The sequence below is a fragment of the Elgaria multicarinata genome, chromosome 4 (genome assembly GCF_023053635.1).
Source record: "Elgaria multicarinata webbii isolate HBS135686 ecotype San Diego chromosome 4, rElgMul1.1.pri, whole genome shotgun sequence".
Lineage (NCBI taxonomy): Eukaryota > Metazoa > Chordata > Lepidosauria > Squamata > Anguidae > Elgaria > Elgaria multicarinata.
Window position 1 is genome coordinate 122,768,292 of NC_086174.1, and position 490,576 is coordinate 123,258,867.

The 490,576-nt window shown below is 41.3% G+C and overlaps 1 protein-coding gene across 1 annotated transcript; it reads left to right on the forward strand.

The window, feature by feature from the left end:
* Window positions 1-176,008: 176,008 nt before the first annotated feature.
* On the forward strand, window positions 176,009-466,948 carry SNTG2 (syntrophin gamma 2). Its single transcript, XM_063125821.1, has 17 exons — window positions 176,009-176,093; window positions 281,654-281,791; window positions 297,887-297,943; window positions 298,048-298,105; window positions 332,390-332,433; window positions 332,531-332,572; window positions 363,540-363,627; window positions 368,912-369,003; window positions 383,680-383,807; window positions 394,733-394,862; window positions 404,254-404,292; window positions 413,922-414,038; window positions 437,422-437,493; window positions 444,172-444,381; window positions 453,040-453,132; window positions 457,660-457,770; window positions 466,817-466,948. Exons 1-17 carry the CDS (start codon window positions 176,022-176,024, stop codon window positions 466,946-466,948), a joined length of 1,623 nt encoding a protein of 540 aa, XP_062981891.1. The 5' UTR covers window positions 176,009-176,021.
* Window positions 466,949-490,576: the final 23,628 nt, after the last annotated feature.

A 490,576-nucleotide genomic window follows, 5' to 3' on the forward strand; every position in this document is an offset into this window, starting at 1 on the left:
ATGCTACAGTAAGCTCAGCTGCTTCATAAGGCAATATAGAACCAGGGCAAAATGTGGGCATCTTCTGATCCCAAACACTTCACCTCCCCATCTGGATTTGGCCCTAAAACACTAAGTAAAAGTGTAGATGCATGGAAAGAAAGTTGTAAGCAAGTCCAATTTGTGACATTGCACAACATCGTTACTAATCTTAGGGATTGCAGAACCAGAGATTCTCGAATTCACCTAGATTCTACAAACTCTACTATGTAGCTCAGTTTGTCTCACTCCATTTCCGGTTTACAACCTGTTTCTCTTTTCATTCAAATGGGAAAAGTGCACATTTTCATGTGCATTGTTCAAAATTGGGGACTTCCCCCCACCTTGACTAAAGTGTAAAAACGTGAAATCTTTTTGTGCTCATTTTCAAAATATACATTTTTTTTCAAACATGATCACAAGTTCAAGAATTTGTGGACTTTGATGCCCCCCCCCCAAAAAAATGCCCTTCTCTTTGTGTTCAGATTCAGAGCATGGCCAGTTTGAATTATTTGTGAACTGACACCAAATTCTCGAAGATCTCTAATTTATTGTATTTATTTATTTATTTATTTACATACCGCCCCACAGCTGAAGTTCTCTGGGCGGTTTACAACAATTAAAAATAGTAAACATTAAAAGTATACAAAAAATTAAAAAACATAAAAACAGTATAAAAACAACAGTATCCATTTAAAAACAACAATTCTGGGGTGCATTAAAAACAAACTTAACGTTGTTAAATGCTGTTAAAATGCCTGGGAGAAGTGAAAAATCTTGACCTGGTACCGAAAAGATAACAACGTTGGCACCAGGCGAGCCTCATCGGGAACATCATTCCACAGTCGGGGGGCAACAACTGAGAAGGCCCTCTCCCTTGTTGGCATCCTCCGAGCTTCCCTCGGAGTAGGCACTCGGAGGAGGACCTTAGATGTTGAGCGCAGTGTACGGGTAGGTTCATGTCGGGAGAGGTGTTCCATCAGGTATTGTGGTCCCAAGCCATGTAGGGCTTTATAGGTTAAGACCAGCACCTTGAATTGGGCTGGGAAACATATAGGCAGCCAATGCAAGCGGGCCAGAATCGGTGTTATATGCTCAAACCTCCTTGTTCCAGCTATCAATCTGGCCGCCGCATTTTGCACAAGTTGCAGCTTCCGGACCGTCTTCAAAGGCTGCCCCATGTGGAGGGCATTGCAGTAATCTAATTTGGAAGTTACCAAAGTATGGACAACTGAAGCTAGGTTATCCCTGTCCAGATAGGGGCGTAGCTGGGCCACCAACTGAAGTTGGTAGAAAGCACTCCGTGCCACCGAGGCCACCTGAGCCTCAAGTGACAAAGATGGTTCTAGGAGAACCCCCAAGCTACGAACCTGCTCCTTCAGGGGGAGTGCAACCCCATCCAGAACCGGTTGAACACCCCCCATCCGATCAGAGGAACCACCCACCAGCAGCATCTCAGTCTTGTCTGGATTGAGCTTCAGTTTATTAGCCCTCATCCAGTCCATTGTCGCAGCCAAGCACCGGTTCAGCACATCCACAGCCACACTTGATGAGGATGAAAAGGAGCAGTAGAGCTTTGTGTCGTCAGCGTACTGATGACAGCGCACTCCAAAACTCCGGATGACCGCACCCAACGGTTTCATGTATATGTTAAACAGCATGGGGGACAAGACCGACCCCTGCGGAACCCCATACTGGAGAGTCCACAGGGCCGAGCAATGCCCCCCAAGCACCACCTTCTGGAGCCGTCCTGCTAAGTAGGAGCGGAACCACCGCAATGCAGTGCCCCCCACTCCCAACTCAGCCAGACGTTCCAGAAGGATACCATGGTCGATGGCATCGAAAGCCACTGAGAGATCAAGGAGAATCAACAGAGTCACACTCCCCCTGTCTTTCTCCCGACATAGGTCATCATACAGGGCGACCAAGGCTGTTTCCGTGCCAAAACCAGGCCTGAAACCCGACTGAAATGGATCCAGATAATCAGTCTCATCCAAGAGTGTCTGGAGCTGGCCCGCCACCACCCACTCAAGGACTTTGCCCAGGAATGGAACATTTGCTACCGGCCTATAGTTACTAAGATTTTCCGGGTCCAAGGAAGTTTTCTTCAGGAGTGGTCTCACTACCGCCTCTTTCAGACGGTCTGGGACCACTCCCTCTCGTAGAGAGGCATTAATCACCTCCTTGGCCCTGCCGGCTGTTCCATCCCTACTAGCTTTTATTAGCCAAGAGGGGCAAGGATCCAGTACAGAGGTGGTTGCACGGACCTGTCCAAGCACCTTGTCAACATCCTCGAGCTGTACCAACTGAAACTCATCCAAGATTACAGGACAAGACTGTACTCTGGACACCTCACTAGATTCACCTGCTATAACACTGGAGTCTAAGTCCTGGCGGATGCAAAAGATTTTATTCTGGAAGTGCCTAGCAAATTCATTATAGCGGGCCTCAGATGATTCTACCATGTCCTTGGGACCAGCATGTAATAGCCCCCGGACAACTAAAAAGCTCCGCTGGGCGGCAAATTGAAAATTTAATAGTGGCAGCAAAGTGTTGTGTTTTTTTTGTGCTGCCCTCAGTGCCCCTGAATATGCCTTACTATAGGCACTTACCAATGTTTGATTGCATCCACTAGGAGTTCGTCTCCACCTGCCCTCAAGCCATCTCCTATTTTGTTTCATTGCTCTCAGCTCTGGGGTAACCTTGGGGCACATCACTTAAGGCATCATGTTTAGCTTCCATATCCCTTGCTTTGTGAAGCTTGAGCCCCCATGAGGTAGCCTTGACTCTGGCTTTTAAAACCAGCAGTTGTAAATCATTGAATATATACCTAGTCCACTTAGAGCTCCATCCCACCAGTGTTATAGTGTGCTCTCAGGATGAAAGGTATGCAAAGGAATCATATGACGCTGACCTTATATGGCGAATTGAATTCAAAGTCCTTGCATGACGGCGGCCGTGTCCTGCTATGATTGCGGTTCTAAACTCCAAAAAAAGTGACCCAAAATTGAACACGGAAAGTCCGGTTCTTCTGGGGGCTCTATGTGCTAAAAGCCAGGGAACTCACACAACTGATTCTCTCTGGTGGGAGTTTGTTTGTTTGCTGATTTCAAGGGTGCTTATTCCCCATGGAGCCTGCGTAAACCCTAGGTACGCCTTGGGAGTGGAATTACTCCTGAGTAAGGGCACAGGTGCTCGGCTCCTTCAGGGCTGGGAGGGAGAGGAAGGTGGAGGAGTGCACCAGGGGCTGGTGGGGACATGGTTCCCGGCCGCCGCTGTGATCGGAAAGGCAGCCCCCCCTGGAAGGAACCTGGAAAGCATCCACTGTTCCCTTCCTTGCTCCTTCCCAGGGAATCAGACTTCTAGGGCTGTCATCCCCCTTCTCACAGGTGGGCGAAGCGACCCCCTCCCATAGCGGAGACCCTGTCCAGCTCTTCCTGTGCTGTCCAGCTCTTCCATTCAAATACATGCCATGCCAAAGGAAAAACTGGAGAAAGGGGAGAGAGCCCTCCCTGGACACGTGCCAGAGCAGGGCAGGGGCTGGTGTGATGGATCTCACAAAAACAACAGCTTCCATATGCCATAGGATAATTCGAGGGGAAACCACTACAAATGGGTAGGTGTGATGAAGGCCTTATACTGACACACAATTTTCTGTCAGGAGGTTTAATCAAATACATTTAATAAAAGTTATTCCTCTTTCACTACTCAATAGTCAAAAATATTTAAAGAGCGCTGTTTTATTACTTGCCTATATAGCAAATAATAAATTTTGTATAGTGATTAGTTTGAACATAAATCTTGGTTGCTAAGTAACTGCGTGGCTGATGATGACATGCAGTTAGCAAAGATCTTTAAATAAACTATGTATAAGTACCCAAAAATGTATCTAAAGAATATTTCTTCAAAATTTGGTAGAAGTTCATTATTTTCTTCTTTCAAAGAATGTCATCAACATTATGGTGAGGCCTCTTATTTTGCAAAAGTTATTTTTATTCCATTGATTTCCCTAGACTGATGTTTCACAAAATTATAGCCAGCTTAAGGTATGCATCTACCACTAAATGCTACAATGTGTACAGTTCCAATAAAAGAAAAATTGGAGAGATAGAAAGAGGGTCTCCATGAGGCTCAGATCAGAAGCATCCTAATTCCTTCAATCCTGCCTTATCCAATCCCTTGGCTTTTATTGAGCATTTTTAATGGAATGAAGTTCTATTCCAGAACTACATAAAGCTGTGATCTACCAAGCCAAATGCAGGCAACATTGTGATCTTCCATATACTTGTCAGCCTCCCTGTTTTGAGGTCCCGGGCAATTGCTGCATTTACATGTTGTGGAGGCCTGGGCTGGACTCCATTCTGTGGAGTAATATGGTGTTGGGTGTATTAATAAAATGGGGAGTACAGTGACCAACTGTCTGCTTTTGCCCTCTTGTAAATGTGGCCAGCTATGTTGGAGTGGGCACTCCACCTTGAGGGGTGGCCATGTTGGAGTGTCCTCTTTTTTGGTTTCCAAAATATGGTCACACTAATAGCGACTCTTATCTTCCAGACTTCTGAGATATTTTAAGAAATGAATATGTGGAAAGCCTAGAAGCAGGTTGCAACAAGCCTACCCAGAGACCCTTTGTCTCTAAAGCAGGGTTGTATAAGGAGGCCCTGACAGCAGCACCCCCTCCACTGCCACCATGTGGTCCTCCGGGCCTACTAGTAAACATAATCCTAGCAAGAAATGTGGCATGTTTGGGAGGTTTCAGCATGCCTTGAACCTGTCATAGGTCTCATATATGAGACTTTTTTCAAAGTTTGAAAACTAGGATGGTGTGGGGATGTCACCATTATTATTATTATTATTATTATTATTATTATTATTATTATTATTATTATTATTTATTTATATAGCACCATCAATGTACATGGTGCTGTACAGAGTAAAACAGTAAATAGCAAGACCCTGCCGCATAGGCTTACAATCTGCAATTAAGTAACCTAGTAGAATTTTTATTATCTATTATCTCCCTCCATTATCAGAAGTGTGTATTTTCCCCCACACATGCCCCATCCCTTCAAATTGCAAAAAAGAAAGAAAAAGCTGTAATGGAAATATCAGCCCAGCACTAGTTTTAAATAATTGATTTCTTCTGTGGATTTTGAGGTGCTACAGTCACATAAGAAGACTGTGCTTTGTGCCCCTCTGAATGTTGAATGCACATCACAGTTCATGTATTTGACAGGGCTCTGGAAAGGCACTCCTTGTATGTGTATGTGGACATTTTCCAGACGAGTAAAGGCTTACTATTTCCGTTTCCCATGGGGTTGCCATTTTTGGTAGCAACGCTATGTTTATCATTATGTACAGTTCTACCCTCAGCACCATCCCAAAGTCAATCCATTTTGGGAACATCTAGTCACGAAGGGGAAGAAAGGTATTAAATGTGGTTTCATTGAATCAGATGTTCATGCTTGGGCAGCAGAAACAGAGGAAAATCAGAAGGCTGAATACTACCTTTATCAAGGGAAAAATACCATTGATTTTAGAATTGATTTCCTATGTCAGTTTTATAGGTTTTAAATTCTCACTCATCCGATCTATATACATGATGGGAGGGGTGGGGAAGGTTCCTGTCCACCAACCTTAAAAGCAGGTTGTCCTAGACCCTAAAACTATTAACCTGAGAAAACAAGAGGAAAGAATAAACCTCAGCAAAATAAACAAATAAAATTGGTTATGGGAATTCAGACCTGGCATATTTAAATAAGGATAACCTTGACTATCAGGTGGATAAATGAATCATGAAGAGTTTACAATCCATCTAAATGTTTCCTCCAATAAGCTGTAGCCTGAGAAATAATATTGCCTCATATATGACGGCTAATGTGCCATTCCATATCACAGCATATTCATCACTGCCATAAAGCCATTCTAGTTTCTGGCTTATTTGAGTGTGTATGCTAGCAGTAACCCTGAACGCATTAGTCTTTTTCCATGAAATTCCTTTCGAAATGAAATTTTAATTTTTTTCTTACTTGAATCAGAAGAATCAAAATACAAATGGTTTACTGCCCCCCACCAAAAAAAAAGTGTACCAATGAAAAGAAATCACATTGCATTAGATGTACAAGAAATTAAATGTGTCCTTAAAGATTGAAATAATGCTTGAACACACAGCGTCCTGTATATATGTCTCGTACATACTAGGGGTGTGCACGGACCCCCCACTCCGCTTCACTTTCAGATCTGCCATTTTCGGATTGGGCCGCTCCGCCCCGCCCCCACTCCGCCTGTGCCCACTCCGCTCCGCTCGGAGCTCCGGATCTGGATCCGGAGCTCCGTTCCCCCCCCCAGGGGGGGGTTACCGGGCCCTGCCGCCATTGCCGCCCATGCGGCGACGGTGGCAGAGCCCGGTAAGGGACCAAGGGAGAGGGGGACCTTACCTGCATCCGTCCGTGGTCCGTCGCCGTCTTCAATTGAGCCCGCGGTTCCACCAGGAAGTCTGGGCTGCAAGCGGCCCAGACTTCCTGCTGTAACCACGGGCTCAATTGAAGACGCTGACGGACTGCGGACGGAGGCAGGTAAGGGAGAGGAGGGCGCGGGGACAGTGGCAGGGCCCGGTAAACCCCACTTACCTTTCCAGCGGAGCTCCGGATCGAGGCAAAGGATCCGCCTTCACCTCGATCCTCTTCGCGACGCTCTGCCGGCCCCCCAATCCTCTTCGCCTCCGCCTTAAGGGCAGGCAAAGCCCCCCGCTCCGCTCCTGCTTCTACGGTCCGATTAGAAGCGGAGCACATCCCTAGTACATACTTTGTTTATGTGAACAGCTAGTTTACAACCATGTCAAAAACAGTGAGTAGAAATTAATAGTGTAATCATGTGACTGGTCATGTTGACTAAGGCCAGGGGCTGGCAACTTCTAGGTAGGGGCTGCCTAACCTTCTAGATCTTGTTAGGGGCTGCACCCTTCTCTCACTACCACCAAAATTTCTGCCACCACCAAAATTGCCATGGCAGCAACAGCAAAAAAAGTGGAGATTTTGCTGAAACAAAAAAGGCAAAACAAAAACGAAACCCGCAAAGCATAGAGGGAATGTGCATCTTGTTTACAAGCAGAATTGTGCTCCCGGGGGGGAGGGGGGGCTTGTGGTAGCGTGGCTCTGCTTCTCAACATGGTGCACATGCTCTCCACTCATCTTGTTTTCTTGCCAAATCTATTCATATTGACGTAGGGCCTAGAGACTAGGCAGGTATTTTAGGCACGCTCAAAGTTTCTTTAAATAAACAGAAGGAGAAATTTACTTTAGCAGGAACTCAAAACAACTTTTTTTTTTGCTGATTTGGAGATTCCTGCATCCTTTTTCCTGCTTAGTGCTTGAGAGAGAGAAATTCCCAATGACATCTGTAAGATGATTTTCAAAAGAAAATGTCTTCGCAGACTTTGTTTTTATTATTCTTAAGAATCATTAGCAGCTAAAGACTTCTAACCAAGTGAATCTAAACTAGACTATCATGAAGTACCTACACAACTAAGTGCAAGTCAGGCCACAGCTAGACCTAAGGTTTATCCTGGGATCATCCAGGGTTCGCCCATGCCTGAGCACTGGATCCCCTGTGTGTCACCTAGATGAACAGGTTTATCCCTGGATGATCCAGGGATAAACCTTAGGTCTAGCGATGGCCTCAGTCACAAGCAAGAATGAGTCAAATTCATATGGGTTTTCACAGAACCTACAGGCATCAGCAGAAAAAAAAGAAGCAGCCAATTTTTAAAAGGCTTGGATGAATAAAATGGGAATATTTTATGTTGTATTGTGTATAAATTCTCGTACTAATTGAGAAAATGAATATAAACATAAATACATAATTGATAAAGGTATGGTATGTACCTATAATTTGGCTTTATGGATACTGTAGCTATACATTGTTGAAAAATAGATGCCTACATTTCTAGAGAATGATAATAAATTATAGCCTTTGGTCGTAACTGTATTAACTGATGAGTGCATTCCACAGGATTAACAGCACTGAGCCATAGTCTCAGCTGATGCAACTACTGTTTCATTTCAATTTGGGCCAGGTAAGGTCTTTTTCCTGCAATGTTCAAGATCAATGGTCTCAATTACAAACAATAATTTTAGGACACGTAAGCTTTTCAGTTTAGATGGTGAAAATGCGAGCACAGGGACCTGAATATGGGCAAGGTAAATCATTGGACAGTATCCAATTGGGCCTTCCATGCACAGCCAACCCTGTTGGTTCTGGTCCGAGTGCAGCCAGCCCCGCCTGCCCAGTTCGCAAGCAGCCCTTACTGCTTGCATGATACGATATAGTGCTTCCAGGGGCAAGCTGTGACATCAGCACAAATGCTTGTTACTGGAAGAGGGTAGGTTGCCAGAGCCCTGCCCCTTCTGCTCGCAGTAGGGGCCACTTGCAGACTGGGGCAGGAAGACCCCAATTGGATACTGCTGACTGTGAGATTTCATCTTGACAGAGGGCCAGAGAACAGTCATATTAAACATTGTCTTTAATAAGTAAAATTTAAAGAAACAGGGGCCCGTCTACACTTGTCTAGATGAAACGTAACAAGTTGGCAGAGATGCCGTCAGCAGTCACGTGATGCTGTTGTTGTTACGTTTCTTCTGACTTTTAAAACCGTTCCACTTTCTGTTAAAATCGTTTTAAAACTAACAATGTGCCCCAACCTTTCGTTGTATTCAATGCTGTCTTTCAAAATCATGTCTCGTGACCATGGTCTTTGCTTCCTGATTAGGACAAGTGAGGGCTTTTCTAGGGGAGGGAGAGCTGGCACAACGCGACAAGGGGGAGGGGGAGGGGGAGGGAGGGCAGTGAAAGAGGGGACAGAGGCTTAATTTTTTAAAAAAACCGCTTATCTTTCGGGGCGCACGTGGCCCCTTTAAGACGCTGCAGGGCTTCCCTCGTCCCTACGCGTCGCCCCGCCTCCCTGCTGGCTTATCCCGGCAGGTCTAGCTCAGAGTCACCGGAAGAAGGAGGTTTACTTCAGAGCCGGTATGAGCATAATGAAGAACGTTCTAAAGAAGAGTGTGCCGGGGTAAAACGATAGAAGAAAAGGTATTTCGCTTGACTGGGCTCAAGTTGCATTTTGTAACGTAGCAAGGGAGGACGCAACAATGCACTTAAACAACGGTGTAATGAATAGTGTAGATCCTGCCCAGGTCACACAATTGCAACTTCTTTCATTTGTTTCATTTATTGCATTTCTATACCGCCTGATAGCCAAAGCTCTCTGGGCTGTTTACACAGTTTTAAAACCTTAAAAATGCATTATGAAAACCATTTACACACAAACATGTCAACAAGCAGCACACACAAAGAGACACACATATCTAAAACCATTTCAAACCATCAACGATAAGAAACAATTTTATCTCTTCTGTTTCCCTTTTTTACATGTCAAAGACACAGTCCATGCGTCTGCAGTCTTCTGTACTATAGCGGTTTGGCAGTGCAAACTGGGTGGAACTGCACTGGGTCTTGGTCATGGATCCATTTCAAGGACACCCATCAGTTTTGCCCTTCAAGATCTTTATGGCCAATGTTCTCTATAAAGCAATAGTGCTCCAGCTAAAGCTATTGGTCTTCCGGTCATCATGAATATTGTGCATCTTACTGAATTTCCTGTAACACAAAATATGATAATGGTTTTATAGAAAGTCTGTATTGAGTACCTGTCATTTCTATTTAGATGGTTACTTTCTGTTTTGTTTTTTAAAGCCAGGCATCGTAAAAAGGAGTCCACTCCAGCTATTAACAAAGCGTAGGGCTATTATTCAAAAAAGAGCAGCCAGTGTTGTGCCAGATTACTCCAAATGCATTAAACTATTCAACCTTCATTTAGCCCTAAGGCCATAAATGCAATAATGGTTGAAACCACGTTATGTAAAGGCTGTCAAACAATACAAATTTGAACGAAATGCAACCGCACATATACAATAAGTCAAGCCTGTGGAATTCCTCTGACTTGCAATGTCTATTTCAATGACAGACAATAGCTCAAGGAGAATAGTTTCTGCAGGAAGTGTTTCGAAAAGTTATCTGCACAGTCCGCACTTGAGTTGTTATTCCATGGACCACTGCATAAGGTTTCATTAAAAGAAAAGAAAAGAAAGTTCAGTCTGAAAGCTCCCCATAGGAACAAATTAACTCTTGTTAGGGTGAACCCTTTCAAATAGGAGAGCCAGCCCTGTCATTAGGCAAAGTGGGGCAGTTGCCACAGATGGCAGATCCCGGGGCAGGGTGGGTGGGCACAGAGCAGTGGCAATGCGTTAGAGGACAGAGCTCTGCATGCCGTACAGCCTGCCCTGTGCCCCCTAAGCTAGCCTGCTGACCTCAGGTGCAATGAAGGATGTGCCCTGTCACAAGTGTTGAAAATAGAGCCAATGGCCAGCCCAGTTGGTTTCTGCATTTGGAATGGTCCTTTGCGTGAGGCAGCAAAATGTCTTGAGCTGGCCCTGTACAGTAGTGGGGGAAAGGACACCTTTTCAGCAAACGAAGTATGACATGCTCATATTCTCATGCACACTGTAGCTCTTGCGTTTTTCGTAGCTTTGCCTGCAGCAGAGAAAGCAGCACTGTGGTGCAATGCAATGTCAGTCTGGTCATTTGCCATTAGTTCTCTTGTTTCTCTTGGTGGCCAGAAACACAGAGTGTGAGAATTTGTGACAATCTGGCTACAAATTCTCAGTCTCGGTGACTCTGACCACCAACGAGTCACTGGTAGCTAATCACAGCAATCAAGGCTCCTATAGTCTGCTACTGACAGCCAATTGGCGGAGGTAACCATGTTCTATCTCTTTTAAAAAGAAAGCTAGGCAGAGTTTCTGTGTCTGCCAATGGGGCAACGTATACCCAAAGGCCAAAAACTGTCCTTCCTCCTTGCCTTGGGATTTGTACACTAGAAGCCATAGTATACCATCAGGACTAGGCAACTCGCTAACCACCAGATTAATTTATCCTACAACTCCCATCATCCCTTCCACTAGCTATGCTGGCTAGGTCTGATGGCAGTAATCTAGTGCCAAGTATCTAAATTATGCTTTACCTCTGAAACTTCTTGTTGGCATTTTACTGTGAAGTTTGTATTACTGAATACTATGAATAGCATGTGGATTGACTCTGGATTAAGTTTATCTAGCCCTGTAAATGGTTGTTATAAAATCAGGCTGACTTTTTTAGAAAAAAACTGAGCGAACCCTAGAAATCTGTTCACAACAGAATAAAACACTCTATTAACAGTTTAAAAACAGCAAAACAGAATACCAGTAAAAAACATAACTTGTTACCACAAGGATGGCATCTTGAAATAAAGATTTTTTTTCAGGAGATGCTGAAAACAACACAATGTTGGTTCCTGCCTGACCTCCAGAGGCAGGGAATTCCATACAAGGAGGTCCCTACACTGAAGGCTGTTCTCCAGGCAGACTCCAATTAGGCCATGGGTTCATAGGGAACCTCCAGGAGCATGTCTTCTGATGACCTCAGTGTTTGGGCAGGTTGGTAAGGGAGAAGGCACTGTCTCATGTATTCTGGTCCCAAGTTGTTTAGGGCTTTATACACGAGTACCAAAACTTTAAACCTGTCCTGGTAACGACTAGGCAGCCAGTGCAGCTCCCGCAGCAAGGATTTGCATGCCGAAAAGAGGCAGCTCCTGATAACAACTATGTTTTGCTGTCTTAAGGGCAGTCCCACATAGAGAGCATTGTAGTAATCCAGTCTTGAGGTTACTTGTGCCTGTACCATTGTGACCAAGTTATATCTGTCCAGGAGAGGCTGAAGCTGGTAGGAGGCCCTCCAAGCTGTCATGGCCACTTGGGCCTCCAGCAACAGTGATAGTTCTTTGAATACCCTCAGATTACTAATATGAGTGCAGCCCCATCCAGAATAGTCAATGGGCCTACCTTACAGACTCGGGAACCACTCACTCACAGCAGGACTTCCATCTTGACAGGAGCCAGCTTGAGTTTATTGGCTCACATCCAGCCCATCAGCTAGCTTTTATTAGCCAGGAAGCATAAGGATCGAGAAGGCACATGGTTGGTTGCATTGCATAGCAATGGAAATCGATCTATTGTATAGCAATGGAAATCAGGCAGATAGGGGGCATCAGACACCTCGACTGGACACCTCAAGTTTGCTGAAAAGACAAGCAATCTTGTCCTCAAGGTGTAATGCAAAAAGGTCATAGTGTCTCCTTGATGGTAGCAGGACCCCATTTGTTGGGGAGAATGTTAATAGTCACCGGACCACCCAAAAGAGCTCCCCAGATGGCTGTTTGAGGATGCAATGGAGGCAGTAACATAAGCCTTTATTGCTGCCTGCACTGCTATGCAATAGGCATGGTTATGTTCTGTAGAGTGTGCTCAGTCATCTTCATTTCAAGTCTTATATCTACTGGAGATCTTTGGAATGCATGATTTTCCATCTTAATTAGATGTAAGCCCATTCCTCTTCTAAATGTGAACTGCATAAATAAAATCCCTCTGAATCATGACTTAGCATCAGTATTTATAGAACATTTGTTCAATAATATATTATCATCTAGTTTGTATGAGTAAACTGGGTGATAAAGATTATTTTAATTAGTGGCTCACTTTTCCCCTCTTAAGAGAAAATGTCTACCACCCCATCCCATCCCACTCCCAATTCTCCCTTGGTTAAGTTACCCCTGTTAGGGTATCATTTCATCAGGACTCCTTAACTTCATTACCTGTTATCAATGAACAATTTGTACTTAAGTGGTGAATTCTTGCACAAGGCTATTGCAAAATTGTTTGGGTAAATTACCATAATCATTAAGTAGTGTCTTATGAGTTTCAATTGAAAAGTGCCAAAGAAATGGGAATTGTTATGTCAGACAAAAATACCCTCCTACAACCTGCAGCAAAATAGGGTTATACTGAAATTATAGGATATTGTATTACATAAACCAATGGATATGTTCCACCATGAATGCACCTTGCAACTTCCACGAAGATTTCGCAACAGGAGGGGGTGGATTATGCTCAGAAACATTGTTTTAGTGTTACCTTCCTATGATTTGAACAACAATTTAGAATCACAACAGCAATACTATACCTTTGAGGCACTGGGCATGGTGTTTGCAGCTGCATTGCTGGCAGTAAGCACAGAACTAATAACATAAGGTTCCAATTGCTTATAACCTGCCCCCATGAAGTAGCGTGGGTGGAATGCAATGGTGCCATTCTGTGGTGCCCGTGGATGCCTCCATTAACAGAGGGAGCTTGATTTTTGTCAATCTATTCCCAACACTTTGGAACAAATTTTCACAGTGCACAGGGAGAATTGGCAAAAATTCTCCATCTTTCATCAGCAGAGGCATCTGGCTGATCAACAGCCACTCTGCAAGCAACCCTAAATAAATAGGACTGGCAAAAACTATTGATGATATATTCAACCCTAAATAAATAGGACTGGCAAAAGCAATTGATGACATATACACCTACTGGTCTCATGATCTTATGACGTAGCATTCTGTCTTGTTTCCAGAGTGCTGGCCATCACTGGAGTGATTGAATACTACAATCTATGATATCCCATTGCTATTGGAATTCAGTCCACACACAGGTAAGAAGAATTATTGAATACCATAATTGCTTGTGCAGGAGTATAGTAGTAGAGTCTAGTATACCTTAGGCTATGATTATGCAGATCTGTGGAACCAGCCGGCAAACCCACTGATGTTTAGCACTGTTACAGAAAGGACAAAACGAAATGGGCAAGTATCATTTTGGCAAAGGTATGTATTTACATACAAATCACAGTAGTCCATTCATTGGGGACAGCCTTCCCCAACCTGGTGCCCTTCACCACATCCAGTATCTCCCCCGCCCCCAAATCAGGTGAAAATATATAGGGTTTCTACATTCTTCTCTGCTTCTGCCTTCTTGCCTTTTTCTTCTTCTTGGTTTTTTTTTTTTTTTTTTTTTTTTTTTTTGAGAAGGTAAGTGGTAATATCTCCCCTCCCACATGAAAAGAGGAAATGTTGTGATGGAATTTTATATTTTATAGAGTCTGACCCATAAAAAAGGTGGTTTTCTTTCTGTTGATCATGACAAATTACATTATAAACCCGTTCAAATTAAGCTGCTGCATGCCGTGCAAGGTAATAAATTAGAAGGCAACAAACAGCTAAATGTGTTCTCCTAGAGGTAACTTGCCTTTCATCTTTTTTCTTTTTGCTTTTCCCATTTGCATTTTCTTAAATAATTTCTTACTTATAAAGATGGGAGTTAATTCGCTGTACATTCTCTGCAGGTATTGCTTACAAAATGTCATACCATGTGCAGTGAGAACTAATTATCACTTGGTGTCATTAATGTTTGATATTTTACTAATGGGAAATGCCATGGGACTGTAGAAAAGGTATGTCATAAACAGCTTCTTCACGATGCATATGAAAAGAAGCAGTAAGACCTTCAAAATTATGGAGCCCATGTGCTCAGGAATAGCATTACCTACAAATATTGCATATTTCCAGAATATTGTATATTTCCAATATTATATATTTCCAAAGAGTGATTATCATTAAAGTGTAGAATTTTGTTCTTTACAACTTAAAAACAATGCAGGATCACCAGGAGTCGAAAGATTGTTTTGGAGTGGCCTAAGAGTTAGCCATTTCTACTCAACAATATTCAAAAATTACTGTGACTAAATAGATCAGTTTGGCATTTCAGAAGCTTGCTGGCATTTCTGCCTTTTGTAGATGGTCTGTGGTGACATCAGGTGTCTGAAGATTTAAATCAGGGATGGGCAATTCATGGCCTGCAGAAAACAGCTGTTTTGTGTGGGCCTGGCCCCAAAATGCTCCAGGGACCCTCCAGGGAGCACGATTCTCATTATAAACAAGGTGCATGCTCCCCACATACCTTGTTTGCAAGGAAAATTGTGTGTCATGGTGGGTTTGCCACCACCACAGCAAATCCTGTGGCAGCATTTTTGGTCGTGGGGTGTGTGGCTCTGGGACGTTCCAAGGAGCTCATGGCACCCCTTGCCCACCCCTGAATGAAATTGAGACAAACTCAATAAATGTCCCAGTTTTTGCTACCTGCTGCAAACTGCAAAAATATGGGAGATGTTAAGAACTTACGTTGCAGCAGCACATGGTGGGTGAGTTGGGTTCCAAGTGGCTCAGTAGTTCACCAGTAGGGACCACTGCCATTTTTTTATTTTAAAGAAGTAATAATCTCAAGTTCTTTCCAACCCATTTATGAAAAAAAATTGTGAAGTTTGATGAAATCAAAAGATTAACCAAATTAAATTCTCATCCACCTGCAACAGGCAAAATTTAATAGGTACAGATTAGCTATTCCCAGAATGAAGGACCGTGCTGTACCTGCCTGCCATATAGTTGTTAAAGGTTAAGAGCTTGTTAGGAAAACTGACGGAGCAAACCTGATCCAGCACAACAAAACATGGTTCAATACACAGTGATTCAAAGCCAGACTTTTAAGAACTACTCACTGAAAGCCCTCTGCTTGGATGGGACGAATCTGTTAGTTTCATATTCCCCTGTATTATTATTTTTTTAAAAAAAAACTCAAATTCTTTCCATCTTGTTTATGAGGAATTTTGCTAAGTTCCTATTTTAAAAAAATGAACCAAATGAAATTCTCATCCATCCTTTCCTCAAAGTTGAGCAGGCAGATCTGGGGACAAAGAATTACCACAGAATTATACCAGTTAAGAAATGTTTACAAGCACTTTGATTTTCCTGGCATCCAAAACATATCCAACAAATTAATCTGGTTACTTTGAATTACTTTGGAAGCAACCTAACATTATTTGTGAAATGTTTATGAAACAAGGCTCTACTTGAGGTCTCAACTGACTGCCTTTTTATTATTTCTTTGCCACTGCTCTCTGTCCATGCAGAGATCCCCCCCCACTTTTTTTCTCATGGCTAGTCTTTCAGGACATTTGACCCAAATCAAAGGCAGTCTGAGTTTATATCATATTCAGCAGATGAATCTGCTGGTTTTTTAAAAAATCAAAAAGATTCTACACATTAATTTTACAAATGACATATTTTTCAGAAGCACATTGATAATTCTTCCAGAAACATGCCTTCTGAGTAAAACAGGGCTGAAAGGAAAATCTTTTTAAAACTGATTTACAGGTAAGAGATAAAATTCCTTTCCAATATGCTAAATGCCTCATTATATTGCTACCCCAGGCTGTGATGTGAGGTTTTAAGAAATAACAGGGAAATGCTGCTTTGGTATCTTTTTCATGTATTAAGGAGCTCATCCCCCACCTCTCTCTCTTTCTCTCTCTCCTTTCAAAAACACAGAAGGAAAGACAAATCTCCTGTCAATATGAGTAGGTAAGAACTAAAAATATGTAAAACTGATCAATTGCTTTTATTTTAAATCATCATCTTTGAAGTGGCTTGTATCAGTGTTGGATTGAAGATCCCGCTTGAGGCTCCATGAAGACATTTTGGGTACTGCTCTCTCAGAAAGAGAGTGACATCCCCCCCTCCCAGAATCTTCTTCAAACCAGAGTCTTCTTTAAACCAGTGCCTTGCCATTTTTATTAAAGAAGAAACTTAAAAAGTTAAGGACTTGCAGTACTGCATCAGTTTATTGGTCCACGTAGCACATCCGCTCTGGCTGATGCTTGTTATATAATGGAAAGCAGCGTTGAATGCTCTGTATCACTGGCTGCTGGTACAAAGCACACAAGCAGACTGCTCTGTTACGAATAATAAAGCACTTGGGTTCATATACCAAAAAGTGGGGCAGGGGGAATGCAACTCTGAGCATCATAACCTTAGAAATGCCCATTCTAGGCAACCTTGCCAGAACCATGTAATGACCAATAAAAGACTTTGGCTGCATTCAGACAATACAATAGTCAATGTGGGATAATAATCAACTCAACAGTTGTTTATCGAGGGGTAAATTTACATTTGCACAAGTGTGGTTGAGTTAACCAATCATGCAACCAGTTATCTGGATACTGTTTTTATACTGTTGTTTTTATATTTTAGATGGTTTTTAATTTTGTACACTTTTTAATGTTCACTGTTTTTAACTTTTGTAAACCACACAGAGAGCTTTGGCTATGGGGCGGTATATAAATAAATAAATAAATAAATCTATGGACCTGTTCAAATGATATCTGCTTTTTGAATCAATTGCAGTTACTGAATACTCTTTAAAGGTACAATAGTCTGGGCGTCACCCTAGCTAGATCCCCACCAAACAGGATATTGCACTATGGAAGCAGTATATGGTATGTGTCAATGGGCCCCAACAGTTGTCAGTGCACTTTGAATACTGCTATAAAGCAGTAGTGTGGCCCCTGCCTCTTATATACTGCTTTCATACCGCTTTCATAGTGCAATATCTTGCTTGGTGTAGATCTGGCCTAAGATAGGAATTACTGGGCCTGTTCAGACAACATGCTATGCTGTGGTTAAGCCACTAACTCTTTTGCAGCAAGTGGTTAGTGAGCATGTTTAAATTGTGATTATGTAGCCACCATGGTTCACATGACATGCTAAGCCATACTGTTTAGCTCAAAATGCCTAACCATCATGGCTTAGCATGTCATCTGAACAAGGTCTATGCGTAATACACAAGCGTTTGCATAACAGAAAGGCTCAGCAGAGAATAAACAAGCCTGTTCAGATGACACACTAAGCCATGGTGGTTAACTGTGTTTTTGAAAAATGTACACTTATGCTTTAATAAATGGGAGAAGAATGTGTACATTTCAAAGATACACACAACTGATATGTGCATTTGGGAAAATTCACAGAAACATATGCAAGGATTTTAATGAGAAAAGAAGAAAAAGCACCAAAGCTCTCAATCTGATATGGATTCGAGTCAGAACAAACTTTGAGATGGAATTTGGAGAACTTCGGTGAGGTCCAGTTTTGCTGAATTGCACATCCCTACATATAGGTTAATCTTTTTTCTTTTCTTTTTAAATCTAGAGTAAGTGCACAGTACCCTGATCTATATGGGGACTACCATGCAACAGTTGGGGAGGATTAAATCTCCCCTCTGTTTTTTTCTTAAAATTTCACCCCCATCCTCATGGAGAGTTGAAAACAAATAACCTCCATTGATGCCAATGGAAGTTGTTTCTTTTTTTAAACCCTCTTCCCCTCTGGGGGGGTATTTATGGAGGGAAATGGTGGGAGGGAAGTTTAATCTTCCCCTTCCAGTGTGTGGTGGTCCCAGTTTGAATATGGGCCATGCACACTTACTCTAGAGTTTAAAATCATCATCATCATCATCATCTTCACGCTATGTGATTAAAATCTTCCGTAAACAAGGCTTTATCTCTGTACTTCATATAGGGCTAAAATATGTTGCATTTCCTTATACCTATGATACTTTCGTCTGTTATAAGAGGAAATAGCATAAGCAATGCAGCCTAATAATTATTGTCTTTGATAAATGGTAAACATTTGAAGATGAAGACCGAACAACAGAATACTTCCTCTTTTGACAGTCAATAATAACACAAAATAAGTGAGAATCTATCCTATTTATGTAACGTCCCTCTAGAAATATTCTCATATTTTGATATATTAAAGATTCGTAATCTGTTACTAGCACTCAATGTATGTGTCACTCTTCCTTTTCACTTTGAATGGATTTTCTGAGACATTGTACTAGCTATAAAGAGTTTCCATTTGTTGCCTTTCCATCTTCAGTTTTTTATTATTATTATTAATGTTTTCAAAACCCAATCACATCTTGAATATTTGTTCTGTGGTGAAGAAGAGGTTGACTAGGTTACTGCATTTGCTCCAGTTAATTTTTGTATCCTGCAGGATGTCTAAATATTATGATTGGTTATAAGATATTTGGAATTGATCTGTCAGGATTCTGTATTACAATTATTAGGTAATTCTGCTGCTTGTCAGGTCCTTTAACTTCTATGTCGACATCTTTTGGAGAATACAATCAGTATTAATATGAGCTTCTATCATCTTAGAAGAGTAATAATAATAATAATAATAATAATAATAATAATAATAAGAGTTTCCAGCTGAGAGGGAAATCATAAATCAAGGAGGCTTTGAGTTATATCCTATCCCATGAGACTTCTAGCCCAGTTCCTGTCCTGTAGCAAGATACTAGTTCTTATGCCTTCATTCAGATATTTACTGGGTAACACTAGAAAACACCATGGAGAAGCAACAGTGGGATCCTTCTTCTCCACCATACACCTAAAGTAACATGATGCAGGTGCTGGCTGTGTAGGTTCATACACACACCTGCAGTATTTGTGGTTTTTCCTTCTCAGAAAACAGCGGTTGCAAAGAAGCTACAGGTTTTTTTAAGGAAGCAGAATGCAATGAATACACTTATGGGTGAAGGTTAAAGATTGTATTAAGCAGGAGCAAATTAACAGAGCAGAAGATTAAACCAGAACACTGCAACTACAAAGCAAGATAATACGCTGCAGTTGCCAGACACCCTATTAAGATATAACAATGTACATGACTCTAATTCTGGCTTCTTCTTATGCAGCACCTTTCCTGATCAGCCTGCACTGAGATCCCCATCCCACCCCCACCCCAGAGGGATGTCTTAGGGATTCAGATTTACTATCATGGTCATATTAATACCACCCCCATACTGGAGCCCTAGCAAGTGGGATCACAGCCAACATAGATATGACAATCCCGGCTATTCTCACAACAAGTAGCTAATCTTGAGATCTCACCAGGTTGGCACTACCGTATTTCTTCGATTGTAAGACGCCATCGACTGTAAGACGCACACTAATTTCAGTACCACCAACAGAGGAAAAAAACCTAAGACACACCCATGATTCTAAGACGCACCCCATTTTTAGAGATGTTTATATGGGGGGAAAAGTGTGTCTTAGAATCGAAGAAATAAGGTATTTCTCCTCTCCTGCTCTTACTATTTCTTGCTCCCAGGGTGGCCATATGTCCTACTTTAAAGAAGATAGTCCTCTATTTGAAGACATCCTCTGTTTAAAGGGCTGTCCAGTATCCAGTTCAAGTCTGGTTTAAAGATCAAGACCCATAAGAAGGGGCCTTGGTGTTGCCAATCAGCATTTGGCACCTGGGCCAGATCTACACCAAACAGGATATAACACTATGAAACCGTATATTCCATATACCATTTCATATACACTATGAAATGGTATATGGAATGTGTCGTGGGCCCCAACAGTTGTCAGTGCACTTCAAAACACAGACTGGGCAGGCAGACAGTAAGTCACCTGGTCAGTCTTACCCATTATGGTGCCGTGTATTGTATTTCAATTTGAAACAGGGATGGGGGTTGTGTGGGCATCCTGATGTTGTTAGACTGCAACGCCCATAATCTCTCCCCATAGCATTGCCTGAGGTTGAACAGGAGGTGGAACAAAGGAGAGTTCTCACTCTGCCCGGTCTGCTTCTTTGGCCCCACCCCATCATCGCGAGGATTGGCTCAGCGGTCCCCCCCTGGGAAGGAGATGCTGCTGCTGGGTCTCTCCCCCAGCTTTTCTCCCTTCGCTGCTGGCCAGCATTCGTCACATTTCACTGCTCCCCATTAAGTGGGGAACTCGACATACTGCTTTTTTGATCCTGCACAAGAAAAAACAGCTAGGAGGTCACACACAAAAGTTTTTAGCATTCATCAGATCAGTATTTCCTATAAGACGCGTTTTGAAGGTGGTGAGAAATCTCCAAATTATTCTCATTTCTTAAGAGAAGGAACTCTCAACTCTGTGCTTTTTGAACTGTGTAACGTTCTTTGACATGCAATGTATAGATAGTTTACTGAGAAAACATTTCAAAATGTGTCATTGCATAAAGTCAGCACCAGTCTCTCTAACGATAAAGCACCTTTTAAAAAGCAAGAGATGTCTGATTGTTAATTATGAGTATTCCCCTGCCTAGTAAAAGCCATAGAAATAGGAAAAATGTGCAAGAAATATAAAATGCAAGAGCAGGATTCTATATCATATAATTTATTTTGATCTTATATTTACAAATTAGCCATAAATTCAATAAATCTCTCTATATTAACTTCCATATGGAAGCTAATATATAAATATCAGCTCCTTTTTGCTAGCTAAAAATAAATCTTACGGGTGCAGAATGTCACTCGTATTTAATTTGCCCAAGTGTTCACTCTAAAAACTGGGTGCATAAACTAACTTCAAATCAATGAAAACAAACTTAGCTTAGACCTCCTGCACACCCACATTATACATCCCTCAGTTTCTCTGCCGTTGATTATTGGCTGATGAGTGTATATTTTTAAATGCAAAGCCTAATTTTTCCTCATTTACTTATGCAGTGTCTGTGAAGGAGAACAGATAGACTGTGCTGGGTAGAAAGGCAAAATGGGTTAAGTAGTTGGGAGAGGGTAGTTTTAGCATGACATTTTTAGGCATGAAGTTTTAAGTTGAACAGGGCCCCGGCCGATAGATTACAGCAGGCCACCTGGAGGGAAGAGGTGGACAAGATAGCAAGACCTTGGCGCCAGGAAGGAGCCCTTATCAGCCTCAAGGCTGTAAACCATCTGGACTGGCAGGAAGGAGGATTATGCAGCTGGGAAGTGTGAATATGAAGCACCCAGGTGACGCCAAGGGGAAGGGGAATAGAAGATAAAACAGGGAGAAAGGGATATATAGTGAGGGCCCCTCCCTGAGCCTTTGTCTTGTCCCTTCCCAAGGTGTGTAGAGGTGTTTGTGGTGGCGGCAACAGCAAGGCCCTACTTAGGAGTAAGTAGTCTTAGTAGGTTTTATTATTTTAAGCAGGTTACTGGGTTTTATGCTATACATGGGTGTATGGGTATTTTAGTTTTTCTTCCTACGTGCCCTGGAAAGGAAAGGAAAGGAAAGGAAAGGAAAGGAAAGGAAAGGAAAGGAAAGGAAAGGAAAGGAAAGGAACCTCTCGTGGAAGCACTGAGTCATTACTGACTCTTGGAGGACGCCAGCTTTCGCTGATGTTTTCTTGGCAGGCCTTATAGCGGGGTGGTTTGCTGTTGCCTTCCCTGGCTGTTATTACCTTTCCCCCAGCTAACTGGGTACTCATTTATCGACCTTGGGAGGATGGAAGGCTGAGTCAACCCAAGCCGGCTCCTGAAACCAGCTTCTGCTGGGATCGAACTAAGGCCGTGGAGAGAGTTTTAGCTGCAGAAACTGCTGCTATACCGCTCTGCATCACAGGAGGCTCTTATGTGCCCTATCCTTAGTTAAATAAAATATGCTACCTCATTCCTTTACTTGGTGCTATTGTCTTGGATCTTGGGTCTGGTGCTAAATCGAGAGAGAGAGAGAGAGAGAGAGAGAGAGGGTGAGAGTAAATTTGGGCCACAGCTAGACCTAAGGTTTATCCTGGGATCATCCAGGGTTTGCCCCTGCCTGAACATTGGATGTGTCACCTAGATGAACAGGTTTGACCCCTGGATGATCCAGGGATAAGCCTTAGGTCTAGCTATGGCCTAAGATTCTGTTGCCCTTTCCTAGAGGCTCCCAGGGCAGGAAGCCTCGGAAAGGTGATGGCAGTGGCTTGGAAAGGAGGGGACGCAATCTCCCCTCTTGGTCTACCTGTCCCACTACAGCTTTGGCACTCTTGGGGGCTGTTCAGATAAAACACTAAGCCATGGTTAGGCCACTAACCCTTTTGTAGCAAATGGTTAGAGAGCGTGTTTAAACCATGGTTATGCAGCCACATGGTTAGGAAAGGGTTCACACCACAAGCTAAGTTATGGTTCACATGACACACTTAGCCATAATGTGAAACTCAAAATGCTTAACCACCATGGCTTAGCATGCCATCTGAAGAGGTTTACAGTTTATAGGGGATTACTAAATTTGTATTGGAGTTTCCAACATTTCAGGGCAAAAACCGAGAGGGACAGTCTTAAAATAACGGCATACAATACATGCAAACTAAAAGCAGTATCCAACTGTGCCCCAGAGCTACTGCTAATGTTGTTGTGCTAGCATAAACCAAAGGTTGGGCAAAGCCACTGGAACTTGATAGGCCAATGGGAAAAGTAGTGATTTGCTGCCAAAATTCAGCAGCAGTGTCAAAATTCAGCCACAAATCATCACTTTTTTCCATCCCCCTAGCAAGTACTAGTCATGTTGTACAACTGTTGGTTTGTGCTAGTGCAATGTCATTAGTGCTAGTGCAGTTGGATACTACCCACCAAATGTACCTTATGTTTACAGAATACATTTTATTTTATTTATTTATTAAAACATTATACCTCGCCCTATATCCCAAGGATCTCAGGGCAGCATACAGATGAAATTATACATATAAAATAGAACAATAAAAATACAATTCTAAAACAAATTAAACCATTAACATGTTAAAACCAATATGAAATTTTAAAACAGTAAAAGCCAATTTAAACAAGACATTGTGCAGGCTGGTGGATTTAGCCATCAAAGGCTTTGTTAAAAAGCCATGTCTTAACCTCGCGCTAAAATGAAGCCAGTGCCGGCACCAGTCGGGTCTGCAGGGGGAGGGCATTTCACAGCCAGGGTGCCCCAACAGAGAAAGCCCTCCTCTTCTATGTCCCACCATAGTGCATATCTTGAATATTTCCCATTACAAAATGTTCACATGCTCACACATTTACAGAACTTAATATTACAAAGGGTTTTTTTTTTTTTACATACATTATATCACACTGATGCTTAAAAACCATTAGCTTGATTAACTGCACATTGCAAATGTGGGCATAAGATCAAAAGCGATGTGGGGATTATCATCCTAACCCACATTAGCGGACTGTTTTTAAAGATTGTTTATACTGAACAATAATGTGTATGATGAACTTGAATAATGTCAGTATAAGAGAATTTGAAGAATTCTAAAAGGAAAAGCGTTAGATAGATCAGTTTTAATGGATTGCTTTGGGCAATGCAAATTACAGGCATAGGGACTCTGAGCTGGAACAGGACCACTGTGGGGGGCAAAGCTTAAAACACCCCTAGGATCCCAGAACTGATCGCCTTCCCCGCTCTTACTTTAAAATAATTAAAAAAACTAGCTTCTTCAAAGGAGTCTTAGGGCGTTGCTAGACCTACCGGGTGTTCCGTCGTTGAGGAGCGGTGAAAGCGGCTTTTCCCGTTCAGCCGTGACGCCTCATGCTCCACACCTGCCTTCAATTTGTGGCGGAAGTTTGCGCCGGTTGTGCTGCTGCCGCCGCGAGAACGGTTGCGCAGCCACACCGGCCTGATTGCCGCGGCTTTTTTTTTCGCTCGCTGCACGGTTTGCGCACGTCCGAAAGACCGCAAACTTGCGCAGCCGTCAGCGATGCCGCCGCCGGCCCTGGCGGCGGCAGCGGCGGCAGTGCCAGTGCCAGCTGAAGTGCTGCTGGTGCTGTTGAGGGTCAACATTGATGCGCTCACTTCCTGATGGGGGTCGTGGCGGGTGTCATATGACCCGAGGTCAATCGTCTGCATGGCCACTCTGTGCCTACATCTCCCATCATGCCTCTGAGGTGTCGGCGGCGATGATCGCCTCTGTGCCCTGTGCCCCATCCCAAGGAGCCAACCCACATCTGGCCGTAGCCATGGCAGCAGCCCACAAACAGCTCTGCCCTCTGCCAGCCTGGTACCCACACTAACAGGCAGCGTACAGCACCGCCATTATGCGGCCACGGTAGCTGCCCACCGCAAGGAGTCACCAGCCACTTTTCCGGTCCTCCGGTCCTGCGCAAACTGTCACTGGGGAAATAAAAAAAAAAAGCCGCTCCGCCGTGCTGCCCCAGCTGGCGGACTGCGCGCAAATGGCGGAGGCGGCTTGACCGAAGCCGCTGACCACTCCCCCTTAGCACGCCTTTTCCTGACCAGTGCCGACCGCAGTGACCTCACATCCTCCCACACGTACTCCGAATTACCGCGGGACAGCAGGAAAAGGCGCCCTAAAACTCACTTTTTTAAAGTCGGGAGAAAGAGGCTTCACCGCGGGATAACGGCGGATCCTCGTGAACGTCATCTGGAAGCCTCGACGTGACTGCGGAAGGTAACGCGCGCTAGAGCCTCGTCTAGTAACGCCCTTAGTTTCAGTATGGCCTGGTGGAACCATATATTCAGACCTTCCAACTACTTGAGAATTCCCCTGTTTTTGCAGTCCCAGAAAGGAAGCAATAACTCCAAGCTTAACAAGGTCTCAGAAGGTCTCAGAGGGCCACTATATATGGCTAGTGGGTTACATTCAGCTTGGCGAGCTGCATGTTGTGCAGTTCTGACTAAAAGAAAGGGCAGGACAATCAGTTTCAATATCTGAAGAGAAGATTGATATGGCTAAGTGGCCTGCAAAGACCAGAACTGAAAATTAAAGCTACATAGACAATCCTATACAGGTTTACCTAGGAGTAAGGCCCATTGAACTTACTTTTGAGTAGACATATGTAGGATTAAACTGAGAATTGTGTTTGGATATTTTCAATGTATTAATCATATGGATGTATATAATGTAGAGTCTGTGACTATACAATAAACGTTGATTGGATTGGATAAAATGAAAAAATATAAAAGCAGCAGGGACATGCAACAAGCTTTTCTGGTTAAAACTAATAATTTTTACACTGCAATCCTGTACGTACTTGCCTGGGAGAAAGTCCCATTGAGTTGACATGCATACGATTGGGCTCTTCAATTCCAAAGTATTTATGGTGGGGGAAATCACCCATTCTTGAAAATATCAAGTATTTAAACTTGTGACTGACTAATAATATGAGCCTAGGAATCAAGCTTAACTCATGACAGTGTTTTTATTAGTTATAAACACATGTATAAAACTCATTATTGGCTGTTCAACAAGATAATAATGTAATAATAGGAATAATAATTATAGGAATAATAGGAATAGTAATGTTCAAAGATGTTCAATAATGGGTTTTTTAAATTTTTGCGAAGAAAACTGTAAGTGGAAAAATCATGCTTAAATTTCATTCCTTGTAATATTCTTTACAAAATTTTAACAGGCTGAATCTTCCAGAAATAACAGTCAAACAAAGAAGGCTATTATTACTTCAACAATTTTCTATTCGTGCTGCTCTCAAATAAGAGAGTTAGTAATGTATCTTTTTCCATGGCTTTTTCTTAAATTTTAGTGAAAATTGTAGTGTGTACCCTTAAACATCTATAATTCAGTTTTCATGCGGCAATGTTTAACACAATATATAATATCACAGCAATTTTTAGACACTATATACTCAAAGTGATGTGGTGGTTTTGAGTGGGTAATACAAAACAATGAAAGATAAAAGACATTGCCTTTTTAAGCAAGCATTTAAAGGAGATGGAACCTTCTGCAATATTTATCACTCACACCTAGGATTTTAAACTCCCTGCCCTCCACTCCCCAGCAATACAGGGGCTGCCTGGATGCTTTGAAAGCCCCACGGTAACTGCATGGTGATGCTGTATCAGTTTTATGACACATCAGCCACCTCGCAGTCATGGCGGGGGTTTCACACGTAGCTGCGGTTTTAAAATGTTGGGCTTACCCTGACTTTTTCACTGGAGAGAGGCCATGACACCTCACTCCGGTGTCACAGTGGAGTTATTCCTGGGTGAATGGCAATGCAACTGGTCACCGTCTGCCCAGGCAGAGGTCAAGGGGTGAGCCCAGTGAGCTGAATGGTTGCCGGAAAGCCCGTGCTCTCCCTCTGCATTGGGATTAGTCGCCGCCACCCTGCAGCAGAGAAAGTGCAGGGTTTCTTTAAATGCAGCAGCAACCCGGCCTCCTCAGGTCCTGATTTCTGCAGGCAGAGAGTGGAGCTTATCCCTGTGCACTGAGAGGTGGGTGGGTGGATAGATGGGTGGGTGAAAGTGTGTGTGTGTGTGTGTGTCTGCAGACCCCAATCCACCACCCAAGACTGCATGTGGCATTTAGAACCCAATAGACTCTGTCCCTGGTATAGAGGAAGAGGCATTCCCTCGTCCATTTCAATGGAGGGTTTCAGCAGGAACGTCTAAGGGCATTTTGTCCTAGCTTCCTCGATCCTTGCCAGCTGACAGTTCCAGACAAAATGGAACCTTTTTCAGCCAAGATGCTTGTGGGTGGACATGTAATATAGTGGCAGAATGCTGCTTTCTGGCAGTAGCCTTTAATCACATGAGCTCCCTTCACACGTATAACACATGGTGACAGCTACAGTGTGTAGCACACCAGCAGATTGAGCAGCAATGTTTCAATCTTGCACTTTCCCTTTTGCTTGCCTGTCTGATCACTACTGTTGATAACTGCTCCAGTTGGGAAAGAAAGTGCCTCCCTGTTAGGTGCTTGCATCACTTCCATGTCATGTTTGCTTCAGGGGTGTGCACGGACCCCCCGCTCCGCTTCTCTTCCAGATCCGCGATTTGCAGATCGGCCCGCTCCGCCCCACCCCCGCTCCGCCTATGTCCGCTCCGGATCCGGATCGGAGCTCCGTTTCCCCCCCCCCATAGGCTTGCATTAAGCTAAAAAAGTATACAACTTTTTTTCTGTGAAAGTTAGAAACCTCAAGTTTGGCACCATGACACCTCATGGGGGTATACACACGCACACCAAGACTCAAGGCAGTCCCATCATCCCCTGATTTTTGGGGAATTTATGAAAATCCATCACCCCATTCACAACCCTTTCCATAGCTCTGTCAATTTGCACGTTAAAAATCTCAAACTCGCCACCATGATAGCTTGTCCAGGGATACATACGCACGCCAAGACTCAAGGCAGTCCCATCATCCCCTGATTTTTGGGGAATTTATGAAAATCCAACACCCCATTCACACCCCTTTCGATAGCTCCGTCAATTTGCACGTTAAAAATCTCAAACTCACCACCATGATAGCTTGTTCAGGGATACATACGCACGCCAAGACTCAAGGCAGTCCCATCATCCCCTGATTTTTGGCGGGGCTTAAACCTGCAGACATCTCAATGGGGCCATTTCAAAGGAAATCCCAACATGCCATGAACTGGGGAGTAGAGATAAACCTATGAAATCTTCTTCCACACTTGAAAAATGGATTTGGAACTTCCAAAAGTCTAATTGAGTGCAGGAAAGACTTCTCCCCTGAGTCAAAGCCAGACACACACAACATCCCTGCGAGGCGGGCAGGGGAGGAGGGAGGGAAGGCAGGCAGGCAGCAGACATTTCTGGGGGCATAAGGAAGTGAGCCAAGGATAAGCCAGTAATGCATATAAAATGGAATAAATAAATAAATAAATAAACAAAGGAGGGGTGGAATTAAAAGCAGCAGTGTTGCTGAATAAACAACAAGAAGAACTTTTTTAAAAAGGCTATATCTGTCTTTTACCAGTAATAGGGAGATGTACCCGGGGGAGGGGGAAGCAGCTGCCAATTTGACTGGTCCTAGTGACCCATCTTTTAAGAAGCAACAGTGTCAGTTCAACTCATGAAAGACATTGCTCCACCACTAAGAAGTAAACGCTCACTTCAACTCATGATAGGCATTGCTCCACCGGGTTACTCTCTTTGGAGGGCTGTGATAGCCCCCCAAGTACAGGAGAGAGTGAGGGCACGTCCACATGGCATGCCCTAGGGGAGCTCATCCCCTTGCACCACATCTATTCAGTTGTTCCCCAAAGTTAGGGTGGGTAGCAGTGCTCTCTTATTATTGGCTTAGTAGTATATGATTTCAGGTTGTGTTTGTGCATTTGGTGGGGCTACTGTTTTAAAAAACACTGGGAAAAGTCCGTTCAGACTAAGAAAGAGAAGTTTCCCAGAATCCCAAGTTACCCGTTTTGCCTATCCCCTCCTCCAACTTTGGGATCATGTGATCATGACCGGGAGTTGACTCTGCCCCTCAGCCCTTCGAAAAAGGTATTTCCCGCCGGTTTTTTAAAAAATTCTAGCGCGCGACCCGCACCACGCAGAGAGCTGAGAGTAGTCTCAAAATGACCCCCATCCACTACTCTCTGAGCACAAGAATTTTCAGAAAGATAGCTTCAAAAACAACACAGTTATCCCCCTTTCTTTCCGCAATGCAATCCTATGGGCGGAATGTTTCAAGATGGCGATCGGACCGGACCGCGGAAACTGGAGCGCTCCGAAAATGGGCGCTTCTCTTTGCCTTGCTTCTAGGGGTCCGCGGTCCGCTTCTACTCTGCCTCTGGGCAAGGCGGAGCAGGCCAATTCGCTCCTACTTCTGCGCTTCTAATCGGCACATGCCTAGTTTGCTTCCTAGCCAGATCAGATGATGAGACAAGGGAACACTAACATAGGAAACTGGATTATATTGAGTCAGATCACTGGTCCATCGAACGCAATACTGTCTACACTGATCAGCAGCAGCTCTCCAGGGTTTCCCAGGCCTACATGAAAATGCCAGGGATTGAACCTGGATCACTTTGCATGCAAAGCATATGCTCTACTAACTAAGCTATGACCCATCTCCAGGGCAGTGATTGGGCAGGTGAACAAATGGGAAGGGGCAAGTTTACAGACGTCACAGGTGCTCAACTGAGTCTGTGAGTCTGTGTCCACCTCCCTGGATCCAGTTGAATGCTTGTGACACATTTGCAGACCTATGCTCTAATCACTTGGCAACCATCTACCCTCATCTGGAGCCTCCAATGTGTGCCACAGTGGTGGCTCCAGAAATTATATATTTCCCGCCATTGCATAAATGGGGTTTTTATGGCAGCCATTTATGCAATGGGGGAAATGTGCAATTTCCAGAGACTTCACTGTGGCCCACTGTGGCTCCAGAAATTGCGCATTTCCCCTGTTGCATAAATGGCGGTCATAAAGCCTCCATTTATGCAAGAATAAAGGCATGAACGGACCCAAGTGAGTTCACCCATCCCTAGGCAAAACAGAGATATACACATTTGATTTGTTGGTAAGCTGCCATGTACTAATATCATTATAAAAACTCAGCGTACCTTCACAGTATGTTGATCTGTCTTTATATATTATGTATGTCCTTAGGCTGAGAGACTTCTAAAAGAAGTGTCAAACTTTTTTTTTTAAAGAGCCAGATGCAGCAAAGCTGGGGGGGGGGATCTACACTACTGCTTTAAAGTGCTTTATAACAGTTTTGACAACTGTTGGGGCCCAGGACACACTGCATAAACAGGTTTCAAAACATTTTCAAAGCACTTTAAAGCGCTTTAAAAGCAGTAGTGTAGATCCCCCCCGGTCAGTAAAGATTTTAATGGTATCATGTTTACAAAGAATGTACATTTCCCAGTTCAAACCAAAGGTCTGCCTTGCAATACAAAAGCATTAATTAAAAAGAGTGTGTAAGGAAGGCATGGTTATGAGAACTTGTTGGATAACTAATTAATTAAAATGCATTGGGAAGCCTGGATACTAACATGAAGAGTGTTGTGTGAAATTTAAAAACCCTAAAAGCAAAAAATAGAAAGCTTGAGTGGGCAAGATCGTTTTAGAAAATGCATCCGAGCCCTGGCAACATCAAACAGAACAGCATTTCTTTTGCAGCTTGTCAGAAAGTGCTTGATTGACTTCTACACACCAGGCGCACAGGAATTTGTTTCCTGGAGAATAATGCTTTCAGCAGTGGGCACAGGGAGGGTGCGGGGAACCCTTTCAAGCTCATACATTGCAGTATTAGATTTATAATTGACATCCTCATTCCCTTTCACAAAGTGGTGATGCCAATAGGAGTGCAGGGGTGGGATCAAAAAGTCTATTTTAATTTCATTTTTCTTCATATGCCCTAATTCAGCAATGAGGCTGCAATGTCATAGAATCATAGAATAGTAGACTTGGAAGGGACATCGAGTCCACCCCCCTGCTCAATGCATGAATCCACCTTAAAGCATACCTGACAGATGGCTCTCCAGCTGCCTCTTGAAGGCCTCTAGTGCAGGAGAGCCCACGACCTCCTTAGGGAATTGGTTCCATTGCCATACTGCTCTAACAGTCAGGAAGTTTTTCCTGATGTCCAGCCGGAATCTGGCTTCCTGTAACTTGAGCCCATTATTCCGGGTCCTGCATTCTGGGTTGATCGAGAAGAGATCCTGGCCCTCTTCTGTGTGACAACCTTTCAAGTATTTGAAGAGTACTATCATGTCTCCCCTCAGTCTTCTTTTCTCCAGGCTAAACATGCCCAGTTCTTTCAGTCTCTCCTCATAGGCCTTTATTTCCAGACCCCTGATGTGCAAGGGATGTTCATTGTGCACAAACCCCCACTGAATTTTGCTCTGCATGTTTTTAAAAAACATGATCACATTACGCCAGTCCTTTTACAACTTCATTAGCTGCCAGTCCAGGTCCAGGCCCGATTCAAAGTGCTGGTATTTTTTATTATTATTATTATTTATTTATTTATTTATTTATTTATATAGCACCATCAATGTACATGGTGCTGTACAGAGTAAAACAGTAAATAGCAAGACCCTGCCGCATAGGCTTACATTCTAATAAAACCATAATAAAACAATAAGGAAGGGAAGAGAAAGCAAACAGGCACAGGGTAGGGTAAACAGGCACTGGGTAAGGTCCTTTTACAACTTCATTAGCTGCCAGTCCAGGTCCAGGCCCGATTCAAAGTGCTGGTATTTTTTATTATTATTATTATTTATTTATTTATTTATTTATTTATATAGCACCATCAATGTACATGGTGCTGTACAGAGTAAAACAGTAAATAGCAAGACCCTGCCGCATAGGCTTACATTCTAATAAAACCATAATAAAACAATAAGGAGGGGAAGAGAAAGCAAACAGGCACAGGGTAGGGTAAACAGGCACTGGGTAAGGTAAAACTAACAGTATAAAGTCAGAAAAAAATCAAGTTTTAAAAGCTTTAGGAAAAAGAAAAGTTTTTAGCTGAGCTTTAAAAGCTGCGGTTGAACATGTAGTTCTCAAATGTTCTGGAAGAGCGTTCCAGGCTAAAGGGGCAGCAGAAGAAAATGGACGAAGCCGAGCAAGGGAAGTAGAGACCCTTGGGCAGGCGAGAAACATGGCATCAGAGGAGCGAAGAGCACGAGTGGGGCAATAGTGTGAGATGAGAGAGGAGAGATAGGAAGGAGCTAGACAGTGAAAAGCTTTGTAGGTCAACAGGAGAAGTTTATATTGGATTCTGAAGTGAATTGGAAGCCAATGAAGAGATTTCAGAAGTGGAGTTACATGGTCAGAGCGGCGAGCCAAGAAGATGATCTTAGCAGCAGAGTGGTGAACAGAAACCAACAGACTGATGTGAGAAGAAGGAAGGCCAGTGAGAAGAAGGTTGCAGTAGTCCAACTGAGAAATAACCAATGCATGAACAAGCATTTTGGCAGAAGAGACAGACAAAAATGATCGAATCCTGGCAATATTATACAGGAAAAAACGACAGGATTTAGCTACTGCCTCAATATGAGGAATAAAGGAGAGCGAGGAATCAAATATAAAGCCAAGACTACGAGCTTCCTTGACTGGAGTAAGCGTAACATCATTGACAGTAAGAGAGAATGAGAGATGAGGAGAAGGTTTAGAGGAAAAACAAGCAATTCAGTCTTTGCCATATTAAGTTTCAAACGACGATGAAGCAACCAAGCTAAGATATCTGAAAGACATGCCGAGATATGATCGTGAACATCAGGAGAAAGATCCGGAGATGAAAGATATAATTGTGTATCATCGGCATACAGATGATATTGGAGGCCATGAGACTGAATAAGATTACCCAAGGGCAACATGTATAAAAACAACAACAACGGACCAAGCACCGAGCCTTGGGGAACCCCTACTGAAAGGGGAAAAGAAGAAGACGAGCTGCCATTAGCCAACACGCTGAAAGAGCGACCCGCTAGATAGGAGGCAAACCAGTTATAGACAGTTATAGACAGAGCCACAAAATCCAAGGTCATGAAGGGAATCCAAAAGAAGATCATGATCAACCGTGTCAAAGGCTGCAGTTAGATCAAGGAGAATAAGAACGGTATTGACATTTAAATCCCTAAACGGTTTGGGGCCAGGTTATTTGAAGGAACGCCTCCTCCCATATGTACCTGCCCAGACCTTAAGATCATCTACAGGGGCCCTTCTCCGTGAGCCCCTGCCAAAGGAAGTGAGGCAGGTGGCTACTAGGAGGAGGGCTTTCTCCGCTGTGGCTCCCCGGTTAGCTCCCCAGAGAGGTCAGCCTGGCGCCTACACTGTACTGCTTTCGTCGCCAGCTGAAGACCTTTTTATTCTCTCAGTATTTTAACACTTAATTTTAACTTAAATTTAAATTTTACTGTTCTAACTCTGTATTTTAATCTTATATCAATTTTTGCTGCATGATTTTATCCTGGTTGTGCTTTTTATACTGTATTTTGTATTTGTGCTCTTAACCTGTTGGTTGTTTTATTATGGTTTTAATTTTTGTGAAACGCCCAGAGAGCTTCGGCTATTAGGCGGTATAAAAATGTAATAAATAAATAAATAAATAAATAAAAAGATTGAATCCGGAGGCTGGCTCTCCATGTATGTACTGTATATCAACAAAAGATGCTACTTTCTGAGAGAAAAAGGAGAAACTACTGTGGATTTTCAGCAAAAAGCCTATATGTTATTTGTGAATGGCTAACAATGCTTGGATACAGATTAGGGATGACCATCATGGGGAAATCCGGCCAATTTGAGCTCATTGGATTTCCCTGGAGCAGGATCTTTTCTGAAATCCGGGAATGTAATTGTTTCCCCCCCAAAATTGCCATTTCCCCAGGATACCCCAACACAGCACCCTGTGGGTGCTATTTGCACAAATTCAGTCTGTAAATCATGTGAATTTGCACAATTTGCACAGTTTCAGCTGCGAATTATGCAAATTGTGTGATTTGAACAACTGGCTTTTTACACAAAAAGTAATTGGGCCAGCTGGCAAAAGCCAGAACGGAGTCGGCGGGGTGGGGTGGGGGTGGGAGTTGACAAAAGCTCATCGAGCTCCATCCCACAACTGAATTCCTTCAACATCCCTAATCCAGATGTGAATGCATATTTTCATGAATATTAAAATGTGATGGAAAGGATATGCATGTGTCTTTGCATATTTAGTTAATTTTCTTATAACCCTCTGGGAATTGCTGTACTGTAAAAAGTGCCAGATTTCAGATATTTGAGAATCATAGGAAGGTGTTTTTTTCCTGTAGGGTACCAATACCAATTTAATTCTCACAGCCATTTCCTAGAACTTGGATTTCTTAGTTGTACAAAATCAATCAATATTATTATAATAAGTCACATGCTTTCACATGCACATTAGAGTTCTTGCACATGCAAAGAGGTAGTTGATTGCACATTCATGTTAATTTCAATTGCACATTTGCATAACTTTAAACATATTGCTCTTTTACTATCATGATCTTGCCACAGTTTTCTATGCTTATAACATCCTGATTAGAGTATTAAATACACTATAAATGGAGCTGCCCATCAAAATGATTCAGAATATGCAACCGGTTCAGAATATGGCTGCCAAGTTACTATCACTTTCTGGACTGATCATTTTGCCAATGTTGAAAGAAAGTCCCTAGCTTGTAATTTGTTTCTGGGCATAATTCAAAGTACTGGTTTTGACCTTTAGAGACCTGGGGCCCAGGTCTCTCAATTTTATGACCGCCTTCTCCAATAGAAAGCTGCCTGTTGGTTGGTATTCTTTCCCTGCTCCAGGCATTCCCACCTTTGAAAGTTAGGAGTAGGGTTCTAAAAGACAGAGGTTTCCTGTTGTGACATCTGGACTGCAGAATGCTCAAATTTATTGACCTGACACTAACTCCCAGTTCTTTTAGATACTGCTTTCATTTCAATGGTTTTGAACTTTTGTAAGCCTCCTTGAACATAGTTCTGATACATATTTTAAAAACTATTAAGTACTCAACTAAATAAGCAACACACTTAAAAAATGTTTCTTAGGACCAGGTTCAAATGCTCCCCCCACTTTAGAAAATCAAGATTTTATTTTTTCCCTCCCACTAGAAAAATGAAAGCATATTCAGGGAAAGTATTACAGGGTGTGGGGGAATTTTTTTTTTTTTGTCTCCAAATAATAAAAGGTTTCCACCTTTTGTACCTTTAGAGACTCCTGCTGATGCTGCCAAGTATTCATAGTTCTAATTTATGTCACATTTGCAACTGAAGATATACGTTTCCCAGATCCCCTGTCAAAAAGGTATGTTTGATTTGGAAGTTCTGAAAAGGTTTTCCTTTATTGTTGCTTCAGTTGAAAGAAGAAAAGGCTGTGATCACTATGCATATTACTTCTACACCCCCCCTTACTTGCTTTACTTTATGTCTGAAGATAATTGAATCTCGGTGGGCAATTCTACATTACAGTCATTAAATTATAGTCATTTAATGTAAGTGAAGTACTGGCACACAGGTCTTTCAGATCCTTGCTATGCACATCCAGTATGCACTATGCAGGAAGGAGACAATATAAGCTGCAAAAGAATAGCCTCTACATCATTCTGGCTTTTAATCCTTTTCATGCAAAAAAAGGAAGCTGCAAAGCCACTAACGTCATGTGTATGCTAAAAGTTCCCATTTGCCCTAAACAGGAGGTTCACTTTTATATGTTTTTTTTGGAAGGCGGGCGGGGAGTCCAAATAGTGCAGTAAAACCAGCTGTTCTTTAAAAAAACATGTGCACACACGTAATTCTTTTGATTTGTATACAGCACAAATGTTTGCATTGAAGGCAATTCTTGCTTTTGCAAAGCATGACCCAAGACTCTGCACCAGTCAAGAACGAGATAAAAACGTTCCCCAGGGCAGGTGGCAATTACAGCACACCATTTAAGTCTTCTCCTTATGACAAATGTATTCAGGCTGCCACGTTTCTAATAGAAGTCAGGAATATAGGTCATTAACACTTCACAAAGTCTTGCAATGTTATTAGTACTGTAGAGTAGGTGTCAGGCAAAATAGAACATATACTGGACACTTTTTCATGTTGCCTTTTAAAGTCTAATGATGCTCCTTAAATATCCCATCTTACACTTACTTGTTGAGAAGGGAAAAAGAAGTATGATGTGCTTTATGTTATTGTTATGCTTCTATGTGAGTGAGTACGTTGGGATATGTTGGCACACAATCCTTGGACTGGAGAAAGGACGCAAAGCAGTTTCTCATGAATTGGTCAGCAGATATCATAGTGGGCTCAGATGTATGAGAAATTTGTTTCAGTTTTTTTATTACCAGAATCTACCCACTTCACACACTTCCCAGAACTGAATGTAAACCTGAAGGCCAACTGCAGTTGAAATCTGCACATTTGTGATGTGACTAAAAACAAAGTATTCAAAAAATGTGTACATTTGAAAAATTCACACAGAGAGGCTTTAATCAATGGGAGAACTATGTGTACATTTGGGAAAATGTGCACAAAAGTATGTACAGGTTTTCACAAAGCTAACAATCCGATACGGATATGAATCCAAAATAATTTGGAGGTGGAATTTGGAGGATTCTGACAGGTTTGAGGTTTGCTGCCTGCTTTGCGCATTCCTAGTCATCTAGACACTCAGGGTTGGATCCAATGGTGTAATTCTGTGGATGGAACTGCGACTGTTAGCTGAACCAGGAGGTTGCCTTCCTTCATACAGCTCCCAGCACACCCTCAAAACCTGGTCTGGAGAACTGGGAAATCCTCTGGAGGAAATTTTTGGATGGCGTGGAAGGAGGCAGTGAGAAAAGACAGGAGAAAGTCCCGTTGCACTAGCAGGCCTCAACTAGCATGGCATTGGATTTAATGTGCAGCTCTTAGCCATTCTTGCCAGACTGGCAACACTGGTTGACTGTGAAGGGAGTGCAGAATTCAGAACAGTGTTTTAGGTTCACACCATCTCTTCAAAGCTGCATTTCAGGTGATTCCACTTGCAACCTCATATAACACAGTCCCATACAACACAGCCCATCACAGTCCATGAGCCAGCTGGATTGGGGGCTGCCAAAACATCATATGGTGGCTGTGAATTGGTGTGGCATCAGTTATATGGCACAGCCACCAATTCACTGCCACTGCAGGGCAAAGAGACAAAGATGAGCAGCAGACAAGTTGGGGACTTACCTGACTTTTCCTGCCAGAGCCAGGTCAGCATAGCTGTTCTGCCATCTGTCCTTGCTCCGGCGCCATGCCAGGGGCTTTCCCAAGCAGAAGGCAACCTCAATTTGGTCGCTGGGTGAGGGAAAAGGGGCAGGCCCAGTGAGCCAAATGGCTGCCAGAAAGCCCACACTGCCTCCTGCATCAAGATTACTTGAAACCACCCCGCAGCAGCAAAACCACATTGTTTTTTTAAAAAAGCAAGCAAGCAGGGGCAACCTCGTACCATCCAGGCAACCCCTTTATTTATTTATTTATTTATTTATCATATTTATACCCCGCTCCTCAGCCAAAAAAGGCTCTCAGAGCGGCTTACACTTAGCAAAAAAGACAGTCCCTGCCCTCAGGCTTACAGTCTAATAAAGACATGACACACAAGGAACAGGAGTTCAGGAGGGAGGGAGGGGGGAGGAGAGAGAGAGAGTCCAACAGGAGCAGGCCATGATGTTTCTTCCGCCTGCTCCTGTCCCCTTGCTCTTTCTTCTTCCCCACAGGGCCAAGATGACAGTTTGCCCTGTGGGGGTAGGGGAAGAGTCCAACAGGAGCAGGCCATGATGTTTCTTCCGCCTGCTCCTGTCCCCTTGCTCTTTCTTCTTCCCCACAGGGCCAAGATGACAGTTTGCCCTGTGGGGGTGGGGGAAGAGTCCAACAGGAGCAGGCCATGATGTTTCTTCTGCCTGCTCCTGTCCCCTTGCTCTTTCTTCTTCCCCACAGGGCCAAGATGACAGTTTGCCCTGTGGGGGTAGGGGAAGAGTCCAACAGGAGCAGGCCATGATGTTTCTTCTGCCTGCTCCTGTCCCCTTGTTCTTTCTTCATTCTTTCTTTCTTTCTTTCTTTCTTTCTTTCTTTCTTTCTTTCTTTCTTTCTTTCTTGTTCTTTCCCTTGGAGCAAATATATAGGGGGATGAGGTGAAGAGAATGATAAGTTGCACCAGCTGTCTTCCACTCATGCAAGCATTGTATATAACACTATATATCTATATATACTTTACTGTGTGTTTTTAGTGGAAGGAGCATACTGCAACAAAAGTAAGTGACATGTTCCCCGAAAGTTTGGTTGGATCCAGATTAATCTTACTTTCAGTAGGTTGACTTTAAATATAAGTCTGGATCCAACTTTTTATGATTTATTGGTGTTTGGGAAAAGATGACCTAATTAGTGAGTGTGAGACCCTTCTGGTAAATAAAGTAATGAACACACTTAAGCTCCAGGGCCACAATCCAAAACACGGCTCCATCCGATGAGCGTTTTATTGCACGCTCATTACTGGGCACTCACAGATTTTTCGCAGATCCCTCGCATGATGACGTCTGCCTCCCGCCCCTTCTGGCCTTCCTTGCATGACAAAACAACAACAAAAAACCCTCAAGAAAGTCCGATATAATTTAAAAGCCAGAAGTTGCTGCTCTCTCCTTTTGTGTGAACCCCGTGCGCGACTCCCTGCTCCACGTGAGTAATCGCGTGGAGATGGGTAAACCCGCGGAAATGGGCCACACACTCTGTGGTCTCGGGTTCAGCCTGAGACGGTGGAAAAAGCGGGGCCAAAGGGTACAGCTGTATCCCGGGGCAAGGGAGGGATGATCCCTCCCTGATCCCAGGATCCCCTGTGCGTCATGTGGATGCACAGGGACGATCCCGGGGTTTGCCCCGGGACACAGCATAGTCTAGCTAAGGCCACAGAGTTAAACATGCATAAGTCCATTGGAACTGCATGACTAAATGCACTGCACTGAATTGAATCTAGGTTGCTTTGTCTGCAGTTTCTTTAATGTTTGGGGTGAAGTCAAAATTTGTTTCTTTTCAGAAAACACTCGGCACTACACAACACAAGTATATGTTCAAGAAATAGCATTTGCACAGCTATGGTTTCTAAACGTGCAGCTTCCGTATGCAGAAAATAAACACCAAGCCCCCTTTATTTGCATTCAGAGAATCTATATTATACATAACACGTGAAACCACAGTGGTTACATCTGATCCATCTCATTTATTTTTATATGGGATGGGTGAGAAGTTTGTTTCAGTTTGTTTTTGAGAAGAATTTACCAAAACTCACAAATTCAGAATAAAAAGGACTTGAGATTATTATTTTTTAAATAGAATGTGGGAGAAACCAAATTGAATTTAAAATTCTCATACAGCAACAAGAACTCTGGCTGTGGTGGAACTCCAGGGAAGTGGAGGGGAACTTGTGACCTTCCAGTTGTTGCTGGACTTCTAACCCCCCTCCACTTCCGCCAGACTTATAGTCCGACAACATCAGGAGGGACATAGGTTCCTCACCTGTTCTGGGGGGATTGGAATCCTAGGAGCAGACTCCAAAAACACCTCTTGGCACACCCTAAGTTTGTAAATAGATGGTAAATTCAAGACTCGCCATCTGTTCGACCTGAAAAATCGTGTTGGGATGTAGGAGCTGAGTCATTCTTTTATTGATCCTTTAGAGATTTGTAGATTTATAGATTAGATTGATTATAGATTTTTACATTTTTATAGGTCATCATCACTATCAGCTTGAATTGAGCCAAGAAAGTGATAGGGTACCAGTGATGTAATTTTGGATGTGCTGCTGATAATGCATCCGTAATCCACCTTCAGCAGCTTCTACGTACATTTTTAGGGCTTCTGTTAGTTATTTCCTCCTGCTGCCATATTGCATTGACAGGCAATCAAGAAGTGGTTTAGCCAACTAAGTTTAGCCAACTAAGGCCAGGGTGTCAGCTATGCTACTAAGCAAAAATGTGCAGAGAGTAACTCTTTAAATGTGCAAAAGGAAATTCGAAAGCAGAGAAGCAAATTAAGAGAGGAATAACTGTTAGCACAAGCTCCGTAAATCAATTATTTAAGAAGAAGCTGTCGCACAAGTGTTAAAAGAAGGTATTGGTTGAGACTGCACAGCTGCAAGGTCATTTCTTTTCAGTCACTGGAGATTTCGGCATTTCCTGTGCACACATAACACTAACAAAACTGACTGGAAAACACATACATTGCTTAATGAGCAAGTTACATTTCATCAGGAAAAAAGTCAACCTAAATGGCTTCTTTAATTATAGATTACATAAATTCTTTTTAAAACCTGTCAACCGGATTCCTCTGCATGACCAATAAGATGGAACATATGGGGAATATCCATGACACCAAAGGAATTCTTCAGGGATCTGCAGTGGAGGAAGCAAACATTTCTTGTTAAGAAATTATTTTAAGGGCAATGCAAAACCTGATTGCTTTCTTGATTTAGAGCAATTGTCATAATGGGCCAAAAATGGTACGTGATGAAAGCAATATTAACAAAATAATAATAATAATAATAATAATAATAATAATAATAATAATAATAATAATAAATTTAGTTCTTACCTACCTCTCCCTCTGTATCGAGGCAGGGAACAACATTAAATACAATAATACAATACATAGAACTGGTTAAAAGAGCACATAAAACCGATTCAATATTAAAATAACAGTCACAACATCTTAAAATTCTTGGGTTTAACATTCATCAGGGTAGGCCTGCCAGAAGTGATTAGTCTTTAAAGCTGTCTTAAACTCAGAGAGAGTATTAAGTTGATGAATCTCTTCCGACCAGCCATTCCACAGTCTGAGGGCGGTAGACGAAAAGTAGTAGTGGTAGTACAAGCAACACTAGTAATAGCAGCAGTAGATACCTATCTTGAAACTACACAAAGGAGTCCAAAGCAATTCTCAAACTACAGAGTCATAGAGTTGGAAGGACCCATTTAGGCCATCAAGTCCAACCCCCCTGCTTCGCACCCTAACATGTAATTCACGTGGGCTTTGGGACTTGAACTCATTTAAGGCGCTTTGATATTGACTGACCGTTTCTCTGTCAGTCTCAAGCTACATACCTATCCCTTCAGCCTGTATGTCACATATGCCAGATGGGACACAGATCTTGTTTTGGGAGAATACTAGGCCAAAACAGAAGTTGAGCAGCTGAATGAAAAATCTATACCTTGAACGAAATCTATATGCTTTTTATGTTTTTTTATGTTTTTAAACTTTGTATATCTGTTTTTAATGTTTACTGTTTTTAACTTTTGTAAACCACTCAGAGAGCTTCAGCTATGGGGTGGTATATAAATGCAATAAATAAATAAATCTCGTAGCGTACAGTTTAATGATACAACACCATCAGAGATGATTTGGTGGCACTGATTACTTCTAAACATCAAAGAGCACGGCTGCAACATGAGGACCATTACAAATTGATACACATAGAAAAACAGGTCAGTTCTTTTACAGTGCAATCCTAAATATGGGATCATAAGTAAGTCACAAGTAAATCACAAGTAAGTCTGATTGATTTCAATGAGTCTTACTCCCAGGTACATGGGCATAGGATTGCAGCCGTACTGTGCAAACCTGTGTGTGTGTTTACTCAGTGGGACTTACTCCCAGGAAAGTGTGTATAGGATGGCAGCTTTAGGCTGCAATCCTAATTCTTTATTTTATTTTATTTTATTTTATTTACAATATTTATCTACCACTCCCCATTCAGAATTTTGGAATGGTGGACAAAATAAAGTAGAATAAAAACAGAATAAAAACACATTAAAAGTTCATTTTAAAAGAAACAAAGTGCAAAATAAACCGTGACTAGTCTTTAAAGGAAAGCTTCCTGGAACAATGATGTTTTTAGTAGGGATGTGCTCCGCTTCTAATCGGACCGGAGAATTAGAAGCAGAGCGGGGGGCTTCGCCTGCACTTAAGGCGGAGGCGAAGAGGATTGGGGGGCTGGTGGAGCATGGCGAAGAGGATCGAGGTGAAGGCGGATCCTTCGCCTCGATCCGGAGCTCCGCTGGAAAGGTAAGAGGGGTTTACCGGGCCCTGCCGCTGTCGCTGTCGCCCATGTGGCGACAGCGGCAGGGCCCGGTAACACACACCCCGCCCTCCTCTCCCTTACCTGCCTCCATCCACGGTCCATCGGCGTCTTCAATTGAGCCCGTGGTTCAACCAGGAAGTCTGGGCTGCTTGCGGCCCAGACTTCCTGGTTGAACCTCGGGCTCAATTGAAGATGCTGACGGACCACGGACGGAGGCAGGTAAGGCCCCCCTGCCCCTTGGTCCCTTACCGGGCTCTGCCGCCGTCGCCGCACAGGCGGCGATGGCGGCAGGGCCCGGCAAACCTCCCGCCCTCCTCTCCCGGCCTTACCTGGCGCCACTCCCCTCCACTGCGGAGCTCCGATTCGGAGCCGGAGCTCCGCGGCGAAGAGGAGCGGAGTATGGGTGGAGCGGAGCGGAGCAGGCCGACCTGAAATTTTCGGATTGACCTGTGGGGCGGAGCGGGGGGTCCGTGCACACCCCTAGTTTTTAGGAGGCACTGGAAGGAATACAAAGTTGGTGCCTGCCTGACCTCCAGAGGCAGGAAATTCCATAGGAGGAGGGCCACCACACTGAAGGCTTTTCCCCTGGTGGACTCCAATCCGAGGGTAGGTCTATGTGCAACGACCAGGAGCATACCCTTGGATGACCTCAGTGACCAGGCAGGTTGGTAGGGGAAAAGGCACTCTCTCAGGTATCCTGGCCCCAAGTTGTTTAGGGCTTTGTACACAAGTACAAGAATACCCTGTGGCACCCCATAGCTCAATTGCCAAGGACTGAGGAATAGTCACCCAATGTTACTCTCTGAAAATGACCCAGTAGGTAGGACCTGAACCACTGTAGCACAGTGCCTCCGATGCCCATCCCACAGAGTCAATCCAGGAGGATATCATGGTCAATGGTATCAAAAGCCGATGAGAGATTTGATTTGATTTATTACATTTATATACCGCCCCAAAGCCAAAGCTCACTGGGCGGGTTACAAAAGTTAAAAACAGTGAACATTAAAAAGTATACAAAATTTAAAACCATCAAAAACATAAACAATATAAAAACAATGGTATCCATTTAAAAACAACAGTTCTGGGGTCCTTTAAAAAATAAATTTAGCATTGTTAACTGCCTGGGAAAAGAGAAAAGAGAAAAACCTGGCGCCAAAAAGACAACAATGTTAGTGCCAGGCGAGCCTCATCGGGGAGTTTATTCCCTAATTGGGGGCGGGGGTTACCACTGAAAAGAATTAAGAAGAATTAATATGGTTGCACTCCCCCTGCCCCTTTTACGATAAAGGTCATCCATCAGGGCAACCAAGGCTGATGTAGTCCCATAACCAAATCGAAACCCAGACTGGAATGGGTCTAGATACCAGATTGGAATGGGTCTGCGGTTGCTCTGCCACAACCTTAATTAGGGATGAATGAATTTGTCAATTTTGGTTCCTCTCAATTTCACATTTTTGCAGTCTTTCATTTGGTTCATCTTGGACTTTAAGAATTTCTCCAGTCTTCAATATAGTTCATCCTGAACTTTGTGAATTGTTTTTTAAGATTGCATGAAAATTCCTAAGCATTTCTGTGTGCATTTCTACACATACATGCATTGCTATCTGCATTTTTGCCTAATATAGACATTTTTGTAAGAAATGTTCCTAATACGATTCATACGAATGCTATTTCTCCCAATACATGCATTTTTGCTTACATGTTTTGATTGGAAAACTCCAATGCAAAATCCGTCAGTGTGAATTTTCCAGGATAACTGAGTTTTTATTGGCATAGTTGATAAAAAGTATAGAATTAGGTAAGTTTGCGTTACACTGTGAACTGAATGGATCGGCCAATTTCTAAATCCTATACACACTTACCTGGGAGTAAGTCTCAGTGAAGTCAATGGGACTGATGTGTGAGTAGATACGCATAGGACACTGTTAGTCTCTTAGGGTGCAGTCTTGTGCATGTTTAGACAGAAAAAAGTCCTACAACTCCCAGTATACCACATAAACATGCATAGGATCACACCCTTAATTCCTTCTGTGGGCCAGTCCATACATTGTCTAGGAATGCCATCTCTCAAGAAGCCACCTCAACTATGGAGCGTTCTCTGAAACTACATGTGCCAGGTTAGTATACTTAGGAGTTCTTGGCCTGTATTTCCCCTTGGGATATGGCTGGGAAAAGATCTGCATCATTTCCTGTTTGTTTGGAATGTGCTCCTTTGCCAGCATTCCGTTCTAAAAATACCTCACATCACATCAAATCAAATTGTGCCTTCACCCAAACAACGGGTTCAGCAGCAGCCCTATGGCACTCTTATGTATCAAATTTTTTTTAAAGCACTCATCTTAATTTAGAAAAGGGAAAGTCAGAATGTGAAGTGGCTCAGGTTGCCAGATCTAGGCTTCAAAAATATACATGATATATTATTTGTCTCCACGGCAGGCAGAACGCATCTTGTGCCTTGGCCCACTGGTTCAGAAACAATGAACTCTGCCAATGTAGAAGTCAGTGTTCATCATTTGAAAGATAGATCTGTCAGGATAATCAGAAACAAAGGCGCTTAGGGTAAGCAAGAAATAAATACATCCAGTACAGAGTAGATGATGGAAGGTTTGGGGGGTAGGGTTCCCAATACTTCGGCCAGCATCAGTTGTAGCTTTGCCTTCAACAACAAGATGGTATAAAAAAATCAGCAGGGGAAACTTTCCCTGGCTGGGAGTGACGCTTTTTACCAGGTCATTGCCGCATGACAGGTTGCTGTGCAAACCAAGGCACCACTGCAGAGGCTGTTTAGAAAGATGACAACTTTAATTGGTGTTTTCAGATCTGGATTAAAATTCCATGTTAACCACAAAACAGGTGACTCAAGCCATAGGGGAAGGGCCATAGCTTAGTGGCAGAGTGTCTGCTTTGCAATCCCTGGCATCTCCAGGTAGGGCTAGGAAAGACTCCGGTCCAAAACCCCGGAGAGCTGCTGTCTGTCACTACCACGGTAGATGGGCCACTTGGTTTGACTTGGTATAAGGCAGCTTCTATAGTCCTCCGTGATAACAACTTGCCATAAGCTGAAGATAGATCAGGATCTCTGGGCGATTTGCAGAATCAGCAAGGATTTCTTTCCAGATTCTTTAACAACAACAACAACAACAACAACACTCCTCACCATGCTAAATTATATTGCTCAAATGAAGAAAGTTTGATGTAACCAGGAATAGATGTTTATGTGGAAGGACTGTGAGCTATTGGTACTACACACAAATTGCTTAGCTCAATGATAAGTGTATCACTTTGTTTGCACCAAGCTCTGGTTGGTGGATCTTGGGGTTCTAGTAAAATAGATCATGCATCTGGCCCAGCCCTGGCCTAGACTACCTGACTGCATTATTGTGAAGACACATTGAATGGCAGGGCTCCTTCCATTCACAGAAGAGTCTCCAATCCAGTAGAAAGGGGAGGTGCAGTTTTCACTGATATTCCCTGCAGCCCACAGTGATGCATCTTAAGCCAGATCTATACCAAGCAGGATATAACACTTTGAAAGTGGTTTGAAAACAGCATATGGAATGAGTCATGGGACCCAACAATTATCAGTGCATTTCAATACCATTATAAAGCAGTAGTATAGATTCTGCCCAAACACTTGTTCTGAAGGGTCCCTCAACCCTTCAGAGCAGATTTTCAGGGGGTTGCAGGAATAGTTTAAAAATGCCTCTTTCATGAGTGGGAGCCACTGGGTTGGATCCAACATTTTTGTCCTGTGAATGGAAAGAGCTTATGTTTAGGGGGAGTTCAAAAAATGATAGCTCCTTTTGATCTTGGAATGAAAATTTTGGTTCCAGTTCCTAGTATCCACCAACTCTACTGCTTGGATGAAAAAGGAGAAGGAAGAGGAAGATGATGAGGAGGAGGAGGTGATGTTTGTTTAACAACAAACTACACTTTCTAAATAAATACTGAATGAAAAAATGTGTTTCAGTGTAGATAGATTCAGGGGAAAGGACAATTGCTTTGCCTGAAGTTTCTCCATTGTGTGTCTTCCTTGCCCTTTAAATCCATCCTCGTTAAAGTCTGTGCAGGATTCCGACCTGAAATCTCTATCAGAATCTCTAGGCTGTAGATTACTGGGCTAATGAAGTGAAAACCCTGGTATAGGAGCATTGGCTGGAGTGCAAATTGCATTCCACCCCGCTGCTCTCCCCTGGCATGTTGAGATAGCTCCAAATCTATTTGCTCCGGCATTGTGAAAACGGGAAGGATAATAACGTCCAGCACAGGGTGATCTTGAAGATGGGTGCATGAGATACAAATTGTAAAGTACTTTGCATAACAATGTAATAGCCTTGGAGAAACATACTGGCAGACTCTACAGTGTTTTAATCCCAAAGGTGTTCCATTTTCTATCTGCAGGGCAAAAGCAAATTTCAGTAGGATCTTGTAACCCATGATCACTACTGCATATTTCACCTGCAGGCTGTGATAAACTCAATGAAACAGAGAGAGGGAAAAGTAAAGGATTATCTATAGTTACTGTTCTTAAGTCTCACTTGTTGTCATTGATACTATAATCCCATGCTTTATATTATTTTTCAATCAGGCCAGTCACCAGAACCTGCCAAGCTCGTCATGGCTTGCGAGTGAGACCCATTTGACATCGGTAAAGGTGAAAGACCACTGGAGAGTCTGTAAGCGGTCTTAAAACAGTGGCCCATCATTGCAGCAACATGTAGCTCAGGGGAATCTCTTTTTTCTTTATGGATTATTATTTCTACATTTACTAGGGACAAAGTGCCTGTGTCACAGATTTGTTTTTGTTTCTTTACTGAAAGAAAATAAGCTTAAAAGCCATTATGAGGCGGGGGATGAATCTATTGGGGCAGTAGCACTGGCTAAGAGTCCATTGCCTCTTTCTCCCTGTGCCATTTCCCCTATCAAAATGTCCCCTCCTGAATCTGCCACTGGATCTGCCAGGGAAAAGGCAGGCACCATCTAGGCACCTGTCTTCTTCTTTAGTGGGGCTAATAGAAGCCTTGAAGGTGATTTTGATGAGGAAAATGGCACACAGGGAAAGAGTTAACCCCTCTCTCTAAGAGCTGTCCCACCCTATCCATCCACCCCACCCCACTCACTAAAAGTATTACATGGAGTTTTATTACAGGATTACAGAGTGTGAGTGGAAGAACTCTTATGGGCATCAGGATCAAAAAGCGTGTGAGGAATGATGGAGTCTACCCCTTGTCTGCTATCATGGAGCAACTACCAAGAGGGAGACAGAGTTGGTGGACACCAGTGACTGCTGATTGGAGGCATAAGAAGAAGGCTCTAGGACAAGGTCCTGCAAGATGGTGAATGTCTCAGGACACTCCAACATAGGTTGATAACATCATTGGCAGTACCTCAGCTGCCATGTTGCAGTATTGCCAAGATGCGATCTTCAGTTCATCTCCTCCTTGACTGCATCCAGTACTATCACCAGTCTTCCCTCCTCTCACACTCTGATTGCTGCATTCCACCCCCACATGAAGTAACCGTTGTGGCATCTAATACAAAATCTATGAGCCATGTGTTGAATTATGTCCCCAGTGAACACTGAGGCAATAATTTAATGACTCTTTCCTTCCAAGTATTTTATTTCCTGCTCTTCCTTTGTGGGAGCTAGAGCAGCTTACATATGGTTCCAGGTGGTTTGGAAAAAATTACAGTGTCGGACCTGCTTAACTGACAGCAATAGAACCATGTCATGGGCCTTCAGACAAATCCCTGAGTCATTTTCTCTATGCTAGCATCATTTTTAACTTTGGTTTTATTCTGTTTTAAATTTGTAAAGGCATATTATGTTTTACCATGTTGTATTTTATGGTTTAAATATTTCTGAACTGCCCACAAAGCTTTGGCTATTGGGTGGTATAGAAATATAATAAAATAAATAAGTATTTAGAAGAGGGTCTCAACATTTACTTGTCAAAGCATCTTTCCCCCAAAAGAAATAGAAGTGGGCTCCTTTCATGCTGGGGCCTGTCTGGAGCCAGAGAAGAAGATTGGAGCAAAGGAAGCAATGATGAAGCATAGTATATATTGAGGATGTTGCAACATTATCTTGGCTCAACACAATCTTACAACATCAGTACCTGACTGTAACCCTAAACACCCCCTGAGATCCTCAATCCATTTAATCCATTTTCTTCAATGAGATGGGCAAGTCTCCTTCATTAATTGTCAGAGCGCAGACAATATTTTGGTATTTTTATTTATTTAATTTTTATACTGCCCAATAGCAGTAAACTCTCTGGGAAGTTTACAATGAAAACCATAATATACAAAAGTCAAGATTTAAAACTTTAAAAATATTATATAAAACCAGAATAAGTTATAGTCCAGGGAAAGCTTGTCTAAAAGGATATTTTCAGGAGGCATTTTAAGGATGTTACATTTTCTGCCTCTCGAACCACATGAGGGAGGGTTTTCCAGAGGGTGGGTGCTACTCCGGAGAAGGTAGTAAATGCAGTATCTATTGATTGCTCCTACTTGCTATTTAAGGCCCACTACATCCCTTTTCTTTCAAAAACAAAACAAGGAACATTTCTGTACCAATATTGTGGCTCTAAGTCTGCCCTAATGGCCCTTAAAGTAATGGGGGGGGCATAACCCATGATACAAAGGCACCCATTACTATTGCTGTTCTAGATATATAACAGGAAGTGGCTTATCAAACAAGGGGAAAGGAAGTAAAAGTGAGCTGTTCTTCTTACGCTTATTTAGAATATTTGAAACTAGGACTTCACATGTCTTACAACATCGGGTGCCTCCTGCCATCTCGAACCCACACATCTGGCACGGGAGGAGATGCTGGGGTTCCACACTGGACATTCTAAGCAAGCTTGACAAGGTAACGCTCAACTCTAGCACTCAGTGGCTTGGTCATGGCAGGATTTGGGGGCAGACATCCACTCAGAATGGCCAGGAGGGCCCCTAAGCACATGCCCCATTGGAGGAATCCTCAGAAAAGCTAGAGCTCCCAGAAACTGAGGACACTCCAGATCAGTTACTGTCACCAGACCAGAGGGAGCCCAAGCCCTCAGGGGAGATGGCTGGAGGTCCATCTCTATCAGGGAGAAGGGAATCAGCCTCTGTGGCAGAGGCTGAGCAGCCCCTGGCACCCAGGAGTTTCATCACCTCAAGCAACAGACCAGTAGGGCTCCTGTGAGATGGATTGGTCTCTTGCAAAGAAGGACTCCTCAGAAGAATGTGACTGCTCATGAAAAGGGCTCAGACCAGAGAGCTTTGATGTACCTTTGGGTGGGGCTCAGCAGGCCTTAGTATTAAAAGCCTTCAGTGTTTGCCTAACACTAGAAGCAATAGCTTATTCACCTTCAACTGTCGGTATCTTGTTTTCTTGACTTTGCCTTGTGGTTGAACCTCTGTTGAACCACAAGATCCACTTTGGACTCCTGCTTGACTCTGCTTCTTGAACTGCATAGTGTGTTGGATTGTTTATCTATGTTTTGACCTTAGCTACCCTTTCAGACCTGTTTTGGATTGCTCCTTCCTTCCAGACAAAATTGTAGTTTTGACCATTGCCTGCTGATTGACTTGCTTTTGGGTTTAACCTGATCCTGATCCAGCATAGCAGTACATTATCACATGGTGAAGTAATACATGCTAGCATTTAAACACACACACCCCAATAATACAATGTTCTGAGTTTAAGGTAACCTAACTGCATCACTGTTATTGTGAGTGGAGAAGAAAGGCATAGAAATAAAACACAGACACCAGAGCTTTCGTATACACTAGGGCCTCTTTATTTAAATAAGGAAATTCACCCCTCCATGGATCTGTGGGCGTTACTAGACGAGGCTCTAGCGCGCGTTACCTTCCGCAGTCACGTCGAGGCTTCCAGATGACGTTCACGAGGATCCGCCGTTATCCCGCGGTGAAGCCTCTTTCTCCCGACTTTAAAAAAGTGAGTTTTAGGACGCCTTTTCCTGCTGTCCCGCGGTAATTCGGAGTACGTGTGGGAGGATGTGAGGTCACTGCGGTCCGCACTGGGCAGGAAAAGGCGTGCTAAGGGGGAGTGGTCAGCGGCTTCGGTCAAGCCGCCTCCGCCATTTGCGCGCAGTCCGGCAGCTGGGGCAGCGCGGCGGAGCGGCTTTTTTTTTTTATTTCCCCAGTGACAGTTTGCGCAGGAACGGAGGACCGGAAAAGTGGCTGGTGACTCCTTGCGGTGGGCAGCTACCGTGGCCGCATAATGGCGGTGCTGTACGCTGCCTGTTAGTGTGGGTACCAGGCTGGCAGAGGGCAGAGCTGTTTGTGGGCTGCTGCCATGGCTACGGCCAGATGTGGGTTGGCTCCTTGGGATGGGGCACAGGGCACAGAGGCGGTCATCGCCGCCGACACCTCAGAGGCATGATGGGAGATGTAGGCACAGAGTGGCCATGCAGACGATTGACCTCGGGTCATATGACACCCGCCACGACCCCCATCAGGAAGTGAGCGCATCAATGTTGACCCTCAACAGCACCAGCAGCACTTCGGCTGGCACTGGCACTGCCGCCGCTGCCGCCGCCAGGGCCGGCGGCGGCATCGCTGACGGCTGCGCAAGTTTGCGGTCTTTCGGACGTGCGCAAACCGTGCAGCGAGCGAAAAAAAAAGCCGCGGCAATCAGGCCGGTGTGGCTGCGCAACCGTTCTCGCGGCGGCAGCAGCACAACCGGCGCAAACTTCCGCCACAAATCGAAGGCAGGTGTGGATGATGAGGCGTCACGGCTGAACGGGAAAAGCCGCTTTCACCGCTCCTCAACGACGGAACACCCGGTACGTCTAGCAACGCCCTGTGTGTGAACATGTGGGAATCTAGCTCATTTGACTTCAGGCAACTAGCCTGCCCATCAGGGCAAGCCACTCAGTTGAACAGTGATTGGGTGATCCGGCTCTGTTTTCCAACTACACTTGAGTGTTTGTTGAGACCAACCTGCCTCATCCCCACTCAGGGCTGCACAGCTCTGAGTAGATGAGACAAGAAGGTCCCCAAAGGCACACCATATCCTGACACGAAAGCTGCAGTATGGCTCCTGCATTTTATATACCGCTTTCACACCACTTTCATAGTGGAATATCTGCTTGGTGTAGATGAACCCAAAGAGGCCGAGAGCCGTGTGGCACAAGCCTTTTAAAACCTTGGCTCCATCCCCGTATGATACAGTATGCGTGCCGTGCATGTGTACGAGCTATTCCTTTTGTCTCCTTTTCCCCCTCGCAAAAACCAACCACCACCACACAGCCATTCTGGATGGGCGGGGATTGGGCTTGTTTGGACAACCAGGGATCAGAAGAGGAGTCAGTACAGTCACAGTATAGCTTTTGGATGTCAGATATGCTGAGTCAGCATGCCTGTCACATGCTTCTCCCACCCACTCACCCACCCACTCAGTCACACAAAATAATGCTCTCTTTGAAAACTTGCTATGAAAACTCTCCACCCATATGACTCACTCTGTGATGCTTCCAAAATTTCATGTGCCATGTCAGAGCTAGATGCTTTTGAATGACAGGAAAATGATGAAATAGATAACATCGTCTATACAGTTTCAAGTTAACCTTAAATTTTAGAGTCAAAAGCCAAGAAAAGGTGCCAGAAAAAATGCACTGATACTGAGGTAGATGACTCCTAAAATTATCTGAAATTCATACCTCCTTGATTTAGGATAAAATAATGAAATATAATATATTGTTAGGTATCAGTACATCACACAGTGCTATTATAAAATATTTGGATGACCTGTTGAAAACCGTGGATGTTTATATACTTCTGAAAAGTTCACTACTACCAAAAGTAGCATATGAAATTTATATGCTGTATGTAAACAATGTCAGTGGTCATTGCAACTATCTTACTGATATTTTCTGAATTTCCCATATAGTAAAATTATTATTATTATTATTATTATTATTATTATTATTATTATTATTATTATTTCTTGGCCCCCTTTCAGGGCAGACGCCCTCCCAACGTGGCTTACAAAAATAAATCACATATGGTCTTAAAAAAGCAATAAAAGGAAGCAATAAAAGGAAGCAATAAAAACAGCAACAACAACAATTATATAAGGGGAAGGCCAAAGTAAAATAGTATGTGTTCAGGGCTTGCAATGATGGAGCCTGCCAGACCCCTGATGGCTACTTATATGTCCAGTGGGCAAATGAGAAGAGCCTCTCTTGCTGATCTTAAGTTACAGGCATGCTGATACAGCTGTAGGCAATCCTGCTAGTAATTTGGTCCCTTATTAAACTTCTGGTGATAATGAGGGCTTATAAAGTCCATGATCAATGTCTATTGGTCAGTTTCCAAATTATGGGGCTGTAATTCAAGATTGCATGGACATCTTTGATCATCAGCGAGGTGTCTAAAACAAAACTGAGAAGGGAGCTACCACATCACACACACACACACACACACTCCACATTGATGAGACATCATTCATAAGGGTTTCTTCTTGACTTACGTTCAAAAGGCAGAGTGCCATTTGAACACCTCCATGCTTCTATAGATGCATGGAAGTGTCACCTGAGACTGGCTGTGTGTTTGTCAATCTCAGAGGCAAGGTGAGTGTGCTTCTCTTGTAGAGCTCCCCACACCCTCAAAAGTAGTTTTGCTAGATGATGATGATGATGATGATGATGATGATGATGATTTATTTATATAGCACCATCAGTGTACATGGTGCTGTACAGAGTAAAACAGTAAATAGCAAGACCCTGCATAGAGAATTGTATGCCGAAGTCTGCCTTTGCATTTCTACAAATCTTCAATCACAAGCACAGTCCTGTATTTAAAAAGGAAGACAAGAAGTACCCTTAAGAGACTCTCTAATAATGGTATGAGGTTAAGAAGAAGCTTGTTTGGGGTAATCAGTTTCTTTTAGCCTTGTCTGTGCATCAGCAGATGAGGTAGCAAAACTATTCCTGGACTGTTCCATTTCAAAGTATAGGTGTGGGTGTGGAACAGGGGGAGTGTTGAATAATTGAATGATCTTTCATTTTTTAAAAGAAGCCGAACACACCACATTCAAAGTTTTCAGAATGTTCAGGCTGGGAGATGGATGTGCACTGACAGTGATGCCAAGCAGCAAAAAGGAAGGGGCTCTTTCAAACAGCGCACCAACCATAATTATTTACAATATTACCTACATGAGTACCACTATCAAATTTTGACATCTCAGGAGATATCATGGTCTTACCATATCTATCTGTGTTGCAGGGAAACTTTGGGCAGTATCCAATAGGGTGCTTATGCCCCCCAACCCCTGCTTATAGCCCCAACCCCCAATTTGGGGTCTATAGTTCCTTTCGAGTCAGGAGCCAAAAGTGAAGGCCGAGTAATGCTAAAACTACTATGCTTAGGATCTGTAAAATACAACTAGAAGCAGAATAACAGGCCACCCTGTACTGAGCTCGAACATTGTTTTCAAGAATCTGACTTTAGTCTTTATTGCGAATCAAATGCTTTGGGCTTTCCCTTAATCTCTGGAACAGTTCTGAAGTTAAAGACTGTGGTTTCCCTTTCATATCCTAATGGAATGACATTGCCATCTTAACAAGAAAGAGTTGGCTAAATAAAAATGGCAGTGGCCAAATCAGCTTTTGTCTAGGGTAGCCATGTGTCCTAATGGAGAGAGGACAGCCCTCTACTTGAAGGTATCCTCTATTTGAAGTCTAATCCACATCCAGTTCCAAGGTAAATCATTGCCAATCACTGTCAAAAAAGAAGAAATGCATCCCTACAAACAAGGACAAAAGAGCATAGAATTTGCATATGCTACTTTATATGAACATATATGCATTTAAACAGAAATACATCACATCTCATCAAGGTGGGAAAGATTGTGCCCTGGTAAACTGTGTGCCGTTGAAGTGCTAACTGTTGATGGGAATCATCAAGACCCCTGCAACTCTTTTTACGTTTCTTTATCTTGGAACTGGACTTGGATTGGACGGCTATTTAAACAGAGGGCACCTTCAAACAGAGGACTGTCCTTTCTGAATTAGGACACATGGCCACCCTAAACAATAGTTGATTTGGCCACTGCCATTTTTATTCAGCCAATTCTATCTTCAAAGAAGAGAAGTCTTCTTTGTGGCTGTATACATTGTGGCTGTATGCAATGGCTGGCCTTAAAATATAGCCAGGTTTCCCCCCAATGTGGTAACTGTGGATGGGAGAAAACAATCTCTGTGGTTGCGAATCTCTGTTGCTTCCACATTTTAAAGAGCAATCTGAATGTAAATAAAAACAGTGTGTGCTTATTAATCAAGCTAAGATGAGAATCACCACAGGACACTGTTTGACAGGACTAAGCAGGCATTTAAAAAAATGGATCTGCTCAGTCTTGCCTCACTGTGAAATTCCATGTAAATTGATATTTCAAGTACCCACTGTCTTTTGCCTCATTTATCTGGACTTCCTTCTCTTTTCTGCTGCCTTTTCCCCACAATATACACCCCATACTGTTGTTGTTGTTGTTGCTGCTGCTGCTGCTGTTGCTCCTCCTCCTCCTCCTCCTCCTCCTCTATCTCCCTTTCTTTATATCCCTCTTAGCATCTTTTAATGCTCCCAAATGTGGGCAGAGAGGAAGGGAGGATCATAGGCTGTGAAGTTCTAAAGAGAGTACTGCCTTCCTCCACCTCTGGCTGTCGTTCCACTCAGAGGGTTCTCTCAAAAGCCAAAAGAACTGGCTCTGGGAACAAAATCTTTGAGGGATTGCCTCCCTTTTCCTATTACTCTCCCTATGATAGTCTTGAATCCTGGGGGGGGGATCTACACTACTGCTTTAAAGCGCTTTAAAGCTCTTTATAACAGTTTTGACAACTGTTGGGGCCCAGGACACACTGCATATACAGGTTTCAAAACATTTTCAAAGTGCTTTAAAGCACTTTAAAAGCATTAGTGTAGATCCCCCCCTGGGCACACCCTAATTTACCGCTCCCCATCATCTACTACACCCCATGTTGGGTGCTGGTGTCCTGCCACATATCACCTTCTTCCTTCCCAGTGTTGCAGGGTGGAGATGCATAGGTAGCGCCTGTGAGCTTCCAGTTGCTCCAGGTCAGGAACCGCTGACCACTGTCCCATGTGATGAACCATGTCAGTACAGCTTCTCAGTGAAAAACGTTCCAGAGTAATTCCCACCCCCCAGGATGGCTGTGGCGTCACCAGCCTCTGTGACATCTATTTAAACCTCTCCTTCGCTGCCACCCCCTTATTCTTTATCCTCTAAGAATGAGGGAACAATAAGTGTGACTGTGTAGTTACCAACTGAAGTAATGTAAATGACTCAGCAGACATGGTTGAAATAACAAAATGAAAATATACTTTATTCATAAGGTAAAAGATTTTAAAAGACACTTTAAGTTTAATTTAAATTGTACACATAAATCTACCTACCTCCACCTCCCAGGGAATACTAACCACCTCCAAATCCTATAATCCCACTTTCCTAATCCTACCCTGAAACAAGCCTCTCATAAACCCAATTCACTCCAACCCTCACTAACTCCTAACCACCTCTAACTCTCTAACTGCCTAATTGTCTCTCACTCCACCCTTATGCTCTCTCTCCCCATTTCCGACCAACCAACCATTCAGATGACACCAGTCACACAGCTCACCATTCTAACTCCCCCCTCCCACTTGCTTACCATTTCTTGAAAAGAAAAGAATTGTCTTTTCCAAACCTTAAACCAAACACGTAAATATACAAATATAAACAATAACACAAAATACCATTTTGTCACAATGGCCATTGGTTCCTCCTGAGCAGGAAGTAGTTTAAGGTGGGTTCTTGTCTCAGTGGAAATTTGCTCTGGTGTGTCTTGTGTTTCTAATCTTGCTCTGTGGCCCTAACATTTCGCTTGCTCTCTGGTCCCGACGGCTATTCAATCCCTACTCCTGCTTCACAGCTCCTAACTCATTCCAGACTGCTGGCCGAGTCCTAGCACTCTGCTGCTATGAATTGCCCCAACTGTGGCTCCATACCATAGGCCTCAAATTCCTGACACTTTTGCACATGTTCATAATTAAGTCCATTCCATCCCATTCCTCCAGTAAATTCTTATTAAAATTAAACAAGAAAATTCTTCTTCAATTATGGAGAGAAAAAGATGGCTGTCCGCTATCCATACAATATACCTGGGAGGGATGACATTTATTTATTTATTTATTTACTTATTTATTTTATTTTATTTACTTATTTATTGCATTTATATCCCACCTTTTTTCCTTCAAGGAACCCAAGGTGGCATATATAATCTTTCTCTTCTCCATTTTATTCTCACAACAACCCTGTGAGGTAGGTTGGGCTGAAAGTCTGTGACTGGCCCAAAGTCACCCAGTGGGTTTCCATAGCCAAGTGGGGACTAGAACCCAGATCTCCTGACTCCCAGTCCAACACTTTAGCCACTACACCACCCTGTCATCATATCACATTACTCCTAGGAACACTCTCAGTGACAGTTTGAATGCTGATGAGCTGATAGCAGTAACAGCCTGGCTTTCTAACCATTTTGGGCAATTATTACCTGTAAAACAAGAAGAGGAATCTTTTTTAAAAGGCAGCCCTCAGACCACCTCTTAAGACTTTAAGTTGGCCCTCACTATGATTCACATGAGTGCAAAATTTGAAAGATAAGCATGCTCTGATCTGCACATTCATCGAAGAGATATGCATGAGGTCTGTTTGGTGGTGATAACATTTTACACTCTGGGGTGGGGCGAAATATATATGTTTATGTTATCATTTATTATACTGAATTATTTATTATTTTATTAAAACATTTATATCCTGCCCTATATCACAAGGATCTTAGGGTGGTGTACAGATAAAATCATATATTCTTTGATTGTAAGACGCCATCGATTGTAAGGCACACACTAATTTCAGTACCACCAACGGGGGGGGGGAAACCTAAGACACACCCGCGATTCTAAGATGAACCCCATTTTTAGAGATATTTATATGGGGAAAAAAGTGTGTCTTAGAATCGAAGAAATAGGATATATATATATATATATATATATATATATATATATTAAATATACAATTCTAAAACAAATTAAACCATTAATATGTTAAAACCAATATGAATTTTTAAAACAGTAAAAGCCAATTAAAACAAGACAGTGTGCAGACAGGTGGATTTAGCCCACAAAGTCTTTGTTTAAAAGCCATGCCTTAACCTGGCGCCGAAATGAATCGGGCCTCCGGGGGGGGGCATTCCACAACCAGGGTGCCCCAACAGAGAAAGCCCTCTCCCATGTCCCACCATAGCATATATCTCATATTGGTGGGGCATGGAGAAGGGCTCCTCTGACAGATCTCAGGTCTTGGGCAGGCAGATATAGGGAGAGGCGCTTCCTCAAGTATCGAGGTCCCAAGCCATTTAGAGCTTTAAATGTCATTACCTTGATTTCCAACTGGAAATGTATTGGCAGCCAGTGTAATTCCTTTAAGACTAGTGTTATATGGTCTCTACGAGATGTTCCAGTCAGCAATCTAGCTTCGTATTTTGCACTAGCTGCAACTTCCAAGTTGTCTTCAAGGGCAGCCCCACATAGAGTGCATTGCAGAAGTCTAATCTGGGAGTTACCAGTGCATGTATTACTGTGGCTGGGTTATCCCTGTCCAGGAAAGGCCATAGCTGGAGGATTAGCCGAAGCTAACCCCAAGTACTCCAGGCCACAGAATCCACCTGGGCCGCCAGGGACAAGGATGGATCTAGGAGAACTCCCAAAGCTACACACCTGCTCCATTAGAGGGAGTGCAACCCCATCCAGAACAGGTCGCCTACCCAATTCCTGGACTTGGGAACAATACTTGCAAGTTAGAAAGTTCGTTGGCACAGTTAATGGAGGTGGGAGAATGCAGTCTGTTTAAAGCAGGGGTGGGCAACATGCTACCCATGGGCCATGTGCAGCCCCTGTGGGTCCCCACCACCCTCCCCTGCCCCACCTATTTTTTTCCTTTTTACATGGGGAAAAAAGGAAGAAAAATTCAGCTTGTCAGCAAAGTTTAGTAGCAAACCATGATTTCTCCCCTCCTTTCCTTTTTTTGTGATGTGGGGGCAGCAGCAGCTCTCTCTCTCTCTCTCTCTCTCTCTCTCTCTCTCTCTCTCTCTCTCTCTCTCTCTCTCTCTGTGTGTGTGTGTGTGTGTGTGTGTGTGCCATAGGGGCTCACAGGCTGCCTGAGATTGCTCATTCCTGGCTTAAAGTCTAGTCAATTGGAGAAAAATTCTGGAATGCATCAATGTTTCAGAAATTCTTAATGATTAAAAATAGTGTTGACACTTTTTAAAATGGACCCTATTCTTCATTGTGTGTGTGTGTGTATTGTGTGTGTGTGTGTGTGTGTGTGTGTAGAGAGAGAGTGAGAGAGAAATAACTAAGGGTGGGATCATACCATACGTAAAGACTGTTATTGTGATCCTAACATTTTGGAAAGAATTTCCCAAACTTGCCTTCATGATTGCACAATGTGTACTTGAAAAAGGTGCAACTTTCTTAAAGTGTGCAACTTTCTCAAAAAGAACACTTTGTAAATCTTCCACATTTTAGCCTTTGGGGAAAATTTGTGCAACATTGGAATTTTGCACAAATTTGGGAATTGTTTATACAACTTTCACATTTGATAGCTGTTCGTTTTGCACAGTCTCCCCATTCACGCAAAACAAACAGTGATTGCAAATGTGAGGTGCAAATTGCGGAGAGATGAGCAGTGAGCTGAGGTTCGGAGAATCTTGGTGAGCTTAAGCATCCATTGTCCACCCATCCCTAGCTTGCAGTACTCTTGTACCCTCGAGAGCAGCTTGATCTACATAAATCAGCAGCAATGGCAGGAGATAAGCATGCTGACGTCTGTTGTTAAAGTTGCTGTTAAAGTCGCAGCGACAGAGTGGGCTGAAGAGTGGTGAACTTTATCATCCATAAAATCTGGTCTAATAATAGCTTCACACATATTACATGTTACTTAAATTTATGTATAGGAATAGGCACCACAGCCAGTAATAGCATTATGGAAATCAGAAAAGAAGAGACCGTGCCAGCATATGCAGGTTGCAAAATTGTGTTAAATTTTGCTAGATTGCACTCATAAAGGGCACAACTGAGGAGGCGATAGTAATAAGGGTGATAAGCAGTTGACATTTCAGTCCATCCATTTAGAATTTATCCAGCATAAGTAAACATATAGCCAAAATTTAACCCCTTCAGAATGATCCCATCAAAGTTAAACACATTTTGCAAGAGATTTACAGTGTAATTGCAATCCTCTGCAAGCCTACTCAGAAATACTTTCCATTCTGTCCAGAGGGCCTTACATCTAGGTAAGTCTATATTAGCAGCCTTCCCCAGAATGATGTCTTCAGACGTTTTTGACTACAACTCCCAGAATTCTAACCTTGGGCTGTGCCAGCTGAATCTGAGTTGAAGGCCCACTGCATTGGACTGATGTCACACTGGTAGCTTAATGGTCATGTGACAATTGGAAGCCAGGTCTCCCTGGCTCTAAGCCCACACTCTAATCACTGTATCCCACTAGTACCAATCACACCATGGTTTAGCATCACGTGAAGGAATGGCTGGATAGTGGCAGCATAGGCTTGGAGAAAAGAGGGGTGAAAGAGAGTGAAGAATTGATGGGATAAGAGCTAAAATGCTGGGAGGTAGACTGTCACAGATTGATTTGTAATCAGTCAAACCTTTGGCTCCAGGCCTCCCGTAAGTCAATAAATTATTTCAAGACGGTATTTGATTAAATGCCTGGAGTGGCGCAAAGAGGTCTTGTACCGATAAGGATGTTTTTTTCTAAGATTTTTTTTTACAAAATCAAGATTGTAAATCCTGTGATATATACTGTTTTTAGTCTAGTTATTTATATCTTTACATAACAAAGTGGTTAAACTAACTATGAATTATTCTAAGAAAGACCAGACCCAATATTTTCTGTTCAAAAGACCTTTAGTAAATGGTCAGTTGGCATCCCAGAGGAAACATTTTTTCCGTCCTTGTTTTTATAGGCTGCACATTATGGGCATGTTTTGGCTACCTGTGAGCTACCTATGAACACACTGAAAAATTATCTCTGGGTGATGCTTTTTTCTGACCATATCAGCAACATTTATAGGACAAATTATAAATTGATCTATTATTGTTTTTAAATTGTATTGATGGATGTAAGCATACACATGCACGCGCGCGCACACACAAATGAAAACAAAACAAACATGCACCTCTAATATGACCATAGCATGTCTTATACCAACTTCCATCTCTCCCTCTGCATCTATTTTAAACTGAGAATCTCCAAACTCATGGCATAAATACTTCTGGGACCAAGCACTAATTGTTGCTTGCTCTCACCATCCTCTGTGTTTAGGGTAAATTACTGAAGAGATACGCTAACTACCATTCACCAGTCCGTTTTACAACAAATTGCTCAAAAGATAAACTGAAACACTCTAATGTCTTTCTGGCAACATAGGCTTTTCATTAAGCATTTAATACTTTCATCTGTATTGATAGACATCTCTTTGGAGACGAAATCAAGGGAATGTCACATGTTCCACTTAGAGATTTTATTACATTAAACAGTATATAAGTATTAATTAACTAAGTGAATAATTCCAAAAAGCTGTAGGAAAGTTAACATCCCATAAAAGACTTAGGCCACAGCTAGACCTAAGGTTTATCCTGGGATCATCCAGGGTTCACCCCTGCCTGAGCACTGGATCCCCTGTGTGTCACCTAGATGAACAGGTTTGACCCCTGGATGATCCAGGGATAAACCTTAGGTCTAGCTATGGCCACAATGGGTTGTATCTAATGTTGTTAATGGTGTCAAACCCAATACTTGAATTCTGTTTGTGCAAGTTGTGGCATAAGGTACTGTGGCTTGTAAATGCAACGGCTAGTGCAAGCAGTAGATGGTTCACAAACAGAATGACACTATTGGATACAACCCAATATCTTTTCTTTCAGCAAGACATTTTGCAAGCCTAACGTGAAAGATCAGATGGGACACCTAATCCAATCCATGTTTGAAAGCCAACTCTGGCAGTTGAATCTGACTTCAGCACTGGCAATGGGATAGAGTGCATTCCTCTGTAACTGAAACCATCAGGCTAGCTTAAAGACTGTGACAATCATGTTGTCCTCCAACTTTTTGCTGCTGCCCCCTGCAGCATCTGCCATCTAAGGGGCTGTCTAAACCCTCAGAAAGACTTGGGGTGGGTGCGTGGTGGCACAGCGCCGATTATACAATGCCACTGCAATCACGCACACACCCCAGAGTTTTTCACCAAAGCTGCAGAGAAAAAAAGTCAGGGACATACCCCAACATTTTTCTCTGGAGTAAAGCAAGGATGTGCAAGATGACATCAAGACAGCCCCAAAGCCTCACTCCAGAGTTGCAGCAGAGGCATTGCCAGGCCGTGCCTGGTGGAAGACAACTTGTGATTGGTTGCCTCCCACTAAGAAGAGGGCGGGGGCATCTCTGATTCCCGGATGGCTGCCCAGAAGTCCTGCATTCCCTCCTTGGCATCAGAATTACCCAATGCTAAACCAGGAGAGGAAAAGCACGGGGGTTCTGAGGGACACGGCACCAATCCAGTGCTGTTAAGACACCCCTGAAGGCAGCTGCCTCACTCTGTTTAATGGCAGAGCCAGACTTCTAAACAAAGTCTTTGTGTGTTATTCACTGATTGTGTGGACAAAGCATAGACAGTCCCAGACAGTTTGTAAGCACCTGGGTTCTTTGCGCAGTGTCGGATGGGAGGCCAGTGAACTGATTCTGCACACTTTTGGTGTTTATAAAGGACTATAGCAATTCTGGGAACATTAACGTTTAGATGTGGAAACATGGGGATTTAAAGTGCATGTATTTGTAGTTAATATCTTTCTCTACACAAAACTGTATGAGTTTTGGTTGGGCAATCCTAAACTGAAAAGGAAGGAAGGAAGGAAGAATTCAGCTCCATTTCTGTTTTAGATAAGAAATGTAATGACTTCAATTTCACTCTGTTGCTAAAGCATTATTGTTTATAATGAGAGATAGCAGTTGTATTAGAAAATTTCCCCATCCTCATTTTATGTTGGATTCCACTCTGTCAATAAGGCATTTATGGTTTTTCCAGTTTTATATTAAGTAAATCTTTCTGTGTCAATAGTATATGCTGCAATCTGCATGCAACAAATATATTTCCGTATATTTCCCGGACTCTAAAATCATCTTCAGAAGTCCACCCCTCAGTGTCTGCGCCAAATGAAATGAGGCAGGTGGCTACTAAGGAGAGGGCCTTTTCAATTGTGACACCCTGGTTGCGGAACGCCCGTCCACCTGGTGCTTACATTGTAGTCTCTTTGGTACTAGGTGAAGACTTTTCCCAGGCATTTTAGTTATTCAGTTTTTATTGTTTCAAAACTTACTGTATTTTTAGAAGTTTACACTACTGCTGGGTTTTACTTTGGTTTTATACAGTAGTTGTAAATTATGCATATTATGTCTTACGTTATTATAATTGTATGGATTTATGGTTTTGAGCTGTCCAGAGAGTTTCAGTTATTGTGTGATGTAGAAATGTTTGTTTAAATAAATAATCTTCTGCCTTTCTATAAACCATTTGTCCTTTCTCCTGCCCCTCTTCTGATTCTTATCTTTTTTAAAATTATTTATTTTATTATATAACAATGGTATGCATTAGCCATAACATTCACAAATCACTCTCAAGAACAAAATGCAAATTAGATCAAGGGTGAAGACCTTTTCAAGACACCACCCACTCACCTACACACACATTGTCTCTCACATACACAGATGAACAATTTAGACTGTTTCAGATGTAATAGAGTGTCCATGGGCAGCTGTGTACAGTACATGAGTTTCATCCGTATTTGTATGTTCTGTGAATTGCAAGGGATTTGGGGATAAAGCACCTGGATCACATACTTCTTTACAGACACTCCTAAAACTGCTGCCACCACAAGCAATTTCATGGGTTTCATCACATTGGGATGGTCTCATCAAGAGTGGGTGGTAAAGTATATGACTAATATATGCCTGGACACACCTATATCCCTTTTATCATGACAGAATAATTCTAGAATGGTTCTCAAATCAGTGAAATCCTTAAAAACAATGAAGGACAATTTTAAAAAGGAAAGGAAAATACTGCTAACAAACCATCTTCAGTAAAACCAAGGTGCCCATAGAGCAAAAGGAGGACCATTTGCCATTTTGTTGTTGTCAATGAAATCTTTTTAGTGAAATTACAAGGGAGGGTGGTGGGGCTGAACCATCTGAAATTTGAAAATTTGTAGGAATTCATGTATCTTTGAAAGTCTCTAGGAAGAATGTAGGATGTTTCAAATAATACATTAGCCCAGATGTCTCTGCTTTAGCTCTTGGGATAAGTGATCTTCCCCACAGTGATTGACTTGGGCTACTCAATCAGAAAACTTGAACATCTATCGAGTACTTTCCTACCCATATTAGGCCTCTATTTGGGTTGAATGATAATGTTTAAGGCTATTAGCATTGCATTTCTGTCCATCCTGCCACCACCTGATTCCACACTATTTTTTTCATGCCAATTGAATGCAAAGTCAACTAGATTGCAACACACATGCTCAAAGGTCTGAAAAAGGTAAGGGCTCACCTCCCTCTTTACATGGGATGATTGTTTGTCTTCTTTTGGGATTTGTTTCAAATGAGAATCGCTATATAAATATTGCAAACAAATCAATAGCATCTAACATAAGCGACTGGTTCTATCCTACTTTCCATCTGACCGGGTGCAGAACTCCAAGAACAGAGAGAGAGAGAGAGAGAGAGAGAGAGAGAGAGAGAGAGAGAGAAATGCCTTGCATAAATAAAATTGCATACGTAATGTCTTTTTGTGTGTCCTTTGACTATAACAGTATTGCACCCAAACAAAAATTGCTGGCACACAAAAACTTATCACCACCACCGTCCCTTTTATCTTTTTTAAAAATCTCATACTTATCTTGCTTGCTCCCTGATTGGAGACAGAATACTGGATTGATTACCAATAATTCTACAGAGCTCCAAGATTATAACAACAGGGATACAATTGAATGATCAGAAGCCTCTTTTAATCCTAATAGAGATGTACCACCCCAAAGGGGTGATATATTTGTTTTTGTTTTTCAAGACTTATAATTCTTCTGTTATATATTGTTATTATGCATTACTACACCAATGCTTTGTCATCTTTACTGCTTCAAGTCTGTTTGAAGGCACAATTCAAATGGCCAATGTTGATCTTGAACGGCCTTTGCAAATGCAACATGGGCCAAGATACCCATCAGACAGTATTAACAGGCCAAGCAAATGTTGTTTGTGTACTACTTATGTGTTTACTTTGTTACATTGCTCATGGCAACCCGCAGTACGTCTCATATTGATATTGTTGCTAGTCATATCGAAATTATTCAGTATTTTCCCATGTGAAATGTTTGCTCCAGCGTTTTCTATTTCCATTTTTAATGTTATTACTGAAATTCATAATGTATTTAATAATGTAATTCAGCCTAAAACATTCTCTCTGGATAGAAATAATTGAAAAGACAATAGAGACCTTTTTAAGGAATTGTCTTAATTAAGAAACCAGACATGACAGTGCATTTCTGTTCAATTATTCCATACTCTCTGGATTATAAAAGTTACTTGGTATTCAGCTTGATGATAACACCTTAAGCATAAAATAAATTAAAAGGAATGCAGAGGGTGTGTAATGAAAATAACTTTGCATTTCTACCCGTTGTCATTTCTGGCACCAACACTTATCCAAGCTATGAAATAAACCTAGATGTACAAGTAATTTGTGTACCTGCTTTTTGAATTTCCCCACAGTGAAATGTGTCAGGAGAAGATGTGGGTAAAGCTAATACATCTCATTGGGAGGAAGGTGTCTTCCTTCCCTCTTTGAACGTTACTCCAGAAGCAGAGAAAAGCAGATGCACCACCGAGTTACTCATTTTTATTTGACACTTCTTCATATTGTCTGACAGCACTCATACATTTGCATTGACCGATGTTTATTTTGTGAATACTGTTTTGTTGTCCCTTACTACCTTTTCCTGAAAACTGTAATCCACTTAATTTGTATTTTGTATCAAAATTGCCTTTCACGGAGCAATGAATCCACCCTGGTCAGAACCAGTCAGAGCTCTAGAAGAGCTATCCCAGGTGCTGAATCCTATTTCCAAATGGGTTCAGCAGCTTGAGTAGCTCCTTTGGAGTCTTAACTGGTTCTGGTTGAAACCCAAAGTGGATTTACTGCCAACACTGACATAAGATCCACCAGCCTCCACTGGTTGTAAGGTGATTTTATACTCTGAATTTAATAGCCTTATTTAACTGAATAAGAACAGTTTCAGCATTTTTAGTCAAAATGGTCAGGGGGGACGACAAACAATTAGAAATGAAAATGTATCCATTCATTCACTTGCTCATCTCTCTCTCTCTCTCTCTCTCTCTCTCTCTCTCTCTCTCTCTCTCTCATTTATTGTCAGCAACACCCTTCTGCATTCTACACAGGGCAAATGAGCCAGTTTCTACTACAGTTGGGCAAACATGTAATGTTCTAGCTTGTTGAGGTTCTCCAGATTCCTCCTCAACACTTGGTTCACCTTGTTCACATTCCTGATTTTTTCTTATTGGGAAAAATCCACATTTTTTAAAATGGGCACTTGTGCAAATGTGCATTTTCCCCATAGGCTAAAGCATGAAAATGCAGATTTTGGGAAGGGAGAGTAAATGCACCTTTTTGGAAGGGAACACTTGTGCAAATGATCACAAAATGCAAATTCAGGAAATCGCAAAAAATCCTGAGAATTGAGTTACTGTTCACATTCTTATTTGCTGCACCTTTTCCAATTTTGTGGTCTGGATTAATGTTCATAAGTGTATTTAACCCCAGTGCTATTCGACACTAACTAGTGTCTGTGCCAATTGGGAATTAAAAAGCACCTGCAGGCGTATTATTGTGAAGATAAAATTGGTGTAATTGCAGTTCCAGGGGTGTTGAATCCCTTTCAGCCTCAAGGGTGTAATTCATCATCAACATTTTATTATGTGGTTACAGACTCATTAGATACAATAGCAGTCATCATTAAAATCCTAAAAACACAATAATTAATTCATTATGTAACAGATTAAAGGAAGTTATTAAAACACACATATTTAAAATATATAAGCATAGTTGAAACACATGATACAAAAGGTTAAAAACCACAACATAGAATAGAAGTTACAATTAGAGAGCCAGTGTGGTGTAGTGGCTAAAGTGTTGGACTGGAAGTTGGGAGATCCGGGCTCTAGTCCCCACTCAGCCATGGAAGCTCACTGGGTGACTTTGGGCCAGTCACAGACTCTCAGTCCAGCCTACCTCACAGGGTTGTTGTTGTGAGGATAAAAATGGAGCAGAGGAGGATTATGGGTTCCTTGGAGTAAAAAAGGTGGGATATAAATAAAAATAAATAAATAAATTAGAATGAGGAAATCATCTTATGAGACCTTTGCTCAGAGAAGAGGAACTTAGCCACTGACCCTGTTGTTGACTTGTTTGTACCTGCCAGGAAGTATTTCAAATGCTGTTTAGATGACCTTCCAGGGCATTTTTTCATTAAAAGGGCCAAGAAGTCTATTTTGGTCCTCCCTGTGGGGGCCTAATTCAATTTCAGAGAACCTCTCAGGGGCCACATTCCAGCACTGGAAATGGCTGAAGGCAAAACAAGGTGTGGCCAAAGGCAAAGGAGGTGGAGCCAAAATACCATCTATAGCAGCATATTTGATCGAAAATCTCTTAATGTCTGTAACCAGGCCTTAAGAAAAGCATTTCAATCTTTTAGACTGGGTGGAAACACGTAAAAGCTGGAAAACCACCATATGATTAGAGGTTGAGGGAAAAGAGGGGAAGGGTGTCTGGGAAAGCCAAGGCGGTTGGATTGGAACCACAGGAAGTTCAGATTTGGCCCACAGGCCTGATGTTCTTCAACCTGCTCTGTTCCATACACCAGTTTAATTGAGCTGTTTCGGAGAGCTCCTCAGTTGTGAAAAAATAGCAGTCAAAGAGATAACAAAAGTGGTTTCAATAGAAATATTTGACCCCGAGTTAGAGATTTGCCAACTAGAATGGCCTGGCAAATTAATGTTTGTTTCAGCTAGATAAGCACCACAGCAACTTACAGTCCTGGAAAACAAAGAGCTTCATACTGAATCCACTCAGCTATTATTTAGCTAAAGTGATGAGGATGACAATAAATCCATATTATTGTATGAAATATTTTTTCTTTCACTTGGGAAATATATTTTTTTCACACACACCCCGCACTGTCCCAATGAAAAAAGAAAATGTTATAAAGTAATGTGGAAAAGCAATTGGGAATAATGTTAAGCTATTATTTATCAGTGGCTCATGCTAATTCTACCTGTTAAATTGGATGTTTTAATTGGAGGCATATTTATCACAACAGTGGTTCCTGTATATGAAGCCATTGTGAGATATAGGAGGAGAACTTTGATGTTTTGGCAGTTCAATTAATAAAAATGGGTAATGATATTCAGATACAAAATGGACCTGCTGTTTTTAAAGAATCACATAAATTACTATCATGAATTGGCTTTTATTACAATGAAACAAATAAAAAAAGGCTTGCATCAAAATTCCTAGCCAGCTCGTGACTGAGAGTTACTTCAGACTTCTTTATGCAGTGGTTCTGTTTTCACAGTTACCTGATGTCACACCAGTATTTCCCATCGTAAACAAGTGTGGCATGAAGGGCAGATGCCTATCCAGCCTTGACTACCCATAATTCTTTGATCTGCATTCATTGCAAATTCATGGAGATATATCCCACATTACTTGTTCCCTGTGGCATAACCACAGCAAATACAAACAGAGAACCTAATTTGTCATATAGATCTGCCAAATGTATCACCCACAGAAACAAACACAGAGCCATCAGCCAGCCCTAGCAGAAGGTTGGTCCTCTTTTACAGTCCTCTGTTTAAAAGGCTACCAGGGTATTGTCCTCTATTTTGAAGGAATCCTCTATTTGAAGGGATATCCAGTCCAAGTCTGCTTTAAAGATAAAGAACCATCAGCAGCCCTTAGCCATCTCAAGGCAAGTAGGTCACTTGCTCATAGTCTTCTATGCTACGGTGAGAGGTACTGTATTTCTAGTTACATTATAATAATTCCTAAATTTGCATATATACATATACATTATTATATGTAGATTTTATACAAATCAACACCCCCTTGTCTGGAGGTGCATTTCCTCCCTTTTGGTGATTCATATTGGCCATACTACCTAGCAGGTGTCTGACAGTCCCTTTTTTTTGATGTTTTGGGAAGGTCTCACAAACAATATATCAAGTCACTGGTGGGCTGAATAAATGGTTCGTGGATTGCATTTGGCCCACATATATCTTGGAGATCAGTATCCTGACTGATGAAAATTAAAGATTATATAGCAGGAGGTCTCAAAGCAGGATGTTAATCTTCTTCCTATAGCAAATGTATTGCATCAAATGAGATACCTGTAATGGTCTTGGTGTCTATTGTAGAATGAAATATAGGAAACCCTTTCATCAAAGCCTTCTAAAAATTAAAGATATAGAAGAAGAAGAAGAAGAAGAAGAAGAAGAAGAAGAAGAAGAAGAAGAAGAAGAAGAAGAAGAAGAAGAAGAGGAGGAGGAGTACTACTACTGGGTTGCAATAAATGTTATAAAAACTTTCAGCAGGTAGGGGGATTGAAATGATAGATAGCTATGCATGCCACAGCTGGCTCATGCGTATTTGCCTTGCAAATCCTGAAGGGTGAAATATTTGCTTGAAAAATGCCTCTGGTATTCATAGGAGTGGGAGATTCTGGGGTACAAAGCATGGCAAAAGGAATAATAATAATAATAATAATAATAATAATAATAACAACAACAACAACAACAACAACAACAACAACAATAAATTTATTACCTGCCTCTCCCTCTGGATTAAGGTGGGGAACAACACTAAATAAAATATAATACGTAGTTAAAAGAGCATATAAAATCCATACAATATTAAAATAACAATAACCATGAACTCGCTCCTACAAATGAGTTTTCTATTACTTTTTAATACTTCAAAATGCCACTGTCCGAAATACACCTTTATAATCAACTATAATTATACGTTCTGGTTTTTTAATTTTTATCAAAGCACTCTCTGCTCACTCTGGCTTTATCCTCTTTTCTTCAGTTATAAGATTGACAGGGGTGAACTATCCCTTTCCAGAGGGGTTAGTCCAATGCCAAACAGACTTTCATTTTGACATTATATTTTCTTTCTTTCCTACCTTATCATGAGCTTTGCTCTGTTTTCCTGCCCTTTATTACTATAACCTTCGGCCGCTGCTATCTTTCATTATGCCTCCTGCGTTTGGATATATGCAACGTTTAATTAGTGGATATTCCTATCCAGCCTTATGATGATAAAAAGAGGCCTCCATTTCCAAAGGCAGCATTAGACAGCTAATAAGGTATTAGGGAAATGAGACACATTTTCGCATGTTGAGACCACTGATTATGCCCTAACCCATTCAGTTTAGTGACAACCTTTACTGACATGCGTAAAGCTTCTTAAAATGAAAGGCTGAGCCGCCTAAGCTGTGCCTTTGGGACCTTGGAGCCTAAAGGGATGGCATGCTCAGATCTCTCTTTGCTGCTTCCCAAGAAAAGTGTCATTTCCAGTAGTTGCTCTGTCTCCTGCATCAGCTTTCTGGAGAGGGCAGGGGGCAAGGTAAGATGGCAGTATTCTCATTTACAGAGGAACATCCTCTTTTACAGAGGACTGTCTTGTATTAGAAGGTGTCCTCCTTTTAAAGGGTGTCCTGTCCAAATCTAGGTAAAGAACCATGAGAGCCATAATCAACTGTCAGCAGCTGGAGAGTAAATTGAACAGGCAGGCCCACAGGGGTCACCTTGTCACAGTCTTCCATGCTATGGTGAGATGTAGTCTATTCTTATTTAAATTATAGTTGTTATTTCTAAATTTGCATCTATGCATATAAATTAGCATATGCAAATTTTATGCAAATCGCTGTTCTTGGTTGTCCTTCCTAGTTTTATGCAAATCACTTTTGATTTATTTCTTTAGATGTATTCCTGGCTTAAACTGTCTGAGATGCAGGGATGCCATTTAAGTGTGTGTGTGTGTGTGTGTGTGTGTGTGGAGAGGGGATGGGCTATAGAGAGGGGCTGAATCTTTCAAAGCATTTGGGAATTTTCTTCTGGTGCCTCTAGGGCTCTGGTTATCCCAAAGTATTAAAAACTACACTGCTTTTTTTGCACATTAATCTTAAACATTAATTTTAAACATATGATTGTGATATTTTGAGTATGAATGGTCTTTATTTTTTATTAAATTTTTTGTATGTGATTGGGGTTGGAGTCAGAGGAGGGTCAAACTACATGTTATGTTACTTACATAGTTTGTAGCTAACTTTGTTTTCTACTCCAGTGCAAGCATGTGAGTCCCGAATTTGGATCAGGAACATAGCCGACTGGGAAAGAAGGATTGAACCCTCTCCCCACCACCACCACTATTTGATTACCAAACCCTGCCCCCTGTGTTAAGGTTAACAAAAGAAAAGAAGACCCTTCCTTGATGGCATTGAGCACGGAGCATCATCTGCCATGGCTCGCTCTCACCCAGGACATACGATTGCTCTGTAAGTTAGTCATGGCCCACGTCCATTTGATTTCAGCAGGTATTAATGCAACTAACTTGGTCTGGATCCATATTTGAATGTTTATCTTGCATACAGTATGGTTATACAATGTATACAATATGGTTAGATATGTATATAGTAAGGCTAGATACTGTAGTATTTGTACAGTACAGTCTGAATGTTTTCATTTTCAATTCTACCTTTTTAGGGTGTATAATTTTGTGTTGTTTTTACCGATATTTACCTTGACAAAGAGTTTCCCTGAAAAGCACTGGGAACCATATCATAACCTTTTTTTTTATTCTTGTTAATGAAAGTTATTAAGCCTCTCTGTATTACAGTAACCGAACCCGGAAGAGTCATAACTTGCTAAATATTAACAAGCCATCCACAAAAGACAAAACAGGGACAAAAGTAGAGCAGTAATTTATCAGGGATAGACACCAAAAATATGAACAGATAGAACTTGTGGAACTAGATCAGCTTGTTCTCTACCTAGAACCAACCAACATAAACCAGGGAATGTACATAATAAAGAGATTGTTGATTTGGATTCCCCACCCCCACCCCTTAATAACACTGAGCTATTTTATAGGGTTGCTGTAAGCCCTTGAACTGGTGTAGTTATCTTCTCTGTTTTCCAAATTATTGAAAACAATGGGGAAGAGGAGATAAACCAGCAGGAAAAGAAATGGCTGGCAGGGCTTGGGAATGGTACTTTCTCTACCACAAGCTCCCCCCATCCCACTCCGAAGGATTGTTCCATGTATCAGAGCTTTGAACACTCTTAAATATTAAACATTCTTAAGCATTACATAAATTATTATTAGTACTACTATTTTATTTTTATTTGTGAGTGATATTTAAGAAATTCTTTCATTGCAGTGAATTGGACATGATGAATCATTCAGTACCTTCCAGAAACTACATATGAATTCACCCCCTTTTTTTACATAATAACACAAAACCACATAAAAACCCGAAGAAGAAACAACCACCACAAGCCCACAAGAGGTCAAAGCACTAAAGAATCAAACAGTCTGGAAGATTTAGCAAAACACAAAAGGGGAGATTATGATGAGTAGAAAACAGTACTATATGATCCAAAGCAGGAGTGAGGAACTTGTGGCGCTCCAGAAGTTGTTGGACAGCAACTCCCATAAGCCCTCTAGCTGCATAGTCAATGGTGAGGGATGATGGGGTGGTACAGTCAAACAACATCTGGAGAGCCACAATTTCCCAGAGAAACAACTCTTTCCAGATGTGTTGAGCTGCAACTCCCAATGGCAGTCCAACTCATCTGGAGGCTACCAGATTCAGGAAGGTTGAGTTAAATGATCTCAGGTATCTTCTCTAGAAGAAATGGTCACCCCGTATAAGGTAGTTTCATATTGTGATATGAAATATGACAGGAAGGTTACCATTAATCCAGTCCCTGTACCATGTGAGGAGCAAAGTTGTGGTGAAGACTGAGAAATCAAAGGACGATGCAGCTAAAAGTTTCCATGGTAATTAAACTATCTCCTCATAGTTGGAGCTAAGCTGCTAAACTGCCTGACAGAAGAGCAGCAGAAGAAGAATAAGACCAAGACAATGGTAGACCATGGTGACTTTGATATTGGCACAGACTTGTTTGAGGGAAGGGATGTTTTTCTTGTCTTCCAAGAACAGGGCCACTATGTAAGATAAGCAGAGGAACCCTTGGAACTCTGGATAATGAACTTGAAACTGTGAACTTACATGCTATATCAAGTCTCTTCTCTGACTGTTTATCCTTTGGCAAAAGCTCACAGGCAAAACTCAAATCCTTTCAACAGCATCCATGGGCAAAAGTCCAGGTCACATAAGTTGGATTGGCACCCCTCTGCCTGGGCCTTAAAAATTAATTAATCTCATATACAGATGATGTTAACATACCATCATTTCATTTATGATTGAGGCAGATTTTACTCTCTTGAATTTAACTTCAGATTTTGGTATGAGTTTAATCCACTCCTGGAAAAGGTCTGTCCATGATTTTATCCATGCACTTGGCTGCCACATGTAAATCCTTACCTTCTGCTCTTCTTCTGGTTCCGACTGGAAGCCTCACTCTTCTCTAGTGAAGTTCCTAGAGTTCATAATTACTTGCTCAGAATATATATTTGCCAACTTGTACCACTCATTCTTCTGCAGCTCAATGCATAAAACCAAGGGTCTGTAAACATGCAGAATGTGCTTTTATTTTAAGGAAGCAATCCTATACCTATTTACCTAAGGGAAGTCCATCCATCATGACTCTTCTCCTGCATAGGGTCCTCCTTCATAGGGTCCTCCCCTATCACCATTCTTTCCATTCTCTTTTAAAATATGTTTGTTCCACTACTATCTCATTTGTCTGAACAACAGATTAGACACAACATTTCATTCCACTGGAAGTTACATCCCCTGAGCAGAGTTTTGCTCAGAAGGCTCCCCGCCAGTGGAAAAAATGGTGGGGAGAATTCCCCCCGCCCAGTTTCTCTGCTCATCCTGCAGTCCACCACCTCTCTCATTGCTCTGCAGGGTCCCTCCATCCTCCAGAGCAGACTTTCAGGAGGCCTAGGTAACTATAGGGGAAGCAGGAAACCAACAAAAATCGCCACCCTTCCATGCCACCAATCAAAATGTTCCGCTAGATCAGACGTTTTCTGCAGACAAATGGAGCACTTCCATTTGTAGAAGGCATGTGCTAGATTCAACCCAATATCTCTCAAGGTTGGATTTCTGCTTATCACTACATCTTAAACATAGGAATATGAATAGTTCTCTGATTTTAAAATTAAGTTCATTGTCAATTAATAGCACATTGCTGATGATTAAGTCAAAGTAGGCTTATCAAGAATATGGGTTGTAAACATACTTTGCAGCAATTTGATCTTAAAAATGGTTGATATACTAAAATGCTGATATAGAATATGAAATAAAAGTTCAAAGACATGAGATCAACTACAAACCAATACTTTTGTATTCTTAAAACAATGTGCCTTACTTAACACTGTAATTGTCTTAATTAATTCACATTGAATCCTGTGTCATTTTAGATGTTTTAAAAATCTAATCAGGATCATTCCTCCTCCACAGTCATTTTTATAAGCATGCAAGAAAGATAATTAAAATCCTCATCAGTCAGACAGAGCACTGTATTTTAAATGCTGGTATATTCACAACAATTATTTGATTAAGCATCCTTTTTATGCTTTCTGAAAATATGCTACTTAGCTCTATTTTTAAAGAAGAGATTAATGCCATCACAAATAAAAGTCCATGTGGCTACAATAACCACGACCAACTGCAGAAGAATATCCTTGTGAAATAAAGCTAGATAGACAAAGATTCTTCAAAGTCAGCCACTGTGATGGTAGTGGTTAGAGTGTTGGGCTGGGAGTTGGGGGATCTGGGTTCTGGTTCTCACTGTACCCATGAAGTTCACTGGGTGACTTTGGGCCAGTTACTGACTCTCAGCTTCACCTACCTTACAGGGTTGTTGTGAGGATAAAATGGAGAGGAGGAGGAGGAGGACCATGTAAGTGGCCTTGAGTTCCCTGGAAGAAAAAAAAAAGGTGGGTTATAAATGTAATAATGAATGTAAGCATAAAAATAATCACCATCTTCCAGATTCAGATAACTTAAACAAGAGTTCCTATGTTTGTTTCAGTTCTTCAGAGGTTAATCAATCAGTTTGGCTCTGAAGTAATTGCCTAAGGCAGGGTAGGGAAACGCTTTCCTGTTGAAGTCCCCTTTGCCCTTCCAGAAATGGGTATGCCAGAGCCAAAAGGGTTATAGATGTGACTCTCACCTTTGTTCAGAATGCAAAACAACAAAGCGTCCAGACATCCTCTTTCCCCAGCATGTGCAAGGTTCCATCCATCCACTTTGTAATTGTGGGGACAGAGTGGAATAGAGTAAGTAATATCAATAGCTCAGAACAGGGCTGATGAGGGCATGTGGCCTGGGAAGAGCCTAGAGGTCCACGTGGAGTGTTTTTGAGGTCTGTATTTGGCCGGCCCCATGGCAATTCCTAACCCTTAGCCTAAGGTGTTAAGAGGCAATGGTCCATACTCAGTAATCTTGTGATAACTGAACTCAAACTGATGAGGTCTGAGATGGGAAAAATTCACTGTAACAATATGAAACAACTAATAGGTTCAGCCTGAATGGTTTGTGTTGGCCAAGAGGAACCAGGAAGTAGTTACAGCAACACTGTTTGGTTCTGGCCTGAGGAGAGAGTGGCCACAGCCTGAGAGAAGCCCTTGTTTAAATAAAAACTTGGAAGTTTGTAAAGCAAAGCCTGTTTGAATTTGTTGGGTGCAGTCCACAAGGTGACTTTTCAGTCCATGTGGTGACTTTTCTCTCAAATTTAGTTTGAACTGAACTTATGAAAACACCCTACATGGTAAGACTGCAGACTACCATGTCATAAAAACAGTTAACTGCCTATCATATGACAGTTTGGGGGAGGCAGTTTCCACTCCAAAATGGTCATCTTTCACTCAGGCCAATATTAAACAGAGATTCTAACTCCTACTTCCATTTTACAGTTCTTTCCCCAGATTCATCACTTATGGTCTGACACAAAGCCTATCAGAGGAATTAAATTTAAGAGTTAAACTGCACTGCCATTCCTGAAACAAAAAGGTTAGGAGCTCTGTCTTGGGGGAGTGTGTGGGGGAATGCTGTGATGTTTTGGTTGTCAATATTCCTTAGGCAACTTCTTGTTACTTGATGTGACTGAAAACCCTGGTGGATACGGACCGATGTGAGTGAGCTGACACTCAAAGAAAATGTCAGGAGCATCAATTGCACTGCATCGTTTGATTGCCGAATAATATTAAATTAGACAGCTACTAAAGTGCTTGATTTCTAACCATTAAACCAGAGTCTGTTTTCAGTTACATGGGTAAAAAAAACCAAGAAGGAATTCAGCCTTTATATATGAACAGCCCTCTAGAGATTTTGATCTTTAGATATACAGATAAATAGATAGATAGATTAAACGAACAGTTAACTGTAAACGGTAATCAAATCTGATTTACAAATTGGCATGTACTACAGATATTCAGTTTCTCCCTGCCCCCAGTATGTCAGATCCCAAATGAGCACGCTTTAGGAGTACCTATCTCTCTGACTTACACATTAGTTCCATGTTTAGATTGAATATTCATCCCTCCAAAAGTGGTGCTCTTCAAATGGAAGCTCTATTTTATTTCCATTTCTCATTGTTTGCTTGCATTTCCTCTGTACAAGACTTCCATTTTTTGAAGGAAGTTTTCTTTTCTCTAATAGCTTCCTGGACACTGTTCATTAACCATGGCAGTGACCTCTTAGACTTGGGCCATTTCTACACCAGCCCAAAAATCCAGGCTGGTCACAGTTGAGTCCCTGTGCGTCCCTGTGTGGGGGCAAGGCGAGACAAGCACAGGTTTTCCCAGGAATAAATGGTGTGGGCGTCTGTCCCGGCTTCTTCCCTCTTCCCCACAAGTAGCAGGGGTTAGCAAAGGGAAGGAGATGGGCTGGGAGGAATGAAGGGGCAGTGGGGGGAGTGGCATTGGGCCTTTTTTAAAAAACTTTAATTTTCGCTGGAGCGCAAGTGTGCCCCAGCAATTCTATTTTTTTTTAATAAAAGCAATGGCGGCTGTGCTGGGCGTGACGCCTGGGATGTCATGCAGCCATGCTAACAAAGGGTGATGATCCCGGAACCAGGTAAGTCTGGGATCACCCCCTCTCCCTCCTTCTACATCTGTAGGTGTAGAAACAGGTTTTGGGATTAATTTTTTGAACCTGTGCTATACATTCTAGCTAAGCTTCTATTATTGTGGTTTTGAGTAAACTCCAAACATTTTGGAGAGCTTTTGATCTGTTCCTTCATTTAAGAGAAGTTTCCTCTTCTAAAGTCAAATGTGACTGTGTTGGACTTCCTTGGCACTTTTCCACTTAAGCATATATCCATCCTAAAGGTACTGTGGTCACGGTTTCTTATAGGGTGTGCGCTCCACACCAAAAATCGGAGGGTTCAACGGACCTCCGACAGACCTCCAAAATCATGGTGTGGTTAAGGGGTGGTTCGAAAAACAATGGAAACTTGTGGTGGGGGTAGAAGATCATTCAGAGCCCTGAAGAGTTCTGAATCCGAAGGGTTTTTAGGTGACATGAGGGCTTGTTTCATGTTGATTGATGACTAACTGAACACTTCCATACTAGGAAGATGCCAAGTGGTGAAGGGGAAAGTTTTAAGATTGACATCTGTGGCTAACCAATAGCCACAGTATCCTCCATCTCCCTCCTCCAATCATGTTGCTTAGGGGGAGGGAACTGCCAATGATAAAACCCATTTTTCCTCACCCTGGAACTCATTCCTCATGGAGCGCTGGAGAAGGGAGGAGGAAGAGAGATTCAGAGAGAAAGAAAGTCTGCTTGCTTGCTCTGTCTGCTTCATTTCCAGCTGCTAAGAGAAATAGCTCCTGCTCTTCTTCTTCTTCTTCTTCTTCTTCTTCTTCTTCTTCTTCTTCTTCTTCTTCTTCTTCTTCTTCTCCTTCTTCTTCTTTTTTGCTAGGTTGCTTTTCTCTTTTTGTGTCTTTCTGCTTTTATTTGCTCACCCCATGTTCACCCATTAGTGTGTGTGTTCTTGTTCTATCATGTCACCTCCATTGAGAAATTTAAAAAGAAATTAAGAAAATCATTTATCTTTCCAACTTTTCTTTAAATCCCAGTCTGTCTGTCTCAGCCAGTGTGTTTGGATTGAAGTTGCTTCAGAGCACCCCACCCCTGTGTGTGTGTTTTACTGTTACCCAGTCTACTTCACCTCAAAACTATATTAAAAATACAAAAAAATCTCTTTATCTTTCTATTCCAATACTTTAACTTACATTTCATCCTCTAGTGCCTTCTGTTACTTAGATATATATATAGATAGATAGATATAGATATAGATATATATATTGTGTGTGTGTGTACTCCTCCACTAATATAAAAAAAAACAATAATCCATTGTGAGTTCTGTGTTATGTTTTCTACAGTCTTTCTAGTTGGAGTATGTGTTGCAGCACACATTTTTTTCAAAACTCGTGCACAAGCAGCACACATTTTTTCTTGATTAATAAAGGTTTATTATTTCATCATGAGGCATGCAATGGCTGCTGCTGCTGGCTCTGTTCATATTGACAGAGGCAGCAGAAGGAGGGGAAAAACTGTGGGGGGACCAAGGCACATGGGTCAGAGGCGGCCCCTCCTCCTGAATGGTTTGAGGGGGATATTTTTAAATCCTAAAAATCAAGGGGTGAAGGAATCTGCTTTAAACTTAGCATGGCTAAAGCTCTACTTAAGAGCTACCAGGATGCCAAGTTTCATCTTTTTATGTTTAAAAATTACATAGATGTATGCATTTTTGTTACTTTCCATTGACGATAACAGCGTGTTTCTCCAAAACCGGAGTGGTTTTCCAATGAGTAATCCAGCATTGTGGAGAGATGGACTGCTTCCAGAAATTGGAGTGGTGAACTCACTCAGTGGAACTCTGCCCCAAATTTCAAGAACCAGTCTGCACATCCCTAGTTTCTGAGTGGTTCTACAACACACACACCTCACACTAGATCCTGAGCCACACAGTCACTTAGGAGATCAAAAAGATTGTAATGACTGGAACATGCATTTTTCCAGCCATCACGGGCATAATTGATGTCACCCATTGTTACAACACTTCCTCATTTTGATCCCTCCTTGTTTTCAATTTTCATCTCAAGATCATCCTAAAACTTCTCATCCTGGGGATGATATCATGCCTCCAGTACTAAATTACTTTTGGAGCCTGGCTCTGAGGAAGAGTCATCCCTTTTCACTCTGCTTGACACTATGCCCTTTTTAATGTACAGAGTGATACCATCTTCAGAACACTCTTCCCTGTCCTTCCTAAAGAGTTTATATTATATCAAGAAACTACTGTATCCCACTGATTCTCTGTTATCATGCCAACTATATCTATGTTCTCTTCTGCATCTTGTCTGAATAGACCAGACCATAGAAAAGTGTGTTTTATACAATATATGTTTACTGAAAATCACCAACTCTTTTGTTTATTTATTTTTTATTATTATTGCATTTATATCCTGCCTTTTTTCCTCGTAAGTACCCCAAGGCAGCGTACATAGTTACAAGAGAAGAATCAAGATCTCGATTTGGGCGTAAATACAGCAACATAAACCAAATTCGTTCTTGTCTCCCATTCCTCTTAACTGTTTTTGGAATGCCTGTAGAATATTGCTGAAAAGGAATTCAAAGGAAACAGCCTTTTAAAATGTAAATCTGCTAACTGTTTAAAAAGAAGAAAATATTGGGGTATTAGTCAAACTAGAAGGAGAGAAGATCTGTACATATGCAAATGGGCAGAATGCAAATTGTCTTGCAGGTTCTTATGCTCTAGTGAATAGAAAACTCTGTGTGTGTGTGAGCGTGTGTGTTTATGAATCTGAATAAATGAGACGGAAAAAGCTATCCAAAAGAATTCATGAAGCTGAGAACCTGTCTAGTGGTATACAAATTAAAAATCCAGTCAAATAGTCCATTTATTATTTATGACAATAATCTGAGGCCAAACTTGCAAAGATATCATTACCTGAATGTTCAAACAAAACCAGACAGGTGGTGGGTAAAAATTAACATTATAGGTCAGTGATCTTTACTATTTTTCAAGTAGAAGCCACTTTAGCAAGACAAAACAAAAATATACTCTTCAATGTGAAAGCTACACTCACTGCTACATTTAAAATAGAATAACAATACAAAGTACTTTAATTGGATGTGCAATAGTATTATGCTTGGATTTTGTTCATGCTGCATTTGTGTTGTCATTTGCATTTGTCGTTGCAATCCTGTGGGTTATCCTTGATTTATTTATGATTTGATCAGCTGAGTCTGGTGGCTTTAATGCCAATGGAGCAGTGAATCCATTCTGGGTTCCAGTAGGAACCCTGATCGCCCACCCACTGCCCCAATCACCTGCCTGCCCATGCAATCCAGGATGTGCCAGTCCCTGGAGGGTTCACTGCATGTTCCGTGAGCGGCCTGCAGCTGCCTGGTTCCCCCAAGAGTGGCCCACTTCTGGTAGCCCAGCCTTGGGGGAAGCAGGTGACTGCAGGGCACTTGTGGAATGTGAGGAGACCCTTCCAGGGACTGGCGCATCTCAGATTGTGCTGGCAGGTGACTGCAATGGAGGCAGCAGCAAAGCCATGAGTGCCTGTCATTTCTCCAGCCTTCCCAGGCAGTGCATGCTGGGAGTTGTAGGCCATTTCCCCATTACGGACTCCTAGGCCTATGCTTTAAAATGGAGATTCCATCATAAAATGCCAGTTCTGTCATTAAATGGCCGCTGAGCCCTCAAATTTCCAAATCTGAGGCTGAGGCTTGCACAGGCCTACCAGACAGAACTCTAAAGGAGCTATCCAAAGTGCTGAACCCTATCACCACTGCTTATCTAAGATGAAGGGAGGCTTTCTCACACCCGTCCCTTTACAGCTGCAAGGCTAGAAGGGATAGTGGCAGGATCTTCATTTGTGGCCTGCCCAAATCACCCACACAAAGCCCACAGTAGTGATGCAGGCTGTCCCTTCTCAGCACGTAAGTGTGAGGGCCATGAGGAGCCATGGGTAAGCAAAAGAATAGCCACAGACACTGAATTTGCTGAGGAAAGGCTGAAGAAGAAGGAAGAAAGCAATCCTATACAGCACTTGCACTGGAGGGAAGGCTTGCAGTGCGTTATCTGCTAGTGATAACACACTGCACATCCCTATAAAGCTCAATAAAGGTGTTGCTCATTAAAACCTGAAAACCTGAGTCTAGCATCTTCATTCTGGGGCTTTAGGTGCAAAGATTATTTTAAAATGTGTGGAATGAAAAGATATCCATGTCTTTGAAAAATTAACCTGAAGTAGACCTCACTGTTACTAATGGACTGCTAAAATAGGCAGTGACATTGAGAAGAGTTAAAACATTGGCACTTTAATTGGAAAGATATTATAAATGCATGTGACAGAGCAAAGGTTTTCAAATTTACTACCTTGAGGGAGACACTTTACACATCTCCTTGTCTACTGAGCGACTGCTGAATAATAGCTATATAATCTTTGTATGATGTTCTAGAACAAGAATGGGCAGAAAGGAGGTTTCCAGATGTTTTGGACTTCAACTCCCAGCATTCCTGACCATTGGCCATTTGACTGTGTTGTGAGCTTTAAATTAAGTAATAAACTTTCATGTCCTCAAATTTTCAGACGAACCATCTCTCCATAAATTTGAAGTACAACCATAATTAAGCTTCCATTCTCCTGGAATTGATAAGACTTCTATGTGCTATGTTCAGAGGAAGAAAGTATTTAATGCATTTAGAGTACACCTAATTTAATTAATTGTGCACATACCCAATAGCAACAAGGCTCCTTTATGAACAGGTTCTTTAATATTATCAAAGGAAGACAGTGTTACATCTGCATTACAGAATTCCCTCACTCGGCTCAGGAAACAACAGATTAATGCTAGAAAGCCACATGTAAAACCTACTTCAGACATGGTTGCTTAAATATGTCATGCAATTCTTTCCCTGTAGAGTCAGCCTCACCAGATAACCACAATTACAATTCTGTGTCTATTTTTACCATTTCTGTGTACTTTGATTTGTTCTGTAGGATGCTTTTGATGAGTTTCTCAAACAGAAAAAGAAAAGGGGAAGCTAGCATAATATAAAAAGCCATGGGGGTGAGTCTAAGCAAATCCTATAGGGCACAATCCAGAGGAACTTAAGCACACTTCAATCCCATTTGTAATTTCACAAGCTTAAGTCTCTCCCATGGAAATGGATGGGATGTTGACTGAATTATGTCTTCAGTAAGCTATGGAAGCTTGAAATCTTCTACAATACTTTGCTACACCTCTGAGGTTACAATCCTAAACTCAACAACCTGAGAGTAAGAACCATTGAACACAGTGGGGCTTACTTCTGAGTAAACATGCATAGGATTATTCTGTTAAGTCTTGCTTTGTCCACAATTTCCTTAACCACTTTGCCAGTGCAGGTGGAAGCCCTTAGAAAGTTGAGAAGGAGATGAGGCAATAAATCCCCCCAACCATAGAACTTCTTTCCTAGGGAACTACATAAGAGAATAGCACTGATTCATTCCTGCTTTAGGGAGGCATCCATGCCTTTCTCACATCAGCAGGCATTATTCCAGTTCTTACCCTCATCTCAGTCCTGCCTGCGTGTTTAGCAACCCACACATCTTGCCTTAAAGAAAGAAAGAAAAGAGCAGAGATCTTGAGAGGTCTGGAACCAATGGGTCAAAGAATTGATGTGGTTGCAGAACATCAAGCACATCTATTTCTTGGGGGTGGAGGCAGGATGCACAATGAGAGTCCAAGACTTGGGAAAACAGAGACAGATGTGTGGATATGAAAAGATGGGAGGGGAAGGATAGGAAAGACTGGGAAAAGAGAAATTATTCAAAGCCAGCTAGGAAGGCACTTACTCACCTACAACCATGTTTATATTCACATTCCTGCATATATTCCCATTATTTGATTGGCACTTTGTTAATACAAAATAAAGTGTGAACAACAAAAAGTGAAAGACAAAAATAATAAGATCAGCATTCAGTGTACTGTGTGGAAAGGTGATGTCAAACCCTGTGTGTGTTCCCTCTGAATATTTAGAATGATCGTTGTCTTTATTTTTCTTTTAAAAAATCAGTTAACAAGGAAGAGAAGAACAGATTAATTTGATGTTGTAACTCATATTAAGCTCACTGTAGGAGGCAGGAAATGTCAATTTCCATATCATCCATCAAAGCTAAGCCTGAAATATAACTGACAAATATCTGTGACGTAGGTGGTTGGGAGAAAGAGCTTTAAATTAGCTAAACAAATTTCCTGGAAATGTGGATTTGGATATCATCTTCTTTTTGACATTTGATCATGAAGTGAACTTGTATTTACTGTTTGAAACCATACAGCCCATTCTGAGTGAGTGAAAGGGAAATTATGTAAGTATGAATATGTGTGTATATATTGTACTTGTGGTAAAAAAATTACACTGGCTGCCTAATATTGCAGCTATTGAGCCATGTTCAAGGTTCTGTTGTTAACATACAAAGCCCTACTCAACTTGTAGGGCTTTGTATGTTAACAAAGCCCTACAAGTTTTCCCATAGACAATAATTAAGACCCTCAAAAACACCTTGCTGGTCATTCCACAACCAAAAGAATGTTGCCTTGGCCTTTTCAATGGTGGCACCACACTCTGTAACTCCATCCTCCATGCAATTTGGGAGGCAGAAAGTGTGGTGAGTTTTAAATACCTCCTGAAAACATATCTGTTTACAAACGTTTTCCCTGACTTATAACTGATAACCTGATGCCGCTCCACTCGATTGCTTTCTATTTTTGTTTTTTCATTGTTTCTGTTATTTATTTTTTGTTGTAATTGTTTATTAATTTAGAATTTTAATAGTTATTTTTAATTTATCATGTAAAGAGCTTAGACATTTTGTTATATTAGGCAGTATACAAGTATTTTAAAAAATAGATCATATGAAAGCATGATTAGATAGGTATGACGAGAATGAGCTGAGGAGAGAATCACAAAGACCTAGGGAATAAGGGGAGTCAAACAGGAGAGAGCGATCTCTTGTATCAAAGGAAACAGAGAGCTTTTTGTTGAGCACTCATGTTTGCTGTTTACGAGTTCTTTAGATGATGTCATAAACCTCCAGTTTCACTTCTGTGTATCAAGAACACTTTCCTGTTTTGTTTTGTTTTTAGAGTAGGGAAAATGGGGCGTTACTTCTGAAAGCAGAAGAACTACTTGTGTATTTGCGCTATTCTGCTATGGCACAGTGCGACCTAGAAGTTACATAGCAGAAAAGGAAAAGTTCTTTGTGTAGAGCTCAGATCTCAATTCTGCAATAAAACCAAAAGTAGATAATAGCGATTAGCAGCCTTGTGTAGAAAAGCTCAGAGAAGTCAAGGAGAATGAGGAATCATTAGAGACCTTTGAATTTGGCAGCCAGGAGGTCATCAATGATTTTTGCATCCTCTTTCTCCCATTCTTTAATGCATGTTTTACCAAACTTCATCTCAGTCAATGCGGTGTTATCCAACTACTTTTTCACTAGTGTTTTGTTGTAACACCATATGTATCAAATCCACACTTCCCAAATCAATAGACAAAACAGAACACAGTTATCCTTCAATATTCATATTTGCCAGATTTTGTGATGCAATTCTCCATATAAAATGCATATGAAAATACTAATATTAAAGGTCTGTGTGCTCAAAAATGTGTATATGGGGAGGCTGATCTGTGTATTGCAGGTATGGATGCAACTTGGCCAGGTGTAAAATGAAGAGAAGAAGGGGTGGTGAGAGAAAAGTTTGCTATTGCTAGTATATCTCTTGTTTTGAAGACAGGACTCAAGTTTATATGCTTTCATGGTATTATATTTATGTTTGTTCTTGTCTGATCTCTCATATTGAGAGCACCCCCCCCCCATTTCACCCCATTAGAGCAAATGGTCAGGGAACAGATGCAGATCTCTATTTTTATAAACTGAAGATGCACAACTGTACATCAGCAAAGTAAAGGATAAAAGGTCTTGTGATGTTTTGGGTGTGTTTGAGTGTGTGTATGGGGGAGGATAAAAAAAAGATCCTAAAAATCAAGGTATGAAGGTATCTGTTTAAACTTGGCATGGCTAAAGCCCTAAAGAGCTAACAGGGTGCCAAGTTTCATCTCTTTATCTTTAAAAATGATGTAGATGTATGCATTTTTGTTAATTCCCATTGACGCTAATAGAGTGTTTCTCTGAAAACAGAGCTGTTTTCCACTGGGTAATCTGATGGTGTGGGGAGACAAGGCCTTTGTGAAAATCGAGGCAGGGAATCACCTTATCAGAGCGCTGCTCTGAATTTTGGGGAGGAGCAGACCTGCTCTGCACACCCCTACTACTGAGCAACACTGAAACAAGATGAGTGCTTTTGCAATGACAGCACAAATTCCTGGAAGAGGTGCACTTTCTGATACTCGCAAAATTAACACCAAATGGAAATAAGCAATTTCAGATAAACTCTAGATTAAACACCCAGGTTGGAGACAACAAATCCTGATAGTGCAGAATTCAGTGAATATTATGCAATCCAATTTCAGCCAGACAGATGATAGCAGATTTCAAAATAGTTGCCTTGACTTCTTTTTTGAAATTGTGAGATTCCATCTCACATTATCCATGACTGCTGCAATCCAGAAAAATGAATCTTTCCAGAAACACTACTAGGCATGAATTTTTATTAAGATACTGCATTGAATGATACAGCTAAACATGGGCCATGTTTGAATACACACTTTATCTAATGCTGAAACTTCAGCTTTAGCTGTAACAGAATCATATGCCACTATATATTATCTTGACGCAGACTGGTCTTTGATTATGAGAAATTAGGAGGATATTTGTTTTAAAACATTTTTGACACTTTAGCTCTTTTGGGGTCCTCATCACCCATGGATAATGAGTGTTCATGGGACAGTGCAGCAACCTTGTGCCTGATCTATGCAAGTTCATTAGAACATGGCACTCTGTAAATACATTCATACTTGTGGGACCCTCTCCAGAGGTTCTAATGAATGAGCAGGCATTGATGAGGAGCTCAACACCCTCACTCACAAACAGTCATTATCTACCAATATTGAACACTTGAAAATGACTTTTGTCTTATAGCTGTTGGGAATATGGTGGGGGTGTTGTTGTTGTTTTTAAAACTTCCCTTTTGCTAAGTTCTTCAAGGCATATATTTTTCCCAAGCAAGGACTTCTGTAAACTTTATTTGTGGTTTCCAGTTTTGGTGAACAGAGCCAGTGTGGTACAGTGGTTAAAGTGTTGGACTGGGAGTTGGGAGATCCAGGTTCTAGTCCCCACTCAGCCATGGAAGCTGGGTGACATTGGGCCAGTCACAGACTCTCACCCCAACCTACCTCACAGTGTTGTTGTTGTGAGAATAAAAATGGAGAAGAGGAGGATTATTTATGCAGCCTTGAGTTCCTTGGAGGAAAAAAAGGAGGGATATAAATGTAATAAATGAATAAATAAACGAACTATTACATCAAGAAAAGTTCCCAGATCTATTCATACAACTTCATGGGCTTTTTTGCTGTCTCTTCTTTCTGCATGTAAAACATTTTATTTCCTGTTATTCCTGCTAACATTAAGTATATAATACAAGCAATTATTCCTCATTACTATGTGGCTATCTGCTTGTGTCAGATCTCATTTACAGACTTTCTGATTCAGATCTTTACTACCTAGGAGTTCAAATTAATTGAATGGAAAAGCAAGTGTAAGGAAAGCATAGAACATATTTTAATTATTGTTTCTGAGTGCACCTTCTTGATTTCTTCAGAATTAAAAAATAATGAGCCTACGGGGAAAGGAGAAACCGGTTGTCAGCATAACAATAAATTCTAGTATTATCAAATGTACCTGCTGAGGTCAGTTAGAGCCAAGCTCCAGGGAGACTGAGGGAACAAAGATTTTACAAGATTTAGCCACAGTCTATAAAAGCATAAACTAGAACTACAGGCTGAGGGGCAGGCTGCGAAATGGAACAGCGCTTTCACACCCACAGACTACCATTTAGAAATTACAAATTAGAGCCAATTTTCACCCTTGATGTGGAAATTGAGCTTGTTGCATTTGCACCACTTGTAATACTAAAATCCAGAGAGCACAAAGAGAAATGTGCATCTCCCAACACACAATATCATATGGTGGACATACACTGGGGAGCCATGATAGGCAATAGGTCATCAAATGTATGAATCAGCCTCCAATCTTCATGGGAAATATTTAACATGCTAGTTTACCACAAATCAGTCTTCAAGGAAGACCAAGGGCTCATCTACACCAAGCAGGATATTCCACTATGAAAGCAGTATATAAAAGGCAGGAGCTGCACTACTGATATATATATATATATATATATATATATATATATATATATATATATATATTCAGGATTTGTTCTGAAAAGGTGCAATGCTCAACACATTTTGATAAAATTATTTTTTTCAGAGAGAATCAGTTATTAAGTCTAACAACAAATTAATGAACAAAAACCAAACATGCATTTTTTTTTGATCCAGGAATTGATGACAGATCCCTTCTTAAGTTTTCAAACAATCACTATGGGAATATCCTTTTATTTTATGATTAGATCCATTTCTGTCCCAATCAATACTCTTGCAGGCAAACAGGGTCTCTTTTGTTTTGGGTGGGTGGGACTTCTCCTTGGAGCTTTGGTTAGGGTATCACCCTTCATTGATAGACAGTGCTTAATGCTTGCTCAAGTGGGCCATGCTCCCTTTGCAGAGACACATTCAACATATTGTTATCACTCCATGTTGGAGTCCACTAGCCATACATAAGACTCCTCTGGATGTTCACCAATCCACAACTGTGCACATAACATCATTTGTCTGAGTCCAATTCTAGTGGTTTCTGAAGGGAAGCTTTGGAGGTAGTCAATTGGTCTTCAGTGCTTAAACTAGAGCATAGATTTATGTTATTTCCACTATCTCTGCAGCCTATCACACCCAGTATCTTTCTTTTTCAATCTGTACCTTTCTAAATGATGGGGATTTCTAGCTTTCTGCATGAGACGCACTCTGTATAACACTGATAAGTGAGCACTAAAAATGTAATACAACAATCTTAAGTCAATGCTTCCCATTGGAGTAACATTTTCTCTTTTTGTTCCTTTAGCATCATTAAAACTTGATCTTCTACATCATTACCTCTTAATTGTTTGACTTGATTTGGGATTTAAATTTTTTTAATGGGGCATGAAGAATTGTTTTCAATTTTATTATTTTATTGCTATAAATATTTAATTCTATTTTCGTTTTGCATGTAGCGGAACGTGCAAGTTCCTTAAATTAGCAAATATATATCATTAAGCCAAGGTACATACATAATTTATATTAATTTAACAAATACACTAATAACTATATTTGCTCATCTTGCATAAGAAATATATTCTTGAGAAATCTTTGAGTATATTAGGCTCATAAATTCTTTCTAAAATGAATAGGCACTGTGGTACCTCTTGATATTTTAGACCAAACTAATTCATCATGTTGAGAATTTGGAATGAGATCATTCTACATCTTTTCCACTATGTGGATCAGCCTTTCCCCAGCCTGGTGCCGCCCAGGTGTGTAGGACTACAACTCCCTTCATCCCAGCTGGCTATGCTGACTGGGGATGATAGGAGAGCTAATTCAACACATCTGGATGGCACCAGGTTGGAAAAGGCTATTCTAAAGCATTCTGCTGTATCAAGGAGGAAGCTTAAGATTCTCATGAAACTGGCATCAAGTTGCCCAAGCCCATGCAAAAGCTTCAAAGCAGGAATTCCATCTATGGCTCCATGTGCTAAGATTGCTTCACATGTCAAAGCATAGCTGTCCCAGTAGGCACAGTTAGAGTACATAGCCAAATAGGCTTGGAAATCAGGGTATTCCTGAAGCTGGCTTGTGCCACCTACAAGACTGACATAGGCAACAGTTGCAGGATTAATTCTCCTGTGATTGCAAAGATTATATATCTACTTTGTATGTCTTACATTTACTGAAAGGTTTGCAAATGCCACTGGTTCTAGTCAAAGGGTAGGAATATTTATGCAGCCATCTGACAAGCTCATTATGTAGTGGTAATCCTAGTACCCGAATGTGTTTGGCCCATGGAGAAATGGACAGAGATTCAAAGAAACATGTGTACACTGCGCATATCTGAGTCCTTCTGCATATGCACTGGACTCTGTGTCAATTCTTTTCCCCACTGAAACTCCTTGCAAGGTGTCAACGGCAACCCACAAACGTATGAAGGCGGTCTGGGCTGAGGTAGAAAAGGATAGCTTTAAATGTGTGCACAAAAGCCCTTCATGTCTCTTTTGGATCCTGGCCAGGACCTCCAAACATGGAATTCCCACACACTGAAAATTTCTGCACACACCCACACACCCTGATGGTTATATGAAAACTACACTCATCATGCGGATAATCCAAATGTTCAGATGTTCACATGTTTCCCTGCCATGTTCAGATTTGGTTTGTACATAACTTCAATATGTTGGGTTGTATCCAATGGTGGTTTTGTGCTAGCAAAAAGTGCTGCTGCTCATGCAAGGCAGGGCACCCAATTTTCACTGATACCTCTGTAGCCCTCTGTGCCATATCACATGCAACTCAGGAGGGTTCCTCAACCCTTCGGAGCAGCTTTTTTGGGTACATGGGGGGGGGGGGGGCTGCAGCAGGTAAAGGAGATCAGCTCTTCCGTGTATTCCAGAAGTTCTTTCTGTTGGCTCCTAGCCACCATTGGACACACCCAATATATTTTTCTAAAAGGGCTGCATATAGAGACAACTGTGGAGCATAAAGGTCCACTAACAGATCTTGCTGTATTCCTGATGGGGATCCATTGATTAGTTGATTATGGATTGGCTCATTTTAGTTGGAACAGTATAGTAGGCTTGGCAGTATTTTAGCCTGTTCCACTACATCATCCACTAATTGAAGGGGGGGAAAGCATTTACCCTATTATCTCCCTTGTGAATAATAACCTTGAGTGTAAAATCATTAAGAGCTCTGTAGTCAGCTGTGAGCAATAAATTAAATTACTACAGGCTCATAAATTGTAGCTCTAGAACTCACAATGAAGCGAAGTCTTGCCAAATTTCTAGAAAATGTAATTTATATTTGCTGCTGGCTTTAGAGGAGGAGGAGGAAGAGGAAGTAGTAGTAGTAGTAGTAGTAGTTTTAGTCCTAAGATGTTAACTTAATGACGTTCTTGGAAAGAAGCTTCCCTATTCCCTACTCCCCGTTGCAGCCACCTGTGTCCCTTATTCCCCTACTTGAGAGTAAGCCCAACTGAACTTACTTTTAAGGAGACTATAGCAGTATCCAATGGGGTAGTGTGCTCCTGTCAATTGTATTCCACCACCATCCCGATTCTGTTCCACAAACAAGATGCACCGCTTGTGCAATGGAGATTTAGCGCTTCTGGGAGCAAGTGGAAAGTGACCATGTTTCTCCTTTGTTGAAATCTCTTCATTGGCTTCCGATCCCATATAGAATTCTTTTGCTGACATTCAAAGGATGTCATGGTCTTGCACCTTCTTATCTTGCCTCTCTCATTTGACTCTACCATCCCCCTCGAACCCTCCGTTCTTCAAATGTTATGTTGCTCTCCCGCCCAAGAGTCTCTGTCTCTCTTGCCCGGCTTCGCCCATTCTCTCTGGCGGCCCCGTTTGCTTGGAATGCTCTTCCAGAGCAACTACGTACCACGAGTTCCATTGTAGATTTTAAAATGCGTTTGAAAACTCATTTGTTTTCAATAGCTTTTGGTATTTTAGCTTGATTTACTGTTCTTATTACTATGATTATTCTCTTATTTCTGTTTTGTGAACCCTTTCCCCCTTCATATGTTTTAATGTGATTTTAGATTGTAAGCGTCTAGGCAGGGTATCGCTGTTTTATTTGTATATTTTGTACAGAACCAAGTACAGTGTTGGTGCTATATAAATAAATAAATAAATAAATAAATAAATAATAATAATGGAAAGAGCAAAGACACTCACTGCTGGAATGGGGCAGGTCAGTGGAGCTCACATAAGTGCCAACTTGTCCCAATGTGGAATGATGTATTTCTGTTTGTTTGGGGACTACCTATAGAAAGTGTTAAATCTCCACTGTGCAAGTGGTGGGTCCCGCTTGCATAATGGAATTGGTGGCCACTCACACAATGGCCCTGTTGGATACTGGACCTGTATAGATTGCTCTGTAAGGAACCAGATCAGTATTAAGCATGGTTTGCAAGCAGCAGGAATTATGGCTTTTGTGCCCAATAACCCTGTTCCGATGACAAAATAAGCCATGATGGTTAAGCATTTTGAGCTAAACTTTGTGGCTTAGCATGACTTGTGAACCATGACTTGGTGTTTGTGTGAATCATTTCTACCCATGTTTCTATAAATATAATTTAATATTTTTTTTTTAATATTACAGCCCCCTGAGGAAGGTCTTTGAAAGAATTCAGGCCGAAACATGTTGGGCTTTGAAGTAAAATAGGGTGACCATATGAAAAGGAGGACAGGGCTCCTGTATCTTTAACTGTAATGTAGAAAAGGGAATTTCAGCAGGTGTCAGTTGGAGGGTGAAATTCTCTCTTCATCAACACAGTTAAAGCTGCAGAAACCCTGCCCTCTTTTGTATCTGGCAGGGCACCTGCAGCTTGAACTGTTGTGATGAAGAGGGAATTTCACCCACTTCAATTGACACCTGCTGCAATTCCCTGTTCTACATTACTGTTAAAGATACAGGAGCCCTGTCCTCCTTTTTATATGGGTCACCCTAAATAAAACATCTTCCACATCCTGAGAACTTGTTTCTCCCCTTTTCTGACCAGATGACATGGTAAGCCATGGTGGTTAAGCATTTTGAGCTAAACAATATGGCTTAGCATGTCATGTGAACCATGACTTGGTGTGTTATATGAATCATTCCTACCCATGGTGGTTACATAACCATGGTTTAAACATGCTTACTAACCATTTGCTGCAAAAGGGTTAGTGGCCTAACCATGGCTTAGCGTGTTGTCTGAACAGGCATAATATATCTTTCTCACCATTTCCTGCTAAGAATATATGGATATAGCGATAAAATATGTCCATGCTGAGGAAGATCTTCATAGTTTTACTTTTTTCTAGAGTAGGAAAAATAGGCATGCAAATCACTTTGAGAAGAAGTTAAGATTTCTAAAAGATCCTGTGAATTAACTGTGTTTAAGGATATTAGTAGTAGCATGGTGGAAGTGTTTGCCTTATGCTAATATTTAATTGCTCTCAACTTTGCCTACTGTGTTAAACATTTGACGCCCTCTTTTATATTAAATTCTGGACTCTGCTGTGACATACGGTCTACCTATTAAGCAATGGGGTTTGCTACACCTATTGGTCTGGAATGATTTCCGTTACTAACTCATGCAGTAAATTATTAGCGCCAGAGGTAGATAACCTGTTTGTGGCATAATTTCTCTCTGTGAAGATATGAAAATTGCGAACTTGATGGTAACTGTTGTGACATTAATTTGATTCTTGAACAGCAGGATGATGACATAGTTTCAATTGACATGGCAAATGGAAGCACTTCAATTGAACCTTCATTTAAAGCTGAGGTGATAGCCTAGTAAACTTGACCATATTGTCTGCATGCCCCCCTCCAAAAACCTATTGCCAAAAGTAACACCAGGGTTAGCTCAAGGCTATAGCTGTTGCTCTTGGTACAAATTAATCTTGCTGCTATCACTCTGAATTTTGTTCTATATATCATGATGCTGGAATGAATTCTATTCTATCCTCATGGGTTTTCCTCATTGAAAATCCAACAATGAGTGGAGCCAAGGGCCCTTTCCACACTTAAGGGTGTAAAGGAATGCAGGGGAGATGATCCCGGGATTTCCAGCTTCTGGGATCGTCGCCCTGCATCCAGACGGCCACATGACATCCCGGAAGTGAAGAGGGACATCATGCCTGTCGTGGCCACCATTTAAAAAAGTAAAAAAAAACCATAGGACCCAGGAGCGCAATTGCACTCCAGTGAAATGCAAGTTCAAAAAAATAAATTTTAAAAATTCACACATGCCAGGCATTAGCTGCCTGTAATGTATGTTGGATTAGGGTGGGCTTGTTCTCAATTTGAATGGAAAAAAAATGGAGGAAGGAAATGCTAATACCAAAACTGGTGTCACTAAGGCCTTAGCTAGACCTAAGGTTTATCCCGGGATCATCCCGGGGTCATCCCTGTTCATGTAAATGACACACAGGGGATCCCGGGAGCAGGCAGGGACGACCCCAGGACGACCCCGGGATAAACCTTAGGTCTAGCTAAGGCCCTAGTCTCACTGAAAGCATTCTGATGCATGGTCAATCAAAGAAGACTTCCTTCAGAAAATGGAAGTCTTGCCAAATGAGGAGAAGAAAAAGGAAGACTAACTTGTCCAAAGGAAATACAAGAACACAATAAGAAATGCAACAAACAAACAAAAAGCACATTGAAGAGCATATCATTAATAACATCAAGGCCAGCAATAATGAATTCTTAAATATATCAGAAGCAGGAAAGAACTAGGGAGGCAGTGGATGACAATGGAGTTAAAGGAGTACTAAACAAAGATAAGGAGATTGCAGAGAAGCTGAATAAATTATTTTCAGCTGTCTTCAGTGCAGCAGATACCTGAGTCTGCGGAACTGAGGCAATTACTGGTGCAAGATTTGAAGCTATTGACCTTATTGACAAATTGAAAGCTAACAAATTACCAAGCCCAAATGGTATCCATCATAGAGTTCATAAAGAAATCAAATGTGAAATTGTTGATCTTCAAATAAAAATAGGTAACATGTCCCTAAGATAAGCCTCTGGAGGACTGGAGAACGTCCAATGCAATGTCAATTGTTAAAAAAGGATTCAGGTGGGATCTGGGAAATTAAAGGCCAGTTAGCTTAATGTTTGTTCCTGATATATTGGTAGAAAGTATTATTAAAGATAAAATTATACTAGGGGTGTACATATTTTGGTAACCCATTCCATCTGTGTTTTGCTGATTGTCAAGTGTCTTCTGTTCCATCATCTGCTCATTGCTGGAACCAGATTTTTTTTAGGGATGTACAAGAATGTTGTTCCTCTTGTGAAAATATATATTAAAATCAGTTAAAAATCAGCCTGCGTGTCTGTGTGACTAGGAAAAAGCAGTTCCCACTGCAGAATCCACAGGTCAGTTTCATTGAAATCTGAACTCATTTGAATATGTTGTGGATTTCTCTGACATCGCTAGAAGAGACACACAGGGCAATCTCATGGAATTCTTCAATATACATGGCTGGCACTTTAAACAATTTCAGAAACAAAAATAAAATAAAATTGGCCCCGAGGAGTTTACAGCCTAAAATTGTCAGTGGGTAACACAACCTTGGCTATATCTGGGGTGAGGAGATGGGGATTAGGATCGAAAAGTTACAGCAAAGGCCTTGTGGAACCACATATGTAGATTTCAAACGAAACCTACATCCTTGTTCCAGTAATATCCAGAGCAATCCCCCACTTGGCTACACTAAATTAGAGCAGCTCAACACCCACTTTTGTTGGAGATCTTCTACAAAGGAACTATAAAAGCAAGTTTGTTTCCTGAGGAAAACCACATCTGCAATGTATAAAAAATTCCCTTTGGTGGAAGAAAAGTTTCTCTTTATATGCTAATTGTCTCAGTTCAAAGAATAGCTCAGTTGCTCAAAATGTGAACGGAGTGGGAAGTGGGAAGGGAGGTTTAAAAGCAAGATTTCATGGTAAGCAACAATGGGAAAAGGGCAACAATAGGAAGGAGGTAGAAAGTACCCAAGCATTATTAGGGTTTCCTCCTCATCAGTCTTCTTAGCTGGAGGGGAGTGCATGCAATGGCAGAAAATTAGATTATATTTTGTCACCTCAGTGATCATGTCTGACAGACAAGTTTGTCAAGAAAATGTAAAATAGCAAACATCTTTTGAGGGGCATCAACAATATACAAATGGTTACTGCTGACAATCTTTCACTCTTTCTCGGAGTCCCAAGAAGTTAATTTCTACTAGAATTTGCTATTGCCATTTCCACTCAATACTAGGGATGTGCTCCGCTCCGATTAGGAGCGTAGAAGCAGTAGCGGATTGGCCTGCTCCGCCTTACCCAGAGGCGGAGTAGGAGCGGACCGCGGACCCCCTAGAAGCAAGGCGAAGAGAAGCGACCATTTTTCGGAGCTCCGAGTTCAGGCGGAGCGCTCCGGTCGCCATCTTGAAAACATTTCGCCATAGGATTGCATTGCGGCAAATAATCGCGCATAACTACGTTGTTTTTGAAGCTATCGTTCTGGAAATTCTTGTGCACAGAGAGTCGTGGATGGGGGTCATTTTGAGACCACTCTCACCTCTCTGCTTGCTGTGGTTCACGTGCAATATTTTTTTAAAAATCGGGTCAACCGCGGGGCTCAAACTGCGTTTCGGCTTTTCGCCCATAGGATTGCATTGAGGGAAAGAATCGGGGATAACTGGGGGGGGGTTTAAGCTATCGTTCTGAAAATTCTTGTGCACAGAGAGTCGTGGATGGGGGTCATTTTGAGACCACTCTCAACTTTCTGCGTGCTGTGGTTCACGTGCAATATTTTTTTAAAAATCGGGTCAACCGCGGGGCTCCGTTTCGGCTTTTCGCCCATAGGATTGCATTGAGGGAAAGAATCGGGGATAACTGGGGGGGGGGTTTAAGCTATCGTTCTGAAAATTCTTGTGCACAGAGAGTCGTGGATGGGGGTCATTTTGAGACCACTCTCAACTTTCTGCGTGCTGTGGTTCACGTGCAATATTTTTTTAAAAATCGGGTCAACCGCGGGGCTCCGTTTCGGCTTTTCGCCCATAGGATTGCATTGAGGGAAAGAATCGGGGATAACTGGGGGGGGGGTTTAAGCTATCGTTCTGAAAATTCTTGTGCACAGAGAGTCGTGGATGGGGGTCATTTTGAGACCACTCTCAACTTTCTGCGTGCTGTGGTTCACGTGCAATATTTTTTTAAAAATCGGGGTTTGGGTTTTTTTTATTTTTTTTTTTTTATTTTTTTGGAAGCGATGACAGGCACATTCAACTCCCAATCCTGATGAGAATTGATCTCCTCAGAAAGCATCCTCCTCCAATCCCAGCGTTGGAGGGGGGACTAAGGCAGACCCACCCTGAGAACTTTCTGTTTTGTGTCTCTTTGTGGGTTGGCGTTCGTGGAGGGAACACTTACTTAGCTAGTGCTCCTGCTTTGGAGATAGATTAATTTAATATAGGTTTAGTTTGGCGCGTGTGTGTGTTTGTTTGCTTCTTTCTGACTTGTAGCTTAGTTTGCCCTGTGTTTTCCCCTTACTTTGATTTAATATAAACTTTATTTTTGAATTTTGGAGTGTGTGGTTGGGTTGGTTGCCCCCCCCTTCCCTGTATTAAAGCCTGACTGTTCTGCTTTTGTGAAAGCTTTCTTTTGAAAGCATACACACACTTTTTGTCCCATTTCCCTACATTTATATTCTTAAACATATTTTATTATATTCTTTCACATAGTCCATTAGTATATATTCTCATACATATTATATTAGTATTCATATTTTGTTCTTCTTATAGTAGTGGTTGGTTCTTTTTCCCCCTCCCCTCTCTTAAATCCTGATTGTGTTTCCTTCTATCTTCTATATACCAAATATACCAAAAAAATTGGATTCTCTTTTTCTTCTCTGTGTAACTTCGACGGAGTGGGCTGCTTTTGTCAAGTTCAACAGGCAGCCACAGATTGAGCATTTTGGGGAAAGCATACGCACACCATTTCCCTATTCTTAAACATATTATTATTATATTCTTTGACATAGTCTTAGTAGTCTATTAGTATACATTCTCATACATATTATAGTAGTGGTTGGTTCTTTTCCCCCCTCCCCTCTCTTAAATCCTGATTGTGTTTCCTTCTATCTTCTATATACCAAATATACCAAAAAAATTGGATTCTCTTTTTCTTCTCTGTGTAACTTCGACGGAGTGGGCTGCTTTTGTCAAGTTCAACAGGCAGCCACAGATTGAGCATTTTGGGGAAAGCATACGCACACCATTTCCCTATTCTTAAACATATTATATTATATTCTTTGACATAGTCTTAGTAGTCTATTAGTATACATTCTCATACATATTAGTAGTAGTAGTATTCATATTTTGTTCTTGTTATAGTAGTGGTTGTCCCATTTCTTGTCCCATTTCCCTACATTTATTAGTAATATTCTTAAACATATTATTATATTCTTGTAGATATTCTTAGTAGTAGATATATATATATATATTAGTATATTCTCATACATATTAGTAGTAGTATATTTTATTGTTCTTGTCCCATTTCCCTACATTTAAACATATTATATCTTCTTATACATATTCTTAGTAGTACCTTATACATAGTATTAGTAGTATTAATATTTTGTTAGTCATCATGAAAAGAGGAAGCAGGCGTGCTGAAAGCAGCAAGGCTCAGTCTGCCAGCAGTAAGCAGGCTTCCTCTCCTCCTGTGAAACTCAAACGGGCAACTCCTTGGCTGACTGCTCCAAAACAGAAGCAGGACAAGCAGCAGGCAGAGCCACTCTCTTCTGCAACTTGTGCCCGGCGTTCTCTTTTTGAGGGTGGGAATGGGAAAAGTGCCCGTTTGCAAGAGGCACGTGGCAGCAGTGCCATTAGAGGAGGAGGAGTATCCCCAACTCCTTCATTCTCCTTTCAGCCCACGAGCCCGATGATGGACCTAGACGAGGTCCTCAGCACAGTGGAGGGGGGGGAGGAGGAGGAGGAGGCGGTGGGCCTCCAGGATGTGGGGGCTGAGGAGGAGCAGCAGCAGGCCGAGGCTCTCTCCCCAGTCTCATCCCACACCCCTGTTTCTGTGGCAACACCAGAGAGCTCAGGCGGGCAATTGGTGGTGTCACCACGGAAACGAAAGACAAGCATCGTGTGGGACCACTTTGAGTTGGGAGCGGATCCCCGCTTTGCTGTCTGTCGCCACTGCAAACTCAGCCTAAGCAGGGGTTCATCGACAGGGCATTATGGAACCAGCAGCATGAAGATGCATCTTAAGAGGCAGCACCAGTCGGTCTTGCTGGGGAAAGAGGCGGGCAAGGCGACTGGTTCCAGGGGAAAGCCGAAGGCGGCGGCTGCTGCTGCTGCTGCTGCTGCTGCTGCTGCTGGCACTTCCAGTCTCAGCTCTCCATCTCCCATCCCCACAAGGGTTAGGCAGGCAACCCTGCCGGAAATGGGGTGGGGGGAAGTATGGAACCACAAGATGGCGTTTTCCAACGCCCTCCCAGATCACCACGTCAATCGGTGAGATGGTGGCGTTGGACGACCAGCCATTCAGCCTCGTCGACAACGCAGGCTTCAAGAGGCTGATGGCGCTTGTGGTGCCATACTACAAGCTGCCGTGTCGCACCACCCTGAGCAGGCGGGTGGTGCCTTCCCTGTACCGTTCCTGCAGGGAGTTAGTGCTGGGTCGTCTGTGCCAGGCAGAGGCACGGATGGTGCACTTCACCTCGGACATTTGGTCCAGCGAGGGCGGAGTGCACGCTTACCTGTCCCTGACGGCACACTGGTGGGCAGCCGTGGGGCAGGAAGGATCCAGCACTACAGGGACTGGCAAGGAGGGCTACTGCTGGGCCCTCCTCCACACGCAAGTGATGGACCAGTCCCACACGGCAGGGGAGATTACGGAGGCCATGAACCGCATGGTGGATGGGTGGCTAGCTGGGCAGAAGGTCACCCGCGGTTACATGGTCACGGACGGGGGAGCCAACATGGTGAAGGCGGTGCGCGACGGCGGATTCGAGGGCGTCCGCTGCATCGCGCACGTCTTGAACCTGGTGGTGAGGGATGGCCTTGGGATGGGCAGCAGCAAGCCCAACCTCGGTCCCCTGTCCGGGATCCGTAACCTCCTGGAGAGCTGCAGAAAGGTGGCAGGCCATTTCCACCACAGCGTCAAGGGCAGTCGCTTGCTGCGGGAGAAGCAGGAGGAGTTGAATCTCCCGCAGCACAGGCTAGTGCAGGATGTGGTGACACGCTGGAACTCCACCTACCTGATGCTGGAGCGGATGGTGGAGCAACAGCGTGCCATCCACGACTTGTTCAGGGTCAGGGACATGGGCGTCCACCACCTGGGCAAGCAGCAGTGGGACGCCATGTCCCAGCTGGTGGCGGTCCTCAAGCCGTTCCTGAACGCCACCGAGACCCTGAGCAAAAGCTCTGCCCTCCTCAGCCAGGTGATCCCTGTATGCAGGCATCTCCAGAAACAGATGGGCGACTTTCTGGAGTACAGGGATCCCGTCACCGGCAGGCGCTTCGAGCCCGAGGTCCGCGAAGCGGTGACTAGGCTGAGGGACGGCGTGACGCGGAGGCTGGAGCCCATCCAAACCGACAGGGTCCACATGTTGGCAGCCATGTGCGACCCTCGTGTGAAGGATGGGCTTTGTGGGCCAAATAGCAGGCAGCACTGGGTGGAAACGCTGGTGGGCGAAGTGCGGGCGGCATGGGCCAAGAGGGTGGGGCAGAGTGAGGCAGAGGAGCAGGCCACCCCTCCCCGCAGCAGCACCAGCAGCACCAGCAGCAGCCTCACCTGCATCCCTCCCAGCAGCAGCACAGGCGAGGGGTATTGGGAAGAGGCTCTGCACACCGTGTTTGGGCAGAGACCCTCCCCAGCCACCAGCCAGGATGACGCTGCAACCACCGTGCAGCGTTACCTGTCAGAGCCCATCGAGGACTCCTCCATGGACCCCCTGGCCTACTGGTCATCCCGTTTTCAGATTTGGCCGGACCTGGCGCGGGTGGCCATGGATCGACTCAGCTGCCCACCCACCAGTGTTCCAAGCGAGAGGGTGTTCTCTATGGCGGGCGACATAGTGACCCCTCACCGCTCTCGCTTGGAGCCGGACTTGGTGGAGCAGCTGGTCTTTCTGAAGGGCAATCTCCCCCTGCTGGGATACCCCACCCTCAAGCCCTCGTGGGAGTGACAGGCAGGCTCCCTTTAATTCCACCCCTCCTTGGGTTGGCAGGCACACTACAGTTCAGGCAGGCTGGTTTTTTCTCTGTAGGCACTAGGCAGAGTTTGTCACCGTGCGTGTGTGTGACTGACTGTGAGGGCAAAGCACCGCACTTGAGTTCATTTCATTTCTGTGGCGTCCGGTACAGCTTAGTCAACTCATCCGGATAGTTTTCCACCCAGTTCCAAAAGACTCCATTTATTTATTTATTTATTTATTTATTTATTTAATTAATTACATTTATATACCGCCCCACAGCCAAAGCTCTCTGGGCGGTTTACAACCGTTTGTCCATGATTGACTGCACGTTTAGGTGAGGTGCAAGCAGGGGGCAAGGCAATGCCTGGCACCACCACCACCACTAGCCAGGCTGCCTCTCTCCAGCAGTCCACGGGTCGCCCTTTGGAGTGCCCTGGGAGTGGAAGACGTACTCCCTGATCCAGAAGTATGGTTTTTTGAGAAGCAAACAGGCGAGTCCTCGCCTTTGAGAAGCAACCTTTCACTTGAACTCATGGAAGTCATTGACTTCAGCACAGCCACTACATAGAGGCTGTGGACCTCTGGGTGACTCCATCAGTGTGCTGATTTTGAGAAGCAACCTTTCACTGAAACTCATTCACTTCCCCAATTGAGGGTGAGGGAGGTTACACTCCAGCAGTCCACGGGTCGCCCTTTAGATAGCTCGGGGATCAAATGGAGTCCTTGATCTGTGTGCTGATTTTGAGAAGCAACCTTTCACTGAAACTCATTCACTTCCCCAATTGCGGCTGGTACTCCAACAGTCCACCGAACGCCCATAGCACAGCCACTTAGTGCATAGGGACAGTTTAAGTTTCCTCCTGAGAAGTGAGCACTCACTTCAACTCATGACAGCCATTGACTTCACCACAGCCACTACTGCGGATGCTGTGGTCCTCCAGGATGTGGGGATAAGTAGCAGTCGCTGGTCGAGCTTCTCTCCCCAGTCTCATATGGAGCAATTTTGAGCTCTCACTTCGACTTCAAGTTCAGACACTTGAGCACAGCCCCTACGGTGGAGGCACAGCTGGCCGTGCCTCTCTCCCCAACCACTGACTGCACAGGGACAGTTTAAGTTTCCTCCTGAGAAGTGAGCACTCACTTCAACTCATGACAGCCATTGACTTCACCACAGCCACTACTGTGGATGCTGTGGTCCTCCAGGATGTGGGGATAAGTAGCAGTCGCTGGTCGAGCTTCTCTCCCCAGTCTCATATGGAGCAATTTTGAGCTCTCACTTCGACTTCAAGTTCAGACACTTGAGCACAGCCCCTACGGTGGAGGCACAGCTGGCCGTGCCTCTCTCCCCAACCACTGACTGCACAGGGACAGTTTAAGTTTCCTCCTGAGAAGTGAGCACTCACTTCGACTCATGACAGCCGTTGACTTTACCACAGCCACTTCCTGGTGGATACTTTGTTCCACCACGATGTGGGTGAGGAGGATTAGTTGCAGCAGCTGGCCGTGCCTCTCTCCCCAACTACTGACTGCATAGGGACAGTTTAAGTTTCCTCCTGAGAATTGAGCACTCACTTCAACTCATGACAGCCATTGACTTCACCACAGCCACTACTGCGGATGCTGTGGTCCTCCAGGATGTGGGGATAAGTAGCAGTCGCTGGTCGAGCTTCTCTCCCCAGTCTCATATGGAGCAATTTTGAGCTCTCACTTCGACTTCAAGTTCAGACACTTGAGCACAGCCCCTACGGTGGAGGCACAGCTGGCCGTGCCTCTCTCCCCAACCACTGACTGCACAGGGACAGTTTAAGTTTCCTCCTGAGAAGTGAGCACTCACTTCAACTCATGACAGCCATTGACTTCACCACAGCCACTACTGTGGATGCTGTGGTCCTCCAGGATGTGGGGATAAGTAACAGTCGCTGGTCGAGCTTCTCTCCCCGGTCTCGTCCCACCCCTCTTCCGCTGTAACCCTGTCTTTGAGAAGCAAGCTGTCACTTCAACTCATGGACTTCCCCTATGTGCGGGTGGTACTCCAGTAGTCGACCGATCGCCCATAGCACAGCCACTTAGTGCGTAGGGACAGTTTAAGTTTCCTCCTGAGAAGCAAGCTGTCACTTCAACTCATGGACTTCCCCTATGTGCGGGTGGTACTCCAGGTGTCCACCGATCGCCCATACCACAGCCACTTTGTGTGTACGGACAGTTTAATTTTCCTGAGAAGTGAGCACTCACTTCAACTCATGGACTTCCCCAATTGCGGCTGGTACTCCAACAGTCCACCGAACGCCCATATCACAGCCACTTAGTGCATAGGGACAGTTTAAGTTTCCTCCTGAGAAGTGAGCTTTCACTTCGACTCATGACAGCCATTGACTTCACCACAGCCACTTCTCGGTGGATGCTTTGTTCCACCAGGATGTGGGTGAGGAGGATTAGTTGCAGCAGCTGGCCGAGCGTCTCTCCCCAGTCTCGCAATTCAAGTTATCTGAGAAGTGAGCTTTCACTTCGACTCATGGACTTCCCCTATGTGTGGGAGGTACTCCAGCAGTCGACCGATCGCCCATAGAACAGCCACTTAGTGTGTACGGACAGTTTAATTTTCCTGAGAAGTGAGCACTCACTTCAACTCATGAAACTCATGAAAGCCATAGACTTCCGAAGCAACCTCTCTCTCCTCAGTCTCATCCTCTTCCTCTTCCCCTTCTGCTGTAACCCGTCTTTGAGAAGCAAGCTTTCACTTAAACTCATCATTCACTTCCCCAACTGAGGGAGGTAAAGTCCAGCAGTCCACGGGTCGCCCTTTGGAGTGCCCTGGGAGTGGAAGACGTACTCCCTGATCCCGAAGTATGGTTTTGAGAAGTAAGCTGTCACTTGAACTCATGAGCCTCTGTGCAAAAGCTGTCCTTGTGTGTGTGGTTGTGAGTGTTACTGCAGCTGCCTGTCTCGCTGCGAAAATGAAACAGGCAAGTCCTCGCCTTTGAGAAGCAACCTTTCACTTAAACTCATGGAAGTCATTGACTTCAGCACAGCCACTACGTAGAGGCTGTGGACCTCTGGGTGACCCGATCAGTGTGCTGATTTTGAGAAGCAACCTTTCACTGAAACTCATTCACTTCCCCAATTGCGGCTGGTACTCCAGTAGTCCACCGAACTCCCATAGCACAGCCACTTAGTGCATAGGGACAGTTTAAGTTTCCTCCTGAGAAGTGAGCACTCACTTCAACTCATGACAGCCATTGACTTCACCACAGCCACTACTGCGGATGCTGTGGTCCTCCAGGATGTGGGTGAGGATTAGTCGCAGCAGCTGGTCGAGCTCCTCTCCCTGGTCTCGTCCCACCCCTCTTCCGCTGTAACGCCCTCTTTGAGAAGCAAGCTGTCACTGAAACTCATGAAAGCCATAGACTTCCGAAGCAACCTTTCACTTCAACTCATTGACTTCCCCTTTGAGAAAAAGCTAAGCTCCAGTAATGCACCGTTTTTCCGTGGGACAGCTCTCTTTCGAGAAGCTGCACTGCATATGCAGCAGTGCCATGGCTTTGAGAAGCCGAGACCCATCCCAGCCACCGGGAACCGGAGGAAAACTCCAGCAGTCCACGGGTCACCCTTTAGATAGCTCGGGGATCAAATGGAGTCCTTGATCTGTGTGCTGATTTTGAGAAGCAACCTTTCACTGAAACTCATTCACTTCCCCAATTGCGGCTGGTACTCCAACAGTCCACCGAACTCCCATAGCACAGCCACTTAGTGCATACTAGGGACAGTTTAAGTTTCCTCCTGAGAAGTCAGCACTCACTTCGACTCATGACAGCCATTGACTTCACCACAGCCACTTTGTGTGGGATGCTGTGGTCCTCCAGGATGTGGGGATTAGTAGTAGTCACTGGTCGAGCTTGTCTCCCCGGTCTCGTCCCACCCCTCTTCCGCTGTAACCCTGTCTTTGAGAAGCAAGCTGTCACTTCAACTCATGGACTTCCCCTCAGAGAAAAAGCTAAGCTCCAGCAGTCCACCGATCTCCCGTAGCACAGCCACTACGTTTCCTGAGAAGTGAGCTCTCACTTCAACTCGTCTTGTAGTGCGCCCGCCGAGTTGAGCACAGCCACTACAGTGGAGGCGCCTGCCCGCCTGCCTGGGAGCCATCCTTGTGAGGTAGCTGGATCTGCTGGGACTGACTCCCCCACAGATCTATGGCTTACTTGTGCAAGGTACCAGCTTTTCTGGGCCCGCCAACCCATGCCTGCCTGCCTGTCTGCCCGCCTCCCCCGGGGTGCTGCTGTGGTGGGGCATCTGCCAGGACTGACTCCTCGCCTACTCTGCCTGCCTCTCTGCCCGCCTGGTGCCTGGTTTGCTCCCAATCGTCCTCCTCTGTGCCCCTCAAGGCGTAACTGCTGGCTTAGAAAGAAAGAACCAGCCATCTTTGCCTCACTTTGCGCCCACTTATGGGTTGGTTTGCTATGCGTTAGTGCTCAAGCCATCCTTGCGGCACTACAATGCATGCTGCCTGCCTGCTTTCCCTCCCTTCTCCCCTTCCCGCCTTGCAGCGATGGTGTATGTGTCTTGCTTTGACTAAGGGGAGAAGTCCTTCCTGCGCTCACTTAGACTTTATCAAATTCAATAATCCCTTTTTCAAATGTGCCAGAAGATTTAGGGTTATCTCGTGGCATGTTGGGATTGCCTTGGAACTGGCCCCATTGAGCTGTCTGCAATTGCAACTTTAAATCCCTGACATACTGGAGTGTTCAAATTTCAAAAGTTCCCCTAACATCAGGGGATGATGGGATTGCCTTGAAACTTGGTGTCCATGGGGACACATGGGTAAGCTGTCATGGGACCAAAGGATAGGTTTCTAACGTGCAAATTGACGTAGTTGTAGAATGGGACTTGATTTGGGGTGAGTTAAAAAGTTTAAGCCGCGCCAAAAATCAGGGGATGATGGGATTTGCTTGCAACTTGGCGTGCATGTGGACACATGGATAAGCTCTCATGGTGCCGAGTTTGAGGTTTCTAACATGCAAATTGACGGAGCTATCCCAAGGGGTGTGAATGGGGTGCCCGATTTTCATAAATTCCCCAAAAATCAGGGGATGATGGGATTGCCTTGAAACTTGGCGTGCATGTGGACACGTGGATAAGCTATCATGGTGCTGAGTTTGAGGTTTCTAACGTGCAAATTGACGTAGTTGTAGAATGGGACAATTTGGGGTGAGTTAAGCCATGCCAAAAATCAGGGGATGATGGGATTTGCTTGCAACTTGGCGTGCATGTGGACACATGGATAAGCTGCCCTGGTGCCGAGTTTGAGGTTTCTAACATGCAAATTGACGGAGCTATCCCAAGGGGTGTGAATGGGGTGCCCGATTTTCATAAATTCCCCAAAAATCAGGGGATGATGGGATTGCCTTGAAACTTGGCGTGCATGTGGACACGTGGATAAGCTATCATGGTGCTGAGTTTGAGGTTTCTAACGTGCAAATTGACGGAGCTATCTAAAGGGGTGTGAATTAGGGTTATGGGAGGTGCGTTAGAGGGTAGAGCCGCGCCAAAAATCAGGGGATGATGGGATTTGCTTGCAACTTGGCGTGCATGTGGACACATGGATAAGCTGCCCTGGTGCCGAGTTTGAGGTTTCTAACATGCAAATTGACGGAGCTATCCCAAGGGGTGTGAATGGGGTGCCCGATTTTCAAAAATTCGCCAAAAATCAGGGGATGATGGGATTGCCTTGAAACTTGGCGTGTGTGTGTATACGCCCATGAGGTGTCATGGTGCCAAACGTGAGGTTTCTAACTTCAACGGAAAAAAAGTTGTTTACTTTTTTAGCTTTCAATGCAACCCTATGGGGGGGCAAAAACGGAGCTCCGGATCCGGATCCGGAGCTCCGAGCGGAGCGGAGCGGAAGTGGGCGGAGCGGGGGCGGGGCGGAGCGACCCGCTCCGAAAAATGGCGGATCTGCAAGTGAAGCGGAGCGGGGGGTCCGTGCACACCCCTACTCAATACACTACAACATTTCTTTTAAATGTGACAATGCTGACTATATTAGCAGAACAAATGATAATTTAGTTTCTTCTTTTTTAAGTTTCAGTAGCAGTGTAATCCTTATGTATCTACTCAGAAGTAAGTCCCATTGCAGCCTAAATTATGTTGAAAAATGTATTTGCTCACCATGGTCCTTGGTATAATTTATTTCTTTTGCCTAAGGAAATGTAGTGAAAAACAAGATCAAAAATGGGTCAGAAATGGTGCAGACATTTACTAGTTAGATCTGCCTGAAGAAAGAAAATATTAAAACCTTTGATAAACACATTAAAATTAGGGAGAATTCCTGGGTCATAGGAAGAAGCTACTAACAGGAAAAACTTTTCAGTTGGTCCAAAATACTCAAGATCCCTTTTTTTAAAAAAATGCTTTTCTGTGCAATTTTTAAAATTGTCCAAATTAAGGGTGTGGAAAGCATGTGATGTAGGTGAACTTGACTATAGGAACATCTCTGCTTGAATTATTATGAGAAGAATCAAGGCAGGCATAGCCTACCTTAACCAGATCTCCTGCCTTGATCATGCTAATAACCCTTCTGGCTGGGGATGCTGGGAGTCGTTCTCCAATACAACTGGAGGACACCAGGTTGTGGAATATGCAGGATAATGCCAAATCTACATGAAAGATGGTTTCATTGCAGAACAAGCTGCTGACCCCATCAACTCCCATTTACGTTTAGAATTTGCCCAATGCACAAAATACCAACTCCATGCAACATTTTATTTTAGTTCAGTGTTACATGTCATGGGAATCTACTAAGCCATTACACAATGTAGCATTTCACCTGGTGAGACAAGAGGAGGGTTTACTAGGAACTTAGCATGATGCTGATTTATAGCTGCTAGGGGGACTATTCCTCTCTGAAGGTAAGAATCCCGTTTTATCATTTGGGAAATGTCAACACATAAAATAACATGGCCGCTATATTTAATAGCCTGTTGACAGTGATTGGCAGGAATGGTGGCAGCTTCTTAATCTCTAATGACCTGAAGGTTCATTAAAGGACGCATCATTTCAAAGACTTGATAACTGTCACTTCAAATTATAAAGCTGGCAGGAATGAAACGGCCTTGGAAATGAGACAGAATAGACACAGGCTCAATGGCTCATGAAAAGTATATCCCTTTGGTAAAAGGTAATTGCAGCTGTGCCATTGAATCAGTTCTACTTGTTCTTCCCTCTCCTCAGAACATTACCTGTCCCCCCTCAATAAAAGAACTTTTGGCTCAAACTACATTGATAATTTTGACAAATCCTCCCCCCCTTCCTGACATCTTCAGCTAAATTATTTCCTTATCTCTGAGAGGTCATGTACAGAAACAAGAGTAAAAACTCTGGTTAACTCTGGTTTCCAGTGCTTGCTGAACCTTTCACTTTTTGGTGTATGAGTGGTCATGAAACCACCTCAGTTCTGATCGATATTGTGGAGATGAGAATCCACTACTTCCCTCAGTGATGATATGCATTTGCTATAGACAGATAGACACACTTCCAAGGGTTCTGGATCCCTATAATCAGAAAGAGGGACCACCCTGGACCACCAGGTGAACAAAAGCTTCCAGGCTCACCTTACTTCTTCAAAGACACATCCGGTCCTTCCTTAAGTGTTTGCCTTCCTAGCATGTCTGCTGCTGCCCCTTTGTTTCTTTTGCTCAATATTTCTGTTGCTGTTCTGACAGGCTTTTATATCCAGCCTTCTGCCCTGGAATATCAATAGGATTTCCCAGACAGTCTCTCCAGGCCAAGCACTGACCAAAAGCAGATCTGCTTAACTTCAGTGATTGCTCCGGCAAGTGCCTTCAGACCATAGTTCATGGAAGGGCCATGTCTCAGCATGCAAAAAAGGCCCTAGGTTCAATCTCTGGTATCTCTAGATACAGCTTGGAAACATGCCTATGTGAAACCCTGAAGAGCTGCTACCACCCCATATAGGCAATAGTAAGCTAGATGGACTAATGCTTTGACTTTGTATAGGGGCAGATTCCTACATTCATATCCTGGAACACTAGAAAAGTCCATGAATATTCCATGATAGTACAGAAGATCAGCCCTTATGAAAGGGGGAGCTTTGGCGGGTATGTGGCAGGTGTTTGCAAGGTAAATTGGCTAGGATCCACTAGTTGCATGGTCTTATGATGGAATCATTTTACTATTTATTTATTATTATTTATTTTATTTATTAAACTTGTGTCCCAGCTTTCCACCAAAAATGGCGCTCACAGCAGCTAACAGTAATAAAATCAAGTTTAAGTTAAAAACTTAATTTGAACATACCATGAAACAAATTAATTAAAAACACAACAATAAAAGAAATAAACAGCCTATTAAAAAAACAAAACCCTTCACTAGAAGACAAGCTTCCATGCCAAAGGCCTGTTTGAATAAGACTGTGGCCTTGTGTTTCTTGAACAGAAGCCTCTCATGTCGCATAGCAAACTATCTTTGGAGCCTGACAAGACTTTCTCAAGCATTTTGTGATATTACATGGAGGTCTGCTGTTAAAGCTCTTACCTAACATAGCACACCCCAATCAAGGTGCAGAATACCCAAGGTCAACTAGATTATTTTGGCACCTGAGGTAGAAAATACCAAAGAGCTGCCATAGGAGAGTCCAAGGAGGCGGTTTTTCCAAAGGCAATTCAAAGGGAGAGTGAGAGGAAAGGGTCTGGGGAGACCACAGGGGAATACAGTGAATACAAAGCACAAAGTAGAGAACACAGTGGAAAAGAGAACTGCAGCCAAATACCTCACACAGCATTCATCCAACAGTTTTGAAACCAGAGAGTTGCAGACAGAGGCTGTATTTCTGCCTTGGACTGAATAGCAGCAGACAGAGACATAAGAAGTCCCATGTGCTGGATAACTGATTTATTGGACCCCATTTCCTCCATTTTTTATTCTGTTCAGTTTAGAAAATTGCCTTAATTTATCTATATTGTTACAATTCCTTCCTTCTTTCCCCTCCTTATTAAAAAATTCTTCTCAGCAAATATTTTTGACTATCATTAAAATTTTATTCACTTTCCAGAGTTTTAAAGTAATTTGTTTTTAACTTGTAGATAAAACATTTTAAAACTATGCACAACAGTACTACTTATATTTATAACGTTTTAGGAAAAACCACTAACTTTTGTGGAGAGCACAATCCTATGCAAGCCCCACTAAAATTAAACACTCTGGAACTTAATTGTTGGTAGAAAACCAGCAGCATTTTTTTTGTAAGCAATTGCTTCATCATCATCATCATCTTCATTATTATTATTATTATTATTATTATTATTATTATTATTATTATTAAAACCTACTCCATTTACTGAGGACCCCCAAATCCCTTACTTCTACTGTTTGTTAATAAAGATGCTTGAACACTGCAGGAATATAAGAGTTACTAGTTGTAAATACTACAATATTCTGTCATGTTTTCCCAGGTGAAGAAATGCTCTTTGATGGGCAAAAGGGTATGTGTTATTTTCCCGAAAACCTTGTGTGATCTTGGACACTCCATTACATGTGAACAATTGTATGAATAGTGTACATATCAGCAATCTGTGTACATGTTGACACAGTTCACAACAGTGACTTGTGAATAACTTGTACAAGTGCAAAAACTGACAGGATGTGTACACATCCTATGTGTACACATTGTTCAGCCCCACAAAAATACATCATGTAAATATATCATGAAAAGGGGGACACAAATTTGCATAACATTTGCAATTTATATGTAAAAATACAAATTTAGAAATAATAACTATAATTTAAATAGAAATACAAGGCAACTCACCATAGTGGAATAGCTGACTAGGGGACTTGTGTTTCTGCTCAGTCTACTGTCCAGGCGCTAATTATTGATAGGCAACTTAAAAGCTCTTGCTCTCCCTTTTTGTGGTTCTGTGACTTCAACCCAAACTTGGACTGGACTGCCCAAACTTCAGATAGAAGACTATTCTCTGCCAGTGCGCAAAATAGAGAATACTTCTCTGTAAAGTAGGACACCTGGCCACCCTACACAGGGCAGAATACAAGCTATGCCTTTGCTGATTCTCTTATGCCCTGCCTGTTCCCATCTGCAAGAGGCACCCACCGTTTGCAGAACAAAGATTTAGCACTTCTGGGGCAACCAGAAATGAGTGCAAACACTCGTTTCTGGAATGGGGCAGGTCAGTGGAGCTTACATAAGGGTGTTCCCTCTTATCTCAAGGCTTCCTCTGGGAAGTGATAAATCTCTGTTGTGCAAGTGGTGGGTCCCATTCACCCAACAGAATTGGAGGAATCGATCGCTTGCACAACAGAATCTGCGAGGTGCAAGAGAACCAATTCCGCCTCATAGACTGTACATGCATTGAGTGTGATATGTGAACACCCCTTGAGTTGGGATGGCTTCCCGAGTGAGGCATTCCTCCACATTTACATTTGTGAAGTGTTCCGTATTTTTCCCAGTCAAATTTTAAGATGTCTCGCTGTTATTTTAATAATGTATTAGTTTTATATGCTTTAATCAGTTTTATGTATTTTATTTTTTATTTCAATTCTTTTTTATTTATTTTTTTATTTTTTTATTGTGAATATCAACAAAACAGAACAGAAAATACATTGTGAAAATGAAAGACACCTCCCCCCTACATTGCATATATAGGATTCTATGTATTTTATAGTATTTTTGTATTTGATGTTGTTCCCCACAGGAAATAAATAAATAAATGTTGTTGTTGTTGTTGTTGTTGTTATTATTATTATTATTACATTGTTTTTATGCATTCGTATTCGTTATCCAAAGTGTTTTTTCTGTGTGACCGAGAATTAAAGATAGGATGTTTCAGAGAAACTGGTCTTCTCTGAAACATCCTATCTTTTGGCACTTTTGCTAATGCATATTATATTGTTATTATTATTGTTGTTGTTGTTGTTGTTGTTGTTATTATATTTATTTGTATCCTGCCTTTTGCCCAATACTGGGCCTTAAAATAAAATACAATATTCTCCTTGTCTTTATATTTAATTTATGGTAGGTTGATGTTATGCATTTTTATTACATTAATCTCAAAACTAAATTAATCATGAAAACTGAAAGGTATTACAATTTGGAAAGAGTATAATTTTTTTTTAAAAAAATGTTTTTGCAGAATGACAAAATTATATTACCGCAATATCCTGTGTCATTAGCGTAAGAATTAGTCTCAGTCTTACTGTATGTTTCCTTTGTCTTTTTGAAATATTGAATACTGATCTCTAAAGATGATGATGTTGGCATTTGTTCCTCAACTGAGAAGGGAACAGAAAATGTTACAAGAAACCAAAATTGGCAGCCCTGGTCCTTCTCTCATAACATCACATGCAGCATAACCCATGTCCTGATGTCATCATGCTGTGTTTCCTTGCATACAGTGTGAAGGACAGCCTTGTCCCTTGTGATGCCAATCACATGAAACAATCTCCCCTTTAAGATCAAGTGTAGAGCATTTCCACCAATAACTAAAAACATAATCTGTTTGCCTGGGCGTTGTCCTGACCCCTATCACTGCAGGCTACTCTTGATTGATTGTTTTAATGTAATATTTTATTACTCTTTTGCTGTTGGTTGTGTTGTATTTTTTTATGACTTTATTTTGTGAACCACTCTGCGATTTTAAAAATGAAAAGCAGTATAGGAATTTTCTGAAAGAAACAAACAAATAATATTGTTTCCTTTTTTAACAGCCATAACTGTTAAAATGGGAACAATATTATTTGTTTATTTCAGAAAATTTTTACACTGCTTTTTATTTGAGAGAGAGAGAGAGAGAGAGAGAGAGAGAGAGAGAGAGAGAGAGTTAGCAGTGACATTTGATTGCATCCCTTGATCTGGGAAGTGATGGCATCAGAAGGTCTTGTCTTTGTCATAGGATTAGGAGTCACAGCAACAAATTTTCTGTCAAGCAATGCTCACTTCCAAATATAGTTGATACTATTATTATTACTTATTTCATTTCTATACTGCCCAATAGCTGAAGCTCTCTGGGTGGTTTATGTATGTTAAAATAAAATACATTGTGTATATGCACATTGCTGCACTTGTGGACAGGTCTGGTGGCAGGTTAGTGGGACCCTGGGCAAGTGGCCCTCCAGGCTTCCTCACCAGTGACAACTTGGTGGGCCTGTGCCAGGGAAATGAAGACACTGTAGCAGTTGGAGCCATTTTGCTCAGGGCTCCTCTGCTGAACACTGGGCTTAGTGCTGCCGGATACTCACCAACCGCCACCTTCAGCTTGTCCCTTCTAAGTTTACCAGCACAGGCAATAGCAAGGGTATAAACAGCACTCAGCGCTATGCTCAGTAAAGCAGCTGCAGCAGCTTCTGCCATGTTTATTACCCCAGAATGATCTGGGCCCCAATGAACACTATATTGGACCCCAGAGACATTCTGACGGTGTTGCTCTGGTCACTTCACTCAGTGCTTTTCTTTAGAGTGCCTGGTGAGATAGATAGATAGATAGATAGATAGATAGATAGATAGATAGATAGATAGATAGATAGATCGATCCAGCCCCAATGACTTCTCCAAACCCCATAGGGCCCATCATTTGCTCCATCATGCCAGGTTCTGGTACCAGCCCTGATTGGCCCATAAGGCCCTACCTACTATAAGCCCCATCATGCTAGGTACTGACACCAAGGCTGATTAGGTTGGTGTGAGCAAAGCCAGTCTGCACACTCTCCACTAGTATGCACACAACTAACTTAGAAGGAGGCAGCTGCACCTGAGGTCTGAAAATGTTTTGTATGAACTATGGCTGAAACAGTTGTGCCAATAAGTCCTAAAGCTGGATTCCTATACACATTTACCTGGAATTAAGTCCCATAGGATTCAGTCAGACTTACTTCTGAGTCATCAAGTCTGGAATTGATAGTCATGATGGTGTGTGCTTATTATCTTAACTTTCTCCTTTCCTGGTATATCATGCCAAGAAAGATGTAGCTGGGTCAAAGTTATTGCAGGTGTTTTCCCAAACTTTGAATTTTGACAAATGCAAAATGTGAAACTACACAGACAGATATTATCTCAATCAGACACTTGAATGAGGCATTTTTAATTCTGATTTTTACTGTGTATACATGATACTCTTTAATAGTATGGACATCACAAACTAATATAATTACACTTTGTTAACAAGGATGTTTGTTTTATCAGAACCAGCATTCATTTTTGTAAACTGCCCAGAGAGCTTTGGCTATGGGGTGGTATATAAATCCAATAAATAAATATCTCCTTGAATACCACATTTATCACACAATGTATCTGATTGAATCTAAGGGCATGTCTACACCTTCCGGCAGAGGGGGGAGGATTTCACAATATGCTGATTGTGAGATCCTCCCCCTCTATCCACACATGGCGCGCAACATCCTGGGAGGAGGGAGGACGTTGTGCCCACCACTTTTATTTTTTTTAATTGAAGATGAGCGCATGAGTGCTCCAATGAAAAGGTTACTTTTTTTAAAAAAATGATCCCGCTCCCCGCACCCCAGATGGACATGGAGGGCCTGAAGAGCTCTGTGCCCCCTGCCCAGTTTCTGGCTCCTCACATTTACTCATGAGGAGCTGGGACAAAAATGGGGTGGCTGCCCACACCTCCCACGGTCTCAGGACAAATCGGGCCATCCCAGTAATCCCAGGGAAATGCAGGGATCATCCCTTCCTACCCCTGGGATCCCCCTGTGTGTCATGTGGATGCACAGGGGTGATCCTGGGGTGATCCCAGGGATAAGGCATGGTGTAGACATGCCCTAAGTGCCCAGTTGAAGATAACAGTGATCAATGTTGTTAAAAGAATCAAGTTACAAAGATTTGTATAATTGAAGTACAATACAATTAACAATTAGTGCCTAGCTTACCACACCAACTATTTACATCAAACCATACAAACTGAGATTTAAAGCATAACTGTTGCTTTAATTTTGTTTTTGTTTTTTATACCAACTATAGTTCCATGCTGTGAGGTATACTCATTTGGAAATACCGAGTGCTTTAGTTAACAGGAAAACAAGAACAAGAGAAGCAACAGGCGATAAAACTGATAGTATGCAGTAAAACTCATGACATGAACTTATTCATCTTGTTGTGTACATTCCAAATGTCAGAGGCAAATTTACCAGCACACTGTTGTGTGGTCCCAGGTGGTTTTCAGCCCTTTAAAACCATATGCAGTCATTTGTCTGTAAACAATATCTCTCTCAAACGAAACAGATTGCAGATATCCTGCTGAGGTTAAAACACCATCAATTATTTTTGCAACTTCCTTTTTCTTTGTTTGTGGAGATTCACATTTTTAACTAGAGATGAACCAAGCTGTTTAAATTAAACACACATACACACAACTTTTGAGTTTTTTCTGCCAAGAAGAGGGAAGAACTTCATAGTGAAAAGAAATGTAAATGCTGGCACTTTATCAAAACTCTGGTTTTGAAAAAAGGAACACTTTGGTTGTTTCCAAAAAGATTCCAAACCTCAATGGAGAAGAAAAGTCTGCTTGTGAAATACCATTTCCCCATTCTTATAGCAAAATAACCTTTTTGAGTTGGCTATATTGATACATTCATGCAGTTTTGTGTCAAATCCTTCCCCCAATCTTTCACCTCCCACTTTTCCTTCAGGCACCTCTTCTATCGCCCTATTTCCTGCTTTTTATTCCTTTTAATTTCTCCTTGAGTTTCTTTATTGTAATTTAAACAGTAATATGATTTATACTTATGTATAAATATAGTTGGTCCAGACTGAGGGCTAAAATGGAGAGTATTTTAAATATGTGTCCAGTAGTGTTAAAAATTGTTTCTGCCTGGGGTAAACATTTAACAGGTCTTGGTGGATTGTTTTGGAACAAGGGCCAATTCTACACCAAACAGGATATAACACTTTGAAAACAGTTTGAAAATAGTATAAGGAATGTGTTCTGAGCCCCAACAGTTGTCAATATAATTATAAACCGTTTTGAAGCAGGAGTGTAGATCCTGCCAAGGACTGAAGTGTGAAGGAATTTACTGTGAAAGGAAAAATGTGCATCATTTACTCTTGGCTTGCGCTAGAAGACAGATAGAAAGTTATTTTCCTGGTATGCTAACGGTTTGTCAGTCAACAGTTTTCATTGCCACTGAGAGGGAAGCTAAGTTCTAGTTTTATATGGAAAGGTGGTATCAAAACTGGTATAATCTGATTTGTAGTTGTTTGGACATTCTAAAGGTGCATATTGGTCCTGGGTTTGAAAGAAGACGGGGTGATGAAATGTTGGTCACAACTAACATTGCTTGGGCAGACTTCTGCTCACACAAGTGACCTTTCCCCTTCTCTCCTCCCATCTGCAGCCCCCCCCCCCATTTGTCCCCCTGCCCTTCAGAGTAGATTGTGGAGGTTTAGTGGGAGGGGAAAATCTGTTCCACTGGAAGATGCCATTTCATCATCAGATAGACACAAATGTATTTCACCCAGAAAGTTGCCAATGAATAAAATTGAAGGGATGTAACAGAATCTTAAATTGAATGAGAGAGAAAAAAATCAAAATCAGAGAAACATACTTATATTTGCATACAGAAAAAAATAATGTGAGTTGCAGGCTGCAGAACAGAACCAAGAAGCTTGATGGGAATATGGGAGGAAGACCAATCAAAACATTGGCTGTTTCTACATCTGCCTATATTCCCAGGATCATCCTGGGATCATCCCTGTGCATCTAAATGACACACAGGGGATCCTGGGAGCAGGCAGGGACGATCCATCTATTTGCCTGGGATAACTTTTAGGTGTAGAAAGGGCCATTGTTACAGTAGTCTACTTAGAACAACAACATTTTTTAAAAAAAGAACATAGAAGGGTGCAAACAGGATGAAAAGAAGTATTTTATAATCCTGGATATGATTACTCATGGGTTAGTCTGACTGAGTTCAGTAGCACTTACTCCCAGGTAGATAGGTATAAGTTTGCAGCCTTAAGCAATGTTTACTGAAAATGTCATGATTTAGTTAAAAAGTCTGAGAAGAAAAAGAGGGCAAAGGATAAAAAAGGAAACCAAAATCTGAAGGATAATGATAACATCAGCAACACTCAAAGAAATAGAAGGAATGGAAAAAGAAAATGACTTAACGCTTTGTTTTTTATTTGCTGTTACTCATCTGTTTTACACTCACTTCCCCAAGCAATGTAGAAATTCCAGCTACAATGCTCACTGGGGTTGGCTTCCTTTGGAGAAAGAGATTGCTGGAGACTTATATGGGTAGGGTGACCATATGAAAAGGAGGACAGGGCTCCTGTATCTTTAACAGTTGCACAGAAAAGGAAATTTCAGCAGACGTCATTTGTATATATGGGGAACCTGGTGAAATTTCCTCTTCATCACAACAGTTAAAGCTGCAGGTGCCCTGCCCTCTTTTAAATCTGGTCACTCTGGTATAGCTCCTGCAGCTTTAACTGTTGTGATAAAGAGGGAATTTCACCAGCTTCCCCATATATACAAATGACACCTGCTGAAATTCATTTTTCTATGCAACTATTAAAGATACAAGAGCCTTGTCCTCCTTTTCATATGGTCACCCTATAGATGGGTTTTTTTATAATATCTAAATTTATTTACATGTATACATGTTGAGTTTAGGTGGAGGCACAGTTTGTGTCAATGTACCCTTAAAGGTGCTTTTCAGAGCTCAAAGCTCACTCGCTGTCTCTTTCTCAGTCTTTCTCCCAAAACTTCAGTTTCCCTAACAAATGGAAGACAAGGCCAAACCCAGAGAGCAGGTTTCACCAGCTTTTATCTAGCCCAAACTAACCAACCCTTCAAACTTATGACACTATATTTTGAAGTCATATGTTTTATTATTCTAATTGCAAGCTTCCTCTACTGCTCAGCCTTGCCCTCTCAGGCCACAAATAAATTGCGTGACTAGACCGATGGATGAATTTGTGGGACGAAACTGGTGGAGCGTTGCTGTTCTTGTGCGGCAATCCTGGACTGAAAGGAAATAAACTATCTAGGCCCATGTTTTGGAGTTGGTTGGCAATCCTACAACCCGCCCTAAATTATGTCCCTGTACACCATGTATAACACAACATAACACTCTGCCTGCTCAATATTCACTGGGATTCTGGTCTTCGTTCTAGTAAGGCCTCAGCTAGAAATGACTGGGTTCATAACCCTCCCCTTTGCTCTTACTCCTGCAGTCTACCTCCTGAAGGCCTTTCCAACTAGGCTTCAATAGTGTGCTGGGAGAAAAACACCTGGGGAAAGACTATACAGTAGGAGTGTGTGTGGGTGTGTGAGTGTTTGACCTTTACAGTGTCCTATGGATAGGCCAGCCCATATGTTTGTGTTTAATTTGTTTGATTCTATATCCTAATGTTTTTCATTGACCTTATCATATAGTTAGTGGCTTGTTGAGAAACCTAACAGACCATAAATTCAATGCTAAGTGATTTGTTAAAAACTGTATGACATCTGACATTACGGCCTAGATTATTTATACTCTATGAAAATTCTCTTCGCCTCAAGAAAAACACACACAAGCTAATTAAATGGAGAAGCCATATGTGTACTCTGCTTTGAATTTTGAAAGATTTATGCTAACAAGATTAACTTTAATAATACTTGTTTTGTATGGTATTTAGATGCTGGGCTAGTGATTAATGATGCTCCTCTCTGCTATAATAGATCTTTGAAGTCTCTAATCCTTCCACTTTACTTCTTTTCTAAAGATAAATAATTGAAGTCTGCAACATATTTGACTCATGGCAATAGTTATACAAACCACGATTTCAGTGCTTCGTCTCATCTCACCAGGCAAAATACAACATCATGCAAGTGGTCTGCTGCGCGTCCAGTAGGACTTTTCCTTCATGCCCTCTGCTCACCCTAACCACTACCATTTTTTTTAATCCTCTTTGGAGCTTATGTTTAAGTGAAGCTTCTTGTAAAAGCTGGAGGCATTCCCAGGGGCAGATCAAGGCCCAGGGGGTACATTGTGATAAGCTGGGAAGGCAGGGCAGAGGGTGGACAGACAAGCTGAATGGACACTATTGTTGCAGCTTTTTGGCCAGAAAGCCCTCCTGCAATTAAGACTTAGGCCACAGCTAGACCCAAGGTTTATCCTGGGATCATCCAGGGTTCGCCCCTGCCTGAGCACTGGACCCCCTGTGTGTAACCTCGATGAACAGGTTTGACCCCTGGACAATCAGGGATAAACCTTAGTTCTAGCTATGGCCTTAGTGTTCCTGCCCCGCAGCTCCAATGCCACAGCATCTTCGTCGAGACACAGCACAAGTCTACGATCCTAGACACACTTACCTGGAAGTAAGCCCCACTGAACTCAATAGAGCTTACTTCCGAGAAGATATACATAGTATTGCACTGTAAATAAGTAAGATATATATCAAAATAGTTAAGAAGCATTCCTGATTCATAGATGCATGTAGAATGGAAATACATGGGGACAAACACACTTTCCTGGCATTTGCCAAAATAAGAACTAGTGAATAACGTAACGGGGGATGTGGGAAGGAACATGTCCCTTAGATGCTTTTTCCACAACCTGTCACTACTTTCAGGATCAGAGTCCAACTGTGTGGGGTGGGGTGGGGTGAGGTGGGGGAGATTTTAAAGTCCTTTAGAACTTTGCTGGCTTATGCAGAGGATAATACAAGTATTGTATGTTGTGTTCCCTCCTACTCACTGACTTCCCTTTACAAATGTTCTTGGGATTACAAATGTTTCCTTTGGTATTATGAGGGAGAACACAGACTAGTTTCCTTCATAATGTGTAATTCCACCAAGTTTCAGGAGAACATATAAGAGAATGCCTATATTTATCTTATAATGCTGTTTTACTGACAAAGGTACAGAAATAGTTTCTTAGAGCATTTTTGAAATATTTCTCTTTCCAGAGGACATTGAGGTCAGGTGTAAGTGCTGTTGTAATGGGAGACAGTAATTCAGAGGATTTAGATGTGAATACACACTTCTAACAATCCTATACGTGATCAATGGCCCTTGCTTCTACATAATGTGTACAAAGTTTTATAATAACCTCCTCAACAAGCATGAATACACCTGAGTTTTTAATGCCAATGCCTTCTGAAGACACACTCTAGAAGTATATTATTGAGCTGCACAGTGCTGGGCACTGGCCCAGGCTTATCATTTGTATGCTAAGGGTCTGTTCTGTAAAATATAGGCGATTATGATGATCAATGGGGTGATGGGAAGTCGACTGCAACCAGAGTTATGCATCAAAATTTAAATTAATAGCAATAAAAATATGCTGTGTAATGTACCTAAAACTGTTCAGGAGATCTATGTGATTATGCACAGTTATCTCAATGATACTGTGCTCTCTTTATCCCTGCATTGTGCTTTGCAACATTGCTTCATATCTATAGTGAAGCCTCATTCAGAGCCAATTTGAACACCACCATGACCCTAAAACTCGCACTGATCTCTCTTAGTCCTCAATCCAACTCACAAGCAAATGCTTTCAGATGTTCTAATACGAGACCTGGATTGGACAGTGAAGATCAATGAGATGTAGACCTGAAGGGGGGAGGCAAGGTTTTCTTCACATCTAGTGCCAGCGGACAAGCCTATTGGACAGGATCCAGACAATCATACTTAGAGTGGACCCATTGAAATCAGTGGGACTTACGTTAGTCATTGGGCAGAGAATTCTACAGCATGGGAGTAACTATAAAGAAGATATTCGCACTATCAATGATAAGGAATTTGCCACTAACATAGCTCATGGAAGAAAGCTCAAGGTAACTGGTAAAAAATGTCTCTGGTGGGGTTGTACCAGCACCATGCTCAGGGACTCTTTAATACTGAGCTCTCAACATGGTGCCATGGGCACCAATGTGCCCACCAACACCTCTTTTGATGTTTGCCAAGCTCCCTTCCACTCTTGATTTTTATTTAATTTTAAATGGGTTTTTAAAAATTATTTTTAAAAATTGGGAGGCTAGCCTCTTCTTGGGGATCCTCCTCAGACCAACAGTAAGTTTATAGCATGCTATATCATTTGCAACTTCTTAAAGAATGTGTGTGGATTGATACCAACATTCTGCCTTTTAAGAAAGTCTGGACATAAAGGACCTCTCATAGGCCTAAAGAACCTTTGACCTGCTAAACCAGAAACAGTCTTCCAGCCATGTACTGTAGGGTGACCATATGAAAAGGAGGACAGGGCTCCTGTATCTTTAACAGTTGCATAGAAAAGGGAATTTCAGCAGGTGTTATTCGTATATATGGATAACCTGGTGAAATTCCCTCTTCATCACAACAGTTAAAGGTACAGGAGCCCTGTCCTCCTTTTCATATGGTCACCCTATTTTTAACCAAAAATTGCAAACTAATGGATGAAACTCATGGTTGGAAAAATGAGAAACTGAGCAGATTGGAACTTACAGATTTGTCCATCTTTACTGCTACCTGCCAAGTATTTGCCAACCCCTTTACTTTTAAACAGGGTGGATAAAAATCGATGTTTTTTTTTTAAAAAAATAAAAAATAAAAATAAAAAAAATCAGTTTTTTTATTTAAATTGGATTTTTTAAAATTTAAATCAGATTTTTTTTATTTAAATTGGATTTTTTTTAATAAAATGCTTTTTGAGATAAAATCTATCTAAAGATAGTTTTCTATTTAAGATACATTATAGTCCAAAGGTTATTCATCATGAAATAAGGATTAGTTTTTAATTATGTAGCATGAGGCTGTTTAATTTTTTTGGTAAATGAATTCCATTAATCCATTCACAATGTCATGCTCTTCTAGAGGTTTCTGTAAGATTATTTTTCTCCTTCCAATAAAGTTCAGCAGAAAAGTTGTCCAAATATGAATGATTAACCTATTAAACTGGAGATAGTTCACCTCACAATAATTTCATAATTATCTATCTATGATGTGTTTCTAATAGTATAACCAAATCAGTATTTTTTTATATAACTGTAAAACTAATCTGAAAATTTGCTATTCTAAAAATGAAACTTCATCTGGTTGTAAATATTAAGATTATTTAAGAATGAGTCTTTGGTAACTCTGAGTTGTGTAAAATATAGCAAGGAACAGTGCACTTTGGGGGGTGGGGGAAGTCACATGATTAAATCGAGTCTTTCTGAGTAGTGATTTAAATCGTAATTCAAATCCACCCTGCCTTTAAAACAAACCAACAAACAAATGCTTTTGCAATCCTGGACTAGCATAAAAGTAGAAGCTTTATGCAGCTCTAGGAAGGCTGTCATATGAGGCCAGTGTGCTGTATTCAACTTGGTGCCATACAACCCGTACAGGCCTGGACTATTGTAAGCTCAGGACTAGATGTAAACTGAATTGCTTGCTGAACTGCTGTGTTCAAAGCACTAAAATCACTTTTTTGCTGAAGAGATACATTAATAAATAAATTGTTCCTCGCTTTCCTCTTCCTTCCAACATGTGTCTTTCTTGTGTCTGCATATGGTATGGAAATAATCTGCCAGATAAAATTGTACTAAGCTATGAAATATTTAACATTGTGCAGCAAAGAAGACTCGTGTATTTCATGGTGTCAGTTCTGTCTCATCTAATCTTTAATTCTTAGATAGTTGAAATGTAATAAGACACAGTGAATTTAAGAAGCACAAGTTTAAGAGACAGCTTCCTTTTTGCCACAACTTCTACCCTTTTTCTTTCTTTCTTTCTTTTCTTTTTTTCTTTTTTTTTGCAGGCAGTAATGATGAGTTACATTAGCTGAACAGGGGGAAATGGATAGGTAATTAGTGTGCCAGCCCCAGTTAAAGGAAAGCACTACATTCCAGTTGTCTGGGTATACATAAACCATGCAATTTAAATGCAGAGTGCTTAGCTAAGATGACTGTTGTGGCTTAATATGATAAAAGCGATGAAATATTAACAGCCTTGTATCAGCAGAGTACAATAATTTGAATTTAAAAAAAGAGAGAATCGGGGTGGAAGGTGAAGAAATGTCCTAAATTCCTCTGTTAACAGAAGCCCTGGTGTTTCTAAAGTGTTTAAAACATCTCCCAAATAAAAGCGACTGACTTACAGGGCCATCTGGGTACATAGTAGCTGAGTGGAAAAGATACACGTGTTGCTTTCCAAACCACGGTGAGTTCCCCACAGGAGAGATTCACCACATGGGGGGATTTGGACTAGCAGAACTCTGTGAATCTTACTAGCAGGCTCCAATCAGCCAACCTTTTGCTAAAGAAAAAGCCAAAACTCCATGGGGAAGGGTCTGGCTGCCATTTTATCCATCACACAGCCAGCAATTCCATAGCCTAGTGGTGAGGAGGATACCTACATGTTGAACCCATACCCCACCCGCAATCCTAGCAGAAGCTGACACAACATGACTGCACCAGTGTCAGTCATTTTGTGGATGAGTTCCACAAAAGATCCCAATACATTTTCTTCCATTTAGCATCTGATCTACTTCGTAAAAGCTAGGGGGACATTAAATGAAATTACTGAGGAAGAGGAATAAGGAGTTGATTTTTTTTAATGCTCTAGTTGTTGCCTTTGTAGAACTTTGAAATTCGCTACTCATTAGTACTGTTGAAAGAGAAGAAAGGGTTCATATTTCTACATTGGCCGTGGAACCAATTAAAAAAAAACACAGCAAAGGTTTTGTAATTACAGAGAGTTTTTAATCCCGTTATCCTTTTAAATCCTGACAGTACCAAAGCATTTTAACTTTCACGCCTGTGTAGTGCTTTTAAATGCACAACTGATTTTTTAAAAAATCTGAATTACGGATCACATCTTGTACATATGGATATATTATTTTCGCAGACATGTTTTTAGTTATTTCCCTTTGTAATTAAATGAAAGGCAGAAAATGCAATTGATTTTCAATAAAATTTAGGCATTTAAATTCCTTCATCTTCTACCCCCCCCCCCCCTTCATTATATTCTCAATACACATAGGCCACTGAGACATTTTAAGCAGGGCTGAAACTGCCCACTTTCTGTGATGATTCAGGGGTGAGGCTGTGAACAAAGATAACGTGTTTTTGTTTTGTTTCTTGTCTGGAGTAAAGATGAAGGGAGCATGTCCCCAAATTGTCACTGTGCTAGAAGGCCAGACAAGGATACCACTGCAGTGAGGCATGGGGGAGGCTGCAGGCCCGGCCTTAGCATTTGGCAGAGTGAGTCAGCTAACTCAGGGGGGCAGCAAGGTGTCGTAGGATCAAACTGTATGTGCCCTGCATCTTCTACTGCCCTCAGGAGCAACAGAAGATATTCTGTTGAAGTAACATTCTTCTCTAGACGGAATTGGGGTGGGGGCGCTAACTTGTTCTTCAACTCAGGAAGCAAAATGTCTTGAGCCAGCCTGGGAGACTGTTTACCTTGGCAACAGGGTGATATATTCTCTACTGCTGTGCTACACTGCTTAAGAGCCATTGCTCACTCTCACAGTGCAGCAAGATAGGGAATGAATTTCTCTCCCAGCTTGTTGAGATAGTTTAATGGAGCTCTATAGCCCTATGCAGGAGTTGGCCTTCAGCACAGGAGGGCTAAAACTGAGCACAGCAGGGGACACCTACAAAGCCCTCCCCACAATGTCCCTGGATGCTTGGCTGCTCTTAGGGTCAAAACAGACATTACTTTAAATCTATGTCTAGCTAAAAAGCTCCCTACCCCCCATGCTGGTGTCCCAACCTGTATGTGGGGTGGATGCACCTACGCTAGAGTAAAAATGAAAAAAGATGTAGCTGCTAGACACACAGTTAAAGCGAAGTCTGTTTCAGCCCTTAGAGATCGTTGCACATTTAACACAAAGATCTGAAAGGGGTTTGTAAGCTGTGCATTTAGCTGTCAGGTACAGGTTTCAGCAAGGCCGTTGAGGCCTTGCAAGTTGTAGTTAGATTTAATTTGGAATGTCAGAATCTGTGCAAACTTATCTCTGTCAGAGTTCTCACTCCCTGTCTCGACCTTGAAGCTGTAAGACTTCTCTGAGTAATTCTAGAAGGGCATAACAAACCATCCCAAGGGAACTAGTCCAAACGCGGCCACATGTTGGTAACTCAGGGAACATGGTCAAAGCCTAAGCAAGATCACGGGGTGGGTAAAAATCTCAGGCACAATAACTCCCGTGTTTGTACTTTAGCACCGGAAAATCCCTACCACCTGAGTTTACAGGGGGAAAGTCCAACAATAAAAATCAACCCCATCTACCCTTACACTGAGCGGTTGATAACATACACAATCTTAGGCACAAGAAATCTCAGGCACAAGAAATCCCGTGCTTCTGATTTAGCACAGGGAAACTCCTTGTCACCTGAGTCAGCAGAGGAAAAGTCCAACAGTCATAATCAATCCCAACCTGCTGCTACGTTGAGCTGACCACAAAACAAAACAAACTATCCACAGGAAATGTGAGTTCAAGTCTATGAAAAGCCTCACAGTTCTTTTCATGGCACAGTCCTTAGTAATCTAAAGTCCAAATAGAAGAGAATCCATGTGCAGAGTTCTTTCAAAGTCACAAACAAGGTTGGATCCAAACAAGAAGGGATTTTGGACCATGAGTTGAAAGGCGATCCTAGCAAAGGCTCCTCCCCTTTGCTCCAGCTTATAAAGAGAGGCGTACGCCTGACTCAAACCACCCGAAAGACAGGGCTCTCACCTGTAAAGTCATGCCCGTGTCCAAACAGAGTGGCACTGCTCAGCCCACCAAGTTGATGCTACAATCTGAGTGACTACTTCAACAAGGGTCCCCCACCTTTCTAACATTCTCAAGTTAGAGAAACCATGTAAATTCAAGGTCAACAGACAGAGTGAGAACTCTGACAGAAATAAGTTTGCACAGATTCTGACATTTCAAACTAGTTCTAATTAAATCTAACTACAACTTGCAAGGCCTTATTGGGTTTGCTGGAACCTATGCCTGACATAAACACAATGTGCAAACCTACCTGGCTGTGGCTGATGGGAGCTGAAGTGCTAGAGGGCAGCAGTTGGGGAAATCTGACTTATGACAACAAATTTGTTAGACTTTAAGATTCCACAAGGCTCTTTGTAAGAATTTAGCCAACTTCTGTGGTGTCCAATATACATTAAATAGTCCATATGGAAGCTAAGGCAACTTTCCATTAATTAGGCTGTTTATAGAGCATTCCAGGTCCGTAATCCATTCCCCTCTAACGTACTGAACATCCAATTTATTACATTCCAAAAGACATTCATTAACAACTATTGTTGGCTTCGCTTAATCTTTAATGTCTAACAGAATTTGATGACTAATAGCACAATCCTACATATGTTTACTTAGAAGTAAGCTCCTTGAGTTCAGTGGGCTTCCTTCCAGGTAAGTGTATATAGGATTGTTGCCGAAGGGCGCAATCCTATCTGGAACATCACCAGCCTCTGAAATCGGAGGCTGCTAGCTATCCTATGCAGGGTGGCCGGAGCTTGGAGTGGATCCTCTCCTTCTTGTTTTGGCTGCCCTGCATTTTTGACTAGATGGGCAATTTTACCGGATTAGGTGTGGCTTCATGGAGGAGGAGGGAACGGGCCTGGAGACCTGATAGGAAGCTGTGTAAAGTAGCTTCCATGGTCTCCTCCCAGCTCTGCCCCCAGGACCAGCCCCTTTTTACCCTCTCCGTGCTCCATTTCCGAGTGCAGAGATCTTGCTGCGCCAGCTACAAGGGGGCAGGAGAACAGGTGGGGAGAGTGGTTTTTTTTAGGATACAAATGATACCTGCTGAAATACCCTTTTTTTGTACAATAAGTTACAGGAGCCCTGTCATCCTTTCCATATGGTCACCCTAGCTTTTGGGCTTGGTTCCCAGACACAGAAGAATCCTATGGCCCTCTAGACAGTGGCCAGTGGCCATAGGATTGCTCTCTCTCCATGGCTTACTTGAGAGTACGTGTCATGCTGTAATTGGATATGGAAAGAGAAGGCTAGGGAGGACTGAAAGTTGTTTTAATTTACTAGATACTTTTAATTACTTGCCTTTTTAAAATGATTCGCCTAAAAAATTGCAGTGTTAAAGACATCTTCTATAAAAGATGCTGCCTGCCAGATGCTTCCTTGCATTTCTTAAGTCAATATAATTCTTCAGAAATAACCACTGTGCCGAGGATACTATTAAAGATTTTAGTATAAATTGTCCATACTGTAGTTGTATTTAAGTCTTTCTATGCAGTTTCAAATATATTACTAAGCCAAATGTTATAGGGCAATTTCCTTGAGAAAACAGATATCTTTTGAGAAAGAAAACAGAATGCAATTTCAGTCGTATCTTTCAATATGGCTTTATAATGGAAAACCTGTGATTAGAGCTATATTAATTACAGGGAAATTATTCAACAGTTATGAGAGCACTGCTTAGGAATATACTTTAATGTGTTCCCAGCTTTAGCCACATGAGTGGCCCAAGTGATTAATAAGAGGCCCACTTGTATACTGGAACTTGGTTGGGTTACTATATATCCTGCTGAGTTAAATTATTTTATCAGGTCTGCATTTCAGGCAAACATTTATTTAGAAATGCTATAATGCAGAAGTCATTTCAGACACTGAATAAAACAGTCCCAGTGATTAAGCCTTGCTTGTTTTTCTGCATTTTAACCGAACATGTTGCAGAGAGGGCAAGCTATGGGTAAAATAAAGGCACAAGTGTGATTGTTTTGTGCATGCCAGATGAAGGAAAAGACATAAAAAAGAGGAAGTCCTACATATCTGCAATCAATTCCTAGAGAATAAATTGATGCCTACCCAGAATCATTCACATATGTGCTTGCAACAATTCATCTTTATCTTTAGCAAACACATCATGTGTTTTATTGACAGCTATTTCCTAACAAACAGTATATTTGCCACGCACATCTTGGCAGAAAGAAAAACAGGTGGGAGGCGGAGAGCAGAAAAGAATAAGTCAAGGCGATAAAGCAGAGGCTTTCTACAGGACCTCAACAATATAATAACCATCATTACAGCAGTTACATCTCATTGTAGTCCCGAAAAGCTCGCTGAATGTGGCTTGGTTTTGTCAATCACAAGATTATGCCTGAAAATGTATTGTCACAACGTGAATTGGGCTGGAGAAAGGTGGCTAAGAATTAAGTGGGACCTAGGTCTGCAATATACAATAACCTCCACAATTTTGGTAACTGTCCTTCCTAAGCCACAGCTTCTCTCATTTATTCATTAGCAATTACTGTGGATTTCTGAACTGGTTCTGGTTCTAATTTTTTTTAACTCTGAACAATTATAGGGAATATTAAAGCTCATCCTCACCCAAATACCTTTTTAAAATGAACTATATTAGTTTCTACCTTACGATTCCAAATAACTCCTTCATTTTCATTTATTTTATTTTTCTTTAATCTTTATTCATTCTCTAGGTCTTTCCAAGAGCAAAAAGGAAAAAAGAAAATATCAATAGCTTCACACATATGTAGACTAATATATCATAGTTCCACCGGAGGCCCTTCTTCTTGCAATAATTGACAACAAAATAGCATTGTTTTCATGCTTGGCACATCCAGGCCCCTCCCCAGCAGGAAAGGAAGCTCTGTCAGGCAGCAGAAGCTGCAGGTGTTTTCACCGCTGTCCCTTCCCCCATTTCTCCAATCTCAGGGGAAGGAGAGGCAGCAGTGGTGGAGACAGTGATGACAGCATATAATAGGAGCCCATGAGCATTTTGCAAGTATTTGATTGGATCTGTTAAGTTCTCTGGCCTTGATCCCTCCTCTACATCAGAGGAAGTCTCCAAGGTAAAGGAGTCATTATCCAGTGAACAGTTTTCTGTTACTCCAGGACCTTCCAGAAAAGAGGACATAGATTGGCCAGACTTCTTGGACACAGAGGGCACCCCCCCCACACACACACAGAGGAGTCAGCAGCTCCTCAGAGGCATATGGAGAAGACCTCTGCATGTTGTTGAGACAACAGCTCCTGCTGAATTAGTTCCAGCCATCATTGATCTGCCCAGGGCCCTGCCATGTGATCCTGCATAGCTAGATTTGACTCTGCCTCATCAGACTTGAACAAAACATCGCTTTGCAGACCGTCACCTGGAACACTCCCAAAAGATTGAGCCCCTTTGGGAATGAGCACAAGGTTGTTAATACATCTCTAGTTGCAAGTCAAAATTAATCTTGTTAAAACTCTGAAACTACTGATTTCTCTATGAATTTTGGCCTCCTGTGAGAGGGAATTGCTGCAGTTCCCCTCAAAGCTCTGTCTCCTTTTGAACTCCTAATGCACAACATCTTATCAGATGACTGTTTTTTTTTTTTCAGTGGAGCCTAACTGTTGCTGCAGCTCACAGTCATGGGAGGAAATGGAATCACACAACTTCTGAAGGTCTATTTCAAACAGAGATATGAATATTAGGACAGTGACCTTGAACTGTGCTCGGCATTTGGTGAGGAGCCAAGCAGCCTTCTAAATACTTTATTCTTTTTATAGCAACTATAAAACCTGTTTTATAATAGAAACCAAGGTGTGAGTTTTCCCAGTGCAGCCTTAGCAAGTACATGCTTTGGTCATCATACCATTTTTTAAAAAATATATATTTAAAAATTACAATGAAGGAGCACATACAACATAACTTCTTTAAGCAATGTTGATTCAACGAAGAGCTTTAAGAATGATACTGAGTTATCATCTGTTAATACTTTACAAAGTTGTGGGACGTGCTCTGTTGCTTCCAGAACTGTTCTCAAACTGTTTTCAAAGATTGTGGTGCTTTGTTCTATCCATATCACTCTCTATCCAAATGCTACAACATGTCCCATGAGACTAAGAAATCATGGAGCAGATAAACAGGCTTTGTGTGTGTTTATACCCTAAACAAAGGGTAGCAGATGGTAGATCTCTAGATTTTGGAATTTCAACTCCCAGAAGCTCCTGCCAACATGACCAATGGTCAGGAATGCTGGTAGTTGAAGTCCAAAACACCTGGGGATCTACTTTCTGCCTATCCCTATCTCAAACCCCTTTGAACTAGGTTGTAAGGGCTGCTGATATATTTGGTTTGCTGCTGCCTGAAGAGAGAAAGGAATATCGTTGAGAAAAATGTCCGTCATGCTCCTCTCCCAGTCACATTTCTGAGGTGAAGAGCTACTGTTAGAGAAAGAGGAAGGTGCAAGAGGACACTAAGGTTGGAGTTTCCTCCCTGCCTCTCACTCTGAACAATAACACAGATGAGCCTCTGCAGACTCCAATTTGATACTCTGGAATGTTGTGCTCTTGTGAACTATTGTGGATTTGGATGAAAATGTTCATGGCTGAGGAGAAGCTGTCTCCTGACCCTGCTGTCTATATGTCTCTCCTTGTGTGTTGGTTCCCCCTGGGATGGTGAACCCTGATCACATCACAGGGATGGCCTCCACAAATAAAACAGGCTCCTTCTACAAATATGCCTCCTGAGACATGGAGAGGGACTAGCAGGCATAGCCTCATTCTCCCCCTCAAGCAACCCTTGATTGCATAAGGAAGAGCACTGAAATAGGGATGCAGATCTCTATCATCCCCTCCTCATCTTCTGCCTATGGCAGAAAAGAATAGCTGACATCAGTTCCTCCCTTAAAAGAAATGAAACTACCATGGAACTTGATTTATTCATTCCTTCAGAAAGATTAACAAAACATTCAGACCTGCTTCTCTAACCTATTAAGGGGATATTCTTAGTCTAGATATTGTGGTGGGGATTGATTATCAGACCCTCCTTGGACAGCTGGCATCAGTCGGTATGGCCCCACCCAATGATTGCATCACCTTGCCCCACCCTTTTTAGCCTCTCTCCCAGCACAGAGAAAGGGACTTGGCTGACATGGGAAGTAGCAGCTGCTGCTCCCACCACTATGCAAATCCCTCGCTTTGTGTGGTGTCTGGCCTCCCCTTAGGGGCAACAAGCAACTTGCCCAACAACTTGGCCAGCTCCACCTGCATCCCAGCTGTTATCAGATAGTGTAAGGTACTGTCGAGATGACAGTATTTTAGCAGGGAAGAATGTAACCCCTATGGAGTAGATGGTTTGGTCCCTTGGGCGGGGCTCTCACTCTGAGAGAGAGAGGCCTGGAGAAGCAGCAGCAGGGAGTGGGAGAGCCAGTTCTGCTGAAAGTTATGTGAATCCTGTTTAATTATAAGCCCTTATCACCTTGTATAAGGTAAATTCAAATGTTAATTGTGTACAGTAGCATTTCAAGGGGTGGGGAATCATTTTTTGTATTGATAATTGTACTAATTTTATTATTGCAGAGCTAATACTCTGAACTGTCTTGTTACTCCTTGGGGATTGCCCTGGGAATTAAAAGTTGAACAAGTCTACAAAGAGGGACTCCCAGAGTACTCGGTGCACCAAGCAGGATTGAGCTGCAAGCAAGAAATTCATATTTGTTGTTGTGTGGTTGCACAAAGAAGGACAGACTGTGGCATATTTCTGTCTTTCAATGTTTAGTAAAGACATTTTTGTTAAAGATTCTTTGCAAGTTTGTTATAATTAAGCCCCACGTTGGGCGCCAACTTTTATAACTTCTCCTACTGTGGGTTCTATGGGGCTTAATTAGAACAAACTTGCAAAGAATACATGTCTTTACTAAACATTGAAAGACAGAAATATGCCACAGTCTGTCCTTCTTTGTGCAACCACACAACAATAAATATGGATTTCTTGCTTGCAGCTCAATCCTGCTTGGTGCGTCAAGTACTCTGGGAGTCCCTTTTGGTACATTTGTTCAACTTTTAATTCCCAGGGCAATCCCCAAGGAGTAACAAGACAGTTCAGAGTATTAGCCCTGCAATAATATAATTAGTACAATTATCAATACAAAAAGATTCCCCACCTCTTGAAATGCTACTGTACACAATTAACATTTGAATTTACCTTATACAAGGTGATAAGGGTTTATAATTAAACAGGATTCACATAACTTTCAGCAGAACTGGCTCTCCTGCTCTCTGCTGCTGCTTCTCCAGGCCTCTCTCTCAGAGCGAGAGCCCTGCCCAAGGGACCAAATCATCTCCATAGGGTTTACATTAGCATTGGGGATTCCTTCAGGGGCGAGGCATGAAGGCCAAGGCCAGCCCACTGAAGAAACTCCAGGAGGCTTTGCTGGCTGAATTATAGAATCATAGAATAGTGAGTTGGAAGGGGCCTATAAGGCCATCGAGTCCAACCCCCTGCTCAATGCAGGAATCCACCCTAAAGCATCCCTGACAGATGGCTGTCCAGCTGCCTCTTGAAGGCCTCTAGTGTGGGAGAGCCCACCACCTCCCAAGGTAATTGGTTCCATTGTCGTACTGCTCTATGTCCACGTCCTGGGTTTTCTATACCTCTAGTCTAATTCATGCTGGCCAAAAGAAATAAACAAGTGTGAACTAAAATGAAACACAAACAGTAACTTAATCTTGATCCTCTTAAGCATAGTCTGATATATGATGCTGTTAAGAACTCAGTAATAACTATTCTGGACAAAATATAAAGTGCCACTCAAGGTCCTCAGCAGGTCATCTACTTCGACTGCCTAATGTGAGATTGGCAGTCACACACCAGAGGACCTTTTCCTTTGCCACCCCTCAGCTGTGGAATGACCTGCCAGATGAAATGCACTTGATGGCTTCTTTAAGCAGGCATTACAGACTTTATTATTCCAGCAGGCCTTCCCTTTTTAGAATCTTATTGCTTACCATTGTATATTGACTTTATGTTGTATTGTTTTATTGATCATTTCATCTTGTTTTAATTGTTTTTAACTCTGTATGCTCTCTAGGGTATTTTGTGTATAGGTGGGGTATAAATTAAAATAATAATAATAATAATAATAATAATAATAATAATAATAATAACAACAACAACTTATTCTCAAATGTGCACATCTACATTGCACAAATACTTTCACTTTTGCTCTGAACTATAAATATATTTTGTAACAGTATATTAAACCTGAAATAAATTTCTAATCTAATATTCCCTCAAAGTACGTTTATCTTGAAGCCAGCAGAAAAGATGAAATTAAGCCATCCGTGTGTCTGTGTTTTTGTGTCTATGCATCATTCTGTTTGTTTATCTAACTATCTGAAGACTTTTAGATAAATAAATCTGTCTTCTTTTAAGTTGCAATCCCATTTATGTATAGACAGAAAAAAGTCCTTCAACTTAGGTGGCTGGGGAATGCTGGGAACTGAAGGATTTTTTTCTGTCTAAACATGCATAAGATTCAGCCCTTAGACAGATAAATCTACCTCTGTTCAAAGCCACATTATGGGTTCTTCAGCAAGCAAATACAGTTTTATCTCGAGATATTTTTGTTTCATATGCAGCTATGCATAGCTACCAGCCTTAAGGATTTTGATTCAAGCAATATGCCACCTTTGTTAGATATCCTCTTTAAGCAGCATCGATACATGCTGCACACATTTGGATGGTACAACCTGGGTAATTTGTGACCCAACTAGCTAAAAGTAGCCCACCAGCCATGTTATGGAGTCTGCTAGGTGCTTGACAACATACATGCCCCACTCCAAGTGTGTGCTTTTAGCCCCAGGCAAGCAGTATAAAAAGAGGCTGATTGACTCCCTGGTGGGCTACATTGACTTAGTGGGCTGCATTCAGCAAGTTTGCTTTAAATTGACATGGTGCTTCTGTGGCTGTTTCTATAAAGGCTTAATTGAGATTAAAGGAGCAATCCAATGCAGGTTTAGACAGAAAAATGCAGAGCTGGCTGGGGAATCCTGGGAGGTGGAGGACTTTTCCCTGTCTAAACATGCAGAGGCTTGCTCCTTAAACCATTATTTCTCTCCTTTCTAAGAAGCGTTTTTTGTTGGAGGTTGTGTCACTGCTTTTGTTTCATTCAGCCTTCTCCCTTGCAACAGTAGCTTTCCTGTTTGAATGTGTGAAGTAGGATAAAAGACCAAATAAACTCCCATCTGTGAAAAATATCAAAGCATTTCCCATTGCCCTTCCCCCAGTCTGTCATACCTCATTACAAAGTGAACAATTAGGCAGGACATGACAGCATGATAGAGAGCAGGAGATCTTGAAAATCGTGGCCAGGTGTGGATCATCTGCTGCAGCACAATGTTGTAGATTTCCATGTCTGAGACATCATCAGGCATTCTGGAAAGAGGGTTTCTGCAAATGCATTTGACAAGTCTTGAATCCCACCAACAGGTAAAGGGGTGTGTGTGGGGAGACATACAGGACCAGTTACGGGACCAAATTCTGTTGGTATAGAAATATTCCAGCTTTTGAGTTGCACAGAACTCTTCATCTGGCATCTGGACTACTCACAAACTTGCACATTCCTATGCTGATAAAAGTTAGTACATTTTTTAAAAAATTAATAAATAAATCGATGATTTTTTTCTTTTTTGTTATTGTTTATTATCTGACACCAACTTAAGATAAGACAGCTAAATGTCTATTATATTGAAGAAATAATAATTACGAAAGATGACTAGTGAAATAATACTAATGGAAGTAATTTCCCCCAAATTCATTTTGTGACATATTTCCCTATCCCTGTGGATTCAGTGCAGTTTGGGACCTTTCTGGCTTTGGTGTGGGCTGGTGGAAGTGGCTATGATTGGCTGAAGGGTTGCATGGAGCAGGGGCTTGGTGGGAGCCAAGGACTGGGATAGATACGTATGAACTCTGCCACTTGTTCTGGTTTGATATGTGAAACGTCTCTCTTCAGGCACTTCTCAAATCCCCAAGACACAGGGAAATTCTGAGAACAAAAGCATTAAGTCAAAAATACAGCTACCCAAGTGTTCTAACTCCAGTTGTGCCCTATGGGAAAAATACATAAGATGGATGATTGGAAGAATGCATGAGGGAACAGGATGTTGAATGATAAATCAATATTTCCTTCAGCTGGTGATGACTGCCAATTATCTTTTTCACTGATGCTCTTGGAAACTACATGCTGCTCTTTCCAGTAATGAAGGAATGGGAAGCTCCCTGACAGAAAGATCCTTCTAGCCTCAGTACAGACTGGTCTCCCTTTCTGTCAAATAGGTGGGTAGAAGGTAGATCAGAATTATTGGTAGACCTGTCTGTGATTTTTGCAATAGATTTGGAAGGGTTTCTGATTTCCAATTGTTTAACAACAGCAATGGCGGGGAAAAATGGCACACTAGAGGCGCATGCATCATCTGACATGATCGACTTAGGGGTGGAGCAGAATAATCAGAGGAAAAGCTGAGTCATTAAGTCTTCCATGGGGCTTTTCAGAAAGCTCAAGTAGCTGGAAAGGCTGCAAGGACAGAATGAGATAAAAACAGTAAAATGAAGAGTACACACACACCATCACCCCTCAGCCATCTCCTTACAGCAAGTTAATGAATGAAACCCTGCACACTGAAAAAAATATCCACAGTTCTCACTCCTCACCACAATTTTCAGGTGCAATTTCTTTTCACTCCTCCTCCAAACAGGTGGTTGAAAATAAACAGAGGGGAAAATTCGGCACAGTGCTACTTTAAACACAGGTAACTAAGCCATACCAGGCCTCTGGTCTTCATGGAGTAGGTTCATTGTGAACTTGGTAGGTTTCTGGAGGCAGAATAGCTGCTACGCATTGAATCCTTTTCAAAGAATGCCTTCTACAGTAAATCTCCACCACAACTGCCACAAAGTGGCTAGGAAATAATTTCTTTTGATAATTTCTTTTTACATCAGCGCCTAATTTTATCTTATGTGTGAAAATGAAAACAAGATTCACTTCCTTGAAAAATCTACTGTTAACTTTATTTATGATTACCATTTATATGCTATCTTATCTGCTAAAATGCCATCAAGGTGGTGTACAAGAACTTAAAATGATAAAACTTTCCAACAATAAATAAATACATTAAAACATTAAAAACTACAGATTTTAAAAGGCTAAATTGAAAAGATGCATCTTTATGCTCTTTGTAAAGGCCAAGGGAGTGGGAGCCATTGTATTGCTTGAGGGAATTTATTTATTTTATTTATTTAAGTATTTTTATGCCGCCATTCAGCCAAAAAAGGCTCTCACGGCGGCTTACAAAAGTATTTCTTGACAGTCCCTGCCCACAGGCTTACAATCTAAAAGACATGACACAAAAGGAAAGGGGATTGGGAGGGAGGAGGAGGAGGGGGAAAAGGAAAGCAAATTCAGGCACTACAATCTTAGTTGGAAAGTTCAGCAGTTACAGGGGACAGCAGGAGGGAGGGGGCTCTCAGCTGGAGCTGGACCCAGGCACGGTGGAGAGATGCCTGGCTGCTGCTTCCTCCCTCACTGGTGGCCTCTGCAGAGACAGTTGGTAGCAGGAGGGAGGGGGCTCTCAGCTGGAGCTGGACCCAGGCACGGTGGAGAGGTGCCTGGCTGCTGCTTCCTCCCTCACTGGTGGCCTCTGCAGAGACAGTTGGTAGCAGGAGGGAGGGGGCTCTCAGCTGGAGCTGGACCCAGGCACGGTGGAGAGGTGCCTGGCTGCTGCTTCCTCCCTCACTGGTGGCCTCTGCAGGGACAGTTGGTAGCAGGAGGGAGGGGGCTCTCAGCTGGAGCTGGACCCAGGCACGGTGGAGAGGTGTCTGGCTGCTGCTTCCTCCCTCACTGGTGGCCTCTGCAGGGACAGTTGGTAGCAGGAGGGAGGGGGCTCTCAGCTGGAGCTGGACCCAGGCACGGTGGAGAAATGCATGGCTGCTGCTTCCTCCCTCACTGGTGGCCTCAATGCATTCCTAGTTTGGGGGGAGGCAACACAGGAGAAAACCCCTTCATGCGTGGGGCCTCTGCAGCACTCTGGAAGGATTATAGCAATGCAGATGATCTCTTAGATACAATATCTAGGTCCTAAACTGTTTAGGGCTTTAAAGGTGTAGACAAACACCTTGAATTGAGCCTGGGAAGCAATTGGCAACCAGTGTAGGCCTTGCAGGACAAGTGTAATATGGTCCCAATAACCATGCATTTTAGCTGCTGCATTTTGCACCAATTCCAGACACTCTTCAGAGTGCATTGCATGAGCCTTATCTTCTTGTGAAAAAGCAAAACTTTGAGTTCAAGGTATACATGCCGACTTCTCACATGACTTCAAGGTCTAGGGGCACTTCTACACTAAGCATTTAGTATGGAATCACCATGCATTGTCATCCATCTTTAATTCGCCCATGTTTTCCCAGTGTTTCTTCCATTCCTGTTCTTACTGAAGATAGTCTGACTTTTTTGAGGAAGGCAGAAGAGTAATGCGATCGCCCCCAGGTGTATGTGTCCTTAATGCTACTCTCCCATGTTTTTACACAGTGTGGTTTGAATTTGGGCCATAATATATCAGAAAGGTGAACCTCTCAGAGCTCAGCACACATTCACTATTTGCAGCACACATTTGCAGTGGATGCCATTTTAATTACTCCATTAAATAAAATTACCACATTTTTCATTAGCACTAAAATGCTGGTTTAGCAATTTTTTAAAAAAAATATTGAAATAGCAAATACTGCTTAAATGAAAGAGCTGTAAGGCTATAATGCTTATTTTAAAAATAAAGAAAACTTTCTGGTCACCACCATTTTAGCAACATGTGGTTTTTTTTGCTTCATTAAATACTATTATCTGTATTTCTGATTCAAACCAAACGGTTTTTTAAAATAGCTATTTCGTGAGCAATCATGCTTAAATGAAAAAAGTGCTTAGCATTACATGAACTGGTGTTTGTTTGTTTTTTTAAAAAAAGATTGGAAGTCTGTTTGTTTGTCAAAAGGCCCCTGAGATTAATTGGGCCTGCCTCGTCCCCACCCATAGCCGCTATGTCATGCCCATTGGTATGGATAGAACACAGTGGGATGTATAGACAGGAAAAGTACAATATGTCTGTGGTGTGAAAAGTCAGTTGCAATTCTGCTTGTAGCTTACAGCAGAAGGGCAATGATTTATTACTGCAAGGAGCCACCCATTTAGAAATAGCCTAGATAAAATATTCTACATCACCTTCAACAAAGCAAAACAATCATTTTGTAGAAGGTGCTTTTTCTCAGTTTGTTACATCTGGAAGTGCTACTTAAAAGTTATACCTAATCAGTATCTGTAATGTCACTCATTTTGGCTGATGTATGGCAGTTTTTAGAAAAGATTGAGTGTAGTGCTTACACAGGCTGTAATTGAAATGTCCAGGAAACTAATTTGGTGAAATTGAAAGGGATGGGAGCCAAATTCTGGATTCTTGCTTTCTTTAGTTCAATTTATGTTTTATTGGTTTTCTTTGTTTCAGTTTTCATCAGTAACTAATAAGAACCTATCAACAAAATATCAGTAACTTAATTTATACACATAATTTTTATGATGAACAAGAATGAAAGTTTTATGGCAAGCGAAAATGCAATTAATAGCAGAGGGTGTGCTGCCAACTTTTATTATGTAAATTAGAGGCACTACAAAATTATTTAATGCTCCTGAGTGGGAAACGTTCCATGCTGAAAAACTGAGTTAATTCTGCCTTAACTAATAACTGTTGAGTTTATGTGAATTTTAATATATTTTTGGCTTGCACCAGATGTAGGAGGCACTGTAAAACAGATTTGCCAAGAAATGGCTTCTCTGGGGATCGGTCATGAGAATCAAATCATGAGATACTACCGTTTCTAAAAATCACAGTCAATGATCATTGCCGCCCAGCTTTCTGCATGAGTTTGCAATAGCTCCAGTTCAATGAGCACCTACAGGAAAGGTGTGGGCGTTTGAGGAATTACAGGGTCTCAAAAGCCACTATTTGTTCATTTCCCAACTTGTAGAAAACATGGTGGCCGGTTACAAATGAACCAAAACACACAAAGGCTGCAGTTGCTAACAACCAAATGTCCAGAATGCCGACAGGCACACAACTGCGTAACAATTTTAACAATACAGTCAGACAATGATGGTGTACAGAGTCAAAATAATGACTTATATAGTGCTATCAAATAGACCAATTCAAATATACAAAATTATAAAGATGACAAAACAAGGCAAATAATTGCTTCTTGTAATACCTTGACAATTGTTATATTTTATTGTCAAGGTATTACAAGAAGCAATTATTTGACTTGTTTTGTCATCTTTATAATTTTGTATATTTGAATTGGTCTTTTTGATAGTACTATATAATACAGAAGTCATTATTTTGACTCCGTACACCACCATTGTCTGACTATATTGTTAACATAGTTACGCAGTTGTGTGCCTGTTGGCATTCTGGACATTTGGCCAGTTACAAATAACAACAACAAAAGAAGAAGAAGACAAACATTGCCACTCCCCCAAAAGAAGAGGCCAGAAGAAGTCACAAGGTTGCACAAAAATTACATTATATGTATAGATGCAAATATATAAATAATTACTATAATTTAAATAGAAATGCAATACATCTCGCCCTAGTGGGGAGGACTGTGCACTACTGTTTTAAAGCGCTTTATAACAGTTTTGACAACTGTATATGCAGTGTGTCCTGGGCCCCAAACAGTTGTCAAAACTGTTATAAAGTGCTTTAAAGCAGTAGTGTAGATCCTTCCCAGGTGTCCTGTGCGTCTGCTCAGCTTGCTGACTAGCTGCTAACCATTGATGGGCAGCTCCAAGGGGCCCCTGCTCTCCTTTCTTACGGTTTCTTATGGTTCTTTAGGTTTAAACCTGGCTTGGACTGGACAGTCCTTCGAACAGAGGACTCCTTCAAACAGAGAACTGCCCTCAGTAAAGCAGGACACATGACCACCCTAGGAGGCAACCTGTCAATGACGTTCTGCCATAGGAGTCAACTGCAACTATAGACCCCTGAACTCTTATTATTATTATTATTATTATTATTATTATTATTATTATTATTATTTATTTATATAGCACCATCAGTGTACATGGTGCTGTACAGAGTAAAACAGTAAATAGCAAGACCCTGCCGCATAGGCTTACAATCTAATAAAATCATAGTAAAAGAATAAGGAGGGGAAGAGAATGCAAACAGGTACAGGGTAGGGTAAGCAGGCACAGGGTAGGGTAAAACTAACAGTAGAAAGTAACAGTAGAAGTCTGCACAACATCAAGTTTTAAAAGCTTTAGGAAAAAGAAAAGTTTTTAGTTGAGCTTTAAAAGCTGCGGTTGAACTTGTAGTTCTCAAATGTTCTGGAAGAGCGTTCCAGGCGTAAGGGGCAGCAGAAGAGAATGGACGAAGCCGAGCAAGGGAAGTAGAGGCCCTTGGGCAGGTGAGAAACATGGCATCAGAGGAGCGAAGAGCACGAGCGGGGCAATAGTGTGAGATGAGAGAGGAGAGATAGGAAGGAGCTAGACCGTGAAAAGCTTTGAAGGTTAACAGGAGAAGTTTATATTGGATTCTGTAGTGAATTGGAAGCCAATGAAGAGATTTCAATAGTTAGAAATAACGCAGTTAATATTCCCTTAAAGCAAGTCAGACTTATTTCCGTGTAATGGCTGAGGACCAAAGTAAGATCACACATGCAAAGGCGTGTGTAGAGCTGGAGCTTTTGTTTTTGCCCTGTTACTGAAAAGGTAATGGCCATGTTTAGATGACAACTTGTTGAGCCACAAGTTGAATATGGTGCCAGGTTGAACATGGAACCAGGTTTTCGTGTCATGTGAAACCAAGGAGTGTGTGTTATGCAGGGGTTAAACAACCCTTGCATAACCCTAAAACAGACTAATTTAACGCTGGCATAATTCATGCTTGTTGCATGCACTGTGGCCTCACAGCCTGTCATGCAAACTCACAGTTTGCATGGCAGAATGTTGTGGTGTGCAAAATGTGTGTTGTGATGTCTGTGAGTGTATCTTTAAGTAGCTCACTTCCTATCCCTCCTCAAACATTCTGGGTATGTATCTTTCTCATTTGTCCATATCAGTCATTATTTTATTTAAAACATTTCTTGGCAGAAGCTCTCACAAGGCAGCTTACACCAATAAAATACATAAAATATTAAAAGCAATAAAGCATTAAGGTATTAAAAATAATAAAAACATGCTCACAATAAAATAGCCATTAAAATAATAAAACCACCAGGAACAACAATAGCAGCAATAACAGTATACATCCTGGGAAGGCCATAGTAAAATAAAATGTTTTTAAGGCCTTCTTGAAAGCCTGCAAGGATGGTGCATGGCAGACCTCTGATGGAAGTTTATTCCAAAGGTTAGGGGCCACCGCAGAGAAGGCCCTCTCCAAGAATCCATGGTTTCCCACTCAGTGAACAAGCTGCAGTGAGCCTTGGGCTCTCCCATTTTCCCATTTTCTCCTCTTTTGGATGTCTAAGGAGGAGATCAAAAGCTTTTACTTCATTATTATTATTATTTATATAGCACCATCAATGTACATGGTGCTGTACAGAGTAAAACAATAAAATAGCAAAACCCTGCCACATAGGCTTGCATTCTAATAAAATCATAATAAAACAATAAGAAGGAGAAGAGAATGCACCAAACAGGCACAGGGTAGAGTAAAACTAACAGTATAAAAGTCAGAACAAAATCAAGTTTTAAAAGCTTTAGGAAAAAGAAAAGTTTTTAGCTGAGCTTTAAAAGCTGCGATTGAACTTCAGATACTGAACATAACACATTTTGTTCTCTATATGGCTTTCTTTCATCTGTAAAATGGAACCAACAAAAGCTAAAAACCAGATCTCATCAAATCTATACACCAAACTTGGCACTGTCATAGGTAGCAAGATCTTTCCCCCACATAACCTCCCTTTGCATCCTGACCAATATGTCTAATATTGTATATTTCCCCCCCACTATAGGCTATATTCTGGCCTGCATCCAATGTTATGTGAACGGACTCCTGCTTGACAACTGGAATTTCCCCCTCCCCCACCCGACCCCCACCCAATACCCCAAAGCTGCTGTGGTGGTTCCCCAACCCTCTCAAGCAGACTGTGGGTTGCAATGGGGAGAGAGGATTCAATCTGCCAAATGTGTCCATTCCACTGGTGGAAAGCCACTTTGGGGGGTTTAGTTTCCACCTTTGTAAAACAGGCAATAGAGGAAACTCTTTGTCCTGCACAATAACTGAAACTACAGAGAAAAAGTTCCATGTTTGGGTTTTTGTTATTGATGTTCTTCTTTTGTTTTGCAAGTTAATATGAAAATGTCTCATGCAATAGTTTTTGCTCCTGAAGGAAAAAGGAAAAATAATGCTGGAAATGTATTTATTTATTTATTTATTTATTTGTTGGGCTTAAGTTCCCTTTTGAAATGAGATATAGAGCTGGATATCATAAAGAAGAAAATGGAATTCCTGCTGTCCCAAAGTGGATTGATTTGTGTCAGTTTATAGTAAGATTTGGCCTGGTGGTTCCTTGCAATGAGCAGTGTAAGAAAGTGAAGGTTTCTTTTTGATTAAGAATCTGTGGTATGGCTGTTAAACAAGTGAAGATTTAGCAACTACCAAATGAGGAGCCTTGAGGAAACAAGGAATGAAGCCTTGCTAAGAGCAAACGAACAATGTGACAGGTATTATGGCAGAAACTATATTTACAAGCCAGTGATCTGAACCCGGATATTTTAAATAAGGATAAAAAAAAATCCAAAAGGAATAGCTACTCCTGGATTTGAAACACTGCCCTGCATAGGCATGCATGATAAAAGAGACACTTTGCTAATTAAAACACAATGCCTCAGATGTAGGCATTTTCTGAAACTCAGTGGTTTGTTTATAAATAGTTACTGTTCAAGCTGGCATATTGAAGTCATGAGAAAATGCAATGGTGCAGCAGGAATATACCTTACTTGATGTTTTTGGAGATTGTTTTCTTTGTATTTAATGACAAGGGGATTGCCATCTTCTGTTAAGAGCTGAAAAGGGAATAGAGAACAGAGGATGGTATCAATATGCAGCTAGATAATTTTAGACCTGGCTTAATGGTCTTATGGGACGAGAGTTTAGATAGCCATGTGTATTACTTCAGTTGTGAAACACACAACTAACATTTCTCTTCTCCCCATCTGCCATTCCATGCTTTACAATTGCTTCTATATTCTTGATCTTACAGCACCAACAACTTTTTGACAACCCTATATATATATATACTCTAAGAAAGTGCAGCTTTGCACTTTAAGCTCACTTAAATCATAGTGCCATGAGACCTTCTCTGTGTGTGTGTGTGTGTGTGTGTGTGTGTGCGCACACACACACACACACACACACACACACAGAGCCAGTGTGGTGTAGTGGCTAAAGTGTTGGACTGGGAGTCGGGAGATCCGAGTTCTAGTCCCCATTTAGCCATGGAAACCCACTGAGTGACTTTGGGCCAGTCATAGACTCTCAGCCCAACCTACCTCACAGGGTGGTTGTTGTTGTTGTTGCTGTTGTTGTGAGGATAAAATGGAGAGGAGGAGGATTATGTGGGATATAAATGATATATAGATAGATAGATGTTCTTTTGGAATTTCCTTCATTTTTCTGGCAGACATTCTGCAGTGGCTTTGCAGTGGGGCAAGCAGGACATAAGCTGGAAGAGGCCCAAGTGGTGCTGTTCCAAACTATTCTAATAGCAGTGACTCCATTGGCATGGACAGATCATTATCTGATCAGTTTTGACCTTAAGGCTACCAATAACCTCTACAAGGGTGGGGGACCAAGTGGTCCACCCCCAGAGGCTGAGGAAGCTGTGTGGATTTCTGAGGTCTCTTGGGGATTTTCCTGCAGGCTTAGTCGGTGTCCTGGCAAGGCCCTGGTCACTGCTTGGAATGAGGGGATGACTGGGCTAGCGATACAATCACTCCCAACATCCTTGACCTAGTTATAGAACCATGTCAGCTCCTTGGTATTGTGAGGAACTGAAGGCAAGGAAACAATTAGAGCATGAATGGCAGAAGACTCGTAATGAATATGATCAAGCACAGGTAAGAATTCATTTGTGATCTTATTCTGTGGTGGTGATGATGGCAAAGAAATCTTATTTCACCACCACCATTGCATCTGCTCAGTGTCATCCAATGGAGCTCTTTGGATGGTTAAAGGCTTATTGGGTATAGGCTCTAGTACATGCTCTTTAGATCCTTGTCTATCCTGGCTTGTGAAATCTGCCAGAGCTGGGCTGGGTACCTGGACTTCCAAGGTGATTAATGCCTCCTTGAGAGATGGTGAGGTCCCCGCAGCTTTGAAAAAAGCAGTGTTGTGGCCCTTGTTAAAGAAACCAAATCTAAACCTTATTATTTCGAACCATTCCAATCTGGTTATGGGACAGAAACAGCCTTTGTCACCCTGGTTGATTACTTTCGCCAGGGAATGGATGAGAGAGGGAGGGCAACCTGATGGTTCTTCTGGGTTGCCCAATGGCTTTCACTACCATCAACCATGGTATCCTTCTGGATTGTTTATCTGGATTGGGCTTGGGAGGCATGGATTTAAAATGGTTCTGGTCCTTTCTGGAGGAGCAGTTGCAGAAGGTGGTGCTGAGGGGCTTCTGTTCCACCCCATGGCCATTAGCTTATCCCTCATGCTTTTTAACATCTACATAAAACCGCTGGAAGAAGTCATCAGGAGGTTTGAGCAGAAGTATCATCTGTACGTAGATGATACTCAGCTCTACCTCTTGTTTCAATCTATACATCCAAGGAGGCTGTTGAACTCCTTTGCCAACTGCACTGGTTAACTAGAAATAGACTGTGTGACCTCTATGTGGCCACATCTGTTTTTGCCCTTCCTTACATGACTGACAGTATAAATCCATGGTGCATAACAACATCTAGTACTTGTGGGTAACAGATAACCATCCAGACTTTTGTTGTGTAACAGAGTGCATCTTACTGAGAAAAGCAATGATATTTGGCTGGAGGAACTAAGGGTAGGTCTTATTAGGGTGACCACATGGAGAGGCGGAAAGAGAATATCAGCAGGTGTCATTCATATGCATGCAGCACCTGGTGAAATTCCCTTTTTATTACAACAGTTAAAACTGCCGGAGCCCTCTTGACCAGGTACAAAAGAAGACAGAGCTCCTGCAGCTTTAACTGTTGTGATGAAGAGGGAATTTCAACAGGTGCTCCATGCATACAAATAACACCTGATGGAATTCCCTTTTCAAGACAAGTGTTAAAGATACAGGAGCTCTGTCCTCTTTTTCATATGGTCATCCTAGTTTTATGGATCATCTGGAAGAACTATTAATTTGGTGGTGGAGTCATGCAAACTGATCTGTTGAATGACAAACAGCACTTCTGAATTATGAGGGATTCCACACAGGATAGGGTGGATATTTAGTTGGGGCTCTTCAGTGTACCTGAATGGATTTTATGACTGGGGAGGGGTTAAAAGCAGCTAGGCTGGGAACCACCACATGAGAGTTCTTGCTCTCTGTTTGTGGAAAATTGTGATGAATCTGTAACAAAAAGTGTGGCCCATTTTTATCCCAGCATATATTTTTATGTCACTCTATTGAAAAGAAAGAGATCTTAAGCAATTTTTTTCCTCAACACAATTCAGATACAACCTTATACCAAACGAAAAGCCCATGATCCAAATAGAATTTAGTACACCAGCTGCATGGATACAAATTCCCCCACCCCCAAGCATTCCTTCTTTCTGAATTTGCCCCCTCAGAAATCATCACAAGTTTAAAATTAATAAACCTATTTGGAAATTGGCCCGGAGGGTTTTAAAATATGGCAGGCAATATTTTGCTTTGATTTTCCCTTTAAGTGGTGGGCGAGCTGGTTTTGGTGAAGATACACAGAGGGGGGAAATGACCATTGAAGCAAGCGTGACTGCCAAATAAATACATACAGCTAATGAAGGGTTGTTTGTTTGTCTTTTCAGAGAAAAAGAAGCCTGACATATGCTAATTCTTATAACCCAGAAGTTTCTTTTGCTGAAGCAATGTGAATTAATTAGCTCGGGGGTATTTTATTTCTTTTTACTTAGTGTATGCCATACCCCCAAAGACCCAGGGTGGGTTACAGCATTTTTATATAAAAGCGACAAGTTTTAGTGTTGACAAACTTGACAACATATCCTTTTCTTGAACTTTGATTGCTAATTATCTTCTTCATTTATCTCACTAGATTCTACATGCTGATATCTCTCCCCAGCAGTTCTTCGATGTCAGCTGCACTGCTAACTAATGAGGGGTTTTGATCTTTGAATATATTCTAAGTTTCTCTTCTAGTACAGGTTACGTCTCTTCTCCGAAGAAAGAAACAGTAAACAACTTTCCTGGAAGTTAGTGCTGTTGGAATCAGTGGGATGGGCTTCTAAATAAATAGACCTATTATGATTGCGCTGCAAAATATCTTGGGGAAAATAATGCTTTTAATTTTCTGTAAACAGTCTTGCACTAAAGAGTCACAGTGAGAGAAGATGATATATTCACCGTAATGTTGACATTAAAAATCTTCTGGCAATTTATCCCCAACCCCACCCATCTCAGTTTAGCAGGTCTTTTGGAGGACGGATATGTTTTGAGTATCCCTATGTCCCTGGTGGCTATCCATTGATAAGAATGGCGAAACATGGAGAAGGGCCAGCTCAGTGGTACGGAACATGCTATACCAATGGTATGATGTTGTATAAGGCGTTTCCTATGCCCATGTTAATTTCATGTAGATAAGCTTCCAAAGGCCATGGCTAGACCAGGCCTATATCCCGGGATCATCCCTGTGCATCCAAATGACACACAGGGGATCACGGGAGCAGGCAGGGACGACCCCTCCATTTGCCTGGGATAATCCTTAGGTCTAGCTAAGGCCAGACTCAATCCCTGGCATTTCCAGGTAGGGATGGGAAAGATGCCTGCCTGGGGAGCCTCTGCCAGTCAGTGAATACAATATTGAGCTTGTTGGACCACTGCAATGACTTGGTGTAAGGCAGCTTCACGTGTAATGATTGTGCTCCACTACTTAAGAGCTGCAGCATCATTATTTTTGGCAGCATCCCCATAGCAAGCATAGTATCTTCTTCCACTTAGAATCCTCAGTGCAAGACTCGGAAGTTGCAGCTAGTGCAAAATGCAGCAGCTAGACTACTGGCAAGGGCATCTTACAGAGACCACATAACACCAGTCTTAAAGGAATTGCACTGGCTACCTATATGTTTCCGGTCGGAATTCAAGGTGCTGGTAATGATGTTTAAAGCCCTAGATGGCTTGGGAACTCAATACTTGAGGGAGCGCATCGCCTTATATTTGCCTTTCCGAAACACGAGATCTGTTGGAGAAGCCGTTCTCCACATCCCACCAATGCAACACATATGCTATGGTGGGACATGGGAGAGGGCCTTCTCCGTTGTGGCACCTGACTGTGGAATGCCCTCTCCTTGGAGGCCCGACTGGTGCCACTGCTGACTTTATTCCAGTGCCAAGTAAAAACATGGCTTTTTAACAAAGCCTTTAATGGTTAAATTCGCCTGGCTTGCACATTGTTTAAACTGTTTTAATTGTTTTTACTGCTTTTAAATTATATACTGGTTTTAACTTGATTCGTGGTTTAATTTGTTTTTAGCTGTGTATATTTATTGTTTTATATTGCATGATTTTATCTGTATGCCACCCTGAGATCCTAGTGATATAGGGTGAGATACAAATGTTTTTAAAAAATAAATAATAAATAAGTCTAGCCACAGCTTGGCATGGGGAGAAATTGCCGTGAAGATGCTGTTGTCAATATATATTATCCTGCAGTCATTAGTGGTAATGCAGTTGGCTTTCCAAATGCATAAACATCACAAGTATGCCAGCACCAGGCACTGCTTTTTGGCTGTGAACATTTTTGGCACTCCTGAGAATAGTTGACATATTGGGTTGATATGTCAAAAGACCATCTGAACAGGAGGGAAGAGCCTATCTGAGCTGAATTCAGCGCACGCCAGCGACATGCAAAGAATTGCCACTGCAATAGTTAAGCTATTCCCCATATTTGTGATGCGCTTAAGAGGTCGTGATAACAAGCCCAGGATGTTTATAACTCGAGCAGTGCCTGTCTGTACAAACTGCAATTCATTGAAATCAATGGACATGACTTCCAAGGAAATGTGACAGAAACACACATCAGAGAGGGATGTAGTGTGTAGGGATTTATTTGCTAGAAACCTCTAAGCCAGGATGGGAGAAGTGGAATGGACAACATAGCTATAATGGGCATAACAGATATAGTGGCATAACAGATTACACAACATGTAGAATGGAGAGAACCAGTTTGTCACAGTTATCTCTACACAGAAACTCTATAGGAAGGACAGAGAAGGATATACTGGAGATGCCATTCCTCTGTGCATCAAAGTGGGCATACAAACTAGAAATCTTCAAAGGGGCACCCTCCTTCACTGGGGGCATACTTACTACACACACACACACACACACACACACACACACACACACACCTCGACCAACATGTTCAGAGTGATCTGGAGATGGAAAATGAAATTAGGAAGGCATCCAAAGGAGAAAATTATTGTGATGTGTGGCTTCAATTATTCTCACATAGACTAGGCCTCTTGCACCTGCACTTGTGTTCCTTCCCAGTATCTGCACAGGTGCGAATTTTCCAGCCCCGCACCTCTGGAAAAGTAAAAACAACAACAGCAACCCACAAACAACGGGGGTGGGGGGAGAGGAATAGGGCCATTCCACCCCCCTTTTTTAAAAATTCTATAATGTGTAACTACATGACACAGCCACCATTGCTCCGTAAATACAGATAATAAAAATAAAAAAGGGGGGGGAAGGAACGAGGCAGCCAGAGGAGGACGTGGGAGGGACTGGGCAAACCACATCTCCTCCCTCTGGCTGCCCGTTCCTCACCCCTCCCCCAGCATTTTTTTATTTTTATTATCTGTATTTGTGGAGCTCCACAGATATAGATAATAAAATTTGAAAAGGGGGGAGGAACACCCCGTTCCTCTCCTCCCCCTGCCCCGTTTTTTTTTTTTTTTTTTTTACTTTTCCAGAGGCGCGGGGCTGCCCATGGCAACCAATCAGGGGACACCATGGGATCTGCTGCCAAAAAATTGGGGTAAGTGCCTTACTTTTTTGGAGCGGAGTTTCCAGGGTTTGCCCCCAGATGGCTTCGCAATGGGGGCTGTGTCATGTAGATGACATGCCGCTACCGTGAAGCCACCCCAGGGCAAACCCTTCATGCAGACATGCCCTAGGTAAATGCATGTTCAGGGTATGACACAGAGGTGAAATCGCTGCTAGTCATGGAACTGACCAGAAGTGAGATAATCTGAACTTAAACCTAAATGGCACATAAAATCTGGGGTAAGATGTAATTGTTGTGGAACTGACTGGAAACAATGAATGCAGTGCTTCCAAATACAAATTCTGTGTAAATGGAGAATGCCAAGGAAGTCCAAAACGGTCACATTTGACTTAGAATCATAGAATAGCAGAGTTGGAAGGGGCCCATAAGACCATCAAATCCCACTCCCTGCTCAATGCATGAATCCACCTTAAAGCATACCTGACAGATGGTCGTCCAGCTGCCTCTTCAATGCCTCTAGACTTCAAAAGAGGAAACTTCTCAATAGGGAATGAGTAAAAGGGGCATTGAAAGGGAAAGTAGAGGGTTGACTCTCTCCAGAATACTTGGGAGTTACTCAAAACCACAACAATAGAAGTTCAGCTCGAATATACAGTATATTGTAGATCAGGAAAGGTACTATCAAGTTTAAGAGGACACCAGGGTGATTAATGAGCAGAGTCAAGGAAACCTTTAGTGGCAAGAAGGCTTTCTTAAGAAAATTGAAGTCTTATGATGAGATATGTAAAAATTAAGCATACTGTGGAAAAAGCAGATAGAAAAACATTTTTATCCCTCTATCATAATACTAGAACCTGGGGGTCATCTAATGAAACTAAATGGAGGGAGATTCAGAAAGAGACCAAACAAAAGACTTCTTTACAAAGTACATAGTTAAACCATGGAATTCATTTCTACAGGATGTGGTGATGGTGACCAACCTAGATGGTTTTAAAAGGTGATTAGACAAACCCATGGATGATGAGGCCATCAATGGTTACTATTCATGGTGGCCTATATACTACCTACAGGATTAAAGACAGCATCCTCTGAATACCAGTTTCTGCGAAAAGTAGGATGAGGGATTATGCTCTCATGTCCTTCTTGTGAGCTTCCTCCGGGCATCTGACTGGCAACCATGAGGAAAATAATGCAGGAGTGGATAGATGGTCTGATTCTGCAGGGGTCTTCTTATTTTCTTCTGGTGTTAATGGTGAACAACAATGAGAACTACAGCCCAAATATTTCCTAAGCCATCAGCTGTTTTATAGTTGCTTGAATGAAGCAACTGCTATGTAATCAGGACCTTAATCTTACACTAAAGACTTGGAGGGTAAGATGCTATGTGTTTTTAATATTTTATGGAGTGGTGACTTAAGAAAAACAATTTGAACAAAATAGAATCTTTTGAAATGTGGATATATCGACTTATGTTGAAGATACCATAAACTAACCAAATAGCAGATGAGAACGTACTATGTAGGGTAAACAAACCAACAGAATTAATAAATATCATCAAAAGAAGAAAATGGCAATGTCTTGGTCATATTATTCGAGGATAAAAATACACCATTCTCCAACTTATTATATGAGGGAAAATTGAAGGAAAGAGGTAAGTGGGAAGAAGACAAACATTGTTAAAGAACTTGAGGGAATGGTCTAGCTGTACTGCTATACAATTATTTAGAACAGCGGCGTCAAAAACAAAAATAGCTGTAATGATAGCTAACCTCCAATAGGAGATGGCACCCTAAGAAGAACAAGAACATAATCCTTTGCATCCGAGAACATTTGTTGTAGGTCCTTGAGTTCAACTGCATGGCAAGTGTAACGAAACGTGTGGTCTGCCTTCAAAAACACATCATAACTCATTAGCTGTGTAAGAGATGATGTAGCAATTTTATCTGGGTAGGGAAGTTAAGCACATGGAATCTGAAAATCAATTTGTTCTGCCAAATTCATTTAAACGTTGCTTATGCTCATCAATGCTGCTTTGGAGATACATTTGTAACCAGCATTTGCCCACTTAGTGCTTGCCCATAAAGAGGAACCTACAGAGTCTACAGAGATGAAAACATTTCATTTGGCTTTGAAATGTGACTGAGTTAACAGAGGAAATAGAATGTTTATATGATCACTCCACCACTGAAATAGCAAAGTGTTATCCTAAAATGATCAAGTAATGTTTTTACAGTTGTCTGAAATGACTGCTTGATATTTGTGTAGGTTGGTTATTGCATTTTTCTAATATAAATGGGGGTAGGAGGAAACCCCAGATGTATTGGTTTTCTTACCTTGTAGGTGATTGTCATGCCAGGAGACAAGTTTGAGAAAAAACTTTTAACAAAATAGCAAGAAGGCTAATAATGTATATGGGTTGGTGTTGGATAAAGAGAATGACTACAGCAGTTTGCAGATCAATGATTCATATGGAGCAGGAGGATGAAGTGCATAATGAGAAATAAAAGAAATATAATTCATATAAATGCATGGTGGGGGGAAATGTCAATAAAAATGGAGTCAGACTTTAGGAAGTATTTCTTATTACAAACTTATGGGATATTATGGAGAAGATGGCAAGTATTACCCCTAATACATGGATAATCACTTGCACAAGAACGACATTTTAAAAACAGTATAATCAATATATAAAGTGAACACATATCCTCATTCTGGTTCTATGTAGGCAGCAATGTGCCTCAGCTTGGCAAAAATATTGCTATTTATTATTTATCAAGACTTTAGTTGATGAATCTGTGGGAACAAGTTTTAATTGGCATGGGCGAATTTTAATTGGTGGCTGAGAGTTAGAGTAATCCTGTTTATTTTCCACAGCCAAATTTGACTTAGATGTATATTCCAGCAATAGGGAATGAAAAAGAAAATTGTATGGCCCAGCTAGATTCTGTTAAGTTTATGGGTGTTACATTTTTGGTTGTTAAAAACAAATGAATCACTGCAAGAAATTTTTGAAGAAACAGACCAATAGAATTGAAACTATGCCCCAAATTCCTCCCCCAAAAGGCGTTCAGATACATTGATATAGCACTAGATAATTTTCTTATGAATTGAATTTTATTATTGAATTGAAATGTCTTTCATTAAAATATTAAACATTTGAACATTATAGATATTAAGTATTATGAAACACCGATGGCAAATGGATCAAAATGAATAGTGGTTAAAAAAAAATCCCACTTAATTCATGTAGATTGTATACAGCATCAGAATCCTCTTTCCATCAAAGGATGTTGCAGTTTATCTTGGGATGGGGAAATCAACTTTGCAGTTGAAGACACTCTGAGGTACTTGTGGAAAGGTACTTGTGGAAAGATGAACACTACGCTCAGGATTTTTTTATGGCCCAATTAAAACATTGGGTTGGATCTAGACTAGCTCCATAGAAATGAATGGGACAAGTTAGTCATTGTCAGGACCCCATGGGAGGAATCCTCTCCAGAGGAAGAGCTGGAGCTCCCAGAAACTGAGAGGACCCCAGAGCAGTCATTGTCACCAGACCAGGAGGAATCTGGGCTTTCAGGCATGATGGCTGCAGGTCCATTCCTGCCTCTGAGGCTGAGGCCAAGAACGCCCCCCCCCCGGCCCCCAGGTGTGTCTTTATTTATTTGTTTGTTTGTTTATTATATTTATATCCTGCCTTCTTTCCTCCAAGGAAACAAGGCAGCATACATAATCCTCCTCCTCTCCATTTTATCCTCACAACAACAACCCTGTGAGATAGGTTGGGCTGAGAGTCTATGACTGTCCCAAAGTCACTTAGTGAGCTTCCATGGCTGAGTGGGGATTAGAACCCAGATCTCCCAAAGCCCAGTCCAACACTCTAGTCACTACACCACACTGGCTCTGATTGCCTCAAGTGACAGTAGGGTTCCCGTGAAAAGGAGTGCTTGCTTGCAAGAAAGGACTCCTCAGGAAAAAGTGACTCCTCATGAGTAGGGCTTTGACCAGTAAGCTCCAGTGTATTGCAGCAGAGAGAAAAGCCATGTTTATTGTGCCCATTGTAATCTCAGGCCTTAGCTAGATGTACCTGTTGTTCCAGGGGAGAGGAGGGGAGACCTTGTGTTATGAATAACGCGGGATCTCGCCCTTGTTTACATGTAAGGTGCGACGACCTCAAGAAGAGAGGCATCATGCCCACCTTTTTTAAAAAAAGAGGCAGGAGCGGTCGACCGATCGTGCGCAAAGGTAAGTCTTTTTTTAAAAAAATACCAACTTTCCCCGCTCCCCCCCCCCCCCCAGCCCTGATGGTGCAGCATGGCTCCTGGCTCCGTGTGAGTAATCGCTTAGAGCTGGGAAAAGCCGTGGAAATGGGCCACACACTTGCAGTCTTGGGCTCATCCCGAGACCGCAGGAAAAACTGGGCCCAAAGTGTAGGGCTGCATCCCGGGGCCAGGGAGGGATGATCTCTCCCTGATCCCAGGATCCCCTGTGCATCATCTGGACACACAGGGACGATCAGCCTGAGATAACCGCTGGTCTAGCTAAGGCTTCAGAAAGACTCCGCAAGAAGAGAGCCCGGCAAGGGAGCAGAGTTTTTTTGCTTTGGTGTAGAGAAACTCAGTGTCTTTTAGAAAACATATAAGCCTTTTTTGTGCTTGACGATGAATGGAACATGCATTTAGGGCATAACAGAGAGCTTCAACTACTGGGTGGTATAGAAATGAAACAAACAAATAAATATATTATTTAAACTCCCAACTTCCCCGAGTCAGCATGATGGGAGTTGTAGGATTGTACTTTTAGTGACTGAGGACTGAGCTTTTAGTTTATTTTAATTTGTTTGTCTACATAATTAAAATTACTTGCCTTACAATGCTTGTAGGTATAATTGTGTTTTCATGGGCTGGATACTTTCCCCAGTCTGTGTCAATGAATGAGCCATCTAAAAAATAAAACATGGAACAAGATTAATAGAAAGCACTATCTAAATTACTATAAAATGTTCTGGAAGCAATTATGATCTGATAACTTCAAATAAATATGAAAAATGGATTATCGTATGATCTGAGTTTATCTCCATCACAATTCATGTGATAACTTCGGCTATTGGGCGGTATAAAAATGTAATAAATAAATAAATAAATTCATTTCAGATAAGTATCCTGCCTATTGCAATTGCAGATGTTCTCATTATCCACCTCAATATTTCTTCAATGCTTTGAACTTCTTGACCTCAGTATGGGCAACTGTAAAACTGTGTTGTTTTCATCATTCTAATTTCATTTCTGTTCCATGTCATTGAAGGGTCCTTGTCTTTGAATTCTGAGAAGGGATAAGCAGAAACACTAATTTAACTCTGCAAGCTGTCTCGTACAAATCTCTCTTAACAGAGCCATCTTTTTAGCCTCCTGTTGTGCTATTTTAGCTAGCTGTCCCAATCCAGAGCTTCATATGTGCTCTGCATAGAGTATATGGACCTCCTGCTAAACCAGGATTTCCAATTTACCTAAGTGGATAAAATGGTTCAGCATATTTCTTTATGTTCATGCAGCTGCCTCACCTATTGAATTAAACAGTGAAGCTCTCTCATTCAGCAGTTCTGTGCATGCTTGGTGAACACACAGCAGTCTAGATAGGAGAACCTATCTAGGAGCTCTTTGCATTCATTAGAGGTCTGGCTCCTGCAAGGATGTTCCAGCCTGAAGAAGAGCGCCAAGTGCCCATGCAATTCACCATGGACACAACTGGACTACACTGAGGTTTTCCTTTCCACTGCAGCATTTTGTAGTCTATCTTTATGGCCATAGTGTGTTCAGACTGTCCTCTGTTAAAAGGTATCATCTATTTGATGGCAGGGCCGGCGCTGCCATAGAGGCCAGTTAGGCGGCCGCCTAGAGTGCCAAGGTAAGGGGGTGCTGAATGGTGCGCCCGGAAGTCGCCCTCCCACTCCCAGAACCGCTCTGGCTGAGTGAGGGCAGCTTCCGGGTGCGCCACTCCAAAGCCTTCTGCCCCAGCGTCCCCGGCTTGGCTTCAGCTGGGCACTCGCCCAGCAGCCAAAGCCAACCCGGGACACTGGGGGGTGGGGGCGGAGCGGGCGGATGGCTCCACATTCTGACTTCTAGCACGCCCCGGACATCAGAACGTGGAGCCATCTGACTGCCCTCCCCCAGCTTCCTTGCTTGGCTTCGGCTGGGCCCTCCCAGCCAAAGCCAAGCCGGAACACTGGGGGGGGGGGACGGACAGCTCCATGTTTGCCCCCCCCACCATCCTGGCTTGGCTTCAGCTGGGCCCTTCCAGCCGAAGCCAAGCTGGGACGGAACGGGGGGTGAACGGACGGCTCCACGTTCTGACTTCCGGGGCATGCCGGACGTCAGAACGTGGAGCTGTCTGACTGCCCTCCCCCAGCTTCCCGGCTTGGCTTCGGCTGGGCCCTCCCAGCCAAAGCCAAGCCGGGATGGTGTGTGGGGGAAATGGATGGCTCCACGTTCTGACTTCCAGCGCACGCCAGATGTCAGAACGTGGAGCCGTCTGACTGCCCTCCCCCAGTTTCCCGGCTTGGCTTTGGCTGGTCCATCCCAGCCAAAGCCAAGCTGAGACACTGGGTGGAGGGAATGGATGGCTCCACATTCTGGCATCCGGGCACGCCGGAAGTCAGAACGTGGAGCCGCCCACCCTCCCACCCCACTGCAGCGTCCCGCCAAGCCGGGAGGACTTCGGGCAAGGGATAGGTAACATGGCCTCATCCCCGCCTGTCTCCGCCTGGGGTGGGGTTTACGGTTGGGGGTGGGGAAGCAGCTCACCTTGCCTAGGGCACAAAAAAGCCTGGCAGCGGCCCTGTTTGATGGGCTACCCAGTCCTAGTCTATATGCTCTGGAAGCCCTGAGGTGGCTCCACAGTGCTGTGGCTTCGATTATACAATGCAGCAGCCACCTCGAAGCCATCATGGGGCTTTCCAAAGAAACTCCGCATTTTCAGGATGGAGAGAGGCAAACACAGCCCTTTGGCCATCTAACCTCACTCCATCTTTGACGTGGAGGCCTGGCCGAGCAGATGGGGGCCCCTGATTAGTCACTGTCTGCCTGGACAGAGGGTAGGCCACTCAGCCAAATAGCTGCCGGAACTCCCTGTGTTGCCTTCGGCATGGGGAGAAGAGTTTCCCTTTTGCAGAGGAGCCTCTTGCATTGCTGATTTAAAATATTTTACAGGAGGTAAGGGGGAAAGTCAGGCAGGGACAGGGCAGCAGCTGTAAACCCTGTGCTTGCATCTTGGTGTAGGGATTATCTGGCACAACTCCGGAGGAGTGAACCTGCGGGATTTTGAAGGGATGTGGCACCAATATGGCGCCATCAAGACAGCCCCCAAGTCTGGTTTAAAATCAAATAACTATAAGAAGAGCGCAAGATTCTTGAAGTGGCCCATCAAGTCAATTGCACTATAGTGAGATGTATTGTGTTTCTATTCTGGCAGGCCTATTTTAGGATGATTTTAGGATGATTTTAAGATGTTTTAATAATGTGTACTATGTTTCTAATTCAGTTTTATGTATTTTATACTTATTGTTGTTCCCTGCCTCGATCCAAATGGAGAGGCGGGTAAGAAATATTATTATTATTATTATTATTATTATTATTATTATTATTATTATTTACACAGATGCAAATGTTATACAAATTTGTGTCCTCTTTTTTTGGGGGGGGGTGATGGTTTCCTCTCTTTTGGCAATGCATAAGTAGCCACCCTATTTAAGGGTCAAACTACACTTTACATTAATTGTGTGAAGCCAACCCCTCTTCTCCACTCCTGACACATGTCACAATGTTTATGCTGCTTGGGAAGAGATAGCTATTAATTTAACATATAGTAAAGATTCTTATTCACTTGAATAGCTAAGCCAAAAAAGGTGATTTCAATAGTGAGTTTTTAAGTGTGTGTGTGCTCAACTCAGGCCATGGCTAGACCAGGCTTATATCCCGGGATCGTCGTGGGATCTTCCCTGTGCATCCAAATGACACACAGGGGATCCCAGGAGCAGGCAGGGATGACCCCTCCGTTTGCCTGGGATAATCCTTTGGTCTAGCTAAGGCCTCAGTGCGATTTAACTGTGGCTGGATCGCACTTGTGATTTTTAGCAATGGTGCTTGGCAGGGAGCCTGGCTGCCTCTGCAGCCTCTCTAGAGAAGGCTCAGGTGTTCAGCTGTAAAATAAGTCTTTTTAATATATGCCGTTTTTACATAGCACTGCTAAAGAAAAGCCCAGTAATGAAAAACAAGTCACTGCATAAAAATATTATCTGAGGCTGCTCACTATCAGGAGCCTTAACTTTTCATTACAAATACTACTAATTACAGGGTTTCTTTTCTAGAGAGGCCAGCTGCTGTGCCTGATTATGAAGCATTGATAAATCAGGAGGATGGAGTTGTTTATTATTGCTTTACTTATCAGGAAATCTAAAAATACTTGTATAAAAAAATTAAATCAAATACTTAAAGTGCTTCAGTGAAGGCAAGATAAACTGGTGCAGTTGATATACTATCCGCTCCTTATGGAAATGCAGCAACCAGTCGCAACACACATGGGGCATGTCTGTATGCTGTATATGCTGTATATACTCTGTCGTGGCTGTGAAGTGACGCACCTTTGTTTACATGATTCAGCCACATCGTGATTTTTGTCATGAAGTTGCACATATTCAAGGTCTCTTTTTACTACTTATTCTTACTTTGCTCCGCTGTCACCACAGTTGTTTGTGTCTCATTGGTGGCTTGGGTGCGACTTGCGTTGCCTCACCTGGATTCACCTCTGTGTGTGTGCAAACTATTGTGAGATTGCAGGGCAGGGGGCAGGTCACTATGGCAATGTTACAATACAATTGCAGGATGAAAGCAAGGACCATAAATGTGTATAATGCAAAGAATCAACGAACTGTAGCCCTGCTCCCTTGACCAGATACAAAAGACGGCAGAGCTCCTGCAGCTTTAACTGTTGTGATGAAGAAGGAACTTCACCAGGTGCTGTGTGTATACAAATGACACCTGCCGACATTCCCTTTTCTATACAACTGTTAAAGATACAGGAGCCCTGTCCTCCTTTCCCTATGTTCAGACTATTTTTATTTATTTCATTTCTATACCGCCCAATAGCCAAAGCTCTCTGGATGGTTCAGATTTGGTCCCTGGGCCTGAGTTTCTGCACGTCTGTCATTAGGGATCTTGGGGCGTGGCTTCAAGGCCAACCCTAGCATGGGGCTGGTGATCTTGCCACACACCCAGGCTGAGGAAGGGGCCATGTGAGCAGTTTGTGCTGCCATGAGCCCTGACTTCTGACTTTCACGCCAACAAAGTAGGCACATGCAGTGTGTTGGGGATGTTGGCTGCCAAATGGTTGGATTCATCCCTCATGGTCCCTGCCAAGAATCTTTGGCCTCATCTACACCAAGCAAGATATTGCACTAGGAAAGTGGTATGAAAGCAGTACATAAAAGGTAGGAGCCAGACTACTGCTTTATAGTGGTTTTGAAGTGCACTGACAACTGTTGGGGTCTGTAGACACATACCATATAGCGCTTTCATACCACTATATCCTCTTTGGTGTGGCTCCTGCCTTTTATATACTGCTTTCATACTGCAATATCCTGCTTGGTGTAGATGAGGCCTCATTCAAACTGTAAATAATACATTTGTGGCCAATTTATTAATCCATTTAGGATTCTTCAAACTTCCTGTCTAAAGAATCTTTGTTTTATTTATATCTTGGTGTCTTGCTGATCCTTTCATATCAAAACTTTCTCCCTGCTTTATTTCTTACATGTTTCTTTGTATGGTTTAAATGTTATACAATGAATGGCAATATTTCCTGCCTCTGGAAGAAAGCCATAAGAAATGTTTACAAGTTTTCTCACAGACACTAGCAGTTTTTTTTTTAAGGTTACAGTCTTGTTTACAGTACCTGTTCTAAAATCGATAGGAAATTTTTGTAAAGCCTCAGTTGGGAATGTAAGTTGATGTACTTTGGCACTGAACTATGGATCTGCCCTGGTACTCAAATTGTACTTGGCATTTCTTTCTAGAAAGGTGTAAATTCTACTAAACTGAAATGTTCTTGTTTTAGAAAATGTCTTCATTCCTTGTCTTTTAAAAGAAAAAGAAAGAAAATCAGCCATGTGGCTCACTGTGGCATTGTTTTTATCATGTCTTGATTATGATGATGATAGACACATTTTTTTCTACAATGCTTGGATAATGTTTATATTGCAGTTGCTTATTCAGGATGATTCTTCTCCCCCCCCCTTTCAGAAATTATTTATTTTTTATTTTTTTATTTATATGTTTTATATCACCTTTCTGGACAGAGTGACCCCTGCCCCAGGCAGTTCACTTAATTAAAAACATATGACACAAAAACATAACATTAAAACCAGTGTGTTGAAGTGGTTAGAGTGTTGGACTGGAACTTGGGAGATCCAGGTCCTTGTCCCCACTTGGCCATGAAACTTCCTGGCTGACTTGACCAGTCACTGGCCAGATCTATAACAAGCACGATATAGCACAATGAAAGCGGTATGAAAGCGGCAGGAGCCCCACTACTGCTTTATAGTGGTATTCAAGTGCACTGACAACTGTCGGGGGCCATTGACACATGCCGTATACCGCTTTCATACCACTTTCATACCGCTATATCCTGCTTGGTGTGGCTCCTGCTTTTTATATACTGCTTTCATACTCCTTTCATCGTGCAATCTCTTGCTTGGTATAGATCTGGCCACTGGCTCTCTGCCTAACCTACCTCACAGGACTGTTGTGTGGATAAAGTGGAGAGGAGGAGAACCATGTGAACCACCTTGGGTTCCTTGCCATAGGAAAAAAGGTGGTCTATAAATGTAATAATAACTAATTAAATAAATAATTGCAGATACATGTTTACAAAGTTACCCACTACTGTTTTGGATTGTTAGTCCCCACTCTCGCTGTCCAGGTAGTCTTTATTGGATATGTTTTACATTAGCAAATTCATCTGAAAAGGCAAGGGATGCTTGACTCCATGTATGTTATTATTGGCCAGCTGCACCTTAAAATAAAGGGATAGTTCTATAACACAGCCATCACAAATCAAAGTCCACAGACATAGCTTTATCAAATTAAATGTTTTTCAAGGGAAATAGTTCATATATTGTTGCTATTATTTGTTTAGCACCATCAACGCATCATTCAGAATAAAAATTATTATTATTATTATTATTTATTTATATAGCACCATCAATGTACATGGTGCTGTACAGATAACACAGTAAATAGCAAGACCCTGCCGCATAGGCTTACATTCTAATAAAACCATAATAAAACAATAAGGAGGGGAAGAGAAAGCAAACAGGCACTGGGTAGGGTAAACAGGCACTGGGTAGGGTAAAACTAACAGTATAAAGTCAGAACAAAATCAAGTTTTAAAGGCTTTAGGAAAAAGAAAAGTTTTTAGCTGAGCTTAAAAAACTGCAGTTGAACTTGTAGTTCTCAAATGTTCTGGAAGAGCGTTCCAGGCATAAGGGGCAGCAGAAGAAAATGGATGAAGCGAGGCAAGGGAAGTAGAGACCCTTGGGCAGGCGAGAAACATGGCATCAGAGGAGCGAAGAGCACAAGCGGGGCAATAGTGTGAGATGAGAGAGGAGAGATAGGAAGGAGCTAGATAGTGAAAAGCTTTGTAGGTCAACAGGTGAAGTTTATATTGGATTCTGAAGTGAATTGGAAGCCAATGAAGAGATTTCAGAAGTGGAGTTACATGGTCAGAGCGGCGAGCCAAGAAGATGATCTTAGCAGCAGAGTGGTGAACAGAAACCAACGGACTGATGTGAGAAGAAGGAAGACCAGTGAGAAGAAGGTTGCAGTAGTCCAGCCGAGAAATAACCAATGCATGAACAAGAGTCTTGGCAGAAGAGACAGACAAAAATGTAAAGCTGTGATAGCTCACTGTGGTGAGCTATCAGTTGATATCATCAAAAGCCCCATAAATATTTGCTCCTTATGGGTACTCATCAATAAGGAACAATTAGGGAAGGCTCTATCATTAGGCGGAGTGATGCAATTGCCTCAAGCAGCTTATCCTGGGTATCATGAAAAGGGCAGCAAATTGTTAGTTATATCATGCGTTATTGTATATTTTACTCCCAGGAAGAGGTGCTTGTGGGATTTTCTGTCTCAGATGCCAAAATAACTTAGCCACCTTGGGCAGTATGCGCCCTGACTTCAAAGGGGTGGGTGGGACTCTATTTGCTGTTCTTCATCTACAGCAAAATGGGTTGGGATGGTTTTGGAGGCCATGTTTTCTGTTGCTAATTTTGGGACTTTATGAGAGATGCTAATTAGGACAGCTGAGACTATCAGCATCATTTGAAGCCAAACTTAAAAGTCGTGATGGAGAATGCACCTCTTTAAATGTGAGTGTGCCCTACTCCTAGCTAAATCATTATAGAAAGACGCAGGGTTTGGCTTTAAAAGCAAATGGGACTAACCCCACCCCTCCTCATGGCTTACTTCCTGACAGTCTTCCCCTACACAGATTTCTCTATCTAGACTCTGATACCAAAATCAAACCTTTCTAGGTGAAGATTAGCTCTGGGATAGCCTGCAAGAAAGGACAGCTCTGGTGGGGGAAAGATTCAGAACCAAAACTCTTTTGTGCTTAAAATATTCCCCATCTCTCTTCCTCACAAACATACCCGCTTTATACCTAATTGTGACAACCTGGCTTTTAAAAGGAGAGGAGTGCTGTTATCATGTATAGTTTTGCTCTAAGAATTCTAAATGATTCTAAGCCAGCAGAGAGATGTGAGGCAGAATATGAATACTTGTGGATGTAGACATTGTAAGAAGATCATGAATTGAATTGTTGAGGGCAGGAGGAAGCCCAAGAGAGGAACTGTGATTGTTTGTTCCAATAGGTCATTCCAGGTCTGAAATGAAGTTCTGAGCTTTGGGGACTGGAGAATAAATTTGCACAACAAGAGGGTTTGTGTAGTAGTTCGAGGGTGTATGTGTTCCCTAATTAAATGTTTGACTGAATACAGGCCCCTTCTGTTTGTTTTAATTATAACAGTTTGTGGAAAAGAAGAGAAAGGTTAGCAATTAATTTATTTCAACAACTTGTTCTATCTTGCATACGGCTTGGTAATAAGTGGCATTGCTTGTTTTGATTTGAATTTCCTGCATTTATGGGTTATAAAGACTATCACACTCCCACACTTGCACATAGGGGCTACAATCCTGCACCAAGGCTGCTTAAATCCCATTGAAAAATCGATGAGATTTAAGAAATTTGACTGTGTGCAGGACTATAGACGAGGTCACTTTCTGTTGGCTGCTCATACGGAGATGCAAGTGCTTGAAATGTTTAGGAACCATCTGATCATTTCCCTTGTTACTACTGGTTGTTTTATGACAGGCAGTGCATTAATGAGGCAATATCCCTTTTGTCAGTTTCTCATTTCACCAATTAAAATTAGCCAGCTCACTGATCTGCATTGTACAATGTACATGATGGGGCTTCCTAAAGGTTTTAGCTGAGAATCAATTAGTTATTAAAATGTTAACATTCTCCAGTTACACTATTTTGATTACAAGACTGAAATACTGCCTACATAATCTTTCCTTCACATTGTGGATATGAGATCTTCTGTCCTTCAATTATTAATTATAAGTAGCAATTAGATATGTGTTGTGCTATTTAAAAAGAGGCAGATGAACAAAATTACTGGAATACAACTCTGCAGTCCTTTTTGTGAGAGCAGTGAAACATGGGGCATGTGTGTAAACCCATGTTTTAAAAATGCAGAGATGATGCAATATCTAATGTATGATGGAATTTATTCGGCCACTAGATAATTCTATTTTATTTAAAAGTATAAGCTGCAATAGCATTACCTTTTCAATTCAAAGTCATGTGGTCGCTGTTGGTCTATTTTGAATGTAAAAGGACCCGAAACCTGTTAAGAATGCTGTTTTTTCTCTTAATGTAGAGATGTTCAGTGATAGAGCACATGCTTTGTATGCAAAAGGTCCCAGGTTCAGTCCATGGCATCTCCAGGTAGAGCTGGAAAAACTCCTGCCTGAAACCCTGGGGAATAGCTGCCAGTCAGTGGTGACAACACTGGGCTGAATGGAGCAACGGTGCCTACTTCTGAGTAAACAAACATAGGATTGTGCTACACATCAGGAAAGATGAATAGCTTACATGTTTTGTTGTAGAGATTGAAGATATATAGGTACAGTTTGGTAAACTGTGAATGTCAGAATGATGTTTGCAACATTTGTGGCTATGGTTCAACTATCAGAGAAAGAAAGTGCAGATATAGAGTGACCAGATGACCCGGAAAACCCCAGAAACCTCCAGCAAAATGATGCTTCCCTGGGGCAACCAGGGCGGGGGGGGGGCAAATTACCGGGGAACAGGGGCATCTAGTGGCAATGGTCAGGACTCATTTCACCGCTGCTTGCTTTTTTCAGGAAGTACTAGCAAATCTCACGAGACTTGCGGCGAGACTTCTGGCCCAAAATGAGAAGGAAAGCGTGCCCAAAAGACCCAGGCTGACTGGCTATCTGTACAGAAGCACCAGCACCAGCAGCAGGGCCTGGCAGCAGCATAGCCACCACCACCACCAGCGATGCAGCATCACCAAATCGGTGGCGGCATCTGACCAGTAGCAGTGGCAGCGGTGGACCAGCAGCATGGGCAGGGGACCAGTGGTGGGGCATGGGCACTGGACTGGTGGCAGCGGCGGAGGAAGAGGACCAGCGGAAAAGAGGTATGCAATGCAGTCGGTTCTCCTTCTCCAGCCACGGCATGCACATGGCTGCCCAGGCCTGCTCTCCCACCTGGGAGTCCAGCAGCTGAGCCGGCCATCCTCCTCCCCAACCATTCCAGCAGCCAGGGGCTCCCAGCCATTGCTATCCCTCAGTGGCTTGATTTGGGGGCATGCTCGGGCTTGCTCCAGTGCAGCCATTTGTTGACGTCCAAATGGCTGCACTGGAGCGACTCCAGAAGTGGAGGGCAACTGTGTAAGCTGGCTGCTTGGGTGGACGTGGTGGGAGATGATGATGATAACGATTGATGATGATAATGGATGATGATGATAATGATGATAATTGATGATGATATGATGATGATACAGGGAGGGGGAGGGGGAGAGGAGCAGCCTATCATTATTTGCTTTTTCTTTCCTCTCTCTTTCTTCCCCTGCAACTTAAAGAAAGCTGTAAATAGAATTTAATTAGACTTTATATCATAATTACTAACTTTCCCCCTGAGTTGATGGTCATTAGGCTGGAAGCCTATTGGACATTCCACATTTGTAACATTCAGTGAAAAGGACTGAAGTTTATGCTTAAGTTAAATGCCTTGGCTAGAAATGTTGGAATAAGCAACAGCCATTTGTTGAAACTATTGTATGGAGGGAGAAATAACTGGTTGAAAAGTCACTAAATGATTAATACATATTGGGAGTTGCAGGGGTTGGCTTTGGTTTCAGTTTTCCCTACTTTACTTTTCCTGCTTTAGCTGTAAGAAGAAAATATGCCTTTTCATATGAAGCGAAAGGCCTGTTTAAAGCTTGCATTTGTCTTCTGTCTTAAGTTTTGTTCTGTGGTCAGACAAAACTTACTCTGCAGTGAGATAAAGGGCAGTGATGAGCTGTAAAATGTTGCTGCTGGGTTATATTTCACTTTTAAGCTATAATGAGATACTTTCCATCTAGCATTACAAGACTGGTATATAAAATCAATGGCAAACAGTATAACAGCATATAATACTCTCACCAATGAAAAAGTTGCCTTGTTTTTATATGTGCCATTTGTCTGTCTTTAAATAAATTGAGAGCGCACCTGGGAAGTGTAGTAATGTGCTCTTGTGCAGGGTTTCATATATAGTAAATAATGTCAAGTAGCAGAACTATGTCAGTCCCAAAGCTGATTAATTCACTAGGACTCCTCTTTAGGTAATACCTTTAAATTTTAAAGATGCTCCATTTAAGTGTGTGTGTGTGTGTGTGTGTGTGTGTGTATGTATGTACATGCATTTAAGCCTTGTTTTATCAATTCAGTTAAAAATATTCCAGGGTACATCGGGAGGAAGAAAAGTCTTAAGCTGGGGGCCGGATATATCAAGATGGCCATGCCTTGGGGGCTGGGCATGCTTCCTTGAGGATATTGTCCTCCTTTTTGGTTTCTGAAATATGGTCAGCCTAGATATTGTACTATAACCAATGGCAGGAAGGGTACTGAGTAAGTATGGGTTGAATCCAGTTTTCATAATTTGCCTGAGCTATGGTTAATACTTGGCAGTGGCTTGTATCTAGGCCTCTGTTATTTTGTGTAAGGCATGTGGATAGCAGAGCTGTTAAAGGAAGGCAAGATGATTTTTAGAAGATTAATCTCCTGCTTCTGTAATATTTGCTACTGAGCTGGCCTGGTTTCTCAAAGGCCAAGAATCTGCTGCTATACCTCTGTTCTATTAGCAACCAGAACTGAATCCCTGTGCTAAAATCATCATTTTCTCTTCTTCACACTTTGGCTGTGACGATAACTTACTGAGAAGAACAGCTGATCCTCGGGACATCAGGTCTTTGACAAGCAGCGAACTACCTGCACTAGCCTGCTCCAACAAATCAGGAACACCAATCTCAACTTGGCAGGGGCAGGGGAAGTTACTTCGAAAGGCAGAGGACATTTGACAGCATTGCATCCAGAAAGACTGTTTACCATCCATAAATAAAAATGTGAACTCTGTTCTTTTGGAATTAATTGTTCCGAAAACATTTGGTTAAATTAATGAATGGTAAGGAACATTTCCGGAAGGGATACATGTGACTGAAAGTTTCTTATTATGGCCTAACTAAAAGTATTTTGGTATTTTTTTAAAAGATTTCTTTTGTAAATAATCCTAAACAATTGAGAAAGCAGGACCAATATTGAGTTGATGTTGTTATCATAGAATCATAGAATAGTAGAGTAGGAAGGGGCCTAAAAGGCCATTGAGTCCAACCCACCCCCCGCTCAATGCAGGAATCCACCCTAAAGCATCCCTGACAGATAGTTGTCCAGCTGCCTCTTTAATGCCTCTAGTGTGGGAGAACCCACAACCTTCCTAGGTAACTGGTTCCATTGTCATACTGCTCTAACAGTCAGGAAGTTTTTCCTGATGCCCAGCCAGAATCTGGCTTCTTGTAACTTGAGCCCATTATTCCATGTCCTACATGGAGGAAGGATCGAGAAGAGATCCTGGCCCTCCTCTGAGAGACAACCTTTTAAGTATTTGGAGAGTGCTATCATGTCTCCCCTCAATCTTCTCTTCTCCAGGCTAAACATGCCCATTTGTTTCAGTCTCTCTTCATAGGGCTTTGTTTCCAGACTCCTGATCATCCTGGTTGCCCTTCTCTGAACATGCTCCAGCTTGTCTGCTTCCTTCTTGAAGTGTGGTGCCCAGAACTGGATGCATCATCATCATCATCATCTTCATCATCATAATTTCTATACCACCTATTGAATGAAGCTCTTTGAGTGATTCATAACAATGAACCGCCCAGAGGGCTTACTTTACTCCAAAGTAAGAGTTTGTAGGATGGCAGCCTTAGTCATATTTTTAATATATACATAGCTAATCTAGTTATTCGAGAATGTGTCTAATGGAAATAATAAAATAACTGTAAGAAATGTGTATATATGTGTTTGTAAAAAGATAATTATGTTATCAGGAAAAAAACAATAAACAGAAACTAAGGTTGTAAACCTAAGCATACCTGCCTGGAAGTAATTTACATTGAAACTGGATTTATATTAAGCATCCGGATGTAAGAGTATAATTATCTTCAGCTTTGGTTCACAGACCATTTATTTTCTGAAGGACCTCATTGACGTCTGTGGGCTTATCTAAGACTAAGCTGGCTGTAATTTAGGAATGCAGCCACAATATAAGTAGAATGGGTGTCTTAAGTAAAGATGGGAATAATGTTATAAATATGCCTTGTATTAACTTGGAAATTACCCTCCCTCCAAAGAACTGGAAAAACCTGGATAATTGTTCTGAGCCACACACACCCAACCAATTCCCGTCAGCACCCTCCTTCTATCTAATTCACTTAACAGCTAAATGCAGTGCATGAGGGTGGTGGTGGTGGTTGGGACAGCCCTGTTAGATCAGACCCAAAGTTAAGCATTCTAATCAAGCATTCTCCCCTGCCCCAGTGGCCACCAGGAGCATCATCAGATGAACAATTTATGCCATGCTCATGACTTGCCACTCACATATCTTCGCAGAACATTTTGATGCTGGTGCGGTCCTCCCACACATCTCCCGTTCCTTTTGTTATTTTTCCTGCTTCAAAATACCACCTGGAATATCTGATTCTTCTGGCTGTAAGGCTAATTGGCGCTATTTCCTGCCACGTGCAGGAGAGGTTGCGCCATAAAAACACCCGCTGAATAGGCCACATGGTCGCTACTTGCTTCCTCTTTCTTCCCCGTGCGAAGAAAGAGGAAGCTAATTGTCTCTATTGTGGGACAGAAGCAAGAAGCAAAGTGATGGTAGGGAAATGCGATTTCCCCCTGTCCGATGATCCTCTAGATGTCCACAATTTGTCCTGGTTTTGACATAATGATAAACTGGTGTTAGCTGAAAATGGAAGCAAACACTTCCAATCTCCTCCTCACAACCATGCTGAAGGGAAGGGTTCATTCACATAGCACTAAATCATAGTTTTATTGTAGTAATGGGGAACCCCCTGCTCTCCAGTCTTCCCCATCCAGCCTGTTGATGCCTCTCCCTGAAGTACTTTCCCATGGAAAAGGACGATGGAAGCCACCTCAGCCTTTACCTCAGGCACCTGAAGCAAGCGGTTCCTGAAGGCTCCATTCACCCCCTGCCTTTCCCCTCAGGAGAGCGAAAGGATGATTGAAGCTGGTTCCAGTGGGCACAGCTGCCACAAGGCACCAGAAACACCTTAAAACAGCAGGCTCTGCTCATCTTTCATGTTTGCCATTGGTGAGAGTTGAGCAGAGCCACCTCAGTCAAGAGCTACTGGAAGTTGTGTGTGTGACTGGTATGAATGGCAGATATGTCTGAGGTCTGGCTCCACCCATGTAAGGCTCTGGCCCTGCCCACTTCTCCAGAGCCAATGCAGCCCTCAGACCAAAAAATGTTCCCTGATCCTAGTTTAACCATTGTCTTTCTCTGACAATTGGCATACTTCCAGACATAGGTTTTGCAAACGGCAGGAGAGCCCTGTGAGGGCGGTGGGAAGAGGGATCGTTTAGGGAAAGGCAATTCATCTCTGTATAGATGAGGGGGGAAAAGATTATTTATATAATGTGCCTAGCTAAATGGCAAAGACAACTGTCTTGAAAGGCAAATCAATCACATGAATGTATGTAAATTCAGTACTTAAAATAACATTAAAAATGTAAGGGTCATTTATGGTAAATCTATATATAAACCAATGCTCGAATGCTTACAGTAAATTTTTGCAATTTACATTGCAAATACCAGCCTTTAAACCAAGATTTAATCCAGTCCGTTATAATAGTCAACAATTCTCTGAAACAAAACAAAGCATATATTTATTTCAAACTAATTCTTCCCCTTGCTCTGAGAAGTAGAATAAAGAATGAGTAACAATGAATAATGATGAAAATCCAAATTATATCATGTAATGAATTGCAACTCTGTCAGGAGGAACAAAGAAAAACACTTAATGAATTTTAAAGAGTTGTGGCTTGGTTTTTTGAGACAAAGTGCAGTAAATACAATAAAATATAAACATTTGGATACAATTCATCAGGGTACTATGTGTGCGGAAGCAGGGTTTCTTCTACACACATATCCCCAGCTGGATGAAGAATGGTATATACAAATGTGTATGGCTCACGGGGTTTCCCATATAGTAAATTCTGTTTTTCAACTGTTCAAGAGGAGGAATAAGGATGGGTTTACTCTCCCCTGCCCCACCAAGTGCCTGATCAGCAATTTAAGCTGCATATACTAGGAATTTGTTTCAGTTTGTTTTTGACCAAAATCTATCCAGTTCTTACCCCCAAACTGGAATGTGGACCCCAAATACAATTTACGAGACTGCATATTTTTGAGCCTGTGATGCAGTTCATGAAACAAACAAATACTGTGTTTGAAAAATGCATGTTTTCAAAATGTGCATGAAAAAATGCATGCTTTTGAAAAATCCACACAAACACGCTTTAATCAATTGGAGAAAAATCTGTGCATATCTAAAATGTGCACATTTGATGCATACACTTGGGGAATGGTACACAAAAATATTCACAAATGTTTGTATGAGCAGAAACAAACAAAGCTTGCAATCTGATATGGACATGAGTCAGAGCAAACTTTAGGTGGAATTCAAACACCCTGGATGAGCCCAGGTTTTGTTGATTTGCACATCCCCACCACATACTCACATTCTTGGTCTTTAGACCCCATCTTCTTCCTCTGGAGGTTGAGGGCAACCATTCAGCCACAGTGGACACCACAGGGCCTTAAGGAGCTGCATTATACCACACTAAACCATTAGTTATGGTTGTTTTTAGATACATGTTGTTTTTGTGTATATTGTTTGGGTGTTTTATGTCAATGGTTTTTAAATTGTATACTGCGTTTTGATGTTTTTAGTCTTTGTACACTCCCCAGACAGTTTCAGCTGTGGGGCGGAATAGAAATAAAATAATAATAATAACATCTAACCATTCGATTCTAACTCATGGTAACAACTCCCTAGGGTTTCAGATAGGAGTCTTGGGAGATTTGAGAGATTGAACCTGGGATTTTTGCATGCAAAGCATGTGCTCTACTACTGAGCTACAACGCTCCCCCACACTACACTGGGCAGCACATACACCTTTGGTATGTGAAGGGGAAAATATTAAATGACTAAATTGCTGTTGTTCAGGCATTTTCCGTCTCCTTCTGAAAAGGGGATGACTTCTATGATCCCTCACTCAAGTTACATCCCTTGCCCAAATTTATAGTGGTAGAAGAGGTCATCTTGAGTTCATAACTAGTAGGTATTTTTTACTTTTGTATCAGACAATTGCTCATGCAGCTGTCTGCTGTTTCCTCCCCACTATGTGCTTGTGCTGTGTAGATTACCAACACTTTTCTCTTAGTGGAGTAAATGGAACTGTTTAATTCCCTAACTTTAAAACTACACAGTGTGTTTTTATCAAACCAACAATGGGAACACCCCAACAGTTTGATTTTTTGAGGTATTTCCAACCTCCAAAATGGCAGAGTTACTGATCAATGCTGTGCATGCCTATTCAGAAAAGTCCCATCGAGTTCTGTGACACTTGTTCCCAGGTAAATGTGTATAGGATTGCAGCCTTGTGGATTTTTTAAATGAACAAATCAATCAATTTTGTTGGAAACAAGAACTTCAGTATTCCAGGGGGGAATCCAAACGTCGTACTGAGGCTGCTTCCATGCGGCCCCAGTGTGACCCCAAAGCGCTCGTGTAACTTGCCTGGCAAAGAGACGAGGAAGAGGCGTCCTTGCCGCCGCCACCCACCTCCCTCCTCGCCGGCTGGCTCGGAGAGCTCGGCAGAAGAAGGCGGGGTGGAGAACTTCCTCTCTCCACCCCGCCTTCTTCCGCCGAGCTCTCCGTCCTGGCCGGCGAGGAGGGTGGCGGCGGCAAGGACGCCTCTTCCTTGTCTCTTCGCCAAGCAAGTTACATGATCGCCTTGGGGTCGCACTGGGGCCGCATGGAAGCAGCCTCAGTACGACGTGTGGATTCCCCCCAGGCAGAAATTTTAAACTGTTGTAACTCCATTTCCCCCCATTTCTCTGAAATAGGGACAGCTTGTACATCTTACCAAAAATATTTTTTGTGCCAAGTTTCATATTGATAGGACAAATCATATCAGTTTTAGAAAGACTATAATTCTTGTGCTGTATGAGAGTATGTTGAAAGTGCATTCTGTGTCAACTGTAGAGCTCCTGTACCTCTGTAATACAGTGAATGTCTACTGATTCAATTCTTTCTCTCTCTCTCTCTCTTTCCAGAATTTCCAAATTCGGAGATTGAACAATAAACACCAGATAGAATTATGAGTGCTACTAGAGTTTGACAAATGGAATGAGATTATTAAGGAGGCATTGAACATTTCCTTTTATTTGCTATTCTCTTTGTACCTGGCTTACCACTAAGTCGAAAATCACTTAGTATTTTGCAGACTATAAAAATCAGCAATGAAACTGTTTTTTTCTTTACATTGTTCACATTTGCTTTTTTATTATTCAAGCAGAGCTGTTTTAAATATAAATGTCATGACTGTTCTTCCAAAGAGAGTGGAGAGCTGGTCTAATTCTGGGGTCCATGGTTTGTAGCTAGAAGAGTGGAATAGGATGCGTTAAAACAGCCTTTCCCACCCTGATGCCTTCCATAAGTTTTAGATTTCAATCCCCATCAGCCCCAGCCAGCATGGTCAAAAGTCAGGAATGCTGGGAGGTGTAGTTCAAAACATCTGGAGGGCACTAGGTTGCGAAGGCTGCCATTTTGCATGACCTTCTAGCTTTGTACACGTTGTTACTCTTTTAGTATTTTAAAATGTTGCTTCCAAAAATAAGCTATTGAGAACATAACACCATGCAAAGGGACAGACCTTTTTCAACAAGATTGATTCCATACTTGTATGAACCAATATCTCAGAATGGAGCATGTACATGCACAACAGCTGCCTATAAAAAGCCTGTCATGATCACTCAAATAAGAGCCATCATATAACCGGAGGAGAAATGTCTGTAAAATACCTACCTTATTTTTATTTCTGTAGCAGGTTCAGGGTGCCATTTGACTCCCAGCCAGCATTAATTACAGAAGAGGTCTGGATTGCACACCCATTCATTTGGTTATCCCAGTTTAGTCACAAACACAGCTCCTGCAGGATGTAAGCTTCCCCATTTTCAGTGGACGTTTCTACATTAAGGGGAAATTGCATTGCCCTACTAGGACTTTGTGCTTCCTGCCTCTTTTGTGAGATTTAAATGGGCTGCATTACATGGGCGGAGAGGGGCAGCTACATGATTTGAATCCCATATTTCAGAAGAATTGAGCTATCCAGTTTTTTGTTTTTAGAATGGGATAACCGGAGGAAGTCGCGGGAGATGTGCAGGAGGTTGTTGTCATCTAAAGGACCCGCAAACCTCCATGAATGGCCAGTCATGAGTGTGTCATATATCGCTGGTGTAGAGATGCTGTTTGTGTAGCATTTTCAGGAAGTGGGGGAGGGCTGCCATGGGAAGAAGGTGCAGCACAAAAAGTGGAGGTGCAGCGGCAGTATAGGACACTGCCCATTGTTTATTTATTCCTTCATTTTCAACAAAACCAGCACCACAAAATTTAGTGTATGACTCAGAGTCAGTATTTTAAATTAGCAAGGGAAAAATAAAGCAACTGAGAGAAAGAAAATATTTTGTACATTCAAGTCCCCAAAGCTGTGTGCTAGGAACAAAAGGGAGATGCGGTATGACTTTAGTTATTTCTTTGAGAACAGGGTCACAAAAATAATGCCATAAGAAAGAATAAATATCTACACACAGGAGAATTTTCAGACTCCTAGCTGGTACAAGATTCAAATTCCTAAGAAGAATTGCAAGTTATTTTTTCTTTTGGTTTGTTCTAAGACAAAGCTATCTAATCACTATGTAATCACTATTGTAGTGGAAGTACATTTTTTAAAATGCAAGTATTATCTTTCAGTATGAAATTGATTCTCCCTTGAAGGAATTCAAAAATTTAGAAAGTTTCTTTTCAATATAGTTTTGATATTTCAAGTTACTACTTCAAGGTAGTTTTGAACTTTCTTACTGGTGATCGTTACTCATCTACTGTTTAAGGACTTCTACTTGCAAAATTATCTCCTCTGGATTTCCTGTGCACATACCCACGTACATGGATGCATGTAAATACAACTTATAATGTAGCTTAATGAAACTTACACATAAAATCTGAACACTGTAAATGTCAGAAGCATCTAGCCTGTATAAAAAAGGCAAACCAATTTTCACTGAATAGTATTAACATTTTAATTAAAAATGATACACTTAGATAAGTGTGTATGTGTGTGTGTACATACACATATTCTTATTTGTTCTGACCAACTGATGAGACGTTTTTAAATTAAAAAGTAAATAGTATGGACATGTGGAAACATTCCAGAAATTAATTACCATCCTACTTATCTCCCAGACATTTTCCATTGGAGCTCTTTATTATTATAATGGAATTTAATATGACCTTTATTTTTCCTATTTAAATTTTATTGACATTTCTGCTTTTCACTTGTATAAATTATGGCAATGCTGATGAAATGGAAAAAAAAAGTTGAAGGGCAGTGGAGGACTAGAAGTTTGGGAAAAGAGTACTGTATCTGTGTACCCTCAGGATATGGCCATTTACGCATATGGTTCCGTCCAGAGACATAATTCTCTGGACTGAACTGATGTTCTTGTTAAAATTTCTAGAGGGGTAGCCATGTTAGTCTATTGCAGCAAAACTAACAAAGAGTCTTGTGGCACCTTAAAGACTTAACGCATTTATTTTGGCATAAGCTTTCATGGGCACTGCACGAAGTGTTAACCCCAGCATGTGTATATAAATCTGCCAATTTGAAGTTAATATTTCATTCATCTGGATGCAGTGGACAGTGTCCATTGAAAGCTTATGCCAAAAATTTTTTTGTTAGTCATTAAAGTACCACAAGACTCATTGTTGCTTTGTTAGTGTTTCTGTCAGAAACGTCTAATATCAAGTCCTTAACCATAATCAAGTTTAAAAAGCAATTTGCATGTTTTGCACAGAACAGATGACATGACTATGATTTTTATTTTGTTTATAAAGATGCTGGTTCAATGATGCATATTTTGCATACTCAGGTAGCCCATTTAACACTTTATTGGTTTTGCATATTCAATTGATTTTTCCTATAAAACCCATAAGGCTATGTATCAAATCCTCTGATCTTAAACATAAGCTCCAAGAAAGTCCCAGGGCATAGACATAGACAACTATTTTTGGTGCTTGCTCTTATGAAAACCTTTCCTTGTGTTCTTCTTCTGGCTGATAAGAGATATGGGAGGAGTATATGAGAATTTTTCCATGTTCATCTTCTCAACCTGTAGAATAGTTTCTCAGGCATTTATTTTTCACACTGTGCTGTTATCAGTATACTACCATTTTATTTTGCTGCACTTCTACTTTATGCCTGTTGTGTTGTCCGGAAAAATGTGCACGAGTTCCCAATAGCTACCTTTTGAAGGGAAAGATCTGCAGTCATGTGATGTAAGAATGAATTTTGCCACATGAATATAAATGAGGTCCATCAAACTAATTGCAAATGAAAACTTAAATGGTAACAATAATTCCAGTTCTTTCAGAAGTGCAGATGTATTTCTATCTCCCCAATAGAAGCACAGCTATCACTCCGATTGTTTCCCCCCCCTAAGTACACCCATACCTTTAATATATTTCTCTGCCTCCTCTGCAGAGCTTAGAAAGTGACAGAGTAGAAGAGAGGCTATGGAATTTCTTTTGACTTTTAGTTGCAATAGCAGTAGCATGAAGGCTGCTTCCTCTAGACCAGTGGTCATTGACTGGTGAGTTGCGACCCAAAAGTGTGTTGTGAGATCAGTCCAGATGGGTTGTGGCAAAGCTGTTGCCACCATGATGGGCGATTGTGGAAGTGGGTCCCATATTGCAGGCTGAGAGTCCACGGTGGGCTTCAGGTCTGGACTAGTTGAAGACCTCTGCTCTTGAGACTTTCATTGCCTGTCTCTTCCAAATCTATTCGCCATCTTTCCTGATCCCACAGCCTAGAACAGGCAAACTCCAGCACAGGCTTTTCTATGGGTTTTGTTTTGCTTTGCTTAGGAAGCTTTCCTAATGTTAAGTGGGAGTGGGGGGAGAGAGAAATATGCTCCAAGAGAGACTCTTCATAGTGGAAACTGAATCAGGGGGGAATCCGCACGTCGTACCGAGATCGCTTCTAAGCGACCCCAGTGCGGCGTGAAAGCGATCATGTAACTTGCCTTTGGAAGAGCCGACGAAGAGACGTCCTTCCTGCCACCGCCAACCACAGACCTCCTCGCCGACTGGCAGCCGACCTCTCCTCGCCAGTCGGCGAGGAGGTCTGTGGGTGGCTGCGGTGGCGGCGGCAGGGGGAAGGACGTCTCTTCGTCGGCTCTTCCAAAGGCAAGTTACATGATCGCTTTCACGCCGCACTGGGGTTGCTTAGAAGCGATCTCGGTACGACGTGCAGATGGGCTCCAGGAATTGAAACAGCAATTAATTAAGTATCCCAGCTTTCCATGAAAATGGCACTCCAGATAGGTAACAATACTAAAATAATAATTAAAACAAAAATCTGAATTAAAACATGACATTAAAACAAATCCATTAAAACACAATTAAAATGCAACCATAGGCCTGGTTCAGACAACACGCTAAACCTGTTTAGCGTGTTGTCTGAACCAGGCCACAAAAGAACACAACCGATTAAAACCTCCTTCAGGAACAGACCAGCTTTCATGTGAGAGGCGTACCTAGGGGGAAAAATAGTCTTTGCCTACTGGCAGAAGGACAACAGAAAGGAAGCCAATTTAACCTCCTTTGACAGGCAGATCCAGAGCCCCACCAAACGTGCCTCTGATGGTGGTGGAACTGAGAGAAGGGCCTCCCATAAAAGATCAAAAAATCCAGATAGGTTCATATGGGAGAAATGATCTTTCAAGTAGCCGGGTCCCAAGTTGTGTAGAGCTTTATAGGTCATAATCAGCACTTTGAATTGTGCTCGGAAACAGACTGGTAGCCAATGAAGTTGTAACAAGGGAGTAAATGTGTTCCTTGTAATCAGCTTTGGTCAACAGTCTGTCTGCAGCATTCTGGATTATCTGAGGTTTCCGAACAAGTCAAAGTTAGCCTCATGTACAGCTGTTGTCCAAATGGATATAACTTAAGGCATGTGTGATTGTGGGGAGAATAGGCAAGCAGATGGCAGATCAGTTAACACTCTTAAACTACTCCACATTACTAATAGTGGTGAGATAGTGGATACTTATAGGTGAAATGGTATTATTTGCTCTAGTGGCTGTTAATCACTAACATAAATCAAGACTGATTCAAAAACACATGTACTACGCTTCCCAGTCAAGCATTGGATACATTGCAAAGTATTATATTTGAGCTGATATGTGATAAAAACGCTCTGATGTTGCAACACTATTTCCACTGGTGTTGCACACATCAAGTGACAAACTTATATGTGTTTCTAGGGGTCTGGAAACGAAGCACTATGAAGAGAGACTGAAAGAACTGGGCATGTTTAGCCAGGAGAAGAGAAGATTGAGGGGAGACATGATAGTACTCTTCAAATACTTAAAAAGTAGGGCCAGGATCTCTTCTCGATCATCCCAGAGTGCAAGACACAGAATAATGGGCTCAAGTTACAGGAAGACAGATTCTGGCTGGACATCAAGAAAAACTTCCTGACTGTTAGAGCAGTAAGACAATGGAACCAGTTACCTAGGGAGGTTGTGGGCTCTCCCACACTAGAGGCCTTCAAGAGGCAGCTGGACAACCATCTGTCAGGGATGCTTTAGGGTGGATTCCTGCATTGAGCAGGGGGTTGGACTCGATGGCCTTGTAGGCCCCTTCCAACTCTACTATTCTATGATTTTATGAACTTTTCCTTGCTTTTTCTGCAATATTCGTTTTATTGCATTTAAATGCCTGCTTTTCTTCAAGGAGCAAACTTGTTCTTTCTTAACCATATTTTAACTGAAACTTTTAAAACCGAATCAAACTGGTGCCACTCTTCACAGCCTCCTTCCCTCCCAACACTGGACTAACACCGACTACTAGAGGGGCGCAATCTTGCGCGCCACGCGTCCTCAAAGAATAGCACGCATTCAAAACGTGGCCGGGATTTGGCCCTTGTCAACGCCGGAGCCAGAAATTCCACTCTTGCTGAGGAAATATCGCGGGCTTTACTATCGCTGTTTTCATTCTTATAACAGGTCCAGCGTGCATACCGTGGGAATATGGTGCGAGGACAAGAGCGGAGGCGGACGCAGGCTCTGAAATTCTGCTCTGACAGGTTCTAAATACGAAAGCATCAAGTGTGGCTCCGTTTTCGCACACATAAACCCCCACCCCCAACAGGGAAGGAAAGCGCGCGGGAGCGCGCGCAATCCAGCTGCCAGTATCTGGCTAGAAAAGGAAAGGAGCTGCTGTGTCCTCCCGAAGGAGGAGAGCGAAAGAGAGAGCCGAAGTTAAATAAGGAGGTCCGCAGACCCTCGCTTCCCTCACGCGTTACTAGTGTGGACGGACTAACAGCGGCCAAAGGCAACCCTGAGCCCGTGTCAACACCGTCTTGTGTTCCCGCGCCTCCTTTCCTCCTCTCCCCTTTTCAGTTAGCGAAGAAGGCGCAGAGCGGAGCAGAGGGGCTGGAGAGCCGCCGCCGCCGCCGCCGCGACCCCCTCGACTGAGCGCTCTGTGGCGGCGCCCGCCTTTTCCTCTACTCCTCCCGGCTCGCTCTTCCCGTGGCTTTTGCTCCTCCTGAGTCGCCGCCGCCGAGCCGCTAAGGAGTGCGTGCGCGTGTTCTCGGGGATGAGATGCCTGGCGCGAGCCTCGCTGAGTCTGCTGTTCAGAAAGGACTAATCTAACTGCATGGGAGGAAATGAATGTGGCGGGGAAGCCGTCTCCTCCAGCACAGCTGGAGCGCCCGGACAGCCTCCTCGTCCCCACCTGGGCAAGTACCCCGCTGTCTTTCTAATCCCTTCCGCGTCCCAGCCTCGCGCCTCCTACCCCGCTCCCGCCTCCTCCTCCCTGCCTCCCCCCCTCTCTCCCCCCACAACCCACCCCCGCCTGGCCTCAGTTCTCCCGCGGCAGCTTTTGGCGCGCAAAGCCCGGCGGCGAGCGAGCTCGTTCGCACTTCGCCTCGCGTTTGGGCAGCCGCGGGTCTCGTCTCGGTTCTCTCATTCCTTGGCTGCGCGTGTGGCCGAAGCGTTGTACATATTATTCATGGAACTTGAAGGGAACCTCTCAAAGTTGTGCGCGAGAAGGGTGCGGAGAGCCAGCTATGATGATGATTTACAAACTTACCTGGGAGTAAGCCCCATTGAACTCCATTACTTCCCAGTAGAAGTATACGAGGTAGTAGAAATGTATAGCCTAGTAATGTTAGGGTTGGGGTTAAAGGGTTGCATCCAAGGTTAGTCTAACGAGTCCCATCATTGCAATGGCAGGAATAATAATGGCTACAATCCACCACCCCGTCCCCACGTTCAGAGGAAGGAAAGCGTCCTGTTGGGGTGTAGGGAGCTGAGAGCAGCGACCTAAATTTTGGTTCCTTTCAACAAGAGAGAGGAAGGAGAGAGAGTTACGTCTAAAGAAAAAGTTACCGCCTTGGAAAACGGTCCTCTTTCTCGAAGGTTTGCGTGTGGAGTTTCAGTAGGACCTGACCTGCAGTTGCGTGTATTTGTTTCATGTCGCCAAGGCCATTTCCGAAGGAGGTTGCGAGTTTGAAAGGAGTTGGGAGAGGGATTGTGTAACCATTCCTCCCCCCCCCCCCCACACACACACTTCTGATCGTTTTTCTGCTCCACCTCCCCAGCTGCTTTTCTCCCACGAGGCGGAAGGCGGGGGCAGGCAGGCGGGGAGGTGGCCGTCTTCAAAACCCAGCTTGAGCCATTGCATGTTTGCAGCACAACCTATACATATTTAGGTCGTGATCCTGTACACTCGCATTGAACTCAGTGGGACGTACTTCTTAGTAGTCATGTATAGGATTGCACTGTTAGTCAGAAGTCACTCCCACTAACTTCAGTGACATCTGCTCGCTAGTAAGTGTGTTTAGGGTTGCAGCCCGAGCAAGCTGGTTCATATTTTTTATAAAATCAACGAAAAACCCTAAACCACTAGATCAGTTGAAAGGCAATCATTTTTAGCTCTCTGCTTCCTTCAACTCTCAGAGTTCTTTCGCTGGATTTGCAGCTTCTCTAAATGATAATAAAAAAACAGTAGTGGGGAGATTAAGTGGGTGGAAGAGAGGGATGCTTTTTTTTTGTTAAGTGGTGTTACTTTTCTGTTTAATCTGTTGCATTTCAGACTTTTAAAAGAGCTCACATTGAAGACAAATTGTTGATGAATTCTCTTTCCCATTCCCCCCTGCTCTTTAAAAAAAATGATACAACTCTCCCACTCAAGTGGAAGGTTGAGATTTCAAGCAGTACATAGATGTGGGGAGGTTGGGGAGAAACCATAGATACATAGAGGTATATAATAGCGTCGTTAGATGCTATTAAGTCTATTGATTTCAATGGGAAATCAATAAATAGTACACAACTATACACTGGATTGTGGCTATGATCTATATCACTGGCTTGAACTAAGCTGCAATGCTTAATTTTGGGAATTCTCAGTATTTTTTACTGTTGGAAAGTAGTGGCACTCCTGTTGTAGTTGGACAAGTATTCTGAAATCACAGAAAAGTAGCTCTTAGGAATCTAGGAAGTTGCCTTATACCAAATGAGATGACCCTAGCCCAGTATTATCTGGTCTGAGTGGCAACAACTTCCCAGGTCTCTCATTACCTGCTACCTGACCCTTTTAACTGGAGAAGCCAGGGTTTGAACTGCATTTCTGTGTGCAATGCATGTGCTCTTCCGGTTGAGTATCCACACCTAGTCCCACCACCTCCTTTGACCCTACCCACACATTCCCAACTCATTAGTCTATACAGTAGAAAAATCCTGCATGTCGTGAACACTGTGATATGATTTAAAGGTAGAGGTACAACAGGCCCACAATGTGCCATGTAAAAAATACTGCTAGGCTCAAGAATAGGTTTTATATGAAATTGCATGGTGGCTCAATTTAGTGGGTACTAATCTTAATTATGCAGGGGTATGGGAAAAGAAACAGTTACGTGCAAAGACCTGGAGGTACTCTTTATTGAAGAGATGCTAACACTTTATATTTTATTAGATCAATTGTTAAAGTAAAAATAGTGGAAGTTCATTAAGTCTTGGCATTGTAATTTTTTTAATTAGAACTTGCATAAAACATGTAAGTAATATGGCTACACTAAGTAAAATGAGTATGGATCTGCTCAAGTAGTTTAAACTGTCTTGTTTTGACTGATTTAAAATTATAAATAAATGATATTCCTGATGGTTATTAAAGGTTATTCTGTGGCTAGATCTATGAAAGCAGTTGTGTGTTGCCACAGGGTTCTATCTTTGTTTCGTCTGTTAGAAGTAACTTTATATGTACCCATTAGATGTCACTGGAATTTTTTTGCAATTTCAATGATAATGTTATTTGTGGGTTGCTAGTAGCAAATGTGATGCATAATGTTCACTAGATATTGAAGATAATAGTAATTACGCCTTTTGTCAGTCTTAATTATTGTTGTTTGAAGTTAATTGCCAGCTTAGCATGTCAGCTTTGCAAGTATAAAGTTGTCACTTTTTGAAAAAGTGAACTTCTCTTTATACTCACTTGCTAATATTTTCTGCAAACAATACTACTCCCACCTACTTGACTATCATCTAGACAGGAACTGATTTCATTATTGTTAAAGGGAGCAATAAACATCCGTCTATCTGTTTGTAAACTTCTTTAAGTTTATAAAGTTGAGGGAATAGTGAAAAGGAAATAAATATAGAAACATTTGCCTTAATATTTGTGATGAGAATAATAAGATTAGCTCAAGAAAGTCAGCCGGATTTTGCTTACTATTGCATGAATACTTAACTGAAATTCTATTATCCTAAGAAGTTTTACTCTTGCATTAAAAGTGATTCCTTATTGATCTTTGTATACAGAAAATCTGATGGATAGATTCTTCATGGAAGATATATATATATATATATATATATATATATATATGTATACACACACACACACACACACACACACACACACATACACTATATAAGAGTCAGTCAGGTCAAACATATTCTTCCTTGGAATGTCCCTAAATAGAGTGCTGGTACTTGAGAGTGTATTCTGGGTTCATTTTTATTCAAGCCTTAGCTCTGGAACATAGCTTAGTATGAGGGCTCAGCCATAGCACATATCAAGTAGAATATTAATGGATTAGCATGAAGAACAGTCCTATAGCTTTTGCTAGAACCTTTTCTCACATTTTGCTATGGTTAATCCACAGTATAATCTACCCATTCTAGAGGTCTATCCATATTAGGGGAAATGAAATATGTCATTGAGATAGGATTACGTGACCAAGCAACTGAGGTTCAGTTCATGCAATTCATGTTGTTGTTTTGTTCACACAAGCAGAGATAGGATTACGTGACCAAGCAGCTGAGGTTCAGTTCATGCAATTCTTGTTGTTGTTGTTGTGTTCACACAAGCAGATCCAGCAATATTTATGTTTACTCAAAGGCAAATCCTGCTGCATTAAATGTGGCTCATTCCCAGGAAAGTGTGCATAAGATTGCAGATTGAACCCTTCACATTGGGGCATTAGCGGTGATATTTCCCTCCCCCCCCCCAATCATTAGTATGAAAAGAGTGTTTCTGAGCAAATTAAAAGTATCCTTTCTTCAGCAATGAATCATTATAAACTGGGGTGAGACTTCCAAAGCAGATGATGTTGTTTCTAGGAAGACTTGAGCCATAGTACCTCCAATTTTATAAACGGTTTACAGTATCTGAAGTCATTGTTTCTGGTAATTTGTATTAGCGTAATACCCTGTATTAGGCCAACCAAAAGGTCAATAAAATGTGCAAGCTTTCAAGATCTTCAGGTTTCTTCATCAGGTGAAATGTATCAAAAATCACATGTGGGAAATAGGGGAAAGAAAAACTATGAGTTGGTGGTGGAATGGCAGTGTCTGCATGTTCAGAGTCCAAAGATGAAGTGCGGGAGGAGAGAGACAGCGACAGCGATGCTGTTCAGATGACATGCTAAGCCGCGGTGGTTAAGCATTTTGAGTGAAACATTATGGCTTAGCATGTCGTATGCTCCATGACTTAGCATTTTCTGTGAACCATTCCTATCCATGGTGGCTACATAACCGAAATGATAGATTCTTCATTTTTGAAAATATAAAATCTAGCTGTTACTCAGAAATGTTCCATTCTGGGCGAAGCACACATAGTTTTTTGTTGGTGGACCACAGAGAGAAAGTAGGCAATCTTTATAGTAACTGATTTGGAGATAATTTTAGATATCAGTTGAAGCCAAATTGGGTAGCTTTACTTAGTAGTTGTAGAGAGTGAACTCTCAGTGAATAACTAATAAAATGGATTTGGGAATTTTTCTTATTTATTTATTTATTTATTTATTTTATTATATTATATTTTTAAACCGCCCAATAGCCGAAGCTCTCTTATGGCTAACATAGCTACCTTTGTTTTTTGTTTTTGGTACAAAGGTATTCACATGGACCTTTTATAAGACAGAAACATATTGCAGCCATACATTCAAAGTGATGTAATTCCTCCACCCTGGCAGTGCAATTTTACACTATGGGGCTGTCTATTTGCCCCCGAAGCCCTGTTGTGGCGGCGAATCTGATATGATGCGGCTGCAGATTCACAGCCACTACGGGGCTTTCCTATGAAGCTGTGCAGAAGAAAAGTTGGGGACTTACCCCGACTTTTAGTAGAAGTGAGATCACCCCGGCTCTAACGCCATCTGTCCTCACTCCATGGCTGATCTGGTGGGGTGGTCCTGGAGGAAGGTGACTGGCGAATGGTTGCTGGAAACCAGGAAGAGGGCAGAGGGGATGCTTCAGTACCTGGATGATCACCGGAAACCCTGCGTTCCCTCCTTGGCATGGGGATTACATGACGCCAGCCTGGGTTATTGAAACCACAGAATTTGGGGTGGGGGAAAGGCAGCGCCAACTCAGTGCTGTGAAGGCAGCCCTCATGTCTATTCAGAAGTAAAATTCATTAAGTTCCATAGGGTTTACTCCCAAGTAATTAGGTAGAAGATTGCAGCTTAAATGTAGTAGTTTATGCTTGGGCTCAAAGCACGTTATTCCACAGGATTACATTTGAAAGCCCTGATCTTAAAAAAAAAATATGAGCAACAGTTGTCTTCAAATGCTAGCTTATTGTGTGGGTTGAAAATAGATGGCAATTTAGAATATTTCTTTGTGAAAGGTGAAGGTTGCTATAGTTAGTGTTTTCTTTCAGGGATGTAGATATAGGAATGGTGTTGTCTCTGATCAGTTTACTGCTAGTTCTCTGTATTTGATGTTAATGTTATGTGAATTGTTATTGTATTCATGTAATTTGGAGAACAGTCTGGGAATTCTGGTAAATTGAACAGTGACATATAAAATAATAAATAAAATGAAAATATAAAAAAATACAGCCAGCCTTGCTGCCTCATAGATAGAGATGTAGCTGGCCTGACCCCAACAATGAATATTTACATTACAGTCAAATCCTCAATGTGTTTTTTCCCCACCATTTATACAAGCCCAACAGAAATGAGATCAATTTGTGCAGGTTAAGCAGTTGGAGGATCTGAGCTATTATTTTATGAAATTCAGCTTTAAATTAGTTTCATAATAGGTTCACATATGCCTGCTGAGCAAGTTAACACTCCCATACCTTTTACAAAAATAATAAAGTGCCTGTATTTCTCACAAGAGTATGAAAAAACCCACCCTGTTTTAGTTGCTGATAACTGGATACAGGGTTAAGGTATTTTGGAGAAATGATATGGTCAGGTAGCTGCAGCAAGCAATAGGGTCTGGATCCCTCTACTATGTTGGAGGCAACCTTTTGGGCTGTGGGCACATTTGCTAGTTTGAGAAATTGTCCTGGGCACCACCACAACATGGTAGCCATGAGAAGCGGGGCAAAGGGCAAGGAACCTGACCCAAAGATTGAATGCAAGGCAAAGGTGGGGTCTGAGCCTCAACATATTAAACAACTCCTTTGAACCAATAGTTTTCAGCACCAACAGAAACCTCTTTCACAGTACTCCTAGCTGCTGGTAAGAAAATGTGTTAGTTTTTTAAAAATTGGAAAGTGTAGGGCACCAAGAAATGTGTCCAGGGATATTGGCACCACATTGCCTACCCTGCACTAATCAATAAATATATACACAAGAAACTATTTACTATGAAGTAGAAGTGAAAGCTTAACTTTAAGTATCTGGGTTTAAACATAGCAGACTTAGGACCTACACATGTATTGATAGCTGTTTTCCCCTTCATTTTTATTACATTCAACAGTATGTTTGTGTTTATCATGCTGATGTAAGGCAAGATCTATTAACAGCAAACACACACATTAATGCACACCACACATTAGCCACTTTGAGATTAAGTCATATACAAACACGTGATGGAAAAAGAGAACCAGTCCTGTAATATTCAACAGCCTGAAAGAAAATTTATTGTGGTGTTTCATGCTAGAGAAAAGGAATTATGGTGTTTTATGTTAGAGAAAAGGAATTGTGGTGGTCCATGCCTATACATTTAAGGAGTAGTTTTGTAGAATAATTCAGATTGCATTCTGCAGAGGTCGGCCATCTGCTTGGTGGCAACTTGTATTGACTTCTGGAATATTCGTTTACGAGCATAAACTCAAGTATGACATCCTATGAGACTTTGGGCTAATTCAGGTATGATGCTTAAGAACCTAATAACAGCCATGCTGGAACAGACCAAGGGTCCATCTTGTCCAGCACTCTGTTCACACAGTGGCCAACCAGTCCTAGTAATTTGAGAGAGGGAGAAAGGTGTCTCCCTATCCACATTCTTCACACGATGAATAATTTTGTCTCCCCTTAGCCTCCTTTTTTCCAAGCTAAACAATCCCAGCTGTTGTAACCTCCCCTCGTAGGGTAGATACTCTAGCCCCTTAATCATTTTAATTGCTCTTCTCTGCACTTTTTATAGCTCTATGATATCTTCTGCTTCCCATTTCTTGTTGAAAACCCCACTCTCATGTAGCCTTTCCAGGTTGCCAGTGTAGTTGCTTTCTCAGCCAAAGACACAAAGGATTGTATCCAATGGTGTCTCTCTGCCAGAAGAATGGACACTGCTGGGTTCCCCCTCCCCCTCCAGCCTCCCACGTGCCCCTCTTCTATGCTTCAGAGGGTTGGGGACTGCATGGATCAAATTTGGGGGGGGTACAGCAGGGGGGACACAGGAAGGGGAAGTCGCATTGCATGAGTAACATTGGATGTAGTTCATACTGTTACTTTTTTAATGTGCCAAATGCTATGTTGGAGTATATCTATGTGAAAAAGCTTTTCACCTGCATTGTATAAGTGAACATCATATGTAAATAAATCCACAGAATGTAGAAGCAAAATTCATCCACCAAGTCTCTCCAAGAGAAAATTTTATTGTGTGGTACATGTCTGTCCAGTCCATTTTTGGTTGATTCAGTCTCTGATGATGCAGAGGGCTCCAGGTTGAATTTTCATATCCTTATCCAAAGGATGATTTTAACCATGTGACAAGCAGGATGCAAGTTTCTTCAGTTTGGGATGGCTGTACCCTCTCTAGCTAAGATGTTTTTAAGAGGGTTGGTAGCAGGCTCTGCCCCTGTATGGATTATCTAGGAAGAATGTAGTATCCCAGACTGAAGAAATTGGTTTTTTTTACTGCTATATGAAAAAAACATATTTATTACTAATGCATTGAAGATGTTCATTATTTCTACAGAATGACATATCCTTGCTCCATTAAATTCTGAAATTAATGCCATAATCAAAAATACTTTTCAATAAGCTTTCAGTTTCTGCTTGAAGTAACTTGTGCTATGTGTTTGTCTCTCCTGGTTTTATGTTATTGTCTAACTGATTTTCAGGTGGTATTCTATTTGCTTTTATAGTTGGGAATACAATTCTCTTTCTACACAGAACTCCCGGTTTGCCTGTTTATTAAAAAGAAATTATTAACATTCAGAGGGCCGAATATTTTAGCAACAAAACATTCAGCAATGTAATCTATGATTTTAGATGAGTTTACATGCTTTGATATCAATATGTATGTCACACAATACTACTTCAGTCTGAAAAGATAAAATGGAAAAAGAACCTATAATTATATATCTTATTATTGATGAATGCTCATGTTTTGAGTCTAGCAACATGAGCAAACTATGTTGGTTTTATATATAAATAAAGATTTGTGCAAAGCACCATACTTCACTTGTACAGCACAGGGGCCAGTTGAATCCCTAAAAGGCCTTTTCTTAAGATCTTGGAGAAAACTGATTGAAAATATCTCTCTGACAATGGGTTGGATCCAGACTTAGTCAAGTTTATATGAGAACGATTGAAATCAATGAGATTTAAATTAGTCATGACTAACTTAAACCCCATTGATTTCAGTGGGTCTCTTCTAAACATGAAAAATCTATATCTAACTCTATGTTAGAAATATTTAAAGTCATGAAAGATCTAGTAAAATGCTTATTTTCCAAATGGTCTGTCTGCAGTACTATTGAAGTTGTTGTTTTTTCATCTGAAGTAGAAGTTTCTTCCAAAATAATAGTTTCATTGCCATAAAAGTAACATAGGTTTTTCTTCCAGAAAACAGGCAGCATAATCTATTGAGAAACTTTGCAAAAGCAATGGGAATAGCTGAAAATGATTAAATAATGAAAGAAATCAGAAATGAGCCTTTAGTAATCTTGATTTCAAGCAACCTGCTAAGTCTCTATAACAATGCAAGGTGATAATGCCCTTGTGGAAAAGCCTGGATGAAAGAAAAAGTGTTACTGTGGCATAAATGTTTTGAGGGTTACAACAGGAGGCCACATTTTTAAAAAGTGTTTGTAAATATTTCAGAAATGTTAATAGGATTGTGTCTACTTACTGGTTTTGTTTATAAAGTGCTACTTCACACATGCATGATCTATCAGAAATCCTCTAGGACTGTGTGATAAGTCAGTGTGTGTGTGTGTGTGTGTGTGTGCGCGTGCGAGCGAGAGAGAGACAGACTATTTGGCTGGAGTTCTATTGTGTGGTCAATTTAACCTGATTGACTGAGAAGTAAGACCTCAGAAGTAAGTATAGGGCTGCAGAACACTTCTTTCCAGTTTGCTGTTTTAGACTTTTTTTTTTTTTAAAAAAAAAGCTTCTGAGTGACCACACCATTAAAAGTCAGTTCTATACCGTTTACTCAGAAGTAAGTCTCTCTTTGTTCAATGGGGTTTAGTCAAAGGTAAGCATCGGATTTTAGTATGACTTGGATGGAAATGCAGTTGAAATCAATGGGATTTACTCTTGAATAAGGGAGCAGCAGATCTCTATTTTATGAACTGGAGATGCACAGCTTCGCATGATCAAAATAAAGGAAAACCGATCCTTTACAAATGCAAACAGATGGACTTTCGCACTGGTGGGCTTTCAGGAAAAGGTTTTAAGGGGGGAAATTAAAACAAATTCCTAAAAAATCAAGGGATGGATCAATATGATTCAAACTTGGCATGCTGAAAACTCTACTTAAGAACTATCACGGTGCCAATATTGATCTCTTTATCTTTAAAAATGAGGGAGCTGTGGGCAAGGTGGGTGCATTTTCCACATTTCTTTGAAGGTGAAAATGTACCCCGGTCATGCTACTCAGGAGTAAGAACATAGAGTTAAATGAAACCTCTCTCTATCCCCCTTCATGGTTGAGCAAAGAACCATCCCGTCCTCCTCTTTTGTTAGCAAGACCGCCCTTAGACACACACACCCCAACAAAGAATGGGATGGTCAGATAGAATGCAAGGACAGTGATACACAGGAGGGAGGAGTGCATTTATTTCGCATGGAGGGAAAAAACAGACTTTTCTCACTCTAAAAAGAAACAAAACATGGAGGGGAAGAGGCTAAATGAGTTCAGGACATGGATGATGTCATGTGAGCACTGGGCTACAAAACCGCATACTAGGCATAGTGAGTGTGCGATAAATCGCTAGTGTGATGGATCTCTGAGTCTTTTTTAAGACTGTCTCTTCCCCACCCCCACCCCATGCTCCTGCAACCAACATCCTTTTGCAAGCAGTCTGTTTGCAAATAGTGTTGTATACCTTATTTCCTGATGTGGTATTTTTCAGTGGTGTGTAAGTGGCCATCATAATAATGCAGTAATGCTAGAACTACCTGTTAGGTTTTGTAGCATTTTGGACCTTCTTCAGAAACTGGTGTCCCTGTGTTTCAAAGCTGGCTATGGTGGAACGCCAAGGAGGTTGGAAGGAACCCTGCTTGTCCCCTATTTCTGTAGTTTTTTTTTTTAAATGTATGTTTTTGAAAAATAATTTTCCATATTTCCTTTTTAAAAAAGTAATCATAGTGTTATGAGTGTTACCAAATTAAAAACCCCAAAGACAAATATCTTATATGCAAATTACACAACACATGGAGCACTTCCATAGTTACAATGTCCATGAGATTGTGCTTCTAGACTATAATGTGCTTCTAGACTATAATCTAGGTATGAAGGGATCACTAATATGGGAGACAAAAGGATACCATGTTGTATAGAAGTATCAGATTTTGCTGTATTTATGGACAACTTTGTCATTTATAACTGAATTTTGACAATAATACCACAATTCATTCATGGATGTACATTGCTCTTAAAAACTGACCTCAGAATCATTTTAAAGTTGTGGATCTCCTAAGCGAGGTGTTATTGGATTATCAGGTCTTTTTGAATAAAGTTTTTATGCTTATAGCAAATAACATTAACTGTGGTCATTTGGGATTTGGTTGAATTGTTGTGCTTGGTAATCCTTGATATTTCAAGAACTGTATTGTAACATATTCTCATTCCCACAAGACTTGTCATTTGCTTGAACAGCCAGGAATGGAAGGCCGTAATTTGAAGATGGGTGTGTGTATGTCTTCATCTATCTATGTGATAAAAAGTTATGTGGGAAGTTCTTTATGGAAAATTTTCTTCTCTCTTTCTGAAGCATGTATTTGCATATATTAACATTCCTTTAGATCTTTTGCATTCCAAATCTTTTTAGCTTACTTCATGGGGCGGTTCAGGGACAGACTTGAATTTCTAAAGTATGTAAAATGCCAACTGAAGTACAAATTATGTAAGTATAATTTTGAAGTGGTCACAGGGTTATTTATGCTGAATTGAAGAATCTGGATATTGTCAGTATTAGAAATCATGGGGATAATGCTGCTACCTGCTATGTGTGGAGGTCAAGGAAGCTGCATGTGTACCTGAATATATTAGGAGCCAAGAAGGGGCATCTCCGTGGATTTCCTCTAATCTAGCCTCTCAGGGCCAGTAATAGCAACATGGTGAATAGAGTTTTTGGCCCCATGGCCTGCCCTGCATCCTGTTGTCTTCTGTGGGTTGTCCCATTGCCAGTGTTGAAGAAAGATCCAGCTATTTGCCACAGGCAGCACAATATTTTGAGCCAGCCCTGCACCCCCTAAATGCAGTGTACACAGGGAATAACCTGTTATGTGTCTAGCATGGCATAATAATAATAATACTTTGCCTATTTATTTATTTTTGCTCTAGGAAAATCTGCATTTGCAAGGGACCCGTGGCAGCTGTGAAAAAAAGCTGGTCTGCCAGGCTAACTGACTTTATTGTAATTGAAGTTCATGATCTCTTTGTCTTCTATTCTAATTGGGTTAAGCTTCTGCAGTATGCAAAGTATGGGAATTTCCTGTTCTCCAGGTTACTCCTTTAGTTCAGCAACACATGAGAGTGACTTAAATTTGCCCAAAACATAGAACAGAGGTACTGTATATGTGGTGCTCAAGTAGTAGAGGACCTCAACCACTATTTATTATATTGTTCTTTGTATTCTGAACCCAGGACAAAATTTATTTAGAATTTGTTACGGGATATATCTGACAATGATGATGAAGTTAAAGTTATATATCTGCTCTCTGATGCTCTCAAATTTGTGACAGACAGAATTGCAAGATTCACAGTGGCTGCCCAAAAGTTGAGAAGAAGATTCATAGAGGTCAATATGGTGAACTGTAATGATAAAATTTAACATGAAGTTTTAACATATCTGTAGTATTGACTTTTATACATTTATGGACCTTTTAATGAAAATTCTTAGTGTCTTTTACTTTAATTCTTTGTATTAAAAGGAACTTTAACATATTTGTGGGCACCGTCTAATGAACACCTTTTTAGTATCTTTTTATATTTTACTTCTTTGCATTATAGAATTTTTGTGTGCTTACCTGAATTGCATCTGTAAAGTTGATATGACCATGATGGTTGAAAGAACAAATAAACAAACAGACTTGAATTTGCCAACCTAAAACCTTGGCAGAAAATATGGTCCAACACCGAAACATTAACCTGAAGTTCTCAGGTTAAAAGAACTTCATGGGTATCTCTCATGGTTCTTCTTGTTCTAAGAACCTCTATCTAATTGTCTCTTAGAATCATGGCTTTTGTAATGCTTAGCCAGCCAGCCTAAATATAATCAAGAAGTTAGGAACCTCTGGAATTCTTGAGACCTTTATTAATGGAAAGCAAAGTATACTAAGGCCCTTTCTACACCTAAGGGTTATTCCAGGAAAATGGAGAGATCGTCCCCACCTGCTCCCGGGATCCCATATGTGGCATTTGGATGCACAGTATAGGGCTGGTGTAGACATGCCCTAAGTCTTCCTGGCAATGCCACCTAGAGATGTAAAATTTCCAGCAATTATGAAGCCATGGAAACCCATTCACATGGGTAGCCTGGATCTCATTTCATTTCCCAATATAATGACTATATGGGAGGCACCACTGCTGAAGACATGAGTCTCGTTCATAATTCCCCACATTAATGCCGACCGAAATATTTATGCAACAGCCCTACCATCCCAATACACATCACTGACCAGAAAGGAGCTCTAAAATGACAGTAGGAACTACACATTAACTGTAAGAGAGATGCTCTACACAATTGCAAGGGCAGCAGATAGTGTTACTGACCCCATCCCAACATTGTATACGTTGAGCATGGATATCTGCAGTGGGGATGTTTTTTGATCTTCATACATGTAAGTTCCGGCCCCCACAGATGTCCAAATTGAATGGGTGGACATCGGGAATGGCAAAGCCATGCAATGTTAGCAATATCTTCTTACTCCCTTTTAGTCATGTGAGACCCCCCCTTCCTAAAATAAACAACTGGTTTCTTTCATAGTTTAGTTTTCTTTCTAGCCTGGCATGTGTAATATTGGCAGAGTTGAGCTGTTACACAAATGCTTGTGTTGGCCTTAATTTCGGGAATGGCACACAGGTTGCCTTGAGTGCCATATTTTAGTAGAAAGGGGGGTATAAGTGAAATAAACAAAGTGGTGGCAGGTTTTTGTGAACTGTCCAGTGAGCTTCGGCTATTGGGCGGTATAAAAAATGCAATAAAAGAAATACTGGCTGGTTGGACTTGCCCAGTGGGGCAAGCCTGATAAACTGGACAGGGGGAAGCCTAGTGTTTTTTGAAGGTTTATGGCCATTTCTCTAATTGGTAACAGCACACACTGTTCAATATTGGGACCATACTTAAGAAGGAATATTTGCAACCACAACATTGCCATGAATATTAAATTGTCTCTAGTGTACACAAGTGTGTATCTGCAGGGTTTCAGCAGCACTGATGTGTGGATGTGCATTGGAAATAACCATTTTTTTCTTCCAAATAACTGCCCATTTAAATGGAAGGTCAGGAAATGGAGGAATAGTCATCTATTTCTTCTTCATAGAGCCACTCTCCCAACCAAATGTAAAAGTAAGGCCAAAAGGTCACCGAACAAGTTCTGCAAGCTAAACCCCAATTTCCAAGTGTAACTATAGCATGACACTTGACCCTCCTGCAAACACTCACAAAGCAACAGGACAACAGAGCAAGAGACAGAATAAAAATTACAAATTAGCTAGGAAAAAAGCACAGAATAAATAGGGGAAACTTGGCTATTGCCTTGTGTGGCTTAGAAATAAACAAGATGTTCAAGTAACGAGTGGGTGTGTGGGAAAGCTAACGGATGGAGGTGTTTTTTTTTAAAGTAACAAACATTGCCTCCAAAAAATGAATTAATTAAAACATTAGGAAATTCGCAGTAAAATACATTTTAAAAATGACCTTAAGGCTGCATTTTAAATATGTTTCCCTGGGAGTAAAACTTATTGGATAAAATGTAGCATACCTCTGAGTAAGCATATATAGAATTGCACTATAAATGCCATGCAAAAATGTGGGTAAACAGGACAAACTCTGGCTGGATTCATACATCACTTTACAACATGGTGGTTTATAAGTTAATCACAGTTTATAAGCTACTGTATCCTCCACACGTGCATAGCTTATTTTCCTTGCCCTTGCTCCTCCCTCTACAGTCTTTCTGCTTAGCAGGTGGTGGCAGTAAACCCTTGCAGTAAACCCTGCACGGTTACACTCAAAGGAGTGAAAACTCAAAAGTGCAACAAAAAGGGGAATAGCACAAATAAACCTTTGGAGGTTTGTAGGATTGGGACAAAATGTGTTACATAGCTTCCCCTAGGGGAGAGGCACCCTGCTAGTGAAGTAGCACTAAATTGCAATTGTGCATTTTGGGCTTCAGCACTCTGCTGCTTTTTATTTTGGGTTCCCACCATAGGGCAGTAGAACTGTTTCACTGCTTCACAAGGCCACACTAGATATCGGGCATTTAGAGCTATATAATGCTGTTCTTTTAATTTTTGGTTTGAACTACGTTGGTGTTTCAGGGGTGGTTTAGAGCTTTTCTCATTGGTAATTTTAAGTGCTCTTGCCAAGGGACTCTGTAGGTGCTATTAAAAACTCTCTTTAACCCAATGTGGAACGCCAGACCACACAATAAGCCAACACAGTCTAAATAAACTTCACTGCAGATTCTGCCTTATCAGGGTGATTTATTTTGGCTTAATAAGCCATACTGGTTTGGGAAAAGCATCCCCAAATGACCCTATAAACTGATGGTTTATAAGTTACTGTGAGTAGCTTATAAACTTGCATGGCTTATCGTGGCATGTGGACCCAGTCTCTGGCATCTCAAAATAATAATAATAATACCTGGCAAGGGTTGCTTCCAGTCTTGAAGCCTTATTGTGAGTAAGACAGTTGGGGCAAAGTGTTTTTTGTTCGAGAAAACACAAAATTACATATGAGCAATCTCACTATATTATATGGAACCAAGACCAATTTCTCATAGTGTGCACCTGCAACCAGTGTATACAGGCTTACTGCCTCTGACACTGGAGATGGTTTATAGCTATCAAGCTAGAAGCCATTGATAGCCTTATCTTCGGTGAATTTGTCCAATCCCATTTTAAAACCCTAATTTGCACTTTTAAAGTACTTGCTTATCTATACAATTTATAAAAACAAATTTTAAAATTAAAAAATATTTATTCCAAAGAAGCTTTCAAAAATATTTTATATTTATGGTCCTTTTTTCTTTGTCTTTTCCCCATGTCGAACTGTAGCAGTGATTACACTTATCCCAATGAAAGTAGTTCACTTGTTTTTATATATATACCTGGATGAGCATTCTGCACAATAAAATCCATTGGGTTAAAGTTCAGGGTGTTTTGTTTTATTTATTTGATGAATGCAAAAGCTCTTTTCAAGAGATTACTCTGCAATGGGCAGTTTATATTGCTGCCACATTTTATTGCAAGGTGACAGCTTAAAAATTTGTCTTTATAGTCATCCACAGAAAGAGAGAATGGATACTTCAGTGGGAAAATGAAAACAGACAAGTGACAAAGAATGTTCTGTTTTTGTGTAAGGCCGTATATGGGTATTGAGGAATGTTTAGTTGTTAAAAAACTGACAGGTTGCCTCCATGGTTTCAACTTCTGCATCTGTATTGTGCTGAACTTTCCATCTCAAAAACAGCATGACTATGCAGAGGATGCTATCATGCTGGAATTCTTCTGCCACTCTCTTATTCATATATGTCAGCAGGCAGATTTCTATAATGAGATTTACTAACTCTCAAAAGGATATAACCTTGAAATGCAGGGGCTCTTTAGCACAATCTAATCGATATTACCTCATTTATCATCTCCTTGTGAAGCTTGGATTGTAGTGGGGACAAAAATGCATTTGTAACATTTAGGTAGAAAAGTTTCTGGGCAGGAAAATCAATAGAAAAACTCACAGTTGTTTCATACGATATTGGAGTGATGCTGACTAGGATCCCTTGAGTTTCTCACAGGTAATATGCTTTTCTGAACAACTATATGGCAATTTGCCAGTAACGTTTGACTACTCAGTTTCTCTTTTCTGTATAGAATATGGCGCGTATGGTCACAAAGCAGATGAAACAAAAGAAAATCATGTATTCAGGGCGCAAGTGAGAATTTTTATACAACATACTTTGTAATTTGCTAAACAAACAGGTGGGACTGACCCAGTGCCATCACTGGATACAGCTGTGCTAGCTATTGGGGTTCAGCCAGAGCACTGTCAGGTGGGACAAGTTGTCCACTCACATTGGCTCTGACATCTATACATATCCCCATTTATATAAGTGCCTGTCTTAGCACAGCAAGGACTAGGATTGCTGTCATTGCACTTAAGAGTAAATATGCCAGCTTTAGGGAATCATAGTTTTCTGAAGAAGACAACCATTTGCACAGCTGCTTTACTCATCATCCCACATACTAATAGCAAACTCGTTCTCTGAATGAATCCCTATGTAGACAAAACATCACCATCCAGGCACAAGAGGGAGGTATTAGCAGACTTCAAGTAACTCCAAGGTTTGCTGAAGTACAGAAAACCTTCAGGGGTGGGGAAAACCCTAAATGTTGGTTTGGGGATGGGTTGGAAACCCTAAATATGTCCAGGGAGGAATGACCATGCTCAGTGGAGCCAGTATGCTGACTGTTGAGAAGGAAAAGTGCGGTGAGGGGTGATGGAATGGCATATCCTGGAAAAATGGCTGGCTGGCTGGCTGGAATCCTGAACAGGAACACTTCATAATGCAACATTTTGCTACAGGTCTCACGTGTGTGCTTTTGTGCATATACATGGGCCTTGTGTATATGTGTGTGTGATATATACCATATGGCCTGCGCATCATGTAGGGATGCTTGAAGAATTCAATCTTTCTGAATTGCTATATGAAAAGACATCTTGGACTAATGTGCACAAAAGGAAGTTAGCTCATATTTTGAGAGAATTTTTAAAATTTGAATATTAATTGGAAATGGAATGGAAGTATGGGTTAAAGCATGTGAAAATGATACTGAATGGAAATAGACATATTTGCCATCCCTAATGGGTATAGCATACGAGCTATATATTACAGCCCATCAGGTGACTTTTCGGGGGCAAGCACCTGGTGGCCTGTAGTACATGTTAGGTGTGCCATGCACAGCTTGTAAAGTATAGAATTGCATATTTGATGCATACCAAGTTGATTAAAAAATTAAAACAAAACTACACTAAAATTCAATAAAATATCCTCTCCATGTTCATAAAACCGAGTGTGGAAAGGGTGAAAAGGGGACGTTCCTGGAGGTGGGGAGGGGTGGAGACTGTGGAAGTTGCTTTAGACAGCATCTTATGCTATGCGTGACCTCCCCCTCTCCCTCCGAAGATCCCCAGGTAAATGCTCAAAATCCAGCATCTCGCAACAACTGCAGGGTGGATGGAGCAAAGAGGAGAGGATCCCTTTCGTCCTCAGTGCACCCTGCATTGGATACTCGTAAGTCCACACAGGATTGTGCCCTTACTATCTTAAAGTAAGAAATACTCGATTTTATAATATATAGATAACATTTTATGTACTAGTCTGGTTTTCCTTTCCATTGTATCTTTTCTTCCTTCTTTTCCCTGTAAAGCCACACATGCAGCTTACACAAACTTTAAATGTGATGATATCGATCAACTCTGAAATATGCTCTTTAAATAAAAATGCACATTTATCATCTTTAGTGCAATGGTTGGGGGAGTACTTCTGCTGTCTGCATCAGTTAGCAGTGTTCAGCAATCTGGAAAACACTAATGGAGAGCAAACCTTTTTTCAGCTGGGTAAATTTAGCTAAGGTAGTCTTGTATTAAAATATGAAAAGAACACTGATAAATTTACCATAGTTATCCTTGCATTCCTATATGGGTTTGCTTTTAACTGGTATTGGTATGATTAAATTCATTAATGGAAAATGCAGATTTACATTACCATTCAGAAAACTGAAATTTAGATATAATAATAATAATAATAATAATAATTTTTACCCACCTCTCCATCCTGATCAAGGCGGGGAACAACAATAAGTATAAAATACATAAAATATTGATTATAAGCATAGTATACATTGTTAAAACTTCCTAAAAGCATGCTAAAAGCATCCTAAAGAATTTATACGATTCTTGCACCAAGGGAAGCAGAGCATTTATTTCGTTGTACGCAGTCCTTAATGTATGACATATGCAATCAGTTACAGCACTCTGCATGTGGAAAGTGTTTGCGAGCATGGATTCACATTATTATATCATTATGGAAGGTATTGAGTCTTAAGGTTTTGTATATTTACACAGGTGTTATTTTAGTTGAATTAAATACTGATGTACGAAGAGATCCGCGTATGTAATTTGGATATTTTTTGTCTAGCATTTTTTGAAGAAGCATCCATAGCTGAAGTGTCTCCTTAATTTAAAATACAGATTGGCATGATTCTAAACATTTTTTTAAATCAATTTTTAATTATAAGTTTTAACAAAATAAAATAGTAAAAAAATATGCGAGTGTAACTACATACTTTAAAGGACTCAGTTTAAACTATTACAACACTCTAAAGGAAAGGTAAAAGGAGTAAATTACACATAAACTTTTGTAAAGCCAACTAAATATCTCAATATAAGCCCATTTGTGAATGGCGCCTATATATCACTCTTTCAAATATTGCTAGTGTTGTTAGGTCTTCACTTCATTGCCTTATAGGCAGTGAGCTTTTACCTTCCCAATATTGTAGTATCTGTTTTTAATCTGTCAAGATGACACGAAAAATACATTATGCTGACCATGTGTTATATGGCATTCATGCTAAATGGGATGGGGTTGCACTCCCCCTAAAGGATCGGGTTCGTAGTTTGGGGGTGTTCTTGGATCCAGAACTGTCACTTGAGGCACAGGTGAACTCAGTGGCAAAGAGCACCTTTTATCAGCTTAGGCAGATATACCAACTTCACCTTTATCTGGACGGAGATAGCCTAGCTACAGTTATCCATGCTCTGATAACCTCTTGTTTGGATTACTTTGAAAACGGTCCGGAAACTTCAGCTGGTACAAAACAGGGCAGCACGGTTACTAACAGGGACTGGCCGACGAGACCACATCACGCCAGTCAGGGCCTTTTCTGCTGTGGCACCCCAGCTGTGGAATGAGCTCCCTAAGGAGGTTCGCTTGGCACCTACATTATAATTTTTGTGAACCGCCCAGAGAGCTTCGTCTATTGGGCGGTATAAAAATGTAATAAATAAAATAAAATAAAATAAAAATATTCTTTTAGATGCCAGGTGAAACCTTTTTATTCTCCCAATATTTTAACAGTCTATAAATTAATTTTAATTTTGCTGTTTTAAATTTGTATTTTTGCATTGCTGCTGTTTTTATCTTGGTTGTGCTTTTTTATTGTTGTTTATATTATGGTTTTATACTATTGTTTTGTTTTGAAATGTCTTAAATTTGTAAACCGCCCAGAGAGCTTTGGCTATTGGGCAGTATAGAAATGCAATAAATAAATAAATAAATAAATAAATATGTTTACTCAGGAGCAAGCCCATTGGAATCAAAGAGACTTCTATGTAAGTATGCTTAAGATTGTGGCCTTTGTATTGAAAGGTGGGGAGAGAAAACATTTGCATTGAATTCAACTGGACTTCATTCTGGTGATTTGGATTGTAAGTGAGCATCCCAAGGCTTTATTTTGGTGCTTTGGATTGCAAATGGGCAACCCAAACCTATGCAAGTTTATTCAGAAGACAGTCCCACTGAGCTCAATATGATTTTCTGCCAAGTAATCAGGTGTAATAAAATTGGAACCCAAAAATGCTGACCAAAGTATCCCAGATGTATGAACAGCAGTGCCACCACCATTTCTGCCTGAACTGTTGAGACCATTTCATCCACCTCCATGTCCCAAGAGCGAATTTGGAGTGAAGGGATTAGACACACAATGCAGGACAGGGACATAATTGTAGTTCCAGGTCTGGTGCCAGTACTCTGCATCCTCAGAATACAAGAACTAGAATTTCATGTACTTTCTGCAATTTGGGAGTGTCAATGTTTTGTGTGTCCGCATGCAGCTCACTGCACTATCTACTCTGATGAAATGGAAAGGACACAAGCACACTATTTTATTTAGCAATAAGTATCTCTGATCAATTCTGTTTTTATTGTAGTCACTATTGCATGATTACTTTAACAGCTTTTTTTTAAAAAAGGTGATTTTAAAGGTGTTTTATCACTAATTAAAATAAGGTTTCTGCAAAATTAACATGGTGCTAAAATGATGTTGATGGGAAAGGCAGCGGGTATTTTTGTAATGGGAGTTTTAATTTGTGCTACCTCTTGTTCGTTTAAGTGCTATTGTGTGATTTTATCAATGATGTTTTTAAAAAATAGGCAAAAGGTGTTTTAGCACAAATTAAAATATCGATTAAAAATCCTGAGAAAAAGGACGACGGGAAAGGGTAATAGTAAAAGATTTCCAAAATAGATATGTCACAAGACATGTCAAACTGCAACTCATTAAAAAGATGGAAGAATAGCAATAAGGTGATCTACACCTATGGAGCTTGCACTACTATTCCATAATTTCAACAACAACAAAAGTCTGATTTTCTACAGTCTGAAAAGAGATAGAAGAACCATGGGAGAAAAAACAGAGAACAGCAATTTGATGTTTTCTTAAAGATGGTAGTTTAGGAGGGCAGCACCATCTGCCCCAGCCCCCCGCACCACCACCTGAGCCCCTACTGCACTCCTGGAACTAAAGTACGCTGCAGATGGCCATGTACTCTGCCTGCAGCTCTTGAGCACCTGCTAAGAGCTTACACCCCAGCAGGGCCTCATTGACGAGAGTCTCTGGAGGTTCTCCTCTTCACCATTGCAATTTGCTTATTCACCTGCCTCTTGCTCTGGCCAACACTGCTGATGGTGAGATGTAGGAGCAGTACATGCCACTGTTGACTGGCTCATTGGCTCTCTACCTGTCAAGAAAGCAAGGGGCAACAATTATGAGAAAGAGAATGAGGAGGCAATAGTAGCTGGTGATAACGGCAATGAGAAAGTAGACTCAGGCCTTAGCTAGACCTACCGGTCCAGCGGGACAGAGGGGTGAAGATTTCACAATATTTTTATCGTGAGATCTCCCCCTCTGTTCACATGCGGCTCCTCACGAGGAACCGTGAGGAAATGTGACAAACTGCAATGCCCGGCCACACATTCCGCGGTCTCGGGCTCATCCCGGGACCGCAAAAAAAACAGGCTCAAAGGATAGGGTGAGATCCTGGGGCAAGGGACGGATCATCCCTCTCTGATCCCGGGATCCCCTGTGTGTCATGTGATTGCCCTGGGATTTTGCCCCATCTAGCTAAGGCCTCACTGAGGGAGGACAGGGGGAAAGCTTGCTGGGGCTGGAGGAATGGGGATTTGCAGCAGCTAACCTCTTGATTGAGTGTTCGTTTGTGGCTTGCAGCTATATTAAGCAGGAGTACTTGCCAGAGGGACTGGGGAAACCTTGCTGTGGCCAGAGGGGAAGAGGACTGGGATTTGCTGCTGTTGGGAATCCTGACTGGGGGAGAAAGCCCCTTGAAAGTGCCTTGCCCAAGGGCCCTCCAAAATTGGGAGCCAACTGTCCAAGTCCCTGCAGCACTGCCCCACCACAATGTTCCATGGCTAGGTAGAACCTGGCCAAGGATCTACTGTTTGAGCGGTCTGGGATGGTGGTCAAGCAGCTACTGGCAGGACAGAAAATGGTGTCAGGGCAGTGGGGAGGGACAGGCTCAGCCATCAAACAGCTTAGTGTCCGGGAAAGCTGCCAGTAGACCAGCTAATTAGACGGAGATACAGACGTGGGCAGCGTGCCCAGACAAACCCCAAGAATTCGGCCACAAACTCAGCAAACAAATGGTGAAGTTTGTCTTTATCTGTGCTATGAAATAACACAGTTAACTCTTTAATGTCAGAGTACAAGACGTTTTAAACATAAGGCAGAGTCCAGTTCCGTTCCAAAAGTCAAGGGCTTACGAGAGGTAGAGAGAGTCCAAGAAACAGTCCAGAGGTCCAGGGATAGGAGCAGGTCACGAATTCCAAGCCAGTCCAAAGTTCAACCAGGATACAAGGTCACCACGATCCGAAGCAGGAATCAACAGCTTTCGCCAGGATGCTCAGTTAATCTCTGACAAAGTTCCTGTTGCTTCCCAGCTCTCTAAATACCCCTCCCTGGCAGCTACAGGTGTTCCCTATTGAGTTGGCGTCTAGTATAAATACGCAGAGACCTGCGCCGGGCTTCCTTTTCCGCCCTATGCTGTCTAAACAATTGTGCAGGTAAGTTTGTTGGTTCTCCCTCTGTGTCTTCTGAATTGGTCAAGCTCCCTGCTGGTTTAATCACCGGCACGCTGGTACTTGGCTCTGCTTCCACTTCATTCTCTGAGTTGGCCCCACTCCCAGCTGGCCCCAGTTCAGCAGCCGTGACACTAGCCTCTGCCTGTAAAGGTTCTGCTTCCTCCTCCTCTGAGTCCATCCCCAACAACTCTTCAGAGGGCCTAACACTTAGGCTGTTAAAAATGAGTACAATGTATGGCTATCTCAAACTGGACAGCCAGTAAAGAAACGCCCCATGTGAAAAAACACATGCTTACCATTGCTGATGTTGCAAACAATCCAAAGCTCCGATGTCTTGCAAAAGTTAAAGCAATTTTTTTTTTTAAAAAAAAAAAAATCCAGTATGTAATGAAACTACGACTAGCAGCCATTTTTAGTTTGTTTATTTAGTGGATGGCAGCATTCAGTGGATGCTCACTTTAGCCCAGCCTGGCAAGCCTTGCTTTTCATTTGTGAGTTGTTGATGTTTTGCAATATGTAACCATGAATGGCTCGTGACATTATTACTGGTAATCAACATATTCTGTTAATTTTATACAACCACTTGTCTGGCAGTTCACTGTAAAAATGAGTAATTACTGTAGCATCTGGTGCATCAATATGGTTAGACAGTGGTCTTTACAATCTGGGTACCTTCTGAGATCACAAGAGAGCAAAACAAAATTACATATGAGCAATCTGACTGTCACTATATTATGTGGAACCAAGGCACAAACTCATTATCCTAGGCTTAATGAATCTTTATGAAAAACAAATGTTGCGGAAACCAGCTTATAGTCTTTTCATGGGAACAGATATTCTTATTTCAATTGAGGTTCTTTTTCCTTAAAAATAAACTGCATTAACAGAGCTTTGGTAGAGAGAATACACTTTGTGATTAGGAACCAAAATGGGAATCTCGGTTTTATACTACAGTATTATACCACTGAGCGCAAGTGCTGCCATTATTCCCCTTCCCTCTACTTTGCTTATTTGTGGCACTCCAGAAGTTTACAATTTTTACATGTTCTGAGTTCACATCCCTGTGAGTCAGATTAATTTTGCAGTTTTATAGATACATAGCTAAGCTTCACGGAGATATCACATAAGAGCTTAGTGACTTGAATTCTAGACAAGCATAATATAAGTCCTAGAAATAATAACACTGGAATGTATTATGTATTGCATATAACCACCGCTACCACCACCTGTAATGTATTCTGTATTGTGAATAACAACAACAACAACAACAACAACAACAACAACAATTACTTTCTGGAATGTATTCTGATTTAGAATTACTCATCTGAGCTTAACCTGGACATTTATCAGCTGCTACCAGACTAAGAACTGGTACTTTCCCAAAGCTGGAGCCCCTCTTTGGAAAGCTATGTTAGGAAGCCATATTTCTACAATGTAGTACTAGTGTAGCATGTAGTGTGGCTAAGAGACTGAGCTATGAATCAGGAAACCCCCAGTTTGAGTCTATGGCCTAATCGACACCAAACACAGGGTATTGCACTATGAAAGTGGTATATAAAAGGCAGGGGCCACAACAAACAGGATATAGCACTATGAAAGCAGTATAAAAGTGATATATGGTATGTGTCAATGGGCCCCAACAGTTGTCAGTGCACTTCAATACCACTATAAAGCAGTAGTATGGCTCCTGCCTTTTATTTACCACTTTCATAATGAAATATCCTGCTTCGTGTAGATTAGGCCTCCGTCAGATGTTAATTTAGGATAAAGCAATATGTAAGATCAGATGAGCAGATGTAGACATGCGTGTAGACATAATATATTTGGCTCAGGCCACTCATAGAAGCAAGAACATTCTTGAAGGATCTTGTATGAATGTGAGCATGATTCCCTTAATCAGGCAGGCAGCTAAAATGCACTTAAAATATTAATGGCAGTTATTCCTCAAGATTCCTCCAACTTAAATTCTTATAGAAGTTTAGAGGTCTAGTATTTTCATCCTCAACTGATGTGTCAAGACTTCCAGCTCAATCACAGACTGGTTTAAGGAGCCATATGACATCATTACCATCATACAATATTTATTTATTTATTTATTTATTTATTTATTTTATTACATTTATATACCACCCCATAGCCAAAGCTCTCTGGGCGGTTTACAATACATTAGAATCGAAAATTGCTGGTTCTTCCATCCGTAGCTCTGTTTCCCAAAGGAATCCCAAGTTGAATGAATTGGGGCCAGTTTAAAATGTTGCATTGCTCCAACTACTAACTCTGAGGAAAAGTCTGATAGAAACAAGTGGTTCAAGAATTATAAAAATGATTATGTATCTATATGCCATCTCATGTGGTCTGTGACGTTTTTGAATGAGTAAATGAATAGCCAACTAATAATTTCTTGAAATTCTATTCATTCACGTAGTCTTCTGCAATCTAATTTTTAGTAATTAGGTTATTGAACGGCTATAATAGATGTCAAGAAGTGAAGTAATGGATATAGTCAGAACAATTTCATGCTTTTCAGATAAGATTACATTATACTTAGGCTGGGTCATTACTGACTTCATGACTTCACCAGTTTAATTAAGTCTAATGTCTAAAATGGAATAAAATTGCTTGGCTAAATTGTCATTTCTTAATAATATCATGGAATGTGTTATTTTGCTAGTCATCTTACATAAGGTCTTTAGACCATCTGATAAGGCATGACAGGTTTAGTTTGCAAGAGGTTCACTCATTAAGAGTACCTGTAGTAGATTTAACTGATCTTGCCTTTATGAAAAGTGATCTAACTTCATTCATTCTAAAATAATAATAATAATAATAATAATAATAATAATAATAATAATAATAATACCCTGCTGGTCATTTTTTATTTTGAATATGATAGTATTATCTCTTTATATTCATGAATAATGCTTCAAGTGTTGATATCTGCTTGTTTTTCCTTTAGAATTGCTACATGGATGACTCTGCCCCCTGTTTTTAAAATAACTATAGCCAAATATTTGAGTGATAATTGTGAATTATCAGTATATGAAACTGTGCCTCTCTCTTTTTATGAATAGTACAGACTACCTCTTTCTGGATTAGAAGAAATATACATGCTGTGCATTTAAACATGTTCCTATGTGATCCTTCCTGCTAAATGCTTTCTTAACTTCCTGCTCATAACAGCAGTTCAATCACTATTTAGGTATATCACCAACATGATAGAACCACTTATAGCCTTTTATGGGGATATGTTTTATGGATTTTATGTGTTTTGGCCTGCTCAGCTAAGTGACCCACTTATTGCTTATTGCTGCTGTATATGCAACTTTGGGAAGCAAGAAAAAATCCCATTTAGGACGATGCTTAGGGTGATGCAAGAGAGCATGCAAGAATTCTGGTTTCCTAGAATCTTAATTATTTGTGCTCCTGCCCTCAACATTCATTAGAGTGCCACATATGATATTGGGGGAAATCTGCATAAACATTGTTCCTGGGCAATGGGCCTACACATTGGCCATTGTGCATATTCACTTGAAAGTATGGGGGATATGTATATTGTCCAAGTGGAAAATATTCATAGTTATGTCCAGTGTATGAAATAGCCTTGATATTTGTTCATCTAATTATTTATTTGACTTGAACCTGCCTTTCTAACAAAAATGGCACTCAAGGTGGCTATCAGTATTGCATAGTTGCAAAATAACAAATATTACATAGATTACAATTTTAACTTGCATAACGTTCTGGGAAAAGCTGATTTATACTGAATCAAACCAGGGGTCCATCTAGTTCCGTATTGTCTACAGCAGGCTCAGGGGCTGTATCTGTCCACCTTGGGTCCCGATCTCGCCATCTGGGGTTCCCCAGATGGCCACATGCCCTCCCCCTCATCTTACACCCTTTCCCTTATGCCTTTCCCCTCAATCTCCAATTGTTTTGTGGTTTCCCAGCCTTTGTGCAGTCCCCCCCACACACACACTCACTCTAGAATGGTGAAATGTCTCCACTAAGTTTTAGTTACTAACAACAAGAGCTTAAAGCTAAAATAGGCTGGTATTTCTGGCCTTGCCCCTTTTGCCTCTGGCCTTGCCCACCACTGGAATGCGCCCCTCAAGAGCTTCTCCAAATTTTAATTCAGTGCTTGGACTGTAAGATGTTCAACACACCTGGTCTGCACTTATTGGTGGCAGATGTTCTAGGTCCTAGGGTTTCAGAGAGGAAGCTTTACATTCATTTATTTATTACATTTATATACTGCTTTGTTCCTCCAAGGAACCCAAGATGGCATACATAATCCTCCTCTCCATTTTATCCTCACAACAACAACCTTGTGAGGTAGGTTGAGCTGAGAGTCCGTAACTGACCCAAAGTCACCCAGTGAGTTTCCATGGCCAAGTGGGGACTACAACCCAGATCTCCTGACTCCCAGACAATCTAGCCACTACACCACACTGGCTCTCAGTGTTAATGCTAGGCCTATTTAAAAATACCTGGGACTGAACCTGGACTTTTTTGCTAATAGCAAGGTGTGTACTATAACACTGAGCTATAGCCCTTTCACAGTCCTAAAAACTAGAGGGGAGAGGACTGTACACAAAAAGTTGGTCATGAAACTGACCAGAAGGGAAACAACCTAGGACTTCATTAAGTAGTACCCAGGACCTAATGCAAGTGATCACAGTGTTATCCCTAATATCAGCCTCTGTACCAGAGAACTGTAATAACAGTTTTAAAAAAGAATCAAGGTGGCTCTGGGAAATTATAGGCTGGTTAGCTTAACATCTGTTCTTGGTAAATTGGTGAAATGCATTATTAAAGCTAAAATTATCAAGCACAGAGAATGACAAGTTCTGCTTAAAAAGAATTAATATGGCTTCTGCAAAGGTATGCCCTGTATCACTAACTTTTTAGAGTTTTTCCAAGTGTCAATGAAAATGTGGACAGAGGTAATCCAGTAGATACTGTCTACTTGGACTCCCAAAAGGCTTTTGATACCTTACCAAAGACTTCTGATCAAACTAAACAGTTGGGAGAAAAGAGAAGAGGTCCTCTTATGGATCAGTAACTGACTAAAGGATAGGATGCAGAGAATAATAATAAATGGACAGTTCTCTAAATGGAAGGATGTAAGAAGTCCCCCCCCCCCAAAAAAAAGATCTGTAATGGGGCCAGTGCTAGATCATGAATTCATGCTCTAAATCATATCTAGATCATGTATGATCTAGATATGGGTTGAGCAGTGATGTATCAAGTCTGCAGATCACACCAAGGCCACAGCTAGACCTAAGGTTTATCCTGGGATCATCCAGGGTTCGCCCCTGCCTGAGCACTGGATTCCCTGTGTGTCACCTAGATGAACAGGTTTGACCCCTGGAAGATCCAGGGATAAATCTTAGGTCTAGCTATGGCCCAAATTATTTAGGATGGTTGAAACAAAAAGGGAACTCTCCACCTGGGCAAATGGACATTAAGATATCAAATGCAGTTCAATGTAAACAAGTGTGGGTACTTCCAGATGAGCCTTTTGTTATGCCACTTGTAAGCCTCCTGGGGTTTTGCTTTGCTTTAGTCTCCCCCACCCCCGCCACCCCAGCCATAAAAGAATAATTAAGGAGCACAATGACTTCTGATTGATAGCATTAGCCTGACTGTCTGGAAGCGATAGGTTGATTTGGTATTGCTGCCACCTGATGAAAATGCAGTTAGCAGAGGAAAACAAAAGATCCAGACCCAAATTCATACAAAAGGCTAAAAAAGAGACCACACCTTTCTTTAGTGAAGGAAAGAAAACTGGGCCTAAAGGGTACGGCGAGATCCTGGGGCAAGGGAAGGATCATCACTCCCTGATCCCAGGATCCCCTGTGCATCATGTGGACACACAGGGACAATCCCGGGGTTTTCCCCGGGATTTCACCCCATCTAGCTAAAGCCTTGGATAGCTTTAAAAGGGATTAGACAAATATATGGTAGATAAAGCTACCATTGGCTACTAGTGGAAATGGCTATGTATTACCTCCAGTATCAGAGGCGCTTTCAATGCCAGGAGCTGGTGAACACGAACACTAGGATGTCCTGCATGTGGATCTTCTATATCTGAGGGACTGCCTATCTCAGTATGAACCTGCTTGGTTATTAAGATCAGAAGGAGAGACCCTTTTGAAAACACCCTTTCTCCTGTGTTGCTTCCAAATTCTGGAAGGCAATTCCTGTGGAGTTGCAACTGGCCCCAACTCTCCCTGTATTTAGAAAGGGAATCAAGACATATATTTTAATGTGGCTTTTAAAATTGTTGATTACAGCATGGTTTTTCTAATGTTCTTATATTCTCAACTAGTGAATATTTCTGACTTCACATGGATTGAAATATCCATTTCTTTGATATGGCAAAGGCTTCAAGCAAAGTTATGCAGCAATTCAGAGTTTGACATGTTGTGAACTTACAAGCCAGAGTTCCTGGTTTGCATGTCACAATAAACAAACCATGGATGGAAGGTCCGTGGTTTGTTTAGCCACTTCCACTTGCAGGAGGAACCAAGAGGGAGCAATTAAACAGCGCACAGTAGCACACTTCTTAGAATTCTGGCTGGCTGTGCTGTACGAATATGGCCATTGTTTTATATCTTTTCGTACTTCACAGTTTGACTTCATCAGCCCAGTGTGTATAGTTTGCATTATTTATATTTTCAAAAAATGTTACTGAATGATTGGTAGTTAACACACTATGCATGAATCCTTTTTGGAATTTTACTTAAAATTTTGTTTAACTCCTAATTTCTTAGGATAGATAGATAGATAGATAGATAGATAGATAGATAGTTTAACTGCATTTTCTATGTATCACTAAAGTGCTATTGTAGATGGAGGAGGCTCCTATAAAGTTGGTCCTGAATTTAAAACAGTTTCATTATGCTATCATATTTTTACATAGTATACTTCTCTTGGGAACAGAGGAGAGTGAATGTACTTGTTGACAGTTTGAATCAAGTTCCTCCTGTGGCAGTAACTAGCTATGGCAAGTAGCCAATTCTTTCTTACTTAAGCTGTTGCCTGAGGTTGCATTTGTTTCTGTACCAGCTGGTGTTTCTTTCCTTAGATAAGGTATAAAATGGCTGAAAAACAATATTGATTTTGTTTCCATGTATAGAAAGCAGATGTAGGAGGATGCTATGAAAACCATTTTAGGCTATGCCCTGGTAGAAGCTAGTTCTTAGAGAGTTGCTGTAAAGTACAAGAATTCAGAGTCTAAAACCCTGAAATGCTAAACTAGTATAACTCCACCTGACTTTGAAGGAGAAAATTTATAGATTTTTTTAAACAGTAACATTGTTTTTTTTCTGTTTAATGTCACTGTTGGAAATAAAGTAATGCCAGCCACTGATGTATGGAGTAAGTTGAGATAGAAGACATTATTGTGAACTTGCTAGACAGTTTACTGCATGACATTATTATCAGTAGTTATTAGCGCCCTCTCCCCCTCCCTCTTTTGGATAGGATGTCAGATCCTTAATAATGTCATCATCAACATGTCAGTGTGCTTCCTAATTACACTTTTTTCACCAGAACTGGTTGAAGTTAATTACACCCTGCTACATCTAGCATTCTTGTTTCCTGTAGTATGATGATTAGTTTAATGAAAATCATTGGTACTGATTCGCTTGGTAAAATCTTTGAAACCAGATGAATTTTGAATAACATAAGAACACAAGAAGTGCTGTGCTGGATCAGAACAAAGGTCCATCTAGCTCAGCATTCTGTTCACACAGTGGCCAAATGGCTGCCCATGGAAGCCCACAAGCAGAACTCAGTGCAACGGTACCCTCCTGTCCAGGTTCCCTAGCAACTGCTATACATAGGCATATTGCCTCTGATCATGGAGGTAGCATATAGCCATTATCCTCCATGAACTTGTCCAATCCTCCTTTAAAGCCATCCAAACTGGTGGCCACCACTACATCTTGTGGTAGAAAATTCCATAGTTTACCTATGTACTGTGTATGGAAGTACTTCCTTTTATCTGTCCTGAGTCTCCCAACAAACAGCTTCATGGGATGACCCAAGGCTCTAACATCATGAGCTTTTCTACATGGGTTATTTATTGTACACTTATGATTGGCCACTCACGGAAGTTTGCAGGTCCTTTACATGACACCATCAGCCTCCAGGACATCTCCTGTGCCTTCCCCCAGTAATCTCATTGGATACAATGGAGTATTTAAACTAATTTAGGGATTAATTCTGCCACTAGATGATGCTCTTTTCTTGAATTTTATGGAACATTACCAAGAGGGAAAGTTTTCAATTACAAATCTCACGGTCGCTGTTGGTCGCCATCTAAAGTAGCCTGCAGTGAACCTGGAAAAACGCAAGAAAAAAAGCCTAGTAAGGGTGCAGGCTTTTTCTTTATTGTAGAGACATTTATGAGAGAAGGACAAAAATGTCTCCCTATGCACTTTATCCACACCATGCATGAAAGCATCTTTCTTGCACAACCCTCATTTGCTGCAAAGAAAATGTTTCTATTTATTGTCTTCCTATATGCAGTAGACCCACAGACTGTATGGTGAAAAGTGCAATCTTCAACTAATCTCAAAGACTGAAATGGGACATATAGAGCTTCATATGTCAATGGAAGTGCTATTAACTGGTTACAGAAAGCCCTGGAATACAATTTCTATATTGTCATCCTTCATAACATGCAGCAGTTGTCAATGCTTCATCACAATCTTCTCACCTCACTGAATAAATTTAAATGCAGTCCAATATTAAATATTAGAAACCATACAATACTGAATTCATCGTTATATTATTTATTTCCATATTTAATGAAGCATATCTGGTACATTTACATTCAATATACATTATTCTGAAATAATGGATCTAGAGTATGCTTTCTGAATTTTATTTTGTAATTCTTAAACAAGCCTTCGGTCCTGTTTCCTTTTGGTGGGGAGTGCTTATTGTGCCCATTGTGTCAAGGGAGCGCAAGGAGGGAGAGAGTGGGGTTGTTTCCTTTGAGCAGCTTCCAGCTTTCTGATTTGGCTTTCCACTCAGCTGTGTCATGAGGCCCAGGCCTCTTCCTGTGTTAGGAATGTACTCGGGGAGGCCTCCTTGGATGAGGATGAGGAGGAAAGCACTCCTGCAGGAGAGGGAGTGTCTGCTCCTACAGTCGAGCCAGAGATGGGCTCGCAGAGGGAGGAAGATCCCAGAACAGAGGAGGTGCCAGAGGCAGAGGTTGACCAGGACCTAGCCTTACCTCAAGTTCCTAGGGAGGTGGAGGTAGAGCCGCCCAGTCCTCGGGAACGCCGACGGCACAAACGAGCGGTACAGTTGCAGTCAGTCAGAAAGAGTGTGCGCGTGCACAACAGGAGAGGAATGTGATGCTTAAATAGCAGGCTGAGGTGATAAGGCACAGCTGGGGGAGAGGGCGGAGGTCATCTGCCTGGATTAGAAAAGGAGGAAGCAGGATGCCTTGCGCTTCCTGGCAGACACCTGGGATAATTTCTAGTAGCCAGCCTGTTCCATGCTCTGACTCTGCGTCACCAGACCTTGCTTCTTCCGTGTGGATCCAGCTCTTGACTTTGGCCTGATTTACATCGCTTCTCCGTTTCGCTCCTGCCCTCGATTTTGGACTGTACTGATATTACTTCTCCGTCCTGCTCCTGCCTCCCTGTGACCCCGGACTGGCTGACCACGCTTCCTGGCTTCTGATCCAGTTGGTTATCTTGGACTCAGACTTGACAACCTTTACTAAGCTCCTGTTCCAGATGCTGCTGACCTGAGCTCTCACACACCGAGACTCTGAAACCTTACCCTGCTACTCACTTATCTCATTGTTGTACTGGCTAAGAGATTTATTAGCTGGTTAATGGGAATTGCCTAATAAAACACTTAAAAGCAGATACCGCTTGTGGCTGCCTTCCTAACATCCTGGAATCCAGTGGGCTAAACTGGGGCCTTGGAGTGAAAAGGATGGAGATCCTGGCCCAAGGCTGAAACACGCTATGGACAAAAGATTTGTGGCTGGTTGACTGAGCTGAGAAGGAATTTTACCCACATTTATGGGGTTTTCTCTTCCCCGTTGCAATTTTTTAGTTTGTCTTTGAATTTACTTAGGCCTTTGCTAGACCTACAGGATATCCCAGGATGGAGGAGGGCTGATCTTGCGTTGTCAATAACATGAGATCCCGCCCTTGTTTAAACGTAAGGCGAGGCAACTCAAGAAGGGAGCCATCGCGCCCACCATTTTTTTAACTTTTAAAGGGGACGATGCGCACAAATACTTGTGTGCGAAGGTAAGGTTTTTTTAAAAAAAAATAAATTGATTTTCCCACTCCCCCCTGCCCCCAATGGGTGCAGCTCACGTGGAGCTAGGAAAAGCCGTGAAAATGGGCCACACCCTCGCGGCTCAGCCCGAGACCACAAGAAAAAGTGGGCTTGAAGGGGTAGGCTATATCCCGGGGCCAGGGAAGGTTGATCCCTGCCTGATCCCAGGATCCCCTATGTGTCATCTGGATGCACAGGGATGATCCTGGGTATCACCCTGGGATATAGCCTGGTCTAGAAAAGGCCTTAGACATTCCTCTCACAACTTTTTGTTATAGGCACTGTAGATTTTGAGCCAGATCCATAAGCAGGGAATGATGGATTTCCACAAGTGATCTTGGGGTGGTGTTTCAGAGCACCAGCACAGCTTGGGGCTGGCATATCTGCTACACATCCAGTTTGGAGGAATGGTCCATAGTATCAGTTTATACCATGGTGGGCCTGAAATTCCTGGAACACGTATCAGTGTTATCCCAGCACTCCAGCTGGGATTGTGTTGTTTAGATCCTTTGCCCTGGCAAGTTCTCTGAGCTGCAACCAATAAAGTTGTCCATTTCAGCCTATGCATAATTCTTGTTCCTGAGCCCTGTCCCACTCTATGCTGTGGGCACAACATATACTTCTCAGTACCATAATTCCATAAAATCCAGTTCTAAACGTAACAATCTCATGAGCACATCATAGTATACATATCGGAAGATTATATATTAATAAATACATAAATATTTTATTTCTGTTTATGTCAAGATATTATGTATAAACATAGATGATACTGCATTATAGTTTTTTAATCTTCTCATACCAATTCAAATATCGCTAACAGCAGTGATCACAAAACATACATTGGCTTCCAGAGTATTTGTATTCTTTCATGGTTGCAAAAGCATTCTTACTCACCGCTCCATTTATGGAATCCCATTTGTATAAATACTGCCAATATGCCTGTGCTTTTACATCTTCTCAGAGCTCTTTTAAGACCTTTTGTTCAGATTGGCATTTAGGTTAGTTTATGGTTTTGCTTTTATTGTTAAAGAATATGGAAGGCTATACATTGAAATAAAATAAGTAGGCATGCTATTTTTTAGGAAAAATATAAAAGCTGTTTAATGTTTACTACATTCCCACATGAAAGTCATTGTATGCAGGAGATCATGCTGTTCTTTTGTATAGATTACAATGTTTGATGCTATATGCATTTTAATAGGTATATATAATATGCAGCTGTTTAAATACATGTAGTCTCATGTAATGTTATGATTTATAAACAATCATTGCAGTACTTTGCTATGTGGGACTGGTTGAGATTTGATAATAAATGTAGCTGCCCTAATGCACAATATTCAAAACTATTTGGAAATAACAGAATTATTTATTTATGTATTATTTTAAAAACTTGTATCCCACTTACACCCCCACAAAGAAACTAAAACTGGCTTACAACAATAAAATATATGTAGAGTAAAACCAAATCTACAAAAAGCATTAAACAACCATCAAAAAATACCTATATCATAAAAACCAAAATATTATAAAAGCAACAACTACTATACCTACCTTTTCTTAGGAGTGTGGAAACCGCTTTAAGATACTCCTAAGAAGAGAAGATTTTTGGTTGAAGGCCTTCATAAACATTTTTTTTTTTTGCCCAAAACTTTGTTGTATCCCAACTGGGGCGGAGTTCCACAGGATGGGTACCACCACAAGGAAGCTTTGATCCTTCTTGTCTCCAGGCTTCAGATGACTGAAGAATCCAGTGCAGGGCTTTAAACAATGAATGGAGTATGTGGAGAGGAAGATACGGAACAAGGTTATCCTTAAGGTACCCAGGTTCTGTGTCATTAAGTGTTTTAAAAGTTGAACTTGCATGTTGAATTGAGCTCAGAAATAAACCAGGAACATTAAACAAAATGGGTGTGATATGTTCTGATTGCCTGGAAGCAGGATTTTGCACCATGTACATTGATGGTGCTATATAAATAAATAATAATAATCATGCAGCGCTTGTGGTTTCCAAACACTTTTCAGGCATAGCCCCACAAAGAACACCAAGTAGTCTAACCAGGATTTAATTAGGGATGAATGATTGTGGCAAAGTCCTCTTTCATTAGGTAAGGTAACCTAGGCCTAATCTACACCTATTGCACTGTGGAAGTGGGATGGAAGCAGTATATAAAAGGCAGGAGCCATATTACCGCTTTATAAAGGTACTGAAGTGCACTGACAACTGTTGGGGCCCATTGACACATACCATATACCACTTTCATAATGCTATATCCTGCTTGGTGTGGCTCTTGCCTTTTATGTACTGCTTTCATACTGCTTTCATAGTGCAATATCCTGCTTGGTGTAGATTAAGCCCTAATTAGCATAGAAGCCAAAGCAGTAATGGGCAAGAATCAAGCACGAAAAGTAGTCTACTTCACCTCTGTCCACATCAACAGACTAAAGAAGGTGAAAGATATCCAACAAAACCTGACACACCAGAGCTCCAGCATCTCCTCAAACTGCCACTGATAAGCTGAAGTCCAGTACAGAGTAGATCCAAGTAATTTCATCTGCAAAGTGCTGAGCAAACAAAGTCACAACTTGAATTGGTATGACCCAGGGAGAACAGGACCCATAACTCCATGCAAAACATTCTGGCTTCAGTTTCTGACATCTCCAAGAAGGAACAGATTGCAGTCTGAAACCTTGGAGAACTACTGCCAATCAGTGTAGCCAATACTGAGCTAAATCGTCTGATTTTGTTTAAGGCAGTTTCCTGTGTTCCTTGTAGACACTATGTATTTTAAATCATAATTCTCTTTTTTAAAATTGTCTTTTAAATATCCAAAAAAATATCTTTCCACTATTAGTTTGGTATTACACAAGTCTGATACTAATTTATTTGTTTATGTAGAATATTTATACTTGGCTTTCCTTCCATGGAACTTGGGGCAGCATGCTTAGGGTTTTCAGGAGTTGTCCCATCCAAGCACTGACCAGACGCACGTCTGCTTAGCTTCAACTAAGGCCTTAGCTAGACCTAAGGTTTATCCCGGGATCGTCCCGGGGTCATCCCTGTTCATGTAAGGGCTTTGCTAGACCTGCTGGCTTACGCCAACGTTAGTGCGCCTCCCCCAGGCTTCCACACGCACGATGCGCAGGGACGTCGAGTCCCTGTGGCGTCCACCATTTTTTTGTTTTTTTTGTTAAAGGGGCCGTGTGCGGCCCGAATACTCCGAGAAGGTAAGTGGTGTTTTTTTTAAACGGGGGTGGGGGAAGGATGGCAGGGTGGGTGCGATCGCGCCGTGCGCCGCCCGAGCAAGCAGGCGAGCAGTGCTTGCCCGGGCAATGCCTGGCATGGGGCGGCATTGCCCGGGCAAGCGCCGCTCGCCTGCTTGCTCGGGCGGCGTGCAGCGCGATCACACCCACCCTGCCCCCTTACCACCCACCCTGCCATCCTTCCCCCTCCCCTCCCTCCCCCCCCGGGCCGATGGGCACAGCGCTCGTATGAGCGCTGTGCCAGGCAGGTCTGCGGCTTTTCGCGGCTACTCGCGAGTAAGTGAGTAGCCGCGAAAAGCCGCGGCAGTCCCTAGATGTTCCCCAGCTCCGGCCTGAGGCCGGAGCTGGGGAAAAGACGCGCCATAAGCGAATTCGCTTATGGCGCGTTAGACCAGGCCTCAGCACGGCCTGCCGCCGGATTCCCCTGTGCGTCATGTGGATGCACAGCAGGGAAACTGGGTCGGAAGGCGTGCTAAGGCCTGGTCTAGCAAGGCCCTAAGTGACACACAGGGGATCCCGGGAGCAGGCAGGGATGACCCTGGGATAATCCTGGGATAAACCTTAGGTCTAGCTAAGGCCTAAGTCATTGTTTCAGACTATTACCAGTATAATAAAGGAAATGCAGCTAATTAATCTATATCTAAATACAGGCATATATTTGGGGCCTGGCATACCAAAACCATTTATTAGTGACATTTTAAAAGTTTGAGTAATTTGAAATGCTAATGAGACTCCTTTAGGTTTTAGTCTTAAAATTCACATTATGTGCAGGTTGGGAGAAACACATATGAATCTTACTTAAGCTTTCATAGACCAAAGAACCACAGTTTGACTTCAAAAAGTTTTGTTCAAAAGCTACTCAGAAATTTCTGCACACTCTGAAAAAATATATTCCAGTGTTGTATACATTTGTAATTTAGCTGTAAATTAGCTTATATAGCCAATTCATAATCATTTCCATCACAGTTTTATGAGCAATATATTAACAAAATTAGGTAACAGAAAAAGAAGAAAATAGACTTTGACATGTCAAGACAGTTTCTTAGCAAACTAGACAATTAAGATTTAACTTTGTATTGCTACCTACTGATAATTTTTCATTCTTAATTATTACCTGTAGGCCGTTTTAAAAGTTCTATGTCTTCTTGAATCACACAGTAAATTTGTATTCATTATATAAACTAAACTTCACAAGCAGTGGCAAAGCAAAAGCTTTTGTTGTGCAGAATTAAGACTGATATCCTCCAACTAAGATATATTCTGTATGATATGAACGTTTCCCGCTCCTTGGCATTTTCTTTGAAGTTTCATGATGGATTTATTTATTGCTGAAGAAGGAAGCAAGATTTTCAGTTGAACGGTGGCTAATCTTTTCTTTCACGGTGTGCTCTGCTGCATGAAAATATGAAAGAAACTTGCAGGTCTACCTGCAGTTCTCTCTCCAACGTTAATACAATGTTCTTGGATTGAGCTTAAGTTGGGACAACTAAACCACCTCTCATGGAAATCCTCGGACACACCAGTCAGGAAGCTAAACAAGAACTTGATTGTGTCAGACGAGGACAGAAACAGCAAAAGGATCTGACAATTTCAGATATATGACTAATTTCAGTGCCTGCTAGTAACCAAATCTATAATGACACTATTCACACACACACACTCCAAATTGGCAATTCCTGCCCCAAGTGGCCAGCCGGTATTATTATATGTGGAAAGCAACAGAAGGAGTACGAAGGTGTTTTCCAGTTTCTGAATTAAAACTGGATGCTGGGCCTTACTAGACCTGCCGGCTTATGCCGGCAGGGAGGCGGGGCCGAGGCGCGCTAACGTTAGCGCGCCTCCCCCAGGCTTCCAGACGGCAGAGTCGCAGGGACGACGCAAGCGCTGCATCGTCCGCCATTTTTTGTTTTTGTTTAAAGGGGCCACGTGTGGCCCGAAGATGGCGGACAAGGTAAGGTTTTTTTTTACTTTTTAAAAAAAAACGGGGGGGGGGGGGCGAAGGATGGCAGGGTGGGTGGCACGGGGAGGGCGGGTGAGATCACGCCGTGCGCCGCCCGAGCAAGCAGCCGGGCAAGCGCCGCTCGGCTGCTTGCTCGGGCGGCGCGTGGCGCGATCTCCCCCCCTCCCCCCTTGCCACCCACCCTGCCATCCTTCGCCCTCCCCTCTCTTCCCCCCCGCTGATGGGCACAGCGCTCCTATGAGTGCTGTGCCAGGCAGGTCCGCGGCTTTTTGCGGCTCCTCGCGAGTAAGCGAGGAGCCGCGGAAGTCGTTAGACGTTCCCCAGCTCCGGCCTGAGGCCGGAGCTGGGGGAAAAGCACACCATAAGCGCATTCGCTTATGGCGCGTTGAAGGAGGCCTCAGCACGGCCTGCCTCCGGATTCCCCTGTGCGTCATCTGGACGCACAGCAGGGAAAACGGGTCAGAAGGCGCGCTAAGGCCTCGTCTAGTAAGGCCCGCTGTTGAATGTAAGATATATCCTGCTCCAGAATAAGCTCTCACTGGAGGTATATTTCTTTCTCTGTTCTCTCTCATTCCTTCCATGATCACACTTTTTTCCCTTGCCAAATATCACTCCCACCTCATAACTCTTGTGGAACCCCCCATTTATATTTGCACATTTTAGGTAAGATGCTCCATATATTTCAATAAGCCGCTCAGAGAGACATTGGGCCTCATGCAGACAATATTTTTGGTCTGGTCTATTATATAAAGCAGAGGGAGGGTACACTTGTCCTCTCCACTCCCACTGTCCACGTGTTGATGACACATCGAAAGTTGGTCTATGAACATAAAATCTAATGCATGTAGGCTGCTCAATCACATAGTCAGTTCCCCAGAAAATATTCCTGAGAATTAATGTGTAATTAAAGCCTACACTGTTGAATATTACACATCTAGGTCAACTTTAGCTATGCCTTTCCCATAAGGCAATGTGGGGCCTGTTGAGATAGGGCCAGTGTACTGAGCGGGTGGGAAGAACAGGTGAGCTCTTGCTCATAAAACAATAAAATAATAACACCCAATAAAACAGCATCAATTTGTTTATTTATTTATTACATTTCTATACCTCCAATAGCTGAAGCTCTAAACCAGAAAGTACAGCATAAAATATATTATAAAAATATAATTTCTCTTCTCCCAGGCATTTAACAGCATTTAATAACGCTAAGTGTGTTTTTTAACGGACCCCAGAACTGTTGTTTTTAAATAGATACTGTTGTTTTTATACTGTTATTTTTCATGTTTTTGATGGTTTTAAATTTTGTATATTTTAAATGTTTACTGTTTTTAACTTTTGTAAACTGCCCAGAGAGCTTCGGCTATGGGGCGGTATATAAATGTAATAAATAAATAAATAAATAAATAAAAGTTTAAAACTAAGTAAAAGCCAGAATAAAATCAATACAGATGTTTAAAATACAATAATAGATTTTAAACAGCAAAACTAAAAGACTAAAATTAGATCTTCTTTTAGCGCTGAAAAGAGCACAATGTAGGCACCGTTCTTTGGGAAGTTCATTCCACAATTGGAGTGCCATAGTAGAGAAGGCCCTCTTCTTGGTAGCTAGCCACCTCACTTCTTTTGACAGGTGCTCCCAGAGAAAGACCACTGAAGCAGGTACATATGGGAGGAGGTGGGCAGGTACATATAGGAAGAGATGATCCTTCAGGCAACCTGGCCCCAAGCTGTTTAGCGCTTTGAATGTTAATTTGAATCAGGCCTGGACATGGACTGGCAGCTATGGAAAATTAATTAAACAGCCGTATTAAAACAATATCATCAGATATTAAAAAGACCTTTTCCCTGGCAAGGCAACCCCCTGAAAGTACATCAGAAGTGTTTTTAAAAAATGATTGAGAGACAGGTAGACTCTAAAGCATCTATCCACCAATGTTGGTAGTATGACAGGAGAAAGTGTTTGCAGAATTTGAAGAAAAACTTTCAGAGGAGATTATTGTATTTTATATTTAAATGTCAACAACCAGTACAAGTGTTATGCTTTTAAAAGCTGACTGCAGCTGGCACGGCTAATATTGTGGGAAGGGTATTTGGATTGAGAAGTTCAGCCATGTGAGAAGGCTAAAGGATACAGCTGATCTTGTCAGTCTGCGTCAAAGCACAGAAACAGAATGGCTATCTGAGCCAGCTAATCAAGTGTGACAATGATTCTTCTAGCAAACATGGTATGATAAGAATTGTGAAAACAGAATCTTACTGTTGTTTGGAAAGGGATAAAAGAATAGTGAAATATAAGTGGGGACCTGCAAAACTTCACTGAATAGAGAGAATAGATCTTGTCTCTCCCTTTGTCTTCCACCTACTACGCTGTTGATGTGTCCCTTGTAAAGCTGAAGCAGTGAAGCAAGGTTCGCTCCCTCTCTCAAAGCAGGTCAGCCCTAGTGAGTTCCTGGTTTCCCGCGGCATAGCCATGTGGCCGGTATCCAGAAAAGCCAGGCGCAAGGCTGAGAGGAGTTCATTGGACTTCCCGCTCGCTCGCCCTCCCTCTCCCGCACTCAGCCATCTTGCTTACCCTCCATCCTGGAGCCACCACCTCTGCTACCGGGACTTCCCATTGTTGTCTGTCTTCATTCATTAAAGTCACGATTTTCATAGATGTAGGGCTGCAATCTATGAAAATGGCCCTTTACAGCCACCATAGTTTGCGACCCTAGATCTATGAAAACAGCAAAGCCTCCATCTTACCTTTAAATTGCAGTTCTACTAGAGGAAGACAGATGACAAAGGGAAGTCCTGTGGATAGTGGCGGCAGCTCTGGGTTCTTGGGGGTGGGGTGAGCAGGGAGGGAGAGGCCTGGGAAGGAAGGCGGGAGGGAGGAGAGAGGTGGATGGAGGGAGTTGAGTCCAATGGGTTCACAGTCCGATTTGCCTCAGGGTGCCTTGGGCCGACCTGGTACCATCTCATATTCAGGCTAAGGCAGGCCCACCTTGCCTTGGATCTGATGGTTCAGCCAGAGGTGGTGCACAGCCCTAGCAGAAAGTAAGGTTAATGGGTGAATGCACCCTCCAACTGTACACACACGCACATACATATACACCAACACTTGTGCAGACAAAAAACTGTGCATCCATTCATATGCACATGTGCACACACACTTGATTGGTGGATGGGTGAGGCAGACTCCCACCCTCACCTCTCACAATAGTACTTTGTGCTGTTTAATTGCTCTGTGGATAGTTACTCCATCTTTTACTGAAGTTTGACAAAACATTCCAGGGTTCTTAAAGCAGGATATAGGAATACTGCAGCTGCATACAGGCCTCATACAAAGTTCAACACCTACCTCAGTCCTACTGTGATGATTGCAAAAGTTTTATTTAAAAACATATTCCACTCTTCCTTCTTAAGGAGATCAGAGCTGCAGAAACTAAAAAGAGTAAAACAATATAATGAAGCAATAACAACTCATAGCAGAAAAATATTGAGGAGGGATCAAAAGCCATATTAAAAATAAAGTCTTAACTGACTTCCTAAATGGGAGCAGTAAAGGAGCCATATAGTTCTCCTGGGGGAGAGAGTTGCAAAGTCAAGGGAGTGTCTTATGCATTTTCAAATTAAGAATACCTGGGGGGGGGGGACAGCAAGAACGGCCTCCGTGGAAGATCGCATTTCTCAGCTAGGGTTATATAGAAGAAGGTATATTTAAATATCTACACTTAGATGTTTTGAAATTTTAATCAAATACTGAAAAATCCACTTTGCAAACAATGATTATTAAGAGGTCAGCTGAAATCACATCTTCTGGACAAAATGGAAGATATGTTCCAGAAATTCAATAATGGTCTTCTCAAGTTATTTTTTTTTTACCCATTTTAAAAAATCCTCTTATTGAAGAGATTTTACTCTATGTCCCTTCAATTAAGAAGGATAAGGATTATTTTATTTTATTTATTTCTTAAGCACTGATTAGTGAAGAAAAGCTTTTTTTATTATGGATGAAAGAATTACTTTTGACCTTTATACATCTAAGAAGAAGCTGTTTTCTGAACTATGCTCTAGAAAAAGAATTCCACCCACCCCCCACCCCATGAACGTAACACTTTGCAAATCAGAAACTCTCTTATGCGTCCAGTCTAATATGTTTCTCCTTTCACCAAACAATTCATTAGTAGAAGACGTTCACTCAATACATACTTTTAGCTCAAGAAAGAAGATACTGTTGTTTGAGACTTTACAGTGGCAGCTTGGAAGTTACTTGAAGTTAACAGGAGGAAAAAAAGACATATTGCTTCTTCCCTCCTATGGTGTGACAAATAGTGCAGAAAAAGCAGCATTCAAACATTTTTGGAGAAATGATTCTCTCTCTTTGAAGATGTTTGATCTCGCTCTCAAAGATAGGTCAGAGATGTATAAGAAAATTGTCATATAAAATATCAATGTGTTTAATCATGAAGCAGGAACAAATATTTTATACCAAAGACGGTACAGTGTAGTCACATTCCATTTGTTCTCTAATTTTCTTTGGACATTTTGATCTGGGCCAGCCAGTCTTTATCATCTCACTGTATAAAACCTTACTACATGTATATGAATTGGGTAAAAGCCAGTAACTCTGAACCCCATAGCAGGTGATAGCTTCTTGCTGAACCATTGCCAAGCACATACTGGAGCCATCTGGGATGATGTCATCAGAATGAGCCCATTATGTTGTACTTCATCACACACACCCTGGCCACCATGGAGGTGTGTGGTGGATATTACAGCCCTGAGGATATCTTGGGGATGTTTGTGCTGTCATCACTGAGTAGCAGGTATCTCTGAGCTGCTGTTTTCATTACAGCTGGCTCTGCCATGGTGAGAGGGCTAGCTTGCTAACACCAGGAGCTTTCAGCATATCTTCACAGCAGGGTGGTTGGACCCCCAATACTCTGCTGTCCATATCCCCAAGCTCATCTTCTCTGGTTTGCATGGCACCTGCTCCCAATCCCACTGGCTCAACCCGGATCAGACACCTGACACCCATTGCCACTCCCTCCATCCTGTACACCTTGGGGGCATGGCAACATATTGAACACCCCAACACCTCTGCTTGTGGATTGACTTCCCCTGTCTCATCGTGGCATGTGGGTGTCCTCCCCAGTTCAACTTCTCATTGGAGTGTGGGACTGGAGCTGTCTCCAGGGATGCTAGGGGGATCTCTCTCTCTCTCTCTCTCTCTCTCTCTCTCTCTCTCTCTCTCTCTCTCTCTCTGTGTGTGTGTGTGTGTGTGTGTGTGTGTGTTTGTCTGTGCTGTGTGTTCCCCCCTCCCTTCCTGGCCTGAGCACATGTAAGAACAGCATATCTCTGCTACCTGCTGTAATGGGAGTATTAGACTGTTCTGCCAGTTACCAACATATTCTTTCCATTACAACCTCAGATCATATAATCTTCCCCCAAAGTGTGTCTGTTTTAAGAAGGCTTATTGGAATCTCAACAGTAATAAAAGATAATTAGACAACCAATCTTTTAAATATAATTCAGCCTGAGTGGTGGTAGCAGAGAAAATTAGTTTATTATTATTATTTCAGGAAATACAGTGGTTTGATAAGTTCAAGTTGCCAGAGAACTTTGTACATTTTAGCAGTGTTGGTAAATAAATCACAGTAACTATATATAGCTACAAAAATAATGAAATGGGGGCTTGAACCGCATTCAGATTCATTTGTCAAAAGAAACTCAAGTGTTTGCAAACCAGAAGCCACATTCAAAATGTTGTAAGAGGAATAAACATGAACTGACTCTTAATGTTTTTGGAAACAATCGTAATCCTAGGAAAACATAAAGAATTACAGTCAGCAATATACAAAATAATATTAGAAATAACTAATATGAATGATTTAGTAAAACAAACTGGGAGTAGGAATTCAATGTTAGAATATCAGAAGCAAAATGAAAATATATATGTAACACGCCAAAACAGTTTTAGTAGAAAACTTGGGGGGAAAACTTTTACAAAATATTATATAAATGGTATTATACATCTGTAAGACTTGCAAAGCATGTATCTGAACATGTAGATTTATACTGGAGGTATAGAATGGTAAGAGGTACATTTGCCCACATTTGATGGAAATGCCCTCAGGTTAAATAAATTGGCTAGATATCAGGGTTTTTGAGTTGCTAGGGATGGCAAAATCTGTCAGTTTCACTTTCTTTTGCATTCATTTTTTTAAAAAAAAAACAACCCTCAAGTGCTTTCTCTCTTGAGTATGAACGTTGCAGATTTTGTTATTTTTTTCTTTTTATCAAAAATATACTGAAACAATTTTCTCACTGTAGGAGGAATTTTCTGGTGGTCTTTTAAGAGGTACTGAACATAGTCACAGGTTCCTGCAATACCCTGTAACACTACCCTTTAAATTCCTCCCTATAGTAGGTGTAAAGAAGATCTGGAGATAGACAGCCAGAATGATTGACTTCACTCAGACTCACAATCACAATGAAACTGTTATAACTTTAAAAACATTTATTAAAACAATTTTAAGAAAGTTAAAGCCAAACAGACACACAAATCTCCATTCAGCAAAGCAAATTAAAAGAACATACTCATGAGTCTGGCAGATTTGGAGAACATAACAAACATAGACAAACACAAAGACAGACCAACACAGACTCTGTGAAGGAGCTCTTCTCCACAGAGGGACTCCCATCTCTCCCAGGCAAGACTAAACCATGCCTAAGGGAAAGGGAAGACCTCTTATCCCTCTGTGCTCAGCCTTAAATGCCCAATTTGACATCATCAACTCCTCCTATTGACATCTTCTAAACTCCTAAACCCATTGGACCACCTCATAATTTAGACCATCCTCTCCTGAAACCCTCCTCCCTTTTCACAATTAGTTGTTTATGACAACGAAAGGTCAAGTTCCCTATTCTTGTGGTTGTCTGGCTCTTATTTTTCTAACGACAACCTCACCTGTCCTTCACCCTGGACCCTTCTACTAGTTACAGTTAGTACATGTCTCTTGAGCAATACCAAGTTGCAAGTCTTCATGAGTAATGTCATTGAGCAATATCAAACCATATTTCCAAATCATTTTCTATCAGACCTTATCCAAACCAAGTTATCTAACCCTGATACAGTGTTCTATGTGTGCATGCCTAATTGTCCCCTTAATATTAAAGCATTACCCTATCACTTGTACACCCATTCGAACCCATTCTATGCCCCCAAACTTCTTTCTCTATGATATGCCAACAAATTTTTATAACTCCAATCTTTACACATATTTAGTAAAAGTTCAAATGAAGAAATAATATTTCACTACCCACCTGCCCCAGCCAAATTCACTAGGTATAGCTATTCCCAGGATGGAGATGACCATGATGTACCTACCATTTAGCTGTTAAGGATGAAAAGCTTGTCAGAAAAAAGAGGGGGCAACTCTACTTAAGCACTAACATGGCTTAATGCACAGTGATTCAATCCCAGACTTCTCAGAACTTAGCACTCCAAGCCCTGGGATTTGTCAGTTTTGGTTTCTCCCACAATACATTTTTTAAAAATCTTAAATTCTTTTTGTCCTGAATATGGAGAACTTTGAGAATTTTGGTGAATTACTGAAACGAAATCCTCACCCAGCCAGTTAAATCCTCAAGGAATGTTGTTGGGAACAATAAAATGACATAATGGAATGGAACATTTATTTATTTATTTATTTATTACACTTATATACCGCCCCCATAGCCAGAGCTTTCTGGGCGGTTTACAGAAATTCTAAAATTGAGATAAAAACAAGTATACAAATTTTTAAATTTTAAAACACAGAACATACACACATAAAGCATTAAAAACTGTTAAAAAAATAAACATGTGGGTGACTAGGGGCCTTCCTAGACGAGGCCTTAGCGCGCCTTCTGTCCCGGCTTCCCTGCTGTGCGTCCAGATGACGCACAGGGGAATCCGGAGACAGGCCGCGCTGAGGCCTTCTCCAACGCGCCATAAGCGAATTCGCTTATGGCGCGCCTTTTCCCCAGCAAAGGCCTGAGGCCGGAGCTGGGGAAGGTCTAGGGACTTCCGTGGCTTTTTGCGGCTAATCGCTTACTCACGAGTAGCCACAAAAAGCCGCGGACTGGCCACAGCGCTGAGCGCTGTGCCCATCGGCCGGGGAGATCCCGGGAGGGAAAAGGAGGGGAGACGACACAGGACACACACACACACATGGAGGGAAAAGGAGGGGAGATGACACAGGACACACACACACACACACGGAGGGAAAAGGAGGGGAGATGACACAGGACACACACACACACACGGAGGGAAAAGGAGGGGAGATGACACAGGACACACACACACACACGGAGGGAAAAGGAGGGGAGATGACACAGGACACACACACACACACACGGAGGGAAAAGGAGGGGAGACGACACAGGACACACACACACACACGGAGGGAAAAGGAGGGGAGATGACACAGGACACACACACACACACACGGAGGGAAAAGGAGGGGAGATGACACAGGACACACACACACACACACACGGAGGGAAAAGGAGGGGAGACGACACACGGGACATGGAGGGAGAGAAAGATCAGGAAGGGATCAGGAGCGGATGGGGGGGGTTAACTAATAAAAAACCCTTACCTTCTCCGCAGTCTTCGGGCGCACGTGGCCCCTTTAAACTTTTAAAAAAATGGCCGGCGCTGCAGGGCTTCCGTCGTCCCTGCGCGTTGTGCGTCTAGGAGGCTGGGCGACGCGCGTTAAAGTTTGCACGCCGTCGCCCCGCCTCCCTGCCGGCTTATCCCGGCAGGTCTAGCAAGGCCCTGAGATGTGCTGCCATATGCCTGGGCAAAGAGGAAAGTCTTAACCTGGCGCTGGAAAGATAGCAGCGTTGGTTATGTTAACTATAGCATATCCATTGCTTGTAACAGGATGGAAATTGGCTTCTCTACCAACTCTTGGTCAATGGAGAAAGAAAACAGAATATTACAAATATGTTGAGTTATTTCTTCCTTCCCATAAGTCTTTTAAAAGAATTTAGACTATATTTACTCAATTTTGGAATCAATACAGGTAGAATGACATAGCACAAGTGCACATTTAACAGTTTCAAGTAATAGAATGGGCTGGATATAACATCAATTTGTTGAGTTATGGCTTTAGAAGCTGTTTAGTTATTGCACAGGCTTCTGGCATATAACCTTTTGTGTTAAGTCTCTGTCTGGGCCCTACAGAGACTAGCAGAGATTACAGCAGTTCTCAGCCAAGTCAGCAAAGACATGAATTAAGACAGAGATTTATGTAGGTTAAAATAAACCTTTTTACTGGCAAATAAATATATAATTTAGTTATGGCAGTACAGATACAAATACTTACAAACGGTCAGTCAATACAGCTCACATGAGGGACATGGAAGTTATACAGGAACTTGAAAATACATTTACTTTTATAGACAACCTGTACAATGATGCAACTCCTTGCAACCCTTAATTGAAGACAATCAGTTAGACAATTATTCAATTATCTCCACTTAATATTACATGTCAGTTTATCATTAATGGCTATATCCCATACTTCTTTGTACCATTCTTCAATAGAATATTCCCCTTGAATCTTCCAGTTCCTAGCTACCATCAATCGTGCTGCAACCAGCAAACTCGATATCAGCTCTTTAGTTTCTTTTCCACACTTTATATCTTCAAATAGTGACAGCAATGCAATGTTTGGTGTTTGTTCTATTTTCATTCCCACTATTTCTTCAATTTCTGAAAACACCATCTTCCATAACCTTTGTACATATTTGCATTGCCACCACATATGTAGATACGTTCCTTTTTCCCCACAACCTCTCCAACAATTTGCTGAATGCTGATCATTTATCTTATTCAATCTAATCGGGGTTAGGTACCACCTCCACAAAATTTTAAAATAGTTCTCCTTTATTCTCACTGATAAACTTCTCAACACTCTTTGTTTCCATAGTCCCTCCCATCTCTGTCGCCCTATTTGTACCTTCAAATCTGACTCCCATACCATTTTCTCTGAGTTCTCTCTAAACTCCTTTTCTAACAATATTTTATATATTTCACTCATTAACCCTTTTAAAACTATACTACCTCCTTTACCTTTTTCCTTATTTGCTATTAACTCTTCAAACTTCGTCATCTTTCTACAAACTCTATTATCTTTAATCCACTTTTTATTCCATTGTTCTAGTTGCCCATATTCTAACCAAGATAATTTTTTCTCCTTTAACAATTTTTCCATATCCTCTCTTGTTTTTATATCTCTTAACCAATCCTTTAGTTTCATTTTACTTTTCTCTTTTAATATTTTACATAATCTACCCTTCAGATCCTCTGGGAAATTCTTTAACATTATTATCGGTGCTAAGGGAGAGTTGCTCGGAAGCAGCTTCCCTTTAAATTTACTCCAAATTTCCCATTGAGTCCTCAGGAGTGGATTATCTATACTTCCAACCCACTTTCTCCCTCCATCTTTAAAAAAGACATTGTCCAAACTCATCTCTACATTACTTATAGTTTTTTCTTCCATCCAATATAAATCTCCTACTCCTATAATTGTTTCTACAATATGTCTTAATCTATTTGCTGCGTAGTATAATTTTATATTTGGGAGACCCAATCCACCCTTTTTTTTGGCTTAGATACCAATTATTTTTATTCACTCTTGCTCTCTTTTCTCCATTACAATATTTATTAATAATATTTTGCCAACTTTTTATCTCAGTTTCTGATATTTTTATTGGTAACATCCTAAACACAAAATTAATTTTAGCTAAAATCTTCATTTTTATTAAAGCTATTCTTCCAAACCAAGATAAATTTAATCTTTTATATTTCTCCAATTTCTCTAAAACCTCTTTCTTTAACCTCGTTAAATTCTCCTTTTCAAGATTCTCTAAATTTTTTGTAATTTTAATTCCCAAATATTTAATCTCCTCCTTAACTCTCATTTCTATTCCCTTATGTTCCCATTCCTTTTCTTCCTTCTTAGTATAATTAAACAACATCATCTCTGATTTAGACCAATTTATTCTTAACCCTGTAATTTCTTCAAATTCCCTCAACTGATATTTAATTCTTTCTATTTTTCTTGTTGGGTTCTTAATGGTCAATAAAGTGTTATCCGCAAACATGTTTAACTTTATTTCCCTTACCTCTCCAATTCCTTCTAACTCTTCATCCTCCCTTAGTGCCTTCGCCAATACTTCCATAACCATTACAAACAGGACCGGCGAGAGCGGACATCCTTGTCTTGTACCTCTGGCTAGTCGTATCTTTTCAGTGAGTCCATCGTTTACCACCACTACAGCTGTATTTTGGGAATATAACTGTTCTATTATGTTTTTAAATTTATTTCCAAATCCCAATTTATCTACAATAATCTTTAATGCCTGCCAGCTCACACAATCAAAGGCCTTAAAAATATCCAATGCCATAATTCCTGCCTTGATATTTGATTTTTTTATTACATTTATTACATTTAAAACTCTTCCCACTAAACTATGCATCTGCCTTCCTGCCACAAATCCACATTGATCTTCTCCTATATATTCTGATATAAATTTATTTAACCGTTTAGCCATAATAGATGAAAAAATTTTGGCATCCTGATTTATTAACGAGATAGGTCTATAAGAATCAGGACTTGTCAGGTCTTTATCTGGTTTTGGAATTAGAATTATCAATGAGTGTTCCCATGTTTCAGGTATCTTCTCACCTAATAATATCATATTATAAAGTTTCAATAACTTTGGAACTAAAAATTCTTTGAAAACTTTATAATATTCTGGTCCTAAACCATCTGCTCCCGGTGATTTACCAACTTTCAAATTATCAATAACACCTTCAACTTCTCTTTGAGTTATTACCTTCTCCATTAACTCTTTATATTCTGGTTTTATTCCATTCTTTATAAACCTTCCAATATATTCCTCCACCTTTTCTTGTTGTATTTCTTTACCCTTATATAGATCCTGATAAAATTCCTGGAAAATTTTTATTTTATCTTTCATTATATGACAATAATTCCCTTGATTATCCTTCAATACTTCTATCCCATTCCTCCCTTTTTCTTTTTGTGTGAGCCTGGCAAGCAACCTAGAATTCTTATTACTGTTTTCGAAATATTCCCTTTTCATATATATTAAATTCTTTTGAACCTCCTCTAAATTTAAATTTTCTAATTGTTTCTTCTTAGCTTGTATTTCTACTAATTTATATTTATTTTTACCTCGCCAATATTCTTCCTCCAAATTTCTAATTTCTATCTCTAACTTTTCCTGCTCTGCACGTTGTTGTCTTTTTAAGCTACATGTCTCTCTAATACAAATTCCTCTTACTACAGCCTTCATGGTGTCCCAAACGACTGACCCCGCTGTTCCTCCCTTTTCATTAATTTCCCATGACTCCGACAATTCCTTCTGAATTTTCTCTACCAATTTAATTATGACACTCAATGTCCAGGTGTAGAGTTGACCTTTAAGTTTCTGCTGAGTCTTCTGTTCCTCCAGATCCTCAGCAATTAACAAATCAATGGAAAACATAACCAGGATCCATTCCAGGATCCAACACAATTGTGATCTTTATTCATTTGAATTTAAGAGAATAACTTAGTATACTATCTTGTTGCTAAGTAAAAAATCTAAAACATTTTTTTAAAAAATGATAACACTTATTGTTTAAAATGGAGTAAGTCATATCAGCATGGCATGTTTTATTTTGGGGTTTTTTAAAAACCAAATTGCTTTTATTTTTAAATGCATTTTCAGAGTTACAGGCTCTTAAATGAATTATCAGCATTGCAGGTTACAGAGTTATGTTTTTCTGTCTTCAGCACGAATAAATGGTGGGTTGCATAAATTGTCTTTATCTTCAAACCTATGTATCCAAATAATGTTTGATTAAAAATTGGTCAATATTTCTGCATGGGCCCAATCCAGAAAAAAGTTAGTTGTGCTTCAGCCCTAAAAAAATCAATAGAATAAGTTAGTTTTAACGAACAAGCCTTGTTGATTTTAGTTTCCATAGAAACAGTAAAGAATCTTGTAGCACCTTAATAGATATGGGTTGGGAAGAATTGTAAACAGTGTAGTCAGAAGGAAATCAAGAGTGCAATCCTATGCATATTTATACCAAAAAAGTCTCATAAGTTCTAGCATTCACTAGCCAGCCATGCTGGCTAAGCAATGCTTGGGCTGTAGGCCTTTTTCTGTCTAAATGTGCATAGGCTTGCCCTAAATACAGAAATTACTAGGGCTATGCACTGTCTTGGATTCGCACCCCGAATCTGAAGTGTATTGGGGTGGTTCAGACTCTTCAGAACCAGATTTGAGGCAGTTTGGGTGAAGGCTGAGGTGGTCCGAAGCTGAAGCCAATTGGCTCCAAAGCTTTGGGCCACCTTAGCTCTTCGGATGGGCCCAACAGTTGTCAGTGCACTTCAGTACTGCTATAAAGCAGTAGTGTGGCTCCTGCCTTTTATATACCGCTTTCATATTGCTTTCATACTGGAATATCCTGCTTGGTGTAGATGAGCCCTGTGTAGGATAATTTTATCTGTAACTCTTAGATATGCCATACCCTGCGTCTGGCTCGCTGTGCCACAGGGAGGCCTATTGCGATGGTGGGGGGAAAAGCGGGACATTTTACTTACCCCCATTGGTTGTGGCGAAGTGGTGCCACGGGCTGGAGGAAGAGTCTTCGGCAGTGCAACTGCCCGTTGACCCCTTCTCTCACCCTCTTTGGATCGTGGCTCCCTCCCTGGATGCAGTTTGAGTTTGTGTTTTTCTGGTAGTCCTTTTGGGGGCCAAATAGGGATTTTTGACCCTTATTTAATTAGCTGACTAGGAGTCTTTTTGCCTACTTTACACTGTAAGTGGGGCAGGAGTGTCTTAGGTTAATCTGTTGGCTGATTTAATGGTTAGGTCAATTTGGACACAAGTGAATTAGGAAGAAATTCAGAGATAAGGTGCATTCTGTGGCACTATGACAGTGACAGGTAATCTCTGCAGGCCTCCTGCTGAGGGTTTTACAGCCCCAGTGGAGGGATAAGGGTTACCTGTGAGGCCAACTCACCTCACCCACCTGAGTTTTATAGCCCGAGAGGGGGTGACTCGGGAAGGCCTCCCCTCCCCAAAAGGAGCATTCCTGTTGGTGGCAATTGGCAGATGCCAATAAATAGGATTGGAATGTTTTCGCCCAATAACAGCCCAGCTAGTTTCTGGCTGAGTTTAGCTGCCCGCCCAGTTAGTCCTTTGCAGATCTAATTTGAATAAATGTGACCCAATCTTATACCATACTTTAATGTCTCATCTCCTTATTTCCACTCATACATGCACAAATAACTGTTCAGAGGATGTAGGACACCTTAACAGTGCAATCCTATACATATCTACTCAGAAGTAAGCCCCATTGAATTCAATGGGATTTACTCCCTGGTAGGTGTTTACAAGATTTTAGACTAATTGCCATGTGCTGGGAACTAGGGACAAGGAATGAAATCTCTAGCATGAACAGATTAAGTTTTCCATAAGCTTCTTTCTGGCCACCGTTAGAGACAGTGCTAGAGACAGGGGTGGGGGATCTGCACTACTGCTTTAAAGCACTTTGAAAACATTTTGGAAACTGTATATGCAGTGTGTCCTGGGCCCCAACAGTTGTCAAAACTGTTATAAAGCGCTTTAAAGCAGTAGTGTAGATCTTGCCCTGGTCTGATTTAGCAAGAATTCCTGTCTTGATAAAGATTGGAATAACATTCTAACATGGGTTCATGATTCTCTACTGGACTGTATATTCATTACAACTCCTTGAAGTTCTTAATAAAGTTATTATTATTTTCAGCTGATTAAGATCTTAGCTAGACCTACAGTTTATCCGGGGTTGTCCCTGCCTGCTCCCGGGATCCCCTGTGTGTCATTTACATAAGCAGGGATGACCCCCAGACGATCCCATGATAAACCTTTGGTCTAGCTAAGGCCTTAGATTCATTTATAGTAGTATGTTTATGCATTGCTAATGTTGCCTAGCAACAAATGAGTTAATGGTTTTTATGTCACAATAAGGCTATGCAGTTTGTATGGCCGTGGCTGTGCTTGCTCCACTTGGCTTATTTGCTTAGATGTGACAAATGCGCTGGCAACCTAGGAAGAGGCAGCTGAGTACGAAGAAGGATTGGGAAACTTTTTAGAATTGATTTTTAAAAGACCGATGAGCAACTTCTGATAAATTAAATTACATAAGCATTGCCTGAGAACCATGGACTTTTGAGCAGAAAGCCATTTGCCACATGGTACATGATTAATGTTAAAGTAGACTTGGTAAGAAAAGAGTTACAATCAGGGATGCACAAACCTCTCCTCCTTCCTTTGGGCAGTGGAAAGGCAGTGTGTGTACGAGTAGCTTTGAGGCAAGGTATTCGTTTGAGCAGGGAAGCTTGCCTATGCGAACGATGCTGCTAGAAATCTTGTAAAGTTACAATGCACCCTGACCATGTCTGCAAACCATTTCAGGGAAGGGAAATCTTTAACTTCTTCTTGACCCATGCGTATCATGTAGGGATGTCCAGATTTTGTGAAATCCATTCCACATGTGTGTTGTGGATTGTGTGGCATTGTTTGTTCTGGCATCTGTTCACAGATGGATTTAGATTTTTTCCTGTTATGTGAAAAAAAAGTAAATAATTCCATAAGAAAGTACACAACAATTTACATAATTTATTTTAGTATGTAACATTTAGTGTATTGTTCGCAACTCAGTTCAACTTTCCCCCCGTGTATATTTCCCATCATGGCATATGTCTCAGGAGAAACTTGCATTTTTTCCTGTGAGTTAATTTGTGTAAAGTTTGGGAAAGTATATATACTTTCCCAAACTTTATATATATCCGAAAGTCCACGAACTCTGCATAGCCTGGGGAGGCCAATTCACAGTGGATTCCACATGCTGAATTCTTAGAAATCCAAACTCATTTTAGTCCATATCAAATTCTCCAGCAATCCTAGTATTATGAGCAGTGAAACTAAGTAGAGAGGCTCGTGATATAGAGGAAGAAGCAGCTGGGAAAAAATACCAGAATTCTTCAGGCAGAAAGTTTCAGGAAGGAGCTACTCACTAACTTTGAGAGCGCTAACTATCTGTTTGGCAGGAAGATCCATGCCTACAGACTAGTATTGCTAAGAAGATATTGGCTCGGGGCAGCGCTGTCTCTTTTTACATAGCATGTCATCTAATTTTTCAAGTTTTCAAGGTCTGAGGTTTTGATATTAGGGAAATGTGAAACACAGTTCCTTTGATTGCTCTTATACCTCTAAGAAACATTTTTCCGTAATAGTTTTTACAGTTCAGTTCCCTCTTCCCATTGACACCGTTTAACATGGAAGTGACATATTTAGGGACTTCTGTGTTATTAATAATGTTCTTTCAAAACCACAACTGTCTTTGAGCATCATCACATAGGGCAAAATCATGTTTCCTGCAGTCGTTTCTCCGCCTGCACGTTTGTTCCTCATTACTTCCTCTTTCAAAAGAGGAAGTAAACAACTTGCACGTGGCCCATTCAGTGGGGCGTTTTGATCACGCTGCTTCTCCTGCACGCAGCAGGAGATACTGGCAACTTCTGTCTCAACAAATAAGTCGGACTTACTGGGGTGTTTTTTTGTCACGAAGGCTAGAAGGGGCGGAAGGTGTGTGGGATGCAGACAACGTTGTGAGAGGGACCCACAAAAATCTGTAAGTGCCCTGCAACGAGTGTGCAATAAAATGCTTGTCTGATGACACCCTATGAAATCAATAGAATATGTTTTGAGGTAGTCTTCAGAGAAATCTGCATAGGTGGCTATTTTTGAGGACTGTCTGCCTGCTTGTCTTCGTATTATATAAAATATACACCACACTAGAAATGCCATAAAATACATAGATTCTAACAGAGAAATAAATTACCACCTGGGTTTCCCCCAGAAGGGGGAGAAAATACCGTTAACCCTTTAATGATGATTTACACACAGAGCAATTTTTGTATTTATTTATAAAATGATGACTTACAGATATTACCGATTATTACGAGACAGTAACACATTTGCTTTGATTATCATTCTTTATATTGGAAACTGAGTACCATGACAAAGGACACAGTCCAGCCAAAGTTAAACACTTTCAAAGTTTCTTTCATGCATTATGTGTTAAGTGTAGACCTCTGAGCAGGGAAAGGCTACATGCATAGATCTCTGTGTGCATACACTTTTGTGCAGCTGGAACCTTGATCATTCTAGCTGACATGGAAGGCTATGTGCTTAGGCTTCCAACCATGCTCAACACATGGATGTTGAAGGAAAGGGATGGGAAGCCGCAGATCATTGGGAGCAGAAAGTCCCCACTTCCCCTTTCAACATAAGGGATCAGCAGCCTTATATGAGTTTAAGTGTACAATGTAAGCTTTGCTATCATGTTAATGGTTTTGGTCATTGCTATTTGTCTCAGTGAATGATAAATTAATTGATGTTCTGTTCAACGTTGCTTTTTTCTTTCTGCAAAATAATGACCATTTATGTTTTGCTCATAGTTGACAAATTTGGCAAAACCAGAAGAAATCCCAAATGACATCTTGAATACTGTAAACATCATCTTCGGTTATATTAAGATGTCAATTTCATTGAACAGATTTCCCTAGCTTGTATTAGTGTGGCCTGCCTGTACCCTAAAGTGTTTGTATATCCTGAGGAAAATTATATACTAATTTCTTCTTTTAAAAAAAACATTTTAGGCTCCTATTTCCTATACAAATTAATTTTTGATTAGCCAGATGCTGTGTTGGGATGTTTCTCCTGCAGAATTTAGATATCATACTTTGTATTGTAGTTAGAAATTATTTATACATAATAAAAGTATGATTTTTATGCACTGTAGTTAAAAGAATTGTCAGAAGTATCTAGGACTATTATATTTCTGTGGGATCTAGTTACAGTAGTTTCACATGCTTTCTTAGAAAATCCATCTGCTTATGTATCAATGTGACAGTTTATTTAAAAGTTTTGTTCTCAGTTAAAAGTCTGAGGAAGTCAGAATTTAATCTAATTTTGGATAAGTGTTGCTTTTTTAAAAATCCACATTAATGACAGTGAGAAATAAAAGAAAGGTTTTGGTTTCAGTGCCATTTTTATCATAAAATATCTTCATCTAGTGTTGGGCCATAACAGGGGAGTGTGTTTTGCAAACATTTCCCTCCTATAAAATGTTGTGGTAGATTTTCACAACACTTTCAAAAGGCTGCAGAACTCTATGCAAGATTTTGGCAGAACATGTCTGCATTACTGAAGAAACTGGGTTGATGTTTCTCATCCCAATTTAGATGCTTGTCATTGACTAGTTGGGACAGCTGTGAATGGAGAATATAGATTTGAATGTACATTTCCATCCACGTTTTGTCCCCATTCATCTGAAATTGAGCATGACTACAGCTGAATCAGGGTGAAAGTCATATTAGGAGGCACCATGTCTTCCTTAGAAAATTCTATCTATCTATCCATCCATCCATCCAATATTATATATTTGTGAGCTGGTCCAAGTATTCCTCCTTTACGACTTTGCTTGTACAAGTAGGTGGTATCATGAATACGGATGGATAAATCTATCAATTCTTGTTTCTCTCCATTTCTCATTTTTCCAATCTGAACTTCAATTCATTCCAAATATTAAGATTTTGTTTTTATAAAAAGTTGGCATGAAAGTGTGCATGCATTTCGGTGTGCATTTCTCCTAATACATGCATGTTGTATGTAATTTTGCCTTATATGCATTTGTTTGTAAGCATTTGTCCTAATATAATGCCTTTTAACCATTATTTTCACTAATAGGTGCATTTTAGTGCATTTTTCATCTAATATATGCATTTTTTAATTGGAGAACTCTGTTGCAAAATTTGTATGTGTGCATTTCGAAGAATAACTGAGTATCAGCTCATATACTGGTTCAATGCAAAATTAAATACGTTAGCCTTAAAATGTGAAATGAACGAATTTCTCTCCAATCCCTAATCTTGAGGAAGCTCAAAGAGACCAATAGGTTGGATTTCTTTCTACCTATAAGACAGTACTGGTTAAATGCTTGTTCCCCGTAAGTTCTGCAGAGAAAAAAATCATTGCAAAGTTATCTTAGTATGCACACCTCAGTGCTTTTGCAACAAGATTTTATATATCAGCAGCCACTTTCTTTTCACACCTGTTTGGATTATGATAAACCATAGCACTGGGGAAAAATACACTGCTGTGTATTCCATGAAGTTAAATGCAAATGTTGACCAGAGTATTAGTAATGAACTAACTTTAAACACAGAGACAATCCCCTTTGTTGAATGGAAGGTTCATTTTTTTGTGTGTGCTCTACTACAGATATTATATGTTTCCATTTTGTTTTTCTGCCTTTACAAAACATAATGTTCATACCATTAAATTATATTCTTGTTTGGATAACAATGCAGACAAAACTTTATTTTCTTTAGGTATAAGTCTGTAACTGCATATTTCATTTTGTTATCACCAAATGGATGGAATTTGGGCAATAACTTATTTAGACTTCTAATTCATGGTGTTGAAAGGACTTGTTTAGTGTGTTTGCATGGAGGGAGACATGCTTCTTTGGATAATTTTGCTGTTTCAGAAATATGAATGGTTTTGCCAAGATACACAAATATGAAGCACAGTATGTCATTCTTTGTTCGAAAGTGTTCTGCTCCACAACTTGATTTGTTGTGCTGAAGCACAGGCTGGCTTATCTATTTGGTTTATATATTAGGCCAGATCTATCCAACCTGGTGCCTTCCAGATATGTTGGACTACAACCACCATAATCCTTAGTAAGCATGGCCATTTGTCATGCTGGATGGAGATGAATCCATCCATGAGGACCTAGACACCTTCCTTAGTGCTTGCCAAGGTGCCTTACTCTTACCAATTCTAACATTGCTGGTTTTTTGGTTTTTTTAGCAGCAGCTGGGATCACCTCAAAGTGAGGACCTTGAGCTGCTTGCCACCTTCATTCCCCATGTATGCCTCTGTGACACACACGGGGCTCAGAAACATTCATAGGAAATGAGAATGGTTCATGCTTTCCTCTGCAGAATCAAGAATTGCCTGGTTAGAAGGAATGCTGAATCTCTTTGCATTCATAGGCACTGGGCTCTAAGAGACCCTGAAAAGTCATTTGAACCAAAACCAAAACCATAATGTGTTGGAGTCACTTTGGGTGATAGACCCATATCATACTAAATGCTTATTTAGCTTTAAGATGTCCAATTGGGAGGGAAGCAGTGCACAGAATTCCACTGTGCACTCCCCCTCCTAATTCTTCTGAGGGGGAATTCCTCGAGGCGCAGGGGCTTAGAGGCCAAGCCCTGCTTTCTCTAGGAAGCCAAGGAGGCTCTGTGGGCTAGATGGTGAACCTTTGTAGGTTAGATTAGGGCCATGGATCAGAAGCTCTCCTCCCATGCCATACCATTAGGAAGGTCTCCTGACCCTCAAGAGCAGATTTACAAAGGTTGCAGTAAGCTGCAGTAGGAAGGAAGAAGTGAGTGAGAAAGCCCTTTTGCAGAAGCTAGACCTACCTTAATATCTGTTAATCTACCTTTGCTAGACCTACCTTAATATCTGTGATGGAGGAGGGGAGAGCCCGCAATGCAACTATTGCAGGCTGTCGCACTAGTCTAGACGTCAGACGCGACGAGCTGAAGGAAAGACCTGTTGCGTCTGCCATTTTTTTCAATTTTAAAGGGGCGATGCACACGAACGCTCATGTGCTCAAGTAGGGTTTTTTTAAAATTAACTTGATTTCCCTGCTCCCCCACTCTGCCGCCGATGGGCGCAGCGCTCCTGGAGAGCACTGCGCCCCATGCGCGCCTTCTCCCGGCTATGTGTGAGTAATTGTGCGGAGCTGGGAAAAGTTGCGGAACAGGCTACGGGTAGGCTACATCCCGGGGCCAGGGAGGGTTGATCCCTCCCTGAGCCCAGGATCCCCTGTGCGTCATCTGGACGCACAGGGTCGATCCCGGGTATCAGCCCAGGATATAGCCTGGTCTAGCTAAGGCCTAAGTCTTGTTGCATATCTCTGGATCCAAACAGTCATCATAATCCAGCCACTGTAAAGCTTTTTCAAATTCCATTAACTTCATTTTGTGAATGAATGTTGTTAATGCAAAACAACTAGTAGGTAGAAAGGGCAGTTTAAATTTCATGTACATCTCAACTTTTACATTTTAATTACACTGCATGAAAACAACTTTTAAGTTTCTTTTTTTAAAAAATGTGTTATTCTCAGAATCTACAACAACTGCAGCAATATACAACCAGTAGCAAGAGTTTTGACAGGTAGTAACCCTTCTCTGATACTTGGAAAATGGCATTCCCATGGTGATAGGGTGACCATATGAAAAGGAGGACAGGGCTCCTGTATCTTTAACAGTTGCATAGAAAACTGTTAAATTTCACCTGGTGAAATTCCCTCTTCATCACAACAGTTAAAGTTGCAGGAGCTATACTAGAGTGACCAGATTTAAAAGAGGGCAGGGCACCTGCAGCTTTAACTGCTGTGATGAAGAGGAAATTTCCCCAGATTCACCATATATACAAATGACACCTGCTGAAATACAACTTTTCAATACAACTGTTAAAGATACAGGAGCCCTGTCCTCCTTTTCATACGGTCACCCTACATGGTGAGTTTTTCACCTCACAATCATATCATGCTATGCCTATGAGTCACATCAATGGTAGCCATCACAATAAAAGGGAAGTTTTGTGAAATGGCTCCAGGTTGCTACTGGCAGTAAGAGCTTTAAACTAAAACATGCTGATATGTTTAGTCTTTTGGCCCCACTCATTTTGCCCCATCTCCTTTACTTTGATCCTTGAGGGCTGGAATGTGGACCCTGAGAGCTTCTTCAGAATTGAATTAGGCCTTCAGGATGAAAGAGGTTCCTCACCCATGAAATATGTGTGGCATCCAGAGTTACCATTCCATGAATGGAAGGGTTCTTTCCATTTATGGAAGAGACTAAGATCCAGTGGACGCTCTCACTGGAGGAAGGAAAAAGGCAGTTTCCACTGATTCCCCCTAACCCCTGCAGTCTCCAGCTGTTCTGCAGGGTTTCCTCCATACCTGCAGAGCAGTTTCTCAGGTAGCACAGGGGAAGAAAGAATTAACTGAAATTGCCTAAACCCAACCCCAAACTTACACACTAAGAGACAGGAATTTCATTTTGCATGCTGCTTTTTTATATATATATAAAACCACATTATTATGTCAGTCTTTCTTGACACATGCCAGAGAATTGAGTATTGCTTTTGACAGGAAAGACTGTTTGAGTTGTTAAATGTCAAAAATATGTAGCCATCTATTGCATTTTGGCAGCACAAAATTGTATATATGAGTAAATGTCCTTCAGTAAATTGCTGCGACAATGAAGAGGAGGAGGGTGGCGGGAAGGAGAGAAAGAGAATCATTTGTGTGCTTCACATCTGTATCCTCACTAAAATACTGTCAGTGCAAGGCCCACTAGTTTGAGATGGACAGCAGGCTGCCTTCATTAAATGACAGGAACATCTGTTGCTGGGAAAACACACATTCCAGCCACAGTCTGTGACTTACCAGTAATTGCAGTTGTCCTTGCTGTTATTAAATTGTCCAGCCATGCAAATACAAGTTAATTTTGTTGTACTCATTTAATTTTCCTAAGCAGAAAGGAGTGTGCCTCGTATCAGTTTCAGTGTTTTGCTTTTTTCTTGGTTTTGTTTCAGCTGGTTTTCCTAATTTGTCTCAATCTGCAGCCTTGTTAATTACATTAATTTATCTTTTTTATTTTAATGTTTAAATCACAGCAGTATTTATAAGCACTATTATTTAACCATTTGGCTTGCATATGAAAGAACCGTTATACTGGAAGCTTGCAAAACCTACGTTTGTGCCTCAGAGAACTGTGTAGTATTATGTCTGTATATGTGTAGCACTTCTGTATTTAACAACAGAAACAGAATGACATGAGTATTTATCAGTGGTGTAGTGTAGCCAGAGTTCACAGGGACACAGCACCAGCATTTTTAAAATAATAGGTACAGGGGAGGTCACCTGCCACCCCAGTCAGAAACCCAGCAACGGTACATAGTTGTGAGCTATCCCTAGCTATCCCTAGGGCCGGTCCAAGAGAAAAACCAAAATGGTGCCCCCTCCAGTTCCATGTACAAAATCGTCAACGACAGCAACTAAGTCCTAATAGTTGTATAAAAGATCTGCTCGTGGTACAGATGAAAACTGATGGAAATGATTTGTTGAAATGGATCAACACAGCTACTTGCATTTTTGGCCTCTTCTTGGGGGCATGGCTATGGGGGTCTGTCATGATGAGCATCCGGACCTTCAGAAATTACCACTACAACACTGGTGTTTATGGGAACATACATATATAACTTTTCTTGTCTTCCTCTTTGACAGTTTAAGTGTCATGTTCATGCCTGTTCTCTCTGGCATTCACACGTGTTGGCAAGCTGACATGAGACACTGACATCAGTGAGACTTCTTTTATTGAGGAAATCACACGGTAGATAGGCTTAATGGTTACACAGTCTCTAAAACACACTTAGATAGTTAGATGGTTAGAAAGCTTTAGGCTCCTTTTCTGATACGATCCTTAAGACAAACACTTGGAGGTTGGTTGTTTAGGGTACGCCACCATCCGATTTGAGTTTCTTCAGATGCCTCAGACGCTGGCACCTCAAGGGACATGGCCAATCGCCTAAAACAAAATCACAGGGTAAGGTCATGTCCTTGTCAATCTCAGCCTGCCACAACTGAGCTGACCCTGGTTACCATGACTTTAGGGAAGGTTAAATCTCAGGCACAGGAGTCCCATCCTTCTGCTAAGGACTGGCACCTCCTTGCCTCCTGAGTTTGGCCACACACATGCAATCCACAGCAAATGCAAGTCCAAGTCTATGAAAAGCCTCACCGTACTTTTTCATGGCACAGTTCTTAGATATCCAAAGTCCAAATAGCAAAGCGTCCATGTGCAGAGTGCTTTCAAAGTCCAAACTTGGAGGCTAATGACTATACAATGCAGGGCAGATGGAACACGGAAGGGATCTTCTCCCACTAGACGCTCGATTTTGAGTGACTAGCAGCGGCTTTGGGAAGGGGTAGGGAAGGAAGCCAAAAACCCAATAGGAAGCTTCATACACCAGCTTCCATGGTCTCCTCCCCTCCCTGCCTCTGGGCATGCCTGCTTTTTGCCCTCTCTGTGCTCTGTTTCCAAGCGCCTGAGAAGTAGCCAGCATGGAGAGAACTGCAGTGGCTACAAGATGGTGTTGGAGGGGGCATGGAGAACGGTTTCTAGGAACTGAAGTTGGATCGCTGCCTCCAACCTCAGTTCCCAGACACCAAAAAATCCTATGGCCCTCTAGACATTGTATAGGATTGCTCCCTTATTTGATTTATGATATGTAAAAACAGTTTTTAAAGTAGAGATGATGAAAATGAAATACCTTAATCAACAGTTTTGTAATATTGGTAAACTGGCTTTCATAAAAAAAAAAAAACACCTTCACTTTTATACAAAGGTTTTCATGAAAGACATGATACTTTTATAATATCGTATGTGAATATAATAAAACAGCACTCCAGCTGAAAAGTATGTCTTATTTTATTAACCAAGAAATATTCAAGGAGGAGAAGATGAAGAATGCATGCATGAATCACACTGTACTTCTGTCATCCTTTTTCTTTCATTACAAAGTCAAAACAACTTACAAGGCAATTTTCTCAACTGGTTAGAGATCCCAACACGGTATGCAATCATGCTCAGAGTCTCGCAAATAGTTTAACCACATGAGTTGCCAGGAAAAAAATACACTGCCAAAAAATAGGACATACATTTGCATATGCTAATTTGTATGTATAGATGGTAAATTTAGAAATTATCATTATAAATTAAATAAAAATATGCAGCTTCTCCCCATAGTTTGAAAACTATGACCTGTGTGCCTGTCTGTTTAGTCTATTGTTGAAGTGCCCCCTAGTGACAGGCAATATTTTTTATGGTTCTTTCTTTAATCTGCAGTTGGACAGGACATTGAATATAGGAGTATCCTCTGGCAGCCTTTCAGATAGAGAACGTCTTGTGTAAAAGAGGACACATGGCCGCTCTACTCACAAATTAAAGCCACCTAATTAATTCATCATTTTTGAGTCTTATGGAACCCTAGGACATTTAGGGCATGTCTACACCAGCCATTAAATCCAGGCTGGTCTCGTATGGGTGCCTGTGCATCCGTTTAATGCACAGGGAATCCCAGGAGCAAGTGGGGACAGCCACGAGCTTTCCACGGGATATCGGGAACTGCAGAAAACCCAATGTTTCGTGTGGTCGGTCCTGGGATCATCCCTTAGGTGGTGTGGCCGCTGCTCCCATTTCTTCCTTTCCTCCCCATGAGTAGTGGGGCTCTGAAAACAGGCACTTTGCTATATGGGGAGGCTCTGTGCCCATGGGGTGGGGTGGGGTGAGCGGGTTCAGGGGGTTTTCCCCACTTTTTGGTGGAGCGCAGTTGCGCTCCATCTCCCCTTGCTTTTAAAAAAATAAAATGGTAGCCGCAATGTCACTCTTCCCTTCTGGGATGTCGTGCTGCCGTTTGGACACTGGGGAGGATCGCAGGAGCAGATAAGTCTGTGATCCTCCCTCTCCCTCCCTCTACACCCTTAGGTGTAGACAAGCCCTTAGAATATTTATTTATTTATTTATTCATTTATTTATTACACCCTTTATTTATCCAACTCTTACCTGGCAACTTCTCCTTTTTGTTAGAAATAGCATCTTACTAGGTAGGTTTTGGATGAATAACTGTAGTACATCAACAATTTTTTATTAGTCTGACTTGATAATTGATATTATTGATCTTTGCAACATCTAGGTAGAAAGTGATTGCAATTGCGGAAAGTATTATATCTCAAAACAAAGTATTCTGTCACATGGGAAGTGTGATAGTTAATGTTAAATACCAGCATTTATCACAATCTGATATTTTTGTTGTTCTTGGAATGTGAGCTGTTTAACATTGCCTACAATATATCATCCCTTTGAAGAAGTACTTCGGGCTATCATTACTTTTCTCAATTTTCCTAATAAAGCTGATAAATGGTAAACATGAAATCAAAAATGGAATAAAATACATAAAAATGAGATGGGTTGGTACAAAATGTACATAGGGAAAACAGTGGAGGGAATACATTTTATTCCATTACTATTTTAGTGTACCCATGTTAGCAACCTTGATGTATTAAATAAGGATGATAACATACACAAAGGATTAAAATAACTAATGTTACAGGTATGTAGAAGTAATGGTCAAACCATGTTGCTTCAATGCAAACAAGGATGTTGAGTGGAACCAATCAAGGGAAACGTATCTTGCTGGTACCAAATGAACTTCACTAGCTCCTAGTTCATTTATTTCTGGGCACAATTCAAAGTATAGGTGCTTACACGCAATACAGCTTACAATCAAGGTTTCTGAAGAACATTTGTTCGCTCACCAACCTGCCTGGTGAAGAAGGTATCTTCAGAGGCTCTCCTGCCACTCAATGTAAGGCAGGTGGTGAAAAGAAAGGCTTTTCAGTAGTGATGATGCATTTGTAGAATTGCTTCCCCAAAGAACCCCCCCCTCCGGGCACCAGGGCTGTATGAATTTTGTTAAATCCATTCCCTTAGTGTTTCACGGATTGTCAGGTATCTTCTCTTCCATTGTTCGCTCATTGATGGAATCAAATTTTTAAACCTGAATTTTGTTCTACTTCCACTAATTTGCACTTACGTGAATGCATTGATATCTTGCACAAAAGCGCTAATAATTTGCACAAACGTGTCACATCTGAATTAGCGCAAATTCCCCCCCCCCAAGTGAAAAAACGGTCCGCAAGTCCACAGAATCTGTGTAACTTGTGGGTGGGTGGGGTGGTGTGGTGGAACAGGCTTGATTCATAGAAATCTGAACTCATTTGATTCTATTGCAGTTTTCTCTGACATTCCTACCTGGCACCAACATAGTTAATGTTTAGGAACCTGGGAGAAAGATGAGATGACCGGAACTGTACACAGTATTCCCAGTGTAGCCAGTGTAGCAATATCAAATGGGCATCATGATATTGGCCATTTCATTTCCAGTCCTTTACCTTCTTGCATGGAATTAGTCTCGGGGACATCATAAGCTGCCTTCTATTAGGGAAGGACTATTTGTCCCTCCTAGTGCAGCATTGCCTCCTGCTTTCCAGGTTCTCTGGCAGAGGTTTCGTATCAGCTGCTACCTGAATGTTTTAATTATGGATGCCAGGGATGAAACCAGGGACTTTCTGCATGCAAAGCATGTGCTGCACCACTGAGCTACTCTTCCTTTTCACAGCTGCCACACACTAAGTGAGTGTTTTAATTGAGCTATCCGCCATACTGAAGTTCCTTTTCCAAGAAGAGAGAAAAATGTTAACTGTGTGATCAGATGGAAATGAAATGCCAAAGTCAAACAACAACAACATGCAGCCTGTGACAATTACATTTAAGATGAAAGGTAGGGATGTGTGAGGGATTTGCTCTGTTGAGTTTTTGTTTTGTTTTGTAATCAAATTTACCAAATTCACACCTCCATTATCCAAATACAGGCCTCAATGCTATTTGCAGCCATAAAGCCATACATTTGCAAATGTGCTGAACAACATACACGCTTTTGAAAAAATGTGCAAGAAAATGTGTGAATGTCCTAAATGCGATTTAGTCAATGTGATTTAGTGATTTAGTCAGTGGGTGCATGGATCGAAAAATGTGTACATTAATGTGTACGTTAATGCAAACAGTAATGCATACATTATGATTTGGGGGCAGTTTAAAAAAAAAAAAAGATTACGTGTGGAAATGGAACTGAATGAACCTCCCCCCCGCCGCCAACCCGGAACAAACCTCCCCTTTAACAATTTCGGTGAGTGTCTAACCCATCCTTCTTTACTTAATGGTATACAAAATAACACAGTGACCATTAAAATGGCAGTTCTTCCTAATAATACAAATATCTTAGGGCACAAACCTATGCATGTTCAGACAGAAAAAGGTCTTACAGTTCTTATGCTGACTGGGGAATGTTGGAAATTGTGGGACATTTTTCTGTCTAAACATGTATAGGATTGAGCCCTTAGCATATTTTGCCCCAGTGTGCATCACTTTGTTCTTACTTGCACTGCATCTCATTCGCTCCCCTACCACCTCCACCCCCAGCTTAGAGGCTTTTCTCAGGCCATTGTCAAGAGGGACCTAATACATACAGCCTAGTGTAATGTATGTTTCCTTTTCCCCCCTACAGCATAAAAGAGCCATAAAAATGTCTATGATCAATACAAGCATATTATTAGGACTTCTGCATAGCAGCATCTTTCATTGTAGCTGTGAAGAATTGGGTAAAATAGTTTCTGCTCCTTATCAGTTTCGATATGAGCAATTTGTATAAATAAACTTTTCATTGCTGTTTCTCTTCCTGCCTCCTCCCCTCTCCCTGTTCTTATCCATTCTGAGTCAAATCAGACATCCTTTGTTCTGCCTTTAGTTACATGGGGAATGCTAGCCACAGATTGCCTAAAGGCTCAGTTCTGCCTTTAAGGCAAAGTTCTTGCTTTGGGCAGATTGATAGGATGCCTGGTCCTGAAGGCAGTTTTGTGAGGAATCTTGCCTTAGGGGTGAAGAACTGCCTCTTGGGACTATTCATTATGCTGACGAAGGGGATTTTGGGGTGGGTGGGTCCTGTACTCTGCATCTGATGGCTGCCTGGAAGACATAGCTGGCATAATGCATGACAATAATTCAGATCCATCTCCTTAAAAACAAACAATCTAATTAGAATGCTGAGGCTAGGTTTTATTTCAAGGTCTTAGGCACTGATTTCACAATAACTACATATTAATCTTAACCAATTAAAAATGCCAGTTCCTATTGCTAATGATAATAATATTCCCCTTTTGATAAATGCATTTGTAACTCCATCGTTAGCATAAAAGTCAACTTGAAATTTCAACTAACATGAATAATTCATGCGTAAGCAACTGTTGTTTATGAGGGTTTAGAACTTTAATCACTTCAAATAGATTTACAGAGCAATCCTATCATGCACTTCTGAGGAGGATGGGAACTGCTTGTGGGGCAACTGCCAGGGGCAGGACAAGAAAGTAGGTGCTGTTTCTGTGGCCACATCAGGGAAACCAAGGAGATGACATATCTACAGTATGCCCACCTCTACCACACCCTGTTCCTTCCAAACCTGCCTCCACTCAGCTAGCAGAATATCTATCCCAGCAGAGCATTCCTCTGTTGTACAGGACATCTGGTGATGTAAAGGGTATTCCACCAACGTACCTCTGTCTCCACCATCAGAGCAACACCCTGTGGCCTTCAACCAGCTTTGGGTGGCAATTCATGCATCACAAAAAAGATGACATATGCTAAAAATTTTTTTAGAAATTTAGAACTAAATGCTGTAATTGAAATAGAACAACAATGCATATTTTAGGTATAGATGCAAATTTAGAAATAACTGCTGTAATTGAAATAGAAGAACAATACATCTCACCCTAATGGGGAAGGCTGTGATCATGTGAGCTATATACCTGCTCTGTCTACCCTTATTTTCCTTTCTTATCATTCCTTATCTTTAAACCAGACTTGGAGTGGGCAGCCCTTCGAATACAGGACACCTTCTAATAGAGGACTGTCCTTTATGAAGTAGGTCACATGGGCCACGCTATTTCCAGTGGTGCTTGGTTTGTACTCTTAATCATTTAACATTTTTAAAGTATTAAATATTTAATTAAACTATTAAATATTCTTCTCAAGAGTGTTTTTTTCTCGTGGGGGTTAATTTGTTCATCCCTGATTGTGAACAAGTGAAACAGAACTAATTGGTTAAGATGTCAGTGGTGAATACTTAACTGATTTAGTAGTATTGTCATCTGAAACAATATAATAATTTTAACAATATCTTTAAATATCTGAACTCCTCTAAGTATACTTATCTGACGTAATCTATTGTGCTTACCGGTGGAAGAAAGTTTGAATGTTTAATATTATTGCTTTGCTCCTGCCAGAGGCAGATAGTAATTAATTTCTATACAACTTAATTCTGTTTTATTATTGCAGTATTTATTTTTTTTGTTCTGCCTTTTTCTGTCTTGCTAAGGAAGATCTCTTTGCAGCTTAGTGATTGCCAGTTTTTACTAACAGAAGTTAATATAGCATTATAGCTCCCATCATCCCCAGCCAGCAGAATCATTGCCCATGCTGACTGGGGTGATGGGAGTTGTAGTCCAACACATCTGGAGGGAGCCAGGTTGGGGAAGGCTGGGAATTTCTTTGTTCCTGCTTTGTCTTTGATATAGTTTGTACTTTGCAGGCATTTAACTTAATCATGGCATTATTTTGCTTTGATCTTTTGTTATTTGCAAACACAAATTGTACACTGAGTCAAAAGGGATTTGAGATGTAGGCTGGATGCAAACAAACAAACAAACAAACAAACAAACAAGTTTTCCAAAGCTGCTTATTGGAATGGGTAAAGGAAATAAGGCTGCAGTGAGGACAATTATCAAGAGTTTGGATTATCGTTCTTATACATCAACATAGGAATCTACCTTATACTGTGGCAGACTATTGGTCCATCCAGCCCAGCATTGCCGACACTGACTGGCAGCGGCTCTCCGGGGATTCAGGCAGGAATATTTCCAGCCCTACCTGAAAATGTTGGGGATTAAACCTGGGATCTTCTGCATTAAACCTGTGTATTTGTGCTTTTAACCTGTTGGTTGTCTTACTATGATTTTAATTTTTGTGAACCGCCCAGAGAGCTTCGGCTATTGGGCGGTATAGAAATGTAATAAATAAATAAATAAATAAATAAATAATACAAAGCAGGTCCTTTGCCACTGAACCATGGTCCTTTCCTTGATACAAGAGTCGTTGACGTAGTGTTGCTGCTGATGTATGGCACTTAGCTGTTGTTCCTGTAGCAAGGAATACAACGAAGATCCTACATGTCTTTACATTTTCTATCTTGGAAAGAAAGGATAAGATCATTGGAAAAGCGCCACACCTTTTGCACAGCTTGCCTTCTATTTTGCTTACATGATTCAGTTCATATGAGAATGATAAATCAGGCTAGGCCCTGCTGGGATTATCTTCAGACTAATACAGTACACTTTGTCCGGCTGGTAAATGAGAAGTCAAACATATATGGCTGCATCTGATATACATAGCACACCTATTTTCAATGCTGCCCTTTATAAGGAACACTGAAAATAGAGTAGGTAAATGTCAAGTATAACAAATGAGCAGTTTTTAGGTTCTCATTCCCATTTAAGGAATCAATTTTCACTATATTATATACTAATGTACACATCAGTGGACCTCTGTGAAAGAATCAATAATACTAACTGCTATTCTATATTTTCAGAAATACTCTACAAACTAGTATGATAGGCAAAGAAATGCATAAATATGAAATGCTACATAATGCTACCTGATCATAAGCAGGGAAGTTCATTGGGTTGTAGTGGCGTTTACTGCCCACCGTCAGAATGATCAGGCAGGTCGGTAAGAGAGAAAGCACTCTCTCAAGTATCCTGGTCCCAAGTTGTTTAGGGCTTTGTACACTAGTACCAAAACCTTAAACATGGCCCAGTAGCAAATCGGCAGCCAATGCAGTTTCCTTAGCAAACGAGTTGCATGATAAAAAGTGGTAGTTCTTGATAACAGCCACGCTGCTGCATTCTGTACTAACTGCAGCTTCACGAGAAGCCTTAAGGGCAGGTCCACATAGAACGCATTGTCTTGAGTTTAGTAGGGTGCAAGGTGGGTAAGCATTCAAGACGAACAAGAAAAAAGGGAGAAACATCTCAGGATGGTGTAGACAGCTTTATTGTGAGCAAGCACAACCCGTTTCAGCCTCTTGCTTCTGTTAGGCCTTCTTCAGTGGGTTGTAACAATGTCTGCAGAAATTATTTACAACAAGTTGTCTTGTGTCTATACACTGGCGGCAACCTGTTGCAAATTTATTTCTGCAGACATTGTTATAATGTGTTATATGTTGGGCTTGTTCACAATAGAGTTGTCTACACCATCCTGAGATGTTTCTCCCTTTTTTCTTGTTCATCTTGGATGCTTACCCACCTTGCACCCTGAGATGCTTACCCACCTTGCATCCTGAGACATTTCTCCCTTTTTTTTGTTGGGGTAGGGCCTATTTAGGGATGGCGAACTCACTTGAGTCTGATTCGTCAGTCACTTACACACACACACACACACACCACTGCCCCGACTCATCAGGCCACATGAGCTTTTTTTGAGGATCGCTGAGGCTTGATTAGCACTTGGCAGCCATCCTCCCTCACTCTGGAAATTCCGTATTCCCCCTCCCCCCCACACCATTGCATAAATGGCAGCCATAAAGGCCCTATTTATGCAAGAGTAAATGGGGTCTTTATGAAATTGTGCATTTATGCAATAGGGAAAAGGCACAATTTCTAGAGCCTGCATTGTGGCGCACAATGGAGGGTGTGGATGAGGGTGGACAGCTGCTGAGTGCTTGTCAGGCCTTGTGGGCACTCAGAACGTGGGTCTGTGAATGTGTCATGGGTGCCTGACTGGATCCAGCAGGGCAGATGTGGGCAAGTCCATTGGATTCCCAGACTCAGTTGGGCGCTCACAACATCCCTACTATTTATGTGTGGTTGTTTTGCCATTTGTCCTTTTTAAAATATGGAAATGGGAAAGAATCAGACCTCCTTTTGTATGTATTTTAAAGGAACATGGAGTGAATAATACATGCATGTGTTGTTTGCAGTGGACATGATACACATACATTTTGTGTACCTGAGTAGAAATCATTGCATAAGAAACTAGCTTTAACTCCAACTTCAGCTTTATTGCCCTTTACTGCATGAGGACTATTCTCTTAATGAGAAATCTAAAATCATATTGCACATGAAACATTTCAGAGGTATTGCTTCTACAGGAATAATCCATGCAGGAAAAATGGCCCGCAGAGGACTGGTGTGCAGTGATGTCATAGAATAACTAGGGTGTCAGAAAATGATGTAAGTTTATCATAATCGCCTTTAGATAAGCTTCATGCGCATAATGTCTATTCATGCAGTGTCAAGCAAATGATGCAGAGGAGTCTCCGCCTGCCATGGTCCAAGTCCACTTCACCATATATCATTTTCACAGGAGCATTCAAAAACATCTATTTCTCATATAGCAGCTTACACATTAAAACCAGCGCCTCTTTGTACTCTAAGCATTTTATGGCTCCATTCATTACACATGCTGTACATAATGTACTATAAGGTGATCAGAGAAGAATAATGCATTTTGTGCACTGCTATGGGTTAATGACACCATAAATATTCTTTGTAGGAGGGTAACATATATAATATGCAAGTTGCCAGTATAAATTTCAGAAGTAATATGACTGCATAACACTATCTGTTGAATAGAACAACTAAAGATGTTTACAATATCTCTTGAGGTTAGGGGATGCTGTGAATAGCATATATCTTCTTCCTTTCTGTCTTATTTTAAATGTATCTTATAGAGTTATTATTGTAATAGGTCTAAAGATTTCAGACTCTGTGGGTATCCCGATGTGGCCAACAAATTCAGATATAAACTATGAGAAAGTAGACACTAAATAAATCATGAAGGTGATGCATGCTGTTTCCAAAAAGAAATTGTGTAGATTTGCATCTTGCAATGGTCTATTTTGGGTTTATGCTTCAGGCAAGATCTGGAAAACAATCCCAGGACAGGATGGACTGCAGGAGAACAGCTTGCAAATACTTACACAGCCCTGTGCTTTTCACTGATATAAAACTGATCATCATTTTAAAGGAGATGTTCTGGCTCCAATGAGGTCATTCAGGTTTTGACACAGAGTTCATTGGAATGCTTTCTGGAGGGGTCGTCATGTTTAGTCCATTGTAGCCATTGTAAAGACTGACATTGTTACTGGAGGCCTACAAATGAAACAGTCAAAAAGTTGCTGAGTTTATATACATGTAAGTACTGCACTTTTTTTTTAGTCTAATGGTTCTAAAAGACCAAGAAAATGCTAGCAGTAGATGTGCCCCTTTCTATGAAGAACACAATTCAATACCAGATCCAGAGAAGAAGTGTCTCATTGCAAACTAGCAGCCACTAGGATTTAATTAGCTTAGCAAAAAAAGAGAATATAAATGCCTAATGGGGGACAATTATTTTCCATATTGGGAAAGCAACTATGGCCCAAGTTCTACAGTATTATTATTCAATTTGCTACTTTGAAACCCTGTACACATTTTAATGAGTACAATGGGGCTTTTGAGTGGTAGTATTTAGCAATGTGTTGTAAAGAGAATATAACCATTCATGAGAGAATGAGGTGATACAGTAAAGGGAGGCCTTAGCTAGACCAGGCTTTATCCCGGGGCGAACCCCAGGATCGTCCCTGTGTGTCCACATGACGCACAGGGGATCCCGGGATCAGGGAGGGATGATCCCTCCCTTGCCCCGGGATAAAGCCCGCTTTGGGCCCGCTTTTTCCGCAGTCCCAGGCTGAGCCCAAGACTGCGGAACGTGTGGTCTCTTGCTGTGGTTTGACCGGCTCCGCGCATGGGTTGCAACGCTCCTCAGGAGCGCTGCGCACATTGGGGTTAGGGTGGGGGAGCGGGGAAAGTACTTGATTTTTTTTTAAAAAAAACAACTTCAGCGCCCAAGCGTTCCTGCGCTCCTTCCTCTTTAAAGATTAAAAAAATGGCAGGCGCAATGCCTCTCTTCCTGAGTTTGTCGCGCCTCACGTGTAAATGGAGGCGGGATCTCGCGTTAAACACAATGTGAGATCTTCCCTCCTCCATCCTGGATTAAATGGTAGGTCTAGCTAAGGCCGGAGATCGATGAATAAAATGGGTCAAAGTCAGTGGGAATAATTTCATGGAACTGCATTTTCAACTACTTCTGACCATTGATTCAGGAAATGATTTTTTAAAATTATTATTATTATTATTATTTAGAAACTTTAGACCCCCTTCTTCTGTTGCAATCACATCTCATAGGGAGGCCTGTCACAATTTAATCTCCACAAAACATTTCCAATGAATAATACCATAGATCTTTTTAAGGTATTAAAAAGCAGATAAATATCTAAAGAACTTACATTCAGGTCAGGAGATAAATATCAAAAGAACTTACGTTCAGGTATTGTGCTGAAGCGGGAGACCCATGTGATTTAAACCTGGGGATCTGCCTAAACACTTATGAAAATTATAACCTTAGCTAGAAACTGACAATCTTACATGCATACATACATACATACTGGCCTAGAAACTTGATGATCTTGATCATCTACAACCCTCGACTTGATGCTGGACTGCCCCTACCATTAGGCAACACAGTACCTTGGAGTAGGAGAAGCTAGATCCTATTGGAAGCAGATAGGCAAGGGAGCTGAAGGAATAACTGATATGGGCAGGAGAGGCTGATTCTCTGTTTTAACTGCAAGAGCAGAAATAGACCTCATAGGAGCCATAAAAGGCAGCCACCAAAAAACACAGTCCCATGTTTCCTTTCTCCTCCTCTTTGTCTCAATCTCTTTCTGTCGTTCTTTCTGGTAACATCTGGTTAAACAAAATGTGTGACAAGACTGGGCTCAGAATTGTCTCTCAGCTGCTCCACTTTGTTGGCTGAAGTGGGACTGGGAAACTCAATGAATGAAGACAGTTTAGCCTGTTCCCATGAGCTCACCCTGAGTTGTTTCACCCATTGTGAAACTGCAGTGTATGTGTGGTATGTGTGGCCACCATTTTGAACATGTAACCCCAACTTGGAGATTGTCATATCGTCCAAACCTGGCAAGTGTGGATTGTGGCATGTGTGTGGGGGTGTGTGGCCATGATTTTGAAAATGTAACCACCGCTAGGCGTTGTCGTGTCATGTGAACCTACTGTTTATAGCTAAAGCTGCAAATCTCCCATAATGCCAAGTTCCATGAATAGACCCATTTTTAGTTATTAACATGTACTTGTTCAACAATATATTGTGTATTTTATGACTTACATTATTTATGAAATGCATCCACGTTAGTGATGCGATACATGTTTATAATTCTGTGGTTCAGAATACAACCCATGGTGACTTGGAATGCTTGTCTTCAATAAAAAAGCAAATGTTATGGCCCCTGAGTTACTTTACAGCTTGATTTTAATCTGAATTAGAAAAGCATTTCCTCTCGCAACCCCAACCCCCTACCATGTAATTCGCTCGGAATAAAGCAGGAGCGTTGTTAGGCATGGGCCCATGAGATCCTGGCCTCAAATCTATTTCCTAGAGTCCTGGATATATTTCCAGAACTCTTAGTGTCTATTGGTGGCAATGGAAGATTCCCCTCCCCCTCAGCTCAATTGCCTTGCATAGAACAATTTTCAAAGGGGATTTCCACTGGGTCAGAAAAGGTTAACTTTCCCTTTCCCACATGCTTCAGTGCCACCACCACCCACCACCCAAAAATCTTCCCCTGCATGGCAATTATGCCTTTAAAAAGGTTTTCCTTATTTTTGGATAACCTGGGTCAGGCAACAAATCAATTGAAGAATTTATTTGACTTGAGATTATTTGGATGAGAATTTTAATGGCCAGCTTTGCTTCCTGTGAAAGTTGAATTCATCCTAGTAATTATTTCTAAATTTACATATATACTGTAGATATAAATTAGCATGTGCAGATTTTATTCAGCTTTGTGTTCTATGGCCCTGGCCTGAATTTTTAAAGATAAAACGAAGCTATTTTCTGAAGTTTGGTGAGAATAGCTCAATTTGCCAAGTCCAGATATGAATTGAAGGTGGGGAGGAGTTATTTATCACTCATCTATGTGTGAGCAACTGAGAGAATCATACATATGACTGCATGAATGCTACCACTATGTGCTACCACCATTAGAGATTACTATGGTATCTAATGATGTTGTTCACAATGTGAAAAATTGCCCCTAACAGAAGCAGTGACATAAAGAAGCCCACCACTCCCATGGTTTTCATTTTGCCCAGTAACTTAGGCCGTAGCTAGACCTAAGGTTTATCCTGGGGTCGTCCCTGCCTGCTCCCGGGATCCCCTGTGTGTCATTTACATGAACAGGGATGACCCTGGGACGATCCCGGGATAAACCTTAGCTAAGGCCCTAATCTCTGCCGTACTCCATGCTCTGACTCATTCGTAGAAGTTTCTCCAACAAAGTAGGAAGAGATACTCACCAGTTAAAAATTACTTTTAAAAATGTTGCTCTTGATTCCCTTCAGTTAATTTAAAGGCATCTTCAAGCTTCTTCTTCAAGTGTTGACAATTAATAATACACTTGATTAAGTAAACCAAAAAGAAAAGTTCAGTGGAATGTGTCTCATCTGTATTAGCATATTTTCCATCTTCATTTAGCTCCGTTCTTCCATATGTCCACACATTAAATTTGATTCTCTGTGTCTGAAATCTTTGAGGAGAACAAGCAAAAAAAATTTAAAAGAAGAAAAAATATGTAGCTGTTTAAGATGTGGAGCCTGTCAGAAAAAAAACAAAAAAACAGGCAGCAACCCAAATTCAGCACCACAAAAATGGCTGAATAAACAAGGATTCAAACATACAGACTTTTAAAAGCTAAGCACTCAATGTCCTGGACCTGGATGAATGAATTTGTCAGCATTGTTTTCTCTGACATTCATGGTTTTGCTTTTCTGTTTTTGTTTTAAATTTCAAGTTATTTCCATCTATGAAGGAATTTTTGAATTTTTGTAAGTTCTTATCAAAAACGGAACCAACCAAAATTCTCACTTATCAGTACTTTTAGCTGAAATCTTCACTGGAGATGCTAGGGACTGAACCTGGAATGTTATGCACAAAATGTATGTGTTCTACCACCGTGCTATTGCTCATGGTCCTCCCCAAACAATTTGAGACAGTCCTCAAATATCAAGTTATTTGAGACTACAGTGGCCCTAAAATTTGAGCACACTAATTCAGCAATGTAGTTTTAAATGCACATATTCTAATCTACTTTTACCTGGATCTGAACAAAGGCATCTCATCAGCTATTTCATTATATGACAGTGTACTTGGGCTGCAATCGCGCAGCCCAAGTACAAGCCCCATTGAGGTAGGAAGAAAGCAGGGATGCTTCCAGGAAGTCCCAGAATGTGTCCCTCTAGCCCCCTCCCCTAGCGACGATGGGGCCTTGTACTTGCTCTGCACGATCGCGCAGCCCAAGTACAAGGCCCCTTCGAGGGGGGAGGGGGCGGGGATGCTGGGAGGAAGCCTGGGCCCAGCTGAGGTGAACCCCGTGCATGGTTGCAGGCCCGGGTGCTGGAAGGAGGCCTAGCCCCCCAGAGGATGGCCTTGCTTGCTCCCAGACGGCATGGATGGCCCCCACCCCGCCCTGCCCTCCCCATCCTCTAATGCCCGCCACTTGCTTTGCTATTGCCCGTCCATCTGGTCCGTCTGTTCCCATTGGTGCGTGCTGCACGCTGCCGCTGCTCTGCTGTCCATGTTTGCACCAGCATGGAGGTGGGGCACCGGTGGGCGAGTGGGCAGCGCCGGCTTCCTCCTGAAGGCCTGCCTAGGCCACTGCTTCCTGGTTGCTGCTTTTCCGACAATCTCTCTCCCCCTCCCTCCAGACGGGGGCTTTTCCAACAGTCTCCCTCCCTTCTCCCCCCTCCCCCCTTGGAAGCTTAGGTGCATGCATTACCTTATCAGAGTCCCATAGGCTAACATTGGACGGAAATAAATTAATTAAAAATCAATGGAAGCGAATTTTTTTAAAAAAGAAAGGCCATTCCATCAATGAGGAGGACAGTGCAACATGATCCCATCAATGGATTGGAAGGTAAGGGTCCCAATTCGGAAATTTTTGTGCACACAAAAATGGTCGCCAGCCGGAAGTACTAAGAGTTCATTTTGAGTCAGAGAGGTTTTTCCTACTTTGGTCCTTTGAACTGCCATCCTGCACTCAATATTTCACCAATCTTCTTGAAACATGCAGGGTATGTAAAACCAGCATTTCTTTCTGGCAGAACTCATTTTCAAAAAGATTGGTGAAACATTTTCCATTTTATGAATGTCAGAATGACCCACCCCAAATTACAGCCTTAACATGGTGGAATGCTAAATCTACACTTCATCCTTAACACACTGGACACAGCTGTGTCCAGTGTAATGACAATTTTGTGGTACAAAATATATTTGCTTTTATAACCATAAATATATTTCTTTTGTTTTACATTGCAGAATACTTTCAATAGTGAGGGCCAAAGGCCTCCAGCCCCTTTCATATATATTTGGAAGTAAGTCCTACTGAATTCAAGGGAGATTACTACCAAGTCAGTATGTTTAGAATTGTAGCCCTAGGTTAAGTTCTTTGGTTCAGTGCCCAGATCCAGTTCTATTTCTGGCTGAGGATACATCTTTTGTAATGATTGTGCTTCAGGCTAGCCGTTGTAGGAGTCATATAATGGGTTCAAACCTTAGTTCTGGATTGCATTCATATGGCAGGGAATAACTTGGAAGTTGGAGCAAGCTAGCAAGTGGTAGTGGTACTGCCATCCTAATTGGTTTTGTAGTTGCTGTGAATCTGCATTGATCTCACCAGTCCATTTATGTTATCAGTACTCAGTACAGGGATTGGCACAGTTCCTGAACTGAGGGAAACAAACAGTAGCAAATAGTGACAAATGGGCAATAATCATCCACAAAAAAAGTGATCTTTTGGAAACACCCTGTAATTCACTTGCCTAAAAGAATTGTCTATGACAATTGATCTTTCTGTCTTAACTACCTTTTCATGTGGAAAGGGGAAATGGTGTTCCAGAAGTTTGCTGAAATGTGGAGACCTTTGAAAGAAAAATGATTCCTCAATTATTTGTTCTGCTCTCCTGATAGACGCCCTTTCCTTTATCAGTTTGCAGCATGGAATAGTCCTTTTCTGTATCTCAGCAGCAAGAAAAATCAGTTGTCAGCTTGCTGCTTTTTCTAGGGAAACATTTTTTTTATGTGCCACATTTTTTTTATGTGCTACACATCAGCTAGGGACGTATATGAAACTATCTTGCATTGAGTTAGCTGTGGTTATTTGTCTCAAAGCAACTTAATTATTTGATAGGTAATGGGAATGTTTTGTTCATGAAAACAAAAACATGCTTTTGGCAGTGTTCAAAGATTCCTGTGGGAAGTCTGAACATGTGGAAATATTTAGTGTTCCTCAAGACAGTTTAGTGTTCTTTAGAACTTTGACAAGATGTAGTGATGACCACCAATTTGGATGGCTTTAAAAGGGGATTGAACAAATTCTTGGAGGATATGGCTATTGATGACTATTAGTACTGATGGCTATACTGTATATGCCTCAGTATACTTTGCAGGGGAACATGGGTTCACTCAAGTCCTGCTTTTGGGTTTCCTGTGGACAGCTTCTTGGCCACTGTGTGAACAGAATGTTGGACTAGATGGACCCTTGGTCTGATTCAGCATGGCTCTTCTTATGTTCTTACTTTCTCTGCTACAAAAGGTCTCCTTTGCTCCCTGTTTTTGTAGTGTGTCTATGGATGCATGCATTATGTATACTACTCATCATGGAAAACAAAGCTCATCATGGAAGTTCAGGTTTACTCCATGTCTTCCTTGGAGAACCAGGTTTCATTGATTTCTTCAGAGTTACTTCCATTGGTCCTTAAATTGATCCCCAGACAGCATTCTTTCAAAACGTTCAGTAGGTTCCATACTACCATTTATTTTTTTACTTTATTTATTTGGCTTTTCTCTGGTCTCCCCAAACTCAGAGCTGGAGCTTTCCACATTCTCCTGTTAAGCTGTTTGGACTCATATTTCTTGAAGCCATTTGGATGTTATTAGGCTTGCATTATGGGGGCCATAGCTCCGTGGTACAGCACATGCCTAGCAAATATAGGATCTCAGGCTCAATACTGGCATCTCAAACTAAAAACTCCTTGGTACCAGGGCTGGGCGAGACCTCCATCTGAATATGACACAGCTGTCAAGAGTGGGGGAAGATGGCTATCCCCACTGGCTGCTTTCTGAAAAGTGGGTAGAAAATGCTGACTGGGTAGAAGGCCACAAAAAGTGATCAGGGTTCTTGGTATTGACAATTAATGAATATCAATATGTTGCTTTGATTGTGTTAGGATGGATGGGAAATTGATAGTTCCCATTGCCTCAGTAACTTAAAGATTATGGCATTCTCTTTTCATTTCTAACCTATTTCTATTAATTTTTAACCTGGTTCTAACCTGTAAAGGCTTACGTGGCTTGGGACCACAATACCTGACAGAACGCCTTTCCCGACATGAACCCACCTGTACACTACATTCAATACCGAAGGGACTTCTCAAGATGCCTACTCCAAGGGAAGCTCTGAGGATGGTAACAAGGGAGAGGGCATTCTCAGTAGTAGCCCCCCAATTATAGAATGATCTCCCTAACGAGGCCTACCTGGAGCCAACATTGCTATCTTTTCGGTGCCAGGATAAAACTTTTCTCTTTTCCCAGGCATTCATTGATCCTGGATCTATTTTTATGGTTGTTTATAATTGTATTTAGATATATGTTTCTGTGTAGGTTGCATGTTTTTGTGGTTTAAAATTTTGTATATTGTTTTTAATTGCTTTAACCTTATGTAAACTGTCCGGAGAGCTTCGGCTATGGGGCGGGATAAAAAAATGTAGTAAATAAAATAATAATTTCAGTAGAAGGTGGAGGCTAGTCCAGTCTGTCCAGTATCATTGTCCGTGGTTGACAGCCTTTCCCAGAAAAGTCTGAAGCTGGGGGGTAAGAAAGCCTGAGATATTCTAGCAACACTTTTTTCAACTAGCGCAGGATGGAAAACCTTTTTTTAGATTGAAGGACAAAATCCATCTTGGAGAAGCTTTTGTGGGCCAAATTCCAGTGGTGGGCAGGTCTCATGGCAAAATGGGTGAGACTAAAATACCCCCAAATATCAATATATTTTAGCTTAGAGCTCTTAACTGCTATAATTAAGCCTTCAGAAGAGGTTTATCCACCTTTTAGAATGGGAAAAGGGGATGGGGGCGAATGGGGAGCAACGAAAGGGGGCAGGGCCATCTGGAGAATCATGGAGGGCCAGATTGGCACCTCTGGAGGGCTGAATTTGGCTCCTAGGCCTGAGGTTCCACACCCCTTCACTAGGGCCAGGGATATAGTCCCCCTTCATGCGTTATTCACATGGAGGGGTCTTCATGTGTAGATGTAGTGACCAGACATATAGAGAATAAAAAGAGTAAAAATGAAAGGGGATTTAGAAGTAGTAAACTGCCATCTAAACTGTTATGCTTTTCAAGACTTGTTGAATTTTAAGGCTATTTTCTTTAGTGTTATTATCCCTCCAGGAATTGTAACTGTTGGTTATACGAGTTAACCATGTAGATGTTAAATATTTATACAAACACTAGAGAAAAGTGTAAATGGTACATTTCTTACAATAGAAATGAAAATTACTTAATACCCTCAAGCATTTATTTAATGGAGAAAAGAGTGGTGGTTGTTTTGTTTTTTCTTGGAAAAAAGTTTACCAGGGATATATTCATAATTTTAACAGAAACAAAATAACTAATTTATAATAATGGATTGTGTTATAACCTCTAAATAATTGGTACTGAGAGTAACTGAGGTAGCTTTTCCATATAATCAAACAGACATATGGGAAAATGGAAATGATGTTTGAATATAACAATGGAGTACACAGTGGATTCATATACAGTACACAGACTTTTCTAATAACAGGAGCTCAGATGGGACATTTATTGGTGGAGTTTTCCACTTGCTCATTTCTATTATTTATAAGATGAAAATTAATAATATAATTTCCCATTTTACTGAAGCTGCTAGCAACTCTTGCTGCTATCCAGTGTTATAATAACTTTCAGTGATGATTAACATCTCTGGGCAGTTTACAAAAGTTTAAAAAAGTGAATATTAAAAGAAATATACAAAATTTAAAAGCATAAAAAGCATAAAATACAAACAAAAACTAGGGGTGTGCATGGACCCCCCGCTCCGCCCCGCGGGCCGATCTGAAAATTTCAGATTGGCCCGCTCTGCTCCGCCCATACTCTGCTCCTCTTCGCCGCGGAGCTCCGGCTCCGAATCGGAGCTCTGCAGTGGAGGGGAGTGGTGCCAGGTAAGGCTGGGAGAGGAGGATGGGGGGGTTACCGGGCCCTTCCGCCATCGCCGCCCGTGCGGCGACGGCGGCAGAGCCCGGTAAGGGACCAAGGGGGAGGGGGGCCTTACCTACCTCCATCCGCGGTCCGTCAGCTTCTTTAATTGAGCCCGCGGTTCAGCCAGGAAGTCTGGGCTGCAAGTGCGGCCTAGACTTCCTGGTTGAACTGCGGGCTCAATTGAAGCAGCCGAGGGACCGCGGACGGAGGCAGGTAAGGGAGAGGAGGGGGGGTTTACCGGGCCCTGCCGCTGTCGCCGCATGGGCGACAGCGACAGCGGCAGGGCCCGGTAAACCCCACTTACCTTTCCGGTGGAGCTCCGGATCGAGGCGAAGGATCCGCCTTCACCTCGATCCTATTCGCCACGCTCCACCAGCCCCCCAATCCTCTTCCCCTCCGCCTTAAGGGGAGGCGAAGCACCCCGCTCCGCTTCTAATTCACCGGTCCGATTAGAAGCGGAGCACATCCCTAACAAAAACAGACAATATCCATTTATACCCAATATTTTGGCCGTTCAGCACATCTGTGTTAAACTTGAAGTGCTGGAAGTAAATAACATGGTTTCTATATTGAATAAATAATTAAATAAATCTTTTTGTGGATTCATAACAAGATTTCCATGCCTATATTGGTTCTACAATTGCCACCAACTGGTGTTGACAAGGGTTAAAGGCACAGGTTACATAGACCTCAGGGACTGGTTGAATACTAGACACACATCTGTCACTATTCAATATTACCCCTGCCAATGCACCCTTAAGACACTAAACACTGAGGGCAGTATCTTGCAGGGTGCAAAGGTAAATGTAATTATGTTGTGCTAGCATAATTGACTCTAACACAACACCAATAGCAGTAGCTAGTGTGCAAGAAAGTGTGCCAGCTAACACTACTAGCATTGTGCTGGAGTAGTTTATGCTTGTGCAGCATCATTTACATTAGCAGTTGTGCCCTCTTAAATACTGCCCTTAGGGTAGTGCTGCCACTGTGGTTGGAGGAACAGCCACTAGTGCAACAGGACTGCATTAATAGTCCTGCATTAATTGGGCTGCATTAATAGAAGTATAGCTTCCAAATCACGTGAGGTACTGGTTCCTCTCTATTCGGCCCTGGTTAGGCCTCATCTAGAGTATTGCATCCGGTTCTGCATCCAATTTAAGAAGGACGCAGACAAGCTGGAGCGTGTTCAGAGGAGGGCAAACAGGATGATCAGGGGTCTGGAAACAAAGCCCTATGAAGAGATACTGAAAGAACTGGGCATGTTTAGCCTGGAGAAGAGAAGATTGAGGGGAGACATGATAGCACTCTTCAAATACTTAAAAGGTTGTCACACAGAGGAGGGCCAGGATCTCTTCTCGATCCCCCCAGAGTGCAAGACACGGAATAACGGGCTCAAGTTAAAGGAAGCCAGATCCCAGCTGGACATCAGGAAAAACTTCCTGACGTCAACAGTACGACAATGGAATCAGTTACCTAGGGGGATTGTGGGCTCTCCCACACTAGAGGCCTTCAAGAGGCAGCTGGACAACCATCTGTCAGGGATACTTTAGGGTGGATTCCTGCATTGAGCAGGGGGTTGGACTCGATGGCCTTGTAGGCCCCTTCCAACTCTGCTATTCTATGCTTCTATGATTCTATGAAATAAATCCTATTAGCATCGTTAATTGATTTCAGTAGAGAGAGAATTGTGTCCTCATATTTTACCTTTGCTTGGATCACACTAATACAAATTAATAATCTTATCCAGCTGTAACTGAAAAGTGGTTAATCAAATTATACCAAATATTTTGTCTCAGGGTACAAAACTGGCATTGACTGAGCCAAAGTTATCCAGATAATATCATTCACATTTAGTGTATTAGTAACAGCTCTGTTTACAACACATGTCTTCTCATATAGTTTAATAAATGCTGAAGAACCCAAGTGTTGTTCAGTGCCTGGAGGTAGTACTCAAAGTGATACAATTCGCAGTGGTTATCTGACTGCTGAGTTATACAAAGCATCAAGAATGCATGATAGAAAATAGATCTTTTTGTGCTAGTAAGTCAACTCAACATGGTAATGAATATAAACGCCACAATGTTCCCGGACAGTTACATCTTTCTGTAGAAAGATGGTAGAAATATATATGGCAAAACATATAAAGTTGACTAGGCATACCAAAAACTTTTTGCTCATCTTACACCATTTGCATAATTAGCATGTGTGTCAATTTTATTTATAATAATCAGCATATGTTGTTAATTGCCTGGGAGAAATCTTGTGGTATCAGAAGAATGGCCATCTCACAGGTCCATCCTTGCCCTCCTCAAAATCACAGTGATTGGAAAGCCCATAGTAAAATATGCCCTGTGATTGGACAGTGGACCTCTCAGTCACGCAACCCCACTTCATCACCCCCACCCCATCAGTGTGTAGAGAAATAAAAGCACACTGGCTGCCTTTCTGAAGCTGAAATTACTAACAAAGCCTCATGAATGTTCCAGCTTTAGTTCTGATTTCTTCGGAGGGAAACACACTTCACTTTGGGGAGCACCAGAAGCAGCCCAAAGAGGCTCAATTTGAATCGGGCTTCAGCCAGATCTGATGCACATCTCTAATTGTAACAGTACGATTGTTGTAGCCATCAAGAAATGGGACTGAGATTTCCTTCTAAACAAAACTAAATTTGATAAAATGCTTTGTGGGATTGGTGTTCATTTTAGAGATGCATCAAAGGTGATAGACAACCCCATTTCAATGAAATGGAATTTAAACTGGCAGAAGTTATTCAGAAGTGTAAAAAACCACCTCTCACTAAAAGTAGCTTTTTGATGTGTTGTGAGCACATTTGTCTAATTTTCTAGCATTAAATTTTCAAGTAAAGTGCCAACAAAGTGGCAGAAAATAGGCTTTCTACTCTATTTTATGTATGTTTTCTGCAGATGGATTTTATGTCAATCCCCTATAATTTAATGCTTACAGTCAGATGCATTTGTGGCCAACGGCTCTGCTTTTCAACATGAAGCAATTCATTTTATGTTTAATTTGAACAAGAAAGAGGTCAACATTATGGACTCCAAATTCTATATACCAATAACATCACACATAAATTAACACATATACCTTGTTGCTATATGTTCAATATCTTCCAATATAAATATGCTTCTCTTGTTTTTAAACTGACAAATAAATAGAAAAGGAACTCACCAACATTTTAAAATGTTGAAATGGAAACACATCATTGCTGCCTAGGGTATTCTGTATAAAGGCCGGATATAAATTGAATGAATGAATGAATGAATGAATAAATAAATAAATAAATAAATAAATAAATAAATGTAGGCTCTCAAGGATGCATTTTAGAAGTGCAGTCATATCAGCTTTATTGAATCCTATAAGGCAGGAGTCTTCAGTGTGGCCTGTGGATAACTCCAATGATGCCTGAAAATAACATCACAAATGTGGTACCCATGGGCTCCCAATTTTAATTTTAATTTTTCATTTCCCCCCATTTAAAAAATATTCATACATGGACTTTTATGAAACGTATATATCTTTCTAGCAATTATACATGGGGTTCAACAAAAGTGAACCAAATATCCAAATAAGTAGCTATTTGAAGGTGGCGTCTATATGCCACCCGTTCAAATATTGTTAGGTCCTCAATACATTCCATTATAGGAGGTAAATGTTTATCCTCCCAGTGTTGTAATATCAGTTTTAGCTGTCAAAAGGGTGCACAGAATCCTTTTACACCAAGCCTTTGTTAATTTCCATGAAGCAGATAAATATTTTAAAAGAGCATATACATCAGTGTATACATCAGTGAATACTCAAGACTGTTTCATTATTTATTTTATTTATTTATATTTATTTATTTATTACATTTCTATACCGCCCAATAGCCGAAGCTCTCTGGGCTGTTCACAAAAATTAAAATCATAGTAAGACAACCAACAGGTTAAAAGCACAAATACACAATACAATATAAAAAGCACAACCAGAATATATCTGTGTAATAACCTCCTCCCTAAAAGAAGCAACTACTGGATATTGCCAAAACTTATGATTATAAGAAGCACTATCTGTATTGCATCAACAGCAATTTGCCAAATGAAACAATCCCTTATTTAAAGAGACATTGCACTGAGGCTGAATAGATGCCGCCTAAGATCCATAGATGTAACAGGTAGATGCCGAAGTGGCGACCCACTGATTAGGCTTTTGGTGGTAGTGTTCACAGCATGGTCTCAGATTCCTAAATGTGGTAATTGGTCCAAAAAGCTGCTATAAATAGCCATGCAGATGTAGAGTGAATGTCTGAACAGGGGAAGTGGAATTTTGTCTATTGGCTGCACCCCTACATGTGTTCATGAGAATGTCTGCACAGAGTTCATGTACCTACAATGTTAGTGCATATTCATAAATGAGAACACTGCAAAAAGCAGGGCCCTTAATTACATATGGCATAGAAGGTCAGAGCAAGTTGGTGTAAACCGCAGCAGCACCACCACCACCACTACATAAGTTCACTCTATGTAGAAGTAACATCTGTCTTCCACATGGTCACATTTTTGTTCACAAGTTTATCTGTGCCTTTGTATCCATATTACATTTGCAGTACCGTATTTCTTCGATTCTAAGATGCACTTTTTTCCCTAAATAAAGAGCTCTAAAAATGGACTGCGTCTTAGAATCGATGGCGTCTTAGAATCGAAGCAATACGGTAAGAGGAAAAGAGGACGCTCCTGCAGCAGCCTCGAACCATGCGAGCGAGGAGCTGGTTGGATAAGCGCCTGGTTTTTTGTTAGGCAAATTTATTCGTAAGTCCCATCGATTTCCATGGGACTTACTCGCGTGTCGGCGTCCCCTGGTGCACAGACAAGTAAAGAGCAGGACTGGAGAGTTAAGTTTACTCTTTGTTTCAACGCCCCCCTTCTTCCCGCGCAAACGGCAGTTTCTTCTGTCACAGAGGGAAAAAAGAAAAGGACACAACCATTAGAAGAAAGCGCGGAGGGTGGGGGGAGGTTGGCTGGGCGGTGAGGGAAGTATTTCTTTGATTCTAAGTTGCCCTTTTTCCCCAAATAAACATCTCTAAAAATGGGGTGCATCTTAGAATCGATGGCGTCTTAGAATCGAAGAAATACGGTAAGTGAAATAGGATGAGTTAGCTTTTGTTTCTAAATAGCACTGCTAGTGCTCAATTATTTAAAAGTAGTGTCTTGTGTAGGCTGTGTAACACAATTTGATAGTTCTGGGGTTTCCTGAGGTCAGCATCACCAAAACTCGCCTTTCAATGGAACTGAATTCCTAGTTTAAGACCACAGCTGGAGTATTCCTTGTCCTTTGTTCAAAATATTATATTTCTTTCTGATTGTCGAAAGGTTTCTATTGTTATATCTCATATGAAGCAAGGTTGAAAAAGGAATTTACTAATTGGATAGAAATATTTCATGCTGTAGTCTCAAAGTGAATGTTTTAGTGATCTGAATGATGTAGAGTGTCTGCATTATTCTATTATACTGTAAAATATAATAGGAACATAGGAAACTACCTTATATTGAGTCAGAGCATTAGTCCATCTAGCCTAGTATTGTCAACACTGGCTGGTAGCAGCTCTCAAAGGGGTTCAGGTGGGATTCTTTCTTCACCCTATCTGGAGAAGTAGGAGATCGAACATGGAATCTTCTTCATGCAAAGTGTGTGCTCTATACACTGAACTATGCCACTCTCCATCAGAAAATCCTATTCTTTGTCATTCAGTATTAATCTTAAAAGCTTTCATTTCTTGAAACATATGACAGATCAGATGTTCTCCATGCTCCACATGTAAAGCAGGAGTTAGGCTTCATCAGCAAAATAAATTAGTCAGTGACCTTGAATTTACTGTGGCTTTTCCTAAAAAGGAGAAACCTGGACCATTTTATTAACATTTCTGTAGTAGCTATTATAAAGCCAACTACAAATGCACATATTGCAGTTCATCAAAAAAAAAAAAATCAATCAATCACACTAACAGAAGTCTGCTTAGAGTATGCACAAGGAATTAACCTGATCTGCTTGAAACTTTTATTACATAGGTATCCACAATGACTAATACTAAATTCTGTGTATTAGGATAGTATATGCTGTAAATGCCAATGTTCATTTTAATTAAATTAGGAATGCTATTAGAAACCACTAGGCCAACGTTGGGACCTCATCACATTATGAGTTTCTCTTTTTGAATTCAATAATTTTACATTATGAGTTTCTCCAGGCCCACCAATGCCAGACAATGACATGGAGTGGAAGTAGGGAAACTTTCTGTGATGTCAGAACAGTCCTCACATAATGAGACACACCAAGCAGGATATAACCCTATGAAAGCAGTATATGGCATACCCATGAGCCCCAACAGTTGTCAGTGCACTTCAATGCTGCTATAAAGCAGTAGTGTAGATCCTGCCATAATGTGTAGTTCCAGATGCAATGATACACTAAAAAAAACTTAGCAGTACTCTCAATAGGATCGACTACCTATATCTACATTGGCAACACTTCTCTAATTCTCACACAGGACTCAAACAGGAATCACCATTGTTAGAGAGATTATAGAAATAAAAATAACCATTCCTTGGCAGATGGTAATAGTGGGTAAGAGAACAGCAAAGGGTGGACCTGAGGAAAGGAGTTGGCTTCATCCTCCAGATTGTGTCCCCCATCAACCTCAAAATGAGCTTGTTGATACTGTGCAACTCCACTCACATATGCCGGAATTAATGCAGTTTCTTGTGCAGTCTGCCATGTATACATTTTATACATTTTTCTCATGTATAAGTCACTTTAATTGGCTGTGTGGGCCATGGGAGGAGCAAATCTGAACGGATGTACCCCAGCACACAGTTTGGGACATTTCTGTGGTTTAAGGTTTGGGTCAGTTGTATTTTTCGTGTAGTTATGTCTGCTAATCAGTGGATGGCATTACTAATTGAAAAACCCCAACACTAAGTAATATGCTTATAAGACGCTTTGTGAATTGCCCAGAGAGCTCTGGCTGTTAGGTAGTATCGAAATGAAATGAATAAATCTGCCCCTCCTTGCCCTGATTATACAATGTATGTAAAACTCAAGGATGAGCATCAAGACTGCCAATGGCAACCATTTCACACATACACAGAGACAGACACAGAGCACTACTGGAATATATAATCTAGCTTCATTCTGGGTGTTTCTCAATTAAAAAAAGAAAAAGGCAGATTGCTAGAGAGAGTGCTGATAGATGGTTTCCTACCCACATACGCCCAACTACACAAATTTCACCCCTACATAAACACCCTGAAAATTCCCAGGTAATTTAGACACACACTTGTCCTTGAACCTCCCTGATTTCACATCCCTGAAAAGGAACGTGATTATTTATTGTTTTATTGGATATTTCATATTAGTACAATAGGTTTTTAAAACTGCGAAGACACATGGGATTATAGAAGGTGTGTATGTGCATAAGGTATTTACTGGCAGAGTGTTAAATCATTTACTGTGTGGGAAATTAAACGGAAGTATGGGAGAGTTAAATTTTAGAAAATCAAAATCAAACTGATTGTCTCTAGAGAAAGACAAAAGAAAAGGTCAATGAGAAGTTTAGTTAGGATTCAGGTGTGATGTCAGTGTACTGCTGCCTTCTGCTGCTTCATCCCCTTGGGCCAGATTGTTCATATGACCTTTTTTGAGTTCACCACCTTTTTCAGTTTTGCCATCTGCTGAGAGTCTGAGATTGATTGAGATTCTGCTATATGAGATGCCAAGTATTGTTACTTCATAAGATTAATGGGGAAGCCTGACCACCTCCTTTCTGGGCACCAGGCTTAGTAGGGCACTTCTTTTCTTTAGAGATAGGAGATCATTTAAGGGGGCTTTCCTGTGCTGATTTTACTCCTGGACAGTCCCCTCTGCACCTTAGCAGGCCATTTGCAAAGTGTCAGTCAAAGACTTGGAAAGAGGATGGAGACTAAGGGCCTTGCTAGACGAGGTCTTAGCGCGCTGTGAGGCCCGGTTTCCCTGCTGTGCGTCCAGATGACGCACAGGGGAATCCGGGGTCAGGCCGTGCTGAGACCTCATTTGAACCGCCATAAGCGAAGTCGCTTATGGCGCGGCTTTTCCGCAGCCCCGGCCTGAGGCCGGGGCTGCGGAACATCTAGCAGGGTCCGTGGCTTTTTGCAGCTACTCACTCGCGAGTAGCTGGGAAAAGCCACGGACTGGGCACAGCACTCATACGAGCGCTGTGCCCATCGGGCTGGGGGGGATCCCGGGGGGGAGATGGGGGGAAGGCCGGACCGGCAGGAGAGGGGGATGGCGGAGGGCGGCACACATCGGGGAAGAGAAGGGATGGCGGAGGGCGGCACATATCGGGGACAAGAAGGGATGGTGGAGGGCGGCACATATCGGGGACGAGAAGGGATGGCGGAGGGCGGCACATATCGAGGACGGGGAGGGATGGCGGAGGGCGGCACACATCGGGGACGGGGAGGGAGGGAGGGGAAAGAGGGGGCAGGGGGCAGGGGGGATCAGGAGCGGGTGGGGGCTTAATTAAAAAAAACCACTTACCTTGTCTGGAGTCTTTGGGGCGCACGTGGCCCCTTTAACAAAAAAAATAAATGGCTGACGCTGCAGGGCTTCCAGGGTCCCTGCGCGTCGTGCGTGTAGGAGGCAGGGCGGCGCACGCTAAAGTTAGCGTGCTGTCGTCCCATCTCCCTGCCGGCTTATCCGGCATAGTCTAGTAAGGCCCTAAATCAAAGCCACAAACATTCTACCCTATCCCAAAACTGCACCAGGAATAAAAATCAGGTTAGAAACAGTATAGTGTTCACTTCTACAGGGTGTGATGGCCAAACGGTTTATGGCACTAGAGTTGCTGACATTTGATTCAAGCTTCCAGCAAAGTTCTGCCAATGCATGGTTCTATAAGAGCACTAATCTTTATTGAAACAGTACCTACTAACCTCTAAAAACTGGATGCCCGATAGAATTAAAAATTAAATTAAATTGAAAGCCAGACAGATTTTTTTAAAAATAACTACTTGAAAATGTGAGGTGTACTAGCCAAATGTTCCTTTGCAAAGATACATTAGTCGTCCTGCACACACAAAACGCCTTTTACAAGGCCACAAAGGCTGACCTGAATGGAAAGTTTGAAGGAACCTTGTTACAAATATCATGATTTCTTACGTGGAGTCAAACAGAACAGAACCAATTCAGAATATTATGATGAGGCTATTTCCACTCCTGCACCACCTAACAAACTATGTGGCTTCTCAATTCTCACCTGTTTTCTCAGTCCCAATATGAAACTCTCTTTTTCAAAATGCTTTTAAGAGAAAATGTATATCTAAATATTCCATCTGCATCACATTTCACCTTCTGCATTCTCACCTATGCTGATGGCACATTTGACAGGTAATACACATTTTAAAGAGCTTTTATTGAAAGAGACACTTGTCAAACTACTCAGAGTTTGATTTTCATTACTGTTGTCACTGTGTTGAGGAAATAGTCTCAAAATACTAACAAGAGTATGTTTAGAAAATTTTGATTATTTTCTTATTTCCTTGTCCTATGTTTAGCTGGCTACTAGTATGTAGTTGAGATCTTTATAACACTCTTTTTAAAAATGAGCCCATTTGTCAACAGAGCTATTTGTATTCATTTTAAAAGTCCTTTCAAGAATTCTAAGCAATTCTTAAATGAATGGCACTTTACAAATAGATTATGTGGTTTTCCTTTAAAAAAAGTCATGTATTAAAGGCATAATTCTGCAATCACTGTACTTATAAAATTGGGCATAGACTGTACAAATGTAGTTACTGATTGATTGGATACATTTTTCTCTTTTACATGTCTTACTGTGCAGCATGCAGATGTTCACTTTTCATAACACTTGGCTTTTGTTAGCTTTCTCTTAAACCAGAAGGAGGTAAATAGATTAAACAAAATAAACCTCTTAGTATGGCTTTTGCTCCAAGTAGACTATTTTTCATACAGTTCTAAAATTAGGAAAATAAAAGGCCCATATATTAGGAACATAGGAAGCTGCCTTATATCAAGTCAGTCCATCTGTCTGTATAACTCAATGGCCCCGTTCAGATGACATCATTAACTATGCTGGTTAAGGGCTTTTGGTTAAGCAGCAGGGTTAACAGTGTCATCTGACGTGTATTTTCCGTAACCAGGTGCCTCCGCTAACCATATTGTGGTCAGCTTCACTAACCCTGTCCTGCAGCAGGGTTAGCAGCACTTAACTTTGACTTAAGGTGTCTTATGCGATGCAGTTGTGGTTAAGGGACCGAAATCATAGAGCGAACTAAATAGCCTAAATCACACAACTGCTGGCTCTGTATGTTCTCTAGTGTGCTGTTGTCCCTGCCTGCCTGCCTTTTCTCCAAGTAGCATGGGTTTTTTACTAGGTATCTCGGAAGGAGACAGAAGCCATCACACCAGGGAAAGAAAAATCCATCCTAGGTTTGTTGTTTTAAAATCCAGGCAGTCTTGTTTGTATATTATGCAAATCGTTTGCTAATTATGCAAATCAAGCATAAAAGTTGGGCACACTACAGAACATAGAGTTAATGACACTTTTATTTCTAAGCAATTTAGCACACTCCAGTCTCTCTCTCTCTCTCTCTCTCTGTCTCTGTCTCTCTCTCTCTCTCTTTGAATCTGTACCAAGCGGGAAAGAAAAGAAAATCTGTAATGTTCTTCTGCATCCGTCTTTTCTTTTTAAAAAGAAGAACCCTTGGAGGAGATTGTAATGACAATATTACAGTCCCATTGTCTAAACTTCAAAAACAATCAGGACACACAACACCCTTTCTACCAGCTAAAAAAGATGCAAACCTAAGAATATGTTTTCAAAATATACCCAGCATTGCCCAGATATCTGAATAACATATAGTAGAGAAATGGATCTCAGTGGATGTGGGAAACTGTTGTATGCATGTGCTCTGAAGTTATTATTATGGAAAAAGGAAAGCAGCCAGAACACAGAATACTTTATTGGCATAATTTACTATATAATATCTACATTTAACAGGTTTTGGCAGAGAGCCAGGATGGTCAAGGCCACTGGTGACTTGTGCCTTTTATCTGACATACGTCAACCCACCACCTTATGGTACTGGTGGCATTATGCCAGTGCTATGGAGCCACATAGAAGATAAAGCAATTTTCAATATCTCCTGCTGAAGAAATTTTATTTATGGAATGTCCTGAAGGAATAATAGCAATTTGTACTGGTCATAACCATGAGTCATAGTTTGGTGGCAAGAGAGTTCTACCCAAGGCATGCTGGGAGCTGTAGGCATAAGCCTCAGATTTTTATTAAGTCCTTTAAAAATGTTTTAAATCCAAAATTTCATGTTTTTAGATTTGTCTGGTACATTGTATTGCCAGACCTATCAGCCTACCAAATTTCAAATTTCTACTTGGCATTGCTCGGGCCCACTAAGATATACGCCTGTGAGGTAATCATCTTAAAGCAGCAGGCCGGTGCTAGGCCTGTGAGTTAACCTTTAAACAAATTAAATTCATTTTTTTTTTCTTCTCTTACCCTCACGACAACTCTGCAAGGTAGGCTGGTCCTAGGCCTGTGAGGTAACTTTAAAACAAATTAGTTTCTTTTTTCTCTCCTGGCATTCTCCCTTCAGGCACAGGATGGCGAGCCACTTCCAGATGATGGCTGCCAAAGCCTGATAAATCTTCCCTCCCACCCAAGGCATGCTGGGAGTTAAGCCTAGGTCCCTGAATAATGTGTTAATCTTTGAACACCATCTGAGGTGTGGTGGGAGACCATCTTAGTTGAGAGCAAGCCATCTTAGTTGTGGCACCTTGCTTATGGATTACCTTTTCTAGGCAGGCTTGCCTAGTGATTGCATTAATGGCCTTTAAGTGCCAAGTGATTTTTTAAAAAAAAAATATTTTCCATAGCCTTTTAACTTGATGAGATTGTTATGCTGTGTTTCCCCCTGTTATAGCTAAACCACACCATTCCAAGACAGATGCAAGAATTACTGAATAAAATTTATGATTTTTATGTGAAAGCCTGACTACTATTGAAACAGAAGAGTGAATGGAGGAATGACTGATAGCTGAGGCTAGAATGGAATGGTGGGGTGGGGTGAGTGGCAGTTGGAGAAAGGCAGTTAGAAGGAGAACTACTATACCTCCCAGCATGCCTTGGCATCCCTCAGGTGCCCATGTCCTCTGAGAGGTGCTTTCCTTCTCTCGTTGCTGATGCTGCTCCTTGATAGAGTGTCAAGGTAGCATTGCTGAGAAGGGGAGGTAAGCAGCTCTAAGTAAACATGCACAACTCTGGCCAAATCTGGCTGGGAATGCTTCAGCTTGCACTTCTCACCCACAAAGTGCTCCATCACAAGCCTGTACTGAAGGGCCGATACTGAGCCGGGCACTTGCCCCCCTTTGTCAAGTTTGTTTCTGGGCATGTGCAGAGTGCTTCCCTTTTCTCCCTCCCTCTTAAGGGTGACAGCTGCGCGTGTGCTTCCCACAGTTTCTGAGAAAACAGCAATATCAAGATGCGCTGCCTTTGAGCATGTCTGGAGTTCAGCCTCTCAAAGACATACTGTTGTATCTAGCTTTGATTTTAAAACCACACATGGTAGGTAGGAGGAGGCACTGCAAATGGATGCAGCCCATTTATGTGGGTTGTTTCCTTTTATGTGGAATTGGGTTGACTGCTGGAGACTGACTTTAGGAATCTCAATGGTCGCCAAAGGCCAGTAAGTCTGGCCTCCCACCCAAGGCATGCTGGGAATTCTGCCCAAGGCATGCTGGGAGTTGTAGGCATAAACCTAGGTTTTTATTAAATTCTTTAAAAAATACTTGAAACCCCAAAATTCATGTTTTTAGATTTTTTCTGCTCTATGTACACGAAGACCTGTCAGGGTGAACAGTATTAAGGCAGTACCTTATGTGGAAGTGGGTAAACATTTCAGGACATACGTGACACACACACACTTTCCGCTTTATAGGTAGAAATGATAATTTAAATGGAAATACAATATCTCTCTCTATAGTGTGGAGGACTGTGACTATGTGACCTGTGTGTCTTATTTTGTCGGTTGTCCAGGTTCTGTTGAGGAGCAGTTTCATGGTCAAACTCTTCTTCTGCTGGTTCTTTCCCTTTAAACTGGATCTGAACTGGACAGACCTTCAAACAGAGGACACCCTCAAAAAAGAGGATAATCCTCTGGCAGCCCTTCAAATAGAGGCCTGTTGAATGAAAGCAAAGAGCTTTCCTAAAAGAAAATACTTGGCCACTCTATAAACTAACAGGAGAAATGTTTATTTTCAAGGATAATGCATTCAAAAACCGAAACTCATAGGCTAATTTCTTTTCAAGCCATATTTTTGGCATATTATCGCCAAATAGGAAAGTAGCATGAATGGGGCATAACATTACTTTGTTTCTGTTCAAATAATGTTGACTGTGTAATGCTAGAAGGGAATTGCATTTTGGAAATTAATTCTTGGAAGCTCTTTTATAGCAAATATACAGTTCTCTTGATCAATGAATGTCATATATACACACACAATATGGATGAGCTGTCTTTATACTGAATAGTGCTGAGTATTTTCGTATTGACATACTGTAATCGCTTCTCCTTCATATCTTAGCTTTGCTTGTTTTCTTTGGAACTACTAGCCTGACTTTCCTATAATCTTCCCCCAATAGGATTCTTGTTGATTTGATTGTTTTCAAGGGCATCTAGTTTTGCAACCTTTGGCTTCTATGCGCTTCCATCTCTCTTATTTACCTTTCTAATTTTTGAGAGATTTAAAAGAACTGCCTGCAGTTTTTAGCTGTTTTATTAATGTGCAAACTCAGGCTATGCTGTTCTTAATCTACCATGTTATTTATAAGCATTAATATTTAAATACCTCTCACGCCTTTATTTATTTTCTTGCCATATCTCAATGCTATGAATGAGAGAATCCCTGTTGCAATTGTGCAGATGTGGAATGAAAGCAAAGATCTTACCATGCCAGAGAGATCACAAAGGAAGCCTGAATATAGATCCTGCTTGACACAATCCAGGACTGTTTGCTAGATTAGTTTTCTTTTGGGGGGTGGCTTCTTCTCTGGCATTGAAAAACCGGATATCCACAACCTGAAGAAGATTTCAATTGAAGGTTTACATGTGATTCATTCATATATATATATATGAATCCTATATATATAGGATTTCTAACCAAAACACACAGTACTTGTCGCACATTATTATTAAGAGCCTATTGCTTCATTACGACAATTATGCTATGCCATATGTGTGTCTGGGTTGTGGCAATACCTTTTTTACAACCTAAATTAATCCAACCCACAAAAATAAATAAGCCTACAAGAGTGAATAGTTTCAATTTTTTGTTATTATTTTTTTAGCTAGCCTGCTAAGAGCTCCCTTGCAGCCAGAGCCAGCCTGAAAAGGCTTGGAAAAGCAAGCTAACAGTTATTTAGCAGGCTAGTATTCGTTTGGTTTTCCGCCCTAAAACAGTGGTGCTCTCCTACACAAGGCCATTGCGCTTTCGTGCTGGTGATGGAGAATGGAAATGACATGGGCTGATGGAGGAGGGTCAGAGTGATCCATCCCTCTCAACCTATGCAAGTCCACTGAATTTCCATGCTGATCATTGAAAATGGAAACCAAATGGGTTAGTGGAGGGACAGGTGATCTGTCCCTTCCCTACAAGCCTGATTATGTCTATAGAATTATTTGGGCAGTACCCAGTAATGATAATCTGCCAGCCCTAAACACGTTGCTCCAGTAAGAATGACCACTGATGCGATGAGAAGTTAATACTTCATAGCACAACTATAGCCAAAACTACAATGCCTGGAATGGGACAAATCAGAGGAACTCCCTTCCATTTTTGGAAGAGTTCATTTCTGCAACAGCATTGGACACTGCCCCTTGTCACCTATGGTGACCAGGCAAGTTGTTAAATACAAGGGTGTCTTAATCCCTACTTGGGAGGCAGCTGGAATCCAAATCACCACATGCAGGGTTCTACTTGCAGTTGCATATGGCTTTCCAATTCCCTTCTAGCAATAGCCTCTCATCTCACCCACCCCCCACCCCCCAAGCACAATGCAGTCATGGGCCCTCTAGAACCATGTCTTCAAGGAAATATGGTATCTTCCCCATCTCTATTTGCATACATGGAAGCACTTTCTGCCCCCATGCAGGAGCTGGGTCGGTTGGTAGAGATTGGATCCCAGCCCTAGTTTACAGGACCCTGTGATTGTCCTCAAAAACATTCTTGTTTTGTAATGCTTTGCTTCAGTTACATGCAGGCTGTGCCTGCTGGAAATGTGCTTTAAGCCAGTCAGAATAAACTCTTGCAAGAAGCTCTACTCAAATCATTAACAAGTGATACAGGGAATCAAAATACGACAAAAGAGGCAGGAAAGGGAATTGTTCACTCTCAAACATTGAGTGGATTACAGACCTTGGGTATTTTGGCTTGACATTCACTTTCTGTGGAGGAAAGCTGCTCCAGGCTAACCAAGGAAAGTTTCTCTTCATGCTTCTTTAAAACAGAGTTGGGGAAAAGAGAAGTATTAACCTAGCATTTAAATGAGTGTGTGTGTGTGTTGCCTTAAATCTAATTTAATTTGGCAATCTGATATTAATACCTTCAGATGATTCAATTATTCTCTGAAGGAGTGCCCGAGCATTTCATATGAGGAATCCATCAAAGAATATATATTTACTCAATAACTGTTTTATTGATTTGGGCTCCAGCTTAGTTTAGTTTGATGAATTTTTAAATGAACCTAGGGAAAAAGCACGTTTAGTTTGTTTATGTGAAAAGCATGATGGAAAAGTCATCATGACGCATCGTGTAGCTGTCTAAAAAAAATTACTTTGTCTGATCGGCTTTTGAGCTGTACATAAATCAGTCACTACCGCATTTTATGGTTTCGGGTTTTGCTTTGTGAACCACCCAGAAAGCTTCAGCCATTGGGTGGTATAGAAATGTAATAAATAAATAAATCCAATTAAATTACAGGAATAAATTGTATCACTCAACGATAGTGAAGTCAAGAGGAATAGCTACTCAGAATAGCTATATTTTAAGAGGTAGGGAAATAAAGAACGGGAAACCTTTCAGGTTTGGTACTCCCGCAATGTTACCTTATTTTATTTTTTAAATCAATACTGTTAGTTACTAAATCTGTTTTGTTTTTGTTTGGGGGTGGGTTGTGTGTGTGTGTGTGTGTGTGTGTGAGTGTGTGGTCTATTTGCCTGCAAAACTGAAGTTGTGTACATTACAGGAATGCTTTTAAATGAATAATTCTAAAATTATTCAAAATTACTTTGCAATTCAAAATGAATTTTTATGAGTTGTGTTTTGTTTTATTTATTTATTAAAAAAACTATTGCCCATCCGAATGTCACTGACTCTGTTCTAGCAATTTTTCGCTGTCATATTCAGTGGTGGTAACATTCCCCCACCCCCCTTAATACCTGTCATTTTACTGAAAGTGACATTCTGAAAGTTCATTCTGAGCATGTATTATTGAATTCAAATGTTTGTGTCTGATGTCTTGAGCAGAGAATGAGGTTGACAATAATCAATCATATCTAATTAGCTGGTGACACACTGTGTTTACAGTAATTAAACAAGCCATTACTGCTTACTTTCTCATGATTAAGATCACACAGATTGAGAACCAGCTGTTAATCACTCCTGTTCCAAGGCTAATGTCATTAACAGAAGATGCCTACATTATAACCCAGGGCTATTTTTAACAAGGCATTTAGTTCAGAGACTTGGTATTAGTAATAAATGAGGATCATTCTACATATAGTGGAAGTGTTTGAGAGCGTTCACCCTTGCTTTTGTGTTGGGGAAAATAAACTACAAAGCTTCTGCCTTTCATTTGGAAACTGGACTTTTTCAGCATCATAATTTTATTTCAGTTTTATGAAACATAAGCACAGACACTTGGACTAGTTTTTAAATAGTTTTGTAGAGGGGGTTGGCATGAAATAATTTTGTTAGAATCAGTGGTTCATTCTAGGGACCCTTTGCTATGTCCCCTGCAATTTTGTCCTCCGTTTCTTTAGCACACCAAGTGCTTGTCCCTTTCACAGTCCCTTTTCTCTTGTTTGCTCTCCTGCTATTGCACCCGCCCCACCTCGACCCTTCTCTTTCCCCCTCTAGTTCATTGGTTCTTGTTGGGTGATGGACATGGGCACCTCCCCCACTCCCGCTCGCTCTGGCTTTGTTGTCTTCCAGCTACATATGATTAAATCAATTTAACCCCTCTTTCCACATACTTGCATTTGGGGGAGGGGGGAAGAGAACCGAAATCTATCTATCTATCTATCTATCTTCTGGATTTGGGAGAGGAAAACTAATAGCAAATGTAAAGGGGATGGAATGCGCCAAAAGAGAGTAATGCATTTCCATTTGTTTGGAAAGATCCAGCCGACAGTTTAACATTTGAGAGATTTGTCCCTTTGCTCAATTTTGCACATTAAAATTGAGACCATTAGGGGAACCTTGCACAAAATAATAATAATAATAATAATAATAATAATAATAATAATAATAATAATTGAGAGGCGTCCCATCTTTTCCCCAGGTAAAACTTTGGGTGTGCTTGGAAGTGGCAAGCAAAATTTGCTCAGTGGAGAGCGGGTGCGAACACTTCAGTTCAGCTCTTTACACCCTTGGCGAAGAAGAATGCTCTACATTTGGGAGAGAACCAACAAGATCAGGCAGAGGATCGGCACTGTTCCCAATGCTTGTTGGGGGAAAGTTTTCTAAATAAACTCCTTTCAGCACAGTTAGATTTAAAGGGGTGGTGGTGGATGGGAATGGGAGGAGGAGGAGGATGCGGCTCTGTTGCCCTTCCTCAGCAATTTCCCCACCCTCACCTCCATACAGGTTGTAGATCCAACCACACACTGTGTGGTCTGAAGTCTGCCGAGAAGGGAGAACCACCCAAAGGTGGGTGGGTGGGGGAGGAAACACAAGAATGATGCAGTCCTAGGGTGGAGAAAGGCTCACTGAGCTTAGTGGAACTTAACTTCTGAAGAATGGTACATAAGCTCAGGTTGTGCGAGGATAATGAGTGGGTGGTATACCTCAGAATTGGTCTCCCCCTGTGGAGTCCATTTTAATCGGCTGGGCGCCATTTCTACAAGCAAGGAGGGGTGGGGTTGGAGCAGCAAAAGCCCATTCAACCAGTTCAAAACCGCCCTGTCCTCCTCTTTCGTCAGAAAACACACGTTCAAAGCATGCGCTCCCAACAAAGGACATAATGCGAGGACAGCAATACAAGGGGGCGGAAAGGTGCTTTAATCCTGCATGGAGGAAATAAACCAGATTTCCCCTGCTCTAGGGAAACACGAAAAATGGAGGAGAAGAGATGGGGTAACTGCAGGATAGGCACGATGTCATGTGAGTACCGTGCTGCAAAACAGCAAACTAGGCATGACAAGAGTGCAATAAAACACTGGTGTGATGGAGCTCTAAGATTCTGCCCCATATATTTTATGGTAGCAATTGTATCACTTGATATTATTGTGTATGTGTGTGTGTGTTTAATATCCTCCATTAAATAGTAGTGGCTCCATTAGTTTACCCATTGACATCAGAGGGAAATGGATTCTATATATGCAGTAGATTTGGATTGTTATATAGCCGGGAATAAATCTATCTCATACTTAGTCTACTGTTCAGGCTTACTGTTTATCAATCTAATTCAAAATTAATGGAAATTGTTTATAAAAACAGAGGTGTAGTAGATTTATTAGTAGATCTAAGTAAGTTAAAGTAATTGGTTCAAATTAAAATTCTTTTAATATTGTTGAAGAGAGAGTGTTTTATTTCATTACAAGATGTGTACCTTCAATTTACTTCCCTACATTGGAGGGGTTTGGGAAAGATCTAGTAGCTTTAAAAAGTAATAATAATATACGTTTTGGAGTGCTGGCAGGTAAGAAGATAAAATTTCATTTTTTGGAATTAAAAGACATATACTTCAACATCACACATCTAAGATCTATTTGACTGCATATGCCTCAGGACTGGAAAACATAAAATTATCCAGTGTCAGGAGTTAAGACTGGATGTTTTTGCTCATTTGAGCTGGATTTTATTGTGTGTTTAATTTACAGTGAGAATATGAAGATGCTATATGAAGATTTTTTTTAAAGCTGCAATCCTATTTACTTTGGAAGCAAATCTCATTTACTTAGTGTAACTTGCTTCTGAGTAGACAGGGGGATACATAAGGTTGCATTATTCCCTTTGTTGGCAGTATGCTTTTCCCTCTCGTTTTTCAGTTTGTAAAGAGCAAAATTCATGCAAAAACACACCTGGTCACTTTGATATCTGAAGATATCTAATGTTTCTTTAATTTTTGTTCTATTGCTATGATCCATTGCATTTAAATAGTTTTCTAATGATTATAAATGGATATTAATAAACAATAATTTAAAATCTACTGTCTTGTATAATACTAGAACCCACGGTCATCCCACGAAGATGATTAGTGGGAGATTCAGGACAGATAAAAGGAAGGACTTCTTCACACAGCGCATATTGAAACTATGGAATTCACTACCACAAGATGTAGTGAAGGCCACCAATTTGGATGGCTTTAAAAGGGGGTGGATAAATTCCTGAAGTAGAAGGCTATCAAGTGCTACTACTCCTGATGGCTATGACTGTGTGAACAGACTGCTGGACTAGATGGACCCTTGTTCTGATCCATTATGGTTCTTATGTTAATTCTGTGGTTCACTTGTATTATATGTGTTGTCAGAATATATTTCAATCGTCAAGTTACGATAATGAATTAATTACTCTTTCTTTCAAATGGTGGCACAAATTTACAGGGTGTGGGGTTCTACATAGCAGTCTTTCTGCTAGCCTTTTTGAGCATGATAACTTGCAGTGGGAACAATAAGGGGTTCTGGATCAGCCACTGTACAATTTCTAAGCCCAGGTTAAGCTGTAATTGCCTCACAAGATGTTTCACATTCAAAATATGGAAGTATTAAGAAGCTTACTTCATGCTTAGCGTGAGAGAAAGAAACTTCCCAATGAATTTCAGAGTGGGACATCTTCTCCAGTCTAAAGTTACAAACCATAACTAAAGTTCTTCCCTTGACAGCTGGTGGCCAATCTGACTGGTGGGGCAGAGGCAAAGCAAACTTTTGAATCCCTAACAACCAGCAAACCATACCACAGAAACGCAGGCATATGTCCTTTAAGATCATGGGTGGAAAATTCTCACAGCCCCACAAAAAGCAGCCCTTTGGACCCACATTCTCCTGTTCCAGGAACAACTCCCACTGCACAGAGAATTAAGTGAGTTTAAACTCATGATGGCAAAACAGTTGGAAGAATCCACACAGCGACATACAATGATGATTATGGAACCCAGGAGCAATCCATGGCAAAAGGGATTACTGAGAGATTATCATGATTCCAGAGCCACATGGAAAAGAATCTAAAATGCTGGTTAGCATTCCTGCAAAGTTCTGAGCATCGAAAAATGCACATCTCTACATGAGCATACCCACAGCCACTCCCTCTCCAAAACTCCACAGTGGGGGGCGGGATGAATTTAGGGGGGAAAGCAGCTGGGTAGGATGGTATAACCCTCCTACTCACGCACAATGGTCCTGATCCAGATTTGGCCCCACACACTTACATTAGATTACAAGTTTTAGGAACACCCAGCCAAATTCAGACAATCCAAACAAATAAGGTTTTGGGAGATAAGGGAGCCCAACCCTCACCCCATTTGCAACCACATATCACCATGCTCCATTGATCACACATTGAGCAACAAGAGTAAGCATTCTGTAAACCTCCCACCATCACAGGCTGGCTCTTTCTAAAACCTTTCAGGTGTGTGCCATCATTTCTCTGAACCTAGTTTTCATGAGCTAGAACCACTGATAGGAGCCTAGGGAGCTGTTATCACACCAAGGGCCAAAGGATATGGGGAAATTTGTTCCTTACCCTTCCTGGTCATCTGCTGCGTCCCAATGCACACCTTATTTCTCCCAAGTAAATCCGTGATGGTAAAGCCAGATAAACATTCTTCCACCAGCTCTTGATGACTTTCTGATTCACCCCCTGTGTGGGTTGGGACAGAAACAGAAGAGATTGAGATCCTGGCAGAGGTGGTGGTCTGCAGAAGTTTCCCCCTGGATTCCATAAATGTTCATATATTTTGCACACATTAAATAAATAGACACATTTTTGCCGAGTCGGGTGGGTCCTGTGCAAATAGGATCATTGATTATTATTATTATTAATAATAATAATAATAATAATAATAATAATAATAATAATAATAATCTTAAAACCTGCAAAATATAATCCTATTTGGAGTTTGCATTCACTCATTCAAAGCACTGTTCAATTACAAATTTGTAGTGGGGGTTAAAGATACGTTGGTACTATTGTGCAAATTAAATCTTCATCCTTTTTAGTAGCTCCATTTTATTTTAATGGAGCTTAATTCCAAGTTACAGATTGCAGCTTCTTATTGGTGTGAACTTGTCAAGCAACATCATGGTCCTGTCCACTCTAAAAGGGGGAGAGAGATGGACTCTAGATTCATCATTAAAGATACACGCTTTCCACAACACCAGAGTATGTCTCTCCCCCTTTTTTGCCTGAAATTGTGCTTTCTCCCTCTCATCGCAGACCTGTCTATTCTAAAACCAATTGAAAGTTGGGCCAGACTCCACCTAACAGTATAGCCTTTGACCCATATGCAATGATCAAACTATTGTCTTGCACCATAGTTTGTGGCTAGTTAAGTAGTTCTAAATTTTTGTGCTTCCTGCCTATTTCTGAGGTGGCCATTTTTCAAGTAACCATTTTTCACAGTGTTGAACTCGGGGTGTGTGTGGTTTTTTGTTTTTTTTGCAACTGATCCTTTTCTCTACCATTTTAATGAAAATTGCTGCATTTACACTGAGAACTGATCATCTTTGACTAGAAAAATGGTTACGTGTGAAACTATGAAACGTTCTGGAAAATGTTTTAAATGTATGGGAATGCTGCCTTTTTTAGTACATGAAAGCGGTTGCTTTTTATAGTTCCAATTGTGGCCAAGCCCCACTTTTTCCTTTACTTTATTTGACAGTCTTTATTATTATTTTGCTGCTGCTTCTATACGTTATCTCTTGGCACGTTTACTTGTGATTGATACAGTGACAGATAAAAATCAGTATCGGCTGTCTTCTTTGCTTTATTTAGTATCTTTTTCCTTTTTTTAACAAAATAAGTGAAAGTTAAGTGTCAAAACCAGATATTTATATTAAAAAAGGGGAGCAATTGTGTAAATTAGTTCATTTATCAAATAAAACATAAGAAGAGCCCTGCTGGATCAGACCAAGGCCATATCTAGTCCAGCACTCTGTTCACACAGTGGCCAACCAGCTGTGTTATCTGTTCAGTTCTGTTTTGAAAAATTGGAAAAGTTTCAGCTAAGTACTTAGGTCTCAACTTTATTTTGGATATTGTTTTGAATTGATTTGTTTTTGTGTTATGTTTTAATTAAGCTTTTGTTTTTAATCTGGCTTTTATTATGAGCCGCCTTGAATAATTGTGTTTTTTGGTGTAAAGGTGGGATATAAATAAAATGAATTAATAAAGTGAATAAAATGTTTCCCTGGTTTTTCATGCTTAATGAGAGAATATTACCTTTAATTGTGGAAGATTCTGTATATATCATGCCAATCATATACAACCTTACAAAGAGGTCAATAGGGCATAAAATGAGAGATAACAAGGCTCTTCCGTGCTGGCTGAAAATGGCATGCTATCGTCTTGGGTCACAGCAGCACCTTTTCTAGGGGGAAGACCAAACGCCATGCAGGAGTGCATATTTTAGAGGGAGAGGGGGACTCACGCTATTTGCAGTTCCTTGTGTCACATCCAAAGTCCCCACAATTTTCTAGCATTGGCACAATCCTGCATCAGCAGTGTTCTGTTGCAGGAGAATTGGAAGAGCTTTTAAGAAGCAAGATTGAAAAGACTGGACAGCTCTGCCAAGCATGCCTGGGACAGGATGAACCTTTGGCCATGGCTAGACCTGCCGATATCCTGGGGACTGACACAAGATCATCCCTATGCATTCACATGACACACAGGGGATCCCAGGAGCAGGGAGGGATGATCCCTCCCTTGCCCCAGGATATTGGCATAGCCTCCCCCCCCCGCTTTTTTCTGTGGTCTCGGGATAATCCTGAGACTGCAAAACATGTGGGTGGGTGCCGCAGGTTGTCCTGGCTCCTCGCAAGTAACCGTAAGGAGCAGGGAGCTGGGCACTGGGCACAGAGCTCCTCAGGAGCTCTGTGCCCATCAGGGGTGGGATGGGGGAGCAGGGAATTTTTATTTTTTTTTAAAAAAAAAATAGTTACATTTTGTGATCGAGCGCTTGTGTGCTCCTTCTCGTTTAAGAAAAGAAACCAAAATGGCAGGTGCAACGTCTCCTTCCTCCTAGGACACTACACGCCACGTGTAGACAGACGGGAAGATCTCACGATAACTATATCATGAGATCCTTCCTCCTCCGTTGTGCTAGACCCGTAGGTCTAGCCATGGCCTTTCTGTAGCACTGCAAGACTTTGCTTGTGTGGAAGAACTAAACCAGATGATAGGATTAGCCTATCCATGAAGATTGGTATAGAATAATACTTGGAAATTTCTATGTATTCTTACTATTTATCACACAATGACACAGAAGGCATGCATTACAAATTAATCTTTATCTCATATATATATATATATATATATATATATGGCTCATGTATCTGACATAGAATCATAGAATAGTAGAGTTGGAAGGGGCCATAAGGCCATCAAGTCCAACATCTTTGATCTCTGTTTTTTATTGCTTTGTTTCTACAGACAAAAACTGGAATTGCATTGTTATACGATGAAATATCCGAAAACGCCTATGAAATCCGACTGAAGCTTACAAAAGAGGTACTAACAATTCAAAAACAAGATGTCATCTGTGTTAGTGGAAGTGATCACAGTGCAAATGTAAGTGCTTCTATAACTTTGTGCTCCCAACCGTATGTTTTTTCTGTCTTGCAAAATTACCTGAAAGTACACTATTCTAAACAGGTAATATAAAAATTATGTCACAGAGTACAAATTACTTGCTAAAGACAACAAATACTTAAAGGTTTTCAAAAGAATAACAACTGCTACATCCTCTAAAAATTCCCCTTCATAGGTTTATATGACCTAATTAATGTAAAACTACAAAGAGTAATAAATGTTAGATGTAAGAATTTGGAATGCCATTTTCTTTACCCAACTTTACTTATATGTGAGGAAGTGATTTGGTCCCATAGAAATACCCTGTGGAGGAGAATTCACAGGATATCCCTTCTAGAATCATCTTTTTGTCTGGGTATCAAATATGGAAAGTCTCATTCCTGTTAAGCTTCTTAGGCCTTCGTTAGACCTAAGGTTTATCCCGGGATCGTCCTGAGGTCGTCCCTGCCTGCTCCCAGGATCCCCTGTGTGTCATTTAGATGCACAGGGATGACCCCGGGACGATCCCGGGATAAACCTTAGGTCTAGCTAAGGCCTCAGATTGTCGTGGGACTTGAATGGTAGTACTCTGTTTTATTTTTCAAATGCCACTGAATATGCCTTTAGACATGTTCTCTAACTATAAATCATTGTCTTTCTGTATCATCTGGAGATACTACCTTCATACAGATGGGGGGGGGGACTTGCTGAGGTTTATTAAGACATCAGAAAAGGACTGTACCCCATATAGTTCTATTTGGAGTAGACCTATTGAAATATATGCGACTTAGACTAACATTGTAGATAACCCATTGGACACAATCCAAGACTATAACCATGGGGCATAGGGAGATTAACTCTCCTTCTAAAGGAATGTTCAGCTTTAGCAGTGGGGTGTTGTTTGTTTTTAACGAGTCTCTCACCCATGCAAAGGCACTGGGGATAACTTGAAAGCACTTGGACATTTGATTCTTATTTATATTATTATTAAATCAATTAATTAACATTCCAATCCTATACCAAACTACTTGGGAGTAAGTCTCATTTAACTCAATGGGAGTAATTTATGAGTAGATATGCGTATGACTGTACTGTAAATTGCTTTAATTTAAACATGTTAGACTACTTGTATATAGGCTGGCCTATATTAACTTATTTTCCCCACCTCGTTTAGTTGAAATGGGGAAAAGACTCACTGCTGCCTTCCACTGTCCTGCCCCAAGGTATGTCCCTTGGTGTTGGGAAAGAGAATCAGCGAGATGGCAGTGGCACTCACATGATCTAGGCCAGCCTTCCCAGTTTGGTTATCCCCCAAAAGTTTTGGACTACAACTCCCAGGATTTCTGACCATTGGCTGTGCTGGTTGGGGTTGATGGGAGTTGACATCAACGACATGTGGAGGGCACCAGGTTGGGAAAGACAGAGGTAGACTAACACAGGCCCTGCTCACAAGCAGCCCTGTACTCACCTTGAACCTGCAAGGATCTGAACTGCTCAATTTTGCAAGTGCTCATACTCAAATGCTGGCAAGACTCCAAGTAGGCACAGCCCACTTGTAGATTTGAAATATCTTGAAACTAAATGTGAAAGTGTGTGCCTTAGGGAGACGGTGCCACTTTTGGAACGTTTCTTGAAGCTGGGAGGCAATACACCTTGAACTTTTAACAAAACAAATATTTGTACAACTTTTGTTTAATGTCATCTGGGAATGCTGTGGCACATGCTTCCGCTGCACAACTCTTTTTTTTCTCATTTACCTTTTTCAGAAAGTCATTATCAGGAACAAACTCAGGATAATAGCAATGATTTATTTAACTGTGAAAGGGGACCAGCAAGGTGCGGTGACATGGTCGGATACATCTCAGTGAACAGAAAGGCATTTTAACAGGCAACATAGCTTGCTGCAAAAGGTTTCTTCAGCCAAATCAATTGGCAAGCCTTGCACTTTACAGAGAATAAAATGCTATATTCTAATTGCACTAGATTACCAGTCTCTACATACAATACCAAATGATTAGGAAATAATGCATATTTGATTAAAGAAAATTGCTGATGCATTTTTTTAAATGTCATAAGGATAAGATATGCACAGATGAATAAGCTTACACACAATTTGAATGGAATTTTCATAATCTCTATCTATTTATTAGCCATATACATCTAATGTTAGTTACACATCTTTTCCCTAAACATTCATTGTGGTTGCTTCTTGCAGGCTGGGTTCACCCATCCAGTATCGGCTGTTGTTGAGCTATGGGTTATTGGGTTGCCTCAACGCAGCGTGTTTTCTGCAGGGCGCATTACTGTGTTGTCTTAATGTAGTGTGTTTTCTGCAGGGGAGGTTATCCTGTGTCTGAACACAGCACATTTTCCACAGGGTTGTTAGTTAACCATACAGTGTGGCTTGTTAACCACCCTGAACCACCCAACAACAAGCCATGGGTTCTCAATACAGTTTGTCCAAGAAAAATAAGCCACACTGCATAATTAACAAGCCACCCTGCAGAAAACATGCTGCATTCAGACAACATTATTATTATTATTATTATTATTATTATTATTATTATTATTATTATTTATTTATATAGCACCATCAATGTACATGGTGCTGTACAGAGTAAAACAGTAAATAGCAAGACCCTGCCGCATAGGCTTACAATCTAATAAAATCATAGTAAAACAATAAGGAGGGGAAGAGAATGTCAACAGGTACAGGGTAGGGTAAGCAGGCACAGGGTAGGGTAAAACTAACAGTAGAAAGTAACAGTAGAAGTCTGCACAACATCAAGTTTTAAAAGCTTTAGGAAAAAGAAAAGTTTTTAGTTGAGCTTTAAAAGCTGCGGTTGAACTTGTAGTTCTCAAATGTTCTGGAAGAGCGTTCCAGGCGTAAGGGGCAGCAGACGAAAATGGACGAAGCCGAGCAAGGGAAGTAGAGGCCCTTGGGCAGGCGAGAAGCATGGCATCAGAGGAGCGAAGAGCATGAGCGGGGCAATAGTGTGAGATGAGAGAGGAGAGATAGGATAGGATTTTCCTGCAGAAAATGTGCTGCATTCAGACAACACAACAATAATGCACGGTGGGTTAGCATGTTGTGTAAACCCAGCTTTCAGTGACACTTGCTCTTGGCATGACTTCCCCAGCAATGGGCCAAAAAAAAATGCTACCTGGTTTTGCATTGTGGCTTGGGGAAAATCTGACATCTGACATGCTTTTGTTATGCAAGGAAGTACACTATGAATGTTTGAAGTAGGAGTGCGAAACAGAATGTCCTGGACCCTTCCTGGACCCACAGTGCCTGATTGTACTCCACGCCATTCTATCATTTTCAGAATGCAAAAGCTCAAGGGTCAGCATACTTACTCACAAAGAGATCCGTTAATTAAATGCCCCCTGCTTGCCAGCACTTTCAGATACTGCATGAGCCAAATTTGCAACTGGTCAGCGTGCTTCACACCAGGAAGGTGGATTTCAGTATGTGGACTTTTTGATGTTGCATTCTCTTTCAAAGCTGTCTTTTCCTTCCCTATGTAGTTCCTGCCTGGGCTGTATTCCAGACAATAAACCACAATGGGGAACAGAGACACATGCTTGGGAAATCAGTGTTCATCAAACTGAGGTAGAATTGACATTTTGGGGGTAAAAATTACAGGTGAAGCTTCAGGACATCTGCTATGTGGGGAATCTGACCCGCCAGCTCATTTGAGCCATATGAGTTTAAGGTGATTTCTGCACTGAGGTTGCTGCACTTCTATTTTCATTTTTATCCGTCAAACGACAAAAGAACACTAGTTGTCAATGGGAAAACTCCATTTTCCATTGTTCCACATACTAGGAATGGGGTGGAGTTATGGATGTACAAGAATTTCGTTTATGTTTGCAAGTCATGCGTACAACTCCTGTTTACAATCCCAAATGAAAACACAAGCAGGCCTGCTTTTTTTTTGGAGAAATGTTTGCAAATTCCCAAATTTGTGTTCACATTTTAAAAATGTGTATTTTTTTTAAAAAAAAATGCATACTTTGAAATGCATATTTTTTCCAGACAAATATGCATTTTCACACTTTTGTCCGGGGGTGGGGGTCGTATGTGCTTTTAAAAAATACTCGCAGAAACATGCACTTTTCCCTTTTGAATGAACCAAAACACAGATTGAAAACTAAAATGGGATTAAGTCGAAACAAGCCGTGAAGTGATTTTCATCGAATTTAGATGAGCTCGAAAATTGCTGGTTCTCCCATTCCCAAAATAGAGGAAGGCCAGAGAAAGAGGAAGGTGGATGGGGTGGGAAAGAGAGAAACGCTCCTGCTTCTTGCTGGGCCTGTGGTGGAATAGAAGCTAGATCTTGCCCTAAGTCTTCATATGACTTTCTGCATACAGAAACTGGGGCACAAAGTATTAATAAAAACATTTGCCATTGGAAGTAATTGGAGCACAAAACTTTAATTAAAAGAAGAAGAGGAGGAAGGAAGTAATGTTCACATGTGTTGTTACATTTCTGAATTCCTAACATTTCCATCTTTTGATTAAACTTCCCCACCGTTTCCTTGAAAACAGACAGAAAGCCATACTTGTAAAAGTTAATCTCCCTAAAAATGAAATAGGCACAGTTTTTGTTTGGCTTCAATTTCATTTCTCATCTGTCCAGTATCATCTCTTTCTCTGCGCCATGTGCCGCTCCTCTTTTTCCATTACTGCAGATGCATTCATTACTCCTCCCGTTACTACTCAGTGTTAACCATCCTGCCAGGAAATTAATCTCTTCTCAGCCTTCTACTCAGCTTCACAATCCCATCTATTCCACCTGCCAGCTTCCAGCCCTTTAATTTAACTTGTCCAGCTTCTTTTTACACATTATAGTACAGCTGTACAACTGATCCCCAAGCCAAATACTGCCTCCCAAGCTAAGTGTAGTGATCTGTTTGGCACCTCCCCCACCCTGCCTTTTGCCATTCCAAGAACGTAGCTGGGAAATGGTTTGTGTCCTTCAAATGGCTTCCCATCAGTTCCCACAACGTTGGCTTGTGAGGTGGTGTCTCTTTGCATTGGATTCTTGGGCCATAGCTAGACCTAAGGTTTATCCCTGGATCGTCCAGGGGTCAAACCTGTTAATCTAGGTGACACACAGGGGATCCAGTGCTCAGGCAGGGGCGAACCCTGGATGAACCCAGGATCAACCTTAGGTCTAGCTGTGGCCTTGGTCAAGCATGGGGGGATCCAAATTCCAAGTACCAATGGAAATAAGGTGACCATATGAAAAGGAGGACAGGGCTCCTGTATCTTTAACAGTTGTATAGAAAAGGGAATTTCAGCAGGTGTCATAGTTAAAGCTGCAGGAGCCCTGCCGTCTTTTGTATCTAGTCAAGAGGGCAGGGCTCCTGCAGCTTAACTGTTGTGATGAAGAGGACATTTCAGCAGGTGCTGCATGCATACAAATGACACCTGCTGAACTTCCCTTTTCTAAAAAAACTGTTAAAGATACAGGAGCCCTGTCCTCCTGTCCATATGAAAAGGAACTCTAGATGTCCTGTTGCACTATTCCGAGATTCTGAAGAGAAACTTTATAAGTAGTCCCTGTCTTTTGAGGACCCGCTCATCCTTGCTTTTGGATCTTTATCCTGCAAAGACTCAACGTATTGAAGGATGGATCTCCTCCATGCTTTTAAAAGCATATTCAGGGATGGGGTGGTTTCTCTACATCAAGCAGTTTAGTTTCATCAGAAGTGCAGAAAATCTTTCAGCCTGGAGGCTGAATTCCATTTTGCAATAGCTACTGGGGGCTGCATTTTGGAGTAGCTATTGGGGGTCAAAGCCAAAGGGGTGGGACAACAACACTAGCATATTTTAGTTTAAAGGTCTTACTAGGTGACCATATGAAAAGGAGGACAGGGCTCCTGTATCTTTAACAGTTATATTGAAAAGGGAATTTCAGCAGGTGTCATTTGTATATATGGAGAACCTGATGAAATTCCCTCTTCATCACACCAGTTAAAACTGCAGGTGCCCTGCCCTCTTTTAAATCTGGTCACTCTAGTATAGCTCCTGCACCTTTAACTGTTGTAATGAAGAGGGAATTTCACCGGGTTCTCCATATATACAAATGACACCTGCTGAAATTCCCTTTTCTATGCAACTGTTAGAGATACAGGAGCCCTGTCCTCCTTTTCATATGGTCACCAGTAGGTAAGATTTAGGAGAAGGACTGCAGCTTTTTAGAATGGAATAAAAAAACTGCCCAGAAGCTGGAAAACCACCACATGATCGTTCGTTAAAGAAAATCTGGGAAATCTGGACCCTGGGCCTGAGGCTCTGCACTTCTGAGTTACACCATGTGCTGAACTAAGCCCCCCCCCCAATAAGAATAGGTGCTTCAATTTTTATTGTAGAGTTGGATAGCAGGATGTCCAATGGTACAATAATTTGCTTCAGGGCTCCTGGAACAAAAAACAGTTTGCATGTTGATTCCAACTGGGTCCTTTCTGCCCTATGTCTTTCATGAGAAAGGTGAGGTAATGAAAGGTAGGGGGAAAGAAAAAATGCACAGTATGAAGAGGGGGAGACAGGGGTGCTTCTGTCCAGAGTATGAGATGAGTGGAACCCATGGCAGTTGGCAGGGGCAGTTCTTTTCCATCTTAGCCTGGTCGATGGCTTTAAGAACGGCCCACCCCATCCCACATTCTAGAAGCAGAGTTCAAACGAAGTGAGATAAGAAGCCTCTTTAAGAATATGGGCAGGTAAAGGCCATGATCCACAGATTAAAGAATCCAATCTATCGTAACTGGTGTGTTTATCAGGGTAAAAATGTAACACATCACAGTGAATCAACATTACCCAAAGGCATGAAAAACCTGGCTATTCATTCCTTTTCCAATATGAAAGTGCTATTTAGACCACAAGCTGTTACACCGTCTGCTTTGATAAGCCCAATGGGGTCTTCAGCATGACCAGTCACTTTCTGCCATAAAACTGTAATAAAAGCCACATGCATCCCTCTTTGGGGGTGTGGGGGACTTCTCAGAAATACAGATCCATCGTGTGAAATAATGATTTATTTATAAGTTGGTCTTATTATTCAAAGTAGCTAAAAAAAATTATAGCTGTTATGAAAGGGTAATGACTGTCATAGATGAAGGTGACAAAATGGATAAAGCACACTACCAAAGAAGAGAGGCATACTGCACCTGAGCTGTCATCAATAGTCTAGCAAAGAGAGAACACAATTATCACCTAAAGATAAAAGGAAGTAGTGTATCATTAATGCTGCTAGCTTGTAAGTCATGCAGGGAAGCATAAATCATTAATAAAAGTAGAATTGATCTGCAGCTGCCTACAGAACCTTTCAAGACCTGTAAATTACAGCCATATCATTCAGATCCTGTTACAAATATCGCTACTGAGTTCTGCAAAAAGTTAGGTCTTCCTAAGTAATGGGCATGATCCAAAGAGCTCTGCACACAGGAGTTGCCCATTCTCATCTCTGAGAAGAAATGTTGGGAGCACAAAAGCAAGGACAGAAAGCTATTTGTTTATGTGTGTTAGGCAGAAGATCACTGCGCAGGCTTTTAAGGGTGTTGCTCCTGTGCCTAAAAGGATATCATAGCAATAGTTTCTACATGTGTCAAAGAGAAACTGAAGTCCTGGAAGAATCCACCATGACTCAGACAATACTAGGGTGACCATATGAAAAGGAGGACAGGGCTCCTGTATCTTTAACAGTTGCACAGAAAAGGGAATTTCAGCAGGTGTCATTTGTATATATAGGGGACCTGGTGAAATTTCCTTTTCATCACAACAGTTAAAGCTGCAGGAGCTATACTAGAGTGACCAGATTTAAAAGGGGGCAGGGTACCTGCCGCTTTAACTGTTGTGATGAAGAGGAAATTTTACCAGGTTCCCCATATATACAAATGACACCTGCTGAAATTCCCTTTTCAATACAACTGTTAAAGATACAGGAGCCCTGTCCTCCTTTTCATATGGTCACCCTAATACCAATAACTTTCTTGGAAGTAGACACATGTATGGACTTACGTTCATACACTATTGGAAAGACATGGTTGGTTGGATTTCACACAGTTCTAGTCTGTTGTTCAAATTTCACTGTGGAACAGATGAAACCTTCAAGATTTGTAAACGTTGGGATATGCATAAATTATCACCATAGTCCTTAAAGACTCAAGAGACCAATTGTGTATTTCTTGCCTACACCTGACAGGTTTGATATTAAGCTTGGAAGGAAAGGAAAATGTTCTAAATTTGATCAACACATTTTTCCTTGCAGCTCCCTATATCAGAAATGTTCTAGATTAATAAATAATAGCCATGGTTAATTTTATTGTTGTTAACTGAAGCAATTACGTCTTGATCAAGGAAACAAGAAGGCAGATATTTAAGAGGGAGGGAATCGTAAACTTAGAAAAGTAGACATGATTTAATTGAAGCCTTTATTGCTAAAGCCGAACTTTGAGGATATACATAAGTGCACAATCCATAGTGTTCCTGACTCTCCTATCAGACTAGTACTATAGCAATCTAAATATATTATTGATGTTCTGAACACTGCTATTTAGAAAGCTCAATGGTCTCCTATCTTGAAGGTGACCTCATCTAACTTGTACAAAATGAAGACATGAGAATTGCTTGAGGGAAAACATTACATTTACGTATTTGTGTCTAACAGCATAGTTCCATGCATGTCTCCTCAAAAGTAAGTCTCACTGAGCTCAATGGGGCTTACTCCCTGGTAAGTGGGTATAGGATTGCACCCTGTGTGAATAATAAAGAGCACACTGTAAAATGAGGGAAACGCCTTGTGTATAGTCTCAACTCATGGCCTTTAGAAGAATATTTTGAGAATGAAAATCTGGGGAAACAAAAGAAGGGCCCACCAATTTTACCCAAATCTTGGCCTTCCAGTATCCTTCTAAAAACAGTAGATAAAGGGGCCATCACAGGTAAGGAGATTAACTCCCAATCCCATAATTCAACCACTGTGGAGGAACAGGAAGTTTTGCTAATGTGAGTTATTGAATGGTGATAATGTATAAAGCAAGGCAGTGCCCATATTTACCCTTTTTCTCCACAACAAAGGCCTGTGGGGAATTTGTAACCAGGACTGTCTGTACCCATCTCAAACTGAATAGATATGAAAACTTCCACAGAACTCTAACCAAAAATCAACAACCAACAAGCACAGCTAAATCCAGTTGTTGTGTATTAGAACTGGAGGTGGTATAAGTAGGTCAGGTTAAAGTTATGCTGTTTAGGAAATAAATATGTCATTTCTTTTTTCTTTTCTTTTTTCTTTTTTTTTCTTTTTTTGTACTTTCCTGATGATTGGGTTACACTGAAGAGAAACTCGATAATGTAATACCTGTTGCCTCAAGTAGCACAGTGAATGCTGGCAGGTTGACATGGCCTTTCACAAAACACAACTTTTATCCTCACTGTAAAATTCTCTTTGCACATGATGAAAGACTTTCTCTGTGCTAGATGAAATGGTATAGAAGATTCAAACAACAGCAATGCTGCCATATAAAAAAAGAACAGAAAAAGGCGTTAGCACACAATAACCTGGTCACTTCAGACTTCTGCATACAAGCTGGCACGTAAAATTAGATAAAATTGACAAGACAAAAAAAAAAAACTGTCCTACATTCCACTAGTATGGAACATGCTTCTAAGAAATGCATTTTAATAGGATTAACATGTTATTTACTGTGTTGCTTGACTGACTGCTCTTGGTTCAGACATACAACCTGGACCATTATCACAGCATGACAACCTGTCATATGGTGTTCCTATTACTGATCTGCTGTGGCAAGTATTGGTTAAAAAAAAAGAAAAGAAAGAAATTACACATTTCTCCTGGCCTGGAACAGTGTCATATGCTGTGATAACCAAATATATCACCAACGTATGTGTCATTCAGTTTATTTCATTGGGCACTAACATGTACTGTACATACACAGGGTACCTTCCTAAAATAGATAAAAGGAAGCCAAAAAAATCCCTGACTACTTTCTACTTGTACCTTGCAACTGCTGCATTCCAGGTCAGAAGAATAATTACTGTATCAATTAAGGATCCACCAGGAGTACTTCAGAGTAATAGGTTTTAATAAGAATGTAGAGATTAGTGGATCTGAGTATAAATCAAAGTTGCAAGTTGAAAATCAGAAAAATATTGCTTTCATTTTATGGCAGCTTTTCCAGTCAGAGCAGCAATCATCAGCTCTTTCAAAAAGTTTTCCAAGCCCAAGTAAAGTTTAAGTCTGCACAAAACTGAACTGTAGATTAAAAAGATATGTGTGCATATGTCACCATTGGCAAGGGATCACACCTTCTAGCTGAGGCCTTGCCTTCCATACATTAAACAGAACCTGTGCATGGAAGACCTAATACATGAATTCTACTTTTGCAAGGAACAGACTGCATGGTCAGAGCCAGTTAGCCTCTTTAGCATGAGCGGAACTGCCTATTAGTCTACACACAACTGTGGTGGGTCAGCAGGCACAACCCCTTCCCTCCCTCCACATTTCTACCCTTTATGAACATATGCATGTACAGCTATACACACTCCTAAAGCTTGATCATACATCTGATCCTAAAGAGAGAGAACTGCCACCCACTGTTCGACGTAAATGGTACATGCAGCTCTGATAAACAGGCAGGAGATCTCTGAGAATTCTAAGGGCCTTGCTAGACCTGCCGGGATAAGCCGGCAGGGAGGCAGGGCAACGGCGCGCTAACTTTAACGTGCGCCGCCCAGCCTCCTAGACGCACGACGCGCAGGGACGACGGAAGCCCTGCAGCATCGGCCATTTTTTTTTGTTTTAAAGGGGCCACGTGCGCCTGAAGACTCCGGAGAAGATAAGAGCCTTTTTTAAAAAAATAAGCCCCCCGCGCTCTCCCCGATGTCCGTCTCCCTCTCCCCGATGTCCGTCTCCCTTTCCCTGATGCCCATGGTGCCCGTGCTCCCTCTCCCGCCGCATGTCCCGTGTCGCCCTCCCTCGTCGTTCCGTCTCGCCCTGCGCCCTCCCCCTCTCCTGGCGGTCCGGCCTTCCCCCCCATCTCCCCCCCGGGATCAAACCCCCCCTGGCGCGATGGGCACAGCGCTCGTATGAGCGCTGTGCCAGGTCCGTGGCTTTTCGCAGCTATTCGCGAGTAGCCGCAAAAAGCCACGGAAGTCTCTAGACGTTCTGCAGCCCCGGCCTCAGGCCGGAGCTGCGGAAAAGGCGCGTCATAAGCGACTTCACTTATGGCGCGTTAGAGGAGGCTTCAGTGCGGCCTGGGGCCGGATTCCCCTGTGCGTCTAAGGCTGCATTACTACATTTGGCTACTTCCAAACAAGCAAGCCCTACTAAGTTCAATAGAACTTATCCAAGGTAAGCAGGTGCAAAGATTTAAATGTTTTGGGAACTTTCATGCTTGCCAGAGCCACTTAAAAAAAAAAAAGCAGAACAATAGTAACAACAACAACAACAACAACACATAAAAATAAGAAATATGCAATGGACTAATTTCAACCATATAAAAGCATATGTTTATAAGCATATTTCAGGAAAGTAAACCTTCTTTAGAAATTAGAAAATTAACCATTCATATTGTGCTTTTTTGTCCTAATAAGTATTTTAATTAAAAAAGCTGACATTTAAAATAAGATTTAATATTTTGTTTTAAAGTGAATCAACCATGCTGTTAATTAATATAGTTCAAAACATTAAAATGCTACAGTCATTTCTATAATTTGATCTTTTATGCTTTACAAAATTATAAATACTGTACATCTCGATTAAATATTCATCAGTTTTATAAGTTAAGTATAGCTGGCAACTTTATTATCAAGCACATATTAATTATAAATTAACTGCAGAGTACTTCCAGCACATTAATTTTTATTCTTTCCTTTCTAGACTGACTAATTGCACTTTATGAGGCAACATAAATATCTGTGATCTGAGACTCATAAGATGTCTCAAATTCAATATTCCCCTAGAATTAGTGCGGAGCCAAAAATGTCGGCCCACTTTGCAAGCCATAAAAGTGGGATAGCATCTTTGGCTCATTTTTCCGTGGGTGCGAATATCCTCAAATTGTGGAGCAGTTACCCTGATAACCAATGGTGGGAACAGCAGTAACTTTTCAAGGTGGTGGTGGTCTTTCTTTAATTTCTGTTCAGTGGCTTTCACCTTTTTTCCCTTTTCCCTTTTCTTCCAAACAATGTTTCTGGAATGACACTATGGGGATGGCTAGACAAGGGGGGTCGAGGGAGGTGATCTTGCGATTTTATGATCGCGAGATCGCCCCCCTCGTCTACACATGGCACGCGACATTGCGGCTACCATTTTGGATTTTTTTAAAAAGGAAAAGGAGTACACAAGCACTCAAACGAGACCGTGAGGTGTTTTTTAAACAACAACAACAACAACAACAACCTCGCGCTCCCCCCACCCCACCCCGATGGGCACAGGGCTCCTGAGGAGCTCCGTACCCGTTTCCTGGCTCCTTGCAGTTAGTTGCGAGGAGCCGGGGGGAAACTGCGATGGTAGGCCACACGTCCCGCAGTCTCGGGATCATTCTGAGACTGCAGAAAAAGCGTGATGGAAGGGTAGGGCGATATCCCGGGGAAAGGGAGGAATCATCCCTCCCTGCTCCCAGGATGCCCTGTGTATCTAGCCATGCCCTTATGTCCTGACACAGAGGAGTCATTCAAACAGAGGCATTGCAAAGGGATATTGCAATTTGTCAGGCTGGCAGTTGAAGCTCCAACAACTCAAGAGGTAGCGGAGCAATTTGTTGAAGAAGGAACCCTCAAAAAGAAAGGAATCTCATTAATTTGCAGAAAAGTAATATTTAAAGCTCCACTCCATGTTTTCTTAGCAATTCTATCCTACTACAATCTGGAATAGTTCTGACCCAGTTTTTTTTTAGGACTCAAGTGGTCTCTCACTCTCTCTTTCCACACAAACAAGCTAGACCTGGTCCAGCAGCTATGAATGATTTCCGTAGGTTGCAGTTTGATACTAAAGCTGTAATAAAACCATTCTCTGCTTAGACCTCTTTTCTGCATTTTCCTGGGTCCCTAAAGAATCTTTCTGACTATAATTGATTAATGTTTTATGACACTAAAATGTTCAAAGCACTTCAGACATATGGTTTCAGTTACCCTTACAAAATGAGTGAGAGCTTTAATAAAATGCCTTTTGCTTTTCCATTTTGCAGAAGTCCCATTTCAGGTTATCGTGAACAGCAGATCTCTGGGCTGTACCACTTTGGGCTGCAAGGGCAGAAAGTGCCATGAAAACACTTTCCCTGCACAAAGCAAACTACAAGATTATGGGGAGACCACAGGGTTATGCTAGTCTCCCCTGTTTAGGGACTTTTATTTTATTTGTATGGAGGACCATTTTGTCACTTACAGCCTAAAATAGCATAGAGCAGAGATGGTTTACCACCTCTTCTCTGAATGTGGCAATACTTATTACACACTCGGTCTGTACTGATTGCATACAGTACAGTAACCTGGACATTAATCAAAACACAATACTTAAAACTTCCTAAAAACATACTAAAAGCATCCTAAAAACATCCTAAAATTCCACTGGATAGGCGTGCCGGAAGAATCATAGAAGCAAACATACCCCATGCAATAAATGTACCTAATCTCCATACTCAGACTATCTTTTTTCATATGAGCTTCTCAGTAATTTAAGGGAAGTGCTGCTTTTACCTAGGCCTTAGCTAGACCTAAGGATTATCCCGGGAAAATGGAGGGATTGTCCCTGCCTGCTCCCGGGATCCCCTGTGTGTCATTTGGATGCACAGGGATGATCCCGGGACGATCCTGGGATGTAGGCCTGGTCTAACCATGGCCATAGATGAAAAGTTCTGGAATGAATGTTTATTTATTCAACTTACATGTTTCTAATACAATAATTTGTCCACTCTGAAACACACATAAACACTTGGGCTTGGAGACAGGGTTATAGAAATGCCATTTCTTATGAGGAGCTCTGATCTTCCCCTTCATTATTTGGAACCCCTACCTGGAAATATGGCAGCCCCATATGGGAAGAAAGGATGGCTCTAATATCGCAATGTAGAACACTTACATGCCTATGCATCCCACTGAAAATCCATAGGCTTCTTGGGAGGGTGCTGTTGCACTCACATCTTGCTTGTGGGTTTCCCACGGGCAGCTAGTGGGTCACTGTGTGGACAGAATGCTGGACTAGATGGACTCTTGGTCTAATCCAGCATGGCTCTTCTTAAGTAGCTCAGGAGATTGCTTAAGCAATCTGCGCCTCAAGAACTATATGAAACCTTAAACCTAATTCCAAAAGCCCGCTGTATGCAATCAGTACAGACCGAGTGTGTAATAAGTGTGATTTCTCCCTGAGCAAGAAAGAGGAAGGAATGTGTGAAAAGGGTGTGATGGGGCTGGGGGAGAGGCTGCCCACTTTGGGCTCTGGCCCTGCCCAAGGCTGGCTTCATCTACTGCTGATATGCAGCCTTTGACAGTGTACCTACTAGGAAATACAGCCCTTGATTGCTCTCTCCCAACGTAACTGAATAAAGGATGTGCAATTGATTTTGCAAGATTTGCTTTGCTAGTACAGCATCAAATGATTTTTTTTTTATCAAGCAGTTCTCTCTTTAATCTGTCACTTTCTTTTTCATTTGCAGAAATCTAAAACTACAAAAGTGTCTATGAAAATCAATAAAAAGTTATAGACATTTCCTTGGAAAGCAAATCAAGTTGAGCAAGAATTCTGTTTAAAAAAGTCATTTTTTTAAAAAAAATCTAAAACTAAGATTAGTAACATGTCTGTATCTAGAAAGTGGGTTAAAAAGGAAAAGTAACCTTGAAATATCCAACAGTGTCTGTTCCTGGTGATGAGAGATAGTGTTGTGGATAGAACTGTACTCAGTGTGTTGCTAAACGGTATTACTATACATTTACTGTCAATAGATAAAATGAAGCTCTTCATATTCCATTATTATGTCAAGTACCAAGAAAAGTGAGCATGAATAAAATGTCAAAAATGCAAGGTGCTATTAAATACAAGATAGATTGCTATAGAAAATGTCCATAAAGATTTTATCTCACGTACATGCTTTTTTAAAAAAAAAGAACTGAAGAAATAACCATGAGAAATAGATTAATAATAATAAAAAAGTTCATTGCAGGAAAGTCAGCTAGATATGGGAAAAGATTGATTTGAAAACTAAAAAGAAAAATCAAGGGTATAAATAATAGCAGCAAAGAAAACAAACCTGTGTGCAAATACATTGGAAACCATTTTCTGTATTTTAAAGGTTTTTCACAGATTTGGCAAGAGCAGGGAAGCAAATTTAAAATAGAAATCTATCAGACATCTGTATTGCTGCATTGTACATAGCACTGCTCTTGCTCCTTTAATGAGACTTGTGCTTGGCATATTTTATTTAATGGCTCTGAATAGCACGTCATTCTCCCGTTGATTTTTGTGAACATGGGAATGGTATGATTTCCCAATGGAAAATCAAGAATGGCCTGTATACATGAAACTGGATCGTGCTCTCCCTTATAAAGGACCGTGCAATTCAAGATATAACTGGAACAGAGGACTCAATGCTTTCCCTTTAATATAGGGTGATCCTATGGAAAGGAGGACAGGGCTCTTGTAACTTTAACAGGTGTATAGAAAAGGGAATTTCAGCAAGTGTCATTTGTATGCATGGAGCACCTGTAGAAATTCCCTCTTCATCACAACAGTTAAAGCTGCAGGAGCTCTGCCCTCTTTTGTATCTAGACACTCTACAAAAGAGGGCAGGGCTCCTGCAGCTTTAAGTGTTGTGGTGAAGAGGGAATTTCACTAGGTGCTGCATGCATACAAATGAATGAAATTCCCTTTTCAATCCAACTCTTAAAGATGCAGAAGCCTGGTCACCCTACTTTAATAAAAGAATAACAATAACAACAAAAGCTCTGCTGTTGTGGTAGCCAGGCCATTCAAATATGGGAAGAACAGCTGAAGTAACATAAATTTCATATATGCATGCACTTAATATTGTATTTTCACCTAAATTTATTTTTTCTACCATTTTTTAAAGCACAGAACTGTTAAACTTCGTAGACAACCAGTTGGTGGCTTGGGCTTAAGTATAAAGGTATGCATATCTCTGTCTTTATTTCTCTTGTGGTATGTACTGCATGAATTAAGATGATGGGCAGATCAGCTGAAATTTTTATTCTTGTAACCCATCTCTTTCAGGGTGGTGCTGAGCACAAAGTGCCTGTCGTTATATCAAAAATATTTAAAGACCAAGCAGGTAAAACAAATACTTATTTGCATATTGGGTGTTTTTTATGTTAAACAAAATAATTGAATATTGATGTGCAGGTGCGATTTAGATGTGTGCAAGCAAAAACAAAGTTTTGTTTTTCCATTCAGTTCCATTTCAAAAGTTTCATTTGCTTAATTTTCATTCATTTTGTTTTCAGTGCCTTTTTTGGTTCATTCATTCGATTTCTCTCCCCCCCCCCCCCCATTGAACAAAACAATCTGCTGCTTTAACTAATTTTCCATCCATGATGCTAATCATTTTATGCATTCTGCTATTACTCTAAAGCACAAGATATGCCAAATTCCGGACAAATCAGGTAATAGTTCCAGATTTTATAGGCAATTAAAGGTCAATATCCTATCATTGTTCCACTGATTTCATTGGGAGACACAACAGCATATCACCTGTTTCTTAACTTTTGTGTAAAAATTTCAGCATCCTACAAGGCCCCTGCAACATTTTTTCCACCCATTTTTAGAGTGAATGCATACTGCTTGAATGAAATTTACTGTAAATCACAGGATTTTTGTTTTATTTCACAGAGTGAAATACTCTGAAAATACTCAAAATACTCTGAAAATTCAATAGGCATGCTATGTCAGTTTAAAATATGTGTAATCATGGGGAAATTATTGGACACTTGCACAATTTCTGCCAAATGTGAAGATCCATTCTGCTCAGCTGACTAATAGGGAACAGCTGAACAGCAGGGAAAAGGAGGATGCAGCCACACACCTTTTTAGCACTGAACAGTGAGGGATGGAGAACGGGACACACAGTGAGTAGTATAAAATTAGACAGCATGCTGCATGCAGGCTATGGGCTCCCCACCTCTGGACTAGTGATAGAAAGCAAGGGCTTTTGTCTTGGTGAGTATGCATATTGGCCGAACGCTGTACAAAATGTTGTTGATATATGCACATTCCCTAAGGCCACTTGGAGAGTATGCATATTGACCAGGAAACCTTTCCTCTTTGTAGAAAGGTTGTGTACATGTTCTCCATTGTGTTATGCATATTCAACAATGTTAGGGTGACCATATGAAAAGGAGGACAGGGCTCCTGTATCTTTAACAGTTGCATAGAAAAGGGAATTTCAGCAGGTGTCATTTGTATCTATGGAGAACCTGGTGAAATTCCCTCTTCATCACAACAGTGAAAGTTGCAGGATCCATACTAGAGTGACCAGATTTAAAAGAGGCCAGGGCCCCTGCAGCTTTAACTGGTGTGATGAAGAGGGAATTTCACCAGGTTCTCCATATATACAAATGACACCTGCTGGAATTCCCTTTTCAATACAACTGTTAAAGATACAGGAGCCCTGTCCTCCTTTTCATATGGTCACCCTAAACAATATGGGATACCACCCTTATAGTAAACTTCCTACATGAAGCTCAACTTCAAATAGGAAAAATATTGTGTGTGAAATCACCTTCGGAAACAGTTGCTTAGAACCTTGGAAAAGAGATCCTTTTATATTAGCCGAGCTCTTTATATAAGAGGGATAGGGAAGATATGAGAGGAAGCTTTCAGAACATCATTAATTTTGAAGCTGGGATAATAGGAGTAAACATATTTGCAAGAATGAGGTGCAGACCTATAAAATAGAGTTGTAAAAATTATGGAAATTTTGAAGCCATGGAGGAAAAAATGTGTTTCCCTCACAGGTTTTTTCAGGGGGAAATGAAATATTTGGAAAATGGAAAAAATGCAATATTAGCACTTTTTAAAGATTGAAAGTCACTTTGTTACTTTAGGAACATAAAATGTAATTATGTACAATTTGGTTGGGCATAGATTAATTAGATTTGGTATATTAAAAGTACTGTTTTACTCTGTACAGCACCATGTACATTGATGGTGCTATATAAATAAACAATAATAATAATAATAATAATAATAATAATAATAATAATAATAATAATAATAGTGTATTCAAACAATTATTACAAATTGAAATAACTTTTTTACAGTTTTCCTTTTTTTTTTTTTTTAACAAATGGAGCTACAAGCTCCTGAACTGTAAGAAACACCTGAACTGTAAGGAACCTCTTTGGTTTTGCCATTTTATGAGGAACAGGCAACAATATTTAAAAAACAAACAAGAAATCATCAATATTAGTAAAAAAATAAAATTGTTTATATTTCCGCTAGTCCTCCACAGCGTCAAGTAGATATAAAGCACCCATTCCCATAAAAAGAAGTGAGAAAAAGGGGGGACCAAGATCCAATGAATATGCATGAACTACAGCTATCACTATCAGTTTCAGTCTCTGCTTCAATGGCAGTGCCCCCTAGAGGCAGAAATGCATGTTGCCCTTGCATTTGAGAGTAGAGGTCTCAATTTGCAACCTAGGACTTGTTTGTCTTAAGTGCACAGAAATTGTAATAATCTGATACTGTGCATAGTTTTTAGAAATCATTTGGAGAAGTAAATATATGAACAGCTTGTCTTAACCATTTTATTCATCATACTAAAATAAAACATTCCATAATCCATTTTTGTTCAATTTTTCCAATTTTTTTGGGGGGGTGGGGTGGGGTGGAGGGAGAAAAAAAAAGTTTTCAGGAAAAAATGCGAGGGGGACAGGACTGTTTTTTTCCGGGGGGTTTCCAGGCCTTCACATCTCTAGACAGGGACATACAGGAATGCTAATTTCAGGCAAATTTTCTGAGTAAACATTTGACATTGGCATCATAATGGAACTTAAAATGATTTTTTATATCCCAGGAGGGTATATTACTGTGAAGTTGGCAGTCTAGAGCAAAACACAGTCCTGAGAGAATACTGATAAAAGAAAAAACTGCTACTCAAAGCTACTAAATTACTCTGTACCATGACTTCTGTGCTGCTGAAAATTTCATTGATGAGTCCTTAAGGATAAATGTGAACTGTCTGGTTCCTGGACTCTAGGAAGGAGTAGATAACACACGGGCATCCCCCTTCCATGGCTGTTTTCGTGGCCCAACCTGCCCTGCCTCTCTGCTGCTGAATTTGCTGCCATCTTGGCAGTGGCAAAAGCACAGAGCCATTGTGATGTAGTAGCTAAAGTGTTGGACTGGGGGTCAGGAGATCCGAGTTCTAGTCCCCACGTGGCCATGGAAACCCACTGGGTGACTTTGGGCCAGTCACAGCCTCTCAGCCCAACCTACCTCACAGGGTTGTTGTTGTGAGGATAAAATGGAGAAGAGGAGGAGGATTATGTACTCCGCCTTGAGTTCCTTGGAGGAAAAAAAAGCGGGATATAAATGTAATAATACAATAAAAATAAATTTTAAAAAACCATAGCAATTTTGCAAGGAAAGAAAGTGTGTGTGGGAGCTCATGTCTTGTTTGCTTGACTTATTCATTTGAAGAATAGGGAGGCTGCTTCCTGCAGGCCTGGTTGCGAAATTGGTAGCAATGGCAGCGGCGGCAGCAATAATGGACGGGGTGCAGTGCAGCCCATCACCTACACACCCAGGAATAACATATTTGCATTTATTTATTTATTTATTTATTTATTTATTTATTTATTTATTTCAATCAGCTTGGATTGTCTTAATATTGTAATGTCCATGTTCTAAAATGACATATTTCTTCTTTGCTCATAATTTGAACATAGCATTCAGTATTCTTCCAAAGCATGTGTGTGGGGCCTAGTATAAGTGCCCCTTGTACTTTGGTATACAGACAAGGGCTAAATTTTGGATTCTTCTGAGAGTCCTAAGATTTTGCATCCTCTTTATTTCCGGTCAAAACTAGGCGATGTCTCTGAGCCTTCTTTCCTCCTCTCCCCACATTCCTCTTTCACATTGTTCCCAGTGCCCTTCCTCCGGTCTCATAGCTAGGTTGGCTCATTTAGTGCTGGAATTTTCTGGGAGAGCAGTGGCATAATTTTTATGGTGGATTCCGAACTTTCTTTTACAATATCTCTTCAAAGAAGAAATGTCAACCAACCTCCTTTAGAGCCTGTCAAGAATGGATTGAGTCTTCTTTCAACTCCGTAGCCACAATTACCATGATTGGAAATGAATAGGAAGGAGATGTAAAGCACCTTGTCTTGTTGGGGTTTGATCAGCAGAACTAGTCCTTCTAGGACAGGGTGGAGGTGGTCAGAGTAAACACAGACTGGCAGTAAAGAATCCCAGCAATAACCTTGGAGTCAATTAGAGCACTGCTGAAAATACGTTTTTCATTACCTATGTAGAAAGCAGACAAATCAGCTTTTTCAAGAGGCAATCCTATACACAATTACCTGGGATTAAGTGCCATTGACTCTAGTGGGGCTTTCTTCTGCATAGACATGTAAAGTATTGCACTTTCAGTCATTAGATATCCCACTTATTTCTAGGAAACAGCACTTACATAAGTAAAATGCTCTCACCTTTAATACGGTCAAGATAAAAATAATTCCATTAGTAAGGAGACAGTGTTCAAGTGAAAATGAAAAATATCAACAATTGGGGATGTCTGTATTTCTTGCGTGTGAAATTTCTATGCTTTGATAGTCATTGTTACTTTTTCAGCTTAGACAAAAATGGTGTTTCTCTCAGCTTTGACTAGCTATAAGATTTCCCTCACTCCTTCCGGTGTCTTACACATAACCATTTTAGTGTTTTAAAATTGTTATTACAATGTATATAAAACTGTAAAACACTCATTAACAAACTGACCAGTAGGGCTTTTACTTTCTGAAAACAAAGAGCATAGCAATAAAATTGTACATTTATAGCTTTGGGAAACTACATTGGAATCAGTAAAGGGTTTCTGAGACATAGGCCTAATCTACACCAAGCAGGATATTGCACTCTGCAAGTGGTATGAAAGCGGTATATAAAAGGCAGGAGTCACACTATTGAAGTGCACTGACAACTGTTGGGGCCCATTGGCACATACCATATACTGCTTTCATACCACGTTCATAGTGCTATATCCTGCTTGGTATAGATTAGGCCATACTCAGGGAACTGTGAGAAGGGAAGGCAGGGAAGGGGGAGAATGGCTTGTTACACACATTTTTGCCAATTTAAGTCAATAAATGGTGTCATTTTGAGCATCATGTGAAAAAGACTAAGGGCATGTCTACACCTATGGGTGTAGACGGCCAGAGAGGGGGTGATCCCAGACTTACCTACTTCCGGGATCATCACCCTGGTTCTACATGCAGTGCGTGACATCCTGAGAGGAAGAGGACGTCACACCTGCCATTTTGTTTTTTCGTTTTTATCGAAAAAGAGCACATGAGTGCTCGAATGCAAAAGGTAAGTGGGTTTTTTTTTAAAGAAACACTGCTCCCCCCACCCCACCCGGTTTTCGGCTCCTCTGGGAAAACTGGGATTAAAGTGTAGGGCCATATCCCAGGGAAAGGGAGGGATCATCCCTCCCTGCTCCTGGGATCCCCTGTGCACCATGTGGATGCACAGGGATGATCCCGGCATGATTCCCGGGATATCACCCTGTCTAGACATACGCTAAGTCAGAACAGTGGCAGAAGTTTGTAATTCTAGTAGGTCACCTAGCCCTGCTGGACTAAAGGAGGCTAAAGGTAAGAACATATTCCAATAGAATATGCTCTTATCCTTATGCTGAATGATGTTTTTAATTTTAAGATGTGATATTACCTGGCAGTTTCTGACCACACTGCTATATTTTTCAAACTCTGAATCTGGATTACCACTCTCTCTACTTTATTTTTTCAGATTGTCTGGAATATATATATATATATATATATATATATATATATATATATATTAGTAAGTTGGTTTGGAATTGCTTATCAAAGCTGGAAAAAATAAAACTGCCTTTGTTTCTGAATGTTGTGCTCATTTAACTATCTAACTTCCACTTTCAAATTCTGGCTGTGAGTAAGGAAGGGCTTACTTAGGGCAGCTTCTAAGATTAACAATTGTTATTGTGCATTCTCAGAAACCACAAGTAGCAAAAATCCAGCATGGAGGCAAAATTTGGCACCACCTCTTTAAATGTAGGACACTGGGCCTGTTCATACGACACACTAAGCCATGGTTAGGCCGCTAACCCTCTATGGTCTGGCCCTACAATGGAGATCTTGATCAGCTGCATTCCCTTCCTCTACTTCCCCTAAATAATACTCTCCAATATTTCATTGTTCTCAGTTTTGTCTAGCTTTGAAAATGTTACCCAGCCCACATCACAAACAAGCTCAAGCGGAGGAGAGAACATCCATCACTGTTCCTCTGGTTCCCCATATATTTTATGTTGCTTTTAATACTGTATCCATAGAGATGCTGATTGCTGTAGTGTATTAAGGCATGGCATAAAAATAGCTTGTGAAAAAAGTTAATGTGCTTTATCCCCTCAGTAAATGAGATAGGTGGGAAAGAGAGAAGAATGGTTACAAGCTGATGGTGAAATATGATAATGCAACTACTAAAATGGATAGTTAAAACATGTATGTTCTAGAGAAAAGTTGATTTTAGAAGAAGTGGAGGTGTCTGCATGTAGCTTACAAAACCATTCCTGTAAAGGAAGGGATGGCAGTAATAACATGTTGAAGGCAACGTTTATGAGGCTGAACCCCAGGAGTGTTCTCTGTGTGTGTGCACACGGTTAATAAATACCTTTTCAAGCCACGCGGTCGTATTGTAGAGTGACCCTGTGGAAAGGAGGACAGGGCTCCTGTATCTTTAACAGTTTTATAGAAAAGGGAATTTCAGCAGGTGTCCTTTGTATGCATGCAGTACCTGGTGAAATTCTCTCTTCATCACAACAGTTAAAGCTGTAGGAGCTGTGCCCTCTTTTGTATCTGGTCACTCTAGTATAGCTCCTGCAGGTTTAACTGTTGTGATGAAGAGAAAATACAAATGACACCTGCTGAAATTCCCTTTTCTACATAATGGTTAAAGATACAGGAGCCCTGTCCTCCTTTTCATATGGTCACCCTACATATTGAGCAGTATCCAGTAGGGTTATTCTAAAAAATTAAATAGTAATAGCAGAGCTCTGCCAAATCTTTCAGTTGCACAAATGGTTGTGCATTACACCTGCATAACCTGTTGTGTAACAGGTTGCAGAACCATTTGCACAACACTGCTAGCACAACATAATTTCTGTTAGCACTACATCGTTTGCGCTAAGGGAGTGACACTGGGAGTGACATAGATATTTTTGTAATATCTATGCCACTTTTCTATTTCTCTAGAAGCTGCAGGGTTACAATACCCTAACCTTTTATGGCATTGCTGTGTCTGATATAGCATATGGAGTCAGACAGGCAGCAAAATTTTAAAAAATGAAAAAATACAGAACGGCCGCTGCTGAAACAGAGTGGTGACTTTAGCTCAACCAAGCATGTCAAAGGCAATGACAAGGGTGTGTGTATCAAAGGGGGAAGCAGTGAGCAGGGAAACCCTTTATATGATGGGAATTAGTTGAATGTTGGCTGTTTAGCACGGCAATTTCTACTGAATGCCAAAATTGATAAAGGTTTAATCTGAAAAAATGGTCAGGCCCATAAAACACTAGTGATGATTTATTACTTACTCACTGGTCCTGGAAACACATATGTTTTCTGTTTACTCCATCCTCTAGGGGATTCAGTGCTCAGGGTATGATGGCTAAGTGTCGTATTTAGTGTGTGTGTGCTCAAACACACACATGGGAATAACTTTTTATAATAGCAATGCTATGTATTTTGTTTGGCCATGATCCTGACCATTGTTTGCATATGCAGAGAGAAACCTTCACATGTATAAGGAAGCCCCAGGGGCAAGGTGCATATGCTGCCCATACTCAGATACATCACATAGGTTTCCAAGGCCTGCAGATACATACAAATACAGGGCCTTTGGTATCCCACCTAGGGGTTTACTTACCTGACAGTGGGCCTGTTCAGATGACATGCTAAGCCATGGTTAGGCTGCTAACCCTTTTGCAGAAAATGGTTAGTGAGCATGTTTAAACTATGGTTATGTAGCCACCATTGTTTGGAATGGTTCATGCACTAAGCCATAATGTTTATCTCAAGATGCTTAACCACTGTGGTTTAGCATGTTGTCTGAACAGGATCAGTAACATAGTAGGCTTACCTCTGAATAAACTTGCTAGGTTTGAGACATAAGACTGTAGTCTAAACCAGGGGTGTCCTCTCTGCCCTGGAATAATCTGGTAACCGCAAACTGCCGCGGAGCATTCAATCTTCCAGAGAGGAGATTGGCTGCTTCTAACATCTCTGAAATTATCCAACTGTTTTTCAGTCATCAGTGCTCTGTGTGTGTGTGTGTGTGTATTGAATATCTCCATATTTGGAAGACTCTGAGGGGTGAGGAGTAGCTTTGATATTGACATCTGTGTCTAACCAATTAGGAATTGCCACAGTGCTGTCCATGACCATGTTCTCCTCCAACGGGGGAGTGGGAAACACTAACTGGTGCTGGTTCTGGCTGTGGGGGGAGGGGAGAGGGAGAGTGTGTTTCTGCCTGGACTCATAGAAATCAATCATTCATAGTGAAAGTGCTGCTAGGCTGGCTAGCCTCATGAGTGATTAAGCTTCTACACCTGAGTCAGGCAGGCTCTTTATTTCAATTAAACTATTACTCCTATAGGCTGGCTGGGCTTCCAGTTTGCGGGGGTGGGCTCCATCCAATAGATCTGGAGGGCACCAGGTTGGAGAAGGCTGAATTAGAAACTTCTACCAGCAGCAGTGGAGCTCTGCATCACCAAAGTAAAGGATAAAAGCAGTGGTGGATTAGTGTTTGTGTGTGTTTAAGGGGGATAGTGGTTTGAGGGGGAAATTTAAAAATTTTAAAAAAATCAAGGCATGAATGGATCTGCTACAAACTTGGTGTGCCTAAAGCCCTACTTAAGAGCTATGATCGTGCCCAGTTTCATCTCTTTATCTTTAAAAATGACAGCGGTTTTTCTTTTAAAAAATAGTTTTAAAACTATGAACTTTAAAAAAAAATCCTTAAAAATTCAAGGCTTGAAGGGATCTGTTCCAAGCATGGCAAGTCTAAAGACCTACTTAAGTGCTATCGCCATGCTAAGTTTCATCTCTTTATCTTTAAAAATGAGGAAGCTGTAAGCATTTGATTAATTTCCATTGAGTAGAGCAGTTATCCAAAAACAGGCGGTTTTCCAACAGGTAATCCAACAGGGCTGAATAAGGGAGCCATTCCAAAACCGGGTCAGAGAATCATCTCGATGGAGCTCTGGCTCAAATTTCAAGGAGAAGACTCACTTTGCACACCCCTAGTCTAAATCACCCTCCACCTAGGATCATGCTTAGTAGGTCTTATTAGACAGGCATAATATTGAGCAGCCAGTAATGGTTCAGCCCATTTTAATAATGTAGAATTTTATCACCTCATTCTGCTGCGTGTGTGGACAAGTCCTTAAGTCTATTTCTCAGGGCTCAGCAGAAGCTTCAGTTTCTTTGTATCTGGGCTGCTTACTTGGTCCTTCTCAGCTGCAATCACAATAAATGTTTCCCATATTTTCTGTCATGGATGCTGGGCTACAGTTTCTCAGGATTACCTAAGGAAAGCCATGGAATTCAATGTGGTATTAAACATATATAGGGTTGTAGTTTACCTATACCAGAGTGTCAGGTTTCCCACCCTGAACAGCAGCAGCAATCTGACTCAGATGAAGAGGACCCAGCATCATCACTGCATCTGAGCCCCTTGAGCCAGGGACCTCTGAATTAAGATGTCTGGAGTCAATATCATTAGAACCAGCATGCCTTGGGAACCCATCCCCTTCCACATCAGGGACCCAATGCATCCCCATAAAAGCCTGTCAGCACAGGCAATGAGCCTGGAGAAAATTATCTGCAAGGAGAAAGGTTGCTAGGCTGCAACATGGATGCCTGCCATGTTAAGGCCTTCCACTTCTCAAGAACTGGGTGGGGCAATCTGGCCATGCTGGAATAAAAGGCTTCAGTTCAGTCCTAGAGTTTGATGGAGTAATTTGGCTGCTTGGAGTTCTCTGTTGTGTTGTAGGTATTGGCTTGCCTTGCTGCCCTTTTGACTTCTTAGACATAACATAGAGACAGTTACCTGACTAATAACTTTATTTATCAGATAAGAAAGAGGAGAAAGAGAAGCCAAGCAGTCTAGCTGTTAAGGGGTTCTTCTTTATTCTGTTGTGTGTGTTTAATTCTGGGAGACTATTATGTAGTTTTTCATTTTCCTAGAGAGGACAGTGATGCAGTTTGGGAACACAACAGGTACCTTATTCAGATTCTTCTTTTGGTGCACAAAACTAGACCTTCCTTGAAACTCTATTCCAACACATATATATATATACACACACACAAAGGCCAACTTACTTCCCGAATCCTTCCTGGCCTCCACCTCTTCACGGACATCTCTTTTACTAGGGGATGCTCTTAAAGGTACATGCAGCATAAACTGATTTTGTTACAATACTTTATTATCTCCCTGCTTTGAGTGCCAAGATTCTGAGATATTCCTGTAAGGAAATTTGGAATCAGTTTACATATATTAATAATATAAAAGACAAGTAGGTATCTTCTCAAGCAGATATTTTTGGGACAGAGCTTTATAAACTAAGATATGTCTGGCACAGTGCACTGTTCTTAAAATGTTCCTATAATGTTATTCTTATAAGCAGTGGCTGTGTTAATGATATACATGTAAAGTCAAAACACAGAGCCCTGATAAGACTCATTCATTGTGCCAAAATCCTGTTCCCCCAGTCGTAGTGTGCGTTATCTGTATAACTACTGTTCATCATGCAAGATGAAAAATGAGTTTTACCAATATGTATAGTATAGCAGCTGTGCAGTGTACTACAAAAGTGTTTATGAGCAGGCATAATTTTGCATGTAAGAGAGCAAATCTCAGAAATTACTCAATGGAAATTAGAGATGATGCTACTTGTTCAGAAATTATTTTTTTCGTGATAGTTTTCTTCCTTTCTTCTTCACCTGTATAGCTCAACAGAAAAAGCATTTCTTCCTTTTCGTGTGTACGTTTGGTTTTGTTCCTTGTTATTGCATGCCTCCTTCCCATTGTCTTAAAGCACGAAACAATAACATCTCTTGGCGACAACCAGTGCCATCCTTCGAATCGAAAGATTGAAGACACCAGTCTGCCTGCCTTTTATTCCCTTATAAAACTTTAAATATTCATTACTTCAGTGGATTCAGTGTCACATTATTCAGCTCAGTAAGCCTTTTACCTGTGATATTAATCATGTCCATGTTGGTGCTAACTTCCCTGTTCTCAAATTTTACAGTATATTGTAGTTGCTTGACAAATCGTGGCAAGTAATTGATTGAGAAAAATAAAAAAAATAAGTTAAAGGTTCAGTTCCTTGAAGTTTTATGGTAAAAAGAAATATATATATTTATTTTTAGTTAGAAAGTGTAAGTATTGTAAAAGGACAGTTTGGCATGGGAGAATTCTTGAAAGCTTTACATTTGAAAGCACATGTAGAGGACCTGTGCTGCCATACCAGCTGATTAACATTTCCAGCATCCCCCTCCTTGTGTGTGAGAGACAGCCCTCTCCCACTTTAACAGGGGAGTACTATAATAACATTCAAATGAGGGTTATTCATAAACAGGCAGCCACCATTGCAGTACTTGCTGTTTATTTATTTATTTTGCAAGGAACCAATATATGCACAACTCTGCTCTTTATTAAATATTGTTGCAGTGTGCGTATAAAGGAAGAAGCATTGTAATTTATGCATTATTGACTTAGGGTATATAATGCTGTACAAAGCAACTTTACAAATCCTAGCCTGGCCAGAGCCAGGATTGGAGAATGCCAAATAAGCCACTCTGAGCCTTCTTAAAGGAAGAGGAAAGTATATGCCTGATAGAACTGTTCTAGAAATTTCTAAATCATTGATAAGCTTCAGTTTATGGTTTTGTATGGTCAGAGTTTATTGAGTTGTAAGACTTTAAATCGCTTATCTTTTCCTCTGTTTCCCCTAAGTGCTTTCTCAAGTTAATATTTTGGTATTGCAAATTCGTACTATTGTATCTTTATCACTATTGTAGTAAGCATATGTTTGAATGCTATACCAATATAATAACTATGAGGCTGTAAATAAAGTCTATGGAGCTATGTTTTGATTGATGTGCCATCTGGGGGAAAGCAGAACACAGCTACAAGATAAAATACATTTAAGATAAAATGATCAGGTTGGCAGCATGCGTTTTTCCATTATCCAGAGGTAGCAAAAAATCACATGAGAAGCATCATCCTATTAATCTATGGATAGCTTCAGCAGTACAAGCAGCTCCGTCTTCCTGGCAGGCAAATCTTCATGCGGGCTTTAGTTTCACTTGAACAGCCAAAAATTGGATGGGATTCCATACAAGGGGTTTGGGAGACACCCTGAGCCTCTCTGCCAACGGTGCTGCTAATTTTTGTGTCGCAGTGGGAACAGAGACAGCAAGAATGTTGGGTCTATGTTCCACAACCTACTGTCCAGATTTCTGAGCTCTTGTAATTGCACAGAAAATGCTAAGATTGATACATTAATCTGCAAACCTTACAAGGCTCTATGCACCTAGTCATTCTGAAGTAAATCATCTTGTGTGTGTCTGTGTATAACATGCTACAGGATGGCAGCATTGGGATAAATCATTGTTGGCATGCAATTCCCTGTTGTGAAGGCTACTCATGGACCATATTGGACAATGCGATCTCAACTCTGCTAGCCAAAGCGAAGTGCATTGAAGACCTACTACTTTCAGTGGGGGAAGATTTAAGGCCTAATTTTATCCAGAACTAAGTAAATGTATGGAAATCAATGGATTCAGGCACACCTAACTGCATATGATTGGGCTGTTTAGTAGATTCTCAGTTTTTCTGTAGGAATCAGTTGAAGTTAAAGTGCTTAACCTTCGGCTATATTGTTCCCCTTGTTATGTTCTGGTTGAAATATGACTCAGCTTCTGTCGTTAAGAATTGTGTGCTGAAACACTGCAAGAACTCTATATAAATCCAAGGAATTAATTTATATATTGGATTTGGGCTGCTGTCTGCTGGTACTGTAACTACACAGGTGATGTCAAAAACAGATGTATTGTTACCCTTTCCATGTGTTGTATTTTTTCATTCTGCACTCTGCATTCATTTCTGCATTCTGCACTAGCAAAACACAATTCTCACTCCTTGGGCTAAAACTGTACCATTATGAATGTATATGCAAGCATTTTAATTTTCTTTTCTTTTTTTCTGGAGTGTAATTGAGTTAATAACAAGTACAATAAATAAATGAGCAAATTGTGGGAATGTTCTGGCTGTAATGGGTACACAAATAGTTAGACAGCTGATTTCAGTAATGCCAGGGGCTAGGGAAATTTTTAGTGTGCTTCCAGTTGACTGCAGAAGAGCGATCCCTCAGCTGAAAGGCCTTCATGTGTAAAGGACCCTTTGAAAGGCACTGGCTGTCAAATTGACAGGACTGTGTTGGATGGACCAATTCTCTGTCTCAATACAAGACACTTTCCTATGTTGAACTTTTATTTATTTATGTATTTAAGACATGTATATACCATTTACTCTATTTAAAAGTATCTCTAACTTTTATGTTTCTATGGTAGGGTGCACAGCCTTTTCGGGTCTAGGGCCACTTCCAGTATTGACTGGGGAGCCAGGGCTTGCACACCTATGTCTATACACACCCACAGAAGATGGGCTGCTTTAGCCTCCTCCCTTCCCTAGTGCCCCTAAAGCAGGTGATGTCCTCTGCAATGCTGATAGGGATTGCAGCTTCCCTGCCACTGTAAGCAGCAGAAAAGCAATGATCCCAGCAGCTTCAAGGTCACTGGGGAAGGGTGGAGGTAAAGCAGCGATCATGATTTTTATCTATTTATTTATTACATTTATATCCCACCTTTTTTCCTCCAAGGAACCCAAGGCGGCATACATAATCCTCTCCATTTCTATCCTCACAACAACAACCCTGTGAGGTAGGTTGGGCTGAGAGGCTGTGACTGGCCCAAAGTCACCCAGTGGGCTTCCATGGCCAAGTGGGGGACTAGAACCCAGATCTCCCAACTCCCAGTCCAACACCCTAGCCACTGCACTACACTTGTTTAAGATTAGTTTAGCATTGCTGGGGGAAGGAGGAGGGTAAAGTCTCCCGTGCCTCTGATCAGGATAATTGTTCCCCACAATCCAGATGATCAGCTGGACTGCAGGAAAAACTGCACGGAGGCCCCACAGAGAGCTGCATTGGGCCACATGGAGCCCACAGACCACCAATTATGTACCCCTGTCTTATCAGACTGAAAAAGAAAAAACAAATAACAATCCTATAATTTGCTTACAATATTTTCATACTATAGCTTCTCATAACATTTTCACAAGTCACACATTGCCTTGCTTTTGCAATATTCATCCAGTTTTGCTTTCTTTGGCACCTACCATGGTTGCATACAGCAATCTCTTAGAACACTTTGAAAATGCTGCAATATGAGATAGAATGAGCGAAAAATATAAGCTAACAAATGTACTCCTTAGACCTTGAGGACAGAATACCACATTATTTCAGCATGGTAGACATACATTTCTTGAAAATTATTTTGATTCAGCCCCAAAGGTTTGCAATTTATTGTTTTTGCCTATAAATTCATAACAATACAGTTTAAGCCCAAGGAGTGATAACTATGTTTTGCTAGTGTACAATTTATGAAAGGGCAACTTGGCTTTATTGTAGGGCATTCAGTTGTATTCATTTTGCTATGAAGGACACAATCTTCTTTAATAGGGTTTTTAATATTTGGGTTACAGCTTTTTGTGTTCTCTTGTTAGGAATAGCCACAATTTCAGTCTGTAGTATGTTCCTTGGCCATTTTTTTTTTTAAAAAAAAAAGTTTCAAATTTCTGGACCATTTTATTCCATCTCTCACTTTTCTTGATACAGAAAATTGGAATAAAAGCACCATTATAAAGCAATCTTTTTGTAGAGGGAGCTAATCACAAACTCCTGCCAATCAAACTGCACAGAATGTACTTGTTTTTCCTCAGAAGAAAAGGAACAACTTTTTAGTTCATGGTCACGTAAATCTTAACTAAGGGAATTTTTCAGATTCTTCTTCTATAACATGAAATGCATCCTGGGTTTAGGAGAGTTCCTGTAATTCTCTTGCCATTATAAAGTAACATCAGAGCCTTCACTGCAGTATATTCTCTGAAGGAGTTTTTTTTTTTAAAAAAAAAAAAGGAGGAAGTGGAAAACGTTCTCAAAATATTACAGGAAATATAATACAGGCTAGTCATAGTTTTGGATGTGTCCTGCTCAATCTGGATGCAGCAGATCTTAGGTCACCTCCATCAACTTTTTTTTGCATATAACCATAGGTTCTTACAATTTTACCAGAAAAGAGACAATAGCACACACAAAAAGACTGAAGAAACCAATCAGATCTATTAATCACCTGCACAGCTTACAGCAACAGTTTTTAGGACCTTTTCTCTAATCTCTTTAGCAGCCACAGCGAATAAAGCTGCTTGATTGGTTACATAAAGATCTGTATCTACAAGTATTTGCTGAGGAAAACTTCTATCCCACATTCTACCCAACAAAGGTGCAAGAAATCTTTTTCCGATAAAAAAAATTCACAGTTTACAGGAGGTTGTATCATGAATAACATCCTCTGATTGTGCCCTGACCCGCTCAACTACAAAGCCATTGAAATGCCTCAAGTTACATTTGCACCTTAGCTTTTTATCCAATAAAGGATGTCTTAGTTAATAAATGCTAGGAGTTTAAATAAATTATTCAATGAACAAAAAACCTACGGTTTATAAAACAATGTTAAGGCCCTACACTTTTCCACCAAGCACCAAAAAGCGGGGAAATTGGGAGTTAAGGCTCGCCAGCCTTAACGCCACATCCTCCCTAAGGAGGCAGAAAGTACCAGTGAAATTCTCATTCTGCCAAAGCAGATAAACCATGAGGACAGGATGGAGAATAGGATATGCAGAGGTGACTGTGGGGTTGTGGAAAACTGATGACGAACAACTTAGAGCCACCTACTTCTTTTTTTGTTTAGAGCAGCCCTTCCCCAACCTGGTGCCCTCCAAAGGTGTTGGACTGCAACGATTGATCATTGCAAGTCAGTATGTCCCATGGTCAGGAATGCTGGGACAGCAGGATGGGGAACGTAGGGCGGCGCCTCCAGGCAAGCCCCCCCCCCCCACCTCACCCTGCTTACCTGCTCTGTCGTCGTTGGGCCCGGCCTTGAACAGAGTGCCCTGGTGCACCCAGAAGCAAGGCCACACTTGCAGCCTTGCTTCTGGGTGGACCCAGGGGCTCAATTCAAGCCTGGGCCAGGTGACGACGGAGCAGGTAAGAACCCCACACACACACCTGGCCCCTTACCTGGACCTGCTGCCACCGCTGCACTAAGTGCAGCAGCTCCAGCCAACCCCCCTTCTGCCTGGCCCCTTACCTGGAGCTGCCACTGCACAAACTGTCGCACCCCACAACTTGCCTTCTCCGTCATGGCCTGACCCATGCTTGAATTGAGCCCCTGAGTCCACCCAGAAGCAAGGCTGCAGGTGCAGACTTGCTTCCGGGTGGACCAGGGCACTCGATTCAAGCCGGCGCCCAGCGACAACGGAGCAGGTAAGTGGGGTGGGCTGGGGTGGGGGCTTGCCTGGAGCCGTTGCTGCAGTTTGCACAGCAGTGGCAGTGGGTCTAGGTAAGGGGCAAGGCAGGAGGGGGTTGCTTACCTGCTCCATCGTCCCCAGGCCCAGGCTTGAATTGAGGTTCTGGATGGACCAGGGTGCTCAGTTCAAGTCCAGGCCCAGTGACGATGGAACACGTAAGTGGGTTGGGGCTTACCTGGCAGCAGAGCCAGGCAGGAGGGGGTGGGGTTTCTTACCTGCTCCGTCGTCGCAGTCCAACATCTTTGGAGGGCACCAGGTTGGGGAAGGGCTGCTCTAAACAAAAAAAGAAGTAGGTGGCTCTAAGTTGTTCGTCATCAGTTTTCCACAACCCCACAGTCACCTCTGCATATCCTATTCTCCATCCTGTCCTCATGGTTTATCTGCTTTGGCAGAATGAGAATTTCACTGGTACTTTCTGCCTCCTTAGGGAGGATGTGGCGTTAAGGCTGGCGAGCCTTAACTCCCAATTTCCCCGCTTTTTGGTGCTTGGTGGAAAAGTGTAGGGCCTTAACATTGTTTTATAAACCGTAGGTTTTTTGTTCATTGAATTTCATGGCTTTTTGTAAAGGATAATGAGCCCTTCCCTCTTTTAAATGCGGTTACTTTAGTATAGCTCCTGCAGCTTTCACTGTTGTGATGAAAAGGAGATTTCACCAGGTTCTCCATATATACAAATGACACCTGGTGAAATTCCCTTTTCATCAGAACAGTGCACGCTGCAAGAGCTATACTAGAGTAATCAGATACAAAAGAGGTCACGGCTTCTGCAGCTTGCACTGTTGTGATGAAGAGGGGATTTCACCAGGTTCTCCATATATACAAATGACAACTGCTGAAATTCTCTTTTCTATGCAACTGTTAAAGATACAGGAGCCCTGTGCTCCTTTTCATATGGTCACGGGCAGGGGGCTGGTGACTCCGATGTCAGTGAATCCATGGGTACATAAATCCTACAATCCTATGCAAGGTTAGACATAAAATCCTACAATTCTATGCATATACCTACGGATTCATAGAGCCACTGACATCGGAGTCACCAGCCCCACCTTGTGACCATATGCAAAGGAGTACAGGGCTCCTGTATCTTTTACAGTTGCATAGAAAAGGGAATTTCAGCAGGTGTCACTTGTATTCATGCAGCACCTGGTGAAATTCCCTCTTCATCACAGCAGTGAAATCTGCAGGAGCTGTACTAGAGTGACTCCATTTAAAAGAGGGCAAGGCTCCTGCAGCTTTCACTGTTGTGATGAAGAGGAAATTTCACCAGGTTCTCCATATATACAAATGATATCTGCTGAAATTTATATTTATAAATATAACTGTAAAAATTTTATATTTTTTACTTAATTAACATTAAAGAATGCACAACCATTGTGCATTCTTTAATGTTAATTAAGTAAAAAATATATTTTTCTCCTGCACCTTTAACTGGTGTGATGAAGAGGGAACTTCACCAGGTTCCCCTCTGCTGAAATTCCCTTTTCTATGCAACTGTTAAAGATACAGGAGCCCTGTGCTCCTTTTCATATGGTCACAGGGGCAGGGGGCTGGTGACTCCAATGTCGGTGGGGCTATGAATCTGTGGGTACATAAATCCTACAATCCTATGCAAGGTTAGACATAAAATCCTACAATCCTATGCATATACCACGGATTCATAGACCCACTGACATCGGAGTCACCAGCCCCACCTTGTGACCATATGCAAAGGAGTACAAGGCTCCTGCCTCTTTTACAGTTGCATAGAAAAGGGAATTTCAGCAGGTGTCATTTGTATGCATGCACCTCCTGGTGAAATTCTCTCTTCATCACAACATTTAAAGCTGCAGGAGCCCTGCCCTCTTGACCAGACACAAAAGAGGCAAGGCTCCTGTGACTTTAAATGTTGTGATGAATCCCAGGTGGATTCCTGCATTAAGAAGTGGGATGGACTAGATGCCCTCATAGGCCCCCTTTTCAACTCTGCTATTCTACGATTCTATGAACATGGGCAGAGTGCATTGCCTGTGGCTGATGTGAGCCAAACATGCAACGATAACTGGAGGGAGGAAGTTCTCCCTAACTGCCAGCTAAATTCCTGCATTAAGAAGGGGGTTGGACTAGATGCCCTCATAGGCCCCCTTTTCAACTCTGCTATTCTACGATTCTATGAACATGAGCAGAGTGCATTGCCTGTTGCTGATGTGAGCCAAACATGCAACGATAACTGGAGGGAGGAAGTTCTCCCTAACTGCCAGCTAAATTCCTGCATTAAGAAGTGGGATGGACTAGATGCCCTCATAGGCCCCCTTTTCAACTCTGCTATTCTACGATTCTATGAACATGGGCAGAGTGCATTGCCTGTGGCTGATGTGAGCCAAACATGCAACGATAACTGGAGGGAGGAAGTTCTCCCTAACTGCCAGCTAAATTCCTGCATTAAGAAGTGGGATGGACTAGATGCCCTCATAGGCCCGCTTTTCAACTCTGCTATTCTACGATTCTATGAACATGGGCAGAGTGCATTGCCTGTGGCTGATGTGAGCCAAACATGCAACGATAACTGGAGGGAGGAAGTTCTCCCTAACTGCCAGCTAAATTCCTGCATTAAGAAGTGGGATGGACTAGATGCCCTCATAGGCCCCCTTTTCAACTCTGCTATTCTACGATTCTATGAACATGGGCAGAGTGCATTGCCTGTGGCTGATGTGAGCCAAACATGCAACGATAACTGGAGGGAGGAAGTTCTACCAAACTGCCAGCTAAATTCCTGCATTAAGAAGTGGGATGGACTAGATGCCCTCATAGGCCCCCTTTTCAACTCTGCTATTCTACGATTCTATGAACATGGGCAGAGTGCATTGCCTGTGGCTGATATGAGCCAAACATGCAACGATAACTGGAGGGAGGAAGTTCTCCCTAACTGCCAGCTAAATTCCTGCATTAAGAAGTGGGATGGACTAGATGCCCTCATAGGCCCCCTTTTCAACTCTGCTATTCTACGATTCTATGAACATGGGCAGAGTGCATTGCCTGTGGCTGATGTGAGCCAAACATGCAACGATAACTGGAGGGAGGAAGTTCTCCCTAACTGCCAGCTAAATTCCTGCATTAAGAAGGGGGTTGGACTAGATGCCCTCATAGGCCACCTTTTCAACTCTGCTATTCTATGATTCTATGAACATGAGCAGAGTGCATTGCCTGTGGCTGATGTGAGCCAAACATGCAACGATAACTGGAGGGAGGAAGTTCTCCCTAACTGCCAGCTAAATTCCTGCATTAAGAAGTGGGATGGACTAGATGCCCTCATAGGCCCCCTTTTCAACTCTGCTATTCTACGATTCTATGAACATGGGCAGAGTGCATTGCCTGTGGCTGATGTGAGCCAAACATGCAACGATAACTGGAGGGAGGAAGTTCTCCCTAACTGCCAGCTAAATTCCTGCATTAAGAAGGGGGTTGGACTAGATGCCCTCATAGGCCCCCTTTTCAACTCTGCTATTCTACGATTCTATGAACATGAGCAGAGTGCATTGCCTGTGGCTGATGTGAGCCAAACATGCAACGATAACTGGAGGGAGGAAGTTCTCCCTAACTGCCAGCTAAATTCCTGCATTAAGAAGTGGGATGGACTAGATGCCCTCATAGGCCCCCTTTTCAACTCTGCTATTCTACGATTCTATGAACATGGGCAGAGTGCATTGCCTGTGGCTGATGTGAGCCAAACATGCAACGATAACTGGAGGGAGGAAGTTCTCCCTAACTGCCAGCTAAATTCCTGCATTAAGAAGTGGGATGGACTAGATGCCCTCATAGGCCCCCTTTTCAACTCTGCTATTCTACGATTCTATGAACATGGGCAGAGTGCATTGCCTGTGGCTGATGTGAGCCAAACATGCAACGATAACTGGAGGGAGGAAGTTCTCCCTAACTGCCAGCTAAATTCCTGCATTAAGAAGTGGGATGGACTAGATGCCCTCATAGGCCCCCTTTTCAACTCTGCTATTCTACGATTCTATGAACATGGGCAGAGTGCATTGCCTGTGGCTGATGTGAGCCAAACATGCAACGATAACTGGAGGGAGGAAGTTCTCCCTAACTGCCAGCTAAATTCCTGCATTAAGAAGTGGGATGGACTAGATGCCCTCATAGGCCCCCTTTTCAACTCTGCTATTCTACGATTCTATGAACATGGGCAGAGTGCATTGCCTGTGGCTGATGTGAGCCAAACATGCAACGATAACTGGAGGGAGGAAGTTCTCCCTAACTGCCAGCTAAATTCCTGCATTAAGAAGTGGGATGGACTAGATGCCCTCATAGGCCCCCTTTTCAACTCTGCTATTCTACGATTCTATGAACATGGGCAGAGTGCATTGCCTGTGGCTGATGTGAGCCAAACATGCAACGATAACTGGAGGGAGGAAGTTCTCCCTAACTGCCAGCTAAATTCCTGCATTAAGAAGTGGGATGGACTAGATGCCCTCATAGGCCCCCTTTTCAACTCTGCTATTCTACGATTCTATGAACATGGGCAGAGAGCATTGCCTGTGGCTGATGTGAGCCAAACATGCAACGATAACTGGAGGGAGGAAGTTCTCCCTAACTGCCAGCTAAATTCCTGCATTAAGAAGTGGGATGGACTAGATGCCCTCATAGGCCCCCTTTTCAACTCTGCTATTCTACGATTCTATGAACATGGGCAGAGTGCATTGCCTGTGGCTGATGTGAGCCAAACATGCAACGATAACTGGAGGGAGGAAGTTCTACCAAACTGCCAGCTAAATTCCTGCATTAAGAAGTGGGATGGACTAGATGCCCTCATAGGCCCCCTTTTCAACTCTGCTATTCTACGATTCTATGAACATGGGCAGAGTGCATTGCCTGTGGCTGATATGAGCCAAACATGCAACGATAACTGGAGGGAGGAAGTTCTCCCTAACTGCCAGCTAAATTCCTGCATTAAGAAGTGGGATGGACTAGATGCCCTCATAGGCCCCCTTTTCAACTCTGCTATTCTACGATTCTATGAACATGGGCAGAGTGCATTGCCTGTGGCTGATGTGAGCCAAACATGCAACGATAACTGGAGGGAGGAAGTTCTCCCTAACTGCCAGCTAAATTCCTGCATTAAGAAGGGGGTTGGACTAGATGCCCTCATAGGCCCCCTTTTCAACTCTGCTATTCTATGATTCTATGAACATGAGCAGAGTGCATTGCCTGTGGCTGATGTGAGCCAAACATGCAACGATAACTGGAGGGAGGAAGTTCTCCCTAACTGCCAGCTAAATTCCTGCATTAAGAAGTGGGATGGACTAGATGCCCTCATAGGCCCCCTTTTCAACTCTGCTATTCTACGATTCTATGAACATGGGCAGAGTGCATTGCCTGTGGCTGATGTGAGCCAAACATGCAACGATAACTGGAGGGAGGAAGTTCTCCCTAACTGCCAGCTAAATTCCTGCATTAACAAGGGGGTTGGACTAGATGCCCTCATAGGCCCCCTTTTCAACTCTGCTATTCTACGATTCTATGAACATGAGCAGAGTGCATTGCCTGTGGCTGATGTGAGCCAAACATGCAACGATAACTGGAGGGAGGAAGTTCTCCCTAACTGCCAGCTAAATTCCTGCATTAAGAAGTGGGATGGACTAGATGCCCTCATAGGCCCCCTTTTCAACTCTGCTATTCTACGATTCTATGAACATGGGCAGAGTGCATTGCCTGTGGCTGATGTGAGCCAAACATGCAACGATAACTGGAGGGAGGAAGTTCTCCCTAACTGCCAGCTAAATTCCTGCATTAAGAAGTGGGATGGACTAGATGCCCTCATAGGCCCCCTTTTCAACTCTGCTATTCTACGATTCTATGAACATGGGCAGAGTGCATTGCCTGTGGCTGATGTGAGCCAAACATGCAACGATAACTGGAGGGAGGAAGTTCTCCCTAACTGCCAGCTAAATTCCTGCATTAAGAAGTGGGATGGACTAGATGCCCTCATAGGCCCCCTTTTCAACTCTGCTATTCTACGATTCTATGAACATGGGCAGAGTGCATTGCCTGTGGCTGATGTGAGCCAAACATGCAACGATAACTGGAGGGAGGAAGTTCTCCCTAACTGCCAGCTAAATTCCTGCATTAAGAAGTGGGATGGACTAGATGCCCTCATAGGCCCCCTTTTCAACTCTGCTATTCTACGATTCTATGAACATGGGCAGAGTGCATTGCCTGTGGCTGATGTGAGCCAAACATGCAACGATAACTGGAGGGAGGAAGTTCTCCCTAACTGCCAGCTAAATTCCTGCATTAAGAAGTGGGATGGACTAGATGCCCTCATAGGCCCCCTTTTCAACTCTGCTATTCTACGATTCTATGAACATGGGCAGAGTGCATTGCCTGTGGCTGATGTGAGCCAAACATGCAACGATAACTGGAGGGAGGAAGTTCTCCCTAACTGCCAGCTAAATTCCTGCATTAAGAAGTGGGATGGACTAGATGCCCTCATAGGCCCCCTTTTCAACTCTGCTATTCTACGATTCTATGAACATGGGCAGAGTGCATTGCCTGTGGCTGATGTGAGCCAAACATGCAACGATAACTGGAGGGAGGAAGTTCTCCCTAACTGCCAGCTAAATTCCTGCATTAAGAAGTGGGATGGACTAGATGCCCTCATAGGCCCCCTTTTCAACTCTGCTATTCTACGATTCTATGAACATGGGCAGAGTGCATTGCCTGTGGCTGATGTGAGCCAAACATGCAACGATAACTGGAGGGAGGAAGTTCTCCCTAACTGCCAGCTAAATTCCTGCATTAAGAAGTGGGATGGACTAGATGCCCTCATAGGCCCCCTTTTCAACTCTGCTATTCTACGATTCTATGAACATGGGCAGAGTGCATTGCCTGTGGCTGATGTGAGCCAAACATGCAACGATAACTGGAGGGAGGAAGTTCTCCCTAACTGCCAGCTAAATTCCTGCATTAAGAAGTGGGATGGACTAGATGCCCTCATAGGCCCCCTTTTCAACTCTGCTATTCTACGATTCTATGAACATGGGCAGAGTGCATTGCCTGTGGCTGATGTGAGCCAAACATGCAACGATAACTGGAGGGAGGAAGTTCTCCCTAACTGCCAGCTAAATTCCTGCATTAAGAAGTGGGATGGACTAGATGCCCTCATAGGCCCCCTTTTCAACTCTGCTATTCTACGATTCTATGAACATGGGCAGAGTGCATTGCCTGTGGCTGATGTGAGCCAAACATGCAACGATAACTGGAGGGAGGAAGTTCTCCCTAACTGCCAGCTAAATTCCTGCATTAAGAAGTGGGATGGACTAGATGCCCTCATAGGCCCCCTTTTCAACTCTGCTATTCTACGATTCTATGAACATGGGCAGAGTGCATTGCCTGTGGCTGATGTGAGCCAAACATGCAACGATAACTGGAGGGAGGAAGTTCTCCCTAACTGCCAGCTAAATTCCTGCATTAAGAAGTGGGATGGACTAGATGCCCTCATAGGCCCCCTTTTCAACTCTGCTATTCTACGATTCTATGAACATGGGCAGAGTGCATTGCCTGTGGCTGATGTGAGCCAAACATGCAACGATAACTGGAGGGAGGAAGTTCTCCCTAACTGCCAGCTAAATTCCTGCATTAAGAAGTGGGATGGACTAGATGCCCTCATAGGCCCCCTTTTCAACTCTGCTATTCTACGATTCTATGAACATGGGCAGAGTGCATTGCCTGTGGCTGATGTGAGCCAAACATGCAACGATAACTGGAGGGAGGAAGTTCTCCCTAACTGCCAGCTAAATTCCTGCATTAAGAAGTGGGATGGACTAGATGCCCTCATAGGCCCCCTTTTCAACTCTGCTATTCTACGATTCTATGAACATGGGCAGAGTGCATTGCCTGTGGCTGATGTGAGCCAAACATGCAACGATAACTGGAGGGAGGAAGTTCTCCCTAACTGCCAGCTAAATTCCTGCATTAAGAAGTGGGATGGACTAGATGCCCTCATAGGCCCCCTTTTCAACTCTGCTATTCTACGATTCTATGAACATGGGCAGAGTGCATTGCCTGTGGCTGATGTGAGCAAAACATGCAACGATAACTGGAGGGAGGAAGTTCTCCCTAACTGCCAGCTAAATTCCTGCATTAAGAAGTGGGATGGACTAGATGCCCTCATAGGCCCCCTTTTCAACTCTGCTATTCTACGATTCTATGAACATGGGCAGAGTGCATTGCCTGTGGCTGATGTGAGCCAAACATGCAACGATAACTGGAGGGAGGAAGTTCTCCCTAACTGCCAGCTAAATTCCTGCATTAAGAAGTGGGATGGACTAGATGCCCTCATAGGCCCCCTTTTCAACTCTGCTATTCTACGATTCTATGAACATGGGCAGAGTGCATTGCCTGTGGCTGATATGAGCCAAACATGCAACGATAACTGGAGGGAGGAAGTTCTCCCTAACTGCCAGCTAAATTCCTGCATTAAGAAGTGGGATGGACTAGATGCCCTCATAGGCCCCCTTTTCAACTCTGCTATTCTACGATTCTATGAACATGGGCAGAGTGCATTGCCTGTGGCTGATGTGAGCCAAACATGCAACGATAACTGGAGGGAGGAAGTTCTCCCTAACTGCCAGCTAAATTCCTGCATTAAGAAGTGGGATGGACTAGATGCCCTCATAGGCCCCCTTTTCAACTCTGCTATTCTACGATTCTATGAACATGGGCAGAGTGCATTGCCTGTGGCTGATGTGAGCCAAACATGCAACGATAACTGGAGGGAGGAAGTTCTACCAAACTGCCAGCTAAATTCCTGCATTAAGAAGTGGGATGGACTAGATGCCCTCATAGGCCCCCTTTTCAACTCTGCTATTCTACGATTCTATGAACATGGGCAGAGTGCATTGCCTGTGGCTGATATGAGCCAAACATGCAACGATAACTGGAGGGAGGAAGTTCTCCCTAACTGCCAGCTAAATTCCTGCATTAAGAAGTGGGATGGACTAGATGCCCTCATAGGCCCCCTTTTCAACTCTGCTATTCTACGATTCTATGAACATGGGCAGAGTGCATTGCCTGTGGCTGATGTGAGCCAAACATGCAACGATAACTGGAGGGAGGAAGTTCTCCCTAACTGCCAGCTAAATTCCTGCATTAAGAAGGGGGTTGGACTAGATGCCCTCATAGGCCCCCTTTTCAACTCTGCTATTCTATGATTCTATGAACATGAGCAGAGTGCATTGCCTGTGGCTGATGTGAGCCAAACATGCAACGATAACTGGAGGGAGGAAGTTCTCCCTAACTGCCAGCTAAATTCCTGCATTAAGAAGTGGGATGGACTAGATGCCCTCATAGGCCCCCTTTTCAACTCTGCTATTCTACGATTCTATGAACATGGGCAGAGTGCATTGCCTGTGGCTGATGTGAGCCAAACATGCAACGATAACTGGAGGGAGGAAGTTCTCCCTAACTGCCAGCTAAATTCCTGCATTAACAAGGGGGTTGGACTAGATGCCCTCATAGGCCCCCTTTTCAACTCTGCTATTCTACGATTCTATGAACATGAGCAGAGTGCATTGCCTGTGGCTGATGTGAGCCAAACATGCAACGATAACTGGAGGGAGGAAGTTCTCCCTAACTGCCAGCTAAATTCCTGCATTAAGAAGTGGGATGGACTAGATGCCCTCATAGGCCCCCTTTTCAACTCTGCTATTCTACGATTCTATGAACATGGGCAGAGTGCATTGCCTGTGGCTGATGTGAGCCAAACATGCAACGATAACTGGAGGGAGGAAGTTCTCCCTAACTGCCAGCTAAATTCCTGCATTAAGAAGTGGGATGGACTAGATGCCCTCATAGGCCCCCTTTTCAACTCTGCTATTCTACGATTCTATGAACATGGGCAGAGTGCATTGCCTGTGGCTGATGTGAGCCAAACATGCAACGATAACTGGAGGGAGGAAGTTCTCCCTAACTGCCAGCTAAATTCCTGCATTAAGAAGTGGGATGGACTAGATGCCCTCATAGGCCCCCTTTTCAACTCTGCTATTCTACGATTCTATGAACATGGGCAGAGTGCATTGCCTGTGGCTGATGTGAGCCAAACATGCAACGATAACTGGAGGGAGGAAGTTCTCCCTAACTGCCAGCTAAATTCCTGCATTAAGAAGTGGGATGGACTAGATGCCCTCATAGGCCCCCTTTTCAACTCTGCTATTCTACGATTCTATGAACATGGGCAGAGTGCATTGCCTGTGGCTGATGTGAGCCAAACATGCAACGATAACTGGAGGGAGGAAGTTCTCCCTAACTGCCAGCTAAATTCCTGCATTAAGAAGTGGGATGGACTAGATGCCCTCATAGGCCCCCTTTTCAACTCTGCTATTCTACGATTCTATGAACATGGGCAGAGTGCATTGCCTGTGGCTGATGTGAGCCAAACATGCAACGATAACTGGAGGGAGGAAGTTCTCCCTAACTGCCAGCTAAATTCCTGCATTAAGAAGTGGGATGGACTAGATGCCCTCATAGGCCCCCTTTTCAACTCTGCTATTCTACGATTCTATGAACATGGGCAGAGTGCATTGCCTGTGGCTGATATGAGCCAAACATGCAACGATAACTGGAGGGAGGAAGTTCTCCCTAACTGCCAGCTAAATTCCTGCATTAAGAAGTGGGATGGACTAGATGCCCTCATAGGCCCCCTTTTCAACTCTGCTATTCTACGATTCTATGAACATGGGCAGAGTGCATTGCCTGTGGCTGATGTGAGCCAAACATGCAACGATAACTGGAGGGAGGAAGTTCTCCCTAACTGCCAGCTAAATTCCTGCATTAAGAAGTGGGATGGACTAGATGCCCTCATAGGCCCCCTTTTCAACTCTGCTATTCTACGATTCTATGAACATGGGCAGAGTGCATTGCCTAGAAAAGGGAATTTCAGCAGGTGTCATTTGTATGCATGTAGCACCTGGTGAAATTCTCTCTTCATCACAATGTTTAAAGTCACAGGAGCCTTGCCTCTTTTGTATCTGGTCAAGATGGCAGGGTTCCTGCAGCTTTAACTGTTGTGACGAAGAGGGAATTTCACCAGGTTCTCCATATATACAAATGACACCTGCTGAAATCCCCTTTTCTAGGCAACTGTTAAAAATGCAGGAGCCCTTTCTTCCTTTTCATGTGGCTAGGGAGGCCATATGCAAAAGAGTACAGGGCTCCTGTTTGCTTAATAGTTGCATAGAAAAGGGAATTTCAGCAGGTGTCATTTGTATGCATGTAGCACCTGGTGAAATTCTCTCTTCAACACAACATTTAAAGTCGCAGGAGCCTTGCCTCTTTTGTATCTGGTCAAGATGGCAGGGTTCCTGCAGCTTTAACTGTTGTGACGAAGAGGGGATTTCACCAGGTTCTCCACACCCCCCACCCACACACACACTCCACACACACCCACACCCCACACACCCACACACACACCTCCACCCACACACACCACACACACACACCCCACATCCCCCACCCACACCCACACATCCACCCCCCACACCCCACCCCACCCCACACACACCCCACACACACACACACCCACATCCCACACACCCACACACACCCACACCCCACACACCCACACACCCCACACACCCCACACCCACACCCCACCCCCACCCCCACCCACACACACACACCCCACCCACACACACACCCCACACACACACCCCACACACACCACCCACCCACACCCCCCACCCACACACACACTCCACACACACACACACCTCACCCACCCACCCACACACCTCCACCCACACACACCACACACCCCACCCCCCCACATCCCCCACCCACACCCACACATCCACCCCCCCACACCCCACCCCACCCCACACACACACCCACACCCCACACACCCACACCCACCTCACCCACACCCACCCACACACCCCACCCCCACACCCCCACACCCCACCCACACACACCACCCCCACACACCCCACACCCACACACACACTCCACACACACACGCACCACCCACCCACACACACACCTCCACCCACACACACCACACACACCACCCCCCCACATCCCCCACACACACCCACACATCCACCCCCCCACACCCCACCCCACCCCACACACACCTCCACCCACACACACACCCCCACACACCTCCCCACCCCCCCACACACCCCACACACACCCCACACACACACTCCACCCCCCACACACACCCCACACACCCACCCACACACACACAACACCCCCAACACTCCCCCACACCCCCCACACACACACACACACACACGCGCGCGCGCGCGCGCCGTGGGAGAGGAAGGACTTCCCTTACCTTCCTCTTGCTGCTCTGGTGGGGAAATGGGCTTCCCTGCCGGAAACAGAAGTGCCGTCACTTCCGTTTCCGTCGGGGAAGCCCATTTCCCCACCAGAGCAGCAAGAGGAAGGTAAGGGAAGTCCTTCCTCTTCTTCCCCCTCTCCCCCGCCCAAGTCGGCTGCGTGTGTGTGTGAGTGAGTGAGTGAGTGATTGACTCCCTAGCCTCCGGCCGCTGCCGCGGTTGGCAGCAGCGGAGACCAGGGAATCAATCTCTCTCTCTCTCTCTCTCACACACACACACACCAGCGGCGCGGCTCTTCCCTGCCCTCGCCGCCGCAGTTCGAGCTGCGGCGAGGCTAGGGAAGGTCCCCCCGCACCCCCACCCCAGCGACGCGGGGGCCCCTCTCCTCCCCCCCCTCCGCCCAAGTCGACTGCAGCCCGGGGTTTCAAGTGAGCGCCCGGCTTGCTTTCGGGTGCAGCCGGGCGCTCAATTGAAACCCCGGGCTGCAGCCGACGGACAAGGTGAAACCGGGGGGTGGGGGGCGACTTCTCCCCCCCCGATTTCCCCCCCCCCCCCGCTACGCCTGGGCCCGCCGCTGCACGAATGCAGCAGCGGCTCCAGGCAAGCTCCCCTAACCCCACTTACCTGGCCCGTCGCGCTCTCCCTGCTCTCCGTTTCCCTCTGGGGATTCTGATGCTCACGCGCATGCGTGAGCTTATCAGATTCCCCATTGAGAAACATGGGGATTTTAAAAATTAATTAAAAATTGATGGAACGGTCTTTTGAAAAAAGAAAGGCCATTCCATCAATCGGATGGATAGGGGAATTTAATCCTGTTTTTGGATTCCACCGGGAGGCTTCCCCTTTTGCGCTACGAGTGCGCAAAAAAAAAGTCGCCACCCCCCGAGAAAAACAAAGCAGATTGTGACGGACAGAGTTTCTCTCCCTTTTTCTCCTTTAAACTCCCACCCAGACCTCAATATTTCAGGAATCTCCCTGAAACGCGCAGGGAATGTAAAGCCAGCATTTCTTTCTGGCAGTACCCGCGTTTCAGAAAGATTCCTGAAATATTTTTCATTTTAGGGTCCTAGGTTCCCCTCCCCCCCCCCGCTAAATAAATATAATGGTGGAATGCTCAACTTACTCATCGGCCTTAACAACAGGAATCACTACAGTGATTCCTGTAATTAGGAGATCAAATTGATGAACTCTGCATGAAGTTGCATATGAGAAAAATGCAGCGCTTAAGGGACAAAAAAGGCAGACTTTGTTATTATCTGTTTTTATGCTTCTATGGTTTTAAATGTTGTATAATGATTTTTAATGATTAATATTTTAATCTTTCTAAACTGCCCAGAGAGCATTAGCTATAGGGCAGTATAGAAATGTAATAAATAAATAAATAAATAAGGCAACATTTGCATACCACCCATCCAAGTATGAAGAAGGAATAGGCTAGAAGTGTAATTCTGTAAATGCCTTCCTTAGAATGAGTCATGGAATTAAATAAAGAAAAAGCAGTCACCCTTATAAAGACAGTGCAATCTACTAAATCCTGTTTGTTGGATGGTCTCCACATCTCTCTTAGCATCCTGTGAGTATAACCTATCTCTAATCTTAATATTAGGTTAAGAGATATTTCTAAATACGTTCAGTGGTATGTACAACTATTAAATCTCTACCTATAAAGCAGGAAGTATGTGTGTGTCACGTATGTCCGGAAATGTTTACTCACTTCCAGATGAGTTAGAAACTTGAAATTTGGCACACTGATAGGTCTGCCTCTAAAATGACCCAGAAATATCTAAAAACATGAAATTTGGTGTTGTAAGTATTTCTAAATAATTTAATAAAAACCTAGGCTTTTTATTCTCTTGTTATGGCCTCAATAGACTTGAAAACAATACATCCAATTGTTATGAAACCTTTAGGATTTGTCTACCTCTATCTGGGATAGTTTTAGGCATAGTGGAAATTTCATCTGCCATCTTGAAATGAAATGCTAGCCTATCAATATTTTTAAAGATTTACTGCTTCAGTACCATTTGATTGATTTCAACCAAACTTCATATCATGATTCAGCACTGCAACGAACACATTTTAACCATACATTTTAAGCATATAATTATCTATAATCATAGAAGAGGTTGTGTCTCTCTCCATCATCTCCATAGCTCCAAGACTGTGAAAGCTAGGCACCTGAAATGTGGCATGTATACTAAGGAAACCTTGAGAATATCCACTTCAGGGTTATTTTGTTTTTAAAATACATTAATGTCAATTAATTTAAATGTGGCCATGTAGCTGAAGCCTTCAGCAGCATCTTCAGCCACTAGGGGCATGCATCCTAAACGGCTTGGGACCTCAATACTTGAGAGAGCGCCTCTCCTTATATATGCCTGCCCGAGACCTTAGATCTGTTGGAGGAGCCCTTCTCCGCATCCCACCAATGCAACATATACACTATGATGGGACAAGAGAGAGGGCTTTCTCCACTGTGGCACCCCGACTGTGGATTGCCCTTCCCCTGGATGCCTGATTGGCGCCAACACTGATTTTATTTCTACGCCAAGTAAAAACAAAGCCTTTGATGGCTAAACTCACTGGCACATTGTTTAAACTGTTTTAACTGCTTTTACTGCTTTTAAATTATATATTGTTTTAACTTGGTTCATGGTTTAATTTGTTTTTAACTGTGCATACTTATTGTTTCATACTGTATGTTTTATCTGTATGCCGCTCTGAGATCTTAATGATATAGGGCGGGATCTAAATGTTTTAAATAAATAAATAAATCCTTAATGGCACACCGTTTTGCTATCCATATAGCTTGAAGCCAAGAGAGATTAGTAGAGGGACAGTAGAGCCCCCCCCCCGCCTCCTGCTATGCGAAAAGGAGTGAACAAGCCCCTCTCTTAGGGTTGCACCATGGCAGGGGCTGTCCCTAGGGGTAGCAGCATAGCTTAACTCAGATGGGACAGGCACAGTGTGTCTAACTCTGATAGTTGTGTAGCTCATCTGTGTAGCTATAAAATTAAGGGCTATTCCAGCCTGTGTGAAGCCAGGGTAGTTTACTAGTTACATAAATAAATTGATTCAATGAAATGCAACCAATAAGAAAGAATAAGGAGCTAGTCTTTCAAAACAGGAAAAAGCCTAACTGCCCCTGTTCTTCTGTTCTAAGTATCAAAGTTTAGCCAAATGGTGGTCATTCATACTGATCAATCTTTTCAGATAAAAGACAATTGCCCTGAAGTGGTGGAAGCCCCACTTCAGTAAAAAGAAGAACAGCTTAGGAGAGAGGGAAGATGCACTTAAAATGTTATTCTGTATAACCTCCAGGTCATATGTTTTACAGAACCCTCAAATCTCTACACCATAAAGAATGTGTACTGAGATCTTCCCCTCAAATATGTTCAGTGATGTGGTTTGCCATCATGTAACCTGGTCATGAGAACATAACTAGAGCCCTGCTAGATCAGACCAAAGGTCTTTCTAGTCCAGCATCCTGTTTCCTATACTGGTCAACCAGATGCTCATGAGAAGCTCGCAAGGAGGACATGAGGGCAACAGCCTTTTCCCTAGCAGCTGATATTCAGGGGCAAACCCATATAGCCATCATGATCTTTCATGAATTTATCTAGTCCAGTGGTCTTCAACTGGCATAGACCCGAGACCCACCTCATACTCCCAACCTGCAACATGGGGCACAATTTCACAATTGCCCAACATGGGTAATAACTTTGCCACAACCCATCAGGACTGATCTCGTGACCCACATTTGGGGTCACGTGGTTGAAGACCACCTGACTTGCACTGACTGTCACCAAGCTGGGAAGAAGGGCAATGCTTGGATGGAAAGGCCTCACAATTGGCTTCACCCATATGGTTTCTATATTCAAATCTTTACCATGGCTGCATGGAAAGATAGCACCAGGAAGTAACTTCCACTCTTTTAGCGGTGAGTGTGAATAGCCTTGCTAGCTTTCCATTCCTTCCTGGCATTCAGAAATCTGCTATGGCAGTATCCGAGGTGCCAGGAGCCTTGCACCTGATATTAGTATGGAAATCAGTTGGCCTGTAAAAATGACCTTTCTAAGGGTCTCTGATTAGGATGTTGCCATCACAGCATTTCTTCCAGGTACCAGGAAGGGAGAGGAAGAAGAGCAGGGGGAGAGAAAGAGAGACCTCTCACCCAACTACCATTGCTGCTGCAGATGGCAGGTCATAGAACATACAATCGTAGATTAATAGAGTTGAAAGGGGCCTATAAGACCATCGAGTCCACCCCCCTGCTCAATCCAGGAATCCACCTTAAAGCATACCTGACAGATGGTTGTCCAGCTACCTCTTGAAGGCCTCTAGAGTGGGAGAGCCCACGACCTCCCTAGGTCATTGGTTCCATTGTTGTGCTGCTCTAACAATGAGGAAGTTTTTCCTGATGTCCACCCAGAATCTGGATTCCTGTAACTTGAGCCCATTATTCTGTGTCCTCCTGCATTCTGGGTAAGGGGGCTTGGAGACTTGCAGGGTTCTGCCAGTTATAGGAATATTTTGAATTCCTGTATAACAGTATTTTCCCCAAGTGTTCCCTAAAATGCTGGCTACAATCCAAGTTGAGCCACCCACATTCATTTGTAAAAAAATTGGGGGAAGCACAACATATCTGAACTAATCCTTATTGTGTTAGATTTTGTCTATTTCCTTTTCTTAATCACAGCAACATTCTATTAGTATATTTTAAAGTTGGATGGAAAACAATAGTGCTGCCATGTGAATGAGACAAGCTTTTCAAACAGGTGTGTCCCTTAGAATGAAAGATACTATATGCTGCTTTTGTATGCATGCAGTATGCAGAAACTTTGCAAATTACTGGTTGAAATAATATGCTACTCTGTTCAAGAGGAGATTCAAAGTTCACATTAAATTGCTTTATTAAATGCTTTGTGCAACCTCTTTGATTATACCAGTCTTTGTACATCTTTTCAGAAAGAAAGAAAAAGAGACGTGAAATTCCTGTTTTACTATCTTACCAAAGCTAATGAAAAATATGAATCACACTTCCTCCATAATTTAATAAAATCCATCATTAGCAAGAGGCGACATTTGTGTTCCATATTAAATAATCTTTTGTGACTGGAAACTAGCTCTTTTAATTTCCTTAGAATTGGTACCAATCTATTTACTGGATGATTGCTATACTGCTGGCATTTTTACAAGAGTGGCAGTTTCAGGAATTGCTGTTACAAGAACAGTACTTAAAACAATTGCTGTAGCAAAATATGTCATCATTTTGAGTCTCTCAATTAATGTGTGATTCTTTTATAACTCTACAGCGGATCAATCAGGAATGTTATTTATAGGAGATGCAGTAATACAGGTCAGTTTAATCTATATACTTCTGAAGTATGTCACTGTTTTAATGCTTGCATTAAATTCTGATATTCACCACAGTAATCCTATTGTTACATTTTTAGGTTAATGGCATAAACGTAGAAGGCGCTACCCATGAAGAAGTGGTAAGTTCTCTATCTTACACTGTATTCCCCGCCCCAGCACTATATACTGTCTCTTGCTGCCTACTTCATCGATTCTATGTCCATGTGTAGTTTTCAGTGCACTTTTTGAAATTATAAAACCGCTAGTCTCTAAACTTCTTCACTTAGGCTCTGTCCATATATTTCCTGTGGTGTTTATTCTATCCCTATGGGGCCAGGGATGTCCCCTCCATTCTACCACTGAAATTATTTATGTGAAGAAGGCACTCTACACATGGAGGTCTGAGTTATGTGATTCATCTTCCTCAAAAGAAAAGACGGGGGAGAGGGAAGCAGCAGCAGAGGGGATGCTGTGATTTGTAAGAAAGTGCTGATGAAAATGCTATCAGCATTAACCATACAAATAGTTTAAGGATTTTCTACATGTGGCTTTCAACCTGCCGGTGTACTGAGGCTTCCACTTCTGGATTCGTTGTGGGATTAAGATTAGCTCCTTTTTTTCTCTTCCTTTCTATATGTTCCATTACACAACCACTAGGTGACGCTGTGGTATAGCAGAATTACAGTTGCCAGGGTTTCATGCCACCATTCACAGATATACCAGACTTCCATGTTAGAGAAAATAGTTGCAAAGACTGGGAGAGGATGTGTTAAGCACTTGCAAAGTACCATGAGTGAGGAATCACGAATGTATAATAAATGCCTCATGTAGAAAGGCTCTAAATCACCCCATATTAAAGACAGTGGAGTCAGATTTTAGATAATGATCAGTGATGAACTGGAACCAGGGTTTGCAAATATTTAGAGCCAGCACTTTTTTTTTATTAGCAGGGGTGTTGATGTCATCTGCCACCCACCTCAGAATTCCCTATTTCATCTGAGCTTAGCTGCAATTCTCACAGGAGCTGGAGAAAAATCAGTTTCCTGAACAACAATATATTGTTTGCTGTTGTAATGTTTGTTGTTTGCTCGCTAACCCACTTTACTCCTCACAAATTATCACGGCTTGTTTTCCCCTTAGTCCTTTTGCTTACTCCAAGCCTATGTCTCATGGGCCTTTTCAGGACAAGCTCAGCAATGTAATGAGCACATTTGCACTCAGAGGAGTAGATGTGGGGGTGGGTGGGTTTGTAGACTTTTTTTTTCTCCTTTGGAGAGATCTGCACAAAATTATCTATCTATCTAATTAATTTCTGCACTGCCCATAGCTGAAGCTCTCTGGGCGGTTCACAACAATTTAATATTTGTTTATTTTTCACCTTCAGGGAGATTTAAGCAAATTTAAGTTTTTGGTGTTTTAATTTGATAAAGTGCAGTAACTACTTCAATTTAGTGCCGGTTTAGCAGCTTAGCCCATATCTCCCCCCCACACACACATTTTTTAAAAAAGTTAACTTTGCATGAATATCCCCAAAGGCAGTGGAAAAATAACGTTCAGCTATGTACAAATCTCCCCAAAGGTGAAAAAAATAATAATGTTAAATTTGCACACATTTTCCCAAGGGTGAAAGGAAAATTGGTATCACTGGCCACAGCTAGACCTAAGGTTTATCCTGGGATCATCCATGGTTCACCCCTGCCTGAGCACTGGATCCCCTGTGTGTCACCTAGATGAACAGATTTGACCCCTGGATGATCCAGGGATAAACCTTAGGTCTAGCTACGGCCACTGTCTTTGGGAGGCGACAAAGTGGAGGAGTAAATTCACTAGTGTAAATTCACTAGTAAAAGAGAAGGCGTATTGTTAGCCAGATCACGGGGAGCAGGTGGCAGGGTTTTGTGCCACTCTTTCCAGGCAGCTCTCTCACTGCATGGAAAACAACCCACGCTGAAGCGGCTCTGCCAGGTTCGGATGTCACAACAAGCCACTCTGAGAACAAGCCATCCTGAACAACCCTATTATAACCCATAGGTTCTTAGGGTGGCTTGTTTGCTAAAATAACCCATGATGGAAAAGCCATGCCGGGTTTGGATGTCATGCTAAGCCACCTGGCAACCACCCACGGTGACTTAGCATGACATGCTGGCCAGGTCTCTGATACCGATGGAAAATTACCTTTCAATAAATATTTAACATAAAATCGGGCTTGCCTACCTGGTTACGTGGATAATAAATGCCACTCACATGCTGCCAAGTTCCCTCGTAAAACAAAAGGACATCTCCCACAGATTCTGCCTCTTCATTGTTATCACACAGACATGCCCTCTTTAGCTTAAATTCTCTTTTGCAGGAAAGGGGATTTGTACTTGTAGGACACACAACATGCAGAATACGTCTTCTCATCCCATAGGGAAGGATGTGCTTTAATCATAGCTCCAGCAGCTGTGGACTCAGTCCTGTGCACTGTTTTCGTTCTGCCAGCATTTGCTGGTCCTGGTAGCAAGCAGGCAGTGCACGTACTCAACCTGCTGCCCCAGTGATTTTAAGGATTTGTGTTTTGTTTTGTTTTTCCTTTTAAAGCTACTTTCCTGAATACTAAAAGGTTAGGGTTAGAATTAGGGGCTCACGTATACTGTCCTCTCTACCTACTCCCCTTCGATTTTTACCCCACTATTTTACTTATATAGAAAATGGTGTCCTAACTAAGCCCTGTAGAAGAATAACAGTCTTTCAGAATAATTAATAAAGATTCATTCTCCACATTCATACTTGGATCACCACTAAGCTTATATATGTAAAACCAGTGAGAGCTGGTTGCTCTGATTTTAGTGGGACTGTGAATCCATTCTGGGTTTCAGTCCAGAACCAGCTAAAACTCTAAAGTAGCTATCCAAAGTGCTGAAACTATTTTGGCACTAGCATTCAGCATCTTAGATAGCTCCTTTAGAGTTCTGGCTGGTTCTGGCAGAAACCCAGAATGGATTCACAGTCCCACTAAAATCAGAGCCACCAGCCTCAAAGGCGCAACATATATATATATATATATATATATATATATATATATATATATATATTACTGTTGAAGCTGTGTTGTTGTTGTTTTTTCATTTTGAACAACTCAAAACCATCACATTGTCTATTATCATTCTATACATATTTGTTTCTGGGTGTTCCATTCTTATATTTGTTATCAACACTACTGAAGTGAAGCTTTCTTATCGGATACAATTGCACTCTTATTTTAAGTGCATTCACAAAGAATTGTGAAGGCTGCCATGGTTTGAAAAGTCAGAGCTATGCCTTCTGGTACCAGGAAACAAAATACATGCATTTTCATATGCAATCTGTTCTGTATTTAAAGCGAAATTTGCAATCCTCTCTTTGAATTTCTTTTGGATTGATTATCTAGCAGTTCTTTAGTATCTGGACTATGGCAACTAGTAGTATTATTCCAAGAGGAGGAAATTACACTGCATGACACCGTATTGCAAAAAGAATTAAATAAAATCCAATAGAAGCATTTTTTTGCTGGAAATCACTGCTCTTGACATGGTAAGAACTTAATAACCTAACAAAAGTCATGCCTAATTCATGATTATTTTTGTTACATTATAAGGAGCTAAAATGATTACAGTGAGTATTAGCAATAATTTAATTTAAAACTTTATATGCAATGTGCTTCTATTATCCAAGTGACTTAAATACTTTTTGTGAATAGGCCCTTAACTTAGCAATTAATATAAAGCCAATTTCTATTCTCCATATTGAACCAGTAGGGGTGTGTGTGTGTGGGTGGGTGGGTGTGGGTGTGAGGGACTGTCATATCAAGACTGTTGCTGACAAAGTACAAAACTTCTGTGCTTTGGTTTTATCTATGGATTAAGAAGGATTGCACATAATCCTCTACAAGAGATTTGCTGTATGAAATCTGTTCCTACATTTGAGTTTTTTCAACACCTTTACTTTAGGGAACTCGTCTTCTAATGACAAAATCCTTTTCATCTTTATTCAGAAGTAAGTTCTACTGTTTTCAGTGGGGCTTACACCCATGTAAGTGAATTGCTGAAATTTCCCTGTCTTTATCTAATACCCTCTGTTCAGCTATGTGCTTGTTTAATTCAGTATTTTCAACCATAATAAAATCTTTCCCAAGAAATATTATATGAATAAATAAATAAATTTGTTTATAGTAATATTGCATGTTGTGTTGGTATCCCCCAAATTATGCATCATCTGCATTCATTTTTGAAAATAAAAAACTTGCCTACATTGTCTTAGGAATTTGCCTGTCCAATTAAAAACCTTTTCTGGAAGTACTAGTTAGGTTTTTTTCATGTTGCTTCATGTATGTAGTTTCAGTTTTCATACATATAGTTTCCTGAAAGAAGAATGTCAAGAATTCTGTGCTATATAATAAACAAAAGAAAAAAAATACAACAGGCACGTTCAGAGGTTGTTTAGATCTGGATGTTACAATAGAGATATTGAACAGTGATAGATCACATATTTCTAACCAAATTGCTTCTTCGTTTTCTGGTCTTTTGAGTGCACTTCAGAAAATGAAAAATGCTCAAAGTATATTGGGATGTTTGTGGATGCCCTTTGATTGAAAGTGACAATTTATCATGGGGTTACCTTTACTGAGTTTTACATCTTCTGACTGGTAGGTTTTGCCATTTAAACAAACAGTTGTTTCACCCCAAGGGATGAATTGTGAGATGAACAAAAACATTTTAAGTGAAGTTGTTGTTGTCAACTTTACACCAAAAGCTTGTATGCAGAGTAAGTCTGGAACTCAAAGGGGAAAATGTGAACTTGTGCAGAATAAACAAGTACTTTCCCCCATACCAAATCAGTGGAAGCTGAATATATCGTTGCTGCTACAGTGAAAAAGAAGGGAAGTAAGCAAATGTTTGGTCTTTGTTTGCAGTAAGCCATTACTTTCTATAAAATTATCAGTACTAAGAGGTAATCACATTACTTGTATAGTGACCAATAACTACTAGTGATCCATCAGGTCCTTCCATATCTGAATAATTATTGATGGATGCTGAGGATGCCTTTGCAAAGAATGCTAACAAACCAAGCAAAATGGCGTTGCTGACATTTTCAAGTTAAAGAAATGTGTTTGGCTTTTGTAGCATTAATAAAATATCTTGATATCATAGTAAACATGATGTCTTTATGTGTTTGCTAACAAACGGGGAACAAAGTTTTCCCCTAAAACTGATAGTTAGTTTATAATCTATATGTCTGTATTTACGCACTCAGTTACTTATCTATAAATGTTAAGGCATTGGACACAAAAATTGCTAAAATAAATTGAGTGATATTTCTTTTGAATTATACCATTGCATATGTTTTTATTGGATTCAAGTTAAATTAGTTGCAGTTGGGCTTCGTTGAAATTAATGGGACAAGTGTAGCCAAGTGTAGCCATTTATGTCCCACTAATTTCAATGGAACAAAGTGCAACTAACTGAGGCTTTAGCTAGACCTAAGGTTTATCCCGAGATCGTCCTGGGGTCGTCCCTGCCTGCTCCCGGGATATCCTGTGTGTCATTTACATGAACAGGGATGACCCCAGGATGATCCCGGGATAAATCTTAGGTGTAGCTAAAGCCTAAGCCTCTCCCCAACCCAATATATTTCTAAGAAAAGGGAAGTCAGGCATTAATTCTGTTTTTCTTCATCCTCGCTTATGCATTGAAGTGTAGAATATGCAAAGCTAAAGAGGAGGAGCTATGGATAGTAAGCAAGTCACATGTTAAATCAATTCATGGACTGTGTCATTTGCATCTCTTGGTAGGGGAACTGTATGTTTAAAAGCTTCTCCAAATCAAAAACACCCTATCAAAATGGCAAGTGCACATCTGACTGCACCACCAAGATAGCCCAAAATGCTACTGGCAAAGAAGCTGTGGCAGGCAACAGCCCATGTAAACTCTGGGTTGAGACAGAAAAGAAATTTGGGGAAATATCATTTGGGATCTTGGAATATAGTGGAGGTCCCATCATGAACACATGTAGAGCAGATAGTCCTCAATACTCTCCTAAGTCCTCATTATTCTCTTGGTGGGGGACTTCATTTCTCCCCCCCCCAATATTCACTCCAGTTCAGTTGCCATTGTTGATATTTGGAGGTACATGTCAACTAACAAAGTGGTGAGATGATAAGAAAAGTAACTTGGCTAAGTAGCAACCAGAGGTGGAGTCTAATGGTAGTCAAGGTCAGCATTTTGTTTTGCACAATGTCATCCTCCCTGTTATTTTTTTTAAATTAAAAATAATCTTCAGAAATAAAATAGAAATCAGGAGGAGCAGGGAGCTTGGCAGGTATGAAGAGAGGTGTCCATAGACACACTGGTGCCCACAATCACCATTTTGGAGACTCCACCTCTAGACCTTTTAGTTCTTGAGTCTTTATCTTGTGTTATGCTGTGGCCACTTGTGCTGCTGTTGGTTTTAATTTTTTTCCTTATTGTTATATTTTTAATTTCTGTAAGTTCCTCTGAAAGTCTTCAAACTAAAGAGCTAGGAAAAAGGTAGAAAGAAATGTAATGTAATATAATATACTTTTTCAGACCATCTGGATATATGAAATAGTCATAAGCAGGTCATGCACTTTCTTCTCAGTTTGCGTCAGAGATGTGTGTATAAATATTTTCATCATTTGAATAAACATTTAATCAAAACATATACAGCTCTTTCATATTTACGTGTCTGCCAGAGTGGCCCATCAGACCTGCAAGGTCTTGGGCAACCCTCCTCCTCCTGCTGCTGTTCCCCAAAACCTGTCCCCTAAAGCTAGCAGGGAGAAGAATTCCACTGCTTCTGGGAACAGAGATGAACAGCAGGGATGCTCCTGTAACTTAGTTTTGCCTACCATGCCTCATCTGCAATGGGGAAAGGTGCAGGGCAGGTAAACCCACCCCAACTGTGGTGGGCTTTCTTCCAGCCGGTGCTTCAGTCATGGCAACTCCACCCACCCCAAATGGCAGCCAAAGCTGATCCATAGACAAAGTTCCAGCTGAGGACTGGTTGTCCTCCGTGGGTGTGGCCATACCCACATAACATCATCCAGTCCCTCATCCCAATTCTGTTCCCCATGATTTAATCCATTTCTCCTATACTCAGTTCCATCTCATTAGCTAATGAATCATTTTTCTTCATTGTAAATTATAATATATGATCAGAATCTGGGAGACTTTGGCCGTTGCTAGACAAGGAGTTAGCCCGGTGTAAGGTCTGGTCTCCCTCCTGTGCATCCAGATGACGCACAGGGGATTCCGGGGTCAGGCTGGGCTAAGTCCTCCCTTGAACCGGGATAAGCGGATTCGCTTATGGCCCGGCTTTTCCGCAGCCCCGGCCTGAGGTTGGGGCTGCAGAAGGTCTAGCAGGGTCCGTGGCTTTTCCCGGCTGCTCGCTTACTTACGAGTAGCCGGGAGAAGCCACAGACTGGGCACAGCATTCCATAGGAGTGCTGTGCCCATCGGGCCGGGGGGGGAATCATGGGGGGGAGATGGGGGCAGGGGGAAAGAACAGACCCGGCAGGAGAGATGGGGGGGAAGAAGAATGGGGACAGCCATGGTGGACGGGGACAGGTGAAGAAGAACGGGGACGGGGTACGGGGGACAGCCATGGCGGATGGGGACAGGGAAAGAAGAACAGGGATGGGGGACAGCCATGGCAGACAGGCGAGCGGGGACAGGGCATGGCAGATGGGGATGGGCATGGCGGACAGGGGGTGGATGGGCAAGCTAGCGGGTAGGGGGGCATCAGACATCGTGGGGGGAAATCAGGGAGAGCGGGGAACCCTTTATTTTTTTAAAAAATCTCTTACCTTTTCCGTTGGTGCGCTCCTGTGCACATGGCACTTTAAGTCTTAAAAAAACTGGAGGACGCGACGGGGCTTTCCCTTACCCCGTCGCGTGTTACATCTAGAAAAGGGGGACGGCGCGTGCTAGTTGCAGCGCGCCGTTGCTCCTACTCCCCACCGGATTATCTGATAGGTCTAGCAAGGCCCTTTATTTCATTGCTCAAACTCATAAACAATCCAGTTTATACAAACTTGTAGTAACTTGCCTCAAAGATCAGAATAAAAACTAAGAGGAAACCATAGTATCCCACTATGTGAACAAGCCTGCCTGAATTTCAGGCACACAGACTACTCCCTTCCCTCTTCTCTACTGCATGGCACAGGAGGAAAACCTTTACTTTAAAACCAATCATGGTTCCCCATGATATCTGAACACTGTTGGCTTGTTTAAACGATGATTGGAGAACAAGCCAGTATCTGAAACTGCAGTTTTTAACAAATGGCTTGTTCTCATTGCTTTCAAGCTCATCCTGTGGTGCATGAATGAAAAGGGAAGGTGAGAAGGCAGCCTACAAGCCTGAGGCTCTTGCAGGCTGAACCATGGTATCCTAATATGTCTCAAAACCAGGCCAATCATGTATAATTCCTGCTCAATTTTCTTATTCGCTGTGTGACCTCCCTGAACAACACCACATTTTGCTATGGGCATTTTTCTTGCTTGTTATGTTGCAAAGCCCTCTCAATTCTTAGAAAGACGGTAAAGACTGGAAAGTTGACCCAATTTAAAATGCCACTTGCAGCAGAGTGCTCAAGAAATAAGAAAAGACTAAGCAAAAAGAAAACCTATTTCAGCTGTATAATACAAATTTTAAAACGGGGTGAGCAACTTCTGTTGTGGGCCAACACATTTGGAGCTTTAGACACACGCAATACCAAATAGCTATTTAATACTCTTTGCCAAATATTGTCAGGAATATGTCTTTTCCCCTTCCAGTTTAGGGTCTGTAGCCTTAAGGTTTCTAACGGTTCACTCTTATATGAACTGAACTGTGAAAATGTGCCCTTAGGCTTCAGCAGAGCAGTCTGTTTTGTTTTGCACAGGTTCATTCATATTTTGCCATTTGGTTTAGAATGATTTCACAAACTCTTTTGATTCAAAAGTATCAATTAAAACTACAAACAAAAGCATCGGTTTGTCATTGGGTTACGTAGAATGCCCATTTGTTTTTAGTGTTACTCTAAAAGCCCCCCCCCAACATGCCACTTATTTTATTTTATTTATTTATTGTTGCATTTATATACCTCCTTTTTTCCTCCAAGGAACCCAATCTTCCTCCTCCCCTCCATTTTATCCTCACAACAACAACCCTGTGAGGTAGGTTGGACTGAGAGTCTGTGACTGGCCCAAAGTCACCCAATGAGCTTCCATGGCCGAGTGGGGACTGGAACCCGGATCACCCGACTCCCAGTCCAACACTTTAGTCATTGCACCTCACTGGCTCTGGGAATTAACATACCATACATTGAAATTTCCAGGGTGGTTAGATTTTAATAAATGTATAAAACAACAAATACACACACACACACACACACACACACACACACACACATTAACAAGGCAGCAAATCTCAAAGCAGCATTAAAATGAATCAACAGAATAAAATCAAAGCTAAAAAGATTGGGAAAGTTAAAAGAATTTTATTGCTGAAAAGACAATAATGTAAGCCCTTTAGAGTGCAAACCTATGTGTATCTACTCAGAAGTAAAGCCCACTGAATTGTGTGGGGCTTACTTCTAAGTAACTTTTGTAAATTTATATTTACATGTTTTAATTGTACATGTTTTAATCTTGTAAACTGCCGTGAGTCCCAGTACTGGGAAAAAGGTGGGATATAAACAACAACAACAACAACAACAACAACAGTGAATAAGATGTGGGCATGTAAGGCTACCAACTAGAAATGGTGGCTGAACGTGGCTGTTTGTTAGATAAAAACAAATCAGTTAGCAGTCAGTAGTAGAGGTGTTCTCTAGGAAACTGGCATGTGCCTTTTACAATGTAGAAAAATACATATTAAAATTCATTTGTGTTGCATAATAAATAGCATTGTATGTTAGCTTACATAGAAAAGCTAACATATTTTACATATGTTAGCTTACATAGAAAAGCAAATAGGTTCACATGCATAGAAGCCATGGTTAGAATTTTGTTTCAGTTCTGATAAGAATTTACTAACAATGCATGAAGTTCTCCATATTTGTGACAAAACGAATTTGAGATTATTATTATTTTTAAAAAATCAAATGCAGGAGAAATCAAAACTAACAGATTTGTCCAGCCAGGCCCAGGGCTTTGAGTGCTTAAAAGCCTGGGTTTGAATGCCTGTGTTTTCAACCACGTTAGTCCTGAATTAGGGTTGCCACCTCTTTTTTTTCTGACAGCTGCCTCACCTTTAACAGCTATGTGGCAGTCCGGTACAACATGTTCCTCTCCATGCTCAGAATAATTGAACCTACTGGACTTGGTTGGTGCAGATGGGTGAGAATATCATTTCAGTTCATTTTTGATAGGTGTTTACCAAAATTTGCAAAGTTCTTCATATTCTGGAAAGAACCTGAGATTTTAAAAATTTGAATTCAAAACAGACAGATTTACCCTTCCCTTGTCATGACCTACTTTCCTATGTCTCCCCTTTTAGGCAACTATCTTAAGACAACTATATTTTTCTCCTGTGTCAAAGGCTACATTGTCAGAGTGTGTTAAAGTCAGAAGTGAGAGTTACATCTTTGTCTAAACTAATGCATGAACAAAGGGATGTTCATGATAACTGAAATGGAGTAAGAAACTCAAATCTTTATTTCAATATAATGTATACTTAACTTATCACATACATAGATAGAAACCAGAGATTAGGGAGACCATATGAAAAGGAGGACAGGGCTCCTGTATCTTTAACAGTTGCATAGAAAAGGGAATTTCAGCAGGTGTCATTTGTATATATGGAGAACCTGGTGAAATTCCCTCTTCATCACCACAATTAAAGCTGCAGAAGCTATACTAGAGTGACCAGATTTAAAAGAGGGCAGGGCACCTGCAGCTTTAACTGTTGTGAGGAAGAGGAAATTTCACCAGGATCTCCATATATACAAATGGCACCTGCTGAAATTCCCTTTTCAATACAACTGTTAAAGATACAGGAGCCCTGTCCTCCTTTTCATATGGACACCCTATCAGAGATGGGTAAGCATGCTTAAATCCAGTGAAATCAATAGGACATCATACACTTTGGATTGGGACCATTACCTTATTTTATGAATGGTAACAATCCAGCACAAGTTTCGTGCTTTTGTGACCCCCATTTTTCCCCATTCATTGTTATTTCCCCATTGATGTTATTCAAACAGATGACTGAAAAATGGGTAGTAGCAATTACAATTAGTTTTTAAATACACAATCACACATTTCAAGATTTATTCCGATACTAAGGTTAAAAAGAAACAAATGGAAAGGGATTCTGGAGGAAGTATCAAAGTGCTGAACTTTTGCAAATTAATACCTTTAAAAATTTGCCAGTCAACAAAACAAGCCAACGTGTAGTGAATATCAAAACTCATTTAGTATTATTTCCATTGTCATTTCATGCCACAGTTGGTGGGGAGGAAGTAATGATTTTCAGGAATTATCTCTTTTTGAAACAGACAAGTTTAATCAGGTGTAATCCTTCACTAAGAGTCCACAGGCATGTAAAGCATACCAATCCTGTCAACGAAAACTGAAACAAGATTCTATCACTACCTGCACTTACTCTCCTTAGATAAGTATATACTAATCACCTCATCTAAGTCTAATCAATTAACTGTCAGATAAGCTTTTAAATGCAATTAAAGAAATATATCATTCTCCTAAATCTATGGGCTCAGTGAACCCTTAAAATGCATATAAGGTAAACTAAGAATTTGATTTGTGGCTAAGAAGTAGAGATGTGCATTTGATTTGGAAGAAGTCTGAAGCCCTAACAGAACCAGGCCACTTCAGTACAGTTCTGTTGGATCCCAAGGTGATGTGGGCTTCCTCCAAAACCAGAAACGAAGCCTCTCCAGAACATGTTTCAGATACGATATGTCTCTAAATAGCATATTTTGGTTTCATTTCTCTAAACACTATATGAAAATGGGGGAGGGAACAGGGTTCAATAACCGACAGGTACACCTAGTGCTTTGATAGCCTTATCAATATTCTCCAACATTTCTACTGTGGAAGTTTTTGTTTGCCATCTGGAAATTATTCTACCCATTGCTATATTTGAATAAACATGTTATTTTGATACGTTATAGTAGAATGCACAGCTCCCCCAGGCTCTTTTCTGTATTGTTGTGACTGCACTGCTCTGCACTGAAGAAGAAAGGACTTTTTTCCTCCTAATCTCCTTTTCCCAACCACTCCACATATCTCAGTTCCAAGAAAAATGTGAAAATATTGGCAATACACTCAGTGTGGCCATTTTGGAAGAGGGTGGTCAAATGGGCAGGCAGATGATTATTCATGGGACGTTGGCATTAGAGCCGTCAAGGATGTGGCTGCAACAACTATGTTGCAACTATAACAACTATGAAATGCAAACCTCTGGATATTGACAGAACTAGCATCTTTTCTTTGCTGCTTATCTCTATGCAGCGTCTCTCCCCCAGCACTTTTTTTAAAAGCATGGCCTTGTTTTCTCTTGCATTCCCCCCCCCCCATTCAACACATGCAAACAGGTCGTTCACCACACAAGAAGATTGTGTTTAGACTTGAAAATAGCATGAGATATAGGCCTTAGCTAGACCTACCTTCTATCCCACGACGGAGGAGGGAAGATCTCATGTTGTGATTAACGCGAGATCCCTCCTCTGTTTACATGTAAGGCACGACGACCTCAGGAGGAGAGGTATCATGCCCGCCATTTTTTATTTTTTAAAGAAACAGGAGTGCATGAACGGTCATGCGCAAAGGTAAGATTTTTTAAAAAAATTAACTTAATTTCCATGTTCCCCCCCACCCTACCCCCGATGGGCGCAGTGCTCCTGAGGAGCACTACGCCCCATGCTCAGCTCCCAGCTCGTGCGGAGCTGGGTCAATCTGCGGCAACGGGCCACACGTTCTGCGGTCTCAGGCTCAGCCCAGGACCGTGGAAAAAGCGGGCCCAAAGTGGAGGGCGACATCCCTGGGCAAGGGAGGGATCATCCTTCCCTGATCCTGGGATCCTATGTGCGTCATGTGGACGCACAGAGACGATCCTGGGGTTCACCCTGGGATTTCGCCTGGTGGGAATCTACACTGATGTTATTCTAACGCTTTGAATGGGTTACTGTGACGCATAGCACCACGTGACCCTGGGTCTCCAACGTTGCAAATGAGTCTTACTTACAGGTTCTATTTCTTAGTTCCAGCGTGGCTACAGATTCATATGCCTCGTCCTACCGGTAATTTTCCTCTCCCTTTCTCAGAGCTGCTGGGTTTGCTCCGCCCACTTCCTGTTCTCCTTCCTTCGCCCCGTTTGCTATCTTATCTGCTACAGCAGATAAATCACACCAGCGTTATACTGTGCAATCACTGACAACTGCATGCAAAGGACTCAGAAGTTTTCCACCTTAGAGTCTGCTTTGATTGTGAAGTAGTCCCATGCATCCAGCCTTAATTGTGCTCCTTTTGCAAAATATTCGCCCCAGCCGCTGCTGTGGGCGCAGGAGCAGGATTTTAAACAAATGCTTACATCTGCGTAAGCTTTATAGATAAAGACACCAAAATTGGCACAGTAATTCAAATACCAAATTTGAATCAAATTGGGTCATCGGTTGATTTTTTATGATTTTTTTTTTAACATTTCCCCCCTCTTTACAAAGGAGCTGAGGAGCGCTCAAAGGATCGCTGTAGCTCCCTGCAGAAAAATAAACAAGAGTCCAAAGTCCAAAACCAGCAGGGCTTAAATGGGGCTGCTGCTAAAACTTTTCAATTTGGTCTCCCATCCAAACTCTGACCAGACTCGGCCCTGCTTAGCTTCAGCAAAGTGGCTGGCTCCTATGCATTCAGGCAATTCCCTGGGACTTGTGTTAAGATGTTTTGGGAGGGGGTTTGTGTGTGCTTATGACTATTGCCCTGCCCTGCTCTGCTCTGCTCTGCTCTGCTGGCTAGGAATGAGGCAGGCAGTGGGCGGAGCAAACCCAGCAGCTCTCACAGAACAGGGAGAACAATGGAAGGATTGAGCCATGTGCCCTGAAGTTCCATTGCAGTGAAACATAAGTCACACTAGTGTGTCCCATGATACAGAGAAACGATACAGAGAACCACACATTCTCTGTGCACCCACACATTCCCTTGGACATTGTCTGGATCTTGTTCTCACTCGGAATTGCTCTGTTTTGGACTTTTCTTCTGCTGACTTTCCTTTGTCAGATCATCATCTAGTTTCTTTCAATATTACTCATAATCCTTCTCCTTCACATCCCGCTTCTCGCACTTGTCGTGACTTGCAATCTATCAACTACGAGGCTTTTTCCCAGTCTCTAGCCTCCTCTCTTCCTTCTGTCTTTTCAGCTGTCTCCCTGGACTCAGCTGTCTCCTCGTTTAATTCCTCCTTATCTTCAACTCTTGATAATCTTGCTCCATCTACAACCCGGATAGTTCGCCCTTCTCAACCCCAACCGTGGCTCACCTCTTTCCTCCGCTACCTCCGCTCTTGTTCCCGGGCAGCTGAACGCCTGTGGCGTAAGACCAGGGACAGGGCGGACTTTGTCCATTACAAATTTGTTCTCTCCTCTTTCTCTTCTGCCATTTCACTGGCCAAACAGCAGCACTACTCAACGTTGATCCAGTCAAATACTAGGCATCCTCAGCGGCTCTTTGCTTCCTTCAATTCTCTTCTGAAGCCTAATCCACCATCTCTCCCCGCCTCTCTGTCTGCTAATAACTTTGCCTCTTTTTTCAATGCTAAAATCGAAACTATTCGCTCTGATCTGGCCAGCTCTGCTCCTCTTCCAGTTCCTGTTCCTCATCTGCCAGTTCCTCCTGCAAATTTCTCTGCGTTTCCTTCAGTCTCAGCTGATGAACTGTCTACAATACTGTGCTCTTCGAAGCCTTCCACTTGTTCTCGTGATCCGATTCCTTCTTGCGTCTTTATAAATCTTATTCCCTCTATCCTCCCTTCCTTGCTTCATATTATTAATTTTTCTCTGTCCTCTGGCTCATTTCCTTCTGCTTTTAAACATGCTACAGTCTCTCCCATTCTCAAGAAACCTACTCTTGATAGGCTATCTCTGTCTAACTACTGACCTGTCTCTTTGTTGCTGCTTGTTTCAAAGATCCTGGAGCGTGTGGTCTACTCTCGTTGTCTTGACTTTCTTTCTAGTAACTCTGCTCTGGATCCTTTTCAATCTGGATTCTGTCCTTTGCATTCCACTGAAACAGCCCTTACTAAGATCACCAATGATCTTCTTACTGCCAAGTCTAAAGGCCTTTATTCCGTTCTTATTCTCCTTGATCTAACTGCAGCCTTTGACACGGTTGATCATGATCTTCTCTTAGATTCCCTTCATGACCTTGGACTTTGTGGCTCTGTCTATAACTGGTTTGCCTCCTATCTAGCGGGTCGCTCTTTCAGCGTGTTGACTAATGGCAGCTCGTCTTCCTCTTTTCCCCTTTCAGTAGGGGTTCCGCAAGGCTCGGTGCTTGGCCCGTTGTTGTTTTCTTTATACATGTTGCCCTTGGGTAAGCTTATTCAATCTCATGGCCTCCAATATCATCTGTATGCCGATGATACAAAATTATATCTTTCATCTCCGGAACTTTCTCCTGATGTTCACGATCGTATCTCAGCATGTCTCTCAGATATCTCAGCCTGGCTGCTTCATCGTCGTTTGAAACTTAATATGGCAAAGGCTGAACTGCTTGTTTTTCCTCCTAAACCTTCTCCTCATCTCTCATTCTCTCTTACTGTCAATGATGTAACGCTTACTCCGGTCAAGGAAGCTCGTAGTCTTGGCTTTATATTTGACTCCTCGCTCTCCTTTATTCCTCATATTGAGGCAGTAGCTAAATCCTGTCGTTTTTTCCTGTATAATATTGCCAGGATTCGATCATTTTTGTCTGTCTCTTCTGCCAAGACGCTTGTTCATGCACTGGTTATTTCTCGGTTGGACTACTGCAACCTTCTTCTCACTGGCCTTCCTTCTTCTCACATCAGTCCGTTGGTCTCTGTCCACCACTCTGCCGCTAAGATCATCTTCTTGGCTCGCCGCTCTGACCATGTAACTCCACTTCTGAAATCTCTTCATTGGCTTCCAATCCACTTCAGAATCCAATATAAACTTCTCCTGTTGACCTTCAAAGCTTTTCACGGTCTAGCTCCTTCCTATCTCTCCTCTCTCATCTCACACTATTGCCCCGCTCGTGCTCTTCGCTCCTCTGATGCCATGTTTCTCGCCTGCCCAAGGGTCTCTACTTCCCTTGCTCGGCTTCGTGCCTTCTCTTCTGCTGCCCCTTACGCCTGGAACGCTCTTCCAGAACATTTGAGATCTACAAGCTCAATCACAACTTTTAAAGCTCAGCTAAAAACTTTTCTTTTTCCTAAAGCTTTTAAAACTTGATGTTGCTCGGACTTTATACTGTTAGTTTTACCCTACCCTGTGCCTGTTTACCCTACCCAGTGCCTGTTTGCATTCCCTTCCCTTCCTTATTGCTTTACTATGATTTTAGTAGAATGTAAGCCTATGCGGCAGGGTCTTGCTATTTACTGTTTTACGCTGTACAGCACCATGTATATTGATGGTGCTATAGAAATAAATAATAATAATAATAATAGTAATAATAATAATAATAACCACGTTAGAAAGGGACACTAGCAACGTTATAAGACTAGTGTAGATCCGGCCCTGGTCTAGCTAAGGCCATAATTTCACTAGCAAGTCTAGACAACAGAGTGTAAAATGGTATGTAACCTTGTTTGTTCTTCCTATATTCTGCAGCAGACAGCAACATTGGTTTTATTGGAAAAACTTGTGTGTTTGTGTGTTTAAATATTTACGGATGTAAGTGGCTGGAATAACCTGTGCTAGTCATCACAACTGAACATGAGAGAACTGTTTTCTCTGCTTGCCAACTTGCTAAGCTGATGCAGGTTTTTGTTCTCTCAGCGCTACCAATCACACCACTTTGAAGCTACCTAATTGCTGCTGGCACTTTCAGTGGAAAGGGACATGCCATGCTGATGAGAGCCATTCATTTCTTTATGCAATCTCTGGGTTGATAGTATCCTTAGCAAAAGATCATGCTTTGTACTAAGAAGTAAGTGGAGTCTTCATGATTCAGAGGTTGATTAGCTCAATTATGAGTCAGGGCTCGAGGAGAAGGAAACTCAGAAGCTGACAAAGGTGGGCACAATACTCTTACTTAAGGAAGACATCAATACTAATAAAAGGAGAGTATGCTATTGGCTTTGTGAGGATATTGCCCAGCAACCAACCACTGTGCCCTTTGCTATATCCGAAACAAAGTGTATTAGTTTTCCCCATTCCTCATCAACCTCAGTAGTTTGGTGAGTTGGGTTTCTATCTTCAGTGAGTTAGGTATTTTCAAGCTGACAGGGGAAACTTGAGTGTTTGCATCCTAATGTGAATTCAGTGAAATAACTGAATTATCCTCAAAATGTGAGAAATATATGCAAGTTAGTGTCACATCAGTGCCTCTGACGTTGAAGGGAAAACATTTAATTTCAAGGCTTTACCCTTCCCAGTTCTGCCAGTAGAAATAGGAAACTTCTTTAACAGTACAGAATGAATGGGAAAAGATGCCTCCACCAGGAGGTACCATAGATAGACTAAAAAAACATACACCCCATAATACTTCACCTTAACTGTAATTTGCCACTTTTTCATTGCTATTAGAGAGCACAGTCCACCCTTCCTTTCACCTGTGTTTTTCTTGACAATAACAACAAAACTACCACACACACACACACACACACACACACACACAAAAACACAGATATGTACATGCTTAATAATTGTGCTCAAATCTTCCATTTACTTTTTGTACATTATCATCATAGCCAAAAGTAAAACAAAAATAGATCAGGGAAATGAAGATTGTTTCATTAAGCAATTTTAAAATTGGCATTGGATACTACCTTAAGACTTTGCATTACAGTCAACTAATCTCTTTCTCATGTTAATTTTTTTAAGTTTTCTCCAATATCAGTCAGACAAACACCATTATGTTTCTTTAATTACTAAATGCTATTTTCTTTCTTTCTTTCTTTTTGATAGGTTGCATGTAATCAACATTTTCAATTATACCTACCAAAAAATGGAATGCTAAGGTTTATCAATGCTTATCAATCAAAAATGATGTGATTATGTACTTTTTTTGTTATGGCCACAATCCAGAAATGCTTTTTGCATTAATGATGCTTAAGTAATTTGATCTTTGTAAATTCTGATGTGGATCAAAACTTAGTTATCCACTGACTTTCCTGCTTGCCAAACTTTTGACACAGGTCTCAAATCGAAAATGTTTCAAAATATGCCTGTTTTGAAAGATTTCTTTCTTTCTTTCCTTTCTTTCTTTCTTTCTTTCTTTCTTTCTTTCTTTCTTTCAAGATTTCTAATTTCCCTTTCATGACTATTGATGTGTTGTACAAACAATAAATAACACATCATAATACAAACATATTTTTAAAACAGATGTACAACACCTCTAAGAATCTACAGGACAGCAATTAATAAAATGCAGAGTGTAATTTTTAAAGTCTTCAAAGTTGTGGTTTTTAAACTGATATGGAGCCACAGAAACTTGGAATGGGGAGAGAGAATTCCACAAATATGCAGCGATTGCTGAGAATGCTCTACTCTTTGTACCCAAAAGTCTAATGTCTCTTGTAGATGGGAACTTATGGTACAATCCTATGCATGTTTAGACAGAAGAAGGTCCTACAACTCCCAGCATTCCCAATCAGCTGTGCTGCCTGGGGAATGCTGGGAGTTGTAGGACTTTTTTCTGTCTAAACATACATCGGATTGCACCCTTACAGATAATTATTTTAAGGGGAGGGAATGCAGTTAAGAGAACAGGCCTATGGTGGATCCCCCTCCTCCTGTGGCTGTAGAAACTGCTAAGACCTTAGGAGGTGGAATCCAAGATTGGAGGCTTATCTACACCAAGCAGGATATTCCACTATGAAAGCAGATATAAGCAGTATATAAAAATGCAGGAGCCACACTACTGCTTTATAGCAGTATTGAAATTCACTGCAGAATCTACACTACTGCTTTATAGTGGTACTAAAGTGCACTGACAACTGTTGAGGCCCATTGACACATCTACACCAAGCAGGATTTAACACTATGAAAGTGGTATATGGAATGTGTGATGGACCCCAACAGTTGTCAGTGCACTTCAATACCGCTATGAAGCAGCAGTGTGGCTCCTGCCACTTATATATCACTTTCATACCACTTTCATAGTGGAATATCCTGCTTGGTGTAAATGAGCCCTGGATCATCCATTGGACCACTGTCATATCCCTGCTCTTCTGTGGTCGCAAGAGCTGGGGAGAGGGGAAAAGGGGGTGGGGCAGTGGGAAAAGGGGGCAGGACAGTGGGCAGAAAGGGGAGGGGGAAGAAAGGCCAAGATCTGCAGGGCAACTCTGTCAGCCATCCTGCCCACGGCACAGTAGGTCAGCTAGATCAGCCAAGAAACGTGTCTAAGTAAAACTGTAAAAAAAAAACCACAGCACCAACCAACAAAACAAAGAAACCACACACAGGAAGAGCTTTTGCCTCCATTGTCTTCCTGCCCTACCTGGCTCCTGCCAGAAGGGCATAGAATAGGGGGAGGGCACAGATCTTGGAGCCGTCTCTCAATGGAGCGGCAATCCCTTAGGACTGCATTCTTTAAAAAAATACTTAAAAGTATACATAATTAAATGCACATTTTCTTGTAGATTTCATTTTAAAATTGCAGACAAATGTAGAAATGGAATGTAGTAAACGTATCAGCGCATACATGCAAAAGTGACATCGGCCTGAAATAGGCTCCTTTGCCCATCCCTAGTTTCCCTTTGTCGAGAATTGCATATTCATGTAGGAAGTGCAGGTCAGAGCATTCTGCACATGAATGTTAAAGGAATGGTCAAAACAGAACTTCAGCTCTAGTCATGCATCCTTTTGTCTGTTTATTAGAGGAGTGATGGGTATGCCTATCTCTATACAGTGTTCAATTACAACCATTACCTTCCACAAAATATTTCAGAGAAAATAACTATATATAACTCTCTTGCTCTCACTCTGTGTGTGTGTGTGTGTCTGAAAAGATTATAAGAATGTTTTGCACATTGATATAACGGTGACATTCCCCAAGAAGCTTGTGACACAAGAAGTAACACTTCAGAAGAAAAATTCGTCCAGACTGCAACGACATTAATTCCATGTTTGGTGTCTGTCTTTTCTTTTTCACTATTTAAGAAATAAATGGTTTCTTATTTCAGTATTTTTAGGGGAAAAAGAAGCCTGTCTTTTAGTTTTCTTACTCCGAGAGCACACCAAAGCACCAACAGAATGCACAAGTTGTTCCAAACTTGCTGCATCTTTGTTTTCATATTGGCTTTGTGTTAAAAGCTCCTGTTGCCATAAAGCATCTATTATTTAATGACCTTCTGCACCATTAATTCTTTCTTGTGGGAACAGAAATTGATTTTCTCCTTTTTGGGATGTGTGAAGTTCCGTAGTGCCTGCCCTCTAGCTATCACATGTGAATGTAAAGTAACACCCTAGAATGCAGTAGCTTTTTAAAGGATATGCTTTTTGTTTGAACCTGCTTCTTGTTTTTTTTAAGGCTGCAATGCTTTACACGCCTACCTGGGAGTAAGTTCCATTGAACTCAGTGGGGCTAGGTCATTCCTTGTATAGATTGAAAGGTGAATGCTGTTTCTGTGCAGGGTGAAATGCAAACAAGGTCCATTGAAAACAGTAAAAAAAAAATAAAACCAATCAGAGGTGGGTATAAACATTCCCAACCACTAATGAATTGACAAAGCGGGATGAAACACGTGGGCAGTTGGGAGGCTGCATTGGAGCCCCTAGAACCCTCCAGGAGCCACACCCCTCCCCCGCCACAGCCACTGATGCAAGCCAAAGTTGCATGGGTCCATTCCCAGAGATTCTGCTGGTCAACAAGGCATGCGCGAAGCACCCGCCTTATTTCCCAGTAAACTCACACTCCTCCTAACTCACCAATGAGTTGATCAGAGGGCTGGGGAGTACAATTCTGCTGGGAAACAAGATCCCACTCCTTGCATGCCTTGTTTGCCAGCAGAATGCCTGGGAATCCAGTGATGCAGTTGCAGTGGAGCTGCAACATGGAGGCAGGGGACCCACTGGGGGGGGCGTAAAAGCCCCCCACAAGCCACATGTTCCCCAGGTCTGATGTACATGAATTTCAGACATTTACTTTGTGGTGAGCTAGCCATTACCAGTCTCTCTTCAGCCTAAACGTGATGGTGTTAGCATATGAATGTTAGTAGCCTTTGGCCCACAAAAAAATTAAAAATAAACATATGCCACAATAAACATATGCTCAGGATTCTGTTATTTTTGTTTATGATATTTTTGTCCTTTCCTCCAAGGAGCTTCGGGTTCTCTCCACATGGTTGGTATTACTTCAAAGCACCATGTTTAGCATGACAGGCTTTTGCTCTTTGACAGATATAATTTGATATTTGCTTCCACCCCTGCATTGCAATAGTCTATAGAAAGAGGTTTATTTATTATTATTACATTTCTATCATGCATTTTTTCATCTTGCAAGGAAACCAAAGCAGCTGACGTGGTCCTCTTCATCTCCCTGTTATCCTCACAACAACATACCCGTGAGGTATGTTAGACTGAGGGTCATCCTAGATGAGGGTTTAGCCCGGTGCGAGGCCCGGGCTCCCTGCTGTGCATGCAGATGACGCACAGGGGATCCCGGGGTCAGGCTGGGCTAAACCCTCCCTTGACCCGGGATAACCGGATCTGCTTGTGGCCTAGTTTTTCCGCAGCCCCGGGCTGAGCCCAGGGCTGCAGAAGGTCTACGTAGTTCCATGGCTTTTCCCGGCTGCTCGCTTACTCGCAAGTAGCCAGGAGAAGCCACACACTGGGCACAGCACTCCATAGGAGCACTGTGTCCATCGGGCTGAGGAGGAAATCATGTGGGGAGATGGGGGCCAGGGGGAAAAGAGTGGACCCGGCGGGAGAGATGGGGGGAAGAGCAGAGCCAGGATGGGGAGATCGCGGACAGGGGGCTGGAGGGGGCATCAGACATGGCAAGTGGGCGAGTGAGCGGGGGGGTGGACAGGCGAGCGGGGGGTGGATGGGTGAGCGAGTGGGTGGGCAAGGGGATGAGTGAGGGGGCGAGTGAGCAGACAGGCAAGCGGGGGGACATCAGACATGGGGGGGAATCGGGGGCAGGGAGGAATGGGGAACTTTTTTTTTTAAGACCTACTTTTTTGTTGGTGCGCTCCTGCGCACATGGCCCCTTTAACTTCTTTTTTTAAAATGCAGGACGTGACGGGGCTTTCCTTTCTCCGTCACGTCTGACGTCTGGATAGGCGTGACGGCCCGTGCTAATTGTAACACGGGCTTGCCGCGCCTGAAGGCCGGATTACCAGGTAGGTCTATCAAGGCCCTGAGAGTCAGTGAGCTTCAGTCACCCAGTGAGCTTCCATGGCCAGGAGGTGGGGGAGGGGACTACAACCTAGATCTCCTGAGTCCCAGTACAACACTCTTAACCACTACTCCGCATTGGCTATTGTTTTTCTCATTTGCAGCTGGTAATGCTCAGTTGTGTTGTAGCCATTCTTCAATAACATTCTTAATTTTTGTTATCTCGTCAATATTTTTTACTTCACAGTTGTTAAGAGTGACTTATCAGATAGAATTATAGATTCTGGACTGCAGCATTTAGAAAGGAAATTAAACCATGTTAAAGTTCAAAAAAATCACGTTTTTAAGTAGGTTCCTGGAATGGACTATTCCTAAATAAAGTAAAAGATCCAAAGAATTCCTTCAGCATGCATGAGATCTATGGCTATATCAGGGCCTCATTAGTCATCTCTTTGCTGCAGATTTTCATCCAGCATAAGAAGCCATACTTGAAGGTCCCCCTGCATTTAAGACCTCTTTCAGCCCATTTTAGAGAAGCTCTCAGGGGCCATGTTTCTTTGTGGGTGGGAAACCACCAAATTATTGGCAGTCGGGCAAAAGTCCAGTGTCTAAAGGTATCCTTTTGTGCCACTGATACTCATGCTTAGGGTGACCATATTTTGGAAACCAAAAAGGAGGACAACATGGTCGCCCCCAAGGGGGTGTGTCCAGCACCAAGGGGGCGTGCCCACCCAAACATAGCCTTGGTCACATGTCTGATTTTACAGCACACATTTAAGACAAATCTGTTCTACATAACATCTTAATGTTAAAATCACTGAAATAAAGAACAAGTGAGAGATTCAATGTATCTGAAATTAACTTCACTCACTCCTACTTTTGTAGGTTTTGCTGTACTTTGAAGCTTTTGCTATGCTCTGTGTGTTACATTCTCCCCTTCCCTCAAATATCTTTTCTGACTGTAGCTTCACTCATTGCAAGCTGCTGTTGTTGTTAACAGGGTTTGCTACTGCCCCCAGATCTGTTTCAAATTTGGTACAGCTAAAGCTCTACCTAAAAGCTTTCATGGTGCCAACTTTCAGCTCTTTATCTTTAAAAATGACAGTTTAAAAATAATAATTTTAAAACCTATTTTTTTAAAAAAATCCTAAAATATCAATGGATTAACGGATCTGTTTCAAATTTGGTGTGGCTAAAGCTCTACCTAAATCCTATCATGGTACAAAGTTTCATCTCTTTAACTTTAAAAATGACAATTTTAAAAATAATAATTTTAAAACCTATTTTTTTAAAAAAATCCTAAAAAATCAATGGATGAACGGATCTGTTTCAAATTTGGTATGACTAAAGCCCTTCCTAAGAGCTACCATTGTGCCAAGTTTCATGTCTTTTATCTTAAAAAATGACAGAGTTATAAGCATTTTTGTTAATTCCCATTAGAGCTGCTCTTTGAGAAAAAAAATCCGGATTTCCCCTCCCGCTCCCGGATTTGCCATAAAAAAAAACCCGGATAGATCCAGGCAAATCCAGTCATATTGTCACCCTACTCATACTAAACCAACCTGCCAACTTTCTCATCTTACCACAGTCTGCACTAGTAATCTACACAGAGTATTTGTGAAATTCCCAAATGGCCATGTATGTTAAAGTCCCTATAATTATAGAATAGACAACACATTCCATCCTCATTTCTATTACCCAGTGTCAGCTGCCACCAAATTATTAAAGATATTATGCTAATATCAGAAAATGCTATGTACTGACCTCTTTTCAGATTGCTATAGACCAAATAAAAGTTGTGCTTACTAATACGTTGTAAATTTCTTATACTGAATAAATATTGCAAATAATTTAAAAAAAGATGAACTATTTTCTATTAACTGATAAAATTGGGATTAGTAACATGATTTACCGTAAAGTTAGAATGTTTTGGTGCAGCATACTAATGGGAATTTCCCAATTACTACAATAATCTTGGTTATGCAACAGAAGATCTGGAGAGCAATTGTGAATCCATTTACTCTTTTAATATTAGAAGCATTTTTTGTCAAAAAGTTAAAAGCGTCAGATGCATTGAAGGCTTCATTAACATGTAGATTAGCAGAGACAGGTCAAAGTGATTAGGTGATGTGACTGGCCTGGAAAGAAGACATCAATTCATTCCAACCCTGAAGTGGATATTAATGGAGTTCAGGGAGCCACATTTGTCAGCCTGAAAGGATTAGGAAATAAATGCCTTCTCATTTAAACATGGACAAAAACTCAACCAGCAATTTTGTTAACCTTTACTTGATTTTTAATCAAACTGACTGATTTATAAAACCATAATATTTATAGCTATCTATTTGAAAAGCTAAATTGGGTTAGCCCACCAGCCATTATCTCCCCCAAACCTCAAGTCCTATTTATCTTTGGCTTTGTCCAGAAGAGAGCTTGAATATGGTATTTCAGACATGCTCTTCTAAACAAATAAGAGAATAATCCTTTCAAAAGATTTGGCTTTCATACCGTTCTCATAGTGTTATATCCTGCTTGGTGTAGATGTGTCGTGGGCCCCAACAGTTGTCAGTGCACATCAGTACCACCATAAAGCAGTAGTGTAGATCCTGCAGTGCACTTCAATATCACTATAAAGCAGTAGTGTGGCTCCTGCCTTTTATATACCGCTTTCATATCACTTTCATAGTGGAATATCCTGCTTTGTGTAGATGAGCCGCAAGGCAGTATACAAAGAACATGGCCAAATTAATCTTACCAAACTGAAGAAATACAAGAAAAACTATTGAATTTAAACAATCCAAAATAATTAACTACTTTATCTTTTAGTGATAAGAGAGCCAGTGTGGTGTAGTGGCTAAAGTGTTGGACTGGGAGTCGGGAGATCCAGGCTCTAGTCCCCACTCGGCCATGGAAACTCACTGGGTGACTTTGGGCCAGTCACAGACCCTCAGCCCAACCTACCTCACAGGATTGTTGTTGTGAGGATAAGAGGAGAACTATGTAAGCCGCCTTGGGTTCCTTGGGGGGAAAAGGTGGGATATAAATGCAATAAAAATAAGAAATAAATAAATAATAATAGAACTGTTTGCATGACACAATAGCCCACCATGGGTTACTTAATCCATAGTTGCAGCACATGTAGGGTGCAAGTGGCCACCAATGTCCATTCAGTTAAACAACCCTTGCATAACCCATAGTCTGTTCTAGGGTTATATGAAGGTTATTTAACTCTCCCAAAACCCATGCTCTGTGGGTTTGTACAACATTACAACCCCCAAGCAGGGGGTGCATTTGTAATACATAATCAGTTAATAATATGGTACAACAGCCTGAATGACAAGATGCACTGAAACCAATGTGGAGTCTAGTGTGTCTGCACTTAAAACTCAATTCCTTTACAAAATTCATCTGTGCACCAAGGTTCCCTTGAGTTTCCAAGGTCTTCTTCCAAGTAGCTGATCTAATACTATAAAAGTAAATATCCCACTTTTTCAATTTAAAATTGTGACCTAGACTTGCTCATGTTTGTTTCGTCCAGCCCTTTACTGTGTGGGAAGACTAGATTAATATTGACTTTTCATTTACTGAAGATCTGAGTTGCTACTTTTCTTCTTCTTTTCTTTTTTACTCTGCAACCAGATAGGAAGTACCAATTACTTTGCTACTACTGAATGTTATGAATGGATAGATAGATAGACTATAGATAGATAGAGTGATAGAGTTCAGGCAATTATCTTCACATGTCAGCTATCTATTAGAAAATCATGGTACAAGTTGGGCATTTTACATAGAATGTCCAGTTCATTCCACTTAGTGGAAATCCAAGTACAAAATGCTGTACTGCTTATTCTAAAATAAAGGTGATACGTCACTTAGAAATCTGCAACAAAACCAAATGAGTTCGGTTTTTTATGAATCTGATCTGTGAATTTTGCAGCAGACCAGCTTTTCCTCTGTTGGGCGGAGTACACAGATTTACATACTGTTTTTCTAAGCTTTGGGAAGTTTGCACAAATTTCATCATAGAAAAATAACACAATTAAAAAAAAACCGGCCAAATATAATAATAATAATAATAATAATAATAATAATAATAATAAAATTATTTCTTACCCGCCTCTCCCTTTGGATCGAGGCGGGGAATAACATTAGAACAGGAATCAATACATCTTAAAAATTTATGATTTAACATTGATCTGGATAGGCCTGCCGGAAAAGGCTAGTCTTTAAACCTGCCTTAAAATCACACAGAGAGTTAATTTTACGAATCTCCTCTGGCAGGCCATTCCACAATCTGGGGGCAACAGAAGAAAAGGTCCTCTGGGAAACTGATGTCAGCCTAGTTTTAGCTGACTGGAGTAAGTTCACCCCAGAGGACCTGAGTGTGTGTGGCGGACTATATGGGAGAAGGCGATCCCGCAGGTAACCTGAAGCCAAACCATTTAGGGCTTTAAAGGTAATGACCAACACTTTGTACTTTTCCCGGAAACTAATTGGCATTCAGTGGAGTGATTTTAATGTTGGAGTAATGGGAAATTTGCACATTTCCGAATTTGCACATGTTCAAAGTTATGCAAATTCGCATTTGCACAAATTTGGAAACTGAAAAAAAAAATGATTCCCTTGATGGGAGGACAATGGAATGAAAGGTGCCTGACAATTTGCAAAACACAGACAAAACTGACCTTGTAGAATCCATACATCCCTAACATCAAATAAATATATAAATAAATTAAAGCATGCTATATGCACTCTCAATAGACCGAGGGCACCAAAATCCTATGCCCTCAGATCAAGACTATGGCAGGTGGGAAAAATGACAGAAGTGATTATATCTCCTCTTCCTCCTCAAAAAGCCAAAACAAAATCAACTAGATGGGCCTCTAAGCACGTTTTACTCACTGTCAATTGGCAGGGATGGAAGATGGAGGGGCCATAAGATTCAGATGATCCCAGGTTCTCTCCCCTCCCTTCTCAACCCATCAAAATGTCCCCTTTGTGACCTCTAAGAGGTCATCTGAGGTTGCAGTTGCAGCCTCAGAAAGCAGCCACTGCGGTTCTTTCTGTCGTGGCTGCAAGGAGGTGTGGGAAGGAGCTAATGTTGATTCCTTTTCCTGAGGGGAATCTACAGGCTTGGCAGGAGGAATAAAAATTATCATTTAGTCCCGTCACCCAGGGACCATAGGATTGCTCTGTTAGTGGCTTTCCCCCATGGTTTCACTGCTTCAGTAGACATTCTGTTTCTGACTACATCACTGCTACCGTTCCCAGTAGCACAGACCATGGTAATTATCTGCATCCAGCCATCCACACAGTCCTTCTCTTTCTGCCTCCAAATAGATCCCTGATATTAGGCAGTAGATTTCCTATTCACAGGTTTTGTTTTTTTAAATGAACTTATGAAGTTTGCACCTATAGAAAGACAATGGCCACAATTTTTATCCCAGATCAAAGCAACTTTAACGCATGACCAGTTAGTTATCTTTTTCATTCCAAGAACCCAACAATATTTAACACACACTTAGTACTACCACTTAAATGTGTATGTTCACCTCCAAAAACAGAACCAATCAACCTCCCATAATAAAGGCAGAGCTATGCTGGACAATGAGTGGTAAGGGTGATAGATGCTTTGCAGAGAAATGTAACACTCCTTGGCCTTTCCCCTTCTGCAGATTGCCGTTAAACCAAGGACACTTTTGGCGTCATCTGAGCTGACACCAGCTTCCCTGTATTATCCAGCCAGATCTCAGTGATATGCATTTCATTAAAAAAAATATGGATTATTATCATTGTATTTGTTATGAAATTTGTGTTAACCTGTACCAAATGAAGGAAAGGGGCCTTGCTAACATGAAAACCAGCATGCCTCGGTCTAGTAGGAGGAAGAGAAGCAGTGTCAGCTCAGAAAAATCTATACTGACTTTTTTCTAATACCTCCTCCTCACACAAGTGCTATATTAAAAACAATGGAGGCTGTTCTCTGCTTGAATCATTAACATGCTGTCAGAGGAGGGTGTGATTAAAGTTATTAGCTACCCATGTCACATATTTTAAGAGAATAGTTGGATTTAGCTTAGTTGAAATTGCAAAGATGGCTACTGAGAAATTCTTAACTCCCTCCCTCAAAGCAAAATAATGTCTTTTTATAAAATGCCAAGTGAAGAGCAACTGCAAATGCTTAAGAAATAATGAACAATTTGGAAATGTAAATACGTACAAGGTAGTGCTTGTATTAAAGGGAAAACACAAGTAGGTTTACAATGTATTCTGGGTAATTTCTGAAAAGAAATTGGCAAGGTTTTCTGGATAGCATCAAAAGAGAACCCCTATCAGAGATGTTTGAGTAGTGAAGAGCTCAAAAACTATTGTAAAAGGTAAAAAGAAAGTTCTATCTTATCAATTAGTGAGCAAAAAATATGGTATGAGGTTTAAACAACAAAAAGCTTGATATATAGATGTCTAGAAGAATTTATATAGTAAGGTTTAATTAGTAAATTTTGAGTAAGGAGCTGTCTTCTCCAAGATATGATTTTAAATTAATCTTATCTAGCGTGAAAGATGTATGTTTAAGGTTGCAATCCTTTAGTGAACTGCCCAGGGAGCTTCGGCTATTGGGCGGTATAAAAATGCAATAAATAAATAAATAATAAATCCATGTTTAGACAGAAAAAAGGTCCTACAACTCCCAGTATTCTCCAATTTTTGTGTGTATTTTTCCAAACGTACGCATCAATTGTGCACATCTTTGAAATATATGCATTCTTTTCCCATTGATTACAGTGCATTTGTGTAGATTTTTCAAAAGTAGACATTCCTGTTTCAAAAGGCATTTGCTGGCAGTTAAATGGTACTAATACTAATGTAAATAATATGATGTGGGGCCCATTGTTTTTACTGCTCATTGTTACTTTTTTAACATGGAATTTTATTTTGGAACGAAGTTAAACCTACAAACAACAACTAAGAAAAAGCACACGTAAAATTACTGTTACGATGCTGCTTTTATTACCTGTTCTGTATGTGACACCAGTAGCTGCTTTTTACTGCTGCGTTTAATAACCTTTTAGCCTGTAGTTTTATATTTGGGCCTTTTGTTTTATGAGGTATTTTTCATTGCTCCTTTTTGCTAATTATGCAGCTTTCTATTTGGATTTTTATGGGTTTTACTGTTTATTTAAGGTGGAATTGTATTGAGTTTTAATTGTTGTACCTCACTGTAGATGTGTCTGGGAAGACAGGTGACACATCATGAAGAGCATTTGTAAATAATTAAGAATGATCATCCCCTTTCTACTGCTGAAATTGTAGTGCACAGCACACCCCTCCCATATACCTTGATTGTAGCACCGCCAGCATAAACCCCTGTTCCTGGTTTGTAGCCTAAAACTAGGGATGTCTCAAGTGCCCGATTGAATCCAGGAGTCCAACAGACACCCCCCCAATCCACACCCCCGGAACCAGTTGGGAGCCCACAGCAGCCATCCAACCCCACTCCCAGAATTGCAAGCTTTCCCCTGCTATGTCAATGGACCTTTACTCTCATATTTGTGCCTTTACTCCTGCATAAATAGGTCCATTACAGTCATCATATGTAATGGGAGGAACTGCACAATTTCCATAGCTACCATTGTGTGTCCGGAATTTGCACACTTCCCCCCCCCCACTGCATTAATAGCAACCATAAAGGCCCCATTGATGCTGCAAAGTGTGCAATTTCAGCAGTGGTGGTGGGTGACTGCTTAGGCTGAGCTCACCCATCCCTATCTAAGGCCTTAGCTAGACCTACCTTCTATCCCACAATGGAGGAGGGAAGATCTCACGTTGTGATTAACGTGAGATCCCTCCTCCATTTACACGTAAGGCATGATGACCTCAGGAGGAGAGGCGTCGCGCCCGCCATTTTAAAATTTTTTAAAGAAGATAGAGTCCACAAAAGGTCATTCGCAAAGGTAAGGGTTTTTTAAAAAAATATATCTTAATTTCCCCGCTCCCCCCACCCTACCCCTGATGGGCGCTGATCTTGGGTCCGCGGAAAAACCGGGCCCAAAGTGGAGGGTGACACCCCGGGGCAAGGGAGGGATCATCCCTCCCTGATCCCGGGATCTCCTGTGCATCATGTGGATGCACAGGGACAATCCCAGGGTTTGTCCCGGGATTTCGCCCGGTCTAGCTAAGGCCTAAAACAGAGCATCAAAATTCTACAATCCAACCAAAGATAAGAACTTTTAAGTCTCATTGATGTGAATGCAAGAGATAAGCATTCCCCTTCCCCCAACCTTAAGGAATTAGAAAGTGCTTAACTTTGACTGTAATGTGCTGTAATTGTAATTGTATTATCAGAAATCACTTTGAAGCATATCTTTTTTCTTCTTTTTCTGGATATGTGCAAACAGAGATTCGCATTTGAATATTTAGACTCTTCCAAAATGTGCTTGTCTTTATCATTTCTTTTTGTGGTCTGACCCTCAAGATATTCTTCAGTCCAGCGATAAACATGAATATTGGATTCCTGACAAAACTACTGAGATGTGGCTTTTTTGATGTAGACTACTTTGCTCTCTGTGGCTGGTTCTTCTTTGGTATAAAGTAGCTGTTATTTGTCACACTGACAGGTGCATCTACTGCGAAATGCTGGCGATGAAGTTACCATCACCGTTCAGTACCTCAGGGAAGCGCCATCATTTCTAAAGCTCCCATTGGGTAAGGGAAAATTAATGGATCTCAGTATAATGTTTTCCTCTCTGCAAAATTTCACAGAACAAACAGACACTTGCACACAAATAATATTTCATTCATGAGTGTTTTGCTTCAAGAAAGCCTATATACTGAAACGCTATATTATTTAATAATGTTTATACCTGCTCCCATATCCATGGGTAAACCACTTCTCTGTGCTGCTGTCCCACATGGCTGCAATATATGAATGGTGCAACCACCTTGACAGGACTAATGATAGGGTCTTTCCCACCCAATCATCACCCCTGGAATGAGAGAACAGTGTGACTGAATAGGAAAGATCCATGTAGTATCAGTAGTTTCACACATACCATAGCAGTGACACACATAACATGTAGTAGTTAACACATACTTCAGCCATGTGGGATAGCCTAATGGGGCACTCACTGCCATACAGATTCAGGGAGACTGGCCACAGTAATGCTATGATCTTGTGTCTTGTTATGTGTGCTTTTGAAAATAACAGCGCTGATTTGCCCTTAGCTGGGCTTGATGTAATGCTTGCATCAATCTCACTTTTAACAAGTGTTCCAAGCATCATAATCATCCTGTTAAATTGGCACCAGGTTGCCATGTCAACTACTTAAAATGTTTTGGAATTTAATTTGTGCAGGGAGTTTCTAAAGCTAATTAGTTTTCACTTCCAAACACAGGAAAGCTTATGAAACAGAGAAGTTCCATCATATAGGTATCATCTTAGTTGACAAAGAGATGATCTTGCCAGGCCTGTGCAAAAACATATATAAATCCTTTGCTTTACAGTGATCTACTGGACACAAGGATATTCTAATCCTGGGATTCAGTTATAACTTTTAAGCAATATTATTTTGAAGTTGTATTTTCTTTTTTCATTGTGCTTAAGCATCTTTACTTCAAAGTAAAGATTATTGATTTCAGTGGAATTCTCTTCCAAGTAAATCAGGAGTCCCTAAACATTTTGGGTCATTGGGCACTCTCACAAAGTGGCTACCATGGGGGCAGTTACTCATTCATAAAATGGCTGCTCAGATCCATCAAGAAGACACATCCCATCACCCATGAAAGACGTTCCATGTTTGGCTTGATTAATTCTGTATTTTTGCCGACTTGTGGGCTTCTTGGGTCACAAGTCATGCAGGTCTGATATAAATCAATGAATGAAATAATTGATTGTTTGAATTTGCTTGAATTTTATAATTGATTAATGCATTGGTTTGTGTTTTATGTTGATAGAAGAAGGAAGGCCATAGGCTATGTGTGCAATTGTTTGCACATTAATGAGGCCAATTTAGCATGTAAGAATGGCTAGAATCTAATCTTGCCCAAATTATTTTCTTATTTATTTATTTATTTATTTAGTTTGGGGGTGCTCTTCGATCCAGAACTGTCACTTGAGGCACAGGTGAACTCAGTGGCAAAGAGCACCTTTTATCAGCTTAGGCTGATATACCAACTGCGCCCTTATCTGGACAGTGATAGCCTAGCTACAGTTATCCATGCTCTGATAACCTCTCGTTTGGATTACTGCAATGCGTTATACGTGGGGCTGCCTTTGAAAACGGTCCGGAAGCTTCAGCTGGTACAAAACAGGGCAGCCCGTTTACTAACAGGGACTGGCTGGCGAGATCACATTACGCCAGTCCTTTTACAACTTCATTGGCTGCCAGTCCAGGTCCGGGCCCGATTCAAAGTGCTGGTATTGACATTTAAAGCCCTAAACGGTTTGGGGCCAGGTTATTTGAAGGAACGCCTCCTCCCATATGTACCTACCCGGACCTTAAGATCATCTACAGGGGCCCTTCTCCGTGAGCCCCTGCCAAAGGAAGTGAGGCAGGTGGCTACTAGGAGGAGGGCTTTCTCCGCTGTGGCACCCCGGTTGTGGAATGAGCTCCCCAGAGAGGTCCGCCTGGCGCCTACACTGTACTCCTTTCGTCGCCAGCTGAAGACCTTTTTATTCACTCAGTATTTTAACACTTAATTTTAACTTAAATTTAAATTATACTGTTTTAACTCTGTATTTTAACCTTATATCAATTTTGCTGCATGGTTTTATCCTGGTTGTGCTTTTTATATTGTATTTTGTATTTGTATTTTTAACTTGTTGGTTGTTTTATGATGATTTTAATTTTTGTGAACCGCCCAGAGAGCTTCGGCTATTGGGCGGTATAAAAATGTAATAAATAAAATAAAATAAATAAATAAAATAAAAAAATTATTGCATTTTTATACCACCCAATAGCTGAAGCTCTCCAAGTTGCTTCGAATCTTTAAGGTTGTTTGTGTATGTCAGAATTGTGAGATGATTAAAGTAAAATCAACAGCTGAAAATTGATTGAAGTATTATTATTTTTTACACCTTATTAACACTGCTATAATTATTATTATTTATTATTATTATTTATTTATATAGCACCATCAATGTACATGGTGCTGTACAGAGTAAAACAGTAAATAGCAAGACCCTGCCGCATAATTGCTTCAGTTGTTGAAGCATTTCCCATTATAAACAGTTTGTTCAGAAAAGGATTCTGAGTACATCCTTTACATATGATAGACATCACAAGCTTTATATGTGAACTATGCTATGCGTACAATAAATAAGAAAGGAGAATTATGTTCAAGGTCAGTGAACAAAGCAACTTTCAGCACAATAAACTCTGTTTGTAACATGAATGCGATTGAAAGAGATTTTTTTAAAGAGAGAAAAAAGAGAGATTGTGGAATGTTTTTAGGAACACACAAAACTTTTCTGCACTGTCCTACACTTGATCTTCTATCTGTGTGGGAGGAGTTAGCATTGTTGTGGGGAAGAGAAATTATTAATGGTATAGATATACAAGTATACATACACTCGAAACAAAAGGGCATATGAGGAGGAGCTGAAGAAACTGAGCCATCTAGACAGTGACAATTAGGGATTAAAATTAGGTTGTTACAATCAGATTGCCTTCTGGGGACATAAAACCCTGGTCCTATCAACACATTGGGATGATGAACCAGTTATAGGGCTGAGCAAAATTGGCTGTGGCTGCCTTGGCGGATGCTTGCCCTTTGCCATCCGCCCTCCACCCGCCCACTTGCCGGGCCATGCAAGCTTTTTCTGAGGCTCTGCTTGGCCCAGCAAATGTTTGGTAGCTGCCTGCAGCCACTCACGAAATAACACTCTTCATCCTTCCTCGTATATGTTGGCTTACTTTGGTGTGAAAGGGAGCAATACACAACTTCCGGAGCAGCTGTCATTAACACAACGGGGAAATGCACAATTTCTGGAAGCTTGGGAAATGACACATTTCCCCTGCCCTGCGCCAATGGGGGCGTTAGAGGGCCCCATTCATGCAAGGGTAAAGGTGTGAATGGAGCCATTAACACAAAAGGGGAAAATGCAGTTTCTGGAATCTCCAGAAATGGTGTTTTTCCCCTTTCGTACCAATGGCGGCCGCCAATAATGTGGAAGGGGGAAGTGTACAGTTTCACAGGTGGCTGCTGAATGTTTGCCGAGCCCTCACAAGCTTTCAGCAGTGGCCTGTGCTCATGGCTAGGGGCACCCATCAGTCTCCCAGACACAGGCAGAAGATCAGTCAGAAGCTCATGACAAGCCTATCAGTTAATCTCAGCAGTCTCAGACCTATATAGGTTCCAGAACGCCTTTGACAATTCCTCCTTGACAATAGGTTTTCTGACTTCTTGACTTGTGAAACTTGAGGCAGATTTTGGACACTGCCAGTTGCATCTTCTCCCAGTGCTTTATTGGCTCTGATCCTCCTGGTTTCCAACTACAATAACACATTCTGTGTGGGTCAGTTCTGAAGGTACTACAAAACAATTAAGCCCATATTCTGTCAGGATGGGCTGTCTAGATCACACCTAGAATACATCAGTACTCCATGACTGTTGTAAACCGCCCAGAAAGCTTCGGCTATGGGGTAGTACATAAATGTAATAAATAAATAAATATATGCAGAGTTCTAGTAAGGAAGTCCATCTGGTGTGGTTCTCTGGTGTGGTTCCCCATCACCAGATACAATTCAATCTTTTGGTCTTGAGCAGTAAAGACGTTATTATTATCCCATCATCATCATCATCATCATCATAATAATAATAATAATAATAATAATAATTTATTTCTTACCCCCCCCTCTGGATCAAGGTGGGGAACAACACGAAATACAAAAGTATTATAAAATACATAAAACTGATTAAAACATATAAAACTAATACATTGTTAAAAACAGCCAGGGTTGGCCTGCCAGAAGAGATCAGTCTTTATAGCTTTTTATATTCAAAAAGACTGTTGAGTTGGCGAATCTCTCCCGACAGGCCATTCCACAGTGTGGGAGTGGCAGAAGGGAAGGTCCTCTGGGTAACAGTTGTCAATCTAGTTTTAGCTGGCTGAAGTAAATTCTTCCCAGAGAATCTGAGTGTGCGGGGCGGATTGTACAGGAGAAGGCGATCCCGCAGGTGACCTTAACGCAAACCATGTAGGGCTTTAAAGGTAATAACCAACACTTTCTACTTTGCCTGGAAACTAATTGGCAGCCAGTGAAGTGATTTTAAAGAGGCTGTCTTCTATTTTTTGTACCATCACAAATTTTAAGACCACCCAAAAAGGCCTTGATGCCTTTTCTATCTATATCCCAATTTTGAACACCAAAAATGTATATAAGACATTCTCAATGGTTACCACATAGCCCTAATGGTCTACTTAAGACTTTATAGTCTTTACATAAAGACTATGCATATTTATTTGTAGGTAAGCCCCATTGTGTCCAATAGGGCTTACTCCTTTAGTAAGTAAGTATGTTTGGAAATGCAGTCGGAATGCCTTCTGAAATATTCTTCTTTATACTGATTTTTTTAACAGCCAAGGCTATATAAAATTGGATATTTTGTTTTTTATTTAATTTATAGTTGTTATCAGCTTTTAACCCTGCAAAAACAGAAAATAGATATTAAAATACATATGTTTGAGCAGCATGCCTATTTGTTTCCCATATGCTGGCTTGAATACATGAATACTATTGCAGATGTATGTAAGCTTGATTAAGAATTTTACACTACTATCCATTTCTGATGCCTGTCTTTCCTGTTAAGACATGTACAGCACATGATCAAACCTATTGCAGTTAAATCAAATATTTACTTATTTTTGTTTGCATGAACTGACCGTTTTGCACACATGCAATGCAATTCTTAGTAAAACATGCCCCTGTAATCTCTGCGGAATAGAAATTATGAAGCAAATTAATGTGTTTAATATGCCACATTTCAGATTCTCCCGGACCATCAAGTGATCACAGCAGTGGTGCTTCTTCCCCTCTCTTTGACAGTGGTTTACATTTAAATGGAAACTCAACGAATACAGTAAGCGAGTCAATGTCATTTCCCCTTGTACTGTATGTATGGATTATGTGGTTGGGGAGCAGGAGAACAGATTCTAGAAGTATCAAGCGTGATTACTCTAATACCAGGGAAAGGGCGGAGTACATCAACCACAGAAATTGAAGTTTACAATTACTGGGTCAGGACTGATAGGGTATTCAGTTTTATTTTAAAAATATGAAACTGTTGGAAAAGATTATTCAGAGATTTGGACTTCCATATTTAATGTTCATATGGGGCTGCAGGAACCCAAGTAAGGCCAAAGAAACTGGCTGCAGCCAAACAAAGTTGAAATTATGGTGGTTAGGGATCCCTCTTGTGTAAGGGATGAGGTTAAGATCATGGTTGGTTGGATTTGGTCATTTTTAGTCAACCAAGTTGACACACCTCTACCTTTGTATTGCTTTTAGATGAACAGCTTTCAGGACTCCTTCCTTACTGTACCCCGAATTATACTAGTGCTTTATTATATAACTGGCAAAGGAGTCTAAGCGGGTTCAAGTTAGATTTTCAAATCAGGTTTTAGGTTCTGCTCCAGTTTTGGAGAAACATAAAGCTTTCCCCCTGTTTTGTTGCTGTTGTGTTGTTCAAGTTTGGGAATCAAACGGAGCCTATTTCTCATCCATTCAAATATGATCTACCATGCACCAAAGGGTAATAATCATCCTGGGGACTGCCTTCATGGTGCCGGTTGGTGCTGCCTCCCTCTTCAACCCCACACTTTCCCTCTCCCGGGTGGTGGTGGGTCATGTAGATTGAGGGAGTGTGGGGTTTCTAGGTGGCCATCTGGGGCCCAGAGCTGCCCCCACCCTCTTACTGGTGGAAGGTGACCAATCGCTGATTGCCTTCCACCAGGCTCCACCCCTGGGTTGACCCCAGATTGGCTGCAGAGCACCGTGTTCACGTCCCTCCATTTGAAAAAGTCAGGGTAAATCCCAAACTTTTTTAAAATGCAGCATCATGGAGAAGCCCCCTGGTTTTGCTGCCTACATGGTACTGCAAAAAACAGAAACAGAACCGACGCAGCATAGATCCGCAGCCACTCTAGTGCTTTCTCTGCGTATAGACAGCCCCCTGGTTTTGCTGTCTACGTGGAACTGCAAAAAGCAGAAATTATTAAGCACATGCTTGATGGTCTAGCTTCAGCCTGGTAGGTCACATGTTGTCAAGGCCTATCATACACTTTTATCATTTTATTTTGGAATATATATGTTGTCCTCACTCATCAGATATTTGGGCTGGTGTTTGTTACAATGATGATATGTGTGTGTGTGTGTTTAAAAACACAACCTCTATGACTTAATTGTTAGTGCTTGCACATTGTGATGAGATCTGCTAGAGAGAGAGAGAGAGAGATCAGTGTTTCAGTACACTTGAGATTTGGAGAAAAGCTAGGAATGGGAAAAGAAGGGAAAGCATGCTGAATGCCTACAAAAAGACAATGCTGTTAGAATATCACTGAAGCTGATTCCTCTGATGTATGACACCCTTTCATATAAGAGGTTAGGTATATGTGCACTTAAGTATAGCGCAAACACAAAAGTAGAATGGGAGCAAAAATACTCCATATTTTACCTTGCCCTGTAGAAAAGTCACAACCTACCTTCATCAGAAACAAAAAGATTTGAGCAAGTGAAAGATCAAAAGGCAAGATTTCAAATGCTTAGAAAAGAAAGTGGCTTCAGATTCTAGGGTGAATTGTTGAAAGAACAGGCATGAGATAGCATTTATCAGACTGAACTCTGATCAAAATGGGCAGAGGCGAGGGTTACAAAATGTCAGCAAAAATCAGAAACATTTTTTTTCTAAGAAATGTCATCTGCTCGGCAAAAAATACATCTTCTGCTTCTTGTGTGTCCTCCCCCCCCCTCCAAATTGACCCACTTTTAAAAACAGCACGTTGTGACATTTTCGAAGATTATCACATGAGGTCCTGCATTGATTTCATTCTTTTAGAATGACAGTATGGAAATGGGGCATGGACTTCAGTCCATTAGCACAGTCTCTATTGGTAAAGCTCGATTACCATTTCAATAGGGATGGGGGAGAAACTTGTTTGGTTCACATTTTAATATGAACCAATTCCAATTTGCACTTCCCAATGTAATACACAGACCAGAACATCCATTGATGTATACACTTCTCCCAATTTTGCAGTACAGTTCCCCAATTACAAAATGCATACAAAATGCATACAATTGGAAATTGCATACAAAAAATGCAGGCATTTAGGGCTTATATACAACTACCTCTCTTCCTGATTGTTGCTGGGACTTTTGCCTCTTCCTCCTGAGTAGACCCAGGGCAAAAGGATCTTGTGGCAGCCAAGGGGCTACCCTGACAAGAACTCTGAGGGCCTTCCTAGACAAGGCCTTAGCGCGCTTTGTGGGCCGGTTTCCCTGCTGTGCGTCCAGATGATGCACAGGGGAATCCGACGCCAGGCCGCACTGAGGCCTTCTCTAACGCGCCATAAGCGAAGTCGCTTATGGCACGCCTTTTTCACAGCCCCGGCCTCAGGCCGGGGCTGTGAAACGTCTAGGAAGGTCCGTGGCTTTTTGTGGCTACTCCCGAGTAGCCGCGAAAAGCCACGGACCTGGCACAGCGCTCCTACAAGCGCTGTGCCCATCGTGCCGGGGGGGTGATCCGGGGGGGGGAGATGGGGGAGGGAAGGCCGGACCGGCAGGAGCGGGGATGGCAGAGGGCAACGACCGGGAGATGGTGAGGGGGGCAGAGGGTGACGACCGGGAGATGGTGAGGGGGGGCGGAGGGCGACGACCGGGAGACAGCGAGGGGATGGCAGAGGGCGACGACCAGGAGACGGTGAGGGGGTGCGGAGGGCGACGAACGGGAGACGGCGAGGGAGGGCGGATGGGGGGGGGCTTAAATAAAAAAAACCCTTACCTTCTCCGGCAGCTTCGGGCCCCACATGGCCCCTTTAAAAAAAAAAATATGGCCGACTCTGCAGGGCTTGCGTCGTCCCTATGCGTCGGCCGTCTAGGAGGCTGGGCAGCGCGCTTTAAAGTTAGCGCGCCGTCGCCCCGCCTCCCTGCCGGCTTATCCCGGCAGGTCTAGCAAAGCCCTGAGTCTCTCACCTAGTCTGGCGGTGCTATGGATCTGGCAGGTGAATCAGTAATCAAAGCAGGACTCAGGATGGTGTCAAAGGAGTTCTTCGGGGCATCACTAGCTGACTATTTGCTACCGGAGCATGTTTAAGGTTTTGATACTTGTGTACAAAGCCCTAAACAACTTGGGATCAGGACACCTGAGAGCATGCCTTCTCACTTACCAACTGAGGTCATTAGAGAGCATGCTCCTTGTGGTACATGGGCATACAGCTCAATTAGAGTCCACCTAGAGAAGAGCCTTCAGTATGGTGGCCCCCTTTCTTTGGAATTCCCTGTGCCTGGAAGTCAGGCAGTTGCCAATACTGTGTTGTATCTGGTGCCTGCTGAAAGCAGTTCTGTTCCTTAACTGATCAGCCACAGTTTTTATTGGCATTGTGTTTTTGTGTTTTTAAAAAATAATATAGGGGTCTATAATTCTTTTTATATTTTTACTATTTTACCTCTTGTGTTCACGCTTCCGAATTAGTTTTAGATGTGGTGTGGTATACAAACATTGGGAATTTTTCTAGTCTTCCTCTGCTCTGTTTGAAGATACGTGTTGTTTATACATTAAGCTGTAGGGGTTCTAAAGAGCAGTTTGCTTTCCACGACCCTTTTGCTCTGCTTTCTCATAGGATGAAAGGAGCGGATAGGATGTGGCAGAAATATCAAAGATGCAGCTCAGCTTGTTCTTTTTCCTCTGCTCTGCTGTCTAGGCAGCAAGACTTTTCTTCTCTGCTTCTGTCTCATTTGCAAGTCCTTGCATCCCCATAATCCTGAAGAACTATTCACCCCCCACTCCAGCACATGCCTTCTTTCCTTCTTTTCTCCTAGCAGTCAGTGTATATCTCTCACGTTGTGGGTTCATATGAGATCAGACACTCCTGGCTTTATGTATACTACACAGTGACTGGCTTTGGATGATACACCATTGCTCATCATGGGTTATTTAACCCATGACAAACCACACCTCCTGCAGGCGCAACCTCCGCTTGGGGGCTGTGTTGTGCGAATCCATCAAGTATGGTTTATGTGAGGGTTAAGCCATCCTCGCATAACCTATTGGCTGTTTTATTTGTTTAACCCGCGCATAACCCACACTTGCCAGATCCTCAGGCCATGACAACCCCCATGCGGGGTTTGCATGCTTAAGGTGGCCACATCCTGCACGTGCCACAGCTTTACTGAGGGTGAAATGACCCATGGTGGGCTGTTGTGTCATGTGAACAGCCTGAGTGAGTGGAGATTCAGAATATATGGGTGGATGCTAAAGAATTCCTAAACCATGATAGATGCAAACCTTGAGAAAACTTTGCAAAGAAGTGTAGGCTTTGTACAGGAACTGAACAGGAATTAACTAGTTAATTAATTCTCAATGTAATGCTATAAATGTCTACTCAGAAGGAAGTCCCATTGAGTTCAGTGAGCAGAAAATTCTGCTTTCCAGACCACACACAAACCCCACTGTGGCTGCAGCCCTGCAATAACTCCTCTTAGGGTTCAATTTATGCACCAGCAGTGTTACAAACATCTTTTGAAGGGAGAGAAAAAGAGATAGGAACAGGAAAAAGTGGATGTTGGAAGGACAGAAGAACAGTACATGAAATTAATACATGAAATTAAACAAATTAAGGCTGCATGCTAAACTCACTTTCCTGCAAATAAGCCCACTGAAATCAGTGGACACTTCTGAGTAGACATTGTTCTAGTGTTGTCATTTGGGACTAAAAGTGGATTGTGTGTCTGGACTATGGAAAGTAGGTGAAGTAAAATGGCAAATGCAGCTGAACACTGCAAAGCCTTTACATCCCTGTTGAAGAACTGAAACTGCTTCATTTAAGAGTAGCTGTGATTGGTGCATGGTAATTCCAAAACCGGACTATTTCTTATTTGACCAAAGGTGAATCTGTATTAAAACATGACCTACAGTGACCAGATACAAAAGAGGGCAGGGCTCCTATAGCTTTAACTGTTGTGATAAAGAGGGACTTTCACCAGGTGCTGAATGCATACAAATAACATCTGGTGAAATTCCCTTTTCTGTATAAATATTAAAGATGCAAGAGCCCTGTCCTTCTTTCCATATGGTCACCCTACTACCCATACCTTAAAGTTCATCCATAGAAACTCTTCTCCTTGTGTCCCCTCATAGGCTTAGAAGCCAGCAACAAAGGAGGGCTGTTTTGGTGGTGGCCCCTCAGCTCTGTAATGCTCTCCCAAGAGAAGTTTGGCTAGCACCCACATTACTATCTTTTTAGCACCAGATTAAGACTCTACTAGGCTTTTAAAGTATTTTAGTATTATTAGTGTTTATGCTGAAGGTTCCTTCTCGCTCAGTGATCGCCACCAACAGCCATTCCAACAGGCTGAACTGAGGGAGATGAGAGGGAGACCAGGGCCATTCTACCAAACCTGCTGAAGACCTCCCTCATGAAGCCTTCTGCTCCATCAGCTGTTATCACCAGCAGCCATTACTGGCTGAGCTGAGGGAGAGCAGGGCCATTCTACCAGCCCTATTGAAAACCTCCCTCAAATATCACCAGCAGCAGCCATTGCATCATGTGGCACTGAAGGAGATGAGAGGGAGGGCAGGAACATTCCACCAGACTTGCAAAAAGAATACTTTTTCCTATCTCTTCCCTCTAAGTTCCTTTTTCCTTGTATGTCATGGCTTTTTAGATTGTCTTGTTTAATTGATTATATGTAAGCTGTTGTGAGAGCCTTTTCTGTTATTTTAGTCAGTGCTGTGTATGGGTTTAGCTTTTTAGTTTTTGATGGTCATTTTCATTTTTGTGTTGATAAAAAATGTTACAGTGTGTTGGCATGTTTTATTAGTTTTATCTTGTTGGTTGTTTTGGTTGGGATTTTATTTGTATTTTGAGTGTTATAAAGTTTTAATTTATACAATGGCTAGAGAAATCTATTTATGAGGTGCTTAAACAAACAAATAAACAAACAGCTGGCCATAGAGCAGGTGAGGGCAGGAGCACTGCAACAGAGATGATCTCAGCTAACAATCTGGTAAGAAATAAAATGTCACAAGACAGAACTATTAAGAGACTTAGATGCTATGGAAGAGAATTTTGTACTTCTGTGTGTAAATGGTGAAGGAGGACAATGGAAGAGACCAAAACCTTGACATTCGAGTGCTATAGCCAGTGAATAGCCCCAGTTGCCAAGTGGTTGAAAGAAGCACTGGGAACAAGGTGGCACAAAGGAAGGCCAGAAGGCACGTGATTGTGGCATTCAATGAGTGAAGAAAAGAAACTGAACTATACTGGTAATTTTGAGCTGAAAGAAGAGAGATGGATTCAAGGGGGAAACGTACAAGGATATTTAAGGCCTGAAGACAGGTTGAATATTTGAACAGGGCAGGAAAGGCACCTGTGAGCAAAACATTCAATGCAAGTAAAATGTTTATTCACAGGAAATGACCAGAATTTCTGTTAAGAATTCTGGGGGAGAAATTACTATTCAAGCACTGATGAACAATTATTGTACATATAGGAGAAACACCATGATTTACTGCTATTTAAAGTTATTATCAAGAACAGGCACTGAAACTGAGAATGGTTTATGTCTGCTACAGATGTTTTGTGCTTGATAGAAATACTGATTTTAGAGAAATGGCACAATTATGTGAATACCACACTTCTGCAGATACTCCATTTTTCCATCAAGCCAAATTGAATGAATGGCTAAATTGGCAGTAAAGACCACAGACAAAACAAAAGGAAAATGTGAATAAAGCGTAAAAATCAGTACAAATTAGGGATGCAATTATGCAAGCATTATACACGTCCCTGTAATTTCTTTCATTTAAAAAAAGTTTCTTTCCGGTTTAATTTTTAATACAAACTAAGATTCCATCAGGGCGTGTGTGTTTTTTAAGTAGATTTTTAAATCCAGAATTCTGTGTATATGTTTAAAGATTAATATTTTATAACTGTTTTTTTCTCCTGATTCAGAAAGGGCAGTCAACCCAAAGAAAAAGGCAGGATTTACCCAAATATTTTTCTACCTAAAGTAAACCCCAGTTGCTGCAGGCACTACTAAGGCCAGCACTATCAGTTGTATTGGAAAAGTGAGAAAACCCTGTCACACCAGCAGACATCAGCTTGCGTGATGTTGGATTTAACCCAGTGTCCTTAATGCAAAAGAGGACATTAAAACAAAAAGCATCCCTCCATCCAGTGCTTGGGATGTGTGGAGTTTCACATTGCCAGACATTAGATGGATCTAAGCAGGAGGAGAAATTAATACAGACCCTCTTCATTTTCTCCTCCATTAGATGAGAACACGGGTGTGCTAATAGAAAGCCAATACAGACAACCAGCTTATCATGTGGTAGTTTTTTTCTAGTACCAAATGGTTGTTACTACTAAATGTAGGAGCCATCTGGCAAATTGTAAGATTTCCATGCATTTTCTGTGAGATGTTTATATTTATAGGTATTTTTTCCCATAAGTAAATGGCAGCTACTGATATTATGTGATAATGGTAAGAACTGTTCAGAGTGGTATCCAAATTAGTCTGTTGCAGCAAAACCAACAAAAAGTCTTGTCGCACCTTAAAGACTAAAAAATATATTACGACATAAGCTAGAATCCACTTAATATTACACCATAAAAGCTTATGCTGTAATAGGTCCGTGTTTTCTATTAAATCACTGTAACCTTGTTTTCCTTTTGAAGATGCCCAGTTAAAATTTTGTTAGTGTGAGTTTCTAGTGTTGCCAATTTCCAGATTTCAATTCCCTTCCCAGGATCTCCAGAAGTTATCTTGCTGAACCTATATATATTCCCCCATCTTGTAACTGTGCATTTGGTTTCTTTTTCCTAGGTGTAGAACTTGGCATTTATCCCTATTAAATTTAATTCTGTTGTTTTCAGCACTCCAGCCTATCAAGATCACTTTGAAGTTTGTTTCTGTCTTCCAGGGTATTAGCTATCCCACCCAATTTTGTGTCATCAAAAGGGTGCCCAAACCATTTGGCCAAAATAACCTCTTGGTTTTTTGACCAGTGGAGGACAGGGCTATTTCAGAATAAGTGAATACAGCATAGAGCTAAGTGATTAAAAGTCTTCAACCATGGATAAGAACGAAGGGAACAGAGTTTGTTTTGGTATGAGAATATGGTGCAATGTTGGAACATCTGTGCAGTGTTGGAGGGCATGGAAGAATCAGGGCTGGGCCTTCTGTTCCTGCTTCTGACTTCCATGTGTTCAGGTTGCTTTTGACACATCAGGCTATAGGGAGGTCTTTTAAAAAAACAAAACCACGCCACAATATTCCTCATTGCAGAGGTGTAAGCAAGGAAGTAGAAACCTCATATTTATAACTCCCCCCCCCATTTCTCAGCATTCTCATTATAGATAGATGATAGATAGATAGATAGATAGATAGATAGATAGATAGATAGATAGATAGATAGATACAGAATGTTTAACTGTTCAGAATAACAAATGTCCATCAGCTGTGCCTTTGGGCAGATCCATGCAAACTATCTTGTTCGTATCTGAGCATCCAACTGGTGAAAGCGTTTCTCATATGGCCCGCAGTATAAAGTTGTTCAGCCCTGCTGACAGAAATAACATTAATTTTTGCATTCAGGCCTTAGCTAGACCTAAGGTTTATCCCGGGATCGTCCCGGGGTCATCCCTGTTCATGTAAATGACACACAGGATATCCCGGGAGCAGGCAGGGACGACCCCAGGATAAACATTAGGTCTAGCTAATGCCTCAGTGTCCACTGGATAAAGAAGTATTTTAGAAATTTATACTTCTAATCTGTGTCTGTCAATTCCTCCAGACATGGCTTTAATTGAAGCTTTAAATTAAATTATTGCTAAAGACCTAAGGATTCCCCCCCCCCTCCTTTCAGAGTCTCACAATCAGGGACAGAACGAAAACAGAAAAGTGCCTGAATGCCTCAAATCATTTGTCATAGGAACATAAAAAGCTGACAGCTCTAACCAACTGTGATACCATTTTTTTCCTCATGTGTGCAGTAGGCGCACTACTATAGAAATGATGTCTGATTAGTTCTGCTACTTATACAGCAACTGGTTGCTTGACCCCACTTTCAGCTACTGTGTATTATTTCACTTCCTCAATGTTTCTCAACAGCTACTAGTGCACTAGTGCAGCTGCTAGGTGACAGTAAAAAATAAATAAAAATAGCATGGATCCTGTCTCTCTTTCTTCTGCACTGACTACAGCGGGTTAATAACTGAATACAGAATTCAACTTTTCCCCTAGCTCACAAGTTAAAACCTGTAATGGGAAGAGGGGACGGTGCTAAGAGGAAATGGCCCATGAATCAGCCCATTTGAAGCTGGCAACTGAAAGGGAACATATCTCATTGGGTTTTTTTTTGGGGGGGGTATCAAAATGCTTTCAAGGAGAATGCTGCCTGTGGCAAGAGCAAAGATCCCCCCAATTACAGCCAGACTTCTTAAGAATGCCCATGGAACTAGACTATGTCATAAAATTATTCTGTGGTGGAAATGATGGCTGTATTTCCCATTCCCCCCCCCCAGAAGCCCGCCTCAAATGATGCTGTATCATGACAGAGCATTGTTCCAGACAGTGGAGGCTGGTGGCTCTGATGTCAGTGAGGTGGTGAATCTGCTGTGGGTTTCAGTCAGAACTCTAAAGGAGCTATCCAAGGTGTGGAAGCACCTAGGATTTAGAGCTTTGACTCATTCTGATTGAAACCCAGAGCAGATTCACGGCCCCACTGACATTGGAACCACCATCCCCCACTGGTTCTAGGAGCATTCTGGGCTGGAAATAGTGGCTGCTAGATCTGAAAAAAGCTCTGCTACTGCTGTCATAGGCAACAGCAAAAACACAGTTAAAATGTAAAGAAAAAGGAGAGAAACTACTGTCACTGTCTGTTAATGGCGAGACACCCCCCTCCCACAAGTTTTAAAAAATGCAGTGCCCCCAAAACCTCACAGTTTCAGGGGTGTCATATCAACCCCTGCTCCAAAAATCCAAACTGAAAATTTGAAAGAAGCTACACATGCAGGCGTTACAGGGAGTCAGAACTTTATTTGAAAATGTGATGCCAGAAAATCCATTTTCACTGAACAGGTGCTTGCCTATTTCACAGCATGGGGGTGCGGGGGCAGGGGGATGCAAATAAGTCAAAGAAATCCATAGCCACGTGTGCATCATTCTCACATCTGCTCACACACTTTTTTGAATTGCAATCTACACTTCCATGTAGCGTACCATGTGGCCAGACTACATGTTACATACAGTTGAGTCTAACTTTGTAATGCTGATTTTTTTTTTAAGAGAAAAGCTGCTGAGAGAGGCTGCAACCTTGAGCAGCAGGAGACTTTTTACCCTCACAACCATTTTTTCCACTCAACATTCCCCTGAGGCTTTTCTCTCTGCAGGGTAAAATATATGCTCACCATGTAACCCTGGAAAAATCACTCTCTCTTATCCAAGCTTATCTCAAACCCTTGTTAGTTAGTTATTGTAAAGGGAAGAACTCTGCTAAGCTCAACTCTCCAGTTTCAATCGTCAGTCATCTATATGACTCAGTTGAGAAATAAGATTTCGACTTATTAACTTTGAATATTTGGATTCATTGTGTGTTAAGCCTGGATATTTAGTTTAGCTTTACTGGGCAAAAAGTATTCCCTTGATGGAAGAGTATAGTTCTAAGGGATGACAAATGAACATTTTCATGAGTCCTGTGTTCCTAATCATTTAAATTCTTGTTGCAAAGGCATCTCAACATTTCACTTCTTATTTGGGATGTAACACTCTGACCCTTTCAAACTGGACTTAATTGCCTGGCGTGTTTATGGATAAATTCTTTTTTGTCCTAGCTTCATTATTTCAATGTTAATTATATTTGATTCAAATGTTGTGTTCAATCCAAACTAAAAAAAAGTTGGATATTATAAATATTGATTCACATATTAATTCAGAGACTATACCCTACTGTCATTATAAACTAAGATCTGTGATACTTTCATTGACCTCTGCTATTGCATCCAAGGGCCAAAGTACATAAGATGTGAGAGATGCATGACTAGATGTCCTGACATTTCTATTTATAAATGCAAATATGAAAGTTCCAGTCTTGAGCAGAATAATGGCACTTTTCTCCTGATTGCCTTGTGCTCTTTCTCTGATATCTTAATTTAAATTCCAACATCACTATCCGCCAAGTGTTTATTTGTCCTGTTAAGGAAATCATGATATGTTTTCCCCAGTGAGATAAATAGTACCTTCAGTGAGGGGAAGCAATAGAATAGGGAAATGGCAAAGGCTGGAAATTATCTTTGCTTCCTGACACCTATGCTACTAATTTAAATGGCATGGGCACAGGGCTGCCCTTACCATTAGGCAGAAAGCAGCCATCTCTTTGGTTGTCATGAAAGGACAGCAAATAGTATTATTATTTCACTGCCAAGAATGAGAAAGATGTTTATGGAATTTTCTGCCTCAGGTGCCAAAATAAGGCCAAATCTATGCCTTGTGTCAAATCATTACGGTCCCATCATGTTAACGCTATATGCATCTTACACATTTATACCTCGTAGGGCACACACACAGGCATTTGTTGTGGTATTTTAGATAATGCAGAATGAAGAGCAGGAAAAACACTATGGAAGCGGTATATGGAATGTGTAATGTGCCCAATGGTTAGCAGTTCACTTCAATACCGCTATAAAGCGGTAGTGTAGATCTAGCCTAAGTTGATCAGCCTTGGGTACTATGTATCTTGACTTGGGTGGATGGTTGTGCACCATTTGCTGTTCCGCCTCAGGCAGCAAAATGTCGTGGGCCATTCCTGATTAGTGGATAGACTGATGTGGACTTATGCAGTAGCAATGTAAATACATGTCCTCCGTCACATATGCCACTTGACACACAAGGGTAGATGTGTAACAATACACTTGTAGAGGCCTTGGGTAGAGGTATGCCATGGGGAGGTTGCACTTTACTCTTACAACACAGAGATACTAGCAAATCTGAATCAAGGATCGAATCAAATAATATGGACTTTATTATTGAATATATGAGACTATTAAATAGTTTGCTTTAATACAGAATGCAGAAGTTAGTTAAATTAACAATAAGATATATTGACTGAAGAACTACAAAGAGACTGTGATAAAAACAGGGGAAATTGTCTTCCCAAATAAGGGAGCAAAGAGGATTCTATGGATCAGAAGGTGATACTGGAAGCTCAGACATAACATAGCAACGTTGCAATATATAAATAACACAGGGTTGTTGTTTATACATTGCATTCCAGGACATACAAAGAGTTAACTTTCACAGGAGATATGTACATCTCCAGGGTTTGAATAAGTCACAGAAATTTAAGTAGCTCACATTCCCATGTCGTGTCCAAAGCCACCATAAATGTTTGTGAGTATAGGAAGTATTCAAACCATTAGTAAAGGTATCAGGTGTTTTTGAGAATATCACAGAAGTCACGCCATCTATGTATAATGAAAGATCAACTTTCTTATGCAAGATAATGAGAGGAAAAAAACCTGATTACTCATCAATTTTGAAAAGAAATGTTTATATCAAAGGTAAATAAAACATATTGAATAAAAAACTTGAGGAGCTGAGTTCAGTTGTGCCATTCTGCTTGCAGAAGGACTTTTGATCCAGTGGATATCTCCATTAATGAAAGGGGTGGAGGCCATTTTTGCCAATGTCTTTTTCCCCATGAAACTTCCCATGCAATCTTCCATGCTGTTCTGGGAGATTCCTCAACCCTGTAGAGCAGTTTTGTTACAATTGGATTCAAATCAGGAGTGAGATGGAATCTGTTAACAACCCATTTGGGTCTATTCAGGCATTGAAGGAAGTTTTGGGGAGAAAAATGCTTTGAGCAGAAACTAATGGTCTTCTACATTATAAGGAATGGCTTAATGAACATGTTGCTTAATTTGAATTAAAATGTCTTGTAGGAGTTTTTACCCTGTACAATTGCCACTTTCTACTTAGTGCTATCTGTTGGATGCAGAATATATCTTTTCAAACAAGATGTCACTTTTCCTTGCTGAGTTTATCTCATGTGGTAAAGTGAAGAACAATACCAATTATTTTCATGCAAATGTGAAAACGTCTTCTTTAATGCGCTCTGGGATTTTTTCTTTAATCATATTTCCAAAGTATTAATTGCAAGTCTTTTCATCAGATTAAGGCTTGCTATAGGATGCCACTGAAAATGAACAATGGTCTCTCTCCTAATATCTGTAACCTTTGGAGCTGAATATACAACAAAATGAAACATTGATGATCTAAAGTGTCTATATTGTTACACACTTACGTGCTTGTTTAAATTCTACATCTTGTGTTTCTTTGGTGGTTAATGAGAGACATTTCGTAAGGAAGTAACTTATTTGCTTGGTTTTTTCTTTGTTGGCAAACTCAGTAACACTTTTGCAATGATTTACAGATTCTGACAAGAATGCCAGGACTATAGCTTTTAAATTGCCCTTAGCGACAACTCTCAGGACTGTAACTTTTAAATTGCCCTGAGTTAATAGGAAACAATGCTATTAACACACTCATTACTTGTGAGGGGTGGTACTTAAGTAGCTGAAACCACTAATTGAAAGAATCATTTCAGTGAAGGAGCACGGGGATATTAGACCTTTGTTTTCGATGAACTTTCCAAAATAGACACATCCAGTTGTCTTACAGGACTTGAAACAAGCCCTACCAATGGTATGCCAATATCGGTGTTGCTTAAGCATGAATTCTTCATGTTTCTAAGAGTATGAGTCAGATGGGAAAACGTTTGTATTAAATAGTCCCAATCTTCATATCTAGAGAATAAATCATCTCAAATTTAATTAATACAGTTTTTGTTCATTAACCAGATGGTTACTGTGGCAAACTTAGGCCACAGCTAGACCTAAGGTTTATCCTGGGATCATCCAGGGTTCGCCCCTGCCTGAGCACTGGATCCCCTGTGTGTCACCTAGATGAACAGGTTCAACCCCTGGATGATCCAGGGATAAACCTTAGGTCTAGCTATGGCCTTAGTAAACATAACTAAATTCAATATATTGTCGCAAAGCTCATGTATATGAAGGATCTTTAATTAATAACTGTTTAAATAAAAAAATGTACATTTTCCTTTATTTTTTTCAAATACTGAAAAAGCAACAATGCACGCTTTGCAATCCATGCTGTCCTCTTGTATTATTGTGTCAATGAAGTAAATAAGACCTCTGCGGAAAATGTTGCATGTAAATGAGCATTTTTTATGTTGTCAATTAGATGTAAGGCTTACGCTTTTAATAAAAAATAAAAGTAATTGTACCATTGCAGTAATAACAGGTGAAAATGAGCTCAGGCAGCCCACAAATGTTCCATTTTCAAATAAATGATTTTGTTTTATTTCTTTCATGCACTCTGAATTTCCCAAACAACGGTATTACTCTACCTTATTAGTTTTAGAAAAAGATCACATGCACAGATAAATATTCATGTTTTCTGCACTGTGGGGTCCAAGAGACCATGCTTACTGATTCTCATTTATTCTGTACAGGCACCATCATCACCTTCCTCACCCATAGCTAATGAACCAAAATATGAGAAGCGCTGGCTAGACACCTTATCAGTTCCTCTGTCGATGGCTCGGATCTCGAGGTACAAAGCTGGAACAAATAAATTAAGGTTTGTAATTTGACAGAGAAAGAGTTTGATTGCCTAACTTGAGCTTGTTCTTTACTGTAAAGGGACTGGCTGTTTGCAAAAGCATTGACATGAATGGCATTAATCCATGGTTGTTGTTAATACAACAAAAATATAGGTTTTCTTCCAAAAGTATATAATGAGCACCAGCAATGTGGAGTAACCATAGCCAGAAACAACTGCTTCTAAGGTCAGTGTGTGGAAAGCAAACTAGGATGATTACTTATAGCAGTTCGGGACATAGGGCAGGAATGACCAGTGAGAAATTGCTTCTCTTTATGGACTACGGCCAATATGCTTGTTCCTTTGTTTATATTTCTTTCTTGTCCCACCCTGAAAGCTCAGGGCAGGTAACAATTACAACTAGACTTAACAGCATGATTCTATACATATATGCACGGAAGTAATTCCTGTTGAGTTCAATGGGATTTACTTCCAGGTAAGTGTGTTTGGGATTGCAGCCTAAAACTTGGAAATGATCATGCAGGAGTGTGGGGACCCTGTGGCACTCCAGCTGGTGCCAGACTAAAACTTCCATAATCCCGGCCCTGGCAATGTTAACTGAGGCTAATGGGAGGGCTACAGATTCTCCACTGCTGTTATAATGAATGTTAACGCTCCACCCTAACCTGCTTTAACTCCAGATATGCCAAATCCCAATACAAAATATTTGTTTATTCCTCTGCAATATCATTGTATCCTGGATTCCCTTTGAAAAAGGCAATAAACTGGGAGGTAGCAAGTTGTTATTTCATCTCTTATTTGTGTTGTGGGAGTACTGGATTTCTCTCCTATCAAATGGCAAATTCCTAGGAAGGTGTACTGATATCATATCTGCCACATTATCAGGACTTTCTGGAGCTATCTCCAGAACCTTTTGGTATCTCCCCTCAGTAGGGACGTATTGACATTTGGCTCAAACTCTTTTGTAGCTTCCCCCTCCCCCACCCCTTCCAAGTTTGTGAAGCCTTTGTATTACTCTGTCATTTAGACACACTTCTTTGTCGCTTTCTAATGTCTCCCTTTAGTTGATTTTCCAACAAACAATTCATTCTTTATACTGTTTTCTTTCAAAATATCAGGCATTTGATGGGCAGGAAGGGTGGGACAGGGGAGAAGACACATGTGGTTAAATCCAGTGTTGCATGAATGGAATGCCACTGGTGTAATAGGACTTCCCCTTCTTATGCCCCCAAATCTGCTCTGGAAAAGATGGGAGGGGGTACAGAGGGAGGGGAAATCCATTCCACCAGCAGTTTCCATTGTGCTGGTGGATGGCTAGCATTGGATCCAAGCCACATGGATCCAGACTGAGGCCTTAGCTAGACCTACCTTTTGTTCTGGGACAGAAAAGGGGAGATCTTGCGAGTAATCGTACGGAACCGGGTCAAACCGCGGAAACGGGCCACATGTTCCACGGGCTCAGCCCGGGCCCAAAGGGGAGGGCTCTATCCCAGGGCAAGGGAGGGATGGTCCTTCCCTGATCCTGGGATCCCCTGTGTGTCATGTGGATGCACAGGGATGATCCCGGGGTTCGCCCCAGGATCTAGCCTGGTCTAGCTAAGGCTATACTTACATAGGAAAAAACAGATGGGTGTACTTGGGAACATAGTCTTGCTTCTTGCATCTGGTGACTTCTGTATCTTGAGAGTACCTGGATTGCAACATAATTAATTTGTTCCATGGAACTTAGTGGGAGCCACTGAGAACTAAGACATTCTCCTTACATAGCCTCACCCCTTCCTGTGCATAGCTCTATTTTAATTTGTTTTCTTAGTTGTGCTAAAGTGATATGATATAGAAATGGAACACAGAAACTTAAATTTACAATTATGGTCTATATGTAAACCATTATTATTATTATTATTATTATTATTATTATTATTATTATTATCCTGTTATTCAGTTGAAAAGTTCCCAGAGTGGCTTCCATAAGTTCGATAAGAAGCAAGACGGTCCCTGCCCTCAGGCTTTCAATCTAAAAGACAGGACACGCATGGGAAAAGGGCTGAGGAAGAAAGAGAAATAAGCAAACTAGGCATAATTTCTTAAAGTTACAGTGTGCTTATTATTACCACTTTGAATGGAAAGAGTCCAGGTAGAGGACGAGCCAGAGAAAGTCAGTCTCAGCAAAACTGATGGAGTGAGTCAGTGTTCCATGTCCCACTCTGCTGTATCCTGATGGAATGTCTATAACAATAGTTCAGAATGTTAATATATAAGGGCAATTCTGTTTTAAAAGGGAATATTGGTTTACCCCACTCAGCTCACTATTTTGAAAATAGCTGCAAAGATTTGTTGGAGATTCTTCCATGGTTTTTTTTTTTATAAACTTAACTGTCAAAGGAAGAAATTGAGCCAGCTAGTCTAGTTATTGTAGAAAACAGTATATGGTATAGTGTTTTGCTTTTTCCTCGCGGGAGGCACACCCACTGGGGTAATCTATTGGGGGGGGCACATGCTGGTGGTTGGTGGGGCTGAAGCCAATGGTGGATGGGGCCACAGCCAAAAGTGGCTGGGGACAAACTTTCCCTCTCCCCCACCCTCTCTTTTATGACACCACCTTCTTACAGAGGGCTTTTGAACTTAGAACATTGGACTCAGAATGGGAAACCTCAGATTCGCGAGGAGCCGGGATAACCCGCAGCGCCCAGACACACATTCCATGGTCTTAGGCTCAGCCCGAGACTGCAGAAAAACCAGGGCTAAAGGGGAGGGCAAGATCCCAGGGCAAGGGAGGGATCATCCCTCCCTGATCCCAGGATCCCCTGTGCATCATGTGGACGCACAGGGATGATCTTGGGGATCACCCCAGGATTTCGCCCCGTCTAGCTATGGCCACTGAAAGGAGAAGGCTAGGTGTGCGGCAGGCACACTCATTTATTTTTATATTGCTGCTTTCTTAATGTGAGTAGGTAAAGGGCATTAGTTCATAAAAAGTACCCTCTTCATAGAATGGCAGTTGAAGCTGTTTACTTTGTGGAGAGCTAGCCCTGTGAACAAGCTTTATTTCTACAACCTTTGAGAAGGAAGCATCTGACAGGATTTCTAGTTCTTTCCCTAGTTCTTGTTGGATGCAGTAAATGAGATATTTGCTTATTGACTCAGGACAAATTTATTCTAAACTGCAGACTGTTCTGTTAAGATCCAGTGAGGGTGGGGGGAGAGAAGGAAGGCACCAAAACTGATCTAGTAGGATAATGATTTTGGAAGTATGCGGGCAATAAGTTATTCATCAGTTAGGCACAATGTGTTTAAGAAAATACTTCCTCGGGGTTTGTGGCTCTATTTTCGGAACACCAGCATAATCTAAATCACAACACTTCTATTTATTGCTGGTTGCCATTAAATTTACTAACTTCCTGCCAATTCCACCACTGTTGTATCCTGAAGCAGTTGGTTGTATATGCAGTGAGTTTTCTCATATTGCTAAAAGAGCAGTGTTTTGAGCACTTCCTGCAGCATCCACATAGCTGATCTATGCAGAGTTCTAGGCATGTGGCTGCTACCTGACTCTCTAAATCAGGGATTTAGAATCGAAGAGTTGGGGAGGATGAGCTCCCTGGAATCCTCTGGGGCCCACACTCTGCCAGTGGATGAGGCTGTGGCACCGGAATCCCAGCAATTCCGTTGGAAAACAAGGCAGATGTGTGGGGAGTGAGTGCTTTGTTTCCAAACGGAATGGGGCCTCCAGAGGGGCTGCGCAAACAGGCTTGGCAGGCCACATGTTGCCACACACCCCAAACGAAATGCATGGCACCCATGGCACAAAGCCTCCATGTACAAGATTATAAATGGTCAGATAGAGCGACAAAAGACTCCCAAGCGATAGAGATAGGTATCTGATAGGGAGCTGGTGTTGCTTAGCCATCAAACGTACCATCTGTAACACTGGGGAGCACACACAAGGTAGTCATGAATACTGCTTGTCTCTCGTCATTATGCAGCAAGCCAGCCACCGAAAATGACCTTGCTAGCCCAGTCATTTTTCCCAATTTGATGCCTGAGATGGTGATCTATTTTTTGGCATTCTCTCTATCTCATTCTAAATAATTTCTCCCCCACCCCTCCAAATATTCTGACTGGTTCCAGATTTCTGCACACTACAAAGATTGCCTGTTCTAAGGTTATAAACTATGTGATCCCATTTTTGTTGTTCCCTTTAATCTTCTTATAAACTATATCATTTCAGTGTTTTTGACAAGACTGATTATAACATCATGCTGAACTTTCCTGACTTGTTTTTTACAGATAGGTATTTGTGCTAGTGCAGACATGTATTGTTTCTCAAAGGAATTTCAGGAATGTGAAGATTCCAGTGCAGTTTTAACATGAATGAACTGCATTTCCATGCCCAGTATATGTATATAAATACAAAATATTATATTTAATATTTGTAAACCTTAAGAACCATATGAAAACTATTCTGATATCATTGATATCAGAATGTTCCAAGTAAGGAATAAAAACATTGATGGTGCTATATAAATAAATAAATAATAATAATAATAATAATAATAATACATTTCATTATCACATATTTAGAATATTCTTATACTAATTATATGTATTAGAATAGTTCACTCCTGAAACCTAGATATGAAGATAATCTGATGGAACCAGAGGGGCCTGGCACTTCCACTTACACAAGGGGGCATCTGTCATTCCCAGTGGATCTGTGACATTCAGGAAAAGCTTTTCAGGAACCTGTACTGTGGAGAAATGGACACAAAAAGCTTCATCCCACGTGCCTGTTTCCTTCGAATTATCCCCTACAGCGCTAAGCTGTCTTCATTGTTGTTGCTAGCTGAATCACACCCCGGGTGGCAGCACTCCTAAGATCCTTTGAATACCAGGAAAAGGGTTTAAGGGGGGGGAATGTAAAAAAAATCATTAAAAAATCAACGGATGACCCAATCCGATTCAAATTTGGTATGCTTAGAGCTCTCCTTAATATCTATTACTGTGCTAATTTTGATGTCTTTATCTTTAAAACTTACGCAGATGTAAGCATTTGTTTAATTTGAAGCTTAAGTGTATCAAATCCTGCACCTGCGCCCCAGTGGCCGCTCAGAAAACAACAAATTATTCGCTCCAAAACTACTAGTAAAACAGGTTGGGTCTTTTGGCTTTATAGCACAATTAAAGCAGGATGCATGGGAGTACTTCACAGTCAAAGCAGATTATAAACTGGAAAACTTCAGAGTACTTCACAATAAAAGCAGATTATAAGCTGGAAAACTTTGGAGTCCTTTGCACGCAATTCGCAGTGATTGCACGGTATAATGCTGGTGTGATAAAGCTCAAAATCCCCATTCTGTGAGAAGAACGCAAGTTGCAGTTTTCTGTAATGAACCCCTGTGTTTTTTGCCCATAGATAATCATTATTGTTATTATTGTAGACTTGTTCTCTGTATAGCTCCCTCCCTCTAGGTTTAGTAATTCTAGCAAACTAAGCTTGATATTATTGGTTATTTACAGGGACCCGGCAGTGTCCCTGTAGTTAAGGTTGGAGAGTAGATAAAGCATTCCACCATTATAAAGGGGTAATTGTGGGGTGGTCATTCTAACGTTCATAAAATCGAAAATGTTTCACCAATCTACATGTGCCAGAAAGAAATGCCAGTTTTACATACCCTGAAAATTTCAAGAAGATTGGTGAAAGATTGAGGGAAGGAGGGGCTTACTCCCAAGTAAGGGCCTTACTCCCAATGAGGCTTACTCCCAAGTAAGTGTGCTGAGCATCTTATATCTACCCAGAATAATTCCTGGCTTTTCTGGGGGATGCGATGAAACAGTACAGCAGATGTCCCCTCCCATCCTTTGCGCACACACCAGGGAAGGAGAGAGGCACTTAGAGACCCTCTATGTCTTTTGTAATTGGTAGGACTTGCTTCTGAGTAAGCCTGCATTATTAGCCCAACACTAAAACCTTGGCATTGCATTCTAAACCAACAGAAGTGTCCCATTCTTAATGAGGAGGATCCTGCATCCAAGCATTGGATTACAGACTTCTACAAAAGAAAGAGTGTGGGTGGAAGCTTTATTTCTATGGGATAGAAATGATGCAGGAGATTAGCGGGGGGGGGGCGAGCAGGGGGAATCTCGCTTAACTGCAACCAACCCCCGGCAGTCAAAAAACAAGTGGCTACCTCCTATATCTTGACAAAACTGTGTATCCTTGCCATGGCAAAATAGAAGAGCACTGTTTGGTGCTCAAGTGCTTTCCCAAATTTTAAAGATTTTTTTTAATTGGTAATGCTTTCCTTTCAAGATAAGACTCCCCAGCCTCAAACCTCTCCCTACATTACATCTTCCTCCCCAGTTATCAACATTTAAACCCATTATAGCTAAAAAGAGCCCCAGAAGTATATACCCATATTGTGATTGCCATCCAGACTGGATTGCCAGATTGGGGTGGGCAAAGGAGGGGAAAACTTCCCTCGAAATATTCCTCCTACCCACCTTCTTTCCCAGCTCAATGGGGCTCTTCTCCTGCACTCCTCCCCCTCTCTTCTGATCAGCTCGAAGGCTCCATAAGTGGCTCCTTCACACTATGAAGTCAGATAGCGACTCAAGGAATAAAAATTCTTTAAAAATAAAAAACATGGGATTTTTTAAAAAAAAAAATTGCAAGGGGCAGGGAGGAAGCTTAAACCCGTCACTCACAAAAAGCCATGCTCCCTAAATACATAGCACTTCCAGAGACAACTACAGCAACATCCACACACCCCTTCAAATTAGTGCATGGAAGTGAGACACATTGCATGCAATAGAATTTACTCCTGAGTAGACATGTTTTGGATTGAATTGGATGGTGGGAGTTGTAGTCCAACACCTTCGGAGGGCACCAGGTTGGGGGAGGGCTGCTCTAAACAAAAAAAGAGAAGTAGGTGGCCCTACGTTGTTCGTCATCAGTTTTTCACAACCCCACAGCCACCTCTACATATCCTATAGCTTCATCCCACGTACCTGCTTCCCTCGGATTATCCCCGTAGTGCTAAGCTTTCGCGGTTGTTGTTGGTTTTGCTACTGGGCGACAGCAATCCTTTGCATACCAGGAAGTGAGTTTAAGGGGGGAAATGTAAAAAATGCTAAAAAATCAACGGATGACCCAATTCAATTCAAATTTGGTATGCTTAAAGCTCTCCCTAATATCTATTACTGTGCCAATTTTGGTGTCTTTATCTTTAAAGCTTACGCAGATGTAAGCATTGCTTTAAAATCCTGCTCCTGCGCCCCAGCAGCGGCTCAGAAGATACGCTCAAAACGTAGTGGCTAAATACGGTGAATCTTTTTGCTTTATTGCACAATTAAGGCAGGATGCATGGGAGTACTTCACAATCAAAGCAGATTATAAGGTGGAAAACTTCTGAGTCCTTTGCATGCAATTCGCAGTGATTGCACAGTATAACGCTAGTGTGATAAAGCTCCTATTCTCCATCCTGTTCTCATGGTTTATCTGCTTTGGGAGAATGAGAATTTCACTGGCACTTTCTCCCTCCTTAGGGAGGATGTGGTGTTAAGGCTTGTGAGCTTTAACTCCCAATTTCCCTGCTTTTTGGTGCTTGGTTGAAAACTTTAGAGCCTTAATGTTGTTTTGTAAACCGTAGTTTTTTTGTTTAATGAATATATATTTCATTTGCTCTACATCATTGCCATATGTATATGGCATATGGTGTATACTTTTATCTATCTAAAGTGTAGATACTGCCTCTGAATAAGATATGTAATTTAGCTGCCACTAGTAATAACTCTTGCTACATATAGTTTCCATTAATGAGTTACAGATCTTCCTGCTAGATGTTTCATGAGTTCAGACAATGGAAGAGAGATTAGCAAGTAATGTGAATGCCAATATTTAACACACATAATTTCATAGCCTCATCTTGGGAAGCTACTGGACACGGACGTAAGACATGCAGCTCATTGTTTGTGTGTGACTGTGATCATGAAAGATAGGCAGACTAACATGAGAGCAATTTCAAAATATATTTACAGCTAAACATTTTGCTTGTTGCTTTGCTGCTGTGCTGCTTTACTCCCTGTCTCTCTCTGTCTCTCTATAGATAGAGATGTAGATATATGGCTAGTAGTGTATTGTGCCCGTGCACACGCAAGAGCAGCCACATGTGCAATGAGGCTTTCATCACACTTTTAAAAATAACTTGAACAAGAGGAAATGCTTACTCCCGGAACAGGGCTGATTATTATTATTATTATTATTATTATTATTATTTATTTATTTATTTATTTATATAGCACCATCAATGTACATGGTGATCAGCAGACCTTGCAGAAGGGAGCTCTGCCAATCTGAAACAAGTGTTTCCGCTTATTTCCGGGGTTAATTTTAGAAGTCCGAAAGCCATTTTGCATGAGCAGTTACTCCCATGAGCACAATGGAACCAGCAGAATGGCCCCGTTGGATATTACCCTGTGTCTGTATCCAGCTGTGTCTGTCTGCAAGCAGAACATCGTGTGCTAGTGGGACAGATTCCCCCTCCCACCTGCAGCCCCCACAGTGCCAGCCCAATGTGCTGCGGACGGGAAGGAAAAATCCTGCTGCATGAGCAAAAACCTGCTTGCACAATGTTGGATGCAGCCTATGAAAGCCTTCAACAGGTAATTGGCCATTAATAATTTAGCTATGAAGAGCAGGAGGCTTGCTGTTTCAGTGAAGCACATTATACAGTTCACACTACAGAACACCTTTGGGGAGTGGAATCAAAATTTATGTGAACTGGCAGTAAAAGGGCTAGATGGTCTGATAATTTTTCAACAGAATCTGGATCTGGTTACTCATTTTATGGGTCAGGGAATACCAAGAGACAGGTGTTATATATTCATATTGAAAGCACTGACCTATCGAGCTACCTATCAAGCTATTATTAAGATAAATGCAGTGTGCCAATAAAGAATTAAATTAAATGCATTAGGGTGAGTTATTTTTCTTTTTCTTGCATATTCCTATTGTGCTATCACTGTTTGTCCTTTTAAATTAATGACATTTTAGACCATGGGTGCACAGCCATTTTGGCCCCGAGGGCTGCATCGGAGGGCTGCACACACACAAATGTCTCCAGGGATGTGCAAATCAGCAAAACCCCAAGCTCGTCCAGTTTTCTGAATTCCACCTCAAAGCTCATTTTGACTCATGTCCATATCAGATGGCAAGATTTGTTCTTGTTTTTTTTAAAAAAATCATATGATGATAATGCATGTGTATTTTCATGCACATTTTTCAAATGTACACATTTTTGGACGCATTTTGGGACACAGTGTGGATCACATTGGAAGTTTGGAAAATGTATGGATTTTGACTGCAAATTGCATTCAGATCCACTTTTTTTTTTATCCAGGAGACACAAACTTAGTAGTTTCAAGAATGAGATCAATACACCTATTTGCTCCTCACTGACCTGGTTCAGACAACACACTAAACCACACTGCTTAACCACAAAATGGTTAATGGAATGCATTACGGTCAATGCATTCCATTAACCATTTTGTGGTTAAGCAGCATGGTTTAGCATGTTGTCTGAATGGGGCCACTGTATATTGTATGCCAGGCAGTCTGACATAACCATATTAGAGTAATATGAGCCATTGATATTAAAGCTGACATGTGCTTGTGTTGAAACAGTCATATGATTTTTCCGCTTCACAACCACTTGTACTAAACAGTACTGTTTAGTGCCAAAGCTGAGCATCTTGCTGGTCAACCTTCATTTATCACTCAACCTACTTTCAGAAATGTTCCATTAGCATGATAAATCTGGGTGTGAACCAGTGGAATCTTAGCTGACTGCATGGCACAAAGATCACAGCCTGATCTGCTCATAATAGTTTCTATTTAGCAATAGTTTCTATGTATCGAGCACTTTTGCTAAGTGTTTTAAATCTCAATAATTCTTTCATTTACTGTATAAGCTAGGGTATTATTTTATCCCCATATTACAGATGGAGGGAGCAAAGCTAAGAGATAGTAGCTTGCCTCATCCTAGGCCACCAAGTGAGGCCTTAGCTAGACCTATCTTTTGTTCCGGGGGAGAGGAGGGGAGACCTCACGTTGTGATTAATGTGACATCTCGCCCTCGTTTACACATAAGGCGCGACAACCTCAGGAAGAGAGGTGTTGCGCCTGCCATTTTTTTATTTTCTTAAAGGGGACAGAGCGCACAAATGCTCATGCACAAAGGTAAGTTATTTTTAAAAATTACCTACTTTCCCCGCTACCCTCACCCTACCCTTGATGGGCACAGCGCTCCTGAGGAGTGCTGCACCCCGTGCGCGGTTCCCAGCTCCGCGTGAGTAAACTCGCGGAAACGGGGCACACACTCCGCAGTCTCGGGCTCAGCCCGGGACTGCGGAAAAAGCGGGGCCAAAGGGTAGGGCTGTATCCCGGGGCCAGGGAGGGATGATCCCTCCCTGATCCTGAGATCCCCTGTGCGTCATCTGGACACACAGGGACGATTCCGGGGTTCGCCCTGGGATAAAGGCTGGTCTAGCTAAGGCCTGAGTGTATAGCAGAGTTGAGATTTGAACCCGCAGTTGCCTAGCCAAAAAAATGTATGCACTTAACCACCATGCTTAATCAGGTCACTTCACCCACCAGCTCACTCACATAAAGCACTGCAGTTTATGAGAGGTGGTATAAAAATGCTTAATATAAATAAACAGCAGATTGAAATACATTATCAGCAGATAGAAACCAAATGCAGTGCATATATCTCCTTATCCTGTATAATGACATTCCCTCCTCTCTCCTCACAGACAGACACACACACACACACACACCAAATTATTGTACAGACGTGTGAATTTGTGGAGATTGGATAAGAAGTGAGAACTAAGAGCTGCTGGTATAGCTTCCTTGATGGTGTATATATTTCTTCTTGCTGCAGATCTAATGCATTTGAAGTACTGGCACTCGATGGTGTTAGCACTGGGATACTTCAGTATTGTACAGCCCAGGAGAGTGCTGACTGGCTGAGAGCATTATCAACTAACATCAGTGATTTGACACTACAAAATGTACGTTGCTTTCTGGATATATTTTCCCTTTCTCTCTCTCTCTCTCTCTCTCTCTCTCTCTCTCTCTCTCTCTCTCTTTTTTGCATTGATTAAAAATAATTTTTCCACTTGCCCAAAATCAGCATAATGTGTTATATGTAAAGCAGGACATTGATTTCAAGAAAGAGAAGAGGAGCTGGAAGTATCATACATCATTAAATCATATGTTATTTTAAGGACTCCCAAGTTGTAATGATAAAATAAATAAAAACAGTGTGACTAGCCAGTGTGAATCTACCCAGTCACTACGATCAACATCTGAGGCTTTCCTCCAAGTACCTCCTCTGAGAGTAGATCAGAAGGTGGCAACAAGGGAGAGGGCCTTTTCAGTGATGCCCCCCCCCCCATTATGGAATAAAATCCCCACTGAGGCCCGCCTGGCACCAACACTGTTGTTTTTTCAGTGCCAGGTTAAAGACTGTCCTCTACTCCTAGGCATATGATGTGACATTTATGCCAGCTGTTTGATTGTGTTTCAATCAAACATAGGTTTGGTATTTGATTGAAATTGGTTTTTAGCTACTTAGATTCTTCATTTTTCTATATTTAAATTTTTATACTGTATTTTATCTTGTGAATTGTTGTGAACCTCCTAGAGAGCTTCAGCCATTGGGTGGAATAGAAATGAAATAAAAATAGAATGAAATATTTTATAAAAGAGGGGGGAATACTTCTGTCTATTCCTCTTATAGCTTTATATGTACTAGGAAAAGTAAGTCTGAGAGATATATACATAGAGCTTAACTAAGGGCATGCTTTAAGCCTTACACTGTCTAGCATTGACCAGCATTGTGAGAGTTTCCAGCTCCCTCCCATGCTTAATCCCTTCCCACATGAGCACACAGGCCTTGGGCCCTGACATCTTTTGAAACTTCAGCCATTGGAATGTTCATACACATTCTATAATACCTGAGCAGATGAGCTAACAGCTATGGTGGCTCTCACAACAATAAAGACAAACCATATCCAATCCCTATGTATTTCTTAAAACTGCAGCTTCTCTGTCAATGTCAGAGAATTTTCTTTTGCCAATTTTTCTGCAAATCTCTGTGTTGTGAGCTTTAATCTGATACCTCATTTATCTCTTTGCAGATATATAGATTTTGACTTTAACCTTCTGGTTTCATAGAATCTACTGCAAGTATCAACCTAGTTTATTTTATTTGTCACTCTGAAACAGTAGGCAGAAAGACAGTATAAACACAGCAATCTTGCAGATGTTTACTCTACATTTATTTATTTATTACATTTCTAATCTGCCCAATCACTAATGTTCTCTTAGCAGTTTACAAAAACTAAACTGCCATAGAACAGTTAAAAATATAAAATACAATACAAATACAATGCAAACAATCAAACAGTCAAAGAAAATCTAGAACTGGGTCTCTAAAATCATGTTTATGCTGAATCTGTACCAGATTCCCCTTGGTCTGCCTCTGGTTTACCTCTTCAATAAATTCCTTTAAGTAGCCTTTCTCCGTGAGCCCCTGCCAAAGGAAGTGAGGCAGGTGGCTACTAGGAGGAGGGCTTTCTCCGCTGTGGTACCCCGGTTGTGGAATGAGCTCCCCAGAGAGGTCCGCCTGGCGCCTACACTGTACTCCTTTCGTCGCCAGCTGAAGACCTTTTTATTCTCCCAGGATTTTAACACTTAATTTTAACTTAAATTTAAATTTTACTGTTCTAACTCTGTATTTTAACTTTATATCAATTTTGCTGCGTGGTTTTTATTCTGGTTGTGCTTTTTATATTGTATTGTGTATTTGTGCTTTTAACCTGTTGATTGTTTTACTATGATTTTAATTTTTGTGAACCGCCCAGAGAGCTTCGGCTATTGGGCGGTATAGAAATGTAATAAATAAATAAATAAATAATAAATATAAAATAAATAGAAGCGGAACCAAACTATCCACAATTCAGAATGTGGCTATTTCATGATCCCACAACAAGGCTTCCCCTTCCTATTTATTTATTTATTTATTTATTTATTTTGGCAGATTGCACCAACCAACCTCACAGGTTGATACAGCAGTTTTGCACCAAATGTTTGTTATTGATGATGATGATGCATAAGTGCAGTTTATTTTATTTTATTCCTTTCAGACTGTCAAATTTTCATTCAAATAGCCAACTACTCTACATAACATATTTGCTGTTCATAACATTTCCACCCTGAATTTAAGTACTCACACTTGCAAAACCAGGCCTCCTGGATGTTACATGGTTTTGTTATAGCATGCCAGGAGCAGGTATTTTCCCTTTAACTCACTCTGAGCCTTTGAGATAGGGTGGGATTAATAAACAAACAATCCAGCATCTTTTTAGGACAGAGCAGCTGGTCTATCTCCAGGGCTGCACAGCTCTGAGAGAATATTTGTGCCATAGTTTTGTAATATTGAATTTAAGTGTGTGAAGGAAGTGGAAGCCAGGCATATGGTGCAGTCCATCCGCTTGCCAAATTCCTACAACTGCCACTGGTGGTGAAATAGACCTCCTTTCTTTCCTCTCTCCAAGCATGATTCCCTATGCTGTGTGTGCTAAAATGGGAACAAGTGCATATGCTTCAGTTAATTATGCATGTGCAGGTTAGCTTGAATGAGGATAAACATTGCACATATGCAATATGGTATGGATACGTGCAAAAATAGTAGAATATGAAAGAGACTTCAGAAATGTGGTTCATTGTCATCATCATCATCTCAGCTACAAGTCAGGTCACAATCACCCTGAAATTTTTATTTTAACAGACATGGGAGCTCATAGCTAACTTGTTAATTTCAGCAGAGGAACTGCACCGTTTTGCTATCCTTGTTGAAACAAATGGAGCAGCCCATATGTTCAAGAATTGCCAGGAAGCCTTAAAGGGACAGGCTGATTAAAAAACAAACGAACAAGCAAACAAACAAATCAATCAATTTCATGTCCTTTCTCCTTATACTACCCCCAATCCTGTGGGCATGGAACAAGATTGACCCAGGGTATACAAAGAGAAACTAGCTGAGCTGAAGGTCAGTTGGCCTGGTGGTTTTTCTTGGGCTGGTGTAGGTCAGGAATTGCACAGTTCTCACAGCGCACAAGGATTTCTTGAGCCAATCTCTTGGGCTCTCCCAGGGACTGCACAGATCGTCCTCGAAACACTGGAAAGCTTCTTCCATCATGTCCATTGAGGGCTCTTTGGAGAGTACGTAATCTTTCCATTATATCCACGGAGTTAGGCTTATCCTTCTGGGGCAGGTCTGTATACCATTTACTGGGGAATAACTGCAGAAGAGGGTGATTTCCCTCATGTCCTGCTTCTGAGGGCTCATCTACACCAAGCAAGCAGGATATTCCACTATGAAAGTGGTATGAAAGCAGCATATAAAAGGCAGGAGCCACATTACTGCTTTATAGTGGTACTGAAGTGCACTGACAACTGGTGGGGCCCATGACACAACTACAACAAGCAGGATATGACACTATGAAAGCAGTATATGGTATGTGTCAGCGGGCCCCAACAGTTGTCAGTGCACTTCAATGCCACTATAAAGCAGTAGTGTGGCTCCAGCCTTTTATATATCGCATTCATACCACTTTCATAGTAGAATATCTGCTTGGTGTAGATGAGCCCTGGGTTTCCTTTAGACATCTGGTTGGGAAAGAGGATGCTAGATTCGATAGGCCTTTGTCTGATTTAGCAGGGATCTTATGTTCATTTATAATGTTCAGTTCAGTTCCAGCAAAAACTCAATTTTCCCATCTTAATATGCGCAGCGTTCTTGATTGACTCAGGAGTATTTATTAATATGTTGTGCCAGTGAGGTAAAGAGGGGAGCACTTTGTTACTGGTGACAGTGTGTCTGTTTCCATTTCCTAGAGCTTTTCAGTTACCTTCCAGTTGCTCTCTGCCTTTAGAAAGGTTTTTTCCCCTTATCAAATAAAGAAAACAAATTTTCCTTTTCTGACTTATGTTGATGTGTTTTGAGCATATTTTTAAAAGCCACTTAAGTTATCAAAATTGAAGCTGAACATTTATTTCTTTATAAAGAGCAACAATTGTAAATGTTCTGAATTGGCTGTTGGTCTGTTTCTATCATTAAATAAATGCTCCAAGAGCTTTTAATTTGCTTTATAGGAACAGTGAAATCAAACTGCACTTACTTTTCATGAATGCAGTCTGATTTTGCACATGTTTACACGGAAGTCTGTCCCACCGATGATGGGACTTACTGCCAGGTAAGTGTGCAAAGGGCTCCAGCCATGATTTTTTTTTTTTTTAAAGGTGCTTCGTTTTTGTGCTCATCAATTATTTACACATGTCCATAAATCATTCAGTAACTGGAATGAGAAGAGCAAAAATAGATTTCTAAAAATACATTTTCAGCATACGTTTGTGTTTTTGTCCTCATTCAAAAAGCTTGGCCTTCCTATGGGGCCTTTGTGAACTTGAAACCTCACTAGTGTTGCCTCTTTGTAAATAAAGCCCTCTGCCCATCTTGATGTTTAAAAAGTCTGCAGCAGTAAAAGAGGGGGGAAAGGGGATGTGAGTAACACAGCAAAAATACATGGGGTAAAAATCAATAGGTGGGAAAACAATTTTAATAAGCTGCATCGAGCTGAATCCCTACCTGTTTTTGAACTAAAAAGTTCTTCCTCAGGGGGAATCTCTCAACAGTTAGACAGATACAAAAGCAGCATTTTGGTTTAGTTTGCTATTCATAAAGGAACTACTGTCTCTAAACTTGTCTATAAGTCAGTATTGCCTGTCCAACTTATCACTCCACCCATCTTGGGAATGAAAAACCTGCAGCCACAGGATAGCTGAGTAAACAGAAAGGCTGAGGAGAGCAATATCTATTTTTAAAAAAGTATCTGGAAGAGTTCTACATGGCTCAAAAGCTTGTATCTAGCATATTAATAAAACAGAGCTTTAAACACATCACATAAACCATCTCAATAATCCTTAGAACAACCGTGGAGGATAGAACATTATTATCATTGTCGTCGTCGTCATCATCATCTTGATGTTATGGGATGGAGTCTTTGAGGTTGAGAGAAAATGATGTGTCTAAGGTCAGTTAGTGAGTTTTTTGCTGAGGTGTGGATTTTCTATCAATCTCTTTGCTATTAATCTAACTCTCAAAACACAAAACAAGCAAGTATTTTAATAACCATTTAAAACACTCTGTTCAGATAAATGTATAAACTCTGTGCACATGACTCAAAGCAGTTTACAATGGGCTCATCTATACCAAGCAGGGTATTCCACTATGAAAGCAGTATGAAAGTGGCATATAAAAGGCAGGAGCCACACTACTGCTTTATTGCGGTATTGAAGGGCACTGACAACTGTTGGGGCCATTGACACAGACCACATACCGCTTTCATACCACTTTCATAGTGCTATATCCTGCTTGGTGTAGACATGTCATGGGCCCCAACAGTTGTCAGTGCACTTAAGTACCACTATAAAGCAGTAGTGTAGATCCTGCAGTGCACTTCAGTACTGCTATGAAGCAGTAGTGTGGCTCCTGCCTTTTATATACCGCTTTCATACCACTTTCATAGTGGAATAAACTGCTTGGTGTAGATGAGCCCAATGACTGCATGGAGGGAAGCGCAAGATTGTAGCAGCAGGACCCGCAGCTTACCTCCTTGTGTTGATAACACCATGTGCACAGAACCTACAAGCTATAGGTATATAAGCACTGTTCGCACAATGGGCCTACCCATGTACGGCTTGTTGCTGTGTCTGTACCCTGCATTTGTAGTCAGGAGGTGCAATCCTGTTCTCTTCTCTATGTAGTGATGTACACAGTTTCAGTCATCTGCACTGTAGAATCACTTGATCAGTGTTAGTGAGGTATAAATAATAAAGTGGTGCATGTGTTCATGCAAACACAGGAGGTTACAAATGTAGGTCAACTACGTTGGTGTTTCCGCAGCAAAAATTACCCTTGATATTTTTGCCTCTATTATATCCAACCACTTTGTGTAATAGAACTGCAGAGTTTAGTCTTCTTAATTATATTTTTGAAATATTGTGAATAATCCTCACTATGATGCTCTTCATGCCTGCTCTTTCATCTAACCCGTTTCACACATAACCACAATATTGCACATGGTTTGCTTTTATATATTTTCAGAAGGCAAAACAATATTGATATTAGGTGTTTTCCTGAACCCAAAATCATTTTTGTTAGTATTAGAGACAAAGGAAAGAGTTTCTGCGAAAAGAAGTATTGCTATTGACTAGCTTTACCTTTTCTCCCCAGTGCATGCTTTAACCCAGCCTATACGTTCGTTCAGTCAAATTTTATTGTTTATAGCCAATGGCTATTACAATATAAACATGCAAATGCTATACAACAAGGAAAGGAATTCGTATTTGGCAGTCAAAGGTACAAATTGTCCAGTCTTTAGTTTTGCTGTGCGTATTTGTGAAGGATTCTTTATTACTGATAGGGTTTTTCCCCCCTAATAAGCATTTCTTAACCTAAGATTGGACTTACATTTTAAAATTAACATTTTAATTGAATTTCATAAAAATGTGCCATGATTATTTGACTTTCTAAGCTCATAATGTGATACTGAAACATTGGCAAATTGGGTTATAAGATAGTCAGGGCTTTAGAAATCACTTGGGTTACAATCCTACACACACACACACACACACACACACACACACACACACATACCACACAATAGGGAGTAAGTCCCATCAAATACAATGCAGCTTGCTTCTGAATAAACAGGTATGGGATTGTATTGCACAGAGTCAAAATCTACAGAAATCTGCGTGTCCTCCTTGCCATTTTCAGACACGAGACTTAAATAGCCTGTTATAATAGTGTTTCAAACATTCTATGGTGATGCCTGAATGAATTTACTGGTCAAAGTACATTTTTCACTAGTATTATGACGTTGTATTGAGCAAGGACCACTTTAAAATATAGGTGAAAATAATCTTATTTATTATTTCATTTATTTACTTTACTTCTAAACCTTTAAACATTTAAATCTTATCGTAGAGCAGTCCATTCTAGCCAGGTTTAGTGTCCTGTCCTGATTTCATGACTATTTTATTGTCATAATTTAACGTATACCACCAAGAATGCTTATAGTAGGGTATTTATACATTTTCCACAAATAAATAAAAAACTAAACGATCCTAACAAATAATTGCTCTATAAGACATACTACTAGGCTGGTATATTGGGACTGCAGGCTGGTATATTGGGACTGTAGGAAAACAGCCAATGCAAAGAGTATGTCTTGCAAGGAATCAAACTACTATTGAATGTAAGTTGCCAGGTGTTTCTTTTATTATCCATTTAGGGCCATAACAATAGATAAGCATCTTGTAATGGATCCGTTGAAATGTAGATACGAATTACTGCTTAAGAGTTTTAGAATCAGACTGTATGCATGTGGTAAATGACGAAATGGTTTTCTACATAGTATTTGCTGTCAAATACACAATGAGGGGAAATTTTATTTAGTAAATATAATATTTGGGCTTGAACTGTCTTATATGTGCACTCTCAAGAATGAAATTAAATGTTAAGTTTAATTTGTTGGACACCATTGCCTATCACATGTGATGTCGGACAACAAATGTACCGAAGGACCTCTGTTTTCAGGTACAATAAAGGCCAGACTACACATGACACAGGAGATCTTCAATCAGATCTTCCAATGTCTTCTTTAATAAAAGTTCAACGTAGCCATAGTGTGCCTTGATTGGTTTGGGACAGCAACAGGGGCAAAGAGGATTCAACCGTTTCCCTTTGCACCATTTCCTGGTTTGAAATTACTTCTTCCCACCAGCAGCGGCAACTCCACTGCTTCAGGCAATGAGTCACAGTGGAGAAAAATACAATATCAATCCAGCAGGGCCAATAGCAGCTTCCATGTTATCGGAGGGAGATTTTAATCAGGGAAAGAAGGTTTAAGGCAAGATCTACACTACTTCTTTTAAATGGTTTATAACAGTAGCGACAACTGTTGGGGCCCAGGACACACAGTTAGCAAACCATTTTCAAAGTGTCATGTCCTGCTTGGTGTAGATTTGGCCAAAGCTTCTTTTTCTCACAACTGCTGCCCGCCTCACAGGTGATTTTAAGTTTTTTTAAAAGTATGTGCACTTTATCCTTTAGTCATATAGTCCATGCAGGGATAGCTGGGGTGTGTGGGTGTGGGTGTGACACTGAATTCTTGCTGTCCAGTGCGTATGCTTCAAGATGCAAGGCTTTTTAATTGGGTGATCAGTCGCTGCTGCTTTTACTGCTCTAATTTTAGACTGCTTCTCTTGATGGTGCTGTTTCTCTCATTCTTTTTGCATTATGAGGGCTTTTTCATTGTAAACTAACTTGGAATTTAATAGAAAAGTGATAAATAAGTATTTTTAATAACATAAATGCATAAAACCCATCTAAGTGAGGGGGTTAAGACGCTGATCTGCAAATCTAGCAGTATTATCCTCCAGTGGTTCTTATAGTACAGGTCTTATTCATTTCATGCACATCAGTGAAGCCAAGAAAATGTTTTTCACAGGAGAGATTTCCATAGATTTACAATTAATGAAAATGTCTCTCGGCTTTTCTCTAGTAGTTCAGCTTCAAAAACAGAGGCCCTGATTTATTATATATAGTTATGTTGTATCTTTCCCTAGTTGGACAACAGTAATAAAACAAAACAGAGAGTAATCTAACAGAAAGTAAAAACATCACCAGTATCTATCCAATGCTTTGCATTGAGGCTCATTTGGACTGAACAGTTTCTTCATTCCTTTCCCCCCCCCCCCCCACTTCATTCTTGGAGCAGGGAGGATATTCTGGGACTGGGAGATTGGCTTGTCACCAAGTTCAGTAAAGTTGGCAGGCACTAAAGATGGGGCCTTCTCAGTGGTGGCCCTTATCCTATGGAATTCCCTCCTGAGATTTACAGCTGGCCCCATCTGTTGCTGATTTTAAGGGTTTTTTTAAAAAATCATATTTTCTTCCTGGTTTTAACTGAAAGTCTTAATGGTATTTTCTGTTGGTGGGTATTTTACAATTTATTTTGTTGGAACTGTTTTTATCTTAGATTATTTATATTTAATATTACTTTATTTTCATTTATTTATTGCATTGTTTTTATTCTGCAACCCACCATGGGAAAATTATGGTCTTGAAAGGCAGTTAAGAAATAGATTAAATAAATAAAAGAATGCAGAACACTCTAACAAGATAATTGAATATATAATTACACTATAGTTGGCATGATCATGATTGGAATCAAACTATAGTTATGTACGAAACTCATAAGTACTAGACAGCACAATATGATTTATTATGCACTAACAATTATATATCTTCTTCCTTTCTTTTTGCAGATGAAGATGGCAAATAAATGCTGTTCTCCCTCAGACCAGGTATGATATTCATTTTTTATTCCTAAATGTCGTTCCATTTTTTCTTTCAAACAGCTGAAAAACAAAAAACATGCTCTGGCCAAACCCTACCACTTTTAAAAGACCCTGATATAAATAAGACAGTTAGATTGTTCTCTCAGAAATAAGCTACCCACAAAAGAGGTCAATTTTGGCTGGGCCTTCCAAAACTTATCTTTTTGTAGGTTAGACAATAATGTATGTTGAAACTGCCAGCTCCAAATGAGCATTCCTTTAAGAAAAACATGTTTTAGCATGTTGAAATAATTCAGCTAACAAAATAAAATGTCAGCAATAGAGGATCCAGAACAAAATTTTGGAATTTCTCAGGATCAGAACAAACAATGGTGATAGCACAGCAATTGGGTGATGCAACAATCCTTAATATGTTGTATCGGTTAAAGTGTGATTTTTTTTTAAAAAAAGTTTTCTTTATTTCCTAATTGCCTGGCAGTGTTGCAAGCTATAAATAATCAAACATAGGTCATGATCTTTCATGTGAAAGGCAGAAAGGTGCAGAGATTTTGTATTCATGAGAAAAAATGTCAACAAGCAAGGACATAACAGAAAGAAGAGAGAAGAAAGAAGATGCCAGCCTCCTTCTGCCTCCTTTCTACCCTTCCTTTTGCTGCTTTGTGATGACAAAACCCTGTGCTGCTCTTGCATTTGCTACATCCAGCAACCCAGGCCCTTGCTAGACCTGCCGGCTTATGCCGGCAGGGAGGCGGGGCCGAGGCGCGCTGACGTTGGCGCGCCTCCCCCAGGCTACCAGACGGCGGACGCGTAGCGACGTCGCGTCCCTGCCGGCGTCCGCCATTTTTTTTTTTTTTAAAGGGGCCGGGTGCGGCCCGAAGACGGCGGACAAGGTAAGTGGTTTTTTTTTGTTTTTTTTACGGGGGGGGGCGAAGGATCACAGGGTGGGTGGCAGGGTGGGTGGCACGGGGGGAGGCCAGGTGCGATCGCACCGTGCGCCGCCCGAGCCCGGGCAATGCCTGGCATGGGGCGGCATTGCCCGGGCGGCGCGCGGCGCGATCGCACCCGGCCTCCCCCCGTGCCACCCACCCTGCCACCCACCCTGTGATCCTTCAGGGCCCCCCCCCGCCGATGTGCCCGGTCCGCGCTGTGCCCGGTCCGCGCTGTGCCCGGTCCGCGCTGTGCCTGGTCCGCGGCTTTTTGTGGCTCCTCGCGAGTAAGCGAGGAGCCGCAAAAAGCCGCGGAACTCTCCACACTTCCCCCAGCCTCGGCCTGAGGCCGGAGCTGGGGAAAAGGTGCGCCATAAGCGACTTCGCTTATGGCGCGTAAGACCAGGCCTCAGCGCGGCCTGTCTGCGGATTCCCCTGTGCGTCATCTGGACGCACAGCAGGGAAGCCGGGACAGAATGCGCGCTAAGGCCTCGTCTAGGAAGGCCCCCAGATCCATGAAGTGGAGCTACTCAAGCTCTTGCCTGGTGTATGGGTAGCCAGTATGGAAGAACCTGAGTTGCTGAGTGTGCCAACGGAGGGCTTTGCCATTATAAGGCTATTGGAGCACAAGGGTACACAAGGGAAGCAGTGAAGTAGGTTAGTCACTTAGGCCTAATCTACACCAAGCAGGATATTGCACTATGAAAGTGGCATGAAAGCGGTATATAAAAGGAGAGAGCCACACTATTGCTTTATAGCGGTATTGAAGTGCACTGACAACTGTTGGGGCCCATTGAAACATACCATATACTGCTTTCATAATGCTATATTGCACTTAGCTCCTGCCTTTTACACCACTTACATAGTGCAATATCCTGCTTGATGTAGATTAGGCCTTAGACCCACTACAAAAATATCAGGGTCTTCGCCATGTTCAGGTAGTACTGGAATTTCATTATATTACTCTGTACAGCACCATGTACACTGATGGTGCTATATAAATAAATATATAAATTATTATTATTATTATTATTATTAATAATAATAATAATAATAATAATGAATTCTAAAACTTTCAATTATAAAAATAAAATAAAATAATGAATAGCTTCTGCTATGAGGAGGTATAATCCAACTGAACCGCCAGAAAGCTCTGGCTATTGGGCGGTATAGAAATGTAATAAATAAATAAATAAATAAAACTCTGTTTTTCAGCTTTCATCACCAAATGCCACCCATGTGCTACCCCCCATTTCCTATCTGAATAGATTTCAGCACACAGGGATTCTTCCAACAGTGTGTGAGCAGACCTCCATTCATTAAACAGGACTTTTCCTTATTCTCTCACCCCCTGTGCCTTCTCCAAATCTGCTCTCCAGAGCAGATTTAGGGCATGTGGGGTATTCTGTAGGGGCAGGAAAAACCCAGACCTTTTAGAGGCACAGGGATGACCCCGGGATGATCCTGGGATAAACCTTAGGACTAGCTAAAGCCACAGTTGGTTACAACCCCCAATCCCCAAACCATTTTTCGCTACTTGAGGAACACCTGCATTTTCTGAAAGTGAAACGAGAGTGTGGGGAGATGAGAACACCATACAAATGGTACATGCATCTCTCCAGATTTCACTTCAGATTTACTTATTAGTAAGCATTCAGTACATAGAGTTCACTTCAGTAGAGAATTTGAAGACCATTTAGTTGTCAACAAAAACATTAATGTCTAGATGAAGCTGATCTCTGGTGGTCGTTGCAGAAAAGAAAACTACAACAATGATTGTAAAGCTTGGCAACAGGGAATTGAACATTCTGATTATTATGACTTTAATATGTCACATATAAAAACATGTTGTGAGCAGAGGGTACAATAAATTGTGAAGTTTTTTGTGTTCAAGTCGCAACAGACTCAGTGAATTCTGCTACCACATCCAACCTCCATATATTTGGGATGAGAAAGGTTTCTAATCAAATTTGAGTCTCAGCCATTTCCTTTTTAGAAATTAATTGATCTCAATTATAGTAGTACATCCATGAAGAAAATATATATGCACATAAGTGTATAGTATGCATCGCTAACAGGTTTACAAGTAGATAGTATGAACAACAGAGCCACCTGAGACGTTATGATATGTTGAAATACAGGAAGCAAGACTGAGTCATTGTTCCTGCATCCATGTATAGCAAAAACACATGCGCATCTCCTTTATATTGTGAGCACATGCTTCTTACCATGGTGGAGATGCATGAGTCCTTGCTTTGATTAATCATCTATGGAAATACTAGAAGCACGCCTTGACACTTTCTCTCTTCACTCAAAGCTGTCACACTGTGGCAAACAGAGATGGGTAAATCTATCAGTTTTGGTTCCATTCACTTTTTCATTTCTCCAATGTTACGTTCCGTGAAGCCCAGATTATGCACCACTGCATGAATTTTATTTTTAAATAGTTTGCACAAAAATTCATATGCATTTTATATGCACCTTTCCTAATATATGGACTTTTAGGTGCACTTTTCTAAATGTTCACATTTTTGTGCATGCTATTTCCCCTGTAGTAATGTTTTTTATGCATTACTTTCACTATCGTGCACATTTTTGTATGAACTTTTCCATAGCGTATGGATTTTTGTGCAAGTTTCCATAATGTGCATATTTTTGTGCTGTTTTCTGAGTAAAGAACTGTAGCAGTGAATTAAGGAAAGTGTGGGTTTTGATGTGCACTCTGTTCTGGTGCAATTAGATGCAAAATTGTTAAATTCACAAAAAACATTCGGACAGAACTATTTTTTCTCCCATCTTGTTAGAGCTCATAGTTTGCGTGCAAGATGTCCCAGGTTCAACCTCAGGCATCTCTGAGTCGGACTGAGAAAGAACCTAAACCCTGAGTCATTGTAAGTCACTGTTCATAATACGGAGCTGAATCAATCATTGAACTTACTTGGTACAAGGCAGCTTCCTACGTTCTTCCTATTCATGTCTGAAATTACACTTCTGCTTATTTTATCTTTGCTGCAAAAATTCACTCAAGAATTTTTAGCTGTACAGATTCGATATTGGACAAATCCAGTTATTCCTGTAAAAGCAAAATGCATCATCCTAACTACTTTAAATTCACTATAAGCTATTCTTTATAAATATATTGTGTTTCTCTGTGAAGCTTTTTTGGTTTTGTTTTAAGGTTCATATATCTGTCTCAATACAAAATGAAATGGCAGTTCAATAACAATAACGTATCATCTTTTTGGAACTTGTAGAATGTTTACACTTTTTTATTCTACTTGTATAGTTTATCATAGCGCTCAGAAGATTGAAAGCACTTCGTTCTTTGTTATTTTAGGAGGCAGCTAGATTTGTGACTCAGTTTCTAATAACACACACACACACATTATTGGATCATTGTTTATTTTTAACAAAACATTGAATTAGATGATGCTATCTGTGTACAGAGTAGGTAAAAAGCCAACACGGCCTTATTCTTTAACTTATATGTAGTTTTTAAAAAGTTCTTCTAAAACTAAAATTGGGTATTTTATCAGCTTAATAGGAACAATTGATCAAGTATCAATCTAGCTTTATTTCTAAAGTATTGTGAAATATTTTCAGAGCTTGTACAACAGGTTTGTAATGGTTGTTATTCATTTATTTTCCATATTTGAGGAAATGAAACAGCTTACTACAGAGAAGCAGATTTTTTAAAAAATAAATAAATAAGGCCATTAAGTTTTAATATAGAACACACTCCTATGCATATTTGCTCAGAAATAAGCCCTGTGGAATTCAATAAAACCTGTACCAGAGTGCATGCCTTGCATTGCACCCAAACTATAAGTACAAGTAATTGCATTCACCCGCATTTATTGCTTGCCACTCTTGCTGGTCCCATCTCTCCCTGCTCCATGAGCAGGTCAAGGATTTTATTATTTTCACATATTAAGTTGGCAGGATACATTAAGGGGTTAAAATACTGCTCTGAGCATAGGACCAACACAAGGAGTAGCAGGGGCCTTAGCAGCCCTCCAGTGAGGCCTTAGTGGTGGTGAAGCCCCCCCTTTTTTCAGGTAACAGAGCCAGAGAAGTCCCCTTATAAGCATCAGCAATAGATGAGTTGGCAAAGGCCATCCCCCATGGACAGCAGAAATGGCAACGTCCCCTCCTTTACAGGCAGTGGCGACATCAGCAACGGTGGATCCAGAGAAGTTGGCCAAGCCCACTCCCTTAGAGAGCAAAAGTGAGGCCTGCAAAAGTGATCACCTCCCTTTCTTTCCCCTTCCTTTGAGGTGCCAGCAGCAGCAAAAGAACTAGTCTTGCTGACGAGCACTGCTGCTGTGCCTGCCATTTTAATTTCCCCACAATCCATCTGGAGGAAATTAAAATGGTGGATGCAGCAGCACTGCTTTCTGGTGACACCGGCTTTTTCGCTGTTGCTGCCTTATGCTTGACTCAATAGAAGAGAAGGAGAGATGGGGCAGCAGATCAATGGTCCCTTGACAAATACCCAAACATATAAAACTAATACATATAAAACGAAAAACATGTAAAACCAAAAACTTATAAAGCAAACATATTAAAATTTGAATGGGTAGGCTGCCAGAAGAGATCAGTCTTTATAGCCTTCTTAAATTTGGAAAGACTGTTAAGTTGACGAATCTCTCCTGGCAGGCCGTTCCAGTCTGGGAGTGGCAGAAGAGAACTATTACCTCTGGGTAATAGTTGTCAGCCTAGTTTTGGCTGACTGGAGTAAATTCTTCCCAGAGGACCTGAGTGTGTGGGATGGATTGTACAGGAGAAGGCAATCCCACAGGTAACTTGGACCCAAACCATGTACGGCTTTAAAGGTAATAACCAACACTTTATATTTTGCCCAGAAACTAATTTGCAGCCAGTGAAGTGATTTTAAAGTTGGTGTAATATGTGTTGGTGTAACACATTTTGATGGATAAGACTAGTGATATACTTCCACAGGTATTTATGAACGGATAGCTGATAAAATTAAATCGACAAAATGCTGGGTGTGCAATAAATTGTGTAGTTTTAGAAAGTTAGCAATAATGGCATTAAAAATTTGCTCCTCAAATCTATGCCCTACTGTTCAATTAAACCAGTTGATTTTGAAGTATTTAAAATAGCCTATTATATAATTAGCATGTTAGCTTGTTTTAGAACTTCAGGCTCTTAACCTGGCAACACTCACCAGCTTTGACTATCATTTATTTATTCATGTGAGACATGCAGCATTCCAGAGAGGCAAAATCTGTGACAGTTTCTCTTTCCTTAGTTTCTCCACCATTCTATATAATTGCTGTCACCAACTGTTCATTTGTATTTGAATAAATAGCCCAAACAAACAGCCCAAGATGTCTGAAGCGACAACTTTCTTTGCCTTCCTAATTTTTTATTGCAGCACGACGCTCAATGGCAAGCCATTAATTACTTACTTAAAGGCAGATCATGCTCCTGCTGAAGTCATTGTTCCCATTTTCAATTGCATGATGTTACAACCCTGCCAGCCTATTTGTTCCCCAGTTTCATGCTCAGCAGTTTGCCATGCTATATTTATCATAATGATACTTAACATCTCCAAAATAAATTGTGCAGAAATATAAAAGCCATATTTTCTTTTAATCTTTACCTTTTCTCTATGTCCTTTTCACCATTTTTTTTTAAAACAGGGAGAATAGCTCTTCATATGCAAAAAAAAAATGTCACCGAAGCAAATTTAACATAATAAAATATTTTGTTTAACCATAGAGATGTGCAGTGCAATCCTGGAAATATCTACCCAGAAAGATATCTATCAGTTCCATGCAGAATTGTATGGAATGAGAGAATGGGATTCAGAGAATGGGATTTTACTCAGCCTCTTTTCCACTCCTGCAGGGGTGCACAACCTATGGCCCTGGAGCCACATGTGCCCCCCCAAGGCATTAACTGCAGCTCCCCAAGCCCTCCCCAACCCTGTTGAATTTCCTCTTGCAGCGATCCTGATCCAGATTGTTCTTTCCATCCTGCTAGCGTGAGAAAAGAGTGGTCTGCATTAGGATCACTAAGGGGTGTGTGCGCGCATGCAGCCCCTTACTCCTGAGCCACCATTTTTGGGGCACTCTCCAAAAAAACAGAAAAACAGGCAAAGCAACAACAACACTCCTGTAGATGACCCATTTGAGATGTTTCATGGAGCATGGATGATACATTCCCCTTTTCATGAACAGAACTCCCACTTGAACAGAACTCCCACTGCTCCCGCTTGAGTTCTGTTAGATCCAAGACTATTTTTTTTCCATTTTTTATTTATTTATTAAAACATTTGTATCCTGCCCTATATCACTAGGATCTCTGGGCGGCATACAGTTAAAATCATGCAGAAATATAAAACAATAAATATACACAGCAAAAAAATAAACTATTAATCAAGCTAAAACCAGAATAAAATTTAAAAGCAGTAAAAACCAATTAAAGCAATTAAAACAATGTGCAAGCTTGGTGAATTTACCCATCAAAGGCTTTGTTAAAAAGCCATGTCTTTACTTGGCACCAGAATAAAGTCAGCGTTGTCGCCAGTCAGGCCTCCGGGGGCGGGGCATTCCACAGCCAGCATACCACAACAGAGAAAGGCCTCTCGCATGTGCCACCATAGTGTATGTTTCCATTGGTGGGACACAGAGGAGGGTTCCTCCAACCGTTCTCAAGTCTTGGGCAGGTATATACATTAGCCATAGCACAATGTCTGGCACTGATCTCTGGTTATTTAGTTGAAACCTACACATTGAGATCTCTGTCCTAAGCATTCTTATGAAAGTATAACCCCATATCCTCTAGTCATTGCTCCTTAAAGAAAGAATGGGATAGAAATATAAATAAATGAAACATATTGTGCCACAAGCAGAGTAGAGAAGAGTCAGGATGTATCGTAACAGAATTGTTTGCAGGTCAAGAAATAATTGAGGTTATCAACAGCTAGCCCTAAACCCTAAACATTCATACTAACATTTGCCTGCCATATTAGGACTACATTTTCCTGGAAAGGGCTAGCTATTGATAACTTCCCGTCCTCAGCACTTACATGCACTCACAACAAACCTTGGGCAGAGTTCTTACCACAGAAGTTCCCAGCGGTGGAAGAGGGCAGAGAGTTTTCACCAATTCATCCTTCCCCTCCAACTTCTTGCACATCAGAGGGTTCCCCAAGGGTTGGGAAATCTCTGGAATAATGTATGGGGTGGTGCAGGGAGCTGCAGAGGGGTCCAAAAATCCCATCCACCCTCTCTTTCTTCACTGGAAACCTCCACTTGATCAGAGTTCCTTCCACTGACAGACAGAGCTCTTCCTTCCCCAGAAGAGAATTCAGGAGACGATTCAGTACTTGCTTATAGAAAAGGAAATTTCCCTACAATGTGCATGCATTTCAGTCATGGGTATTTTGAAGAACAAGGGTGTTTGTTTATTTATTTATTTATTTATTTATTTATTTATTTATTTATTACATTTCTATACCGCCCAATAGCCGAAGCTCTCTGGGCGGTTCACAATTATTGTAATTATGCTTAATTAAATTACCTAAATCAAATTTATCCCACAATGTATGTATATATTTCAGTCACAGCTACTGTTGTGATGAATGACGAGGTATATTTTAAATGAAACTATTAAAACTTTGATAAGGAGTGAGGCTTGAGTCAAAAGGTGCCCTGGACAATTGGAAAGGCACTTATGCTCATGTAAAAGGTGGCCTTTCCCATTTCTGTCAATTCCACCATTTCATGCCCTACCTCAAACCATTCGAGAGGGCCCTCTGACAGTTATGAATGGCTTTTCGGGGGCGGAGGGAATGCAGAGGGCAGAAGGGGCCAGGAAAGCCCTGTTCTATGCCTGGAATGCTGCTTCCACCTCTATGGACCTAACCTATTATGTTTTGGTGAGAAATATTTTATTTATTCTATAGTTTAGCCTAATATTGGTAAGAATCAGGACAATATATATGTTGGGCATTTCTTATAATCTGATTTTAAAATGTTAATGCTATCATTCAGAATGATGCAGCAGTAGCCTCCAAACAAATAGTTCTGTATTAAATATAACCAAGGTTAAGTAAATCAAATTAAGACTTGCCTCTATAAAGAAATGTGTGATGTATGAACATACGAAGCTGCCTTACACAGAGTCAAACTGTTGATCCATCTACCCCAGTATTATTATCTTCTTTTACTGCCTGTAGCTTTCCAGGGCTTGGGTAAGACGTCTTTTCCCAATCCTACTATTTAAGATCCCTGGAGATTAAAACTTGGACTTCCTGCATGCAACGCATGTGCTCTATCACTGCCCTATGGCCTCTCACATAGCTCATGGCTATGGGATACGTACATGCCCACAAATTAATACTTCTGTGCACATTACTCAGATTCCCATAGTTACAGTGCTATGCACAGGTCTTTAAAAGAAGTTTTTCTGTTCCATATTGCTCAGTTTCTATATTGCAATTCATTTCAGCAGCTGGCTTTAGGAACACAGACAAGAACAAAGATTCACAGACAATGCACATGCATGGAGAATTTATTCCATAGAGACCTTAGAGCATTTGTGTGTATAAGACAAAAGCCTTGTGTTCTCTTCCTTCCATTATGAAAGTGATGTTCAGGACGAAATACACTTACTGTTCTATGATGATGCCGGCAAGCTGAGTTGAAAGTAATTTTCAAAGATTTTATTCTGCAGGTGATACATATGGGGTGGGTGAATGAGCGGCTCCAGGGAGCAGACTCCCCGCAGCTCTATAAATTCAAGTTCCTGGCACTGAAGGGTTCATCAGTCTACATTTTCAGCACACCACCGGTAAGCAACTATTTTGTGTGTGATGGTTTTTGAAATCCTTTCTGTCAGAATGGAAGATGACCCTTCCTACCAGATAATGAAGCAAGGTGGGATGCACAAAAGGAACAGCATAATAACTCAGACACCTTTAATCTTTCCCTCCCATGCAAAAAAAAAAAAAAAAATCAAAATCTATGGGGTAAGGACTATTCAAAGCTTTCATAATGGCATGGGAGGCTTCTTTGCTTTTCAGCTCGGTTTGAAGCCCTGGTCCTACGACCTAAAGTGTCACGAGGTGACTATTACATTGCCATTGCAGTGGGGGATTGAGAAAGATTAGGTTAGTGTTGAATATTAGGATCTGGAGCACGATACAGAAGGCTTTTAAATGAGCAATAGGGCTTTTTACCCATTTCTTCACAAACTGCATTGCTTCTTGGGGGAGTCTCAAAAGTAGTTACTTCATGTAAGTCTTACACATCTAAAAATGTAGATCTAAATGTAAGTCTTATATATATCTTTCTAGTTAATCTCAAAAGTGCTCTTTTATCACAACTCAAGAATCTGTCATGAGAGCAGAGTCTCTTTAAAGACAAAAAATATTATTTTACCATTAGGTTTAGAGTGCAACCTCTTCTGTCTTTAATTGTGGCCAATATGATGCTTCGATGAGAAGAAGGAAATACAAAAGCTTAACGTAAAGGTTAGGATCAAGATATTGGTTATTTTACTTAACATAAGAGTAGGGAAACATTTAGGTACAAAAACCTAGTAATACAAAGTAGGAAGAAAATCAGTGTTTTAAATGTGGAACTCCCCACCACCACCCCAAAAGCCCTGGGGCTGATCTACACCAAGTAGGATATAACACTTTAAAAACAGTATGAAAACGGTATATGTAATGTGTCCTGGGCCTGAACAGTTGTCATAACCATTATAAACCGTTATAAGCCATAGTGTAGATCCTGCCCAAGTAACAAAATTGTCTTACAGACAGTGGCAACTAAAGTCCTGTTGTTCAGAAACAAAATGTTTGAGTTAAGGAAAATAAATAAGTGGACTATGTGAATCAACCGTTTATAAGAGTATAATTATTTCATGCATGTTGTATTAATCTGCACACTTTATTCTTGACTTCTTAGTTGATACTTTGAAACATTGAGTTGAGAGGCAATGTGTGTTGTGGTATGGAAGATGTGCAGTGATAAGTAATAGACAGTGTCGACTCCATGTTTTTGCCAGGGGAGGGGAGAATTTGAGCAAGACAGCCCAATACCCCTCCCTTTCAGTGAGTCACCGCCATTGTGGCCAGCTGCTCCTGCTCCTCATCCTTTTTCTCATAATTGCTACTACTTACTTGCTGGACAGGCAGAGAACCAGTGGGTAAGTAGTCAGTGGCATCTCCTGCTCCTCCTTCTTACCACCACTGTCATCTGGACCAGAGCAAGAGGCAGGAGAACAAGCAGGTTGCTATGGTGAAGAGGAGGAGCAACACCAAGGAACTCTTGTCAGAGGTTCCGTGCTGGGGGGTGGGTCCTCAGCAGGTAACCCACCATGCCTACACTTGACACCAGCCTTGGAGAGTACAGTAGAAAAAATGACTGGAGAGGAAAACTTGAGGACAAGGCAGCCATTCAAAACACTATGTTGCGTCACTAAATATTTGAGCCCTTTTCATGTTTTGTCTGAATATTTCTAAATGTATCTTTAAAAGAGCAAGAACTTTGTCAAGCTATGTTGGAAAGCTGAAATATTAGGGAAACCAAATAATATGCAAATGGAACGTAGGAATATCACTAATTGTAGGTTCATGCTGACCAAATGGGACCCAAAAAAACTTCCTCTTTGCATTTGGCTTATTTTTTTCTCTCTCTGCTCTATTGCTTAACATTACATACAGGCGTAATGTAAAAGTATTAAAGGCCAGTCACATTTTGAACACATAGTGCAATATGATGTTTAAACATTCTTTATGCCTATGGACATATACAGGGAAACAACTTTTGGAGGGAGAATATGCATGCACACACACACACACACACATATGCACACATGCACACACACAATTTACAAAGCAACACCTATTTATTTTTTGCATCCTAGCATTGACAGCTTGCCGGCTTCCTTCTGTTCTTAAGTGCAGCTGTTAAATAAAATGTGTTGACAACTAGTTTGGCTTCTTATAAATAGGTGTGCCCATCACAAAAAAGCAATATTGTCATTAGCACTAATTAGCACCACTAATTTGAAGAATGGTCAACAAGAACAAGCTGTTCTTAATTGCATCATAAAGACTAGACATATGGGTATAACAGAAGAAGTTTATTTGACTTAAACTTTGTTCATGTTACATTAAGGTATAACAAACTCAACTTTGTTTAGATATTTTACTCCAACTTATCACTAAACATCATGACAAAAACCATAACTTTCAAAATGCGTAAATAATAAAACAATTAAAGCTGAAAACAGGAATAACATGTAAACACAGATAATGAAATAGCAATAAGTCAACAACAATATTAAGAGGAGCAGAAAATAAAACAACATAATGTCTTTAATTTTAAAAAAAATCAGTTTTCATCTGGTGCTTAAAATTTATACAGCAACATGCTAGTCATATAGAGCATTTCAAGCCAGTAGACCACTGTAGAGAAGACCCAGATTTGGTCATCACTTACCTAATCTCAGTTATATATGAAAGCACCGAATGCATTCTACATTACATTGGATAACAGCTCCATCATCATTTTGTCTTTTTTAAATAGGGGCCAAAACTAACATAACTTCTTAGATTACAGATGTCTTTTATTTATTTTATTTATTTATTTATTACGTTTATATACTGCCCCACAGCCGAAGCTCTCTGGGCAGTTCACAAAAGTTAAAACAGTAAACATTAAAAAGTATACAAAATTTAAAAACCATCAGAAACATAAAAACAACAGTATCCATTTAAAAAACTGGGGTCCATTAGAAAACAAACTTAGCGTTGTTAAATGCTGTTAAATGCCTGGGAGAAGAGAAAAGTCTTGACATGGCGCCTGAAAAATAACAGTGTAGGTGCCCGGTGAGCCTCATCAGGGAGATCATTCCACAGTCGGGGGGCCATCACCGAAAAGGCCCTCTCCATATGTAACTGATGGGTAATAATAACCAGAGTTTTTTAAAAGCATACAGAAAAGAATAAAGAACAAGTCTTCTACAAAGGAAAGTTTTGCCTTACTCAGTTCTGGCTCCAGATTTTTGGGGGCCCTGGGCAAGCTTTCCTCAGCACTAATGACACCCCACCCCCGAACTTGCTATCATTTCAGTCTCCCAACAGCACTGCAGCCACCATCTTCAGCATCTATCTTGCACCTAAGTGGGCTTACCCTGTGGCAGCATTGTAAAGGGATAGGGAGTCAAGTGGCCACTGAGGCCTTAGCTAGACCTACCGGTCTGGCGGGATGGAGGGGTGAAGATTTTGCGATATTTTTATCACGAGATCTCCCCCTCTGTTCACACGCGGCACGCGATGACCTCAGAGGGAGAGGCGTTGCACCCGCCATTTTGGTTTTTTTCTTAAAGAAGAAGATGCGCACAAGTGCTCATGCACAAAAGGTAAGGGTTTTTTTTGTTTTGTTTTTTTTAAAGATTTTCCCCATTCCCTCCACCCCACCCCCGATGGACGCAGTGCTCCTGAAGAGCTCTGCACCCTGTGCATGGTTCCCGGCTCCTCGCGAGAAACCGTGAGGAACCAGGACAAACCGCGACACCTGCAGAAAAAGCAGGCCTAAAGTGTAGGGCAAAATCTGAGTGCAAGGGAGGGATCATCCCTCCCTGATCCCAGGATCCCCTGTGTGTAATGTGGATGCACAGGGACGATCTCAGGGATCGCCCCGGGATTTTGCCCCGTCTAGCTAAGGCCTCAGTTTTTGGCCCATTACAGCACAGCCCAAGAATAAGCAAACACAAGGAGGAGGTTGGCAGCTGGAGCAGTGTGCTTTAAACCATTAAGATTAAAACAGTAAAAAATCAAAACATAGTAATAGCCATGATGTATATTCCAAATACATTGTGAAGAACTTCCAAACATCATTTCTTATTTGGCCAGTTAGGCAACTAACAGTGAACGGCTTTTTATCATTTCTACTTATGAGTTTCCCAGGACATCTGACCACTGTTGGAGTCCAAATGTCAAACTAGAAAGAGTACCACACCTTTGGTTCAAAGACTTCGATTCAAGATTTCAATGTAGGATTTTACATGTCAATGGTCATATTACTTCTGGAAAGAAAAAAAGACCTCAGCATTTTGAAACGTATATGTTCTTTCTTACTCTTTCTTCTGTGAGGCGGAACAAAACAAAAGCCTGGCTTCACTTCACAGTGTGTGTGTGTGTGTGTGTGTGTGTGTCATAGGGCAAATACAATTTCAGGTTCCACAGTTACTAAGTCAGGACTTTTTAAGGGGTTCTTTAAAAGAATATTGAATAGAGTATTCTTAAACAAAGTCATCCAAGTCATAACCTTTAATTATTCAACGTCTCTTGGTGGATTGAACAACAGCACAATGAAAGATATATATGAAGATCTCTTTCGTAGTATATAACCAGCACAGCTATAATAGCAATGAAAAGATGTTGACCTCTTGAACACAATTACACACTATGTAGTTTTGCAACTTTATAGTTCTGCCTCTATCGTCAGCAATCCATACTGACACAAAGATCACTGTAGAGGCCAAAAATCGGTTTGTTATGGTCCAATCCTAAAAGCTGGCAGAACTAACAAACAGGTGTTACAGGGATTTTCCAAATGCCTTACAAGGTTAACTTCATTTTTCAAGCACTGCAATAATGCAAATAGTTGTAATGCAGGCATATATTCCAGTGGAAATATTTAGAATTTTATCAGAAAGGTTTAGCTGACAAGGCAATTAAACACTATTTTAAATCAAGAAACTATTTAAATCTATTTAAAGCATAAATTTTCAGTGCAGGTTTGAGTTGCAATCTTACGCATACTTACTTGGGAATAAGTCCCATTGAAAACTTCTGAGTAGTTATGTATATGATCACACTGCTCATTAAGTTTCCAATCTCTAGTCCTTATGTTTCCTGAATAAGCATGCATGCTAATTGGTGGCTATAACCATTAATGCAGCTTCATTTGTAATTAAACAGAAACGTTATATCTCCTTGGAGAATAATAAACCAATACTTTAAGACATGTATCTTTTGAGCATGACATAATTTATATCTGTTTAGAGACAGGAGAGAAATTAATGGTTTTTACTTCACTCTCGTTAAACATATGAGGACACTATGAATAATCCCTTACTTGAATATAAAGTGTCCAAGAGCAAGGTCTGGTAGTCACTGAGCAGAACTGGATTTCTGAATGAGGTAGAAATTAAATGGCTGTGCTGTTTGGATTACAGAGTCTATATATGTACAATAATAGATTGTAAGTGTCCTATTGTGCCATATGTATAATTCTTGACCTCAAAGGATAGATGTTTCTGTCCTTGATACATTCTTTTACATCAGGAGTGGGCAACCTTTTCCCTTCATGAGTAAGCAGTCAGGGGGGATGCCTGTCCATGGTAAGCAGGGCTAATGCCAGTGGTGGATAGGGTTAGAGCCAAACATGGATGGGTTGCCCTTTTCTATCTTTGCCACTATCTTTACTTCCTCTTCCTGCTACCTACTTTCTCTCTCTCCTTCTTCCTTCCCATTCATTGAGCTGCCAGGAAAGGGACAGATCACTCTTCCCAGAGGTCTGAACTGATCTCATGCAGAGGACCTTTGAAGTTAGGCCAGAGGCTACATGAAATTAGGCCAAGGGCTGCAGGTTGCCCACCCTAGAGAAGTAGGCATTAACTCAATGTCCACATTCTCATATCACTTTAAGCCAAAAATTATGGCGTAATAAAACAGGATGTGAATGAGGAGCGTGCTGATGCACAGAGCTCTAATTTAGGTTCTCTCTTCATCCGAGTGGGTAAACTAGCATCTGGAGATGGGATAATGGGTAAATACACCCAGGGAATCCAGGTTTATGGATCCTAGTTTGCTTGGTTTCACTTAAAAGTATTATTTCCTGTTAGATTATCTGCTCATGTGAAACAAAGAGGCTGCACGTATCAGCACCCTGCCTATTCACATCCTCGTTTAATTTATTAACCCATATTTTTTGGCTAAGCATGATGTGTAAACCTCCCAGAGAGCTTCAGCTATGAGGCGGTATATACATTTAATAAATAAATAAATAAAAATAATGTGTGAACACAGCCAATGTGTTTGATTGAGGGTCATGGATTTAGTTTTAAGAGATTATTTAGTATTTAAGAGATTAGGTTTTTCTAACTTGCTTTTAACTCCAGGTTCATTTAAACCAGGTCATTTTAAAGGGATTATATATTAAAACTCAATAAAAATAAATGCAGTCCAATTTAAATGAAAAAAAAATATGATTTAAATAATAAAACCTAATTTTAAAAACACATTCATTTTATCTATAAAAATTCTGTTCCAGGTGTTTTATTTACCTTCCCATTGAAGTTGCCAACAAATGTTAGCTTCCAGTCTTGGATAGGTAGAATAATTTTAAATGTGTATCATCTGATAGGAGGTTTCTAAAGAGAAACACCAAATATGTTGATTACCTTTAATTCAGTGGTTTTCAAATTATGTTGTCAGGCGTTCCTCAACAGCAATTAAAAAAACACCACATAGTGGTGACTAAGCTTTTCTTAAAGTAGGAATGTTAATTGCCAATGGGGTCAAGCACATTTTTTTAAAAATAGTGTCTCCTTAAAGTCCCTGTATCTTGTTTAAAATGCTAAAATGAAGTAGAAAGGAAGTATTAAGGCAATAAACTATATATCTTTAAAATGAACTTTTATTGTACATTTTAATTGTGGTTTTCAGATTTGAAGAGATAAGAAGTACTGTCACACTCATATTTGCTCCACCCTGATAATAATTTATGCGTAAAAAAGTTAAGATACCAAATGTATGCCTTTGTTTGAATAATACTGACAAAATTCTTCATGTTGTGTACTTTACTGTTTCATCATAATACTAAATCTTTTGCAAATGTATGTTCAATATTTACAACAGTTTTATTTAATAAATAACATGAAACCTGTTTACTGTAAAATCTAATATCCATATGAGTTTAAGAACCTTAGAATGTCATAAGATGAGCTTTTATAGCTTGCTTGTTACTGGCCACTCACGGATGTTTGCTGGTCCTTTTGACAACAACGTCCACCTCCTGTGCATCTCCTGCTCCTTCTGCTCTTTTTTCCGTCAAAAAATAAGACCCAGAAATCTGGTGTTTTTTGCAGTAATGGAACTTGCCGCCATTTCCTGCTGTTTGCAGGAGCAGCTGCGAGATAAAACCGCCTACTGAATGGGCCACGTGGTCATTCCTTGCTTCCTCTTTTTTCCCTGTGTGAAGAAAGCAGAAGCTGTTCATTCCTATTGTGGGACAGGAGCAGGAGGCAAAGCGACGGTAGAGAAACACGATACCCCCCTCTGATGATCTTCTAAAGCTAGAATAAACTGATAAAAACTATTAAAGCACAAGGAGAGGCTATGTAATTTCTCCAGGCTTTTTCCAGTGCTATCTGAAGAAGTAAAAAGAATTTACTGTAGCATTTTATTTATTCATTTATCCACAGTACTTTTATACTGCTCAATATCCCAACGTTCTTATACATCAGGGGTGGGCAGCCCTTTTTCTGTTGAGAGGCACGAGTCAGCTCAAAGACAATGCTTTTCAGTGGTGCCCACATACAAATTTGAATGCCAGAGTAATCAAGTGATGTTCTTACTTGTATGATTGCAGGTTAATCTAGGAAACAGTTTATGTGTGAATGCATGCCAAAGTGATATCGGCTGGAAATAGAGTGATCTATCAATCTAATCTCATCTAGATCCAATGGCATGGCCATTCATCCTCCACCCTTTCTGCCCCTCCCACCAACCAACTGTGCAATCCACAGTCAGGCAATAAATATGCTAAAGAGATACAGTGCAACTGATCCAGATAATTTATACAAGTGACCCAAGTCACACAACAGCATTACTCCTTGTGAAAAGGAAACAAAAGAAATGTCCAATGGGCCTTACATGGTCATGTTTTTACTAACACAGCTATTTAGTAGATCTCAACCTGCATGCATTGTAATAGGCCACTTATCCATTCCATTTTCCAAAACTTTAAAACAATATAGTTTTTAAAATAATAATTGTTAATGACCTACAGATTAATCAGAATAAGAGCCAGGGACAGAAATGTAAAAGACCTTGAGAAGCACATCCTGGATATACATCACATTCTCCCACTAATATTTTGTAATTTCATGCTTTCAAACTTAATGTTTCTGTAATTCTACTTTCTTGAATTAATATATTTAGAGTCTTACTGTTACTAATTGTACATTTTCTAATTTTATTCTACAGAAGCAGCCAAAATAATTAGTGCCATCTTAGCATATTCCCCATAATGAATTGCTAGGCCATAAACAAATTTGTCATTCTGACTAGTATGCTTGCATTTTAAAGGCTCTGTTTTACTCATATCTCTTTTTGCTATAAAACACCATGAGCCCATCAGCAGGAGATGTATTTTAAATAAGATTTTGTTGCACTCTTTGAAAAAAACTACATACTTCGTGATTTATGAGATAATAGGGTTATCTTCAGTCATGCACATCCTTGTCCAGTACCTTAGTCCACTTAAGAAATATTAAGCTTCTGATTCAGAGATTTATGAATGCTTATGTGTGCATCTATTATGGAATTTTCCACCTGATACATTTGTGCTTGGCAGAAGAAATGGCAGTGGAGCAGGGGAGTTTTAAAGAACAAGTCCTATCTCCATTTTGGCCAGCCAAACTGTAGGAATGGAACCCCATGCCTGTAAATCTATCATTAATGCCAGGTCCACACTGTGAGCCACACTTTTTTGGTCCATTCTTGGGTTTCAGTTTTGTAGGGCAGGCAAGACACCAATATGGATTTTTCCTATACTATTAGAAAAAAATCCTTGACAGAGGGAAAACAAAAATTATTGCTGAAGTTACCTAGCTCTGTTTTCTCTCTTAGGGACTATGGGATTTGAACTTCCAACTATAGCAAGAGCAAAAGACCAAAAGCCTACAAATGAAAGGTAGCTCTCCAAGATAGACCAATGGAGCGGGGAAAGAAACCCAAAAGCTGCCAATACCCAATGCTTTAATAGTAGGACAGTGTTATAAGGTTTTTGCTTGGCAAAGGGGATTATGCCATGTCCTCCACAACCCAGCATGCCTTCTTGAATAACTCAACCTCTTGTGCTTTCTACCTTCTTTTTGTTTCACACAAGGAAAGAATATTTTGAAGGTACAGGTTCCCCATACTCAGCCCCTGAAAGCATAACTAGAACAACTTGAACCCAAACATGCGTATGTACCTTATTGGTTTCTTCTTGTGACTGTGCAACTAGGACACTAAACCGTTTCTAGGGGTTAAACACAGTCCTTTTAATTCCAGTAAGGAAAAATTAATAATAAAAAAAATAGGGCTGTGCTCCGCTCCATTTCGGGTCGTATAAGCGGGAGCGGAGCAGCCTGATTCGCCTCCACCAAAGGCGGATTCTAATCGGGTCAGGGGAGCTGCGGATTGAGGCGAAGTGGTTTGCCTCCATCCAGAGCTCCAATCGCAGGTAAGTGGGGGGAGGGGGGCTCACCTGGCACCGCCGCCACTGTCCGTGCAGTGACAGTGGCAGAGCCAGGTAAGGGGGCAGGGGAGAGGGGGGCTTACCTGTGTCCGTTGCAGTCCGGCGCAGGTTTCAATTGAAGCCTGTGCCGGACCGTGATGGAGGCAGATAAGTGGGGGGAGGGGGCTTACCTGGCTCCGCCACCACCACAGTCCATGTGGTAACAGCAACGGAGCCAGGAAAAGGACAGGGGAAGGGGGGCTTATTCGGCTCCCATTTTGCCCCCCCTTCCCCACTTATCTGCCTCCACCACCTGCTGCGGAGGAAAGTAAGTAGGGAAGGGGGGCAAAATCTCAATCCGCCCCTCCAGAACTTGCTCCACAGAGGGGAGGGTTGGATCGACCCGAAGCGGTTCGGGCCCGATCTGGAAGTTCTGGATCAGGCCACAAAGCGGTTTGGGGGGTCCATGCACAGCCCTAATAAAAAACTCCTCAGCCTTTCAACCACCAAGAGTAGGAGTTGAAGGGGAGTCTTGGAGAAGGCTCCTAGACAGAAATACCCCCTGGTAATACTGGATTATGGAACCCCCACTGCTGGAAGGTGGACTCACCCTCCTGTTTTGCCTTGGGAATAGTCCTGCTAATTTAGACTCTTGATGCAGACACTTTTTTCTCCCCATACTCTGCTGGAATCTTTGTGTTTGCTTCTCTCCCTGAGTCCTCTTCTCTTGACCCCTGATCACCTAGCCTTTTCAGATCTATCAGAGGTACAGCCGCCCAACCATTGTAGACAGTTATCTGGTCAAAAGACTTCTTAGTGCTGTTGGTGGCCCAAATCTATCTCCTGCTTCCTCATTTCAATGGAGGAGAAAGCTCTTCACACACATCTTTGCATACACAGAATTGTGTTGTGCTGAAAATATATATATATATATATATATATATATATATATATATATATTCCAGGAAAAATCCACTTACATCAGCGTAGAACATTCTGGGAACTACATGTCAAAGCAGCCCTTCTTGCCAAGATCAGCACATTCATGAATGCTGAATTATAGGGACAAAGCCGAGTATCAGAACTGTCAATCTTGATGGACTAAACCAGTTTTAAAAAGCTAATCTATTATTCAAGAATTGTATGAAGACTTCAGCGAAAACATTCAATGGAAAGGAACGACTTAAGCCCTTGATCACAATGGCTCCTTTATAGCAAAACTGACATATCAGAAAGCTTTAATCTATCTGCTTGGATTGTATAGTCTTTGTTAGGTTTGGGTCTTTATCCAGGAAATCTATCCTTCTCTAGGTGAGATTGCAGAGGGCTATTACATCGTTGGCAATGTATTTTGTAGAATATGAACAACAGTGGGGTTTTGTTTTAGGTTTTAGGTTTTATAATACGAACGACGATTACTTTTAATTTTTGCCTAACTTTTCTTTTTTTCTTTTGCTCTCTTACGGGAGCTCTACTGACCTGTCCCCTTTCAGAAATGAACATTTCTGCTCATTTTGGGTTTCCCCGAGAAGCACCAAATAGCCATTCAACAAGCAGTAAGGGCCGCTCACAGAATAGAATTGGCAGGGCTATCCATGCACAGGCCAGGATTGGCAGCCAGCTCCACTGGCGGATGGGCAGCATTGGCTTCTGCCCCCAGAGAGCAATTGTATGGTCCCAAGGAATGGTATTGCAGGGACCAGAGGTTTCTGTGGATTTTCCTCTTCAAGGCCATAGACAGAGCTCCAACCTAGGGGAGGAAAATCTAAGCACAGAACACCTCTCTCAGTCACCTCAGAAACCTCTGTGGTCGATTCTTCCCTGAGGTCAGAACTCATCTTGAGTGTGAATGTGGAAACAGAGGGTTCTCACCTCTGTGGTAACGTTTTACTTCAATTGATTTTTTTTTAAAAAAAAATCATATAAGGAATTTTATTGAATACGTCTTCAGGCCATTTCAAACACAATAAGCACATGTTAAATACAAACAATATATAGATGAATCTTAAAACATGAAGCTAACTTTTAAAAAGTCTAAGATGGAAGTAATAACATATTTTTAAAAATACGTATGCTTTTTGATAAAATGAGGTTTTATGATCCCATTTTTGCCCCACATGATTTAAAAGCTCTTACATGACTCATTTTATCAGACATTTTTCATTTTCTGTTTTCTTTAAACTGGCCACCTTAACCACAAAAAGGGAAACCCTCTGAGGCACAAACTGGTTAGATCCTCCTAAGAGAAAAATTCAGCTTGTCCTGCTCAATTTCTCATACGGCCAAGAAATCGAGACAAATAATGTTCCTTACCACTGGAATATTCAAAATGTTGAAATCTTCTTTTTTTTTTCTTTACATCAAAACAATTCTCCAGACATCCCTAAAATAAATGGTTGCAATCACAGAACATCCTCTAGCTGAGGACCAAATTGCACATGCTGTCAGTCTCAGGTTTAAACAGGTGTGCTTATCCTAGCTGCAGTTATTAGGGGTGGGAAGAAGCGGCCATAGGATCCTGATGCAGAACATGCCTGCAGTCCAGACCAGGGTCCCTCAACAGTTTTCTGCTCAAAATGTCCCCTTCATGGGGTCGAGGGAACAGCCAGGGGGAAGCAGTTTTCAGTAGAAAACTGGTGCAAGGCCCTGATCTGGATCAAGAGCAAGTTCCAGATCAGGGCCCTTCACTTGCTTTTTCTCCATAAGCTTTAGTCCCTGCTTACCAGGGGGTCCTGTTTGCTCCTGGCACGTGGGGTGTGGGATAGGGCACAGAGGGAGTCCTTCTTGCAGTGCAGCTGGCGGTTGGCTGATCCACATGGTGGTGCAGCCATGCTACAGGCTGGAAGATACCCTGAGGGCCAATTTATTTTATTTATTTATTTATTTTGAGTATTTTTATCCCGCACCTCAGCCAAAAGGCTCTCGGAGCGGCTTACAATGTATCAATAAAGAAGACAGTCCCTACCCTCAGGCTTACATTCTAAAAAAAGACGTGACACACAAGGAAAAGTGGATGGGGAGGGAAGAGGAAGAAAATAAAAAGAAATTAAGGAGACTGTTTAGGCTGATGGGAAGGCCCTGCTCCGTCCTCTCATCTCCCAATGGAGGGGAGATCTGCAGCACTGGTTGGTTTCCAGGGGTGGAGACTGGGGGACAGACCTGGAAAGATAAATTCCCTCTCTGGTCCACTCTTGGGACATAAATTAAAGCCCCCCAACCCTGCACGTACACACAGCTGTGTCTATTGCCATCACCTACATCCACACACCACATTTTCAGTGTTCTTTTATTGTTATGGACAGAGATTAACTGCTAGTTAACATGGCTGGGAATGAAATTTTCTTTCATATGTAATCAGTTTGTTCACTGCAGGGTTTTGTTTTCCTTATAGCAATACCATCTTAGGCTTCATCTAACTGATTTTGGCATCTCTGGCCTTAGCTAGACCTAAGGATTATCCCAAGCAAATGAAGGGGTTATCCCTGCCTGCTCCCGGGATCCCTTGTGTGTCATTTGGATGCACAGGGATGATCCTGGGATGATCCCGAGATATAGGCCTGGTCTAACCATGACCACAGCCACAACTTGTTTATTGTGAGTGCTGTTGGCATTGGGCTAGACCCATTTCAAAGGTAAGCAGGGGTGGGGTCCTCCCACTCCCCAATGGGGGATCCCCATAAGGGATCTTGGGAGGTGCTTCAAGGCTCCAGACCAGCTCAAGGATTTGGCCCATCTGCCATTTACCCAGGTCACAAGAGGAACCCACATTATCAGTCTCTGTTGTGTTGCTGAGTTTACTCTATTGTAAACTCTATAAGTTGCCTCTATAAGGCAACTTTACTCTATTGCATAGGCTGGTGCAATGATGGCTAGTCATAATGGCTGTATATGTTCTCCAGCACTGGAGGCAACATCATTTATTTATTTATAACATTTATATACTGCTCAATTATCTAACACAGATTCCAGAGCGGTGAACATAGATGTAAACAGCAAAAGAAAGATTAAAAAAGCAAATTAAAATTATTCAATTTAAAAACAAAGGAGCCAGAAAAAAACAGTGGCTAGTCAGTTGGAAAAGGCAACTTGAAAGAGATGTTTTCAGGAGGTGCCAGAAGCAGTCTAGGGTTGGCACCTGCCTGACCTCCAGGGGCAGAGAGTTCCACAGAGAAGGAGCCACTACACTAAAGGCTCTTCTCCTGATGGATTCCAGTCTGGCCACGGGTATGCCTCTCAATAGCAGTTGCTGGGGAACCTAGGCAGCAAGGTGCTGTTCTGCTCATGTCTTGCTTGTGGGCTACGCATGGCCATTGTGGGAATAGAATGCTGGACTAATAGGCCTTTGTTCTGATCCAGCATGGCTGTTCTCATAATGAATCGGCCAGCTGCCTAAATGATTGGATTCTTGTCAAAATCCCTGAAAACTGTAACCAATAAAGGCCATGGCTATTTATAACCCATTCCAGGCTATGTGTGATTTCTGCCCCCAGTTCTCATCCCCACTCCCAATTTGCACTGTTGACACAAAAAGGCAATTGAGATATGCATTCTGGTTTAACTTGTTCCAATAAGAAAGTATAGAGGCACAGAAGTACACTTACTCAGAAATGGACCTGCAACATAAGTCATATTGTCATCTGCATAATGTCCCCAAATTTCAGCCTCTTAACGCATGCTGTTTCCTTTATGGAAACAAAAACACGCCTGGAAAATAAAATATCCCCAGAATATCCTAAAGCAAGCAACTTTTTGATGGAATAAAATGTCCCCATTGTGTTTTTTTCAACAACAACAATTCTAGCCTAAGGAAGCAGGGTTAATTATTCTGAGTGTCAGCAGGTTAGCAGAAACCATGGGATTTCATTGGGGAACATTTACCTCACCAGAAATAAATGTACTTATGGGGATAAAAAAATACACCAAAGACCAAAAATGTTGGTTCCTAGTAATAATAACATTTTACCTTGACAGTTTATGATACTTTTCTAATAGTCTGACACCTCAGTAAAAGTTGTGGGGAATTTTACTAACCCAGATACATTGGAAAATATACACTGTGTATATTTTTATGAATTCTGCATGAAATCAAACCTGTGACTAAGGTGACATATAGGCCATGGTTAGACCAGGCGTATATCCCGGGATCATCCTGGGATAATCCTTGTGCATCCAAATGACACACAGGGGATCCTGGGAGCAGGCAGGGATGACCCCTCCATTTGCCTAAATTAGATCGTTAGGTCTAGCTAAGGCCATAGTTGGGCCTAAATTTTCATACATATACACTGAACTAAGCTCCAGTGAGTTGGAACTTTACTCCATAGTAAATGTCTTTAAGAGTGCAGACTTGATCTTACTCTGTCTTCTTTTGATTCACTTTCTTGCAGTGATGCAAATGCAATTAAACTCTTTAATACAGAAGGTTGTAAATTTTAATTTTCCCAGATTCTGTTGGCAAAAGATGAGTTCAAGCAATAAAGCTGGCTAAAGAAAACTAGCAACCTAATGCTTCCTACTTTGTCTCATTTTCTGGAACCAGTGGGGAAATTAAGTTAATTCCTCTTTCCAGAAGGTTTATTTAGCATTCTGATCAGCAGATTTTAAAAAGCAATTTAAAATCAATGGTAAAATATAAATCTTAATTTCAGCTAGTGCTGTCCTGTATTTAGCTATCTAGTTTAGCCTTATTTAGCTGTCTAGTTTAACGCCCATCAGTCAAACTTCTAGAATGTATATTTTGAGGAATTCTGATTTATTGTGGTGTTCAGAGTACAAAGTCTGACAAGTTTAGGGATATTAGAATTTGTTCTGCCTTTGGGAGTAGTAGTTAAAAATATGACAGACCTCATAAATGGCACCAAAGAAGTCTCTGTAGGAATTAAACAACTTTTCAAGAATTGGGCAGGTGTAGGCTTTAGCATTTATTTTGTAACCATGTTTGCTCAAGAGGCTAATTAGAGACTGAAAATTATGTTTTTGTCTTGTTGTTGGCAAGGTCTTTTGAGCTATTGTCCTCTAGACTCTATCATGTTAAATAAAACAGCAAACAAATGTGATTACAAAATATTAAAATGAGCAATTACTAGGCATTTCGCACTTCTAATTCAATTTAATTATGTTTACTTTTAGAAGATTTCAAATTTGATGGTAATTAAAGAATTTTGGGAGAGGAACTGTTTATAATGTAATTTTAACAGTTTGAAAATATATACATCAATAGGGCAAAGAGTATAAAGTTCAAGTGAAAAAATGATAATACCACAGTTACTAATATGCAATGGGTTAGATCCAGACTTATTCATAGTTAGAGTAGAAACAATTGAATCAGTGGTTCTGATCCAGTGGAGCATTTCTACTGAGGGAATAGAGGATAATGTGATCTGCTTGCATTTCCACCGGTCTCTCTGCAGTCCACTATCTCCCTGCACTAAATCTGGTCCAGAGGATTGGGAGTCCTTCCAGAACACTGAAAATAAATTGGACTTACCAGAGGGGGAGGGTTGTCATGGGAAGGCCAGAAAGAACAGGAGATGTGTGGGAGGTAGATGCCATCGTGAATAGGACCTGCGAAAATCCATGAGTGCCAGTAAAAAGTGTTCTATAAAACACTTGTCTGATGATCCCATAAGTCTGACTAAGGCCTTAGGTAGACCTAAGGTTTATCCCTGTGCGTCATGTAAATGACGCACAGGGGATCCTGAGAGCAGGCAGGGACGATGCAATGTTGAGCTGTTGCTGAGAAACCACATGTCCTCTGGGATACTATTCAAGAGATATCGGTCTTCATCTTTTCATGTCTTATCACTCTGTGGTAAAAAAGCCATACATGCTGTCAAATGCTGCAATATCCATGTCTGCTCTTGTTGCAGGACTGGGAATGTTCTTGGGTAGATCTCTTCTAAATTAGTTATCATTATTGTTATTATTATTATTTATTTATTTATATAGCACCATCAATGTACATGGTGCTGTACAGAGTAAAACAGTAAATAGCAAGACCCTGCCGCATAGGCTTAGGGTGACCAACTGTCAGGATTTGCCCGGATTTGTCCTGGTTTTTGTTCTTTCCATGGTGTCAGGGGGGATTTTCTATAATTTTCAATAATGTCCTGGAATGACACACCTTCCTCTTTAAGGCTGCCATTAGCATGGCAGGAGGGAATGACATGCTTTCTTGAGGCACATCATTCCCCCACCCCGAGCTCCAATTGAGGTCTTAAAGGGGAAAGTGGGTCATTCGTGGACATTATAGAAAAGTCCCCAATTGGAGTGGATGGTGGTGGTGCAGAATGAAAACTTTTCCCCTCCTCCACTCCAATCGGGTTCTTTAAGGTGGCGGGGGAATAACGTACTTTCTGCAGGACTCAGAAAGCTGCTTCCACACACACACACTAGGTGTCCTCTTTTTTTGGTTTCCCAAATATGGTCACCCTAAATTAGTTGAACTTCAATTTCATCAAAATCAATAGGACAAGTTGGTTAACTTAAGTCTCTTTGATTTCTATGGGAGCTAGGTCTAACTAACTTAGTTGGATCAACCCAAGGGTTTAGTCCTATTTGTACTGATTAGGCTTAGGACATTAAAAATGAATTATTTTCCTGCTTCTCCCATCTCCTCATCCCACATGATGAGTACTGCATCATTTGGGTAATGGAAACTGTAGTAAGAGTTTCTCCTGATGGACCCTAAGAGTTGGTGCTCTGAGCTTAAAACAACGAGACTTACTCGAAACCATTATCTGAGATTGAATGTCCATGTAGCCAGACTTCCTTTAAATAAACTAACCCTTAAGCCTCTTTATCCCTCAGTAAACAGGCAAGTAGAACTATGTGTGCATAAGCTTCTTTTACTAGGCCAGGAACAGCACATGCACTTTGCCAGAAGTGGGCAGCTCTTGGGAGAAGCAGACGGCTGCAGGGTGCCCGCAGAACATACAGCCACCCCTCTGGCAGGTAGGCGATTGTGCCAGCCCTGAGCGCTCACCATTTCTGGGGCTCAGTAGGTGCAGCTCTCCCAGGCAGTGCATGCTGGGATTTGTAGGCTGTTTCACCATTACAGAATCCTAGGACTGTGCTTTAAAATGGCGGTTCCATCATAAAATGGAGCCCGAGGCTGAGGCTTGCACAGGCCTAGCTTCTGTGTGCCATGCTTCTTCCTTTACTTATAGAATGCGATCTCACAAGGTGAAGCTACATATTACTTTTTTTTTTAAGTTATTTTTTTTCTTTTATTAAATTTAATAATTTTATTTTTCTACAATACTTAAACATACACATTACATCCTCTCATAAAGAAAAAACAACAACATACTACATAATATTGAAACGTTGAATACATAATATCTTATCTAAATACATAATCAAAATTAACATAGAAGTGCACCCCCCACCTCGGGATCTCATTCCTGATTCCAGAATCTCATACTTTCTTCTGCTGGTGGTTTCCCACTTCCTTTAGAAAACACAAATATTAGGAACTGTTTCCAAATACCTTCAAAATCATTTGATTTAGCTATACCTCTTCTCCATTTAATATTACTTGTCAATTTATCATTAATAGCTATATCCCATACTTCTTTATACCATTCTTCAATAGAATATTCCCCTTGAATCTTCCAGTTCCTAGCTACAATCAATCTTGCTGCAGTCAGCAAATTCGTTATCAATTCCTTGATTTCCTTTTTACATTTAAAATCTTCAAATAGTGACAGTAATGCAACTTTTGGTGTTCGTTCTATCTTCATTTCCACAATTTCTTCAATCTTCCAAAATTTTTGAACATAGTTACATTCCCACCACATATGTAAATACGTTCCTTTACCCTCACATCCTCTCCAACAGTTTGCTGACTGCTGATTATTTATCTTATTCAATCTAACCGGAGTTAGGTACCACCTCCATATAATTTTAAAATAATTCTCTTTTATTCTTACTGACATATTTCGCAACGCTCTTTGTTTCCATAGTCCTTCCCAGCCCTGTTGTCCTATTTGTACATTCAAATCTGTCTCCCAAACCATTTTACCTGAATTATCCATCAACCCTTTCTCCACCAATATTCTATATATTTCACTCATCAACCCTTTTGACACTGTTCTTTTCTCCCTATCATTTTCTTTCTTAACTATTAATTCCTCAAACTTCGTCAATTCTCTACAATCTCCGTTATCTCTTACCCACTTTTTAGTCCACTGTTCTAACTGCCAATAATTTAACCAAGTTAATTTATTATCTTTAAGGACCTCTTCCATATCCTCTCTTGTATTCATTCCTCTTAACCATTCCCTTAATTTCATTTTATTTTTTTCTATTAAAACTTTACTTAATCTACTCTTTAATTCCTCCGGGAAATTCTTTAACATTATTACCGGTGACAAAGGGGAGCTGCTCGGAAGCAGCTCCCCTTTATATTTACTCCAAATTTCCCAGTGAGACCTCAAAAGCGGGTTGTCTATACTTTCTACCCATTTTTTTTCCTTCCCTTAAAAATACATTTTCCAGATTAATCTCTATATTACTTATAGTTTTATCCTCCATCCAATCTAATTCTCCTATTCCTGTAATTGCCTCCACAATATGTCTTAATCTGTTAGCTACATAATATAGTTTAATATTTGGGAGACCCAATCCTCCCTTTTTTTGACTTAAATACCATTTACTTTTATTTACCCTCGCTTTCTTATCACCATTACAATAATTATTTATAATACTTTGCCAACTTTTTATCTCTAATTCTGAAATTTTTATTGGTAGCATCCTAAACACAAAATTAATCTTTGCTAAAATCTTCATTTTTATTAATGCTATTCTTCCAAACCAGGATAAGTTTAATCTTTTATATTTTTCCAATTTTGCTAAAATCTCTTTTTTTAATACATTTAAATTCTCTTTCTCTAAACTCTCTAACTTCTGCGTAATTTTTATTCCCAAATATCTAATCTGATTCCTAACTCTCATTTCTCTTCCCTTTCCTTCCCAGTCCTTCTCTTCCTTTTTAGTATAGTTAAACAACATCATTTCTGATTTGGACCAATTTATTCTTAACCCAGTAACATCCTCAAATTCTCTCAGTTTCTGTTTAATTCTCCCCATCTTTTCTATTGGATTTTTAGTAGTCAGCAACGTGTCATCTGGAAACATATTCAGTTTAATTTTTTTCATACTACCTATTCCTTCAATCTCCTCATCTTCTCGTATTGCATTCGCCAATAATTCCATTACCATTACAAATAGGACCGGCGAGAGTGGACATCCTTGCCTTGTCCCTCTGGCTAGTCGTATCTTATCTGTCACACCGTCATTCACTACCACTACGGCTGTATTTTGAGAGTACAACTGTTCTATTATAGCTTTAAATTTATTTCCGAATCCCATTTTATTTAAAACCATCTTTAGAGCTTGCCAGCTCAAACAGTCAAAAGCCTTGAAAATATCCAATGCCAGAATTCCCGCTTTGACCCTAGACTTATTTATCACCTGTATTACATTTAGAACTCTTCCCACTAAATTAGGCATTGAAGCTACATATTACTACACAGATTGTGATCCTATCATTGGGGAGGGGGGAGACTTTAAGCCTTTGTGTGTGTGTGTCCCATGTGGACCCAATTTGGATCAGGCCCCTATGCCTCCAATTTACATTGCCATAATATCCTGTTGTAAGACGCACAGATAAGCCACAATTGCATCGTTGAGCCACAAGTACATTCACCACGCAATACTATACATGCCTACTCAGAAGTAAGCCCCACTGAGTTCAGTAGGGCTTACTCCCACATAAGTGGATATAGGATTGAAGCCTTAGTGACCCACTTTCATTCCTCCTGACAATTTATTGTTGACTAGAAATATACCAGTATTTTTTAAACAAAACAAAAACAAAATAAGAATCTAGAGTACCAGTGCCTTGGGTGGTAGTATTTTGTAGTTCGAAATGGTGTGACAGGTCTTCGGAAGAAGTCTGCAAATACTGTCAATTTCCTTTTTAGCTAACATCTCCTTTGTATTGTGAGCGTTTTGCTGCTTGAAAGCACATAAAATGTCACTCATGTTCTAATGATGACCTTGCACACTGGGATACACAGACAAGTCTCAATATCTTCTTCGGTATTATAGTATTTTCTTTGTAACACTCAGAATATACTGAGAGCACTTTGTGATCTATCATCCCCAACTATCTTTGCTGCAAAAAAAAAAAAAAAAAATTACAGAAGGTTGCAAGTGAATCAAATAAAAGTAATCCTAAACATAATGGCTGAAGGTGAGGGGCCCTAAGCTTGAGTGATAAAAGAAGGTCACTCGCGTCAGGTCTGGCACGAATTGCTGAAAGGCAAAAAGACAGTTTACACAAAGCAAAAGGAATACTAGTTGGAGGCTAGCAGTAGCGTTCACAATATAACGGAATGAAAGTATTTGGATTTAAGTCAATTCTATTCCCATCACCCCAAATAGGTTAAACATAGCACTCTATTTTCAATGACTAGTGAATTGCTTTGCATAATAGTAGTTCAAAGGTAAATCAGTGTGCCTGTTTCTTTTAAAGTAGTACAGCTATTTGTATCCTTGGCTAAAGAAGGCCCATTCTGCCATGCCCGGCAAAGCCTGGGCATGGGGAGGGATTTGTGGGCGGGGCATGGAGGAGACGTGGCTGTCCTGCATTGGCAGGATTTCCCGCCACTGGGGCTGGGAGGGGTTGTGGCCTTTTAAACGTAGGCGCCTGTCAGGTAGGGAAGGGCATCCAGAGGGAATATAATGGCGAGCTTCCAAGGCACTGTTACAGTGATAGGTGACTCCCGAGGGCCCTCAGTGTTGAGCCTTGTGGCCAGGCTGGGGGATAAGGACCACCTTTGAGGCCGACCTCTCTCACCCACCTTGAGCCTGGGGGGCATGGGTTGGGGGTGACAAGGGAAGGTCTCCCTACCCCACGTAGGGGATGGACAGCAGGGCGGCGATACTGAGCGCCACCCGCTGATCATGGAAAGCTCGCCCCGTCGCTTAGTAAGGCCTGATGCAGGCCTGGCTAGATGCATTATGGGAACCCTTTGCAGATCTCGAATAAACGTGGCCCAGTTTAACTCCAGCACTTGTGTCGTCTCTTATTTCTTGCGTCCGTCCCACAAGCATAAACTGCCTATCACACCCAGCAGTGATTCCTGAATCGTTAATAATGATCAGATCTTCAGTCAAGAAAACAGGATTTGTGGGGAGGGTGTTTGTTGGTTTGTTTTTGCATCTCAAACCAATGGCGGTGCCTCTGCTTTGCCTTGATAAGTGGAAATAGGGGATGTTTCTATTTTATCTAAAGAATCATGACTGTCGCACAACACATTTTAATTTCATTGCCTCAGAAGTGTCAGAATAAACATTTCTACCTTAAGATTTTTCATGAGCTGTTCCCCCCCCCCAAATAACTGAAACTAGATATGCTTTATAAATTGAACGTTGGCGTGCTTGTTTGACAGTTGAAGCCCATACAACATTTTTGGGATTGCAATCCTAATGCCTTGATTTATCAAAATGTTTAAATGCAGCTCTAATCTTCTGAGCAGTCTCCTCCTCATATTTACCTGCATGTTTAGTGTTACGGAGATACTTGCATCATTTGCAGAATCAGGACCTCATGGTTTCTTATGGCTTTGCCAGAGAATAGTCTGTGGATGCTCGGGATGTGCCCATCGCCAAAACTCAGACTTGCCAAATTTCACCGAATCCCATCTTGAAGCTTGCTCTGACTTGAGTCTGTATCAGATTGTGAGCTTTGTTTTTTCTGCGCCCATTTTTTTCCAAATGTACTCATCAATTGTGCATATTTTTCGATGTATGCATTCTTCTCCCATTGATTAAAATGTATTTGTGCGCATTTTTCAAATGTATGAATGCTGTCTGTGAACCACATTACAGGATCAACACTTTTTTTTGGGGGGGAGGGGTCTATGAATCACATTGCAAGCTCAAAAATGTTTGGATTTCAACAGCAGATTGCATCTAAGTACATGTTCGGTCCAGAAAGTGGGAACTGGGTAAAATCCTTATCAAAAATGAACTCAAATAAATTTCTCTTACATCCTTACATTTGTCTTACATCCACAATGGCCCTATTTGGACAACATGCTAAACCATGATGGTTAAGCGTTTTGAGCTAAACATTATGGCTTAGCATGTTGTGTTAACCATGACCACGGTTTAAACACACTCACTAACCACTTGCTGCTAAAGGGTTAGTGGCCTAACCATGACTTAGCAAGTTGTCTGAACAGGCCCAATGCTATCACATTGTTGGATCTGAGCAAGCCACAGCATATTCCGCTGGGGGACCCCCTAGGAGTCCTATGTAAGTTGCCCTGTGCTTCCCCAAAGAAGAGCGAGATATCTGTAATAAATAATACATTTTAAAGCCTAGATTTCCACCACCACCCTTAGTACTATATTCGTAGCATAGCATTTTGCTTCCATGTAGGGATCATCTTACTATAGAGGGAATAGATTCTGTGCAGAGAAAAGCTGTTCTAAAGTTTGCTGTTTAAAGGGGGAGGAACCAGCATATACTTTCATCTATTGCTAGATAGAATGAGTGCACAGCCTTCCATTAACTAAGCCAACAGAAATTTAAAATTTTAAAAATATTTAAAAGAAACAAAATGATAATGGAATGGCAGGAGAATATTTTTGTTGGGCAATATTTCTAATAATATTTTCTTTTGGCATTACAGGTAAGCACATTAGACTGGGTACAAGCTGAAAAAATCTATAACCTCTGTGAGGTTCTATTTAAAGTTCACAAGGTAGGTCTCCTGTAAATTACAGATGGCATCATTGTAGCATGGGAGATTACATTTTTCTAACATTAAAATAGAAGTAATGATGTATTCAGATTAATCTCGTTGAACAGGAACTAGTCAGCAGAAACTTAATACTATAAAACCAGTTTTTAGCAATGAACTATTTCTGTTATTTGTGTAAGTACTTGATCATCAGTTCTTGATTTGTTCTAGGCCTATTCAGATGACACTTATCCCCAATCTATTTCCTATATATGGTGGGGGAGACCACCCTTCCCATTTGGTGCATCTGTCCATAGCTCAGTGGTAGAAAACATGCTTTGCATCCAAAAGATGCCAGATTTGGATATGGATTTCTGTTATCAGGGCTCACTGATACCCTAGAGAGCTGTTGCCAGTCAGTGTAATTAGTACAGGGCTAGATAGACCAATGATGCTGCCAATACAACATTTGAAGAGACCATACATGCATAAAATTCAATGCATGTAAACCTGAACAGGTCAACTGGTACCTCAGATGAAATCCACAAATTAACCATCATATGATCTGGGGTTTACATGCTTTGGGTTTTATATGCAAAAGACTGAGATCCAAAGTACATGTTAAAGGTGCAGCTCGCAGCTACAACTCACCCCCTCTTTTTTACTGTTGAGAGACGTCTTAGCTAGACCTAAGGTTTATTCCGGGATCATCCCGGGGTCATCCCTGTTCATGTAAATGACACAGGATATCCCGGGAGCAGGCAGGGACGACCCCAGGACGATCCCAGGATAAACCTTAGGTCTAGCTAAGGCCTAAGTGTCAGGGACCCATCCAGACTGGGGTCCTATCATAGGGGAAGTGGGACTTTAACCCTCTCCCCACCAATCTGGGTTGGGGGGCTCGGACCTGCAATTTATATTACCAAATCATGATCCATCTGCTTTACAGATTTTGGGAACTTCTCTCCCTAACCTGTTTAAATATTATGGACTAGTTAGCCATCCATGAAAGTATATTCTTTTCCTTATCTGTTTATATTTCCTCATTTCTTATATTTCCTCATTTCTGCAAGGTTAATTTCAAGAACAAGCCAAATTAAAAGAAAATCCTGTCACTGCATTTTGGTGGGGTGGGTGGGGGAGAACTGGAAATAAACTGCCCAAGATTCAGGCCTTTATGTTCTTGACATTTTCATAAATGAACTCTTAATTGTCAGTCTGGATGAATACATTAACTGAAACACAAAAGCTTCAGTGTACGACTTGCTCCTCTATCCTATTGACACTTTCAGTATAAATGATAATGAAGGAAACTTAGAGCAAATCAATTAAGTTGGAGTAAACTTAATTTCCAGGAGAGATTAACGCCTCTCCGTTACAAATTCTAAGGCTTCATTTGCACTACAGAAGATGTTCTTCTCAGCTGTTTATACAAGCCAGTTCTTCCTAGCTGAAGTATCATAATGTCTCATAGGAAAAACATTTTTAATGGATAAATGTTAATATATGGCCCTACTCCACTGTTGTGTGGTGTAGCATGGTCTTGGAACTGTTTCCCACCCATAGCATGCCATTTCTCCCTCAGAGAGGGAGCCTCCCCAGAGAGGCTTGCCTGGCGCCAACATTGTGGTGTCCGGTAAAGATCTTTTTATTTTTCCAGGCTTTTTAGCCCTTCAGTTTTAAAAATGGTGTTAGGCCTTAGCTAGACCTAAGCTTTATCCCGGGATCGTCCTAGGGTCATCCCTGCCTGCTCCCGGGATCCCCTGTGTGTCATTTACATGAACAGGGATGACCCCAGGACGATCCCGGGATAAACCTTAGGTCTAGCTAAGGCCTTAGTGCGTATTTAGATCTTTGCAGTACTGCTGGCTTTTTAACTTGGTTGCTACTTTGGGATAGTATCCAATGTTAGTTCCTCACAGAGTAGATCCATTTAAATGAATGGGACTTAGGTTTGTCAAGACCTAAGTCCCATTTAATAGATCGACTGTAAGTAGGATTACCATGAGATACTACCTTTGGTTTTATTCTGTTTTTAACTTATGGTTTATATTACATTTTATTGTGTCATTGTATCTTATGGTTTTAAGCATTATCTTGCAAACCACCCAGAGAGCTTTAGCAGTGTAAAAAGGTAATTAAAAATAATAAATAAAATAATAAATACATTTCAAAATGTATTCATGTAACTGTGTAACAAGTACACTACTCAGGCTTCAATGCTAAACACTCTTACTAGGGAGTAAGCCACATTGAACAGAGTAGGAATTACTTCTGAGTAAATACGCATAGGATTTTCCTGATAAGCCCCTTTCCTAGTCTTTGCTCACTTTGCCCATTATCACATATTGTTATGATTAGTTCTCGCAGCCTGTATCAATAAACAGCATAAAATAAATATTATCAGGAAAATAACCAGTCTTTTCTTCAAATATTTCCTTCATTCCCACTCATTATTTTTTCACAATCCTCCCATTTTTCATAATTCTTGAGGCCAAGACCTTAAGATAGGGAACATATGCTTCATGAATATATATTTATTCATTTATTCTGATTTTTGTCTTTCTTGCCAGCCAGCCCATAAAGTCTCTAGTGGCAGCTAGCAATAAATGAAAACGAATATAAAATCCAATATAAGCCATTAGAACATTAAAACAATAAAAACAAACAAAAAGAACCCAATAACCGAGCAGCACCAACAGGAGAATCATACCACCCCAAAGAGAAAAGTGCGGGCGGTGTGGCCACCACTCCTGGCTCGTCCCTTCTTACCCAGAAGTAGTGGGGCCGGGCTCAGAGCTGCATGGGGAGGCTCTGTGCCAATGGGGGGAGCAGCAATTTTGCCATGCCTGGGATGGTTGGGCACAGGTTTGTTTGGTTTTTTTTACCTTTTTCTGTGCAACCTGCTCCTCTTTTTTAAAAAATGGTGGCCGCGACGTCTCTCTTCCCTTCTGGGACATTGTGCGGCCGTCTAGACACAGGGGGACGATCGTGGAAGCAGGTAAGTCTGCAATCCTGATGTCTCCCTCCTGCTACACCCTTAGGTGTAGACATGCCCTGGGATTCAGAAAAGAAAAGAAAAATGCACCTCTTTTCACTACCACCAATCTTATTTCCAGAAGTTTTGCACCTGAAGAAGAGACCTTAAAGCTGGGGAAAGAGGAACTAGAGATGTTCCTTGATGTATCATGGACACAGGGCTTTAAAAGTTAAAAATAGTGTTCCCAATTTGGCCTAGAAACTTGTCATAACTAGTGCAAGGTTCTGAGTACAGATATATTTTTAACAACAGCAACAAAAAAGACATCACAAGTACTGGAGATGGTGCAGTCTGGTCTTTTGCCTAATGTTCTAAATGACAGTTTAGGAAACATGAAATAAAAAATACCTCTCCACCCCCTCTCCTGTGGAATTATGGTAGAGTAATCATGTAATCTGCTGTGTTGTACGTGTGTGTGTGTGTGTGTGTGTGTGTGTGTGTGTGTGTGTCGGGATGTTCTGCTATCATAATGGCTTTTTTACAAAACAGTGCAAAGGTTACATCTTTCACTACTAAGAAACCAACAACCAATCACAATACGTATTCTTAGGACTAAATGGTTTATTAATTTATAAATTTATTTATGTCATATACCAGTATTGAATGGACAACCCACCCACATACATACACGTGAGCCCACACATACATACACACAATATATATAAATCAGATATCAAGATGAAATCATTTGCTTGTTGCATGCTGACAAACAAATGTTTAATAGGCTTTTTAAAAATACATATCCTTTCTGAAGATTTGTATTTTTAAAAAAGAAATATGATTTTTGTCTTGGATTTTTTAAAACTTTACAATCAGCATATAATTAAACAATATTTTCTGTTGTGAGATTAATGGGTTTTTCATCAATGGCAAATTTTCCCAGCTCTACCGCTTCACAGGGATTCCATTATGAAGATATTTAGACAAAGCAATCTGTGAAGCATAAAACTAATATTATAAGCTCATAATTAAAAATGCTGCTTGTTTGATTTGCATATTTTGATGTGCAAGATTTCTAAAGGGGATACCTTTTATTAAAATACATCAGCATGACATTATTGTTTTCTCCAGGCAGCAGGGGTAATTCAAACACACATGAGTGTGGCTATAACATTTTGTCATTATTAATATTGTTGCTGTTGTTTGTAATTTCACTACTACAGTTTTAGGTTTTCAACCTTTTTAAAGAGCATTTATTACATTTGCCTTCATAGCACATCTTTCAGGAAGATTCCCATTATTCTCAATTTAGAGATGGGGAACTGAGACTGAAAGATACTGCCTTACTTAGCATTGCCCTGTTACCCTAATCCATCACACGTTTCCTTATTCACTTCAATGGGAAGCGGCTTACACTCTATGGCCTTAGCTAGATCTAAGGTTTATCCCGGGATTGTCCCTACCTGCTTCCAGGATATCCTGTGTGTCATTTACATGAACAGGGATGACCCCGGGACAATCCCGGGATAAACCTTAGATCTAGCTAGGGCCTATGACTCTGCATCTGCTTACGCTGAATTAACTTGTTTAATATTATTGATAAATACATTTATTTCTTGTTTTATTTATTAGCAATATATATACCACTTCACATTTGAAACAAATCCCAAAGTGGTTAACAAACATATAAAATACATAAACCTGTATTAAAACATAATATACATTGTTAAAACATTCTAAAAACAAAATGAGCTCTTATTCATCTTAGTGTGTGGTAAACCACAGAAACTTGGAAATTTTTTCTATGGAAGAAAGGGAAATGAATCATGGAAAGATGGAGACAGCAGAATGTTTTCCTTTAAAGCCAACCTTATACAAACGGACGTAAGCTATCATGGAGGAAACAACCAAGAGTATTGGTATAATACGGTTTTTCTCCACCAGGATCTTTTCTAACCTAACTATGGCCCTATAAACCAATACATTTAAAATAGGTATTATCAAACACAAAGAATTGAACTCAGTGTTGCACGAGTGGACTTCCCCTCATACAACAAGACTTCCTCTTGCCCCCACTGCAGCCCCAGGTGCCCCTCCAGTCTGCTCCAGAGGTACTCCTATTCCTCCAGAGAATATTTGGCCACATGGAGGTCTTTAGGGAGGAGGGGAAAGTGTTCTACTGGCAGTTTCAGTTGTGCTGGTCAATAGCCAAAAAAAGGAAGAGATAGTCTCTAGTGTTAAAAAGTAGAAAAGTTTTAATCTCTGTACAGATGTCTCAAACGTTTAAAAATGTATTGTTGTGACAAGACTTTTTGAATAAAAGCTCGACGTTTCGGATCTGCCGATCCTTCTTGGTAGTTCATGTTATTCTGTTATGTCAGCTCCTGAAGAAGGATCGGCAGATCCGAAAGGTCAAGGTTTTATTCAAAAAGTCTTGTAACAACAATATATTTTTAAACGTTTGAGACATCTGTACAAAGAGATTAAAACTTTTCTACTTTTTAACACTAGGCATTATCTCTTCCTTTTTTCTTTTTCTTTTTGGTTTCACATAGTGTTTTTTCCCTCATCATTTTGGCTGGTGAATAGCCACCATTGGATCCAGGTAAAACTGGCCCTGAAATATTTCAAAATACAATTCACAACATCATAGAGTTGTTGGTATCATTACAGATTGTCTTGACAAACTACTTACTCAGTACAGGAATGTATCCTTTTTAATAGCCAATACAACCAACTTCACTTACACAACGATTCATGTTGTAACTTTTCATATCAGAAACTATTTAAAACTCGAGCTATAGCATTGCAGGGGGGAAGGGTACTGGGCAGTAAATTAGGGGCCCTGTCTGTAGATCAACTTGTCACAGAGTGGAAGAGCATCAGACCCTGGGGCATTAATGTGATGTCACTGATCAGATTTTCAATGCTTTCTCCTTTAACAGCTCCAATCACCTGTTGAGGGGCAAACTCAGATTCTACATTGATATTGTCAAAAGGTAGCACTTCTGACCATCTGTTAGGAGGTACACACATAGAGAGAGCTTACTGAACTAAGTCTATGTCCACAAAGCACCGCATTGGAGTCCACCAGGGGAAGAGCTTTCAGTGTGGTAGCCCCCTTGCATGGAATTCCCTGCCTCTGGAGGTCAGGCAGGCGCGGACTTTGTATTCCTTTTGGCGCCTCCTGAAAATGTCATTATTCCAGGAAGCCTTTCCTTAATGACCAACCACAATTCACTGTACATTTTCCTTCTTTTAAAATCTGTTTTAAAGTGTTTTATTCTGTTTTTATTTTATTTTATCTTGTACACCACTCCAAAATTGTCAATGGGGAGTGATATATAAATATTGTAAATAATATTAATATTAATAATAATAATAATAATAATAATAATAAAAAATGGGGAGGAGGGAAAATACAATAGAGTTTCATAGTTCTGCTTCCAACTACTAAGAATGAATAGGAGCTTAAGTTTATTAAAGTGAAAGCTGTTTTACACATCCTTCAAAGTCTCAGAAAAGTAACTGTTCTGAGGTTTTGTTGTCAGGCAAGTTTATTAATCTATTGGTCAATCCATTGCCTTGGTTAAAAGGCAACCAACAAACAATTCTTTAGGCAGGTGATAGCCCTAATAATTAGATTAGCCAGAATTAAGAGCAAGTATATACATGGTCCATTTCTGATTAAATATCACCTGCAAATATATGTCTTTCAGCTCTGGCTTAATGATGATTGCTGGCTACAAGCAAACTTGTATTTAGGTATTCACCAAGACTATGAGCTTGAAGACCAGAGGCCATATTGTTTCAGTGTTGTGGTTGGACATGGCAAGAGTCATTATTTCAACGTGGAACTGGGGAGCGAGCTGGCAGTATGGGAGAAATCATTTCAAAAAGCAATTTTTTTGGAAGTACAAAGAACAGGGGTAAGTAATATAAAACATTCACGATTTTGCTGGTCTGCGACCATAATAAATGATTGATGGATGGATGGATAAAACATACATAGCATGAAAGTTTTTCTATTTCTATAGGTATGATTAATTTTATAATGCATTCTGAATAGATTCTATATTAAAAGTTTATGTGCACATTTTTCTTTAAAAAGTTGTTGGGCAAAGACTGAACTGTTCAACCTCTGTGCAAAATAAATTCTGATAATATATGACTGCTCTTCAGGCTCTGAAGAGTAAAACAAAAACAAAAAAACCCACTGCTATTGTGTCACACTAATATAGGGTGGTAATCAGGTTGGTGTCCCTCTACTGACTGAAGGCATCCATCAATGGAATGAGGAGAGGTGGCTTTCAATTATTCCCCCCTCCAGCCCTTCTGCCACCTTCCACACTCTCCTGAAATGTCCCCATGCCCTCCAGGGCAGATTTTGGGAGGCACAGGGGAAGAGAGAATCACCTAAAATCACTCCATCTTGCTGATGGATGCCTTCCATCAGTGGAGAGACACCCATCCACACCTCTGTCTTATTTCTTATTCTGTCTGATTTACTAGTTTGCCCTGTAGTTATTATAGGACCACAGTTGTAGCCTTATGCTAAGGGTGAGTCAGATGAATCACATTCTGCCATTATAACCATAAATCAGATGTGGGGGAGTAGATTTTATGGCTTATACTCAGAAAACAGTTCGATGGATTGATCTAAAACTTGTCAATGTAAGAGAGGTCACTTTATGAATGTCTGTGCCGATTTCAGACAGAAAGAGTAAGTAGAAACGGCTTGCTTATAGGAGTTTAAAGTTTGCCAAATGACCTCCAGCAGTTTGACAGTTATCGGCTGGGTTCACAATCATGAGAAACCACACTCAAAGTTGAGTTTGGGTTGAGTGTGGGTGGCTGTTGCTGTGCATTGCAGTTCAAATGTGGCTTCTCGTATTGTGTGAACCCAATCATTGTCTGTTTTCTTTTTGGGGTTAAATGTTATTAGCTTATTTCCCCACTTGTTCAGCATTTTTCAGGAAATGGTTTGTTGTGCCAAATCAGAAGGAAGGTCTAGTACACATTGTGCCATAATAGTAGCATATTAAAAAATGTGGTTTTTTTCAGCCCATTTTATCCTATGGCATGTCATAAAGTCTCTCCCTGGGTATGTTCTATCCATATCATGTAGTAATAAATTCCATGTCTAGTGACATTGTGTTACAGCCTTGTTAACCTGGTCCAATAATGGAAATATCTCATCTTAAGCCCATAATTGCTGGTGTATAGCAACAGAGGCAGTAAATAAAATAGCATTATACTTTCTTTCTTTTTGTTTCGGGGGTAAAAGAGACTCAATCATCTCCCTGAGAAAACAAAAGAAAATAAGAACTTGCTATAATGGGCTCTATAAATTCAAGTAAGATATTAATAGCAGTTAAATTAAGCTAGATTTATGGGGTCATTAAAAGATAATTATCTGTTTGTTACCAGAAGAACGGCTTTAATTACACAATTAAGGATTAGATTATTTTCATTATGCATAGGAACATATTGCACTTACAATTCTCTTGGTTTTTTTGTTTGTTTTGTTATTTCACTATGCCCAGTTCACCTCAAATCTAATTTTAGAAACCCACAATGTTAAGAGCCACATAGTTCTGTTGTACATCTGCCTGTGGCAACATTAAGTGTATTTATTTATTTGATAACTTGGTTTGTTTGGATTTTTGTCACTTACAAAAATAATGAAGCAAATTACAACAACCTTATAAAAAGAACCCACAAGTATCCCTTATCTTTATGCATTTCATCCTAACATTAAACATTTCCACCATGCTATCACATTAATGCTATTACATTAAACAGATCTTAATGGCAATTTCTATTGCTTACGGTTTAGGTCTTAAAATGCAAAAAGGGTGTTTTCTACGAATATGTCTAATATAACTGTAGTTAAAATATAACATAGTGTATCCCTATGTAGCATAATGATAATAAAATGTAAAAGTACTCTTTATATATGCTATTGTAGCTGACATATTCTTCAAACATAAAATGTTGTAACCATGCCTGCAAGCCCCAATGACAGAAGTGTTTACCAACATTTGTCAAAATATAACAGGCACGCTACAGTAGGGTGCTTTAATTAGTGCATGGCCTTAGCTAGACCAGGCTTTATCACAGGGAGAACCCTGGGATTGTCCCTATGCATCCACATGATGCACAGGGGATCCTGGGATCAAGGAAGGATCATCCCTCCCTTGCCCCGGGATAGAGCACTCCCCTTCAGGCCCGGTTTTTCCACGGTCTCGAACCCAACCATGGAACGTGTGGCCCGTTGCTGTGGTTTGACTTGGCTCCGCACAATTCCTCGTGCAGAGCCAGGAGCTGCACCCATCGGGGGTAGGGTGGGGGGAGCGGGGAAATGAAATTATTTTTTTTAAAAGCACCTACCTTTAGTGCGCGAGCATTCGTGCGCAACTCTTCCTTTAAAAATAAAAATGCCGGGCGCAACACCACTCTTCCTGAGGTCGTCGTGTGTCACATGTAAACGGAGGAGGGATCTTGTGTTAATCGCAATGCGAGATCTTCCCTCTTCCATCGCGGACTATCAGGTAAGTCTAGCTAAGGCCTGTGTCTCTTATTCTAAAACTGCTAGGGAGATGGTATATAGATAATTTGTCTCCACAACCTCTACCTTTGTGCTTTGTATGTAGGAAGTAGCAAAGCGGGAACTGTGTCATATATAGAAGCTTGTACGAGAAGTCAATTAGGTATAAGCAGTTTGACTATGGGAATTCAGGGAGAAAAACTAAGGGGGCCTGTAATGAAACCCTAAATCCTATCCCCTGATTCCCCTTATTGTAGAGCTGGGAAAAGTGCAGAAAAGGGAAACTAAAATCTTCAAGGGGCTAGAAGAACTCCCTATGAGAGAAGGTTACAACAGCTTGGATTGTTTAGCTTCAAAAAAAGGAGGGTTGGGGAGACATGTTGGAGGTGTAAAAATTATGCAAGGTGTGGAGAAAGTGGATAGAGCAAAAATGTTCTCCCTCTCTCAAAATACTAAAACCCAGGGTCATCCCATGAATCTAATTGGTGGGAGATTCCAGACAGAAAAAAGAAGTACATTTTCACACATTGCATAGATAAACTATGGAATTCGCTACAAGATTTAGTGATATTAATTTTTGTGGACCGCCCAGAGAGCTTCAGCTATTGGGCGGTATAAAAATGTAATAAATCAATCAAATAAATAAATAAGTATCCACCATTTTGGATGGCGTTAAAGGGGGGTTAGGTAAATTCCTGGAGAAGGATACCAATGGCTACTACTCCTGATATGCCTCCAGTATCAGAGACAGTAAGACTAGGTACAGCAATTGCTGGGGCACATGGGCCAGAAGGTGTTGCTGCACTCATGTCCTGCTTGTGTGTTTCCCATGGGCAGTTGGTTGGCTATTGTGTGAACAGAATGCTAGACCAGATGGACCTTTGGTCTGATCCAGCAGGGCTCTTCTTATGTTCTGCTCCTCCCAATTTTAGCCCAAACCAGGCCCCCTCCCACATTGCATTCTATCAACAGTAGCTCAAGGGCGAACACTGTTATTCAACTGTGGAGCTGTAGCCACTCCATGTCATTCTTTCCAAAGGATGATTCTGAACTCATGCACAACCTGCTAAATTTGGTACACTGCCCCAATCCATCCATAAGCATAAGGATTACATTGGTTTAAGGTGCAGAATCTTTCAAAACTAAACAGGTGGGAGGATATATATATATAGAAACATCACATATATATAGAAACATCACTGTAAAATGCCTATGTAACTCACAGCAGTAAGGAATGGGACATGCAGTGTGCTAGATGCTCACAAACACACCTGTGCCAATATTACTGCATAAATATTCAACCATAATAGTGATAGAAAATTTGTGACCTAAAAATAACACCTACATTTCAGTGTGTTCCATATTCATGTTTTGTTTGGACTGGCAGTGCTTGGTGTTGGGCTACATATTGCTGATCCTACTCATTACCATTTCAGAGGAAAACTGAAATAAGCATACAGGATAGGCTTCGGATCCTTATTACTTTAAGCAAGATGCATGAAATCAACGCAAATAAAGATCACAGAAGCTGAGTTTGAAATTGATTTACCTTGTGATCAAGCAGATATGCTTGTAAAGCTGCTTGTAACAGGAATATCGAAACCTGAAGCAGGCTTTATATCAAAAGATGGGAGCAATGCTTCTTTTGATAAAATCTGTAGTGCACAAAAGTCAGAGAGAAGCTGATTAAGGGTGCATTGTCTGACACCTGATCTTCAAGGAGCTGTGAGGGGTTCCTCAGTCCTGTTTCTATGGCCTCATCTACACCAGGCAGGATATTGCACTATAAAAGCAGTATATAAAAGGCAGGAACCACACTACTGCTTTATAGCAGTATTGAAGTTCACTGACAACTGTTGGGGCCCATTGACACAGACCATATACCGTTTTCATACCGCTTTCATAGTGCAATATCCTGCTTGGTGTAGATTAGGCCTATGACTTGTATCCATCCAGCTCTCAATTTTATATGGAGGATTTATCATTTTTGAGTGCCATTTTTTGGTAGAAAGGTCGGGTGCAAATACAATAATATTTTCAGAATTGTGCATTTGTAATTATTTCTCTCTCCAAAGTCAGATCTATACCAAGCAGGATATAGCATTTTGAAAGTGGCTTGAAAACGGTATATGGAATGTGTCATGGGGCCCAACAGTTGTCAATACCTTTATAAACCATTATAAAACAGTAGTGTTGATCCTATCCAAGTGATTCATGCACACAAGTGAATGTATATATTGAAAGCATTTTTAAAAAGTATAGAAGGGCATGTGATTGTTGGAGAGACAAACAACATTTAAATAGATTTATGGGTGTAATCTTTCTAAACCATCCAGAGAGCTTCGGCTATGGGGTGGTGGCGGTGGTATATAAATGTAATAAATAAATAAAATATTAAATAAACAACAGGTGGAGCCATAAATTACCATGTTAGTTGGTTAGAGCTCATGGTTTGTATCTCCTTTTCTCTCTGATCCAAGAAACCTCCTCTTAACTTTCTGGACCTGTTTTTCTGCTTAAGTCATGCTGTGTCATATAATTTGCAGTCTATCGATCCAGTAAAGAATTTTAATAACTATGCATACACTTAATTCATACACTGTGTATGAACCTGCCAATTTTTTTCTCAGCAATCTTAGCATTCTGCTAACAGCAACAACACCTTGCCGCACGGAAAAAAAAGCAAGCTCAGCATGCACATTTCAATGCACATCAAAAAGCCTAACAAGCAATGTATTATGATGCAGATAGTATGCGTATTCATATTTTCATCTATAGCCACAAAACTAGTCAATGCCATCATCAACAACAACAACATTCCTACAATCTTTTTCACTGACTAGAGCTGGATAAGGATGCAAATCTCTGGAATTATGGTTGCAGGAGTTATGTTGACTACTTATGTTTCTAGATTGGGGACAACTTCTACCTTTCCTTCCAGCAATAATTACAGCTGGAGGATAATATTTTTAGATCTTATGATGAACCTTGGTACCAAAACATTAAAATCTTGGATACTGTTGTGCCATTTTTTTAAAAAAAAAACCCTAGTACTTTTCATGTATATGGATTAATATCGTGAGATTTTAAAATATTGTAGAATAATGCACAGAGCATGTATACTTCTAAAGAAGCAAAATGGAAGCAAAATGACACATTGTCAAAAAAAAGTTGTATGCAGAACTTAAGTGCATATATTTACTAAAACTAAAGGAACTGAAATCCATGGCAAGAGCAAACTGCGTGAGTATCAATTTACAAGTCTGTAAATCCAATCTGAAATAATGGTGAATAAAAATCAGGGCCAAAATTTAGAGAAAGAAGGTTTTGTAAACATACTTACAGAAACTTGCATCTGCTGGGCCTTTATGCATCTATACAAACCATGTTAAAGGTGCATTGATAAGACAGGCAGTGACATAGCTGTGCTCATAGTCTGACTGATTGCTGTAGCTGAAGCATTTGAATCTTTCCCCCATGGCACATTTGCTAATGACCTTAAAGAAGTTTCGCTTAGCTCACTTAGCATGAAGCCATTTGCTTCTTTTTCTAAGGAGTACCATTGCTTATGGCAAGCGGACTGGATTTCATAGATTGCTGTGGAAGGGCAATTCTAGTTTTTTTCCTCTGTGATTTTAACAGAGGCCACATATACATCATAAAGTTTAAACCACATACAATGAACTCCAGCTGAAATGCCCATTTGGTGCTGCTGAACATTGTTCATGCAGTGATTGCAGCTATTACCCATTGGTAAAAAGCACTAACTGCATTGATTGTATACCAAAATTGTATGCTTGGGAACACTCTAAATAAGGCTTGTAACTCTTGTTTAAATATAGGGGACAATGGAGACAGAAGTAAGAGAAGATAGCATAGTGACCAGTGTGCACTATAAAATGTAATTGTAGGATTTCAATTCCATAAATAGGGAAAGGGGAAATCAAGGCTGTCTTTAATGTATCTGAACACATATATCTGAAGTAGTGCCTGGTAACGTCTTTTAGAAAACCTGAAAATCGTGTCATGGAATATTCTAAACTGGGTGGTCATGACCTAAGACAGATTTTACCTGCATTCACGCCTCCAATACCAGGACTAAAGCCAGCAAGGGCGGAGGAGCTCTGAGCTTTCATTAAAACCTACTGCAAGTCTCTAGCCCATAGTAAAATGAGAGATACAAAGGAAAATATGCAGATAAGTAATCTCCTAATTGCTTTGTGTGAAAAGAGCCTATCCTTATCTTCACTGTTTTTAACCATTGAATGAAGTCACATCTGTGACTGACATGTAGGGAAGCTATCCAATAGAGAGAGAAAATACAGAGACATATGCACCCATTGTCTGGAGAAATGGCTTCCTGGTTCATTTTGGTAGGGGGTGAGTCTTTCCTGCTTGAAAATTGATTGTTGCCAGAGAAAAACAATTGAGAAATCCAGCATTTTAGTGTACTTGTGATTAGACAGTAGTATGTCCACCCAAAAACAAAAAGTAGCAGATCCATTTTGAAACATGGGTTTCAAAACATGTGCAGATCCTTGCTTGCAGAGAAGAGGTTTTGGGAGAGAGCAACATGGGCTCCTGATTTGATGTCACTAGGAAGACCCAGGCCTTGGCTAGACCTAAGGTTTATCCCGCGATCATCCCGGGGTTGTCCCTGCCTGCTCCCTGGATATCCTGTGTGTCATTTACATGAACAGGGATGACCCCGGGACGATCCCGGGATAAACCTTAGGTCTAGCTAAGGCCCCAGACTGAGAGCAAAGTCACATATTTAAGAGAATTTGAGATAAGTGAAAGCCAGCCTCTTAGCAGAGACTGGTGTTCTCCAATAGCATGATATGCTGCATTTCTGTTGTTAGTGGTCCAGCCAGCAAATAAAAAAAAATACTTAGTGGCTAGACTCACCTTCTTAACAATCCTACACTTAAATTAAAAAATAATTGTCCAGTAACAACTGGAGAAACTATTGTTCAAAAGAATGTAATTTCTCAATGTCTATTGGGAAACAGAAGCTAAGATTTGGCCTATTCAGATTTTCCTCAGGGTGCTGAAATGTAGAACCTCTAGAGGGCCCTTTTGAGCTACATCAGGACAGAGGTGTTTGTTGTTAAGGATGGGGAGAATTTGTTCAGTTCACATTTTGAGAAGGCCTTACCAGATGCACACTTCTCAGATCAATGAGAAAACTGGAACACAGTTATCCTTTGGTAGTTGTGCTTCTCAGAATGCACTTCTCAAAACAAAAATGTGGACATATGTGTATATTAGGGAAAATTGGACACAAACATGTATATATTCATATAATATAAGGAAAAACTGCAAAAAAAGTTTATTATACAAAAATGCATACAGAGATGTATATATTAAAAGAAATGTACATGATAAAAATGTGTACAAATCTTTGTGGTGACTTTTTTTAAAAAAATAAAAGTTGCAAATTGATCTGCAAACAGAATAAAACAAACGTAAACCTGGGAGAAACCAAAACTGACAGATTGCTCCGTCTCATCTGTCACAGAGAGAATCATACCTATATTGTACATGCTTCTGATATGTTAACATGATTTTTGTAGTGGTAAGCACATTTCTGTAGCCCTGGTCTTCTCCTACACAGATAGGCTCAATTTAGAGCACAATCACAATGTTATGCTATCTACTTTTCATGATCGTACACTTGGGCAATGATGTTCACATCACATATCTTTATTAGCTCCTGGTTAGTTTTTCCCCCCGGATGACTTGCAATCTACTTCTGATTAAATCTCGAACATAGGACACAATGTATTCTTCATTCTTTGCAAGGTCATGATGAAGTGGAGGTACCATTTTAAGACACTTTATCAAGCTATACCTTGAGGTCCTAACGTTTATTATTCATTTCAGTGGAACTTGTTCCAATTAAGGGTGCATAGGATTGCAACCATATTTTGATTAGTAACTATTATTTGTTCTAGTTCATATTGCCTGAGAGTTTCAACAATAGAAGAACATATTTTACTGATCATAACATATTTTATCCTTATTCTTTTCTCAGTCTAAAACCTATACGTGTAGTTGGCAAGGAGAAAGCTTGTGTTTCACCGTAGACTTTGCTTTGGGATTCACATGCTTTGACAATAAAACAAAGGTAAGAGGAAACAGAAAACAAAATATAGAAATATTGTGGAATATTCATGTTGCTTCTTTGGGAATCATAAAGGTAACTAATCCTTTTCTGCCGGTCGAAAACTAAGGGCGAATCAAACCAAAGTCACCTCTGAGTCCATTTGAATGCCTATTCTGTGGCAGTGAAGACTTAGTATGAGATATGAGGGAGGTAATTTTGAAGGCTGAGGGAATCATTCTCACTGATGAAGAGAGGGATGAAAAGGAAAACTCTACGCTAGAATTTTGTCCAGGTTTTGTCAGAAATAAGCCATTCTGAACATATAGTGACATATCTAATCATTTGTATACATATATTCAGTTAATGATTTGTGTTTTGTATTTTAGTTTGTGTTTCTTTTTTTTCCAGAACACTGTAATAATAAATTTCCTTTTTGAAAACGAGGGAAATTCAATTATCAAAAAACCTGCCAGTTTAAGATCAGAGTTAAGGCTCTCTCATGTAGGCTCAATGTCACAAATTACAAGCAGCAAACAGGCATTGGTCAACTCACAGAGGCATTCCTCTAGCAGGACAATAAGGCTCAACTGCTTCCTAAGCCAATACAGGACCATGTAGGGTATCTTTGCTGGCTCCAGGCACTCCATCTTCCCTATCTGGATTTGGCCTGAACAACCCAGGAGAAGTGTGGGTACATGAGGGGTAAGTTGTAAGCAAGCACGGGGCATGTCTATTAAGGCATTAACCTAAGCTTCCAATTTCCTGGCTTTGTAGAGATTGAGCCAACATGAGATAGCCTTGTAAACCAGCAAGTTTTTTTTAATCATTGAATTATTTATTTGTTTCAAGCATTTCTTATGTTTAAAGCCCTGAAAAGTCTTGGTGCTGCATACCTTTGGGAGCACCTTCTCCCATATGTACCACGCCTCTCATTAAAATAATCTGGGAGGCCTTGCTATGCTTTCTGTCATTTATTTTGACTAGAGCAGAGAAAATCTGCAATGCTATAATATCCACTTTATGAAATTAATTCTCCTGAGAATTTAGGCTCACCTACTCTCTATTTAGTTTCTGCCAACAAGCAAAAACATTTTGTTCTAAAACCCTTTTGGCAATATCTGCCGAATATAGCAGGGTTTGTTTTCATTTCTGTAATTATTTCTGATTATTGTTTTTATATGATGTTTGTAAGATTGTTTGTATATTATCTTGAGCGCTTGTTTTTGTTGGAAAGGCAGCACATAAAAATAATGTGTTTTTTCCAAGACCGATCCTGTGAGGCACTTCACTGACACAGCTCAAATGATCAGATGGTAGCACCTCGGTGTTGGTGAAAGAGCATAACTGGTACTCTTCTTCCAGCACTGGGATCAAATTCCAGATCTATCATTGGTGTTACTGCAGATAGTGAAGAGTTTCCACTGACTTATTTTTTCTTCCATGTTACTTTTAAAATGATTTATATCCAGCTATTTATTTATTTATTACATTTTTATACCGCCCAATAGCCGAAGCTCTCTGGGCGGTTCACTCTCTGGTTCACTCTCTGGTTGCAATAACTCAATGATCCAAAAATAATCCAAAAGCATCAACAAATTATAACAATGCAGTAGCTCAAAATAATCCAAAAGTACACAAACAAGCAATAATGAATGTACAGTAATTAATTACCCAAATCTTAGCAATTCCAGACATAATCCAAGAAACTGTTATCTCTGACTTGTGAAATAACTTTGACTCTCACTCAATTAAAGGAATCTTATTCAATTAATTATATGAGTTTGTCTATTAATTGCTTGCCAAGTAATGGAAACCTCCATAAAATTGCATGTCAAAATAACCACTAATTCTAATGGGGGGGGAGCATACTTTGACGGGGGGGGGGTATGATGTACCCAGGTCTCCCTCTCTTCTGCCTTATTGGGTTCCTCCTCTTTCAGATCTCCTTCTCACCTTCACCAATAGGATCGCTCTGTAAATCAACTAAACAGTCCACCCCTAGAAATAACATGGTATTGAATGGCTATTGCACCGAATATGCGTATAAAGTTAAATTGCAAAACTTTGCAACAGTAGATTAGATTGCAATTTTTCCAGCATGAACAAGTATATGAGTACAAAAACAGAAGTTAAAAAAAATTGAAAGACACCAAATATATAAAATTAAGTTATTTGTAAAAGCTAATGGAAACCTAGCTGCATATATCATGTAAGCCCTTTTCAAACAACTTAAATTTGATTTTAAAAGTGCAAATTTGATTTAAGGGAAGAAGGCTTACCTCATATCAAATTAGCCAATACTCTTTCAGTCAGAAAAGGAAGATTATTACATCTACATTACCTTTGTCAATGTTCAATGACAGAATAGAATGCTTGATCGATAAAATACTGGTCTGACTAAATCCGTTTATTAGGAAAAGCTGTGAAGTGCTGAACCACAGCAATGAGCTGATATTGATTCTCTAACAGGAAGAAGAAAACTTTAAACAAAACTGGGGGACCACAGAGACTGCATCACAGGTGTTTCCTATGAATGATCTCTGAGACTGAATGAAGGCATGTTTGCATCGGCATAGTTCTTATGCAAAGAAAAATCTCCACCTTTCTCCCAGTTAATCACGTTTGCCATCTGAGGAAGTTTTTTTGCCACTATTTGGTTTTCTGTCCCTTGTGGACAACAGGACCTCCAGGTTGTTGCCAGTGACTGCTCCCTTAGGCTTTCCGCTTTAGGAAGAGAACTTGTGTTCCTACCAACCTAGACCACCATATAAATACCACAGCATAGGCTTTCTTATGTTTGTTCATTTGTGAAATACGTCTCAAGTTCAATTACATCTTTCTTTCATTCATTTTTTCTACATTAGTCCTTACAAAAACATTCTGTTTCCATTGAAATCCAATAAATGTAACTATAAATGTAACTTTTTGTACAATGTTTTTAGTGAGAACAGGCCTTTCAGTTCAAATTTTGAAATTAAGGAACTTTTGAAGATGGGATTTTGCAACATTGGGATAGAATAAAGAAGTAAAAAACACACTGGAATAAAGCCAAATGAAAATGGAAGTAAATATTACATAAATTCCCCTTGCATGTAAATTGAGGGTAAGGCAGAATCTACACTACTGCTTTAAAACAGTTTATAACAGTAGTGACAACTGTTGGGGCCCAGGACACATTCTATATACAGTTTTCAAAATGTTTTCAAAGTGTCATATACTGCTTGGTGTAGATCTGTTAATAGTGTTTCCCAAAGAATATTGTTTTCCTGCCACAGTTTCTCAAGAACAGCCACACTGTGACCCTGTTTGGACAACACACTAAGCCATTTTGAGCTAAACATTAGGGCTTACTGCGTCATGTGAACCATTACTTAGCATGTCGTGTGAACCATTCCTAACCATGGTGGCTTCATAACCACAGTTTAAATACGCTCACTAACCATTTGCTGCAAAAGGGTTAGCGGCCTAACCAGGGATCAGTATGTCGTCTGAACAGGCCCAGTGTTCTTCTATTGCATATTTTACTTTCAGCCAAATTGTTTGATTATGTCCATGTGTCTAAAGGGACTGACGGAAACCGACTTCCACATCCTCCCCCTTTGAAACCCATCTAAGCCCTCTATGCTGAAAATGCTTCTGTATGAGTTGGAGGATCTGGGTGAATGCAATGAAATGGGAGACTGATTGCTAAGACCATTTTCAGAGACTCTTCTCTGGGTGCCACAGCTCGCCACCCACAACGCTGCAACAGTTACTAGGGAAATAGCCTTCTCTGTGGTGCCCCCTCCCACCTCGGTCTATAGAATTCTCTTCCCAGGGAGATCCATCTGGCATACGTCTGGCATCTTCACTGTGTACGTTTAGTTGCCAGGTGTTCTAAACTTCCATCAATCATTTAATCTTTAATCTGTTACTCCAGTTATTAATGTTACTGCTGGCTCTTTAAAATTTTTACTGTTTTAATATTTTCATTGTTGTATTTATTGTTTTAGTTGTTATTTTATTGTTGTTTGGGTTTTTTTTATTGCAAACTACCCTGAAGGCTTCTGCCAGTTGGGCAATATATACATTTAATAAATAAATCATGGGAGTGGGGGAAGAATCCCTGAAAATCAAGTGACCTCTACTTATGGAAGTTGTCTTTCCCTTCCCCCCACAGGCCATATCATGCAGTGGGATCCTCCAACCCTCAGATAAGCTTTTGGGGGTGGTTCCAGAGGGAGAACATCAGCTACTGCTATCCCCTTTATACTCATGTTTATCTAGACCCAATCCATAATCTGAGGCAGACAAATGTCAAAATAGTTGAACAGGTGGCATATAGACACCACCTTTGAATGGATACTAATCAAGATATCTGGTCCTCTTTTGTTGATGCTTATGTATAATTACTAGAAAGTTTTATTTCCATATATTTGCATGTCATATATGTATATTCATTGCTATGGCTATATACAAATTCATGTATGTATACTAAAAACAAACTGAGAAAAGAAAAAGAAACCCATAACAATGTCAAAGCGTTGACTATCTTCCATTACTTTGCAGAATGTCCTCTGGAGGTTTAAATTTTCTCAGCTCAAGGGGTCATCAGATGATGGAAAAACTCGAGTCAAGCTGCTTTTTCAGAATACAGAAACAAAACAAATTGAGACAAAGGTGTGTAATGCTATAACATATTGCTATGTTAACTGTAACTGAAGTTACGTCGAGGAAATCTAGTGTTCCGGTTCACATTGCATAGTGATATACAGTCTTGAGTTATCTCTTTTCCATTCCATACAGCTGGGGCGCAAATAATCATTCAGCATTGCAGATATTTCTGTGATTTATTACTGTGATTGTTATCATGATGAGCTGAGCTGTGATAACTGTGATATCTAATTTCAAACTACCTTTTCTTGAATGTGCAGCACTTAAGGCTGAAAGAGACATTACTTTAAACCTGTATCTAGCAGTTGTATCTTTTTTTCAATCTTATTCTAAGGTGCACAGGGGATGATGTGGATCACGAGCCTAGCATGGGTGGGTGGGTGGTCAGGGGTCTTTACAATCAGGATCAGCACCCCATTTTGACCCTTAGCAGACTAGTAAACAGTTTTTGCATACGGAGGATAAGTAATAATCATTTTAAAAGGAAATCTACTATAGATGATAGATATAAATGTTGGTTAGCTACTAAACTTACCCAATATGTGCCTAACTCATGTCTGCAGAACTTTGCACGCAGCTACCCACCTGTTCTAGCAGTGGCTGTAGCACACCAAGGCCAGGTCTACACTTTGTGTCATAGCGACATGATTCCATCATGGGCAGGATCTACACTACTGCTTATATAACGGTTTATAATGGTTATGACAACTGTTCAGGCCCAGGACACATTACATATACAGTTTTCATTCCGTTTTAAAAGTGTTATATCCTGCTTGGTGTAGATCGGCCCATGGTGTCGCTATATCCTTCTTGCACATTTATACCTTGTGGTGCGCACAATAACAGCTGTTACAGTATTTTGGATAGTATGAGATAAAAAGCAGAAAAAGTGGTATACAGAATGCATAATGTGACCCAACAGTTATCAGTGCAGTTCAGTACTGATAAAAAGCACTAGTGTTGATCTAGCCCAAGAGTGATATCATTGCACTAGTGAGAGGCTAAGAGCACTGCTATGTCATTATTCAGTTTTAAAATGCATCCATGTATATTAACGGCATGATAATCACCCCCACTCTGAAACACCCAAGGGCTATCAAAATGCTTGGAAAGGCCCCGGGGTGGGTGTGCGGTGGTGCCCCATCGATTATACGACACCACTGCAATCATGTACCCACCTCAGGGCTTTCTGATGAAGCTGCAGGAACTTACACCGACTTTTTTCTCTGGAGCAAGGCAAGAATGTACAACAGAAGCATGGCCAGACAATACCTGGTGGAAGGTGACCTGCAATTGGTCACCTTCCCCCAGGAAGAAGGTGCATGGCTCTGGTCCCCAGATGGCCACGCAGAAACCCCATGCTCCCTTCTCTGGGTCAGGATTACCTGACAGCACCCCGGGAGAGGAAGAGTGCAGGGTTTGAGAAGGAGGCACACACATCCCAATGAACTTGCAATCTAAATCGGAGCTTTTCAAAGTTGCAGTTGGTTAAATAAACAAAAAAGCTCATTCATGCAACTGAAGTCAGGTCCAACGAAAGTATTAAATCCTAATTTTTATGTCAGTCTGACTAAATTTGTCAGTTGGTAATTTATCCTGAGTAATTTTGATAGCCCATTTCACTTTCGTCTTCTTCATACAGATATTTTTTAAGATTTTGCCAAATAATCTGAGATTTTCCCAAGTTACATAAAATATTTGTGCTTGTACAAATACTTGTGTTCATGTAGCTTTAAGGTGTTGGCAGAAGAACAAATGAAAGATGATTGATGGGCTCAAGGGACAGACCAATACTAGCTTTCAAGATCTGTTTTGGATTCATTGCTAGTTCACAGGAGAAAGTAAGGCTGATAACCTCAACATTTATTATTGATGCAGTTTGTAGTATAGCAATGACCGGGTTTGTGATAGGGATGAAGGATTTGCAGAAAAGGCAGATGGTGCTGGATAGGAAAGTGTAGCCAATAATGAGAAACACAAAATGTCATCAAATAATGCAAGTTTCATTCCCCTTGAGTAGATAAGCTAGTAAATGTCAACAGCAGCCCAGTACAGAAATATTTCAGCATTTGCTTGGCAGCAAAACACCATGCTTAGGTTTATGAAAACATTTTCCCTAAGTGTTCCTGTTTGAATCGTGCATTTTTTAAAAAGAAAGAATCCCACAGTGAGATCCAATTTTACACCATTGGCTTTTTGGGCAAAGTAGCTGCTGTTGTTATGATTGTTTCTCTATGTTAAAAATGTATGCTGCTACACTGCGATGCAGGGACAAAACGGAGCTCCAAAAGAATCGACCCAAACCTTTATTGCTGCTTCCCCTTCTCCCAGGGTTAAACAAAATGCGACCCTAAACAAAGAAAAACGAATGACAAAAAATACCTTCTCATGGAATCCGGAACTGCAAGCCTGTATTTATCTCCCACTGGGAAAATCGTCAATAGCCTTTTATTACTACAATACTTGTCTGGTCCAGATAGTCTTTGTTTGTCCCAGTTTGCCTGCACACTAGGAAGCACCACTGAGCCTCTTGTTTTCCTGTAGTCAGCTGCAAGTGGTGGCTCCACATGAGTTAGTACAATGATACGTTCCCCATAAAATTATTGAATTGCATGTTATGTTCTCCATAAAGTTTCGTATGACTGAACCCCATAGCCAAGATTCTATTAGACCACATTCCTGCGAAGACCCCGTTGTCCTTTTTAATAGTAGCTCTGTCCTTGTTCCTTCCTTTTAAAATAGCTGCCCCATAATAAGTTGTCCCATGTTGCCATTCCTAAATGGGTCTTTAATTAGTTAATTCCTGTGCCTATGGAAGGAGGGGCCTCGTTACTTTTTTCCACCTTAGACAGAGCAATTGTTCTTTGAGATTTTTTAAAGCATAATTTTAGATTGGTTTCTCCAGAACTATCTGTACAGAAGGCTGTCTTGGAGGACCCCGCAAAATCTAAAAGGATGTCAGATGTGGTTTAATAAAAGGGCCATGATTGCCACAAAAGGAAAGTGTTCCATTAAGAAACAAGAATCTTCCAGAAATGAGAAAAATTGAAAATGAGCATAATCAATGATGAACAATCACTTTGAATGAAGTGCTACGGTCATGGGCTCGGGTCCTAAGATAAGTTAACATAAGAGAGGTCACAGAAGGCAATTTTCCAATCCCCATCTCTTTTCTAGCAGCTTCTCTCAATACATTACCAACCTCCCCTGCTCTCTCCTTCCCATCACCCCATAGGTAAGGTCTCATCCCTTAACCCAACCCAGGGCAACAATTCTTGTTAATTTTTGTGAACCGCCCAGAGAGCTTCGGCTATTGGGCGGTATAAAAATGTAATAAATAAATAATAAATAAATAAATAAATTCTAATGAGGCTGAACCTGGAGAAGTCTCTCTCTCTCTCTCTCTCTCTCTCTCTCTCTCTCTCTCTCTCTCTCTCTCTCTCTCCTTTCCCAAGAGAATTCCACACCAGGCCCCTCCCTCTTTTTTCCTACTGCAGTGGGTGCTGGATTCTTCCCCACATAGATTTCTGACAACATACAAGAGCTGCTTGATAAGAAATTTGGGCCTTAGCTAGACTGGGCTTTATCACGGGGCGAACCCTGGGATCGTCCCTGTGCGTCCACATGACGCACAGGGGATCCCAAGATCAGGGAGGGATCATCCCTTCTTTGCCCTAGGATAGAGCCCTCCCCTTTGGGCCTGCTTTTTCCACGGTCCCGAGCTGAGCCCGAGATCATGGAATGTGTGGCCTGTTGCCATGGTTTGACCGGGAGCTGCGCCCATCAGGGTTAGGTGGGTGAAGTGGGGAAAGTACTTATTTTTTTTTTTTTAAAAAAAAAAAACCTTACCTTCAGCGCACAAATGTTCGTATGCTCTGTCCTCTTTAAAAATAAAAAATGGCGGGCCTCACGTGTAAACGGAGGAGGGATCTCGTTTTAAACACAATGCGAGATCTTCCCTCCTCCATCCTGGATTAAACAGTAGGTCTAGCTAAAGGCCTTAGTTGCCTTTTCTGTTCTTCTCTGGTGACTGCGGGACAGAGGTGACAATGGCTTTTTGTCTGTTGGCTGGAGAGGTTTGTAGAGGGCTGCAAGTGAATCTCAATGGGGACAATTCCCTCTCATGGGGGCTTACTTCTGAGTAGACGTGTATAGGATTGTACCGATAAGAAAGTTCATGGAAGGAAAGTTTTTGTCTTTTTCTCTCCAACGTCCAAGATCTTAGTCTGATCCTATGCATAATGTCTCAGACTGATTCAAGCTCAATCTGAGTGTGAGTCTAACTCATATTTTCATTTTTCCTTTAATAACTTTTACTACTTATGAGAGTAGACAACAATAATGAGGTAAAGATTATTAGGCAAGCTGTTTAGACATCAAGGATCCTATGAGGTTAAGGAAGGCATGAGATGCCAACATAAGAATGGTTAAACATGAGTGCAAAATTTCTAGGACAAATAAAAATGAATCTAATAACAGTAACAAAAGTAAAATTTCGTCCCTATTTTCTCTTAATATTCAGGATAAATTAATCGAAGTTACTATAGCATGGGCAAGTTTACAATGGCATGGACTGTTATTTTTTCCACAACAGATTTGCATGACTATTCCTCCGAAAGTTCCAGTTCCTTCTAAATACTTTCAGGGCCAAGGAGATTCCAGGGCTGAGGTGTGGTTGTACACAGACAGTAAAGCAAAGATGTGTTGTCAGTATTTTCAGTTACTGAACGGTTGATTTCAGAGCTTAATGGTTATTATTTTTATATATATTCTCTGCTAGATTTCTTCTACTTCTGTTCAGTCAGTTCCCTTGCTACAATGCAAAAAGATTAGATACTGTCACTGTAAACTTACAGAATAACAATATTAGATTGTAAAAGAAGTTGTAATGCTGCAAGGCAGAAATCCTAGGTCAGGTCCATGCAGGATCATGGACCTGAACCAGGCAGTGGAGCGGGAAGAGAGGTGAATTGTGCCGTCCTTCCTCCCCACCTCCTGCCTGGAGGGGCCACCAGAGCCATCACCTGCCCGTCCGGTCACTTGCTTAGCCTCCCTCCCTTGATCCTGCCTGCATGGCCGCTCTCACATTGTACTCCAGCCACATGGCTCTCGCTGCCAGAAACAGAAATGGAGGTGCTGCATAAGACTGTGGAAGGACAGCCTCACTCCCACCCAGCATGCAAGAGGGCAGCTTGCAAGTGCTTCTTGTGGCAACCACCAAGGCAGGTAGGCATGGGTAGGGCAAGGTGAGCCATGGAGGGGTGGCAAGGGCAGTAGCAGCAGCTGCTGCAATGGGGGAGGAAGTGAACAAGTGAAGAAGTGGCTCGCCAACTGATTGGCTGAATGAGCGTGGCAATAATCCTTGGGCCAGGCTTGCCTAGGGTCAGAGCAAACATTGGTCATCTGGACTGGCAGCAGAATGGAAACCAGTGTCAGAAAGGACTTCCCCTCTCCCCTGCAGCCCCCACAAGCACCGCAGATCTCCAGAGGGTTGGGGGATCCTCCAGAGCAGAGTAGAGGTGGCTGCAAGAAGTTGCAAGGGAGAGGAGAGCACGGGGAAGTCCTGCTGCACAAGCAGTGACATGGGCCACAGCTAGACCTAAGGTTTATCCTGGGATCATCCAGGGTTCACCCCTGCCTGAGCACTGGATCCCCTGTGTGTCACCTAGATGAACAGGTTTGACCCTTGGACGATCCAGGGATAAGCCTTAGGTCTAGCTATGGCCATAGAATTCAACTTTAGGTTGCAATTTTATTCTCATTGAACTGGATTGGACTTACTTGTGAGTAGCTATGCACAGGATTGTACTTTCTAGGGAGTAAGTCCCCATTAAACACAGTGGGACTTGCATTTAAGTGAGCATGCAGGGGATTGCCCTACATGGCAATTTTAACTCAATCAAAATCTCTTTCCTTTCTTTAATATCTGCATGCCACAAGATCATCATCTGGGGAAAACTAGCATACAATTTCAGTTAGCAGCCATTGGAATTCCTGCTTCTTGAAAACCAGATGAAATAACATTTTAAAGATTTGGCCCTATTCTGATTAGTTTCCAAGTATTAGGACAGCTCTGTTTCTGTTCTATCTACCCTTTTTATCTGTACCGATTCAACATTAAGTTGTCCATATTATTGGTCACATTGCCTGTGGGTCATACACTACTTACTGCAAGATACAGAATTCTTGATTTCTTGCATAGCTGATTTCTAGCAATATTGTGCTTCACTGATTGTTTGCAAGTTGCGAAATACCTAGGAAAACCCAGGATTAGATCATTCACTGAGGGCTCATCTACACCAAGCACAATATTCCACTATGAAAGCGGTATATAAAAGGCAGGAGCCACACCAAGCAGGATATAGCGGTATGAAAATGGCATATGGTATGGGTCAATGAGCCTTAACAGTTTTCGGTGCACTTCACCTTTTCAGTGGCTCCTGCGTTTTATATACCACTTTCATAGTGGAATATCCTGCTTGGTGTAGATGAGTCATTATGTAAAAATATATTTTATTTTTTTAAGAGATTGTATTCAATGGCATTGAGCTTCATTTGCTTATATGAGTACTTTTTCTACACATGCTTATTTCTGTTGACATCAGTGGTATCCCCTGAATATATTTCTGACTGCCCAAGTCAATAAAATTAGCAGAAAGCATTCAAGATAGTTGAAATTTAAAGTAATGTATAGTTTTTATTACAGAGTTGTGATACAGAGAACGTTTTCAAGGTCAATAATGTGTTGTCAGATAGGAAAGTAGTTTGTTGATTAAAGTTTAGTCCTCAATAGCTACCCTTGAGTTACAAACATTTTACGTGAAGAAATTTTGTACAGAAGGTATCTGTAAAATATCGTGGTTCCAAAAGCAACTCACTAGCACTTTGATTTGTGTCGATGTAAAGGACTGTGAACTGCACCTTGACAAACTTACTAGGTAGCCAGTATACTTAATCAATGCCTTCTTAAAAACTGAACATTTTTCCTCTTAAAGTGAAGTACATTTATTGCAGCTGAACTGGTACCATGTACACTGTACTGATAACATAAACTGAACCACGTTTTCACGCTGCGATATATTTTTCTTCTTTCTTCAGTAAATCATAGCTGATAGATTTGCAGGCAAAGTGGTGTTACTTGACAGAAGCAAAGCATGAGATAGTAAGATTAGGAGAAAATTTATGAACACTGACAAATTTCTGAGAGGTATGTACATTGGCTTTTTAAAGCAAAAAATCCACCGATGTATCTTCCACAATTTAAGTATATATTTATATTTTCTAAAACAAATACTGGAACTGAGTGAAAAGAGCCTGCAGGTAGAAATAGACATTCACCTTTTTCCAGCCCCATGTAAAATGTTGCTCCAAGAATAATTTTTTTAAAAAAAATCCAATTCCAGCATCCATTGTTGTGTATAAGTGCCTCCTTCCCACCAACAACCCTGACTGCATGAGTCATCTATTCTAAGGAATCCTCTAATGCAGAACCTGGCAGAGAGATCACTTGGTGTACAAGGACATCTCTGGATGACAGCCAGCAAAGTTTATATTGCTCTAGACATATTCCTTGATTATGTAAAATGGCTCTCTAGTTTATAAATGGAATTAGATAGCGCATGAATATGTCATTGGATGGTGAGTACTATCCTAAAATAGTATCACACACCAGTCATGGCTAGATCTGAAGCAGTGGGGAGGGCGAAGTTAGTTGGAATAGATGCAGAAGAAAGAGTAAAACTGGCTGGAAAGAGTTGCTAAGAGGTTTCTGGATGATGACAGCAGCTTCTCCGATATTGGGAATTACACCGATGGTGCTTTGGGGGGCAGTAATAAATTTGCAGTACTCTCTCCTTGCAAGGAAATTATCAAGAGCTGCTCACTTTACTACTATTCAGGGACATAGTGAGCAGGAAGCAGTCTATTCTACCTCAATAGCCTTCCTAGCTCTAAATGCAAGTCATTTATATGGGTTTCAGTGGAATTTAATACTATGTAACTCTGTGTAGGTCTTCAGCCTTCGCAATTTGGCAATCTATTGGTGGATGGGTAATACCATCAGGTTTTGGGCATCATGCTGCTACATCTCTACCTATAAAGCAGAAAGTATGTGTGTGTCACATATGTCCTAAGATGTTTACCCACTTTCACATATGGTACTGTCGTGATACTATTCACCCAGACAGGAGTGTGTTTACATGGATCAGGGGAAAAAATCTAAAAACATGATTTTTGGGATTTTAAGTATTTTTTAAAGAATTTAATTTTAAAAAAACCTAGATTTACGCCTACACCTCCCAGCATGCATTGGGCGGAACTCCCAGCATGCCTTGGGTGGGAGGCCAGACTTACTGGTCTTTGGCGGCCATTGTGATTCCTAACGTCAGTCAACCCAATTCCACATGAAAGGAAACAACCCACATAAATGGGCTGCATCCATTTGCGATGCCTCCTTGCACCTGCCATGTGTGGTTTTAAAATCTTAACTAGCTACAACAGCATGTCTTTGAGAGGCCAAACTCTGGACGTGCTCAAAGGCACCCCATCCTTTGACTTTCTTTGAAATGGCCCCAATGTTTTCGCCTGGAGGGGGAAGGGGAGGGGCAAAACTACATTCATTTCAAGTCCTTTGATTTATGCAGCAGCTCTTGCACAACCAGCAAGATATGCAAGTGAAAATCCATTTATCAGTCAACTGGCCATATCATGCCACTCATGCGAGATGTATGTTAAAGAATGTTACATTTGATTAAATTTAGATTAAATTTGTATTTTAAATTTGTATTTTAAATTTGTACTTTTAATTTGTATTTTTGCATTGCTGCTGTTTTTATCTTGGTTGTGCTTTTATATTGTATTTTATATTATGATTTTATACTGTTGTTTTATATTTGAATTGTCTTAATTTTGTAAACTGCCCAGAGAGCTTCGGCTATTGGGCGGGATAGAGATGCAATAAATAAATAAATAAATAAATTATGGTCCTAATACATTTTGTCTTGTAAAGCTCAATTTCACCTTTTTTTCTTTTTCTTTCTTATTCTCATTTCAGGAACTGGAATTTCAGGACTTGACCACAGTTTTAAACTGTATTCACTCATTTATAGCTGCTAAGGTTGCATCGGTGGATCCATTGTTTATAGACAGCCAGAGCATTGCAAGAAAATATACGTACAGTAATTAAGAAAGTTGTATGTTGTGATTATGACAGATAAATTATTTTCTTAAAGAAAAAAGCTATTTCATGCACAATATTGCAATTCCATGTGATTTTATAAGAGATCTATAGTTGTGTTATCAATAAAAGTTACTAGTTTTCACATTTGATTCATCATTGTTAAATTTGGTGAGTTAAACATTTATTGAAACTGAATCAGTTTGTTGCCTAGCACCTAAATGAATATTTTCACATTACAGTAAATTGTAATATTACCAAGCATTACACATTACAACAACAATAATAGGAGACCAGGTTTTCCGAAAGACTGAAATCACACTTGTAGACTGGGAATGTACTTTGGCAAAAAAAAAAGGCAATATCCAATACTGCTGCTGCACTTCACTCTATCGCCCTTTTCAGAGGACACATTAAACCATGGTTTTAACCATGGTGGTTAAGCCAGAAAGCCAGGCCATGTTCAGAAGACACCTTAAACCATGGCTTTAACCATGGTGAGTAAGGCTTTGTGCTTTATTCACCGTGGTTAAAGCCGTGGTTTAAGGTGTCTTCTGAACACGGCCTGGCTTTCTGTCTTAACCACCATGGTTAAATCAATGGTTTAAGGTGTCTTCTGAACGGGTCCAGTCTGTTGTGTCAGCCAGACCCACCTGCTACCGCAGATACAGATTATAAAAAAATTTAAAAGGAGGGGAGGAACGGCCCTGTTCCTCTCCTCCTCCCCCCCCTTTTTTGTTTTTTGTTTTACTTTTCCAGAGGCATGGGACCGGAAAATTTGCACCTGGTTGTGGCATCATCTAAATCCTGAGCAGAGTCTGGGGCCCCGTAAGGCCTGGAAGGCCATAGCTAAGTAATAGAACATATGTGAAAGGAAGGGGGCAGTAAGGAGGGATCTAGGGCAAAGTGGAAAGGGGGAAGTTGAAGTTGAATTTATGGCATCTAGTAGCAACCAACTGATAAGTGTTTGATACTAGATACTTCAGTGACAGTTTCCACCCTATCTGCATGGCTGCTTCTCAGTCACAGCAATCCACGGGCTGTGTAATGGTGCTGTAAATGGACTCTGTGTTTTCAACATACACAAACAAAGTCTTAGCTCTAGGGATTACATTTCCATTTGATTTGGAATTGCTTGTAAAATAACATCAGTTTATATAGCTCACCATAGTGCGATGGATGGGGAAGCGGAGCGGGGATTTTTATATAAGATTACACTGGAAGATCAATTTTATTCTTGTTGTACTAGACAAATATATATATACACACACACGAGAATATTTTCATGATTAAATACTGATCCAAATCCAGCTAAAGACAAAGGAACAAATGCAGGAAGGGATTTTGTTTCAGATACTGAATTGTGTACTGCAATCTTACCACTAGCTATGCAAAATTGCAGTGGCACCCCAGAATGGCTTGTGACCATGAGATAGCAACATCCAATATGATAAGGGGGCTCAAATCACTCCTGATACGTATCGCCTTCCGTTGCAATTCCATTACAACAGTTCAGCAGGGAAGACCATCGCTAAGTAACTGAGCATATGCTTTGCCTGCAAAACATCCAAGTTCCATAATACGGGCGCCTCCAATTAAAGGATTGCCGGTCGCGTGGCTGCAAAGGCCTCTCTCAGATTCCTTTCAGAGCTGCAGCCAGTCAGAGTCAACAATACTGGGCCTTTTTTCCACACACACACGCCATAGCTAGACCTAAGGTTTATCCCTGGATCATCCAGGGGTCAACCCTGTTCATCTAGATGACACACAGGGGATCCAGTGCTCAGGCAGGGGTGAACCCTGGATGATCCCAGGATAAACCTTAGGTCTAGCTGTGGCCACAGTGTCATCAGACAAGTGTTTTAATGCATGTTCATTACTAGGTAGTCACAGATTTTTGTGGGTCCCTCTCATGACGCCGACTGCCTCCAGCACTCCTCCCGCCCCTTCTAGCCTTCTTCGCATGACAAAAAAAGCCCCAGTAAGTCTGTATTATTTTTAAAGATGGAAGTTGTGTGCAGAAGAAGTGGCATGATAAAGAGGCACCTGCACTTTTTAAATTCCTCTTTCCTCTTCCTGAGAGAAAGGGCTCCATCACACCAGCGTTTTATCACACTCTGTCTTGTCACGCCTGGTGTGCGGTTTTGCAGCGCGGTACTCACATGACGTCATGCCTGTCCTGCAGACAGGTATGTCCTGCCTCTTCCCCTCCCTTTTTCGTGTTTTCCTAGAGCGGGGAAAGACTGGATGATTTCTTTGAAATGGAATTAAAGCACCCTTCAGCCCCTGTGTGGTGCCATCCTCTCGCTATTTCCTTTGTTGGGAGGGGTGCTTTGAAGGGAAAGCTTGCTGATGAAAGGGGAGGCTGGGGCGGTTCTTCTCCTCTAGCACCATGTCGGTAAATAGCTAGACAACAAAGCCAGAGCAGGAAGGGGAAAGGAGCCCATGCCCATCAAAATGTTACAACCAATGAATTGAGGCAGAAGGAAAAGGGGTGTGGTGGGGCAGGGTGTGGTGGAGTGGAAGAGCAAACAAGTGAAAGGGAGGTTTCATTGGTACAGTGCACTACCAACTCATGTGAAAGGGATCATTAGCTTGACACACTAATGAAATGGAGCTAGAAATCGCAGAGGCAAGCCGGGGGGGGGGGGGGGAGAGTAGGTGTGATGGAGCTCAAAGAGGAAGTATTGAGCAACAAAAGCAAGGGCGGAGAAGCGACAGCAGGCAAGCATGATTCCCCCCCCTCCATGGCTGATGGAGCTCACAGTCCTACCCCCACCAATGCAGTATAAAATGGGCCTGGGTCTGGGCCTGAGCCAACATATGTCAACTCGTGCTGATCTAGTGTTGTGGAGGATGAAATAATATGAAGCACACATTAGCTTGAAATTAGCTTGAACTTCAAGCATGAAGTTAGCAAACATGAAGCATGAAAATAAGGTCAATATACTTTTCAGAGAACTGCAAAAGCCAGCAGACCACAGCGCTCTGATCTGAGGTTCAGTAGAAGGATTCGGCAGCTCAACATAGAATGTGCACAATTTGGGTTCCTAAAATATCCTTAGCTGTAATTGCACTGAGCATCCTTGGTAAGTGGGACCATCATTTGGGGGCTGTCTTGACGATGGCGCTGCTGCAGGGTTGTCCCCACATGAAGGAGTGGGTGCGGGGGGGTGTTGTATCAATGAGAGGGGGAGGAGTCACTCTGCTGTTTCTTCTTGAGCTGGCAGGGAGCTCTGGCTTAGCTCCTCCGGTCGCCCCCCAACCCCATCGCTTTCCATCGAGAGTGATTGCTCTCTGAGCAGCCCTCCTCCCTACCTCGTGTAGCACGAGTTCCCCAAGTGCCGAGGCGTTCCAGCGACCATTCAGCTCACTGCCCTGCCCCCTCCTTCCTGTCCAGCTGATGGTGACCAATCATGGCTCTCCATCAGCTGGCCACGCCTCCACAGCAACACTGGAACATTAAGGCGAGAGACACAGATGAGCCGGCATCGACTTGCTCCACAGAAAAAAGTCGGGATAAGTCCCTGGCTTTTAAAATTCGGATCTTTGGAGAAAAGCCCTGGGATGGCTCCGCAATGGCTGCTGCATCATATAAATGACCTTGCGCTACTGCGGAGCCACCCCGGGGCTTTCCCCTTGTATAGACACCCCCCCAAGGAAGTTTTTCTAGGCCTGCCTAGAGTGCCCTGCCTTATTGTCCATTAACTTCCCTCCTCACCACAACACCAACACTTTGTGAATTGTGTTGAATCCACAACACAGGCTCCCACAGTAGCCAGTAGTGTATGGGGAGTGGAATATAAGCAGCTGCTTTTTTGAAAAAAGAAAAGAAAAAGAAAAGCCCCACTAAATAGGCAGCAGAGAGAGCTGTGTAGTTCCTGAATGGTGTCCAATGTCTCCAGACAGTATCTATCTGATTGCTGAACTACTAAACACCCAAAAGCAGTGAAAATTATGTCTGTGCTGTGTTCATTCTAGCAATTTACAACAGAAGGAGCAAAGCAATAGCTCCACTGCATCAGTGATTGGCCTGTGATAAAACATACTTTACTATCACATAGATTTTACTTTAGAGTGACGAGTCTGAATAAGTAAGGAGTGGAGAAGAGCACTTCAAGGAACTGTGCGCTGGCATCCAGGGTGATTGGTAGGTTGGGTGACATATCTCTAATTTATTATTTATTATTATTTATTTATTTATTTATTTATTTATTTATTTATTACTTTTTTATACCGCCCAATAGCCGAAGCTCTCTGGGCGGTTCACAAAAATTAAAATCATCATAAAACAACCAACAAGTTAAAAATACAAATACAAAATACAATATAAAAAGCACAACCAGGATAAAACCACGCAGCAAAATTGATATAAGGTTAAAATACAGAGTTAAAACAGTATAATTTAAATTTAAATGGAGGCACAATTGCATTAGATTGGATGTTTATATCCTCCCATTGCTTAAAAAAAAGGAAGCAACTTATTTTTCCACGTCTCAATCAATACAATTGAATGAGGAACATTCTCATATAACTAGTTAGCATAAGAGGTATAACAGTAATGCTGCTATAAGAAAGAAAAATTGCCCATTCCAAAGGAACACTAAAAATAAAATGGACCAACGATATATTGATTAGCATGTCATTGGGTGCCCTTTCTATTTTGTCATTACTCTAGCAAAGAAAACAGAGAAGGAGGTAAAGAATACCACTGGCTTACTTTCAAAAAAAGTAACTCCAAAGCACGGAAAGTTACTTAGGCCATAGCTAGATGGGGCAAAATCCCGGGGTGATCCCTGGGATCATCCCTGTGCATCCACGTGACGCACAGGGGATCCCGGAATCAGGGAGGGATGATCCTTCCCTTGCCTTGGGATCTCGCCCTCCCCTTTAGCCCTGGGTTTTCCTGGTTTTCCTGGTTTTTCCATGGTTTTCCCATGGTCTCGGGCTAAGCCCGAGACTGTGGAACGTGTGGCTGGGCACCATGGGTTGACCCGGCTCCTCGTAATTCCTCGCGAGGAGCCGGGAGTCATGCACAGGGCGCAGTGTTCCTCAAGAGCACTGCGTCCATTGGGGGTAGGGGGGAGTGGAGAAAATAATTTAAATTAAAACAAATACTTACCTTTTGCGCACGAGCATTCGTGTGCTGCTGGCCCTTTAATAAAAAAAATGACGGGCACAACACCACTCCTTCTGAGGTTGTTGCATGTAAACAGTGGAGGGATCTCGCAATAAACGCATTGCGAGATCTTCCCTCCTCCGTTGCATGCTAACAGGCAGATCTAGCTAAGGCCTTAGAGAGGGGGGGGGGAGAGACTGATGATGATGATGATGATGATGATGATGATGATTCAGGGTACAACTTAATGATTGAAATGTGTTTCCAGAAATAAGTGATATAATGCATATATCTTGTTCAACAGCAATTCCAAACCCTGTTGCAGTTCTTTATTGAACATTATAACAAATCCAAAAACAGAATTTGCGTATATGTCTAGGGTGGAATCCAATGAAGTCCTTCAACTGATGGAACTACTTTGATAAGAAGAACTGGGATGGGGGGCCCTCCCTTGCCCCCCCCCCATAGCCCTTTGTGTGCCTTCAAAATCAGTCCCAGACGGACCATCTAGAGCAAATTTGGGGGGCACATATGGCTGCAGGGAAGAGGAGGAAATTCTCTTGCATGAGCAGACTTTGCTCGCTGACATTGGATTCTGTCCCTAAAATCTACACTTACACCCACACCCACACCCTCAATCCTTCATGAGCGATGTTCATATCAAAATAGGCATTTGTAGAAGCGTCTCCTGCTGGATCTGGAACTGCACACAAAAACAGGATATGGTTCCTGGGGCTCAGTGAATTACCTCATCCATCATCCTGGCCTGCATGTATGTTTGTCATTGCTAGGAGCCACACATGCAAACACAAACTGGTTTCAGATTTTCCTGTTGCACCATTTCTTCTCTTACTGAGCCAAGCTACTTGCCCAGTGACTGAGATCTTATTGATTCAAACATTTCACGCAACTAAAAGGATAGTCAATATCTATAACTTGCTAATAAACCGGTACATATGGAATATGGAAGAGTGAAAAGCAGTCTGGTAAGCACATTTAGGAGAAGTGATTTTACAAGGAACTGAGCAATGGTTATAAAGGAAACCACCATTCAGTACTGTTTCAGCTAGGGTCAGAGAAAATTCAGTTAAGCTAATTAATTGGTACCGATATCCATTAAAGCACTGTACTTATATTCATGTTTGGATATAAGTTGCTGTATCTTTGTGTTCAGTTTGTTCCACTCTTTCCACACTCCAAACCTATATATAGGACTTGGAGGGGTGTGTGGAGGTCCAATATTTATTATTTTTTTAAAAAAATCCAAACACTATGACCCTATTCAGATATGCTAAGCCACGGTGGTTAAACATGACTTAGCATGCCATGTGAACCATTCCTAACCATGGTGGCTACATAACGAAGGTTTAAACACACTCACTAATCATTTGCTGCAAAAGGGTTAACAATCTAACCATGGCTTAGCATGTTGTCTGAACAGGCCCTATATGATAAACTTCATGTACCAAGTTGTGCTTTGGGTTGGGGGTGGGGGAACTATGTTGTTATCTCTCCTAGTTGCAACATGTGTCTCTAAGCATCTCCAGTATTTGAGGAAATAAGCCAGTGTGCACCAGTTGCTGGGAAACATGGGTGGTAGGGTGCTGTTGCACCATGTCCTGCTTGTTCATCCCTGACCGATGGCTGGTTGACCACTGTGCAAACAGAGTGCTGGACTAGATGGACCCTTGGCCTGATCCAGCATGGCACGTCTTATGTTCTTATGTTCTTAAGCACCTCTGCGGACTGCTTCTTCATACTCAGGCAATAAGTCCTTCTTGGACATGACGGTTTGAAGGAAATTAACCTAAATGTCCTAGGGCATGGGGGTAGACAATCTTTTTTGGGTCAAGGGTTGCATTCCCTTGGAGAAATGTGGTTGGGGGTCACTTACTTGTGGTGGGTAAGGACAACAGCAAATGTGAGAAGCCCCTTTCTCTCTCTTTTCCTTTCTCTCTCTCTGCCTTTCATCCATTGTTCATTCATTTTCCCTTCCATTCACTTTCTCGCTCATGCACCCTTCCACCCACCCTGTTGCCCCATCCATTCAAGCAAACACTCCCATCATCGCAGGGAGCTTTTCGACCCACCTCCTGCACAAACAAGCTAGGAAGACTTCCTCTTTCTGGGACACCCAGCTAGCCTGACCCTAACCTGCCCTACTCCAGCCAGCCCAACTTCTGCTCCTTCTGGTGCCCCCTGAACCTTCTTGCTGCCACCAGAGAAGAAGAATTTGCCACCAGAGAAATAGAAGAGGCATCCAGCAGTCAAGAGAGAGACAGTTGGTTGCAACCAGGAGGCCAAATCACAGAGCGCAGCATCTCAAAGGTCAGTCCAAAAGTGGTTGGGTCACTCATCCATTCTGCTGATTCTCTTTTTCCGGCAGTGCTGCTCTCTCTGTTGGCTGCAAGAAGATGCAGGGGCCACACAGAGGTAGAGCAAGGGCTGCATGCAGCAATGGGCCCACCACTTCTGTGCCAAAGGAACCAGATCCCAACGCAATGCAACTCTGGCTCTATGCCAGCAAAGGACAGGCTGCTGTCAGCCTGGTAGAGCTGTTCCAAATTATTCATTTCCAGATGCTTATAGGCTGCCTTTAAGGGTAAAAACCCTTGCAAGAAAGCTTATAAAAATCAATAAAGTAACACAGTCAATAACACAAATTTCAAAAATCAAATTAACAACTAATAAGAACAGCAGTTAGACTAAACTAACTAGTAACAATCTAACACAATTTCCATTTGGCAGCCCAGTAAAACCCAAAGCCATCAAGAATAAATATGGTTTTTAGGGCTATTCTAAAGGACTGCAAAAATGGGAACTGACACACCCACCCAGTTACTATATTCTGCATCTGCTGAAGTTGATGGTGCTATATAAATAAATAATAATAATAAAATAATAATAATAATAATTCTTTAAAGGCAGCCCCATGTAGAGAACATTCTAGCAATCCAGCTGGACACCGCTAATATAAAAAGGCCGACCCCACTGGGCATATGGAAGCCCTGATCCTACCTAAAGAAATTCTCTAAATGTGCTCTAGGTTTATGTCAATACTGAAATGTCTGAATGGTAGAAAAGTAGCGGTACGTTACAGATCCTTATATGGTTCTGGGTATACACTGCAACTGATTTGCCCAGCCATAACACTATATGCCTGGCAATGTCCTCGGTTCCTTTATTTAAGGCACAAACTGCTTCAATAAATACCCTCCCACAGAAATTCAGAGCAGAAAGAAACAGGTAAATTTCTTAAAGGGCAAATTCACTTACTTGGCTGCATGGATGAACACAACGGGAAGATGAGCTGAAGGGAAGGCAGATGTGATTAACAAATTTGTTGAAGTGGAAAAGGTAAGGTGATTCACCGCATGGCCTCGTCTACTGCCATAATGAAAGGAAACAAGGTGCAAGATAGTTGATGTGCAGAAAGCCAGGGAAAAGAAGAAGTAAATATAAGGACGGAATCGCAGAACTTTTTGAAAGAAAGGAAAGTGCATCGCTCATGCATTTTCTAAAGAAATTGATTTTTCAAGTTCTGCAGTTTAAACTCCGAAGTCATGAATAACGTATTACAGACCACCTGCAGAGAGAATCACAAATTGAAAAGGAACAGATAAACTGGTCAATGGGCTTCAAATCTCTGAAATGAGGACTGAGATTGTTAAGTCTGCTAAAGGAAAGGTAGTTTTTCGATGAAAGCCAAGTGACCGTAACCCTTGAGCTGTTTACTCAGAGCAAACTACATCTTAGTCACAATGTAACAGACCTCTCTTCTCAGGTTAACTTTCTGGTGTTGGAGCTACTGATGACCAGCTCCTCCATGTACCAAGGAGGTGGTATCAGAAGCCCCCTTGCTACATGGGAAGACACCATACTGCATCTTCTTCCTAGGGCAGAATTGCCCCTGCTGTTTCTGGAGGCCCAATGCTGTCTTTGGACAAACTGCAGCATGAGCTCATCCCACGTTGCCTGGGGCTCATGACGTTATGGCCGTTTCTACATGAGGCATTTCTTGTACACTCGTGATCATTCACTCAGATGTTTATGAGTCCTTTTCATGACGTCGTCAACCTCCAGTGACTCTCCCATCATTTCGAAGCTTTATTCCGCTATTTTATAAATCATCAAAAATGAAGTAATAAATATAAACTGCCATCCAAGAGGTAGGCTATTTCTGGAATCGTGCAATATTGCAACACCATCTACTTTATCCCCCCATTTTATAAATTTATAAAAATGCAATAATAAATATAAACTGCGATCGAAGAGGTGGTTACTTCTGGAATCACGCAATATTGCAGCACCATCTACTGGCTGTATAAATGGAATATATGGAACTTTCTCACAAAGGAAATGGGGAAAAGGGGAGGAAGTGCATGTATTGTTCTGATTGTAATCCTGCAAATACTCCAGAAAATGAGGGGGGATTTTTGTTTCCAATGTAGAGAAGCCCTAATTGAGCATTATGGAAAGAGACTTGCTGCAACTGTTTCTGTACCACAAAGATCAACTGAGAAAGGACCATGGATGGTGCATGATTAAGTTTATTGAGGTTAGTGGGCTGCACCACACATAACTGTATTGGATTGTGACCTCTATGCTTAATATGTAGAGGCCACTGAAAAACTGGTGTCTGTATAATTACTACTCAACCCCCACAAATAGAATGACCAAATGACAGGAAAAATCCAGATTTATTAGGAATGTTGCTGACAATTCCAGGAGGAGGGGGATTTGTGAAATTTGAAGAAAAATCCAATTTTTTTCTGCCCTCTCCACCCACAGGACTTATGAAGTAAAGGTCATGGCAACTCTCAAATTTTCCTATATCTATGGCCGCAAACTACAGTGGCCTACCATGGCCCTAAAGAGGAATGGCCCTTTACGGCTGCCATAGTTTGAAGCCATACATATAGTAAAAATAGAGTTGCCATGATGTTAACTTCATAGGCCTGGGAAAACAGGGCTGCAGCTGCTTCTGCCACTCTCATAAGGGCTTTCTGTAAGGGCAGGGGGTGAGTGAGTGGGTGCTTCTAGGGGGGAAGGAGGAGGAAGAGGAGGCTGACGCTCAATGCATTTTGAGATTGGGCTGGCAGCAAAAAAAGGTTTTGTTAGGGTGAAGAAGGATTTTGAATGGTTGAAGAGGGGTTTTGAAGGGTTGAAGAAGGGTTTGGAAGGGTTTTAAAGGGTTTGGAAGGGTTTTGATGGGTGGGAGAAGGGTTTTGAAGGGTGGGAGAAGGGTTTTGAAGGGTTGCTGAAGGGTTTTTGAAGGGTTTTGAAGGGTTGAAGAGGGGTTTTGAAGTGTTTTAAAGGGTTTGGAAGGGTTTTGACGGGTGGGAGAAGGATTTGGAAGGGTTGAAGAAGGGTTTTGAAGGGTTGCTGAAGGGTTTTTGAAGGGTTTGGAAGTGTTGAAGAAGGGTTTGGAAGGGTTTTGATGGGTGGGAGAAGGGTTTCAAAGGGTTTTGAAGGGTTGCTGAGGGGTTTTGAAGAGTTGCTGAAGGGTTGCTGAAGGGTTGAAGAAGGGTTGTAGAAGGGTTTTGAAGGGCTGAAGAAGGGTTGTAGAAGGGTTTTGAAGGGCTGAAGGGTTGAACAAAGGTTTTGAGGGGTTGAAGAAGGGTTTTGAAGGGTGGGTGGGGGGAAGGGTGCTGGGCAGAAAGCTTATACCTCACCTAACCACATATAATGGTCCATTGGTCTAGATCAACATCCATCCACCCCTCTTTCTCACTCATCCACCAGAGCAAATTATTTCTCAAAACCCCTGCTCACTTTCCCTGAGCCACAACTAATAGCTAACTTTCTTAAGCTGATGTTTAGCAACTCTAAGATTATGAAACGGATGGGCATTTATCTTAAGAATGGAGTAGCAACTTGATTTACTAGCAGATTTTTTTTTTAAAAAAAAATAGATTAGAATACAACAAGGTTTAATATAGGGCATCTCCATTTAAAAGCACTTCAAGGAGCAGGGTTTGTTTTGGATGCTCCAGAAAGCTCATTGCAGTCAAAAACCCAGGAGATGGTCCAGGGGTCTAAGGGCCTTGCTAGACCTGCCGGGATAAGCCGGCAGGGAGGCAGGGTGATGGCGCGCTAACTTTAACGCGCGCCACCCAGCCTCCTAGACGCACGACGCGCAGGGACGACGGAAGCCCTGCAGTGTCGGCCATTTTTTTTTGTTTTAAAGGGGCCACGTGCGCCCGAAGACTCTGGAGAAGATAAGAGCCTTTTTTAAAAAAATTAAGCCCCCCACGCTCTCCCTGATGTCCGTGCCACCCATCTCCCTCTCCCCGATGTCCATCTCCCCGTGTCGCCCTCCCTCGTCGTTCCATCTCGCCCTGCACCCTCCCCCTCTCCTGGCGGTCCGGCCTTCCCCCCTATCTCCCCCCCAGGATCAAAAACCCCCCGGCGCGATGGGCACAGCGCTCGTATGAGCACTATGCCAGGTCCGTGGCTTTTCGCGGATACTCGCGAGTAAGCGAGTAGCCGCAAAAAGCCATGGAAGTCTCTAGACGTTCTGCAGCCCCGACCTCAGGCCGGAGCTGTGGAAAAGGCGCGCCATAAGCGACTTCGCTTATGGCGCGTTAGAGGAGGCTTCAGTGCGGCCTGGGGCCGGATTCCCCTGTGCGTCATGTGGAAGCACAGCAGGGAAAACGGCTCTCAAGGCATGCTAAGGCCTCGTCTAGCAACGCCCTAACTCCATAAAAGACAGCTGCTTCTATCTTGTCTTACAAGGCAATCAGAATCCTAGTCAATCTTTCCAGACTTTACTGCCATTTTGTGAACAACTGAAATTGATTCCCTCAATACCTTGGAGCAGAAGTCGAATCAGACAAGATTCAGATCTATTTCTTCCCAGTACTTCCTTGGTTCCCTTAAAATGGATAAAAACTGTTTCAGATACCTTCTGACCTTAGTGTGGACAGTTGCAGATGACAGTTTGTCCAGTGGGATTTGTCAAGGAGTTCCTGAAAGCTCAAACATAGCTGTCAATAGTTGTCAGTCAGCTGAGAATATATCCTCAAATTGGACTGTCTTTTTTTTTTTTTACTTTAAGATGAACATTCCATGGCTCAGTACAGCAAGTGCTTATAAAGAACTTTATAATGAGGTCTGAATCACATTCAGGGAGAGGGAGGCCAGATCTACCCCAAACAGAATCTGACACTTTGAAAAAGGTTTGAAAACTGTACATGGAGTGTGTCTGGACCCCATCAGTTGTCACTTCTGTTCTAAACTGTTTTAAAGCAGTAGTGTAGATCCTGCCGGAGAGAGTACAAAAATGTATTTGACCTATTGCACTTTCCTGGAGCAGTAAATTGTTCCCCACTCAGCATCAGGAATAATTATATTACATCAAATAAGATAAACCATATGAAACTTGCATTTTATTATCTTCTTCAGAACAGAATACCTTAATCATTTCCTACATCTCCAGATTAATGCAGATGTCTAGATATTTTATGCTGATTGGAAGTGATGTGTTCTATTATTTCCACTGTAGCAAGTGCTACATTCGGAAAGAATACATTTGATTATGACTATTTGTACAGTAATATAATTTCATTATGTTCCCTGTACTGTTGTCTAATTACACACCAAAAAATTGGGTCTTCTCATCACACCTGTTTGTTGATGGACCTTCAGGAATTCCGTGGGATGGAACATGGAAGCTACAGCAAGGTGAGGAATTCAGCAGGGATGCCTTACACGAGCAAACATGCTTTTCTGCTTGTGCAAGACCTTTCTGGATCCCAACTAATGACTATTTTCTTGTCAATGGCATGATTCATTTCTTACCATATTAGTCAAACACGGTTCTTATTTACACCTATAATACCATATACCAGAAGCAGATCATGGAATTATCAATGCTGAACATTAACAATTGAACGAGGAGACTCTCCAGTTCATTTCCCTATAGTTAACCTGTCTCCAGTAATTTTCATAACCGAACTTTTAGTTTTTCCCCCCATGCCTGACTTGCCCGTGTTGAGTGTGGCACTGCCTTCTGGTAAGGGTGATGAGCAGCCAGTCTTCCTTCCTTCCTTCTGGTTTTGACCCTACCCTCCACTAGTAAGTGACCCCCAACCACTTTTCCCCAAGGGAATGCAACCCTTGACCCTAAAAGGGGTTTCCACCCCATGTCCTTCCTTCTTTGGAACTGCAGAAGTGGGTGGGGATAGACCCAACAGCTGCACAATGATCCCCACTCCTTCTGCAGAAACCTGGTTGCAAACGGGAGTCTGGAAATGGTTCACTGCTGCACTGCCAAAGCAATCATGCTGCTTTGGCAACACAGGGCCAAGCTAGCAAGACCACCACCAGCCTTTTTCGCTGCTCCAACTATAGGATGGCATTCGACATCACATAAGCATTCCCCTTCACACAATGGGACTTCCTCTTCTCTGTCCCCATCTACTCTGGAGGGGCACACGGGAGGCTGCAGGCAGAAGGGTGAAACTCTTCCTCCATCCTGCTGGCAGGCAGACACAATTCAATAAAATCCATTGCTTCTAAAACTATTTAGAGGTGATTTACACATTATAGACCTGAAATGAGAAGAAAAATATACTCAACATGAGAAGAAAAATATACTCAATGCAACAAAATAACACGCACCAACAAATGATTAGGTATTTTATTCAAGTGCCTGTTTTAAAAAGTGACTGGGCGGCAAACCTGGTTGTTGGAAGTTAATTCAAAAGGGTGCCTCCTCAGTCTGTAAATATAAACTAAATTAAAGGACTAAATGATTCGGAAAGAATGTGGGTGGGCGGCTTTCAGCAAAAAGCAAGCTGGAAAAGCAGCTTTGGAAGAGAAATGAGAAAGAGGTTATTCAGAGTCTGTTTCATGTTTTAAAGAAAAAGGATGAGGGAGGAATGTTGAGGTCTGGTGAATGGCATAAAAAGCACACTAAACAGACGAAAGGTTTTGTGAGTTGAGAAGCACATCGATAGCTAAGGGCACATTTTAATTCGCACAGAAATAGGCAATGAAAAATGTAGGCGGTGGAAGCCTTAATTTTAAATAGGATATAGATTTCTATTATATAGGCCTAAAACACTGTTCCTCAATGCAGTCAGCCAATGTGATAATTGTTGCACCATTTCCCTTAATATGCTTTGTTATGCAACTGAATACAAACTCCCACTGAACAAAAACTGCAGGATTTCAGAGAATTAAATCACATTTGGCCTATAAGGAGAGCATAAAAAAAAAAATTAAAATGCCAGGAGTTAGACTTCAGCATTGTTAAAAACTCCTCAGAATATGGAGTTTTAGAATGAAAAATACAAATACAACTAAGAATACATCAGCCAGAACCCTAGTGCAATACTGTGTAAATAATTTATTTATTTATTTATTACATTTATATTCTGCCTTTCCAGTAACAAAAGTGCTCATAGCAACTAATGATAAAATACAGAAAACATTCACTCTCGTCAATTTAAAAAACCCACTTCCAATAAAAACACATCAAATAAACACACACAAAATCAAAATAAAAGACAAATTGAAGCACATCAATAAGAAAGAGATAACAATGTCCACTAGATTAAAAAAAATGTGAATTCAGCAGGAAATCAATACAGGCTGCAACCCTACGAAAGTTTAGAGGTGGGGAGTCCTAGCCACTCTGGCTGTGGAATGTTATTATTATTATTATTATTTATTTATTTATATAGCACCATCAATGTACATGGTGCTGTACAGATTACACAGTAAATAGCAAGACCCTGCCGCTTAGGCTTACAATCTAATAAAGTTGTAGTAAACAATAAGGAGGGAAAGAGAATGCAATTTCCATTTAAACATGCATGCAATTGCACTTTAAGATACCAAAAGCTTGCTCAATGAAAAGGTCAATCCAGTGTGCGGCCTCTGTAAAGAAGGCAAACTCCATGGCAGGCATTATTTAAAAAGGAATTGAGAATAAAACTGCCAGTATCATATTGCCTTTACACAAATCTATGGTGTGACCACACTTAGAATACTGTGTACAATTCCGGTCACCACACCATAAAAATGATATTGTAGAGCTGGAAAAAGTGCTGAAAAAGGCAACTAAAATGATCAAGGGGGCAAAACATCTCCCCTATGAGGGAAGTTTACAACAGCTGGGATTGTTTAGCTGGGGGGGGAATCAAATAAGGGGAGACATGATAGAAGTGTACAAAATTGTGCATGGTGTGGGGAATGTTGATAGGGAGGCATTTTTGTCCTTCTCTCATAATACTAGAACCCGGGGTCATCCTATGAAGTTGATTGGTGGGAGGTTCAGGACAAATGAAAGGCATCCTGTACCTTTATTTCAACATATGCCATTTTTCTCCAGTTATATGAAAAGCAACATCTTTCAAAATAACTTTATGTACAGTATATTCCTGTACATAATGAAAGCTTATTATATGTGAGTCTTTAAGGTGCCACATGGTGATGTGTCTTTTGAGATTCACGACAAATAAAAGGAAGCACTTTTTCACACAGAGCATAGTTAAACTATGGAATTCACTACCACAAGATATAGTGGTGGCCACCAATTTGGGTGGCTTTAAAAGGGGGTTGGATAAATTCCTGGAGGAGAAGTCAACAATGGCTACTAGCCCTGATGACTATGTGCTACCTCCAGTATCCAAGGCAGTAAGCTTATATACACCAGTTGCTGGGGAACATGGGTGGGAGAGTGCTATTGCACCATGTCCTGCTTGTAGGTTCCCAGTCATCAGCTGTTTAGCCACTGTGTGAACAGAGTGCTGGACTAGATGGATCCTCGGTTTGATCCTCGGTGGCTCTTCTTACGTTCTTATGCCTGAATAAAAAAATGCCTTTGCCTGCCAGCAGAAGGATAAGAGAGATGAAGTGACCCTAGCTTCTCTTGGGAGCAGCCACTAAGAAGGCCCCAGAATAACCCAGAATAATTTATTTCAATTCTAGTTTGAGTTCAGTCACTGTAGTTTTGCCCTCAACATGGTAGCACACTGTCAAAGAAATATGTTTGTAAATACTGCCCATAGGGCAAAGGAACCATTAAAATAAAAGCATTCACCATAAAATTAACAGTTACAAAGGGTGGACAACCCCACATTTATACTGATTTTGTGTACTTATTATTCACTGAGATTGGGACCACTGATCGTATCGTTATCATTTTCCATTTTCTCTTTTCTTTTTTAGCTGACTAGCAACTGGGAGAGGGGGGAAATTCCAGTTCAGACCCAACATGGATTTCTAAGTAATAGTTTAGTTTCTCTTTGGGTTAGGGAAACAAGAAAGGTTTGTTCTTCTTTGCACTGCCCCATCTTCAGGTTTGGTTTTATTTCTTGTTTTTAAATGTGTAAATTGCTACTACAGAATGTAGAGACACCTTGTTTACAGAATAATTCAATATGACTTGAAAAATGTGTTCAGAATTGTGTCATTTGACTGAACTGTGAAAGGCAATGCTTCAAACCAACCTTCGTTGTTTAATTATTGTATTATTCCAGTCAAAACATACAACACTTGCTTTTTGACCTTTAAATACATGTTTTCTTACTTAGCATGTTCTTTATACTTATTTTTTGTTAACAGTATTGTTCTGTGTAGTCATTTTCATACTTCTTTAAAAAAAAGGTAGATGAACTGTTACTGCTTATTTAGACAAAATGGGAGACAATTAGCCACAGGAAATCGTTAAAATTCAGCACAGTATTAAACAAACAACTCTGTTTTTGAAGACTTTCATGACGTCAAATATCTAAAGGGTTTCCCCCCCACCTTTTACTAAAGGGCCACTCCAGAGGTAAGTGTTCCAAAGACTGCCTGTGATGTACTGTTCTAGCACCATTTCATTTCCACTCCACTTCCAAACACCTCAGTAAGTGTGCTTAAGTCATATTGACTAAAGTATACTTAACTGTGTGCTAGACAAGGCCAATTATGTGGGCATAGATCTCATTGATTAAACAGAGCTTTCCTCCAAGTCACTGTGCTTAAGATTGTCACCTCAGCTTTTATAGATCCCTTATATCCTCAGAGAGTAAATCTGGCAGAACCTGATCTGCCATTGTTGGTATTTCTGGAAAGGCTGAGCAAAACAGCAGAAAGGTTAACAGCAGAGTTATTTATTTCTGTGGTAACCAACAGCATTTTTATTCAGTTATACTACTGGAAAGCTTTAAGTCTGAAAGAAGATTACACACAAATGTTCACTTTCACCTGGCTCTTTAGTTTCTTCCCATCCTCTGGGACCCTGAATTGACAGTACAAAACCCTCTAAGAAAAGGAGATTATGAGAGATTAGTATACATATAGGTCTAACATATGTGCTGATTGCTGAACCACTGTCTAGTATTGCAATGGTGGGGTTCGATTGGATTTAAAGGTAAGCTGTGGATCTTGGTGTATAACTATATCAAAGCAAGGTATTTGTGAAAATTTGGACATGAATTAGCCACAAATCCTCCCTTTAAAGTTTATCAACCAGTGTGGTGTAGTTGTGGCTAAGGTATTCGACTGGGAGTCAGGAGATCCAGGTTCTAGTCCCCACTCGGCCATGGAAACCCACTGGGTGATTTTGGGCCAGTCACAGACTCTCAGCCCAACCTACCTCAGAGGGTTGTTGTTATGAGGATAATATGGAGAGGAGGAGGATTATGTACACTGCCTTGGGTTCCTTGATGGAAAAAAGGCAGGATATAAATGTAATAAAATAAATAAATAAATAAATAAATAAATATCTGAACTTTTCTGCTTTCTCTTGATTGACATCTTTAAGCCACCAGTTTCTCATTAGGTATGAAAGTATCATCACTATTTTAAAATATACTCAGATTGTAGAATGATTAGGCTTCATTGGCGTTTTGTTTTGTTTTGCACACCAAGGGTCCCTTGGCATCAGTACTAGTGCAACTTGCTGTACCAGAAAGCTAATGTAGCCAACTCTCACTGCAGGTCTTCGCCACACCAGTATTGCTCCAGGGACCACAAGATGGCCTACTGTTGTTAGTCCAATAGTAGGTTCAAAATGTTGAAAGAGCTGCATTGCAGTAGCCCCAATGCTGCAGAAATAATGTGGAAAGGGGCCCTCATTTTTTAATATGCCTGTTTGTTCTATTTATTTGCTGCACTGCATACTCTATTGGGGAAAATGTCATTCTTCCTCCAGCTTACATGCCTACATTGGAACTGAGGCTGTTGGATAGAATGTGACTCCATAAATTTTATCAGCATCTATTAAATAATGCCCATAACATTCTTTTCTACATGAATCATTTGTTGTGCATCTATCATTCTGTACTTTAGGTTTCTTACGAGAACTTTAGGTGATGTCGTGACCCACCAGTTTCACTTCTGTTTTTAAAGAGTATTTTTGGGGAAATGCAGTATTATTTCTGAAAGTGAAAGAAAATGCTTTCACACTATTCCACTATACCACAGTGCCACCTAGTGGTTGTGTAGTGGAAAAATAGGAAAGGATACACTGTGTAGTGCTTGGATCTCAGTGCTCTGAAAAATCAAAAGTAGATACAGCAGATTAACAGCCTTGTGTAGAAAAACCCAATATCACTGCTGATGAGTATACCTTTACCCATGCCCATGCCATGTTGAGATATTGTTTAAGCTTTTTAAAATTCATATCTTCCTCTTCTTTTGAGGCTGAGCATTCCCCTGTGTTAGGATGGCCATGTGTCCTACTTTACAGAAGACAATCCTCTATTTGAAAAGCTGGCCACTCCAAGTTTAAATTAAAAATAAAGAACCCTAAAATGGGAGAGCAGAGGCCTAGGCAGGACCTACACTACTGCTATATAATGGTTTATAATGGTTGTGATAACTATTCGGGCCCAGGACACATTACATATACAGTTTTCAAACTGTTTTCAATGTGTCATATCTTGCTTAGTGTAGAGTTTGCGCATCAGCAGGACAGTAGACTAAGCAGCAGGCACACAGATCACTTCCCCACCATGATGAGATGTGCTGAATTTCTATTTCAAAGATAGTGTTTATTTTTAAACTTTCAACTGCATTCACTTGTGAACCACCCAGAAAGCATCAGCTAAATAAATAAATTCCATATACATATGCATATGCCCATTTTCTGCAAATCCCCAGTCACTTTTGTCATGTGTGTGTGTGTGTGTGTGTGTGTTCTTTTTTCGGCAATGCATACAGTGGTGGCCAAAATTGTGGACACTTTTTGAAATTTTCATGTTTTGCAACTTTGCAACTTTGCATGATTATAGAAAATGTTCCGTTTCATGAAATTGAAATGTTTATATATCAATTGAAAGAGAATTTAATTATGAATTCAATACAAAAAACAGAATGCAAATTTCTGCAGTACAAAAAAGTTATGCTTACTTTAGTCTAAAAACAAACACAGGTGTGATTGAGTGAAGAAGTGGATTGGAATTACTGGCCAATCATAGTCCTTGTTCTGGGGACCAATCACATGGCAGTAGCTGTGATTGTTTCATGTTTCAAGTTGGGGAAAGTCAGTTTTGCTGTTTGTTCTGTAACTGAAGTGCAATTGGAGATTGTGTGGATATTTGAAATATTTCTCAAATTAAAAGTGTACGTACGTACATCATAAATAGGGCAATGGCACCAAAGAAAAGAGTTGATTTGGCACCCAGGAAAAGAAGCAGGATTGTTGTATTATGTGAATCAGGTCTTTCAATTGATATATAAACATTTGAATTTTGTGAAACAGAACGTTTTCTATAAGCATGCAAAGTTGCAAAACATGAAAATTTCAAGAAGTGTCCACAATTTTGGCCACCACTGTAAATGGCCACCCTAACTAGCACCAGAATGCAAGAGCTTTCATTCAGCTCTTTAAACAAACAGTGAAAGTTGCCAATTTCAGTTGCAGTGATGTCCCTCATTTTTCTCTTGCATTTTAATTTTTTCATTGAAGCATACATCTTTCATGAAATACGTTTTAAAAATTGTGAATTGGCCATGTTACCCTTCACTTGAAGCAAAGCTATCCTTCATACACATGCATTATTTCAGTCACTGGAGTTGCTTTATGGATGTCATGTCTAACCCTATTGCCCCAGTTTTGGGAGAAGGTGTTTCAGGTAATCAATCGGAATCAGATTCAGAACTAGAAGAGGCGGTGTTAGACACCAGCCAGCCTGGGTGATTCACCAGCTGGGAGACATCCCTCTCCAGAGCTTATCTCCTCAAGGCCAAATCCTACACACTCAGTGGGAAGTGAGCTTTCTTCTGGAGGAGAGCATCCCGACAAGCTAGCTGATGCTAGGGTCCGCCGGAAGCTAAAACAGACGGAGTGGAAGGAAGGTGTGAGAAAGTGTGCTAGGATTGCACCAGAACCTGCCTCTGCACCAGGCTCTCTGAAGTTACAGGCATTTGGGAAGAGGCTTCCTATTCTTCTTGAGCGGACAATTGTCTTGCTTAGTTTGCATAGTTTTGCCTAGGGGGAAGTTTCCAAGAGATTAGACCCTCTTCAGGTAGAAGAGATATTTGTTGCTTAATAAAGGCTTTGTGGATTACTTAGCAAGCTTCGTCATTTGTGAGAAACACGACAATGGATAGCAAATATAGCACTGATGCAGCATAAAAATACTCCCCCCTGTGCGCATGCCACCCTGCCTTCCAGTATCTGGAATTTATTCAATATTAATATCCTAAAGCTTCAGTGGCTCCTCATCTCTCAGCCTCAATTGCCCATCTGTAAAATGGAAATAATAAAATTGTTCATCCTTACATCGCTGTAAGGATAAACAGGAATGCTATTGTTACCTTCCCTCCTAAGGATAAAACAGGCCCGTGTGTGTGTGTGTGTGTGTGTGTGTGTGTGTGTGTTTGAAACAATACGGATATTGATTTATTTCAGAGGTGTTTCCCCCCCTAACTTTCTGCTGACAAAGAACTGCAGGAGTTTGTGCTTTGTGAGTCAGTGCTTTTCAATTAAAGCACAAAGGGCAGAAGAAAACTGATGTTGTTGAAAAGAAAAACAAAGGGCTCCAAACCAAATTGAGTCATTAGCAGAGAAAAAGAAATTACTTAACTTACATAGGAGAAATCTCATTGCTAAAGAAACCCCATGGCTTTGAATTCCTTAGCAATTATTTGTAGAGAAGGGTTTTTTCCCCAGCCTTCTACGCCTCTCATGTAAACCCAGTAGGGGAGATGCAGCTATAAATCAGATAATTTGCAGACTATTACTTCTGATCCAACGATGTAAGGTCTGGCAAGAAAAATAATACCTTGGCCAAACAAAATAACAGAAAGAATAAAAGCAGGAATGATTTAAATACAGAACTGCAGTAATACTTGACAACTTTTAAATGTCCGAGAGTGTTCCAATTACAGGGAGGCAGAGGTGGGCTGTCCTTTTTTGGTGGCCCCTTTTGTGATGGCCCATTTAGCTACTAAAGAGGTGCTTAAATTATCGACAATTGGAAAGACCAAAGAGTGGGGATTGTGGAATTCACTATGGCCCTCCTACTTTTTCCTCCATAAGTTGAGCACCAGATCTTGTTCTTGTTCTACTATAAAAGCCTGTTGATAACATTCCATTCTACTCAGCACTGGGTATGGCTGGAGTCAGGGATGTTGGGGAAATCTGCAACAGATTCGAATGATTTCAGATTTCTATGAATCTGATCTGCAGATTCTCCTGCAGACTGGTATTTTCTAAATCGTGCAGATCCCGTGGACTTGCAGAGCATTTTTTTTTTACTTTGGGGATTTGCATACAATACAAAACAACTGATATCATCAATGAGCCTGACAATCTATGAAACACAGACAGAATGGATTTAACAAAATCCATACATCCCTAGCTGGGGTTCTTTAGTGTCTCTACATTTATTTATTTATTAATTAAATTTATACACCGCCCCCATAGCCGAAGTTCTCTGGGCGATTTACAAAAGTTAAAAACAGTGAACATTAAAAAAGTATGCAAAACTTAAAACCATCAAAAATATAAAAACAACAGTATGAAACAACAGTATCCATTTCCCATTATACATTAAGGGGAAATCACGTTACTTACCCCGGGCTTTTGTGCTTCTTGCTTTTTGGAGCAATTGTTATGGGCATTACACAGGCAGAGAGGGGTGATCACAGGGTTTGAATTGAATTGAATACTTCCTCTCCATTCACTTCAATGAGAAAACACCACTGAGTGGTGGAAGAGCCCACTTTTTTTCAGGGTGTTATCACTTTTAAAGATTCATCCCATGTACCTGTTTCCCTCGAATTATCCCCTACAGCATTTAGCTGTTGTTGTTGTTGTTGTTGTTGTTGTTGTTGTTGTTAGCTAAATCACATCCCGGGTGGCAGCACTCCTAAGATCCTTTGCATACCAGGAAAAGGGTTTAAGGGGGGAAATGTAAAAAAATCAATAAAAAAAAAATCAATGGATGACCCAGTCCAATTCAAATTTGGTATGCTTAAAGCTCTCTTTAATATCTATTACTGTGCCAATTTTGAAATTTTTATCTTTAAAACTTACACAGACGTAAGCATTTGTTAATTTTTTTTCTTTCAACATATCAAATCCTGCTCCTGCACCCCCAGTGGCCACTCGGAAAACAACAAATGATTCTCTCCAAAAGTAGTACCAAAATAGGTCCGGTCTTTTGGCTTTATAGCACAATTAAAGCAGGCTGCATGGGAGTACTTCACAGTCAAAGCAGATTATAAACTGGAAAACTTCAGAGTCCTTTGCACGCAATTTGCAGTGATTGCACAGTATAACGCTGGTGTGATAAAGCTCTAAGAGTAGTTCTTTTCAAAGCAGAATTTCCAGGGGATACCGCGGGAGACATCCTGGTCATTGATGACATCATGTAAAAGACCTGTAAACCTTTGTGAGTGGCCAATCATGAGTGTTCAATTAATCACTCATTTAGAGTAGTTATTTGAGTTATTGGTTCTATGCTGTAAAAACAGGTCAACATTGTTTAAATGGTAAAAATGCAACACATCGCATATCTTGCATGTACCTCACCAGGTAATATATAGCTTGCTTTACTCCTTTTCTCATTTTAGTTCCCTCTTTCTGTTTGTGGAACATTTGAATCTGGATTATGGGCCTTTACCATTGGCCACCTGATGTACAGGACACAAAGCATCTTTATTCCCCCATCCAAGAAATGTTGAAGGTTGTGGCAAACACATCTGTCACAATAACTGTAGCCCAGTCTAGAGTTACTGAATTTTACTGAAATTGTTTTTAGCTGTTTAAATTGTTTTAAATGTTGTATATTTAAATGTTTATGCTGTATTTTATAGTGCAGTATTTTAAGGCCACTGAATTCACCTTTTTATTATACTTACTTAGGAGCTGAGCTGTGTAGCAGATTGAAACATTAATTGGCTGAATTGTGTTGGATAGTGCCTTGCTAGCAAACTCCAGGTCTTTAATGGCCAAAAGCATTGTTTGGAAACGTCGGTGAGGATGGCACTGGCCAGAACAAAGCCAAAAGGAAGAGATTGGCTCTCAAAGTGGGATGAAGATCATCCTAAAATCAGGCATCATCCAT

Coding starts and splice junctions, on each gene's coding strand:
- SNTG2 (XM_063125821.1), top strand. CDS start 176,022: ATGAATGTGGCGGGGAAGCCGTCTCCTCCAGCACAGCTGGAGCGCCCG. Junction 297,944..298,047: donor GCTTGGGCTTAAGTATAAAG/GTATGCATATCT, acceptor CATCTCTTTCAG/GGTGGTGCTGAGCACAAAGT. Junction 298,106..332,389: donor AATATTTAAAGACCAAGCAG/GTAAAACAAATA, acceptor ATAACTCTACAG/CGGATCAATCAGGAATGTTA.